Here is a 426651-nt window from a genome sequence, read left to right as displayed (position 1 = left end):
GTGCCCAGCCAGCATATGTGTTAACTCCTTTAATCCTTGTAGCAATTTCACAAGAAATGTAGATCAGAGAGGCTAATTAACTTACCCAAGGTTAAACAACTAGTAACGGACATTTGGAGTGAGAAAAGGTAATAAAGATAAAAGAAATTGAAATGGAAAAGAGATAAACAAATACTAGATTTGGAGCTGTGTGAGTTCCTAAATGTCTGCTTTGCTGAAGGTCAGAGGCAACTTTTTTGCCTTCCATGAAAAAAAAAAAAAATTAGCTTCATGTAGTTTCCCCCCTTTTGGGGGAAAACGGAGGACACCATTAGAATGTCGTGAGATGCTAGCAATAGACAGTTGTCTGCTTTTCATATTCTTACTTGACAGAATAAAATGGTGACGGAAAAATTTTTCAGTTCCATTAACTTTTTTTTTTTTTGAGATGGACTTTCACTCTCATCACCCAGAGTGGAGTGCAGTGGCAACCTCCGCCTCCCAAATTTGAGCAATTCTCTTGTCTCAGCCTCCTGGGTAGCTTGGATTACAGGCGCATGCCCCACCACGCCCAGCTGATTTTTGTATTTTTAGTAGAGAGGGTTTCACTGTGTTGGCCAGGCTGGTCTCGAACTCCTGACCTCATGATACCCCCACCTCGGCCTCCCAGTCCTGTTGGGATTACAGGCGTGAGCCACTGCGCCCGGCCCCCATTAACATTTTTTATGTTCTCAGATGTAATATTGAGTCTACAAAGCACAAGTGTGAGGCTCGGCACTAGGCCCTGGTGATGTGAAGGATCTTTGCATGGTGAGGACAGGCTCAGATCATGTTTCTTAAACATAATAAAGTAAAACACATTCTCCTTTCCTTCTAAAGGTTTGTAAGTAGGTGGGACCTAAGTTAAGGCAGAGAAAAAAGGGTAAAATAACGATAATCTGAGGACAGAGAGGAGGGACACTTCAGGAAGCAGGATTGGGTTGTATGAGCAGAGGCAGGGAGGTGAACGGGAGCAGCAGGGTGCCTCAGGTGCCAGCAGAGTCCAGGAGGTGCTTTTCTCTGCAGGCCACTCACTGTCAGGAGCCCTAGATTGATCTCCTTTCCTCAACTGTCTGGACCTGGCCATCCAGTGTAATAGATACTAGCCACATGTGGCTGTTGAGCACCTAAAATGTAGCTAGTGTGACTGGGGAACTAAATTTTTTTGTTTTATTTAAATAAATTTGAATTTTTTTAATTTATTTATTTATTTTTTGAGACAGTTTCACTCTTGTTGCCCAGGCTGCAGTGCAATAGTGCAATCTGGGCTCCAGGGTTCAAGTGATTCTTCTGCCTCAGCTTCCCAAGTAGCTGGGATTACAGGCATGTGCCACCACACCCAGCTAATTTTGTATTTTTGGTAGAGATGGGCTTTCTCCATGTTGGTCAGGCTGGTCTCAAACTCCTGACCTCAGGTGATCTGCCTGCCTCAGCCTCCCAAAGTGCTGGGATTACAGGCGTGAGCTACCGCGCCAAGCCCTAATTAATTTGAATTTTAAAACTACAACAGTACAGAATACACCAAGCAGGCATAAATGCCAAAAAGTCTACACAGGTGTATCATATACAAGCCAGCAGAAATCAAAGACACAAAATCTTGAAAGAAACCAGAGGAAAAAAAAGACCTTTCCTATAGAGGAGCAACAATAAGAATTACATCACACCTCTCTTCAGAAACCATGGAAGCCAGGAGAGAGGAGAGTGAAGTATTTAAAAAATACTGAAAGAACAAAAAACAGCCTAGAATTCTATATCCAGAGAAATTATCCTTAAAAAGTGAAAGGGAAGACTATCTCAGACAAAAATGGAGGGAATTTGTTGCCAGTAGACCTGCTTTCTAAGAAATGTTGAAGAAATTCTTCAGAGAGAAGGCAAATAGGCCAGGCGCAGTGGCTCACGCCTGTAATCCTAGCACTTTGGGAGGCTGAGGCAGGTGGATTACCTGAGCTCAGGACTTTGAGACCAGCCTGGCCAACATGATGAAACCCTGTCTCTACTAAAAATGCAAAAAATTAGCGGGGCATGGTGGTAGCACACACCTGTAATCCCAGCTACTTGGGAGGCTGAGGCAAGAATCACTTGAACCTGGGAGTTAGAGGTTGCAGTGAACAGAGATGGTGCCACTGCACTCCAGCCTGGGCAACAGAGTGAGACTGTCCCCAAAAAAAAGATGGCAAATAATGTGGCTCAGAAATTCAGATCTGCATAAAGAAAGGAAGAGCATTAGAGAAGGAATAAGTGGAGGTAAAAATGTTTTTAACCTTTATTGATCTAACAGCAGTTGACCACAAATAATAATAACAACTTGTATATGGGCCAGGCATGGTGGCTCACACCTGTAATCCCAGCACTTTGGGAGGCCGAGGCAGGCAGATCACCTGAGGCCAGGAGTTCGAGACAAGCCTGGCCAGAGTGGTGAAACCCTATCTCTACTAAAAATGCAAAAACTTAGCCGGGCGTGTGGTGGGCGCCTGTAATCCCAGCTGCTCGGGAGGCTGAGGCAGGAGAATGGTGTGAACCCAGGAGGCGGAGCTTGCAGTGAGCTGAGATCGCGCCACTGCACTCCAGGCTGGGTGACAGAGCGAGACTCCGTCTCAAAAAAAAAAAAAAAAAAAAAAAAAAAAAAAAATTTATATTGCAAACTCAAGGGCAACCATTTAAACTATGGAAATAAAAAGTTAAAAAATAAATGAAAATAAATTTTAAATTAAAAAGCAAAAACATTTGATAGACTAAATGAGGAGAAAAACTCAAATCATATTCAATGCTTAACTTAAAACCCGAAGAGGCAGGCCAGGCACAGTGGCTCACATCTGTAATCCTAGCACTTTAGGAAGCCGAGGCAGGCGGATCACCTTAGGTCAGGAGTTCAAGACCAGCTTGGCCAACATGGTGAAACCCCATCTCTTCTAAAAATGAAAAAATTTAGCCAGGCATGATAGCACACGTCTGTAATCCCAGCTACTTGGGAGGCTGAGATATGAGAAATCACTTGAACCCAGGAGACAGAGGTTTCAGTGAACCGAGATCATGTCACTGCACTCCAGCCTGGGCAATGGAGTGAGACTCTGTCTCAAAAAAATAAAATTAAATAAAATAATAAAAAATAATAAAAAATAAAAGCTGAAAAAGAGTGGAAAGAGTGGAACAGAAAAAAAGAAAAAAAAAAAAAAAAACAAGAACAAGAGCAGAAAAAAGAAAATAGTAACTGGGCCAGGCACGGTGGCTCAAGCCTGTAATATCAACACTTTGGGAAACTAATGTATGCCAGGTCTGTCCCGCAGACCCTGGCTGACCAACAGATGAAATGAGTACTCAGACACAGGCATGCAGTGTAAGAGCAGCTAGTGGACTGCCCGGCTCAAGTGGCCAGAGTGCAGCCCCGAGAAGCTGGAGCTGCTTGCTTTTATTCAGTGCAGGTACAATGCCAAAATCCTGAAGCAAACACAATCTGTGGGTAATTAACATTTATTGTTCCCCTTTCTGGGAACGTTGTGCCAATATTCAAAGGTCAGTTCCTGGACAACATCAAACACACAAGCCTGATCAAGATAACTTCCCCTTCTCTCCCTTGCACATACTCCTTGCCCTCTGCCTCAGGGTTAGAGAACAGCTGCCTTCAGCTTTCTCCCCGAAGCTATGAAGAGCCTTCTGGCCTTAAAGAAGACCTGCTCCTTTCCCTACCTTTCTCCCGCCACTCTGATCTGCAAAAGTGGGTGGATCACTTGAGGCCAGAAGTTCAAGACTAGCCTGGCTAACATGGTGAAACCTCGTCTCTACTAAAAATACAAAAATTAGCCGGGCATGGTGGTGCACACCTGTAATCCCAGCTACTTGGGAGGCTGAGGCGGGAGAATCGCTTGAACCCAGGAGGCGGAGGTTGCAGTGAGCCGAGATTGCACCACTGCACTCCAGCCTGGGCAGCAGAATGAGCCTGTGTCTCAAAAAAAAAAAAAAAAGTAACGTGGCAAATATTAATCCAACTATATCAATAATCACTTTAAATGTCAGTGATCTCAAGACACCATTTAAAAAACAGACTGTCAGCATGAATAAGCAAAACAAGAACCAGCTATATGTTGTGTACAAGAAAACCACCTTAAATTTAAAGACACATTTCGATTAAAAGTAGAAGGATGGGCCAGACATGGTGGCTTATGCCTATAATCTCAGCACTTTGGGAGGCCAAGGAGGAGGATTGCTTGAGGCCAGGGGTTCAAGACCCTGGCAATATAGCAAGACCCTGTCTCTACAAAAAAAAGGAATGTTTTTAGCTGGGCCTGGTGGTATGTGCCTGTAGTCCCAGCTACTTGGGAGGCTGACATGGGAGGACCACTTGAGCACAGGAGGTTTAGCTTGCTGTGAGCCATGATCACGCCTCTGACGGCCAGTGTGGCCAACAGAGACCCTGTTTCAAAATAAGTAAATAAATGAGGAAGGTTATACCATGCTAGCACTAATTAAAAGAAACATAGAATAGCGATATTAATTTCAGAAAAAAAGACTTCACAGCAAAGAAAATTAGAAATAAAGAAGGGCATTATATAAGATAAAGAGGTCTATTCTCTAAGAAGGCATAACAATCCTTTATGTGGGTACACCATCCAACAGAGTGGTAAACTACATCAGGCAAAAACTCGTAAAACTACAAGGAGAAATAGATGAATCCACTATTATAGTAGGAGACTTCAACACCCCTCTGTCAGTAATTGATGCATCTACCAGGAAGAAAATCAGTAAAAACATAGTTGAATCAAATAACATCATCAATCAAGTAGATCTAGTTGACATCAGTAGAATTCTTCTGCTGAAAGTTTCTTCTCAAACTCACAACGTTCACCAAAGTAGACCACATTCTGGACCATAAAAAAATCAGCTCAACACGTTTTAAAGACTAGAAAACCTGCAGTGTCTGCTTTCAGACCACAATGATTGAATTGAACTAGAAATTAATAACATTAGCCGTGCACAGTGGTGTTTGCCTATAATTCCACCTACTTGGAAGAGTGAGGCAGAGAATCACTTGTGCCCAGCCTGGGCAACTTAGCAAGACCCTGTCTCAAAAAAGAAAAAAAAAAAAAACGACAGCTGGAAAATTCCAACATACTTGGAGATTAAACAACACACTTATAAATAATGCTTGTGTGAAAGAATAAGTCTCAGGAGAGATTTTGAAATACATTGAACTAGGCTGGGCGTGGGGGCTCACGCCTATAATCCCCATATTTTGGGAGGCTGAGGTGGTCAAATGACCTAAGGTCAGGAGTTCAAGACCAGCCTGGCCAACATGATGAAACCCCGTCTCTACTAAAAATACAAAAATTAGCCAGGCATGATGGCAGCCACCTGTAATCCCTACTTGGGAGGTTGAGGCAAAAGAATCTCTTGAACCTGGGAGGCGGAGGTTGCAGTGAGCGGAGATCACGCCATTGTACTCCAGCCTGGGGTACAAGAGCGAGACTTCATCACAAAAAAAGAAAAAAGAAAAAGAAAAAAAGAAATATATTGAACTAAATGAAAATGAAACCACAACTTAAAATTTGTGGGATTTAGCAAAAGCAGCGTTTAGAAGGAAATTTATAGCAGTGAATGCATTCTTTAAAAAGGAGATCTAAAATCAAGATTCTACCTTTGAAGACTAGAAAAAGACCAAATCCCAAATAAGCAGAAAAAAATAATGATAATTGGAGTAGAAATCAAAGAAATTAAATAGGGGAAATTGGTACAGAAAATCAGTGAACCCAAAAGCTGGTTCTGTGAAATAAAATTGATAAACCTCTAGTAAGGTTAAGGAAAGAGAAAAGACTAGTTACCAGTATCAGAAGTGAAAGAGGGACCATCACTACTGATCCATGGACCTTTATTATCTATTATCCATGAGTAATAAAGGGGGATATAATTAAAACTCTGTGCTCACAAATATGACCACCTAGAGAAAATTGATGGATTCCTTAAAAGAATCTGCCAAAACTCACCAAAGAAGAAAAAGATCATCTGAATAGGTCTATATCTATTAAAGACATTTAATAAATAATTAATGACTGAAAACAGAATCACCAAGCACAGATGGGTTCACTAGTAGATTCTACTTAACATTTGTGGAAGAAATTATACTAGTTTTCTATAGTCTCTTCCAGAAAGTAGAAGCAAAGGGGATACTCTCTGACTCATTCTGTGAGGCCAACATTATTCTAATTCCAAAACCAAATCTGACAATGTATAGGAAGAATTATACACCACCACCAAGTAGGATTTACTCCAGGTATGCAAGACTGGTTCGATATTAGAAAAGCAATTAATGCAGCCCATCACCTCAAATCAGAAAGAAAGTCATATGATCATATCAATAGATATGGAAATAGCATTTGACAAAATTCAATACCCATTCATGATAAATATTCAGCAAACTAAAATTCAGGAGAACTGCCTCAACTTAAGAATATCTACTAAAGTCTTAACAGCTAACATCATACTTAATGGTAAGAAACTAGGTGGTTTCTCCTGAAAAATGATCTTACATCTCCTGATCTGAATCAGGAACAAGGCAAGGATGTCCTCTCTCACCATTTCTATTCAATGTCTTGCAGAAGTCCTAGCGAATGTACTAAGACTAGAAAAGGAAACAAAGGTATATAGATTAGGAAGGAACTAAACTGTCTTTGTTTACAGATTATATGATTGTCTATATGGAAAATCCCAAAGAAACACAAAAAAAGCTTCCTGGAACTAATGGCCAATTAGAGCAAGGTAGCAGGATACAGCCTTGTTAATATCCACGCACCACCATGCCCAGCTAATTTTTGTATTTATTAGTAGAGATGGGGGTTTCACCATATTGCCCAGGCTGGTCTCGAACTCCCGACCTCGTGATCCACCTGCCTCAGCCTCCCAAAGTGCTGGGATTACAGGCATGAGCCACCATGCCCGGCCAGCTTCCTATCTTTAATGACCAGTTATGAACATAAATAATATGTGACTAAAAATATATTAAAGTGTGTTAAAGCTAAAACCTCCACAGCATTAGTATTTAGCTGAGTGACACCCCAGCTAAGTGATGATGAGGCCACATGACTGAGTCGACTGCCCACTCACCCAGCCTTCTCCAACTACTGTGAGTATGCATACAGGATCCTTTCCAAGGGTTTACACTGATTCCATTTGCATGGAGAATACTCAATATATTTGCCGAAGAAAAGCAAATCAGATGCTCTCATTGCCTTTTACGTTGTTTTCTCTGCACTGAGATAGGATGCCTGTGTCTGTTGAAACACAGCCCCTTTTAGCTTCTCTCTCTGACCATTCAGCCCAGCTTACACTGAGCAAAGCCCATTCCCTGTCAACCATACTATGTCTTCACATAATGCCTCACAGTAGTGTCAGTCTATGATAGTGATGACACACAGAAAAGCTTCTGACTGCTTCTGGTTGTCTTAGAAATCAGCTCAAGGCATCCTGAAGGATCAACAGTAGGTAACTGAAAGTCTGAAAGGGTCAGAAACTTTAATGTCTGGAAAACAGTGCTTTGCAGAATAGAGAATGAGTGATTAGAACATGGGAGAGCAGACACAGAGTTGGAGAGAGAGGAGCAAAGATGTATGTAAAGCTGGCAATTGATAGGGCAGTGGTGTCAGAGCAGCATGAGGCAGTGACTCAAGGTGCTATGAGGAAGTGGAACAGGGGACTAGCGAAAGATCAACAAACAGAATATGAATCTTTGGTGACAGACTCAGAATGGTTGAGGCTGAGTGCAGAGGAACAGTAGGTATTATTTTCCTGCTATTTTGGGCAAGAGAATATTCAGCTCTCTGGGAATGAGTGTAGCCCAAGGATGAAAATGATGAGCTCTGGAGTCATGTAGGCACATATCTTGACTCTGAAACTACTCCTGGGGCCTTTGACAAGTCATGAAACCTCTAATAGCCTCGGTCCCTTTGCTAAGATTAGGGGATAATAAAGACCTATCTCACAAGATTGTTTGGAAGGCTAAGTAAAATAATCAATTTACATTCATAGTGTAATGCCTAGTGTATAGTAAACTCAATAAATGTTGCTATGGAAACAATATAAGAAGCTCTTAGAAAAGAAAAATATAAAACAGTATTATGAGTCTGTCTCTTTAAGAAATTAGCTTTATTAATACTTACCAGACAAACAGTCTTTTGTTTTTTTCTAGTTCTATCTTACAAAATCTTTCCCTTATTGGCCGGGCGCGGTGGCTCAAGCCTGTAATCCCAGCACTTTGGGAGGCTGAGACGGGTGGATCACGAGGTCAGGAGATCGAGACCATCCTGGCTAACACGGTGAAACCCCATCTCTACTAAAAAAAATACAAAAAACTAGCCGGGCGAGGTGGCGGGCGCCTGTAGTCCCAGCTACTCGGGAGGCTGAGGCAGGAGAATGGCGTAAACCCGGGAGGCGGAGCTTGCAGTGAGCTGAGATCCGGCCACTGCACTCCAGCCTGGGCGACAGAGCGAGACTCCGTCTCAAAAAAAAACAAAAACAAAAAAAAATTTCCCTTATTTTGCTAAGAGAAGCCAAAGAAAACAAAATATTTATAACCCAGGTTGTTACACATAGAACCTATTTGCTAACTAATCAGATTAAGAAGAGGTCTCCAGGATGCTTAAACAGGACTGTGCTCTATCCTAAGTAACACATTTCTCAGCTATATTTTTCTGCATTAAATTTTTTAAAATTTTGTCATCCAGTTTTATTACCAGTTTAAAATGTAAACCTTTGACAAGAATCATGAAAGATGTTAGATAGCTGTTGTTGGAAATTAATGACAGCTTATAAATTATATTGCTTACTAATAACTTTGCACATAACTGCACTTAAAATGTACATACCAACTTTTGCTTGTTTTCTTGTACTTACCAACTTTGAAAACTTTTCTCATCAAAGCTAAGTTCTTTGTCCTAGCAATAATATACAAAAACAGTAGTTTGTGATATTTGAAATAGCAATATGGTCTTCCCTGTCCAGTGTTAAAATAAAGGTACTTCTGACAGTTTCAACCTCAAACAAAATATGGCTCTTTGTTTATTCTTTTATCAGAGTGCATTCCTTCCTTCCTTCAGGCAAAGACAGAAATTAAACATACCATAGAGTCCTGCCTGTTGGCAGAGAGAAATGCCTTCTGCTATATGTGGAAATGGTATCCCAAATCAACTCCCTAATATAATTCATACTACAGCATGTTTCCTGAAACCTTTCTCCAAATCGTAGTATAATTTATCTTTTTGATCTTCTAGATTGGCCTGGGCTAAAAATACTCAAGGCCCTCAGATTGCAGTAGGTTCCTATTCCCCACTAGTAAAGAAGATTAAAGTGAGGAAATACATTTACCTTGAAGTTTGGAGCCAATCATCATCATCATCATAAAAAACTTATCCCTGAGGTAGAAAGGGCCCAAGTGTTTGGAGAGAAAGTGCCCTCTGCCTGTTTAGTTCAGCATTTGGTTCAGTGAGCACCAGTGGTGCTGGCTGGACAGCACTGAACAGAGAATAGCCACCCCCTGCACCCTCAAAGGGGTGCTTAGTCTAGTGAGGAGCATTGATATTAGACAAACAGCATAAATTGCCATAAATGTCATGGGAGGATGAGGTTTTCTCTGAGTTTGTGGAAGGTCTGAGGGAGTGACTTTTAAGCTGAAATCGAAAAGTGGTCTACATAAGACCCTAGGAGTCCCAGCTACTCAGGAAGCTAAAGCAGGGGAATCGCTTGAACCTGGGAGGCAGAGGTTGCAGTGAGCCGAGATCGCACCACTGCACTCCAGCCTGGTGACAGAGCAAAACTCTATCTCAAAACAACAACAACAAAAACACTGATGACCTAGACAAGAGCAGTCAGTGAAGTAGTCGGGGGAGAGGGGTGGCGGATGAAAACCCAGCAAAAGTGGATGGAGGAGAAAAGGTGAGGTGAGAAAATGGAGAGGAATCACAGGTAACTCCTCAAATTATCTTGTGAAGAGGAGTAAAAAAGGCGGGTAAAAACCGGAGGTTTCTACATATACTGAAGCCTCTTTTTCTGTGGAAGGGAGTGATCCAGCAGCAGGGAGATTTTGAGGAAAGGGAATCTGATAATTGCAAAATTGAGTCTCGAAGCTCAACAAGCACAGGTGGAAGGCTTGGCATTGGAAAGGCGTAGGGGCAGTGTTTCCTCTGTAAAGGCAGGAAGGCAGAGTTGGGACAGAGGCAATGTGGTGGTTCTGGCAGCAGGGAGGGAGGAACTCCTGAGGGACTGCTTCTGATTCCTCAGGGAAGGCTAAGGCAAAGTCCTCAGGTAGGAGGGAACACTGCGGGAGGAGAGGGTAGAAGGTATGAAGAGGAAGACATGAAACAAGGTTAACTATCCCTAACTGGGCTGGGCGCGGTGGCTCACACCTGCAATCCCAGCACTTTGGGAGGCTGAGGTGGGCGGATCACTTGAGGTCAGGAGTTCGAGACCATCCTGGCCAACATAGTGAAACCTTGTCTCTACTAAAAATTACAAAAATTAGCTGGGCATGGTGGCACATATCTGTAGTCCCAGCTACTCAGGAGGCTGAGGCAGGAGAATCGCTTGAACCCAGGAGGCGAAGGTGCAGTGAGCCGAGATCATACCACTGCAAGACTCCATCTAAGAAAAAAAAGTGTCCCTAACTGGGACATGGTGTAGGAGTTTGAGATCTGTACCATGGAAATAGAATAAAGGACATCCAACTTAAAATGTTCTAATACTTCCCCTTCATAAGAGTTTAGGTGGTGTCCATTCTTTTTTTTTTTTGGAGACATAGTCTTGCTCTGTCACCCAGACCAGAATGCAGTGGCGTGATCTTGGCTCACTGCAACCTCCACCTCTCAGGTTCAAGCTATTCTCCTGCCTCAGCTTCCCAAGCAGCTGGGACTAAAGGTGTGCACCACCATGCCTGGCTAATTTTTGTATTTTTAGTAGAGACAGGGTTTCACCATATTGGCCAGGCTGGTCTCAAACTCCTGACCTCAGGATCCACCCGCCTCGGCCTCCCAAAGTGCTGGGATTACAGGCGTGAGCCACCACGCCCGGTCTAGGTGGTGTCCATTCTTCAGAAGTGAGGAAACTGTTAGTCCACAAGTTTCAGCAGGAGAATGAAACACTTCATAAACTTAAGGCCTTGTCTTTTGACTTCCTGTTTGCTAAAGCAGAGGCATACTACTATCAATAGTATCAAGAAATGACAATGGGAGAAGCATGGAAATACAATATGGTTCCAAAATGGGAAACTAAAATAGAGGAAGAGGAAAAGAGACCACAAAGTAAGAAAACAGAAGATGCTAAAAAATGGGACTCTCTAGTGCCTGAGAGGAAACTGAGTCACATAAAGAAAAACACATAACAGGCTGAATGAGCCAGAGGCCTCAGGGACCACAAATACTGACTGTTCCCTCAAAGAATTCCCAGTGAAATACTTTCCCCTAAAATACTAACACTGGAAAAGGATGGAAAGCATGAAACTATCCAGAAAACACACAAAACTGAAACCAATAAGCACAAGGTGACATGGACAAAGGAACAGATGAAAGGACATCAAGACCGAATGATCTAAGGGAGAACTCACAGAGCAAAGATATGCTCAGAAGTGCTCCAGCCCCATTCCATCTTTCCTAAAATCTCAAGTGGAAAAAGAGAATGTGAAAGTTTGAATGCATCACAGCTTATCCAATTTTGCAACCTTAGCAGAAATCACTTAGAAAAGTGATGATTCTGATGGAGAAATCAAAAAAAGAGGGTAAAATTCAGAAACCGCTCTGAAGGGAGCTCTTGAGTACGCCACCATTTTTGAGAAGTCAACTAGAAAAAAATAAGGTTTAAATTATTTTATATTTTTTAGACTAGCATACTTTTATAGTCATTAATGCAATAAAATCATATATTCCCTGGTTTTCTTTAAGTGCATCAAACTGGCAAAAATAAAAAGTAAAGCCACAAGCACAGTAATTCCAAGTGTTTCAGCTGGCTGTGTAACAACTCTAAAACTTAGTGACTTAAAGCAACCACCACTTTATCTCACAATTCTATGTCAGGAAATCTGACAGAGCTCAACTGCCTCTGTCCCATGAGGCACCACCAGAGCTGCCTGGGGATATTCAGGTGATGACTGGGCTCATCTGGAGGGTCCAAGATGGCTTCTCTACATGCCCTTGTCAGGGAAGGCTAGAAAGCTGGGCCTCCCTGGCCCTTCTCTCATTTGCAGCTCTCCATGTAGTCTCAGTGCCACGCAGTAGTTGGACTTACTATTCAGTGACTCACGACTCTACGACTGTGTATTCCAAGAGGCCTGTTGGAAGCTAGAAGGCTTCTTATGACTTAGCCTCCCAAGTCCCAGAACATCGCTTCTGTATTCTACTTGGTCACATAAGTCACCAAGACCAGCTTAAATCCAAGGAGAGGGAAAACAGACTCCTATCAAAAAACTTTGGGCTGGGCGCACCTATAATCCCAGCACTTTGAGAGGCTGAGGCAAGCGTTATCACTTAAGGTCAGGAGTTCAAGACCAGCCTGGCCAACAACGTAAAACCCCATCTCTACTAAAAATACAAAAAAATTAGACGGGTGTGGTGGCTTGCGCCTGTAATCCCAGCTACTCGGGAATCCAAGGCAGGACAATCGGTTGAACACAGGAGGCAGAGGTTACAGTGAGCTGAGATCTGGCCACTGCACTTCACCCTGGGGGACAGAGCAAGGCTCTGTCTAACAAAAAAAAAAAAGAAAGAAAGAAAGAAAAAAAGGTAGTCATTTTTAAATCTCCGCCTCCGACTCTGAAAAGTCTTATCTCACACACCTTCATCCTTCGCTGTGCTTGTCATCATTCTTTTAACACTACTAATCCCAACACTTTTCTAGAAATCCAGAAACCTACAATTTCACAGCCTCTGAGTTGATCTTGACCAAAGAGGCATGGCTCCCTCTCTGTAGGGGTATATATAGCAGAGGGTGTACAAGCCTGTTAGAATTATGCAGAAACAGTGTCTTATGCTCTCCAATCCACCTAAAATTTAACGAGATGCCATATTCCTAAGCCTAAGCCCTAACTCTATCAGGGAGCAATGACTCTAGCATGTAGCCCCTCTGTACTTCAAGGGGTTTACAACTCATCAACTCATGTGGGGAAGAAAACACTGAAGAAAAAAAATAGCACGTCTAGTTATGCAGTATAAAGTGTTTCATTGAAAATATGGACTAGAGTAGGGCAGCAATTTATGGGGAACTGAGAATGGACCTTGGATGATAACTGCTTAGGCAGCATAGACAGGAGGAAGGCATGGCCACAGTTCCATCCTGATTTCTACCACTGTCAGCACAGAAATAAGGCTCCTCCCCAGCCCTTGGGGACATCCATGGAAAAGATGTGTGAATACATAAGATGAGCACAGACAGGACAACTGATGTAAGAACACGGTGCTATTAACAAAACCCTGGAGGAAAAGAAAGGCTTTGGGAAGGTGATGAGTTTTATTTATTTTTTTTTGAGACGGATTCTGGCTCTGTCACTCAGGCTGGAGTGCAGTGGCCCAATCTCAGCTCACTGCAAGGTCCGCCTCCCGGGTTCACGCCATTCTCCTGCCTCAACCTCCTGAGTAGCTGGGACTACAGGCACCCGCCACCACGCCAGGCTAATTTTTTGTATTTTTAGTAGGGAGGGGGTTTCACTATGTTAGCCAGGATGGTCTCCATCTCCTGACTTCGTTATCTGCCCGCCTCAGCCTCCCAAAGTGCTGAGATCACAGGCGTAAACCACTGCGCCTGGCTGAGTTGTTTTTTTTTTTTTTTTTTTTTTTTTGGAGACAGAGTCTTGCTCTGTCGCCCAGGCTGGAGTGCAGTGGCCGGATCTCAGCTCACTGCAAGCTCCGCCTCCCGGGTCTACGCCATTCTCCTGCCTCAGCCTCCCGAGTAGCTGGGACTACAGGCGCCCGCCACCTCGCCCGGCTAGTTTTTTGTATTTTTTTTAGTAGAGATGGGGTTTCACTGTGTTAGCCAGGATGGTCTCGATCTCCTGACCTCGTGATCCTCCCGTCTCGGCCTCCCAAAATGCTGGGATTACAGGCTTGAGCCACCGCGCCCAGCCTGAGTTTTATTTTTAAAAGATAACATGGCCGGGTGTGTTGGCTCACGCCTATAATCCGCGCACTTTGGGGGCCGAAGCAGGTGGATCACCTGAGGTCAGGAGTTTGAGACCAGCCTGGCCAATATGGTGAAACCCTGTCTCTACTAAAAATACAAAAATTAGCCAGGAGTGGTGGCAGGCGCCTGTAATCCCAGCTACTCAGGAGGCTGAGGCAGGAAAACCCCTTGAACCCGGGAGGCAGAGGTTGCAGTAAGCCAAGATCACGCCATTGCACTCCAGCCTAGGAGACAAGAGCGAAACTCCATCTCAAAAAACAAAATATAACTTTTTTTTTTTCAGTTCAGAAATTTAAAGAAAAAGTAGCTCATAATAACCACTGTTGATTATTTTATTTTTTTGAAATGGAGTCTATGTTGCCCAGGCTGGTGTGCAGTGGCCTAATCTCGGCTCAGTGCAACCTCCACCTCCTGGGTTCAAGCAATTCTCCTGCCTCAGCCTCCTAAGTAGCTGGGATTACAGGTGCCCGCCACCATGCCCGGCTAATTTTGTATTTTTTAATAGAGAAAGGATTTCACCATGTGGGCCAGGCTGGTCTTGAACCCCTGACCTCAAGTGATCCACCCACCACCCAACTATTGAATTGTAACTATTGAATTTTCTAAACTGTACTTTTTACTTTTTAAAGTTATCAACAGTGGCCAGCGCAGTGGCTCACACCTGTAATCCAGCACTTTGGGAGGCCGAGGCAGGTGGATCACAAGGTCAGGAGATCAAGACCATCCTGGCTAACACTGTCTCTACTAACAATACAAAAAAATTAGCCAGGCGTGGTGGCGGGTGCCTGTAGTCCCAGCCGCTTGGGAGGCTGAGGCAGGAGAATGGCGTGAACATGGGAGACAGAGCTTGCAAGGAGCCGAGACTGGGCCACTGCACTCCAGCCTGGGTGACAGAGTGAGACTCTGTCTCCAAAAAAAAAAAGAAAGAAAATTCAATAGTTACAGAAAGGTACAAAATGAAAAGCAACATAGCCTTAGTTTACAAAATGTAACCACTTTTAAGTTTCTCAAATTAGGAAAGTTTGAAACAAGTAGAAACCAGAAAAATGAAAGATGAAGGGGGCAACTTTAGACAAGAACTTGGAAATCATTCCATTTATGTGCAATGTCTAGAACAGGCAGATTTACAGAGAGTATGTTAGTGGTTGCTTAGGGGTAAGAGGTCAGGATAGGAGGTGAGGTAGAGTGGGTTCAGGGTCAGGGGAACAAAAATGTTCAAAAATTAGATTGTGGTAATGGTTGCTAAGCCCTATGAATAGATAAAAATGATTTATACAGTTTACATGGAAATTGTAGGCATGTGAATTTTTCTTTTTTTTTTTTAAGACAGAGTTTCGCTCTTGTTGCCCAGGCTGGAACGCAATGGCACAATCTCAGTTCACCACAACCCCCGCCTCCCCAGTTCAAGCGATTCTCCTGCCTCAGCCTCCCGAGTCACTGGGATTACAGGCATGCACCACCACGCCCAGCTAATTTTGTATTTTTAGAGATGGACTGGTCTTGAACTCCCAACTTCAGGTGATCCGCCTGCCTCGGCCTCCCAAGGTGCTGAGATTACAGGCGTGAGCCACCGCACCCAGTGCAAATTATATTTCAATAAAGTTGTTTAACAAAAAAATAAATGCTAGAGTTGAGTCCTGACGAAGCACGCCTGGCAATGTAGGCAAAGAACCTGAGCATGCAAGGTTTTGAATATCACTAAAGAGTTCAGATTTTTTTCAATCTTCAAGGCAGTGGGAAATCCGAGTAATATATGACAAGTGGTTCTGAAGAAGCAGAAGAGACCTGAAGGACAGGAAGTAGGCGATAACAGATTGGAGTTTGTGGTAGTAACCTGGGCAAACTGAGAGAAGAGACCAGATGGGGATTAGTGACTGGTTAAGGTAAGGGCTTGGAGGGTGGGGGCAATCTTAGCTTTCATCTGAGAAAATAGTTGTAAAAGCGCCAGTATAGGTCTCATAGGGAGAAGATTTGAAGGGCTGTTTTGTACATATCTAAAATAACCCGCATGCTGTCCAGTGAGCAATTGATTGCATGTATCTGTAACATTTTCAAGAAGTTTAGGCATCAAAGTTTTCAGACTGTTCATGGTGTAAATGTCAGCATAAATGATGACAGTGACTATGAAAGGGGAACCAGGGAAAGCAACAGACATCAAGGATACACAGTTTCAAGGCATAGATCTCCAAGTGTCAAATGCACACCCATGTATCCACTGGAGTTAACAATTTGGAAAGGAATTAGGAAATCTGGCATAAAACAGACTTGATTAGCGGGGAAGGAGGTGCCACACTGCCACGGACTGACGTGAGGGGAGACAAGTGACTCTCATTAAAAAGGTGATAGGATAGCAGCTTGAAGAGGGTCATGGTAATGTTTTTTAAATGAGAGATGAGCTTAGGTGAAGGGAAGACTCCAGATACAGGTCAAGGGGATGACTGAGACAGCAGACTCCCCTAGGAGCCAGGAAGCGCTGGAGCCCAGAGTCTTCCACAGAAAAGACGCCTCTACCCCTGATGCCGGAGGGAAGCAGTGAGAAAACATGAAATAGCAAAGTGGGCACTGGGAGAAGAAACTGACTAGACTTCAAAGCACAGCCGAGATGAGAAGCATGGAGTAGCATGGTGGTAAGATGGAACCAGGGCTGGTGTTGCTGGGGAAAGTAGTCCAGCCTGGCTTGCCAGAGGATTTAATAGTTTCTTGTGTGTAAATTAGAGGCTGAATCATAGGAAATTGCTTGTATTTGACTGTATTTTACCTATAAAAACAACAGTTTCATATGATACAACCTATTTGTTGACTAGCTAGCTTTGTGGCAAAAAAGAACTAAAAAGAATCATAATGGTCCACAGGGCATTAATAACCTAAGTAAAACTTTCACTGGGAGAGGATTAGACAAAGGAGACACTCTCCAATAATTAGAAAATAAAGAGCAACTACAATTATTTGTGAATATGGTGGTGAGTTTCCTTTAATCAAAGACAACCATGACAAATTTATTAACTATCAAAAGCTACATTTTACTAAAAACAATCTGCCTTTAAAAATGTTGAATCATACAATATATACAATACATGCCGCTTTCCATTTTGGACATCGCTATCCATTTGAGTCCTAAAAAGGGGAAGAATAGCTGGTTAACAGTTTATAAATGATAAACCAAAAGTTCATATAATATACATAAATGAAATCTAACAATTAGCCCTCTTCAGTGAGTAGGGCCCAGGGTAATCCATATTATATATCTTATATTTATTCCCTTCTTTTTTTCTTTTTTTTGAGATGGAGTCTTGCTCTGTTGCCCAGGCTAGAGTGCAGTGGCGTGATCTCAGCTCACTGCAAGCTCCGCCTCCCGGGTTCACCCCATTTTCCTGCCTCAGCCTCCTGAGTAGCTGGGACTACAGGCGCCCGCCACCACGCTCGGCTAATTTTTTTGTATTTTTAGTAAAGCCTGGGTTTCACCGTGTTAGCCAGGATGGTCTCAATCTCCTGACCTCATGATCCGCCCGCCCTGGCCTCCCAAAGTACTGGGATTACAGGCGTGAGCCACCACACCCGGTCTATTCCCATCTTTCATTTAAAATATTTTTACAACTTGGAACAAAAGTATCTCAATTAATTGAAGCACATATTAAGTGTTTACATTAAGTACGAAAAAGCTTATTTTAATGCTCAAAATCACAAAATTTGAGCTGGAAAAAAAATCCTTAGCAATGATCTAGCTTGAAATTTTTATACATGTATTTATAGATTAAAAAAAAATGAAGTTGAAGCCAGGCATGGTGGCTCATGTCTGTAATCCCAGCACTTTGGGAAACCGAGGCGGGCAGATCACGAGGTCAGGAGTTTGAGACCAGCCTGACCAACATGGTGAAACCCCATCTGTACTAAAAATACAAAATTTAGCCGGGCATGGCGGTAGGTGCCTATATCCCAGCTACTCGGGAGGCTGAGGCAGGAGAATTGCTTGAACCCGGGAGGCAGAGGTTGCAGTGAGCTGAGATCGTGCCACTGCACTCTAGCCTGGGTGACAGAGCAAGACTCTGTCTCAAAAAAAAAAAAAGAAGTTGAGTGAGATTAAGTGATTTGCCCAAGGTTTTAAAGTAAGGGACAAAAATAAATAAAGTAAGGGGCATAGCCAATGGAATCTAGGTCTTCCCACCCACAACTGTGTGCACTACAAAATGCCAGATCATTATTAAGATTTCTTTCTAGAAATGTTACCCTTGATAAAAATGAAGAATTCTTTCATAGCCTAATACAAACTTTAGAAATGCCAATTTACCAACATTATTCTAAGGTAATTGTATCCTAATCCTCCTTTTCTGCTTTGTACTTATAAAATAAGCAAATCTAATGGTACAGTGAACAACAACATGGATGGAAGGATTCAGTATTTCACTTATCTAATTTACCAGTTTGTTGGGGGGAAAAGAAGCAGCTGGGTACAGTGGCTCATACCTATAATCTCAGCAGTTTGGGAGGCTGAGATGGGTGCATCCCTTGAGCCCAGGAGTTTGAGACCAGCCTGGGCAACATAGTGAGACCCCTTCCCTATTTTTTATTAAAAAACAAAAACAAAACCCACCAAACCAAGAACAATCCTGCACTGTTTCTTTCAGCTGCAAATCTTTTTTTTTTTTTTTTGAGATGGAGTCTTGCTCTGTCTCCTAGACTGGAGTGTAGTGGCGTGATCTGGGCCACTGCAACCTCCGCCTCCCAGGTTCAAGCGATTCTCCTGCCTCAGCCTCCCAAGTAGCTGGGATTACAGGCGTGCACCACCACGCCCAGCTAATTTTTGTATTTTTAGTAGAGATGGGGTTTCACCATGTTGGTCAGGCTGGTCTCGAACTCTTGACCTCGTGATCCGCCTGCCTCAGCCTCCCAAAGTGCTGGGATTACAGGCATGAGCCACGGTGCCCAGCCTCAGCTGCAAATCTTAACAGCACAAATTTAATCAATCCAGAGAAGGGAACGTAGAACCACTATGCCTTTCTCACCTGTTACACAGTTCTAAGAATAGGGCACTACAGGGAGGCAAAAATCCAAATTTCACTGGAATGGGGAAAAAGGATACTTTGGATTGCCAAATAAACTTTTAATAAAACTGTGTAGCCATCCCATTGAAAACATTACCTTCAGCTAGCATCAAGCACTCAACTTCTGCTGCCTCTGACTTGGAGTAATCACAGGCTCTGAAATCTCAAAGGTCTTCACAATCTCCTGGCAGACAATAATGAACATTTAGGCGTTGGGTTTACAGAAAGTGAAGTCAGAGTCAGAACTATGCAGGGGCAACAGGCAGAGCTTTACCTCCCAGTCACGGTAACTCAAAGCTATAATTCCTTGATTCCTAACTTGTGTGTTATGTTCAAATCCCTCATTTTCTTCATTAATACTAACAGGCTCTGTTTGAAAGACAAATTTTTCAAATTTATCAAAGGTTATTAAATCGGAACAGGTAATCTAAACGGAAACTGATGTATAATAGCAATGAAACCTGTATTGAAAAGATACTTATAATATTACACACTTTTTAGGATTTCATGCATTATGGAGCTGCTGCAGTATTATTACGGTAGTCAGTCATCCCATCTGTTTCCATTTAAAAAAACATGTAGTAGAGTAACACATTCGAGACATTTGAAAATCTGCATATCTATGTGTCAACCACAGAGCTAAGCCCTAGTGAGTCCAATAGGACACTGAGAACATCGAAAGTAGCAAGTAAGTGCGATGGAAATATTCTCTCCACAGGATACCTTAGGAGGACATGAGTAATGGAGAGTGTGAAATTATTCAGGTAAGAATGAAAGATTCATAGAACCTCAAGGAGAAAAGAAGGTGCTGGCATCTGACAAAACGTGATTAGAAAGAGGGATACTACAAAAATGACTGCAGTCATTTCTAAATTAAGATCTGAGGGAAATTATATGATTTCTTTGTTAATATTTACAGCAGATATTGAATCAATGATATAGATGAATCCATCAAATTTTAGACGCTGGCCATGTTTTCAGTGTCTTCAGGTAGTTGAGCAAGATACAATATTGTAAATGTTAATCTACATTGAAAATTCATTTACATTTAGTAAAATACTTAAATTCTACTAACAAATATATTTTCTCTAAAACTAATTTTTCCAAACATAGTATCATTTACCTATTATTGGCAGTCGGTCTTGGTCAAGTCTTATTCTTGCAAAACCATCCTAAAACGAAAACATGATTTTAGGAGAAGACAAACATTTAAGACTCAAACCTATAACCACTAGATGAAAAAAATTACTCAGAAAATTCAGTATCTCAGAAAATCAAATTATACCATAGCAATAATGTGATGATATAGATAAGACTTCCCTAATATCTTTTGTTTACACAGGGTATCTTTTGGGTTTCTAATCAGCTCTTTCACCCAGACACAGCCTCCATCCTGAGAATCTCTTAAGTGAAACTCATCTTGTCTCTTTAACTGATTTATGTATATTTTGGAATAGTCCACATTTTATTCTGCATAATTCTGTCACTGGAACCACTGGCAAAATATGCCTTTTTTTATTATTTCTGAGAAAATACTTCGGTCGACATAAGCTTTTCTCTAAGGTTAAAATCAAATTCATCTTACATGTGGGAATGCAACCTGAAGTAAGATTAAAGACAGTCTAAAGTAAATTTCCATGGTACATTTCTGAGTAGAGTTTTAAAACCGATTTTGAAATAATTTCAGACTTAAAGGGCTATAAAACTACTATAAACACATGCCATATATCCTTTATCCATATTCATCAGTCATTAAAGTGTTAGTTACCACGTTTACTTTATCACTCTACATACTATTATTTATGAATGAAGTGAGAATGATAGGCGGTCTGCTTCTTTTCCCTAATCTTTCAGTGTGTATTTCTTGAGAACAAGGATATTCTCTTATACAACATGACAACTATCAAATTCAGGAAATTTAACATTTATACCATACTGTTACCTAATCTACAGTTCCATATTCAAATTTTTCCAATTCTTTCTCTACATAATGTCTAAAACATAAAAGCAAGCACATAAAATTTTAGCTAGCTTCTTCTACCTAATATGCCAATTAACGTTTTGCTACAATGCGTCTGAAACGTATACTGGCTAGTGTATACAGATACCTTTGCCAGCTCCCTTCTATAGCTTTTCTTATGTATCCTTTTAAAAGCATATAAAAGCAATTAGAAAAATAATCTTTAATCTTACCCGTATAATGAAGGAAACATGAAAGATGTTTTCCACTGTACGGGGGAAAGAATGAGGATCAACCACAAAGTCAAAGAAGGACATTGGGGTATCAGCTATAGACAAAAAGAGAAAAAAGATTTGATTTTTGTTTATCGTTAATATCAGTATACTCTAGCATTAGCCGGAGACAAAGAAAAGGTGTGCACTCATCCTGCTGCAGGAGTGCAAATCAATCCAACCCTTCTGGAGGCCAATCTGGCATCTCTACTAAAAACATGTATGCTCACTGACCTGGAAACCACCTCTAAGAAGCTGTCCTACAGCAACATGAGTGCAAGAACACAAAATTACATGCTAAGATTTTTTACTTCAGCAATTTATACAAGAGTAAAATGCTATAAAGAACTTATTCATCCAGCTGGGCATGGCGCTCACGCCTGTAATCCCAGCGCTTTGGGAGGCCGATGCTGGCAGATCACCTGAGGTCAGGAGTTCAAGACCAGCTTGGCCAACATGGCGAAACCCTGTCTCTAACTAAAAATACTGAAAAAAATTAGCCAGACGTGGCGTGCACCTGTAATCCCAGCTACTCGGGAGGCTGAGGCAGGAGAATTGCTTGAACCTGGGAGGTGGAGGTTGCAGTGAGCTGAGATGGTGCCACTGCACTCCAGCCTGGGTGACAGAGTGAGACTCTGTCTCAAAAAAAAAAAAAAAAAGGGAACTTGGCCAGGCACAGTGGCTCACGCCTGTAATCCCAGCACTATGGGAGGCCGAGGCGGGTGGATCACAAGGTCAGGAGATCGAGACCATCCTGGCTAACACGGTGAAACCCAGGCTCTACTAAAAATACAAAAACATTAGCCATGCGTGGTGGCGGGCCCCTGTAGTCCCAGCTACTTGGGAGGCTGAGGCAGGAGAATGGTGTGAACCCGGGAGGCGGAGGTTGCAGTGAGCTGAGATTGCGCCACTGCGCTCCAGCCCCGACGACAGTGCGATAGACGACTTCTAAAAAAAAGAACAAAAACCATTATGGAGGGTCTGTTAAATACATTTACAGCACAGCCATATAATGGGAATTGGTGAACAAAATAATGGAGATCTATATGAAATAATATGGAAGAATGTCCACTGGAAAAGTCACATAGCAGAAGAATGTGCATATAATGATTAGCTTGGAAAAAAAGAAAAAAAACAAACTTTTTTTGAGACAGAGTTTCATTCTTGTTGCCCAGGCTAGAGTGCAATGGCACGATCTCAGCTCATGCAACCTCCACCTCCCGGGTTCAAGCGATTCTCCTGCCTCACTCTCCCGAGTAGCTAGGATTACAGGCACACACCACCACACCGGGCTAATTTTGTATTTTTTAGAGAGACAGGGTTTCTCCATGTTGGTCAGGCAGGTATCGAACTCCCGACCTCAGGTGATCCGCCTGCCTCAGCCTCCCGAAGTGCTGGGATTACAGGCATGAGCCACCATGCCCGGCCAAAACAAACTATTTAGGTAGGTGTGTATGAAACTGATAAAATAATCTGAAAATATACACATTACATTTTAAAATGAGGGGAGGTGGAACGGGTACTTTTGACATTTCTCATTTGAATGCATATTTCATTTTGTAACAAAAAAATCTTTTAAAGATAAAAATGAAAAAGTTAACTTCAAACTTTTCACATGAAATTTCTAAAGGGGAGAAGAATCCTCATTAAATGAATATGCATTTATTCAAACATTACATACAGCTGAAACTGCCTTTAAAATACAAGTAACCTCACTGAACAGATAAATACAAATTGCTCCACTTTGAATGGTGTTACACTTACGATCTTCTTGAAAATATGTCTGCAACAATCCCAAGATTCTTTCTACTTCTTTCTCTGTTGCTTCTTGATGAGATTCTTCCATTCTTCTTAACTGAAAAAAGTCATCATCAAGCTGACAGACCTACTTACTGGCCTATTAACAACCTTTTCTTCACTCTTGCATACTCAAACTTTTTTTTTTTTTGAGACAGGGTCTTGCTTTGCCACCCAGGTTAGAGTGCAGTTGCATGATCTTGGCTCACTGTAACCTCAGACTCCTGTGCTCAAGGGATCCTACCACCTCAGCTTCTTGAGTAGCTGGGACTAGAAGCGTGCACCACCACATCTGGTTACTTTTTTTTTTTTTTTAACTCATGCTACCTTGTCTAGGACACCTTGCTAATTAAAAAAAATTTTTTTTAGATATGAGGTCTTGCTATGTTGCTCAGGGTGGTCTCAAACTTATGACCTCAAGTGATCCTCCTGCCTCAGCCTCCCGAAGCACCTAGGTAACAGGCACGAGCCACTGTGCCCAGCCTAAATGTCGTCTGTTGGGGATTACTAGCAGTTTATATCCCCATCTTAAAATGTATGGTTTAGGCAGGGCACAGTGGCTCATACCTGTAATCTCAGCACTGAGGGAGGCTGATGGATCACAAGGTCAGGAGTTCGAGACCAGCCTGGCCAACACGGTGAAACCCCATCTCTACTAAAAAATACAAAAATTAACCAGGCATGGTGGTACATGCCTGTAATCCCAGCTACTTGGGAGGCTGAAGCAGGAGAATCGCTGGAACCCGGGAGGCAGAGGTTGCAGTGAGATGAGATTGTGCCACTGCACTCCAGCTTGGGTGACAGAGCAAGACTCTGTCTCAAAAAGAAAAAAAACATACATATGGTTTAAAAAAATACAGATTTTCTAGTTTCAGTAACTTTTTTTTTTGAGATGGAGTGTTGCTCTGTGGCCCAGGCTGGAGTACAATGGCGTCATCTTGGCTCACTGCAACCTCCACCTCCCAGGTTCAAGTGATTCTCCTGCCTTAGCCTCCCGAGTAGCTGGGATTATAGGCACCCGCCACCACATCCGGCTCATCTTTTGTATTTTTTAGTAGAAACGGGGTTTCACCATGTTGGCCAGGCTAGTCTTGAACTCCTGACCTCAGGTGATCCACCCGACTTGGCCTCCCAGTGTTGGGATTACAGGGGTGAGCCACCGCACCCGGCCAACCTTTTTTTTGTTTTGTTTTGTTTTTTGTTTTGAGACAGACTCTCGCTCTGTTGCCCAGGCTGGAGTGCAGTGGCACCATCTCGGCTCACTGCAACTTCTGCCTCCTGGGTTCAAGTGATTCTCCTGCCTCAGCCTCCCAAGTAGCTGGGACTACAGGCGCCCACCACCACGCCTGGCTAATTTCTGTATTTTTAGTAGAGATGGGGTTTCACCATATTGGCTAGGATGGTCTCGAACTCTTGACCCTGTGATCTGCCCGCCTCAGCCTTCCAAAGTGCTGGGATTACAGGGGTGAGCCACTGTGCCTGGCCTCAGTAACATTTTTCTATCAGTTTCTTAATAGAAGAGTAACATTACCAAATTAACCATTTTCAGGTTGAACATAAAATAGCAAAATACAAAAGGGCAGTTTAGAAACAGTGGTTCTCCAGTGGGTGTGACGTCCCCCCCCACACCCCCAAGGGACATTTGTTGTTATATGTAGATATTTTTGGTTGTCACAGCTCGGGGGTTGAGGTGGGCTATGAGCATATAGCAGGTAGAGGCCAGGGATGCTGCTAAACATCCTACAATGCACAGGACAGTTCCCCAAACCAAAAATTATCCAGCCCTAAGTGTTGACAGTGGTGAGGCTGACCCTGGCTTAGGAGAGCCGATCAAAACCAGAGAAATGAGTTAAAGACAAGCAGCCAGTCCGATAAAATCCTTAAAGGCTTAAATAAAACGATTATTTAAGTGACAAAACCTGGCTCCAGACCTGCAAGCTTAGAAAAAATGGCCAAATTGCATGCACATTATTTTAATGGCTATTTTAACTTTTAGGTGTTTTGTAAAAAGCAACATTTTAAAACAAACCTGGACAGGCATTGCCCTCTCCTCTTGTATCATAGGAACTTTTCTTGGACGGTCGACTCGTGGCTTTGGCACAGGGCACTCTCCGTATATGGAACCCAACCTGATGAAAAATATGCTTTCATGTATTTTTTTGCCTGTTGTTTGTTAAACAAACTAATTTTACTAAAAGTAGTTTGCATGATATAGTCAAATTCAGACCAGACATTAGTGATATACAAGCTGACATCAGACTAAGACTCTTAGTAAGGTTTGTGACAGCCTTTCTGCCTTCTTTGTATTTCTAAAATAACTCCTAGGAGCTTTACTCAACCACTGATACCTCCTCAGACACCTTCATACTGCCCTGTACAGTAGGCCAGTGAATGTGCCTGTGACCTCTTCCCACCACCCAACCTATTATCTGTTTTGCAAAGCCAACTTCTAAAAGAGCAGGGGAAGGATGAGTAGGCATGTGGGGAAGCTCCAGTAGGGTCAGAAGCCTTTGATCTGGGGAGGCCAAGGCAGAGGCTCCCCGCCCAGGACTACGAACACATCTGTCTTAGAGTAACAGGGCAAGTCACAGCCATGGGATTCCTTTTCCTTCTGGATTCTGCCCTCATGCAGACTTGGGCTACAGTAATAGATGTAAGTCTGCATCATGTAGAGATCAAAGCCCCAAGAATAAGGCTCATGTGGTCCCTACACTTGAGGAGACGGAAGTATACGATGTAGATGGACAGCTACGTTATACACACAGATCCATTTCGGCATCACATGGTGGGTTACTCTGGGCACACTCCTGCTCCACAAGGAGCAGTATCAAAAAATAAATTAATCAAATTTAAAAAAAGTAACATGGTAGATCCTGGGTGCTTAGAGAGTACTGCTCAAGTGCTGTGAGAACACCTGGGCAGAGATATCTACCCAGACATGGGAGTGACGTGGTTGGGAAATCTGATCCTACACTGCTAACACCTCTGTCTGGAGAAGTTGCTGGAGGCTTCCAAGATGGGGCCTGCTGGATAAACAAACTTTACCGAATGGGAAAGATGAAAAGGAATTGGAGGCCAAGAGAACAGCAAGTACAAAGACACAGTTTTAAGTACTTCATTGTGGCTGGAAATTGGGCTGGATGATGAGATAAAGTTTAAGGCTTTATCTTTATAACCTCGGATATATGAGTTTAGTACGATAGCAAAAAACAAAGATTTAGACTTTATCGTAAGATAAAGAAGTTTCGTCGGTATCCTATTAAATAGAACATACACAAATGGCTCTGGGCACCTGAGTTACCTGAAGTCTTACTAAAAATAGATGCCAGATCCCACACCACACTACTACATTGGCATCTCCAAGGCCTTCTACCCGAGCCATTACCAATCTCAAAGGTTTTTAAAAAGACAAATTAGAAAAGACAAATGCCCAGGAGCTATACCACTTAAAGGAGGACTGAACAACTCAGATGGCTACCCCTAGAGAAAGTATCTACTGGGCAACAAAACCAATATACTTGAAGGTCCTCTAGAGAAGAGCCAGTAAGAGCTGTTCTTAGTTTCTCCATAGGACCATGCCAGGAAGTTAAGACAGAAGCCAACTTCATTCGAATATGAAGAAATCTTTTTTTAAAATCAGAGTTCTATCTAAAAAATGAACGGGGCAGTTTATGTGGCAGTGACAAGTAATCTTCAAATACAAGTCAGTGGTCATCCAACAGGGTATTATAATAAATGTCATTTTAGACATTAGGAGACTCGTAAGATACCCTCAGTAGGAGGTATCATCCTCCTATATGGTAAGGATTTTAAAGATGATAAACCCAGAGCCTCATGAGCTAGAAGCAAAGGAGCCAGGAGAGAGCACTGGTAAAGAGGTTCTGGCCTTTTCTGCTAAAGCAGAATGAGAGATCCTTTAAGGTTCCACCCACATCTAGAGTTTATGGACTTTTCTTTTTTTTGAGACAGGGTCTTACTCTGTCACCCAGGCCAGAGTGCAGTGGCACCATCTCAGCTCACTGCAATCTCTGCCTCCCAGGCTCAAGAGATCCTCCCACCTCGGCCTCCCAAATAGCCAGGACCACAGGCATGGGCCACCACAGCGGGCTAATTTTTTGTATTTTTGGTAGAGATGGGTTCTCGCCATGTTGCCCAGGCTGATCTTGAATTCCTGAGCTCAGATGATCTACCTGTATCCACCTCCCAAAGTGCCGGGATTAAAGGCGTGAGCCACCACGCCCGGAGTAGTGTTTATGAACTTTTATATCAAAGTTTCAAGTCTCCAAACAACGGCATCATGACTGTCACCTCTACAATACCAAATAATCTTTATCCCTACAACAAAAAACAATTTAAGGTTCACAAATAGCTGGTCTGTTGGATTTTTAAAATAATCTTACAGAAAGTGGAATGTATGGGTTTTATTAAAGGTGTTTTCTGCTGTTTTGCCTGATATTTTCCAGGAGTCATAGACGATGAATTCAAAATCAGGACTATCTTCATCACGGATAAGTTCTTCAGCTTCTAGCGGATTTACACCCATATGTGTGAGCTACAAAAATGAAGGAAAACAAAAAACCCAGTTAAGCCACACGCAATCATTGTCCACATCCAATAATCTGCATCACTCAACCTTTAAGAGGCCAGACGCAAAGCCTGCTTTCAGTGTCTTAATATGTTGGCTAAATTTCTTATTGTAAAGATAACTTTACAGTTAAAGTCCTCTTTTCAAAGCTACCTTCTTTTTGGCAGAAAATATTCCTCAATGTACTTAAAACCTTTGGGTGAGAAAGTGAAATGATTTAGACTAGTGGTTCTCAACCTGGGTATACTTACCCACAGGGGCTTTTGGCAATACCTGGAGATATTTTTGGGTGTCACAACTGATATGCTGCTGGCATCTACTGGGTAGAGGCCACGGAGGCTGCTGAATATCATACAATGCACAGTACCGGCCCCCAAAACAAAGACATGCCCAGCTCCAAATGTCAATCAATAGTGTCAGTGCTGAGAAACCCTACTCTAGCCCACTGGCAGGCAGAGTGATTTAGGTACGCCGGAACTCAGCCCCCTGGGAATTTCTGTATCGCCAATAGTTCATGTATTAGTAAAGCTGCACTAGCATACAAATATAAAATTAAATCCCAAATCAAAAGCTTCACGACAGCACCAGCAAGTTCAGCTGGTGTTCAGATTTTAATTTTTTGCAAACGTCCTACAAATCTCTATTCAGCTTGTATCGCGGTATATCCAGAGAGCAGTGGCCCGGCATTACTGAGAGAATGGCTCATCTTAAAATTCCCTTCCTGGGAAGAGTAGACGGAAGTCAAATAATTCTCTCATCTCAAACTGTCTTACAGAAAATGTGTTATATTGAATTTACTTTTATGAAAGTCCATTTTTATTACATTATACTGTAAAATGCCTAGAAGTTATCCAGTTATGATGGCAACATCATATATAAACAATAATCACAAGACCCTTGGGGAGCTTAACCCTATTAAAGGCAACCAGACTTTAAAGAAAGACTACAAGAGCCTGCTCTTCTCTGTTCCCTTGCTGCCCGTCCTACCACGGCACCCTTGTAGGTGGATGTGGCAGTTTTGGTCTGTTTAACTGACAGAGAGATCCACCGATCTTCCCTTACAGTGTCTATATTTGATGTTATACAGAAGAAAGTCTTCTCCGCCCAGAGACTTGACAACTATTAATTTAAGGTTTTATATTTAATGCTTTAAGACTTCTAGAATTTATTTTAGAATGAATAAATTCTAAATTTATTTATTTAGAATTTAAAATATGGAGCTTGGCCGGGCACGGTGGCTCACACCTGTAATCCCAACACTTTGGGAGGCCAAGGCGGGTGGATCACGAGGTCAGGAGTTCGAGGCCAGCCTGGCCAACATGGCGAAACCTCATCTCTACAAAAAATACAAAAATTATCCAGGCGAGGTGGCAGGCGCCTGTAATCCCAGCTACTTGGGAGGCTGAGGCAGGAGAATCACTTGAACCCAGGAGGTGGAGGTTGTGGTGAGCCGAGATCATGCCATTGCACTCCAGCCTGGGCAACAAGAGCAAGACTCCGTCTCAAAAAATAAAAAAAGAAAAAAGTAAAGTACAGAGCTTAACCTGATAAAGTAATTTTTAAAGAAATACACAATATATGGTTACTCTATTGATGTATATTAGAGTGCATTTTCCTAAGTGTATTATGCTTCACAATAAAAAAAAAGTTTAAAAAAAAAAGAAAAGGTTTGAAAAACAAACTGGAAATAATCTCATGCCTCCTGCCTTTACAAAAAAAGTACTTTATCTGGTCAGATCTCATAGTACTAAATTATTTTAATAACCATTTGACATAAACATCCAGTTAGAAATACAATGTTCCTACTGAGGTGCAGCTATCTGTGCTAGGACAGAGGTTGGCTCAGATTGATACACTGACTGATTAACTGATTTTGAGACGGAGTCTCACTCTGTAGCCCAGGCTAGAGTGCAGTGGTGTGATCTCGGCTCATTGCAACTTCTGCCTCTCCTGCCTTAGCCTCCCAAGTAGCTGGGATTACAGGTGCCCACCACCACACCCAGCTAATTTTTGTGTTTTTAGTAGAGACGGGGTTTCATCATGTTCGCCAGGCTGGTCTCAAACTCCTGACCTCAGGTGATCCACCCGCCTCAGCCTCCCAAAGTGCTGGGATTACAGGCGTGAGCCACTGCGCCCGGCCAGAATAGAATTTTTTAAAAAGACAACAAAGTGAGCTACAAGGTCAGTCTCTGTGTGCTTTTTCTTTTTTTGGTAAATTCATCAAGGAACAGTTTCAGAATTGCAGGTAACCACTATTCAAACTTGTCAAGAGACAAAGAAAGGTGAATAAAACATAAAACCAAAAAAACCAAAACCTGGCTGGGCTGGATGGCTCACGCCTGTAATCCCAGCACTTTGGGAGGCCGAGCCGGGCAGATCACAAGGTCAGGAGATCCAGACCATCCTGGCTAACATGGTGAAACCCCGTCTCTGCTAAAAATACAAAAAAATTAGCCGGGCGAGGTGGCGGGCACCTGTAGTCCCAGCTACTCGGAAGGCTGAGGCAGGAGAATGGCGTGAACCCGGGAGGCGGTGCTTACAGTAAGCCGAGATCGCGCCACTGCCCTCTAGCCTGGGCGACAGAGTGAGACTCTGTCTCAAAGGGAAAAAAAAAAAAAAAGCAAAACCCAATCATATTCATATGGTTTTGAAATATTCTCAAAGACAGACCAAAACATGCCCTCTCGCCAGGCCTAACTCAATTCCAGCTGAGCTCTGCCGTCACAGAGTGTGCTTCTGTCTAGCCCAAGAAAAAGGTCCCCGGTCCCTGAGAAGGATCTAGAACACCAGTGAACAGAGGAAAAACGGCTATTGGCAAATGACCCCAGCACCCAGCATCTTAAGACAGAACGCTACGAGATTTTCACTCCAAGCCCCCATCCAAAATTCCACCACATAGCTCTACTTTGATCTGTTTAATTTGGTAAGATCTCTCTAGAGGAATCTGAGACCAAAAAAGAATGAAGTGAAATCATCTGCATATAAGCAAAGTAAATAATTATATAACATAGAACATTTCTTATTCAGTCTGTAGCTTTGAACTTACTAGAGTTTCAACATATCTTAACATGTCAAAGGAACTCAGGTCTGAGCGCAGCTGCTTTGCTTTCTCTTTGCCCAAATCGGAAGCCAAAACAAGAAAGTGGGCATCTAGGACTGCTTCTCTTGCTCGGGACACTATGCAAAAAAGAAAAGAAAATATTCACATTACAAAATACATGTTATCCATAGATATTTTCCCTACATTTCCAACTACTTACCAGGATATCCCACTAGACTAACAAAAAAAAAGAAAATCTCAATAGGCAACCGACCCATCTCCTTCTAAAACTTGCTCCCCTGCCCAACTCACCACAATCTCTAATGAAAGCTGACCAGTCTTCCTAAAAGCCAGCTTTCTCTCTAGTTCTCCTACTCCTGTTAGCTGAATCACAATCTCTTAAATAACCCCAGTTGAGCAAAACTCCTGTCATGTCTAATACTCACTTTTCCCTCTGACTCAATAACCCATCCTAATCACGATGATCATGTGTGCCGATGTAAGGACAATCAAATTCCCACTACATGCAGGACCCTGTGCTTGGCATGGTGGTTTGTGAACAGCAATAGGTAAGTTGCTAACGTTGCTAACCAAAATCATGGCATGTGCTAGGTTGGCATCAGGAGGCTCATGCCTCTGTATGGCTTCACAGGCAACCCCAGCAAAGCCACCCAAATGAACAGTCTACAGGCAGTAAGTAGGGACCCCTGAGGATGGATGCTCAAGAAAGGCTTGACAGAGGACATGGGATTTAACAAAAGCTATGGGAAAAAAGATTTAAATTAATGGAGAAACAGGCCGGGCGCAGCGGCTCACACCTGTAATCCCTGCACTTTGGGAAGCCGAGGCAGGCGGATCACTTTGAGCTCCAAAGTTTGAGACCAGCCTGGGCAATGAGGTGAAACTCCATCTCTAAAGAATCAAAAATTAGCTGGGCATGGTGGTGCACACCTGTAATCCCAGCTACTCGGCTGCTGAAGCTGGAGAATCACTTAAACGTGGGGGGCGGAGGTTGCAGTGAACCAAAATCATGCCACTGCACTCCAGCCTGGGCGACAGACTTAGGTGTTCCCAGACTACTTTTCATACTCCCTGTTGCCTGCAGGGTCTGATTAAGCAACCCCTCAGCCCCACTGTTGCCTTTTGTTGACCCTTCTTCATCTCCTGAGTATCCTGTGCCTGCCTGCCCCATTCCCTTCTCCTTTCATTTATTTATTTATGTTACAAACTGAGACCATCAAATCCATGAATGCCAAGCGTCTATTGTTTGCTGAGCAAACTAAGGCTCCATTGACTGAATAATTTTGCCCTAAAATGTTGCTTTAAATACTGGAAATAGCTGAGGGGGAAATGATGTGGGGATAAAGAACTGACTAGATGCATAGTAAATATCAAGGGAGTGATTGAGTCAAGCAAGACTAACAGCGAGGAGACTGAGAGTCCAGGCTATGAAGGGAAGACCAAGCTTAAGAGGGTAGTGGAGGGATTTAAACAGGTGAAGGAGAAAGACCCGGTTCCTGAAGGTTTTGATGAAGTTTAGCAAATGCAGTAGACTAAGATGGGAAATGGTAAGGAGGCTTTGGTCAAAGAAGAAACAGAAATTGGAGAGCATATATAAAGTGAAAAAGGAGACATTTAAAAAACTAGTCATGGCCAGGCACGGTGGCTCACGCCTGTAATCCCAGCACTTTGGGAGGCCGAGACGGGCGGATCACGAGGTCGGGAGATCGAGACCATCCTGGCTAACACAGTGAAACCCCGTCTCTACTAAAAAATACAAAAAACTAGCCGGGCGAGGTGGCGGGCGCCTGTAGTCCTAGCTACACGGGAGGCTGAGGCAGGAGAATGGCGTAAACCTGGGAGGCGGAGCTTGCAGTGAGCTGAGATTCGGCCACTGCACTCCAGCCCAGGCGACAGAGCAAGACTCCATCTCAAAAAATAATAATAATAATAATATGAGGAACCGGCCGACTGCGGTGGCTCATGCCTGTAACCAGCACTGTGGGAGGCGGAGGCAGGTGGATTACCTGAGGTCAGGAGATCAAGACCAGCCTGGCCAACGTGGCGAAACCCCATCTCTACTAAAAATACAAAAATTAGCTGGATGTGATGGAGCACACCTGTAATCCCAGCTACTCAGGAGGCTGAGGTAGGAGAATCGCTTGAACCTAGGAGGTGGAGGTTACAGAGAGCCGAGATTGTGCTACTGCACTCCAGCCTGGGAGACAGAGTAAGACTCCATCTTAGGCCGGGCGCGGTGGCTCAAGCCTGTAATCCCAGCACTTTGGGAGGCCAAGGAGGGTGGATCACGAGGTCAGGACATCGAGACCATCCCCGGCTAACATGGTGAAACCCCGTCTCTACTAAAAATACAAAAAACTAGCCGGGCGTGGTGGCGGGCGCCTGTAGTCCCAGCTACTCGGAGGCTGAGGCAGGAGAATGGCGTGAACCCAGAAGGCGGAGCTTGCAGTGAGCCGAGATCGCGCCACTGCACCCCAGCCTGGGCGACACAGCGAGACTCCGTCTCAAAAAAAAAAAAAAAAAAAACGACTCCATCTTAAATCTCCAAAAAAAAAAATTTGGCTGCATTCTCCCCTATGTTCCCACAGACCTGCCAGAGAGGGCTGGAGGGGACAGTGGTCTGGGTAGCAGTCCTGTGGCTCTATGACCATGAACCCACATCAGGGAGTACCCCTGTTACCAAGCAGACAGACGGCTGCTATCAATACCACTGCCGCTGCTTTCAATTCAAACTAAGGTTATTTTTTAAAGCACCCACGGCCTAGAGTTCAGTGCTCTGGGATCTCTCTCACTCACTCACACACAACACACCGCAGACTGGAGACCAGCAGGTACACTTGCAGGCCTTGCCACCTCCACTGCGCTACAGGTGGACCAATAGCAGGGAGCTGAGGAAGGCAAGACTGAGGGTGGGACAGGAAAAGAAACAGGATGTCAGAGGCTAGCTCAGTTCTGTAATTCATCCACTCAACCAGTGTATACTAGGGCTACGGCAGTAAATACAGAAAAAGAAAAAAGATAACGCATGCAACGTTCTCAAACTTGAAAAGGCAACAGAATCAACTGGGGGCTTAATACAGACTGCGGGACCTACCCCCAAATTTTCACATAAAGCCCTTATTATATAGTAAGCGCATAATAAAAATGGCATTATTGCTATAATGAAACGGTTCCCAAACTGGGAAAGCACTATTACAAATGTGAGAATTACTTGATGTTAATAATTTGGCGCTTATATAAAACTAATGAAAAGTATCATAAAACACGAGAGAACGTAAAATAACAAATTACCTTCATTAAACAGAGTGTTAGCCTCTTCAAGGACCTCTGTTAATTTGTCACCAGCATTCAGTATGTCCTCCCGGTTTTCTATTTTAAAAAATACAAACTTTGGGAAACTTGTTATGCATTCACTAATAAGCAGTTGACAAGGTTATCACCTACAACAGCAAAGCCAAGGCCCGGCCCCTGCGCCCTGAGTAATTACTTCCAACATCTTTATGTTTTTAACCAAAATGGCCCGGAAAAGGAAAAAGGCGACCCTATCCTATATGCAGCATGAATTTTAAAACGAAACACTGGCTCCCTCTAACCTTAACACAAAGGGCTGGACTCCGGCTGCATCCTCTGAGTGCTCCATAACCGAGTGGTTCTCAAACTTTGCAAGCAACACACACCATCACCTGGAGGGCCACGCCATAGTTGGGCGGGCCCACCCAGAGATTCGGATTCCGTGGGTCCGGGTGGGGTCCGAGAACGTGCATTTGACAGCTCTCGCGTGCCGCTGCCGCTGCGGGGCCAGGAGCCCACTCCGAGGACCGCCGGGCGCAATCAAAGCACGCGGAGTCCGCGTCTTGCCTCTCCCCACTGGCTGGCTGGGCTCAGGAGAGTCCGCGAACGGCTCTGGCCTCCAGCTTTTCCAGCCCGCCACTCGGGTACCCGCGCGCCCCCCGCCAAGGTCGCACGGCTCCAGCCACAGAACAGCTGTGGAAGCACTTTGTCAATAAATTAAGGAGCTGCGCGCGGCGAACGGCTGGCATCCGGCGCGTCTCTACTCGTGCCGCGCGGGGCCTGCGCCTGGCACCTGCCTCCGGTGCCCTCCCCACCGCGCCCGGCGCAGGGCGGGGACGACGGCCCGGCCCGCGCCGCCCGGAGGCACCGCCTTACGTTGGACAGAGTTGATGAGCGCCCGGTACTGATGGCGGATCTGGCGGCACAGGCCTTGGTCGGCCTCCGCCTCCAAGCTGGCCGGGTCCATCATCTCGTCCCCGGAATCCGACGGCTCTGTGTCCTCCAGGCTCGGGCGCTCTGGGGCTTCCCTGCGCTCCGGCGCGGAGCCGCGGCGGGACCTGGGCGACAGTGGGGACCGCGAGCGGGAGCGGGAGCAGGTCCGATCCCGGTGCGGGTCGCGGCCCCGACCCCGGCCCTCGGTCCCGCGGCCGCTGCTGTCCCCAGACATAGCGCCAATTCGCCGTGCAACTTCGGAACGGCGGAAGTTCGCGCCAGAAACTGAAACCCCTGCTCTGCGCCAGCGCCTGCTCCCCGCGGAACGTGGCTCCCGGGCCCGAGCGAGCGCACAGCGACGCCTGTGGCTGGAGGCCGGCGACGGGCCCGGCCAGGTCTCCAAGGCGTCTGGGGGGTGCACAGGAGGGGTCTGGCGGGGATCCTTTGTTCCCTTGACAAGATGTGTAATGAGCTCCCTCTTACTCCACACTGCAGGGCCGTGAGAATCCTGGTTTTCTGCCCCACCCCCCCTTTCCCACCCCACTGGACCTGCATCTTCCCTAGGTCCCTTTGCCTGCCCAGGACACAGCCGCAGCCTGGCACCCACATGGGCACGCAGTGCATGTGTGTTAAACGAGGTTCCTGCTGTGGAGCAGGATGAGCGCGGGACGTGGAGACCAGATGCGCTCTGCGGCTCACCTGTGCCCTCAGTTTTCCAGTGTCATCATGGCTGGCGGGGGGGGGGGCGATGGATGAATCAAATGTTTATGTGCAGCTGGCAATACCACCTTTTGTGAGGATGGCAGAACAGACAAATTAACAGGTAAACTCTGTTAACCATCCTTCTAAATATCTGCAACAGAATGTCACCAGAGCACAGGGTTTTGGTCTAGGTCCTGCTGCCCCCCTCACAGAAAACCAATCACTGAGACACCATTATTACCAAGGAAGAAGGTTTTAGCAGGGTGCTGCACGCAGGGAGATTGGAGCTCAGACTCACTCCATTGCCCTGACCAACTAAAATTAAGGGTTTATACAGTTGTAGGGAAGCAATGCAACAATGTGTGGGAAAGGAGGAACTTTCCTCTTTTCAGAAGGGGGAAGGAAGCTATGGGGATGCCTGAGGGGCTTGGCATCTCATTGTCTGGAATGCGGTGATCTGGTGAGTTTCAGTTTTTTGATACTTTTTGAGAGGCCCTGGGGGTCCTTTCCTGAGGAAGGAACTCAGATAAAACAAAGGTAAATTTCAACCTTAAGACTAGAAAACATAATTTCTAAGTTTATTTAAAAAATAATAAACAGTCTATGGGATTATTGGGTTGATTTTAATGACAGTCTATGTTCACATTTGATTGATTTTTTTTTTACTATTATTAGACAAGCTCTCGCTCTGCTGCCCAGGCTGGAGTGCAGTAGCACTATCTTGGCTCACTGCAAACCCATCTCCCGACCTCAAGTGATCCGCCCACCTCGGTCTCCCTAAGTGCTGGGATTACAGAGGTGAGCCACCAGGCACAGCCTGATTCTCAAACTAGAGGATTCTAATACTTCCTGAAGGGCCCAATAAAGATGGAATTATGTTAAGTATACTTTGAAAGATAAATATATGAAATTCACTCCATATATTTTGGATCATTTCGAGTATTGTTTCCCAAAAGGTCCCTTTGGTGCTAAGAACACATTTTCTCGAAGGAACAATATTGTAAGTTGGGTTACTACACAACCTACAAATATACCATTTTGTGCATCGTGTCTGCTAAACTTGAGTTAGGCATTGTTCATTGCTGTCCAACAGCTACTACTTCAGCCACCCCCTGCTTATCTGTATTTCATGAAGGGGACACATGTGTGCCTGCTTCCTTAGATGAAATGTGATTGCGCTATCCAGGTCCAGGTAATCTCATTCCCTTTCCCCAGTGACTGGTCTAGGGTCATGTGATGCAACCTGGGTCCGTGAGATGTGAGAGGGTTTCCCAACTGTATGGAAAAGAAAACCCTTGACCCCCTACCCCCTTTGAGATGGCTGGCATAAGAATGTGGAGCCTGCCAATTAGCGGACATGGTGGTGCATGCCTGTAATCCCAGTTACTCGGGAGGCTGAGGCAAGATAACTGCTTGAACCCAGGAGGCGAAGGTTGCAGTGAGCTGAGATCATGCCATTGCACTCCAGCCTCGGTGACAAGAATGAAGCAATGTCTGAAAAAAAAAGACTGTGGAGCCTGCCATATTGGCAGCATCTGGTACTCAGGATGTGACAAGCATGAGGAAAGACCAGAGTGCTGGGGACAGTGGAGAGCAAAGATGGACATGGCTGAATTGCTGAATCAACCACATACCTCTAGACTTCCTGTGAAGTAGGCCGTAAATCATGGTTTAAACCAGTTAATTGTTTCGTAGTTGTTGCTTGCAGCTCAGTGTTCTGTAACAGAATACTTAGCGTTCTTCCAGGTGAACGTTCCTTCCAAGCTCCACACAAAAATACCTGAAATAGGCTGGGTGCGATGTCTCATGCCAGCAATCCCTGCACTTTGGGAGGCCAAGGTGGGTGGATCACCCAAGGTCAGGAGTTCGAGACCAGCCTGGCCAACATGATGAAAACCCATCTGTACTAAAAATACAAAAAATTAGCCAGGCGTGGTGGTGGGCGCCTGTAATCCCAGCTACTCAGGAGGCTGAGGCAGGAGAATCACTTGAACCCGGGAGGCGAAGGTTGCAGTGAGCTGAGATCACACCACTGCACTCCAGCCTGAGCAACAAGAGTGAAACTCCATCTCAAAAAACGAACAACAACAAAAACCCTGAAATAACTCATTCAATTCAAAGGTATTTGAGGTAGGGCTGGGCGCGATGGCTCACACCTGTAATCCCAGCACTTTGGGAGGCCGAGGTGGGTGGATCATGAGGTCAAGAGATTGAGACCACCCTGGCCAACATGGTGAAACCCCGTATCTACTAAAAATACAAAAAATTAGCTGGGCGTGGTGGCGTGCGCCTGTAATCCCAGCTACTTGGGAGGCTGAGGCAGGAGAATCTCTTGAACCAGGGAGGCGGAGGTTGCAGTGAGCCAACATGGCACACCACTGCACTCCAGCCTGGTGACAGAGCGAGAGTCTATCTCTAAATAAATAAATAAATAAAAATATTTGAGGTGTACTCATAGGCTAGACATCCTACAACGCACAGCAGGGCATACAGATAATTCAGGTACTTGCCTTTGCTTTACAGGGTATCACCAGAAGACAGGCATTAAACTGTTTCTAAAATTCATGTGGGGAGCCAGGTGTGGTGGCTCATACCTGTAATCCCTGCACCTTGGGAGGCTAAGGCAGGTGGATCAGTAGAGGCCAGGAGTTTGAGACCAACCTGGACAACAAAGCAAGACCCTGTCTCTACAAAAAAAAAAAAAAAATATATATATATATATATATATGTATATATCTCAACATTAGCCAGGTATGGTGGTGCACACCTCTAGTCCCACTGACTCAGGAAGCAGAAACAGGATGATCCCTTGAGCCCAGGAATTTGATGCTACAGTGAGCTATGATCATGCCACTGCACTCCAGCATGGGTGACAGAGCAAGACCTTGTTTAAAAAAAAAAAAAAAAATTATATGGAAATGCAAGAGACCCAGAATAGCCAGAACAATCTTGAAAAAGGACAAATTTGGCAGGACTCAGACTTCTTAATTTCAAGACTTAAAGTTGTATAATCAAAACTGTGTGGTATTGTCATAAGGATAGACATATAGGTCAAAGGAACGGAATTGAAAGTCCAGACATAAACCCATTCATTTATGGTTAACTGATTTTCTTTCTTTCCTTTTTTTTTTTTTTTTTTTTTGAGACAGCATCTCACTCTGTCACCTAGGCTGGAGTGCAGTGACACGATCTCGGCTCACTGCAACCTTCACCTCCCAGGTTCAAGTAAATTTCTCCTGCCTCAAGCCTCCCGAGTAGCTGGTGTGTCCGGAATTGGTGGGTTCTTGGTCTCACTGGCTTCAGGAATTGGTGGGTTCTTGGTCTCACTGGCTTCAGGAATTGGTGGGTTCTTGGTCTCGCTGGCTTCAGGCATTGGTGGGTTCTTGGTCTCACTGACTTCAAGAATGAAGCCACGGACACTCATGGTGTTACAGTTCTTAAATATGGTGTGTCCACAGTTTCTTCCTTCTGGTGGGTTCATGGTCTCGCTGGCTTCAGGAGTGAAACTGCAGACCTTCACGGTGAGTGTTAGAACTCATAAAGGCGGCCTGAACCCAAAGACTGAGCAGCAGCAAGATTTATCACAAAGAGCAGGAAAAAATGAAACTTCCACTATGTGGAAGGGGAACCAAGCAGATTGCTGCTGGTTGGCTCTGACAGCCTGCTTTTATTCCCTTATCTGGCCCCACCCACATCCTGCTGATTGGTCCATTTTACAGAGCGCTGACTGAACCGTTTTGACAGGGTGCTGATTGGTGCGTTTACAATCCCTGAGCTAGACACAGAGTGCTAGACATAAAAGTCCTCCAAGTCCCCACTAGGTTAGCTAGGTACAGAGTACCAATTGGTGTATTTACAAACCTTGAGCTAGACGAGTACTGATTGGTGTATTTACAAACCCTGAGTTAGACACAGCGTGCTGATTTGTGTGTTTACAATCCCTTAGCTAGACATAAAGGTTCTCCAAGTCCCCACTAGACTCAGGAGCCCAAGTGGCTTCACCTAGTGGAGCCCACACCAGGGCTGCAGGCGGAGATGCCCACCAGTCCCGAGAAGCCAGCAGCGCCTGCACTCCTCAGCCCTTGGGCGGTAGATGTGACCAGGCGCTACGGAGCAGGGGGCAGCACCCGTTGGGGAGGCTCGGGCCCTGCAGGAGCCCACCGCAGAGGTGGGGCTCGGACATGGCAGGCTGCAGGTCCCGAGCCCTGTCCCACCGGTAGGCAGCTGAGGCCAGGCGAGAACTCGAGCTCAGCGCTGGCCGGCCGGCAATGCTGGGGGACCCAGCGTACCCTCTGCAGCTGCTGGCCCAGGTGCTAAACCCCTCACTGCCCAGGCCGGCAGTGTCGGCGGGTGGCTCCGAGTGCAGGGCCAGCTGAGCCCACGTCCCCCAGAACTCGCGCTGGCCTGTGAGCACGGTGTGCGGCCCCAGTTCCCGGCCACGCCTCTCCCTCCACACCTCCCCAGCAAGCAGAGGGAGCCGGCTCCGGCCTCGGCCAGCCCAGAGAGGGGCTCCCACAGTGCAGTGGTGGGCTGAAGGGCTCCTCAAGCGCCGCCAGAGTGGATGCCGAGGCCAAGGAGGCGCCTAGAGTGAGGGCTGCTAGCACATTGTCACCTCTCAGTGGGACTACAGGCACGTGCCACCACGCCCAGCTAATTTTTGTATTTTTGGTAGAGACAGGGTTTCACCCTGTTGGCCAGGATGGTCTCAATGGCTTGACCTCGTGATCTGCCCGCTTCAGCCTCTCAAAGGGCTGGGATTACAGGCGTGCACCACCGCACCTAGTTGATTAACTGATTTTCAACCAAAGTGCCAAGACAATTCAATAGGGAAAGAACAGTCCTTTCAACAAATGGTAGTGGGGCAATTGGATATCTGTAGAAAAGGAGTGAAGCTAGACCCTTCCTTCACATCTTATATAAACATTAACACAGAATGGATTGGACCCAAATGTAAGCTAATACCATAAAACTCTTAGAAGAAAACATAGCTGTAAATCTTTGTGGCCTTGGGTTAGATGATAGTTTTTTTAGATATGACACCAAAAGCATCAGCAACCGAAGCATAAAAAAAGATGAATTGTAGACAAAGTTTGGGATAATTTGTTACAGCAGCCATAGGAAACAAATCCAGGTACCCAGGATGAGCAACCATGGGAAGATATTACTACCCCAAGGCCTAGAGGGTCCAAAGGAAGAAGCAGTGTTATCAGAGCCCCATGAAGACTGAAGCCATGGAGAAGGGGCAACCAGACAGGAGTTCTGTTTCTGGAGTTTGCACCATACCAGGACCACAATACTATGCAAAGAGGAAATGAGGGCAGAAATACCCTGATCTCATCCTTCCAACCTCTCCTCCCCTGCTTTTACCTCTCGTTGGCTGAGGCCAACGGGATGCCAGAGGGCAAGAGAACCTGTGTGATGCAGTCCATAGGCCAGTCCCTGCTCAGAGCAGGACCAAGAAAGATGGAGATGTATTTGAGGGGGGGATGGGGACAGATGGAGAGTAACCAGCCTTGTGGGTAAAGGCTCTACCAGGGTCTATTTAGCTAGGTATATGAGAAATCCCATTATAGTGTGTTAGTCAAAATGGTTACAATTCTTCTTATAAAACAGAAGCCTAGAAATAGGCAGGCCAGGATTGGTGCATTGGCTTCATTGCCTCAACCCCGAAGTGGCACATGTCACTGGAATTAAGCAGAAGTCTATTGAAGGTCTTATCAGAAATATTTTTCTACACAATAAAAATAGACACTAAGAGGAAGTGCTCCTCTTTAGCCAAACGTAGTCATGTCTGCATATATTGTTCAAAATATGGCAGTCATCTTGTGACCATGTGAGGACAAATTAACATTACCCAGCAGCAAGAACCCAAGTCCTTCATGACATCACCAAGCTGCTGCCACTGCCTTTTCTCTCGACATCTTGTTACAGGAGATAATAAATATCCTTATTGTTTTGTTTTTCTTTTTTCTTTTTTTTCTTTTTTTTTTTTTGAGATGGAGTCTTGCTCTGTCACCAGGCTGGAGTGCAGTGACAGCTCACTGCAACCTCTGTCTCTGGGATTCAAGCAATTCTCCTGCCTTAGCCTCCTGAGCAGCTGGTGAGCCACCACGCCCAGCTAATGTCCTTATTGTTTAAAACACTCTTCATGAGGTATTCTGTTTTGTTATTTATCAACAAAACTACCCATATAATGCATTTCTTCCCTACTTAAGCCAATTTGCTTCAGATTTCCTAGTACCAAAAAATAAAGAATCCTTACTCGTGCAATCTGATAGTTCCGGAATATAGGAACTGTACCCTAAACAGAAAAGACTGATTAGCAAGGTGGTTGCACATAATAATCAGGAATGAAGAGTGTTGCAAGATGATGAGGTAGAGAACAACATGACGAGAACTAAATAAACTCTATCCCCCTTCCTAGGAGATGGAGCCCCTGGATTACCCTCCTGGTTAAAATGAGATGACAATGAGGAGTTGTAAAGGATGTCTAGTAACCAAGACTTAGTGAACGCCAGGCAGAGAGGAGAGATGCAGGAGATGAGTTAGAAATTGGGCAGATTTGGAGTGAATGAGTGCTCTGGTATCATGGCGTCCCCACTAGGCTGCAGCTTTTACCAGCCCTCTTGCAAATCAAATGGGAAAACATGCAAATTCTCAGTGAGAAAAAGTTTTTTGTTTTGTTTTGTTTTTTTGAGACGGAGTCTCGCTCTGTCGCCCAGGCTGGAGTGCAGTGGCCCGATCTCAGCTCACTGCAAGCTCCGCCTCCCAGGTTTATGCCATTCTCCTGCCTCAGCCTCCCGACTAGCTGGGACTACAGGCGCCCGCCACCTCGCCCGGCTAGTTTTTTGTATTTTTTTAAGTAGAGACGGGGTTTCACCATGTTAGCCAGGATGGTCTCGATCTCCTGACCTCGTGATCCACCGGTCTCGGCCTCCCAAAGTGCTGGGATTACAGGCTTGAGCCACCGCGCCCGGCCGAGAAAAAGTTTTTAATAGTTCTGGCAATGTTGCCTGTAGGGAAGGCAGCCCACCATAGGTTTCAGATGAAATCAGATCTGATTGGGTGCTAGGAATTCTAGGCTTGGTAGCCATGTATAGTCCAGCCAGGGCGGAGTTACAGTGTCAGTAATGCATTTATTGTGGCAAGTGTCATGAGCATGTCACTTAGTATCATTAACTACTCAGTGTGGGTGCCTGTAGTCCCAGCTACTCGGGAGGCTGAGGCAGGAGAATCACTTGAACCCCGGAGGTGGAAGTTGCAGTGAGCCGAGATTGCATCACTGTATTCCAGCTTGGTGACAGAGCAAGACTCTGTCTCAAAAAAAAAAAAAAAAAGATAATTTGTAAATGAATAAAATAGGGCATGTTAGTAAACATGATCACACCTGCTAAGTACTTGGAACCTCAATTCTAGACCACATGCCTCACTCATGCTGTAGACCAGTGCTTCTCAAACTTTCACATGCATTCGCATCACCTGGGGATCTTGTTAAAAATACAGATTCTGATTAAGTGGATGTGAGATAGGCCTCCAATGGTACATTTCTATTTTTTTTTTTTTTTGAGACAGAGTTTTGTTCTGTTGCCCATGCTGGAGTGCAGTGGCACTATCTCGGCTTACTGCAACCCTCTGCCTCCCAGGTTCAAGCGATTATCCTGCCTCAACCTCCTGAGTAGCTGGGACTACAGGTGCGTGCCACCACACCTGGCTAATTTTTTTCTTTTTCTTTTTTTTTTTTTTTTTTTGTAGTTTTAGTAGAGATGGGATTTCACCATATTGGCCAGGCTGGTCTCAAACTCCTGACCTCGGGTGATACGCCCGCCTCAGCCTCCCAAAGTGCGGGCATTACAGGCATAAGCTGCCAGGCCTGGCCCAATCATACTTTTTTTTTTTTGAGACGGAGACTCGCTCTGTCGCCCAGGCTGGAGTGCAGTGGCACAATCTCAGCTCACTGCAAGCTCCACCTCCTGGGTTCACACCATTCTCCTGCCTCAGCCTCCAGAGTAGCTGGGACTACAGGTGCCCATCACCAGGCCCAGATAATTTTTTTGTATTTTTTAGTAGATCCTATGTTTCACCGTGTTAACCAGGATGGTCTTGATCTCCTGACCCCGTGATCCACCCACCTTGGCCTCCCAAAGTGCTGGGATTACAGGTGAGAGCCACCACACCTGGCCTCAATTGTACATTTCTAACAAGCTCCCAGCTAATAGTGATGCTGCTGATCAGAGACCACACTTTGAACTGAGAGACTTAGGAGATACGGAACTATTTAAATATGTTTACTCAATTGCGAAGGCCCGAGTAAAATATTTTTTGTTGTTGTTAAAGGAGAGTTTTCTTTCTTTTAGAGCTCAGACATAGGAGCTCCTGGCTCTTAGGTCTTCAGATTCCAGGAATTATACCAGCACCATCACCCCTGCCACCTGCTTCTTAGGCCTTTGGCCTTGGACTGGGAGTTACACCATCTGCTCCCCTGCTACTAGGGCCTTTGGACTCCGACTGCAGTACACCACCAGCTTTCCTAGTTCTCCAGCCTGCAGATGGCATATCGTGGGAACTCTCGGCTTCTCTAATTCCATGAGCCCATAAGAAATCTTCTCTTACGTATCTACATATATCCTATTGGTTCTGTTTCTCTGCAAAACCCTAATACATCCTCTTTCCGTATTTGTAAATTCCTTCTCAACAGTAAGAAACCTGGTTCCTATTATCATTGATAATAGGAGTCATTGCCTAATCCTCCTGTAAACAATCTCTGGCCATGCTGGCTGCATGCTTGGCATTCAGCCTTTGACACTTAGCCGCAATTGCTGATGCTCTCAGTGCTTTTCAAAGTGCTAATCAAGCTGGGCAATAAAGCTATACTTACTATTTCTTTCATGTCTCTAGCACCCGCTACCTCCAAGCTAATACGTTTCCTTCACTAAGGTACCATCTGAGCTCATCACCAGCAAAAGTTTTAATAAATGCACCATCACCTTCTGCCAGAGACAATCTGTGTGCCACCCTCTACTAATGATGGTGTCCTCATTGTCAGCCAGGTGGCAGGTGACCCAACCCCAAACATCCAGTCCTCCTGTTTGGGTTTTTTTGGATCACACCACTTCTGGTACCAATTGTCACAGGTTGGATTCTCTGGGAAGCAGACTGTGAAGCAGATTGGCATGCAGGAGGTATGTTAGGGGATGTATTGCAGAAGGGAAGGAAACAGGATTGGGCAGAGGAAGCAGCTGAGTTTCAACTACGCATCTCTCTTCCGCTGAGGCAGTCCGCAAAGGGGCACGCAGCTGAGGGCTGTCTGCGGGCAGCACTTCCAGTCACTGGGAAAATAATTTCTTTTTTCTCTGGATAGTGCATCACAGGTCCCCCCACAACATCATCAAGGTTGTTCTGCAACCACAAGTGAATCATCTCTTTTTCATCTATAAGTTGATTCACAAATTTGGAAATCAATGTGGAATATTTTTCTTTTTGGATTTCTGCGAATATTGTTTAATGCAGAGCTTGTGATCAATATGATTATCAATTACATTTTCTCTCTGATACTTTTGCTTTCCTCTACGGTTTCTAATCGCTTTTATTGGTACTATTTGAAGAAATATATTGTCAACTTTTTCCAACCTCTTCATCCAATTCACCTTTCTACTGAAATCCTATTTTTCTTCTTTTTTTTCTTTTTTTTTTTCTTTTTTTCTTTTTTTTTTGAGACAGAGTCTCGCTCTGTCTTCCTGGTTGGAGTGCAGTGACACGATCTCGGTCACTGCAACCTCCGCCTCCCAGGTTCAAGCGATTCTCCTGCCTCAGCCTCCCAAGTAGCTGGGACTACAGGCGCCCGCCACCATGCCCATCTAATTTTTGTATTTTTAGTGGAGATGGGGTTTCACCGTGTTGGCCAGGCTGGTCTTGAACCCCTGACCTCAGGTGATCCGCCTGTCTTGGCCTCTGAAAGTGCGAGGATTACAGGCATGAGCCACTATGCCTATGCCTGGCTTTCCTTTTTTTTTCCCTAGAGCTCTCCATCCCAGGGCCCTGTGTCTGCCCACTTCAGTTTGGATGAGCTGTTATTCCAGACTTGCTACACAGTTGTCACCATGGGGCTTCCCTTTACTGCCATCCTTGGTTAAATTCATTGCTTTCTGGATTCCATGTTTAAAACTGTTTAGTTTATGCCCTGGTTTTCCTGAGGTATTTTCTTAGAAGAGATGTAAAGCAAGCAAGTTTTATGAGTCTAAAAAATGTCTTTATTTTACTTTTCCGTTTAGTTGAAGATTCGACTGGATATAGAATTTGAGCTGAAAATAATTTTTCATCAGGAATTTAAAGGCATTGCTCCATTGTCTGCTTGAAATTGATTTTTTTTTTTTTTTGAAATGAAGTCTCACTTTTGTCACCCAGGTTCAAGTGCAATGGTGTGATCTCGGCTCACTGCAACCTCCGTCTCCCAGGTTCAAGTGATTCTCCTGCCTCAGCTTCCCGAGTAGCTGGAACTACAGGTATGGGTCACCAGGCCTGGCTAAGTTTTATATTTTTAGTAGAGATGAGGTTTCACCATGTTGGCCAGGCTGGTCTCGAACTCCTGACCTCAGGTGATCTGCCCACCTCGACCTCCCAAAGTGCTGGGATTACAGGCATGAGCCACCGTGCCCAGCCAAGATTCTGATTCAGCATTCACTCAACAAACATTCCAGGTATGTTCTAGGCACTGATGATATAGGTGTTCCTTGTAAATTCTTCATAAATTAAAAATACTGTAAGTTGAAAATGCATTTAACACACCTAACCTACTGAACATAGCGATATGGGAGTTAAGAAGAAATTACTTGGACAGATAGTGAGGGTACGGACGTCCTCGATAAGGCTTTTATCCTTAATGAAAAGCAACCCCAAATCGTTTTTTAACAAAGAGCAGCCTGTGAAGTCAAGCTGCAGATATAAACAAGCAAGCTGGGAGCTTGCACTAGTGAATGCCGGCCGGAGCTAGGGACTAGACATGTTCAAGATGGTGGCTCTGTCTTCCCTTCTCTTTGTCGGCCACTGTACAGTAAAGAGCAGACAAGATAGTGCTGATCAACTGGAGAGCCCATTTGCGTAGTAAGATTAGGGTGGGGCAGCCAGTCTTCCCCTCGGGCTGTGTAAATGTCATACCTGATGGTAGCAATCTATGAGGTCTACGCAAATCAGACACCGCCTTTTCCAGCCTGCCTATAAAATCTGCTGCACTCCGTCGCCTCCCGTTTTGGACATCTCTCTCTCTCTCCTTTCTTCTGTTAAGTTTTCTACTCCTTAACCCACCCATGTGTGTCCGTGTCCTGAATTCTTTCTCGTTTTGAGACAACGAACCCAGCATAAGTACCCTAGACATTGTAGCTGTTACAGTAGCATAGCCTAGCCTACCTAAAACGTGCTGAGAACCTTACATTAGCCTACAGTGGGGCAAAATTATCTAACACAAAACCTAGTTTGTAACAAAGTGTTGAATCTCATATAATTTATTGAATACTGTACTGAATGTGAAAAACAGAATAGTTGTTTGAATACTCAAAGTACAGTTTCTGCTGAATGCATTCTCTCTTTTGCACCATCTTACGATAAATCTACATCAAATTATCATTATGTTAGGGACTGAAACTGCCTTTGCAAAACTGACAGTAACAGAAATGTGACATGGTTGACTTCATCTTGCTTCTGACCTCCAAGCTGTCTTTGGTTATTCCTGGGCATAGGCCAAGCTAACTTTGGGAGGAACTCAATTTATAGTTTAATTTGAAAGCAAAGATTATAATAGTCCCTCCCTAAAACTAACCCCCTCCTTTCTCAGGGACCAAAATCGCCTTTGTAAGACTAATGAAAGGCCACAAGAATAGGATTATGCAATAAACCAGAACTCTGCTAAAATGTAGGCATAGTTTCTATAGTCCCTTACTGTCCAGGGGTCATGTGGCCAGAGTTAACAAGATCTGTGACTTTCCCAGTTACTCCTATAGTAACATCACTATTGTAGAACTTAAGATTTTTGTGATTTTTGTTGTTGTTGTTGTTTGTTTGTTTGTTTTTTGTATTTTTAGTAGAGACAGGGTTTCACCATTTTGGCCAGATTGGTCTTGAACTCCTGATCTTGTGATCCACCCACCTTGGACTCCCAAAGTGCTGGGATTACAGGCGTGAGCCACCGCACCTGGCCAAGATTGGGTTTTTTGAGATGTTTTTCAGACTGACCTCACTCGGACTTATGACTCATGACTCAACATGTTCTGGGGCTCCACCCAGAGGCTGACTCAGTGCATAAGGACTGTTTTCCACACTGATATGATTTCATCCCCAACCAATCAGCGGCACTATCCCCCTACCCCCTGACAACCAAATTGTCCATAAAAACCCTACGTTCCAAGCCTACAGGAAGACTGATCTGAGGGATAACTCCAGTTCTTCCACATGGGTCAGCCTCGTGGCAATTAAACTCTTTCTCTATTGCAATGCCATGGTCTCAGTGAATTGATTTTTGTCTGTGCAGTGGGGAAGATCTCGTTGGGTGGCTCCAGAACCATCTGTATAATGATGAATAAGACAAAGTCCCTACTCTCATGGAGGAGACAGATAATAAAGAAAAGGAAAAAAAAGGATCTGGTAATTCTAAGTGCTATGAAGAATTTAAATAGGCTAAGGGGATAGGTGGAGAATGGAAGTTGCATTTTTTTTTCCCCCTCCAGATAGAGTCTCACTCTGTCGCCCAGGCTGTAGTGCAGTGAGATCTAGGCTCACTGCAACCTTCGCCTCTGGGTTCAAGCAATTCTCTTGCCTTAGCCTCCTAAATAACTGGGATAACAGGTGCAGGCCACCACGCCTGGCTAATTTTTGTCTTTTTAGTAGAGAGGGAGTTTTACAACGTCAGCCAGGCTAGTCTTGAACTCCTAACCTCAAGTAATCCACCCACCTCAGCCTCCCAAAGTTCTGGGATTATAGGCATGAGCCACTGGGCCTGGCCTGGGAGTTGCTATTTTAGATGTGATGAGCAGCACAACATCTTTTCTGAGGAGGTGACATTTGAGATGAGACTTGAATTGTGAGGAGTAATGCGTCATGCAAAAATACAGGGAAATCATATTGTAGTCAAAGGCAATAGCAAAAAAAGTCTTTGGGGTTAAAATGAGTCTGACACATTCAAGAAAGTTCAGGAAGGCACACATATCTGTGTCAGAGTAGGTAGCTAGGGGGACATGAGCAGGGCAGCAGAGCGCATTCCACCCCCACCCCCAACCAGGAATGTCAGGTGACAGTCATATGATGGTCAGGTGGTTGTTCCACTGTTTCTCTAAAATCATCATTGGTTGCAGCTAGCACCAGGGAAAGGCCGTCTCCCAATAGATAGAAAACACCTGAAGCTAGTGTCAGCGGCTTCCTGATAAGATCTCAGGAGTTGGGCAAGCGGGCTCAGGCATGCGCCCTAAGAGGCAAAATATCAGTTTAACTAATATATGACCTTCCTCTAGGAATTCACAACTGGCAAGGGAAAAATGCCTCAAATGAGCATGCGCACAACTTCAGTAAACACACTGTGAGTGTAGCCACTCCCAAGTGCTGGTAGGCCACTGCGTAAGTGGACAGCCTGCTCCGAGGGAAGGATCAGGAGAGAAGAAATGCAAATCCCAGAACCTTGCCAATATATAAAACCCTGCATTAAGGGTTGTACAGCGCACTTGGATTTCTCAAGTCACCTGCTTGGTCCTCTTCCAAGTATTCTTTACTTCCTTTCATTCCTCTCTAAAACTTTTTAAAAAACTTTCACTCCTGCTCTAAAAATTGTCTTGGTGTCTTACTCTGCCTTATGCCCCTTGGGTGAAGTTTTTCCTCTGAGGAGGGAAGAATAGAGTTGCTGCTGCAGACCCATCAGATTCCCTACTGGTACAGCTGGAGTGCGGTAAGTAAGGAGGAGAGGGCTGGAAAATGAATTTGGCTCTGATTTCCATTACTTGAAAAGATAGGGTAGGAAAACTATCTTCCTAGGTTCAGTGGCTGGGGAGCACCAACCCTCAAGGTGAGAACCGCTTGGCTGAGCCCAGCCAACCCACAGAACTATATGAGATATTTTCATCTACTGTGCTAGGCACCTAGTGAGAGCCCTTTTGCCTCTTTCAACTTTGGAAAAAATTATGATTTATTTTTATTTTTTAAATTAATTTTTTTTAAATGTTTTTAGAGATAAGTTCTTACTCTGTCATCCAAGCCAGAGTGCAGTGGCATGATCATGGCTCACTGCAGCCCAGAACTACTGGGCTCAAGTGATTCTCCTGCCTCGGCTTCCCAAGCAGCTGGTACCATAAGCACATGCCACCATGCGCAGCATGGGAAATATTTTTATATTACCTCCTTGACACTTTCTTCCTTCTACTTTTCTGTTTCATGTCTGCATCTCCCATCACTTAGATAGGGACCTCACAGTTTGATTCTCCAGACCTTTAATATTTTTTCATATTTTAAATATTTCTTTAATTCTGTTTTTTGAGATATTTTATTAAATTTATCTTCAACCTTCTGTAGATTTTGTTTTTTTGTGTTTGTTTTTTTTAGACTGGGTCTTGCTCTACTGCCCAGGCTGGAGTGCAGTGGCATAATCATGGTTCATTGCAGCCTCAACCTCCCGGGCTCAAGCAATCCTCCCACCAGGAGCAATCCTCTCAAGTAGTTGGAACTACAGGTGCATGCCACTAAATTTAGCTAATATTTTTTATTTTTTGTAGAGATGGGGGTCTCGCTGTGTTGGCCAGGCTGGTCTCAAACTCCTAGGCTCAAGTGATCCTCCCGCCTCAGCCTCCCAAAGTGCTGGGGATTATAGGTATGAGCCATCAAACACTGACAGAATTTTAAGTATCAGGATATAGGAAAGGTTTTGCTTTTGTTTTCAATTTTGTTTTTGTCTTATGGCACATGGCCAGGCAAGGCAAAGGGTAGATTCCATTGACACTTATTTTTAGTTTTCTTCCTAAGTACGTCCCCACCATTGTTCCTGGTGTTTCAGAGCCTCTCCAGGGTCTGCAGAGTCTTGTTTGGGCTGGAGCCCCTTCTACTCTAGTCTAATGCCCCTCTTCCCTGATTCCTCAACTACCAGACCGTCATCTGCTTTCCATTACCCACAACCATGGAGAAAGCTCTCATTAGCTAATGTGCCTTCTCCAGTTTGCCACATTATTACATTATTGTCTGGACATACCTGTTTTTTCTTCTTGTTGTTTGTTTGTTTTTGAGACAGAGTCTTGCTGTGTCACCCAGGCTGGAGTGCAGTGTCGTGATCTCGGCTCACTGCAACCTCTGCCTCCCAGATTCACTCGATTCTCCTGCCTCAGCCTCCCGAGTAGCTGGGATTACAGGCGCCTGCCACCATGCCCAACTAATTTTTGTATTTTTAGTAGAGATGATTTTGCCATGTTGGCCAGGCTGGTTTCAAATTCCTGACCTCAAGTGATTCACCTGTCTCGGCCTCCAAAGTGCTGGAATTACAGGCATGAGCCACTGAGCCTCACCTGGACATACTTGTTTTTAAAAATACCTTTGTTATCATTTTAATGAAGTCTGTTAAAGGAAAGGAGTTGCATTTGTGTGTTCTGTCTTCTTCAGTAAAAAGAGGGCTTTTATTTATTTATTTTATGTATGGAGATAAATGAACCTTAAACATTATATACTTTTATTTTTATAAATCTACCTGTTTACTGTCATTTCAAACATTACTTTGAATTTATTTTCCCCTCAGAGCTTTTAACTAATCAGGAGCTCTAAGCATTGCCTGGGAAATGTTTTCTTTGTGCTCTCTGCCATATGCTAGTGATTTTCAGCAAGGTTGTGTTTACGTGTATTTCAATTGGGCAAATATGAAGTAATATGAAATAAAATAATATTAATCAAACCTGACTTTATAAGCAAGTTTTGAAATAGTTCACATCTCCTCAAATTAAAAATAAGTCTTTGCTTTTGCTAATTAATGAATGAATGTTTTGGTCAAGAATCATTTCAAAGCTGAGCAGCTGAGTGAAAGATAGAAACTGCACTCACACTGTTGCTGTATGGTGGCACCAGCTCACCCAGTATACAGAGACATCTGTGGGTTTTTATCAGGATCATGGGAACTGCACTGTTGTTTATAGACATTGGAACTCTGGTGATTTTAGTGTAATTTAAGACTTTTTTATATCTCAAAGCCATTTTCATTAGTCCATTTTCACACTGCTGATAAAGACATGCCCAAGACTGGGCAATTTACACAGGAGAAAGGTTTAATGGACTGACAGTTTCATGTGGCTGGAGAGGCCTCATAATCATGGTGGGAGGCAAGGAGGAGCAAGTCACATCTTACATGGACAGCAGCAGGCAAAGAGCGAGCTTGTGCAGGGAAAGTCCCCTTATAAAATCAACAGATCTCATGAGACTTATTCAATCTAATGAGAACAACATGAGAAAGACCTGCCCCCATGATTCAATTACCTCCCACCTGGTCCTTCCTAAAACATGTGGGAATTTAAGATGAGACTCGGGTGCGGACACAGCCAAACCATGTCACCATTTCACCCAAGTTTTATGTGTTGGTACTAGTGGGAGGACTAAAAAACTGTTCCCAGATCAATAAACTGGGAACAAAAGTGAGAAGTGGTAGAAAGCTGTGAAGAAGGCCCAGAACAGCCCACCCTAATATGCCTCGCTGTTCATTTGGAAGAAAGCAGTTTGTACACAAGAGAGGTGATGCTGAGAAAGTGAAAAACCTAAAGGTTTTAGGAGCCAAAAAGTGCTAATGTGAAAACATGCCACATAGTTTTAGGTAGAGGTCCCTTTACTTTTATGCTTTTTCTGACAGGAAAATTTGACTTAAGTTATTTGAGTGTGGAATTACACAAGTACTTCAAAAAAAGTTATAAAATGTAATTGCCCAGAACAACTCAATTCTAGAATAGGGATTTTCCATTTTTGGAGGGCTTTTATGTACATCATCATGAGTAAGTCATGCTGGGCCTATGAAGAAGATGGAGTGTGGGATCATTCTCTTTTTATACCTGATGAAATGGAAGTGCTTAGTGCTTGGGCAACTGATCCAAGTCACTGCTAGAAAATAGGTGAATTGGTCAGGCATGGTGGCTCATGCCTGTAATCCTAGCACTTTAGGAGGCCAAGGAGGGTGGATTGCCTGAGCTCAGGAGTTTGAGACCAGCCTGAGCAACACGGTGAAACCCCGTCTCTACTAAAATACAAAAAATTAGCCTGGCGTGGCGGTGGGCACCTGTAGTCCCAGCTACTCTGGAAGCTGAGCAGGAGAATTGCTAGAACCCAGGAGGCAGAGGTTGCAGTGAGCCAAGATCATGCCATTGCACTGCAGCCTGGGCGACAGAGCAAGACTCCGTCTCTGGAAAAAAAAAAAAAAAAAAAAAAAGAAAAAAAAAAAAGAAAGAATAAGGAAAATAGCTGAATCAAGACTTAGTATCCAGCCTTCAGAACCCTCATTAAAAACTCTCTGGGAAGCTAGGCATGGTAGCTCACACCTGTAATCCTAGCACTTTGGGAGGATCCCTTGAGCCAGGAGTTCAAGAACAGACTGGACAGTGTAGCAAGACCCCTGCCTCTACAACAAACAAAACAAAACTCTCTGGGAGGTCCTTTGGTATTACAACATTTTAGTTATTATAAAACTCTGTCTTCTTAAGGAAGACAACTCAACTAACTTTTAAATATGTGAAAAAAAGGAGTTATAGTGACTTGAATTTGCACTCTGAATACTAGAATAATTTTGAAAATTAAATATTTCTGATGAAAATTAGATTGCCTTTTAAGTTTTCTCTGAAAATTATACATTCACATGAGATAAAATCCCGAGACTAGAAAAGAAATATGAGAGGGAACAGACTTCTTCTTTCCCTGCTCCCCAGTCCACCCACTGTCACTAGTTTCTTATGTGAGTTTCCAGAAAGAAATATGTATATATTATAATGTAGTACATTGTATGGTTAGGTTTAGATCATTGCCTTTATAATGTAGTATATACACATAAATGTATACCCTCCTTTTGGGTTTTTTTTTTGGTTTTTGGTTTTTTTGTTCATTTGTTTTGGAGACAGGTTCTCAATCTGTCACCCAGGCTACAGTGCAGTGGCACCATTACAGCTCACTGCAGCCTCAACCTCCCTGGCTCAAGCAATACTCCCACCTCAGTATCCCAACTATCTGGGACTACAGGTGTGCACCACCGCGCCTGCCTAATTTTTTTGCTGTATTTGTAGTAGAAACCCTCTGTGTTGCCCAGTCTGTTCTCAAACTCCTGAGCTCAAGTGATTTGCCCACTTTGGCCTCCCAAACTGCTGAGATTATACAGGCGTAAGCCACCACACCCAGCCCCTTGCTTTTTTCTTTACATAAACAATAGTATATCATACACACTGTTCTGTATCTTAATATTTTTCACGTGATGTATCTTGGAGAGTTTTCAGTGTTGGTATGTAAAGAGCTCCTCACCTTGGCCGGGCACGGCGGCTCACGCCTGTAAATCCCAGCACTTTGGGAGGCCGAAGCGATCGAGACCATCCTGGCTAACATGGTGAAACCCCGTCTCTACTAAACAAAATACAAAAAATTAGCTGGGTGCGGTGGCGGGCGCCTGTAGCCCCAGCAACTCGGGAGGCTGAGGCAGGAGAATGGCGTGAACCCGGGAGGTGGAGCTTGCAGTGAGCCGACATCGCGCCACTGCACTCCAGCCTGGGCGACAGAGCGAGACTCCGTCTCAAAAATAAATAAATAAATGGTCCCTCACCCTTTCTCCAGCTGCTTCGCTTCCCATTGTATGATTGCATCTTTAATTCCCTGTCTACTGATGAAACTGTAGGTGGCATGCTGTTTAGAACTCGCCTAACTGCACATTCTCCCTTTCCGAAGGAAGCATATTGACATGTTTGAAAAGGACTGCTTGATATTATGTCAGCTGAGGCTGGTGATGACCTGTCCTTGTTTACTAGAAGCGCTGCTAATTTTTTTTTTTTCTTTTTTTTTTTGAGACAGAATCTCGCTGTGTCGCCCAGGCTGGAGTGCAGTGGCGCAATCTCGGCTTACTACAAGCTCCGCCTCCCGGGTTCCAGCGATTCTGCTGTCTCGCTCTCCTGAGTAGCTGGGACTGCAGGCGCGTGCCACCACACCTGGCTGATTTTTTTTATTTTTAGTAGAGACGGGGTTTCACCATGTTAGCCAGAATGGTCTCGATCTCCTGACCTCGTGATCCTCCTGCCTCAGCCTTCCAAAGTGCTGGGAGTACAGGTGTGAGCCACCAGTCCGGCAGCACTGCTAATTTTATGGCTTGTTTTTTTCTTCTTTTACGACTGCTTTGTTTTGAAAAGTGGTTTGTCCCAGCCAAAATATAAGCCAAATAAAGCAAATTGCAGGCCAAGGTAGTTGACACTGGCTTCGGATCCCAAATAAATATGTAGTGAGAAGCACAGAGAGCTGGAGGCTGGCGGTACCTGCAGGCTCCCTGCTCCTTGTTACCCTCTCCCTCTAGGCTGCAGAGCCTTCTGGAAAGCTGCTGCCTGGCCGGGGTCAGATTGCTTACATGCCGCTGCCTCCCAGGTCTGCGTTCCCAGCCTTAAGCCAATGCACATTTATAGAACAACTCCATGTGATCCTGGGGAAGACATACCGCTGGTGGAGGGCAGTGCTGAAAAGGAGCCTCCGGAAGAGAGGGCCTTCTCCTGCTTCTCTCCTCCTTCTCTCCATGCTGGGGGGATACTGGGTGAGTGAGTCTCAGACTGAGGGCTTCTTCCTTTGAGCAACCTGTGGCTTTAAACCGGTTTGACTACTGAGATTAGAGGGATGAAAGCATTGCTTGCTTGCTTTTCCTTATAAAGTGAAATTAAAGGCACATCTGTGCCTCTCCACTCCTTGTTTCTGAAGCCAAATGAACTGTACTTTTTCTAATACGTTACTGGTTCCTTTTGATAGACTATGGTCCCGTTAATCTAGACCTTGGTCTCTTAATTTGTGAAATAAGGAGTTGGGCTAGATGATTACTGGAATTTCTTCTGGCCTCTGTTGTGATTCTGCCCATCACAAATTTCAGTTTCAAATGTTTGTGATTCTGCAGAATGATGACTTCAGAGAGAACCCTGAAGGCCCTGAGGGTTTGTAGAACTTTGTGGGAGAAAGTCATTTGAAAGCTCGTATTGTGTTGACCTTGACATGTTTGCACAGGTATTTCTCTAGACTCCCACAAGTGCCTTTCCAGGCTTGTTGCTGGTGTTGTGCCTGCCAACTCGAGCCACTGTGGGATCTTGACAGACGCTGTGTTTCTGAGTTTGACTTGGTGTCAGTTATAACTGAATCATCAGGTTAAAGCCAAAGTTAGGCAGAATTCTAAGCCTCATGAGAGAATCCTACAGTTCAGTTAAACACAGAAGTGTGTGTGTATGTACTGTTTTATACCCTGTACCATAAAACAGAAACACCCTGACCAAAATCCTTTATCCCACTGACACCACGTATAATCTATTGTGTAGTATCTGCTTAGGTGTGTATACAGGGGGCAAAACTCCTCCCAGTTCTAGTGGCATGGTCAGTGTATTAGTCTGTTTTTGCATTGCTATAAAGGAACACCTGAGACTGAGTAGTTTATAAAGAAAAGATATTTTTTTGGCTCCTGGCTCTGCAGGCTGTACAGGCTTGGCACTAGCACCCACTTGGCGTCTGCTGCGGTCTCAGGAAGCTTTTACTCATGGTGGAAGGCCAAAGGGAAGCAGGCATGTCACATGGCAAGAGACAGAGCAAGAGGGATGCCAGGCTCTTTTCTTTTTTGTGTGTTGAGACAGAGTCTCGCTCTATCGCCAGCCTGGAGTGCAGTGGCGCTATCTCGGCTCACTGCAACCTCTGCCCACTGGGTTCAAGCGATTCTCCTGCCTCAGCCTCCTGAGTAACTGAGACTACAGGTGCGCGCCACCATGCCCAGTTAATTTTTGTATTCTTAGTAGAGATGGGGTTTCACCATGTTGGCCAGGCTGGTCTCAAACTCCTGACCTCATGATCTGCCTACCTTGACCCCCCAAAGTGTTGGGATTACAGGCATGAGTAACTGCACCTGGCTACCAGGCCCTTTTTGTTTTTTATTTTTTATTTGAGATAGGATCTTGCTCTGTTACCCAAGCTGGAGTGCAGTGGTTTAGTGTAGCTCAACCTCCTGGGCTCAAGCGCTCCTCCCACCTCAGCCCCCGAGTAGCTGGGACCACACGCATGTACCACCACCCCTGGCTGATTTTATTTTTTGTAGAGAGACTGGGTCTTGCTGTGTTGTTCAGGCTGGTATTGAACTCCTGAGCTCAAGCGATCCTCCTGTCTCAACCTCCCAAAGTGCTGGGATTACAGGAGAGAACCACCTCACCTGGCCTCCAGGCCGTTTTAAACAACCAGCTGTCATGTGAACTAATAGAGTGAGAAGCCACTCCTTACTACAAGGAAGGCACCAAACCATTCATGAGGGCTCCACCCCCATGACCTCCCACCAGGCCCCACTTCCAGTGCTGGGGATCACATTTCAAAATGAGATTTAGAGGAGACAAACCTCCAAACTCTATCAGTGGGACAGAAGAGGAATGAAACAGAGGGAAAAATACAAGATTCATTTCTTCATTTCATTCAGCAAACACTTACTAAGTGATGCTAAGCAGGCAGTCACCATGAGGTGTAGAATGACCACAGTGGTCCCAGGCTACATGACTGAAAGAATGAGGTCCTCTAAATCCGATGGGCAAGGCAAGAGAGGGATTGGCTTGAGGGGAAGATATTGAGTGGACATTTCAAGAGGCTGAGTCATCTAAGTAGACAGTTGGAGCAGGAGTGAGACGTCAGGGCAGGTGCTTTAGGTTTAGAGCCTTTTCCCTGGACTCAGTAGAGAAAGCCACGGGAATCAATGAACTCTCCAAGGAGAAGATAAGGCTAGAACACCAAATCCGGGAGCTCCTGGTTGACTTTACTGAGAAGGTGGGAGGAGGAACTGGAGAAGGAGAAAGAGAGTGGGATTTTGCAGCACCTCATTAGAAAAGACTTAGGTGGAAAGAAGCTGGAGGAGGGAGTTAGGGGGACGGTCTCAGATGCTGCAGAGAGGTTGAAAGAGGATGAGGACAGAGATGAGGCCAGCATCTGGGCATCATGGGCAGCTTTTGAGTGTGCTTTCAATTGGGGCACATTTGGTCGCAAGAAATAGAAACCCACCCGAAAAGGGGCATTTATTGAGCAGACATAGTTCTGGGCTGCAGCAACTTCTCACCCCTGCCTCTCAGCAACCACTGGCTTCATTCTGGTCTGAGGGTGGACAGGTCTCCTCTGCTGGGCTCCTACCCCTGCCTCTCCCTAAGTCCAGCATGCACAGACTCTGGGCTTCTCTATCACTGGTCCTGACCCCCATTCCTCATTGCCTGGTGATGAGTGGCCTCCTTTGATGGTCTTCCTTATCAAATATCTAGAGAGAAAATCTGATTGTCCCCACATAAGCCAGAATCTACCCTTAATCAAATTAGCAGGGTCTAAGAGATGGGTTGATGTGGTGGGCCAGGACCACTTAGACAGGAGGGAGATGGCGGATGTCGGGAGGGTTGAGGAATGAGAGGTTTTCAGAGAAAAGAACAAAGGCAGGCCCTCCAAAGTGGCTGCTCAAGTGTGTGCTGTCATGGGAGCAGAGAAATGAATGCTGAGGGTGACGACAGTGTTTCTAACTGCATGCAAGGGCACATACTTAACAGCCAGGGACATGTTGGGGTAGGGGACAGCTCTGCTGGCTAATAGGGGGAGGGAGATCCAGGGAAAATACAGTTGTGTACACTTGGAGCATTGGCCAGTAGAAAACCAAACTCACTCTGATGCCATCCCGATCGAATGCTCTGAACCCCAAGAAGGCCACCAGCCTAGGGGAGATTTGTCCATCTCAGCACAAGAGGTCCCATCCCACCACCCCCAAAGGCAGGCATGAGGACCAAGACTTCAGGTGGTGGCAGCAAGGGAGCAGCCAGACACTGCTTAAGAAACTGACAAGGAAGGCTCATCGACCGGGCATAGTGGCTCACGCCTGTAATCCTAGCACTTTGGGAGGCCAAGGCAGGTGGATCACAAGGGCAGGAGTTTGAGACCATCCTGGCCAATATGGTGAAACCCGTCCCTACTAAAAATACGAAAAAAAAAAAATAGCTGGGCATGGTAGCGGTTGCCTGTAGTCCCAGCTACTCAGGAGGCTGAGGGAGGAGAATTGCTTGAACCCAGGAGACGGAAGTTGCAGTGAACTGAGATCATGCCACTGCACTCCAGCCTGGGCGACACAGCGAGACTACGTCTCAAAAAATAAAATAAAAATAAAAATAAAAAAGGAAGACTCCTTTCTGGGGGCCTGTACTCACCCTTAGCAGATCTCTGGATAATCCACTGTGACCCTCGTCCTAGGGTTTTTAATTCAGCTGTGTTTACAAGAGATGGATATCACTGTGTTTCTATCATCCTAGTCTGCAGGGGCAAGTTTGTTCCCATGATTCTATCTTGTGATATGTCATGGATATCAGGAGCAACTCAAGATAGCCACCACCTTGCCAATGTTTCATAAGTGTTGTTAATGAAGGTGTTTAAAATCGACACAGTGGAGAGAGTCGCTGTGATGAGTGACTACTCTGAATTTGTGACCTAAAAAGGGGAAATTCTGCTCCACACTCAAGTCAGGGAACAGCCTCAGCAGAGCTCTGTGCCAGATTGGGTGCCAAAGAATTGGAAAGAGATTAAATCCAGCAACACTGGCTGACTTTATGCAAGCAAAGCCACTTTCATCGGTATAACGTTCAGGAATGACCGAAATTGGTTGTGTCTCACTGTCCTGGGGCTCCAAAGAAATATCCAAGCCCTACCAAGGTCTGACCTCCTCTGCATAGCTTCCTTTACTGCATATTAAATCCTGAGTTGCAAGACTTCGGCCTGAAACATGTATTTCTTATTTCTCTCTGCTTGTGCTCAGTTAAATGTGAAAGGACGTGGAAAAGTACAAATGTATGGGAAGCTGGAGTGGCCATTTCTTTTTTCTTTTTCTTTTCTTTTTTTTTTTTTTTTTGAGACAGAATCTTGCTCTGTCGCCCAGGCTGGAGTGCAGTGGTGCCATCTCAGCTCACTGCAAGCTCCGCCTCCCGGGTTCAAGCAATTCTCCTGCCTCAGCCTCCCAAGTAGCTGGGACTACAGGCGTGCGCCACCATGTCCAGCTAATTTTTTGTATTTTAGTAGAGACAGGGTTTCACCATGTTGGCCAGGATGGTCTTGATCTCCTGACCTCGTGATTGGAGTGGTCTTTTCTAAGTGGGACCAAGATTTTCATTTTGAGGAGACATAATTTTGCAGCTGGCTCCCTGAGCTTAAAAAGCACAGCTTTGTATTCACTTTTGGTCATTCAGAAAAACCATTCCTCTGAATATCCTTTTGCTGAAACTGGTCATAAGGTTGAAGTTAGAATCTGACAAAGTGCTTTTGCATCTCATGTTTCATAGCAAACAGATGAGACAAGCAACGCTTGAATCACACTTGGTCACAAGCTCATCGCCACATGTGTTCCAAGTCTTTGAAAAGCATTTGGTGATATTACTGTTTGCGGGGACTGGTAGAAGTTTCCCTATTTGGCATTTGTCAGCGTTCTTCTCTTTACCCAACACCAGCCTGCTTTACTGCCCCAGGACTGTCAATGCTTTGGCACATGCCTCCTCTTCATTTGGCATAAACAGAGAGACTTGGGTTGACATGTCTTGGCCCAAGAGGTGTGGAGGAAAATGACCCTCTGCAGACACCGATGTCAATCTTGGAGAAGCAGCTATTAAATAGAGGAAGAACAACGCCTGAGGGCAATCGGTCACTCCTTACTGAGCTTCGGTCAGATGGGTAGATCCCAGGAGTTCAGGAAGTTAACCTTTAGAAGATATGTTCATCTCTGGCAAGATCAGTCTGCAGGCCCAAGGTCTAGGAGCCAAGAGTAGTGGTCAGACACGTGGTCCTAGGATCAAACCAGTACAGATGCAAGAGAAGGGCTGAGTGAAGACTTGGGATGCAGCACTCGGATTTAGAGTTCTGTTGGAGACACCAGGTCTCATGTCTTAAGTGCAATGGGGAAATTCAGTTTAGGAAATGCAAATCAAAACTAGCTTACTTTAGTAGCCTGAATTACTGGCAGATTGCTCGATGCCTGCTTATGAAGCGATGACCTAATTCCAAAGCCCACCACTGACAAGCCAGAGATTGACTTGGCCAGGATTGGCTTAGGAACTGGAGTGGGCCCTAGTCAAAAATGAGGAAGGAAGCATTTCTTTTCCTCCCTTCCACCCTGTCTCCTTTTCTTTCTTAATATTTTATTAGGGACTTTACAAGTATATACAAAAGTAGAGAGAACATTATAAGCATCCTTATGTACCCACTACTGGTTTCAACAATTGTCTACAATGGTTGATCTTATTTCATTTATTATCCTCCTTCCCACTAACATCTGCCTTCCTCCTTCCACTGTTGGATTTTTTTTTTTTTTTCAGACACAGTCCCACTCTGTCGCTCTGTTGCTCTGTCGCCCAGGCTGGAGTGCAGTGGTGCGATCTTGGCTTACTGCAACCTCCGCCTCCTGGGTTCAAGAAATTCTCCTTCCTCAGCCTTCCGAGTAGCTGGGACTACAGGCATGTGCCACCATGCCCAGCTAACTTTTGTATTTTTAGTAGAGACGGGGTTTCACCATGTTGGCCAGGCTGGTCCTGAACCCCTTACCTCAGGTGATCTGCCTGCCTTGGCCTCCCAAAGTGCTGGGATTACAGGCATGAGTCACCGTGCCCGGCACTGTTGGATTGTTTTAAAACAAATAATCCCATTGTTTAATCAGTTACAGTTAAGCATGTATTTTGAATTAGTTTGTTCTCACAGTGCTAATAAAGACATGCCTGAGACTGGGTAATTTATAAATGAAAGAGGTTTAATTGACTCACAGTTTCACATGGCTGGGGAGGCCTCACAATCATGGCAGAAGGCAAATGAGGAGCAAACTCATGTCTTACATGGTGGCAGGCAAGAGAGCTCGTGTAGGGGAACTCCCCTTTATAAAACCATCAGATCTCTTGAGACTTATTCACCATCACAAGAACAGCATGGGAAAGACCCACCCTCATGATTCAGTTACCTCCCATTGGGTCCCTCCCATGACACGTTAGAATTATGAGAGCTGGGCCAGGCACGGTGGTTCACGCCTGTAATCCCAGTACTTTGGGAGGCCAAGGATCATGAGGTCAGGAGATCAAGACCATCCTGGCTAACATGGTGAAACCCCGTCTCTACTAAAAATACAAAAAATTAGCCAGGCATGGTGGTGTGTGCCTGCAGTCCCAGATACTTGGGAGGCTGAGGCAGGAGAATCAGTTGAACCCGGGAGGCAGAGGTTGCAGTGAGCCAAAATTGTACCACTGCACTCTAGCCTGGGTGACAGAGTGAGACCCCATCTCAAAAAAAAGAAAAGAAAAGAAAAGAAAAGAAATATGGGAGCTACAATTCAAGATTTCAAGATGAGAATTGGGTGGGGACAGAGCCAAACCATATCATATCTCTAAAAAATTAGGACTCTTTTTGTAAGCGTATAACCACAGTATCCTTATCATACAAAAAAATAAATAATTACTTAATAATAAAAATTGTGTCAGTGTTCAAATATCCCTGGTTGTCTCATTTTTAAAATTTTTGATTTATTTAAATCAGGATCCAAATGAGTTTCACAAGTTGCTTTTAGTTGATATGTCTCTTAAGGCACTTTTCCATTTCCCCCCCCGAGTTTCCATATTCCTCCTATATCCTCCACCATATACATCCTCCAGACATTTCCTATGTCTTCCACTATTATATCTACCTTTTCCAGTAGATTATTTATGTTATGGTTATAAGAGCTGTGTTGAGTCTTTGCTAATTCCATGCTCTGGGTCATCTTTGCATCTACTTACATTGATTATTTTTCCTCTTGTTTATAGGTCATTGTCTTATTCAGCCCAGGCTGCTATAACAGAATATCATAGACTGGTGACTTAAACAACATAAATTTATTTTTCACAGTTCTGGAGGCTGGGAAGTCCAAGATGAAGGTGCTGGCTAAGGCCCTGCTGAGGGTTATCTTCTTGGTTTGCAGATGGCCACCTTCCTGCTGTATCCTCACATGATAAAGGGACCATTTCTCCCAAGTCTCTTCTTACAAGGATACTAATCTCATTCATGAAGATGGAGCCCTCCTGACCTAATCACCTCTCAGATGGCCCACCTCCAAATACCTTCACAATGGGGATTTCAACATAAGAATCTGGGGCAGGGGGTATAACATTCAGTCTATAGCAGTATGGTATATTATTTTCTGTATATAGTGTTGGAGTTTGCTAGTATATTTTTCAATATTTTTGCATCCCTCATGTTCATGAGTGATATTGGTTTGTAGTTTTTGTCTGGGGGTGTGTGTGTCATTTTTATCAGGTTGAGGAATCAGTGTCATTCTTCATAAAAGGAATTAAGAGGTTCTTCTGCCTTTAAAATGCTTTGGAATAATTTGTAGAGCACTCTGGGACTATCTGACTTTTAAAGATTTGGTAAAATTCCCTTGTGAAATTATCTGGGCCTGATCCTTTTGTTGTGGTATAGTTCCTTAGTAAATTTCTCTATTGTTTTTCTGTGGAAATAGGTATGTTTAAGTGTTGTAACTTTAATGGTGTCATTTCTGGCAAACATTTCACTAAGATGCTATCCACTTCATGCATTTTTTATTTGCATAGACGTCTGCAAATCAGCCTCTTGTAATGTTTAACATTTCTTCTGTTACAATGGTTATTTGCCTCTTGTAATTTTGTGTTTGTGCTTTCTCCCTTTTTCTTTCTGATCAAGGTAGCTAGTGATTTTTTTAGTTTATTCATTTTTTAAGAATTAGGCTTTTGTTTGGGCATGGTGGCTCATGCCTGTAATCCCAGCACTTTAGGAGGCGGAGGTGGGTGGATCACCTGATGTCGGGAGTTTGAGACCAGCCTGGCCAACATGGTGAAACCCCATCTCTACTAAAATTACAAAAATTAGCCAGGTGTAGTGGTGGGCGCCTGTAATCCCAGCTACTCCAGAGGCTGAGGCAGGAAAATCACTTGAACCTAGGAGGTGGAGGTTGCAGTGAGCCGAGATCACACCATCGCACTCCAGCTTGGGCGACAAAGCAAGACTCTGTCTCAAAAAACCCAAAAAAACAAAAAAGCAAAAAAAAAAAAAAAGATTCTGATTTATTCATTAATCACTCATTTTTCTCTTCTATATTTCATTTATTTCTACGTTTAACTTTATTTTTTCTTCTTTGTGCTTTTCTTGGTTTACTTTGTTTTCCTTTCCAGTTTTTTGAGTTGGGAATTTAATTCATTATTTTCCTTCTTTCATTTTCACTGACAAATATGTTTGATGCAATGAATTTTCCTCTGATCACTGTTTTAACTACATCCCATTGACTCTGATATATATGTAGTGTTTTTGTTGTCATTATAAAACTGCCTTTGCAAAAGCTGTACCACTGAAAGAGATCTGACCTAACCAACTCTAGTTTGCCTTTAACCTCCAAACTGCCTCTGGTCACTTCCGGTTGTGGACCAAGATAACTGGGAGTTTTTTTTTTTTTTTTTTTTTTTTTTGTCTTTTTTTTGAGATGGAGTCTCCCTCTGTCACCCAGGCTGAATTGCAATGGCGCGATCTCGGCTCACTGCAACCTCCACCTCCCAGGTTCATGCCATTCTCCTGCCTCACCCTCCCGACTAGCTGGGACTACAGGCGCCGGCCACCACGCTCGGCTAGTTTTTTGTATTTTTAGTAGAGACGGGGTTTCACCATGTTAGCCAGGATGGTCTTGATCTCCTGACCTCATGATCTGCCTGCCTCAGCCTCCCAAAGTGCTGGGATTACAGGCGTGAGCCACCGCACCTGGCCTAGGGAGTTTATAGTTTAAATGATAATAACCCCTTCCAAAACTAAGCTCCCCCTTTTTTTTTTTTTTTTTTTTTTTGAGACAGAGTCTTGTTCTGTCTCCCAGGCTAGAGTACAGTGGCGCGATCTCAGCTCACTGCAAGCTCTGCCTCCCAGGTTCATGCCATTCTCCTGCCTCAGCCTCCCCAGTAGCTGGGACTACAGGTGCCTGCCACCATGCATGGCTAATTTTTTTGTATTTTTAGTAGAGCCTGGGTTTCACCGTGTTAGCCAGGATGGTCTCGATCTCCTGACCTCGTGATCCACCTGCCTCAGCCTCCCAAAGTGCTGGGATTACAGGTGTGAGCCACCATGCCTGGCCCTAAACCGCCTTTATAAAACTAATGAAAAGGGCTAGGAGCAGTGGCTCATGCCTGTAATCCTAGCACTTTGGGAGGCCGAGGCAGGCAGAAAACTAATGAAAGGCCACCAGGTTAGGACGATAAGAGAGGTCTAAATTCTGCTAAGATGTAGGTGTAGTTGGTGGGGCATGGTGACTCACACCTCTAATCCCAGCACTTTGGGAGGGCGAGGTGAGTGGATCACCTAAGGTCAGGAGTTCAAGACCAGGCTGACCAATATGGGGAAACCCCGTCTCTACTAAAAATACAAAAATTAGCTGGGGGTGGTGGTGGGCACCTGTAGTCCCAGCTACTCAGGAGGCTGAAACAGGAGAATTGCTTGAATCTGGGAGGCGGAGGTTGCAGTGAGCCAAGATCGTGCCACTGCACTCCAGCCTGGGTGACAGAGCGAGACTCTGTCTCAACAACAACAACAACAAAATTACACTAGTTGTTCCAGAGGTCAAAAGTTTGCAACTTCCCCAATTATTCCTGTAAATAAAATCACCGTAGTACAACCTAAGGTTAGTCTTTTAAGATGTTTTCAGAGTTTGACATTTCTGATTACCAGATGATTTCACCTAGACCAGCGATTCCTCTGTGGGCCTACGCCCCACCTCCCAGAATTGGACTCAGTACAGGAGTACCTTCTATCCACATGCCTCTGATTGCATCCCCAACCAATTAGCAGCACCCATTCCCTAGCTCCCTGCCCTCCAAACTATCTTTGGGAAAACCCTAGACTCTGAATTTTTGGGGAGGCCAATTTAAGTAGTGACAGGTGTGTGCCACCGTGCCTGGCCACTTTCCTGATTTTTAAAATGCCTTTTATTGAATTTTCATTTAAATCTATTATCCCTTGGGTGCCTTATGATTTATTTATTTATTTCTGAGATAATTTTGTCTTTTTTCTTGTATTTTTTTCTGGAGTTCAATCAACAATCTTTTTATTCCTCCTTGCTTTTTGTCCATTTCTATTTGCATGTTTGAATTTCTGATTCAAAGTATTTTATATATGCTCAAATGCAGACTTGAGAGTATTATATGCTGTTTGGAATGCTGAGTTAGAATTTTGTTCCTCTTCATAGCTGGTCTCAGGGTGTAAGGAAGATTTTCCTCAGGTAGTATGTGTAAAATATTATCTCCTTTTTTTGTTGTTTTGTTCTGTTTTTCAAAAACTCTGTGTGGATTTGTTGACCTTCTTCTTGTCCATTTTGATGGCACTGAGGTGTTTTATGGGATTCCTAGTTTAGCAGTCCCCTGGTCTGTACACAGGCCATGTTCGTTAGGGTGAGGTTCAAGAAGGTTTCTGAGTCGTTTTATTTTGTGATGCTCTTTTCTTTTCACAGAACTCTAACTTTTGTCTTTTTCTTTCTTTTCCCCATTTAACACTGCTGTGGTTTGAATGTTTGTCTTTTCAAAACTCTTGTTGAAATTTAATCCCCAATGTGGCAGCATTGAGAAGTGGGGCCTTTAATGGGAGGAAGATTAATTAATCCACTCATGAATTAATAGATTAATGGGTCATGATGGGAATGGGTTAGTTATCAAGAGAGTGGGCCTGTTATGAAAGCCAGTTTGGCGTACTCTAGCCTCTTGCCATGTGATGCCTCTGACCACCTCAGGACTCTGCAGAGAGTCCTCCCGACAGCAAGAAGGCCCTCACCACGTGTGGCTCCTTAACCTTGGATTTCCCAGCCCCCAAAACTGTAAGAAATACATTTCTTTGTATTATAAATTACCCAGTCTGTAGTATTCTGTTATAGGAACAGAAGATGGACCAAGACAAACACCCAGTTGCCATTGGGTAGTCCTATTATCATTTCTGCCTTTTTTTTTCCCCCAGAAAGCATGCATTTTGAAGGCTGCCCTTTGTATTCTGTCTATCCCTTTGTTATTATTATTATTATTATTATTATTATTATTTGAGACAGAATTTTGCTCTTGTTGCCCAGGCTGGAGTGCAGTGGTGCAATCTCAGCTCACCGCAACCTCCGCCTGCCGGTTTAAGCGATTCTCCTGCCTCAGTCTCCCAAGTAGCACATGGATTACAGGCATGTGCCACCACGCATGGCTAATTTTGTACTTTTAGTAGAGACGGGGTTTCTCCATGTTGGTCAGGCTGGTCTCAAACTCCCAACCTCAGGTGATCCACCCGCCTTGGCCTCCCAAAGTGCTGGGATTACAGGCATGAGCCACCATGCCCGGCTGTACCTATCCCTTTACATTCCATGTGCTTTGAAATTCCTTTGTAATAGTCCCTACTGTGACCTGCTCAGACACTTTTTAAAGACTTTTCTATGTTTGGGTATACTTAATCATCTGACAATAATTCTAGACCAATGTAGGCCCCTTTCATTAGCCACCCTCTGTATCGTCCCAATTGTTTCTAGGGAACTGGGTCTGCCTTTGTTCTCTACAAACACTCGTTGTAGGGTGAGGACAGGACCATGAGAAAAATCCAGGATTTTCTGACTTTCCTCTTTTTATTTACAGTTTTGAAAAGTGATTCCAGTTCTCTGTTTTATTTTCTGTCTTCAGGTTATAGAAAGTCTGCCTTTTGAGTACATTTATTTCTCCTTTCTCATTGTTTTATATCACTTTGGGAGGAAGTATTGGGGGACAGGTAACTGGAGGCCTCTATTATTTTCAGTTACCCCAAAAGCTAACTTAAAAACAAACAAATATGAAATTAGCTGGGTGTGGTGGTGCACCCCTGTAATCTCAGCTACTCGGGAGGCTGAGGCAGGAGAATCAGTCAAATATGGGAGGCAGAGGTTGCAGTGAGCAGAGATTGTGCCACTGCATTCCAGCCTGGGTGACAGAGAGAGACTCCCTCTCAAAAAAAACCCACAAAATACAAATATGGTTAAGTTGTTCTTCTGTTCTTGCTCTTGCTGGGGAGAAGTATAAACTGGTCAAATGGTACTTAACAAAGTACTATTCATTAAGGACATTTACAAATTATATAATAGTTGTTATTGGTCAGGCGTAGTGGCTCACACCTGTAATCCCAGGACTTTGGGAGACCAAGGCAGGCAGATCACAAGGTCAAGAGATCGAGACCAGCCTGGCCAACTTGATGAAACCCCACCTCTACTAAAAACACCAAAATTAGCTGGGCATGGGGGTGCGCGCCTGTAGTCCCAGCTACTCAGGAGGCTGAGAATCGCTTGAACCCGGGAGGCGGAGGTTGCAGTGAGCCGAGATTGCACCACTGCACCCTTGCCTGGCGACAGAATGAGACTCCGTTTTCAATAAGCTTGCCTGGGAAACAGAAGTTTTAAAAAGCTATTTGTAACTTAAATAATAAAGTAGCCTGATGTTAGCTAAAACTCTCTCTGAGGTTGGATGATTGCATTTGCGAAGTCCTATGATGTCATATGGGAGGCAAATATCTGCAGTTTCTTAGTTCTGCTCTGACATGTGTGTCATCAGGAATAATCTCTTTGGCTCTGGTGTATTTGGCACTGACACTATCCCCCTCTCAAAATCTCTCCCATGTTGTTTGCACTGGAACAGCCTCCCCACCCCTTCATTCTGTCATCCCTCTCTCTTGCCTTAACCCATACTTCTTCATGATGTTGATACTGTATTTGATATCCAAAAATGACAGCATAGTTCAGCTTTGGGGTTCAAACTGATGTCTGAGTTTTTGTGGGTTACAGCAGCTTGTTTTAATAAGAAACACGGTTTTTGCTCATCTTGTCTGCAGAGAGGGACGGTATGGAAATTGCGAGTAAGGGGAACCTTATATTTTAATGTGTCATCAAGCATCTGGTTTAGCAGGGGAAAAAGACGCCCTTTACTGCAAATCATGTTTCCATTTTGCAATTCCAGAATGGAATGCTCAGAGCCTCATCCCCAGAGAGGCTGACACACTCTGGCATCCTGATGACACGGGGTCTGGCATAGACCAAGACAACACTGGTGGCTGCCAGTCAAGGGGCCATGCCTGTAAATGGTCATTTCAACAGTGGACAGGGATTGGATGCATCCCTCAGTCTTCCCTCGCGTGGCATCCTTTGTGATGCAATGCTTAGATCTTCATGACTGCCAGCCACAGTTGGGTGCAGGCCGGTGTGAAGGAAAGGAAAGTGAGAGCCTCTGGGGAAATCTTATCAGTTAGCTTTTGCAACATCACAAACCACCCCAACACTTAGTGGTTTAAGACAAGAGTTTATTTATTTAGCTTTTGATCCTGTGGGTTGGCAACTTGGGATGGACTTAGCTGCCCCTCTGGGTGGTTCTCTTGGTCTCACCTGAGATCCCTCATGTGTCGGTGTTCAGCTGTGGGCTGGCGAGCTACCAGCTACCACTCACCAGCCATGAAAACAAGGGAATATGCTGACTCTGTAGTCTCTGAACAAGGCAAATTTAGATTGGCTCTTGGGTAAAGGTCTGTCCAACTAGATTAGCCCCGTTGGTCCTTGGGCCTCACCACTGACCATTACCCAGTCCTTGCTTAGTGGTGTCATCACTGTTCAGAGCCCTGGGATATCTCACAGAATTGTGGGTATGATCTGGATAGTGGAGCAATGGAAATAACTTTCTAGTGATCTGGTAAACTCTCTCCAGATAGGATGCCTCAGAAGGTAGTGAGTTTCAGTGAGTTTCCCATCACTGGAAGTATTCAGCAGACTCAGAGATCCCATGAATATTCTAGGTTCTGGTTTAGAGGTTCATAACTCGGAAAGCCAACCTGCCAAGGTACCTGGCCTCTGTCCCTGAAGAATCAGATTCCAGCTCATGAGCTAGAAACTTTATGACCTGGCTAAACCATCCTAGGACATGATTTCCTGAGACCTCCCCATTAAAGAGCAGTGTAGGCCGGGTGTGGTGGCTCATGCCTGTAATCCCAGCACTTTGGGAGGCCGAGGCAGGCAGATCACGAGGTCAAGAGATTGAGACCATCCTGGTCACCAAGGTGAAGCCCCGTCTCTACTAAAAATACAAAAATTAGCTGGGCGTGGTGGTGTGTGCCTGTAGTCCCAGCTACTCAGGAGGCTAAAGCAGGAGAATTACTTGAACCCGAGAGGTGGAGGTTGCAGTGACCCAAGAGCCCTCCACTGCACTCCAGCCTGGCAACAGAGTAAGACTTTCTTAAAACAAAAAACAAACAAACAAAAAACAAAAGAGCAGTGCAGGGCTGCAGAGCTATCCTCTCTCCCCAGTTTGGCTGCAGCCCTTCCCACCTCCCCAGCCACATTGTGTCCCTCTCCACCTGGCCCTGTGTCACTGTCTACCTGACCCTGTATCCCTGTCTACCTAGCCCTCTGTCTGCTCCCTGACTCAACTGCTTGTGCTACCCCAATGCCTACTCCACTTCTGACCCTGCCAATCTGAGCTGTCCCCTAGGTCCACCCGCCATTCACAATTCTCTGTCACTCAGGCTGGAGTGCAGTGGCACAATCTTGGCTCACTGCAACCACTGCCTCCTGGATTCAAGCGATTCTCCTACCTCAGTCTCCTGGGTAGCTGGAATTACAGGTGCCTGTCACCATACCTGAATAATTTTAGTATTTTTAGTAAAGATGGAGATTTTTGGCCAGGCTAGTCTCAAACTCCTGACCTCAAGTGATCTGCCTGCCTCAGGCTCCCAAAGTGCTGGGATTATAGGCATGAGCCCCCGTGCCTGGCCATAGTCCTTCTCAATTCTAATAGCCTGTGACAGAGCTTGACACTTGGATGGCAGGAAGTCTAGGCTGCAATTAGGTGATAATTTGTTGGTGGTGGTAGTGATAGGAATCTGAAACAACATCTTATTAACATTGGAACCAATGAATGGAGTGAACTCACTTTACTATTCCTTTAATTGAACAAATATTTATTGGGTTCCAGTGCAAAGAGTCCTGAACCAGGAGAAAGAAGACCTAGGTTTGGATCTCAGCTCTGCCAGCCTATCAGTCAGAATTGAGTCAGGAGATGAAAAGCTTCCAGTTGTTTGTTTGTCTGTTTTTGTTTTTGAGATGGAGTCTCATTTTGTCACCCAGGCTGGAGTGCAGTGGCAAGATCTCAGCTCCCTGCAACATCCACCTCCTGGGTTCAAATGATTCTCCTGCTTCCACCTCCCGAGTAGCTGGAACTACAGGCGCCCGCCACCACGCCTGGCTAATTTTTGTATTTTTAGTAAATATGGGGTTTCACCATGTTGGCCAGGCTGATCTTGAACTCTTGACCTCAGGTGATCAGCCTGCCTTGGCCTCCCAAAGTGCTAGGATTACAAGCGTGAGCCACTGCTCCCAGCCAAACTTCCCAGTTATTTTAATAGAATTTGATATATGAAGAATTGTTATCTATGTAAGTAGAAAGGCAAAAAGCAAACTCTCAGGTATCATGGAAGGTAGCAACTTCAGAAAGCAGCTACCACCCTTAAGCCTGGGGGAGGAAAGGGTAGAAGTTGAAATTATTAAAATTTGGAAGCTTATGGCCAGGCACGGTGGCTCATGCCTGTAATCCCAGCACTTTGGGAGGCCAAGGTGGGCGGATCACGAGGTCAGGAGATCAAGACCATCCCGGTTAACATGGTAAAACCCCATCTCTACTAAAAATACAAAAAAAATTAGCCGAGTGTGGTGGCAGGCACCTGTAGTCCCAGCTACTTGGGAGGCTGAGGCAGGAGAATGGCGTGAACCCAGGAGGTGGAGCTTGCAGTGAGCCGAGATTGCGCCACTGCACTCCAGCCTGGGTGACAGAGTGAGACTCCGTCTCAAAAAAAAAAAAAAAAAAAAAAAAAATTTGGAAGCTTAGAGGAGGAGCCCCACAGAAGTGAACCTCAGAGCTCCATGGAGGGGGCTCCACGTGGCTGGAGCTGGCGTGTCTGAGGGAGCACCATGTGGCTGGCTCTGCAGGAATCAGTAAAACTGCAAACTTGGTTCTTTCACTGCTGAGGGAGGGAACTGCTACTGCCTGGGTGAAGCAGTGGGCCAGGGTGCTGCTCAGAGAAAAAAGAAACAGACCGGAAGGAGTGTGTTCCCTGTCCTTCTTCCTCCTCTGGCCTCTGGTCCCTCCTGGCAGAGCTTCTTGAAGAGCAGTTGGCAAAGCAGAAATGCAGTTTGCAGAGTCCCCCAACATCTGAATGTGGGGGATTTGGAGGTGACAAGCAATAACTCAATAACCGGCCCAGTCTGTCATGACCAGAAGGATGAATATGTCAGTTCTGTTTCTGATCACTGGGTCATGAGAGCAGGGAATCTCTAAGGTTTTCCCAGTCCTGATGTTCTACAAGATTGGAATTCTCTACATCAAAATTTCTAGGTGGCCTCAAAGGTGGAGGAAGGGAAGAAATAGGAGGCTAAGGGGAGGGTGTGAAAGAAGAGTCATCATTTTACTCAAACCCCACAGAACAGCCAGGTGCTTGGTGCTGTGAAGGTCTCTTGCCAGAGCAGAAGGCAAGCAACCTCTGACAAATCTCTTTCCTGGGCTACGGCTGTTTGTTTGTATTAAAACGGGAACATGATAACAGAGCTATTAGTAGCTCCATGCTCAGCTGTGTAAGGTAGGGAGTTAGAACACTGAATTCAGTCACCGGAGAAAGAAGCTGAGGTCTCCTGATGGCCTTAGGATGAGGGCTGGGCCATCTGTGAATAGCAACGGGCTTAGGTCGCTGGGTTTGTCAATCAGCCATGGGAGCTGTGGGTCCCCCGTGATGAGCAAACACAACCTGGACGACCTCCTCCACTGATGCGGAACCGGACTGCCCGAGGCCTCTGTGGCTGGGGAGCAATGCCATGGCAGAAAACGCGGTTCTGATCTGAGCTTGCTGGTCTGGTCTGGTCTTGTCTGGAGAAGCGATTCAGAGCCTGTAGGGCCCTGGTCGAGATGAGAGGAGGCAAGCCTGTGTGAAGCCAGTTCTGGTTCCAGCCTTGGAACTGGAAGACTGTGGGATGTTGGGTAAATCATTTCCAACCTCTAGGCCTCAGCTTCCTCATCTGTAAAAAGAGGCTTTGGAGAGGGTGGTCTTCAAGCTTCTTCCAGCACTAATAATCTAAATTATTCTATGTAGGAGAAAAATCAGAATTTATTAAACTTATAAAACGATACATTTCTATCACGTTGCAAAAAAAGATAATTTTTTCAATAGAGAATAAAAACTCTAATAGAAAACACGATGTGACTGCCTAACATGTCAACAAATCCCAATAGATTATTACTAGGCTGTACTCACAGAGAAGTATGGGGTAAAGACCTTGTGCAAGCTGCAAAACCTCTCTAAGCCTTCATCTTATCATTGATGAAACAAGACCTGTGTGATTTTTCTTTTTTCATTTTTTTTTTTTTGAGATGGAGTTTTGCTCTTGCTGTCCAGGCTGGAGTGCAATGGCACGATCTTGGCTCACTGCAACCTCTGCCTAGCGGGTTCAAGCGATTCTCCTGCCTCAGCCTCCGGAGTAGCTGGGATTACAGGCGCCTGCCACCACGCCCAGCTAATTTTTTGTGTTTTTAGTAGGGACGGCGTTTCACTATGTTGGCCAGGCTGGTCTCGAACTCCTGACCTCAGGCGATCCACCCACCTCAGCCTCCTAAAGTGCTGGGATTACAGGCATGAGCCACTGTGCCCGGCCAAGACCTGTGTGATCTTGTCTCCGATTCTTCAGCTCCCTGCCCCTCTCCACCCCATGTGCAGTGTATAAAATGGGGCATCAGCCTGGCCTAGACTTCACAGTCCCTAGTAATGTCTTCCACCCGCTCCGCCCATGGTGGCTTCTGCAGTCTTGCTGCTGTGTTGCTTCTCATGTTTCCATTTCCCCTTCTCTTGCAGGCCCGCGCATAGGGCCCAAGTCCCCAGTTATGCTCTTGGTCATCTTGGCCATGGTTCTGGCTACCCATTTCTGCTAGGCTGCCTCAGCCACAGTGATTAGTCACCTGGCCCAAACCTGCACTTTCCACTCTCCTCCCTGATCAAGGAGGGGGATCACATGAGCTGATTCCAAATCAGCTTTAGTTGCCAACAACTAGAAAAACCATGCTCTGTTATAGAACTAAATAAACAAGAGATAAAGACAGGAAGTTACCTTTGAATTCTTTGCAAAAATCTTCCCAAGGTGGTAGCATCACATTGTTCATTGAATGCAGGATCTCCATCCTTCCTCCTGCTCTCTGGTGGACTTTGGCCAAACCACTTATGTGCATTTACGGGCTTTGGCAGTTCATCTGCTATTAAAAAAAAAAAAAGAGGACAAAACATATCTCATAGCTTTGCCCTAAGTATAAAAGAGGACATGAGCATCTAACAGAGCTTGGCACATTAAAAAAACAAAAACAAAAACTCAACGTTGGCCGGGCACGGTGGCTCATGCTTGTAATCCAGCACTCACTTTAGGAGGCCAAGGTGGGGGGATGGCCTGAGGTCAGAAGGTCGAGACCAGCCTGCCCAATGTGGTGAAACCCCGTCTCTACTAAAAATACAAAAATTAGCTGTGTGTGGTGGCACGCACCCATAGTCCCAGCTACTCAGGAAGCTGAGGCAGGAGAATCACTTGAACCCAGGAAGCAGAGGTTGCAGTGAGCCCAGATCATGCCACTGCACTCCAGCATGGGCGACAGAGTGAGACTCCGTCTCAAACAAACAAATAAACAAAGAAACAAAAAACTCAGTGTTTATGAAATGCATTAGTAAGAAGTGAATTAGGCTGGGCACCGTGTTTCATGCCTGTAATCCTAGCACTTTGGAAGGTTGAGGCGGGCGGATCAGCTGAAGTCAGGAGTTTGAGACCAGCCTGGCCAACATGGTGAAACCCCATCTCTACTAAAAATACAAAAATTAGCCAGGCATGGTGGCACGTGCCTGTAGTCCCAGCTCCTTGGGAGGCTGAGACAGAAGAATCTCTTGAACCTGGGAGACTGAGGTTGCAGTGAGCTGAGATCACACCACTGTACTCCAGCCTGGGCGACAGAATGAGACTGTCTCAAAAAAAAAAAAAAAAAAAAAGTCGGTCCCTGCACACCTGAGGCCTTTCTCACCTCTGTGGTCTGAAGCTGTAGTTAAATTGGCTTAAACTGCCCCATTCTGAGCACTGTGGGGTGGTGTCATTGCCTTCCCAAAGACATGTCTAAATGCCTCAGCTTTACATTTCCCCCAGCTTCTTCTGACTCCAAGTTTCTTCTATAAGATGCTTAATTGGTTTGTGTCCCCACGAAATTCATATGTGGAAATCCTAACCCTAGTACCTTAGAATATGATTGCCTTTGGAGATAAGACCTTTCAAGAGGTAATTAAGGTAAAATGAAGCCCTATGGGGGCGCCAGATCCAACATGACTGTTGTCCTTAGAAGAAGAGAGTAGGAGGTGGGGCGCGGTGACTCACACCTGTAATCCCAGCACTTTGGGAGGCCGAGGCGGGCGGATCACGAGGTCAGGAGATCGAGACCATCCTGGCTAACACGGTGCAACCCCGTCTCTGATAAAAATACAAAAAAATTAGCCAGGCGTGGTGGCGGGCACCTGTAGTCCCAGCTACTCTGGAGGCTGAGGCAGGAGAATGGCGTGAATCCGGGAGGCGGAGTTTGCAGTGAACCGAGATCTCACCACTGCACTCCAGCCTGGGCGACAGAGCAAGGCTCCCTCTCAAAAACAAAAAAGCTTAGGACATAGAGGGACACAGAGGGAAGACCATGTGAAGACATGGGGAGAAGACTGCCCTCCACAAGCCAAAAAAAGGGCACAGAAGACACCAACCTGGCCAACACCTTGATCTGGAACCTGCAGCCTCCAGGATGATGAGACAGTAACTGTTACTGAAGCCGCCGAATCTGTGGTGGTGTTACCGCAGCTGGAGCTGAGCAGAGCAGGCTCTCTTCTCTGCCCAGAGCATTCACACTCTCACAGAAGCCCCAGTCACCCCAGGCATGTGTGGGCCACAAAGTTGACAGTTTCTGGAGGGTGGTTTCCGGAAAGTGGTTTCTGGAGGGTGCTTTATGGATTTTACGTCACAGCAGCGCCCACAGCTGAAGATAGAAGATTGCACAGATCCGCCCTGCGAAGTCCCCTGTGCCGCCGCCATTTTGGTGAGGCATCCTCTCTCCCTCCCTCCCGCCCAGTCCTCAGGAGTAGCCCCTAGTTCTTTTCCTCCCTTTACCAGGGCTTTCCCTGTGATTTGCCACCTGTTGAAGACTTGCCGCCATTCCCAATTGGCTCATTCAAAACGTTTTGCTTAATAAGATTCTCCTTCTTAGAAAAATTATTCTGTGACCAGGCATGGTGGCATATTATGGCTTGAATCCTAGAGGCAGAGGTTTCAGTGAGCCGAGATCGCGCCACTGCACTTCGTCCAGTCTGAGTGACAGAGTGAAACTATCTCAAAAAAAGAAAAAGAAAAATTCTTCTGTAGTTCTTTGAGGGGAAAGAGGCAAACAGTCTTGTCTCTCATTCCTCCAAACATTTTTTTTTTTTTTTTGAGACGGAGTCTGGCTCTGTCGCCCAGGCTGGAGCGCAGCCGCGCGATCTTGTCTCACTACAAGCTCCGCCTCCCGGGTTCCCGCCATTCTCCTGCCTCAGCCTCCGGAGTTGCTGGCACTACAGGCGCCCGCCACTTGGCCCGGCTAATTTTTGTATCTTTAGTAAAGACGGGGTTTCACCGGGTTAGCCAGGGTAGTCTCGATCTCCTGACCTCGTGATCCGTCCACCTCGGCCTCCCAAAGTGCTGGGATTACAGGAGTGAGCCACCACGCCCGGCCCAAACATTTTTTTTAACCTAGTAGTGGAATTCTTTTTTTTTTTTAACGTAAAACTAGAACTCATTTTTTTTCTTTCTTTCTTTCTTCTTAAAAAAAAAAAAAAAAAAAAAAAGGAATACTTGTGCAGAACGTGCAGGTTTGTTACTTAGGTATATGAATGCCATGGTGGTTTGCTGCACCTATTGACCCGTCCTCCAAGTTCCCTCTCCTCACTCCCAAACCCCAACAGGCCCTGGTGTGTGATGTTCCCCTCTCTGTGTCCCTGTGTTCTCAATGTTCAACTGCCACTTATGAGTGAGAACTGCGGTGTTTGGTTTTCTGTTCCTGTGTTAGTTTGCTGAGGATGATGGCTTCCAGCTTCATCATCGCTGCAAAGGACATGAACTCATTCTTTCTTAGGGCTGCAAATTCTTTTTTCAAGCAATGTCTTATGCAGAAACCCCATATATGAAACATATACACTTGTAAAAATTCGGGTGAAATTCACCTTACATAAAATTAACCGTTTAAAAGTGAGCAATTCAGTGGCATTTAGTATATCACGATGCTGTGAAACCACCACTTCTATTTAGTTCCAAAACATTTTCATCACCCTAAAATAAAATCCTGTGCACATTAAGCCGACACTTCCCCTTCCCCCCGCCCCTGACAGCAACCCGTCTGGTTTCTGTCTCTATGAATTTGCCTAACTCTGGCTGTTTCCTATCCATGGAATCGCAAAATCTATGACCTTTTGTGCCCGGCTTCTTTCACTTCGGGTGAGGCTTTTGGAGCTCCTCCTCGTTGTAGCATGTGTCAGGACTGCATTCCTTTTCATGTCTGAAGAATATTCCATTGTATGGATAGACGGCATCTTGTTTATCCATTCATCTGGTGAAACATACACACTTCTGCTCTGTTCCATCCTGAAGCGGGGTACTGAGCTCCGCCTCCTCGACTAGCTTCCTCCACCACCTCCAAGGAGCTCCTAAGGGTCCTCTGAGCTTGGTAAGATGCGTGGTCTCCGGAAGCCTTTGATGAAATAAATGCTAATTTGTTTCCAAGGAGTGGTCCTACCTTGTGGCAGGGGTAAGGAGCTTCCATTTGCCTGAAAGTTTCTGCCCTACACAAAAGTAGAAACTGGCTGCATGCATGCACAGGATGGCTGAGTGGTAATGACTGGAGGAACTGCGGGCGGCCGGAGGCTGTGGGGCAGGAGGGTCTTTGGGTCGGTACTCTCTGCCCCACCCGAGGTCCACAGGGCCTCCTCCACCCAGGGTGGGCCGGCAGGTCTGCCTGTCAGCGATCTGGGCAAGCCTGCTGCTTTTTATGACCTCACTTGCCGAAACTCAAGCCACGCCTGGGTAAGTACATTCTGCACACTCCATAAACAGGTGCCAGACTGCCGCGTCATCACATTTTTGCAAAGTTTTTTTTTTTTTTCTTTTTGTATGTGTGTTTCCACATTATTTACGGCGGAATTTGCCCAGGTGCAAACAGGAAGCCCTGGGAGCAGTTGTCTCATTTTTAGAAAGAAAGGTTTGTTCCCGGCCCTACTGCATAAAGGGCAAGAGAGAAATGAGAGGTTCCTGGCGGAAGGCTCCTTGCAAGGGACAGTTCTAAGCTGCCAGGTGCGGCCAATCGGATGGCAGGGGCCGCTTTAGTTTGGATAAGCCTTCTCTGAAAGGAGCCCTGCTGATGTAATAACGGGGAAAATCCCTGTGTGAAAGGCCCTGAAACTGACGGGCTGGGAAACGCTGATTCCCCGTGGGCAGGAACGCTTGTCTAATCGCGACGGCTCTGCACGGCTCCTGCCCAGGTATGAAGTGCAGCGGCTTGCACCAGTGCGAGGGCGGAGACGCACTGTTTGCCCGACTGCTTGGGGTGTGTCAGGGGTTCTGCTTAGAACTCACACAATTCTGAACGGAGGAGGAGAAAGTCCAGTTGCTGAAGGGCAGAATTTCCATGCGCCCGCAGCCTCCAAATCCAGACCACCCCCAAAAGTAAGTAGGAGGCAGAGATGTGTGCACCTTCGGTTCTGTCTTGGGAAAGCCCGAGAGGGTGGTGGTTGCAGAGTTCTCTAGAAGAGGATTCCAGGAAGCCAGGCTTCCCTCGGTGGTTTTACAATTTACACCTCACCAGGAGTTTTGCCGGTCTCTTTAGTCTGTTTGTTTAAAAACCTAGTTCAGATGCCTTGATTTTTAATAAGGTTATTGTATTTAATTTGGTTAATGATTGTCACAAATTAATATTACATTCAACCTTATGATTCAACCTGGAAGATACAAGGAAGTTAATAATTGATAAGGCAATGATTCTTCTAACACTCAATATTTTCTAATGAGGGATCATCTTCCAAATGAACGTAAAAAATAAATGGAAGTGATTAATTTTAAATGCATGTAGATTTTTACATTCTCTGAGCATGTGATTGTGTGTGTATGTGTGTGTGTGTCTACAGCAAAAGGCAAGAAAGGATTAAGGAGTCATATCCTTTTGATTAAAGGGTTAGGAGTGAAAGAATTGACTGCTGTCGGGACGTCAATCACAGTTTTCTCAGTTTGGAGGCATTTTAATTGGGCCTGTTTGAACCATTTTCTTTTCCAGTGATGGTTCAGTACACATAATGCAGGGTGACTACGCAATCAATGTTGCTTAAATAAATAAGCAAGTCAATGGGTGAATTTTAAACTCTCTGAGGAAATACTATGATGAAAACCGTATTTCCATGAAGAAATCTTCAATTAGAAGGATGGAGTTTGAGGTTTATTTCCAACTTTTGGCCTCCCCAAACTGGGTCTTTGGCAAGCTCCTTACGTTCTCCAGCCTGAGTTCCCCCACTGGGTTAGACTGGTCATCTCTACGGCTCCAGCTCTGAAAGTCTATGATTCTTAAAGATTTTCTGTAATTTAGTTTTTCTAACTGGAAAAAGTGAAGGTAACACCTCTAGGCCTGAATATATGATAGCATCATATGGAATTCAGTTGGATGAGGTCAGTAAATGCACTGGGCTTCTCCGTGAATTGTGTGGGAAGCACCCTAATTACGATGATCATTAAATAGGCCGGGTGTGGTGGCTCACACCTGTAATCCCAGCACTTTGGGAGGCCGAGGCGGGTGGATCATGAGGTCAGGAGTTCAAGACCAGCCTGGCCAACATGGTGAAACCCCGTCTCTACTAAAAATACAAAAATTAGCCAGGCGTGGTGGTGGGCATCTGTAATCTCAGCTACTCTGGAGGCTGAGGCAGGAAAATCGCTTGAACCCAGGAGGCGGAGGTTGCAGTGAGTCGAGATCGCGCCACTGCACTCCAACCTGGGCGACAGAGTGAGACTCCATCTCAAAAAAAGAAAAAGAAAAAGAGAAAGAAAAAAAAAGATCATTAATAAACCATGTCACTAAGTGAGCCCATGAAATGATTCTAGTTGACTTGGCAGTATGCTGCCTTACATGATCTCGTCTGGTCCCAATCATCCATTTTCCTTAGCAAGAAAGCCATTCTGCCTTGATAAAAAGTGTGTGCAGAAGTGAAACTGATTTGATGAAACAAGTGTTTAGAGTAAAAAAAATAAAAACCATATGTTGTTGGAGAGCAGTGGATTTCACGCCTCCTGATGTCTGACACTGAGCTCTGCCGTCACCAACAGTGGGAAACCAGCCACACTCTGAATTTCCAAACTGAACACAATTAGAAACAGAAAATAATCTGACAAGCAGCATTCCTCAGGCTCTTTGGCAAACGGACCCCTTTTGTCACTCCGTTTGTATATATACGTATATGTGTACACTGGCACTAGCTCAGAGTCTCAGTAACAAACCCGTTTTTCAGAAGTGTCTGCCAGCCCCGGGGTGGGGAATGAAAACATCAGCCCGTATTGGGAAAGAAACCTGGGTGGCAGATCGCGAAAGAAAACCCTTCAAAAGTAATTTTCCATGATGTGACTGTAGAGATAAACATTTCCCATCATCTGGCTTTTGAGTTTGGGGAGATGAGCAGACAGAAAAAACCTCAGATCTTTTTTCATTTCACAGATGTTTATACCCTTTTGTTTCTTCCAGTCACCTCTGACAAAATTCTGGGGACGCTGGGTACCCTGAATCACCATGGGCAATGAGAACAGCACCTTGGACAACCAGGTGGGTGTCAGGAAGCTTCTCTCTTGAGATACGTGGTGCTCTTGGCTGACCTTGACTAGGTTCTTCTTACAGCGTCTCATCTTCACCCAGGAAGGAGCAAGCCAAGACAGCTTCTGCGTAGATGCGTGCAAGCATTTATGGATCTATGCAGCCATTTTTCATTTCATTGGAATTCTCTTACAATTAAGGCTAGCTCTAGTTAAAGCCAGAAACGCTAATTCTACTTATTATTTATTATTATTTTTAAAGACGTGGTCTTGCTCTGTCACCCAGGCTGGAATGCAGTAGCATGATCATAGCTCACTGCAGCCTCAAACACCTGGATTCAAGTGATCCTCCTGCCACACAGCCTTCCAAGTAGCTTGGACTACAGGCATGTACCACCACACCTGGCTAATTTTTTAATGTTTGGGTTTTGTAGAGATGGGGTCTGGCTATGTTGCCCAGACTGGTTTTGTACTCCTGGACTCAAGCAATTCTCCTTCTTTGGCTTCCCAAAGCGCTGAGATTACAAATATGAGCCACCATTACAGGCATGAGCCACCAGGCCTGGCTTTACTTTTTATTCTGTCTTCTAAAACTGACCTAAGAGAGGTTGGCACATTTTTCCTAGGTTGTGTCCATCAACTTACATGGATTTAGCAGAAGTTAAAATAAAACTTTTTCATGCTGCTCCCCCAAATAAAGCTATGGCCATTAAAAAATGATTTTGAAATCTATCAGTGTTGGGCAGATTAAACGTAAGTGGTCATTCTCATGTTAAACAAGATTTTCACAATTGAAGAATGGACTTTAACTGCTTAATTGTGCATCGGCTGAAATATTACAACCTATTCAAATTTTTCATTATCTACTTTAAGTTTGAAAGTTTTAACTTAATGCCTTGGTGAACAAAATCAGGAAGACACTTTCCCATTTATCTCACACAAACTGGAAAGTTTGGATTAATGACATTGAGTTCCTTGAATGAGAAAATTGGATCTAAAAACTCTCCTACTGTAATTCATTTTCCCTCTGCCTTTTTCTTCCCTACACTTTTTCTTTTTTTTTTTTTTTTTTTTGGACAGAGTCTCTCTGTGTCACTGAGGCTGGAGTGAAGTGGCACAATCTCCATCTCCCGCCAGGTTCAAACGATTCTCCTGCCTCAGCCTCCTGAGTAGCTGGGATTACAGGGGCCTACCAACATGCCCAGCTGATTTTTGTATTTTTAGTAGAGACGGGGTTTCACCATGTTGGCCAGGCTGGTCTCGAACTCCTGACTTCAGGTGATCCACCCTCCTCGGCCTCCCAAATTGCTGGGATTACAGGCATGAGCCACTGTGCCTGGCCTCTACAATTTTCTTTTTTCAAGCAAGAAAACAAAGGGTCAAAAGAAAAGTTGTCAAACTCCAGTGTCTTTAGGGGCAGGCCAGAAACAATAATTGTATTAAAAGACTGGGTCTGAGACAACAGGGAGAGGCAAGTGCTCTGGCAAACAGGGAGTTCTCGTCCTACTGTCTAAAGAGGGTAGCCACCATCAGCTCCAGTGGTTGATTGCCCTGTGGGAAGGTGGGCCCAATGTTCTGAGTTCAAAAGAACTCAGAAACCCATATTTTTCTATGAAATATTACGTTGTTAAATTAAACTTATTATTTTGAGATATTAGTAGATTCATATGCAGTTCAAAGAAACAATACAGAGAGCCCAAGTATGGCGGCTCACATCTCTAATTCCTGAACTTTGGGAGCTTGAGGCAGGAGGATAGCTTGAGCCCTGGAGTTAGAGATTAGCCTGGGCAACATAGGGAGACTCCGTATCTACCAAGGAAAAAAAAAATTAGCTGGGTGTGGTGGTGCACACCTGCAGCCCTCACTACTCAGGATGCTGAGGTGGGAGGATTGCTTAAGCCTGGGGGGTCAAGGCTGCAGTGAGCCATGTTTGCACTGCTACACTCCAGCCTGGGCAACAGAGCAAGACCCTGTCTCAAAAAGAAAGAAAGAATAAAGAGAGGTCCCATGTACCATTACTTAGTTTTCCCTAAGGGTAACATCTTGCCAAACTATAATGCAATATCATAACCTGGATACTGACATTGATACAGGCAAGATAACAGAGCATGCCCATCACCAGGGGATTACTCTTGTTGCCCTTCTATAGCCAGGCCCACCTCTCTCTCCTCTCATCCCTAACCGCTGGCAACTGCTATTCCTATTCCCTGTTGTTCCCTATTTCTGTAATTTTGTCATTTCAAGAACGTTATATAAATGGAGTCACACAGTAAGTGACCTTTAAGGATTGGCTTTTTTTTTTTTTCTCTCTCAGCATAAATCTCTTGAGATTTATCCAAGTACCGTGCGTATCAGCAGTTCATTCCTCTTTATTGCTGAATAGTATTCCAGGAATAGATGTACTGTACATTTTGTTGAACCATTCATCCATTAAAGCTCATTTAGGTTGTTTCCAGTTTTTGTCTTTTACAGACAAAGCTGCCATGAACATGTGTGTACAAGTGTTTTTTGAGAACACACGTTTTCATGTCCCTAAGATAAACACCCAAGTGTGCAGTTGCCAGGTTGTATGAGAGTTGCATGTTTAGTTTGATATGGAGCTGACAAACTTTTCTAGAGTTGCTAAGTCATTTTTCATTCCCACCAGCAACGTATGAGGGATCCGGTCTTTGGACCCTGGCTGTCATTTTGTGGTGTCACTTTTTGGTGTTGCTATTCTGATAGAGGTGTTGTGATATTTCCACGTGGTTTTAATTTACATTTTGATTATGGATAAAGTTGTTGAACACCTTTCATGTGCTTATCTACCATCTACATATTCTCTTTGGTGAAAAATCGGTTTATGTCTTTTGCCCATTTTATAGCTAGATTATTATTATTAATATATATGTTTTTTGAGACGGAGTCTCGCACTGTCGGCTGGGCTGGAGTGCAATGACATGATCTCGGCTCACTGCAACCTCTGTCTCCTGGGTTCAAGCAGTTCTCCTGCCTCAGCCTCCCGAGTTGCTGGGATTACAGGTGCGTGCCACCATGCCCGGCTAATTTTTTGTGTTTTTAGTAGAGACGGGGTTTCACTATGTTGGGCAGGCTGGTCTTGGACTCCTGACCTCGTGATCCACCCACCTCAGCCTCCCAAAGTACTGGGATTACAGGCATAAGCCACTGCACCTGGCCTAGTATTTTTATTATTTTTTAAAGAGTTTTCAGAGTTCTTTATATAGTCTAGATCCTAATCCTTTGTCAGCTCATGATTTGCAGATATTTTCTTCCATTCTGTAACGTGTCTTTTTGTCCTCTTGAGAGCATCTTTTACAGACCAAAAGAGTATAATTTTGATAAGGTACAGTTCATCAGTTTTTGCTCTTAGGGGTGCTGCTTTTGGTATCAAATCTAAGAACTCTGCGTACACCAACATTCTGAAGATTTTCTGCTTTTCTGTTTTTGCTAAAAGTTTTGAAGTTTTACGTTTTATAGTTGAGTGCATGATTTATTTTGAGTTAATTTTTGTGTGAGGTACACAATTTAGGTATTGCGCATTTTCTGGATTTGAACAAAGGAATAGTATCATGCAGGGTAGTTTCACTGCCCTAGAAATCCTCTGGGCTCCACCTACTCATCCTTCCTACACCCCTCAATCCCTGGCAACCACTAATCTTTTTACTGTCTACAGAGTTTTGCCTTTTCCAGAATGTCATATGGTTGGATCCTACAGTATGTAGCCTTTTAACATTGGCTTCTTTCACTCAGTAATGTCCATTTAAGGTTCTTGCATGTTTTTTCACTACTTGGTCATTGCTTTTTAGTACTGAATAATTTTCCATTGCCTGAATGTACCAGTTTATTGATCTACTGAATAACATCTTGGTTGTTTCCAAGTTTTGGCAATTATAAATAAAACTACTATAAACGTCTGTGTGCCGGTTTTTGTGCAGACGTGTTTTCAGCTCCTTTGGGTAGATACCAAGGAGCGAGATTACTGAATCATATAGGAGTATGTTTAGTTTCGTAGGAAACCACCAAACAGTCTTTCAGAGTGGCTGTACCATTTTGCATCCCTACCAGCTGTGAATAAGAGTTCCTGTTCCATATCCTCCCCAGCCTTTGATGTTGTCGGTATTCCAGATTTTGGGTCATTCTAATAGGTATACAGTGGTATCTTGTTGCTTTAATTCGCATTTTTCATAGGATGTAGAACGTCTTTTCATATGCTTATTTGCCATCTGTATATCTCCTTTGGTATGGTGTCTGTTCAGGTCTTTGCCCCATTTTAAAGTTAGGTTGTTTGTTTTCTTATTGTTGAGTTTTACAAGTTTTTTGTATATTTTGGATAAAGTGTGTCTTTTGCAAAAAATTTCTCCCTTCCTGTGGTTTGTCTTCTCATTCTCTTGAGGTTGAGGTTCTTTTTTGTTTAACCTATGAATGTCCATCTTTCTTTCTTTTTTTTTTTTTTTTGAGAGGGAGTCTTGCTCTGTTGTCCAGGCTGGAGTGCAGTAGCGCAATCTCGGCTCACTGCAAGCTCTGCCTCCTGGGTTCACAACGTTCTCCTGCCTCAGCCTCCCGAGTAGCTGGGACTACAGGCACCCGCCACCATGCCCGGCTAATTTTTTGTATTTTTAGTAGAGATGTGGTTTCACCGTGTTAGTCCGGATGGTCTCGATCTCCTGACCTTGTGATCCACCCGCCTCGGCCTCCCAAAGTGTTGGGATTACAGTCGTGAGCCACCGTGCCCGGCCAGAATGTCCATCTTTCTAACAACATTTGTAAAAGAGTATTTTTCCTCCATTAAACCATTCCTACTCCATTGTCAAAAATCAGTTAGGCATATTTGTGTGGCTCTGTTTCTGGGTTTGCTATTCTTGTCCATTGATTGTCTTGATTACTGTGGCTATATAATAAGGCTTGAAATCTCATTTTATTATTTTCCAAAATTGTTTTTGCTATTCTTGCACCTCTGACTTTCCATATTAATATTAGAATAAATCTGTCCGTGTCTATAAAATACTTTCTGGGATTTTGATAGGAATTACAGTCCAATTATAGATTAATTTTGAGGAGAATTGACTTCTTTACTATATTGAGTCTTCCAATCTATGAACACATGGTGTGTCTCTCCATTTATTTAGGTCATCTTTCTTTCCTTTTTTCTTTCTTTTTTTTGTTTTTTTGAGATGGAGTCTCATTCTGTCACCCAGGCTGGAGTGCAGTGGCACGATCTCGGCTCACTGCAACCTCCACCTCCTGGGTTTAAGCGATTCTCCTCCCTTAGTCTTCCAAATAGCTGGGAGTACAGGTGGCCACTACCACGCCCGGCTAATTTTTGTATTTTTAGTAGAGACAGGGTTTCACTATGTTGGCCAGGATGGTCTTGATCTCCTGACCTTGTGATCCGCCCACCTTAGCCTCCCAAAGTGCTGGGATTACAGGTGTGAGCCGCCACGCTGGGCCTATTTTCTTTTTCATTATCATTTCTGTAATCTTCAACATATAGATCCTGCATATATTTTGTGAAGTTTATACCTAAGTATTAGATTTTCTTTGGAGTGACTGTAAATGGTATCCTGTTTTTAATTTTGCTATTCACGTGTTCATTACTAATGAATGATTTTTGCATGCTGATTTTGTATCCTGTGACCTTGCTGAATTAACTTATTAGTTCCAAGAAGTTTGTTTGTTTTTGTAGATTTCTTGGGATTTTCTATGTACATAATCACTTTATTTGCAAATAAGGGCAGTTTTATTTATTTAGTTTTTCCCATTCTGTACAACCAACCTTCCTTCCTTCCTTCCTTCCTTCCTTCCTTCCTTCCTTCCTTCCTTCCTTCCTTCCGTCCCTCCCTCCTTCCCTCCTTCTCTTCTCTCCTCTCCTCTCCTCTCCTCTCCTCTCCTCTCCTCTCCTCTGCTCTTCTCTTCTCCTGTCTTCTTTATTGCAGTGGCTAGGACTTTCAGTTCTGTGTTAAACAAAAGCAGTGAGAGGGGACATTTTTCCCTGGTTCCCAGTCTGAGGAGGAAAGCATTCGGTCTTTCGCTGTTAAGTAAGATATTAGCTGTAGTTTTATTGTTAAACATAATGCTTGTAATCAAATTGAGAAAGTTCTCTATTCCTAGTTTGCTGTGGTTTTTTATGATGAATGAGAGTTGGGTTTTGTCAGATGCTTTCTCTGCATCAGTCGATGTAATTGTATGATCTTTCTTCTTTGGCCTGTTGATATATTGGATTACACTGATTGATTTTCAAATGTTGAACCAGTCTTGCATAATTATTTTTACACATTGTTGGATTCAATTTGCTAACACTTTGTTGAAGACTTTTGTATCTAAATTCATAAGAAATATTGCTCTGTAGTTTTCTTTTATGTCTGGTTTTTGTATCAGGATAATACTAGCCTCACAAAATGAGTTGGGAAGTGCTTGCTCCTGTTCTGTTTTCTAGAAGAGATTGTGTAAAGAAATCTTACATTTTAAGAAAATGTTGGCAACTAATTTCAATTATTTTTAAGCACTCTGTGGGCCAAACAAATGTGCCTGCTGGCTGGGGTTGGCTCCGGGCACGTCTCCCAGTAATTTCCACTTAAAGGAATGTTCTGCCGGGCGCGGTGGCTCATGCCTGTAATCCCAGCACTTTGGGAGGCCGAGGCGGGTGGATCACAAGGTCAGGAGATCGAGACCACGGTGAAACCCCGTCTCTACTAAAAATACAAAAAATTAGCCGGGCACGGTTGTGGGCGCCTGTAGTCCCAGCTACTCGGGAGGCTGAGGCAGGAGAATGGCGTGAACCCGGGAGGCGGAGCTTGCAGTGAGCCGAGATCGCGCCACTGCACTCCAGCCTGGGCGACAGAGCGAGACTCCGTCTCAAAAAAAAAAAAAAAAAAAAAAGGAATGTTCTGTCTTGTGTTTTAGAGTTGAGAAGGGCACAGCTATCGGGTGAGTGCCCTCAATGTGCAGAGTATGGGCCACTAGACATATTTTGGCCTTTAGTCCTGCTCATTAACAAACCAAGCAGTGCAGGTTCAACCCCTTCTTTGGGGTCTTATGGATTCTTTTGAACCCCAAGCCCCCTGCAGGCCCCACTACTGGCTACAAACAAGATAGAGCAGTGGGCAGGGGGTGGGATGGGAGGGGCGGGAGGTGTATGATTTTGTGCTTCGGGGGACATTTAGCAATATCTCACGACAGTTTTTGTTGTCACAACTCAGAGATAGAGTGCTACTGGCATCTGGTAGGTAGAGGTCAGTGTTGCTGCAGAGTATTCTACAATGCACAGAACATTCCCCCACAATAAAGAATTATCCAGCACAAAATGTCAAGAGTGCTGAGGTTGAGAAACCCTAGAATACAGGAATATTTGACTTAAACTGCTTTAACAGAACGCCTAGGGGAGGTGGGTAAACTTCTTTAACCTGCAATGAATTTCTACCTGAATATAGGCAACATTGAAAATGGGTTACATTTTTCTCCTCATTACTTTCATGAAACCTCACTGTCCAGAATTGAATGTACACTGTTTACTTAGGATAAACTCATTAGAAATGGAATTGCAGTGTCAAACGAAGGAATAGTACTTTCAAAAGGCTCTTGCTGTATACATTGTCAAAATGCCTTCTAAAACAGTGATGTCAACTTCTCCCACCAGGACATGAGAGCCTGTGTCACTGCATCCTTGCAGGTGATGGATGTTTTAATGCTTCAGATCTTTACTAATTAGAAAGGTAAAAGTGCTGGTGTGGGGGTTCAATACCCGCATCCCACTCCACCTGTCCCTCATTTCTCACCTCCTACCAGCTCCTGACTCCATCTCCCCTCCTCAGTCTTCATTCTGCTTGAGTGAGCAGATGTTTTTCTAGCTCTGCAAGTTTTCACTTCTCCAGCCTCAGCCCGACATGACCCTGTTTGGCGGAGGTTTGGGTCATGTCTGGCTGAGGTTGGAGAAGTGGGGTGGCCTTTAGGATTCCAGGACCAGATGAGGGTCTGCCTTTGGTAGAGAAACAAGTAGGAATGAAGCGTGGGTGTGTCTGGCTACGAGACTCAGGGCTCTCTCAGGGAACTGGGGCTCCAGACCTATCTGTACCTGGTGACCCACAGCCATCCCAAGTCCCTCCAACCCAAACTCAGCTTCTGCCCCCGTAATGCTCATCGTCCTGTGATCCCCCTCTTGGGTACCATGATCCACCCGGCCATCCAAGACAGAAATCTGGGGGTCATCCCTGACTCCACCCCCACATCTGATAAGTCACCCTATGTTTAATTAATTAATTGATGAATGGCCTGGCCATTTAGCCTTCCAAATTTCTGGCTAATTAGAACTTTTTTTAAAGTTGTAAGAGATAAAAGACTATCTTCAGTGACCATAAGCAGAAAAAGGGATTCTTGGCTTATAGAATTGAGAAACCCACAGAGAGGTTCTGGCTGCAATAGTGGCTGAGTCCAGAGATTCAAAACATGGCTCTGGGGATCCCTCTCACTGGGTCGTGCTCTACTTTCCTTTGTGATTCCCTAGTGTCCAGGGAGGTGCCCCCAGCCTGGTGGAAAAGATGCCCTTGGCAGGTCCAGCCTTCCATGCTTCTTCCAGCCAATGGTCCAGCCTTCTCTTTTTTATTGAGACAGAGTCTCACTCTGTCACCTAGGCTGGAGTGCAGTGGTGTGATCTTGGCTCACTGCAACCTCCACCTCCCGGGTTCAGGCGATTCTCCTGCCTCAACCTCCCGAGTAGCTGGGATTACAGATGCATGCCGCCATGCCCAGATAATTTTTGTATTATTATTATTTTTCTTTAGCAGAGATGGGCGTTCACTATGTTGGCCAGGCTGGCCTTGAACTCCTGACCTCAGGTGATCCGCCTGCCTTGGCCTCCCAAAGTGCTGGGATTACAGGCATGAGCCACCGCGCCCGGCCTCAGCCTCCTGATCAGCTCCCATAAGGAATCTGAGTGACCCTGATTGTGTCATGTGCCCTCTCTGAAGTCAATCACTGTGCCCAGAATATGGGGCACTCTGATAGCCACGTGAGTCATACACTCGCCCCAATAGGGCCAAGGTGGGCCCAGCTCTATACCAGCCGCTTCAATATCCCTTGGAGCAGTTTCTCAAAGGACATAAAGGCAGCACATATCCGTGAAATGATCTTTTCTAACAGTTTTTCTCCTCCCCATCCCTGCTGTCACAACCCTACCCTGTCACACCTGGATCACTGTGAACACCTCCAAACTGCTATCTCTGCCCCAGCGGGCACACTCCTCATCGCACCCAGGCCCCTAGCCCCTCAGGAGACTCTGACTATGAGTGCACTTGGAGGTCCCTGAATCCTGCTTGCTAGGGAATGTTTGGAAGGAAAGATGCAAGTCTGAAGAAACCTCCTGTTCACAGATTAAGGACCAGGCACTGAGGAGCAGCTGTGTCACCAGAGCAAAGGGTGAGGGACAGGCCTGCCCAGTCCTGGCCCTGTGTACTTCATACACCCTCAGGCTCCTGGTTCCTCCTCTCTCTCTGTTGTCTCATTTCTGGGACGCCATGGGCAGCGTGGGAGCATGCCTCCTGGGTTTGGCCTGGGATATGTTCTGCGATGCTGAATAAGGCTTATGTTGCCAGCAGAATGGCCAGGCGCGGTGGCTCACGCCTGTAATCCCAGCACTCTGGGAGACCGAGGTGAGTGATCACCTGAGGTCAGGAGTTTGAAATCTTCCTGGTCAACATGGTGAAACCCCATCTCTACTAAAAATACAAAAATTAGCCAGGCATGGTGGCATGCACCTGTAATCCCAGCAACTCGGGAGGCTGAGATAGGAGAATTGCTTGAACCTGGCAGGCACAGTTTGCAGTGAGCTGAGATTACACCACTGCACTCCAGCCTGGGCAACACAGCAAGATTGTGTCTCAAAAAACCAACAAAACAACAACAACAACAAAACCCCACGAAAACAGCAAAGATTGTCCATCTGGTCCTGTTCCCTGTGACCTGTCCTAACGGTGAGATCCCTTTGCATTTCAGCAGGAGGACGCCGGCTTGCATAACGTCATCCTGTGGCCTCCAAACCCTGAGCCCCCACAGGTACTGGGGAATGTGCTGTTCTGCATGGCTTCCCTCTCAAGCCCCTTCCTAACGTCTAGATGGTTGCAAACATTTGGTGTGGCATGTGCATTTATATATTTAGATTTTCTCCTCCTCCCTCTTCCATGGCTTCTTCCATCCACCCCAAATAAGTTGTAAAACACAGTCGAAACCGACAGTTTATGTTTAGATTTTTTAGGATAGTATTTTAGTGTGCCTGTCCAAGAACTGGCTTGGTTGATACGTTCCACGGTGCTGAATAAGGCTTATGTTGCCAGCAGAAAGGAACGCAGATGCTGGGAGCCAATACTAACCCCTCCGAACTCTTCTACTTTGATATGATTTGTCTGCAAGTGAAGCTGGGGATGGGGTGGGGACCCCACCTTTGCCGCCTGTGAGCAAAACCAATTCGTTGTAAAAGAAGATTAAATTCTGAATCAGCTGTCAGTATCATGCAACAATGTGCTAGCTGAGTTCCGCTGCTGTAGCTCTGCCCAAAGTGTTTGCCATCCATTGGGGAAGACGGTAAATAAGGAACTTTGCGTCATCTCACAGTGCTTTTTCCTGGAGAGGACCTTGAGATTAGTGTGTGTTTATGGGTGTGGTCAGGGTGAGGCTGTAAAACCCCTGGCTCCTCACTGGCCTGCTCTGAAGGCAGGCGTGGCAATCATCCAGGTGAAGTGGTCCTTTAAAAAAGAGTGGGTTGGGTGCGGTGGCTCATGCCTGTAATCCCAGCACTTTGGGAGGGCAAGGCGGGCAGATCACTTGAGGTCAGGAGTTCAAGACCAGTCTGACCAACATGGTGAAAATACAAAAATTACCCAGGCGTGGTGGCACACACCTGTAATCCCAGCTACTCAGGAGGCTGAGGCAGGAGAAGTGCTTGAATCCGGGAAGCAGAGATTGTAGTCAGCCGAGATCACGCCACTGCACTCCAGTCTTGGTGACAGAGTGAGACTCTCTCAAAAGAAAGAGAAAAAAAAAAAAAAAAGCTGCTCTCCCAGGGAGGATGGCTGTTAGGTGGGTGCACCCGATGCATTTGTTTCTCTGCAGATCCCAGCAAGCAGTGATGTTTCAGGTTGTGAAATAACCATTTGCATAAAGCATTGTGAAACCTTTTCATACGTGTGAGTTCATCTGCTTCTCCTCATTATCCCATGATCTGGGCTGATGACTCGTGTTTTATGGACTCAGAAGGAGCCTCGGAAGGTTAATCATCCCGGGTCATTTGGGTGAGTGGAGGAGTGAGAATTGGAACTCTGGGTCACTCAGGCTGCTGGGCCAGTGGTTTTCTTTCTTTCTTTTTTTTTTGAGACGGAGTCTCGCTCTGCCGCCCAGGCTGGAGTGCAGTGGCCGGATCTCAGCTCACTGCAAGCTCCGCTTCCCGGGTTCACGCCATTCTCCTGCCTCAGCCTCCTGAGTAGTTGGGACTACAGGCGCCCGCCACCGCGCCCGGCTAGTTTTTTGTAATTTTTAGTAGAGACGGGGTTTCACCGTGTTAGGATGGTCTCGATCTCCTGACCTCGTGATCCGTCCGTCTCGGCCTCCCAAAGTGCTGGGATTACAGGCTTGAGCCACCGCGCCCGGCCTGGGCCAGTGGTTTTCAAACTGGGTTCTGGGAAATCCTGGAGCCAACAGCAATGCTTCCTGGACCGGCCGAGGACAAAGAGGAAGTGGAGAGGGGAGAATCCAGCTTCCTGCCCCTCACCCTTCCACCAGTGCAACTTACCCTATATGGCCTTATAATGCAAGATAGCTCTTAGAAGAAAATGTTTTGGGGCCGGGCGCAGTGGCTCATGCCTATAATCCCAGCACTTTGGGAGGCCGAGGTGGGCGGATCACGGGGTCAGGAGTTTGAGACCAGCCTGACCAACATGGTGAAACCCCGTCTTTACTAAACATATAAAAATTAGCCGGGCGTGGTGGCGCATGCCTGTAATCCCAGCTACACAGGAGGCTGAGGCAGGAGAATTGCTTGAACCTGGGAGGCAGAGGTTGCAGTGAGCCGAGATCACGCCACTGCACTCCAGCCTGGGCGACAGAGCGAGACTCCATCTCAAAAAAAAAAAAAAAAAAAAAAACGCTTTGGAATCAGATTTGGAAAGAAACACTAATCTGGTCCACCTCCATTATTTTTCAGTTTTGTGCATGGTGGATCCAAAGGACAAGGCACTTACTCACTGCCATAAATCAGTGGCAGGTTGGAGACCAGAAGCCATCTTGGGGGATCCTAGTCCAGGCTCCCACGGGTGTCCCTGTTAGGGGAAGAGCATTTTGTCCAGCTCCATCTCACAGAGGTCTTCCATAGCGCTTTGCAGCAGAGCTCAAGAGCTCAGTCACAAGCTCCTACGTCGTGATGTGATGTGGATATGGTTTTTCATTGGCTTGGTGGACATTTGGGAAGCCCCTTCCTGCTGGGCAGCTGGTACTTATTCAGGTGCTGTGATCTCTAGAGAAGCAAGCCAAACAAGGGCCCTACTCTCTGGAACTTACAGCCAATCGAGGAGTCAGATAAGCAAGTGAATAAACAGACATCAGTGAATACATTTGAGACTTTACTGCGTACGTATTGTTTACCAGGCATTGCTCTAGCACTTGAGAATCAGCAGTGAACAATTCGGCTGTGATCTGCTCGAATGAAGCTTCCTTATGAGGCACTAATAGGCAAAAAACGCATCATAAAATTTCCAATGGTAACCGCGGTCAGGGGGCTATTTATTTATTATTATTGCAGTAAAATATATATAACATAAGATTTACCATTGTAACCATTTTTAAGTGGACAGTTCAGTGGAATTAAGTACATTGCAGTGCAACCATCACCACCATCCATCTCCAGAACTTCTTCATCTTCCCAAACTGAAACTTTGGGCCCACATTCTCCCTCTCCCCAACCCTTGAGAACCTTTCTTTCCTCCTTCCCTCCTTCCTTCCTTCTGACCGGGTCTTATTCTTTCGCCGAGGATGGAGTGCAGTAGTGCAATCATAGTTCACTGCAACCTCCAATTCCTGGGCTCAATCAGTCCTCCCTCCTCAGCCTCCCTAGTAGCTAGAATTATAGGCATGCGTTACTGCAGCTGGCTACTTTGTCTCTGTGAATTAAACTACCGTAGGTACCTCATGTAAGTGGAATCATATAGTGTTTGTATGTGATTATTTCACTTTTGTGACTGGTTTATTTCACTAAGCATAATGTCCTCAAGGTTCACCCATGTTGCTGCATGTCACAATTTCCTTTCTCTATAAGGCCGAATGATATTCCATTGTATGTATAGAACACATTTTGCAAATCCATTCTTTTTTTTTTTTTTTTTTTTTGAGACAGAGTTTCACTTTGTCACCCAGGCTGGAGTGCAGTGGCCGAGATCTCGGCTCACTGCAACCTCCGCCTCCCAAGTTCAAGTGATCTCATGCCTCAGCCTCCCGAGTAGCTGGGATTACAGGCGTGCACCACCACACCCAGCTAATTTTTGTATTTTTAGTAGATGGACACTTGGGTTGCTTCCACCTTTTGACTGTTGTGAATAATGCTATGATGAATATGGGTGTCCATGTACGTATCTGAGGCTCTGCTTTCTATTCTTTCGGGTATATACCTAGAAGTGGAATTGCTAGATCAGACGATAATTCCATGTTTAAGTTTTTGAGGAACCACTAAACTTTTCTACAGCAGTTGCACCATTTTACGTTTCCACTAGCAATGTACGAATGTTCCGGTTTCTCTACATCGTCTTCAACACTTGTTACTTTGTGTTATTGTTGTTTTTAAATTACAGTCATGCTCGTGGGTGTGAAGTAGTATGTCGTTGTGGTTGGGCTATTTTTGATGCAGTGCAGGGGACAGCTCTCTGTAGACACCTGGTGTACTGAGAAGGAGACAGCCACATAAGGTTTTGTAAAAGGAACATTGTGGAATAAGGTAACAGGTGTGTATAGTATAGGAATAGTGTAACAGGTGTGGGAGGAATGAGCTTGCTGTACTTTAAGATCAGCAAAGAAGGCCAGAGTGGCTGGAGAAAAGTGGATGAGGCAAATTATGGTGAGCTGTGCAGCCAGGGAAGTGGCTCATTTTTGTAGGTCCCGAGCAGCCCTGTTAAGGAGTCTGGCTTTCTTCTACCTGTGGTACAAAGGTGAAAAAAGAGCATTTCACTGGGATTTGAGCCTGTGTGCTCACTCACCGTGGGGGGGAGACCCCAGCAGTCAGGGCTCCCTAAGGAGGAAGCAGAGCAGCTGATGGTGAACTTGTACCCAGCTCTGTCTGGGTTCAGCAGACTTGAGACTCAGCACTCAGTCTGGCTGAGCTCCTCAAACCGGCCAATTGGAAACTGACAAGCGAAGGACTGGTTAAAACCAACCAGCCACATTTCCTTCCAAACCTCTCTGGCTTTTGCTTTGTTGAGTCCCCGTGGCTAGTTCAGGGAGATGGTCTCTGAGCCTTCGCAGGAGCTGCAGTCCCTCATGTATACCCATCTGTGTGAGTAAATCTCCTCTGCTTCAAGCTCAGGGTCTTGGGTTATTCTTTGCAGTTCAACAGTCACGGTGCCTGACTCTCTTGTACACCAAAATCAAGGGGCTGAGCCCCTCAGCTGTGTTTGGCTCATTATTCTGGATGGGGCTGAGGTCCGGGGATAATAGAGAGCAAGAAGCCTGGGCGGCCAGGCTCCCAGGTGAGGCTTTTTGTAGGTTTTTGTGGTTTCTTGTTTGTTTTTGTAGGAGATACCTCGGAGGGTAAAAGGAGTGCACTCAGTAGCGTTGTAACCAAACCAAAGCTTCAGTCACTCACCACTTGTAGAGTCCAATTAACAAGAGCTACAGGAGTTTGAGACTAGCCTGTGCAACATGGCAAGACCCCTGTCTCTACTAAAAATACAAAAAATTAGCAGAGTGTGGTGGTGTGCACCTGTGGTCCCAGCTATTCAGGAGGCTGAGGTGGGAGGATCACTTCAGCCCTTGGGGGAGAGGAGGCAGAGGTTGCAGTGAGCCAAGATGGCACCTCTGCACTCCAGCCTGGGTGACAGAGTGCGACCCTGTCTCTAAAAACAAATAAACACACAAACCAAAAAACAAGAGTGAGGGCTGACATGAAAAAGTGACTTTTTATTCCAAAGCTTAGCTTAGGGGAAAAAGTACAGGCTTCTCTTTTTGAGGGCACTGCTTTGGTTTTGGGGCAGAAAGCAGGGACTTTTAAAGGGGGGACTTTGCATGCACAGCAGGCGGGCAGGGAGCGAGCAGGTGGGGGACCACTGGGCTCACTTCAGTGCCTTATCCACCAGGCAGTCCAGCTGGCACAAAACTAGGTTCTAAGGTGGTCATTGTCTTGAGATGCTCTCCAGGTGGGAGATAGTTCCGTCGTGGGCGTACTTGAGGTTGGAAATTGACAGCTGTCTCTTGAGGCAATTTCCTGGTGGGAGAGCTTTCTGGCTCTGGAGCTTCTAAGTGAGCACATAGTCAGATAAGCTTGTCCTATAGGGAGTGTCTGGTGAAGGGAAGGTCAAGACTCTAAGGTTATAATTGCATTTCTAAAGAGCTACGTAGGAAGTGAGGAACATGAGAAAAGGAGAGAGAAAAGAAGAAGAAATAATAGTTAAAACCATTTTCTTTCTCTTAGAAAAATGGGGTACTTGGTTACAGCATCATAGCATTAAGGGACATTGAGTTTTGCAGGTGGCGGGATGCGAAATGGCTTAGAAAGAACACGGGGGAGTGCACAAGGTTCCTGACTCTATTTTGTGTTTTTTGCTTTTTTTCTGTTTTGTTTTGAGACAGAGTCTCACTATGTCAGCCAGGCTGGAGTGCAGTGGTGCAATCTTGGCTCGCTGCAACCTCTGCCTCCTGGGTTCAAGTGATTCTCCTGCCTCAGCCTCTGGAGTAACTGGGATTACAGGCACGTGCCACCACGCCTGGCTAATTTTTGTATTTTTTAGTAGAGATGGGGCTTCACCATGTTGGCCATGCTGGTCTCGAACTCCTGACCTGAGGTAATCCACTCACCTTGGCCTCCCAAAGTACTGGGATTACAGGTGTGAGCCACCGTGCCCGACCTCCTGACTCTATTTTGAAGCCATGATCTTCTGGGCTTGTGGAAGGAAAATCAGCCTCCCCTTGAGAGAGTCGGAACCTGGTAGGTTCTCAGAGGACAGCTGGTGTGGGTAAGGTGGGAAGGTTAAGGGTCTGTTCTGTGATGATCCCGGGATATAAGGGTTCAGGCTGCTGATCTGAGTGCAGAAAAAGGTGTGGGAATTGGAAGGTGGGGGTGGAGACAAGGTCAGATGAGGCAGCAGGGTCTGTGGCGGCCTGAGATGTGGTGTTGGGGGACAACAAGTGCCTGGGAGGACTGGGCCTTCAGGAAGATGAGGGAGGCAGGGAGGTAGGCACAACAGGACCTCTCCTCGGAGCCTCTAGGCAGTGAGCTGGCAGTTTATTTCAACAATATTTGCTTTTGACACTTTTTGACAACAATTAATTGTTGCATTAATTACAAACTGATTTATCTTATTCAAGAAGTCCATTTTAATAACATCACTGTAGTCTTACCTTCGTATCCTGTGATGTCTTGTTTTATCAGCACAAATGCTATTGAAACTCTGAATTTTAGTGGTAGGTTTGGGTTCTGTTCTCGGTTCCTGAGGGAAGAGAAGCCATTGACAAAGGAAAATTGCCACACTCAGCCTGAAACCTGTTCTATCCGCTAATCGGAGGTTCCTCTTACTGAGCTGGGGCCATGGAGCCTCAGCCCGGCCCCTTGTGGGTGCCTTTTGCAGCAAGCTGAGTCCTAGTTGTTACTCTTGCTTCTTCCTTTGGGAATGGACTCACTTAGGCCTCTTGGAGGCTGTTCTCAGGAGGCTCCAAGCAGCCTCCATTACTAAAGTACACTTGCACAAGTGAGATATTGCACCACCTGGTGGTTGGAAATGAAGAGAAAGCCATATGTATAACCACAGCTCTAAAGGGTGACTCGTTTGGGGAGTGGGAGGACACGGTCCAATGGGAAGTTGGGGGGAATGTCTAACAGCCAAGAGGAGCATCACCTGTCCCTGAGAGTGTCAGGGTCCTGGCTTATGTGTGTCCCTCTCCGGGAAAGAGGTGGTGGCGATGCTGTGATGAGAGCTGTCTCCACTTGACAGCCCTTCCGGGGGTTTCATGCATCATGACTTGTGTAGAAAGCTCTATGGTGAAATAAGGGCCATGCCAGCCCACAGCCCCAAATGCTGAAGGTGGGCTTCACAGTTGTTCAGTTCTGGAGAGCCCTACAGGGGACACCCGGGCTCCAAGCTCCACACATGTGGATTTCAGAAGGGAAGGGCAACCCTAACCCCTGCATTACCACTTTCTGGAGTTGCCCTTGGCCGTGCGACTGTCATGATTCCCATCTATGGCTCTGACCGTGTGGGGAGGAAGAAAAGACATTCAATCCTATCATTAGAATGATCTGACTTGAAAACATATCATCATTCAGTAACTCCATTCTAACACTTCTGTTGTCTGGGTGTTTCTGTAGCAAGTCCCAAAAAACATAATTTTCAACTCTAGAAACTGTGATCAATGCTATGAAGCAAGAAGACAGGTGCACAGACCCCAGACCTAGCCTGGGTGTCAGGGAAGGCACTCCTGGGGATCTGATGTTTGAGCTCAGAGCTGCAGATGAGCAGGAAGTAGGCGACATCAGAAGGACCTAGAGCCAGCTCAGCAGGCACGCCTCCCCCAGCGTGGGCAGGTCTCCCCCGGTCGGGTCCCTGCTCTGTGTACAAGATATGGCCTGGGTGAAGTTTGCTCCTGAAGGAGACCTCAGCACTGTGGACATCTGAGGAACAGAGGACCGGGAGGACAGGAGAATCTGTGTATGCGAGCCGTCCCCAGGGTCTGGTCATCAAGAAAGGCTGAGGTTGTCTGTTGCTCAGGCCCTGTGTGGTTATTGTTACTTTGCTTGACAGAGGAAAGTGCCATATATATGTGCACATCTTGTTTAAAGCTATGCTTGGTGCTCTAAGGTTAACTTGAAGGTTCCTTCTTTAGCTCTTGAGGAACTCAAGGAACTCAGCATTACAGCAGCATCAGCCAGTGCAGGACAGGCAGCATTTCCCGATACTCCACAGGCTGCAGGTGGGCATCTGGGCTGCTTTAACTGTGTTTAATGTGAAAGAAGTTGAGCAAAGAGCAAATTAAGCAGCAAGAATTAATTCAATCTTCATGACAGCAGAGAGTTTCCTTTCTTTCTTTTTCTTTTTTTTTTTTTTTTTGGTAATGAGATGGAGTCCTGCTCTGTCGCCCAGGCTGGAGTGCAATGGTGAGATCTTGGCTCACTGCAACCTCTGCCTCCTGGGTTCAAGCAATTCTCCTGTTTCAGCCTCCTGAGTAGCTGGGATTACAGGCACACGCCACCACCCCTGGCTAATTTTTTGTATTTTAGTGGAGACAGGGTTTCACCATGTTGCGCTGAGCTCAGTCTCAAACTCCTGAGTTCGGGCAATCCGCCCACCTTGGCCTCCCAAAGTGCTAGGATTACAGGTGTGAGCCCCAGCACCCAGCCTTGACAGCAGAGAGTTTCTTTACTGTCACCTGTCTGCTCCCACAGCCCCTGCTGTGGTGTTCCCCGAGCCCGGAGTTTTCACTGGCATAATTACTCAAGTGTGTAAATGGCAAGGCTCCAGGTTTTGGTCAGATGCATCTTCTGAATAAATGTGTAAAATGTTAATTTTGGGAGGAGCTGGGGAACTGAACTGCTGTTCTTTTTTTTTCTTCTTTTTGAGACAGAGTCTCACTCTGTCGCCCAGGCTGGAGTTCAGTGGCATAGTCTTAGCTCACTGCAACCTCTGCCTCCTGGGTTCAAGCGATTGTCCTGCCTCAGCCTCCCAGGTAGCTGGAATTACAGGTCCCTGCCACCACACCCAGCTAATTTTTGTATTTTTAGTAGAGATAGGGTTTCACCATGTTGGCCAGGCTGGTCTCGAACTCCAGACCTCAAGTGATCCACCCACCTCAGCCTCGCGAAGAGCTGGGATTACATGCTTGAGCCACTGTGCCCAACCTGAACTTCTGATTAACTGCTTTTGCTTTAAGCTGAGATAGCCACTGGGGCTCTTCATGAATGAGTTTTGAATCTGTTTCTTCTTTATACAATAACAACCAGCATGTACAATGTCTATGATGGTCTAGCCTTGTCCTTTATTTAACCTTCAGAACAACCCTGCAGTTATGACCCCCATTCTACAGATATGGTACTGGAGGTGTAGAACCCAAAGACTTACAGCTAAATAAGCAGTAAAGCTTGGGTTTCAGGACAATTGCACACAGCTTCCTGCCCGCTCATTCTTAAAGTAAACCTCACGCTGCTCTAGCATGAAAATGAGTGGATACGGGGATTCTAGAGGGCCAAAGGAAGTAAGGTTTATGTCTGCACTGTAGGTATAATGAGGTAAACATCGCAGCACGGTATAGGCCATCCTGACATGCCCAGCTCTTTGAATAAAGAGACTCTCCCTTTTATTTGTACAGTTGTTGTTTACAAGGCATTCCTGTCACCCACTGAGGTAGGGAAGGGCAGAGATTGGGGTCCCGTTTATTGACGGAGAGAGACAGGCTTGGAGAGAGGAACTGATCTGACCAAGGGCACGTGGATTTGGGTTTTCTGACCTCATCCAATTCTCTTTAAATCATATTGTTTCTAAAATATTAAATACATACAGATCATCAATATTGGGTATGGTTTTGAAGCCTTTAGTCTGCCCCCTACAGACTGAAGACATCAGAACATGTCACCTCTTAAATCTTTGAGGTTCCTGAGTCCTTTTAGGGTAATGGCCACCACTTGTGACCCAAATACTTCTGAGGAAGGGAAGGCAGATATTGTTTATTAAATATCACTCATTTATTCACTAAATTCAAAATTCCGTGAGGGTAGTAGGAACCATGTCTCTCTTTTTATAATTAAGCTTCTCTCTCTCCTCTCTCTCTTCTCTTTCTGTTGCCCCGACTGAAGTGCAGTGTGCATTCTTGGCTTACTGCAACTTCCACCTCCCAGGTTCAAGTGATTCTTGTGTTTCAGCCTCCTGAGTAGCTGGGATTACAGGTGCCCGCCACCATGCCTGGCTAATTTTTGTACTTTTAGTAGAGACGAGGTTTCGCCATGTTGGCCAGGCTGGTTTTGAACTCCTGACCTCAAGTGATCTGCCCGCCTCAGCCTCCCAAAGTGCTGGAGAGAGGCTTGGGGAGAGGAACTGATCTGACCAAGGGCACATGGATTTGAGTTTTCTTTTTTTTTTTTTTTTTTGAGACGGAGTCTTGCTCTGTGCCCCAGGCTGGAATGCAGTGGCGCGATCTCGGCTCACTGCAAGTTCCGCCTCCCGGGTTCACGCCATTCTCCTGCCTCAGCCTCCCGTGTAGCTGGGACTACAGGCGCCCGCCACCGCGCCCGGCTAGTTTTTTGTATTTTTAGTAGAGATGGGGTTTCACCGTGTTAGCCAGGATGGTCTCTATCTCCTGACCTCGTGATCCGCCTGTCTCGGCCTCCCAAAGTGCTGGGATTACAGGCTTGAGCCACCGCGCCCGGCCTGGATTTGAGTTTTCTGACCTCATCCAATTATAGGCATGAGCCACCGTGCCTGGCCAACTTTTTACTTTAGAATATTTTCAGATTTACGGAAAAGTTGCAAAGATTGTACGGAGAACTCCCATACAGATGCTTCCCCAGCTTCTCTTAAAGTTAACATTTTACACCATGCCTGTTTTAGTCATCAGTGTCTACCCAGAACCTAGACTCAGCCCTTACTATTCATGAGGAATAATCATCAAAACACCCGTCAAACTCTATTCTGTTGTTTTCCATCTTTTAAAGGAAGGGTGAGGACTCAAACCCAGCTCCCTCGGACTTTGAAGCTTATTCAATTATTCTGCTCTATCATAATGTATCACATCAGAAAACATTCCGTTTGCGGAACGCTGAAATTCCACCCTGGCAGCCTTTCACTCGTTGGCCTGACAGAGTGCCTGCTAGGTTAGGCAGAGGTGTCCTCTGCAACCTGTATTCGTCAATCTTTTGTGCCCTCTTGGAGGTGAAGAAACATGTGGGATGATCTAGCAGAACTGGTGTGAGAATTTGCCTTCCCTTCACAGGGAAGATGGGTGGCCGGCTGGCTCTAGCACAGAGCATGTGTTCGTCCTCCATATTTGGCCAGTCTGGCAGTTGTTTCTGAAATCTGATTCCTAATGCCATGGGGATGACCTTTGGTCTACTTCCCAGCATTCACCTGCAGTCAGGCTGCTCCCAAGGAGCTTGTTCAAAGAGGGGGCGACTTGGGCAGACACTGTGGTCATGATCTAACCATGTTAATGAAGCATGGTTTAATTAACTCTATTGGCATGACCAGCGGGCAGTGGTCTAGAGTGATGGAGCATTTAAGAGGTAAGTGGAATTTTTTTTTTTTAATGGAGAAATGCTTTAGCTCCTTACAAAGTATATTTTTTAGGACTGGAAAATTGCTGTAAATGTTTAAAGATTGCTTTAAAATAGACTCCAGGCTCTGGAGTGTTCCAGAGCCAACGAAAGACTGTTTGTTTACTCAAGCAATGGCAGCAAAGGAAAGATTTGAAGAAGCAACTGGGCAAGTCCACGTGTCCTGTAAGGCTTGCCAATTGTTTTTCCAGGCTGTGATTTGGAAGTGTAAAGAGTAACTTTAGAAATGCATGCTGTTTTGCAGTGACGCCTGCTGACACACAGGTCCTTTGGAATCCAGTAAGCAGTAGAGCTTAAGACTGTCTCTAAGATGGGGAACAGGAAGAGGGACTCAAACACACTAGGAAATGTGGCAAAAGAGAGAGCTCCCAGGGCTGAGGGTATGTCCTTCGATTTGCAGACGTGACCACCAGACTAAATAAGAATAATCTATTTTTCATACATTCAACAAATATTTATGGACTGCTTCTTCTGTGCCAGGTGCTATTCTGGGCATCAAATCTAGGCTCCTATACCACATTATTCTCAAATGTTCAATTGCTATAGTTCCTTGGAGTGTGGCAGCAAAATAGCAGTGACCATAAAGCAATGAATTCCACTGTATGGCGAAGCAGCATAAGGCAGGGACAAGAGCACAGACTCTGGAGCCATACCATCCTGGTCCAAATCCTGGCTCCACCACTTCCAAGCTGTGTGACCTTGGGCAAGTGGCTTAACCTCTCTGTGCCCAGTATTCTTAGCTGTAACACCGGGCTCTAAGGATTGAATGAGTTTAAATATGTAAAACACTTAAAAGAGCAGTACTTGGCACATAGAAAGTGTTCATAATAATTAGGTTGCTGTTGTTGTAGCAGAAAGAGTGCTATGTAAATGTTGGGTGTCAGTATTCTTGTGGAAAGAGCATTGGACTTCAAGGTGGGAGACTTGCAGAGGGCAGAAGGCAAGCCTCTCTGTTTCTTATCTGGAAAATGGAAAACATGATTTTACCTGCCCAGTATAGCTCACGGGGATTTTGTAAGAATCAGATGGATGTCAAAGAGCTTTGAAAAGTGCAATGTGCCATTCACACAGAGTTTTGTCGCTTTTAACTCCATCCAGATATGTTTCTGTTGGGGAGAACTAGTGTCATTCTTGCAGATTAGCTTTCTATTAGAAAAAGAAGTGGGCTGGGCGCCGTGGCTCATGCCTGTAATCCCAGCACTTTGGGAGGCTGAAGCAGGTGGATCACGATGTCAGGAGATCAAGACCAGCTTGGCCAATATGGTGAAACCCCATCACTACTAAAAATACAAAAAAGTGGTGGCAGGTGCCTGTAATTTCAGCTACTTGGGAGGCTGAGGCAGGAGAATCCCCTTGAACCCAGGAGGCAGAGGTTGCAGTGAGCCAGGATCGCACCATTGCACTCCAGCCTGAGCGACAGAGTGAGACTCTGCCTCAAAAAATAATAATAAAGGCCGGGCGCGGTGGCTCAAGCCTGTAATCCCAGCACTTTGGGAGGCCGAGACGGGCGGATCATGAGGTCAGGAGATCGAGACCATCCTGGCTAGCACGGTGAAACCCCGTCTCTACTTAAAAATACAAAAAACTAGCCGGGCAAGGTGGCGGGCGCCTGTAGTCCCAGCTACTCGGGAGGCTGAGGCAGGAGAATGGCGTAAACCTGGGAGGCGGAGCTTGCAGTGAGCTGAGATCCAGCCACTGCACTCCAGCCTGGGCGACAGAGCGAGACTCCGTCTCAAAAAAAAAAAAAAAAAAAAATAATAATAATAATAATAATAAAAATAATAATAATAAATTAATTTTTTTAAAAAAAGAAAGAGAAGTGGAGCTGAAAAGGGAGAGAGGCCTGCTTTTTTTTTTTCTTCTTCAAAGACAAATCCAAGCCCTTGTTATAGTCCGTCTGCCTGAGGAGATGCAGCCCGTGGTCCCTTTCTTCCCCGGACTCGGAGCAAAGATCTGTCTCCTTATGCCATCTGTTGTTTGCATCTGTCTGGGCTATTATTCGTCTTCTTTCCAGAATTACTTTAAATAAATTTTGCTCATGGAATACTGGGCACGAGATTTATCTGTTAAATTATTTGCAGAATATTTTACTGTAGGTCATCTGGTGATTGAAAGGGGGGCCTGGCCTCAGGTGTTAGGAGCTGAGTTTTGCATGGCAGTCAGACAAGTAGGAATTGGGTTAAAATTTCAAAAATGCAGGACCCTGATTAAAAATGCCACCCACTCTGTATTGTTAATCTTGAGTTATTATAGTAAAATGTGAGAATCATGCATCTAAAGGTTTATAATTTATAGATAAAGAGTCTTGGCCGGGTGCGGTGGCACCTGTAATTCCAGCACTTTGGGAGGCTGAGGCGGGCAGATCACAAGGTCAGGAGTTTGAGACCAGCCTGGTCAACATGGTGAAACCCCGTCTCTACTAAAAATACAAAAATTAGCCGGGTGTGGTGGTGGGCGCCTGTAGTCCCAGCTACTTGGGAGGCTGAGGCAGGAGAATCACTTGAATCCGGGAGGTGGAGGTTGCAGTGAGCCGAGATGGTGCCACTGCACTCCAGCCTGAGCAACAGAGCGAGACTCTGTCTCAAAAAAAAAAAAATAATAATAATAATAATAATCTTTCTCTGAAAATGAGGATTATAGTGTGAACTTATAAGGTGATTTAAAGTTTCCATGGTCTTGACATTGTCCTATGGGGATGATTGTCTTCCTGGATGCACAGATCAAGAGGCTGGGGTCCCTGGGGCAGGGCAGGGGAACTCATTAAGGGAATGGCTCAGCCAGCAAGGAGGTCAAGCCAACCCTGGGTCAGCAGCCCCCTCTCGTGTGAGGAATCATCCCCAGCTCTCTCTGCCTCCTTTGACACCACCCCATGGAAGGGGTCAAGCGGAGACGCCCTGTCCTGGTTCTGGGATCAGAGATAATCGGTTATGTCTAGATTCCACTGCTGTGTGGTCTTGGCCCAGTTACTAAACCTCTCAAAGCCTCAGCTCTAAAACAGGGACACAAATATCCATCTTTCTCTTAAGACAGTTGTGCAAATTCAACGACATAGTTCATGGAAAGATACTGGCCCAGTGCCTGGCCTTAGTAAGTGCTCAGTAACAGGAACATTTATTGCTGTTGTTTTATTTCCCCCCACATTCTGTCTTTCAGCTAAAATGAAGGAACATTTTTGCATTGTAGTATTCACGTTAGCACTAGAATGTATGGGTGCCTGAGAGATGAAGCATCTTTATGTTTTACCTTTGGACACAATGGGATGAACACAGATAGCCAGCCACTCAGAGAAATGCACCAGGTAGGGGAACCCTAGCCAAAGCTAGCTTGCGCTTTGGGCTGGTGTCTGAAGGCCAAAGACTACAGCCCATCCAACAAGTCTGACGGTCTCAAGAAGTCCCCAGGTGCAGACTAGGCAGATGATTTGCTTTCACATATCCTACAGAAATGCCAAGATTAATTTACAAAATCCATAGGCTAGAGGTTGGTAGAGTTTGATGGGTGGGGACCCTCCCTTCCTAGGGGACCTTGGGGGCTGTCTGCTTCACCTCCAGGCAGAAGCCATAGCTACTATCCTCCTTGGGTGCCCTCTGTGTTCACACCCCTGCAGCCATGGGACTGGGGTCAGTCTCCCTAGACCGTGAGCAATGTAAGGGGAGGAAAGGAGCCTTATTTTTTTCACCTCCCCTTCCTTCCTCCCTCCCTCCCTCCCTCCTTCCCTCCCTTCCTTCCCTCCTTCCCTCTCTCCTTTCCTCCCTCTCTCCCTCTTCCTTTCTTTTCCTTTCCCCTGTTTGTTTCTGTTTCTGTTTTGTAGAGATGGGTTTCACCATGTTGTCCAGGCTGGTCTTGAACTCCTGGGCTCAAGTAGTCTTCCCACCTCTGCTTCCCAAAGTGCTGGGATCGCACGCATGAGCCACCGCACCTGGCTGGGGAAGCTGTTTCTAATTCACACAATGGCATTGTCTGCTTCCAGGCCATGCATTTGGCCCAGAAGAGTGCCACCTTATGATTTTCACAAAGGTGCCCATGGGCTAGGGAAAGTCTGTCCTACAGATTTGCACTATCTGCTAGATTTAAGCAAGCTAGAAAGAAATGAGGTCTTGCGCTATCTTCAAATGTGTGTTCCACGTAACATGAGTTCTATAAGATGTTAAACTGTGGTACATTAACAAAGAGTCCTGTGGTCAAGAAATTCTGGCGAACTCTGAGTTAAAATTCGGTAAGTTATTCTGCTGTAGAACTCAGAATCTTGACTATGCTAATGTGCGTTGTGAATTTCTAAAAGAGGCCTATATTATGTAGCACTTGTCAAAGGTGTTTGACCAGGGAATACTTTGTTTTCCTCCAAGCTGATCTGGTGCAGCTCATCTGGATGAGAGGTGGACCGGGGAATGCACTCTTAGTTGCTAGTGACAGAAATTCAGCTTGTACCCACTAAGGTGAAAAGGGCAATGCATGCGGCCTCATCATAGAGCCCCCAGATGGCTAGGGCAGAATGAGGCTTTGGCCCCAGCGGGGCTGCTCCCTCTGCCTGGCATCTCAACTTTTCTCTGCCTGCAGGCTCTGCTGTCTCTTGCTGTGGCAGCTTCTTCCACCACAGCTGGAAACGGCTGCAGGTGACTCCCGCACTCACCTTCTATAGAACGCCCCCACCAGAACTGCCCTGGTTCTTCAGGGAATCCCATAGAAGATCCTGGCTTGGCCTGAGTCTCATGTACACTCCAGTGGGCAGGGACATGGGGCACTATGACTGGCATTTTCCATGAGAATCTCAGGGATGGAGGGTATGGGTGGAACTGTTCTTAAAAGAAGGCAGACCTCATCCCAGAACAAGGGGTGCGTGTCGTTTGGGGTGGGGGCACAGGGTCACGGCTGGGGAAACAAAATGAAAGACAGTCACTGCTTTGGGGAATACGGCTTGGGGCTTACAGAAGCCCTTCCCCTTCTTCTGATTTTTATATTACACAAAAATAGCATCATTTAAATGAGGTTTTTTTTTTTTTTTAATCTCATTTCTGTCCTATGATTTAAAGTTTTGACTAAGCCTTATATTTTTGCATCCTGGTTTTAAAAAATCAACTAGTCTGTAGGAATATGGTTTATAAAAACAACAACAACAAATCCACTAACAGTGGACAAGCTTATCCTGGAGTGAAAGAAAAGGTGGCCAACTCTCAGAGGGGTTAGGATCCCAAGTGGTTGGGTCCGGATTTCTAAGGGTTCGTCATTTTCTTCTTCCAGTTAGTTTTTTTCCCTAGGTTTCCAGCTGCATTCTGGTATGTGAAGCCATTGGTGTGGAGGGAGGAAAGTGTGTTTCCATCTCAGGAGTGCCGCAAACAAATTGGACACTTTCAAGTCTTAGTTTAAATGGCTCCACGTCTCCTAGGGATCTAGTGACCCCAAAGTGTGGTAGGTGTCCCCAGTTTTGGTTTTCTACTAAAGCATTCAGTTGGAACTGCTACTGCTTGTTTGACTTTGTTTCTTCCCCACTGGATGAGAGCAGCAGCCACCTTTGCTTTGCTCCCTATATATCCTCAAGGCCTAGCTCAGTGCCACACATAGTAGGTGCTTCGTTGGATGGCAGAGGAAGTGAACGACCTTATCTTGAATGCTGTGGTGGGGGCTCTGGTGATAAATGTTTTTCTGTTTTCAGAGACTCCTATCTGATTTCCTTTCCAATTTCTCTTTCTCCTGGCTCAGAGGACTTCATCAGCTCAGACTCCAAGGTCCACACAGCCACCGGGGAATAGTCAGAATATAAAAAGGAAGCAGCAGGACACGCCTGGAAGCCCTGACCACAGAGACGCATCCAGGTAGGAGGCCAGCTCTGGAGGACTGATGCAGCCCAAGGCCTGCCCTGCTTATTGCCTGCTCCAGCATTAGCTTTGCCCCATTTGCTTTGGAAACTGGACGCTTAAACCCACGATATCGTCCCCAGTGGTGAGACATTCCAAGCAGTGGTTCACAGACCTCTCTGTGACTGGCTAGGCCTGCATGATTGAAAAGTTCATCCTGATTTCCTGCCCAAAGATGAAATTAGTAATTATGGACTTCCATTCCAGCCACACTCCAGAGTATCTTCCTTGTCAGAACTTAAAATGGAAAACATCAAGGGTTCCCAGGGCTTTATCAGTGTCTAATCTGTGGCTAAGTGGAGTCTGTATCCCAGTGTGGTGGCTGTTGCGGGCACTGGACCATGAAACAGAGGACTGAGAACACAATTACCAAAGCCACCCGAGCCCTTCGTCCCAGGGAGGCTGGTGGATGAATCCCAGAAACCAACTGTGGCAGTGGGATGTGGTGGCCCATCAGTCACTGCCTTTTTTTTTGAGATGGAGTCTCATCCAGGCTGGAGTGCAGTGGCACGGTCTCGGCTCACTGCAACCTCTGCCTCCTGGATTCAAGTGATTCTCCTGCTTCAGCCTTCCGAGTAGCTGGGATTACAGGCGTCCGCCAGCATGCCCAGCTATTTTTTGTATTTTTAGTAGAGACGGGATTTCACCATATTGGCCAGGCTGGTCTCTAACTCCTGACCTTAGGTGATCCACCCACCTCAGCTTCCCAAAGTGCTGGATTATAGGCGTGAACCACCATGCCTGGCTGGTCACTGACTCTTGTTAAGAGCCACAGCCAGGCCCTAGGGCTCCCTGCCGGGGCTCTCTCCTGGGCCTCTCCCCTTTTGGCCCCACACTCATAGTTTTAGGGGATGCAAGCAGTAGTCCAGCAGACTCGAGCACCTGGTGTCCAGCATGGACACTGGCCAGGCACGCTGGGGGCACTTAATAACTGCTTGTGGGTTCAACTCACAAACAGGCTGTGAATTTGGTCAGAAAAACCCTGAACAATTGGAACCCAGCTCCCAGGAGTCTATCATGACGGGCCCTAAGGGAAACAAATGAACAGGAACTCTATGGATCAAAAATGCCAAATTGAATGATAGGCCCCTGTCATAGACAATGAAGCTTTGGCTCACATGCTACTTCACAGCTTTGCAAAACCTTGAGACTCAAAGTGACTTTTTTTTTTTTTTTTTTTTTTGCTTTGGGTAAATAAGAGCAACCCCTGGTGGCAGGAATTTCCATGCCTGGGGCATCGTTTTCTGGGTGGCTTGGGCTATGTGGCTTTCCAGAGGAAGTACTTGGGGCATCTTGGCAGGAGCTTTGGATTTATTTAGGGAAATGGCAATCAGATGGGGCAGAGTGTTTTTTGCTGAGGGAATCAGAATGATGCCTCGAACAGCACCTTTGGTCTGTATTCTCTGCTGAAGATGGTGCCTCCTGTACCTCCCCAGACCCCCGTGGCTGTTCCATTTCCATGAACTTTTCATCAGGGTCACAGGACAAAGGTTTCAGTCTTTGATTCTACTGAGACCTCTAACTTGGCTGTGGATGACTATGGAACTAGTGAATGGATTTGTCTTTTCTGGAATCCCACACAAGTGAAGCCACTCTGGCTAAGGCCCAGGGCCCAGCTCTTCTTTCCCTCTTGGTGAAGTCCCGGGATCTCCTAAGAAGCCTGGGAATTGCTCGAGGCCTGTGTCACAGCTGGACTGAAGAGTAGCAGCAGCTCAAATGTCTTTTCTTGCTTGTTCCCCGGCTTTAGTCGATTATTATTCTTCCCTTGAAGAATTGCCTCTCAAAGGCAATTCTGCCTCCCAGGGCAGCCATCCTTGGGACTCCCCTCTCCAGAGCCTGGTGCATTGAGGCCATCATCCATTCCCTCCCCAACCCCAGAACCTTCCCTGTGATGCCAGTGACCACACTGCCCCTCTGGCCGAGGGACTGTGCTGCTTCTCCGCCACCATAGGCAGGAGGAAATCTTTGGTGAGGCTTTGGGAGCCCCATGGCCACTTTCTTGAGCAACCTCCCTGCTCATTTCCCCTCTGAACCCGAGGACATGGTCTGGAAGTAGAGAGGGACTCTCAGAGGTTCCCCACTGTTCAGGGCCCTTTCTCTCTACTCTCAGGTGCATTGGCCTTGAGGCATCTGTCCCTTGGCCTCATTGAACAACCAACATTTTCTCTTCAACGGATGTAAGTTTTTAAAAAAGGTGGGAAGAGCCATTCACCTGCAACTCTCTGTTTTCTACTTGGAAAAACGCTGCAGTGGCCACCTGCTGGGCATGGAGTAAGGGAAGAATATAGGGAGAATGCATATGTGAATATTTCTAAAGATTGCCCCTCTGCCCAGGCATTATCTCCACTCTACATATGAGGAAACTGAGGCTTGGAGCATGATGTAATCTGCCTTAGAGGTAGAAAGTCCATTGTTTCTCCTCGAGGCTCTTCCCTGTCTCTGAATCATGCTAGAACATGGGGTTTACTCATCCCCAAAGCAGGTAAGTTCTTCAATAGGAAGAATGCGGGGTCCCATCAGTTCAACTGCCTTGCTTTCCGGTTGCCACGTGGTGGCGCTGTTGTAACTTAACCCAGCATAGTTCAACTGCCGGGAGTCTGGGAGTTGCCTCCCTGATGACCATCCCTGCACAGGTCCCTGGGTTCTTGAGGGAGAATGATCCCAGCCTCCTAGGGTGAAGCTCAACCCCAGTAGCATCTCTTTCTGCTCAGTAGTCTCCACACCAGTACAGCTGAGGTACCAGTACAGCTGATGCCCAGTCTGGAGTGGTCCCTGGTCCGCCCTCCTTGGATATCACCAACCAGGGATTGAGCAGCTTTCTCCTTTTAGATCCTTAAGACACAACCAATTTTATCATACAACTTTTTGCCAGATAATGGAGCTATTAATATTAGGTTGTACCAAGGAAATTACCGTTTAGGTAGGTCAAAAATCATTGGACATTGGCCATTTCCTGTGCTTCCATGTCATACTTGCTCCTTCTTCCAAAAAAGGGTAAGGGCAGTGTTTCGAGATGATTGGCTTTTCTCAGGGAGTGAGAATCAGGCAGGGAGTGACCTTCAGTGATTCCTAGCTGAATTCCTGGCGCCTTTGGTTACTGACCACAGTGCTTAGGCTCCCAGGCAATGGTAATTGACACAAGACCAAGCAAATTTTCCAAACAAGGCTTTGTGAGGGGCTTATGTTTGAACACAAGGGAGATAACGCCCGAGCAGAATTCTCCAACTGGCTCCCCGAGGACAGGTCTTTTTGGTGTTTTAAGAAGGGTGGACTGGGCGTGGTCACTCACATCTGTAATCCCAGCACTTTGGGAGGCCGAGGTGGGCGGATTGCCTGAGCTTAGGAGTTTGAGACCAGTCTGGGCAACACGGTGAAACCCTGTCTCTACTAAAATACAAAAATTTAGCTGGGCGTGGTGGCATATGCCTGTAGTCCCAGACCCTCTGGAGGCTGAGGCAGGAGAATTGCTTGAACCTGGGAGGTGGAGGTTGCAGTGAGCTGAGATCGCACCACTGCACTCCAGCCTGGGTGACAGAGCCAGACTCTGTCTCCAAAAAAAAAAAAAAAAAAAAAGGTGACATGGCATGAATAAGCATGAGGTATGGGAACGTCGTTACATGTGTGGGGTAGAGCACAGGGTGCACAGGCACAGTGAAAGAACGTATTAGGTCATGTATTGCATGATCAAAAAATGGCAGATATGGAGCCATAAAAAAGAACGAGATCATGTCTTTTGCAGGGACATGGATGGAGCTGGAGGTCATTATCCTTAGTAAACTAACACAGGAACAGAAAACCAAACACTGCATGTTCTCACTTATAAGTGGGAGCTAACTGATGAGAACACATGGACACATAGAGGGGAACAACACATACTGGGGCCTATTGGAGGGAGGAGGGACAGGATCAGGAAAAATAACTAACGGGTACTAGGCTTAATACCTGGGTGATGAAATAATCTGTACAACACACCCCCATGACACGAGTTCACCTATGTAACAAACCTGCATTTGTGCCCTTGAACTTAAAATAAAAAATTTATAAAACAAAACCCCAAAAATGGCAGATAAGCCCCATCTGGGTGGGAATTTTAGTATTATAATGAGCCAATGGGTGAAGATGGGTGATTCTTCTGGACTTGTGCATATGCGGACAATAGAGTTAATTCCCTTGAGTAAGATGATGGTGGAATGCTGCTAACCTTAGCTTCTTCAAGGTCTCTTGGACAGCGGGGATGGCACCAGATGGGGTATGCAAGGTCTGGTAGAGTCCTGGTAGGGGCCAAGTCTCGTCCATACCCTGTCTCACTTTGTCACTGAATGAAGGAGAGTGGAGTTTTAGCTGTTATCTGATGGTTCTCAAACTTGAGTGGGCACCAAGATCACCTGTAAGGCTGATAAAGACACAGATTGCTAGGCCTCGCCTCCAGAGAGTCTGATACAGCAGGTCTGTGGTGAGGCCTGGGAAGGGGCATTTATTTTCCTTTTTCTTTTTTTGAGACGGAGTTTCGCTCTTGTCACCCAGGCTGGAGCGCAATGGTGCGATCTCAGCTCACTGCGACCTCTGCCTCCTGGATTCTAGCAATTCTCCTGCCTCAGCCTCCCAAGTAGCTGGGATTACAGCTGCTTACCACCATGCCTAGCTAATTTTTGTATTTTTAGTAGAGACAGGGTTTCACCATGTTGGCCAGGCTGGTCTTGAACTCCTGACCTCAAGTGATCCACCTGCCTAGGCCTCCCAAAATGCTGAGATTACAGGTGTGAGCCACTGCGCCCAGGCGGGAAGGAGCATTTCCAACAAGTTCCCAGGTATTAGTGCTGCTGGTCCAGGGACCACACAATGAAGACTGCTCCTTTCTACCACGCAGCTGTGTGACCACCTCAGCCCAGTGCTGTTGGGGCTCAGAAGAAGCCTTCCCTGAGAGCTGGAGTGGACAAGGAGGGTCTCCTGGCAGGGGTGGAGGGAGCTAGAGTGAAAAGGGCAGGCTCTAGAGGTCATTCCAGGTAGGGGCAGAATTCCTGAACTGGACCTCTTTAGGGCTGAGCAGGAAGTGAGTGCAGACCGAGGTGGTGACGTTCACTGAAAACAAGATATGAAGAGTGGCGCCACGTTGAGGAGAATCTGTCAGTCAGGTGAGAGTTGAGATTTTATCCTGAAGTTAACAGGAAGCTAAGGAAGTGCTTTGTGGTTTGTATGCTTTTAAACAAGGGCTGGGCACAGTGACTCACACCTTTAATCCCAGCACTTTGGGAGGCCAAGGCGGGTGGATCACGTGAGGTCAAGAGTTTGAGACCAGCCAGGTCAACCAGGTGAAACTCTGTCTCTACTAAAAATACAAAAATTAGCCGGGTGTGGTGGCACGCACCTGTAGTCCCAGCTACTGGAGAGGCTAAGGCAGGAGAATACCTTGAACCTGGGAGGCAGATGTTGCAGTGAGCTGAGATCATGCCACTGCACTTCAGCTGGGCGACAAGAGTGAGACTGTGTCTCAAAAATAAAATAAAATTAAATTAAAAATAAAACAAAATAAAATAAACAAGGGCTTATGCATACCAGGAAAGTGTTCCAAGGATAAAGGTAGGGGCACTGACTGGTGCACCTGGAGGAGTAGAGGCTGGAAGGGGCACTAGGGGATATTCTTGCAGTAGAGGAATAGTGGCTGGAAGGAATCCCAAGGGGGAACCCACAGAACCCGGTGACTACCTGGGTGTGGGCAGAAGAGGTGGAGTCAAAGAAAAGGAAAATCCTAAGCCCTCCATCTGGCTGAACAGACTCCCTCTCGGCCAAAGGGATCCTAAAGAAGCCTTAAAAACTAAGTTTGGTCGGGCGCGGTGGTTCACGCCTGTAATCCAGCACTTTGAGAGGCCGAGGCAGGCAGATCACCTGAGGTTGGGAGTTCAAGACCAGCCTGACCAATATAGAGAAACACTGTCTCTACTAAAAAAATAATAATAATAAAAAAAATAAAAAATTAGCCGGGTGTGGTGGCAGGTGCCCGTAATCCCAGCTACTTGGGAGGCTGAGGCAGGAGAATCTCTTGAACCCAGGAGGTGGAGGTTGGGGTGAGCCAAGATCACGCTATTGCACTCCAGCCTGGGCAACAAGAGTGAAACTCCGTTTCAAAACAAAACAAAACAAAACAACAACAACAACAACAACAAAAAACTGAGTTTGGAACCCTGACAGGATGGAGGTCAGACAGCCTTCCCATACCCGCTCCTGACAGGATGGAGGTCAGACAGCGTTCCCATCAACAACAACAACAACAACAACAAAAAACTGAGTTTGGAACCCTGACAGGATGGAGGTCAGACAACCTTCCCATACCCGCTCCTGACAGGATGGAGGTCAGACAACCTTCCCATACCCACTCCTGACAGGATGGAGGTCAGACAGCCTTCCCATACCCGCTCCTGACAGGATGGAGGTCAGATAGCCTTCCCATACCCGCTCCTGACAGGATGGAGGTCAGACAGCCTTCCCATACCCGCTCACTCACTAGCCGATGTTAGACTTCCTTTCCTAAGGGTTCAACAGAAACTAGCAAACCAGCCCTTTTGAAAGACTTGTTCCACCACTGGTTTCAACCAGATCTCCTTCCCTTTTTTGGTTTCGACACAACAGTTGACCAGCATTCCTTCCACATAAGAGACCACCCACCATGGAGTGGTTCGGCTCCCTGAGTGCCTTCACGCCCTCTGTGTCACCTTTTAATGTATAGAGCCTAATTTTAATGCATTTAAATGTTGTCTCCACCTCAAAGTAAGCATGGGGTGTAACATGTCTGTTTGCTTACTATGAATGCACGCCCCTCTTCATGAATACTCATAGCTCTTCCTATAATCTGTTGAATGTGTCTACTTAGACAGCCTGTTCAGCATAAATTCTTGTCTAAAGCTTCCCTACCTCGAGTGCCTGCTTCGGCTTCTGCTGCAAAGTGCGAAAGTGCTTCTGTCACTTCCCAGCCTGAGGGATGGATGGCAAGCCTGCAGGCTGCAACCCTTTATTATTTATTTATTTATTTAGAGACAGAGTCTCACTATGCCGCTAGACTGGAGTGTGGTGGCGCGACCTTGGCTCACTGCAACCTCCACCTCCCGGGTTCAAGCGATTCTCCTGCCTCAGCCTCTCAAGTAGCTGGGACTACAGGTGCGTGGCACCATGCCCAGCTAATTTTTGTATTTTTAGTAAAGACGGGGTTTCACCATGTTGGCCAGGATAGTCTTGATCTCTTGACCTTGTGATCCACCTGCCTTGGCCTCCCAAAGTGCTGGGATTTACAGGCATGAGCCACCGTGCCCGGCCAGCTGCAACTCTTTATAAGAAATAAGCTTTCCTCCCCAAGTTTATGAACCTCATGATTCTTCAATTGACAAGAAGATGCTAAGGTTCTGGACCAAGAACCCAAAATAAAGATCCAACATTAAACACTGGGAGATGTAAAGCAAGAGCTAGGCCATGCATGAGCCACTGTGCCCAGCCCCGTCTGTTTTTTGTTGTTGTTGTTGTTGTTGTTTTTCTTTTGTTTTTTGAGACAGAGTTTCGTTCTTGGTGTCCATGATGGAGTGCAGTGGCGTGATCTCTGCTCACTGCAACCTCTACCTTCCAGGTTCAAGCCATTCTCCTGCCTCAGCCTCCTGAGTAGCTGGGATTACAGGCGCCCGCCACCACGCCCAACTAATTTTTTTTTTTTTTTTGTATTTTTAGTAGAGACAGGGTTTCACCATGTTGGTCAGGCTAGTCTCGAACTCCTGACCTTGTGATCCACCCGCCTCGGCCTCCAAAGTACTGGGATTACAGGCGTGAGCCACCACGCCTGGCCTCCACCTGTGTTTTTAATAAGCACCCCAGGTGATTCTTCTGAGCAGAGAAATTTAAGGAATGGTGAGCTATTACCAGGACCACTTTATCAGAATTGCCTGGGATATCAGTTAAAGTACCTATGTCCTGAATACCCTCCTGCCCCCTTGAAGAGTCTGAGCCAGCAGCTTTGGGATAAGACCCCTATATCTGTGTGTGTAAATAAGAATCCCATGAGATTCTCATGAGAAAGCAAGTTTGGGAGACACTGACCAGGGTTTACCCCCAGGCCAACAAGGATAGCTAACTTTTGTTTGCACTTTGGATAATTCGCATACAGACTCATTGCCCCCTCTCCCATTCGCTCCTCTATTTTTTTTTTTTCAACAAGTATTTATTGGGCACCCATTCTGTGCCTGCTGCTAGGTGGTGAGGATGCAGCTGGCATCACGCACCAAGGGGGGTCTGCTCGGATGGATAAATACACTGTAGTTGAGGAGTTAGACATCGAGCAAGGAAACAAATAGAACAGAGACACTTTTGGGTGGTATGGAGGCTCTGAAAGATGCCCAGCAGGGTGTCAAGCTAGAGGGTAACAGGGAAAGTGGCTGCTTTAGATTAGATCTGTCGTTCTCAAAGTGGGGTTTCTGACCCGGTGGCCCCAGCATCACCTGGGGATTTGTTAGAAATGCAAAACTTTGACCCCACTCCCACTCACTGAACCAGAAACTCAGGGTGGGGCCCAGTGATGTGTGTTTTAACGAGCCCAGGGATTCTGGCACCCCTAAGGTTTGAGAATCACTAGATTAGATGGCCAGAGAAGGAGGTGATATAGGAACTGAGTCTGGAATGACAAAAAGGAGGCAGACATGGAAGACCTAGGGGATCAGGCATTCCAGGTGGAGGGACAGGCCTTGCAAAGGGCTTGAGGAGGAAGAATTCTTTAGAATCCTCTAATGAATGCTTTAGAGGAATGGTGACCATTGAGGCAGTGAGAGATGGCCAAGTGGGCAGGGGCCTGATCAGTTAAGCCTGGACCCTGAAGGCCATGGTGAGGAACTTGGATTTCCTTCTGGTGCTGAGGATGCAAGCAAGACTGCGACCAGGCGGTCAAAGAAGGGGCCCAGGTAGAGCCCCAGGCAGAGCCCCAGGCAAAGCCCCAGGCAAGATGTAGTAGTACCTGGAACTAAGGCAGAGTTTCTCAAGCTTGTTTTTATTGCCACTCACTCCTGGCTGCCTGCAAGGAACTTAGAGACATTTATTCCCCATTGCCCTTCCCTCTCCGAGAAAGTTCAGTACCACAGGAATGCTGTATATGTTTCTGTGCTATGGCCTTTGAGGCCACAGACTATTGTAATGTCTAAGGCTCTTTTCACCTCTCAAGCACCAATTTTCACCCCACCTGGGGATAGTCTTGGCCCACTGAGAGTGCATGGACTGAGATGAAAACCAGTGAAGGTGGAGAAAATGTGAGCAGCTTTCCATATTTTGGATATTTTGGAGCTAGAGATGCCAGGACTTGGTGATAGATTGGCTTTAGAAGGAAGGAGAAAAGAGGCCAGGTGCGGTGGCTCATGCCTGTAATCCCAGCACTTTGGGAGGTCAAGGTGGGCAGATCACCTGAGGTCAGAAATTCGAGACCAGCCTGGCCAACATGGTGAAACCCCGTCTCTACTAAAAACACAGAAATTAGCTGGGCATAGTGGCGCATGCCTGTAGTCTCAGCTACTCAGGAGGCTGAGGCACGAGAATCACTTGAACCCAGGAGGAGGAGGTTGCAGTGAGCCAAAATCACGCCACTATACTCCAGCCTGGGCAACAGAGACTCCATCTCAAAAGAAAAAAAAGAATGGAGAAAAGAAGGGAGGAAGATTCCTGAAGCTTTGGCTTGAGCAACTGTGCAGGTGGGATCATGTGCTGAGATGTACAAAACACTAGGCTCAGGTGTGTCTGCCAAGTTCCATGGCCACAGACCTGGGCTCCAGGAGGAAATCCTACAGGCACCAGGTGAAGTTGGCAGGACAAAGTGCCGACCATCACAGACCCGGGCTTGTGCTGGGGGAATCCCAGGAAGGCTTGGCATCTCTGAGAGAAAAGCAGAGTTCTCCTTTCTGCTTCGGGGACAGCTCATTTCCTGCTCCATGCCCAGCTCCTTAGCACCCCAGCCTTTTTGGGGGGCAGGTGTCTTATTCGATTTAATAAATACGGGCCCACTACCCACTACAGGTCAAGCTCTGGGCTGGACTAGAGGTACAAAGATGAGCAAGATGTCCAGTCCAGTCTAGAGAAAGGCATGCAAATGAATAATTCTAGAACAAGCTAAATGCCCTAGGTGGGGTTCTCTGGGAGCACAGGGGCAGGGAGACAGGTACTGGCTCTGCTGGGGAGAACCAGGAGAGGTCTCCAGGGGAGGTTTCTTGGGGCTGGGTCTTCAAAACTGAGTAGAAGTAGAGGATTATGGGGAAAAGACAGTCCCAGGCAGAGAATAGCTGTCCTTATTGTAGATCCACAGGAAACAGAATTTAAGAAGAACTAGACACATAGACTTTACGACATTTCAGAGCTGCTGCCGCTTTTTTTTTTTTTTTTTTTTTTTTTTTTTTTTTTTTTAGGTAGAGTTTCGCTCTTGTTGCCTAGGCTGGAGTGCAATGGCGCGATCTTGGTTCACCACAACCTCTGCCTCCCAGGTTCAAACAATTCTCCTGCCTCAGCCTCCTGAGTAGCTGGGATTACAGGCATGAACCACCACATCCGGCTAATTTTTTTTTTTTTTTTTTTTTTAATTTTTTAGTAGAGACAGGGTTTCTCCATATTGGTCAGGCTGGTCTCGAACTCCTGACCTCAGCTGATCCACCTGCCTCAGCCTCCTAAGTGCTAGGATTACAGGCGTGAGCCACTGCCCTTCGCCCAGAGCTTCTTTACATCTGGGAGATAGGAGGTGTAGCATAATATTAAGCTCAACCTCTTGGCTTTTTCAGAAGACAAACTCCTAGTTAGAACAAACATATCTTTGGTGTGGATAGCAGCAGCTATGGGGAAGGGTTTAGAAACATGGTTTGAAAAAATGAACTAAATGGGCTTTAAATGGAAGGCCAGGATGTTTCTTACTCCTCCCTTTCACTGCCATTTGTGGAATCGGTCTGCTGCAGGCTGGGCGTTGGGCCTAGGGTTACACACATCACCTCACCTGGCAGCTCTGTGTGGATGGCTGTAGATGACCCAGGGGGGCCATATGAGGAAAACAGGGCTCAGAGAAGTTAAGGAAATTGTTTTGGGTCACACAGAAAGTGGCAGGGTAGGGACTAGAACCCCGGCTGGTTTGATTCACCTGAAACGCGGACTCGTAACTAACTCTCACAGGTGTGTTTTTCTTTTCTTTTTTCTTTTTTTTCTGAGACGGAGTCTTGCTGTGTTGCCCAGGCTGGAGTGCAGTGGCCTCATCTCAGATTACCGCAAGCTCCGCCTCCCGGGTTCACGCCATTCTCCTGCCTCAGCCTCCCGAGCAGCTGGGACTACAGGCACCCGCCACCACGCCCGGCTAGTTTTTTGTATTTTTTAGTAGAGACGGGGTTTCACTGTGTTAGCCAGGGTGGTCTCGATCTCCTGATCTTGTGATCCACCCGCCTCCGCCTCCCAAAGTGCTGCGATTACAGGCGTGAGTCACCGTGCCTGGCCTACAGGTGTCTTCAGGTATTTGTGTTCTGGTCTCCATAATTAGAAAGTGAACCTTGGTCAATCCTTAACATTTAATTTTCCAATAAACAGGGTCAGTTCTTAGCAGAAAAAAGAAAAATCAGAAAGATCTGAGCTGTGTTTTGCACATCGGCCGGGGCCAGCTGTTAGGGACCGAGCCCTGTGTTTCCCAGGCGGCCTGCTCTGTTCCTTCCAAGCTTGGGTGGACGCTGAGATCAATTCCCAGGCTCCTGCCCAGCCAGGGTGTGTCCGGCAGAGCCGAGAGCGGCCTCCGCCCCTCCTCGTCCTGCTTCTGACTCATTATTTATCTTTGGCAGGAAGTAAACACAGAGAGGAGAGTGGGAGGGAGAGGAGGAGGGAGCTCCTGACTTTCGACACAGGCTGAAAAGGAAGATCATGTGCTGAGTTAGGTGTGTGTCTTGTTTTCTGCTCCTCTGGTTTCAGTAGAGCATTTGAGGCTTTAAACAACAGGGGAAGAGCAGTATTTTTCCATTATGAGATAATACCCGTTTATTGCCGTTTATTGCAGCAACCTGGAACACAGCGAAGAGTGCAGAGTGGGGAGGAAAAAAATCACCAATGCCCCTACCATATGTGGACAAGGGCTTTCAAAATGTTAGTGTTTTCCTTACACTCTTCTGTTTTTTTTCTAGTTCCTTTCTTTATTGACTGTAAAATAGCTATATTTTGTTAGGTGGTATATTAAGTGTGCATATATATTATAAAAAACATACAAATTATATATTATACATATGTATTATACAAATAATATATAATATAATATATAAATTATATATATTATATATACACACACACCCCTATAGAAATGTGTGTGTGTGGCCGGGCGTGGTGGCCTACTCTTGTAACCCCAGCACTGTGGGAGGCCGAGGCAGGTGGATCACTTGAGGTCAGGAGTTTGAGACCAGCCTGGCCAACATGGTGAGACCCCGTCTCTACTAAAAATACAAAAATTAGCTGGGCATGGTGGTGCATGCCTGTGGTCCCAGCTACTTGGGAGGCCGAGGCAGGAGAATCGCTTGAACCCAGGAGGCAGAGAGGTTGGAGTGAGCCGAGATCGTGCCACTGCACTCCAGCTTGGGCTACAGAGCGAGACTCTGTCTCAAACAACAACAAAAAGTGTGTGTGTGTGTGCATGTGTGTGTGTATAACTTATATATATGTATATGCGCTTTCAAAATAATATGGCTGGGCGCGGTGGCTCACGCCTGTAATCCCAGCACTTTGGGAGGCTGAGGTGGGTGGATCACAAGGTCAAGGGTGGATCATCGAGACCATCCTGGCAAACACGGTGAAACCCCGTCTCTACTAAAAATACATAAAATTAGCTGGGCGTGGTGGTGGGCGCTTGTAGTCCCAGCTACTTGGGAGGCTGAGGCAGGAGAATGGTGTGAACCTGGGAGGCGGAGCTTGCTGTGAGCCCAGATCACACCACTGCACTCCAGCCTGGGCTACAGAGCAAGACTCCGTCTCAAAACAAAACAACAACAACTGGACTATTTTCAGAACAGTTTTAGGTTACCAAAAAATCGTGTAGCTAGTACAAAAGAGTTCCCATGCACCCTTCCCTACTTCATACAGTTTCCCCTATTATTAACACCTCCCATTAATATGGTATATTTGTTTCAATTAATGGGCCAATATTGATACATTATTATTATTAACTAAAGTCTATACAGTAAGTTCTCACTCAGTCTCATTAATAGGTTCTTAGAAACTACAATTTTAAATGAAATGACGTATAATGAGACCAGTTTTTTTCTCATCATTATACTGAAACTATTGAACAAAACCACATTATTGGAGAGCCTACTCTACATCTGTTTGCTCAAAGTTGCAGTTTCCAAGAACCACTGGACAACATTGAGGACTTAACTGTCGTTTACATTAAAGTTCAGTTTGTGTTGTACATTCTGATGGATTTGACAAATGCACGATGTCATGTATCCGTCATTATATTAGTTTCACTGCCTTTAAAACCCCTTAGGTTCCACCCATTCCCCTCCCTCCATCCTCCCACATTCTTTGGAATCACTCTCTTTTTAGTGTCTCTATAGTTTCTTTCTAATTCCTTTTTTATTGGTATCAGATACATACCGTGAGTTGTCTAAATTTGAGAGCTTGATGAATGCTTATACTCCTATACACCTGTATTATCACACCCAGTTATAGATCTAGGTCATTTTCATCATACCAGATTGTTCTCTCTTGTTCCTTCCCAGTCAATACCCCTTTCCAAGAGTAAAACTATTCTGACTTCTATCACCATTGATAGGTTTTGATAGTTCTTGAACTCCATATAAATGGAATCAAACAGCATATATGCTTTGCTGTCTGGCTTCTTTTATACACGGACACTTGTTGATTTTTAAAATTGTTTTTCATTGTGGTAAAAGGGCAGAACATAAAATTTACCATCCTAACCATTTCTAAGTGTACAGTTAAGTGGTATCAGTTATAATCACATTGTTGTGTGACCAGTGTCTTTATAGTTTATTAGGTGAGAAGCTGGCATCATTGATTTGAGACCTTTTTAAAACATGGGCATTTTGGTGCTATAAATGTCACTCTGAGACCTGTTTTAACTGCATCCCACAAATTATGATATTTCTGTTTTCATTTTCATTCTGTTCAAATACTTTACAATTTCCTTCTTTCTTCTTTTACTCATGGACTATTCAGAGATGTGTTATTGTTTCCAAATAGTTGGGGATTTTCCAGATATCTTTTTTTTTTTTTTGAGTTGGAGTCTCGCTCTGTTGCCCAGATTGGAGTGCAGTGGCCGGATCTCAGCTCACTGCAAGCTCCGCCTCCCAGGTTTACGCCATTCTCCTGCCTCAGCCTCCCGAGTAGCTGGGACTACAGGCGCCCGCCACATTGCCCAGCTAGTTTTTTGTATTTTTTTAGTGGAGACGGGGTTTCACCGACGGGGTTTCACCGTGTTAGCCAGGATGGTCTCGATCTCCTGACCTTGTGATCCGCCCGTCTCGGCCTCCCAAAGTGCTGGGATTACAGGCTTGAGCCACCGTGCCCGGCCCCATATATCTTTCTGTTATTGACTTCTAATTTAATTTCATTGTAGCCAGATAGGATACTTTGTATAATTTGAATCATCTCAAATTTATGCACAGAATATGGTCTCCCTTGTACATGTTCCATCTGTACTTGAAAAAAAATGTTATTTTGCTATTATTGGATGGTATTTAAAAAGTGTTTAAAAAGTGTTAATTAAGTCAAGTTGGTTATAGCATTGTTCACATCATCTGTATCCACACTGATTTTCTATCCACTTGTTCAATTATTGAGAGCGGTTTGGAAATACCAGACTATAATTGTGGATATGTCCATTACTCCTTTCAATTCTACCAGTTTTCGCTTCTTGTGTTTTGAAGCTCTGTTATTAGATAAAAAATTTTAGAATTTTTAATCTTTATTTTAGAATGTATAAAATTTTAGAATTTATATGGATAAATTGAATCCTTTATCATTATAAAATTATCTTCTTTATGCTTGTAATATTTTTTGCTGCAAAATCTACTTTGTGTTAAATAATATAGACAACAGCCTGATTCCTATTTGCATAGTACATTTTCTCCTTCTTCCATTCTTTTACATTTAGCCTATTTGTGCTTTAAAAAAAAATTAAGTACCTATATTGTAGGCAGCATAGAGTTGGATCTTGTTTTATTAATGCACTCTGAAAATCTACACCTTTTTCTTTTTTTGAGACAGGGTCTCACTCTATCACTCAGGCTGCTGTATCACACCAGTGCAATGGTGTGATCTCGGCTCACTGCAGCCTCCACCTCCCAGGTTCAAGCGATTCTCTTGCCTCAGCCTCCCAAGTAGCTGGGACTACAGGCACCCGCCACCATGCCCAGCTAATTTTTGTTTTTGTTTTTTTTTTGAGACAGTCTCACTCTGTCGCCCAGGCTGGAGTACAGTGGCGTGATCTCAGCTCACTGTAACCTCTGCCTCCCAGGTTCAAGTGATTCTCGTGCCTCAGCCTCCTGAGTAGCTAGGATTACAGGCATGCACCACCATACCCAGCTAATTTTTGTATTTTTAGTAGAGAAGGGGTTTCACCATGTTGGTCAGGGTGCTCTCGAACTCCTGACCATGTGATCCACCTGCCTTGGCCTCCCAAAGTGCTGGGATTACAGATGCGAGCCACGGCGCTCAGCCTAATTTTTATATTTTTGGTAGAGATGGTGTTTCACCATGTTGGCCAGACTGGTCTCAAACTCTTGACCTCAAGTGATCTGCCTGCCTCAGCCTCCCAAAGTGTTGGGATTACAGGCATAAGCTACCGTGCCCAGCCTGAAAATCTGTACCTTTTAACTGGAGTGTTTGTAACATTCACATTTAATGTGATTATTAATATGGTTGGTTTAAATCTATAGTCTTGTTCCATTTTTCCTCCTTTTTTGCCTTCTTTTGGATTATTATATTAGCTACAACTATTTGTGTTATTTTAGTGGTTGCTTTAAGAAGTACAATATGGCCGGGCGCGGTGGCTCAAGCCTGTAATCCCAGCACTTTGGGAGGCCGAGACGGGCGGATCATGAGGTCAGGAGATCGAGACCATCCTGGCTAACACAATGAAACCCCGTCTCCACTAAAAATACAAAAAAAAAAAAAAAATTAGCCGGGCGTGGTGGCGGCGCCTGTAGTCCCAGCTACTCGGGAGGCTGAGGCAGGAGAATGGCGGGAACCCGGGAGGCGGAGCTTGCAGTGAGCCGAGATCGCGCCACTGCACTCCAGCCTGGGCGACAGAGCGAGACTCCGCCTCAAAAAAAAAAAAAAAAAAAAAAAGAAGTACAATATACATATTTAATATCTCACATTCTACTTTAAAATGATTATATCATTTTACATATATTAGAAGAGGCTTACAACAATATGCTTCCATTTCTTCTGTTTCAGTCTTTGTTCTATTTTGTCTTTCTACATAAGCTACACATCCCATAATACATATTATTTGTGCTTTAATCAGGCAATTATCTTTTAAAAGAGATTTAAGTAATAAGGAAAAAGAGACTGTATTTACTTGCACAGTTACATTTTCTGGTGTTCTTTATTCTGTTGTGTAGATCCTGAGTAACATTTAGTATTCTTTTCTTTCTGCTTGAAGGTATTACTTTAACATTTCCTGAAATGTAGGTCTGCTAGGGGTTATTTTAGCTTTTGTATGTCTGGAAAAATCTTTATTTCACGTGGTTTAGAAAAATATTTTGTCTGGGCCAAGAGTTCTAGGTAGGCAGTTTTTTTCTTTCAACACTTTAAAGATATTGTTTCTGTATTCTGGCTTTCATTATTTCCAACAAAATTCTTACCTTTGTTCTTTTCTTCTCTGGCTAGTTTTAGTATTTTTTACTTTGTCACTGGTTTGAAGCAGTTTGGTTATGATATGCCTTGGTGTAGGTTTTTCACTGTTTCTGGCTTTTTTTTTTTTTTTTAGACAGTCTTACTCTGTCACCCAGGCGGAGTGCAGTGGCCTGATCTCAGCTCACTGCAACCTCCGCCTTCCAGGTTCAAACAATTCTCCTGCCTCAGCTTCCCAAGTAGCTGGGATTACAGGCGCATGCCACCACACCCGGCTAATTTTTGTATTTTAGTACAGATGGGGTTTCACCATGTTGGCCAGGCTGATCTCAAACTCCTGACCTCAAGTGATCCACCCGCCTTGGCCTCCCAAAGTGCTGGGATTATAGGTGTGAGCCACTGTCCTGAACACTGGCCTTTGCTGTTTCTTATGCTTGGCATTAGTTGAGATTCTTGAATATGTTGGTTCATAGTTTACATCATATTTGGAGATTTTTCAGTCATCAGTTCTTCAAATATTTTGTATCTCCCCTCCTCCTGTGGCGACTCTACACATATATTTGGTTACTTGAATTTGTCTCACAGTTCACTGACACTTTTTTGTTGTTGTTGTTCTTTCTCTCTCTTTCTTTCCTTCCTTCCTTCCTTTCTTTCTTTTCTTTCTTTCTTTCTTTCTTTCTTTCTTTCTTTCTTTCTTTCTTTCTTTCTTTCTTTCTTTCTTTCTTTCTTTCTTTCTTTCTTTCTTTCTTTCTTTTCCTTCTTTCTTCCTTTCTTCCTTTCTTTCTTTCTTTTCTTTCGACAGAATCTCACTCTGTCACCCAGGCTGGAGTGTAGTGGTGCAATCACGGCTCACTGCAAGCTCTGCCTCCCAGGTTCACACCATCCTCCTGCCTCAGCCTCCTGAATAGCTGGGACTACAGGCACCCACCACCACGCCTGGCTAATTTTTTGTATTTTTAGTAGAGACAGGGTTTCACCGTGTTTGCCAGGATGGTCTCAATCTCCTGACCTTGTGATCCGCCTGCCTTGGCCTCCCAAAGTGCTGGGATTACAGGCGTGAGCCACCGCGCCCAGCCTGTTATTATTTCTCTCAGTCTTAATTCTGGCGGATCACGAGGTCAGGAGATCAAAACCATCCTGGCTAACACGGTGAAACCCCGTCTCTACCAAAAAATACAAAAAAATAGCTGGGCAAGGTGGCGGGTGCCTGTAGTCCCAGCTACTCGGGAGGCTGAGGCAGGAGAATGGTGTGAATCCGGGAGGCAGAGATTGTAGTGAGCCGAGATCAGGAGGTGGAGATTGTAGTGAGCTGAGATTGTAGTGAGCCGAGTGAAGCTGCGTATCTGGGGAGCCCGAGACAGCGGCAGTTCCCAGGGCAGAATACGAGAGAGGACTGAACAGAGAGAACCCCAGAGACGGGCAAAGTACTGATGAGCATGTGCAGGTGTGGAAACCCTCTGAGGTGAGGTACAGAACACCTGAAAGGTTGGGTGGGCACGGTGCCTCACACCTATAATCCCAGCACTTTGGGAGGCCGAGGCAGGTGGATCACAAGGTTAGGAGTTCGAGACCAGCTTGGCCAATATGGTGAAACCCCCATCTCTACTAAAAATAAAAAAATTAGCCAGGCGTGGTGGCATGCGTCTGTAGTCCTAGCTACTCAGGAAGCTGAGGCAGGAGAATCGCTTGAACCTGGGAATCGGAGGTTGCAGTAAGCCGAGATCGTGTCACTGCACTCCAGCCTGGGGGACAGAGCAAGACTCTGTCTCAAAAAAAAAAAAAAAAAAACAAAAAAAAAACACCTGAAAGGTTTAGGAAGAGCAATCCTCAAAGCTCACACAAAGCTGGGAATAGTTCCTGTTCCCACCAGCCAGAGTGGAGTACCTCATCACTCATAAGGCATCTGTTGAGCACTAAGGCAGGTTTTGCCTCAGTACTGGGGAAGATTAATCCTCACCTTAACACTGCTCTCATTCCATCTAACGAAGTGAGATGCAAAGGATTAAGCTGTTCCAAATAACTTAACTGCATCTCAGAGCAAAGTTCAATAATATTTATAGGCATATGAAAATATCCAGAACCCAAAAAGCTTCAAGTCCACAGTGTCTAGCCTGCAAGCAGGGAAATGTGACCCACAACGGAAAAAAAAAAAAAAAAACAAAAAAAAAAAACACCACATAATTTGTCTTGAATGCAGAAATTACACAGATGATAGAATTAGTACAAAAGGACTTTTTCCAGAATTATAACGTATTTCATATGTTCAGGAAGCTAGAGGGAAGACCGAGTAAGTTAAGCACAGAGGGAAGATGTAAAAAAGACCCAAATCAAACTTCTAGAAATGAAAACTATGATGTCTAAAATAAAAAACCCACTGGGTGAAATTAATGACAGGTTAGACACCGCAGAGAAAAAGATTAGTGAACTTCAAGATATAGCATTAAAAATGTTCTAATTTTTTTTTTTTTTTTTTTTTTTTGAGACGGAGTCTAGCTCTGTCACCCAGGCTGGAGTGCAGTGGCCGGATCTCAGCTCACTGCAAGCTCCGCCTCCCGGGTTTACGGATCCGCCTGCCTTGGCCTCCCAAAGTGATGGGATTACAGGTGTGAGCCACCGCACACTGCCCCCATTGTTTTCTTCTATCTCCAGGATTCCTGCTCCTCCTTTCCTCTGCCTTCCTTAGTAGCTAATCCTCCATTTGTCCAACCCTTCTTGTAGTTAATAATTCCTCATATGACATTTTCCAACCTAGGCTCTCTGAAAACATTGAAAAGCCACCATATCAAGTTCCTTTCTTGGGTTTTAAATGAGAATGCAGCAAAACACCTGGCATTTATTTTGGAAGAGGCAGGGAGACCCTTCTAGAAAAAAAGAGCAAGAGATAAGATGCCACAGGCGAAGTTGTTTCTCTTCTCCCTTCAAGAGTTCCTTGTATCACCGACACTTGCAGTCTCCCCTGTGTCTTGCTGTGACCTCAAATGCCAACTTTGACAGTGGTTAATCTTCCCAAACTTGTCACTGCAGCTGTGTTAGTGCTGGGAAGGAAGCTGGATGATCTTTATGTCTTTGACATTGAGCCAGCTTGGCGCCCAGTAATGTTGACTCATCCACTTTTTTCCCCCATTTAGATTAATGGGATTACAGAGAGACAATCTCAACAAAATAGACTGGCAGTCAGGATTTATTCTATAAAGAAACCCTTCATCACATTTTTGAGCTCAGGACATATGAGCTCTGTCTGAGACAGGTAACATCGGTGGCAACATATGGGTCAGAGAATGCCCCAAATTCTCTGAAAGATTTTCAGTCATCAAGAGACATTTCCACTATGTGCCCTGTTTTGTACAATGTTTACTGTGGCAGGAAAATGATTTTAATTAACTCTAGGAGTCTTATCAAGAAGGGATATAGACTGGGCATGGTGGCTCATGCCTATAATCCTAGCACTTTGGGAGACTGAGGTGGGCTGATTGCTTGAGCTCAGGAGTTTGAGACCAGCCTGGGAAACATGGCAAAACCCTGTCTCTACAAAGAATAAGAAAATTAGCCAGGTGTATGAAGGGGTGGCCTGCCACTCCACACCTGTGGGTGTTTCTCGTTAGGTGGAACGAGAGACTTGAGAAAAGAAATGAGACACAGAGGCAAAGTATAGAGAAAGAAAAAGTGGGCCCAGGGGACCGGCGCTCAGCATACAGAGGACCCACGCCGGCACCAATCTCTGAGTTCCCTCAGTATTTATTGATCATTATCTTTACCATCTTAGAAAAAAGGAAGTGACAGGATAATAGGATCATCGTAGGGAGAAGGTCAGCAGTAAGACATATGAATAAAGATCTCTGTGACAGAAGTTTAAGGAAAAGTGCTGTGCCTTGATACGCATATGTAAACATCTTACAGGCCCGGTGGCTCACGCCCATAATCCCAGCACTTTGGAGGCCAAGACGAGTGGATCACCTGGGGTCGGGAGTTCGAGACCAGCCTGACCAACATGGAGAAACTCCATTTCTACTAAAGATACAAAATTAGCTGGGCATGTTGGCACATGCCTGTAATCTCAGCTACTTGGGAGGCTGAGGTGGGAGAATCAGTTGAACCCGGGACGCAGAGGTTGCAGTGAGCTGAGATCTTGCCATTGCACTCTAGCCTGGGCAACAAGAGCAAAACTCCGTCTCAAACCAAAAAAAAAAAAAAAAAAAAAAAAGGGATATAACAAAAATACATTTACCACTCTTTGTTGTTCAAAATATCCTCATGCTGTCAAAATAACATATAAAAACACCACCAAAATCTAGCTATACAAGCAGAACTCTCATTTGCATTTTTCTATGAAGCACTAGCAAGGGCTTAACTTAAAATTAAGAAAATGTTTATACTCAGGTAAATAGTCTACCAAATCCCTTGATTTGGGCTTATTCGAGTTTTAAAGATCTTTATTGTGAATAAAAACAGATATTTTCTCTAATGGGATAGTAGTTTTATTTTTGGTATTTGATCATAGAAAAGTCTGAATGATCAGAAATTATTATATCAGAATGTCGTTGGCATGACTTTATCTAGACACATTTGAAGGACAGCAGACAGATGTGAAAGCCAGGTTCATGCTGGCTCTGGGGAGTGCTGGTGTCAACAGCTCAGCAGCAGCCCCTTCCAGCAGCCAGTCTGGGAATCATGAAATGGGGTCATTCTGCTGACTTTTAGGACCCCAGGAGAGGGTTGCTGGAAAAAATTGGTTAAAAGATAGTTTTTGAATTTTCTTTGAAATTCAGTTGCCTGTCCCCATCCCCACACTATGCTGGGTAATGGATTCTCAGGAATGGAATGGCACCTGACCTTGAAGTCATATAGAAGCTCATATGAGGCTTCATATGAGCTACCCAAGTTCATATGACTTGGGTAGGATACTTTGGGATTTAATCCATACCCCCATACATATGTTGATCTCCCCAATAACTTTTTTTTTTTTTTTTTTGAGATGGAGTCTCGCTCTGTCTCCCAGGCTGGAGGACAGTGGCGTGATCTCGGCTCACGGCAAGCTCCGCCTCCCAGGTTCACGCCATTCTCCTGCCTCAGCCTCCCAAGTAGCTGCGACTACAGGCGCCTGCTACTACACCTGGCTAATTTTTGTGTTTTTGTTAACCAGGATGGTTTCGATCTCCTGACCTTGTGATCTGCCCGCCTCGGCCTCCCAAAGTGCTGGGATTACAGGCATGAGCCACCATGCCCAGCTCCCCAGTAACTCTTTAGAACCTACACATATCTTTCTGTCATCTATTGCCTGGATTGCTCAAGCATCACATACTTGATTTTTTGTTTGTTTGTTTTCTATTGAAGAATGAGCACAGCGAAGATAAAACCGGGTTAAAAATATGAAGCCAAGTCTGTCTGTCCTGCTAGGGTCAGCGGGCTTCCAGGCTTCTGTGTGGGGAGCGTTGTTTGGACAAGTTGGAACCGTGTGCGTGGAGTAGACACAGTATACTAGGGTTGTAAAGAAGTTTCTGAGGAGGTGTCTTTCTCTGTGGAATACTACGTTATCACTGTTAAGACATGGCAGTTTTTCTCTCCTATTAACATGAGAATTCTTTCTTCTGCGTGGATCACTTAGAATATAAATTCCTTTTCCAAAGTCTGGAATAGGTGACGCCTCCCACAGTGCAGGTGTCAACCTATGTGAGCAGTTATCGTGGCAATATAACTGTCAGTTTTAAAAAATGTATTTCTTCACTTATTTATGTATGCCATCATTCGGTCACTCATTCAACAGAGCATAGACCAGTGCTAGACTAAGACACAAAAATATAAATGAGGGCCAGGTGTGGTGGCTCACCCCTGTAATCCCAGTACTTTGGGAGGCCGAGGAGGGCGGATCATGAGGTCAGGAGATTGAGACCATCCTGGCCAACATGGTGAAACCCTGTCTCTACTAAAAATACAAAAAATTAGCCAGGCGTGGTGGCATGGGCCTGTAGTCCCAGCTGCTAGGGAGACTGAGGCAGGAGAATCGCTTGAACCCAGGAGGCAGAGGCTGCAGTGAGCCAAGATCATGCCATTGCACTCCAGCCTGGGTGACAGACTCTTGTCTCAAAATAAATAAATAAATAATAAAATATGTATATTTTTTTAAATGTATATTTTATATATTTTATAGAGTGAGATGAGCTCACTCTAACCTTGGGGGGATCCTAGTGGGAAACAAATAAACAAATCAAGAGGCCATGGCAGGTACTGAGTGTCTTGTACACAGGGCCTGGAGAGTAGCATACAGCCCCGGGAAGGGGAGCAGGGGGTCCCACCATGGACGGGGGAAGGAGACATCCTACCTTGGGAAGGTTTGAGAACTCCGTGTGTTCAGAGACCTGAATTGGCCTTGCTCTGAGACACAAAAGAGCAGTTTACATCTTCCTGGTTGACACAAGCAGATTCTACCTGGGAGAGGGGAGAGGGGAGAGGTGAACAGTGTGTTTTGAAAACTATCCGTGTCGTCCTCTCAAGGGCATCTGAAATGTCCTTACCAATTCTTCTTTTGATGTAAGGCTGTGCTTTCCCCAGTGTGTTCTGTGGCCCATCATCCTACTGAAAGCTCTACTGAGAAAAAGGCAAAGGAAGGTTTCCAAGAAACAAATTTGGGAAACAATGTGTATGTATTTTCTTGTTGACTCACAAGGCACAATGGTTTCTCAAAGGCTCTGAGAAGTCCTGCAGTAGAAAAGCTTGTTTAACCACACTTCACCTAGCGCTTCCCGCATTCTTTCGACAGAAGAAGCTTCATTCTTTTTTTTTTTTTTTTGAGATAGGGTCTCGCTCTGTCGCCCGGGCTGGAGTGCAGTGACGTGATCTTGGGTCACTGCAAGCTCCGCCTCCTGGGTTCACGCCATTCTCCTGCCTCAGCCTCCCGAGTAGCTGGGACTACAGGCACCCGCCACCACGCGTAGCTAATTTTTTGTATTTTTTAGTAGAGACAGGGTTTCATCATGTTAGCCAGGATGGTCTCGATCTCCGGACCTCGTGATCCACCTGCCTCGGCCTCCCAAAGTGCTGGATTACAGGCGTGAGCCACCGTGCCCGGCCTCTTTTTTTTTTTTTTTTTTGAGATGGAGTGTCTCTCTCTGTTGTCCAGGCTGGAATGCAGTGGCGCGATCTTGGCTCACGGCAACCTCTGCCTCCCAAGTTCAAGCGATTCTTGTGCCTCAGCCTCCCAAGTAGCTGGGACTACAGGTGCCTACCACCATGCCCAGCTAATTTTTGCATTTTTAGTAGAGACGGAGTTTTACCATGTTGACCAGGCTGTCTTGAACTCCTGACCTCAGGTGATCTGCCTGCCTTGGCCTCCCAAAGTGCTGGGATGACAGGCGTGATCCACCGTGCCCGGCCTAGAAAGCTTCATTCTTACACATCTAGCAATCATATTATGAGAAGCACTGAGTTTAGTTTTTAAAAACCCTGCATAGAGTTGTAAACTATGGAGGGCATATACTATGTAACTTTCGTTAGTCATTAATAATTGATGCAGAATGATTTATCTGAGTTGGCTCAATCACTGAAATTCTTGAGGAGACTTTCTTAAGCAGTCTTTTCAGCTTGGGATGGAAAAGGGAAAAAAGAGAAAGTTGGGAGTGGGTCAAATAAAGGGAATAGAGTGCTGGAGAGAATTCTGACCATTCACAACCACACAGCACCTTGCCTACTAGGCTTATGATTGATGGAGAGAAAAATATGCAAAGCCGAGGACAGGGATAAAGATAGTGAATTGACCGGGTGACCACAGAAGCTTAGCTGTATCACTGTGAAGATCTACATGGTCCCTGAATTAACTGGTTTTATTCTGATTTCATGTCGGGTAGGACTGAAAACCTTCTGGAGTTTCATTTCCTTTCTTTGGGCGCGGTCTCAGCCTGCCTTCTCCTGAAGAAGTCATTCGCACATCATGGCCCATGGGCCAATTCAGATCTTGACAAGCCCTCAGAATGTGTGAGAAAATAAAGCACTTCTGACATCCTAAGTGTTGCTGGGGTTTGGGGAGCTAATTAATCACGACCCTTTCCACCATACTCTTAATTATGAAATAGATGCCACAGTCTGAAAAAGATAAGAAAGCCCACCTTATAGGGCAACCCGCTCAGGTCCCCTTCCATGCCGTGGAAGATTTGTTTTTTCGCTCTTCACAATAAATATTGTTGCAAAAAAAGAAAGAAAGAAGGAAAGAAGGAAAGAAAGGAAAGAAAAGAAAAGAAAGAAAAGAAAGAGAAAGAAAAGAAAGAAAGAAAGAAAGAAAGAAAGAAAAAGAAAGAAAGAAAGAAAGAAAGAAAGAAAGAAAGAAAGAAAGAAAGAAAGAAAGAAAGGAAGAAAGGAAGAAAGGAAGAAAGGAAGAAAGGAAGAAAGGAAGAAAGGAAGAAAGAAAGAAAGTCAGTCAGTCAACGGTATCAACAGCAAGGTTAGGCTGCAGGATGCCAAAACTGGAATCCTCATACTGCCGCCTGAACCACCCTTCCCCACCAAGTCCCAGGCTGCATCAGTGCAGGTGCCATGAAGGATGGGGAAGGCTGGCCCCAGTGAGCTCGTCATGTGGCAAATGGCTGCGAGAGGAGAAGGGGCTGCATTGGGGTAGCTCATCTCAACGACCTCGAACACCTTACCCCCACCCATGGGGAAACTGGCCTCACGGGGGCTGGCTCTCCCCATATCACCACTTGGAGAAGTCTCCTCCAATGGATATGACCATAAGGGGGCAAAGAATATGGCAGCAGCATCATACTTCACTGAGAGCTCAGAAGTGTTGGGAAAGTCTCTAATTTGAGGGCCCAGGCAGGAATGTGGGGAATTGGGGATCACCTTTCAGTCCTCGAATCCCCTCATCTCCACATAGTTGTTGCCTCTGTTAACATTTATTTGGGTTAGCAGTTCTCAGAGGCTCGTCAGTCTTAGTCTGTGTTCTGTTGCTTATTGCAGAATACCCGAAGCTGGAGCATTTATAAAGAAAAATAATTGATTTCTTTTTTTTGTTGTTGAGACAGGGTCTTGCTCTGTTGCCCAAGGCTGGAATGCAGTGGCATGATGTCAGTTCATGGCAGCCTCCGCCTCCTGGGTTCAAGCAATCCTCCTACCTCAGCCTCCCAAGTAGCTGGGATTACAGGCGCCTGCCACCACAATTTTTGTATTTTTGTATTTTTAGTAGAGACAGGGTTTTACCATGTTGGCCAGGCTGGTCTTGAACTCCTGACCTCAGGTGGTCCGCCCACCTCGGCCTCCCAAAGTGGTGGGATTACAGGTGTGAGCCACCGTGCCTGACATTGATTTCTTACAGTTATAGAGGCTGAGAAGTCCAAGGGCAAGGGGCTGCTCCTGGTGAGGGCCTTCTTGCTGGTAGGGCTTCTGTAGAGTTATGAGGTGGCACAGGACATCACTGGTAAAAGAAATGAGCATCCTAGCTCAAGTCTCCCTTCCTCTTTGCATAAAGCCACCATGATAACCCAGTAATCCATGAATGGATTAACCCGTTCGTGAGGGCAGGGCCTTCACAACCCAATCACCTTCACCTCTTAAAGGCCCCCACCTTTCAACACGATTAAGTTTGGGGATTAAGTTTCAAGAGGAGTTTGAAGGGGAAAACAGTCATTCAGTCCATTGCACTAACCCACTGACTTTCATTCTGCCCCGGCTTTCCTTTTCCAGAAAGTACACCGGAATGCAACAAGTAACAGTGATGATGTTATGTTAGGAAATCTTCTAATCTTTTGAATTATAGTAATTTATGAAAATAACAAATCATTCACAGGCTTTAGTACTTTATAATTAGTCACAAATTACTTGCAGTGCATGCCCTGACACACTAGACCTACCAGTGAGCATAGAGGTATGTGGTTGAGAAGTGCTGCCTTAACTTTGTTTCACAGACATATTAAAAAAAATACTTTGCCTTTTCTAGACGTCAGTTTCCTCATTTGTGAAATGAGAGGTTTGGACCAATGAATTGCTGAAATGCTACGCTTGATGGAAGAAAAGAATGTTCGTGATCTGGGCTGGGCCCTGTGGCTCATTCATGTCTATAATCTGAGCACTTAGGGAGGCCAAGGTGGATGGATCACTTGAGCTCAGGAGTTCGAGACCAGCCTGGCCAACATAACAAAACCCTATCTCTACTAAAAATATGAAAATTAGCTGGGCATGGTGGCACGAGCCTGTAATCCCAGCCACTCGGGAGGCTGAGACACAAGAATTGCCTGAACCCAGGAGGCGGAGGTTGCAGTGAGCAGAGAGATTGCACCACTGCACTCCAGCCTGGGTGACAGAGCGAGACTCTGTCTCAAAAAAAAAGAATGTTCATAATCTTCTAGTGAAACAACTATGATTTGGGAACATCTCTGTATATTCAGTATCCTTGATTTGCGTTCAGTTGTATCTGTCCATCCTACTATCCGTCCATCCTTGCATTCACTTGTACATTCATATATTCAACACCATTTTATTGTTTGCTATATGCCAGGCACCAGGGATATGATATTGAAAGGAGACTAGCGCCTGACCTGCATTACACTCCAGTAGGGGAAACAGTCACCAACCATAGCGATGGCAACTGTGGCTAGCGCTAGGTGGGCCTGTGAAAGAAACTGATCTGGGAGCCCAGGCCAGGGAGCCTACCTTGAGAAGCGAAGAGTGGAGCTGCGACCTGGTGGGGAGCAGAGGGCTGCAGGCTCCAGGCAGATGCATGGCTGGGGAGCGTCTTGCGGGATGAGGCAGGAAAGGGAGGTTGGGGCCACAACCAAGAGCAAAGTGAAGCCACAGTGGGGTGACAGGAGCAGACTTTGATTTCTAAGCGGTTGCTCTGGCCGCAGCTGGCAGAACAGAATGAAGGGGGCCAGAGAGGATGGGAGAAGGGGCTGCTGCACCTGTTCGGGTGAGAGGCTGGTGCAGGTAGCCAGTACAGGGCAACAGGAGGCAGCGCCACAGGGCTCGATCTTGCTTTGCATCAATGGCTCTTTGACCTTGGGTCCTGTCTTGAACTTCTTCGGGAAAATATCCTCGTGTATGCAATGGGGCCACCCCTCTACCAGGCTGTTGTGTGGATTAAATGCAATAGTAACTGAAAAGTGCCCAGGCCAGGCGCAGTGGCTCATGCCTATAATCCTAACACTTTGGGAGGCCGAGGTGGGCAGATCACCTGAGGTCAGGAGTTACAGACCAGCCTGACCAATATGGTGAAACTCCATCTCCGCTAAAAATACAAAAGTTTGCCGGGCATGGTGGTGCATGCCTGTAGTCCCAGCTACTTGGGAGACTGAGGCAGGAGAATTGTTTGAACTCAGGAGGTGGAGGTTGCAGTGAGCTGAGATTGTGCCACTGCACTCCAGCCTGGGTGACAGAGCAAGACTTGGTCTCCAAAAAAAAAAAAAAAAAAGGCCCTGGCAGGGTCTGGCCTGAGTCAGTGTTTAATACATGGGAACTCTCCATCTTTATGGTTTTGCCAGTTCCTGAAAGCCTGGTCGTGCAAGGGCCATGTTTGTGTTTTCTGCAGCTGGCCTTCTTCCTCCCCTTAAGCATTGCACGCTGTGTGTTTCCAGAACTATGCATTTAAGAACCCATCTGCATCCCCATCATCTGCTCAGACCTTGGTTGTGGCAGATGACTCCCTGCCAGCCGCTGCCCATGCCTCTCCCTTCACTGTACTGTGAACATCTGGTCTGCGATGGAGGCTGTAGTCCCTGGGCCCTCCCTGACTTCCATACAGAGGCAGTGCCCCTGCAGGGTGAAAGGCTTCATTCAGGGTGCTGGCTGCCCAGTCCCCAGGGTGCTGGCCTGTGGATTCTGAGCAGAGCCTCTATCCACACATTTCAACTCAATTTTGAAGCATAAAAGGATGTTATGTAAGCTTCAATTAACGCAGAGCCCTCAACAGATCAGTTCTTAGAATTTTTCCTGCCCTTAGGCAAATCTGCTCCTGGTGAGCAGCTTTAATCTGGCTTTGAAAATTACTTCTGATGGGTAATCAAAGCTATTGCTAGTGCCCAGCTTATGCTACATAAACCAATGTCTGGGTTCTTATTTGGGAGGAGTTGTTGTGTGTCCCGTACTCCATGGAAAATTAGTTCCTGGTTGCTCCCTGATAAGACCGCACAAGTTTGCAAGATGCCAAAATAGAATTTATCATCTTGTCCCAGATGGTAATGACTTCAGCCAGCCTGAAGGGAAGCCACATACTCTTCTAAGTAGGCAGTTCCTGTCAGAGGCATGGACAAGAAAGTGGCTTTGTTTATTTCCCGCTTGATAAAGCCGATATAAATAGGAGCACTTCATTTCTGAATTACACACCATTAATCTTATCACATACTAAACTGTTTGACTTCAGTTAATGGGTGGGACATAATGAAATGTAAAGTGCTTGTTACAAGGAAAATTGCCAGGTTCAGATGCTGAGCAGCAAAGGGAGGGGGAGGAGGAGGAGCAAGGGGGGGCGGGAGAGGAGGCAAAGTTGTTGGTTGGGGAGACATCGGGTTTCGTTCTGGACCTGGTGCTTTCCAGAAAGCCAGGCCAAGACACTTTACCCAAACCCCAAGTAGTTTTCCAGATGTCAGCCCACTCGGGCCAGGGCCCTCCATGGGCACGTGTGTCCTCCGTGACCATTTGTGAATTGGAGGGTTTTATATCATTTACCCTCTGAGTTTTCTCTTCTTTGAACTAGTCAGCCTCTTTTGGGTCAGAAAATGCAAATCTGGTTGAGACAGTAGCCAGCTCTCTTTTGGGTCCTCAGGCACCATCCCCATGTCCCATGTGCAGGAACAGCCATTAGATAAAGATGAGGGCAGGGGTGGTGCTGTGTACACACCTCCTTCAGGGATGTCAAATGATAGCGCATGTACTTCAGAGGTGAGGAGCAGGACAGAGAGGCTGGAATGGGGCTGGGGGAAGAGGCTCTTGCCTTCCTTGGAAGTTTTCATTTATTCTGCATAGCAGAGTGAGTAAGAAGATTGTGGCCAGTGGAATCAGATGTCCACGTTGAGATCCATGCTTAGCCTCTGTTCTCCAGGGTTCTCATCTGCAAGTGGCGAGGGTGGTACCCACCTTGCACAGCTGTTGGCAGGGCTAAATGAGATAGTCCACACAAAGCACTGAGGCCTAGTGAATTTCATCCGTTATTATTTTCCCAACTTTTTATTTTGGAAAAATCGAAACCTCAAAAATGTTGAAAGGATGGGACAGTAAATACCCACCTGTCTATGGTATTAGTCTGCTCGGGCTGTCATAAGAGAACACCACAGCCTGAGTGACTTAAACAACAGAAATGTATTTTCTCCTGGTTCTGGAGGCTGGAAGTCCTGGTCGGGGTGCTGGTGGAGTTGGTTTCTGGTAAGACTTTTCTTCCTCGCTTGCAGAAGACACCTGCTCTTGGTGTTCTCACGTAGCTTTTCCTTTATGTGTGTGTATTCCTGGTGTCTCTTCCTTTCCTTTTTTTTTTTTTTTTTTTTGTTTGTTTGTTTGTTTTGAGACAGAATCTCACTCTGTTGCCCAGGCTGGAGTGCAGCAACATGTTCTCAGCTCACTGCAGCCTCAACCTCCGGCGTTCAAGTGATCCTCCCACCTCAGCCTCCTGAGTAGCTGGAACTACAGCTGTGCACCACCATGCCCAGTTAATTTTTATATTTCTTTGGCTGGGCGCGGTGGCTCAAGCCTGTAATCCCAGCACTTTGGGAGGCCGAGACGGGCGGATCACGAGGTCAGGAGATCGAGACCATCCTGGCTAACACGGTGAAACCCCGTCTCTACTAAAAATACAAGAAAATTAGCCGGGCGAGGTGGCGGGCACCTGTAGTCCCAGCTACTCGGGAGGCTGAGGCAGGAGAATGGCGTGAACCCGGGGGGGCGGAGCTTGCAGTGAGCCGAGATCGCGCCACTGCACTCCAGCCTGGGGCACAGAGCAAGACTCCGTCTCAAAAAAAAAAAAAAAAAAAAATTTTTATATTTCTTTTTAGAGATGGGGTTTCACCATGTTGCCCAGGCTGGTCTTGAACTCCTGAGCTTAAGCAGTTTGCCTGCCTCAGCCTCCCAAAGCATTGGGATTACAGGTGTGAGCCACGCACTTGGCCTCTTCCTCTTCTAATAAAGGACACCAGTGCTATCAGATTAGGGTCTCACTACTATAACTTCACTTAACCCCAATTGCCTCCTTAAAGTGCCTATCTCCAAATACAGTCACATTGGGGGTTAGGGCTTCAACATATGGATTTGAATGGGGGCACAATTCAGTTCATAGCACATATTTTAAAAATTTAACAAGAATGCATCTCACCACCTCACTGTATGCATCCCTCCTGTATGGATGCATGGGCACTGCCTGCTGTGGAAAGCTGGAATTTTGGTAGTGGACATTGAGAGGAGACTCTTTCCACTAGCCCCATCCAGAACACTGTGGGCTTATGTGTGTGCGAATATGTGTGCATGTAACAAACAGTTACAAAAAGATTCCCTAAATTTCCCTTTGATATTTCCCCTATAATAACTTTAAAGAAAATGGTAAAAGCTTTAGAAAAACCATACTTCTGTTAACTTTGTCTTGAGGAATTTCTCTTGTTACTAGAATATATATAATCATAACAAGTATATAGAATCACAATTATGTAAAAATAACAAGAATTATATCCCCAAACAATTGTGTAGGAAAAATCAGGAAATTCACTAGAACTCTGAAAGTGGCAAGCATGTAGCAGTATTTTTTCTTATTTTTTTCTACATTTTCCAAACTTTGTGTTGGCCACATATTATTTTTAAAATTAAAAAATGCACAGCATTGGCCGGGTGTGGTGGCTCATGCCTGTAATCCCAGCACTTTGGGAGGCCAAGGCGGGCAGATCACAAAGTCAGGAGATCCAGACCATCCTGGCTAACACGGTGAAACCCCATCTCTACTAAAACTACCAAAAAAAAAAAAATTGGCTGGGCATGGTGGCTAGTGTCTGTAGTCCCAGCTACTCGGGAGGCTGAGGCAGGAGAATGGCGTGAACCCGGGAGGGGGAGCTTGCAGTGAGCCGAGATCGCGCCACTGCTCTCCAGCCTGGGCGACAGAGTGAGACTTGTCTCGGGAAAAAAAAAAAAAAAAAAAAGCACAGCATTAAAACTGTGTAGAATTGAGCAACATAGTCCAAATAGAGTCCAAATACAGCAGTAATAAGCCATTTTATAATAACTGGATAGTTAGTTCTGTGTAGCAAGTCCAAAATTTGGAGTCAAGTTCCCCCAAGTTCCCTGAGTTTCATTTTTTTCCCCACACATTACCCAGATAAATGTGTTCAAGTTAAGACAAACGTGGGTATGAAGGTGATTCAGCTCCCAAGAGTTATACATAGGTCATGTGCAGAAATTCCATAGCCAAATAGAAATGATTTTTGGGTTATGCCTGTCACTGTCCCACCTGTTAAATGTGAAGAATCAAGTTAACTATTACCAGGAATCGCTCTTTATTTCAAAGCCTGGCTTTGCTGACTTGTGCTTTTTCCTGAACATCTAAGGATCCCCAGGGGTGCTGGGGACCGGCCTATAATCTTTGCAGGACTGGTTCAAATCCCTATTATGATTTACTCTTATTAACAACTTTCTGGGTTGTCAGCACGGTGGCTCACGACCATCATCCCCGCACTTTGGAAGGCTGAGGTGGGAAGATTGCTTGAGTTTGAGACCAGCCTGGGCAACATAGCGAGAACCAATCTCTACAAAAATTTAAAAATTAGCTGGGCGTGGTGGTGCACACCTGTGGTCCCAGCTACTTGGGAGGTTGAGGTGGAAGGATTGCTTGAGCCGAGGAGGCTGAAGCTGCAGTGAGCTGTCGTTGTGCTGCTGTACCTCAGCCTGGGTGACAGAGCAAGACCCTGTCTTCAACAAACAAACAAACAAAAACTTTTTGGGTTTCCCGCATTTTAGACTATTATAAATGAGTTGCCACATTTCTGTATTCACTGCTGACCAGCATGGAAGGTCCACACTGTGTCTGAGATGCCCTGCAGTGGTTTTTGGGGGAAACAAGGGCATGCATAATGGTTGTGGGAGGGGTACAGGGGGCTCTCACAGAGAGGAATGAGCTGCATGAAGATGCTGTGTCTGTGGTCTGGGCACTTGGTGGCCTTTTGTGGGGATGGTGGGGGGTGACCTGCCTGCAGTGTGGCTCTGTCCTTGGCATCCATGATAACCAATGAAACATTAAATGTTTTCAGGGTTGGCAGCATTGGGCTTGGAGGCTTCTGCACTGCTTCTGAGAGTTCTGCCAGCCTGGATCCATGCCTTGTGTCCCCAGAGGTGACTGAACCAAGGAAGGACCCACAGAGAGCCAGGGGGCCAGAAGGTTCTTTACTGTCCAGCCCACCACCACCCCAGGAGCGAGAGCACCCCTCGTCCTCCATGCCCTTTGCCGAGTGTCCCCCAGAAGGTTGCTTGGCAAGTCCAGCGGCGACACTTGAAGATGGTCCTCAGACTCAGTCCCCCAGGAGGGAACCTGCCCCAAATGCCCCGGGGGAGGTCACGGCAGCATTTCCCGCTGAGAGGGACAGCTCTACTCAAGACCAAGAGGTTGCTGCCATCCCCAGTGCTGGAAGAGAGAGAGAACCGAAGGAAGAGAGACAGAAATCCTCCTTCTCCTTCTCCAGTGGCACTGACCAGTCACCTGGAATGTCACCAGTACCCCTCACAGAGCCAGTGAAGGCACCGCTGTGTGGAGAGGGGGACCTGTGTGGAGAGGGGGACCAGCCTGGTGGTTTAGAGTCCCAGGGGAAAGAGGTTGCAGGTGGCTTCCCCCCCGCAGAGTCCAGGCACGGGGTGGCTTCTGTGCAAGTGGCCCCTGAGGCCCCTGCTGCAGCCCAGCTGGGCACAGAAAGCTCAACTGTCTTGGAGAAGTCCCCGCTAAAACCCGAGGCCCTGATCCCACAAGATCCAGCCCCAACAGCCTCAGACAGAGTAACAGGCCAAGGGGAGGTGCCACCTCAGTATTTAACAGATGACTTGGAATTCCTCAGGGCCTGCCATCTCCCTAGGAGCAATTCAGGGGCTGTCCCAGAAGCAGAAGTGAATGCCACTTCCCAGGAGAGCTGCCAGCAGCCAGTGGGAGCACATCTGCCACACACAGAGTTGCCCCGGGGCTCGCCAAGTCCTGCCCTGGTGCCAGGGGCTGGGGGCTCTGGGAAAGAGGCTTTGGACACCAGTGATGTTCAGGGTCACCCACAGATAGGGATGCAAGGAACCGAGCCCGGTCAAGTTGTCTGTGTGGCAGCAGGTGGCCGACCTGAAGGGGGTTTGCTTGTGAGCCCTGAACCCTCCCTGCTCACTCTGACTGAGGAAGCACATCCAGCTTCAAGCCTCGCTTCACTCCCAGCTGCTCAGATTCCTATTGCCATAGAAGGACCTGGATCACTGTCCAGGGAATCAGTTTCCAAGGCCGGGATGCCAGTTTCTGCAGATGCAGCCAAAGAGGTGGTGGATGCAGGGTTGGTGGGACTGGAGAGGCAAGCATCAGATCTTGGAAGCAAGGGAGAGCATCCAGAAGGGAGCCCTGGAGAGGTTCCTGCCCCATCACCCCAGGAAAGGGGAGAACACTCGAACATGGAGCAAAGCCATGCAGTCCAACAAGGAGTACCACCCCCTCCTCTTCCCAATGCACCAAGTGAAAGTGCCAGAGGGCCACTGGGGCCAAGGGATGGAGCCAAGGCCCATGAAGATGCCACAAGCCCAGCCGTGGCTAAAGAAGGAAGCAGATCACCTGGTGACAGCCCTGGAGGAAAGGAGGAAGCCCCAGAGCCGCCTGACGGTGGAGACCCAGGGAACCTGCAAGGAGAGGACTCTGAGGCTTTCAGCAGCAAGTGTGATCTGGAAGTAGGCAAAGATGAGCTTTCAAAGCCAAGCAGTGATGCAGAGAGCAGAGACCATCCCAGCTCACACTCAGCACAGACACCCAGAAAGGGGGGTGCTGGGCACACGGATGGGCCCCACTCCCAGACAGCAGAGGCCGATGCATCTGGCCTACCACACAAGCTGGGTGAGGAGGACCCTGTTCTGCCCCCTGTACCAGATGGAGCTGGTGAGCCCACTGTTCCCGAAGGAGCCATCTGGGAGGGGTCAGGATTACAGCCCAAATGTCCTGCCACCCTTCAGAACAGGGAAGGATTGGGAAGAATGGAGCCTTTCCTGACTTTAGAACCAGAAAAATCAGATTTTCTGCCAACTCCTGTTGCAGAGGTTGCACCCAAAGCCCAGGAAGGTGAGAGCACATTGGAAATAAGGAAGATGGGCAGCTGTGATGGGGAGGGCTTGCTGACATCCCCAGATCAACCCCATGGGCCGGGGTGTGATGCATCGAAACAGGAATTTCATGCTGGGGTGCCACATCCCCCCAAGGGGGAGAACTTGGTAGCAGACTTGGGACTCACGGCGCTCATCCTGGACCAAGATCAGCAGGGAATCCCGTCCTGCCATGGGGAAGGCTGGATAAGAGGAGCTGCATCCGAATGGCCCCTACTATCTTCTGAGAAGCATCTCCAGCCATCCCAGGCAGACCCAGAGGCATCAATCTCTGACGTGCTCAAGGAGCAGGCTCAGCCACCTGCAAATGGGAAGGAGACTTCTCCAAGCCATCCAGGTTTTAAGGACCAGGGAGCAGATTCTTCCCAAATCCATGTACCTGTGGAACCTCAGGAAGATATGAACTTGCCCACTCATGGAGGACAGGAGCAGGCTTTGGGATCGGAACTTCAATGTGAACTCCCCAAAGGCACCCTGTCTGATACTCCAACTTCATCCCCCACTGACACGCTTTGGGAGAGTTCTCCAACAGAAGATTCAGAACTGTCAGCACCAATGAGACAGAAGTCGCCTGCATTAGGGGAGAAGCGGCCAGAGGGAGCATATGGTGATGGTCAGTCCTCAAGGGTCTCACCTCCAGCAGCAGATGTCTTAAAAGACTTTTCTCTTGCAGGGAACTTGAGCAGAAAGGAAACGTGCTGCACTGGGCAGGGGCCAAACAAGTCTCAACAGGCATTGACTGATGCCTTGGAAGAAGGCCGCCAGCAAGAAGTAGCATGTCAAAGGGATGCAGGAGCTTCTGAAGCAGCTGATGGTTGTTCCTCACTCTGGGGCTTGAGTAAGAGGGAGGTGGCAAGTGGAAACACAGGGGAGGCCCCACCTTGTCAGCCTGACTCAGTAGCTCTCCTGCATGCAGTTCCCTGCCTGCCAGCCCTGGTGCCCGCCAGTCCCGGAGTCACACCCACCCAGGATGCCCCAGAGACAGAGGGATGTGATGAAACCCAGGAAGACAGGCAGCAACCAGTGCCGGCCCCGCAGCAGAAAATGGAGTGCCCGACCACTTGGGATGCAGAGGCCCCAGAGCTGCTTGCAAGTTTCCCATCAGCTGGGGAGCAAGGTGGTGAAGCGGGGACTGCTGAGACTGGTGGCGGCGCTGATGCAGGAGACTCAGGAAAGCAGCAGGCTCCAGAGAAACCCGGAGAAGCTACTTTGAGAGGTGGCTTCCTTCAGACTGAGCACTACCTTACCTCCGGGGAGGAAACTTCTACCTCTGCCCTACGTGAGCCCTGCCAAGCTGAGCAGCCCACGGCCAGCTGCCAGGATGCCTTGCTGCTAGCCAGAGAGCTGGATGAGATTCCCAGGAGCACCATGGATATTTCTACACACCAGGCTGTCCCAGACCCAAAGGAGCTCCTGCTGTCTGGGCCACCAGAAGTGGCTGCTCCGGACACCCCTTACCTGCATATCGACAGTGCTGCCCAGAAAGGAGCAGAAGACAGTGGAGTGAAAGCTGTTTCCTCTGCAGGCCCCAGAGCTCCTGGCAAAAGCCCCTGTCCTGTAGGGGAGCCCCCGCTTGCCTTGGAAAATGCTGTCTCCTTGAAGCTGTCTGCTGGCTCCCTCGCCCCCCTCTTGCAACCAGGAGCTGAAGGTGGGGAAATCTCTGCAGTGCAAGCCAGCAGTGGCAGCCCCAAAGCCAGAACCACTGAGGGACCTGTGGACTCCATGCCATGCCTGGACCGGATGCCACTTCCGGCCAAGGGCAAGCAGGCAACAGGGGAAGAGAAAGCAGCAACAGCTCTGGGTGCAGGTGCCAAGGCCAGCGAGGAGGGCTTGGCAGGTGATGCAGCAGGAGAGACAGAGGGCAGCATGGAGAGGATGGGAGAGCCTTCCCAGGACCCAAGGCAGGGCACATCAGGTGGTGTGGACACAAGCTCCGAGCAAATCGCCACCCTTGCTGGCTTCCCAGACTTCAGGGAGCACATCGCCAAGATCTTCGAGAAGCCTGTACTCGGAGCTGTGACCAAACCTGGAGAAAAGGCAGGAGCTGGGATGAATGCAGTGGGTAAAGACCTCACCAGGCCATTGGGCCCAGAGAAGCTTCTAGATGGGCCTCCAGGAGTGGATGTCACCCCTCTCCCTGTACCTCCTGCTCGACTCCAGGTGGAGAAGAAGCAAGAGTTGGCTGGAGAGGCTGAGATTTCCCATCAGGCTCTGCAGGATCCAGCTTCAGACAAGCTTCTGGGTCCAGCAGGGCTGACCTGGGAGCAGAACTTGCCAGGTGCCGGTGTGGGGAAGGAGATGGCAGGTGTCCCACCCACACTGAGGGAAGATGAGAAGCCAGAGGGACCTGGGGCAGCCTGGCCAGGCCTGGAAGGCCAGGCTCACTCACAGCCGGAGAGGAGCAGGCAGGAATTAGCTTCAGGTCTTCCTTCACCAGCAGCTACTCAGGAGCTCCCTGTGGAGAGAGCCGCTGCCTTCCAGGTGGCTCCCCATAGCCATGGAGAAGAGGCCGTGGCCCAAGACAGAATTCCTTCTGGGAAGCAGCACCAGGAAACATCTGCCTGCGACAGTCCACACGGAGAAGATGGTCCCGGGGACTTTGCTCACACAGGGGTTCCAGGACATGTGCCAAGGTCCACCTGTGCCCTGGAAGCCCCTTCTCCCCAGGGGGAGGTTTCGACTGTGCCTGAGGCCAACAGTGAGCCCAGGACCCTTGACACGCTTGGGGGTGAAAGGAGGCCCGGAGTCACTGCTGGCATTTTGGAAATGCAAAATGCCCTGAGCAACCAGAGCATCCCTGCACCACCAACTGGAGAAGTGGCAGACACTCCCCTGGAGCCTGGCAAGGTGGCAGGCGCTGCTCGGGAAGCAGAGGGTGACATCACCCTGAGCACAGCTGAGACACAGGCATGTGCGTCCGGGGACCTGCCTGAAGCAGGTACTACGAGGGCGTTCTCCATTGTGGCTGATGACTTGGCACTGCCAGGAAGCTGTCAGGACGCAGCCTGCTCTGACAAGGCTCAGGGGATAGAGGGTACAGCTGCCCTTCATGGGGACAACCCAGCCAGGCCCCAGCAGGCTGAGGAGCAGCCAGGGCCTGAGTGCCCCGTTCCAGCTGGGGACGGGAAGGTGCGCGACTCCTCACCTCCAGAACCTGATGAAACTCGTGACCCAAAGCTGCAACATTTGGCTCCAGAAGAGCTCCACGCTGACAGGTACTTAAATGGAAAAATTCCCATGGGAATGTGTGGTCAGTTTCAAAGGTGATTCCCAGCCTGATGTTTAGAAGTCAGTCGCATAGGCGAGTTGTTTTCTAAAAGCTGAGTTTTCCATATCTATTGCTAAATGAACCTGCTTACCCCCTCTGGATGTCCTGAGGCTCTGAAAAATGTGAGAACCATGGTTGGAGGCTGGGAGTTGTTGACTGTGTTCCTTTTCTTGTGTTCCTTAATTCGTCTAACTTAAACCACTGGAAAAGTATCAACTGTTTACTGACTGGCTGTGCACTATTAGGTGATAGGTTATAGTCAGTCATATGTTTTTCTGGAGTCCAGATACATCTGCTTTTGAATCTGGATTTATTTAGGCAGGGGGTCCTTTATCCTAGGGATTTTTTTTGTAGTAGCCACTTAAAACTTTAATTGGGAAATCTGCTTTTTCAGTAGGACATGGGGAGAAATGCCCTGCTATCTACAATATCCTATCAATTGCTTTCTTTCCTTATCCCAGAGAGAGCCCCAGGCCTGGCCCATGCATCTTACTTTCGGTTCCTAAGAAGGATGCTCCAAGAGTCATGGATAAAGTTACTTCAGATGAGACCAGAGGTGCAGAAGGAACAGAAAGGTCAGTGAAAGATATTGGTCTTTGGAAGGCCATGGTGGCTTCCTTAGATATAGACACACTGGATGTTCTGTAAAGGAGAGTAGTCATACAGCACGAGTTCTTACATAAGAAAGAAGCAAATGGCCATTCCCATTTTATGTACAGGTACAGCAGTACCTGGGATGACTAAAAGCTCCGTTGTTGGAAAAGGGATTGAATGAGTTGCTTTCATACTTGAATTTAATTGATTGCCTTAAATTTAAAAAGTCAGTCTGGGCACGGTGGCTCATGCCTGTAATCCCAACACTTTGGGAGGCCAAGGCAGGAAGATCACTTGAGCCCAGGAGTTTGAGACCAACCTGGGCAATTTGGTGAAACCCCATCTCTAGAAAAAATACAAAGATTAGCCGGGCACAGTGGCATGTGCCTATAGTCCCAGTTACTTGGGAGGCTGAGTTGGGAGAATTGATCATTTGAGCACAGAAGGTGAAGGTGCAGTGACCCGTGTTTGTGCCACTGCACTCCACCCTGGGTGACAGAGACCCTGTCTCAAAAAAGAAAAGAATCTTTATTGAGATGCAATTCAAATACCATATAATTCACTCATACAATTCAATGGCTCGTAGTATATTCACAGTGTGTAACCGTGGCTACAATCAATTTCAGGTTATTTTCATCCCCACAGAAAGAAACCCTACAGCCCCTAGATATCATACCCCAGCCCCACACCCGCTGCATCATCTCTAGGCACCCGCTCATCTAGGTCATTATGTCTTGATGCAAATGGGTTCAATGCTGATTTCGTCTGCGAAGCAGGAATGGCTCACCAACAGCAGTCACACTCCAGGAGATCTCGAGATGCAAGGAGTGTAAATGTAACCATGAACAAGTGACCTTCGCACTTGCAGTGTGCCTGCCTGTTCTTTTCTGCGGGAAATGCCACCTAGTGTTGTGCAGAAACTGCTGCTCAAAGTTTCATCCTTTTGGGGAGCTGGAGATATTGTGCACGTACACAGACACACAGTGAACAAGCTTGCCGCCTCCCTAGGCCTTTGGCTGTTCTGGTGCTGTGTGTGCACACACATACACACGCATATACACTTGTGTGTATGAGTAGGGTGGAATCAGACTTTAAATTAGTACCTGTGTACCCTACCAAACAGCTGCAGGCATTTTATAAATGATCTGATTCATATTTTGCACATTCGGAAAGAATGCACGATCACCTGTTTTTCGAGTCTGAACACTTCCACCGACACCCAGCTGCCTCTGCTGCCTGTCAGTAGTGACTCTCATAGCTCCGGGCCAGTGTGGATGTGGGCATGTGCTGGCCAAACAGATGCCAGTTTAATCTGCATTTGACACCCTTTTCTGCTACTGACTTAGGGTACAATTTCCTGCAGCCTTTGCTGTTATGTATTTTCTATATTCCCAGTTCAGGGGCAGGAGAAATATCTGTCTAGCTTGGAAAAGCTTCCCCACCCCAAAAATGACCATATCAGGGCCTTCTTTTTCAGAGTCCTTAGACATGTTAGCACCTTCTTGGAGAACGCAGGGCCAGACATATAGCAGTACAATAAATATTGTACTCATTGTTTTAATTACTTTAAATTGTACAATTAAAATTTATAAAGTAGTATTATAAATTATCATTTTTTTTCCAGAATACTTGTGAGGTATAGAAAAGTAGATAGAGAAGGGCCGGGCGAGGTGGCTCATGCCTGTAATCCCAGCACTTTGGGAGGCCAAGTTGGGCGGATCAGGAGGTCAGGAGATTGAGACCATCCTGGCTAACACGGTGAAACTCCGTCTCTACTAAAAAATACAAAAAATTAGCTGAGTGTGGTGGCAGGCACCTGTAGTCCCAGCTACTCGGGAGGCTGATGCAGGAGAATGGCGTGAACCCGGGAGGCGGGGCTTGCAGTGAGCCGAGATCGCGCCTCTGCACTCCAGCCTGGGCGACAGAGCGACACTCAGTCTCAAAAAAAAACGAAAAGTAGATGGAAAAAAATTCACAGCCAGAATACCTACCAATTATTATTTCGTATTTTAGTATATTTTCTTTTCTTTTTTTTTTTTTTTTTTTTTTTTTGAGACGGAGTCTCGCTCTGTCGCCCGGGCTGGAGTGCAGTGGCCGGATCTCCCCTCACTGCAAGCTCCGCCTCCCGGGTTCACGCCATTCTCCTGCCTCAGCCTCCCGAGTAGCTGGGACTACGGGCACCCACCACCTCGCCCGGCTAGTTTTTTGTATTTTTTAGTAGAGACGGGGTTTCACCGTGTTAGTCAGGATGGTCTCGATCTCCTGACTTTGTGATCCGCCCGTCTCGGCCTCCCAAAGTGCTGGGATTACAGGCTTGAGCCACCGCGCCCGGCCTATATTTTCATTTTAGCAGATTTTCAGTGCCACCAAAACACTCTTTAATGTTTTTAGTGCTGTCAAAACTCTTTAAAAACAAATTCTTAAAAAAAATTATTTATTTATTCACGTATTTATTTATTTTGAGACAGGGTCTCACTCTGTCACACAGGTTGGAGTGCAGTGGCACAATCTCTGCTCAATGCAGCCTCGACCACCCCAGGATCCTCCCACTTCAGCCACCCTAGTAGCTGGGACTACAGGTGTGTGCCACCATGCTCAGCTTATTTTTAATTTTTTGTAGAGATGGAGTTTCACCATGGTGCTCAGCCTAGTCTTGAACTCGGGGCTCAAGCAATCTTCCTGCCTCCACCTCCCAAAGTGCTGTGATTACAGGCGTGAGCCACCATACCCAGCCTAGAAACAGATCTTCATGGCTGACGTTGCGTGACTGATTATGGTGTTAACAGCAGTGGAAATTTAGGTTCTGATGGTGTCCAATTCACTTTGTTCCTGCTGAGACTTTTGTACTCTCTAGAGCTGCTCGGTCTAGTATAGCAGCTCCTGGCTACGTGTGGATGGAGATGTGCTGTAAGTGTAAAATACATACCCAATGTTGAAAATTAGGATGAAAAAAAGAAAATACATCACTAGTAATTTTGAATATGTTAATTATATGCAAAACAATAATATTTTGGATCTATTGGGCTAAAATATCTATTGGGCTAAAATTAACTTCACTTATTTCTTTTTTTCTGTTTTTCTAATGTGGCTCCCAAAATTAAAAAAATGTCATATGTGGCTTTTGAATACCTGGCTCACATTCTATTTGGATCATTTGCCTCCAGAAGCTGCTTTTCCTTGGTCTTTGAAGGAAATGGGGTTGTAAAAAATTGCCCTTCCCTGTACTTTGGGCTCTTGGGGAAAAGGCTTCCTAACATTGGTTGAGAGTTTTTGGAAAAAATTCAGACTGGACTCTCTCATCCAGCCTGCCAGGTTGGGAATGCTTCTTTCTCTTGAGGCGGAGGCTCTGAACTTCGTGCTTGTGAACCCATCCACCATGAGGAAGCCATGTCCGTGGACCTGGACAGGTCTCGGAGGAAGTCCTGCCAGGCCAGGGGCTGTACTTCCTGGGAAGGGCAGGTGTTGTCTTTGATGGTGACAGTCAGCAGCGGTCTGGGGGAGGCTGGGTGGCCAGACTTCGGTGGACACTGCCAGAAGCTGTGGTGGCGATGAATTTCAGGGACAGGTCTCTGAATTCACACCCCAGCTCTGCTCCTTACTAATTACATACCTAACCTCAGTTTGTTCGTCTGTAGAATGGGGATGACAACAGTTGTACCTGCCTCGAAGAACTGCCATGAGGGTTAAATGAGATCCTTGATTCAAGTGCCAGAGCATGCCCGTTCTGGTGTCCAGTGGGTGTTAGATTCCCTGTTGTCTTGTGATGGTCATTTCTGGTGCAGTGACCTGCATGATTATATCTCTCTTCAGTGTGGAGATGGTTTTGGGATCTCGTTCTGTTCTCCTGAGGTTGAAACTTCAACTTGGCTGTCTTTCTTTCCCAGTGTTGAATTCTTTCTCTGCTAAAATATTTCAATGGCTGAGGAGAGTGAATTCTTTCATACCCCCTACTGCACAGCCCAGAGTGATCTGCTACAAGTTAAAATTTTGAGATTGTGTTTCTTTGTGTACCATGTTATATTGTATTTCACCATCCAAATACTATTTCTAGTTACCTCCAGAAGAACAAAGCAAAGCAAAACCAGGTTTTCTATTATCTTGCTAGTTATCAGGTGATATGCTTCTGTGGATTGAATTTTGAAGATTCTACCTATTTGAATAGGGCTGATACCACGTATCAGCCTAAGAAATGTGTGTTTTTCTATTTTGGTGACAGGCTAGTTTGATAACCCAATCTCATACACATGTCCAGGAAGATAGCATAAATTTGTTTAGTGCTTTATTGTCCATCTTATGAAGTCAAATTGGCATTGCTAATGGATGTGGCATGGATATCCCATGGCTTTGCCTACCTCCAGCCCTACCTCATACCCATGGGGGTCTGTGTGTCCCACACTCTGAGAAGCAGGCACTCTTCTCACTCTGAGAAGCAGGCACTCACAATGTACAGAAATGTATAGAATGGAACGTACAGAGACTGGCTGTGCATTTCTGTACATTGTATGATCCTCCCTGTGGAAGAGCCTGAGACTTAGAGACAGCCTCATGTTAGTTTCAGGTTGTTCTGCAGAAGGTGCTTGAATCAATTTCACCTATGTACAGATACAACTATCTTCCCTGTTAGTGGGAAGTCTAGAATTTGGCATTTTGGTTATATAGCACTAATGTTCAGACATGTAGTTCTGGATTAATCTTGGATATCACCAAGCTTGTTGTTGCTGAATATGTATTTAAAAGGAGTCTTTCTTTCTCTTTCTCTCTCTCTCTCTCTCTCTCTTTTTTCCATTTAGGGAAATGGTTGGAAAGGTATTTTCAAGTATTAGTGGATTTTAAGAGAATTAAATTGTTCCCAGATGCTTAGGGTCTTTGTGTAAACCTAGGCTGAATGTGGAAGGGCAATTGGGTTGAAAAGTGGAGGGAGGGAGGACAGAGAGGACAGCTGGCCTCCCGTCAAGGAAGCCCTGGCTGGACCTGAAAGCCTCACTGGAGCCGCTGCTCTCTCTTCCTCCCACGCCTTCTTCCCACTTGGTCTTTGTTTCTTCCTTCTCTCTCCACTCCCTTCTAAAATTACCAGCTGTGACACCATGTTTTCAAGTTTAAGAATAAGCTTTTACAGGGTGGCCACAACTGTATAAATTAAGGAAAAGAGAAAACAACATTCAAGCATAGTTCTCTTAGCAGACAAAGCCAGGACAACAGACCTCACCCCCAATTTTATATGACATAGGAAATCAACACTTGGTAATGTCACAGCAATACTCTTCTCAAATGGGAGAAAGTTAAGTTAGAAACATGCATTCACATCTCATTGGCCTCTTATTGGCTTCACTACCTTGGATAAGCTACTTAACTTTTCCATCTTCAGTTTCTCTCTCTATAAAATGGGAAGATAACATCTCTCTTTTAGGATTGGGGTTAGGATAAAATTGGAATGTTTCCAAAGCCCCTAGGATAATGCCTGGTATGTGGTAAGTGTATGATTACAATGGTAACTACTCTTGTAATTTGAAATGTATTTCTTCAAAAGTATCCTGGAAATTAAGCAAAAGGAGGCAATGGCCAAGATCTCTAAATGAAATGATAACAGACCCTGCAGGAATCTGTCAACACAGGAACTGGATGTGTGTCTGTCTCCAACCCTTCCACGTCTCTAAGGCTATTTCTGTCTGTCAAGTCGGGGGCTCCACGAACCCTGCTTTGCCCACAAGGAGCTCATTATGTGAAATGAGATCACAGATTCAAATGTACTTAGGAAACTAAAGCCTCTACAAATTGTTGTCTTATCAATAGCTTCAGTCACTATTAACAATCATATTCAAAAGTGAAGGAGCCTTTGAAAATGCAGCCTTTATGTTCCGAAGCATCTGTGTTTCATAAGCAAAATGAATTTCCTGAGAGGTGAATCTGTCATTTGGAAAAGCTTCAAGTATCTTTATTTATTTATTTTTAGAGATAAGGTCTTGTTCTGTCTCCTAAGAGGGAGTGCCTTAGTGAGATTATAGCTCTTTCTAACCTCCAATTCCTGGGGTCAAGCAACTCTCCAGCCTCTGTGCCTCCCAAGTAGCTGAGATTGCAGGTGCGTGCCACAACACCTAGTTAATTTTTAAATTTTTTGTAGAGATGGTATCTCACTATGTTGTCCAGGCTGGTCTCGAACTCCCAGCCTCAAACAATCCTCCCACGTTGGCCTCCTAAAGCACTGGGATTATTATAGGCATGAGTCACCATGTCCAACCCTCTAAATCTCTTTAGAAAGTGGGTTCACGAAGCACCTGCACAAAGGGCGGCAGCCTCCTTGGAGGCAGGGGCTGGATGCTCTGTCTCCAGGTGGCTGGGACAGGCACACCACCACCTTGGCTTCTGGCTCTCCAGAGCTTGGAAGCCTGTCTGCCCCTTGTCCCCTGTTCACACTGCACTTGAACCCATAGCATGGAAGAGCCGCTCACTGCCACTTCAAAGTCAAGGGCCAGTTTCTTTCAGGTCAAGGTGGTGATTTCCCAAATTGAATGTCTCCAAGCTGACCTGCTCCTTTCTGGGAACCTGTCATTACGGCCACCAGTAGAAGCCACTGTGTTTGACCTGGGTTTGGGTTTTGTTTCAGCAGCAATGTTTGAGAAATGAACATTTTACACTCTAGCTGGTGAGAGCTGGAAGGAAATGTGGGGGCACTCTTATTGAGCGCCCCCCCCCGCTTTATGGAGGAGGAAACTGAGGCTCGGAATGGGGATAGGGCTAGGGGGCTAACTAGCTGCAGAGCTAGACCTGAGTTCTGGCCCCTGATGGCAGGTTTCCCCCCAGATGCCTGTGCTGAACTGGGGACCCTCCTCAGGAGGGGGATGGGGCTCTTCCTTTCACCAATGCCGGCCACCCCAATTCTACTTCTAGGCTTTTGAGAAAAGACCATATGATTCTGACTGAGGTCTAGGGTGTGACAAGCACAGGCCTCAGAGTGGACAGGGCTCAAGTTCTAGCTCTGTGATCCTGGGGGCATCGCCTCGCAAGGCATTTGACTCACCTGTAAAATGGGGCGACATAGTACCTCTTTACAGTGCTGTTAGAATTAAATGAGCCACTTTATTGAGAGTGCCTGCCACAAGTGCTCTGTGTAAGTTCCTTTCATTTATTTCTCCCTCTGGGCCAATGCACTTCCACTCCGCAGCAGCGTGGTTCTTTCTCACTTCAACCCGTAGGTGGGTGCTGTTTGTGTACCCCTTTTCCAGATGAGGAAATGGAGGCTCCCAGTGGTGACATGGCTTGGTCAAGGTCAAAAAGCTAATAAGAGTTGGAACTAGGACTAGAACCTCAAGGCTTTTCAGACATCAGATCTACGTTCAGAATGCTGATCATTCTCTTACTAGCCAGGTGGTGTCCTGGGGAGGCGCCCTGTTCCCTACAGTAACGCTGTCCACTGAAACTTCTTAGTGATACGAATGTCCTGTGTCTCCATTCTCCAATATGGTCGCCGCTGGCCACAGGCTGCCAGCGAGCACTTGAAATGAGGCTGGTGCCGCTAAGGAACCAAATTTTTAATTTTGTTTAATTTCAACTAATTAAAATTTATAGTGAAATACCCACATGGGGCTATGGCTTCCACACAGGACAACCCAACTGGAAGCCAGTGTTCCTTTGCATTACATCAGAGGCTAATCCTCGCCATCAGAGCCAGGGGGTTTGGTGAGGCTCTGCGTGTGAAGCCCTGGACGTTTCTCAAGCACCTAGTGGTGCTCGGTGAGTATTAGGCCCCCTTCCCCTCGCTGGCTGGCTCTGTAAGTGGGGAGACCAAGTGGTTGTGTCTCTGGAGTGCAGGCTGAGGTGTGTTCATGGCATATCTGCCCAGTAATGCGGACAGCAGGAGGTGTCTTTCCTGCACCTAAGGAGGTCTCGCATTGCACCTGGGGGCTTGGCTTCACCTATGTGACCGCACGCCCAGGCCTGCAGACCCATATCTGAGCTGGCATTGTAAGAAGCCCTGGATGGCCCAATGAACTGACTCCTGACAGCAGCACTTGTGGTAAACCCTCCCTTCCCACAAACCAGCCAGTGGCCACACCTACAAGAGTGCCCCTCACTGGCCGGGCATGGTGGCTTATGCCTGTAATCCCAGCACTTTGGGAGTCTGAGGCTGGTGGATCATCTGAGGTCAGGAGCTCAAGACCAGCCTGACCAACATGGTAAAACCCTGTCTCTACTAAAAATACAAAATTAGCTGGGCATGGTGGTGTATGCCTGTAATCCCAGCTACACAGGAGGCTGAGGCAGGAGAATCACTTGAACCCAGGAGGCAGAGGTTGCAGTGAGCCGAGATCGCGCCATTGCACTCCAGCCTGGGCGACAGAGCGAAAGTCCGTATCAAAAAAAAAAAAAAAAAAAAAAAAAAAATAGAGTGCCCCTCACCAGACTGGGAGGGAGCCCAAATGGGCAGACATATGGTTTTTCCATTGATGTCTCTGCACTGTTCTTGTCCTGAAAACCTGGCAGGATGCAGAACAGGCCCCAGCTTACAGCATCTCAGCCCCTTCTTTCTTCTTTACTTTCTTAATGCCTGTTAAGTTGTCCAGTGTTAAATATTTTAGCAGCCTGATGACTCAGATGTAGACTGTGAAAGTGTTTCTTTTTTCAGGGAAGGCACTGGAACAGGTCTAGTTACAGATGCTCTTAATGCCCTTTTGCAAGCCTGGCCAAGGGTGTTTCGGAATAAAAACTTTCCCGGTTGCTGGGCGTGGTGACTCCCACCTATAATCTTGGCACTTTGAGAGGCTGAGGTGGGAGGATCGCTTGAGCCCAGGAGTTAGAGACCAGCTTGGGCAACATAGTGAGACTCGATCTCTACAAAAATAAAAATAAAAGTAGAAATTAGCCTGATGTGGTGGCGCATGCCTGTGGTCCCCGCTATTTGGGAGGCTGAGGTGGGAGGATCGCTTGAGCCCAGGAGGTCGAGGCTGCAGTGAGCCAAGATCATACCACTGTAGTCCTGGGTGCAGCCTGGGTGACAGAGTGAGGTACTGTCTCAAAGAAAAGGAGGAAGAAGAAGAAAAAGCAGAAGAGTAGGAGGAGGAGAAGGAGGAGAAAGGAAGAAAGAAGAAACTCAGGGGAAGGGAGTCTAGGTCTTGAGAGTGGGCAGGGTGGGCCTAGTGAGGACCCCAATGCACAGTGGATTTCGGTCAGCACTCAGTTCTCAGGCCAGGAGTATACTTGGTGGGAGAAGAGTGGACCTCTGAAGCTGCCCCAGGGGAGGGAGAGGGCCCCGGGAGTAGGAGGGAGGAGAAATGAGGCTTAGGATGAGATCAAGCTGGAGGCTGGGGTTGGTAGGCGGCCAGAGTTTAAATCCTGGCTCCCATTCGAGAGTGATGCTGGGTGCTATTAGGACTGCCCCAAGCCTCAGCTTCTTTGTGGGTAAATGGGGCTGACAATGTCTCCTGGGGGTAAAGGAGGGTTTCAGTGGGGAGAAGATGAGACGAGACACGGCACACCCTACACAAAGTCAGCTTGCAGTGGAGACTTTGTGGACAAGGTCCCTGAGCTGCAGGGGGTCTTCTGGGCAACTCCATCCCCACAGCCAGCTCAGCAGCCACCCGGCAAATGTGCACCCAGGCAGGTACTTAGAAGGAGAAGCCGAGGGCTCTCCCACGAGGCAAGAGCTGAGATGAGCTTTGAGGACATGCTGGGTACAGGCTTCTCTGCTAGAAAGAGGTTTGGGGTAAATGGTTCGGTGGGTAGGTAGGTAGGTTGATGTGGGGCAAGTGAGCGACAGATGTGGTTTGTTGACTAGCAGCCCAGGGCCCAGCACACACCTGAGGAGTCAGCCGTTCACGGGCTCCTGTCTGCTCACGGTGTACCTTGTAGGATCAGGAAGTTGGACATCATGATCCTAGGTTGTCTTTCTAGAAATGTTTGCTTGGATATGTGTTTGTGGCCATTTCGATAGAGAATTGGTCTTGGCCTCTGGCTAAGAGAATAAGCTATCATCTTGTTTCTTGGAGAATGTTAGATTTGCAGGGCATGGCTCTTGGTTACCCAGCACCTGATACCTTGCATGAGGCGCCCTCGGCACTGCATATGTGTTTGCTGCATAATTCAACACAACGAGCTATCAGGTGAGTCTGAGGGTTCCTGTCCTAGGAAACAAGGTCAGACAGCACTTAGGAGGCAGGCAGCTGCATCTAACTTCCGGCTCTGCTGTTAGACTCTTTACCCTCGAGCAAGTTCCTTAGCCACCCTAAGCCTCAGTTTCTCGCCTGAAAGATGTGTATAATGCTAGGGTCCACCACAGAGAGTTACATAAACATAACATGTGTGAAAATCTTAGTAAAGTGCCCGCCTGGCATGCAGTAAGCACTGAGGTATCAGAGGTTACTGTTTTTATTGCTATCATCATTTAAATGATTATAAGACTATTATTAAGGTAGATTAATGGTAAGTACCTGTGTTTTTACATATGGGTTCACAGAGTTCACGTACATCTGGCCTGGATTCGTTGGAATGTGCCACTACCCTCTAATGCTTCTTCCCGTTCTGTAGCCTCAGCCTCCCAATGGGGATGGCTCTCCGTGTTGCAATATTGTATAGGATGCAAAGTGGAGCCATCTGGAACCCATGGGGAATGCATTCCCTTCCTTGTGGAAACTAGGGCTTTGGGGTTAACCTCTTGCCAGGAGCGGCTGCAGAGAGGCTGCAAGCTAACATTAGTGGGTGGGGGTGCGCCTGTGTGGTGAGCAGAGCCGTGCTGAGCACATCTCATGGGACAAACCGCCTCAACTATTTTGGCATGACATTTTGAGCTGTGAGCCCATTCCAAACCTCCTAGAGGAAAGGACAGGGTGAAAAGTCATCTGGCCCTGCCTGCCAGACACCATAGCATCATAGCTGGAGGAGTAGACCCTTCCTGGCAAGTGACCAGGCAGCTGGTATTGAAACATATACATGGCCAGAATTGGCAGACTGAGAATTTGGGGAAGAGTGGGAGTGCCGACCCTGGACTTAGGTCTCAACCCCAGACCAGACTGCCTTCCCAGGCCACCTAGGAAGGATGCTCCTCTGGCATCCGAGGCTGGGTAGCAGGGAAGCTCACCTTTGAGATGAGGTACCACCTCATGCCTGGCTTGGGCATTCATAGTCATTCACTGTCTCCTTCCGACACACTCAGCTGGTAGGAGATGAAACTCCAGTTTCAGCAGAACGTTCTCCTTTTGAACTCTAATCTGAGTCTGTCCTCCCCAGCAGCATCCACATACTTCCCAAATTGTGGTGAATTAAAGAAGCTGCAAGCACTGGCCCAACTAGCCTTTCCTGGTGGTTTTTCGGCAACCCTCCTGCAAATGCTATCAGCCAAGCAAAGGAAAGCCAGGGCCACACAGCACAGAGGCTGCAGCGTAATTCAGCTTAACTCCGTTTCTTTACAAGTAGGCTATAAATTTGTGGGAGATAAAATGCACTTAATGCTCACTGCAGGGTTTAGTTTTGTTTTTTTCCATGAAGATGGGAAGCTTATGTGTTAGGAGCCACCAGGGTCCTGTTGAAGCATTGTGTATACCTCTCATTTAGTTCATATTTTATCTTCAATGGAGAGGATTCTGTAAAAATGGAATGTAGAGAATTGCCCCTCCTGGGGTGACATTTTTGCTTTCAGAAACTCTTTGGGGCTGGGCACAGTGGCTCATGCCTGTAATCCCAGCACCTTGGGAGGTCAAGGCAGGTGAATCACCTGAGGTCAGGAGTTCAAAACCAGCCTGGCCAATATGGCGAAACTCCGTCTCTACTGAAAATACAAAAATTAGCTGAGCGTGGTGGCGTGTGCCTGTAGCCCCTGCTACTCGGGAGGCTGAGACAGGAGAATTGCTTGAACCCGGGAGGTGGAGGTTGCAGTGAGCTGAAATTACGCCATTGCACTCCAGCCTGGGCATCAGAGCGAGACTCTGTTTCAAAAAAAAAAGAAAAAAGAAACTCTCTTTGCATTCTGCATTTGGGGACTGTGACTGAGTCTAGGAGGAAAGCTGTAACTCTTCCCTGCTCCTTTCTGAGAAGGAAAGGTCCTGAAAAGCCACTGGCTCTAAGGTCTAACAAAGGCCATTTTGTGTCTTCTCTTTTTTTTTTTTTTGAGATGGATTCTTGCTGTGTTGGCCAGGCTGGAGTGCAGTGGCCCAATCTTGGTTCACTGCAACCTCCACCTCCGGGGTTCAAGCAGCTCTCCTGCCTCACCCTCCCAAGTGGCTGGGATTATAGGCACGCACCACCACGCCCAACTAACTGTTTTGTATTTTTAGTAGAGACGGGGTTTCACCATGTGGGCCAGGCTGGTTTCGAATTCCTGACCTCAAGTGATCTGCCCGCCTCGGCCTCCCAAAGTGCTGGGATTATAGGCATGAGCCACAGCGCCCAGCTGGGCCTTCTCTTCTTAACCCCTTTTCGTTTGGTATAAAAATGTGGAGAAAGGTATGAGTGCAGAAGCAGGCCCAGACTGTAAAGACATAAGAGGCAGGAACTCCAGTGTGGCTGAGAGCTTTTGGCCAGACCCATGTGCCTGTGTCTCTGGGTGACCACTCTGCCTGTCTTGCCCCTTCCTTTATGTGTAGCCCATGATGGGACCACATTCTGGTTCAAGAGACAGTAGAGGCTCAGACAAACATAGTTCTGTGAAGTCTACCCAACCCTTCCACTCCCTAGGAGTACCCCCATCTCCCACCAGAGTAGCGAGGTTCCCTTCTGTAGCCTGACAGTAATATTAAGACAGGGGCAAGTGTATTACAGTTTGCTGAATCAGATTTTGTCATTTGCAGAAGAGATTGGGTGTTTTGAGCTGGACAGATCTGGTTCAAATCTGCTGCTTATTCACTGTAGGACGTTCGTCATATTACTTAGTCTCATGAGGTCTCAGTTTTCTCACCTGCAAAATGAGTATAAAATTAGTACTTACCTCATGAGGATTCAGTGAAATAGTGCACTGGAAATGCTTGACCAGAGCTGGCATATCTATCACCCAAGGAACATCTCTCACTATTGGAGAGAGTCCCCCACAATGGCAGGGACTGTGCCTGGTCCCCAGTCCTTAGCACAGTGGGCTGCCCATAGGAGCCCCTCAACAAATGTTTATGGAATGATTGTGTTTAGCTGGGCAGGGTGGCTCACACCTGTAATCCAGCACTTTGGGAGGCCAAGGCTGGAGGATCGCTTGAGTTCGGGAGTTCGAGACCAGCCTGGGCAATATGGCAAAACCCTATCCTTTTTTTGGAGACAGAGTCTTGCTCTGTCGCCCAGGCTAGAGTGCAGTGGCGTGATCTCGGCTCACTGGAAGCTCCGCCTCCTGGGTTCACGCCATTCTCCTGCCTCAGCCTCCAAACACCTGGGACTATAGGCGCCTGCCACCATGCCTAGCTATTTTTTTTTTTTTTGTATTTTTAATAGAGATGGAGTTTCACCATATTAGCCAGGATGGTCTTGATCTCCTGACCTTGTGATCTGCTTGCCTCGGCCTCCCAAAGTGCTGGGATTACAGGCGTGAGCCACTGCGCCCAGCCAACCCCATCATTTAAAAAAAAAAAAAGAAAAAGGAAAAAGACGACAAAGGCAGAGTCTCAGGTACTACCCAAGGCCTGCTGAGTTGGAATCTTTACAGTCATGCATTGCTTAATGATGGGGAGCTGCTCTGAGAAATGCGTTGTTGGGCGATTTCATCATTGTGTGAACATCGTAAAGTGTGCTTACGCAAACCTAGACAGTATTGTCTACTACAAGGGACTGCACGACTCTTCACCCGTCAGAGTTTGGGCAGTGCTGTTAGGTTTATGGGCCACCCTTTGAGTAGCAAGGGGTCTAGGGCACTCTTCCCAACATTGGCTGCACACTGAAAACTCCCGTGGAGCTTAAAAACAATGTTGATGCCTGGATGCCACCCCCAGATTTTCTGGTTTAATGGATATGCGGGTGTAGCCTGGGGGTAGTACATTTTCAAAGCTCACCAGGTATTTCTACACAGTACAGAACAGCTGGCCTAAGGCACACAGAAGCAAATCAAACCAACTCAACTCTCAGATGCTTCTTTGTCTGTTGCAGCATAAGACATCTCCATCATCACGCCCACTGCGTAGGCTGAACTGAACCCTGTAACCGCGCCTCACTCCTGGCCCCGCCAGACCCTCGCACTGCTGCGGCTGATCTATCAAATGTTTTATTTTTCAACTTTGCCCTGATGTCACGTGGATATCTGACTGTCTCCTAGAGAAAGTTGTTTTTCTGCCAGAGAAGGTACAGCAGGGAGGGTGTTGCCTCCTATTTAGTCAAAGGCTTATTTTAAATTGGGACTAGGCCAAGTTCAAGTGCAGGAGCACATTGGCCCCTGGGGGAGCCTGGTCAGGTACATTTGGCCGGTGAGACCAGTGGTCAGCACTTTGGCTCATGGAACACACGTCTGTCCAAGCAGTGCAGACCTGGCTTGTGTGAACTGGGCTTTGTGTGCCCTTGAGGAAAATGCTGAGGCCACGTCTAGAAATTCTGGCTGAGGCTGAGAGCCATGTGCAGAGCTGCCCCCACACATTTCCTTGTGTATATTTTGGGTTCAGATTGACATTTCATCCTAGCATGGGCGGAGGTAATGGCTGAATTTTTAGAAGGCCTGAATCCCTTCTACAAATACATCGCCTTGCCCTGTAACCAAGTTTTGCTGGGTTGCAGTTCAGGAATGTATCTTGCTGCTTGTACGGCCCATCATGGAATGTGAGGACTTAGCTCAGAAGAACAAAGCAGTATTCCTTCTAGAAAAAAACAAAGAAAGAAAGAAAGTTCCTCGGAGTTCACCAGTGAAATGGATCTTATATTATGAGTGTGAGGGCTGAATTCCTATGATATGGCTGGGTTCCTCATGGCATATTCCCCTCCTGACATGTCTAAAGTATATAAGAAATAACCCACGGGTTAGCCTTCGTCACTGTAGACTGGTTAGGAGTTTGAGTTCTGCACCATGCAGAGCCTGTGTATGAACTGTGGCACTGCTCAGTGTGGCCTCTGGGTGAGTTCACCACTCAAAGCCTGCTTCCTCCATTGCCAGCTAAGGACAATAGCAGTACCTGCAGCATAGGCTCATTAAGAGAATTAAGGCAAAGAAGAGATAGGAGCCACTTAGCAGAGGGCCATCTTTGTGACCAGTGCTCACAAATGGTGTCTAATATTATTGTAGTTATTTTAGAAAAGCTTTTAAACTACCTTTTTGGTGTTCTTTTTCCAGTTATTAAGTGGGGAAGGCACAGTGCAAGTTGGCATGTGGATGGTATTTTGCCACTCTTCAAAGCTGGCAGGTAATGGGGTCATCTTCTAGGCTCCACATACCCTTTCAGTTTGAATTCTTGGTGTTTGAGTGAAGCCCCAAGATGCTGTCCTGTGGGAAAAGAAGAGCATCACGGGGCAAGGTGGTCCTGAGCTGTAGAGCTGAGGGAGGCTGGCCCTAGAGGCGGGGGACTTGTCTTGCAGGAGAGAGGAAGGATGGAGGACGATGGGCGCTGGACTGGGGTCAACCTAGTGGAGGCCCAGCCTACCAGCTGCCTGATGAGCACTGCGGGAAGGCTTGTTTCCTGACCTCAAGGAGACCATGCTCTGTTTCAAGAGACAGTACACAGGCATTATAAGATTAAAATAGCCCATGGCCCTAAGTGACTTTGCCTCTATTTGGTATTTAATGAATGTGGCCTTTTGTCCTTATCTAGAAGGCATTGTCTATGAAGGCAAGGATGTTGTCTCTTCACTGCCGTTTCTGCAGCTCCTAGAAGTACCTAACACAATGTAGGTCTTTTTTATTTTTATTTTATTTTATTTATTATTATTTTTTTTGAGACAGAGTCTTGCTCTGTTGCCCAGGCTGAATTGCAATGGCGCCATCTCGGCTCACTGCAAGCTCCGCCTCCCAGGTTCACGCCATTCTTCTGCCTCAGCCTCCTGAGTAGCTGGGATTACAGGCACTTGCTGCCACACCCAGCTAATTTTTTTTGTATCTTTAGTAGAGACAGTGTTTCACCATGTTGGCCAGGCTGGTCTCAAACTCCTGATTCCAAGTGATCCTCCCACCTTGGCCTCCCAAAGTGCTGGGATTATAGGCGTGAGCCACCAGGCTCAGCTTTCATTTTTTATTTCGTTGTGTTAGTAGTCAATGTCTGTGAAGTTACGGGTTGTGTGTTCATGGTATCTTTTTCCTAATATTTAAATGCATAACTATTGAAATACTCTAATCTGAGAAATCCTAATATGGTAACACTGACTTATCCTCTAAAACTCGGCTTAACTATTCCCTCTTCTGGAAAATCTCCCCATACCTCTTCCAGCGCTGGTTAAAATATTCCTTTCCTATCTCTGTCATGTGGTAGCCGTTGTTATCTGATGACAGACGTAATCATAGGAACCAGGTTGCATCTCACGTTTTAACCCTAGTGCTTTGCACAAGGCCAGGATGTAGTAGCATTTGAAAAGTGATTTTGAATAACTAATTGAAACTCCTTTATTCTAGGGAAGTTTATGCTGTCTGGCATGCATGGGGGCCCCTAACAGGATGCTCTATGATTCTGTGAAGACAATGTGCTGTCATTCAGGGCCCCAGCATTCCTAAGCTTCTATTTGAGTGCCCATCAACAAATCCGTTGTATGAACTTTGATTTAGACTCTCAGCTCTCAGCAAGGAACTAGTATGCTCTGTGTCTGGGGAGGGTTTGGCCTCTGACCTTCGCATCACATATTCCCTGTCAGTTACCCAGCCAGCCTTGGATGCTTCCAGTCCCTGGTCTCATTTCCCAGGATTTCAACATGGATGAAATTAGGCATCGGCAGTCTGGGATGGAGGGGGAAGTGATCGGGGAGAGGCTCTTGATCCAGTGGGCAGAAGTGAGCCATTAGATGGAATGGAGGTTTCCTTCAGTCTCCTGAAGTTACCTTCCCTAATATACATGCCATAGCCTTAGGTTCTTCCTGCTCTGAACTCTGACTGTACCTGGTGTCTGCTGCTATTTTGGTTCCATATTCCTACTTCTTACCCCTCCAGCATGTGCCTGTCTTTCCAGGCAGCGTCCTGTCTTAAACACTTTTTTGTTTTTTGAGATGGGGTCTTGCTTTTTTCACCCAGGCTGGAATGCAATGGTACAATCTCAGCTCACTGCAACCTCTGCTTCCCAGGTTCGAGCGATTCTCCTGCCTCAGCCTCCCAAGTAGCTGGGATTACAGGTGTCCCCCACCATGCCTGGCTAATTTTTTAATATTTTTAGTAGAGACAGGGTTTCACCATGTTGGCCAGGTTGGTCTCGAACTCCTCATCTCAGGTGATCTGCCCGCCTCAGCCTCCCAAAGTGCTGGGATTACAGGTGTGAGCCACCACACCTTGCCTATCTTAAACATTTTATGTGTGTGTGTGTGTGTATACATATATATATATGTATACGTGTGTGTGTGTGTGTATATATATAACTTTTTTTTTTTTGAGATGGAGTCTCGCTCTTGTTGCCCAGGCTGGAGTACAGTGGTGCGATTTCAGCTCACTGCAGCCTCTGCCTCTTGGGTTCAAGCTATTCTCCTGCCTCAGCCTCCCCAGTGGCTGGGATTACAGGTGCCCACCACCATGCCTGGCTAATTTTTGTATTTTTAGTAGAGACGGGGTTTTGCCATGTTGGCCAGGCTGGTCTCGAACTCCTGACCTCAAGTGATCCACCCACCTCGGCTTCCCAAAGTGCTGGGATTACAGGTGTGAGCCACCGCACCCGGCCCCTGTCCTAAACATGTTTATCCACTTGTTGATTGATGGGCATTTGAGCTGATTTCATATGTTTTCAGTTCCACATGGGCACTCAGAGGGTGATTGCAGATGCTGGTGAGTATTTGATCCATTAATGGTTATTTCTGTGTCAGGCAAATTGAGCACAGGTTTCTAGCCTGGCTTCTCATTTTTATGTGGCTTTCCACTTTTCAGGGAAAGCAAAATATTGTTGCTACAACAGAATTTTAAAGGAAGCTGCAAATGCACAGCAAAGCATTGCTTGGTGGACAGGGCCACAGTTACTTCCTAGGCACGGATTTGCCTTTTGTATTCCACAAGACTCCTTTGGCAAATGATAATGTGCTTTGTGGTCTTTCATTGCTTTCTGAAGCCTTAGGTTTAGTATCTACCATATGAGCACTTCTCAACACCACAGTTGACAGCTCTTTGAAGATGCTGTTGGCTACAAGTAACAGACTACTCAGTACAAGAAAACTTCAACAATCATAGGTTTATCATTGCACCAGCAGGAAGTTCCGAGGTTGAGTAATTCATTAGTTCAGTGACATCACTGAGGACCCAGGCCCTTTTCATCTTCCTCTCTACCTACATTCAGTGTGTGGCCAGATGTTCCCCTCATCGTTTCAAGCTAGCTGCAGGAGCTCCAGGCACTGTGCTCTCGCATGACAATGTCAAGAGGCGGGAAGACCCCTGATGGTCAGGAGCTATGCTGTCTTGTGTCTCTTCCAAAGAGTGAGGAAACTGTCTCCAGAAGGCCCAGCTGATTTTCTCTTCTGTTTCATTGGCCAAGGGTATGTAACAGCACCATGCCTAATCCAATTATTTAAACAAAAGTAAGGAAACAAGGGAAGAAGAACAGCAGTTTTGAAAGCAACCAACAATGCTGGCCATAAAACTTCAGATTCAGTTTCTCCAAGTGTGGTCTGACAAGCATCTCTTTCAGAATCAGGCTGGGTGTGATGGCTCACGCCTCTAATCCCAGCACTTTGGGAGGCCAAGGCAGGTGGATCACTTGAGGTCACGCTTCTAATCCCAGCACTTCGGGACGCCGAGGCAGGCGGATCACTTGAGGTCAGGAGTTCGAGACCAGCCTGGCCAATATGGTGAAACCCCGTCTCTACTAAAAATACAAAAATTAGCTGGGCGTGGTGTCAGGTGCCTGTAATCCCAGCTATTTGGGAGGCTGAGAAAGGAGAATCGCTTGAACCTGGGAGGCGGAAGTCGCAGTGAGCCCAGATTGCACTGCTGCACTCCAGCCTGGATGAGAGAGTGAGAAGATTCTGTCTCAAACAAACAAAATAATAATAATATGTTTTTAAAAAAGAATTATTTAAAATATGCTTTCTAGAATGCACATTTCTTTAAATATATATATGTATTTCAATAGGTTTTTGGGGAACAGGTGGTGTTTGGTTACATGCATACATTCTTTAGTGGTGATTTCTGAGATTTTGGTGCACCTGCCACCTAAGCAGTGTGCACTGTACCCAGTGTGTAGTCTTATATCCCTCACCTCCCTCCCACCCTTTCCCCCAAGACCCCAAAGTCCATTATATAATTCTTATGCCTTTGCATCCACATAGCTTAACTCTTACTTATGAATGGGAACATACAACGTTTGGTTTTTCATTTCTGAGTTACTTCACTTAGAATAATGGCCTCCAATTCCATCCACATTGCTGCAAATGCCATTATTTTATTCCTTTTTATGGCTGAGTAGTATTCCATGTTCACTCACTCACTCTATCTATCTATCTATCTATCTATCTATCTATCTATCTATCATATTCTATTTCTTTATTTTTTTTTGAGATGGAGTTGCACTCTTGTCACCCAGGGTGGAGTGCAATGGTGCGATCTCGGTTCACTGCAACCTTGGCCTCCCGGGTTCAAGTGATTCTCCTACCTCAGACTCCCGAATAGCTGGGATTACAGGCACGCGCCACCACGCCCGGTAATTTTTTGTATTTTTAGTAGAGATGGGATTTCACCACGTTGGCCAGGATGGTCTCAATCTCTTGACCTCGTGATCTGCCCACCTTGGCCTCCCAAAGTGCTGGGATTACAGGCGTGAGCCACCACATTGGTCTTCTTTTTTTTTTTTTTTTTTTTTTCTCAAGATGGAGTCTCGCTCTGTCGTCAGGCTGGAGTGCAATGGTGTGATCCCGGCTCACTGAAACCTCTGCCTTGTGCGTTCAAGTGATTCTCCTACCTCAGCCTCCTGAGTGGCTGGGATTACAGGCACGTGCCGCCACGCCCAGCTAATTTTTTGTATTTTTAGTAGAGATAGGGTTTCACCATGTTGGCCAGGCTGTTCTCAAACTCCTGACCTCATGATTCACCCGCCTCGGCCTCCCAGAGTGCTGGGATTACAGGCATGAGCCATGGCGCCCAGCCCACATTTTCTTAATCCACTCACAGATTGATGGGCATTTGAGCTGGTTTCATATTTTTTCAGTTGCAAATTGTGCTGCTGTAAACATGGCATGTACAAGTATCTTTTTTCATGTAATGACTTCTTTTCCTCTGGGTAGACAGCCAGGAGTGGGACTGCCGGATCAAATGGTAGATCTACTTTTAATTTTTTAAGGAGTCTCTACACTGTTTTCTGTAGTGGTTGTACTGGTTTACATTAAAAGTGTTCCCTTTTCATCACATCCACACAAGCATCTATTATTTTAATTTTTTGAGAGCACATTCTTGCAGGAGTGAGGTGGTATGGCATTGTGGTTTTGATTTACATTTCCCTGATAAAATGCACATTTCTGAGCCCCTTTCCTGATGTGCTGAATCAGAATGCCTGGGAGCCAGGCCCCAAAATTTGCATTTTAACATTGACCCACTGAGTCTTATTGGCACTGAGTTTAGCCCCACAGCCTGGGGTTCGTGGTTGTCTCCTGTTGATATTTTCATGTTATAGATGTCCCTTCAGAATGCTAGTCCTGTTGAGCAGAGGCTGGGGGCCCAAGAAGAATGAAGACTCAGACTTCAGAAATTCCCTTTCCAGGTCTTGCCTTTAGAGATTCAGACAGAAATATTAACTGATGCAATGATGCTATCTGGCATTTGCTTCAAAACAATCTGGGTAGCAGAGGGAAAGTGGGATTGTGGATAAAATGGAATTAGCCATAATTTGATCATGTTGGATCTGGGTGTTATATATAGGGTGCATTATCCAGTTCTTTCCACTTAAGTTTTTTAAAGTCTGCATTCTGGAGGCTTGCTCTGTCGCTATGCTGCCTTTGACTCTGGGTAAGTCCATCTCCTTCTTTGGATTTCAGCATAAGTTCTCTATAAAATTAGTGTTTTCACATTTTCATTTTTTCCCCTTCCCTCCTGGTGAACCTCTTCTCCAAATAAAATCTTATGTGGAACTTAAAGATATGACAAAAGTGAAACAGCTCTCTTTGCAGGTGCTATGGATGTTTTTAAGATAACTCCAGAAACCCTAGGACTCTGGAGAAGAGAGTTTAGCAGCTACTGTACTAGAGCCTTGCTGTAAACACATATACAGACCACCCTGATGCAGAACCATAGCCTGGTACTCAGACTGAAAGAATCCTTGGGAAGTAAAGATTCAGCCATGGATGCAATTTCTGAGGCACGTGTTGCTGCCTGCAAGTCAGTCTTCAGTAGATTCCAGGTATCCCAAGACAGAGAGCACAAGCCTGCATCTTCCCTCCTCTGTATTGCATTGCTACCCTGACTTGGAGCAGGAGGAGATGGCAGTGCACATTTACTGTAGTTCTAGGTTCACTGTCCAGGCAGGATTTCTGGTCGTGACTAGGAACAGAGCTGTGTGGGTTGGCCGAGAGTTTCTGATGTGGATGTATTTCTGTTGTGTGGCAGGATTTGAGGCTCAGTCCTGTATGATATTAGGAGCCCTTGACTTCATCTTCTGATGAGTTCGTCCTACATGGGACCATGGCTGTGTCCGAATGCTGGCTGCTCAAGACCATTGCACTGCCTGAGCTCGGTCATTCCTCAGAGAGGTGCTGAGGTCAGCCTTCCTCAACCAGAGTGGTTCTCCTGCAGCGAATAACCTTAGACTCTGGAGATGTTAATGAAATCCAAGCTATCTTCTTAAATCCTTCAGCTGGGCGTGGTGGCTCACGCCTGTAATCCCAGCACTTTGAGAGGCCAAGATGGGTGGATCATGAGGTCAGGAGATTGAGACCATCCTGGCTAACACGGTGAAACCCCGTCTCTACTAAAAATACAAAAAAATTGGCTGGGCGTGGTGGCTTACACCTGTAGTCTCAGCTACTCAGGAGGCTGAGGCAGGAGAATGGCGTGAACCTGGGAGGTGGAGCTTGCAGTGAGCCAAGATCGCGCCACTGCACTCCAGCCTGGGGGACAGAGTGAGACTCCGTCTCAACAACAACAACAACAACAACAAATCCTTCAAAGAAGGGATTAAGTCACAGTAATAACCAGGTACCTACTGCATTAGTTTCCTGTGACTGCCATAATAAATTACCACAAAACTAGTAATTTTGGCTTAAGAGAACACAAATTTATTTTACTAGGAGTTCTGTAGGTGAAACGTCTAACATGGGTCTCACTGAGCTAAAATCAAGGTTTCGGTAGTGCTGTGTTCCTTTCTGGAAGCCCTCAAGGAAAAATCCACTTTCTTTCTTTTTCCACCTTCTAGAAGCCGCTCACATTCCCTGGCTCATGGTACCTTCCTCTGTCTTCAAAGTCAGCATCTTCTAATCTCTCGCTCACTCTGCTTCCACAGCCACGTCTCTTTCTCTGACTCTCTTCTTCCTCCTCCTTCCAATTAAAGGACTTTCATGATGACATTGGGTCCACCTGGATACTCCAGGATAGCCACCCTAGTTTGAAGTCAGGTGACTTCAGCATCTTTAATTCCATCTACGACCTTCATTCCTCTTTGTCATGTAACTTAACATATTCACAACTCCAGGGATGAAGATGTGGCCATCTTGCGGGGGCCTTCCTTTTGCCAACCACACAGACCTACCAGTAGGTTTTGAAACAGAGTGGCACCTTCCTCTGTCCTAAAGGATATGCATCTGTCAACTGGAGGGGCTGTTTCACATGAACGGGATGGCACCTCAAATTCATCTTGGCTCTTTGCTCAGTTGGGGTGCTGAAGCTTATATGGTGGTGAGCAGTGTATGTTTCTACCATAAATGGATATGACCTACATTTAGGTCCTTTTAGAACTACATTTTAGAACCTTTTGTTTTTGTTTTTGTTTTTTTGTTTGTTTGAGATGGAGTCTCACTTTGTTGCCAGGCTGGAGTGCGGTGGTGCAATCTCAGCTCATTGCAACCTCTGACTCCCTGGTTCAAGCCATTCTCCTGCCTCAGCCTCCTGAGTAGCTGGGATTATGGGCACATGCCACCATGCCCAGTTAATTTTTTTTTTTTTTTGTATTTTTAGTAGAGACGGGGTTTCACCATGTTGGCCAGGATGGCCTCAATCTCCTGACCTCGTGATCTGCCTGCCTCGGCCTCCCAAAGTGCTAGGATTATAAGGCACAAGAACCTTGAAGACTGGGCATTCCCATTCTCTCTTCACTAACAGCAGATGGTATACATTTAAACTAGCCTATTTGGGTCTCAGTTATCATACTTGTAAAATGGACACATTAATACGATACCAGGAAATCCGTGATAAGGATGTGAACAAGGAATCTATTTAAATTTTCATCAGAAATGTGACTCTTAGAAGCACTGCGTTATTTAAAAAAACAATATTTTCGCAGAAGGCAGTAAAAGTCTATTTCTTTATTCTACAGAGAATCCTCATTAGGGGCTCGTAAGATCTGTTTCTTTAAGAGGAGGAAACGAAGTGCTGAGTAATTTCTGAGTCTCTTGCCCTTTGGTCCCTGAGTATATAATCTACAGCAGTGCTTTCTGTGACACTAAACTTAAAATTGAAAGCCTGGTATCTATATAAGCTTTTCATGATTGGGGCCTAGCTGCAGAAATTTCTAGAGAAAAGGTGATATGCCATGGTATTGGCAGGTAAGCACCACTTCTCATGGGTGTGAGGTCCATGTTAGTGAAGGAGTTGGGCCCTTAAAGGAAAACAAACCTCACATGCCAATAGATACAAAATTCCTAGAAATATGCAAGCAGGAATTGGTTTGGATTTAGCCTCTGCCGACTTCAGACTGTGCAACAGCCAAACAGAACGCACGTCAACAAGTTTTGCAAACTCTAGCACAGCCCGAGCTTTCTGTGGTTAAGCACTACTAATCCTACACAGGTGAAGAAAAAAGGGCCGGAATTTGGCCTCAGGAACAAGCGAGGCACCATTTCACCCCCAGCTTCTTTCTGAGGCTCCCGGGTAGCCTCAGGCGGGCAATGGCCCCGCAGAGGAAGCACGGGCTGCCTGGCCTGTACTTGACCTTCCCAGTCCGTTCTCACGCCACAGCCTTCCCGGCGTTGCCATGCGTAGTGGAAGGCTGTGGACAAACTAAGAACAGTAACAAGTTGTCATGACTCAGAGACTCCTGGAAGTCTGCAGCGCCTCCAGGAGCAGCGGCCGGGCTGCGCGTCCGTCGGTCCGTGCGTCTCTCGCCTGCCGCTCTGCGGCCGCGGGCCCCTCGGTGCGTCTGGGCGCGCCCGGCCCCGCGCATTCCTGGCCGGGGAGGAGAGCGCGGCGGGCGCCCTGCGCGAGCAGCTGGCCGAACGCTGGCCCGGCTCGGAGCGCCCAGGGCTGGGGGAGGAGCCTGGCCCGGCCGCCGCCGCTTGCCCAGTCATTGGCCTTTTGTGCTGCAACTTTTCCCGAGCCTTTTGGGGAGCCACGCCGGCCCTGCGCTGTTGTCCCGGGAAACTTTGCGTCCCAGGGCCGCACCGGGTCGTGGTGACCCCACGCGCCGCGCCGCCACCGGGCTCGGAAAACCCAGCGCCCCCGGGCTGTTTGGCAGTTGCGTCTCCGAACGAAGGCGGCTCCGTGTGGGCCATCCCCTATCTCCCCAGGCGGGTAAGTGCCGGGGCCACGGGCGGGCGGCCGGGGTCAGGAGAAGACGGGCGCCCGAAGGACCTTGGCCCCCAGACAAAGGCGTACTGGAAGTGGCCAAAGCTCATTTCGGCTTTCCTCGGCGGGGACTGGCCGAGAGTGGAAAAGTGGCTAACTACACATTCGGTCCCCTGCTGGCAGAGGAGTGTGGCTGCGGGGAAACCGCGGGCCCCAGAGTGTCTGCCCGGGAGCCTGGTTCCCTTGAGTGGAAGCGCGGGGGCCAAAGCCCCTGGTTCGGGGCGCGCGCCCGTGGCTGGGATTCCCGCTCGCGCTTAGGGTCCCCGCGCGTGGTTGTGGTTGGCGCCCGTGACCGAGCTCCCCGCCAGGGTTGGGGTCCCGCCCTTGGGCGGCCTCCACGCCTTCCCACCAGGCTCTTTCCCAGCGTGTGTGGTCCCACTGGGTAGCGCGGGGCATCCCCGGCGGGTCACGACGGCGCGTGGAATAGCCACAAAACTTTGCCCTGGATTTTCTCCGAGTTTGGGACTTTTAAATTCTCGAATAGTTACGTCAGCAGGGCCGAGCGCACTTCGGAGATCGGGCGCAGCACGTGACCCGCCCGAGCGTCCCCTCCGCGTCCTTGGCTCCCGCCGCAGAGTGCGCCTCTGCCTCGGGGTGTCCTGGAAATCCAGTCTCGGGGCACTGGGATTTGCTACCCAGGCTCCGAGCGCCGAATGCACCACGCTGTGGCCAGGTGTCCTCTTCAGTCCTGGTCTTTTCTTAAAATGGCTTCATTATCATCACTGTTAACTGTTGTTGCTATCTTAAGACTCTGTCAAATGCTAGGACAGGAGAATGTGATAGCGGGTTGAAATACGGCTGAAATAGACATTGTGGAGGGGAAATGGAAGTGGGGCCTAAGGAGGGGTGGCTGGAGAGGGTCGGGGGCCCTCGTGTCACAGGACGTGGTACACTGAGGATCCTAGGGCAGTTTCCTGTGCTATGCCGGAGGAAGGTGCGGCTCTGTTACCAGGCAGAGAACTCTCCCCGTTCTTATTTCTCTGATTTCCTATTGAGGCCACATTTCAAAAGCCGTTTCCATGATATCTGGAAACGACTTTTTTTCTGGGACTGTGACCTGAGGCAGTGTTTCGTCTGTGGTTTCCATTCTTTCAGATGCACGTGCAGATGAACAGTTGAATCTTCAGCAGTGTTTTTAAGGTAGACAGTTGATGGAACTTGGAGGAAGGGTTTTGTTGAGAATCGCACAGTGAGTTCCCTCCCGGAGCAGCTGGCTTTCCGTTCTGAGGCCAGGAGGGAGGGCCTCCTGAGAATGGGGCCAGTTGAGCCAGGCGGGTGAGTGGATTCCCACGGGGCTCCTTCTCACAGGCTCTGCCTGGGACTCATTCTTTGGGAAGGGAATCGGAGCAGCAAATAGGCCAGCAGCCACCCTCCTTGTGCAAATGCCACAGCAACTCAAAGAGTCACTAGTCTCTCATCAAAAGTTACATCCCGAGCCTCAGAAGTGTGATCATGGAATATGACCTGCTTGCATTACAATTATTCATATACCGGTGTTATGGAATTACCTTATGGAAATCTTGAGGTCAAATGCTACACCGTCTGTGGAACCTAGATAGAATTAGCCCCTTGTCTGTCCGTTCCAGCCATCCTCTTTTCTCTCTTAAAAAAATAATGTTCAAGAAACGTGCTTGAACATTTAAAATATTTTAGCAAGAAGGAAAGTTAAAGATCATGGTTTCGTTTTACAGATGCATAAAGGGAGACTCAGAGAAGCCCAGGGCCTTGGCCAGGGCCACACATCAAGGTAGGACTCCAACCCCAGGCCCCAGACACTTGACCTGGTGTTCTCTGCGCCAAGTCCTGCAGCCTCATCGGTTTTATTAGGCTTTGTATCCTGGTTATTTGTGTTTGATGCTTCTATGGAGACAGACACTGCTTGAGGAAGGATATGTCTGGTTCACAATGCCATGCCACAAGAGTAACACGGAGCCCAGGAGGTAGATAGTGGTTGAATTGAATAAGACACAGCCCCCACCTTCAAGGAGGTAGGCAGGTAGGGGTGTGTGTGTGTGTGTGTGTGTGTGTGTGTGTGAGAGAGAGAGAGAGAGAGAGAGAGAGAGAGAGAGAGAGAGAGAGAGATACCTGAGCATGCACATCTTGGGCAGGCTTTGTGGTGAGGGATAATGTCCCAGGAGCGGATGTCTGGAAATGTGGGAGGATATTTTTGGTTGTCCCAGTGACTAGGGAGGGAACTGCTATTAAGAGGGTATTTTTGGTTGTCCCAGTGACTGGGGAGGATGCTATTGGCGTCTAGTGGGGGAGGGCTAGAGTCACTCTCATATGAGAGTCCTGCATAGCTGAGAATTGCCTCACCCCAATGCCAATAGCATTCTGATAGAGGATGCTGCCAGGGTTTGAGGAATCATGAGGGACAGTTCTAATTGGGAGGATGAAAGAAAGGGTCTCTGGGCTTGCCCAGTTCTGGGCTGTAAGTGTAGAGGAGGCTGGGAGAGAATGAGGGCTTGATAGAGAGCACCTGTGTGTGTGTATGTGCATATGTGTACATGTATGTGTGGGTGTATTTCCAGGACTTGGTTCCACAGCCAAAAGCAAACCATTCTTGGATTTACTGTAGTTGGGGTTTAGCAGGCCCTTGCAACTTTTGCACAGATGATCAGGAGATGGTTTAGGAAACTGGCGATAAAATCAGTAACTAGTGCTGGCTAGAGGAGCACAGAGATGGCTGCAGGGCTGGGTGCCCTCATGACCAAGGTCTATGAAATCTGTCTTGGTGGCTAGCTGGGTTTTTTTTTTTTTTTTCCTGCCTCTACCCTATTGAGGTCACAGTCCTTGGTTCATGACCCCAATAATCATTTTCACAGCAACTCCCTGTGGTGACAGAACATCCTGAGGATTATGAAATCATTCAGGAGAAATGGGAGGCATGAGAAGGAAGACCCAGGAAAACTAAAGTTTGCAGAGCAATGCATCTGAAAACAGAGGAGCAAGTGAAATTCTCCAGGGAACGTAGAGCAGACCATCCTCTGTCATGGAGGTGTCATTTCAGATGTGTTGAGTATCAGCTCTGTCCCCTCCCTCTGTCCATTATCCACAGTATTATAGAGTTTCAGTCTGTCACTTTGCAAGTGTATTCACGGCTGCTAATTGACAGAAAGCAAAGTCCCCAAGACTTTATTTTCCTTAGGTTGGGGAAGGGCAGTATAGAGAAAGCCCAGAATTTATAGACAAAGGTCCTATATTAGAGTTCCTGCCATATTCCTTACCAGCTGTGTGACCTTAAGCAAGTCGTGATGTTGTGAACTGTCTGAGTCACCTTCCTTCTTGTAGACAGTGGGGCCAGTTATCCCTGCCCACCTGGCTCTCAAAGCTGGAGAGGACAGTGATGTCATGCACATGAAAATACTTGATAACCAAGCTGTAAAGAGCTGTGCAATGGAAAGTCAGTGGTGTTCATATTTTTCATCTGGTTATGATTAAAAGTACTGATACAGGGGAGCTTGATTTCCTAACACCTGCTGTAGCCTGTGTGCATTAGTGTAGGTTTTAAATGCAAACCAGGAGACATACTATGAAATGCAGTTCTTCCTTATTTAGAAGCTGTGTATTGACTCTGCCATTCACGAGCTGGTTATCTGGGCTTCATTTTTGTTCATCTCCATTGCTTTGCCACCGTCCTTTTTTTTTTTTTTTTTTTTTTTTTTGAGACAGTCTCGCTGCATGAGTGAGTGAGTGAGTGGAAAGCCCTTCACACAACACCTGGCAAACAGAAGTGCTCACAATGTGAGTGGCCCTTATGACTGCTGTTATCATTAATACTTTCATTATAATGATTTAAATTTGTTGCAGTATTTCATATATATTCAAATTTTGCCACTAGCAACAAAATCAGCATGCTTGCGACATTAGATGAAGTCCCTCAAATCTCAGGGCCACAGTTTCTCCTCTGCTCCTGGGAGAGGTCAACCTCTCTGGTCTTAGAAATCTTTTTTTTTTTTTTCTTTGAGACAGAGTCTGGCTCTGTCACCAGGCTGGAGTGCAGTGGCGTGATCTTGGCTCACTGCAACCTCTGCCTCCCGGGTTCAAGTGATTCTCCTGCTTCAGCTCCACGAGCAGCTGGGACTACAGGTGTGCACCACCATGCCTGGCTAATTTTTTGTATTTTTAGTGGAGATCAGGATTTGCCATGTTTCCCAGGTTGGTCTCGAACCCCTGGTTTCAAGTGATCCGCCCATCTCGACCTCCCAAAATGCTGGGATTTCAGGTGTGAGCCACCGCACCCAGCTGCCACCTTCCCTTTTAATTGTTCATTTATATTTTGCCTAGAAAATAAGTCCAAACACACGAATATGGAGCTCTTGTTAGGTCTGCTCACAGACAGTAACTCTGGGGAGAAAGAAATGGAAAGAGAAAGCAGCTGCCCCATTGGCTCATCTCAGGTTATTTACGGTCCCACTAATTCTTCTCATTCTGTGGTTGTGTCCAGCTCGGCCCTCTGAGGTCCAGGACCCTTTCTGGTGTCCGCATCATTTAGAATAGAAGGCTCCTGGCTAGCATTCTTACACTGAAGCTCCTTGAGGGCATGGGGGTTGATTTCATATCATGGCTGTTCCCCCAGTGGGACACATTCTAAATTGAGAAGAGACAGTAACCAGCTAGGTCATATGGCCATTAACAGGGTCTTTTTTCTTCTTCCTTTTATGCCCAGGACACCCCTCCCTCCATCCCTTGGGCTTGCTGTGGCTCCTACTTTCTGGCTCCCTGCTTCACACAGAACAGGAAAAGATTGAACATTACCTTTCTTTTTCTCTTTCTTTTCTTTCTTTCCTTTTTTTTTTTTTTTTTTTTTTTTTTTGAGATGGAGTCTTACTCTGTTGTCCAGGCTGGAGTGCAGTGGTGTCATCTCAGCTTACTGCAACCTCCACTTCCCCAAGTTCAAACTGTTCTCTTGCCTCAGCCTCCTGAGTAGCTGGGATTACAGGCATGTGCCACCATGCCCGGCTAATTTTTGTATTTTTAGTAGAGTCGGGATTTCACCATGTTGGCTGGGCTGGTCTTGAACTCCTGACGTCAGGCAATCTGCCTGCCTCGGCCTCCCAAAGCCCTGGGATTACAGGTGTGAGCCACCGTGCCCAGCCTGGATGTTACTTTTCATACCTTGGCTGAAACCGGTTCATCCCAGCAACTTAGCTGGCCTAGGACTCTGTATTCTAGAGCTCCCACGTTGTCTTGTGGTCAGCCGTGTGCCAAGGCCTCTCCCTGATGGCTGCAAACCCCTGCGTCATGCCCTCTGCATCCTCAGTACCTTGGATTGTGTTTGGCAGAACAGATTTTCGGCAGTTTCTTGTTGAATCAGCTAATGAATCGTCTCCTCTCTTGAACTATAGGCTGTAAGGCTTTGCTTCTTGTTCACGGTCTAGACCTGGTTGCATTGCAGGGAGAGGAAATGGAGGTAATTTTGCTGTTTGTATGGTTTTGGAATCAGGGAAAATCTGTGAGTCTGCTAAGATCGCGAGGACTGAATGACATTTTTCTAAACACCAACTAAGATTTTGCCTCATCTATGTAAAAATACTGGTGGCATTTGTTGAGACTTCAGTTTGTTGTTTGTGAGCTCAGTGGCCTGTTCTCAGCCTGAAAAAGTTAGAGAGGAAGCTGATTGTGGCCTGAATTAAGTGTTAGCTAGACAGATCTGGAGGCAGAGGCTATTAATATCATTCTGTTAGTGCTATTTTCCATGAACCCATGCTGTGTATTGAGGACCTGTAGTGAGATGATGCTATGCTTTACGTGTTTTTTAAATTGTGATTAAACAAACCACATAACATGTACCATCGTAACCATTTTTAAGTGTAGAGTTTGGTAGTGTTAAGTATTTTCATATTATCGTGAAACAGATCTCCAGGACCTATTCATCTTGCCAATCCGAACATCTGTACCCATTAAACAACAATTTTGCTTCTTCCCTTCTCTCCCCAGACCCTGGTAACATCATTATACTTTCTGTTTCTACATATAGTTTTTGCTCTTACGTCTTTTAACAGTCTTTCAAGTAATGCATTTATCTCCATTTTACAGGTTCAGAAACTGAAGTTCAAAGAGTTTAATGAACTTGCCTAGGGCTTATAAATGGCAAGTAAGTGGCAGAGCCGGATTCAGGCTCAGATCTATGTCCAGAGTCTGTGCTCTTTGTACTGTACTTGCTGCCCCTGCCCACCTACCCGCCTGGACCCCTCCATGTGATTTCTGTGCCCATTGTTCTGGTGAGTCAGTGCACCTGTGGTTTGGTGCACTGGCTTTGGGTATCCTCAGCCGAGATCTTGATCCCAGAGGGGCTGGCCCATTCAGCTGGCTTTGTGCTGCTTTGATCAGGAGGACAGCTACACTTCCACTCACCTGACTGTATAGCTTCTCCCAGCATCTGGCTGGGTTTATTTGTTATCTTTTGAGAGGACCATCAGGCTGGGCATGGTGGCTCAATCCTGTAATCCCAGCACTTTAGGAGGCCAAGGCGGGTGGATCACCAAAGGCCAGGAGTTCAAGACCAGCCTGGCCAACATGGTGAAACCCTGTCTCTACTGAAAATATAAATATTAGCTGGTGTGGTGGTATGCACCTGTCATCCCAGCTACTCAGGAGTCTGAGGCAGGAGAATTGCTTAAACCCGTGAGGCAGAGGTTGCAGTGAGCCAAGATTGTGCTGCTCTACTCTGGCCTGGGCGACAGAGCGAGACTCCTTCTCAAAAGAAAAAAAAAAGAAAAAGAAAGAACATTGGCTGCCATCTCCCTGCCTTGTCCTCCCAGAGTAATTTCCTCTCCTTTGAGCTTGCCATAAAATTCAGTCCTTGGGCTCATTAATCCTGAAGGATGTGGGAACAACAGTAGTCTAATTTTAAGGGGGGATTAAATTGTGTATGAGGAGAAGGTTCCCTTTCCGTCCTGCAACCCACCCTTCCCTGCAGTAAGGTCTCCTGGGGAACTGGAGCTGTGAGTCAGGAGGTCACCCCCTGCTTCCCATCCTTAACTCCTAACCAGGAGCTGCTCTGCTTCCCCGCCTGGCCTCGGGGTTGGGCCAACATGGGCACTGATCACGACTTCCTCTAAGCTAACCTTTCTCAGCCAGGAGGCCCTGGGTTTCAGATCAAAAGATTGTTTGGGCTGGAAGGAACCCTAGAGACGAATAGTCGAAACCCTCATTGGGTGGAAGAGGTACCCACAGTCCTGGGAGGGGACGGATCTTATGCCCCCACCCTCTGGTGGTTAGAGCCACTGCCAGTGCCCTGGCTGGTTGTGCACACCCTCTTCCTAGGGAGGCAGCACTCACTCGGCTCTCGGCATGCCACTCCCTCTTCGTTGCACATCATGAGTCCACGCTGCTCTGAGGCTGTAGGGTCCTTCGCTGAGAGAACTGGAGTCAGAGCGGCTGGGATGGAGCTCAGCCCTGCGTGGCCTTGGGGAGAGGGACTTCCTGCTGTCACATTGCTCACAGTGACGAAGGGCCCGCACAGAGCCTGGCGCATGCTGGGTGCTCATAAACATTGGTGTCCTTCACTTGCTGCCACCTGTATTCATTCTTTTTTTTTTTTTTTTTGAGACGGACTCCCGCTCTGTTGTCCAGGCTGGAGTGCAGCAGTGTGATCTCGGCTCAGCTCACTGCAACATCTGCCTCCCAGGTTCAAGTGTTTCTCCTGCCTCAGCCTCCTGAGTAGCTGGGATTATAGATGCATGCCACCACGCCTAGCTAATTTTTGCATTTTTTTGGTACAAACTGGGTTTCACCTTGTTGACCAGGCCAAAATCCTGACCTCAGGTGATTCGCCCGCCTCAGGCTCCCAAAGTGCTGGGATTACAGGCGTGAGCCACCGCACCCGGCCCTGTATTCACTCTTAATCCACACCCCAGTTGATATTCACATAGAGCCTGGGGTGCCTGAAGGAGCAGCCTGTGCGCCTGAGACACACACCTGGGTGTGCAGGCGAGGCAGGAGGTAGGGTCATGTGTACTTTGAAACAGTACATTCTGTATTTTATGTTTGGGAAATAGCACATCCCGTAGTGTTTGTCTTAATGACGCCATCATTTGTGGAGCACTTTGTGTGTGCTAGGCACCTTGCTACAGAAACGTTCACATGACTGGTCACAAGGAATCCTCTCCATTCCCTTTCCAGGAAGGACTGTCACTGCCATCTTTGACAGATGAGGCTCTGAGACCTTTTTCAAGGTTGTACAGCTCTTTATTGCTGGAGTGGGGTCAGGCTTGGGCAGTCTGGCCCTGGGCTCTGGCCTCCTGTCACCTGCCCCATCCTACCTCTCAAGGGGTAGGAGGAGTGGCATTTTATTTCTTCATCTGTGAAGGCTCCCAGGCATCACAGGAGTATCTAACAAAATGTTTGGGACTTTAAAAAATTTGACTTCAGGCCGGGCGCGGTGGCTCAAGCCTGTAATCCCAGCACTTTGGGAGGCCGAGGCGGGCGGATCACAAGGTCAGGAGATCGAGACCACAGTGAAACCCCGTCTCTACTAAAAATACAAAAAATTAGCCGGGCGCGGTGGCGGGCGCCTGTAGTCCCAGCTACTCAGGAGGCTGAGGCAGGAGAATGGCGGGAACCCGGGAGGCGGAGCTTGCAGTGAGCCGAGATCACGCCACTGCACTCCAGCCTGGGCAACAGCGTGAGACTCCGTCTCAAAAAAAAAAAAAAAAAAAAAAAAAAAATTGACTTCAAAATGTGACAAGCACAGCTCATAATCGAAACGGGCAAATGTGCATTTTCATGTGGCTGCAAAGCATCACGTTGTATCAGCCTCATTGGCTCCTGGGCCTGGGCCTGGGCCTCCTTGGTTCATCCATTCCAGTAAATGCATTGCCGACTATGGACTGAGAATTCAGCAGGGAAGGTAGAGGTCCCTGCCCTGTTGCTGGGGGCCACGATTGCATTGCTGGCTCTGCCACCTCTCCCTCCCCTGCCAGAGGCCTCTGCTGCCTCCCGTGCCTCCCCTGGGGCTGTGCCGCTGAACTCTGGATAGGGAGCTATGGCGTGCCCACTAGAGGAAAGACCCGAGGGGGTGGGTTGGCAGTTTGGGTTTTCAGATGAGGACAGGGCCAGGGTTCTTGCCATGGGTCTCTTTGCCAAATCGCTTAATTCCTTGAGTCTCGATCTCCTCTCCTCTTCTATAAAATAACTTGTCTGCCTTCTTCAGAGTGGTGATGAGGAATCATAAAAGCGGCATTTGGCAAAGCTCTAAGATACCGTACACATATAAGTAACTAAATACGTTTTTTAAGTAATTCTTTTTTATTTTATTTATTTATTTTTTAATAGCTGAAGGCTACATCTTTAAATTGCTGGGCTTTCTCATTCAAGAGCGGAAAATCTCTGTCCTCCCTGCATGGGCTGCTGGGTCCGTTTGATAAGCTGCTTTCTCCAGGGTCCTGTGGGAGGCATCTTCTTGTTCGTTAGCTTGCGTCAGGCCCAGAGCATGCTATGGGATTTTCTGGCTCCTGTGCTCTTGAACGTGGGTGCCAGTCCTGACTCTTGTTCTTCGCCCTCTTAAGGGGAGGGGCTGCCTGAGTGAGTACGTGCAAAGCCCTTCACACAACACCTGGCAAACAGAAGTGCTTACAATGTGAGCTGCCCTTATGACTGCTGTTATCATTAGTTCTTATATTGTAATTATTTAAATGTGTTATAATATTTCACATATATTCAAATTTTATCACCAAAAATAAAATCGGCATGCTTGCAACATAGGTGAAGTCCCTCAGGCCTCAGGGCTGCAGTTTCTCCTCTGCTTGTGAGAGAGGTTGCCCTCTCTGGTTTTAGAAATCTTTCTTTTGAGAGAGTTTCGCTCACCCAGGCTGGAGTGCAGTGGCACAGTCTCGGCTCACTGCAACCCCTACCTCCTGTGTGCAAGTGATTCTCATGCCTCAGCCTCCAGAGTAGCTGGGACCACAGGTGCATGCCAACACACCCGGCTAATTTTTTTGTATTTTTTAGTAGAGACAGGGTTTTGCGACGTTGGCTAGGCTGGTCTCAAACTCCTGAGCTCAAGTGATTCACCCGCCTCGGCCTCCCAAAGTGCTGGTATTACAGCTGTGAGCCACCGTGCTTGGCCTGGTCTTAGAAATCTTATTACTCACCTGGCCCCACCCCCGTCCCTGGCCTGCAGGGATGCCAGGCCACACTTTTCCACCCATTTGCCAGATCCAGAAGAGATGAGTTGTTTTTCATCATAACTAAAAAGCACAGCGTGCTTGCGCCAAGGAACCTGTGGAGCCCACCTTTCAAAGCACAGCTGGGGTCTGTGGGCCCCTCACCCAGAGGAATGCCAAGGGTGGCTCTGGAAAGGATGCCCTGTGTGTTCCGCATGTCGTGGTGCCGGTGCTGTGGCTTCTAACTGTGGCCAGTTGGGTCATGCCCAGCCTAAAACTGGCCATGAAAATGCAGATCTTGGAAGATTCCATTTTGCTGACTTATGACAGGCTTTGCTTCTCTTTTCAAAACCGGAGTCAACAGATGTGAGCATCCCGGGGCTCAGCTTTCACTCTGTTGGTGAGAACTATGCCGGTGTTCTGAAGTGGGGTGCAGAGTTTCTGGGGAGCCTGTTCTTGAGTTGGGTTGCGGTAGAGTCATTTTTTTTTTTTTTTTTTTTTTTGAGACAGAGTCTCGCTCTGTCGCCCAGGCTGGAGTGCAGTAGCCGGATCTCAGCTCACTGCAAGCTCCGCCTCCCAGGTTCACGCCATTCTCCTGCCTCAGCCTCCTGAGTAGCTGGGACTACAGGCGCCTGCCACCTTGCCCGGCTAGTTTTTTTGTATTTTTTAGTAGAGACAGGGTTTCACCGTGTTAGTCAGGATGGTTTCGATCTCCTGACCTCGTGATCCGCCGGTCTCGGCCTCCCAAAGTGCTGGGATTACAGGCGTGAGCCACCACGCCCGGCCTTTTTTTTTTTTTTTTTTTTGAGATGGAGTTTCAATCTTCTTGCCCAGGCTGGAGTGCAGTGGCACAATCTCGGCTCGCTGCAACCTCTGCCTCCCGGGGTTAAGCAATTCTCCTGCCTCAGCCTCCAGAGTAGCTGGGATTACAGGCACACACTACCATGCCCAGCTAATTTTTGTATTGTTAGTAGAGACAGGGTTTCTCTACTATGTTGACCAGGCGGTCTCGAACTCCTGACCTCATGATCTGCCCGCCTCGACCTCCCAATTGTAGGCATGAGCCACTGCGCCTGGGCTCTTTAATCTTTATTAAAGATAAATCAGTAATAATACCAAAGGTCTAAGGTTTTATGTGCAAGGCATACAGTTAATAACATAGTCTTCCAACCATTAGATGTTCAAAACCCAAATCATCTTTGATTGTTCTTCATGTCCCTTCCCTCCACACCTAGTGTCAGGTAGATGTCATGAAGCCTCTGGAACCACTAACCACTAACTCCACCTCCTCTGCAGTGGTCCCAGTGTGTCCTGCATCACCTGGCACCTGAACCGTTCCAAAGCTCTTGCTTCGGCTTAATTGCCTGCATTTCTTGCCCCCTCCAATTAATCTCCACTGTGGCACAGTCATTATCTTCTGAATATTCTGCCACTGGCCTGTGTTTGAATCTCTCATGTTCCCCATTGCCCCAGGACAACAGGCTCGTAGCCTGAGCGTCTGAGGTTCCGGGGCCCCTGTCACACTGGCCCCAGCCCCAGCTGTCCAGCTAAATGTCCCCCCAGCTGCCCAATGCTGCTAAAGTGGGTGGCATATCACACTATGTCCTCCAGACCCAAATGGAGCTCCGTGCATGCTGGAGAGTGGCTGTTTGCCTGCACGCCTTTGCCCAAGAAGTTCTTATTTATTTGTCTTGAGTACAATTCCTGATTTACAGAAAAGTTATAAGAATACTACAAAAACCTTCCATGTTCCCTTTCCCAGATTCCCCAGTCATTGACATTTTACCACATGTGCTGTGTCATTCATCCTCTCTCTATATATCCATCATTGCTACTTTTTCTGAATCATTTGAGAACAAGTTTCAGACATGAAGTTGCCACGCTCCAGGAAAACAAAAACAAAAACAACCTCCGCCCTCCCCGCTTCCCCCTAATGTGCCTTTCTTGCAAACACTCCTGCACGATGCCAGCACAGCCCTGCAGCTGGGAAGTCGCCATCCAGTCCTCAGAACCTGCTCAGATTCACCAGCATGTACCTTTTTCCATCTGATCCAGAATCCAGTCAAAAAGCATGTGCGTGTTCTATGTCATGCCCCCAGACTCTCCTTCCATCTGGAATAATTCCTCAGTCTCTCCCAGTCTTTTGTGACTTCTTTTTTTTTTTTTTTTGAGACAGGGTCGTACTTCTGTCACTCAGGTTGGAGTGCAGTGGCTCAGTCACAGCTCACTGCAGCCATGAACTCCCGGGCTCAGGTGATCCTCCCACCTCAGCCTCCCAAGTAGCTGAGCCTACAGGTGTGCACCACCATGCCCAGATAATTTTTTGTATTTTGTTTTTTAGTAGGGATGGGGATTTGCTGTGTTGCCCAGGCTGGTCTCGAACTCCTGGACCCAAGGGATCCTCCTGCTTCAGCCTCCCAAATGCTGGGATTACAGGCATGAGCCACCACGCCTGGCCCATGAGCTTTATAAGTACAGCTCCTTCACGCTGGAAGAAGTCCCTCAATCTGTGTCACCGAGTTTCTTTGTGGCTAGGCCTTGGCTGTCTGCTTTGGGCAGGGATTTCACAGAAGTGATGCTCTGCCATGCCAGGGCACAGGGCATGGACTGTTTCACCACAGAGGATGGCCATGTTGGTGCCTACCAGGTTTATTGGCTGTAAAGTCATCATTTTCCCCTTTGTAATCAGTCAGCATTTGGTGGGAAGATACTCAAAGGCTACACAATATCCTTTACTTTTTTTATTTTTATTTTTTATTTATTTATTTTTTTTTGAGAGGGAGTCTGACTCTGTTGCCCAGACTGGAGTGTAGTGGTGCAATCTCAGCTCACTGCAGCTTCTGCCTCTCAGGTTCAAGCGATTCTGCTGCCTCAGGCTCCTGAGTAGCTGGGACTCCAGGTGCGTGCCACCATGCCAGGCTATTTTTTTATATTTTTAGTAGAGACAGGGTTTCACCATGTTGGCCAGGATGATCTTGATCTCCTGACCTCGTGATCCACCTGCCTCGGCCTCCCACAGTGCTGGGATTACAGGCGTGAGCCACCGCGCCCGGCCTCGCCTTTCTTTCTTTACACTCTCCCGCCTGCCTTGGCTTCCTTTGATGGCTCTTCCTTGAATTGAGTGCCACCATTAAGGTTTCTTCCATGGCAGTTTTCTGTTTGTATTACCCCTCCTACCTGGACTAACTGGCATTGTATTGTAAGGGGGGGCTTTCCCTTCTTCCCTATTTGTTCATGTCTTTATTTAGATCTAAATGGACTCATAGATTATTACTTTTATTCCATGGTTTATAATCCAGAACTGTGTGTGTGTGTATGTGTTTGTGTTTGATGTTCAAATAGTCCCAGATTTGGCAGTGGCAGCCCCTTTTAGGTGGTTCTCATGTCCTTTGACACGGCTCCCCCAAGGAAAAGCTGGGACGTAGGTACGTGAATGTGCACGTGCCTGTGTGCACACAGCCCTCCACAGCTAGTTCTGGATGTGTCTGATCCCTCTGATTGAAGCCCTGCCCTGAGGGATCTTTGGAGTCCAACCACCTTCTGTATATGCAAGCACTTCTCTGACTGTGAGAACCTGGCTCCTATTATCCTTGATACTGGATACTATTCTTTGTAATAAATAACAAGGAAGGGAACAGAAGCCTTTCTGACAGAACCAACCTGGAGAGAGGAAGGGAGAAGCTTTTTTTTTTTTTTTCCATCTGGAAAAGCCCTTTGCACACATCGGCCTATTGAAGCACTTTGCTTGATTCAGCTATTCTCCTCTCAGGACCTTCCTGTATCATCCCAGCCTGTGGAATCCTGGGTTTCTGTGGTAGTTTGTTCTTCTGTTATCACCCGCTGTACTCTGAATGTTTGTATCCCTCTCAGCCCCAAAATTCCTGTGTTGAAATCCTAACCCCCAAGGTGATGGCATGAGGAGGTGGGGCCTTCGGGAGGTGATTAGGCCATAAGGGCGGAGTCTTTGTGAATGGGATTAGTGCCCTTATAAAAGAGGCCCCACAGCGCTGCCTTGCCTCTTCTGCCACGTGAAGATGCAGGGAGAAGGAGCTGTCTGTGAACCAGGAAGGGGTCCTCATGAGACACTGAACCTGCTGGTGCCTTGATCTTGGACTTCCCAGTCTCCAGAACTGTGAGCAATACATCTCTGTGGTTCATAAGCCACCCCATCTATGAGGTTCTGTTGTAGCAGCCTGAGCCAATGAAGACACCACCCTTCACAGTTCTCCTTGCTTTGGACTTTCAGCTCCTCGGGCTCAATGAGCCTGTCACCCCTGGAGTGTGTGATCCCCATGGAATCCACCCCAGTGCCCGCCTTGGTGCTCTTCCTGTGGCATGGATCCTATGTACAGAACTGAAGATGTGGGCTTTTAAGGCCAGAACCTGAGCGTCTTCCTTTTTGGGCAGAGTCCATTCCACCAGTCTCCGAAAAGGGTGACTCATGGCCCTTTGCAGAAACACTTGTTAGTAGTACAGGCTTCCCTCCCTGACATTCCAGTGGCAAATCAACCCTTTGCTGGCCTGACTAAATTTATAGTGGGCTGGCCCCAGCAGCTGGTGGCAGCAGCTGGTGGTTGAAATCTGACAGATTTTTTTTTCTCTGAAAAATATTTCAATCACTCTAATCCCAGAACCACCACCAGCAGAACTTAGAAGCTGTTTATAGCCTCTTACAGTTGTTCTGAGAAGAGCTGTTTTAGAAGAATGCCCCCATTTCCCCAGAAATCAGCTCTCTCCCATCCTTAGCCACCTGGAAAATACTCAGATCATTACGAAGTCAGAAAGGGTCTGGAAGTGACAGCAGAATGTCAATTTGACAATTTATTTCTTTGTAGCAGTTTCATATGGTTGAGCCTAATGTATATGCGTCTATACACATACGTGTTTATTTTTAACTTATGATGATTTGGTATGGAAGGTTTGTAGATCTTTATTCAGAGCCTGTTGACTCTTGATTTATGCACTGTTCTAACAACTTCCGCCATGTTTCTTAGCCCATAGTCTGTTAGAAGGAGAGAACTGCAAGGCAGAAGGTGGCAGGGGGAGGCAGGTGGGTGGGTAGCAAGAAGTGATAGCTGACAGCCTGGAGAGCGAGGGACAAGGCTGAGTCAGAGTTCTCGACTGATCGAGTAGTCCGGCGCCTTCACTTTTCCAGACAGAAAGGCTAAAGCTCAGAGAAGTCCCCTGGCTTAGATCCCATGGTGGGGCTGGACTGGAATCCAGTCCCCTCAACCTCACGTATGGTGGTTGCACTTGGTGCCACAGCACCAATGTCACTCACTTACATCATAGTTGCTGAGGACGACTGAGTGTCATAGAGAAAGTATTTAATTATGTTCAAGATCCCCTGTCTCAAAAAAGTCAGGGAAGTATTTATGATTTGAAAAATAATTCCATTCCAAAGAGTTTAGATGAAAATGCCATCATGTAGAATATGTGGGCAGATATGTTTTATTCCAGATCTTCTTTGCTGGGACCTCATTCTCCCCCATTGGTGCCTAATGGACGAAGCCTGGCCGCATTCCTGCCCTGGAATGAGGCGGACAAGCCTAGGTCCTGCCAGTGGAAAATATGAGTACAGAAGTGGGGAAAAGACAGTGGCTTTCTGATTGTCTCCACCTCTGAAAGCTTTCACTGAGTTATAGATGGAAGTTGTTCCCTGGCACTTAAAATAACTTCTTTACATATGGTTTCTAATTTATTTTACTTATAAAAGTTGTATGTGTTCAGCATAGAACTAGAAAGTGGAGATAAATTTCAGTAAGAAGAAAAAACACAAATGATTTTTCATCACCGAAAGAGAATTACCATTAACACCTTGGCAACACTTGTCCAAATTGCTCGATTGTTCAGGCTATTATGCTCACGCTGTCTCTCTCTCTCTCTGTCATGTGCTCGTGTGTGTATGTCTATACATGAACTCTATAGACACACATACCCATGTATATCGATATATACATAAAATGTGGATCATGCTGCTAAGTTTTTTCAAGTGATGTTGAATTAATAATGGACATGTTTACATCTAGATACATGAAAATCTATCTTATTTTTATTATCATTATTATTATTATTTGAGATGGAGTTTTGCTCTTGTCACTCAGGCTGGAGTGCAGTGGCACAATCTCCACTCACTGCAACCTCCAACTCCCGGGGTCAAGCGAGTCTCCTGCCTCAGGTGCCTGCTACCACACCTGGCTAATTTTTTGTATTTTTAGTAGATATGAGGTTTCACCATGTTGGCCAGGCTGGTCTCAAACTCTTGACCTCAGGTGATCCACCTGCCTCGGCCTCACAAGGTGCTGGGATTACAGGCGTGATCTACCGTGCCCGGCCTACTTTATTTTTTAAACAGCTGCAAACGAGCCCATCCTATGTCTGTGCCTCAATTTGATGAACTGCCCTCTACTGTTGGGCATTTTGGTTGTTTCCGGATTTTTTGCTATCGTGATTACAGTTGTGATCAGCATATTTGCCCATGCCCTTAATTATCTCCTTAGAATGAATTCTTGGAAGAACCATGGCTGTGTCAAAGGAAACAAAGTCTTTTATGGCTTTCAATGTGTGTTGCCAAAACTTTGGAGCTCTGTTTTTCCACTCAGATTTTTTATGACTTTGGAAAGTGCCATCGTCTGTAGTTTAGGATTCTACACGTTGTGATTCACCAAGACGCCCTTCCGGAGCTCCTGCCATCCTCCCTCTTCTGGGCTCACTGCTTCTTCCATTTCTTCTCGCAGGGATCTCTCTCTCTCTGACTCCTTGGGTGTGGTCGCAGGGCTTCAGGATCTTGTTCTGGGGGAACTGGAATGGTGGTGGGAACATGGAGAATGGAGAATAAGCAGTAAAGTGTGGGTGCACACATGTGCTAGTCCAATTGTATTGAAAGGATAGTTGTGGGAAATTCACCCTGGACCTCCCCACTGTCTTTCATCTCAATGCCAAAGGCACTTTATGGCTGAACATTGGGTTGACGCTTCAGGCTGATTCTTCTGCCTAGGATCAAGTCCCACTTCTTTGACCTGGCCTTGTGATCTGGCTCCTGTCCACCCTCTCCCCACATGGTCCCCGCCTGTTTTTTTTTTTTTTTTTTTTTTTGGGACGGAGTCTCCCTCTGTCGCCCAGGCTGGAATGCAGTGGCGCAATCTCAGCTCACTGCAGCCTCCACCTCCCGGGTTCAAGTGATTCTTGCACCTCAGCCTCCTGTAGCTGGGACTACAGGCACATACCATCATGCACAGCTAATTTTTGTATTTTTAGTAGAGATGGGTTTTCACCATGTTGGCCAGGCTGGTCTTGAACTCCTGACCTCAAGTGATCTGCCCACCTTGGCCTCCCAAACTGCTGAGATTACAGATGTGAGCCACTGTGCCCAGCCAGACTCCCCTTTCTTTATCTATACTCTAGTTGCAGTGACTTTTTGCAGGTCCTCTAGAATGCCAAACTCCTTCCTGATTCAGGGCTTTCAAATACGTGACTCCCTGAATGGGGGGTAGGGCTGAGGGTGGGGGTATACTCTTCCTTATTTAAGCTTTAAAATTTTTTCTCGAGACAGGGTCACACTATGTTGCCCAGGCTGGTCTTCAACTCCTGGCCTCAAGCGATCCTCCAGCCTCAGCCTCCCCAAAGTGTTGGGATTACAGGCATAAGCCACTGTGCCCAGCCCCTCTTCCTTCCTCTTACTCTTCAACCTGCGGAACAAAGCCAAGTGTGGAGAGTAAGAGCATGACTCCTGGGGTCAGGCTTGGGTTTGTATCCTGGTTCTGCCACTTATCTGCTGTGCAACCTTGGATAAACTGCTCAGCCTCTCTGTGCCTTAGTTTTTACATCTGTAAAGTATGTTTAATAATAGTGTCCACCGCAAAAGGGTTGTTGTGAGGATCAAATACAGTGCTGTCTACATGCAGTTAGAACAGTTCCTGGCATGTAGTAAGCATCAGGAAACATTTGTTGTTACTGAGCTGGCCTCAGCATGCTCACCACACCACAAAGAAGTTTTCCACAACCCCCATTGTGGGCCAAGATTTCTTAGTTTGTGTTCTCATGACCATCTGCACCTTCCTTCTTATAAGTTACTGCAGTTGTTACTAAATAAATAAGCATTTTTAAAAAATGTGTGGGCCAGGCAAGGTGGCCCACGCCTATAATCCTAGCATTTGAGGAGGCTGAAGTGGGAGAATTGCTTGAGCCTGGGAAATGGAGGTTACAGTGAGCTGTCATGGAGCCACTGCATTTCAGTCTGGGTGACAGAGGGAGACCCTGTGTCCAAAAAAATAAAAAATCTGACTCTTGCCTGAAGCTGTCCCATGAGAGGTCCCATGAAGGTAGGGGCTGCTGCTCTCTTGTTCACAGCAGAGAATTGGTTTTCAATAAGGATCTGATCAAGGAGTGGAAAGAATGGTCCTGCTACTTATGGCTACAGAGAGGAGTTCCTCAGAAAGTCACTCAGGGACCTCCTCGATGAAATAATAGGGTAACTGACTACAAGACTATGGATGTCCAAGGACTGAGCCTCTTCTAGTTTCCCAAGCCAGCCTATGCTTGGAGGTTGCAGACTCTCTCAGTCCATAAAGGACCAGGGTTGTTTTTAAATTTCTAACTCATCATAGATGAAAACTTTAAAAAATATAACTAAAGGAATTACTAGAAAATGAAATAAAACTCAAGGCCAGGGTTTCTCAACCTTGGCACTATTGATGTTCTGGGCCACATAGTCCTTTGTCTTGGGAACTGTCCTGTGCGTGGTAGGATGTTGAACCTGTCCGTTTATTATTAAGTTTAACAGACATGAACGTACTCTATCAAATTGCTACAAAGGGGCTGGGCGTGGTGGCTCACGCCTGTAATCCCAGCACTTTGGGAGGCCGAGGCAGGCAGATCACTTGAACCCAGAAGTTTGAGACCAGCCTGGCCAACATGGTGAAACCCCAACTCTACTAGAAATGCAAAAATTAGCCGGGCGTGGTGGTGGGTGCCTGTAATTCCAGCCACTCAGGCAGCTGAGGCACAAGTATTGCTTGAACCCATGAGGTGAAGGTTGCAATAAGCAGAGATCATGTCACTGCTCTCCAGCCTGGGTGACAGAGCGAGACAGTTTCAAAAAGAAAAAAAAGAGAGAGAGAGAGAGAGAGAGGTGGAGAGAGAGAGAGAGAGAGAGAAAGAGAGAAAAGTCTACAAAGGTTTCTAAACACTTAAGGTTTCTCTACTAATCTTGGCATAGACTGGTGACAGACCCTGCTTTGAGCAGCACCAAACTCATCCCTCATAGAAAGGGAAACTGAGGCCCTGCTCAGGATCCAGATAGAAATGTGCTGTTAAAACACATTGAAAACTTGGAGGAGGCCTGGCGCCGTGGCTCACACCTGTAGTCCCAGCACTTTGGGAGGCCGAGGCAGGCAGATCACCTGAGGTCAGGAGTTCGCGACCTGCCTGGCCAACATGGTGAAACCCCATCTCTACTATAAATACAAAAAAATTAGCTGGATGTGGTGGCAGGTGCCTGTAATCGCAGCTACTCAGGAGGCTGAGGGAGAATAGCCTGTACCCGGGAGGCGGAGGTTGCAGTGAGCGGAGATAGCACCATTGCACCCCAGCCTGGACAAGAAAAGCGAAACTCCGTCTCACAACAAACAACAACAACAACAACAAACTTGTAGGAATGTTTCTGAATTTAGGTTCTTTCCCTTTTCTCTCCCCAGTTCACCTGTGGCAGATGATGTCATCCAGCCAGCTGCCCCCACAGACCTGGAAAGCCCATCCTTAGCTGCCCTTTCCTACCATGGCGATGTTGTTGGCCAGGTCTCTACGGATCTGACAGCCCAGAGGTACGGTGGGGGCCCTGGAGCTGGTGGTGAGACCCCAGGGCCCAGTCCTTGAGGCTGCCTCCCTCCCTTCCCCTCCCCTCCCCTCCCCTCCCCTGCAGTTTCACTCCCTCTGCACACAGACACAGCGTGTGCACACCTGTCCTGAACAGGTGTGTGCCAGAGCTGGGGCCTCTTTTTTGACCTTAGGAATGATCTGAGATACCAGGAAGACCGTCTTCCCTGACCCAGCCCCCAACACATACAACGGGCATTTTACAGAATTTTTTCCTATGTGGCCTTCAGGGGTCCCTGTTTGAAACAGAAGCCCTCCAGTAGAGAGAAGGTGCTACTTCTCCTTTTTCAGGGAATGGTTGAGTTAGCTGCCTTCTGGTTTCCTGGGACAGAGCTGGATTCACTGCTCATTTTCTTTTTTTTTTTTTTTTTTTTTTGAGATGGAGTCTCGCTCTGTCGCCCAGGCTGGAGTGCAGTGGCACAATCTCGGCTCACTGCAAGCTCCACCTCCCGGGTTCACGCCATTCTCCTGCCTCAGCCTCCCGAGTAGCTGGGACTACAGGTGCTGGCCACCTCGCCCGGCTAGTTTTTTGTATTTTTTAGTAGAGACGGGGTTTCACCGGGTTAGCCAGGATGGTCTCGATCTCCTGACCTCGTGATCCGCCCGTCTCGGCCTCCCAAAGTGCTGGGATTACAGGCTTGAGCCACCACCGCGCCCGGCCCATTTTCTTTCATTTTTTGGTGGTGGTCAGAAAAGAGGAGGGTCAGCAGCACATGGCAGGGGAGCCAGAGGCCTGGGGTCCCTGCCCCTGCCCTTCTGCCATGTCACCTCCCACCAGCCTCCCTTCTCCTTGCTCTTCACACCCCAGCAACCCCATACTCATCATGGTTCTCCATCTACACTGTGCTTGGCCTGGATTCAGGCTTCACTGCTCCTTCTGCCTGCAAACTTGGCATTTAACCCCGGGCTTTTCCAGAATCAGCCTCAGAGTCAGCTCAGATGCCCATATATATGCATATATAGGCACACATGTACACATGTATGCCTCCACATGTCTCTCTCCATACACACATGTACACGTGCATGTCTACATATGTCTATACACACATACACATGTATGTCTACATATGTCTATTACACACACATATGTCTGTGTGTGTGTGTGTTTCTGAATACACACATACACACATTTGAATTTATGTTTATATCAGTGAAACATCTGCTTTTTGCCCAATATTGCCTGGTGCTGGGGAAGCCATGGTGAATAGGCAGATACTGTCCCTTCCCTCCTAGAACTCATGGCCCAGTGACCCTTCCTCCAGGAAGCCTTCTCCCCAAGCTGAGAGAAACCTGCCTCTGAATTCCTGCGGTCGCCAGTTATGCCCCTATGTCACTGCCCTCCACAGATGCTTGTAAATGACCCGTATCTAATTCCATCTCCTTTGCAAGACTGGGAACTCCTCGAGGGAGGAACTGGTCACTTGTAATCTCTGGAACTGCAGTACCCAAGACGGCATTGAGCAGGCCCTGGAGGAATGGTGGTGACTTAAACCAGATGAGGGGGGACAGGGACCTGGGGGCCGGCCCGTGCTGACCCTCTTCCTTGGGGTGCAGGCAGGTAGCTGACAGCACCAAGACGCTTCTTCAGAACTAGGAGGAGGTTCCTGGTAGGCGAGAAAGCAGAGGATGGGATAGACAGGGCGGGAAGCTGCAGGCGAGAAGCAGATATTCCAGGGCAGCCATGCACTGATGTGGAATTTTAGATATTCCTTTTATAGGTAGGAGTCAGCCATAGTTCTTTTTTTTTTTCCCCCCGGAGATGGAGTCTCACTCTGTCGCCCAGGCTGGAGTGCAGTGGCACAATCTCTGCTCACTGCAACCTCCGCTTCCTGGGTTCAAGCGATTCTCCTGCCTCAGCCTCCCGAGAAGCTGGAATTACAGGCATGCGCCACCATGCCCGCCTAATTTTTTTGTATTTTTTTTTTTTTAGTAGAGATGGAGTTTTGCCATGTTGGCCAGGCTGGTCTTGAACTCCTGACCCGAGGTAATCCGCCTGCCTTGGCCTCCCAAAGTGCTGGGATTACAGGCGTGAGCCACCACACCCGTCTGAGTCAGCCATAGTTCTTACTTTTGTGTGAATTTAACTTCTTAAAGGAAAAACCCTAGCTGTGAACGAAGGCCCCCAACACTCAAGAAGTATACAGAAGTTTCCAGTGAGAAGTGGGGCACCCCCTTCCTGTCTCTCCTATTCCTCCCGCTCTTTGTCCCATTTGGCTCCCTGACCACCACCATTTTAGGAAGACCCAGGGGCCTCTGGCTGTAGCCAGTGGGGCACACCCTCCCTTGGCGAAGCCTGGAAGGGAGCCGAGATCACTCTCACCCGATGCTTCCATCTTACAGTCGAGGGATGCGGGGGCACGAGGAATCTCCAAGCAGAGGATGGCGCTGGACTTGGCTGGATGGCTCTCAGAGAGCTGCAGTCCAGCAGGGGGTATGATGGGTGCTTCTGAAGGCCCCTCCCATGCCTGAGACTGTGTGTTTTCAGTGACTTGTCCCAGGCCCCATAGTAGATGAGTGGTGCATGCTCTTAAGGCTCCTTTTGCCTGGACACTTCCCGCGCTCCAGGCACCATGCTGGGTGTGTTTCATTGAGTGTCTCCATAAATCCTCACGCCAGCTGTAGAAGGTAGGAGCTGCTGTCATGGCCGCCATTTCACAGTTGAGCAGACTGGGGCTCAGAGACATTAACGTGCTCCAGTACACATAGCTAGTAAGTGGCAGAGCTGGGACTGCAGCAGCTCTGGCCCGGCTGCCCACCTGTGTTCTGAAACGTCCACTGGCAGAGCTGCAGGAGAGCTAGGCTTCCTCGAGACGCCGTGTCCTGGGGCTCCGCCTGTATCTGTGGTCTCTCTCTAGTCCAAGGAAGGTAATGCATTAGGTAATGCAGTTGTGTTACCTGTAACCCTGACCAGGAGTGACCACAGAATGCAGGAAGGGACCAGTGGCTAAGCAGAGATGTCGGTGCTGAGAACTCGGCCAGCTTCTTGCCTTTTCTCCTTATGGAAAGATTCAGACCTCTGTGCAGAAGGCAGGCATGATTAAAACCGGGGGCAGTATTTGACTAAGGAATGAGCAATTTTGGTGCCTTGTCGGTGTTACTGAACATTTATCCAGAGTTCTGTTGTTTTGTTTTTACTGGATTGGCGGAAAAGAGAGAGTTCTGTTAAGACCAAGGATTGGTCTGACTTTGGTCACCAGATGCCTCTGTAAAATACAGTCGGTCCTCATTGGCGGATTCCATATTTGTGAATTTGCCTTCTCACTAAAATGTATTGATCACCCCGGAATTGATACTTGTGGTCCTTTGTCAGTCATTTGTGGACACGTGCAGAGCTGCCCAGCACACACGTTCTCACCTACGGTTTAACAAGGCAACACCCTGCCTTCTTGTTGTGGCTCTGGCACTGTAAACAGGTGTCCTTGTGTGGCACGTTTCGTTCAATTGTTGTGCTTTTCATTGGTGAATACATTGTTTCAAACGAGCCCTGAGCATGACGCTAAAGTGCCCTCCTAAGTGCAATGATGAGCCTCGGGTGAAAAGTTGTGCCTTAGAGAAGCTTCGTCCTGGCATGAGTTGTAGTGCTGGTGGCTGTGAATTCAATGAAACAAAATTACCTATTAAAGAAGGCGTCTTTAAACAGAAGCACACGTGGAACAAGGTTATGTTTTGGTTGATTGGCTGATGAAAATATTGTGCCCAGAAACTCACAGGAACCTACCCCTATATTTCCTCTAGATGCAATAATTCAGTGTTTCCTAATTCAGGGTTCATGGCGACTTGATAGAATGTTACTGTGAATAGCAAGAATCAACAGCGCTCCACCTTGCCCATCTGATTGAGAAACTAAGCGGGACGTTCTAGTGTGCAGTGGCGATTTAACCACAGCAGTGGCCCCGCCACCCCATCCACCTGCAATCCCTGTGCACTTTCTGCTTCCCGCAAGGACAGAGGCAGAGGGTGGGATGCAGAAGGAGGGGAGGGATGAACATGGGGCAGGGGGCAGGCTGTAACAGTCTTCAGGAGAGGTGTGCCTTTTCAGTAGTTTAAATTTAAACATTAAATCAAAATGTGTGTATGTGTGTATATATATATACACGTATATATAGATGTGTGTATATATATACGTATGTGTATATGTGTGTGTGTGTATATATATATTTTTTAGATGTAGTCTTGCTCAGTCTCCCAGGCTGGAGTGCAGTGGCACAATCTGGGTTCGCTGCAAACTCGGCCTCCTGGGCTCAAGCTAGTGTTCTGCCTCAGCCTCCTGAGTAGCTGGGATTACAGGCGTGCACCACCATGTCTGGCTAATTTTTGTATTTTTAGTATAGATGGCGTTTTGCCACGATGGCCAGACTGGTCTCAAACTCCTGACCTCAGGTGATCTGCCTGCCTTGGCCTCCCAAAGTGCTGGAATTACAGGCGTGAGCCACTGTACCCGGCAGAATTTTTTTAAATCAATAAAAAAAAAGTAGAGCTGGAGCATTTGCTTTAAGCCACCTGAGAGAAAAATAGAGAGCAAGCCTCACTCCTCCTTCCCTGTTGCCTGCTAATTCTTTGGTGCCCTGCCCTCTAGTTTCAAGAGCTCTTATTTTTCTGAGTAGCAGAAAAAGGAGAAGTCACCTCCATCTCTAAGGTATTTCTCAAATAAAATGAAAGGGATTTTGATGCACCCTTTCTCTATTGTTAATGCCACTGGAGGGCATCAAAATTTGCTTCCTTCCTCAGGGAAGAGCTGTGAAACTGCTTCAGGGGTTGAGCTAACCCTGGATGACAGAGAAAGCTGGGCCCAGATCTTCTAGAACTTTCTACAAATGACCACATTGCCTATGGCCACTTGTACTCTCATCTGTTCAGTATTTTCATTTTTTAAAAAAGCAGGATGAGCCTGGGTAACCCTGCCTCTACAAAAATTAGCTGGGTGTGGTGGTGCGTGCCTGTAGTCCCAGCTACTCAGGACGCTGGGGTGGGAGGATTGCTTGAGCCCGGGAGGTGGAGGTTGCAGTGAGCGGAGACCAGGCTGAGAGCTGGGGTGACACAGTGAGGCCCATCTTAAAAAAAGCAGAATGGTTTTTCAATGAAACCTTCCAGCTGCTGTACCACTGTGTATTAAGCAGTGAAATGGGGCACATCCAGGAGCCTCCTGTGCTTTTCCCACAGTCAAGAATCCACGCAGAGAGGTCCCCTGAGAACTTGAGGACTCCCATCCACATAGCTGAGAAACTGCTCACCGGACTCGTGTCTGTGGGTCAGACTTCAGTGTGCGTCAGAATCACCTCCTGACAGCCCAGATTGCTGCCCCCTTCCCAGAGTCTGATTCAGGGGGGCTGGGAGGGGCCCACACCTGCATTTCTAATCCTTGGAGGGCCACCAGGTGAAGGCGGTGTTGTCCAGGCGCTTGCTTTTCTCCTCACCTGTGAACAAGTGTGAGCAGCTCATCATAGCTCCTCAGGAAGGCAGACCCCAGGCCCAGCAGCTGAGGGCTGAAGTTTCTGATCTCTGACTTTGGACAGAAGGAGGTGGGGTGGCCCCTGCTGAGTGTCATAGCCTCACCAGAGAGTTTCCAGATTCGGGAGCAGAGTTTAAAGTGGTCACAAGTTGAAAGGCCAGGGAATTCATATTGACCACAGCTGCTGTTTCTCCTCTTGCTTCCAAATCATGTAGTTTCTTTTATTTTTTTTCTGTCTGCACAAGAAGATTTTTTTTTGTCTTCCCTCTATGTGTATGCATAAGTGAGTTCAACCACCTCACAAAGGTTAGTGGAACCTTTTTTTTTTTTGAGACGGAGTCTCGCTCTGTCGCCCAGGCTGGAGTGCAGTGGCCGGATCTCAGCTCACTGCAAGCTCCGCCTCCCGGGTTCACGCCATTCTCCTGCCTCAGCCTCCCGAGTAGCTGGGACTACAGGCGCCCACAACCGCGCCCGGCTAATTTTTTGTATTTTTAGTAGAGACGGGGTTTCACCGTGGTCTCGATCTCCTGACCTTGTGATCCGCCCGCCTCGGCCTCCCAAAGTGCTGGGATTACAGGCGTGAGCCACCGCGCCCGGCCGTGGAACCTTTATTTAAGCAGGTGCCTTATTAAAAACTGAATGATAGGCTGGGCATGGTGGCTCACGCCTGTAATCCCAACACTTTGAGAGGCCAAGACAGGTGAATCACCTGAGGTCAGGAGTTTGAGACCAGCCTGGCTATCATGGCAAAATCTTGTCGCTACTAAAAATATAAAAAACTTAGCCGGGCGTGGTGGCGGGCATCTGTAATCCCAGCTACTCGGGAGGCTGAGGCAGGAGAATCGCTTGCACCTGGGAGGCGGAAGTTGCAGTGAGCCAAGATCGTGCCATTGCACTCTAGCCTGGGTGACAGGAGTGAGACTCTGTCTCAAAAAATAAACAAACAAAAACTGAATGATAAAGTGGAGGAATTATTTTCAATTTAGACAATGGATCTCCCAAAAGTCTTCTCTGAATAATAGAATTCCTTTGTACCCTTTAGAAGGTGCTTTTTGACATTCATGAATCAAATTTGTGAAGCCGGCCGGGCGCGGTGGCTCACGCCTGTAATCCCAGCACTTTGGGAGGCTGACGTGGGTGGATCACGGGTCAGGAGATTGAGACTATCCTGGCAAACACAGTGAAACCCCGTCTCTACTAAAAAAAATACAAAAAATTCGCCGGGCGTGGTGACCGGTGCCTGTAGTCCTAGCTACTTGGGAGGCTGAGGCAGGAGAATGGCGGGAACCCGGGAGGCGGAGCTTGCAGTGAGCTGAGATCGTGCCACAGCAGTCTGGCCTGGGTGAAAGAGTGAGACTCTGTCTCAAAAAACAAAAGAAAAAAAATTGTGAAGCCAGTGACCAGCGTGCTGAGTAAATTGGGGTGCACCGTTACACTTCTGCAGAGCCTTTGAGTTTCCAGTGTCTGGCTGGCTGCTGTTGGGTTGAGCCACATGAATTGCCACATTGGCAAGTGTCAAATATTGAGAATTTCATACGGTTCACACTAACACAAATTTTGTTCTTGTTTTGGTTTTTCGTGCTTCTTGAGCTGCTTTATCTGTATAGGTAGATTTTGACTTTCTGAATAAATAATCTTGGATATCAAAGATCACTCTCCTTTTATCCCTTGTGTCTCAACCCCTGTAGCCTCCGTACACCAGGACTCATCCCCAGAGAGCTCAGGACATAAGCAAGTCTTGCCCCTGGGCCCGCAGAGCTGCTGGTGATGACCAGACATGGGGATTTATAACTTGGACGATCCAAGCCAGACCAAAGCCTTGCCTATGGTTTTGGGATGGTGTTTATCACTTTTCCCTTGGTGAATAGTTTCCTTCCTGCTTAAGTTTTGCTTGGGCTAAGTTTGAAAATAACGTCCCTCCTCTGAGCACGGGCTCACTCTGTGAAGGTAACGTGGATAGACATGTGCCGGGGAAGAACTGAGCAGCCAGTTCGGGGTTAACTGCGCAGGAGCCCAGCGCCCGCTGGAAATCTGCACATCAGCTCATTTGAGGCTGCTGGCGCTCTCACGTGAACTGGCTGGTGCTCGAACGCCGGTGGATCTCACCAGCGACCAGAAACGTCTGGACATGCCCTGCCTCGGAGCTTCCAGCCAGTTCACAAGCACCTCTCAGCACCTTCTGATTTTGGCTTTGGGGCTTTTCAGTGGCTGCCTCTGAGAGATGCCTGTTCTATCTCCCATTGCTGAGTCTTATTTTATCAAGTCCCAGGCCTCGGTGGGACTGGCTGTTCAGCATTTGTATCAACAAAGCCTGGCTCTCCAAACCCACAATTTCACAGCACTTTCCTTTCTGCACTTTGCATCTCACCTTCAGCATGACCTGAGTCAAGCCTTAACGCTTGCCCTATTACGTGATCACGTGCACTTGGGGATTCGGGAAGAAAAAAATCAAGAGGCCTGGGAGGAAGGGCTGTTGTGCTAAATGCCTTCCAGATGGTGATGTGAAATGGGAGATAAGATGCTGTCGCCCATCTGGCCAACAGGACCCCTGTGTTCAGCCTGCACCTTGGGGGCTGTTATCACCCTCCCGTGACAGCCTGGGCCACTCTGGTGTTTGTCCTTGCACAAGGGCTTAATTTGGCAGCTCCAGCCGATCTCTGAAATGAAATTTGCTATCAGTTCAGTGAGGGATTTGCCCGGCAGGACTCAAAAGCCCCGAGCAGGGAATCAAAGGACAACAGCTGCTGACGGTGTCTCACTGCAGCCGGACCTGCAGGGCTGAATGCGAGCCCTGGAGCTGTGTGTGTGGCTGGAGACTGCAGCCGAATGGGCAGAGTGACCAGTTGTTGTTTGTGAGGACCTTAGCAAGGTGCTAACTCAGGGATAGCAAGCTCTTCGGACCCATCGTCTCTGATCCATTGGTAGTAGTTCTCTAGGGGTCTGTGTTGAGATGGATTCTGAGGTCTTGTCCAGCTGGGCTTAGCTGGAAAGAACGCCTTGATCAATAAGTCATGGCTGTCTGCTAAAAGCGTGGTGGTTTCTGTGCTGTCAACTCTGTCGTAAACAAGAAGAAATAGCAGGTTGAATTTAAATCAACGTATCCTTCCTCTTTCAAAAATATAAATACTCCACTTGAATTTGAATTCAGCTTCTTCGTTATTCCAATAAAGTTTGGAAAACTTTATTTTTCCAAAATAAAGTTTATTTTATTAAACACTGATTAACTCCTTAAATGGAAAAAGGCATCCCAGACGTTTAGCCCAGGCTCACTTCCCACTGGAGGAAGACAGCAAGATAACTAGCAGGTGGAATGAGACCACAGAATGTGCGGACCCCATGTCGGTGCCCTGCTCTCTCTGGGCTGGGTTTGGCAGCTGTCTGGAAGGTTCTGCAAAGGCCTGGGATTGGTCCTGGGCATTTGTTCAGGGCCTGACTTCCTGAGAACAATGACTTTAAGAGGAGTCACTGCTGGTCACGAGAGGCTTGAATGCAGGCGGAGCTGACCGGGGTTGTTGGTGAGGAGCTGGCTGCCGGCTGCCGCTACCTGCTTGCTCAGTCTGCTTGAGCAACATTGCCCTCTGGCAGCTCAGGGGGAGTTCGAGGGACCTTGTTTAGGCTCCTGGAGGACCGGCTTCCGAATGCCGTGGAAAGTCAGGGAGGGCTTTCGTCAGAGGAAGGACCTGATCAGAACTTGAGTTGGGTCATTCTGGTGGCTGTGGGGCCTTGGATCTGAGGGGACAAAATGGAAAGCAGGCACAGCAGGATAGCCCCAGGAGTCCTGCTCAGAGAGAACGGATTCCAGAAGGAGAAGGAGGTGACTCAGCAGGAAGGGGTGATGAGGGGCATGGGAATGAGAGAACTGGAAGTCAGTGCCAGGGCCTGGTGGGCTGATGGTGCCACTACCATGCTGGGAAAATTGGGGGAGGAGGAGGAGGGGGAGGAGGGAAGAGAAGTTCTGTTGGGTGCGGGAGGTGTCTGTGGGGGCCCATGTGTTAGCGCTTGGGCTTGGATGGTGAGTCACTGAGTGTTTCCTGGTGGGAGCGTGACCTCCTCGGCCCCTGGGTATGAGCCAACAGGCGGTGGAAGGAGGGGGGCACCTTTCTTAAATGAGCTGTTGAGTCACACTTGTTTGGTGCCTTTGGCTCATGGGACCCAGCCAGTGCAGGAAGGGTGTGGCCATGGCAGTTGGGACCAACACAGGGAATGGAGGAGGGAGCAGCCAGGTGGCCCCTCAGGAAGAGGAGCAGCTGTGGGTGTTAAGGGCAGGCAGGGGAGCTTGGCGAGTGAGCCTTGGTTGTGCTGCCCCAGGGTGTTCTCAGAGATGGGGCAGGTGTAGCCTTGGGCATCTGCATCAGATGCCCGCAGAGTTGGCTTTGCTGTGATTAGCTGTGGGCCACATATCTAAGGTAGCATCCCCCCTCCCCTCTGCCACCATTTTCTAAGACAGAGATCCTTCCTTGCAGTTTGATAAACAATACCCTTACATCACAGAACCACAAACAATTCCACCTTTCCTCAATTTGCATTAAACTAAGCAAAATCTTGGTGGGATGTGTGTGGTGGAGGGAGGAGCACAGCAGTGTGATTTCTTGAGAAAGCAAAGTTAGACTAGTAGTTTTGCGTTTGTAAGTGGTCCATTTGCCGATTATGAGTACACGTCGGCCTCCAAAGTGCAAAACAGCTCTTTTAAGGAGCTTAAATGCCCCTGGTAGTTTGCATTATTCATTTTGAGTCATTCTTTTATGAAATAATTAATTTTATTCACTGCCCAAATTGTTACAAATAATAGTTTGACAAAGGAGGCCAGTCACTCCATCTGTAAACCCACTTCGCTGTTTTGCTGGGTTTCCTCCAAGTACTTGTAATTTTTGTTCCCCCATGGATTGGTCTGCTCTGGGCTTCCTTTGGTCCTTATTCCTTGGGCTCTGTTTTTCTCTGTTGGTGGGGCCCCAAGGGAGCAGGCAGCGTGGGTTCCAGCCCTGGCTCTGCTCCCACTCTTGGTTGCAGCCAGCTGGACACTTGGCGAACCCCCCTCTGCCTGCTGTGGGCGGCTTGGCCCAGGGTTGGGATCTTATGTGGCCCCTGTCCTCATGGACCTCTGAGGCTAGGGCGGTGAGGGGCTGGGCGGTGCCTGCTGGACCTGCAGAATCTGCTAAGCTGTGACCAGACTTATGGGCAAGACTGTGTTCTCTGTCCAGTGTGTGGTGTGAGCGCCTATGGCAGCTGCCCTTCAGATCAGGGTGCTGGCCTCTCAGGTGGACCTCGAGAAGATGGAGCGAGCAGATGTAGCAGCCCAGAAGCCCACGAACCCTGGACTTCTGCAATCTGGGAGCTCCCTGAAGGTGTTTACCCCTAGAGGGAAGCAGTGATCCCTCACTGCAAGGGCTGTGATGCCACAAACCCCAGCTACCACCTCAGGCTGGGTTTCAGGCCCTCTGTGCTGAGTCTTCTATTCCGCCTGGCTACCCCAAGACACCTTCAGCCTGGCCAGTCCCACTGTGGACAGGAGCAGGGATGGCTGGAGAGGCGGGGAGGGCACCACCCTGAAAGCTGTTCCCAGGCTTTAGTCTGTGGAGGCCATTGCTAGCATTGCTTTTTGCCAGCGCGGAAAATCAGAACCTCTTCTGCGCTGCGTGCCTAAGCCTTTTGGCTTTTGTGGGGCGTGGTCTCCAGTGCTACCCCTGGAGGCCCCTGCACACTGTGGTTCCCCAGTTGTCCAGCAGGGGGCACTAGTTCCCTGCCCGAGGGCCACACTCCGGCTCTGAAACTCATTCCTTCCCCCAGGACACGGGTGGCCCAACTGGCCCCGGGACAGGTTCCCGAATTACCCCATCAGCCTTTTCCCCTGGATTTTTCTCAGCCTTGGGATTTGCGGGCAAAGCTTGGGGAATTTGTGAAGTTGTATTTTGGTTCTCACCTTATAGAGTTTTATTGCCTATCAAAAACGAATAGAAATCATCATAAAAAAAATCCTCTCCTCGGCCGGGCGCGTTGGTTCACGCCTGTAATCCCAGCACTTTGGGAGGCCAAGGCTGGTGGATCATGAGGTCAGGAGATCGAGACCATCCTGCCTAACACGGTGAAACCCCGTCTGTACTAAAAATACAAAAAATTAGCTGGGCGTGGTGGCGGGGGCCTGTAGTCCCAGCAACTCGGGCGGCTGAGGCAGGAGAATGGCGTGAACCTGGGAGGCAGAGCTTGCAGTGAGCCGAGATTGTGCCACTGCACTCCAGCCTGGGCGACAGAGCGAGACTCTGTCTCAAAAAAAAAAAAAAAAAAATCCTCTCCTCTAAACAAAAATCAAACGAGAAAACTCACATAGCGTGTCCTGGACACCTGAGCTGCCTCTGTTAAAGAAACCCCGTTTTGCAGGAGCCTAAGAAGGGAGGAGCTTAAGGGCCTGGCCTGGGAGCCGCTTTGTTGCAGCCACAGGCCCTGCTGTGTAGAAGTGGAGGCCTGGGTGGGGAAGCTGGGGAGCCCTGTGTTGGGGCTTAAAGAGTCCATTCCATGTGTGGGCGGGTGGGTTGGGTGGGGTGAGTGGGGCCTGATGAATGTGCCATTAATGAGCCCAGCCCCATGTGGAATAATTCCCTCATTGTGTCCCCAGCATCTCCCCAGCTGCTGCCCGTGCGGGTCTTGCTCCCTCGGCTGCAGAACACACAACTTCGCCTTCTGCCCCAACTGGTGACGGAGTAGAAGCTTCTACTCCCTCCTGCCCAGATCCGGCCAAGGACCTCAGCAGGTATTGTGCAAGCCCCCGTCCACAGCAGCTGCCCCTGGAGAGCAGGGGCTTGGTGGTCTCTGCCTCCTGGGTCTTGGGGTGAGCCACATTTAGGAAGGTAACAAGGCAGTGACCGTCTGGCCCTATGAGACCATGTCTTTCTGGCCCTGTGGGCCGTAGCCAATCTCAGGTTTACCCTTGCCCACCTGCTCCTCATGTCACCGTGGGAAGCATGGTGTGAGCGAGTGTGTTAGGGTTTTGCAGAGAAACAGAGCCAATAGGATGGATGGATAGAGGGATGGATGATCTATATGTGTGTGTATTTATATGTGTATATATATGCAGAGAGAGGGATTTATTTTAAGGGATTGGCTCATGTGACTGTGGGAGCTAGCAAGTCTGAAATAATGCAGGGTAGGCTGGCAGGCTGGAGAGTAGGGAAGAGTTGATGTAGCAGAGCCTGAGGGCCATCTGCTGGCAGAATTCCCTTTTCCTTGGGGGAGGTCAGTCTTTTTCCTTTAAGGCCTTCAACTGATGGGATGAAGTCCACCCACATTATAGCAGGTAATCAGCTTGACTCAAAATCTACTGATTTAAATATTAATCTCATCGAAAAAATATCTCCACAGTGAAACTGAGACAGGTTGTATCAAATATCTGGGTTCAAAGGGCCAGCCAAGTTGACACATAAAGTGAATGATTAGAGCAAGTCTTTGGAACTCCTGTTTCCATACAAGCGGTTGGTTTTGATTATAAATCATTAAAGCCTCCTAAAGAGCATTCTTGGACAGTATTTTGTGGAAAGCCAAATGCACCTGGGTGTGCTGAGAACATCAGGCCTTGGTCCTCAGGGAGCTCCTGCTGGCTGGGAAGCATACAATGCTGAAAGCTAAGCCATGGTAGAGGGCAAGAATATAAGGGTTGCCCAAAGCGTAGACAACAGCTGCCAAACCAGAGTGTCTGAAAGTAGTAGAGAAATCAGAGGAAGGGAACATCGCCGCATGCAGATGATATTCTAGAATACTGGGTAATAGTAGGGGGGCCCAGAGCTGGACCAGAGTCTGCCTTATCTGGATGATGCCACCCAGACCATTAAACTCTTCTCTGTCCTGTATCTCCTGGCATCTCCCTGCAGCTCTGTTGGTCCTGAGTCCCAGAGGGACTTTCCATCCTTCAGATTGTTATGCATTTGTTCCACCCCTTTTGGATCCACCGCAGTGCCTGGTCTATACCATAATTCTTGGCCCAAGGACAAGGAAATGTATGGGAGGTCTGCTTTTCTGCTGATGAGATAGCACAAGCAGAGAGCAGGAACATCCCCAGGTGTTTGGGGAAACGCCCTGGGTTTGCCTTGGACATAGTAGGTGCTCAAGTAAAATGTGTTGGAGAAAAAAATACAATTACTCTTCTCAAATATTCTGCCCTTCAGTGTCTTATAAAGGTAAACATAAATCCACCATATGACCCAGCAATCTCACTTTTAGATATTTACCTATGAACAATAAAAATATATGTCTACCTAAAAACTTGTACGCATATAGTCTTCATAATTGCCCCAAATTTGAAGCAACCCAGGTATCTATCCACTGGTGAAAGGACCAACAAATTGTGGTATGTCTATGCCAAGGAATATTACCCATAAAAAGCAACAAGCTATTGATTCATGCAACTAAATTGATGAATTTCAATGTATTAGGCTAAGTGAGACAGGCTGGACTCAAAAGACGACCTTCTACATGATTCAGTCTAGATGAGATTCTGGAAAAGGAAAAACAATAAGGAATGGAAAACAGATCAGTGGGCACTGGGGGCTGGGATTTGTATTGACTACAAATGGGCATGAAGGGATCTTTGTGGGAGTGATGGAAATGTTCTGTAAACTTTGTGGAATTATATACCTAACAAGAGTGAATTTTGCTATTTTTTGGTATGTAAGTTATACCTCTTTTTTTTTTTTTTTTTTTAAAGAACTTATCCAAGGGCTAGAGTAGATTTTTGATGAAATATAAAATAAACATTTCAACTTCCAGACCTTTTAAGCTGATGCAGTCTTAGGGTCAGAGAGCATCTCTGGTGCCTCCTGGCACCAGCAGACACAAGTGGTACCCATTTGCTCTCTGTTTTTCTTTCCAGAGGTCAGATGGGCTCATGGCTCTCAACCTGTCATAGAGGGCACACTGGGCGATCTCACCTTTAGCCCTGGAGCCCGCTGTGTGGGTTGCTTCTGAATCTCATTCCTTTACACATCTGAGCATTCAGCAACATGAACTTGGGATTACCCTCGGCCAATCACTGTGCTAGGGACAGGACTCAGAGGTCCGGAAGACAGGCACCGTCCTGCCCTCGAGGAACATCCAGTGCTGGAAGATAGACACGGAACGATCAGTTACTGGGGAGAAGTGCAGTACCCTGGGTGGATGCGACGCACAACCTCAGTCTGGGTAGCTGAGGATGGCTTCCCAGGGAAGCGACTGAGAGCTTAAGCTTTGTGGGTTTATGCGTGGGCTGGGCTGAGGGTTGCTGAAGATACTGGGAAGAGAGTAGATATTGCTGGGGAGGAACAGTACGTGCATGAACCCTGAGGTCCATCTCAAAAAAAAAAGTTATTGATATATTGATACATCTTTTTTATAATAACTGAAGTCTATAGTTGCTATGGTTTGAGTATTGGTCACTTCCAAAACTCATGCTGAAACTTAACCCCCAATATGGCAGTATTGAGAGGTGAGGCCTTTAAGAGGTGATTGGCTTATGTGGCTCTGCACTCATGAATGGGTTAATCCATTCATGAATTAATGGATTGCTGAGTTATCATGGGGATGGGACTGGTGGCTTTATAAGAAGAGGAAAAAAGACCTGAGCTAGCGTACTCAGCCCCCTTGTTATAGGATGCCCTGAACCACCTCCAGACTCTGTAGAGCCCCACTAGCAAGAAGGCCCTCACCAGATGCAGCCCCTTGACCTTTGACTTCTCAGACTCCATAACTGTAAGAAAACAACTACTTTTCTTTATAAGTTATCCAGTTTCAGGTATTCTGCTATAAGCAACAGAAAGTGGACTAAGACAATAGTTTATTCATGTTTTCTTAGTTTTTCCCTAATGTCCTTTTTCTGTTTCAGGATCCCATCCAGGACACCACATTTCCATTTTGTTTCTGTAGGTGCCTCTTGGCTGTGGCAGTTTCTTCTTAGACTTGCCTTGTTTTTGATGACCTTGAAAGTTTTGAGTTCTGGTCAGGTATTTAGTAAGATGCCCACTATTGGAATTTGTCTGATGCTTTTCTCATGATTGGACTGGGCCTGTGGATTTTGGGAGGAATAACAGAGATCAAGTGTCACTTTCATCACATCCTATCAAGGGTACATACCATCAACATGACATATCACTGCTGACATTGACCTCAGTTGCTTGGCTGAGGTCATGTTTGTTGAGTGTCTCCACTGTAAAGTTACTTTTTTTTTTTTTTCTGAGACAGGGTCTCACTCTGTCACCCGGGCAGGAGTGCAGTGGTACAATCTTCATTCACTGCAACCTCCACCCCAGAGGCTCAAGCGATTCTCCTGCCTCAGCCGCCTGAGTAGCTGGGATTACAGGCTCCCGCCACCACGCCTGGATAATGTATTTTTAGTGGAGTCAAGGTTTCACCATGTTGGCTAGGCTGGTCTCAAACTCCTGACCTCAAGTGATCCGCCTGCCTCGGCCTCCCACAGTGCTGGGATTACAGGCGTGAGCCACTGCACCCCACCAAGTTCCTTTTTTCCTCCCCTTTCAGTGCTGTAGTCTGTGGAAGGAAGTCACTATGTGCACACTTAAAGGGTGGAGAGTTGCGCTCCTCCTCTGTTAGGGCAGAACATCTACAGAGTTATTTAGAGTTTTTCTGTGCAGGAGATTTGTCTCTTCTCCTTCATTTATTAATTGATTCAATCATGTATTTATATTTGCATGGATTCCTGGATATTCATTTTATTCTTTGGGTTATAATCCAATACTACGTTATTTCATTGCTCTGATTGTAGCAGCTTTGGTCATGGGCTCCGTGGGCTTTCTTTTAAGAGCATCCAGAAGCCCCAAGGCAGTCCAGTGATATGATGGGATCTGCATTGTTAAAGACCTGGCTAGCTGCCTGCCAAGACAGGAGTGGTTTTAGGATTGAGGCTCGCATTTCCTGGGGCTCCCTAACAGCTGTGGTTCCATCACCTTCAGTGTAATCTCCACCTCAACTCTCTCCACAGCTGCTTTCAACCATGGGGCCATGGCCTGGGTCCAGGGATCCAATAAACCGTGTTTTTTTCCCTTTGGATGAGTTCCTGGAGGTTTTCAAAGCAAGTTTCAAAAATGTTAGCTTGAACATTTCATTTCACTGAAATGGAAGTCGTTATTCACCCAGCCTGAGCCAGAATTTTTTTTTTTTTTTTTTTTTAAGGCGGAGTTTCGCTCTTGTAGCCCAGGCTGGAGTGCAGTGGTGTGATCTCTTCTCACTGCAACTTCCACCAGCTGGGTTCAAGCAATTCTCCTGCCTCAGCCTGCTGAGTAGCTGGGATTATAGGCACCCGCCACCACACCTGGCTAATTTTTGTATTTTTAGTAGAGATAGGGTTTCACCATGTTGGCCAGGCTGGTCTTGAACTCCTGACCTCAGGTGATCCGACCGCCTCAGTCTCCCAAACTGCTGGGATTGTAGGCGTGAGCCACCATGCCCAGCCCTGGGTCAGAATTTGAGGTCCTGGTTGGACTCTTGATTTGGAAATACATCCTCCATGGGTTCCCGTCTCTAGCCGGGCATCTCCTGTTGGAGCCAGTGTGCCTTCTGGGTGTTATGCACAGGCAGCTGCAGTGCCCACCACATCTGTGGCTTTGTCTTCTCTCTTTGGGCTTGGAGGGGAGCAGCGAGGCAGTGAGACCTGGTGGATTGACAAAGAAAGCCCAGGGCACATCTTATTACAGAATCGACAGATGCTCTGTTCTTGCAGACATGCTGGGTGACTTCCTGCTGCCTCTTCCTGCTTCTCACGGCTGCTGTGGAAACGATGACACAATCCCACATTTCCAGTGCAAATGGCTTTTCTCCAGGAGTTTTCACACTCCCCTCCCCCCACTCTGATTGGTAATCATTAGGCTATAGGCCTTGGGGAAAACAGATGTGACTTAGGGAGAAAAGCGAGGTTCTGGGAAGGAGAGAGAGCTTCAAGTCTCTGCCTCCCAACCCTGCCTGGGAGGGAGACCATTGCTGCAGTGACCACGATTCTGATGGGCCTTCCTTTCCCCTCCAGTGTAGCCTGAGGCCTTGTGGGGTCAGCAGGTCACCCTGACTTTTCCAGAGCTATCAGCTCTTTGGAGAGCAGTACGAGGCTGAAGTCAGGCGAGGGGTCTGATGATAAGAATTTGCAGGAATACAAGTTGAAAGCCCTAACCTCACCAAGGCAGCCACAGCTGACCTCTGGGGGCTTGTGGCAAAGAGCCTGCTGTGTTGGACATGAGCTGAGTGGGTGTGGGTGTGAGCCCACGCAAGCATCATCTCTGTTCAGAGTTGGCCTGTCACTCCCTACTGCGGACAGCTGTCCCCTAGGAATTGGTGACTTGGAAACCTGGCCAAGGGCTGTCTGGATAGACCCAGGAGAAACGGGATGGGAGAAGCCGCTGAGCTTCTTGCAGGGAGGAAGCTGGATCCCTGGTGCTGGGCAGGAGGCCCAGCAGACACCCCTTGAGAAAATGCTGCCCTGAGCTGCAGCCTGTGTCGGCTGCGGCCTTGGCTTTTCCTTCCGGCTTTCCTGTAAGGTGCCCCCACACTCCTGGCACCACCCGTCCTCGGCAGCCTGCCCCGAATTGCTCCCTTCCCTCTGTCAACACTTCTCCAAGACCCGAGAGTTCTTCCTGCGCAGGAGGGGAAGGGCAGAAACCTCCCCATTCCCTCCACCCGAGTTAGAGAAGTCAGCCCTTTGGAAAACCTGATGCATCTTCACTCTGGAGCCAGTTCGCCAGCCCGCTCCCAGCCCGCTCCCCGGCGCGGCACTGTGCCTTGTAGGCGGGGTGCGGATGAGCCTCTTGGCCTCACGAGGGAAAGGGGCTGGGTTGTTGGGCTGAGGGTCTCTGGGGATTAGATTCTGTGCTGACCAAACTGGGCCCTCGTGGCATCATTCCTTCGTTACGCAGGTCGAGTTTCCATTGTTCTTTTGCTTCTAAGGCCCACTGGGTCCAGGGCAGACAGCATAACTACCCTGAGCCACGTCACCGGCCGGTGAGACGCGCGGGGGCATCGATGGTATCCCGGCGCCTGCTCAGTCTCTGTAATGTGAGCTGCAGCGGAGCGGGCGCTGGGCCCGCCGGCCGGCTTCAGCCTGAGGAGCAGGAGCAGGAGCAGAGGGCGTCAGTTAGACTGTGGCCTCCTCAGTCTTGTGGGCCCAGGTCTGCAGTTCTTTTCCTTCTTCTGGTAGGGGAGGGGAAGGAGAGCTGTCAGCAGCGGGGCTCCTTGGCCCTACTCTGGGGGCACAGCTGGGAGAAGCTGCAAAGCTTCAGCTTGTGACGCCATCTGGGCTGCAGTCCCACGGCCCCTAGAGCAGCTGGGAAGGGGATCCCGCCCCGAAGTGGGGCTCAGGGAGGAACATATGGGCAGGAGTCTGAGAGCGCGGCTGGACACGCTCAGCACAGCACTGCTGGGTGGAAGGTTCCAAGGCAGTGTGGGGTCCCTTCTTGCCCTGAATAGGGGCAGCTGAGGCCAGGAGCCCACCCTCCTCCCCCAGCACGGCTGCCCAGGGACGGCCCTCGGCTGCCACTTGATGGTTTAGGTGCTTGCACTCCAGGAGGCTGCGTTCCTTCCAAGCCAAATGCTCACTCTCGAGCCCTCAGACCCAGTGGAGGTGCAGAAAGAGAGGTGACCAGGAGACGGCCGGTCACAGAGTGCCCCAAAGGAGGTAGAGAAATAGACCCCCAAACCAAGGGAGGCAGGGCCCAGGGAGGTGGGGTGGGGTGGGATATGGTACGAGCATGTGTGGCTCGGGACTCCACCTTGCCGGAGTGCCGCCCCGTGTTGATGAGTCAGTTTCTTTAACACTTGGCTGGCAGGAGAAGGCCCTGCTGAGCACTGGAGTCTGGGTGGAGTCAGGCAGTATTCCTCGGTCCTCTCTTCTGCTTTGTTTGCATTTTTTGATCCTGCCAGCCAGCGTCTCAGCAGATAACATCCCGGTTGATTCTGTGCCACGGACTATTCAGAATGTGGCGCAGGGGAAGGAGCATGAAGTTGGAAAGACATGCCTATTTACCAGCTGTGTGATGTGGCGTAAGTTACTTGACTACTCTGAGCCTTGGTTTACCCATCTTTAAGGTGGGGCTAGTGGTACCCACCTCTTGGGGGTTATTGTGAGTTGTAAATATACATGAAGAATGTAGCTCAGTGTTTGACAAGTAGGAGGCACTGAATTCACATTCCCCCTGCTCTCAGCAGTGATGGGGAAAAGGAAGCAGACAGACAGCTGTTCTGGAAACAGAAAAATACAACATGATAAACTTAGCATAAAACAACATGATAAACTCTCCAACAGAGCTGAGAACAAAAGACCTCAAGAGAAGGGAGCACTTGACTCTGCCTGGAGAAGTTGGGAGGGCTTCCCAGAGGAGGCAGCATCACCACTGAGTTTTACAACATGACTAGGTGTTTGCTGAGAGTAAAGAAGGGCAAAAGTGCTTCAGGGAAGAGGAACCAAATGTGCCAAAGCTTGGGGTGTGGCGAGGCCCAGCAGATTCAGGCAACAGGTCAGGGAGGAACTGAAGGGACTGGAGGGAGGTACAGCAGTCTCGGACAGAGCAGCAGGGTGAGCAACCAAGGTGGCCATAGTCCTCGGATTTAGAGGGGCCTGCAGCTGGACTGGGGAGTTTGCTGGTGCCCAAGAAGTGCAAAGAAACATGTCTTCTCTTTTCAAGCAGGGAAGAGTCAGGGTGGAATTTAGTTTGGGGAAATACCTCTGGTGGTGAGGAGGAGGGTGGGTGCAGGAGAGGCCAGAGGTCAGAGGGCCTTGTGGAAGTTGTTACTGTGGTCCAGGTGGGAGACAGTGGTGGCCTGAATTAAAGCAGTGGCCATGGGGATGGAGGGGACCTGGGTCTGTCTTTGTGCCTTGCATTCATCCATTCACCAACATTGATTGAGCATTTGCTCTGTGCAAGGTTGCAGGCAGGTGCTGGGGATACAGTGGTGACCCTGCAACGTGGGCCACACTATGTCTGAGGGTGACACTGCAGAGATGACTACTCCCAGGCTGGGCTGTGGCTGGGCAGGGGCTCGGTGGGACAAGTTGCCCAGGGCTTCGGGCTTGGCACCAGCATTTCCTCCCCTTACTGCCCAACGCTGGGGCCCAGGGCAAGGGGTGTAATTCCCCATGTGGTTCCACCAAACATGGAGACCTTGGAGTATTCTCCTGGGCTAAGAGGCAAGGGATGGTGGCTCTTTGGGGATGACTTGCCCACCTTGTGCCCCACCTTGGTGTCCCTGCTCCCATCTCTGTCTAAATACTATCTCACTGAGCATCATTTCCTGGCTTTGCAGAAAGAATTACAGGGTCCTGCCTGCCTTTCTTGGGTTTAGATAATGGGGCTGAAAGCCGATGAACAAAATCAGAATGATTTCTTAAAGAGGGATGGAAGATCAAACAACAACAACAAAAAGAAATAAGCAAACAAAAATGAAAGGGGGAAGTCTTCCAGGTTGGAGGACCTGCAGCCTGGCCAGAGTGGCTTTGCTGAAACCACAGGGAGAAGCTTAACATTGTGGCCAGTACACACGTACTAACCCCATGTGTGTCCATGATTGACGTGGAACGTCCCTTACTTGGTGGGCTGCAGTGATACTCTATTCCATTCCATAAACGTGTGTTGACATGGCTGACTTGATGATATGATTCCCTGGTGCATTGTCCCTGCTTCATTTCCAAGAGGAGGCAGCTTGTCCCGAGGTTGGCACGTGGTACCTGCAGTGCCTCTGCCAACACAGCCTGAGACATCTGTCCAGACTGACGTAGCTGGGGAAGTGGGCTGAGCCATCCTGCATCCTCACTCTCTGTGGCCGGAACACTGACTGTTGCAGCGCTGTTTGGCAGGACTCAGGGTGGGAGCTGGGACCTTGTGGAGAAAGGATGGAGAGCAACGTAATAGGCTCTGGCTGGGATTGGGTTTCAGGTTCTCCCTGGAGCATCACAGAATGGCTGTAGTTTTCTTACTTCCTTTTTGTGATGACATCTGGCCTTTATTGAGTACTTTCTATGTGCCAGGCGCTGAGAGCCATGCATGTGATATATATTTCTTTCTTTTTTTTTTGAGACGGAGTCTCACTTGCTCTGTCTCCCAGGCTGGAGTGCAGTGGTGTGATCTCGGCTTACTGCAGCCTCTGCCTCCTGGGTTCAGGCGATTCTCCTGCCTCAGCATCTTGAGTAGGTGGGATTACAGGTGTAGGTCACCACGCCTGGCTCAGTTTTGTATTTTTAGTAAAGACAGAGTTTCACCATGTTGGCCTAGCTGGTCTCAAACTCCTGACATTAGGTGGTCCTCCCACCTCCCAAAGTGCTGGGATTACAGGCATGAGCCATAGCGCCTGGCCCGATACATATTTCATCTCATTTAATGTGTGTAACAGCCCTGTCAGGGAGATATTCTTACTGTGCCCATTTTATAGATGGGACAACTGAAGCCCAGCAAAGTCAGAACACTGGCTGAGATCCCAAGCTCTGAGGCCAAAGCTGTGGCGGGAACCATTTGGGTTGGGTCCTCTCATATCTGTGGACTCCTCCAGGGAGCCCTCCAGCCTCTAACTCCTCTGCCTGATTGAAGACCTCGGGCCTGGGGTCTCAGAGATGCTGTGAGAGTCAGTGAAGCAGGGACACCAAGTCCTCCTTGGGCCAACATGATTTCTTGTTTTTTTTTCACAAAACAGCCACAGCAGCAGCCACAGCTAAACATGTATTGAGCACTTGTTGTATGCCTGGCACTGCAGTACCTCGGGCTTTTTCACATATTATCTCATTTAAACCTTGCAACCTCCATGTCATGGAAGAGGAACTGTTATTATTTTCATTGCACAGATGAGAAAACGGAAGCACAGAGGCCTAATAACTTGTCAGGGTCAGCTTAAGGATGCCAGTGAGTGAAAAATGTCCCTTGCTTTCTATTCATCTTTTTGACCTAAGTGTCTGAGGAAGAGAGTTTAATTCAAACCTTATTGCCGAGCACCCAACCTGTCTTCCTCCCCCCGGCCCCCCAATCACAAAAACAAACAAGATCCGCCGCTAGGGAGATTGTTGAGGTCAGGGAGACTGGGGAACCGGCTCTGGGCTCTGCATGTGGTACCTGGGGTCTCTTTGCAGCCCTGGAAGGGCTCATCCTAGGGAGGACCTCCTTGAGTTGCCTTCAGCCCTGGCCTCAGCTGGAAACAGTTTGGATGGTTGCCTTTCTCCTCTGTGTCTGCAAGTACAGCTCTGTCTACCCATTTCTCCATACCCCCATAGTTATTGAGGGCTTCCAAGGGCCTGATGCCGGGCCAGGCTCCCTCTTGGAGCCAAACTTGCTGCTGCTAGGACAAAGGAGCCGTCACATACTGGGGCATGGGTGTGTGTATAAAGTGGGTTTAAGATCATAGGTACAGGTAGGTTCCGAGGCAGGCAGTCACTGCACAGGGGAAATGCTTATGCGAAGTAGCAACCCTTCATGTCTTCCTGGTGTAATAGTTTAAAGAGATGCAGAAAAATATGTAAATATGCCATGCATTTATTTTTTGCCAAACTGATGCCTAATAGCCTCTGCAAGCTATTAGAAAACCTTGTCATGCCTGTGTCCTGTTCTCGCTCACAACAATTCCTCAGCTCAGCAAAGATGAAGCAGGAATTTGGTCAGTCTGTTGTCACAGGAAGATTTTCTTCCCATGTACACATCAACTGCTAAAGATCTGAGAATTTAGGAAAAACAATCTCTTATCTTCAGACACAATTATATATTAATTGCAGCTGGCCACAGTTAGGCAGGATGTAGAGGGAATTATACCGACAGGGCCTCTCAGATGGTTATGGAAAAAGGGAAATATTTTTAGGGCTTGCTAACACACATGCAGGCGCACACACACCCACCCACGCGGACACGCTCATTCACTTACTCTGCCCACGGACTTTATGCTATCAATAGATGCTCATGGATGCTATTTCTGTCCTGGCTTTCTGGATTTCTGTTCCTTCATGGAGCCTTGAGTCAGCAGTTCTGATCCTCAGCGCCTGGTTTTTGCTGCCTGGCTCACAAGTAGGGCAGCCCTATGCCAGGTCTGTCTCGACTGCTGCCGGCAGGCGTGGGAAGAAATTTACCCCAGATGCTGCAAATTCACCCCAGGGCAGTCACAGGTAGCCGCTGTCTCTGCTCAAAATGAGGGAAGGACGGAGAGGCGTGGAGGTTCTGCCTTTGCTTTCTGTACTTTCATCTTGGAAGCATCTCCACCACTGGGCCACTGAGGGGAGCCCCTCCCACCACAGAGACGTAGATCCGCCCTTCCCAACCTGCTTCTCCAGTCTGGACTCAGAAACCAGCTTTGCTGTTGATTTTGGCAGCTGGGAGACCCCATCTCTGTTTACACCCAAATGTTTTCTTTAAAAGGCCTTTTATTCCTAGTACAAAGTAGCCTCTAAAACCAGTGACTTTAAACTGTAGAGGAACTCAGTGGATTAACACATCAGCATTCAAACCAAATGCAATATTAAGCCTCTTTAAACAAGAACCAGAATATTTTTGTGGTGCTCACTGAATTTTCTGTTCTTCCTAGAAATAGTTTCCCGAGAAGAAAGATGTATACCACTGGTTATGTTTTTGATCCTAGACAGATGCAGTCACCTGGCTTAGGTGAGAGCGTTGGCTCTATCTTCCCAGGTTTAGAATGGAACTGGGCTTTACTTCGAAGTAGCAGCCTGAACTTTAGAGGTTGAGATTTTATTTGGCCACGTGTCTGCTGTGGGCCACCCTCTTGATTTTCGCCTGTGATCTTAAACCCAGTTTATAAAGGTAGTTACAGGAAGGACATCTGGTTTTCTGAAGGAAACTGTTAACTGAGAAAGGCCACTTAAAATGAGTCCACTTAATAAATCAAAAGTTTTATGGTAATAGTGGGAAAAACTTTTTTTTCGTTTTGTTTTTGAGATGGAGTCTCAGTCTGTCACCCAGGCTGGAGGACAGTGGTGCGATCTCGGCTCACTGCAAGCTCCGCCTCCCAGGTTCACGCCATTCTCCTGCCTCAGCCTCCCGAGTAGCTGGGACTACAGGCGCCCGCCACCTCGCCCGACTAATTTTTTGTATTTTTAGTAGAGACGGGGTTTCACCATGTTAGCCAGGATGGTCTCCATCTCCTGACCTCGTGATCTACCCACCTTGGCCTCCCAAAGTGCTGGGATTACAGGCGTGAGCCACCGTGCCCAGCCAGTAGTACAAAAAACGTTTTTAAGACTTCACTCTGAAAAGAAATGAAAAATTATGAAAATGATTTTATTTTATATTTAACAAAATGTAGATTTTAATGGTAACCACATGTTAATGCTTAGAATAAACAAAGGATTTGGGCAGATGTTTTGTTTTTGTTTGCCAGATTTTCAATGCTGCATATTCTTCACTTCACACCTCACTTCAGCTTAAGCAACAGGGTCGCTCTTTCGTAAACAGTTCCGAGGGCTTCTCTCGGTTCTTTCATCTTCACGTTCTCTCTTTGAAGCCACCTTCTGCCCTCATCCTGGCTGAGTTTCTCTTCTTCAGTTGCTCACAGGTCTGACTGTGCCAGCTGCCCTTTCTTATAGCTTTGGGTAGGTTTTGAGCAATTCTCTGGTGTCACTTTAATTGACTCCATGACATCCTCCTCCTTCTTCCAGGTTTGCAGTTTTGCTTTCTGGTTGTTGGCACTGTATATTTGCTCCTTCAATCAGCAAGAGACTGCCAAAGACCAGACTTGTGAGGACATGACTGGGTGCAGTGTCTCACGTCTGTAGTCCCAGCACTTTGGGAGGAGAAGGTGGGTGGATCACTTGAGCCCAGGAGTTCGAGACCAGCTTAAGCAACATAGTGAGACCACATCTCTACAAAAATTACAAAAAATTGGCCAGGCATGGTGGCACATGCCTGTGGTCCCAGCTACTCAGGAGACTAAGGTGGGAGGATCGCTTGAGCCCAGGAGGTCGAGGCTGCAGTGAGCTGAGATTGCGCCATCGTACTCCAGCCTGGGTGACAGAGTGAGACCCTGTCTCAAATAAAATACAGTAAAATAGACTTGTGAAGACAGGAGGAGCATGTGAGGGAGGATCAAGTCTATAAATGGTTACTTTGTTGATGATGTCCTAATGCTGCCCTTTGTGTTCTCTTATGTAACCTTGTTAGCATGGAAACTTGAGTGGTGGGGACCCTTAGTGTAGGATAGGGGGACTAGAAACGCATCCTGGGAACTTTGTAGTTTTTGGATTTTGTTGATTGCCAGGAGAGCTGAGGAGCCCCTGCCGTGCTTGCTGACATAGCTCTATGGAAGAATATTGTATTGGTGGGAGGATATTGTTGAAGGCATCAGCCATCATGTACATACAGTCACCTGGTGAAGGGCTTGTGGGAGAATGCATGTTCAGAAAGTCACAACAGAAGCTGCTCATCTGTGGGATGGTCTTTTTGTTTTTTTAACCTGTCGGATTTTGTGAATCATGTAACTGGTCATAGTTGTTGCCCTTTTTGCTTTGGCTGTTGGGAAACTTAGAGCCAGACTCCTACCCCACTCCTGCAAGAGCTTACGTCAGTACTTCCAGGCTCACCTCACTCCCTCTGGCTTTTACCCACCTTTTCTTCCTGTATTTTCTTTGTTCTCTTGAATTGTGAGCTTAAGTCCTTTTTGACATTAGGTAGGGTATATTCTCTCAAAAGCTACCTCATGAGTGTCTCCTACGATTTCCATCTCAAAAGAGTGGAACTATCAAGCCAGCAATGATGTGTTTAAGAAAAAGAGGGCTGAATTAATTTGATAAAGAAAGGAAGATTTTGAGAATTCAGTCTTTTTGAACATGGTATTTGTGTTACTGATTTTTTTTTTTTTCATATGTGATGAGAATTCTTAATGTTAATAACTTTTGTATAGCCCTGAGATTTTCGGACTGGCCTCCCTCCCTCCTTCCCTCCTTTCTTCCTTCCTTCCTATAGATATCAAAGATTACAAATATATTCTGAATTCTTAATTTAAAAATAAAACTGAATCTCAACTGGCTGCGAGATTACAGGTGGCTCACACTTGCAATCCCAGCACTTTGGGAGGCCGAGGCGGGCGGATCACTTGAGGCCAGGAGTTCAAGACCAGCCTGGGCAACATGGCGAAACCCCATCTCTACTAAAAAATACAAAAATTAGCCGGGCGTGGTGGCATGCACCTTTGGTCCCAGTTACTTGGGAGGCTGAGGCAGGAGAATTTTTTGAACCCAGATGGCCGAGGTTGCAGTGAGCTGAGATTGCACCACTGTACTCCAGCCTGAGCGACGGACCACGACTCTGTCTCAAAAAAAACCCAAAAAACAAAAGTGAGTCTCATTTCTCTTTACTGTCTTCTTTTCTAGCACATTTGGGTTACCTCCCTGGGTCTAATAGTAAAATTCCCAGTCCTCTCCCTCTGTCATAACTGAATCGACAGTTTTTTTTCCCCCTGAAGACTCGCCTGTAGAGCTGTCCTTGCTTGTGAAGAACTCTGAAAGGTCCCAGGTGTAAATATGGTGAAGGTGGTAGAAAGAGATGCTGTAAATAGATCAGCCCTTTGCAAGGAGAGAACAAGAGAACCTTCTGGAAAAGATGGGGCTTCACTGAAACTTGTGCTTAAGCCCAAGAAACCACTCAGACTCCCAAAGGTGAGCATGTGAGATTTCATGCTGGCCTGTAAGAGGTTAACAGAATATCTGTACCGCTGCAAATAAACGAACGCAACCATCTTCTGCCTTTTCTCTATTCATCATAAGACAGAGTTTTGCCAGGACCTTCTCCCCGTCCTCTGAGGTCTCGTGCAGCATGTGTTTATGGGCTCTGGCTGTGTTTGGGGCACCCTGCATGGCTGGAGAGCACAGACACAAGACACAGACACACCTGAGACTCTAACAAGGCAAGAAAGCACCAAGGCATCGATGTGCAGGCAGCCGAGGGAATGGGAAGAAAAGTCTGGGGGCTGGCAGGGAGCAGACCCCTCCGGGGAGTTGGGAGAGCTGGGATGTGATTTTCTGGAGGAACGGAGAGAGATGGAGAAGTTGAGGAGGGGGCAGCTCCTCAGCGGTGAGGCCACGGTGAGGACCTGGCCATGCTCCAATGCCGAATCAAAGCCAGGAGGTTGAATGGGGAATTTTTTGCAAAGGCAGTGGACAACCTTTGGAACAAGACTGAGTGATGTGGAAGCGTGTCCCCAAAGCCCAGGAAAGAGCGTCCATCCCGGGACTGTGACACCTGGGTAGAGAAAGCCCGGCACCGCGCCATTCTTGCCTGAGCCCAGGCTCTGTCCCTGCTCACAGGTACCCTGCTCATGTTGATGTGTGGGTGCTGCATTCAGGCCACACAGCTTCCCAGCTCTTCGAATTTTCGGCAAGGCAGTGAGCGTGCCTAGCTCGGTGCAGGGCTCAGGCGTTCAGGCACTACTGGGTGCAGAGTTGTGTGACGTGGGGCTGGATGCGCGGGGCCTCAGGTGGAGTAACAAGATAACACTCTCAGAGACAGCCCAGAGCCGGTCTCAAGCTTGGTTCCCTGAAGAGAAGTTGCTGGGGTTTTGTCCAGCCTCCCTCCACTCCCCACCATGGTGTAGTGGGTGGTGGTGAAGACCCAGGGCTTGGAGGAGCCCCGTTCTCCATCTGTGTTTACATTCTTAGCTCCTCCAGATGGGTTTCTCTGTGATCTGACCTACTTTCCTGAGTGTGTGTGCTCGGGCTAATTAGCAGCTCGGGGTCCACTGGTAGTGTTTGGAGAGTCTCGCTGCTATGGCAACTGGAGACTCCCTGAGGCCAGAGGCAAAGGTGGAGCCACTCACGTTTGTTTTTCTTGGGGTATCAGAGGGGTCTCAAACTACTCACAGTTTCTGACCATGGCTCAGTCCCTTGAACCTCTGTGGGACTGAAGAGGCTGCATGACATGGTTTATCTTTTGGCTACAGGGATTTGTCAGGTTTGCTGCTTTTTCTGGTAGGTGTCACTAAGTACTGTGAGAATAAGCTGGTTTCCACTTATAGGCCAGGCACACAATAGGTGCATTAATATATGTTGAACTGCTTTTTAGAAATGATGGATGCATTCCTTGATTTATCCAGGTTTCTAGGGTGTCATTGGGGACTTCAGTAGGAAGGTTTGCAGTGGAGCCTGTCTAAGCAGGCTATGACCTTCGGGGGCCTAGAATATGTGGACTGTGGTCTAAAGGCCACCAGGGGCTGAGTTCAGGGTCTCATTAGGGCCATGCTTAGGAGTGGTGGGGTTCCCTGGGTGGCTTAAATAGAACACATTGATTTCTTCCAGTTCTGGAGGCTGGATGTCTGAGGTCAGGGTGCCGGCATGGTTGGGCTCCTGAGGAAGGCTCTCTTCCTGGCTTGCAGATGGCCACCTTCTTGCCTCACACAGCAGAGAAGCAGGGTTGGGAGGGGGGGTCTTGTGTGTCTTTCTCTTTTTATACAGGTATAATCTCATCTCGAGGGCATCCTTATGACGTAATCTAATTCTAATTACCTCCCAAAAGCCTCACCTCCAAATACCATCCCCCTAGGGATTAGGGCCTCAACACATGAATCTGGGAGGGAGGCACAAGCATTCGGTCCATAGCACAGCCCTTTCCCTCTCTGCTCATTCTCCCTCATTTTCTTCAGCTTTACATTTTCTGTAGGCCGAGTTACTAGATCACCAGCTTTGTTTTAAATTGTTTGTGAAGTCAGCATCAAAACGTCTTCAATGGGGGTCTGAGAGACTCTTCCATAAATAATTTACACAAACTAATCACGCATGGGTTTTAGTTGCATCGACTGTAATGGTGCCCACATTCTATTTGTTTCTCTCCTGGTTTTTTTTTTTTTTTTTGAGACAGGGGCTCGCTCTGTCACCCAGGCTGGAGTGCAGTGGCACGATCATTGCTCACTGAGTGTGTATGGTCGGGCTAATTACCAGCTCGGGGTCCATTGGTAGCCTCGACTTACTGGGCTCAAGCACATCAGCCTCCTGAGTAGCTGGGACCACAGTTACACACCACCACACCCAGCTAATTTTGTTTATTTTTTGTAGAGACAGGGTCTCACTATGTTGCCCAGGCTGGTCTTGAACTCCTGGGCTCATGCAATCCTCCCACCTCGGCCTCCCCAAGTGCTGGGATTACAGATGTGAGCCACGGTGCCCAGCCCCCCTCCTGGTTCTTGACTGTGTTTCTGACAACAGTGAGATGCTGTTGTCCCACTAAGTAATATACCCTGTCACTATGTGATAGCTTTTCAGTTGTTGGGATTCTACGTAAAAGCACTTCACTTTAATGCTGCCTTAATTTCCTTTATGGTACTATACTTGGGGGAAATTTTTACCTTATAAAGAAGAATCCTGGTCCTGGGCATTCATAGATGGTATTTAATTTACTTTTTCCAATGTCCTTGCAAAATAGATGCTTTTCCTCTTTTGTCAGCTGAGGAAATAAGGTTCAGTATGGTTAAGCAGTCGGCTCAGGCCACACAGCTAATGAGGGAAAAGTCAGGATTTGAACTCCGGTCTCATTTCAAACCCTATCTTGTTATCGCAGCAGAACCTCTACCTACTCAGGGTAAGGACATTTAGATGGCTTTGTGCTTTTGGACATCATCTGAAAAATGTTTTTAAAAGTTGGCAGATGAGTTCTAATTGTGGTTCCTCATTTTTTCCTCATGTATTTTCTGAGTACCAGGCTTGGCTGAAGGCCAGTCCCTAGGTGCCCAGGGAAAGGGCCACTTTCCTCAGAACAGTACCAGCCCAGGTTAGAGCTTACCAATGTTTCAGCTCCGCGTGGTAAGCTTCTTTGGGCCCTCACCTGCATATGGAGCCCAAGAGGTCTGTTTTCTGACAGCGAAACAAACCCCCAGGGTGCTGAGAATGATGACAGGATGAACAGGTTGCAGGATCCTTGCCACCAAGTGACACCCAATGCTGACATTGAGTGACAGCTTCCCCGGGAGGTGCTTTCCAGAGCACGCCTCATCACGCCACCCCTGACAGCTACCTTCCCTGCAAGATTGACATAATCATTAGCTATTTTCATATAAATGCAAAAGTAAACCTTCTCAATGTTTCCTGGAACTTTCATGTTGTTACATCCCACAGAACGATGTTGATCCTCTGGCATTCTGTTTGACACTGATACTGAATAGCAGCAGTGGAAAGTCAGTCCCCGTGAAGCTCTGGAACTACCGTGACCTCGAGTGTCAGTATCAGAAGAGCCCATCCAAACGTCCTTGGCCACGTCGCTAGAAAACAGTGTATTGGAGGCAATTTTAAAATGCTTTGAACAATTTTGTTTTTATTTTCTTTTGCTTTTGGCCACAGTTGAGATACATTTTAGGCTCACCGCCCTATGGGTGAAGAAAAGCTGTGAAAATGTGGAAGAGTCTTCCACTTACCCATCAGAGGTTCCATTTGAATTCAGTTGTGAGTCTGGGCTGGGAGCGCAGGAAGCGGTTGTGTTGAATGTACAGCATGAGGGGGACGGTGGGGTTCCCAGGTGTGCCCCAAACCTCCTGTACCTATGCGGAGATGATGAACTCTCTCCAGCAGCCTTCAGTGAGGCGGCTCAGGCGCTCAAGCCTTGAGGGTTTCCCAGCCAGCCACAGGCCAGAGACGGGGATTTGGGGATTTGGCTGCTAGTGAGTGGGTGATATGCTGCCAGCCACAGAATGGCGCTGGGCACTGGGAGCTTGGTGACAGGGTGTCACGGACATTCCTCCAGGCCCAGCCCGTTTAGAATCACAGAGCTGAGCCGATGCATGTCACGGAAAGTGCCTCTGCCCTGTACACGATGCTGCATTAGGGGCCTGCCTTGGGTGGCTCAGCTGGCCAGGCGTCTGCTTGTTTAGGGTGAGCCTTTGCACAGGGCTTGGCTTTGTGGGGCTCATTTGGTGGCCAAAGATGGTGTTGCAGCCCCAACCCGCTCCCAGGCCCAGTACCTTTTGCTCCCTAGCTTGCCCCAAGCCGTGCAGACTATGCGGTGCAAAGGTCCCTGGAGGCCAGGCCCGGGCTGGCTGTGAGGGGAGAGCCAGGCCCCGCAACTCTCCCTGGTACAGACCTTAGCTGCCTCCAGGGCCCAGGGCCTGAAGGAGGCAGAAGCCGGCGGTGGAAAAGGGCGCACGTCTCTGCCAGCGTCGCTCCCGCGGCCCGCTGCAGCCTGTTTACCTGTTCCTCCAACCGTCCCCCTGGTCCTGGGCCGGGAGAGACCATTTCCTCCTTCCTGGAGGGATGAGCCAGCAGGGCTGAGCCCCCTACTCTCGGTGGTCAGCCCACCCGACCACCACGCCCCTCCTTTCTGGGGCCCCAGCTCCCGGGCCGCGGCTCGTTTGCATTTCAAAGCTACACAATGCGGGCGGTCCCGGCGAGGCGGGAGGGGCTGGGGCAGAGGGAGGGTCTTCGCCTCCCCACCCCCAGCCCCGTTTCCGGAGCCCGCGATGGAGCTTTGTGAAGATGCAGGCGTTGGGGCTGCTCGGCGATGATGACATCATCGTGTCACACACAGGAGCCGGCTGCCGGGGGGTTTAAGAGAAGAGCCTTTCGGACCACACCGGCGCTCACGCTCACACCCGCACGCCCCGGGCAGAGCCGCGCACGCCGGCCACACTCGGGCGCGCGCCGGCCACACTCGCGCGCACACATCCGCGGCGCTCGCCCCCCGGGCCCCGGCTCGGGCCGCGAGTCGCAGCTCCCTGCCGCCGCAGCCGCCGCCACGGATGCCCGCAGCTGCTCCCCTCTGCAGTGCAGCAACCCCGGCCGCCGGCCGGCCCGCCCCGGCTCCCGGCTGCAGGAATCGCGCCAGGACGCTGGCCCCACTCGCAGCTAGCTTGCACGCCAGGGCACAGCGAGGATGGGAGGGTCGCAGTCCCTGCAGCCAGCCCCAGCCAGCGACCTGAACCTGGAGGCTTCCGAGGCAATGTAAGTGCTCCGCCCGGGCCGCCCCGAGCCTCCCGGGGAGGAGGAGAGGATGCCCGGGCTTTGTTAGTGTCGCCTTTCCTAATGCCTGTGCAGCCTGGAGCCCAGGCTGGCCTAGGGTTCTCCGCAGCGTTGCAAGGCTTTACCTGGTGACTGCTCTGGGAGGAGCATCTGGTAGCCCCAAGTTACTGCTGCGGGCAGAAACGATTCCCAGGAATTCAGTTTTGGTCGCTCAGCAGTGGGTGCATGGTCGGGGGCTTCTCCTGCCGTCAGCATGTTTCCTCTGCACCCCCGGCGCAGTGGTATTTCCTGCAAGGGAACAGCCAGGCATCAGCGACTGCCTCCTCCTAGGAAGAACCCATGAGCGTGGCAGCTCCGTGCCCAGGGAGACAGCCCAGTTTCCGGGCAGCTACGCGTGTGGCTGGGCAGATAGCGTGGTGTGCTCTGGTGGACGTTCCGTCCAGTTAGCCTAAGCATCATCCACATACTCACTCTGGTGAACACTCGAGGACAAGGCCGCTTGCTATTATTAGTAAAGGGCCGAACCGTCCTGTCATTGGTGGAGGCAGTGCTTGACTGTGCATCGATCCAGGAATCCGATCTTTTCTCTCAACCACAGAGCTAACGTGCTCAGAAGTGGCCTTTATCCTGGCTGAGTGTTTATTAGAATTCACGTTTCTGTTATGGTCGTCTCCATTACCTACCAGGCATGTTTGGATGATGGGGCTTATTGAATGGGTCTGCCTGCCGGGTCGCATTTCAGCAACTCAGGCTTGTATCCAAAGTGGACCTCCCAGCCTCACCTGCCCGCCCCCCGTCTCCCCCCACCTTTTCCAGAGAGAAGACTGTTTCAGAGAAGAGTATTTTCTGGGGACTTGGGGTGGGGGTAGTAAAGTGGTGGGTTCTTAAGAGTCATGGATGTGTAGATTAAAAGATGCTGGGGATTGGTCTGTATGTTGTAGGAGGGATGGGGCCCCAAGGTGGGGGACTTCCTCACTGGTCCCCCGACCCCTGGGATCCAGTGAGGAGCTGGCTTGGCGTGGTGATGTAATGCTAGGCTGAGCCTTGTGGTTTTCTGGGCTCCAGCTCTTTAGCAGGGAATCATTCTTCGGAGCAGGTGTGCACCCATCATTTGTCTTCACCCCTGTAGCTTGAGAAAGCATCGTCTTATAATAGAGGTACATCGTGTTTGAGAATTTTCTTTTTAAATGTCAGGATCCTTGTGCTGTGCCTGCCTTGTTTCTCATGCACGTGTAGTATTGCTAGATGCATGGAAATACAACTCGAGTCTAGGCAGAAAAGACCCATTTTAACCTATTTTTTGCACGTCTCTATAGTGGAATTGAGTTAATCAGTGACAGGCACTGGCCAGCTCTCACAGCTTAGACCTCTCACAGCTCAGACCTATCTAGTAAAGAGCTTAGGAAACAGAAAGGACAAAGTGACTGTACGTTTGGGAAAATGTGCTCCTCAGTCATTGGAAATTCAGCTCGCCAGTCCCTAACATCCCCGCCCTCTTGCTCAGCTGAGTTAATAAATGATCTGTATTCTGTCAGGTGAGGGCTGAGTTTAGAGAGCTTCTGTTAGGTAACTGTGCCTTTTTGGATAAGGTCCTTTAAAGTTCTGCCCACTGGAATAGTGGTGTTTAAATAAAATTTCAGGCTGAATGACCACATTGTGATGGAAGCTGCTTATCAAATATTTTCACGGTTGAGTTGGTCCATATGCACCCGCCTGAGGCTTCTCTCCGTAGAACTGCTGCCTCTGAAATGTCTCTAAATATAGATCTTTAAGATAGTATATTCACTCATTCACAAAATCCCACCCTCCATCCCATAACATTTTCGTTCTAAAAAAATGGAGAGAGAGGAAGTGTTTGGGGCCAGTGCCATTGCTAGCATCTGTCCTCTTCAAAACCCATCTCTGCTCTCTGAATAACTGGGGCTTATTTTTCTACTACAGATGTGCTCTTTTCCAGTCTAGAGGTTTTAAAAATATATATTCGGAGAGTGCCTCTTTTCTGCCCAGACGCAGGTCTTTCTTGGTAGTATGTATTTCCGTGCAGCTAAAAATGCATGCATGCGAATAATACACAAGATAGCAACAGAGTGTGGGGTCCATGGCAGGAAAGAGGTTACATTGTAAGATGATGCTGTCAGGGCTGCAGGGATGGTGACAAACACAAGGTGAGCACCTCCTGCGGGGTCCAGCTCCTGACAACCGGAATCTAGAGTGAATGTTTCCCTTTTTCTCTGCTGGTTCCCTGTGAAAGACTGGCTTAAGGAGGGCCATGGTGTAAGAGTGAAATCAAAAGATAGAGGATTTGGAAGTGACTGAAGGATTTTTTTTTTGGGGGGGGGCTTTAAGATTTCTTTCCTTCCAATTGCAGGTTTGGGGTGCCTTTGGGCAGCTTTTGTAGCTCCAGCTGACAGCTTCATTCTATGCAGGAGTGCATTGGCGTAGGGAGGGAGCGAGTTTTGTATCTCTCCTTTTGAGAACTCGAGCATCAAGATTGGAGCAGCAGAAGTCCCATGGGCCTGGGGATTGAAGCCTGAGGATGAAGGTGCAAGTGGTGACCAGTTCCTTGCTACTCCCAGGGTGGGCCACACACTACAGCATCAGCTTCCCGAAGGGGCTTGCTAGAAACGCAGAGCCTCAAACCTCACCCCAGACCAGCTGAATCAGAATCTCCATTTCATCCAGGGACTTGTAAAGATGCCCAGGTGATTTGTAGGCATCTCAAAATTTGAGAAGCCATGAGCTGGTTCAGTTTTCCCTCCATCCTGTCCATGAGAAACAGCTGGCCACTTCTCTGACTGCTCCTTTCTATCTGGCAAAGAAGTTCTTGTAGAAATAGTGGCCATTTGTTTCTAAATAGAACATGGGTAGCAAGGGGAGGGAGAATTCTCCCACAGAAAACACTGATTTCTCAGTATGGATGGTAGGAGACACAGGAATGGACAGGAAGTACTTTGAGTAAATGTGGTCTGCAGCTATCGATCAGACCTGCTGTTCATCCTTTGCTTCTGTGGCAGCCCCATGTGGTGCGGCTTCTGCTAAGTGAGGCAGCATTAGGTACTTTGTCCTTTGTGTAGTTGGAGACATCTGTTTTAGGGGTTCCCTCAGCTTCCACCAAATCCCCACATCCTGGCCACTGAAAACCACCCAGGGGGCCATTATCATCAGAGACCAAAAGTGGTTGGCAAAGTCAGCCTGTCCCGACTGTTGCCCTACTCTCAAAGTGAGCACGTCCCTCGGCTCTGAAAAACAAATCACAAATACGGAAACCCATACCTCTGTAGACCCATGGATCGAAGTAGAGGGGCCAGGGTGGATGAGAGAGAAGTGATGGAGGAGGAAGCAACAGGCTCTGGTGATGGACGAGATGGGGGAGGGAAGAGAAGAGACAGTGGCAAGTACAAAGTGGAAGTTTCATACCCTGGTAACTAAGAGAAAGAAGTGGCATTGGCCAAGACAGACAAGAAAACTGGATTGGGAGCTACTTTGGGGAAGTTGATGAGTTGGCTGAGATTTCAGAAGTGGGTGGGATCAGATGTAGCTGGAGAGAGGCCAGGCAAAAGAAGGATCTCGGGTACCACCGCAGTAGGTGGAGAGATTGGAGCTCTCCACGCACCTATGGTTAGAAGTGGGGTTCTGGTCCCTTCCCTCATGTGGCTCCTGACCTTTGGGAGCTGTAGAGAAAATCCGATGACTCTGATCCTGCCCCTCCTGCCTTGCAGGGTTTTCAGAGGTGAGATGCCACATCTGTAAAGACTCCAAGAAAGACGTAAGTGCCAGAAAACTGCTAAAGTGGAAATGCCCTGTGCCTGAAATTGCCGGCCTGTCAGTCACTCAGAAGGCCAGGAACAGCCGCTGGGGCTCCACGCAGGAATCTTTCTTCAGCTCTCATTAGATCTTTTTTTTTCTTCTTCTTCTTTTTTTTTTTTTTTTTGAGACAGTGTCTCACTCTGTTGCCCAGGCTCATATGTAACAGTGTGATCGCAGCTCACTGCAGCCTCGACCTTCTGGACTCAAGGGATTTTCCCACCTCATCCTCTCAAGTAGCTGGGACTATAGGCACACATCACCATGCCCAGCTATTTTTTTTTTTTTTAAATAATTTTTTTGTAGGGACGGAGCCTTGCTACGTGGCCCAGGCTGGTCTCGAACTCCTGGGCTCAAGTGAGCCATCCGCTTCAGCCTCCCAAAGTGTTGAGATCACAGGCATGAGCCAGCACACCCAGCCATAGATCTTTTTCAAAGCTTTGTTTCTTGGGACAACCCTTGGCTAAATCCTTTAGCTTAAATGACAGCATTCCTAATGTGGGTTGCAGCCAGTTTCTGAGTTCCTGGAGGGAAATTTTACTTTGACTATTACTGTTGGACACAATAGAGTTTTTTCTCCCCTAAAATAGAATAAGCTGCAAAATTATCTGTAGAGTGGGAGGGGGAGATTGAGTCCCAAAGGAAGCTCAGGTGCATTTTTCCCTGCCATTATTCCTAGATATCACCAGAGTGGCCCTGTGCCCATGTTCGTAAGGATCCTGGGCCTTCACTATCTTCTCTGTGGTACTTGCCTGGAGGCTTTCTCTTAGGTGGGCTGAAGGCAAATATATTCCGAGGTCCTCCAGGTAGCTACCAATCATCCAAGGGGCCATGCCAGGCTGGGGCCCTGGGACAGGGTGCCCTGTCGAGGATAGGGTGAACAGCTAGGACTTGGATACTGATTGAGTGTGGCACTGCAGGTAAACATCAGATCAAGGTCAGTGGATTCTGGGTCACTCTTCTCCATCGACCCTCCCATTCCCATCCCTGTGTTTCTTTCTACTGTCTACAGCCTGTTTCTGTGGCTAGATTTTTGGTTGCCTAGGAAACAACTTTATTCTGAAACATGATTGGCTGTTCTTGCCAAATGGATTTACCCAAGCTAGGGCAGGGTTCTGGGGTAAGCAAGCGATGCTGAACAATTCTGTTTCTTCCCTTTAAGATTAATGGTGAGGACTTAGGCATTGTAAGCGATTGTTCTGTGAAAACCAATTGTTCATGGACTGATGCTTTTGTTTCAGGTTGGACAGGGGTTTAGGGGAGACTGGTTGGCTACAAAGAATTGACTGAGTCAGAACTGCTGACACATATCTATCCTGTGTTGGAAGCAGTAGCTCAGATGACATTTCTGTTTATATTTACAAATTCACTTTAGCAGTTGTGTCTGGAGTGCAGGTGTGTGCTATTTAAACGCCATTGCCAAATATGGAAACAGAGCTGGGTGCTGCAGTGTTGAAACCAGGAGTGAAAAGCCCGCTGAGCAGGCTCCCATTCAGCAGAAACTCTTGTATGCCGTGTCTGTGCGCTAGATTTTTTTCATTATAGAAATAACTATATCCCTTAATCCTGCAAGGTGGGTGACTTTTATAGATAAGGAAACTGAGTCCTCTAGATGGTTTAAATTAAGGGGTCAGCAAACTTCCGTAAAAGACCTCATAGTACATATTTTAGGCTTTCCGGGCCATTCGGTCTTTGTGCAACATCTCTGCTGTTACAGTTCAAAAGCAGCCAGAGACAACATATAAATCCATGTTCTGTGAAAACATGTTCTGTGAAGTTTTAGTTCTAAAAACAGGCTGTAGGTTGTAGTTTGCTGATTCCTGGTTATACGGATGGTTGGTACAGGGCTCAGACTTATGTCCCCTTTGGCCTGGCAGTCTTTTGTTTTCTGTTCTCTCCCTCTCTAAGACATCTCATTTATGCTGATGGACTTAAATAATATGTGCTGATAATGCCGCAATTTATATCCTTCCCTCTCATCTGAGCACTGTAATTTTCCTTTTTTTTTTTTTGAGACAGGGTCTCACTCTGTCACCCAGACTGGAGTACAGAGGCACAATCACGGCTTACTGCATCCTTCACCTCCCAGGCTCAAGTGATGCTCCTGCCTCAGCCTGCCAAGTAGCTGGGAATACAGGTGCACGCCACAATGCCTGGCTAATTTTTAAAGTTTTTGTAGAGACAGGGCTTCCCTATATTGCCCAAGGCTGGTCTTGAACTCCTGGGCTCAAGTGATCCTCCTGCCTTGGCCTCCCAAAGTGCTAGGATTACAGGCGTGAGCCACTGTACCCAGCCTCAGTTCAATTGTTTACTTCATATCTCCTCTTGGATTTCTCCTGGATAGCTCAGGCTCAACATGTCCAATGTAGAACTCTGATGACCATCTTCCTCTCAAAAACAAAAACAAATGTACATTTTAAACAAACCCAGCCCCACCCCGCTCTTCCTCATCTCAACACCTGGAATCTTATTCACCCAGGTGCTCAAACCGGAAACCTGATGATCAAGTCTTTTTTTTTTTTTTGAGCCGGAGTCTCACTCTGTCCCCTAGGCTGGAGTGAAGTGGCATGATTTCGGCCATACTACAGCCTCCGTCTCCCGGGTTCAAGCAATTCTCCTGCCTCGGCCTCCCAAGTAGCTGGAAATACAGGCGCACGCCACTGTGCCCAGCTAATTTTTGTATTTTTAGTAGAGACGGTGTTTTAATTTTGTATTTTTAGTAGAGATGGGGTTTCACCATGTTGGCCAGGCTGGCCTTGAACTCCTGACCTCAAATGATCTGCCCTCCTCAGCCTCCCAAAGTGCTGGGATCACAAGCGTGAGCCACTGTGCCTGACCGTGGTAATTAAGTCTTATCTTCACTTTTCCCTCACCTCCCTTTTTTCTAGAACAGTCCACATCCTTGGACTTCCATGGTTAAAACCTGTATCTGCTTCCCATTGCTTTTAGTCTAAAATCCAAACCCCTTGCTAGCGCCTCCAGGCCCTGCCACCTGGCTCCCGCCCCTCCTCCCCTCGCCTGATGTTCACCAGGACTCTGGTCGCCTGTCACTTCTTTGAACACACAACGCTGTCTGGCCTCAGAGACTTAGCACGCTCCATCCACTCCCCTCAGTGGGCGTCTTCTGCTCCATCCCTTGGCTGGTCTGTTTTTTTCCTGCCTTTATCTCCTTCCACCCAAGGAAGTTGCCGGCTGGGTAGACCAGGAGTCTGCTGCAAGCGCCGCAGGGCTTGTGAGGAGGCTGGCATGTGGCCGTGAGCAATAGATTACCTTTGTTCCTGCATTCTTAGCCTTTACAAAGGAAAGCAGTGGGTCTTGTACAAAGGAAGGTGGGTCTTTTGTACAGTACATCCCGTGGGTGTGCAATAAATCCAGTGGGGGTGGTAGGCCTCCCCGCAGGTTTTGTACCTGTCTGCCTCCTTAGTCAGAAGGTCTTGTTTCCTCTGAGTTTCTGCTTTTGCCTTTTCCTCTACTTTCTCCTTAAATGGAAGTGGATGGATGCAGCTCTTCTTGCCTGAAACAGAAGCCTTGGGCTCTGGGCAGAGCAGTGGAGGCCGAGGTAGGGGGGTGGAGGCAGGGTGGGGTGGCTCCTCTGCTCAGGGTTTCCCAGAGCCCTGCTGTCAGGCAGTCACAGTGGCTCTGTGTCCTTATGGGGCCGGGAACTCAGGCCAGCTGCTGGGCCAAGTTTACCATCAACATTCCAGCTTCACTTACTCCAAGGTGTTTGTGGAGTTCCAGAGTCTGTGGATGTTAGAACTGGAAACATCAGGATTTTAGAAATAACAGAGGCTTTAAATCCCCCAGCACATCATTTGTGAAATATCACTTAGGTCTTTCTGGCTAGTCATTATTCAAAGTAAGTCAGGTAGTCATTTTAATCTTTTCCCTTCAACTTTCAATGCGCTAAAAGAAAATGTTTGTAGGTGGACGTATCATTTGGTAAATTCAGATCAGAGGCCTCTTCCCACGTGGTGAAACAGCTTAGATTGCAAATCCTTTCTCTTGTGAGGAAATGCAGTGGATGGTTAATTTGGGAATAAAAACGAGCCTCGTTGGGCCCTTGGCCCAGGCGCTTCCATGTATCTTTGCTTTGAAGTATTTTTTTCTTTTCTGTCTCCATGTAGCTCCTCAGGGATGTTCTAGAGGTCGGTTCCAAGGAGGGTGGGTGTTTACTGTGTTTAGCCCAATGGAAAATAGTTGTAGCCATCTTCAGAGAAAGCTGACCCCTCCTGAGGCCCAGCAAGCCCAGAGGTGGTTGGACAAATGTATGGGCTCTCGGTACCCGACACCTGTTGAGACTGGCCTGAGTTAAAACGGCCTGAATGTAGAGCCCTAGAGATGAGCTAGATTGTACTCAAGGCTGCAGGGATATGACCCGTGACTGCTGGCTCTTAATGTTATGTTTTGACTCATGGTTACAGCATGCTATTGGTCGAGGTTGAAGCTTGACATTTAGAAAATACCTGGGCTGCTCTCCGGCTGCTGCTGGGGAGAGAATCAGGCCGGGAGGGCACAGTCTGTTGTTGCTGCCCACCCAGGAGGAGCTGAGTTTGCTGCTGCAGTCCTGTGCCAGCACCACCCTTCATGGGGCTCAGATCTGGGTCTCTGTACTTGAGAAACAGCCACATCCAAGGGGCTCCAGCCTCTCACGGTGGCTCCTCTGTGCCACTTATCCAGGCCCCTGGTGGAAGCTGTACATTGTTCATTGTTCTGCATTAAAGGGAGGTGCCTACAGTGGTCTGGAAGTATTTTCCCTCCAGGAAGAAGGCAGGAGAGGTTGGCTTTATTGGCTTTACTTTAGGGAGAACATCTGCGCACATTTAGACCCTGCATGGAACTTCCCAGCTGAGCCTCTTTCAGAAGAGGATCCTGTGCCTGCCCATTGCCTTTCATGAATGGCCCTAAGATGCCGTCCTGGGGCGCGGGGCTGCTGGGGGAGTGAGGAACATCCCTCACAGCACCAGGCTCTTGTGGCAGGAGGAAAAGCCAGGAGTGCACAGAGGGTGAGCGAGAGGCAGCCGGGGAGGGCAGGGGGTGAGGGGCAGGCCGTCCCTTTGGCATTCTGGCCCCTGCGTGAGAGCGCTGCGTTTGGACCCCGAAACCAGTGACTGGTGGAGTTTGTGTGAGCAGGTGAAGGCTTGTGACCAGGAGCCTGGGGCCAAAAGAGGTGTTTCTGGGCAGAGCTGCACCCAGAACATCCTCAGACGGGCTTTGCCTGTGGCCTCAGCTTGGGTACCTTTGGTTGCAAGTAGAAAAAAAAACCAATTCAAACTGACTTAGAGAAAAGAGGGCATATATCGCCTGTGCCTGACAGGTGGGATTCCTCCAGGGGTAATTGCTAGCATGGCTTTAGAAAAATGGGCCCTCCTCACCCCAGAAAACCCCAAAAAGCCCAAAGCATCAGAGTTTTTGGGTTTTCGAATCACCTTTGATCTAGAACAGCTGACTTACTCTTGTGGTTTCCTGGGGCTGCCTCGTCCTCTCTGCAGCCTTCTTGACAGACATACTGGCTTCCAGCTGCTAGGGGACTTCCCAGAGCCAGGCTGGGGAGGTGAGGGCCCTGAAAGGAGAGCCGGGCTCTACGCTGTGGGCTGTGGCTTGGTCCACAAATGCCCCTTGATAGCTCAGCTCAGTCTCCTGCCCTAACTGGGGAGGCCATGGGAGGCAACCTGCTCCTGGGGCGACTTCCAGGTCTGGCACTTGTCGCGAGCATCTTTACATGCCAGGGCACAGCCTAAGAGAAGTGACACGAGACACAGGAGAGGCAAGGGGCTGGAGGAGTGTGGTCATACGTGGCACTGTGTTCCTAGGAGCCCTGCTGCTGATGGCCCTGGGGTCAGTGGGGAAGAGCACTAGGCAAGAAGGGAAAGCGTGTCTGTGGAAGGTGGTCCTTCGCTTGCCCTGTGAGATGAGGGGAAGCAGGACTTCAGGAGCCAGAGGTCTTCCTTCTCCATGCCCTTCCTGCCCAGCCTTTCTGGTAACAGATAAGGGAAGAGCGTGGCTGAGCCTGCTATGGAGCACACACCATGAATGCCAGCCGCCTCTCTGGGGCACAGCTCTTACCCTCAGCCCCATGCACGTTCCAGGCTCCATGACCTGAGGCCAGCAGCCACCTGCTCCCATAGACAGGGAAGTGGGCTAGGCTGGGCTGGGCTGAGCCAAGCCAAGCCTAGGCTGAAGCCAGCGGAGCTCTTCTGCCCGGCGCCTCCTCTCTCTCTGCCTTTGTGGGATGGGACTATCCCTGTTGTCCTGGTCATGCCACGGGGCTTGGTGGACTGTCCAAGGGTTCTTTGTCCTGATTGTAGTTTCTCTGTTTCCTCTTTGTTTTTCCAGTGGGTGCGACTATCAGTCCATATCTGTGACCTGCATATTTTACCTGGACCAACAAGACAGGTGGCCTGGAGGCTGAGGGTGTGCCTGGTAAACTTAGCCAGCACTGCCAAGATAGAGCCTGCCCAGATCAGCCCTAGCCAGCAAGCTCTGCTGTTAAGAACAGTGCAGCGCTTTGGCAATACCTCCCAGAAAAATAGCTAGCGGGCAATGGCACTTGCTCAGCGCGGACCTGCCCTAGGTTTCTGGACACATGACAGTGCCCACTCAGACTCCATGGGCTTGACACGACTGGCATTCAGGGCCTCATTTGTGATGTCAGTGAAATGGAATTAATACCCTATCTCCCTCTCTGTTGCTAAATAATTCTGTAGGTAAAGAGAATACGTAAGTGTTTAGGGAACCAGGAGAAGAATTGGTGCATAAAACATTCGTGAAACACTGTGCTTCTGTGTTTTTTAGTTGACAAATAAAAATTCCATTGTAGAATGGCTAAATCAAGCTAATTAGTGTATTACTTCCCCTACTTTTTGTGTGTGTAGAATACACTTAAAATCTACTCTTAGCAATTTTCAAGTATATAGCACATTGTTATTGACTAGATATAGTCACTAAGCTGTACTTAGTGTAACTGTTGAACTAACTGGTAGTTGAACTAATTTCTCTTAGCTGACTGAAATTTTGTGCCTTTGACCAACATCTCTCCCCCATGTCCTAGCCTCTGGTAAACAGCATTCTACTCTCTGTTTCTATGAGTTTGGCTTTATTTTAGATTCCCCATGAAAAGGAGATCACTGTGGGTTTCATTTATTTTTAAATTTTATTTACTTATTTTGAGACAGAGTCTTACTCTGTTGCCCAGGCTGGAGTGCAGTGGCAGTCATGGCTCACTGCTGCATCAGCCTCCCCAGGCTCAGATGATCCTCCCATCTCAGCCTCCCTAGTAGCTGGGATACGCCTGGCTAATTTATGTATTTTTTATAGAGATGGGGTTTCTGCCATGTTGCCCAGGCTGGTCTCCAGCTCCGGAGGTCAAACAGTTCTCCTGCCTTGGCCTCCCAAAGTGCTGGGATTATAGGCATGAGTCACTGCACCTGGCCTGGTTTTGTATTTTAAATACAGCATAATTTTTGGTGAAGAAAAACACTGAAACACTGATGCATTGTGGGAAAATATACATTAGTTAATATGGGAAAGGATACATTGGTTAATATGGGAAAGGATACATTAGTTAATGTGGGAAAGGATACATTAGTTAATATGGGAAAGGATACATTGGTTAATATGGGAAAGGATACATTAGTTAATGTGGGAAAGGATACATTGGTTAATGTGGGAAAGGATACATTGGTTAATATGGGAAAGGATACATTAGTTAATGTGGGAAAGGATACATTGGTTAATATGGGAAAGGATACATTAGTTATCACTCCTGAACTGTTTGTGACAACAAGGAAACCCCTTCATGCCCGCACTAACCTTCAGAAACAAGCCTGCTGAGACCCCGTTCTGTCCAGAATGCTGTTTCTGTTCTTTGTGCTCACTCCTTGGGTTCACATGTTGCATTTCTCAATGTAGGCTCAAAATTATGTGAATTTTTATTTTTCTGGATACTGTTTTTCTTCCACTTCTTCAAATGTGACTATGCTTTCAAAAATTCAGAGCTTAAATGCCTGACAGAGTAAGAGGAAAGGAACCGAAGGTATAGGGGTGACCAGGTACAGACTTTCCTGGAGACTGTCTGAATTGTCTACAACTCAGGGACCCAGGGAAATATCTTCTCACTATCCAGAGGTAATATTTTATTGGTCAAAAATTTTAGAAGATGGGCCGGGTACGATAGCTCAACACTTGTAATCCCAGCACTTTGGGAGGCTGAGGCAGGCAGATTGCTTGAGCTCAGGAGTTAGAGACCAGCCCATGCAACATGACTAGCATGACAACATGGCAAAACCCTGTTTCAAAAAGTACAAAAATTAGCTGGGTGTGGTGGCGCACGCCTATAGTCACAGCTGCTTGGGAGGCTGAGGTGGGAGGATCACTTGAACCCAGGAGTTGAGGCTGCAGTGAGTCGTGTTTGCACCACTGCACTCGAGCCTGAACAACAGAGCGAAACTTTGTCTCAAAAAATACACACACACACACACACAAATATGTGTGTGTGTGTGTATATATATGTCTATGAAGATGAAATTGGAGTAGTCAAGTTGTAAGAGAGAAAAGGCCAAAGTGGCAGAATGGTGGCTGCGATGAAGATTGGGTGCCACTCAAGTTGACTTTCATTCTGAGTTTTCACATTTGTAAACTCAGAGGTCTGACTCTTTTAATATATGGGTCCTTATTCTTAGAAGAGGCTGGCTTTGTCATTTAGGATTGTTTGGAAATTGGCATTCCTGAAATTCTCCCTTCAGGTCCTCCCTGATCAATAAAGAACTTTGGCTCTTGCGCCCGGATAGACAGTGGTTTTGTGCATCAGAGGCTCCCACAGGGGAGTTGTTTGAAATAGGCTGGCTTTTGTTCTGTGAGGGACTAGGGGACTCATGCCAGTGCTCACAGCTCATCCTAGCTAAAGAGAAAGAGTCACATCATATGTGTAGACAAAAATAGATTTTTTTTTTCTCTGTAAAATGTGTGGCCTTGTAGAGAACCATGCAGATTCAAGCTGCTGAAAGGCCTGATGTGGCCCTAGGAAGCCAGAATTTGAATGAGATTAGTCACAGCAAGTCAGCAAATGTAGGAGATGGAAAACTGGCTTCCTCCGCCCCCCTAGCTTCTTTGACTGGGCTACAAATTAAATGGACATACAATAGCTTAACAGGAGAAAAAAACGCAGTAATTATGTGTGTACTGCTGGGAGTCCCACAAAATATGAGACTCAAAAGAAGGGTCAGAAGAGGGAAGCTTATATAGTACCCTGAGCCACAGAAAGGAAGAGGGGCCCTGGGGCTTCTGGTGGGTGGTGGAGACAACTTATGGAGGGGTGAGGGGAGGAAGTGTAGGGTGAGTAAATGTGGTCTTGTTATACCTATAAAATCTCTTGGTTCATCACAGTTGCCTGGAGCAGCCCCTGTCCTGATAGAGATACTTTACTAATGTAGATTTTCTTGATGGATATCAATGTGTTTTACAAAAGGACGGCTTTTCAGAGCTACTCCTGTGTCTGCAGTTTCTCAGAATAACCAGCCCCAGATATGACAAGCATAGTTTGGGGTGGTGTATTCTGGTCTCCTACAGTTATATTTTGGGGTGGTATGTCCTGAGCCCAGCACAGAAAAGGAGGGCGGTAGGAATTTAAGAATTTCAGATAAACCATTCTCATTTTGGAAGGAGCAGTGGAGGGAGGCTGGAACAGGGAGCAAGTCAACTGCATTTGGAAGATGCAGTTTGAAAAACAATGAGATGATTGTGCACAGGGCCTTTTAAAAATTATAATGATGGGAGGACGGGGTTGCAGAGATGATGGCACGAACCTGTAATCCCAGCTGCTTGGGAGGCTGAGGCAGGAGGGTCACTTGAGCCTAGGAGTTCAAGGCTACAGGGCACAATGATTGTACCTGTGAATAGCCACTGCATTCCAGCCTGGGTAACATAGTGAGACCTGTCTCTAAAATAAATAAAATGATGGCCCAGGGAGTGGATGGCTCAGAGGTGAAAGGTTTTCTGAGCAGCAGGAGAATGAAGCTGGGGAGGAGATAAGGCCCAAGCCTCTGGGGCTGTGATCTGTGATCGCAAACAAACAGCATTATTCTGTCGCAGAAAGAATTGGGAGTGTGGATTTCAGAGGTGTACAGGGGCAAAACTTGAGCACGGCCCTTCCAGAACTGCCATGGTCCCTGCTAGAAGCTCCAGATCCTGGGTAGAACAACACGCCCCAGATTCACTGAGGAGGCGAAGGGGCAGTATTTCATGCCTCTGGGAGGCCCCTAAACCCTGGGTTTAACCCTGGGTTCTGGTGTCAGGAAGCAAATCTGCCAAGATCAAAGATGGACAGCGTTTGATATACAATGATAGGATGGCTAAGGCCACCTCTGGACATCTTAGACTTTTTGGGCTGCTACAACAAAATCCCATAAATTGAGTGACTTATAAATAACATAAATTTATTTCTAACAGTTTCGTAGGCTGGAAAGTCTTAGATGAAGTCAGATTTGGCTTATGGCCAGAGCCTGCTTTCTGGCTCATAGCACCTTCTTGCTGTGTCCTTGCATGGCAGCAGGAGTGAGGGGTCTCTCTATGGCCTCTTTTATAAGGGTTTTTTCCTTTCCTTTCCTGTCCTGTTCTGTCCTGTCCTGTCCTGAGACGGAGTCTTGCTCTTGTCACCCAGGCTGGAGTCCAGTGTCGCAATCTTGGTTCACTGCAACCTCCACCTCCCAGGTTCAAGCGATTCTCCTGCCTCAGCCTCCCTAGTATCTGAGATCACAGGCACACGCCACCACGAGTGGCTAATTTTTGTATTTTTAGTAGAGGCAAGGTTTCCCCATGTTGGCCAGGCTGCTCTCAAACTCCCAACCTCAGGTGATCCGCCATCCTCGGCCTCCCAAAGTGCTGGGTTACAGGCATGAGCCACCGCACCTGGCCAATTCTTCCTTATTTCTGATGCTGGATCAGCGCATCCTGTGCTGAGTTAAGAAAACAGGATAAAGGGTCAGGTGCAGTGGCTCACGCCTGTAATCCCAGCATTTTGGGAGGCCAAGACAGGTGGATCACTTAAGGCCAGGAGTTTGGGATTAGTCTGGCCAACATGGTGAAACTTTGTCTCTACTAAAATTACAAAAAATTAGCCATGGGGTGTGCCTGTAGTCCCAGCTACTCGGGAGGCTGAGGTGGGAGGATCACTTGAGCCTTAAAGTGTGAGGCTGCAGTGAGCAGTGATCAGGCCACTGCACTCCAGGCTGGGCAGAGTGAGACCCTGTCTCAACAAAACACAGGATAAACCCCTACTTTTTTTTTTTTTTTTTAATGCAACATATTAAAATTCCAAGTGAAACCGGAAGTGTGACTTTTAAGTAGCAGGAACGTTCAGATAATGGAGAACTTGGAGCCTTTGATGAAGGAGATTTGAGAAAACAAAGCACAAAGCTGCTCTTTTAACACCTTGCCATGAAAGTTACAGAACGCTGAAGCATGTTTGTAAGTCAGAGGTCTGAAAGTCGTGATGAAGAGGAAAAGCCAGGTGACTGTTGTCAGATTCAATACCTTATCCTATTTCTTTCATCATGAAATTCACTAGTTCGTTGGCAAGAAGGTCAGGTCTGAGCATCTATTTTAACTCTTAACCTTGAGACACTGATGCTTATGTGATGTGGGAAATTGTATCTGCTCACTAGAGGTCTGATATGTAATTGAAATCTGAGATTACTTATCTGCCTTGTCATATTTAAACCACTGATTATGGCTCTGACATTTTTGTTACTCTTCAATCAACCAGTATATAAAAGATTCAGAATTTCTGAGAATTAAGAAAAAGCTATTATCTTCCTGGTATCAATTATAGTGCAAGTAAAAAGCAATGCTTTTTTTAGCCAAAACTTTCCAAAAGTACAGGTTGGGATCTCAGATCAGATCTTTCCTTGATGCCCTTCACTGTAACCCCTACTTTTTTTTTTTTTTTTAGATGGAGTCTTGCTCTGTCACCCTGGCAGGAGTACAGTGGTGCGATCTCGGTTCATTGCACGCTCTTCCTCCTAGGTTCACGCCATTCTCCTGCCTCGGCCTCCTGAGTAGCTGGGACTACAGGCACCCGCCACCACGCCTGGCTAATTTTTTGTATTTTTAGTAGCGACAGGATTTCACCATGTTAGCCAGGATGGTCTCGATCCCTGACCTCCTGATCTGCCCGCCTTGGCTCCCAAAGTGCTGGGATTACAGGCGTGAGCCACCGTGCCCGGGCTAACCCCTACTTTTACACGTGACTCAAACCCGGCCGCTTCTCACCTTGGTGGCGAGCAAGCTCCATACCCTTCTGCTTTCACTCCTGCTCCTGCTCACAGTTGTCAAATGGCCTTCTGAAAACAACTCAGCGGCCAGGCCTGGGGGCTCATGCCTGTAATCCCAGCACTTTAGGAGGCCGAGGCAGGAGGATCGCTTGAGCCCAGAAGTTTGAGACCAGCCTGGGAAACACTGGGAGCTCCTGTCTCTGCAAAAAATGTTTTTAAAAAATTAGCCAGATGTGGTGGCTCACACCTGTAGTCCTAGTTATTTGGGAGGCTGAGGTGGAAGGATCGCTTGAGTTCGGTAGTTTGAGACCAGCCTGGGCAACATAGGGAGCCACCATCTCTACAAAAAATTAAAAAAATACATAGCCGGGAGTAGTGGCATGTATCTGTGGTCCCAGCTACTCAGGAGGCTGAGGTTGGAAGGATCACTTGAGCCCAAGAGGTCGAGGCTGCAGTGAGCCATGATTGCGCCACCGCACTCCAGCCTGGGCAACAGAGTGAGACGGTGTCTCCAAAAAAACCAGCAACTCAGGGCGAGTCCTTTCCCTGAGTAACCCTCAGTGACTTTCAGACTCCTCATGGGTCTCAACGAGGCCAGGTGATTGTCATTGTTACCCTCCTCTCGGGTCTCCTGGCAGACTTCCTTCTCCTTGCCCACTTTGTTTTCTTAAATGGCCTGAAGCCCATTCCTTGTACCTGCCACCCTCCTTCCCCTTCCTACCTCAGGGCTCTTCATCTTTTTGTTCTCCCTGCCTGAAACTTTCTTCCCCCCAGTTCTAATGACTGACTCCTTTTTCACTCTTCATGTCTTAGCTTTGAGAAGTCTCCCTTCCCAGGGAGTGCAAGAGGAAGAATTTTTTTTTTCTTTTTTTTTTTTTGAGAAGGAGTCTTGCTCTGTCACCCAGGCTGCATGGAGTGCAGTGGCACAATCTCAACTCACTGCAACCTCCGCCTCCCAGGCTTAAGCAATTCTCCTGTCTCAGCCTCCTGCCTCAGCCTCTCCTGCCTCAGCCTCTCCTGCCTCAGCTGGGATTACAGGCACGTGCCCCCATGCCCAGCTAATTTTTGTATTTTTGGTAGAGGCAGGGTTTCACCATGTTGCCCAGGCTGGTCTTGAACTCCTGACCTCAGGTTATCCACCCACCTCAGCCTCCCAAAGTGCTGGGATTACAGGCATGAGCCACCACGCCCGGCCAAGAGGGAGAAATTTTAAGGCATCCTAGCGCCTAGAACAAACAGTGCCAGGCTTCTTCTGTTTGGCTGATTACAGTATCTCTCTTGAGTGGCTGTGAATTAATTCAGTGAATATTCACGTGAAATTTATTGCTAAGTTTTACAATCCCTTGCCCACAGCCACTTTAGCAGTATGTGTCTGTGCGTGTATGCTGTACAGGGCATTGTGGGATGTGTGGGAAGAGCAAGAAAATCACATTCTTTTTGCATAGCTCTGTAAACTCAGGAATCATTGGTACAGCTGTCCCCTGGCTCCTGGGAGTGTGGCCGTGGTTCATGTTTCTTTATTGTGTTAAGGTGAAAGAAAGATGCGATAATTTTGACTGTAGAATTTTAACACTTTAAGGACTGGAGCCAGTCAATATCTTCTAAGTGCCTGGCATTGTGCGAGATGCTTTATAAATATAAACTCAGCTCTGAAAGCAACCCATCTACTACCTTCTATTGCCCATTGCATAGACAAAGAAACTGAGGCCCAGGGGTGTTAAGTAACCTCTCCAAAGTTACTCACCTCGCATGAATTTGGAACCAGATCAGTTGATGCTCATGTTTGATGGCTGTGGTGCTGTTTTCTTCTACGAGATGTCAGAATCGTATAATTCATATATTAATATGTGAAGAAAGTGCTTTAATTTAGACTTTATCATTTCAGAATTTTTAATAAGTGGGTTAAAGACTGAGTTGAGGATGCTGCATTATGTATGAGAGAATGGTGTGAAAACATCGGAAGCAGGAAAAGCACATTTTCAAGGCGTTGAACAATACTTATTCCCTACAATTAGTGTGCTGTTTACCAGCTATTCTTTTTTTTTTTTTTTCTTTTTTTTATCATGTAAAGAGGTTAGGAGAAAGGAACCAAAGATTCAAGTCTTTCTTTCTCGTGATTGTGCTGCTTTATTGCACTGCTTGCAGACTGTGGTAGAAAATACGCTTTTAGAAATTTCTAGATTTTCAGGCTTTCTACTAAGCCGTTGCAGCTTCTCCATCCCACATCTGGGTTTGCGCACTTTATTTGTATGTGCCAAATCGTGATTGAGACTGGTTGAGACACACAGTAGACCACAGGTTGCCATATTTAGCAGAGCAGGGAAAGAACTCTGGGGAGTTTGCCTTTCTGATGAGGGAGGAGCGCTGTGGGAGGTATTTGTTGAGCAGCTACTCTGGGCAGGACCCTGAGAACCATCAGCTTTTGGATGAGTGAAGTAGACCAAACATGAAACCTACTCTGGACACAGGTTCTGTCTGAATTGGGCAAAGCTTCAGGTCTCTGAAGGCCTAATTCAGGTGCGTGTTATCCATGGCAGGGAGGGCGTGATGCCTGATTAAAATTCCAGCTGCTTGGCTCCTACCAGGAGCTCACCACACTTTCTGAGTTGCTTGGGATTTAGCCAACTGGTTTGAAAACTGCATGTAAGGTGTGTCTGTATTTGTTAAAAACAATGACTTCTCAGCAGGACACAGTAATGGGTTTCCACAGAGTGAAACATTACCAAGAGATGAATGCAGGGGTGTGATTGTCCTGTGCACTAAGAGCCTTCAGATCCTTTCCCCATATTTGCAAGGTGTTAAAGTACTGCTTTTAAGGCAAAACTAAATGACGAGTTATAAAATCAAAATACGTGAGCTTTAATTATTGATGGAAAATGCGGGATTCTCGTCAGCAGGGCAGCCTCCAAATACACCTTTCCTCATTTTGACCAGATGAGGAGAAGAGTAAGGGGGCATGGCGTGGAGAAAGAAAGGTAGATATACAAGAGGCAGAGACTCAGGGGCAGGCAGGTTCAAAGACACACAGAGACAGGTTAGGTGAAGATACATTTGACATAAAGAGCTTAGGAGCCAGGTCGGGCGTGGTGGCTCCTAAGCTCATGTCTGTAATCCTGGCTCTTTCGGAGGCCAAGGTGGGTGGGTCGCTTGAGGCCAGGAGTTCGAGACCAGCCTGGCTGAGATGGCGAAACTCCATCTCTACCAAAAATACAAAAAATTAGATGGGCGTGGTGGCGCGTGCCTGTAATCCCAGCTACTCGGGTGGCTGAGGGATGAGAATCACTTGAACCTGGGAGGTGGAGGTTGCAGTAAGCCAAGATTGCACCACTGCACTCCAGCCTGGGTGAGAGTGAGACTCTGTTTCAAAAAATAAAAATAAAAAACAAACAAACCAAGAACAACCAGGGGGTGGGGGCTTAGGAGCCAGGATTCCAAGGCCAGAGCTGCTCCTGCTCTGAATCCTATGGCCTCATCTTTGCAACACTCTACCCTGAGACTGTCACCCTCTCAGTCTCCCGTTGGCCCTATGATAGTGTTACCCTTTGCCCAGGATGTGATTAATGAGAGTAACAGAATTCGGGTTGACCTGACTCTCCTGCAGAGGTCTGGGAGAACCTCCATGTGACAGCCTTCCCATGTCACTCCCTGTGGGTTCCAAGAATCTCAGGCCTTTGCAGCTGGGATGGCATGGCATGGACATGTGAGACACCCCCTCCTTGTTTATATGAGCGAAAGGGCCAAAAGAACAGGGTGGAGGGCCTGGCTGGCTGCCCCCATGGGCTGCTATGGATCTAGATGCAGAAACTCTGGCGATTCGTTCCCCTGGAGGTAAGGCTGCTCTGGGATATGGCAGCTGCTGGACCTACCAGAGACTGATTTGCAAGTGAGGACTCCAACCTGTTCACATACAGGAGCCTCATTGAGTGGGGATGGTACTTGGGTCAGGCTGAGGCTCAGAAGATGTGTATGCTTGTCTTGGCTCTGCCCTTGCCCCTGAGTGGTTCTGAGCCCTCAGGCAAGATGCTGAGCCGCTTAGCTCCAAGTTCTCCTCCTCAGTACCCAGGAGGACTTGAGCATCTTGAGAGTGGGAGCTTATCTGTCTGGTTCACCAGCCCAGGTGCCTGCAGGTGATGGGGAATAGGTCCTTCTGAAACCGTGAATACTCAGGGAATGATATCCATGTGCCTCTCCTGTTGTCAGGATCAGTCATGAGGAAGCTCTGAAGGACTGTAACTTGTCAGCTGACGTGAGCGGCCATGGAGTTATTCTCATTCCTGACACTTCTCAGTACCTGGCTGAGGCACCCCCATCCTGGTCCTTGGGTACCTGCCTGAGAAACCATACTTGTAATCAGAAGGACACTTGGTGAGTGTGGAACATGAGCCTCTGATGCAGGATGGATCTTGCTGGCTGGGGGACACCTGGAGGGGGTCCCCGAGGCACCCCTGATAGTACAGCCTGGGGGTGGGGGGTGCCCTGGTTGGTGTGTCTTCTCTGGCCAATGCAGAGGGGGACAGCTACATTTTTGCCACTCCTCTGCTTCTTCCAAACTCCTCGTTAGCTCCTTCCCTTAATCCATGTTGCCCTGGACACCGGATCCCAACTGGGTTCCATGTATTGATTGTATCCAGGACCTGGATGAGATTTGGAAGAACTTGCTGAGCACATCTGGGAAGACCCCTGAGTCCTCAGCAGGGTGGCTGAGCTCTGCCTTGTTGGGGCCTGTATCCTCCCTTGTACCAAGGCAACCTTGTTTCTGGTACCCGTGTTTAAATATCTTTTTCTGACTTACATAAACAACACCTATGTGTTGCTTTTATGTGTGTGTGTCTGTACGTAGACATCTATGTACGTCAGTGTACATATGTATTTAGGTATCTTTGTGTAAGTCTATATATAATTATTTTATCTGAAATAAGCTCATATTATATATACATTTCTTAATTTGCTGGGTTTTTTTTTTTGCTACTTATCACCTAACTGGGAGCTATCCTGATTGTACATGCAATCCCACTCACCTTCGTTAACAGCCATTATGTTACTGAGGGGTGATAGCGATGGGGAGTCTGTCCCCTGCTAGGTGCTTGGGGAAGCTCCAGCAGTTGGCCAGAGCTGACTGCTCTTTGAGTTCTTGCATCTTCTTTATGGTTTTTCTGTCTCCACTATCACTTATTCTTTTTTATTTACTTATTTATTTATTTATTTATTTTTAGTAGAGCTGGGATCTCATCATGTTGCTCAGGCTAATCTGGAACTCCTGGGCTCAAGCAATCCTCCTGCCTCGGCCTCCCAAAGTGCCGGGATTACAGAAGTGAGCCACTGCGCCTGGCCTGTCACACACTCTTTTTTTTTTTTTTTTTTTTTTTGAGACAGAGTCTCACTCTGTCCCCCTTGCTGGAGTGCAGTGGCCGGATCTCAGCTCACTGCAAGCTCCGCCTCCCGGGTTCAGGCCATTCTCCTGCCTCAGCCTCCCGAGTAGCTGGGACTACAGGCGCCCGCCACCTCACCCGGCTAGTTTTTTTGTATTTTTTAGTAGAGACGGGGTTTCACTGTGTTAGCCAGGATGGTCTCGATCTCCTGACCTCGTGATCCACCCGTCTTGGCCTCCCAAAGTGCTGGGATTACGGGCTTGAGCCACCGCGCCCGGCCTCTTTTTTTTTTTTTTTGAGACGGAGTTTTGAGTTTTGCTCTTGTTGTCCAGGCTGGAGTGTAATGGTGTGATCTTGGCTCCCTACAACCTCCACCTCCTGGGTTCATTCAAGTGATTCTCCTGCCTCTGCCTCCTGAGTAGCTGGGATTACAGGCACATGCCACCATGCCCAGCTAATTTTTGTATTTTTAGTAGAGATGGGGTTTCTCCATGTTGGCCAGGCTGGTCTCGAACTCCTGACCTCTAGTGGTCCACCCGCCTCGGCCTCCCAAAGTCCTGGGATTACAGGCGTGAGCCCCCGCACCCGGCCATACTCTTTATCAATACTATCTGTGTGCCTGCCTCCAACATTACCCTGCCTCTTCTCATTTGATTTGGGTTCTGAAACCAGATACCAAAGCTATTAGACTAGACTGTAAAAGAAGGCTAAGTGTGTTTCCAGAGAAGAGCAGACGGATCTTTTTATTGAGTCATGTGCAGGATCCTTTAGTGCAAGCTCTGTGTCACATGACTTAGTTGAACAGAAATATTTGTGTTTTAGGGTCCTGTTGTGTTTCAGATGGGTAAGGGGGTACTCGTTTGCTTGTTAAGTGGCTTGTGAATAGGTAGGGTGTTACTGTACTTCTCTCCAGAGAAAATACAAGGACTTTAATGACAACCTGTTGAAAGCTCCTTCTTATGTCTTTTTGAATTCAGTTTTCTTTTCTTAATAGTATCCATAAGTAACTCATTTTCTATTTTTTCTTTTTCTTTTTTTTTTTCCTGAGACACAGCTTCGCTTTTGTTGCCCAGGCTGGAGTGCAATGGCGTGATCTCGGCTCACTGCAATCTCTGCCTCCCAGCTTCAGGCTATTCTCCTGCCTCAGCCTCCCGAGCAGCTAGGATTACAGGCGCCCACCACCATTCCTGGCTAATTTTTGTATTTTCAGTAGAGACAAGGTTTCGCCTTGTTGACCTGGCTGGTCTCAAACTCCTAACCTCAGGTGATCCGCCCACCTCGGCCTCCCAAAGTGCTGGGATTACAGGCGTGAGCTACCACGCCCGGCCAAGTAACTCATTTTCTATTACATTTTTTAAGATTACAGGCGGTGGCTCACGCCTGTAATCCCAGTACTTTGGGAGGCCAAGGCAGGCAGATCACGAAGTCAGGAGATTGAGACCATCCTGGCTAACACGGTGAAACCCCATCTCTATTAAAAATATAAAAAATTAGCCGGGCCTAGTGGCGGGCACCTGTAGTCCCAGCTACTTGGGAGGCTGAGGCAGGAGAATGGCATGAACCCGGGAGGTGGAGCTTGCAGTGAGCCGAGATCACACCACTGCACTCCAGCGTGGGGGACAGAGCAAGACTCTGTCTCAAAAAAAAAAAAAAAAAAAAGAGTCTCAGTTTAGTGGTCAGGCCCAGTAGCTCATGCCTATAATCCCACCATTTTGGGAGGCTGAGGTGGGAGGGTCATTTGAGACCAGCAGGGTGTGGTGGCACACACCTGTGGTCCCAGATTACTTGGGAGGCTGAGGCAGGAGGCTCTCTGGAGCCCAAGAGTTTGAGGTTACAGTGAGCTATGACTGTGCCACTGTACTCCAGTCTAGGTGATGAGCAAGAATCAGTCTCGGGGGGAAAAAAATGATTTTTTTTTTTTGAAACACAGTCTTGCTCTGTCACCCAGGCTGGAGTACAGTGGCACAATCTCCGCTCACTGCAACCTCTGCCTCCTGGGTTTAAGTAATTCTCCTGCCTCAGCCTCCCGAGTAGCTGGGATTACAGGCACCCACCACCACACCTGGCTAATTTTTATATTTTTAGTAGAGACAGAGTTTCACGTGTTGGCCAGGCTGGTCTCGAACCCCTGGCCTCCAGTGATCCACCCACCTCGGCCTCCCAAAGTCCTGGGATTGCAGGCGTGTGCCACCGCCCCTGGCCAAACCTGAATTTTAAGATTCCAATTTAAGTTATTCAATCAAGTAGTTTAGCTACAAAGAGACTTGGGAGATACCTGTGTGTGAAGGCAAGGAAACTAAAAGGGCGGTCCGAGGCTCTTTTTTCTTTATTTCTCCTGACACTTGATTCAGTTTGGCCTTTCTCCAGGAAGATGCAGCAGGGTCCAGTTACAAATTGGTGAAATCATGAGCCCGGGTTGTGGGGGCCGGCTTAGTGTGTCACTCTGCACTTCCTGCAGTGGGCCCTCAGCCACTAGAAGGTCACGTCTCTTTTGCGAGGAGCCTGCTATTGTCACAAATAAGCCAATTTCAAAACCAAGTATGTTTGTGTTAGGGGAGTGAGTTTCAGCAGACACACATATGCACACCCACATGGGCACAGTGCCACACTGAGCCCCTTCATTCTGGAAGTACTCCCCTGGCCCTGGATCTGGTTGTGTGCCCCTTGAGGGGAGGATGAAGTTGACCTCAGCATGACCCGGGGCTCGCCCTTTCTTCGGTACACTCTGGTGTTTGCAGGCGGCCTGGCTTAGCACCAGCCACAGTTTGTTCCTGCCTCCAGGGTCTCTTTCCTGTCCAGCTCAGCAGCTTTGACCAAGTAAAATAGAGGACTGGGTCTGCTTGCTAGCAAAATGACATTTCCCCACATTTTCTCTTTTTTTTTTTTTGAGACAGAGTCTTGCTCTGTCGCCCAGGCTGGAGTGCAGTGGCGTGACCTTGGCTCACTGCAACCTCTGCCTCCCAGGTTCAAGCGATTCTCATGCCTCAGCCCCCTGAGTGGCTGGAATTACAGGCGCACGCCACGACGCCCAGCTAATTTTTGTAGTTTTAGTAGAGACAGGGTTTCTCCATCTTGGCCAGGATGGTCTGGAACTCCTGATCTCAGGTGATTCGCCCCACCTTGGCCTTCCAAAGTGCTGAGATTATAGGCGTGAGCCGCTGTGCCCAGCCCCCATTTCCCCAAATTTTTAATGCTCGGAGGCCAAGGGCAGAGTCAGAGCTGCAATAATAATGGGGAGGCATTATCCTTGTGGTCATTAATGTCTCCATTTATGTGACAGTCCCAGGCCTGGGAGGTCAGGTGTCTTACCTAAGGCCACGTGCTTGTCAAGGGGAGCTGGGAGCATCCTGTAGTGGACTCTGGTTGTTTGTGGCCTGCCTGCCCGCCCTCCCACCTCCTGCCTGCCTTTGGGGAAGTCTGGCTCCCCATTCTGTTGAGTCTCAGCAGGTCGCTCCATTGTTAAGGTTCCCTACCCTCTTCCCGCCAAGAGACCCAAGAGGAGCCAAGTAGATACTCCCTCCCTGGAGGTTAAACCATGAGGTGAGATTCGGAAAATGGTTGGCGGACTGAAGTGCCCTCATTCCTGTCTCTTCAGATGCGGTTCCTTAGCCTCCTTGGGTTTTTAGTAATTTTTTTCTTTTTTTTTTTGAGACAGAGTCTCACCCTGTCATCCAGGCTGGAGTGCAGTGGCACGATCTTGGGTCACTACAACCTCCGCTTCCCGGGTTCAAGCAATTCTCCTGCCTCAGCCTCCCAAGTAGCTGGGACTACAGGCATGCGCCACCATGCCTGGCTAATCTTTGGGTTTTTTTTTTTTTTTTTTTTTTAATAGAGACAGGGTTTCACCATGTTGACCAGGCTGGTCTCCAACTCCTGACCACAGGTGTTCTGCCTGCCTTGGCTTCCCAAAGTGCTGGGATTACAGGCATGAGCCATGGTGCCTGACCATGCTTTAGTTTACATTCAGAATTGGGTTCCTATTTCTTGCCACTGTATTCAGTTAACACCCGGCCGTAACCCAGGCATGGGACTCCTCAATCTGCGGCGCTCTTTCCTCTTGGTCATGCTGTTGCTATAACCTACGATGGTCAGGACGGCGATGGCCAGTGCTCCGGGAACCCTGGTAACATCACAACATAGCCACAAAGTGATAGCTACTTGATTCTGAAAATGGGACCTGCTGGGAATCTCGGGGTAAATGTGTTGTCATCTGCTTTGATTTTTCTCGAGGCAGCCATAGGTGGCAGCCTGGAAAATTCTAGCAGCCTGGCTCGCCAGAGCCAGCTCAGTGTTTGTACATGGAAGGCAGCACCTGGCTGGCTGCTTCTCAGTCACCTGACTGTCCGAGATGGGCCTCGGCATTTGCTTGTATTGAAATCATGTTCTTATTTACCTAAATATTGATATCACAATATCAATATGTGCAGGATATTTTTTGTATGTGCAGGATGGAAGAATTAAAGCAAAAGACCATTTTGTCAGCCCTTAAAAAAATGACGGGTCTGATCATATTGTTTTATGCCAGCGAGGTGTGTGTGTGTGCAGACTGGGGAGGGGAAAGCTTTTATTGGCAAGACCATCTGAAGGTCTCATTCAGCGGAATATTTTGTTGAATAGAATCTAGCATGCTGCAGTTTCAAAAATATCCGCTTACTCACAGATTTCTCAGACTCTTACATGAGATGAAGAGATGAATGAGACTGATCTGTCGCCGAGGGCTCAGTTTTGTTTCTGGAAGGTCTCCCTCTCTCTTCAGGGATGGCAGCTGCTCTTTCAGCCTGGACAATGCTGGCTGGCTTTCCCCAAGCAGGGCTTTTGTCCAGAGCTGTTGCTTTTTACCTGGGCTTGGTCTTCAAGGGAAAAAGAGGTGGGAGGAGGAGGGGAGCTCAGAAGAAGGAAGCCCCTGTCTTTGGCCTGCACTGTGTCCTTTCACTTTGAGGGGTGGTCCCAAGACCCTCCCTCCAGTTCCTGGATCACTTTCATGTTGGGAGCTGCAAACTGGAATTCTAAGGAATTGACCTGGATTCGAGTATGGAAGTGTCCTCTTCCCCTTAGGCAATGCTCAAGAAGGAATTATTTCTTGATAATCAGGTAACATTCAAATGTTATATAAACTTTAGATTTCCAGGATGGGTGTTGTATTTAGAGCAAGGCTCTTGTTTGAAGGCAGTGCTCCATGAAGGTAGGCCCAGTTCTATGGAATTTCCAGCTCTGGTTGTCATGAATGGGCTGGTCACCTTGGGCAAGCCACTTTAGCTCTCTGGGCTTTAGCTGGGATAAGTGTGTTGGAATAGGATATGATCTCTAAATTTCCTTCCAACTTCCAAGATTTTATGGCCTTTGCAATTTATTATTCCAATCCCTTGAATTATCTCCAGTAAAACTTGAGCAAATGTAACCATTTAATGATATACTGGGAACTATATCTATAGTACCTCTTTATTACAAGATACTTGTGTTTTAGAGATATACTCACACGTTCACACATGTGTATATATGTGTGTGTATTATGTATGTGTGTAGATGCTGATCTTAAGTTATTTTGTTGTCATAGTTCATAGAAGTAAAAACCTGAAAACATTTAAACCAAATCACAAACACAGGGAAACAGGCTCTTAGGGTCTGCATTTTCCAGCTACCTGACTCTTGCTTTGGGGCCATTTTCCATGTCCTTCTTTGACACAGTGTGTCAGCTGCAGAGGTGCTTAATTCAGCGTTGTGTGGAACAGAGGCTTTACGCCTGCTGTGGGACTCTAGAGACCAAGAAAGTACTTGAAAAACACGTTTTTAAGCTGAACTAGTGCACAGTCGAGGAGCTCGGCAGGGTCCCGTTTTCGTGGCCAGCACAATCTGTCCACACTTGGGTTTATGTGTTTCCCTCCTGCCTGCTTGGTTGCACACACTGCACCGTGTGGTATTGGATACCATGAGCACATTGATCGCCTTATACTGATAGGTTAATTCGGTTGGTACAGCTGGTTGACACTCCTGCCCTGTCTGCCTTATTAAAAATTATTGCATGATCACAGGACAGGCCGTTAAAAATCAGGGGCTGTTTGTAATGACTCAAGGGTGCATCTCAGGACTCTTCCCAGTGATGTGCAGGGGGGAGAAATCAACAGGCATCCGGCTACCTCATGTCTCCAGCCCCTAGTGTCAGATTTTCAAGTTCCTGCAAACAACTTAATTGCTCTCCATGATAGACCTTATAATACAAGCATATTGTAAATTGAGCTCACTAAAAATGTTTGGAAGCCACAGATGTAGCAAAAAGGGCATAGGTTTTAGAGACAGGCAGTTCTGGATTTGAGACTTAGCTTCCATCATTTAGTAACCATACAGCCTCTGGCAAAGGAGTTTGCACCTCTATTGCCTAATTGTCTCATCTGTGAAATGGGCCTGCTCTCTGGCGGCCAGGACCTTTTCTCTTTTTAAGAGTCAGAGTCTCGCTCTGTCGTTCAGGCTGGAGTATAGTTGTGCGATCATAGCTTGCTGCAGTCTCAAACGCCTGGACTGAAGCGATCCTCCTGAGTCAGCCTCCCACGTAGCTGGGATTACAAGTGTGCACCACCATACCTGGCTAGGCAGGACAGTTTTGAAGACTTTAGATGTGTGTACAAGGGGCCTATTCCTGTGCCTGACACATAACAGTATGTTCAACAAATGGTAGTAATTGTCATGCTTTTCAAGCTGAGAATTAAAGTGTTATAAGCCAGGGGGCTTCCCTCGGCCACATTGGAAGAAGAAAAATTGTCTTGGGCCACCCGTAAAATACACTAACACTAATGATAACTGATGAGCTGGAAAAGAAAGATCACAACAAACTCTCATAGTGTTTTAAGAAAATTTATGAATTTATGTTGGGCTGCATTCAAAGCTGTCCTGGGCCGCATGCAGCCTACAGACCGTGGGTTGGACAAGGTTGGTTTACACTATAGAAATAATAGACATTTTATTGCATTTGCATATTTACTTCTGTGGTGGACATAGCATATGCATGTCCTGATAAATACATTTTCCTGTAATTTAGATATTTCCTATAATAGAGATATTTCAGCAGATTGTAATGACAGCATTTCTCTTTCTGCTACATTTTTGTAGCAAATTAATTTTCTTTCATTTTTAAAATGTGTCGAGCCTTAACAGAATAATTTCTTGTACTTTGGTTTTTTTCTAGTAGGAAAAGAAATATTAAACAGCTGGTGGAAATTGCGCTCATACACTGGGCCTCCAAAGTGCTGCTTTATTTTTATGTACAGACTCGTTGGGGGTGGACTGCCGAAATCCTTGCTCTTAGAAATGTATTTGAGCCCCTGGGAAACTGGATAGGGAAAAGAGAGCTAATTAAAAAAGCTGCCATCCACCTCCTCTAATTAACTTGCTCTCTGTTCCCAAGAGAGGGTTCAGAAATATGAAAACAAGGCGGGCAGCACCGGAAGTGAATGCCATTCTCGTGGTCCATGGTGGGCCCTGGTGTTTTGATGCAGAAGTCGTTCATAGTAAACAGGCAAGGGACCACAGAGGGGCTTGCTGTGCCCCGGCCCACCCCGTGCTCTGCCTTCCACACAGGGCGATAGTGAACGGCGGTCCCTCTGAGCAGGTGCGCAGGCTGGGCAGCTGCTGCGGCGGAGACCTCATTGGAATTCAGTGGCTAGAACCGAGGGGCATCCGGCCCTCCCTGTTGCTTGCTTGTGCTGTTGAGAAAGAGCAGGGCCTTTTGTGCTTCAGAGCCTGACGTTGCCAGTGCCCAGGAATGCAGAAGCCAGGGGATGGACGAGTATTCAGGCTTTCCCCGAATCTCTGCTTGAGTGGGACAGCACTGGGGCCTCCGGACGCTGGAGAAGCTCACAGCATCTGTGGCTGGTGGTGCAGCTAACTTTTTGGGTGACATTGAAAGAGATTTAGATCCAAGAGATACCAGCAGGGGAATTGAGGGTGGGAATTTGGGGGACAGAGGCTGTTCTTCAGCGGAAATGGCCTATGCCTCGTGGCAGATGTGGTCCCCAGTGGAATGGGCCCGGTGGATGTGGACAGCGGTGACCAGCAGTGGGGACTCCAGTCTGCTGGTGCTTCAGGGAGGCTCTGGAAAAAGGCAAGTCATCTCTGTGTATCTTGTCAGTGTTGCTCTTGATGGTGCAGTGCTGGGGGCCTGGTGAGGAAGCTGGGTTCCCAGGGCTGTATCCGGGGCCGTGCCCAGGGCCCGCCAGGCTGATCTGAACTCTCATTCTTCTTTGCTGCTCAGTTGTGTGACCTTCTTTTGTTTTCCACAGTGATAAACAGATGCTTCAGGTACCTTGATCTGTTGTTGTGCAAGTGCGGATCTTACCTTCTCCCCATAGACAAAAGCTAAGCCCTTTGGTATTAATGAGTGTTTGTAAGAAGTCAGTATCTTCTGTTGTGTTTGCATGAATTTTTTCCTCGTGAAATTTAATAGTAGACTGGGTTTGGCTCGTTGGATCTCATCAAAAGCAGCTATGATGTTACTTTTAAACTCTTTGATTCCCTGGAGGCTTTGTGGCTGGTTGGAGAAGCCAAGGTCCTTGCGGGGGTGGAGGGGGCAAGGGGATCTTTGGTGCTGATGAAGTAAGTCACTGACAAACTAGTTGTAAAAGCATCGATATATATTTTCTAAAGTGAACTCACCAAATAGCTCTTTCTTCAGGTCCCAACGGATAGTGGAGGGATGGGTTTGGTTCCTGGTGCTCTCTGCCAGCTGGCTGGTGGTCTTTAGAAGATGGTGGCCTCTACTGGGGTCCCTGGTTCTTTGGTCCTTGTGGAAGCTCAGCAGTCTGAGCATCTCTCAGCATTGGGTTGCACGGCTTGGTGACACGGTGCAGCTTTGTGCCCACACTGTCCGTAGTCACCTGCCAGGTCACCCTGATTTCATGTCTTCACCAGATTTGCTTGCTGGGATCATTTGTGCCATTCAGCCACTCTAAGTGTCCACCCTCTTGATAATTAACCCCCTTGTTGCAAATGAATAAATCAATATTTTGGTCTGTTTAACCCTTCCAAAATGGGACTCAGCCCAACTGCTCCTACTGCTGCCAAGCTAGCTGTCCTCCGAGGCAAGGCTGGGCTCAGGACCGTGGGCCCGTGGGCATCTTGAGCATAGGTGGAGCTGGCTTAGTACTCGGGGAAGCCTTGTTCTTTCTGGCATAAAATTGAGTCACCGGTGGAAGCAGGGTGATGGGGAGGGCTGTCTGTTGGTTCTTCCTTGTTTTCTTTTTATTTTTTTAAGAGACAGGGTCTTGCTCTATCACCTAGACTGGGGTGCATTGGCACAGTCACAGCTCACTGCAGCTTCAAACTTCTGGGCTCAAGTGATCCTCCTATCTCACCCTCCCTAGTAGCTGAGACCATAGGCATGTGCCATAGTAATTTTTTATTTTTATTTTTTATAGAAATAGGGCCTCACCATGTTGCCCAGGCTGGTCTCAAATGCCTGACATCAAGCGATCCTCCCACCTGGGTCTCCCAAAGCGCTGGGATTAGAGGCATGAGCCACCACACCTGGCCTGTTGGTTCCCCTTCAGCCCAGGCCAAGGTGTGGCCAGTGACCTCTCCTTGTTAGTGGACAGAGTTTCTCCACAAGGATTTTTGGTCCAGTTCTGGGTGAAGAGTCTTCCTTGGAAACAGACTTTCCTGCAGACCAGCGAGGGCCATTTTCACTGTGTCAGGGTTGGTGGCTATGCTTTGTGTCGTGGTCTGATGCACCCTCTGCCTGGCCAGCTTGCTGGCTTCCTTCATTCACTCCATTCACCCACTCAACACGTGTTAATTCCCGGCCCTCCACTGAGAGGCTTGGAGATACTGTGATAAACAAGGCTGGCTGCCCTCCTGTGTTTTGAGCTCAGTAGAAAAGATAGATAGTAAACACTACTAGAATTAGTCTGTACTTACAAGTTATGAGAGGCGCTGAGAAAGCAGGACAGTGGAGAGGATGATGGAGTGGGATCATGTGGGTGAGTTGGCACATGGCATTGAACATGCAGAATGCCCTTCTCTCTCTATTTGAATCACCACCTAATAATGAATGCGTGCGGAAGTTCATCCAGAGTCCGCTGTGTGTGTATTTGCCACTAAGGCGAGAAGCGTGTATTTCCAGTAGAGCCGAGTTCAAAGAATACATCATTTGTGTGCAATCAGAGCTAGTGATAAGATTCACCCTTCGGAATCATGACTGAGAAAATGGCTTTCCTCTCATCTGTGCCTGCACAGCTTAATTGAGCAGCGAGCTGGAACCCACTGGCTCTGGGTGCGAAGGCCACACTTGCTCAGCAGAACTGACTCTGGGCCCCATTCTAACCTGTGCTTCTCCCTCTGTCATCAGGAGTTCCGATTCTGAAGAGGCATTTGAGACCCCGGAGTCAACGACCCCTGTCAAAGCTCCGCCAGCTCCACCCCCACCACCCCCCGAAGTCGTCCCAGAACCCGAGGTCAGCGCACAGCCACCCCCGGAAGAACCAGGTAACCAAGGCCAGGGAGGTCCCCAGACAGCCCTGCGGCTGTGAGCCCTGGGGGAGATTTGCAGCACTTCCCCCTGGGTCAGGCTGGAGGCGAGCACCGAGTTGGCCTCTTGGCTTTGAGTTGTGCTTGATGTGGCTTTTGTAGTTTTCTTGAAAACGAAGGGTGAACAGATACATTGGATTATTCTCCATTTGTTTTGAGGAATTTTAGGGGAGGCCTCTGGGGAGATTGGGTTTGGAGGAGGGCAGTGGGTCTTGAAAGTTCACAGCACAGTCTTGGATTCTAGCACTTGGCGCCTCGCTCTTGTGAGAACGTGAGTTCTGGACAGGCCTGCGAATCTACATGTGTATTTCCAGCGCTAGGCTTGGGGAAGGAAGGTAGCCAGTGGGCGAGGATAGAGGTAGACATTCACAGCACATCATGGTGGTTTCTTTATTCCTCATGAATCTCGTTGTCACCTGATTTCTTATCACTTTCCCACATCTTTCTCCCTTAGTGTGAGTGAAAACACCTTTATGTTCCTTTTAGACAGGCGGTTAGTGCACAGATGGAATAGATCCCATCCCCACCCCACCCCTGTGCTGTATTCTGCACCTCCCAGTTACACCAGCACAGAGAACCACCTCTCACATGGAAGATTCATAGGAGCCTGGAAGAGATGGGGCCTGCCAGAAATGGCCCCACAGGCTGGCCAGGGGGCCGGGGGGTCCTTAGACCTGGACAGCTCTGGGCCCTACACCTTAGAGGACCCCACTCTGGCCTTCCTTGGGCCTCTGGAGGCCCACAGCCCTCCCGTGTGATTAGGAGTCTGCAGGGCCAAACCCCTTCTACCCCTTCTAGGCCACACGCTGGATACCTGAGAGTGGCCACTGCCTGCCAGGGGCCCCCTTGTCCCCTTCTCTAGCTCTTCCTCCCGAGGGCAAACTGTACCTGAGAAGGAGCCAAGAATGGGGCTGGGTGCCTCCAGTATGCTCTTGCCCTGGCTGGGAGCCAGGTAAACTGTACAATAAAATAACATTTTGACCTTGATGTTGGTTTTAGAAAGAAATGGGTGGAATTCTTTTTATCCGCCGTGGGTTCAAGTAGCCCATTGTTTTGGAAAGGATGTACACTCCCGGGGCTTTGTTCCTAAACCAGCAAGCCCCGGTGCTGGGACAAGGGGGCAGGACAGTTTTCATGAGAGCTGATGCCTTTGCTGGAGTCTGCCGAATACTGCTCCCATGTCCCCCATCTTTGACAGCTCATCAGTCTGCAGCGGTGTCTGGATTTTGCTGAGTCAGTGTAGACGCCAGGCTCTGGGAGGATAGTGACTGGTATTTCTTTGATTCGAAAGTAGAGAAGAGCCAGGAGGGCTGTCTGTAGTTCTCAGAGAGTCATTTGCATCTCTTCCTTTATTTTGTATGATAAAGCATATAAAACTGTTATTTCCCATAATATTTTTAAAAACTTACCCATAAGTTTTAATGGAAAGTGGCTGGATGACAAACACATTGTAATCTCTAGGTCAAATACGTGATGAAGAATAAACTATTCTGGCCGAGGTGGGCAGATCACGAGGTCAGGAGATCGAGACCATCCTGGCTAACATGGTGAAACCCCGTCTTCATTTAAAATACAAAAAATTAGCCAGGCATGGTGGTGGGCACGTGTAGTCCCAGCTACTCAGGAGGCTAAGGCAGGAGAATGGCGTGAATCCAGGAGGAGGAGCTTGCAGTGAGCCGAGATTGCACCACTGCACTCCAGCCTGGGTGACAGAGTGAGTCCATCTCAAAAAAAAAAAAAAAAAAAGAATAAAGTATTCTTGGCTGGGCGTGGTGATTCATGCCTGTAATGCCAGCACTCTGGGAGGCCAAGGAGGGTGGATCACCCGAGGTCAGGGATTCGAGACCAGCCTGGCCAACATAGTGAAACCCCGTCTCTACTAAAAATACAAAAATTAGGCAGGCATGGTGCCGCACACCTGTAGTCCCAACTACTCAGGAGGCTGAGACAGGAGAATGGCTTGAACCTGGGGGAGGTTGCAGTGAGCTGAGACCACACCACTACACTCCAGCCTGGGTGACAGAGCCAGACTCTGTCTCAAAAATAATAAACAAACAGTTTAGAAGAAAATGATAGCATGTTATAGGGCGTGTTTCATCCCTAGCACCAAGGAGTGTGTGGAGGGGCGGGTGCGTCTTTCGGGATTCCCAGTCTGATGTCCTGCCAACTCTGGGAGAACAGGACGCCACTCTGTTCTCTTCTTTGGTCCTGTCCTTCTTCCTTCTGCCTAACTTCCTTTCAACAAAGCAAAGAACAATCTCCATTCTTTTTTTTTTTTTTTTTTTTTTTGAGACAGAGTCGCTCTGCCGCCCAGGCTGGAGTGCAGTGGCCGGATCTCAGCTCACTGCAAGCTCCGCCTCCCGGGTTCACGCCATTCTTCTGCCTCAGCCTCCCGAGTAGCTGGGACTACAGGCGCCCGCCACCACGCCCGGCTAGTTTTTTTGTATTTTTTAGTAGAGACGGGGTTTCACTGTGTTAGCCAGGATGGTCTCGATCTCCTGACCTCGTGATCCGCCCGTCTCGGCCTCCCAAAGTGCTGGGATTACAGGCTTGAGCCACCGCGCCCGGCCCAATCTCCATTCTTAAAAACGAACACGCACAACACCGACCTCTTTCTTAGATGGCAGTTACTAAAAGAATGAGCATTATTGAGGATTAAGAGATAACCTCCACCAGGGAAGGGGATGGAAACACTAATTGCTGCGGAGTCACAGCCCCTCAGAACCTTGGATTACACCAGTTGGAGTGTTTGAACGGGGACTTTATGTTTCTCCTCCTTTGAAAACGGCCGCGAGGCTGGCTGTGTAGGGATTGTACACTCAGGAGACTTACGGCTGGAACTGTGTCTGCTGAAAGGCCCCCTAGCTTGGGCTGTACAAAGATCCATTTGATTTGCTGCCCTGGTTAGAAAACTGCCTCCCAGGCGGAGGGTCCCCTCGTCCATTCTGTAGACCAGCATGGGGCATTATGAAGGCGTGGGAAGGCAGCTGTGCTTGCTAGTGTAGGTGGCTGTAGGAGAAGAAAGATTCGTTCTGTGAACCGCAGGAAAGAAGGGCACTAGGGGAAAATCTATTGTTTACTTTCCTCTACACAGTGCCCGGGATGTTGCGAAAGGTGCTGCAGGAACCACGTGAATTAATACACGAGACCTTTGGCTGTGAATAAAGACGGTTTTTCCTCCTGGCAACCTACATTTTATAAAGCACTCACTTGCCCTACATTGGGTCCTACCAGCGTGTCTGGGCTCCCTGCGATGGAAGATGTGTGGACTGGAGCAGTCCTGCCAGCCTGTCCTGAGGGCTGTAGCCTGGACCACAATCCTGAGGCAGAAGATGGGGCAAAGGATTGCACCTGCTGCTAGCTGGGGTGGGCCAGGACTCAGCTCATCTGAGCGCAGTTGCCTTATCTGTAAAATGAAGAAGGTGATCTGTGGGCCCCTTCAGATCTTTCCAGCTCTGGCCTCCCGAGGTCCTGTGAACGGAATGGTTGGCTGATGTACAGTGACCGTGTTATTAGAACTCAAAATCGGCCACTGAGGGACATAATTACATGTCATATAATTACATAATAGCTCCCATTCAAGCATTTGCCTTGTCAGGGCTGTGCTAGGTCCTCCGAGTGTTTCATCTCCCACTCAGGTGAGGGAGGATCAGCTGTGTGCACACAGCGTCCCTGTATAGTGGATGTCTTCTCCTGATTCCCCAGTGACACGTGGAGGTTACGAACCTCATGCGCCATCTCACTGCAGATAAGGGGCTCTGGTGTCAGAACCCAGGCCTGCCCACCTTCAAGCCCGGTTCCCTTCCATTTGGAGCCAGAGTGCTGTCTGCGTAGGTGCAGTGAGCTGGTGCCTTTGTGCGCCTAGTCTGGGGCAGGCCCTTAGTAGGTGCTGAGTGAAAGCTGTTGCTGGACCTGCTGTTGCTCATGTGTGCTGGGGCAGTCCTGCCAGCCTGTCCTGAGTGCTGCAGCTTGGGACACGCCCCCGAGGCAGAGGATGGGGCAAAGGATTGCGAGTCAGTGGGTGATCAGTGGGGGCGACATGGCAGGAGAGTTGAGGTGGATCCATTCTGACAGTTGCCCACCTGCCCATCAGGGACATTGTTCAGCATTGGAGAATGCAGCCTCTTTACTCATTCTTGCTAGGAGATTGCCAAGACCAGAGAAAGGCTTATGTTGGGGCCTTGGAGGTAACGGGGGCCTCCCTGTGCCCTGCGTGCCTACACCTTTCCTCTGTCTCTGGGGACATGGTCCTACCAGGCACTGATTGTGGCGCTTCACCTGGGGGCTCGAGCCATTGAGCCAGGAGTATACAGGTTCACAGCCACCCGATCCAAGTGCCAGTGTCCTCGCCAGGCACTGATTGTGCTCCAAGTGGCTGTTTGTGGACAGCTGTCCTCACATTGACTTGGAATGGAGCTCAGTGCCCAACCTGGCTGCAGAGCACACAGTGGCTTCCATTTTCTTTGGACCCGCCACTGGTTTTTGTACACACTGTCACCTGCTTTCATCTCCAAGGAGGCCACATGTAGGTGCTCCCTGTAGCCATGGGAGACTTCCTGGCATGGGGTAGGGCATCCTAGAACCCAGCTGAGGCCCTTCCTAGCCTGGGGCAGGGGCACAGGGATGGATGTCACTATGGCGTGTGAAGAGCAGGGGACTGTGGTTGCCTTTTCCTGGCACCTGCTATGCCCTGGGCCAGGTGCTTACAGACTCTCCCTCTTCACCCGCACAAGAATTCCCTGTGACAGCTGGTGACAACACACTGTCTTAGGTCCAATCATGCGGCTATCACAACGTAACCATAGACCGGGTACCTGTTAGCAACAGAAATGTATTGCTCACAGTTCTGGAGGCTGGGAAGTCCAAGCTCAGGGCACTGGCAGATTTGGTGTCTAGTGAGGACCTGCTTTCTGTTCATAGACAGCACCTCCTCCCTGTGTCCTGACATGGTGGAAGGACATACAGTCTTCCTCAGTCCTCTTTTGTAAGGGCACTAATCCCACTCTTGAGGATACTGCCCCCATGAGCTCATCACCTCCCAAAGGCCCCACCTCCTGATACCATCACCTTATATGAGGATTTCAATATAGGAATTTTGGGGACACACACATTTGGACCAGAGCCACAGCGAGCTGAGGGCTAAGCCTTTTCAGGCCTGGGTCTGGCTGCCACAGGCACTCAGGCCCTCTTGAGCTGGCTGCTCCCTCTTCACCATGTGAGTGTTTCATGTGCCCAGGACCAGGGAACAGGTGAGACCACTGGAGATTTTGATGCAGCCCAGGCAGAGGCTGGCACTGCACCTGGAGGCCCTGGCCATTGAGCCAGGGGTACCTGGGTTCACAACCACCAGATCCAAGCCCCGCTCATCCCAGGCTGGAAGGACGATGGAGAGTTTGGGGCCTGCATAGAGCCAGGTGAGGAAACATGAGAGGACAGTGACCTCACCTGCCCACAGTGGTCACATCTACAGTGAGAGGACGGCGACCTCACCTGCCCACAGTGGCCACATCTGCAGTGAGAGGACGGTGGTGACCTCATCTCCCCAGGGTGGCCACATCTACACTGAAAGGATGGCCACCTCACCTGCCCACAGTGGCCACATCTGCAGTGAGAGGACGGCGACCTCACCTGCCCACAGTGGCCACGTCTGCAGTGAGAGGACGGCCACCTCACCTGCCCACAGTGGCCACGTCTGCAGTGAGAGGACGGCGACCTCACCTGCCCACAGTGGCCACATCTGCAGTGAGAGGACGGCGACCTCACCTGCCCACAGTGGCCACGTCTACACTGAGAGGACGGTGATCTCATCTCCCCAGGGTGGCCACATCTACACTGAAAGGATGGTCACTTCACCTGCCCACCGTGACTGTGTTCACATGGGGAGGATGGCGACCTCATGTGTCCTGTGCAGCTTGGATGGAGACACCAACAACCTGGCAGGGCCCCAACCCTCTGGACGCACATTCACTTCCCGTAATGACCTCGCTGGAGGGGCTTGACTGCACTCCACATCCACACAGGCACAGTGGGCCATGGATGGAGCCTGGGATGCTCGGGGCTCCCACAGACCCCAGGCTGGTTGCTCAGCCCATTATCCTCCCAGGAAGACAGGGGTATAACCAAGCCCCACAGGTGTTGTCCTGTTACAGATGACATTTGATAATAATAATAGAAAAATAGTAACATTGTGGGGGGTGGTACTAGAGACAGTGACGTCAAGGCACAGCAAGGTTAAGGAACTTTGGCCAAGGTCACCAAGCTGATTAGTGGGAAAGCCAAGGTTTCAGCCGCTTTTTATCTGACTCTGGACTCTTTGAAACTGACCTCTTTTGAATCTGACATGATGTTAGTGGTCTGTCTGCTTGCTGTCTTCTTCAGCTTTTAAAGAAAGTACTTTTCCAGAGTGTCCCGTTTCATGCCTGCTTGTAAAGGATGAGGAGTGGCCCCAGGTCACAGCTGGTGTTATTTCCCCCATTGCCCTCTCTCTCCGCCTTCAAATGAGCAGTTAAGTCAGTAAACTGGCAGAGCACTTGTGCTGGTGCTGGGGCCCTGCCTGGGGGACTGTGGCCCTTTGGTAGGCAGCCCACCAGGGAGGAGCCCCAGCAGGACAACAGGTGGGGACGTGGCAAGGAAAGCTGCTCATCTCTGGCTGACATGAGAGAAGTGACAATCAGCAAAGCAGGACGGACAGGTACATGTGGGCTGGGCACGGTGGCCTGTGCCTCTGATCTCAGCACTTTGGAAGGCTGAGTTGGGAGGATCACTGGAGCCCAGGAGTTTGAGACCAGCCTGGGCAGCATAGCAAGACTGCATCTCTACAAAAAATTTAAAAACTAGCCGGGTGTGGTGTCACGAGTTTGGCTGGCTGCTTAGGAGGGTGAGGCAAGAGGGTCACTTGAGCCTGGGAGTTCGAGGTTGCAGTGACCTATGATAACGCCACTGCACTACAGCCTGGGTGACAGAGCGAGACCCTGGCTCTTAAAAAAAAAAAAGAAAGAAAAAGTGACACGTGGTGTGCTCTAGGTGGAGCCAGGACCAGCCGGGGGTTGCTGAAGTCCCAGCTGTCTGAACCGCCCCCACAGCACAGTGGGGCTGTCACTGCAGCCGTGCTCCTGGGTGTCTTCTTCTTACCCCACCGAGCAAAGCCTTCCCTTAGGTTCTCCCCATCCTGACCATGGCTCTGTCACTTAGATGCTCACAAGGCGGACTCTGCTGGGAACAGTTTGGTTTATGTAAAGAGAATTTAATTTCTTCATCACTAAGTGAGTTAACATGGTCGGTAACTGTCTCTCCCCACAATGCCTTGACGGCACTTTTCCCTCTTGGTTTCTGGGAATTGAACAGGAGTTTGACCTCAGGAAGCAGAGGAGCACAGACCCACCCGGTGGGGGTTCTGGGGTCTCTGTGAGCTCCTGAACCCCTGCTGGGCTGAGGACAGAAGGCAGCCACGGCACGGGCCTCCTGCTCTCTTGCTGGTCAGTTTTGGGTTTGGTTTCTTGAGCTGTCTGTTTTGGACCACATCAGAGGAGGGTGGGCACCACAGGACAGCCTCTGCCTGGCGCTTCTGCAGCCCTGATGCCTCACGCCTCTGAGGTAAAACCCCCACAGGAAATTGGAGCTCAAAGGCCCATCTGAGCTTATCCTCAAAGCCCACTCATTTTTGTGGCCAAATACGAAAGCGTTGCCCACCGGAGGTTTAAGAATGAGGATAGACCCAGATAGAAGCAGATGAGGTGAGACAGCCCAGTTCTAGACTTCCTGATCAGGAGATGCAGCTGCGGCACCTGTTACGATGGGGCCTGAGCCCCACCCCAGCCCCTTGGAAGGTACCCCCGCTCTGCAGAGGAAGGAGGCAGATGGAGGCGGAGCCTGGGGTTTTAATGAGTGTCTCAGGTGTGTCTTAGGCTAGACAAATTTGGGAAATATTAAATTCATCATGGACTTGCTCTGAGCTGCCCACAGCAACCAGCAAACTGCCACACAAAGACCAAGTACTGCTTTATCTATATCTCGTTAGCCTACTTAAAATGGAGACCTTTTCCCAGAATAAATATTACTAATTGAAGATTACTATTCATGTACTTAGAAGATAGAAAGCCATGCTCCCTGTGTAGGAGACCATCTACCCGTGATGTGTCAGCTTAAGAGAAGAGTCTGTGAGTGCCTGGGCACACCTCTGGCCCTCTGGGCGCCAAGGATCCCTGCCCAGAGTGAACTCACGGCAGGACAGGGGAAGGAGGGAAGGATGGAGAAGCACCAGTGTGGGGGTTGGCAGCAAGTGCTTCTGTGAGAAATAGTCCAGCAAGGCTAAGAGTGTGGCCTTTGGAGAAGGTAGGGTGACATCAGCTGGGTGATGTCGGCTGCCCTGTCCTAGCGTTCTCCTTTTCCTGGGAGCCTCCTGTCATTTCTAACACATTTGTTTTCCCTCAACCTGGGCATTTTATTTGCCCAGCACTGGTGCTATGTCTGAATTGTGGCCTCCAACATTTGTATGCTGAAGCCTCAACCCCCAATGTGATTATTTGCAGGGAGGACGTTTAAGGAGACAGTTAAGGTTGAATGGGTTCATACGGGTGGGGCCCTAATCCCATGGGGACCAGTGTTCCTATACGAAGAGAAAGAGACCAGGAGTGCGCACAGAGAAAAGGCCATCTGCAAACCAAGGAGAGAGGCCTCAGGAGAGAAAAACCCACTGGCGCTTTGGCCTTGGCCTTCCAGCCTCCAGCACCGTGAGAAATACATTTCTGTGGTTTAAGCCGCCCAGTCTGTGGTCCTTGGTGATGGCCGCCCAGCAGGCTCATGTAACTGGGATACCCTAGTGACCCTTTTCATCTGATGAACTGCGGGTGCTGACTTTGTTACCAGACTGAGCCAGAAACCTGGAGCCCATGTGCAAGGCACTGTTCTCTAGGGCATTGCCCAGATCTGTGCCAGTGGAGACAGGAGGTGAAGGAAGTGTCGTGTGTGTATTCATCTGGGGTCCTGTCCGTCCTTACCTCTGTGACCACAGTGCACCCCACAGTGGCTGACATATAGAAGGCACCCCAGGTTATTTGTGGAATGAACAAATGAATCACACAGTTGATTGCATCTGCATCTGTCTTCACGCAGATATGCTGTGTGGATGTTTAGAAATCCAGCAGGGGAGCAGGGAGGCCGGGTGTGGTGGCTCACGTGAGCCTGTAATCTCAGCACTTTGGTAGGCTAAGGCAGGCGGATCACTTGAGGTCAGGAGTTGGAGACCAACCTGGCCAACATAGCGAAACCCATCTCTACTAAAAATAGAAAAATTAGCCAGGCATGTTGGCGCATACCTATAATCCCAGCTACTCAGCAGGCTGAAGCAGGAGAATCACTTGAACCTGGGAGGTGGAGGTTGCAGTAAGCTGAGATTTTGTACCATTGCACTCCAGCCTGGGTGATGGAGTGAGACTGTTTCAAAAAAAAGAAAAGAAAATCCAGTAGGTGAGCAGGGAGGACTTGGAACCCAGTTGGACCACAGGGGCCATTCCAGCCCTGTGAGGGACCCCGTGGAGCAGCCTGCTCTGGTGACCAACACAGTAAGACAGCCATTCCCAATCAGGGAGGATTTTGCCCCCACCAAGGGTACATGGCAATGTCTGGAGACAGTGTTGGTTGTCACAACTGGGGTAGGGCGTGGGGCCTACTGGCATCCAGTGTGTGGGGGCCAGGGATGCTGCTAAGCATCCTACAGGGCATGGGACAGCCCCCAGGATGGAAACCTGACTGCCCCCAAACGTCCATAATGCCAAGGATAAGAAACCCTACAGCAAGACTAAGTTTCCTGGTTCATGATGAGCTAATGAGAGCATGTCAGTTCTAAAGAGGAAAGCCATGCTAAGCAGGCAGGGAGCTCTTTCTTCTGGAGGAAGCAATGAGCAGATGGTTAAGCTCATTGTTGCGTGATAACTGCTGACATTTGAAGGGCCTCGGAAGGCTTCCTTCTGCAGGCTGCAGAGGCACGTGTAACAGCCTGAGACGGAGGTTAGTTTTTGTGGGCCTTGCTTTAGAAATGATGGGATAGGCCGAGGCTCCTCCTTCTTCCTGCCAAGGCCCATTTGAAAGCACTTGGTCCCCCTCAGCATCCCCTGGTCCTCTGTGCCCTCCGTGTATCCAGGGGCAATTACGGAGCAGGAAGAGGAGGTCGCTGCTGGTGGGAGGATGTGGTACGTGAGAGTACTAGGGCCTAGAGGAAACAGTGAGTTGGTTTTAGAAAGAAGGGAGGCAGCACCTTTTGAAATGAGAAGGAAGCAGGAGTGTTTGGAGAAACCATTTGGGAGAAAGAGCTCCGTATTTAGGGCATCTGCTCCAGGTAGGCCCTGGGTGGAGAGGAGGGGAGTGAGAGGCTTGAAACCAGGACTGGCTCATAGACGTGCTTCCAAATGATGTTTTCAATCCAAGCGTTTCTTGATCCTGTAAGAGCAAGTGTGACCAGTCAAGCGGGAAACAGAGCTAAGGCCGGTTCCTAAACTCAAGAAGCTTGAGGTTTTCTTGTGCTGTGAGCTGAGTTCTCTGCCAGGTACTCCAGGAGAAAGGTGCTTATGAGCAAAGCTTGGCAAGCACTGCGCAAAATACTCATTGCCCAGAGATTTGCAGTCGGGAGCATGAATTGCTCTGAGAAAATCAACAGGAAGAGACCAGTTCAGGGGTTAATTGTGCATTTCCCAAACCTTGTTTGTTTGTTGGGGTGAGAGATAAGGCTCCCAGATTTAGCAAATGAAAATAGGGTGCCCATTAAATCTAAATCTTAGGTAAACAAAGAATCATTGAGACATGGGACATACTTACATTTAAAAAATGTTGATTTATCTGAAATTCAAATCCAGCTGAGCATCCTGTCCTTTGTCTGGCAACCATGCCAGTGGCGGAAGGGGAACACCTGTCATGAGGCACACACCCAGGTCTTACCTGTGCCAGCTCCGTTTATTCCTCATTCTGCATCCTCCTAGTACTTCGGCCTGCAGACCGCTTTATCGTGTTTGCCCCCTTGTCCAATGACACACTTTTAGTTTTCTGGCAAATCTTTTTCTGGCATCCGTGACTGCCTGGAGCAGCTGTGAACTCAGAAATACATGAAAGATGCCGTTGGGTGCCAGCAGATCCCTGAGTAGCCAAGCCAAAGCTGGGACTGGCCGGATCCCCATGGGCAGTAGGGTGGTGGGACCTTAGAGCGTCATTTGGCCAACATTTGCAGCATCTGCAGCGTGTTTGGGAAATAGGAGCGACCTCCTTGGCTGGCAGTGGCTGATGAGTAGAAAAGCTGAGAGGAGGCAGCTGGGAGAGCCGTGAGAATAGGCAACAGCAGGGCCAAGGATAGGCAGGCAGGACTGAAGGAGAGGTTACAGCTGATGGCTGGAGCGGCAGGTGGCAGACAGCAAGTGCCACTACAGGTGCTGGGGGCCTCTGTGTACAGGCTCCCCTGTTCTTCACAGTGGCTCTGAGGAGTCAAGAACAGGCTTGTTGGTGGCCGTGGCTGGTATTAATATTTATGGAAGGCTCCATATGCCTTCCTGCAGGATTTCTCTGTCTTGCTGTCCTACTCCTGACCCTTGCTTTAGCCACACTGGCCTCCTCACTATTTCTGTAACACACCAGGCGCTCCTGCCGCAGAGCCTTTACTCGTGCTATTCCTTTTCTGCCCAGGATGCTTCCTCCCCAGGAGTCCTCCTGGTTCATGCACTTACCTTGATTCTGATCTTTGCTTAGATGTCTCCTCAGAAGATCTTGCCTGACTACCTTATTTTAAAAGTGAATCTCCTATCCCGGCTTTATTTTTCTCCTTAGCATGTGTTACCCTCTGAAATTCTGTACACTGTTTGTTTTTGAGACAGAGTCTTAGTCTGTTTGGCTAGAGTGCAGTGGCGCAATCTTGGCTCTCTGCAACATCCGGCTCCCAGTCTCAAGCGATTCTCCTGCCTCAGCCTCTGGAATAGCTGGGATTACAGGCGTGTACCACCATGCCTGGCTAATTTTTGTGTGTTTTTTTTAGTAGAGACTGGGTTTCACCATGCTGACCAGGCTGGTCTCAAACTCCTGACCTCAAGTGATCTGCCTGCCTCGGCGTCCCAAAGTCCTGCGATTACAGGCATGAGACACCACAGCTGGCCCTGGTGATTTATTCACTATCTTCCCCTGAAGAATGTGACTTCCAGGAAGGGAAAGATTGTGTCTATTTCTGTTCCTTGTTGAATCTCTAGTACCTAGAACCATGCCTGGGCCTGATGAGGCACTTGGTGAATGTTTTTGAATGAATACTCTGAGCTAGGTTCTTTAATCGGTCCTCATCACCTGCATTGTACAGATGAGGGAACTCTGGGCAAGCCTGGCCAGGGTCTCGAGCTAATTATGGGTGGGCCAGGATCTGTACTCAAGTAGTACACCCAGCGTGATGGGCAGGGGTGGCCTGGGGCCATGGTTTGTCAACCCCTACGCTGGAAGGTGATGTTTTGGCACAAGAGGAGAGGTGCCCCAGTGTATCCTGTGTCTGTAATTGATGGATTTGTCTCTGTTTCCTCAGGATGTGGTTCTGAGACAGTCCCTGCCCCTGATGGCCCACGGAGCGACTCAGTGGAAGGAAGTCCCTTCCGCCCCCCGTCACACTCCTTCTCTGCCGTCTTCGATGAAGACAAGCCGATAGCCAGCAGCGGGACTTACAACTTGGATTTTGACAACATTGAGCTTGTGGATACCTTTCAGACCTTGGAACCTCGTGCCTCAGACGGTAAGAATCAGGAGGGCAAAGTGAACACACGGAGGAAGTCCACGGATTCCGTCCCCATCTCTAAGTCTACGCTGTCCCGGTCGCTCAGCCTGCAAGCCAGTGACTTTGATGGTGCTTCTTCCTCAGGTAATCCTGAGGCCGTGGCCCTCGCCCCAGATGCATATAGCACGGGTTCCAGCAGTGCTTCCAGTACCCTTAAGCGAACTAAAAAACCAAGGCCGCCTTCCTTAAAAAAGAAACAGACCAGCAAGAAACCCACAGAGACCCCCCCAGTGAAGGAGACGCAACAGGAACCAGATGAAGAGAGCCTCGTCCCCAGTGGGGAGAATCTAGCATCTGAGACGAAAACAGAATCTGCCAAGACGGAAGGTCCTGGCCCAGCCTTACTGGAGGAGACGCCCCTGGAGCCTGCTGCAGGGCCCAAAGCTGCCTGCCCTCTGGACTCAGAGAGCGCAGAAGGGGCTGTCCCCCCAGCTTCTGGAGGTGGCAGAGTGCAAAACTCACCCCCTGTCGGGAGGAAAACGCTGCCTCTTACCACGGCCCCGGAGGCAGGGGAGGTGACCCCATCAGATAGCGGGGGGCAAGAGGACTCTCCAGCCAAAGGGCTCTCCGTAAGGCTGGAGTTTGACTATTCTGAGGACAAGTGTAGTTGGGACAACCAGCAGGAAAACCCCCCTCCTACCAAAAAGATAGGCAAAAAGCCAGTTGCCAAAATGCCCCTGAGGAGGCCAAAGATGAAAAAGACACCCGAGAAACTTGACAACACTCCTGCCTCACCTCCCAGATCCCCTGCTGAACCCAATGACATCCCCATTGCTAAAGGTACTTACACCTTTGATATTGACAAGTGGGATGACCCCAATTTTAACCCCTTTTCTTCCACCTCAAAAATGCAGGAGTCTCCCAAACTGCCCCAACAATCATACAGCTTTGACCCAGACACCTGTGACGAGTCCGTTGACCCCTTTAAGACATCCTCTAAGACCCCCAGCTCACCTTCTAAATCCCCAGCCTCCTTTGAGATCCCAGCCAGTGCTATCGAAGCCAATGGAGTGGACGGGGATGGGCTAAACAAGCCCGCCAAGAAGAAGAAGACGCCCCTAAAGACGTAAGTTCAGGGGTGGTGGTGGTAAGGATCGGAGGCGGGGGTGCACATTGACTGTGACTGTTGGTCATGTGCCTGGATAACCTTCGACTGCCCTAACCTTGCCCCTGGGTGCTGTGATGATGCCACGCTTATGGCCGTTGCACCAGGCAGACAACATACGTGTTTTCCTTTCTCTCTGCGGTCACAGTGGTGGCATTTTCCCATCCACATACCCCTTTGTGTCCTTGATCTTTTGCTTTAATAAATCAATGGTCTAGAGCTTTACTTGTAGCCAAAGACCTGATGTTCAGCTCCAGAGCAGTCTGGGAGATCCCAGAGAGGGGAAAGGTCCATTAGAAATCTGGTTGATCTCCCTATTGGTGAGTGATTGCTGTTTGGAGAAGCTAGGAGATACACCCTTTAAAATGTTAAAATTTACAGTACTTGTTTCTGCCTATTAATGAGACATTAGCCCAGGAGGCAAACATAGTAGATTCCAGGAGGCCCAGGAATGAGAGATGTGGCCTGGGCCCCTCCCTGCTGTACCCCAACCAGCCTGTAAGAAACACCCCTCTTTGTCTCCTTCCTCCTCTCCAGTCATCTTTTGTAGACAAAGTCCCTGCAAGTTCTGAAGAGATAAATGGAGCCTGAAAGCAGGGAGCAAATCCCCACAATCCCCAGGAAGCCATTAGTCCTTGGCTCTGTGGACTTGGCAAGACACAGACACTTGACAGGGTCAAGTATATTGTGCTTAAAAACCAAACACCCATGCCTCTAGAATCCATCCCAAGACCCGGCTCTAACATGGATGGCTGCTGGTCCTTTATTCTTTGGCCTCTGTGGTTAATACCTTGGCGATTTCCTTACTCTCATGGGCAGTATTGTCAATAATTTGACAAGGCTAAGGAGATCAGTCTCCCAGGGGCAGCAGAACAGACCACAGCGCTGGCCCCTCTGGGTCTGTCTGGCACAAAAGAGAACGACATGTTTACCTCCATTCTGGGCTCCCCCTAACGTTGAACATCTGAGAAGAACCCAGGGCCTCCTGAGAGGAGGTCTCTGTAGCAGGTTACCTTGGATCAACCTGCCACTGTCTAGTGGTGGCTGGAGGCCATCCTGGCCACAATAGGGACTTTTTTCTTTAGATCAGTTCCCCAACTAGGTCCTTCCTAGAGACTCCCTAGAATTCACGTTGGAAACTTGATTTCAAGCCTGGAAGAGGAGAAGTCTGCAATGGCTGGACTGCAAGGCCATGCTCTCTCATCTGTGGAATGAGAGCCAACCTTAGCCACCACCTCCTCCTTCTCCAAGATATGTTCTGTGTCTCATAGGCATCCCCAGTCACTTTCTTGTTTGAGCATCAGAGCTAACAGGGGTTGGGGAAGTTTACCCAGCTTGTGGTCTCACCTCTAGTGCAGAAGGGACTTTGGCTTGGAAGATCTTGCATGGGTCTGGCAAAGCTCTTGGGGCACTACAGCTTTGTGGCATCATTAGGACCAAGAGAGGAAGGTAGGAAGGTGTTCCCCAGCAGCTCCTTCCAAAAAGCTGGGCATTGCCCACCTTCAGAAGTAGACCTTACAGCGATGGCCGCCGTATCCTAACCCATTAATAACCAGTTGTCTGCAGATTTATCTTTTTTGTCAGTTCCTTCTGTCTGTCTCTCTTTTTCTTTGTCTTCTTGTCTTAGGATGGTTGAAGATGTGATGTCTGTGTGTTCTCTGTTGTAAGTAAATTTAATGCAATCTGCTTCTTATGCCAAATGCGCTTATTTTTCTGCCTTTTGTTTTTGCTTCCAAGCCAATTTTGTTTCCCCTCTATGGCTGCTACTGATGTATTTATGTGGTGGGCCTGGGAATGACGGGGCATGGGGCTCCCCAGTAGCAAAGATTACTTTTCTGTTTCATAGTGATTCGCATAAGAGACTGCTTGGCTGTGAAAATGTGATTATCCAGCATCTGCCTGCTTGTCAGGAATGGAACTTTTTTCCTTCCCTTGCATATTGGATGTCTTCATCTGAAATCATACATTTTTTTTTTTTAACTCTTCATTACATTCTTTCATTTTAAATTGGGCTCGTGGGCGATTGCTTTCAACACTACTGTGGCTTCACGTTAAAATAACTGTCTGGTCTAACCACAGGCAGCGATGGCCACAGCTTATTCTTGCTAACATGTGAAGCAGAAATGTTTGGGCCGTTCCAAATTGAGGCCTGCAGAGTGCCCTGAAATGCAGGGCCAGCGTAGAGTGGAGCACATGGCTGTGAGAGCCATCGCCAGGCTGCCCCAGTCCTGCATCCTCAGTCACCCAGGACCTGGCTGGGTGTCAGCATGCCTCGTCTGCCATCTTTGGGTCACTTGTCAGTAGAAACAGAGCTGACCATTTCTGTGCCTCTGCTGCTTTGCCTCCCCTGGCCAGGAGGGATCTGTGGGCAGTTCTGGGGGTCCAAAGACATGCAGCTTCTCCCTGTCCTTACAAGGGAAGCTGGCCAGTCCAGGTGGCCAGCAGTCCCAGGATAGGGTCGAATCCATCAGACTCTCTTCTGCCCAAGGGATTCCTTGAGTATTTTCGAGCCACTTAGCAACTATAAAATATATGATTATATATTTATATGCATGAATAAATATATGCTTCAAGCTGCGATGGCACTGTTTTAATGGCAAATGTTATAAGAGCTGTAAATAGCCATTTGTAGTATTTTTTTTCATGATTAAATGCCATTGTTGGAGTGATGTGAGAGAACACAAGGAAGGAACTTGAGTGCCAAATTAAATTGCTCTGCCCACCCAGTTAACGTGCAAAGCAGGGGAGGGCGGTGGGATGTAAGGAGAGGGATCGTCCCCCAAAGCCTTTGCTTTGCTGGGAGTGAGACCATCCCATGGAGGGGCTGAAACGGGGCAGGGGCCAGTCTACAGGGTGGAAAGAGCCCCCATTCTGACTGTGGAAGTGACCCCCAGACTGCTCGGTGGACTGAATGGAACTGCTCAGGCTAAAAGTCATCCCTTCCTCCTGGGATCTGCTTCCTTGACCCTTCAGGAGTCTGATTTGGTGTTTCCTTTGCCTCCCAGCCCCGCTATTCATATGAAGGAGAAACAGGGAGAGAAGAGCTGTGAATCTTGTCTGTTTACCATGGTTAAGAGAAGACCAAAAAATTCATCTCTCCCCTGGCCCTAGCTTTCACCAGGATTCCACCTAGAAGCCTTCAGAGCATGGGAATCCATTGAGCTTGAGGATCCTGTGATAGGGAGGATTCAGCAGGTTCTCCTTGAGGACCCCAAACTTTCTTTCTGTGTGGCCTCCTTCAATTGTTCCTTAAGTGAGGTGTCGCCTTGCCCGTCTGTAAATCGGTGTCCTGAGCCTGGAGCCCCTCCCTGAGCCTTAGTTGGGTTCAGACATCCCTGGAAGAATCCGGATAAATTAATCTGCTCACCAAAAATTTGCTTTATAAAATAAGAACATTTAGTTAAATTTAGCTTCATTTTCTGGGTCGTTCTCCAAAATGGCATCTCTTTAAAGATTTCCAGCTTGATGGATCTTTCCCTTGGGGGCAAAAATAATAGCTGTTAAAAAGTGAGAGTGAGTAGCCAGCGTGGCCGTCTGCGCGCTGGTGTTGCAGTGGCAGAGGCGGGAGGGTGGCCTGGGCCAGATGGCTCCGCAGAGGCAGTAGCTTCGGTCCGCTCTGTGCTGCTCTGGAGTGTTCCATCCCTCTGCTTGTTGTGTTTACGTTTTCCATTTTGTTTCCAGTGACACATTTAGGGTGAAAAAGTCGCCAAAACGGTCTCCTCTCTCTGATCCACCTTCCCAGGTACAGTGTTCCTTTGATCTTGATGGTTTATGCCCTCCCCGCCCAGGGGGGTTTTCCTCCCTTGTTGACAAAGCTTTGCTTTCTGCTCATCCCGGGCCTGTTTCCAAGATCATGTTTCCAAGACCCTCTTCTTGCCTCCTGTGTGGAGGGTCCCTCGATGTTTGCCCGACGTTGTTTTGATCCCTTCACTTTGCAGAAGATCAGAGGGTGTCCCGAGAGTAGGAAGACGTTCAGGAAAAATGTTAGTTGGGCTCTAGAGGACCCGCTCTGCTCCATTCAGGCCAGTTCATCTGCTGTGAACTTCTAGGACTGTCGAGTCGAGCAGGTCTCTTGAGATGAACAAATACGCAGTCTCTTGAGATGAGGTGAAAAAACTCAGCAAGTGTCAGGAGCACTGAATTGTGTAGCCAAAATTGGAGTGGGAAGCAAAGGGAACCCCCTTCCCTAAGGAAGTGGGGCTTGGGTTCTTTCTTTATTAGAGTCCCTCTTACCAGTTCCTCCATCAGATAGATTCCATTTCTTCTACCCTTTACAGACCAAGGAAAGTTATCCTCAAGCCTGTCAGTCATACGGTTAGGGCTAATTTCTGGGTCATAAAACAAGCAGACCTGCCGCCCCTCCAAGTCTGAGCCAGCAAAGCCCCAGCCTGCAGACCCTGGCCAGGGTGGGGGCAGTGGAGGGAAGCACGCAGCCCTGGGGATAGGGGCTCAGGTCCCAGCTGCAGCTCTGCCCTGACCTCTCTAGGTTCCCACCCTGCCCTACTCCACTTCCCACTCTCCTATGGAAATGGAGAGAAGATCCCCCTTTTTCTGCCTCCGGGGACTGGTGTGATGATGGTCAGGTGATTCTGGTGATATTGATATGCAAGCCTGAAGCACTGTGTGAGCATCACACAGCTGTCGTAGTCATAAAACTAGCAGGAAAGCTCAAGTAACCAAGACACAAAATCCTGATTTCTTTTTTTTTAAATTCATGGTCATTCCCTGAAACAAACCATCATAAAAGGAGATTCATAGAGGGAAGAATCTGTGTGTCCATCCATTTCCTTAATGGGCCATTTGGAGCAGAGTCCGAGAAAAGCATGCAGAGGATTGTGACCGGGACCTGTCCTGGCTAATGGGTCCCCAGACCTGAGGGTGGGAGCAGTTTCTGACCAAGAGTCTGATGAGACAAGACACTGTTGCTCTTCTCTTTGCAGGACCCCACCCCAGCTGCTACACCAGAAACACCACCAGTGATCTCCGCGGTGGTCCACGCCACAGATGAGGAAAAGCTGGCGGTCACCAACCAGAAGTGGACGTGCATGACGGTAGACCTGGAGGCTGACAAACAGGACTACCCGCAACCCTCGGACCTGTCCACCTTTGTAAACGAGACCAAATTCAGTTCACCCACCGAGGGTAAGCAACTCTGTGGCCAGCCGGACCCCCGCTCTGCCTCGGAGAATACTGCCCCTAGGGAGCCAAAGGCCAGGGGAGAAACTTCTCAGCCAGGTAACCATGTGATCATTACTGTGAGATCGTCTGCACGTCTCCCGCTGCACTTGAAGCTCAGGCTGTGTTTGAAAACAGCCTGAGACTTGCAACCAACTGTCCCTTGACCCAAGACTCCTGCTAAGAGCCAGCACGGTGCCCTCTAACTCCACCTCAGGACTCCACCAACTGGGTCCTGAGCGCCCACTCGAGCTTTGCCCATGGCTTATGTCCCCGCTGTGATTTTGATAAACACAGCTCCAAGGGGGTGTCATTCAGGTCATACTTTCAGTGTAGGTCACTGACCTGGAGTTGCTTGGCGCCACTATTATTCTTAGGCCCCATAAGGTGTTCAGACACTATGGCCACACCTTTTAATGAAGCCTCAAACCAGAGATTTACCCCAGGCTTGCTAAGAGGACATGATTCCCTCTTCAGAAATGGGCTCCGCACACTTTGCTTAACTCATTATATCCTCCTTCCTCCTGTGTATATTCAATTTCAGTGTTCTTTCTTTTTTTTTTTTTTTTTTTGAGACAGGGTTTCACTCTTGTTGTCCAGGCTGGATTGCAGTGGCTCGATCTTGGCTCACTGCAACCTCTGCCTCCCGGGTTCAAGCGATCCTCCTGCCTTAGCCTCGCGAGTAGCTGGAATTATAGACGTGTGCCACCACGCCCAGCTAATTTTTTGTGTTTTTAGTAGAAACGGGGTTTCACCGTGTTAGCTGGGCTGGTCTCTAACTCCTCACCTCAGGTGATCTGCCTGCCTCGGCCTCCCAAAATGCTGTGATTATAGGTGTGAGCCACCATGCCCTGCTCATGCTTCCTTTTTGATAGGAAAGCCTTTTTGAAGGAGAGCTAGCGCCTTTCTTGGGAGGGGTGACCCCATTGCCCTGACCTGTCGGTGCACCACGTTCCCAGCCCTCCAACCCATTTTCTCCTCCAGCCACCTCTGTGAGGCTGCCCAGTCGGCATTTTGACACCCCAGCTTTTGTGATGGTTTTGAGTTTTCCTTTCTTGATTTCTAACATTTTATTTTATTTATTTATTTTTTTGAGATGGAGTCTTGCACTGTCGCCCAGGCTGGAGTGCAATGATGTGATCTCGGCTCACTGCAACCTCCGCCTCCTGGGTTCAAGCGATTCTCCTGCCTCAGCCTCCTGAGTAGCTAGGATTACAGGTGTGCACCACCACGCCCGGCTAATTTTTGTATTTTTAGTGGAGACAGAGTTTCACAATGTTGGTCAGGCTGGTCTCAAACTCCTGACCTTGTGATCTGCCCGCCTTGGCCTCCCGAAGTGCTGGGATTACAGGCGTGAGCCACCGCGCCTGGCCGATTTCTAACAGTGTTTTTGAACTGAGTAGAAATCACTGTGAAGAAGATCATACATGAAGGTCTGGTTTCCACTTCTTTGCTGCTAATAAGAGACTAAGATCTCCTTTAAACGGTTTCCTCCCTTTCTGGGTGGAGTGGTGGTGTCATGAGGGTGCAGGTGGATGTTAATCGTAGCTCAAAAACCCCCAGCCTTCTTCTGGATGCTCTTCCACAGTCAGGCCTGGAGTCATGGTTTGCTTTGTACCCACGAGGTCTTGGAATGGTACCAGCATGCATTTATGGTAGATCTATTTCATGTTTTTCAGAGTACTGGATGCTTATCTTCTCCCTACCCAAAACTGGCTTTCTAACTTTGACAATGAAAAGATGATCCAAATTATGGATGCTTGTACTTTTTGGCATTTTGTTTTCTGTAAAATAAAGCCTTTTGGTTGACTGTCAGGTTGACCCTCTGGTTTGGGGCTTGAGAGGTCCAAAAGTGAACATCTCGGCCAGGCACAGTGGCGCATGCCTGTAATCCCAGCACTTTGGGAGACTGAGGCAGGTGGATCACTTGAGCTCAAGACCCAGATGTTCAAGACGAGCCTGGGCAACATGGCAAAACACTGTCTCTACCAAAAGTACAAAAAATTGTCTGGGCATGGTGGTGTGTCCCGGTGGTCCCAGCTACTCAGGAAGCTGAGGCGGGAGGATTGCTTGAGCCCAGGAGACAGAGGTTGCAGTGAGCTGAGATTGTGCCACTGCACTCCAGCCTGGGTGACAGTGAGACTCTCTCAAAAATAAATAAATAAATAGAAAAAAATAAAAGTGACCATCTTGCTCTCACCTGACCCCAGAGGCCCTATGATCTGGCCTCAGCCTCCCTTGGATCCTCATTTCCCTCTGCACCTGCATCCGAGGCAGGAGCCTCTTCCTGGAAGACCCCTTACTCCGCTGCCTCTGCAGTGCTGCTGCAGACCCCGCCTGCTGGAACACCCTTCCCCCTACCCGCACTGCACTCCCCCGACCTTCTCCCTGGTTCCCACCCTTTCCTTAGTGCTGCCTCCTCCCGGCCTTTCCTTGGACGTGGGATCCTGGCTCCGCCCACTTTCAGTGTTTGGTCTGGGCTGAGCTGGGGGTATGTAACACCAAAATAATGATGTGTGTGCATTTCTTGCTTCCCAACTAGCTTGTATGTTTCCTGAAGGCAAGAACTTTGTCAGGTTCATCTTTGTTCCTTACAGCACCCTCAATGTCATGGGGCTAAAGTCAAGTTTGTGAAATAAAGTTAATACAAGGTCAGGCAGGTCAACAGCTTAGTAGTGTCAGCTCAGCAATGTGATCTTGCAATGGGCATCACCTGCATCGGGTGTGGAGCACTGTGGGGAAGACGCTTTACATCCCAGAGGCAGCAAGGGACATTTGAGCACAGGCATCAGACTTGGCCATTTGGATAACACCTATGATGGGTCACATCTGTTAAGCTTGGTAAGAAATTTCTAAATGTTGGAGAAACGCATTTAGAAACCATCCTGAGATTGGGGCCGGGGGTGGTGGCTCACACCTGTAATCCCAGCACTTTGGGAGGCTGAGGCAGGCAGATCATCTGAGGTCAGGAGTTCGAGACCAGCCTGGCCACCATGGAGAAACCCTGTCTCTACTAAAAATACAAAAATTAGCCAGGCATGGTGGTGGGCACCTGTAATCCCAGCTACTAGGGAGGCTGAGGCAGGAGAATTGCTTGAACCCAGGAGGCGGAGGTTGCAGTGAGCTGAGATCACGTCACTGCACTCCAGCCTGGGTGACAGAGTGAGACTCTGTCTCAAAAAAAAAAAAAAGCCGATTGGAGCTAGGCATAGGATTTTGATATGTGTGTGTCTTTAGTTTTCCCATCAGGAACCAAATACATGCATTTTTTTCCTTAGAAAATATAAAAATACTAACAGTACTTTCAGGGCTGATATGTACCTCATTCAATGGTGGCATTTATTTGTCCATCTTCCACACTACTAAAACAGACAACTTACTAGCTGAGTGACATATTTGACAGTTGTTTGTTTCTATAAAGATTGAACAAATATGTAAATACATGAGTTTGGAACAAAACTTGGTTAAACCCATTACCTTAGAAAATGGGAAGATTTGGGAAGTCATGACTATAATTTTAGTTGGTAGACAATCAAAAATCCTTCATCAGTGTGAAGACACAACAGTTGCGGTTTCAGGAGGTACGGCCCCACTGCATCTACCTCGCTGATGCACCCAGGGTCCCTCCAGCATCTGGATGTGGAAATACTGTTAATGTAATGAGGTCCGGTCTAGCAGCACCAGACACATGCCCAGGGGTGCTGATGTGATCATCAGAAAGAATCCGTGCGGGGCCCCAGCTGTGATCTGAGACTCTTACAATGAAGTCATCAACCGCAGGAAAAGGAAATGTTGAGTGAGAAATAATAATTATGATTTAAATACATATTCGCTATCATATTAATTCTATAAGTAACAATAATAAGCTAGGGCCTGTCATTGGGTGAGGACTTACTTTGAGCTGTGCAGTCTTCTATATTCATGATTTCATTTCATCCTCTCAGTCTGCAGAGTGCTTTTCTACAATTCCACATTTTAAGAACAAGGATACAGAGGCTTGGAGCTGTTAATGACTCCCCCAGTATCCTGGCACAAATCCGTGGAGAGCCAGGTCTGCCTGACTTAGCAGCTGTGCTCTTTCTGTGAGCATGGAGAAGGCTTGCTGCCTTCGCCTGTAGAATGAGGCTATTGACTAATCACACTTTCCTACCTAGGTCCGTAGGAGTGGAGTGTTGAAGAGCTTCAAGTTGTCTTTAATATTTCAAAACACCTGAGTGTAACTAGTTTAGAAGGATGCCCAGGGGATTAAAATACCACACTTGGGCTGTAATCGTATCAACTCACTAGGATGACACTGGTCATCTTCCGCGGATGAAGAACTCATTGACAGTTATAAATGGTTTTCTTTGCATGGTTGCTTAGCAAATGCCCTTTTTTGGTGCAGTCTTTTAAAGCATGATGCAGTGGGAGAAAACTTAACCCATGTGGTTCTTGTGGAGGAAAAGATTAGCAACCATTGGTCTACACAGCTGAGTCCTCTCCTGGCTGTCCAAGAGACCCTGACAGAGTGCAGTTGTTTTAGATTCACAAGTCTCAGTGACTCTGGTGGCCACCCAATTTCCCTGTGTCCTTTAACACAGCTCTGTTAGTCCCTCCTTCCCACTCCGACAGAGGGGAAAGCGCCCTCCTTGGAAGCCTCAGCTGTTCTTTAACGGCAGGCATCGTCTCTGTCACACTGCGGACACTTAGAAGGGTGATGGTGGGGAAGCTGGGAGCAGCTCTCTGTCTCTTTCCGTGGACTCTTTTCTTCTCCCCTAATGTAATGTCACTTAGGTTAAAAGTTCCAAAAATACTAGCCATGAGCAGGAATATATATGATCATGCTCCTTTACATTTGTGTAACCCATAGAAGGATTTTTATCTTAAAGTATTTCATTTTTGCCTACAAAATATAGGCTCTTTGAGCTCCACTTGTGAGATAAGTCAATAGGCAAGGAGACATCGGGTGAGTTGGCTTCCCTGATCCTGGGAACAGAGACCTAGACTCAGTGGCATCCTTCTGGCTTCTGCTGAGGCTCTTTCCTGTTCCCAGCAAGCCCCCAGCAACCAGAGTCAGATGAAAGCAGCACTGAAGCCCTCTCGCTGTGCAGTGCCCCCATAGGAAATAATTACCAAAAGCAGCCCTCAGAAATGACGGGACCGGGGAACAGTAACTGAGCCTCTTCGGCTAGGAGCAGCCACACACGCTAGCAAGGGCTGTCTCCTCCAGTTGAGAATATGATGTGCCACTTGGTATGGTGGCGTCACCCTTCCTGGCCTGCCAGCTGTGTGTGGCATGGTGTGAAAAGGGGGCTGAAATTGGATGTGGCTTCACCCCTGTGCCTGCCCTTTGAGGCTTAGGATTTGAAGCAGATGAGTGAAATTTTGAAAACCATCAGAAAGATATTTTCTCAAAGGATCAGAGATCACCCAAGATGACAGGAGGAAGTGTTTATTTTTCTTACATCCTGTCCAGGTCACTTTGTAAATTATAAATCAGGAGCCCAAATGACTGTGATTGCAGCAAGCAGGGCGTGTTCCGAAGGAGCATCTCCAGGCGTCTGCCACTCGTTTGGGGTTGACGGGGAGGAGTGTGGGCCTTCTGAAACCAGGCATCTCACAAATACAAACACTAATGTGGGTGTCAGAGAACCCCACTTTTGCACCATCAGTTGCTCCTTCTGAAGGGAGGAATGGGGGACACAGGACAGTGTGAAGGAACTTCCTTTTGGCAGGTAGCAGAGAAGTCAGATGAGTGAGCTCCGTGAACTAGAACTCACCCAGATTCAGCCACCAGAAGAGCTGAGGTTCCAAGTGGGACGCTTTAGTGAGGCGAGCTGGTTACCAGAGCCGGGCACTCGCCTGAGGCCACAGGTCCCTGGAAAAACTCTGCGGTGGTCTGTTGCTTGTTTGGTGTGTCCTGGGTGCCCTGTGCTGTATTGGAGTGTGTTTAAAGATTTCTGTTAAATAATTTAGGGCTTGTAATGCCTTGGCAATCGTAATGATACTTTAGAAGAGGCAGCTGATTCACTATTATTTTCTCAACTTAAACAGCTTATAAAAGAACAGTAAAATGATAGTCTCAGGGTTTTGTACTTGGAAAGTGATAGATAGATCAGAGAGAGACCCTAAATATCACCTCGTCCATCTCTGTCTCCTTCCTCCTTCTCTCTCTCTCTCTTTTTTTTTTTGGAGGCAGTCTCGCTCTGTTACCCAGGCTGGAGTGCAGTGGTGCAATCTTGGCTCACTGCAACCTCTGCCTCCTGGGTTCCGGTGATTCTTCTGCCTTAGCCTCCCAAGTAGCTGGGACTACAGGTGTGCACCCGGCTAATTTTTGTATTTTTAGTAGAGATGGGGTTGGCCAGGCTGGTCTTGAACTCCTGACCTCAAATGATCTGCCAGCCTCAGCTTCCCAAAGTGCTGGGATTATAGGTGTGAGCCTCTGTGCCCTGTCCTGCTTCTCATTTTTAAGGTGAGGTGGCAATTAAGACTTTACAAATTAATGCTTCTGTCTTAAGCTGGGGCGTACCCTGGGGTTCAGGCTTGGTGTGAGAGTTGGAAACACACTTTCTCTACTTATCTCTATTCAGGATGCAACAGGGCTTTCTGGCCTTTCATCCACAAAACTGTCTTCGATCTCATGAGCTGGCCATGCCGAGTAGAAGGATATGTTTGCCTCACCAAGGGAGATTCAGAGATTCGTGAAAGATTGTCCACTTGCTTAAGTAGTTGGGGTTATTCAACCATTTGCAGGTTTTAAGAAAGTCCTCCAGGAAATATCTCATTTTAAAGCTCATAGTTTTTGGATGATGCCTTTAACAATAGGCAGAAATAAAGGGGCTTTAAACCAGAACTGCTATTTATCTTTATTTTCATCTTTAAAAAAGTCGAAAGATTAAACTTGATGAATTGCCACTGATGCTTTTTCACAGTGGGTTTCTGAGCAGGTCGCTCTTCACCTCTTGGCTTTCTTTGTAAGTAGAAAAGAGGCATCTGGTAGCTCCAGATTGTGGCTTCTGTAAGGACAAAAGTCCATTCTGGTCTTATCCACCACCATATCCGCTATGCCCGGCATAGTGCGAAGCATATAGGAGGTGCTCCATTCATTTGCTGGACGGGGAATTCAGTTGAGCATCAGCTCAGTTTCCAGGTACTGGAGGCAGGCAGTGGTGTTTGCCATCTCCATTGAGTGTATGGGATTTTCACCAATCCATTTTAAACAGGTCATTTCTCCACCCATTGGACTTTACTAGTCTTTGTGTTTGAAAATAGATTTGGACCAGCCCTGAAGACACTGGTAGACCCCTGGGAAAGGCTCCCGGTGACTTGCAAAGCTTCTCTTACCAGCAGCACTGAAGGAATCATGTCGTTCTTCCCTTACTTCAGAGGGTGGCCAGAGCTGAATACCCAGAGAGGGACAAGTAAGGGTCCAGTTCCAAAACCTCATGAGGATGTATCATCCCACGTGTTGCACATGAGAGTTACAGAGGAAACCAGCACCCAGAATGCACATGCTGTCTTATGGGAACATTCAACGCAGACCGCTCAGGTCCGGCCACACTCGGGCTATGCTTGGTCGTGCCATGGAATTCCTCAGGACCTTCTCAGCCTCCCTAATGGCAGAAGCCCCTTTACAGCAAGACATCTACCAATTGTCTGAAAATAGCCGAGCTGGGCCTTTTCTTCAGGCTGTATAAGAAGTCTCTAGGCAGTGGACACTGTCAGTCCAGAGTCTTGTGATAGCAGCCACCCTGCCTGGCTCAGATCTTCCCATTTTTCTCCTCTGGCACTAACCTGATCTTTTGTTTTTTTGTGTTTGTTTTTGTTTTTGTTTTTGCAGAGTTGGATTACAGAAACTCCTATGAAATTGAATATATGGAAAAAATTGGCTCCTCCTTACCTGTAAGTTCTTCTGCCTCGGGCCACTTAGGGGACTCGCTTTCCTGCCTTCAGGGGCCTCCTCCCCTGTGCAGAGCGTCTCTGGGAGCTCAGACCCCAAATCGAGTGCTCTCTGTGTACACAGCTTCCCGGGTGCACAGCGATGATGGACTGGGGCTGGGGGGTTGAGGTTTGTACTCAATCCACTTCGTTTGACATTTTCAGGGAGAAAATCATAGAATGCAATTAGATGTCCAGCAGAATTACTTTCTTAGACTGAGAAAGAGCTAGAGATTTCTTTAAAAAAAATAAAATGAGGTAGTGGTGGTTTTTCAGGTATACGATTAGCTGTTTTTGAGAAATTGTTTTAAGTAACTGAATATTTTCTCTGGGCAATAAGCCTTTCTCCCTGGTTTTTCATTTTAAGAGGTTATGATGGGCACTGTCTTTCCTGGCATAATACCTGCTGCCCTGGGGCATGTTATTCCAAGGGTGACCTCTTGCTGCTGTCAGCGATGCCCTCGGAGACGTGTGGCACACAGGAGGGCTTGCTTGCAGCGTTACACAGTCCTGGATGTGTTACTCTTTATCTTACTTTGCATCAGTCATTGATGCCGGGGTTACTGCTCCAAACTGCAGGTTGCTGTAAGTTAGACCTGAAGGTTGGGTGGGAGAATGTCCCCAGGCACAGGCTTAACACAAGCGCCACATCAGTGAGGTCACAGCTGCCCAAGTAAAGTGCGTGGGCTTTGTCATCATCCCCTGGTGTGTTGCTTAAAGAGCTTGGCTCTGTGATCACAACTGAGTCCCCAGTAGTTGAGGCCATATACATAATACTGAGGGTGACACATTTTACCACTGAAGGGGAACTGTCATGTGTTTTGAGATCTTTGATTTAAATGGATTGAAACCACAAGGGGCCCCTTCCTCTTGTGCCACCACCCACTGCCTGGCTCGTTGGCAGGCCTCGTGGATGAATTTTGTGAGGAGCATGCCCTGCTCGGGAACAGCAGAGCCACCCAGAGATTTCATGGCGGTGCAGAACAGCATACCTGCCGGCCTTTGCAGGGACTTCTTTGGGGACCCCAGCAGGGCATGTGGAGGGGGGTCTTTCAAGGTCTTCCCATCACCGAGAGATGCCAATTCCATTTTGGGGCTTCACATCCCTCAGCCCTGTTTCTAGTCTAGCTGAGCTGCTCTCCAGGCCCTGCCCCTGCCCTGGGCTCATTCAGCTACGGTCAGCCCAGCTCTGGGCTCTTGCCCTACCTCTCTGTTTATCTGCAGTGGCCAGCGCAGCTCCTGGCCCAGAGAAGGTGCTCAGAAAATGTTGGTGAATTGAACAAAGTCCAGCTCACCAATGCCGTGGAGTCTTCTCCACTGGCGCACGTTCCTACTTGAACTCAGTTGTACTTTCTCTGCATCCTCCTTCCCTCCTAACCAGGCCCCACTTCCTCCTTTCTTCCTGGTGGCTCCAGAACAATGAAGACTTTACCCTGGTGGGTTATTTGTTCCCTCTGGTTTTCATCTCAGCTGCACGTTCAGGCCAGCTGTACCCAAGCTGATATGTGACTTTGATCCCTGCAGCAGGACGATGACGCCCCGAAGAAGCAGGCCTTGTACCTTATGTTTGACACTTCTCAGGAGAGCCCTGTCAAGTCAACTCCCGTCCGCATGTCAGAGTCCCCGACGCCGTGTTCAGGGTATGACTTCCATGATGAGAGAGTTACACATCACGCTGGATGTTCCAGAGCCTCTGAGCGCCTTCATGCTGTTATTTTGACTTCATTTCAGTGCATAGATTCAGGCAGCTGACACGCCACATAATTTTTTTTTTTTTTTTTTTTAATAGAGACAGGGTCTCACTATGATGCCCAGGCTGGTTTCAAACTCCTGGGCTCAAGGGCTTCTCCCACCTCAGCCTCCCAAAGTGCTGGGATTACAGGCATGAGCCACAGTACCTGGCCAGCCCACACTTTAGTGTCTCTGAATGTCCACAGGGACATAAACGCATTGGTTTTGTTACTGGCTGCCCTTTGGACTAAAGCGAAATCCTTCAGCAGTTGACTGTGTGACCCACCCGCTATAATCTCGCCCAGCACACATACACCTTATTCCATCATTTGTCTAAAGGGGGACACTGTGGTCCAGCATTCAAAGCTTGAATCCCACCTGTACCCCACGACCCCCTCCTGGTTGTGTGACCTGATGTGAGGTACTTGGCTCTCCTGGGCCTCAGTTTCCTTGCATGTAAAGTAAAAGTAATAATGAAACGGACCTTGCAGGGATTTTATGAAGATTAAAGGAGGCTATCAGTCTTCCAGAGCATCCCCCAGCTGTGCGACGGGGAGAGGGCACTCTGTCTTCCAGAGAGATGCTGTGTGTAAAGCTCTTGTTGAAGTACCTGGCATACTTCAAGTGCCTGGTAAATGTACATTATTGATATGGGTGTTCATGTTTGCATTTATGAGGGCTAATGTTTGGAGCAGCGCATTGTTTGATCAAGTAAGTGTGGGCATTGCTGTAAGATTTGGACCAGCCTATTTTTGTCTGCCTGCCCCTTTAAGCAGGAGTGAAAGTGCTAGCACTGACTTCTCAAACTTACAAAAGAGACTCTGCAGGCTGCCCAGGGTGGTGAGAACAATGATGATGGTGGTTACGTTACTAAAACAGTAGCGGCACCAGGTGACAGGTACCGTGTTAAGTGCTTTACGGGCATGCAGCATCTCATTTAGTCTTCACAGAGAGGTCCATTGTCTCCGTCTTATAGAGAAGGAATTGGAGGCACGGTACCCAGTCACTTCCCCAGAGTCCACAACCAGGCAGCTGGTGGTCTGCTGAACTCCGGAGCTTGGTTCTATAGCCAGTGGCATCTGTACTTCTGCCCCTCCCTTGACACTTGGTCCTGGGGTGACTGCCCAGTCTAGAGGCTGCATGGCCACTGGAGACCTGGCCCATGTTGCTCGGGAAGTCCAGGATTCCTTGTGATATGGTCACATATCACATATCTGCATGGTCAGGGGATCCTGGTTGATTTCAGTGAGTTTCCCAGTGAGAAGACTAAAGATGCCCTTTGCTTCCCCCAGGTCAAGTTTTGAAGAGACTGAAGCCCTTGTGAACGCTGCTACAAAAGCCCAGCATCCTGTCCCACGAGGACTGGCCCCTAACCAAGAGCCACACTTGCAGGTGTCGGAGAAATCCTCCCAGAAGGAGCTGGAGGCCATGGGCTTGGGCACCCCTTCAGAGGCGATTGAAATTGTAAGTGGAGTTGGAGGGGCCCCAGATCACAGGACCAGCTATGTATTGTCACCAAGAAGGCCAGGCCTTCACAGCAACACTCACCTGGTACCTGCCATGGGTCCCACCCTGACTCCCTGACCACAGAAGCCAACCTGGGCGATCCCATACTGTGAGGATGAGGGGAAGGTTCTCTGTTCACATCAGTGCGGTTTTTCATTTCCCACTTAAGTACTTTATATGCCTTCAGGGTTACTTAGTTTCCATTTTTCGCCCCTTAGGACTAGACTGTTGCTTTGGACCAGTCGTTAAGCAGTCCTCTGCAGCTTCATCCTTGACAGAGGGCAGGGGACCCTTTTCTGGGAAAGTTAGTTTTCCTGGGACTTAGTGATGGGAATTTTTCCTGTTCAAAGACCAGGACTTTTCCTGTCCCCAAGCCCTGCTGGGGTCTTGCAGAGCAAATAGAGCTGAGCTGAAGGCCTCACTTACCCCCGAGTCCCTGCATAGCACACATGTCACATGGTCTTCTGCAGTCCCCAAACTAAGCGATGCCCATGCCATGGTCTTCCATACGTCTGAAATGCACCATCCTTCTAGGTGGATTTTAGTTTTATTTCCTCTACCTCCTGCCCAGCAATCCCCAAGCAGGTGTGAAGCCCTTGATTTGGTGTGTTATTTTTGTTCTGTGTTAGTAGGCCATTTCTCTCATGCATCAAATGTTTATTGAGCACGTACTGTGTGTCTGACAGTTGGATGCTGGAGTGGATACTAGAAAAACAATAGTAAAAAGAGGGTCTAGATGTGAATCAGTCTCTCACATTAATACTCTGAAGCACACGTCCGTGGTTCACCTTCTACAAAGCTGGCTTCTGATTCTGAAGTCTTTCTGATCTATCAGAAGAACTTTTTCATTTGAAATCATCTTTCCATGATTGAGAAAATGATCTTTACCAAAACCTCACTTCCTATATATATATATTTGAAAGTATTTCTTGAAGAGTTATGTTATGTTTGGAAAACGCACCAGCTAACTGGCCTTTCACCTTCCGCTAGCTAGCTGCCACTCACTGACCAGGAAGTGAGGGTGGCATGGGAGTGGGAGGACACTGAAGGCTGCCCTTTTGGGGAGGGGGTCGGGTCTGCCAATCTCAAGATGTCCATTGTCAGCATGTGGGAATTAGTCTAGATGAAACCACAAGTAATGGCAGCTAATTGATACTCTCTTTAGCCTCAAGGCAGAAATGTCCAGCAAATGGCTACGTGGCCCTTGCTTGGAATCAATATCACTCTCTGTTCTCCTCTATTTTTCTTGTGTGTCCTCCTCTCTGCCGGCGTTCAGACAGCTCCCGAGGGCTCCTTTGCCTCTGCTGACGCCCTCCTCAGCAGGCTAGCTCACCCCGCCTCTCTCTGTGGTGCACTTGACTATCTGGAGCCCGACTTAGCAGAAAAGAACCCCCCACTATTCGCTCAGAAACTTCAGGTTTGTAGCCCACGTGTGACCTTTTGGGAGTTTGTGAAAACCTCAGTAGAGAATGAACCCCCGAGGCCCAAATGAAATGAGGCAGGATTTGATGAGGAGCTGCCGAGAATGTTCCCAGTGATGTATCTTCCCTTCAAAGAATGGTATACGTGACGTTCTTTACCCACGGTACCAAAGTGATATGAATTGTGTGATTACATATTGAACAAACCGTTTCTATTTCAATTTAGAAACTGGGCCCAAATAGTCATTATTTAGAAGCATTGATAGCCCCCAAAGTAGTTCCTGTGATTTATTCACTGAACCAAGAATGTTAGATCACCACTGAGCCAAGCTGTTTATATATATACGTGGCTATCTCAGACTCCCAGTGAGATAACATCTGGGCTCAGTCTTGCATCTGGAACCAAAAACAATGATGTACTCTGTGCTTTAAATTTGACAACTTAATTTGATATTCTCTAGACTAGGACGTTCAGAGTAAACCTAGAGAGATTGTTAACAGCCATATGAGAGATGCAGCTCCATTCATGGAAACTGTTGGCCAACTTTACCTTAAGAAAGAAAAAGGGAAAGAAATCAAAGAAAAGAGAACAGTAAAAATTTTGATCCCATTTTGAAAATCATTTTGTATTCAACTGCACAATACTTCCTGACAATCACAAGGGTAGTTTTTAGAAAAGGAAATTAAATGCTTATTTCATGATCTGCTGAGGTGCTAATTATGAGAGAAAGATGGAGCGCGTGTTTTTCCCGAGTGCCTGTCATGACACATTTTCGTGGCACGTTCATTTCTCGGATGTGGAAACCATTGACGTCTGTCTTGATGCATTTCCCTGCGGTCTGCCCACACTCCCTGCGGGCAGGAGGAGTTAGAGTTTGCCATCATGCGGATAGAAGCCCTGAAGCTGGCCAGGCAGATTGCTTTGGCTTCCCGCAGCCACCAGGATGCCAAGGTACCGGTTTGCTGCTGCGTGCGCCACCTGGGAATGTCATGTGTGCCGCTGGGGTCCAGAAGCTGCTTTGCTAACCATCCGCCAGGCGGGCATCGTCGGTGTCCAGCAAAGGGTCATTTCCAAAAAGCTGAAAGCGTCACTCTTGCATAAATACGCACTGAGCACATAGCTGAGATCCATTTAACTCGATGATGCTAAACCGCGGGATGGTAATGCTGGTTAAATGCGGGAGAATACAGAGACCAGTGTATGGGTCAGTAGGGTAAAGAAGGCTAGCCTAAGATGGCAAAGTTGAATAGAAAACTGGTTAGCACCAATTCAACAGAGAAAAACAAAATCATGACCTTTGAGGGTTTTTTTTTTCTACAGATACCATTTGTTTCTCTATTGAACAAACATAATTTGCAACTTTTCTGTTTTCTACAAGTTAACATCTGACTTTGTTGCAACGAGGCTCTAATCAATAATACATAGTAAGTGAAACCAAGACATTTGATAATACTCTAGACCAGGCCAAAGAAATCCTTTCTGTAAAGTGCAGATGATAAGTATTTCCAGCCTTGTGGGCCATACTGTGTGGCACTATTCCAATAAAACTTTTACTTATTTGCTTTCTTTTTTTTTTTTTTTTTTTTTTTTTTTTTTTTTTTTTACAAAAATCAGCAGTGGGCCATTTGGCCCATGGAGTTTCCCAATTCCAATTCCTAGTTTTAGCATGGAGTGTGACATTGACAGGGCATGCAGAAATCTTTTTGCCTGGCTTCCAAGTTTGGGGTAACTTTTATTAATAATTTGAATGAGTTGCTGATGACGTGCAGAGCGTGTGTTTGTCCCTGGACTGCCCATGCAAACCTTGGTCTCTGAGGGCGGCCTCGTTCCCACCCCTTACCCCACCCCAAATTGGACATCCCGATGAACCTGGTGTGTCAGACTGTGCTTTGTGGCTTTGAACAAGTAGGTGAACCTCTCTGAGCCTCAGTTTTGCCGTTCATGAGATGAGGCCAATAATAGCCAGTTTACAGGTTGCTGTGAGGATGACAGACGTCTGGTGTGCGGAGAGTGACACCATGCTTGACACCTAGTAGGTGTGTGATAAAGGAAAGCTGCTGCTCTTAGCTGACACCTCCCCTTTTGCTTCTGTTACCTGATCAGGTGCTCCCAGCGTCTGTCCTCAGTAGGTGGATCTGGGTCCCATTTTACAGATGGGGAGATGGAGCCACTTGACAGTGATTCACCAGCCTGTTGGAGACTAGAACTCAGGTCTCCAAGTGAGAGGTCCCCAGCCAGGTGTGGTGGTACACACCTGTAGTTCTAGCTCCTTGGGAGGCTCAAGTGGGAGGATTGCTTGAGCCCAGGAGTTCAAGGTGACAGTGAGCCGTGATCACATCATTGCACTCCAGCCAGGGTGACAGAGTGAGACCCTATCTTTAAAAAAAAAAAAAAGTACGAATGGGAGCCCCTGGCCTGCCTGCCTGGAGTAACAGCTCATCTGCAGGGGTCGGGGGGCAGTGATGTCTGTGTCTCTCATCCTTGGTACAGGAGTAAGAGTTCCGGCTGCTACTACGGCCCTGATGGCCCCCCAGTGAGGTTTCCTTGGCCATATGCAAAAGAGACACCCCTCCCAGAGACAGTAGGTGCTTACACTGTGGGTCTGCAGGCTGGGAACAGCGAGACCCAGGGCAGGGACAAGAATGTCAATACAGACTGGGGATGTCCTCGTTCTTGTTGCCAAATCATAAGCTTAGTTCGAATTTCCATGAAAGCAAGATTTTTAGAAAGCATGAAGCAGTGAGGACTTCCCCCCACCACACACACACACACACACACACAAGATTTATTTCTAGACGTCCTTGGGGCCTAAAGACAGAATGAATTGCATGTAGTTTGACCACTATAAGTACCGTGTATTCCTGTCCAGAGTTTAAGGTGGAACTGAGCATGTTTGGTGAGTAGCTCAGGGTGGATATGGAGTGTGCTGAGTGCCGTGGTCCCCCTGCCACCTCCTTTGGAGAGCGGCCAGAGACGACTGTTGGCAAATAATGGCCAGGAGTTGACTTTTTGTCAATTACAGGCTGTTCTCAGAATATGTGCCCCAGTTCTGAGTTAGAAAATAGCGTCATGCGTGTTCATAGTGTGTGGGTCGGAGAGGCAGCCCAAGCCACCTCTTTTATTTCAGAGGCGTGTGCTCAAAGGAGTATTCTGTGAGGGTAGAACTGTCTTGGAGTCTAGCGGGAACATGTTTCTCTAGTAGAGTAACTTGTATTGCTTTTGTAAAAAGTGCATTACCTGGTGATGTTGGCCCGTGGAAAATAGATGGTATTCCTGTAGCTACCTAGCCCGAGGGTGGTCCACGGGCCTGACCTCAAGTTGGTCTCTGTGGGTTTCTTTTTCATATAGAAAGATTGTCCCTTGCTGCATTGGAAACTGCTGATGCATAGGAAGAGAAAACAGCAGCTGTGTATCCAATTTGCCTTTTTTTCTGGCCATATATTTCAGCAGTAGGTGACACAGCTCCGTCATTTTGCCAACATGGTCTTAAGCTGTTGCTAACACAAAGATGAAATCACTTGGAACGAAAAATATCATATTGCATGGATGAAAATCACCATGAGCTAGAGTGGGGAGTGATTTTTCCGGTTGTTCCCTAAAGCAGCTTTGACTTCCATTTCTCTTTAGACTGATGGAGAGCTGAGTCAGCCTTGGAAGAGCTGCAGTGGGGGTTTCTCCATCTCAGTTAGAAAATGTGAGACTATCCTGGCTAACATGGTGAAACCCCATCTCTACTAAAAATACAAAAAACTAGCCAGGCGTGGTGGCGGGCGCCTGTAGTCTCAGCTACTTGGGAGGCTGAGGCGGCAGAATGGCGTGAACCCGGGAGGCGGAGCTTGCAGTGAGCCGAGATCACGCCACTGCACTCCAGCCTGGGAGACACAGCGAGACTCCGTCTCAAAAAAAAAAAAAAAAAAAAAAAAGAAAATGTGAGAAATGAGGAAAAGTCCTTAAGGGCTGGGGTGTCAGGCTGCAGTCTTACTATTACCGTCCTTCCACATCCTTCTGGTCAAATGGAATTCGGCTGTGTCCTCCTGGGGGTGAACCTGACCAAGGTCGCTGGAACTGTGGTGCAGGAGCCCTGAATTTAACACTCAGTCACGTCAGATGGAACCTGAATGTTGTGTCTGGGTGGCTCGCCAAGAGGCGCAGGCTATGGGCCTTTCCGGATTAGGGGGACCCAATAGAAAGATGGGAGGATGTGTCTGGGTCCCTTAGGAGCAAGGCCATACAAATAACAAGCTTCAGGAAGGGGCGAGTCCTAGCAAGAGGCCCCCGGGGTGGTAGAGTGGTGTGGCCCCTCAGTCCTGGCCTAGAAGAGGCTGATGTCTGGAGCTTACATGAGCAGAAGGAGTTGGGGCCACCTGTGTTGTCATTGAGCAGCCTGGCACCATGCTCCGTGTTTCCCTCTCTGTTGCTGTGTCACAGACTAACCCCCCATACACACACATTGAGCTGAGATTCAAAAGGAGGGAGATGTGATGCCCAAAAGCCACGAGAACAGCCTGAGAGGAGTGACAAGTACCAATTCACGAGCGCCTGTGTATTTGGCCCTTTGGAGCATCTGTGGTCATTGCCTGGAGGCTATGTCTTGGCTTGGTAAGCGGGAGCGGCTGGCTGGTGCCAGTGGTGCCACTTGTGGGAGTGGCATAAGGCCTGATGCTGAGTGCCTCCCCATGATCCCCACTCCTCCTGGGCTTGGGGACCACCTGTGGTCAGAACTGGATGGGGCAGCACCCGGCGGAGGCCACTCTCCTGCTTGGGTGGCAGCACATGACCTGGACACCCTCTGAGCGCCAGGCCGGTGTCCATGCACCGTGGCCTTGGTCCAGGTGGTTGTCATCTCCCTAGCTCATCCTGACTCCTGGCCTCACTCCTCCGTGGCCCCTCTGGCATGGCTCTCCCAGCCTCGGATGTACAGGTGCTCTGCCCAGAATTGGCCTCTCTCTGCTCCAGGGGACAGGGATCCTGCCACAGTGCCAGCCCCTCCTCTCCATGTCTGGCAGCAGGGAACCGTCCACAAGGGGGCTAGGACCCCACCCCCAGCTGCCAGCAGGAAGGACCCCAGGCACAGCCTGCAGGTCTGAAGCAGGAGACAGTGGCCAGAGGTTCTCGCAGGTCGCGGGACTTGAGTGGAGTGAAGGTTGGAAATTGGTTACAAAGTCCATGCCTTCTGTGTCACAGCCATTTCACATTTCAATTTGTGATTCTAGTGGCTTTTTTGGCCCCTCTAAAGTAGCAAATGAGGATTATGTGAGAGAAACAAAGCTTAATCTAAAAATATCAGCGGCAGACAAAGCTATTAATTTCAGTTAAAAACAATTCTTGGTTGTAAGGGGAAACCAGCGTGTACATGATGAATTTCATCAACATGCAGATACTCGGGCAGTAATTCAAGAGGGCTCTGAAGTCATCTGTTCCTTTATTGAAAACACCAGGTGGCCGGGATGAAGGGGTCAGTGAACAGTCTACATGGTAGTGTCCGTTTGCATTTTCTTAGAAACCTCATTATTTTATTGATTTTTTTTCATTCCCTTTCTTATTTTACAAAGGATTTTAGGCAGCATAAAGATAATTAATTCCTTCATTAGTCATATTTAGTTTCTGCCCAGTATGATAAAGTTAGTTTTAATTAAATCAATTTTCTCCTGCACTGCAGGGAGCCTGCTTATTTTGATCAGAATTGAATCTCATTCTGGGAAACCTTGCGGCCCAGTCACTGAGATTCTCCATTACATTCATCTTCAGAAGGTCCACGCTGAGTTTAATGGTGACTGATGTTGTTTTCATTTTGAAATTTAAAAAAAAAAAAACACACTTGTTGACTTTAAAAGTGAACAGGTTTTGTTTTTCCTTTTAAAATCCTTTATCTTTTTTTTTTTTTTTAAAGACAGACTCTTACTCTGTCACCTAGGCTGGAGTGCAGTGGCATGATCTCAGCTCATTGTAGCCTTCACCTCCTGGGTTTCAAGCAATCCTCCTGCTTCAGCCTGCTGAGTAGCTGGGATTACAGGCATGCACCACCATGCCCGGCTAATTTTTGTATTTTTAGTAGGGACAGGGTTTTGCCATGTTGGCCAGGCTGGTCTTGAACTCCTGACCTCAAGTGATCCACTTGCCTCAGCCTCCCAAAGTGTTCAGATTACAGGTGTGAGCCACTGCAACTGACCCTCAATTTTTTTTAATTAAAATTTTGTATAGAGATGGGGTCTCACAATGTTACCCAGGCTGTTCTCAAACTCCTGGCCTCAAGGGATCCTCCCACCTCAGCCTCCCAAAGTGTTGGGATTACAGGTGTGAGTGAGCCACCGCACGCGGCCCAGAATTGTTTTCGGAATTGTGTGTTTATGAACTTTCTCCATAAGGACAAATATTGAGTCTCAATCTCTGTGTCATTTTTCAACTACTTCCTGAGAAGTTGCCCCATGACAAGCAGAACTGTGAAAACCATTTTCAAAGAGTAGAGATAAACCCCTGCCTGTGAGAGGCTCTGGCCCTGTGGCCTGGTGGTGCCCTTGGTTCTGGGAGGTCAGCCTGCCTCTGCTGAGGGCTATTAATGTGTATTCTGGTCAAGCGTCCTTGAAACGGGGGCTTCTTGAAGGCCTGAGCCTGCCCTGTTCTCACATGAGTGAGTCTCTGGGGTCTGCTTGAAGGAGACTGCGTACTTCCATCTCTGGCCGGTGGATCATTTGGGTCCTGCTTCAGGGTCACCCCAAGTATGCAAGGCCGGGCAGGGGCCATTGAAACCCAGGCAACAGACATTCTCTTCCAGAACAACTGAAACTATGTAGTTTCACCCTGCATGTATACAGCTAACTAACTGGTCCTAACTCAGTCATCTCCGTCCTATCCATTAAACTCCTTGAGTTTTCTACGCTGTCTCCCTTCTCGGGTTTATTTTCCCTGATGCTGTCATAGGGTAGGCATGCCTGTTCTTGTGGTGGAAGAGACAAATTCTGGACAGGTACCTTTAGGTCCTCCCCCTTCCCAGTTACTGTTGACTCTTTAATCTTACCTGCTGTCCTTGATAAGCCCTCATCATTCTTTCCCCAAATCTTCTTTTCTCTACTCCACTGTGGTGGCCTTTCACCATTCAATTTCTTCTCATAATTTCCCAAAGGAAGAAGCAGTCCTTCTCTGCCTGTTAGAGCACTCTATTATTGATAACTAGGATAGAGGGTCGCTGGGCAGCCATGACAGCACCACAAGGTTAATGCATAGGACTGAGAGTGTGATTGGTTTGATGTTTCTTTTGCAGTAGAAGTAGACTGACAACCCGGCTGTGCTGGTCGATGATACTGCTAACACCGCATTTCAACTGTGTTGCAAATTGCCGAGCATTTTGTGCAAAGGGAAAAAGAATAACCACAGACTCCTCCTCACCTCTGGGAGGCTAGTATCTGTTCTCCACAATAGGCTGTAAAGCCTCAAACCAACATCAGTTGGGTGGGTTGGGGTGGTGGATCACACCACTTGTTCGGGGTCTAATCAGCAAATGTGGATATTGTCATTGACCCAGTTTTTAATTTTTCCATTTACATAACAGACTTCATGGCAACAGAACTCCAACATAACTCTTACATCCAGAAACTCTACCTAGCCAAAGGTGATATTGGTTGACAACTACCGTAGGCCTTAAGCTTTGTGTGACTCACATCCTTTCAAACAGAGCTAAACAAATGGCCCCAAAATTGAAATGTAAACAGTCTTACAAAAGTGATCAAATCTGTGGTTATTCAAAACTAGGCAAATGTAGACTAGTAGACTAGAATTCAATGTTATTCACCATTGAGATCTCATTTTGGAAGTGGAGCCTGCTGAATAGTGCCCTGGGTTCTCAGGCGCTGTGCCTAAGTGGCTCAGCGTGTGATAAATGGCAGAGATAAGCAGGTACCAGACACGCTGGACTCTAAGGCCTCGGAGCTGCGGGGGCCTCTGCCATTAGCCCCTTTGTCTGCCTGCCCAGGTGCAGAATGATAGATCTCCATCCCTAGACTAGACTCGGCATTTCCCTGTTCATCAGTCTCTGCACTTTCTCATACTTTTGATGTTCTTTGTTTCAAAACCATACAACTGGCCCATTCATGAGAGGGTGAGTGTAATCCTCTTTGTTATATGATTAATGCTAACTTTTTTTTTTAAATTAAAAACCATTCCACAGAGAGAGGCTGCTCACCCAACAGACGTCTCCATCTCCAAAACAGCCTTGTACTCCCGCATTGGGACCGCCGAGGTGGAGAAACCTGCAGGCCTTCTGTTCCAGCAGCCCGACCTGGACTCTGCCCTCCAGATTGCCAGAGCAGAGGTATCGTGGCATGTGGTGTGATTACCCTCTTCCTGCCACTTAGAAATAAACACATATGCCCGTGGTCCACAAAGCTAGAGTCTTTGGAGACAGACTTTGTCCTCTGAACGCTGCAGGCAAAGATGTATTGCGAACCGTGTGTTTTGATCTTCCTAGACACTATCGTGTAATGGGCCTTTTGGCCTTGTTGAATTTACAACAAAAAGCATGCCCCTTTCAGTTGCTCCCCAGTGGGCACTGTGAAAGTCTTGATATCTCGCTGCTTTCTTTTTTATGCTCAGGGAAGTTCTCTGAATGTAATTATGGTTTGTCATAGGAAGTTTTCATTTCACATTTATTCACCGTCTCCTTTTCTTGATCGATGAATTGCTCAGAGCCGAATTCACTCATCTGGGGCTAACCTTTCTCTTCTTCTCCCTGAAACTAGATCATAACCAAGGAGAGAGAGGTCTCAGAATGGAAAGATAAATACGAAGAAAGCAGGCGGGAAGTGATGGAAATGAGGTCAGTTGGGGAGCTGGGCCTTCCTCATGCCTGAGGGATGCTTACCAGTGGTTTAATAATGACTGGAGCTGGTGTGGTTCACAGAAGAGTGTCTTCTGTGGAAGTTCTCTCTTCTTTATTACAAACGGTTCATATTTTTCTAAAAGAATTTTTACTCTATTACTAATACTAAAATAGCCTGCCCATGAATTAAATAATGCATTCAAATAAATATAGGTACAATGCAAAACAGATCTTCTCCCCACTCAGCCTCCAGTTCCACAAGCCGCAGGTGACTATCTTCTATGTGAATCCTTCCAATAATTTTCCATTTCTCATCACAAATGTAACAATGAGTGTAAACAGCCTCTTTTTTCTCCAACACAAATGAGAACATGCAGTATACATTATTCTACACTCTTTTTAATATTTTTTTCTTTCTTTTTTTTTTTTGAGATGGAGTTTCGCTCTTGTTGCCCAGGCTGGAGTGCAGTGGTGTCATCTCGGCTCACTGCAACCTCCAACCCTGCCAGGTTCAAGTGATTCTCCTGCCTCAGCCACCTGAGTAGCTGGGATTACAGGTGCCTGCCACCACAGCTGGCTGATTTTTTGTATTTTAAGTAGAGTCAGGGTTTCACCATGTTGGCCAGGCTGGTCTTGAACTCCTGACCTCAGGTGATCCACCTGCCTCAGCCTCCCAAAGTGCTGGGATTACAGGCATGAGTCACCGCTCCTGGCCCACCACTCTTTTTACATTTAATAACGTATCTTCGACATATTTTATTCCTCTCTGCCTCATTCTGTTTAACAGGTGCTTAGTGGTCCATTGTATAGATATAACATAATTAATTTAAACAGTCTCTGTGGACAAACATTTAGGATGTTTCCTGACTTTAGCTTAAATGATTTATTTTCATTGTGGTATATTGTAATAGAAATATAGCCACCATCTATAGTGTACGTGAATATAATGGCAGATAACTAGTTTTGTTTTGTTTTGTTTTGTTTTTGAGATAGAGTTTCGCTCTTGTTGTTTAGGCTGGAGTGCAGTGGCGCAATCTTGGCTCACTGTAACCTCCGCCTCCCGGGTTCAAGCGATTCTCTTGCCTCGGCCTCTTAAGTAACTGGGATTAGAGGCGCCTACCACCATGCCTGGCTAATTTTTTTTGTATTTTTAGTAGAGATGGGGTTTTACCATGTTGGCCAGGCTGGTCTTGAACTCCTGACCTTAGGTGATCCGCCCGCCTTGGCCTCCCAAAGTGCTGGGATTACAGGCATGAGCTATTACACCTGGCCCCGATACTAGTTTATTATCAAAATCAATTGCATTCCTGGCTACCATTTTAAGAAGAAAGCGAACTGTAGGTAATCATATCCCATTTTCTAGGTCATGGTAGGATCTTCCTGAAAATTCTCCTGTTTGTTCCTTCTTTCTGCTGATGGTCCCCTGTGGCCACCTCTGGACACTGAGCCTAGTGTACTGTTTCACATTCAAACGAAAGCCCTGCATTTGCGTTATTTTTAAACCTCTTTGTTTTGTCTCTTATCTGGGGGGCATGGGTGGCTCTAGTTTTTTCACGTGCACTGAAAATGAGGCACGGCACCCAGGAAGGCTGGAAGTGCTGTCTAATTTCTTTCGCCTCCTAGGTGCTTTGCCTTCTTGGTGCCCGGGGAGTGCTTGTTTGTGGTTTGAGAAGTCGTGCCACTGAGGTGCCCCCAGGAGGTGCCATTTACTAGCTGATGTGGTAGGATTTCAAGTTGTCACCAGCTGGCGCAGATGTGCCGGCGTTTGATAGCCCGAACGTCAGCCCGTCAGCCTCTGGAGCTAGACTAGGTGAAAACCAGGCTCTGCTTCCCAGCCACTCCGGGGCGTCTTACTTAACTCTGTGCCTCACTTTGCTTATTAACTTGAAAATGGGGGTAAATAACAATGCCTCAACAGAGTAGAGCAGAAAGATTATGAACAAAGGCTGCAGAGTCTGATGCTCGGACTCACATCTGGGCTCTGCCACTTGGCAGCCTTGGGATCCTGGAAGAGTTTCTGAATCACTCTTACCCCAGCCCAGTGTCTTCATCAGTCATGCTGGGAACAGTGAGAGCACTGCCTCTTAGGGTCATTGTGAGGGTAAAGTGAAAAGACAGCACAGCTAAGGTATTTTCAGGTCCCTGGTCTCTCCACACTTCCAAAAGGACACATCCCTTACCTCCTTGTGTCCTCAGCAGTGATGGGTTTAGACAGGGCAGCCTCAAAGATCTGTCACAGCTTTGTGATTCTCAGATGCAAGGAGGTGTTGTTTAATGACAGGAAACACAGAAGTGTTTCTGTGTAGGATTCGCTAAGAACCCTCGGGGGCTCATCTCGTGGTTACCTTTCTTGGGAGTCCATTCTGGGGTGAGACACTGACCTTGGGACCAAGGTTGAGCAGCCAAGGACAGGCACCCAGCATTAGACTTTGCAGAATGTATTCTACTTCCATTATTCCTTTTACCCTTATTGAATTTGCCATACAGCCCCGAAAGGTGGGGTCTAGGAAAATCCTTACTGTACCAAGGAGTAAGCAGAGCACCTGCAACTTCAATGAATGTCGTGCTCAGGGTCACACAGTGGGGAGGGGCAAGCTCAGCGGGAGCCCAGGCCTCCTGACTGGGGTGGGGGTCTCTATGGTCTTCTGTCATTAGGGTCCTGGATCTTCAACAGTTACCCGCTCTTGGTTCTCTTGTGGGGAATAATTACTGGATAATGTCGACGAACTCCTGATTCTTTTTGAGAAGTTTCTTCCAGCAGATTGGCTTTGGAGGAAGGACTTCTTCACACATCGGTTCTTCCATGTGGGGACAGCTGGGAGGCAGTATGACAAACAGGGAGTCTTGGTGCTTTTGTGCAGCTATTGTCTATTGAGGCTTCCCAGGAAGTTTACTCTGGGTCACTAGGAGATAAGATTTGTGTTCAGTGATGCCAGATGCATGAGATGCTTTGGAAGAAGATGCAGATAAAAGGTGATAGGGTTCCAAGGAGAAATCAAGGAAGGCTTCTTGAAGGAGACGGCATTTGAATTGGACCTTGAGAAACAGACGGTGAGGGGTAGAAATCGAGAGAAAGTGAGTAACATGGGCAGAGGCATGGGGATGAGAAGGCCGAGAGCAAACAAGAAATCATTTGTTCTCCTTGAGCCACTGTGTTCATGACATGGCGTGGAAGGAGGTAAGATGGATGAGGGAGGTTGGTCCCAGGTTGCAAAGACCTCCATTGTCGGACTGGAGGTTTGGCTTTATTTTTAATTTTAAAATTTTTTTGGAGATGGAATCTCACTCTGTTGCCCACGATGGAGTACAGTGGTGTGATCATAGCTCACTGCAGCCTCAGACTCCTGGGCTCAAGTGATCCTCCCACATTAGTCCCTTGAGTAGCTAGGACTAAAGACGCAGACCACCACACCTGGTTAATTTTTGTATTTTTTGTAGGAATGGTGTTTCACCATGTTGCCCAGGCTGGTTTCAAACTCTTGGACTCAGGCAAACCTTCTGTCTTAGCCTCTTGAGTAGCTAGGAGTACAAGTGCACACCACCATGCCTCATTAATTTTTTTTCATTTTTGTATAGGCAGGACCTGGTTCTGTTGTCCAAGGTGGTTTCAAACTCCTAGCCTTAAGCAATCCACCTGCCTCAGCCTTCTCAGTACCTGGGACTACAAGCATGCACCACTCTGCCTGGTTTGATTTTTTTCTTAGTGGGCAGTGAGGGGTGTTGAAGGCTTTGCACAAGGGGGTGGCATATTTAGAGTCATGCACCAGGAAAATGAGCGTGCAGGGCGAGGACTGACATTGAAGGTGACCCTGAAAGTCGGGACCCCGCTGCACATGGGCCAGGCTGTGGCCCCCAGCTGTGTGAGATGGGAAACCATTCTGTTGTCATGACTCCAACGTGTCTTTACTTCTCTTATAGGAAAATAGTGGCCGAGTATGAGAAGACCATCGCTCAGATGATAGGTAGGTGTCCTGACCTGCGGGGGCTCAGGCCGGCCCTGACGTTTCTGAACTATGTGGAAGCCTTGGAAGATAGGAGGCTCAGAGTGGGTTTCTGGTAGAGCGTGAAGTCTTTCAGGGAGGGACCAGAGCATTCCAGAAAATATGGCTTTGCCACAGGACCGAGACCCTGGGGCTTCTTGGAAACGCCCCCCTGGACTGTGCTGTAGCATTATTCACACGCCTGGGAAGCCATGGCAGTCACCTGCCAGCTACCATCTGACCCAGCCAAGGACTCTCCACCTCTGGGGAAAGAGATTCCTTTTGGTTGGGATATTTGGGGGATTTTTTTCTTTTTGCTTGTGGGAGAGAATAGGAATCAAATCCCTAGACCCTAACTTAGTTTAGACTCAAATGACAAAATACCCAACTCAGCCTTTCCTCAAGGACCCAAGGACGAGGACGGTCAGCCATGGCATGATTGTCCGCCCCCTTCTTCCCGTGACCGCAACAGGCCCTGTTCACTGACCCCAGCACTGTTTCTCACTGAGATTAGACACTGCCTTGGAATCCTTCTTAACGCAGCGTCCCTGGCAGCCAGTACTGACAAATTTGCTGTGGTCCACAATAAAAGAAGGCCTCAAGTTATAAGCTACACATGCCTGGGCCTTTTTTTCTTTTCTTTTCTTTTTTTAAATAATGAGAAAAGATCTTTCAGAAGTTCCAAGCCCAAGTTTTTACGCTAATGGTCACTATTCAGAAATCATATTATGACTGGGGCTGTGGGATGCTTTTATTTATTTATTTATTTGCTTAGGTTTATGATAATCCACTGTTTGTTTATTTGGGGATGAGGTCTTGCTACGTTGCCCAGGCTGGTCTCAAACTTCTGGGGTTCAGCGATCCTCCTGCCTTGGTCGCCCAACATGCTGGGATTACAGGTGTGAGCTACCATGCCCAGCCCATGATAACCGGTTTTGTTGTTGTTGTTGTTTGAGATGGAGTCTCGTTCTGTCACCCAGGCTGGAGCACAATGGCGTGATCTCGGCTCACTGAAACCTCCACCCCCCGGGTTCAAGTGATTCTCCTGCCTCAGCCTCCTGAGTAGCTGGGATTACAGGCACCTGCCATCATGCCCGGCTAATTTTTGTATTTTTAGTAGAGACGGGGTTTCACCATTTTGGCCAGGCTGGTGTTGAACTCCTGACCTTAAGTGATCCACCTGCCTCTGCCTCCCAAAGCTCTGGGATTGCAGGCATGAGCCACTGCGCCCGACCCGATAAGCAGTTTTTTTTTTTTCTTCTAAGGATATATGGAGTAAAAACTCCAGGTCACTGCAGACCACACTTTATTTGTCCAAACTTGACACTGTGCTGGCACCTGGCCCTCAGCCCCAAATATATGGATGTGTGAGTCACATCACACCTCTAGCTTGTCCCAAGATGAATATAATAGTAGCCTCAGGAATGGTGAAGAGGCCGGCAATTGAGTGCTTTCCATTCAAAGGAGCTTCACTTTTGATTTATTGTAACAAAGTTCATTTCACCCAGAAAAGAAGCCCATTCAGGTTTAGCCTCATGGTGCGTGCTTTCTATCAAAGTGAAACTTCTTTATTAAATTGGTATAAGAATTTATGAACACATATGGATAAGATAAAGAAAAAGCTCTCGGAGTTGAAAATGCTGGCACAAATGGTCAGGCTGAGGGATTGATGTCTTCCTTATGCGGTGTTTGGCAAGTAGAACACAACTTTTTGGCCTCCGAGAGTCTTGCGATTTGAGAACATCGCTCAGGCCCTCCATGGCTCATCTGGAAACGTCCCGCTCCATCTCAGAGCCGTACACTTCTTTTTGCCCTTGGTGATGACATTTTGATAAATGTTGAAATGCGGGGGAAGGGGTGTGAGCTTTTGCTCCTGAGGGAAGGCTACCCAAGCCATCTTTTATTGCTCAGCTAGTGAAGTTGATATAAACAGACATTCCCTCTTGAAAATTAAAAGTGGAGAATTTCTCTAGTTGGCATAAATGTTCTGTCCTTGTCATGACAGAAAGATGACTCCCACGGTTTCCTCAAGGAATATCTGCAGGTGACAGCAGTGAGGACCTTTTCAATCCTAGGCAGTGTGAGTTCCCTCCAAGCCCTGGAGAGAGTGCCACCTGCCTTCCTCTCACCCTGGCTGCAGGGATTAGGGCGACACATCGCCCCCCATCCCCACCCCTGCTCCCAGACCCGGTATGTTTGGCCTAAGGGCCCTGTCTTCAAGAGCTGTACACACAATCCCTTAGAGCATTTTCCTGTCCTTGGGCTACTCTCTGGGTGGCCCCGTGAGACTCCTCCAGTGTCCCTGGCTGGGAGCAGCCATAGAGGGGCATCTCACTATCTGTCCGTTCCCGGATCCCCATCCTCATTCACCCATTGGCCGTCCTCTTTGTCATTCCAAGGTTTTTTCATCAGAAAGGTGGCAGGCCTGTGGTTGTCATTCAGCCACTGTTGCAGGTCATTGACTAAAGTCACCATAGATTTCAAGGTCCTTGTGTCCTTGCAGAAGACGGCAGGGGGCTGAGGCATGACTGGGACTCACTGTAGCTGTGGGAAGGACGTGCCTTCTTTGTGGCATGGTTCACGTCAGGGTCTCTCCATGCTTGGCCACATGCCCAGGAGGCCCATTTTTGTTCCATGCTTTTCTTTTCATTTTCACTCACCTAACCAGCATCCCTCGCGAAAGAGGAAACTCAGGTCCAGAGAGATTGGCAGTTCAGGACCACCGTGACTGTAGTTGTATTTTGAAGTCAAACCAGGTCTGGCCCACATGTGCTAGCTCTTCCTGGCTCTGCTCCATTCAGCTTTCGCAGATGCTCCACACCAGTGTGACATCAGTCCTGCCATTGTTACTCATTCGCATCAAATGTTACTGGAGAGGATCTGTCTTGTTAAGCTCAAATAGTGACTATTCAGAATTCAGAACGAAAAGAGACTTCTATGCTTTCTGCATTCCAGATTGTTGCAATTGATTTCTTTCTGCTTTTCTAACAACTGCCCTGATTATCTGTTTTGCTTCCATTTTCTGTTGCTTCTTGCCCTTTGCTTGCAAAACAAACAGGCAAGCCTGGTAAGTAAACGCTTTTCCCCCTAATTTGACACCTGCCCATCGCAACCCTTTGTTTGTTTGTTTTTCTATTTTGTTATTTTTGCTTTGTGTATTGCTGCATCCCCCCAACATGATTTCATAATGTTTTGCTTGAAAAAGCCAGGAAAGTCTTCAGGAGCATTGTTCTGTTGTTGAGTGTAGGGCGTCTTTCTCCTGAGTTCAAGAACCTAACTGCATTCGTCATGTACAGGAAGATTTGTGAAGCATTCTTGCCTCCTCTGTCTCCTGGGAACGGGGTAATTCTATTTTTAAAAGGGAAGAGGAAAGGAAACCTGAGGCAGGCAAAGTCTTGGATCCAGGAAATCAGATGGACTTGGTTTGGTAAACAGCTCCTTTACCAAGGCAGGTGAAACATACACATGGGCTCAAATCAGCCCAGAATATACACCATACAGCATGCTGGGAACTAAGGAAGCAGCCAGAATTCAAAGAATAAAAACAAGCATTTGATTACTAGAGACATGTTGAAAGGCCCTTTTTTTTATGGAGTGTGGGTGGAGCAAGCAGGTTGCTGATGATTCTTATGTCTATGTTAAAAAGCTCCCTCTTCGCAAGCCACTGTGACACTGTTGCACTGATTCCAGGGGTTACAGAGTTTATTATGGACAATGAGGCTCTTAATAATGGGTTACCAATACGGGACTCTTCCTCCTTCTTGAGGGCTTCATGTACAGTTTCTCATTTAATCTGCAAATGCAAAGAGATATAAATACTCTTTTCCCCTATTTTAGACAAGGAGGCTGAGACTCAGAGTTTAAAACCCTGCTCAAGATCTCGCATATGGGAAGTGTCAGAGTGAGGTCTCGAACCCAGGCCGTCAGACTCCAGAGGCTCCTAGCCACTGGCTTGGGCAGCTCTGGGCTGCTGGTAGTGAGAGCTCTAGGAGTCCCACGATTGCAGAGGCAGGTGGGAGGGACATTCGGCATCTTCAGGGCCAGTGGGTCTCCAAGCAGGGTCCCTGCCCCAGCAGCATCTGTGTCACTCGGGAACTTGTGACCTGTGCATATTCTCTGCCCCACCCCAGACCTCCTAATCTCACGCCGTGGGGTGAGGTGTAGCAGCCTGCATGTGAACAAGCCTTTCAGCTGAATAAATCCATGCTCACATGGGAGAGTTGTTGGAAATGATGCACTGGGACCCCAAGAGGTCAGAACTTTAGAGCAAGCTTATGTCAGGACCGGAGCTGAAACTGAGGAAATGACCGCAGTACACGGTAACAGTGCGCCTAGTTCTGGGGTGTGGCAAGATGCAGATCTGTCCGGAACCTAAGGGAAAAGAACTCACACAAAATCTCCCTGCTACTAAGGGAGCTGCATCCTACAAGGTCTGTCATTACAAGGGGCCCGTGGAGAGACGTGGTTATGATCACAGCTTCAGGCTTGGGTTCGGGCTCTGTCATTTTCTCAGTGAACAGTGACTTAGCTTCTCAAACCCTGTTTCACCGTCTGTAAAATGAGGGTAAGAAAAGCTGCCCGGGTGGTTGTGATGCTCTAAGTCGTTCACTCGTCGCATGGACATGTATCAAAACATCCTCTATGCCCGGCACTGTCCTAGGCCCTGGGGCAGAGCAAGTGGACAAAACAGACTCTGGTGCCTGCCCTCACAGAGCGTGCATTCATCGGGGAGATGAGCCGCCGATACGCTAGCACAGGCACACATGCACACACGTGCACGCATGCGTGCACACATCCGATATAAGGGGTGGCTGCCGCTGCAAAGAGGAAAATAAAGGACTCTAGAGGAAGAGGAGCCATTTCCAGCACCTCTGGGGAGGTGACACGGGATCAAGAGCCCTGAGCAAAATGTTGGGGAAGCCTGGAAGCCCGGGGCGTTGGAGGCCTTCATGGCTGGAGCGGAGGGGCCAGGAAGGATACAGGGCAGAGCATGTTATTTCCATTGCAGAGGGAGGTCACTGGGGGACTCTGAGCAGGAGTGAGGTGGTCTGGTGTGCACATTAGGAAGCTCGGTCTGGCTGCTGAGTGCTGGCTTAGGGACAGTCAACACCTAGAGCAGTCAGCAGGGCGCCCGCCGCAGGGAAGGGTCCAGTCAGCGCTGGCGGCCGCTGTTCTGTGATTTCCAGATGTGATCTGTCTGCAGCAGCCAGCCCTCGGAGTCATTCCAGGTGGCGGGCAGCCCCCTCCCTGGTGACCAGGGCCTGGCAGAAAGATGGGTCTGCTAAGCTCCTTCCCCGGGAGCTCTGAGTGGGCGCTTCTCCCTTACCCCCTCTGCTGTCACCAAGAGAGCAAATGGTTCCTCACACGCCTGGGCCAGGGATGGATCCACACAGAGGACAGATGGGTGTTTTGTGTAGAGTAGTCAGAGAAGGCCTTTTCCATAAGTGTAGAAATGAATTTTTAAGCAGCCATAAAAAAGAGCAAAGCCATGTCCTTTGTACCAGCGTGGACACAGCTGAAGGCCATTGTCCTCAGGGAATTAATGCAGAAATAGAGGACCAAACACTGTGCATTCTCGTTTATAAGAGGGAGCTACCCATTGGGTACACACACGAAGATGGGAACAGAAGACACTGGGGAGTTCACAGTGGGGGCGGGAGGAAGGGGGACAAGGGTTGAAAAACTGCCTTTCAGGTACTTTGCTCAGTACTTGGGTGACAGGCTCATTAGAAGCCCATACCTCAGTGTCAGTCACACAGTATGGCCATGTACAACCTGCGTATGTGCCCCAAATCTAAAAATACATATTTTCTAGATATTTGGTGCAGATGATTAGCTTGGGATGGCCACGGGCCAGAGAGGTGGGGCAGAGGACAATGGTGCCTCTCACCAGGATCAGCCACTCGGAACTGGGCTGACATTGAGTTACATTGTACATCACTGAGAAACTAACCTTGATGGAAATAGCTCCATGTTTCTTGGAGTTATGACACTTGCTGTATTGCAGACGCTCTCTGTGCCTGTGTGAATGGAATTTCAGAGGAGATGGTTTTTTGGGCTCTGGGTTTCCAGATGTGTTAAGGATCTCCAAAGACCTCCTCTCTGTCCTGATACGTAGGAGAGCCCACCCCTCACAGCCCAGACCTCACACCCTTTAATCGTCCTAACACAAAGTTCACTAGCGATGTCTTCTTTTTTACTTTATGGATCTGTCTGCTTGCTGTCAGCAACCACATGGAATCACCAGGGACACCAATATAGACCTGTGTAGGGGCTGCGCTGGTCAGGTTAAGGAATAGTGATGGCTCATTTCTTCCTCACGCGAGGCTGCACAGGCCCGGGTCTGGGAAGCCGGGGCGCTGGGTTTTGTTCTGTTAGAGACAGTCTGGGAGGGCTCTGGGGCGTGGGTTCGTCCCAAGGAAAAGCTGGGGTTTGAGGTGTCCCTGCCGGTGAGGCTGAGTTGCATCTGAGGCCTTGGCTGGCCCCAGAGACCCAGTTTCGACTTTCTGGGCTCCATCATTTGGTTCCTGGTCTCTCCTGCCAGAGGACGAACAGAGAGAGAAGTCAGTCTCCCACCAGACGGTGCAGCAGCTGGTTCTGGAGAAGGAGCAAGCCCTGGCTGACCTGAACTCCGTGGAGAAGTCTCTGGCCGACCTCTTCAGGAGATATGAGAAGATGAAGGAGGTCCTGGAAGGCTTCCGCAAGGTGGGGCTGAGTTTGGGAACGATGGAGGAGGAGGATCTGGTTGGGAGAGATTGCGGAGAGCACTGGGTGGGGGTGGGGCTCCGGAAGTCGGTCTTGAGCCACCTGCAAGGAGGGGGTCCATGCAGGCTGGGGAGGCAGCCTTGGCTGCCTGGGGTTACACCCGCATCCGAGAGTTCATGGAGGTTCCCACCACTCCCGGGCATTTGTTCTCGTGGGCTTGATGCCTGTCCTCTGCCCTGCCGTGTCAGAATGAAGAGGTGCTGAAGAGGTGTGCACAGGAGTACCTGTCCCGAGTGAAGAAGGAGGAGCAGAGGTACCAGGCCCTGAAGGTGCATGCAGAGGAGAAACTGGACAGGTAACATTAGCCACTGGGGGTGGCTCCCAGGGGCCTCCCAGCAGCCCTTACCCAGGCAGGCTGGGACCTCTGGCAGCACCTGTGACATTAGCTTGGAAAGGGGGAGTCATCCAAGTGTGTGTTTCAGTAAGACTCGTGAGAAGCCACACACGGTTAGCATCATTTAATCAGTGGAGGATGCATGTTGCAATGTCCAGGGTGCCCCGGCACCTTGGCCTCATAGCAATGGAATTGGGTTTGGTGTTCTCATGGGCTCCTGTGCTCCAGCTCCAGTTGGTGGGAGCTGGAGCCAGACCAGGCCACTCTCCCTGCCTGGAGCTGGGAAGCAGGTGGTGTCTCTAGTGATCCACAAAAAAGAATGATAATTCTGAGCTCCATGTCTCCGCAGGGCCAATGCTGAGATTGCTCAGGTTCGAGGCAAGGCCCAGCAGGAGCAAGCCGCCCACCAGGCCAGCCTACGGAAGGAGCAGCTGCGAGTGGATGCCCTGGAAAGGACGCTGGAGCAGAAGGTAACGGGAGGGGTGTGGCCTCCAGGTGGGCCGGGCTGCTGCTGTCTGTGCTGCTGGCCAGTCCAGATAGACAGGCTGGGCATCCCTGGCCACTGCTGCTCCTGAAGACGAGTTCATGCTTCATGCACACACCCTTGGCTCCTTCTAGAAGTTCCAATTTCATGCCAGCCCTGAGACCAGCTTCCTCTCCACCATTCCTGGAATTGCAGCCTCCATGTGTGTTTACTGCCATTTTCATTCCTTTCCAACATTCATTCATTTGTTGGATATTTATTAAGCGCCTACAGTGTGCTAGGCGTAGCCCTTGAACCCCTGGATCCAGCATGTTTACTGGTGAGTGAATGGGGTGCCCACCAGGCCCTGGCAGCGACAGCCAGCTGATGCAGAACAAGGGCAGTGTCAGGGCTGGAAGGGCGCCCAGGGGGCCTCTAGGGACAGGGGTGATCTTCCCGAGGACACTCAGCTTGTGCCCAGGTTTCCTGCTTTTGGATCTGGCACCCGTCGTCCACTGTGAGCACTGTCTCCCTGGGTGTCCAGATAAGAAGTTCCCTCAGCCCAGCAGGGCCCTCTGAGCATTGGGCTGTTGAGTCTGCGTGTGTGGGTGAGGGCCAGCCTCCCTCCTTGGATGTGTTTCTCAAGAAGAGGATTTCCAGATGTGCAGCCTCCTTCTAGTCAATTTCCTGAGCCTTGGGGTCCCCCTGCATGATCATCCACGAGCCCAGCAGCCTGGGTTGGCAGCACTACTTGTGCATTTTGGGCCTTGATAGGCAGTGATGGGGCATCCTTTGTTGGCATCAGGAATCCATGTGCCTCCCGAGTGGCCTCCCCAGGGGATTGACTGTCCTCCTTTGCCCACTGTGGTTGGTGGTGGTCTCGAGGGGCATTTGGGCCAAGCAGTGGTGATCTCTGCTCTGGGCAGGTGCCAGCCCTCCCTCTACCTTAGTGATGTTGGGGAAAGAGCCCTGGGGAGCAAGAAACAGGGTTCCTGGCTCCACTGCACCATCTGTCATGGCCCTGGGCAAGCCTTGCACCCTACCTCAGTGTCTCGGTTCCCTCTAGCCGTGAAAATTTGAAGCCTGTATCATTGGGCAGATGGATTTCCCTGAGGTCCAATCTGATACTCACCCAGTCTCCACTAGGCTCTGTGCCCTACAGAATGTTCCTGATTACCATGTTACAGATCATTCTTTTCCTTTTTTTTTTTTTTTTTTTTTTTTTTTTTGAGGCAGGGTCTTTTTCTGTTGCCCAGGCTGGAGTGTGGTGGTGCCGTCATGGCTCACTGCACCCTCCACCACCTGGGCTCAAGTGATCCTCCCGCCTCAACCTCCTGAGTAGCTGAGACCACAGTGCCCCCTACCAGCCTAATTTTTTTTATTTTTGTTTTTGTAGAGACAGGGTCTCACTTTGTTGCCCAGGCTGGTCTTAAACTTCAAACTTCTGGGCTCAAGCAGTCCTCCTGTCTCGGCCTCCCAAAGTGTTGGGATTATAGCTGTGACATTAATTTAATTCTTTACCTTTCTTCTTAGGATGAAAAAGATAGATGGCAACTAGACAGTTTAATATCAAAATTGCATTTAAAAAATAGTCTGGAATATGCATATATTCAGCCACCTCTGTTTCGTAGGCCCCGATGATTGCTCTTAGCAGTATAGTCAGAACGAGATGTGTGGTCACAACTGTCAAGTGCAAGTTTTTGCTCACTTGCCCAGTATTTATTTATTTATATATTTTTTATTATACTTTAAGTTCTAGGGTACATGTGCACAATGTGCTGGTTTGTTACATATGTATCCATGTGCCATGTTGGTGTGCTGCACCCATTAACTTGTCATTTACATTAGGTGTATCTCCTAATGCTATCCCTCCCCCCTCCCCCCTCCCCACAATAGGACCCGGTGTGTGATGTTCCCCTTCCTGTGTCCAAGTGATCTCATTATTCAATTCCCACCTATGAGTGAGAACCCACCCAGTATTTATTGAGCATCATTATGGTTTTAGTGTTGAGTGTGCATTTTTTATTCATTGTATGTTGATAATCCATGTGTGGCATATTTGGTGACTTGAAAAATGGAATGTTTCATTAAAATGAAGATCATATTAGAAGCCGGGTGTGTTGGCATGTGCCTGTGGTCCCAGCTACTTGGGAGGCTGGGGTGGGAGGACTGCTGGAGCCCAGAAGTTCGAGGCTGCAGCACGCTGTGATTGTGCCTGTAAGTAGCCAACTGCATTGCAGCCTGGGCAACAGCGCAAGACCCCGTCTCTAAAATAAAGAAATAAAAACCGTACTTCACAGTCACTGTGGCTATTGCAGCAGTTGAACATAAAATGTGTCTTGGTGAGAAATGTAGCAATGTGTGTGTTTGAGATGGTTCCCCCGTTTCCTGTGTTTAAATTGCATTATCTTAAACTAAACTTTGAGAGGAATGAACGAATTACCCAGGTTCTTCCCTGAAAGACCTAAGTGATATCTAGGGGACAGTCCCGTCTTAAAGAGATTCAGAAACATGATCCACCCAGGCAGTTCTTGCATGGAGGCGCTGGGCATTTCACCCAATCAGCGCTTTGTAAAGGCTTTTGCTCCATGAGCTGAGCTTTATGCTGGGGCAGTTTGCTTAGTGGTGGCTGATGATGCCAAGAGAGAGCCTGGAAAACCTCCAGAAATCACTTTCTAACGGGTCTGCCGATGCCTGTCAGCCATCAGTCACTGTACATGATGTCTAACAATTATAATGGCAAAGCCATATAGGAGCTGGATCAACCTGAATTTGTGTTCCAGGCGTGCCACATCTGACTGGCTGTGTGACCTTATACACAACCCTAACTTCTCTGAGCCTCCATTTCCTCACTAAAAAATGAGGATAATACTGGCTTCCTTGAAGGCACTGTTGAGGGAAGCAGAGGCGGCCAGAGTCCCTGGGGTGTGTTTAGCATGGTGATCAGCACGTGGTGAGCACTCCAAGGAGATGGAGAATCAGCGATAGCAGCCCCAGCAGGGGCCATAGTGGCAATGATAGTATTTTTTTTTTTTCTTTTGAGATGAAGTCTGTCTCTGTTACCTAGGCTGGAGTGCAGTGGCACGATCTCAGCTCACTGCAACCTCCACCTCCCAGGTTCAAGCAATTCTCCTGCCTCAGCTTCCTTAGTAGCTGGGATTACAGGTGTGTGCCACTACACTCAGCTAATTTTTTGTATTTTTAGTAGTGACAGGGTTTCACCATGTTGGCCAGGCTGGTCTTGAACTCCTGACCTCAGGTAATCCACCTGCCTTGGCCTCCCAAAGTGCTGGGATTGCAGGCGTGAGCCACCGTGCCCGGCCAATAATAGTAATTTTAAGATTAGTGGTCAATGCTGTACCCCATTCAGAGCCCCATCGTCCCCATCTTCTGAGAAGATGGACAGTGTAGGATCATCTGTGCTAGACAAATCTGTGGTTGGTTCCCTTGATTAGACAGGCAAGGTGTGGTGGGAGAATCACCGCAAAGCCAGCTTGCATCTGCCCCCACCCCTCGTGCTGACCCTGTAGCCCCAGTACCACCTATTTGGCGTGTCTCTGAGCAATGCAAGCAATCCCATTCACACAGAACTGCGTAACCCTCCTTACGCTATGTCTCAAACCACGGAGGACTTTACCCCAGACCTCCTCACCTCAGATCACATCCTTCACAGGCAGATAAAGGGAAATGAACCAGACTAGTTAGTCCTTCACTCTGTGCTGGTCACTGCCAGGAAACTGTACATTTATCACCTCATTTACTTCTCAGAAAGAAACATGTTATCACCTACGTTCTAGAGTTAAAGACACCAAGGCTCAGAGAGGTTGTGTAACTTGTGGAAGATCACACAGCTAGAGCCGGGATGTATATACTTGGATCATTTGGCTCCAAGTCATTTGTCTCACTGCTTTAGATAACTTCAGTGGGACCAAGGGGGCCTGGTGGACCCCCATCTCCCCAAAAAGCCCCATGAGCATTCTGATTGGCCAGATTTCAAACATCAGCAACTTCTTTCTTGTCTACACTTGCAGAACAAAGAAATAGAAGAACTCACCAAGATTTGTGATGAACTGATTGCCAAAATGGGGAAGAGCTAACTCTGAACCGAATGTTTTGGACTTAACTGTTGCGTGCAATATGACCGTCGGCACACTGCTGTTCCTCCAGTTCCATGGACAGGTTCTGTTTTCACTTTTTCGTATGCACTACTGTATTTCCTTTCTAAATAAAGTTGATTTGATTGTATGCAGTACTAAGGAGACTATCAGAATTTCTTGCTATTGGTTTGCATTTTCCTAGTATAATTCATAGCAAGTTGACCTCAGAGTTCCTGTATCAGGGAGATTGTCTGATCCTCTAATAAAAGACACATTGCTGACCTTGGCCTTGCCCTTTGTACACAAGTTCCCAGGGTGAGCAGCTTTTGGATTTAATATGAACATGTACAGCGTGCGTAGGGACTCTTGCCTTAAGGAGTGTAAACTTGATCTGCATTTGCTGATTTGTTTTTTAAAACACAAGAAATGCATGTTTCAAAGAAAATTCTCTATTGTAAATAAATTTTTTTCTTTGGATCTTGGCAATAAATATGTCTCGAATTTATTTTCTGGGAAGGGTTGAGTCTTTTCTCACCTTTGTCAAATATCAGATTTGGCTTCGTGTTCTTCTCTGTCTGGGCTCATTTCTTTGTCCATAGACTTAAATAACATTTCCTTTCTTATCGTGGTTGCATTTGTAGGATGAAGCTAATGAGAAATACTGACTTGCTACTGAAATAACTAAGTGAATGCATTGGACTAGCTGAGATTTGGTTTTTACAAAACCTCTTTGACTTGAGGAAACAAATCTATTTCCTTTTATTGAGTCAAGGAACTAATAGACTGCCACTCTTTCTGTTCAATCCTTTGGTGTGTGAAGGTCAATCCTGAAACCCCCATTCCCATCTAAAGAAAGGATTGGGAAAAGGGTGAGCAATTGCCAATGGGCAGCAGGTAGTTAGGCCACTTTGGAGATTAAACTAGCAGTGGGCCTGGCCTTAGATCGCTTCATTGCTGCTGACTTGCTCAGGGCTGCCAGGTTGAAGGCTGGGTGGATGAGGGGAGTTAGTGGGTAGAAAGGTGCGATCATCTTGCCATCAGAGAAATGCAAATCAAAACCACAATGAGATACCATCTCAAACTTGATTGCCATCCTGACTTTAGATTGGCAAAATGTTACATAACATGTTTCTTTCTGAGAAGTAAATGAGGTGATAAATGTACAAAATGATTGCCATCCTGACTTTAGAATGGCAATCATTAAAAAGTCAGGAAACAACAGGTGCTGGAGAGGATGTGGAGAAATAGGAACACTTTTACACTGTTGGTGGGACTGTAAACTAGTTCAACCATTGTGGAAAACAGTGTGGCGATTCCTCAAGGATCTAGAACTAGAAATACCATTTGACCCAGCCATCCCATTACTGGGGGTATACCCAAAGGATTATACATCATGCTGCTATAAAGACACATGCACACGTATGTTTATTGCAGCTCTATTCACGATAGCAAAGACTTGGAATCAACCAAAATGTCCATCAGTGACAGACTGGATTAAGAAAATGTGGCACATATGCACCATGGAATACTATGCAGCCATAAAAAAGGATGAGTTCGTGTCCTTTGTAGGGACATGGATGCAGCTGGAAACCATCATTCTCAGCAAACTATCACAAGAACAGAAAACCAAATACCACATGTTCTCGCTCATAGGTGGGACTTGAACAGTGAGAACACTTGGACACAGGAAGGGGAACATCACACATTGGGGCCTATTGTGGGGAGGGGGGAGGGATAGCATTAAGAGATATACCTAATGTAAATGACGAGTTAATGGGTGCAGCACACCAACGTGGCACATGGATACATATGTAACAAACCTGCATGTTATGCACATGTACCCTAGAACTTACAATTAAAAAAAAAAAAAAAGTGCAATCATTTCCTAGGGCTGCCATTAACAAATCACTGCAAACATCTGCAGCTTCAAACAGCAAAATTTATTCTCAGTTCTGGAAGCCAGAAGCCCAAAATCAAAGTGTCAATGGGGTTAGTTCCCCCAAGAGGCTCTGTTGAATCTGTCCCATTCCTCTTCCAGCAACTGGTGGCTGCTGGCTCTCCTTGGTGTCCCTTGGTGTGTAGCTGCAGCTCCCCAATCTCCGCCTCTGTCTTCACATGACCTTGCTGTGTTTGAGATTTCCCTCCTTTCTTATAAGAACACCAGCATTGGATTTAGGCCATCCCCAATCAAAGATGATCTCATCTCAAGATCCTCAGTTACATCTGCAAAGACCCTGTTTCCAAATAAGGTCGCATTCACAGGTAGGAGGGATTAGGATGTAGACATGTCTTTTCGGTTACATGTGTGTCAATGGGATGTGTGGTGTGGGCTGTAAACTTGGAAGGCAGATGAGAGCCCCTGATGGCCCAGAGCTTGACTGTCTCTCTGCCTCGGCATGGTGGCTACAGGCTGCTCCTCTCACAGTAGGACAACCCCCACCCATAACAGGACAGGCCTTAGGCAGCCTCAGCTCTTTGGGGACAGGGGGGGAGTGTTTTCTGTGATTTACAAGGTGGATGAAGTTCGGCTGTGTCAGCTCCAAGGAGAGAGGACCGCACACGTGCTGTTGGCCTGGCAGGCTGCTCTGGGGATGGGGGGTGCATGGTGTCCTTTGTGCTCTGAGGTCCTTTGTTTTCTTTCTGCTAGACTTTGGCAATCCATCCAGCAGAGCCTGCCTCTGGTGCCACTGAGACCCTCACCTGCCAGGCACCCTCAGCCAGGGCAGGGGACTGCCTCTTTCCCACTGCCAGCATCCTTTGCTTGGTCCAGCCTCCTGGTCACAGCATGTTCCAGGGCCCAGCCATGACCCCTTACCCAGGTGCTTGCTTCTCTAGGCCAAACCCCTACTCTGGCCTCACTCCAGATTCTGACCTCAACTACATTCTCAGAAATGCCCAGCTTATCTCTTGGAAACTTATTTCTCATTAAGTAAAACATTTCCCTTGTGAAAAAGATTAGAAAACAGGTAAGAAAAAAACCTTATAGTCCCCAAACCAAGACACTGTTAATGTTTGTACATTTTATGGCCTTTTTCTCCATCTATAAAATATCTTCTTTGTTGTTTGCTTTTTTTTAAATTTGAGACGGAGTCTTGCTCTGTCGCCCAGGCTGGAGTACAGTGGTGCGATCTCGGCTCACTGCAAGCTCTGCCTCCTGGGTTCATGCCATTCTTCTGTCTCAGCCTCCCGAGTAGCTGGGACTACAGGTGCCCAACACCATGCCCGGCTAATTTTTTTGTATTTTTAGTAGAGACGGGGTTTCACTGTGTTAGCCAGGATGGTCTCGATCTCCTGACCTCGTGATCTGCCCGCCTTGGCCTCCCAAAGTGCTGGGATTACAGGCGTGAGCCACCGCGCCCGGCCTGTTTGTATTTTTAGAAGTGCCACCCAGTACCATCCTGTGCAGCCACCTGTGGTGATCCTGCATACAGTTTTGGAAACTTTTTTTCACCTAATACTATAATGTGACCATCATGTTATGGTAAACTTTTTATATCAATAAATAGAGCTCTTCATCATTTTGAAGGCTGCATAGCATTCCATGTGCCAAAATGTGTTTAACCAACCCTCCCCCCGTACTGATGAGCATTTATATTGTGTCCATGTTTTTGTATCATTATGCATGCCACATGAGTGTCCTTACATATATTTGTGAATGTAAGTATTCTTGAGGTCAAATTCCTAAGAGTGGATCACCTGGGTTAAAGATGTCACTGCACTCCAGGCAGAGACCACTGGGACCAGTGGCTGAGCACGTTGGGTTTATTGCTCGTTGCAAAAGTGAGCCAGACACACGCCAGAGGAAGCCCTGAGCATCTCAGTTGGAGGGTCTTCGGAAGGCTGCAGGCAAAGGATTCGGACTTGGGTTAGTCACTCCAGGGAGGATTTCAGGAAGCTGGGCTTCGGTCTGGCAATTCTAAGACGGGGTGCCTCGATAAATCTGACCTACAAGAAGAGAGGACTAGAGTAAGAGAAAGCTGCAAGCGGTAGAGAAGCAACAGTCATGCATATTAGCCAGAACTGAGAGAGAGTTGGTCCTTTTTGTGGTTTGGATGATGTCCAGTGTGGCTGCAGACATTTGTGGAGTGGGCTGGTTTTTGTTTTTTAATTCACTGCAGTCCAAGTGGCCTGTCTGGTGCTGATGTGTTGTGAAATGGGTTACGGCCTCAGCCCAGCCATGAGTGCCAGGTCAGCCCCTGGATGCCAGGGGCTGCTTTTCTCTTTCTCAAAGGGTTTGCACATTTTTAAAGTTTGGGAAGCTCGTTGCCAAATAGCCTTCCTCTAAGGTTGTACTGATAGATGGCCCTTTCCCTCCCCTCTCAGTAGTCTGTACATTTTGGGGTGTGTGATCCAGCCCTTGGGCTGCACTCTTTCTGCCTGTCAGCCCAGCCTAGTGAGGAGGAGGGAAGAGGCATCCAGAATAGTAGTTGGAGTAAATAGTATAACTATGAGAAAATGTTTATTGTTTTCCCTTCATGCTGTGATTACACTTGTTCTCAACTAATTTGTTGTGCTGTCTACAAAGCCTCCAGTGAAAGAACATTTCTATTTGCTGTTACAGGTAAGTGTCTGAACTGAACAGACCCTGCCTGACTGCCATCAAAATTACAGTGCCCAGAGCAGATCAACTCAGGGAAGCAGTCAATTCCCCTGCAGAACCGTGTCTTAACAGAGCTTATGTCTCTCTGGATAAGAGTGACTCAGGCTGAGAAGCGAGTGGCCCCAGAATATAATGGATCATTCCTGTAGCTGGAGACCTATGTCATGGGTCTGACAATGCCCATTCTGTGCAACTACTAAGAAGGTTAGAGAAGATGATCGCAGCTGCTGGGCACATGGTAAAGCTTAATCAGTGGTGGAGATGATCATGACAATGAAGATTATAGGGACTTGGCAAAGAAGTGGTAAGGGTCTTTGTGGCCTGGGACTCCGGAGAAGTAGGCCAGCTCTCTTGGCCCCGAGGGGTTTGGCCAGGCCTGCCGCATGTCCTGGGGGCAGGGGCCAAGCTATAGAAAGATTCCTCCATCGGGAGAGGGGGTTTGCCTCAGTCCTCCTCCTACCCAGGGGCTGCACGTAGGTGCCTTTGTGGGTGGAGACGTGGAGGTTGGATCAGGCTTGCACTGTGTGCAATTATAGCCCACACAAACGAATGGAAAACTAAATCCCCGAATCCCAGGCTTGGCCTCAGGCCCACCCCCATGCGTGGCTGCCTGGCGGCCCCAGCATCACCAGGCTGCGGCTCCGTTCCTGGGATGCTCCAGGAAGTGGCGTGTGTCAGCTCACCCGTCTTGTTAGCACGCTTTGCAGTGGGCCCTAAGCAGTGTGTGTCCTAAAGGGCTGTGTCAAGGTGCGCAGGGATATGAGATGGGGGAGGCCCCCACGAGAGAGGGCTGGGGTGATGACTGCGCCCTCTTCTCCACTCCCCCGTGGGCAATCGGACTGGAAGGTGGAGAGGAAAGCTCACCGCAGAGGCTGCACCAGCCCCTGGTGAAGGATTGGGCTGCAGGATCTCAGTTCTGCCACCTTCTAACTGTGACCGGGATAGGTCACACAGTCTCTGGGCCCACGGTGAGGATTCCTACTTAACCTCAAGGCCATTGTGAGGTGTGTCTGGCCCCAAGACCCACATGGGCTCAGATGAGTCGCTTTTCCCCCCGCACTTATTTTCTCTCATGCATGTGTTCACCCTCGGGATGGCAGCTGAGAACTGTTTATATTATTTTGCTTTGCTGAGTGGGAGCTCAAGGGCAGGCACCTGACCCCATTCGAGGCTTCCCCCTCCGCGCCGTGCCCCAGCAGCTTTGGGATTCTCAGCATTCTTAGGAACTTTGGTTTGCTAAGTCAGCTGAAATCTTGAGCTTCTAACTTTTTTTTTCCTGGCTCAGCATTTCCTCGGGGCTCTCAAATTAAAGGTACCTTAGTTGTGATACGAAGATTACCTTGTGAGGACAGGGAGTGGATATGAGTGGAGAGGGAGCTAGGAAAGACGGGGGTGGGCACTGAGGACAGCAGGGCCGGGACCAGGGGATCTTGGGGATTCCTTTTCTCAGCCCCTTGGGTGTAAGATCTGAGGGGCCCAAGGGCCACGCCAGGGAACATCCCCCTGTAGACACCTCCCCATTCCAGGCTGCTGACCTGGGAGAGAGAAGCCATCAGTGCTGTGCATGGGACAGGCGAGAGAGGCGACGGGGACAGCAAGAACTGCCTGGCTCGCTGGTAATTGCTCCTTTCATCTACTCCTTGGCCCTGGTAAGGTACTGAGGTTTCTTCCTCTTTTTTTTTTTTTTTTTGAAATGTGAATTTCAACATTTCAAATTAATGTTTCTTCTAACATTGTCTCTTTTTTTTTTTTTTATTAAGGTTAAACATAAAATTTACCATCTTAACTATTTTTAAGTGTACAGTACAGGATTAACTACATGCATTTTTTTTTTTTTTTTTTTTTTTTTTTTTTTTTTTTTGAGAAAGGGTCTTGCTTTACCACTCTGTCCAGTGGCACCATCAGGGCTCCCTGCAACCTCGACCTCCTGGGCTCAAGTGATCCTCCCACTTCAGCTTCCTGAGTAGTTGGGACTACAGGTGTGTGCCAAAATGCCGAGCTAAATCTTTTATTTTTTGTAGAGACAGGGTCTTGCTATGTTGCCAGGGCTGGTCTCAAACTCCTGGCCTCAAGCAATCCTCCCGCCTTGGCCTCCCAAAGTGGTGGGATTATAGGCGTGAGCTACTGTACCTTACCCTAAGTGCACATTATCATGCAACAGATCTCTAGAACTTTATCATCTTACAAAGCGACAATTCTCTATGCATTGAACAACCCCCTTTTTCTCTCCCCACCACCAACCACCATTCTACTTTCTGCTTCTAACAGTTTGACTACACTAAATACTTCACGTTAAGTGGAATCAGGCATTATTTGTCATTTTGAGAGTGACTTTATTTTGCTTAACAAAATGTCCTCAAGGTTCATCCATGTTGAAGTATATAACAGACTTTCCTTCTTTTTAAAGGCTGAGTAGTATTCCATTGTATGTATACACTGTATTTTCTATATCCACTCATCCATCAGTGGACATTTGGGTTGCTTCTACTGCTTAGCTGTTATGAATAATGCTGCAATGAACATGAGAATGTAAATATCTCTTCAAGATCACGGTTTCAGTACTTTTGGATGTATACCCAGAAGCAGGGTTGTTGGATCATCTGCTAGTTCTATTTTTAATTTTTTGAGGCACCTCCATACTGTTTTCCATACCAACTGCACTATTTTATATCCCCACCAAGAGTGCACAAGGATTCCAGTTTTTCAACATCCTCACCAACACTTATTCTCTGTTGGTTTGTTTTGATAGTGGTCACCCTAACAGGTGTGTGGTGATAGCTTATTGTAATTTGGATTTGTATTTTCCTGATGATTCAGGTTATTGAGCATCTTTTCACATGCTGCTTGGCCATTTGTATTTCTTTGGAGAAGTGTCTATCTAGGTCCTTTGCTGAGTTTAAAATCAGGTTATTTGTTTTGTTATTGTTAAGTTGTAGGAGTTCTTTATATATTCTGAATATTAACTTCTAATCAGGCGTACATATCCTTATTAAAAATTGGTTTGTAAATGTTTTCTGCCATACTATGCATTACCTTTTTACCCTGTTGGTTGTTTCCTTTGCAGTGCAAAAGTTTTAAAGTTTGATGTAGTGTCATTTGTGTATTCTTGATTTTGTTGTCTGTCCTTTTGGCATCACATCCAAGACATTATTGCCATTCAAATTTAATGAAGTTTTATGGTTTTTTTTTTGAGTTGGAGTCTCACTCTTGTCACCCAGGCTGGAGTGCAGTGGCACGATCTTGGCTCACTGCAAGCTCTTCCTCCTGGGTTCAAGCAATTCTCCTGCCTCAGCTTCCCAAGTAGCTGGGATTACCGGCACCTGCCACCATGCCTGGCTAATTTTTGTATTTTTATAGAGACGGAGTTTTGTCATGTTGGCCAGGCTGGTCTCGAACTTCTGACCTCAGGTGATCCACCCGCCTTGGCCTCCTAAAATGCTGGGATTACAGACGTGAACCACTGTGCCCGGCCTGAAGTTTTTCCCAGCCTGAGCAACATAGCAAAACCTTGCCTCTACACACACACACAAAAATTAAAATTAGCAGGGTATGGTGGTGTGCACATGTAGTCCTAGCAACTCAGGAGGCTGAAGCAGTAGGATTGCTTGAATCCAGGAGTTTGAGGCTGCAGTGAGCTATGATTGCATCACTGTTCTCCAGCCTGAGTTACAGAGACCCTGCCTCAAAAAAAAAAAAAAAAAAAAAAAAAAAAAAAAAAGGAAAGAAAAATTTTTCCCTATGTTTTTTCCAGGAGTTTCATAGTTTTCAGGTTTTATATATTTAGGTTTTTAATCCATTTTGAGTTAATTTTTGTATATAGTGTAAAGTAAGGGTCCAACTTCATTTTTGGCATGTAGATATCCAATTTTTCAAACACCATTTGTTTCCCCATTTTGTAGCCTTGGCACTTTTGTTGAAGATGATTTGACCATATATGTGTAGTTTTATTTTGGGATACTCTATTCTGTTCCATTGACCTATATGTCTATCTTTATGCTAGTACCATACTGTTTTGATTACTATAGCTTTGTAATATGCTTTGAAATCAGGAAGGGTAAGGCCTCCAGTTTTGTTTTTCCTTCTCAAGATTATTTTGGCTACTTGGGGTCCTTTGAGATCCCATATGAATTTTTTTTTTTTTTTTTTTTTTTTTTTTTTTTTTTTTTTTTTTTTTTTTGAGACAGGGCCTTGTTCTGTTGCCCAGGCCAGAGTGCAGTGGCACAATCTTGGCTCACTGCAAGCTCCGCCTCCCAGGTTCACGCCATTCTGCCTCAGCCTCCTGAGTAGCTGGGACTACAGGTGCCTGCCACCAAGCCCAGCTAATTTTTTGTATTTTTAGTAGAGATGGGGTTTCACCGTGTTAGCCAGGATGGTCTCGATCTCCTGGCCTTGTGATCCGCCCGCCTCGGCCTCCCAAAGTGCTGGGATTACAAGCGTGAGCCACCGCGCCTGGCCTGATTCTTTTTTTCTATTTCTGCAAAATATGCCTTTGGGATTTTGATAGGATTGCATTAAATCTGCAGGTTACTTTTAATGTTATTAAGTTTTCCAATCCATGAAGTGGGTTTTCTTTCCATTTATTTTTGTCTTCTTTAAATTCTCTCAGCAATGTTTTGGAGTATTTAGTGTGCAAGTCTTTCTCTTTGGTTAAGTTTATTTTGATGCCATCATAGGTGGGATTGTTGTCTTAGTTTTCTATTTAATTGTTCACTGTTATTGCATGGAAATGCAACTGTTTTTTTTGTGTTGATTTTGTAGCCTGCAACTTTACTGAATTCATTTATTAGTTATATCAGCATCTTTGGAATCTTTAGTTTGCTAAATATAAGTTCATGTTATCTGTGAACAGAGATAATTATACTTCCTCCTTTTCAAGTTAGATGCCCTCAGTATCACAAATTATATCTTTTCATATTTTGTAACCATTAACATAGGTTTGGTTTTTTGCAGGGGGTGGGGAGTGGGGAGAGCTCTGTCACCCAGACTGGAATGCAGTGGCACAATCTCGTCTTTACCAATCAGTTCAGTCAGTGATTCTGAGGACCTCAGCCTCAACCTCTGGGGCTCAAGTGATCTTCCCACCTCAGCCTGCTGAGTAGCTGGGACCACAGGTGCATGCCATCATGCCTGGCTAATTTTTTTTTTTTTTAATAGAGATGAAATCTCACTATGTTGCTCAGGCTGGTCTCAAACTCCTGGGCTCAGGCAATCCTCCTGCCTCAGCCTCCCAAAGTGCTGGGTTTACAGGCATGAGTCACCATGCCCAACATAACATAGTTTTCTAGTTATAGTTATTTTTAAGCTTTTTATCTTCTAAATTCTGTACAAGAATTAAGTGATTTACACAACAATTACCGTATTACAGGATTCTGAATTTGTGTATGTATTTAGTTTTACTAGAGAGCTTTCTATTCTTGTTTGTTTTCATATTATCTATTGTTTTTTCATTTTAACTTGAAAACTCCCCTTAGCGATTCTTGTAAGACAAGTCTAGTTGTGATGAACTTCTTCAGTTTTGGTTTATCTAGGAAGATCTTTATTCCACCTTCATTTTTGAAAAAAAGAGAAAGTTTTGTCAGATATAGTATTCTTGGTTGGCAGTTTTCTTCCTTCAGCACTTTGAATATATCATTCCACTCCCTTCTAGCCTATAGTGTTTCTGCTGAGAAATCTTATAATTGTGATAATTTTATAATTGCTCTCTTGTATATTATGAGTTGCTTTTCTTTTGTTGTTCCATGATTCTTTCTTTGTCTTTTAGTTTTAACAGTTTGATTTTGATATATCTTTGTGTGAGCCTCTTTGGGTTTAGTCTAGTTGGAATCCTGTAAGCTTCTTGAATGTGGATGTCCATTTTCTTCCTCGGATTTGTGAAGTTTTCAGTTACTATTTCTTCAAATAAGCTTTCTTCCCTTTTCTCTCTTCTCTTTCCGAAGCTCTCGTAATATGTGTGTTGGTCTGCTTGATGGGGTACATGGGTCTCTTAGATTTTCTTTACTTTTCTTCATTGCTTCTTTTTTCCCCCCCGACTTGATAATTTCAAATAACGTCTCTTCGAGTTCCCCTGATTCTTACTTTTGTTTGATCAAGTATGCTGTTGAATCCCTCTAGTGATTTTTTTAAATTTCAGTTATTGTATTCTTCAGTTCCAGAATTTCATTTTTTTTTTAAGTTTCTATTTCTTTGCTATTTTCGTTTTGTTTATACATTATTTTTGTGATTTTGTTCAGTTGTCTCTTTTCGTTCTCTTGTAGCATACTGAGCTTCTTTAAGATGATTATATTTATTTCCTTGTCAGGTAACTCATAGATCTCCATTTTTTAGGGGCAGTTTTTGGAGATTTGCTTTATTTATTTGATTGGATTATGTTTTCCTGTTTCATGTGCTGTGGGTTTTTGTTTTTATTTTATTTTTTGCTGTGATTTGCTCACTTGAAAAACAACAATCACAGCAGTCTCTCCTCCCAGTCTTTATAGACCAGCGTCCTACAGGGAAAAACTTTTACCAATCAGTTCAGCCAGTGATTCTGAGGACCTCACAAACATTTTCTGAGGATGTGTCTTCTCTGGGCTTGTGTGTATAACTTCCCAAATAGGAAGGTTTGCTGGTTTATTTTTAGGAGCTTGTAGGCTCTTGTTCCTTCTAATGTCTGTTGGTAGTGCCGCAGGTTCTGTGGGACTGCAACAAGACATTGAGCTCTCTTTTGTTCTCAGTGACACCCAGGCATCCAGAATATGCCAATTCCTCATCATTGCTCCAAGTAAGGTGAGACAGGAACTAGTCCTGTGGGCATTGTGCCAAAAAGCTGAAATGTTGAGTGCACATTCCAGTCTTCTTTTTCTTTCCCAGTGAAGAAGTCATGAGGTTTTTGCTCCAGATTGCACCAAGTTGTGCTGGCTTTGGGGAAGGGCTATCTTGTTTTTGTATGAAATGGTTTTTCTTGCCTGTTTCAACGTGGTTATTCTTTACTTTAAGCTTGCATGGGGGTACAACAACTTCTTAACTCATTTCTGGGATCTCAAAAGGCTTTTTGAGCTGTATATCGTCAAGTTAGTTTCCCTGTCGGGGAACAAGATCAGGAGCTTCCTATTCTGCCATCTTGCCCAGATCCTGAACAAAGCCTCTTTGTTTTCCACAATATTCTCCCTAGAAAAAATTGAACAAAGCAGGGTGGAGATGTGTATGGGCAGGGTCAAAGTGTGTGTATGCACAAGGATTGTTGGAAGGAGGAAAGATATTAACATTTGAGCACCCACAATGGCTCACTCAGGTTAGTGCTATCTCTTTTTAGTCTTGAAATGATCTAGTGAATGAAAACTGTTTTTATTTTACAAGAAGGAAACAGGCTCAGAGAAGTTAGAAGACTTGCTCAGGTCAATCAGGAAACAAGGCAGCCAGGATTCAATCCCAGGTCTTCATGACAGAAAGGCCCACATCCTTTACAATCCCTGGAGAAGTGTTTACAAGGAATTCCAAGCAGAAGGTGGTGGGGAGATGAGGTACAGGGGTGAGGATGCTCCCAAGCACATGTGGTGGGTCCTTACGTCCATTCTTTAGTCTAGTTGGTGGTGCTGCCTTCAAGTCTGGACTGGACTCCTCCACTGCATTTGTGGACTATAGAAAGCATTCTGTTTGTTCAATGGATAGAAGCCGCAGTGGGGCTCACCTAGGGTGTACATTGTTAGATGCATTGGCGTGGCCTTGTTCTTCCTCATCGTTGTTTGTTTCCCTTTGGTGGTCAGTGGGCCAGTGGTACCTTCCCAGGTTGGTGGTGACCAGCTGGGCAGGGCTTCTGTGCTCTCAGGGCTGGACTCTCAATGGCAGAACCTGGAGAGTTCATGGACTGTCTTTTGGGTTTATTTGAAAAACCAACTTGGAGATCAAAAGAGATAGGACTACATAAAACTCAGACTCCTTGGCCTCTATGAGCCCTGGGCTATTGAGCCACTTCTCCTCTTCCTTCCTCCTTCCTCTGTTCTCACCCTGCACTGCAGTCAGACTGTATGGGCCATTCCTTCAGTGGCTCCTTATTTCTCCACTCCAGCTTAGCACATGCTCTTCTCTCTTCCTGGGACATTCACCCTTATCCCCATCGTTTTGTCTTTCAGCTAATTTCTATTCTGTTATGTCACTTTCTCCAGGGAGTCCTCCTTGAACCCTTGGGCCTGGATCAGTGTTTAAAAATGTAGGTTTTATTATTATTTTGTTATGTTTGAGATATGGCGAGGCCAATAGATAAGGAGATAATTGCCTTTGAATAGTTTGTTACAATTCTCAAGAGGAGGGGGCATACCCCGCCACTGGGCACAAGGGCACACAAGGAAGCAGTAAGGTTAGGAGACATAAGGGGTAAGGGGAAAACATGGGCAAGAGCCTTTATTGTGGATCCCATGGGAAGAAATGAGGGCCGCAGTGTAATCAGGTTTAGAATTGGTGAGTTTGAATAATTTCAGTGGGCGCTGGGGTATAGGGATTGTCTCTCATCTGGTAGTACTTGACCCTGGGTGATTAGGGCAAGTGGATAGCGGCCCTGAGTTTGACAGCTTGATAAGGGAGGTGGTTGGGGTATAGGCTCTAGCTTAATTGGTTTGTATATGAAAGGCATGCTTGTAGGAGTCCTTTACTAACTCTAGGAATTATTTATAGCTAGCCCTGGGAGGGGCAGTCCCTCCAGAGTGAGCAAGGCCCCAGATTCAAAGCGTCAGAATGACAAAGCAGGTTAATGCAGTTGATTGCCTTTCCTACGAATTCCCGCAGCTCACTGACTTGACTACTCTGTGAGCCTTACAGTGCCGATGTTAAACCTCCAAAAGTAAGATGCCCAGGCATGGAAGGTGATTTTCGGGGGCAGCTCATGTATGACCTTTTTTAAGTTATGTAGTTATTTTAATGTATATTCCAAATAAACCAGCATACCAAATATGTTACTTCCTTGATAAAATAAATTTACTGTAAAAACATCATAACAAAAATTGTTATGTAGCAATGTAAGTCCAGTATTAAAGAACAAGTTTAAGCAAATAACATCAGAGGCTGCGAAGGTAGTGCACATTCTTCTCTTTGTCCCCATTTTATCTCCAGCACCCAATACAATCTTGACACTCAGGCCTTGTCTAAGTGAGTGAATGAAGCAGCCCTGGGCCAGCTGCGTTGGCCTCACCACACTCCAGAACATCTTGGCAAAGAGGATCAACAGTGGATGGAGCAGAGGAGTTGTTTTAGCTGAACTTTTTTTGGCAGATGAGAAAATTGGACGCCAGAGCCAAGGAGAGAACTTCCTCAAGGTTCCACAGCAAGTTCATGGCCAGTTCTGACCCAATCTTGTTCGTTCGTTCTTTCTTTTTGAGATAGAGTCTGGCTCTGTCACCCAGGCTGGAGTAAATGTCATGATCTCGGCTCACTACAACCTCTGCCTCCGGGGTTCAAGTGATTCTCCTGCCTCAGTCTCCTGAGTAGCTGGAATTACAGGTGCACATCACCATGCCCAGCTAATTTTTGTATTTTTAGTAGAGACGGGGTTTCACCATGTTGGCCAGGCTGGTCTTGAACCCCTGACCTCAAGAAATCCACCCGCCTCAGTCTCCCAAAGTGCTGGGATTACCTCCACCTCTTGGGTTCAAGCGATTCTCTTGCCTCAGCCTCCTGAGTAGCTGGGATTACAGGTGCTCACCACCACACCCGGCTAATTTTGTATTTTCAGTAGAGACAGGGTTTCTCCATGTTGGTCAGGCTCGTCTCGAACTCCCGACCTCAGGCGATCTGCCCACCTCAGCCTCCCAAAGTGCTGGGATTACAGGTGTGAGCCACTGCGCCCGGCCATGTTCTGTCTGTCTTTTGGCTCATGCAAGGCCTCCACCAGGGGCTGGTCTGGAGGCAGCACTCCCAGAGCAGCCTGTACCCTGGCTGGGTGCACTGGGGCTCTCAGGCACAGAATCTCCATCTTCCAGTCCCCTGAGGCTCCGGATTTTCTCTTTTCCTCAATAGAGGTGAAGGATGTGTCTAGGGTCGCACAGCTAGCCAGTCAGAACCAGGTCAGAATTGGGTGTTCTTTTCAGTGTATTCCGCCACCTCTCCATGTGGGTGACTGGATGGAGTGGGCTGAAATGGGCTCTCTGGCAAGGTAACGAGCTCCCCATGCCTGAGTGTGCAGGAAGAAGATGGATTTCCCTTCATAATCGCCCTGGAACTGTGACATAGGAGATTTTGGCATAATGGGGTTCCAGCTAAGGGCAGTGCTCAGCGAGGTTTGATGTCGGAGTCACTGAAGACCTTTGCTCTTCGGATTTCCAGCTCATTGGCTGCTTCATGGGCTGGGCCCAAGGGGCTCAGTTACTGACACCCCCAGGAAAGAGCTCTCAGGGAAACACGCTGGAGGCTATTTCCATTTATTTGTATTTGCTGTCTTTGACTTTGGGCAATAGCTCAGCTCCTGGGAGATCTGTGGGGGATGTATGTGTTGAGAGCTCTAGGAGTGAGCTGAAGGCCTCGGATCCTTGAGCTGGACCCTGCAGAAAGCGATGGATTCAGCCAAGGCCAGGTTTCTGCCTGGGGACTGCTGGGAGCGTGGCATCCTGGGACGCTTCCCCAGAGTGGCCACCAGAGGGAGCCCGCTCTCAACTGCACCCCAGAAGTGATACCTGGAGGGCATCCCTAGGTTGGCCCATGATGGAGCAGGTGGGATATAAAGCTGGTCCAGGGTAATGTCTTTCAAACTTGTTAATTGAAATCTTACATGGGGCCCTACATTCCAGGGACAGTTAGCAGGGAAAAGTTTGGGGTGGCGGGGAAGCAGCAGTGTAGAGGGAGGAAATCTGTCTGTTTGTACACAGACTTCTGTTCAGCCCGTCTCCGCCCCCATGTTCTTGGCACTGGGCTAGGAGGGAAGCCACGGACCAGACCTGAGGGGGAGTGGAGAGCAACATGATGGTCAGGGAAGAGAGAAGGTGCGCAGCGGCTGTGTGTGCACACCCGTGCGTGGGTGCCCAGATGAACCTCTGTCACTGCCCGGGGAGGGAGCTCAGACTGAGGAGTGGGCTGTACCGCCAGCTGCCGCATGTTCAGCAGAAGGGGCTGGTTACCCTAGTCCCCATCTGCCTCTGCATCAAGAAGCACAGCATCCATGGTGAAACCCCATCTCTACTAAAAATACAAAAATTAGCTGAGTGTGGTGGCAGGTGCCTGTAATCCCCGCTACTGGGGAGGCTGAGGCAGGATAAATGCTTGAACCCAGGAGGCAGAAGTTGCATTGAGCCGAGATTGCACCATTGCACTCCAGCCTGGGGGACAAGAGTGAGACTTCATCTCAAAAAAACCAAAAACGAAAACAAAAACAAAGCACAGTGTTGCTATTAACAGTCATGCACAAAAATGCAGGAGAAAACATCTAACACTTAGCAAACAACTCAGGTTAAAGAGTAAGTACAGTAGGACCACATTTTCAAAAATGTGTGTATACATACAAAATGTTGATGTACTATTAATGATGCTGAATTTGGCTGTGGAATCCAAATGATTTTTATTGTTAAGAATTTTTGCCTCTGAATTTGTGCCTATAAATGCATTGCATTTGTAACAGGAAAATAAACTAACAAGTGTTTGTTTTTCAAGCCTGAGAGAGGCCCACACCTGGCTCAGGAGTGCAGCCTCTGCCTCTGGCTCCTGAGGCCCCTGCAGCAGCTGTTAGAGGCCTGCGTCCTGTCTCGTGCTGCCCATGAGGGTCTAGGGATGGTGGGCAGACCCTGAACTGGGGCTCCTAACCCCCCTCCCCAAGACATGCCAGTGTCTTCGGCCCCTTGTCGCCTACATTATTCTCCCACCGGTTTTCTTATTGTGCACGTCCCGCCCTACCTCCTGATCGCCAGAAGAGCTACACTGAGAGGTGAGCAGCAGTGGATTCCTTTGGACCCCACCTCAAATCCTGACTGCAGCACCAGCTGCTGCTGCTTCTACTAAACACCAGAAACCTGACAATCAGCTGTTTCCCCAACCAGGTGGCCGTTGCTGGGACCAGTTGTATACTACCACGAAACCTCCTGTCATCTCACTCCCAAACCCGAAATCCAGTGCACAACAAGAGACACTGCTCTAAGCTGAAGTGCACCTCTGGAAGCTACTAGAACAGCCAAAAGATGCTCTTAACACACATGCATACATGGATGCAATTGCAAAAGAGGACACAGGCAGGTGGGTACAAACACCAGGGCCATGTTCATACCCAAACACAGAAGCAGACATACCTATGCATACATAATCACATGTGCACACGTATGCATGTGGCACTCAAGCATGTGCACAGGCAGAGTGGTGGTTACGGACTAGTACATCCAATTACCCAATTCTACAGATGTTTATAGAGCACTTTCTAAAGTCCAAGTTTGGTTGCTGGGCTCTGGGGATGCAGAGATGGGTAAGCCACTCACAGAACATTCCACAGTGATCAGCTTCTCTGCAAAGCAGAATACGGTGTTGGGAGGGGTAGAATCACAGGATTTGAGGGCTGAGGGGGAGATAAATTCAGGGGCACCTCCCATTTCTAGAGTATTTCATAGTTTCTAGATCACAGCCACAGGAGACAGCACAGCTACTTTCCTGTTTTACTTTAGGATGTATGTGACCTAGGAGAGGCTGGCATCGGGTCTTATAGGCCGTACTGCCTCCGGGTTCCTGTTACTGTAACTAGGGATTACTGTGATCCCTGGGGTGGTGGTCCAGGCCTCTGATGAACCCGTGGTGACCCATGTGGCCCTGACCCATGTGGCCTCTACCTCCCCATCCCCTAGTTCGGGTCATGGGCTTCACAGGCCACGTTGCTGAGGACACTGCAAGATTGTACTCAGGGCCGGGCGCGGTGACTCACACCTGTAATCTCAGCACTTTGGGAGGCCAAGGTGGGCGGATGAGGTGAGGAGTTCAAGACCAGCCTGGCCAACATGGTGAAACCCGGTCTCTACTAAAAATACAAAAATTAGCCTGATGTGGTGGCGGGCACCTGTCATCCTAGCTATTCACGAGGCTGAGGCAAGAGAATTGCTTGAACCCGGTGAACCTAAGAGGCGGAGGTTATAGTGAGCCAAGATCACATCACTGCACTCCAGCCTGGGCGACAGAGTGAGACTCCATCTCAAAACAAAACAAAACAAAACAAACAAAGAAACACAAACGTCTTCACTCTGGATGCCAGCTTGAAGGCTCTTAGTCTTGTCCTTGACTTTTAGGCAGTCCTTAGCTGCCAGAGAGAGCAGCATTAAAAATCATAATCAATGAAGTACCTCATTAGGCATAGTTTTTAATAATGCAGAACCCTCAATTTTTATTGAAATATTTTTGTCAAAACCCAGAAAACACTAGAAATAGAGGACCCCAGAATGCCAGAGCTGGGAGGGATCTGAGAAGTTTCCAGTCTAATCTCCTCCTTTTACAGATGAGGCCTGAGGATTTGGGGGTTGACTCTCACTGAGGCTCTGTCCTGGGTTGCCCCAGGAGGAACAGGAATGGAAGCACTTGGCACCCACATTGGTCTCTGAGATGCCATCACTCACATCTTCTCCTCATCAGCCAGGGCCTTGGACACAGCCCCAGCCGGAACTGAAACCCGGCCCTGGAACAGGAAGTGCTCGGAACCTTCCCTGCTGTTGCCGTGGTGCTCACAACCACCCAGGAAACCAAAGGCAAGCTCCCCCTGTCAAAGCACCTTGGCCCATAAGAAGAAAAGGGTGAGCCCCAGATGTGATGAGCACTCCCGGGCTTCAGGCTCAGAAGGTGCCCAGCCCCCGGCTCTCCTGTAACTCAGAGGCCAGTGTGATGCGAGTTCCTCCACTCAGCAAGCTCCCGCTGTGAACACGCCGGTGGTGGGCAAGAGGGCTTGAGAACGGTAAGTGCGATGGGTACTTTTCAGCCACTTCAGAGACCAAGAAGGGTGTCTTAGGGACAGGTGCTGCTTAGACTTGGGTCCTTCTGGTCTACTTGGCAGGGAGGGAGTTTGGGGAATCAGGAGGGGTCTGGGAGCCGAGATACCATTGTAGGTAGCTCCTGCCCACGCACAGAGACCTCGGCACAGGCTCTCAAAACACATGAAGGGGCAGGTGGCCTGGTAGGATGAAAAAAGAACACATTTCCAGGCCATTGAGATATCCCTGGATTTGAAGATCAGCTAAAAAAGTTCTTAGATATTGATCTAAGAAAGCAGGAGCTTTGGGTCGCTGAGTGCCATCCCCAGCCTCCCTCTCTCTGTAACTGAAGCGGTGCTCCGTGGGCATAGCGAGTCCTGTGTGGGGTTTATTCTGTGCTGACCAGGTCTGCTTCAGAATGGAACCCTCTTCTCTCTTCTCAGATTCCTTTAGGCCACGTTGAGGATTCGGGGGTCTATGTCTAGGGCAGTGGGAAGCTGGTGAAGGGTTTTAAGCGGAGGAGTTCAGTTCATCAACCTGGCTCCTGTGAGGTAAAAGGATCAGAAAAGCATGTATGTGTTCCCTGAGGTGGGAGAAGCCTCCTCATGCAAGGTGGAAACTCAGCCATCAAGGAAAACACACATTGCTCTAAACCCAAGTGTACCTCGAAAGCTACTTGAACAGACAAAGATGCTCTTAACACACATGCATACATGGATGCAATAGCAAATGAGAACACCGGCAGGTGGGTACAAACACCAGGGCCGTGTTTGTATCCAGACACGTTTCTTTTTCTTTCTTTTTTTTTTTTTTTCCTTGAGACAGAGTTTCACTCTTGTTGCCCAGGCTGGAGTGCAATGGTGCGAGTTTGGCTCACTGCAACCTCCACCTCCCGAGTTAAAGTGATTCTCCTGCCTCAGCCTCCCAAGTAGCTGGGATTACAGGCATGCGCCACCATGCCCAGCTAATTTTGTATTTTTAGTAGAGACAAGGTTTCATCGTGTTGGTTAGGCTGGTCTTGAACTCCTGACCTCAGGTGATCCATCTGCCTCGGCCTCCCAAAGTGCTGGGATTACAGGCATGAGCCACTAGGCCTGGCCCCCAGATACGTTTTCAAATTAGAGATTGGCAAAGGAAATACATACACACACACACACACACACACACACACACACACACACACACACACACAACATATTTTCATACCTAATGAAACAATTTGTTTACCATAAACAAAGTCAAAAGACAAATGATACACTTCTGCAACATGTATGGCAGACACAATGTTAGTGTCCCCAGTACCTAGAGAACTCCTTAAAAAATGCTCGGGAAACTACAGTAACCCAGTAGAAAAATGCGGAAAGCCTACGATTAGGCGGTTTTCAGAAAAGAAAAATTAAAGGGCCAATAAATAGATAAAAGAATGCTCAACCCCACTGGTAGCCAGGAAAGTTCAAATTAAAATAAGAATCTGAAACCATCCGACACTCACCAGCTTGGCAAAAATAAATATGATGATAGCACCTAGTACTGGAGATGTTGTGAAAAAAACAACACTTATAAATTGGTGATAGAAATGTTAATTGCTGCAATTTGGGGGCAAATGAATTGGCAGAGGATTATCTTCTGTTTTGCTTGATCTGAGCCACTTTCCCAGAACAACAGCAGAGATCTATCTGTCTACTCATCTGCTTACAAAAAACAAACAAACAAACAAAAAACAGCAACAACAATTGAAGATACAGATGTCTGACATAACTATACCACTTGGAAGACTATTTCATAGAAATAAAAATAGTAACACAAAGAGATATATATATACACACACACACATATATATACAGATAGAGATATAGGTAACATGTATAGATATATGCATACACACATGTACACAAACTGCCATAATAATGTGTATGCATATTGTTTCCATTGTTCTTATTATGAGAATAAAATATAGGAAATAACCTCAATGACTTGGCAGAGGAATATTTTAATAAATAATGATGCAGTTACTGTATGAAATATTATAGGGCCAGGCACAGTGGTTCATGCCTATAATCCTAGTACTCTGGCAGGCCAAGGCAGGAGGATTGCTTGATATCAAGAGTTCAAGACAAGTCTGGGCAATATAGATCAGTCTGGGCAATGCTGGCTCTAGAAAAATTAAAAAATTAGCCAGGTGTGGTAGCGGACGCCTGTAGTCCCAGCTACTAGGGAGGCTGAAGTGGGAGAATCACTTGAGCCCAGCAGATTTGAGGCTGCAGTGAGCCTTTATCATACCACTGCACTCCAGCCTGGGCAACAGAGCAAGACCCTGTCTCAAAAATAGAAAAAGTAATATTATGCAGCTATGTTAAATTTTTCTTTCCTGTCATTGTATTGGTTCGCTTGTTACAACAAGCATATATTATTAATACTTTTGCAATTAAAAAGTCCAATTAAGGCAATTAAAAGGCAAAGAAAAGCCTGTCTGCCCAAGTGGAATGGAAGTTCTATGAGGCAAGGATCATGTGCATTTTGCTCACTGCTGTCTCTCAGAAACGGCTAACACCTCTTTCCATATGGCGACTGCACAGAAAATGTTTGTTGGTGAATGGATGAACATAGCCATGACTGTGATGCAGGTGAAGTGCTGTTTGGGGAGCAAAGGGGAGGTCAACTGAGGTTCTTAGTCATCAAGTGACATGGCTTCTGCTGGTTTTACCAGCTTGTCCACTTCTTCTCTTCTCTGATGTTGCTCTGGGGAACTACCCACTCACCAGTGCACATTCTTCTTGGGAGAATTAGTCAAGGTGTCTGCCCTCAGGGGCCAAAGAGTGGGCCCCTGAGTTAAGCCAGGCCAGCTGGGGCCTCTTGCTGAGAATCTGGATTGAATAGAACCCTGCATAAATGGACTGTGGGAGAGCCGACTCATGCTAGAGGCAGCGCCTGACAACAACAGCCACCAACTGCTGGTGCATGCCACCCAGGCCCCTGCAGCTGCTTCCTGTTCTTTCCCAGAGTTCTCCAGTTTCCTTTTGAGTCTATGAGACCCTCCTCTCATCACCATCCTTCCAATCTATCTTAACCTCCCCCCAACTCCATAATCAAATGGGTTTCTGTTGCTTGTAACCCAACTGCCCTGATAATGTTCAGAGATAGCTGGAAAGTCCTTCCACTTGTCTTCTTTCATGACCTGTAAGCCAGGATGACCATCAGTCTACAGGACTCCAGGGCAGCCCTGGCCTACAGCCATTGTCTAGGCCTAATCATTAATATCATCCCTTTAGTCCCCTGGTCTGAATGATCAATTATGTGATCAGCCTACTTATAGCTATCTTTCGGTCTTCCTCACTTTGGCAGAGGATTATCTTCTGTTTTGCTTGATCTGAGCCACTTTCCCAGAACAACAGCAGAGATCTATCTGTCTACTCATCTGCTTACAAAAAAACTAACAAACAAACAAAAAACGGCAACAACAAGATATTCTCTTGATTGATAAAAAACCCACATTCAAGGCTTATTCATTATCGTTCCTGTGGCAAAATATAGATTCTTTAGGCCAATCTCCTCCATAATATTTTGAAAAGTATGGAAAATTTCACCTTTACCTCTTTTGTCTTCTAGGTTGCTTATCTTTTCTTTCCTGTGTAATCTCCACTTTCATTCACGATAATGTCGAACACGGTAAGTAGATCAGTTTCTCAAGAAGGTAGGTGATGAGAAGAAGCACTTGGTTATGGTCATTTTGACAAATTTCCACAAGGAGCTGGGTCCTGCACCACCGAGGACCTTAAGCGTTATTGGCTGACTCGGCTGGAAAGAGTGTGTCCAGGCAGCGGGCCGTTCAGAGAGCAGGCTTGTGGTCTGAGCTGGCAATGTTTTACTTCTCACATGAGAGCAGCACTATATCTAGACTCAGATTCCACAGTTTTTAATCATCCACCATCTTCGAGGCACTATACTAAGGCATATTTCCCAAACTTTATTCTACTTTATACTTTTTACAACATTGGAAACAAGATGATATCCCCAGAATCCCCACCACCGCCATCCTCACCATCATTGTCATGATGACCATTACTGTCACCACCACCACCCGTTATTCCCATTTTACACATGAGACCTGACAGCCTCAGAATGTTACATAACTTGCTCAAGGTCACACAACTAGAAAGTAGCAATAACAAGATTTGAACTCAGATGCTCTAGTCCGTGGCCCATGGTCTCGCCACCTCTCCATTGGTGCCCTGGTTGGCTTGGGATCAATGACATCCACTCCTGTGGGTCCTTCCTGGTGCTTTTTTCCTTGCTAGGTTGCTTTGGGCCTTCAGTCTAAGGTTTGCATCCATGCTGGGTATTGTCCTTCTGTTTTATGTAAATTGCTGAATTTCTCCTGGAACCTCAAGAAAATGTCTAAGTAAAAGCCCCTGCCCAAAGACTCAGCAGTTCTGCTCCTGGGTATATAACCAAAATAATAAAAAGACAGGTGTTCAAACAAAAACTTGTCCATGAATACTCACAGCACACTTCACAATAGCCAAAAGGTATAAACAACCCAAGTGTTCATCAACTGATGAAGGAATAAGCAACACGTGGAATATTTACACAATGGAATATTATTCAGCCTTAAAGAGGAATGAAGTACCAATACATGGATGAACCTTGAAAACATTATGTTATGTGAAAGATGCCATCCACAAAAGGCCACATATTGTGTGATTCCACTTCTATGCAATACCCAGAACAGGTGAAAACATAAAATCAGAACATAGGGGCTAATCTTAGAAAGCAGATTAGTGGTTATCAGGGGCTGGGGACGCAGGAACAGGGAGTGACAGTTTAATAGGTATGGAATTTCTTTTGGGGGTAATGAAAATGTTCTGGAATTAGGTAGTGGTAATGGTTGCATAACATTGTAAATGTACTAAATGCCACCAAATTGTACACTGTAAAAAAGATAAAATTTTATGTTTTGTATATTTTACCACCATTAAAAAAATTTCCTTGCCCAATATCTCCACAGTTTAATATCTCTCTGTATGACAAGTTAGGATAAGTACTCAAAGGACAGTACTTAAAGCATAATACCATCCCTGCTTGTGGATTCTTCAGAGAGCTACCTGCAAAAAACAGTGTTTCTCCCTGACCTCTTGCCCTCTGGCACCTCTTGTCTTAGATCCTAAATTCCAAATTACTTTGTAGCTTGAGATCCTTGGTCTGTGGAATACAGCGTCTTTACCTTGAGATGTCTCGTGAGAAATATTAGCCATGTTCAAAAATTAACCAGCACTGTAAAATTTGTCTTGATTTCCTTCCTGCTGTACAATTTGGAAAATCTGGCATTTATGTGAAGTTAGAAAAAAAGATGTCTTCTCTTTCTTTGATTACCAAGCAGCACAGAGCTCGGCTGGAACGCCGGATCGCTGGCTCAACCAACCGGTGGCGTTTCCCCAAACAGCCTTTTACTGGGGACCTGCTCTCACTTTCCCAGATGTTCAAGGCTCTGAGCATAGACTTTGAGGAAGCTCTGAGGAACCCAGACAGGTAGGGAGACTTAAAGATTTGTGGGAAGGAATGGCCCATCATTCCTGGGAGGGGAGGTGCCTGATGACCGGCCCACTCTGATTGGCTGGAGTGGCTGATGACCGGGCCACTCTGATTGGCTGGAGTGGCTGTCAAGGGCACATCTGCCAGGAAGGCTCCCTCTGGAGCCAGCTTTCAGGCACCGACAGGGTCATAAGTGACTACTACCTCTGAGAATGTGGGTGGTGACAAAAGGGCAGAGAAAGATTGATTTTTTTTTTTTTTAAACAATTTTTCTTCCCATTGGGAACTTTGAACCCAAACAGGATTCTGAGTTTATCATCCAGGAACCAACTGGTTTTTTGACAAACAAGACTTAGTCCTGGCTCAGTGTGTAGACAGCTTGTGAATGTCCATTTTCACCCAATCAACTGATCCTCTCTCAATCTCATAGTATTCCAAGCAGCAGGCTAGACCCGCACTTCCCCATGTGATGAGTTCTCTCTTGCCTCTCCTGGAAACACATAGCTGGACCCTTGCCTTAGTCTGTTTCTGTTACTGTAAAGAAATACCTGAGGATCAGAAATTTATAAAGAAAAGAGGTTTATTTGGCTCAAGGTTCTGCAGGCTGTATAAGAAGCATGGCGCCAGCATCTGCTCAGCTTCTGGTGAGGGCCACAGGCTGCTTGTACTCATGGCGGAAGGCGAAGAGGAGCCGAGGGTTCAGAGATCACATGGCAAGCGAGGAAGCAGGAGAGAGGAGGGGAGGTCCCAGGCTTTTGTTAACAACCAGCTCTTGTGGGAACTGAGAGAGTGAGAAGTCTCACCCCGAGGGATGGTATTAATCTATTCATGAGGGATCTGCCCTTATGACAAAAATACCTCTCATTAGGCCCCACCTCCAACACTGGGGATCAAATTTTTTTTTTTTTTTTTTTTTTTCCTGAGACAGAGTCTCGCTCTGTCGCCCAGGCTGGAGTGCAGTGGCCGGATCTCAGCTCACTGCAAGCCCCGCCTCCTGGGTTTACGCCATTCTCCTGCCTCAGCCTCCCGAGTAGCTGGGACTACAGGCACCCGCCACCTTGCCTGGCTAGTTTTTTGTATTTTTTATTAGAGACGGGGTTTCACCATGTTAACCAGGATGGTCTCGATCTCCTGACCTCGTGATCCGCCTGTCTCGGCCTCCCAAAGTGCTGGGATTACAGGCTTGAGCCACCACGCAATTTGTACCACCCCTATTGCAGAAGGCATACCTCATTTCCCTGGTGCCGTGGACCTGGCTTGATGCCACTACCATCCCTAGGCTGGCAGCATCTGTCTTGTGAGCTCACAGCCAAATCAAAGTGAGCATGGACTGTACTCCTAGGGCAGCACCTGGCACAGAAGAACTGCCTGCTCAATCTTTGTTCAGCGAGTAGCCAAATCTTCCCTCTCTAGAGCCACTGGCCAACCCTGTTCCGTTGCTGAGTTCCTTAGTGCCAGGCCTAGGCCAGGGATGCAGGTGCTGGAGCTAGGCCTAGGAATACAGACAAAGTGATCCCAAAAGCTGATGAGAGGGTCTGGGCAACAGGAACTAAGTCCCTAGGAGTTACTGAGCTAAACTGGAGGCAGTGGCCTGAGGGATGGGGTGCAGAAATGGCATTTGGTGCTGGGCATTTGGACTGTTAACAGCAGTCTATCAACAGCGTTGGAATCCCCACTTCTTCACTTACTAATTCTGTGACCTTTAGTCAGTGGCTAACCCTCTTTGGGCCTCAGTTTCCTCATCTCTAAAATGGTTATATAGAACCTTCTTCAAGATGAAGAGTCATCTTGAGGATTAAATGAAGCCATCTATTGAAAATGCCTAGCACTTTTTCCGGCAAATAGTAGATGCTTAGTAAACAGAATTATTTTCTTTATTGCCTGAGCAGCATTTTAGTAATTAATCCCCGTTATTTCATCTTGGGGTGTCTCAGCTCTGTGCTCTGCCAGTCAACACCTCCTTTATTTCACTCTGCCTCCTTGCACCTTCCCCAGTTCCTTCCTCCAGGACAACACCTTCCTCCAGCACAACAGGGGCGGAGGACCCGGTCTTCCAGGGAGCAGCTTTTACACATCTGGCCCTCTGCTTTGTGATGTTGGGAAGCTGCATGTCCAGAGGCAGCAGATACTCTCAGGGGTTCTGGGCAAGTCTACAGCCATGCATCTGGTGCTCAGCTGATCCAGGATCGGTTCTGCCAGGGCACCTGGGCTCTGTTCCGTGAGCCTCTTGTCCTCCTCCTGAGACAGTGGGCTAGCCTGGGCACATGCTTATCATGGTGACAGCAGAGGGCATGAGGGTAAGTCCAGGAGCACATGTGTCTTTCAGACCTTCCACCATTTCACATCCACTAGGCCCCGTGAACTGAGGCAAGTCACGTGGCCAAACTCCCAGTCAAGGGACAGAAAACACACTCCATTTCCTTATGGAGAGAAATTTTGCAATATGGAGGTAAAAGATTTGGACAGAGGGAGGGATGAAGAATTGAAGTCCCTGGGGCAGTCTACTGAGTGTGGGAGAAACCGATGTGCTGTAATAAACCAAACGTGTCTGGGCACGGTGGCTCATACTTGTCATCCTAGTGCTTTGGGAGGCCAAGGTGGGAGGATAGCTTGAGGCCAGGAATTTGAGACCAGCCTGGGGCAACATGGTGAGACCCTGTCTTTACAAAAAATTTTAAAATTAGCCAGGACCTGTAGTCCCAGCTACTTGGGAGATTGAGGTGGGGGGATCACTTGGACCAAGGAGATAGAGGCTGTATGAAGTGAGCTATGATTGTGCCGTTTCACTCCAGCCTGGGAGAGAGAGCGAGATTTGTCTCTAAAAATAAAAAAATTTAAAAAAAAAAAGAGAAAGACACACACACACCCACACACCCCTTTTCTTTGTCTTCACAAGAGGAATTTCTTCCATGTGATTATGAGAAACTTCTTAGAAAGAAAAAAGGTTGTGTTTTAGATAATAACATGAAAGGCTTTTTCCTGGTAACTCTTGTGAACCTTCAGGCATCAGGCAACTCTCAGATGGCAAACTCCACTGTCAGTAAGGGCCTGGAATGCTCCATGAAACATACATTTTGTCCCCAAAGCACTGCATGACTGTTTCTGCCCCACCTGGCAAGCTGTGTTCATGTCATGGATGGTGTCATTGCTGCTTTTCCCACCTGGGGGTGCTGTCTGCTTGGACAGGAGCTGGCCCAATCTATTTCTTGAGTTATGGAAAGGGTCATTCATGGTGGAAAGCGGAGGGAGCAGGCTCCCAGTTTCCTGTCTATTTTGGGTATGTAATTGTGCCCAGCTGGCCAACACTTCCCTCAGCCGTGTCTGTGGGTTTTCATGATGCAGGGAGTTCCTGGTCAGCCACTCAGGGGAGCTGATCTTCAGGCTGCTGGTCTTCTTGCCTTGGACCTTTTGCAGGCTCTGTGGCACTGAGCGTGGGAGAGGAGGCTGAGAGGAGGAAATGTGAACTTCCTTGCAAGCACCCTAATCTTTTCGTGCCTTAGTTTATGTGCGAATCGGGGATGCTGTCTTACAGGGTTGCTGTGAGAATTACATGACATAATTCATGTAAGGAGCTTAGAAAAGTGTATGGCACATATACACTCAATGCACATGTGTCAAGTGTGTCCCTGGGGTCCACTGGCATGTATGGATGCGTGCTGTCATGGAAACCCAGAGATCCAGCGCGGGAGTGTGACTCAGGCCAGACTGGGGAGGGGGCACCCCCACCCCACGAAGGCTTAGGGGACTGTGGCTCTAGGAAAGGCCTGGAGCCCTCCCTGTCCCCAGCTGGGGAAGCTGCCTGGTGGTTTTCTCCCTTTCTGCCCGCAATGCCAAGTCCATTCAAGGGTGGGAGGAGGTCGTGCTTAAGAGGTGAGGATGGGAAGAAGGGACCCCTATATTTTTATTTTGTTTTATTTTTAACCAGAGAGCAGTTCTGGGATAGTAGGACTAGAAACCAGTGATCCACGTTAGAGAGGTGTTAACCTAAATAACAAACAGAGAGGAGAGGAAGACTCTCTAAAAGTAGTTGATGTTTATTCCGGAACGGGCATTGCAATGGAATACCAGTGCCACCGTAAACTACGTGTGTTTTCAGGGAAGTAAAGGAAAACAAAAGTTTTTTTGTTTTGTTTTGAGACATGGTCTTGCTTTGTTGCCCAGGCTGGAGTATAGTAGTGCAATCACAACTCACTGCAGCCTCAACCTCCCAGACTCAATTGATCCTACTGCTTCAGCCTCCCAAGTAGCTGGGACCACAGACATGGCCACCACATGCTAAATTTTTTATTTAATGTTTTGTACAGATGGGGGTCTCTCTATGTTGCCCAGGCTGGTCTTGAACTCCCAGGCTCCAGCGATGCTCCTGCCTCAGCTTTCCAAAGTGTTGGGATTACAGGCATGAGCCACCATGCCTGGCAAGACAAAGGTTTTTAAAAGAAAAGTGAGGAGGATTACATCATTGCTCTGAGATAATTATCCCTGGCTAGCAGGATCCATAACAAGGGTGACACCAGTTTGAGCTGCTAGGCAGATGTTCTCGCAGTACTTTTTTGTGTGTGAGGTTATGATGGCCTTTGTGTGCAGTTGTAGGTTTTGCAGAGTCTTTTGTGATAGTTCTTATTATCAGGCATTCATGTGTGAGAATTCTCCCTTCCTGGCCTTCCCCACCTCTATTTGTTGGGTGGAATTTTTTTTTTTTTTTTTTGAGACAGAGTCTCTCTCAGTCGCCCAGGCTGGAGTGCAGTGGCACGATCTCAGCTCACTGCAAACTCCGCCTCCCGGGTTCATACCATTCTCCTGCCTCAGCCTCCCAAGTAGCTGGGACTACAGGCACCCGCTGCCACGTCTGGCTAATTTTTTGCATTTTTTTAGTAGAGACGGGGTTTGACCGTGTTAGTCAGGGTGGTCTCGATCTCCTGACCTCGTGATCCGCCCGCCTCGGCCTCCCAAAGTGCTGCGATTACAGACGTGAGCCACTGTGCCTGGCCGTTTTGTTTTTTAAAAGAGATTTAGGGACGCGGTCTCGCCCAGTTGCCCAGGCTAGAACGCAATGGCTATTCACAGGCATGATCACAGCTCACTGCAGCCTCGAACTCCTGGGCCGAAGTGATCCTCCTGCCTCAGCCTTGCGTGTACCTGGGACTACGGGAGCATGATACCATGCCAGGCTCCGTCAGGGTTTTTAAGGCATCATAACTCCATTTTTATTTTGGCACCCTTCACAGAGACAATGAAAGAGAGAATGTTAACCAAAGGCAAGTCCGTGCCAGGCATTCCAAACATTCACTCTTTCACTCTTCCCTTCCTCTGAGACCAAGAGGCAGAAAATGGAAGGACTGAGGTCCAGCCCCAGGTCTATGTCACTCTTTCTAATTCATCAAATTGGCATTTTGACCTTTGGATAGTTTGCTCCAGGAAGTCCGTGTGTCCATGAGAAACTTACTTCCCCTTCTTCCCCTTCTGCCTTTCTGCATCATGGTCATGACTTGGGGACATGAGCTCCAGCCTAACAGCACGTTCCCAGCATCCCCGCACCAGGCGTTGCAATGGGAGTTCACCTCGGACCACTTAGTCCCAAAGAGTGAGACAATTCACAGATGCCATGTGTTCCGTTCACTTTTCCAGTGATCCTAAAATCAACTGCAGCCCTTGGGAATGGCAGAGCCTACATGATGGTTGGTATATCTTGACAAGCAGCCCTCACACCCAGGAGAAGGCAGTGTGCTCACCTCTGTTTCCTGGCATCCCCTTGGCTCAGCTGATGACACTGATGTTTGTGAGGGTAGTTGAGTTCATGGACCTTGTGCCATATTTTCCAAAGTCCATGGCTCCATTTTGAGATCACGGTCTGAACTCTTGACTCTGGCCAGCTCTTTCCAGACGTGTCACCCAAGCCACAAGGAGGATCGAGGGAGGAAGCGAGGGTGGCTTGGGTCAGATCTCCACTGCTCCTATTGAATAAGCAAGTCCAGCTCCCACTGCCTGCCTTAGGCTGAGTCATTGGCAACCACCCTCCCCCCTTGGACAGGGCAGCACGTAGTTGGTAATATTCTGGACACAGGCTCCCACCCATGCTTCCTGCATGCACCCTGGCCCACGGGGTCTCCTGGGATTGTTGGAGACAGCATGGTAAAGTTGACACTGCATGACACAGACCAGCTGTGGTCACAAATGTCTCTTGGCTGGCTGGCTTTCTGGGATGACTGTCTTTAAGCTGTGAATATGTGACTCAAATTTTGTTTCACTTCCTGGCTTAGCATGATGAGTCCATGGTGTTTATCTATGTGGTCATGGATTCATTTAATGAATATTTGCTGAGCACCTGCGTGATGGCTTGTGCCAGGGTCATAGCAGTAAACACATGCCCAATCTGTCTCGCAGAGGATACACAAGTAAACAGGCAGCCACAAGACACTCCAGAAGGAGTTTTAAGGGGGAAATCCCAGGACGGGCAAGGGGAAAGCCACTGGCCCAGCATCCCCAGAGAAAGCAGCAATGAAGCTCATTCTGAAGAATGAGTAGGAGCTTAGCAAGGGGAAAGGCAAGGAGGAGAGCATTTGGGAGAGGGAGTAGTGCATGCAAGAGACGAAAGCAGCAGTTGGCAGGTCCAGGTGCAGGCTGCTGAGAAGGGCTGGAGTGGGGACCGTTGAGGGACCAGGCTGCAGAAACATGCAGGAGCTGGTTAGCCATGCTAAGGAGTTTGGACTTTCCCCCAAGAGCAATGGGGAAACACTGGAGGATGCTCAGCAGGAGAGAGACAAGACCAAATTTGCATTTTGTGGGAGGCAGGTATCCGAGCAGAGCAGGGTTGGAGGCTGGGAGACTTTGGCAGTGACTGAAGGGAGATCGTAGGGGCTTGGAGGAAGGCGATAGCAAGAACAGCAAAGAGAGATGGACAAATTCAAAATATCCAGGCAAGTGATGAGATGTAACCACACTCGGCATGCTGGCTTGGGCAACTGCAGGCTGGTGGTGCCATTTCCTGAAATGAGAATCTGAGTGAGCAGGGTAGGATTTGAGGTAGATGCTAAGTTTAGTTTTTGGACACACTGAGAGTGGGACCTGTATGACCTCTAAACAAAATCGTTGATGAATTAACATCCTAGAAATGAGCAGAAACCTCTATTCTTTTCTCCCAGCAGATATTACTGAGTGTCTACTATATGCCAGATAATGTTTTAGACACTGAATAAAGTGTCATTCAGGCAGCCAAGTACGACCTCAAATACCCCCTCAGTAAGCCCTACCCACAAACTGAAAACAGGAATCAGCATTATAAGCCAGCTATGAGAAAGGCTACAGATTTTTAAGATTGACAGACAAATGGTGACCTGAGGAAACTCTTCCAAAGGGCGAGATATGAGTAGCTTGATCAATGGGTGCTTTAAGGAAGTTTATGCTAGAATAATGCATGTTGTAGTTGGAGAAAAATGTCAATATTAACTCCTGGATTTTATGTTTGCATTTCCCCTTGAGGTTATACATTTCACAAATTCAGAAGTTTTTCTGTGAGAATTTCAAGAACAAGGACATCCAAAGTGCGGAAGCAGGTGAGTTTGTGTTCTCCGTGGATTAAGTCAGAATGCTGCTGACTTCAGGGGTATCTTGTGGTCTTTACGGAAGAAAGCCAGCCCATAAGCCAGGGCGCTCGTCCATAAGTTGCGATTCTTATCCACTTCCCAGTATCTGAGAAACAATAGGTGCCCTGTAAATATTTGTCAAATGTGCAGTGAGTGAAACCAAGCTTGGTAAACACATTTTCATATGCTTCTCGCCGTGATAAAGACAAACGTGTTGGTGTCAATAAATAGCTCACACCTGTAATCCCAGCAGGGAGGCCCAGACGAGTGAATCACTTGAGGTCAGGAGTTCGAGACCAGCCTGGACAACATGGTAAAACCCCATCTCTACTAAAAATACAAAAATTAGCTAGGCGTGGTGGCACGCACATGTAATCCCAGCTACTCAGGACGCTGAGGCAGGAGAATTACTTACCCCAGGAAGAGGAGGTTGGAGGTTGCAGTGAGCTCTAGCCTGGGTGACAGAGCAAGACTCTATCTCAAAAAAAAAAAAAAAGTAGTCTTTGTATTGAAAGACTAAACGGAATGCAGCAAGCATAAAGCAGCTGTTCTCCGTCTCTTTGGGCTCTAACCAGTCGTGACTTGGACGTTCACAGCTGCACTTGTTCAAGAGGACTTTTCTGAGGCAGGATCAAGAATCAGAATAGGTTCTTTTTTGCTAGAAAAAGGTTCATTGAGCCTCATGAGGAGGCTGGACAGCTTCTTAAAGCAGCCTTTTTTTTTTTTTTTTTTTTTGGATAAACCCTACGGCATGGTGTGGCTGCCTGAGATCAGAGCCAGCCTCCTTTCCAAAGAGAGGCTAATAAATTCTTTTCTCACCTTCAACTCTGAACAGGAGAAGTAGTCTGAGACCATTTCCTGGCATGAGAGAAAGAGCTCTGGATTGATTAGTGATGGCTGCCATGCATTGGCCATCCTGAAAGTGGAAATTGACATCCAGTGAGTGAATATGTTGTATCCACAATTCTGCCCCTGCCTATAATCACCCTAATGGGCTGAGACTTTTTCTAACTCAACATAACCAGTCCACCTAAGGCGATGTAATATTTGAGATGCAAACCCCCTGAACTCCAGCACCAAACAATATCATAATATTGGTGAATAACAATAATAGTAACAGGAAGAAGAATCAGGTACCCAAGGTCACACTGTGAAACTAATGGCAAAACCAAGAAATACGTAGATGGGGCTAGTGGCCCTACAGGTCCTGTCTGGCATTCAGATTGAGGGTTTTAGGCACCTCTCCTTTCCCCAGCTCTGTACTAACAACACAGGAGCTGAGCCATGCAGAGTCCTCTCCCCATGACCTCTCGAGCCTCACCTGGCCTGGCATCCTCGGTTTCGCCCTCTGCCCTCCTCTATCAAAAAGCCTCTTTTAGTGATCACTGATTTTATCCTCAGGTTAGATGCCCCGAATAAAGTCTTCTACAGTTTGGAAAGAGCCTTCTTTTATTGTCAAGGGAGGGTCACGAGAATCCTACTCTCTTTGGTAGGCCTGCTATTACATTTCAGATGGGTCATGCTTTGGAACTCATAGTGCAGTAGTTCTCAACAGGGAGCGGGGGGTGATTTGGCTTCACTGGGGATACTTGGCAATGTCTGGAAACATTTTTGGTTGTCACCACTGAGGAGGGAGTGCTACTGGCATGTAGTAAGTAGATGCCAGGGCTGCTACTGGGCATCTACAGTGCACGGGACAGCTCCCCAAAACACATGTATCTGGCCCAAAATGTTTACAATGTCAGGGCTGAAAAACACTGTCGTAGGGGAAGCCAGAACGTTCTTGTTGCCTTGGCCCCCCAGGAGTGCCCCAGACAACGTCCCTGTTCCACAAAGCTTTTCCTGATTCCCCACATTGGAGGGCAGCGCGAGTGCCTCTGAAGTCCTACAGCTGTTAGCCGACAGCTGTCCTGGACATGTGGCATGTCCTGGGTGACCTCGTAAGACTCCTTCAGTGTCCCCCTCAAAGCCACTAAGCCCCCAAGGCCCACACTTCACCACTTCCTTTCTGAGATGCCTGCTGCTTGCCTGCTTCATCTGCTTAATGATCCACCGAGCAAAGGAGTTGGGGGAGAGGAAGCTGATGCATCTTTGGGTGGGGACGTTATTGATGTGTTTGCTCAGCATCATTTTCTCTCCTCAGATGTGATTCTCGAGTGCCTGGGCTTCAAATGGGAACTCCATCAGCCCCAGCTTTTTCAGTCTGAGACCTTGGCCAAGCTCTACCTGAAAGCCCTGATGCAGGGCACCACATACCCCCTGAGGGAGCTGGAGGAGCTTCTGCGAGGTACTTCCTCTCTGGTGCCCAGTGCTGGAGCCTCAGTGCCCTCTAGCTTGAGGGTCCCAGCTTGGAACATGGTTATCTGTTTTGAGACCACGGTCACTCTAGCAGTCAAGAGCAAGGCTCCACGGTGTTATCTCATCCCATGACAGCCTCAGTTTCCTCAACTGTAAAATGGGGATAATAGTTCTTAGGATGCGGCTTTGAAGAGTAGAGGAAGTACTAGGTGTGAGGTTCTAGAACAAGGCCTGGCGCACAGCGAGCACTCAGTACATGCCAATTATTATCCTTGAAATAACCCGAGTCTTGTCTGGCCAGCCCAGACATACAGACTCTACCTACTTCTTTGAAAAGGAAAAATGGGCTGTGGGGAATTTTCTGAAGAGCTTTTTGGAAGGAAGGTGGAGTTCTGATATCTGTGACTTCTTTGGCCCTAAGTGTGCTATTCAAGGCCCATATGTGTGCATCTATTTTGTTGTTGTCTTTGCTTTTCTTTCCTCTTCTCTTCTCATCTCTCTTCTACCTCATTCCAAAAAGAATGTAGGCCACTTCTTTCTTTGTCTCCCAGCAGGGAGGCCTGACCACCCCAGCCTCCTCTCACCTGGTCTCTAAGTTGTCTCCATCTGCACTGCCAGCTGCTGCTTTGGGCTACAGGTTGGCATCCCCTCGGGCTGACTCATAAGCAGGTGCCATGGAAAATTTGAGGCCCCCAAAGCCAGCCAGCATACCAGTCATGATGGGCTTTCATTTCCAAGACATGACAGCAAAGCCCTGTTATTCTAGAGTCAGACAGGCAGCCGGAGCCCCCAGTCATTCCCCCTCCCTGAGCCTGAGCCTGGAGGGAGAGCCCCGCTGCCTGCGGGAATCTGACTCAGTCCTTCCCCGCGGTGCAGGCAGTGAGAGCCAGCTGGGCTCTGCAGGACTGCGGCAACCTCGGTGTTGGCTCATGAGCCTGTGTGCTCTTCTGAAACCTTTGTCCCAGTGTCTTCAACAGCCAGACTGGGCTCTTCCATCTCCCCTGTACCCAAGTCAAAACATTCACCAGACCATCTGTGAAAGGCTCTGGTGAGCCAGACAGTGAGTTCATGGAAAAGCAGGAGAATTTGGAAGTGGAAATGGAGTCATTAACATTATGGTCTTTAACGTGTCTAGAATGGGTCACTAAAATGAAAATATTTGGCCCTGCTAAGACAGCCACTCTGATCCAAGCCTTCCTGCTAGAGGCTGCGCCTGGCTGGGAGACAAGAGGGAAGGTGCAGAGATGAAACCCCAGTGCCCTGGACTGTCACGACTCCAGTGTCTCCTCACAAGCTCCATGGACTGATCAAGCCCTGGGATTCATGTCTTTCAATAGGAACAGTCAGAGTCCTTCATGTGCCTTTGAAAGCGAACATATCTCACAATGGTGGTTTGCATACCTGTCTCACAGTTATCACTTGCATGTTCTTGAGATCATCTGTGTTGCTCATCCTGGAACTTCTGACCAGACCCTGGAGAGCTGGACTCTGCAGAATGCACAGGCTCTCCAGCTGCTCGATTTCCTTCCATGGAGAGTGGAGGAGCAGCTGTCTGGAGAGGACGTGTTTATTCTCTAGCGGGGAATCCAAGAAGGAAGTGGCCCACTTACCGAAAACAAACTAACCACCTTGGCTTTGGAGAACCTTGGAGAAGAGTGTGAACAAATTATTGATATCTTATCCGATTTGGGGGTTTTACTCAACCTGGAGGGAATATTGAACTTCTGCCTTTCACTTACTCTGACAGAACTGATTCCCTCCCTCCCTCCCTCTCTTCCTTCTTCTCTTCCTTCCTTCCTATGTGGAATGCTTAGCTTATGCCAGGCATTGTGCTAGGAGCTTACCATCTGAGGGGACAGACAAACCCAAAATGATGGGAAAGCATGACAAATACTGTGACACATTATAATATTAACTGCCACCTCTTGCATGCCTACTGTGTGCCAGGCACTCACATGCATCCTCCCATTTACTCCCTGCCATGGGATGGATGGCAGGCTGGCATGAGCAGATGGGAGGCCGTGTAGTCATGCCGGAGAAGCATGTGACCCAGAGTGGAATAAGCCTGGTGCTTAGGAAGTTCTCAGTGAGTGTTTGCTGAGTGAGAGCCAGCACAGAGCCAGGTGATGGACGACAGCGCGGGGAAACGGAGGGCAGAGGATCCTTTGCTCTCTTTTTCTTTGTAGCTGCACGGATGATGGACTTTTTGGCTCTGGCTCACATCATTTTTCATTATCTGGAACCTTGAGCTCCCTGGTGATGGAATCCACGTGCTGCATTCATTCAGCCAATATTTACTAGCACCAGTGTGTGCGAGCCTGGGGTGGGCCCAGGGGATGGAGCGGTGAGTGAACCACCTCAGCTGAGCTGCCAGGGAGAAAAGCACAACAGGGGCACAGAGTAGTAAATGGAAGGTCATGGTCAAGTTAGTCTCTGAAGAAGAATAAAGCCAGTTAGCGGGGGAGTGGGGTGCTACCTTACATCTGGAGTCAGGAAAGGCCTCTCAGAGGGAAGGACAAGTGAGAAGACCCCTGATGAGGGAGGGAGGGCGGGAGTCCCACACCATCCCGTGGAGCATGCTGGTGGGCGGGGCGGGGGGTGGGGGGGCAGGTGGGGGTGTGATGGGCAGAGCGGTGGGCAGGGATTGTAGGCCATGTAGGAATTGGGGCTGCTGGTAGGGCCTTGGCTTTTGTGCCAAGGTTGTGGGGTACCTCTGGAGACCTGAGGGCAATGCCACTCTGTAACTCACATTCTAGGATGACTGAGTGGATGGCATTGGCTAGCAATGAATTGGGCTACCTTTTCCCTTCCTCCTGGAAATCCTCGGTGGCAGGGGTCCCCAGAGTGGAGCTGTCTGGGGCAGAGTGACAGTAGCCACCATATGGACACCTCAGTCCCATGTTCACCCTTCAGCCGGTGGCACTCCCACTGCCTGCCTGCACTGCCCCAGGTGCTCTGGGTTCAGAGATGACTGCGGTTCACTCTGCCCTCAAACTGCTCACAGCCTAATAAGAGAAAGGATAAGGGAGGTCATAAATATGTAAAATGCAGTGTGAGCATCAGTTTTTCAGTTTTGACAATGCAGAGGGCTATGCAGGATCGTTGGGGGAAGTTAGGCGAGGGATATGAGGGAACTCTGCACTATTTTTGCAACTTCTTATGAGTCTTAAACTATTTCAAAATAAACAGGTATTTAAAAATGCATCTATGGGCCGGGTGCGGTGGTTCATATTTGTAATCCCAGCACTTTGGGAGGCCAAGGCGGGCAGATCACCTGAGGTCAGCAGTTCGAGACCAGCCTGGCCAACATGGTAAAACTCCATTTTCACTAAAAATGCAAAACCAGTCAGGCATGGTGGTGCATGCCTATAATCCCAGCTACTTGGGAGGCCGAGGCAGGAGAATAGCTTGAACCCAGAAGGCGGAGGTTGCAGTGAGCTGAGACAGTGCCACTGTACTCTAGCCTGGGTGACAAGAGTGAAACTCCATCTCACACACAAAAATTAAATAAATAAATAGATAGATAGATAGATTACATCTATGAAACAAAGAAAATATAGTGTGATACATGTCTTGATACCTCACGGTCATGCCAGGGTGGTGGGTGCCTCCCACTGTGTCTTCACCATGGTTATCACCTCCATCCATCATCATCTCATTGCCTTTACTAGCTCAATCACCTAAGAAGACCAAAGAAAAATCCCCTGCAAAGAGGATGATCATTTCCTTGAAGATCAATGACCCGTTGGTCACTAAAGTCGGTATGTATATACCTGTCTATATTCTGAGAATGCCATTGAACAAATGGTCCTCCCAGATTTAAAAATGAACAAGCAACAGCGAAGCAAAACAAACCAACAGTAGACAGTGTTCAGTGCTCTCTTATTCAAAAGGCCCAAACGTGCAAAGAAAGAAGGGGCGAGAAGGCTAGGGTGACTTGGGGAAATGGAAGAAGGTGGAATATTACTAAAGAGAGGTTCTTGTCATCGAGAAAGGGTGTGAAGGATGCAGAGACCGGGAAAAGATAGCGGCTTCTCAGAGACAGACCCAGCGCAAGAGGAGTTGCCGCTCTAGTCTCACACCCACCCAGGGAAACCATCAGGCCCAGCCTTGCTCCCAAATAGCACTTCACCTGCCTCTTCCTGCCAAGGACCACCCCCTGCCTCCCCGAACTTGGGCTCACTCCCCATCCCCTCACAGCCACTCAGGGGTAGACTTATTTGTTGCCCCTGTCTCTCTTGTTTTTGCAACTTCTTATGAGTCTTAAACTATTTCAAAATAAACAGATATTTAAAAATGCATCTATGGGCTGGGTGCGGTGGTTCACATTTGTAATCCCAGCACTTTGGGAGGCCATGTGATGGCACTTGTTTAGGAATCGCTTGGTGAGGAAACTTCAGCACTAGTTGGGCCATTTGTCACCAGAGGACACTCTGATGGTGAATCAGCCAAGTCCATCTGGCCCCTAGCCATGCAGTTCAGTTCCTGAACCATCAAATTATTCTAGCTCTTTCCGAGAGTCTTTAACCTTTTTGGAAATCCCCAGACTCCAAGGAGAATCTGCTATAAGATATATATTGTCTCCAGAAAAAAAAAAAAAAAAATGCATGACTTGCACACAACATTCTGCACATATTTGAGTAGTCACATTCCTGCACAGGCCACAGACCCCAGGTTAGGAGAGAACCCAAGATGGTCTCACCCCTGAGAACAGGCTTAAAGGAGGATCCTTTCAGCAGAAGCTCTGCTTTCTTTAGCTTCAGCCTCAACTCCTTTGGGAAGGCTGGCAGCATAGACCGTCAGCTTCCGGGTGGTGCCTGCATCCAGGTCAGAGATGGTGCATTTTCTCTAAGGGCACCTCTGCCTGCCCAGCTGCAGTAGTGAGGGAGGGCCCTGGGTGGTGTCCTGTGTGCAGAGCCCCACACTGACGGCTGTCTTGGCTGTGTCTCCCCAGCCTTCGCCACGGCCCTGAAGAACCTCTACGTGAGTGAGGTGGAGATTAACTTGGAAGATGTACTGGGGGTGCTGGCTTCCGCCCACATCCTCCAGTTCAGTGGCCTGTTTCAAAGGTAAGGAAACAAGGCTGACTTCGGGCAGAGCCAGGCCTGGGGGAAATCGGAAGGGCAATTCCTGGCCCATTTGGTAGAACATTCCTCTTCACTGGGCTAAGACACCTCAGGTGTCTTTGTGCCAAGCATGGCCTTGAGCCTGGAAAGGAACTGAGACACTCATTCACAATAACAGGTGAGCCATCTCTCCAGCAACATACTAGTTTTAACCAAACGATTCTCGACTCGCAGGAATGAAATGCAAATGGGGGGGATTTCTACCACTGGGAGAGACTTCATGCGTATACACAGTGACTTCCTAGTAGCCCTCAAACCAGGCTTGCTTATCAATTTCACCCCTTTTCATTGTTGGCTAAAAAAAAAAAAAAATCTTTCTCCTTCAAGTCATACACACACACACAAGCTGGCAACTGGAGGGTAAGCTGACTTTCCCATCACTGTCAGTCCTCGTTTTTCCTGCTCATTTGAGATAGTCTTGTTTTTTCTTGTTAATAATATTTTTATTGTTATAAATGTTACATACGGTCATTGTAGGTCTTTTGGAAGAGAGGAAAATGCAAAGTTAAAATTGCCCAACAATGCCCCTGCCCATTTTAGGCATAGCCTCTCTTTTGGACATTCAGACCCTGCTGGCCCACCTGGGCTGCCCGGCAGGAGGGTTCCTCAGGGTGTGTCGGTGTGGGGAGGAGGTGGTGGGGGGCCAGGAGGCATTCGAAGTGGGTTGGCATTGAATGTGAAAGCTTCCTCATCCTGACAAGGGTTGCCTGGGCTCATGGATGCGGAAATCATGAGCGTGAGGGGGTAACAGACATTGCTGGGTGTTTCCGCCTGCCTCCAAGCGACCCAGGAAGCACACACACCCTGATGGGGTGAGATCAGAGCTCCCAGTTTGCGTTGGGCTTTTCCTGCGAAGCCAAAAGCAACCTGGGTCCGTGCAGGGTCTGTGCTCAGTTCTGCAATAAGGTGCCCCTTGGTCTCCATGTACCTTGGCAGTCTCTGACATAAAATGTGGCTCATAACATTTGTCCCATCTACTTCCCAGGACTTTGTTGGGGAGTAGGGGATGTCAGCACATACGGCTTTGGGATGGAGTGTTTGCCTTTCAGTTCTCAGCTCTTTGCAGGGATGACCTCATTTCATCTTCCCTGCAACCCTAGGAGGTAGGACTATTACTATGCTCATTTTACAGATGAGAAAACTGGGACTTTGGGAAGTAAGTAACTTGGCCAAGGCCACACAGCTGCCAAGTAGAGAAGCCAGGACTGGAAGGTCAACGGGACCTGGAACCGGGACCTCTAACACTGTACTGTTCCACTTTGCTTGGGTGAGGTGGTAATGTTGTCACTTGCGCATTTGTGGTTCTGACCCTCCCTTCGATGGCATTTAGTCAGGAGAGGTTTGCTTAGGGTCACCCACTTGTCAGTTTACTCACTGACACCTACACTCATTCATTCATCTGCCTCAAGGACGATTTCTTGGGCTTCTCTGGGAGGCCAAGGAGACAGTGAGGGACCAGATGGGCAGGATCCCTGCCCTCTAAAATCTCCTGTCCAACCGTCTCCAAGACACCAGAAGTGAGTAAAGGTGGATAGAATGAAGTTTGGGAATTCCTAACTGGAAAATTTTGTGCGATGTATTATTAAGTTCAAGCAAAATTAGTATCTATAATAAGAAAGAGCATTTCTTAGATTTTCTCCTCCCTTTTCTGTGTGTCCTGTAATATTCCTTCATTCCATTAATGCTTATGAAAGGGTAAGTGAACCAAGTGGAAAATCATTCATGGGATTCATTTCTATTGAATATTTTGTTTCATCTCCTGGGCTTTTTCGGGGATGTGTGCCTACTGCATTGATGTCCTGAAGACAGAGGTGGTATCTCGTGGCTTTTTTCCCCTAATTCCTGATGCGATTCAGTATAAAGAAGAGATCCGGGCGGGAGGTGGTCTGCCTGTTTTGTTTACTTCTTAAATGTCAGTCTCTTTTTCTGAGTGAGTGAAGGAATGAATGAGTATACCATCCAAGCCAAGAGAAGACATTAGCTGCTCTGCAGAGGGGAGAGACAGATCTCTCCTGGGGATCTTACAGGTTTCAATTCGTTTTTTGTAGAGTTCACACAGTCAGATTCGTTTTTGATCTGGTGCCTCATTCTGGGGACTCCTGAAATGACTGGGTCCAGGCCTTTGATCTGGAGCATCTGGCAGCCTCGTTGGGAATGCAAGTGCCTGGACCCCTCTGCAGGGGACACACATTGAGAAGGGCCTGGAGTCTTGAAGAGGCACTCCAGTGTGTCGGCATGGTCAGACTGTGGGGTTAGGTGGCCGTGGTAGATGGGAGATGAGTAGTTGCAGGCAGAGCCAACTGGTGTAGCATCTTAGAACCATCTAAGGAATCTGGCCTTGACCCAGAAGGTGGTGGGGTGAAAAGTCCAGGTTTTCCTGAGATGTCTATGCCCCTTCCACTGTATATATCTCCCACTGTCAGCCCAGCATAGTCTTGTGATGTATAACTATGACATCGAAGCTCCTTTACACAGAGAATTTCTGAGCAGCTATTTCCTGGTGCGGTCCAGGAAGTTATCTCTGACCTGAGTGCTGGCAGGGCAGCTTCCCTCTTGAAGTGGGGCCTCTGGCCACCTTCTGTCTCCAAGCCTCAGCTGCCCTACCGTAGGAGCAGACTGGAAGCCGCATCTCACCTTCAGAACTCTCGCCCTGGCTTCTCCAGAGATGAACCAAAAACATCAGCTTCTTGGTTCCTCCTTTCCCCTCCCCCCACCTTGTTTTGAATGCCAGAGCAGGAAGGGCTTTGCAGCTAATGAGCCAAACCTTTCATTCCACTGATGAGCAAACATAGGCTTGCCTGAAGCTGATGGGACCTGCCCAAGATTCTCCAGATAATTGTGGTGGGGCTGGGATTCCAGGTCAGAGGCCAGGGCGGGCCTGCACACAGTTGGGCTGAGTCTTGCCTGCCTTTGAGAGGCTGATGGCGCAGTTGACAGGGTGTGGCGTCATTGGATACATGTGTGTTTGTGTTTCTGTGTAACAGAAGCACCCCAGGTCACTCTGATAGCATCACAATGTTCAGGTGCTGAATGAGACCTCACAGGTTATCTCAGCTGAGCTCCCACACAGTGGGAAATTGCCAGATGACTGCTTGATTCTGAATCATACATACCCGAGGCCTCCCATCTTGAAGGGATGCAGTGTGTGCACACAGCGTCCACTGGGTGATGTTCCTTTGACTCTCATGTCAATATCTTCATTGGCACTTGGGCTAGAGTCACAGCTGGGATTATGGCTGTCTCATGCACGTCCCAGCACATGTGTGCATGCATGTGTATGCACACACGCTCACACACATACACATGGAGCACCTCCCTGGTTGTCACTTGGGTTCCTCCAGGCTCACAGCGCCAGAGGGGCATTTCCTTGCCTCCATGCAGGGCTGAGCTTCCTCTGTGGGCAACTTCCTGGTCCCTTAGAATTTCCGGAAGTGGAAACCCCCCACCTCCCTGAGCCCAGAGGCGAGCCTGGGTGGCTTTCTTTGCTTCCTTTGGTCTGGAAAGTCTGATTATTCCAGTCCAGCCCAGCCAATGGGTTTGACCGTGAGGAAGGGGAAGCATAAGAGAAGGTGTCAGCCTCCTGGGACACTCATTTCTCCTCCGCAACTCCAAGCCCAGTTAGTGCTCCCTGTAGGTTTCGACAGACAAAAGCTAGCACCTAAAGGCTCCTGTGCCCAATGAGGGTGGGGCCCGAGCCTCCTGTTCAGCCTCGTCATACCTTGGGCTTCCCCCTGTGCTGACTGGTGAGGCCATGAGCTCCAGGAGGAAAGGGCCTCCATCTGTCCCTGCTGGCATTTCCAGAACCAGCAGCGCAGGTCAGCACAGAGCTGGCACTCAGGATGGATGTGGATGGGGAGGGTTGCTTCCCAGCAGTCTGTTGGGAGGTGGAGGGAGGTAAGGAACCAGGTAGAAGAAGGAAGGCATGGAAATCAAAACTAAGGCAGTATGTGGGGAGGAGCAATCAGGGTGACTTCCAGGAGGAGGTGGTGCTGGACCTGAGCTTGGAAGAATTACGGCAGTCAATGGGGGAGAGAGAGGGGACAGGGCAGAGCAGCATTAAACTGGGATGAGCCTGGCCACTGAGACCCAGTGCAGTTGCAATGGCCGGAGGTTTGGATGAGCCCAGGTCATGCAGGATCTTGTAGCCACATGAGCAGGTCTTGGTTCAGTCAGCAGAGCGGGGAGCCTGGGCTTGGGAGGGGAGAGTGGCAGAGCCTCTGTGCTTTAGGCTGAGCCCCTCCTGTGTGAAGGATGTGGTAGATATGTGGGAGGCTGCAGGGCAGGGAGGCTGGCTGTTGAGAGGCTATGCAGAGGCTCAGCCGAGAGACCAGGAGGGTCTGAAATAGGCAGGGGAAGTGGGAACGAGAGGAGGGGCATGCTCAAGAGACAGCCAAGATACAGGATTGACAGGACTCAGCAGTCTTAGAAGGCAAAATGCCCAGGAGATGACAGCAGCACCTCATGTTTACTTAGCACAGGTTTCCCCAGTACTCAGGACACCTCCTAATGGGTAGAGTCAGTCTCCCTGTCTGAAGGGCCGATCCTAGCATACAAGGAGGTAGAGTGCCTTGGCCATGACCAGATTATTTATTCATTTATCATTTCTTACCTTGTTCTAGTAAAGGCTTTGAGTGACTCCCATGAATACATGAAATGAAGAAGCCACAGAACACCAAATTGTTTGTTTGTTTGTTTGTTTGTTTAAGGAGGAAGAAAAAGACGGAGAGGCTACCATTGTATACTAACTGTAATAACCCACACTCTTCCTAAGATGGGCCATACATTTAGCTCTGAGCTTGCTAGTGGCAGATAAAAAGGGAAACTTGATCAGTGATATTAGATAAAAACTAGACAAAAGTTTAAAAAGCAATTCACTTGGGAGAAGTACAGCTACTATTAGTATTAAAACGGTGGATGTCCTCAGCAGATGACCCCGAGCAACCTAATGATCAATGTCCTCAACAATATCTGTAGAGTAAATGCAACAATAAATCTTATAATTTTTTTTTCCTTGATGTTGGCAAAAGCGGCACGCCAAAATGCAACTCAGTAAAAGCTACTTCAGGGATGTGGTTGTTGGGGGCAATGAGACCCCAGCTGTCTTCTGGTCTGGCCTTATGGAAGGATACATTTTAGAATAAGTGCAAGAGGTACTGGATGTCCTTTAGACCTCTGCCCATGAGCAGTGTGTATCTCAACTGAGTTTAGGACAACCACTGAGTCATAATGAGTTCAAGGTTGTGCTTCAGTATGAGATCCCAGTGGCTACTCTGTGGTGCCCTACTCAATGAAGTGAACAACCATTGAGTCATAATGAGTTCAAGGTTGTGCTTCAGTATGAGATCCCAGTGGCTACTCTGTGGTGCCCTACTCAATGAAGTGAACATGCTTCAAGGCAATTTTGCTGCAGAGAGGTTAATATTAGCTGTGAAAGTTCAGTCACTGAAATGTCTGTGACCCTACCTGCCACATGGCACATCTACCATACTCCATCCACCCTGGCTCATGCCCTGCTAGGAGGAAGGCAAGGAACCAGGTAGAAGAAGGGAGTCATGGAAATCAAAGCTAAAGGAGTATGTGGAGAGGAGCAATCAGTGAGACTTCCAAGAGGAGGTGATGCTGGAGCTGAGTCCAGACGAATTACAGTAGTCAAAGAGGGACAGTGTGGAGCAGTGTTAAACTCACAGCACTGCAGCTATGCTAGCCCCGACATTCCCTCAAAGTGTGACAACTGCTCCTGCCCCAGGGCCTTTGCACATGCTGTTTCCTTTTCTTGCAATGCTGGTCTTCCAATCCCTGGCCTGGCCAATTCTTTGTCCTCCTCTTTCAGGTTTTAAGTGCCTCTCTTCTGACTTCCGGTCACTTTTCTGATTTAACCACACTAGGCTGAAGTCTCCATGTTCTGCCTTCCCATCACACCTTGTTCTTTAACTTTTTAATCCTTAACATGACTGTCAAATGTGGTTATCTGTTTGAAAGTTGACTTAACATGTCACCTCAATGGCCCATCAGTTTTGCTCTTTGCACACCAAGGACCTCTCTGGGTGCCTAGCACACGGTACGTGCTCAGCGAATAGATCCTTCATGGGTGGGTGAGCCAAATCAACGGGTCCCAGTCATGAGCTCACAGAGACCTTCATCTGAAAGCTGCTCTTTGATTCCATTTGTGGGCAGAGAGGAATGGGACTTGAGGCCCCTCTGGTGGCACCATAAGGGTCTGTACAGGAAGACAATCCTCAGGCAGGGGGATGACCAGATGGCTGTGTTGGCTAAAATCAAACCTCAACTCAGCACCTGGTGGCAATTCAGCTTTGAGCAATAATCCTTGTTCCCTGCTATAGGGTTACTTTGTTTTCTCTTGAAGGATTTGATCTCTGGCCTCATCTCCCAGGCCCAGAGCTATTTCTAACAAGCCATGTTGGTCTTATCCTCTGGCCAAATGTCCATATCCCTAAAGTGAGGCTCCCTTCCGTGCAAAAGTCTGCTGCTGCCCTGGAGTTGAATAAGAACCTCTGGGACTTCCCGCTTCTCCAAAAGCAGTGTGGGGTTCCTCCAGAAACGGCAGTTCTCTCTCTCCAGGTGCGTGGATGTGATGATAACCAGACTCATGCCAAGCACCATCAAGAACTTCTACGAGGCCGGCTGCAAGGTGAGAACAACACAGACTGGGCACATCGCCCCTTGAGGGGGCTTCAGGAGCCGCCCACATGCTGGGATTTTACCCGCCAGGCCTACTTCCCCCCAGAATATTGATTTGAAGTCACCAAATATTTTATTTTGCCACATGAACACATTTTTTTTTAAAACATCATTTTATTTTTAAAAGGATGTTTTAACACCAAAAAAAATAGAAAGACTTTAATCTTAGATGGGAGAAGCAGCAGCATAGCCTTTCTCACTGAAACAGCAGAAGAGCTTCCAGGACATTCTTGCTGGAGTTGTGAGGTCCGGACTCACCTGGATCTAATCAGTGTGTCAGGGTTAGGAATAAATGATAGAATCCAACCTCATTGTCAGAGGAGAAAACAGAGCCAAAGAGGGCAGCAACCTGCCCAGGGTAACCAGCTGGGTCCGAACCCCAGGACTCCTGACTCCAGCTCTCTCTGTGTGGTCACCTGTGACCTGGGGGGATACCAGTCAGCAGGCCACAGTTCTCCTATCGTTGCGTCCTCCCCTTCGCCCCAGTGGTAATTCCAAGGCCACTTGTGGTGGCATCTGCATCCTGGTCAGCATTTCTCAGCAATGCTTGGGCTGCAGAAGGACCCCAGGCCCTGAAGCTATTTGAGATGTACTAAAACTCTCTCAAGGTCCCTGGCTCTGGGAAGCCTTTTCCACTTTTACTGCCCTTTAATTCTTGCTTTTTGGGTGTGTTCGCATCATAGCCTCAGAACTCCTGTGGGGAACACCCCTTGGGCCCTCCATGATCGGCCACTGACTTGAGCCAGTGGCAAGGCCTATGGTCAGGCTGCCTGCGTTTGCATCCGGCTCTGCCACTTACAAGTTGTGTGACCACAGGCAAGAGCAGGAAACTGGGAGCATCAGTTTCTCCACCAGTGACATAGGGATAACAGTAATCCCATGTCATAAGTTTTCAATGAGGATTGATTTAAATCAACTGAGGGCAGCGCCTCGAGCATAGACAACACTTAGAAAAGGTATACGCTGTAATTCATGTATTTTTTCTTTTTTCTTTTCTTTTATTTTTGAGACAGAGTCTCGCTCTGTTGCCCAGGCTGGAGTGCAGTGGCGCGATCTCGGCTCACTGCAAGCTCTCCCTCCCAGGTTTATGCCATTCTCCGGCCTCAGCCTCCCGAGTAGCTGGGACTACAGGCACCTGCCACAACATCCGGCTAATTTTTTGTATTTTTAGTAGAGACGGGGTTTCACCGTGTTAGCCAGGATGGTCTCGATCGCCTGGCCTCGTGATCTGCTGGCCTCGGCCTCCCAAAGTGCTGGGATTACAGACGTGAGCCACCGCGCCCGGCCTTTTCTTTTTTTTTTTTTATTATACTCTAAGTTCTAGTGTACATGTGCACAACGCGCAGGTTTGTTACACATGTATACATGTGCCATGTTGGTGTGCTGCACCCGTTAACTCGTGATTTACATTAGGTGTATCTCCTAATGCTATCCCTCTCCCCTCCCCCCACCCTCTAACAGGCCCTGGTGTGTGATGTTCCCCTTCCTGTGTCCAAGTGATCTCATTATTCAATTCCCACCTATAAGTGAGAACATGCGGTGTTTGGTTTTCTGTTCTTGTGATAGTTTGCCGAGAATGATGGTTTCCAGCTATTTTGTAGAAAAGGTTTGAGCACATTTGCAGAGACCCTCCTTCTGAGCACACGTGTAGTGTCGTCGCAGGCCAGTAGGGGGCGCCAAGAGCTCAGGACTTCCTTCATCAACTGGTTTTTCTTGTCTTAGTACAAGGAAGAGCAGCTCACCACCGCCTGCGAGAAGTGGCTGGAAATGAACTTGGTTCCTCTAGTGGGGATGCAGATCCACCTCCGCAAAATCCCGCAGGACCTGCTCCACAAAGTGCTGAAGTCCCCCAGGTCAGAGCTGGCTCCCAGGGTGCGGCCCCTGACGGGGGGATGGGAGAAAGTAGGGGCCGGCCTGGGGAGGGAGGTGCTCTGGGGGAGGCTGCACCCACTCCTTAAGCTTCCTGCCCTCCTGGACAGCTGGGCCTTGGCTGGGGCTGGAACTCAGGGTGCTGTGTGTGGGGCTGGGGAAAGGGCTCCCTTCACGCTCCTTCTTGTGGGTAGGGACCCTCTCAGTACCTGCTGTCTCAGGTATTTTTGCCTGGGTGCAAAAAATGAAAGACTTAATAACCTAAGTAATTTTTAGAAAAAAATCCTGACATTAATGCACATTCATTATAGAAAATAAAATCTCTCACCTTAAATCAGTTTACATCTCCAGCGCTGACTCCTCTGCTGAATAACTCTATACCCACGTATCTGACCACCTGCTTGACCTCTCCGACAATTAAGATTAAAACTCATCTCTCGGTGCCCCTGCCCTTTCCTGCACCTCAACCCTGCCCCCAGTGTTCCTCCACCATCTGACTAGCGGATCAAGCTAGAGCCTTGATAGTCCTGGATGCCACTTTGACCATACCCCAACCTTGAGGTCATTTCTACTTCCAAATCAAATCCAGCGCTATGGGCCTCTCTCCACGGGTAGCAGCCCCAGCCCAAGATTGGAGGTCCAATGTCTCTTATTTTGGACCAAGGTGACCTCTAACTGTCTTGCTTCTGGTCTGGACCCCCTTCTAATCGCATCTCTAGCCAACAGCCTTTGCCTCTGGTGACCTGGCTTCTTCAACTCACACAGCTTAAGTGCAGCCACGGGCCCCCCTCCTGAAACTTCCCTGCTGAACACCTCCCCATACCAGGCCTTGGTTCATGCCCATCCTCCTGCCTGAAATGCCTGTCCCCTGCCAGGCTCCTTCTCCCTTACAGAAATTCATGGAGATGTTTCCCAATGCCGGGCTTTTTAGGTTATTTCCAATGTTTTACCAATGTAAATAGCACACTGGTGAACATCCTTCAACATTTGTCTTTATCTCAGATTCTTTTCCCACATTAAATTCCTAGAAGTGAAGTTACTAAGTCAAAAGAACTTTCTATTTTGTATTAGTCTCTTAAACATTTTTATTTGAAAATAATTTCAAACTTAAAGAAAAGTTGCAAGAATAATGCATAGAATATATACAATATATAATGCATAGAACATATGCTATAATGCATAGAATATATATTCTATTCTATGCATAGAATATATACATAGAATATATACACAATAATGCATAGAATATGTAGTTACACTCTGTACTGCCAATCACCATAGAGTTCAATTTCTGCCTTGCTTGCTATATCATCTGCATCTCTATGTGTATCTACATATACACTTGTTTTTTTCTGAACTATTAATATTTGGGGGTAAGTTGCATTTGTTAAGTTCCTTTACTCCACATGCTTCAGTGTTTATTTCCTAAGAAAAATAATTTTTGAAAAATATAACTATAGTGCAGTTATCAACTTCAAGAAATTTACATCGATGTAATACTTTAATGTCATTTGCCCAATATTGCCTTTTATAACATTTTTTCTTTCTTCAATGCTGTTTAGGACCATTAGTTGTCATATCTCTTTAGGACTCTATTTAAAAGGATCTTGGTACCCATTTCCAAGTTACCAAAATTTTATTACCTTTGAGTAAATTTCAAAAGTGAAAACTCAATTCTGCTTAAAATCCTAGTAGAATATTAGAAAATGAGTGTTTACTCATGTTTATGCGTGGAAAGTGTTCTGATTTCAGAAATTAGATTTGGAAAGATTTATTCTACTGTTGATCTGAATTGGCTGCGTCGTGTGCAATGCCCTCACATTTATGGAGATGTGAGGCAGGTAGACCAGATCTGGGACAGAGGGAAGGAGACCATATTCTCTAGGAAGCCTCCAGGAGTCCCAGTCTCATGCCAGCCCAGGGCACTGGCTCACTCCTAACGTCATTCCGTGGTGTTCTCGGCTTTTCCCTGCTTAGGTGCTGCCCCACTGCCCAGCGAGCAAAGGTTGCGCAATTGTTGAAGAAAAGATAAACATGGCATCCCTTAGACTTTTCATAACATTGTCCCTCCCTTGGAAAGGCTGAGCTGTCACACCCTGGCAGCATTAACCAAGAAAGGAGAAAAAAGTGTCTGACCACAACCAGAAGGTTAGTGGTGGGATAAGCCTGACAAACGTACGCGGGGCAGGAAAAGAGGTCAAGAGCATTACGTGTCAAGTGTCTAGACTCACCAGCTTGGCAGACATGACTGATGTGGAAAATGGGTCCTGCTCCTCCGGCCCCTCCCCAGGAGCTGTCTGCACAGACAGTCCAGGGCTATCACTGAAGGGGAGAAGAGCCCTGTATGGCTTCGGGCTTGTCATCAGCCACGTGCCCAGGCTGAACACTCGCCAGCCTCTGCTCACATCTTCTGAGGTTGATCTCCAGTGGCTGCCTGCGTTAAAGCTTGACAGAGGTGGGAGACAGGGTTCAGGAAGAGGGGGCTTGTTAGAAGTTTCACCAGCTAGGGCTTCTCATGTTAGGGTGCTTGTGAGTTGCAGACTGCTGGCTGGTGGATTTGGCACCGTGGCCCACAGCTGTTTCAGAAGGCACCTTTCTTGAGAAAACATTCTGGTGTGTGCTGGGTGCTACGTGCACTGTCCCTTTCTATCCCCACCATCCCATGTGGTGGGCACAGTTATCATCCCTGAAATAAGAGGGCTAATGATGGGCAGGACAGGACCTCCACTGGCTCCAAAGTCCACGTCTTGCCCTGTGTGCTGCACCCCTCATCGTTGGTCATGGAGGCCAAAGCTACCAGTAACTAAAAAGACATAGCGAGAACCGAGTGGTCCCAAGGAGCCACGTGGCCCCAGAATGAGATGTGTGGAAAAGCAGACTCCAAGGTCAGGGGTGGAGTGGCCCTTGGCCTGACTTATCTGGTCCTCCAGCTGTGGGTCCAGTCCCCTCTTTGTGATCACAGGTGTTTGGAACAACATCCATTTCTTAGCAGATGCTGCAGCTTCTGGGCCATTCAGCTGTCTCCATCTGAAGTCCCTCAAGCTCAACTTCTTTCAGGTTTTGCTTTCCATTTTGTAAACCACCTGGGGTAAAATATGCAACAGTTTTCCTGACCTCCTGAGCCTCTGGTTTTAATTTATTTCCCTGGCATTTGGTTTTCAGTTAAGTTTTTAGAGGTCACTACTGGGTAACCCTGTTTCTATTAACTCTAAGAAACTTTCCTTCCAACTTCTGTTTTTCTGGAAGCCAAGCTCCTCACGGACTTAGGAGGATGGAGATCTCAGAGCACTGTCCAGCTCCCATCTCAACAAAAGACTACCTTGCAACCAGGGGCACTGCATCCCTGTGTTTCCAGTTCTCCCTGACTTCCCGCCTATAACCCAAGAAGTCTCGAGGTCTCAGGAGTTCCCTAATAAGAGCTACGCATGTCCTCCTTGTTGCATCTGTCCCACGGCTTGCCCTCTAGCATGGGACAAGTTTCCCAAGGGTGTCTGGGACACCCCGGGCACCCATCTCAAATATGATAGTTCTTGAATCCAATGCTTCTTTAGTTAATACTAACAATACCCACCAATTATTAAGCACTAGTTGTATGCAAAATACTCTAAGTGGACTATCCAGACTGATTCCTACAGCAGCCTAATGAGGTGGATACTGTTATTGGCGTTTCCTGCCTGTGGAATAGAGATGATAGGAAATGACGGGATCAGCTGAAGGTCTCCTCATGCAACATGAGAGTTGGGATTTGAACCCACGTCTGAGTGGCCTAAAGCCTGTGGTTATTACCAGCCCACTGATGTGCTCTGCATGAGGCCTTCTTTTTCCTTATTGATGGTCAAGAACAATAAGAATATTGATGTTATTTTTACTGTTAAAAAAGTATAAAGGTAGAATGATAATACAAAACACAGTTGTACTCATCTCCCCAAATGAACGAATATTAGTATTTTGTCTGAAATTGAAAAATGAAACATTTCCAATGAAGCAGAAGTCACCTATGTTCCCCTCCCAGTCCCATTCCTTTCCTCACTTTCTGCCTCCTTCCCCTCCTGAAGACAAACCACTGTTAGGAACTCGTGCAGATTTAATCTATGTGATTTTACTCTTACCACATAAATAATATTGCTTTAAAAGATTTAAACTTGAAATACACCTTCTCATCGTGATTGTAACATTCTGCAACTTATTCGCGGACATTGTGTGCTGTGTTCTCTCCATGTTGATATTTACATATCTAATTAGCATTTAAAATTTTAATTGTACAGGGTTCTATTGAATGAATGCACAATGATCTCTTTTCACTCCCTTCCTAATGGCCTTTTGTTTTGTTTTGTTTGTTTGTTTGCTGTGACAAGCGATGTAGCAGTGGGCATCCTTGTTCATATCTTACTCACATGGTCATGATTTTCTGTATGGTCTACATGAAAAAGAGGGCTTTTATTGTTGATATATAATTTTCTCAGTAAAAAATAGAGGACAGTGTCTTATGAAAAGCATTTTTTCCCCTAAAGAACAAATGCCATTTACATTCCAATGGCTGCATTAAACACACATGGTACAGCCCGTAGAGGGAGGTTCAAGTCCCTGTGGGTTCTGTCTTGATTGAGGCCATCGGAGCTCTTAGGTAAATGAAAAGGTGTATGAATGTCTCTGGTGTGGTTATCTGTTGCACAAACAAATACTTTCAGGTCTGATATTGACCTAAAGACAGAGGAATTGACTTTAATAATTATCCTTCATAAATAATAGAACCAGGATTCTGATTCGGGGAGCTCCCAAGGACTCCCCAGTGTTGCTGCTAGCCCCTCTTTAGTAAGACCTCAAAGGACCTTCTGGGCTTGAGGACCTCAGGTGTGGAGTCTACACTGGAAGTCACACCACTTTGCCAGACCAGCTGACAAAGTTCTTCACAGGGACATCATACCAAGTGGCTCTGAAGAGAGTCTCCCTTTCTGGCCTCACGATGATTTGCCCAGATGGTGACAAACTTGGTCCTGTCTGGCCAGAGTGAAAGTCCATGCATTTGTAGGTGGCCTGAAAACCAAAGGAGAGGAAAGAGACAGTTTTACTCTGTTCAGAAATAGCATGAGAGGTGGGTGACATTTTCATTGTCCTTCAGAGTCACGATTTGTCTTTTGTGCCACCCACCATAACCACATACAGTGGTTGAGTGTGGAAGTGGTGATGTATTTTAAGGCCAGGGTGCTATGTCCATGGTCAGAGACTGAAAATGTCAATGGGTTTAAGAAATGTTGAAATGGCTCCATAGATAACCATCAGAGGCTGCTAGAGAAGGGGGCTGGGAAACAGCCGTACTTACAGAGCTGACATTATGGGGTAGCAGCTATTCTTTGGCAATGCTTGTTTATGGAAGAGAGGCCTCATGCTGCAGCAGGTACTGCACGGGCTCTGCAGCTAGGACCTGACTCTGCCACGTATCCATAAGAGCTTCCATCCGCTGAGCATGCCATGATGTGCCAGGCACTGTACTTATGTATGTGTGTGCAGTCAGTAGAATGATGGCCCTACAGATGTCCACATCCCACTTGCTGGAACCTGTGAATATGTTAGGTTGCATGGCAAAGGAAACTAAGGCTGCAGAGGGAACTAAGGTCACTAATCAGCTAATTCTTTTCTTTCTTTCCAACTTTTATTCTAGGTTCAGGGGTCCATGTGCAGGTTGTTACATGAGTAAATTGCGTATCACAGGGATTTGGTGTACAGATAATTTTGTCACCCAGGTGATCAGTATAATATCCTTGATATAGTTTGGATGTGTGTCCCCACCAAATCTCATGTTGAATTGTAATCCCCAGTGTTGGAGATGGGGCCTGGTGAGAGGTGATTGGATCCTGGGGGTGGATTTCTCACTAACGGCTTAGCACCATCCTCTTGGTGCTGTTCTTCTAATAGTGAGTGAGTTCTCTTGAGATCTGGTCATTTAAAAGTGTGTGGCACCTCCTGCTCTTGCTCTGGCTGTGTGAAATCCTCCTCCTCCTTTATCTTCTGCCAAGAATGTAAGTTTCCTGAGGCCTCTCCAGAAGCCAAGCAGATGCCAGCATCATGCTTCCTGTACAGCCCGTGGAACTGTGAGACAAGTAAACCTCTTTTCTTTACAATTACCCAGTCCCAGATATTTCTCTGTAGCAATTCAAGAACAAAACTATACAACCCTATACATAGTTTTTCAATCCTCACCCTCTTCCTATCCCCCACCGTCAAGTAGGCCCTGTGTCTATTGTTCCCTTAATGGTGTCCATGTATACTCAATGTTTAAGCTCCCACTGATAAGTGAGAACATGCAGCATTTAATTTTCTATTCCTGTGTCAATTTGCTTAGGATAATGGCCTCCAGCTCTACCCGTGTTGCTGCAAAGGACATGCCTTTGTTCTTTTTTATGGCTGTATAGTATTTTATGGTGTATATGTACCAGTTTCTTTATCCAGTCCACCACTGATGGGCACGTAGGTTGATTCCATGTCTTTGCTATTGTTAATAGTGTCAGCTGGCTTTACAATGAGGAGCTTATTCTGGATGACCTGGGTGGGCCCATGGCGATCACAAGGACCATGTAAATGTGAAGAGGGAAGCCAAAGAGTCAGAACCATAGAGAGATTTGAAGATGCTGAACTGCTGAGTTGAAGACTGAGAAAGGGGCCATAAGCAAAGGAATGTGGGTGGCTTCTAGGTGCTGGAAAAGGCAAGGAAACAATTCTCCCTTGAGCCTCTAGAAGAAACACAGCCCTGCTGACAACTTGATCTTACCTTGTCTGATACTTCTGACCTCCAGAATGATGAGAAAATAAATTCGTTTTGTTTTGAACCACTTGGTTTGTTACAATTTGTCATAGGAGTGATAGGAAACTCGTACACTCACCTCATCCGCTCCGCACCACTCTCCTCTGAGAAGCTGCTGTGATCACACTTTCACCGATGAGGACATTGCAGCTGCAGGGCAATTAAGCAACTCACAGGAGGTTCCACAGCCAGTTTGGTGAGAAACTGAGATTCTAACCTGCCCTGTACCCAGGTCTGAGCCCAGAATTGTGTGACCTTGGATAAGTTATTCAGGTTTCAGCCCTCAATCATGGCCAGAACTCAGGTGAAGTGAGTGAGGCACCTTGGTGCAAAATTTAAGGGAGCACCAAAAAAACTTAGTCATGAAGATGCAGCATATTTTACTGTAATATATTAGAATTAAAAGTGACAGAGTGGATTAAGAAAATGTGGCACATATACACCATGGAATACTATGCAGCCATAAAAAAGGATGAGTTCGTGTCCTTTGTAGGGACATGGATGCAGCTGGAAACTATCATTCTCAGCAAACAATCCAAGAACAGAAAACCAAATACCACATGTTCTCACTCATAGGTGGGAATTGAACAATGAGATCACTTGGACACAGGAAGGGGAACATCACACACCGGGTCCTATTGTGGGGAGGGGGGAGGGGGGGGATGGCATTAGGAGATATACCTAATGTAAATGACGAGTTAATGGGTGCAGCATACCAACATGGCACATGTATACATGTGTAACAAACCTGCACATTGTGCGCATGTACCCTAGAACTTAAAGTATAATAAAAAAAAGAAAAAGAAAAAGAAAAATAGTGGTAAAGGCCACTATTTACAAAAATAAATGAAAATAAATTATAAAAAAAATTGATGCAAAAAATGCCATGATGAACAAAATACTGAAATTTTAAATAAATATAGGGTTAATCTCAATTTCTACATCTATAAAAATAAGGACTATATCCTAACTTTGCAGGATGGTTGTGTGGGATTAAATGAAAGAATCTACAGAGAACATCTTGGGAACACCTGGCACATAATAAGAGCTCATTAAATAATGATCATGATATTGCAGGGGCACAGAGGGTGGGTAAAAACACAGGCCCCCGTGTCAGGCTGCTGAGGGTCAAATCGTAGCTCCGCCATTTCCCAGTTGAGTGGCCTTGAGTAAGCTGTTTACCTGCTCGGTGTCTGAGGCTACCTTCTGACTCAAAGGTGGTGTCACCTCATTCCCAAACTCATTCTAACCAGTTTCTTACAAGCAGCATGATTTTGTGCTATTTCTAAAATTTCTTCTCCATCTTTTTATTTTGGCCAGGTTGTTTACCTTTAGTGAATTCCGTCTTCTGAAAACAATGCTTTTGTGGGTCTTCTTGCAACTAAACTACAAGATTCAGGCAATTCCAACTCATGAAACCGTGATGACATTTTTTAAGAGGTAATATAACTTAATGTTGATTGATGAAATACACAAACACTGAAATGTACAAACACTGCTCATAATATCACGGGGGAAAACCATCAGTGATAAAATTTTTTATAGCATCATTCAGAGGGCAGTTTTTTGTTTTTTTTTTTTAAATAGGGTCTAAGATTATAGGATGCTTTCAAACCACCAAATTACCTGGAAAAGTAAACAACATGTAGGTGTTGTACTGTGAGATAATCAGATGCTTCTGGGAACTTGTTGTGTCCAGTAATAGGCATGATGCAAAAGGTACTCCTCGGTTCAGGAAAATGACCACACTAACCTGACCTTTAAAACTTCGTTTGAAAAAAAATCAGCTTTCTTAGGTTGAATAAAACTCTTTTTTTTTTTTTTTTTTTTTTTTTCTGTGGAAGTAACTGGTGGCATTACCTTGTTAGGTTTACGTTTCTGGTCCCCACATCCTCAGGAATGAGGGCTTCCAAGCGTGACGAGGTGAGTTTAAGGAAGTAAAGATGCTTCATTTCTTTTGCATGTGTGAGTTTAGCAGATAAACACGCATTCACATATTGACCTGTTTAAGCCGAGTTTCATTTGCATTGTTTTGAAGCCTTTAATTCATTTCTGGAACATCTGTGCATTGCGTTAACTAAAGAGCCCATTTTTTTCTCTGTCTTGTTATTTGAGGAAAGCAGTATTCAGTGTCGGAATTACATGTACTTTGTTTAGTTTCCATATAATTTGCTTTGAAGCCAAATGTTTTACCCGCCCTCCCCCACTCTTTTAATAGCCTATGAGACACTTTTTCCAATGAGTCATGCACCACCAGGAGGAACTGCTGTTTGGCTCCAGGTCAGCTCTCCTACTGGAAACGTCTTAGCACTGGGAGATAGGAAAAGAGCTAGAATGTGGTGATTCATTAGAGCTGTGTTTTTAATGTGGGAGAAGCAAGTGAGGAGAAGGGAATCAAGGTGTGGGCTCCCTGCCAAAGTTGCTGTTTCCGAGGCCTTCGCTTGCACTCCTGAGCCAGAGACGCCACAGCTCTTCCCCGGAGTGGTAGGCACACGGGTGTTTCTCACCACCACGGCTTTTCCATTTTCCTTTCGAATCGACGTTGATTTGTACCAGAGCTCACATCACCATGCATTTCCCCAAGCCCCCTGATCCTGTACACTTTTCTTTGTTGGAAACCATTTGCTTCTTTCCAAATCATGTCATTGCCCCGACCTAAGCACTGATGACAAATCTTTCAACAGGGGCCGAGTCCTCTCAATGTAGAGTTGGGGGGGGGGGTGGCTCCAGACAGCCAGAGCCTGCTGTGTCCCTTCCCCAACCTCCCTCCTTCCCTGCTTGGCCCTCCCCTCTCTCCAGTAAGCTTTGCGTCAGACTGGGAGAAAAGATGGGAAAGCGTGGGGCTTGGATGCTGTCCCCTGCACACTGTCCAGGCCCACTCTGTCAGCACGGAGGACCCTGTGGCCCACTTTTAGCTCTGCAGATGGTTCTCCTCCTGCCCAGCTCATCTCCTGCCCCAGAGTGGTAGCACCTTGCAGTTTTGTCCTTGTCATCAGCCTCCATCTCCCAAATGTATCTCCTGAGCCCTGGGCTCCTTCACCTGGGGGTCTGCTCTGACTGCTCCTGCTTCCCCCAGTCCCTGCCTGCTCTGCCTCGTCTCTGTCTATCCGTGACGGGGGCCTCCCACCAGAGGTGCTCTTCCCAGCCCCTGATGAACCCCTTCTTTCATGTATATGTCCTGCCCCTCCTAGGGACACCATAAGCAGCTTCAACAAAGGGCTTATGATCCTTTCTCTTGCCCCAACTTGCCTGGCACCTTGCTGGACCATGAGTCCCCATCAGACATTTTTTCTTTTTTTTTTTCTTTTTTTTTTTTGAGACAGGGTCTTGCTATGTCATCCAGGTTGGAGTGCGGTGACGTGATCATAGCTCACTGCAGCCTCAATCTCCTAGGTTCAAGCCATCCTCTCGCCTCAGCCTCCTGAGTAGCTGGGACTACAAGAGCATGTCACCATAATTGACTAATTTTTAAAATTATTATTTGTAGAAATAGGGTCACTCTGTTGTGCAGGCTAGTCTCAAAGTCCTGGTCTCAAGTGGTCCTCCCACCTTGGCCTCCCAAAGCACTGGGATTACAGGCATGAGCCACTGTGCTGGGTACATTTGTTTTTTTTTTTTTCTTTTTGGAGGCAGGGTCTTACCCTGTCACCCAGGCTGGAGTACAATGGCATAATTTCAGCTCGCTGCAACCTCTGCCTCCCGAGTTCAAGCAAGTCTAGTGCCTCAGCCTCCCAAGTAGCTGGGACTACAGGCATGTGCCACCGCACCCCGCTAATTTTTGTATTTTTAGTAGGGGTGGAGTTTCACCGTGTTGGCCAGGCTGGTCTTGAACTGCTGGCCTCAAGTGATCCTCCCACCTCAGCCTCCCAAAGCATTGGGACTGCAGGCGTGAGCCACCGTGCTGGGTCCATTTTTTCGTAGCTCCGTTCTTCTCAGAGAAGTGGGTCTTAAATGCTGATGGAAAATTCAGAGAACGCCACGTGTGTGGCAACTTGATACCATAGAGAGAGGAGACACATTTCCGTTTCTATTGATGGGTGGTGCCCGTTGACTGCACTAGCCCAAGAAGGATTCTCAGCTTTTCTCTAGGCTCTGAGAAGAAGAATGTCGCAGTAGATTAGCCGTGTCTATCCTGGATGCAGGAGCCAGGCTTGGTGGCGCCCTGGATCCATGTTTGCCATCCCCTGCCGACGATCCCCAGGGCTGACCAGCGACAGTGCGGGGGGCCTTGTAGCTGCTGGCCTAGCGGGGCTGGTGACTGGAGGGCTCGGGCTGCCCTGAGGCACCTCTGCTCCCTGCGGAGGTGGAGGGAGACGGCAGGGAGTCACGGATAGCCTGGGCCAGCATTGCGTCACCAGGGGAGTTGAGCTACAAACTTCGAAGGGCCAAAGGGAGCAGCTAATCAAGGAAGCTCCAGTGGTTGCTGACAGGGATGTGCCAGGAGCATTTCAAAGTGAGACAGAGGAGCAGAGCCCAGGGGAGACAGTAAACAGGCAGAGGAGCAGAGCCCAGGGAAGACGGTAAACAGACTCGGAAATGAGAAGAGAGGGAGCTACTTGGCCCAATTTTAAAAATTGCAAATATTGATAAAATCATTTAAATGACAGAGCAGTCTACTTCCTGGGGAGGAGGACATGTGGAGGCCGTGACATTATGGGAACTCACAACATGGATCTGCACTTCCCTAACGTGTCAGTAGTGGGACAAGCTGAACAAATATTAGCTCACCCGGCCCTTGACCCTACCAGGAAAGAAGCTGAGCGGCAACTGCGGGCATGGCCTTGGCTGGCCCAGAATCCGGAAAGGAGGGTCGAGAGCCATTAACTGAGTAAAATGAGTCAGACGCCCTTTCCTCGTCTGTCTCAGCAGTGTCCGGAAGACAGGCTAGGAGGGAACGTAGTTGAATAATTGACTTCTCCAGCAACAACTATATCCAAAATTGAAGACATACGTCCAAGCCATTTCTACTCTCCCATTTTCTTTTGTTCATTAATTTTCTTTCATTCTTTCATTCATTCAACAAATATTTTTTGAACATGTGCTATGTGCCTCAGACATTGACATAATATTGAAGGGGCCGTTTCTTTGCCTAGCCAGATGTTTAGAAACGACTTCGTTTATTTTTGTTGCTATCCAAGAATATCAATGTAAGAAGGAAATATAAACACACATGCACGGTCATGTGTGTGTCTTGCAAACACATGCAAATGCACACCTATATGCACATAAATGCATCACAATTACACACACCTAAAGCATACACACACACACACACACACACACACACACATATCCCTCTACATTCTGCAGCCTGTTTTCCTGGCAGTAGCTAGTTTAGAAAAACAGATAGGCTGTCCAGAATGAAATTTAACATCTCCTTGTAGGAAAAATAAAAAATATAAGCAAAACTGTTGCCTTCATCCATGAAGGAAAAGTCATCATTTCATTCCACTTGGTAGTCTGAGAAGTTCAGGAAAGCTGTAAAAACTTGTAATCGGAGAAAGGGCAGAAGCAGGCACATTTTCAACTTTTTAAAAGAACATTTTAAAATCAAGGCATAAAATGCAGAAAAGTGCGTGAACCTTAAATGAAGAGCTCAGTGAATTTCCACAAAATGAACACACCTGGGTAACCAGCACCCAGACCAGAACGGGGGATATGGCCAGTCTCTAAAGCCCTTATCTCAGTCCCTACCTCTTCCACCAAAAGTAAACAGTATCCTGACCTCTTTTACTGCCGATACATTTTCCCTTTTCTTGAACTTTGTATAAATAGAATTCTGCAGCATACACTTTTAAATGTCGGTCTTCTTTCACGCAATAGCGTATCTGTAAAATTCATCCACGTGGCTGCATGTCACAATAACTTGTTTATCCTCATAGGAAATTTCATTATATGATTATACCACAATTTATTCAGATGTTCGTGGACATGTTCAGCCACTAGGAATAGTATTGCTATATACAACCACGTACATGTCTTGTGGTACACATAATTATGTGCTTCTGTTGGGTAAAAACCTAGGAATAGAATTACTATGTCATAGGGTATGAATAGATTCAACTTTAGTAAATGCTGCCAAACAGTTTGCAAAGTGGCTGTGCTAATTTATTCCCTAATCAGCAGCGCATGAGAATTCTGGTTTTTCCATATCCTTGCCAACACTAGGTATCTTCGGTCTTTCACTTTTCTTTTTCTTTTCTTTTCTTTTTTTCTTTCTTTCTTTTTTTTTTTTTTTTTTTGAGACAGTCTCGCTCTGTCTCCCAGGCTGGAGTGCTTTCACTGCAACCTCCACCTCCCAGGTTCAAGCAATTCTCCTGCCTCAGCCTCCCGAGTAGCTGGGACTATAGGCATGCGCCACCACACCCAGCTAATTTTTGTATTTTTAGTAGAGATGGGGTTTCACTATGTTGGCCAGGCTGGTCTCGAACTCCCAACCTTAGGTGATCCACCCGCCTCAGCCTCCCAAAGTGTTGGGATTACAGGCGTGAGCCACCGCTTCCGGCTGGTCTTTCACTTTTCTAATGGATGGATAGTGGAACTAATTGGCCTATTCCCTTTTAATTTACGTTCCCCTGCTAATGAGGCTGAGCATTTCTTTATATATTTGTTAGCCATTGGGTATCTTCTTTAGTGAGGTGCCTGTCCAAGTCCTTACTCCATCTTTTCTATTAGGTGGTCATGTTCTTTTCTATGTTCTGCTACATTGTGGTCCATGTCCTTGTTGGATATATGAATTCCAAATTCCTTCTCTCTGTGGCTGGCTTTCTCACTTTCATAGTGGCCTTTTGTTGTTGTTGAGACAGAGTCTCACTCTGTTGCCCAGGCTGGAGTGCAGTGATGTGATCCTGGCTCACTGTAAACTCTGCCTCTCGGTTTCAAATGATTCTCCTGCCTCAGCCTCCTGAGTAACTGAGATTACAGGCATGTGGTACCACACCTGGCTAATCTTTTATATTTTTAGTAGAGATGGGATTTCACCATGTTGGCCAGGCTGGTCTCAAACTCCTGATCTCAGGTGATCTGCCTGACTTGGCCTCCCAAAGTGCTGGGATTACAGGCGTGAGGCACTGTGCCTGGCCTCATAATGCTCTTTTGATGAACAAAATTTTACATTTTAAGGCAGTCCAATCTATCAAGCCTTTCTTTTATAGTTGGTGCTATTTCTGTTTTTTTTTTTTTTTTTTTTTTGAGATGGAGTCTCACTCTGTCACCCAAGCTGGAGTGTAATGGTGCGATCTCAGTTGACTGCCACCTCTGCCTCCCGGGTTCAAATGATTCTGCTCCCTCAGCCTCCTGAGTAGCTGGGATTACAGGCACATGCCACCACACCTGGCTAGTTTTTGTATTTTTAGTAGAGATGGGGTTTCACCATGTTGGTCAGGCTGGTCTCGAACTCCTGACCTTGTGATCCGCCCGCCTCAGCCTCCCAAAGTACTGGGATTACAGGCTGGAGCCACCATGCCTGGCCTATAGTTAGTGCTATTTAAGAATCTTTGCCTATTCCAGTGCCATGTGGATATTCTCCTTTTTTCTTCTAGAAGCTCCATTGTTTTACCTTGCAGTTAGATCTAGAGTCCATCCAGAAGTATTTTTTTAAGTTTAGTGGGAGGGACGGGCCATGGTCATGGTCCTTCTTTTTATAAGGATGCACAATTGATCCAGCACCGTTTACTGGAAAGGCCATGCTTTGCTCACTGCTCTGCAGTGTCACCTTTGTCACAACATATTCTATATGCTATAAGTGTTAGTGTCATACAACTATATGTATGACATATACATCATTTTTAGTATCTCTATTCTGTGCCATTAGTCCTGTCTATCCTTGAACCAATACTACACTTTCTTAATTACTGTTTCATTATAAATCTTGAGATGGAATAAGACATCCACCAATTTTGTTCTTCTCCAAGATTACCTTGGTCATTCTTGGTCCTTCGGATTTTCACATATTTACATTAGAATCAGATTGTCAAATTCCACCAAAAGAGACAAGAGAAAAAAATGCTGAGATTTTGACTGGGAAGATGTTGAATATGTAGATCAATTTGGGGAAAATTGACCTCTTTAGAATACTGGGATTTGTAATCCATGACAATGGTATAAATCTCCATTTGTTTGTCGTTTAAAATTTCTTGACCAGGCTCAGTGGCTCACACCAGTAATTCCAGCATTTTGGGGAGGCCTGAGGCCGGGAGTTAGAGACCAGCCTGGGCAACGCAGTGGGACCTCTTTACAAAACAAAATTTAAAAATTAGTGGGGCATGGTGGCACACTCCTGTAGTCCCAAATACTTGAGAGGCTGAGGCAGGAGGATCACTTGAGCCTGGGAGGTTGAGCCTGCAGTGAGCTGTGATTGTGCCAATGCACTCCAGCCTAGATGGCAAAGTGAGACACTGTCACAAAAAAAATTAAAAATAAAAATAAAATTTCTCTCAATAAAATTTAGTAGTTTATTGTATAGAGGTCTTGCTCATTTTCTGTTGTATTTATTCCTAAGTGTATAATGTTTGCTGACTCTATTGTAAATGGTATCATTTAAACATTTTTATATTCTAATTGTTCGGTGCTGATATATAGACGTACAATAGTTTTGAATATTGACTTTGTGTTCATATATTGATAGATTTTCTTGTTAATTTTAATAATAGCCTGTACATTTTCTTATATGTTTTCTACATATAATTATGTGATTTTTAAAGAATAATACTAGATTTATCTCTTTCTTTCCAAATCTGTGTCTTTCAGTTATTTTTCTTCCCTTATTGCACTAGGTAGAATCTCCAGTATCATGTTGAGTAGACGTGGTGATAATATCTTTTTTTTGTCCCCAGTCTCAAGGAAAAAGCTTTCAGTAATTCCCAATCTATGTATGCTGTTTGCTGTGGGTTTGGTGTAGTACTCTTTATCAGATTTTGAAAATCCCCTTCTATTTCTAGAGTTTTTAAATCATGAGTGAATCTTACCAACTTTACTAAATGGTTTTCAGATTCCCTCAAAATGATATATAGTTTTCTCCTTTTTGCTGTGAATGTGGTAAAATATATTGATTTTTCAAAGCAATAAACTTCGAGGTGTGATTTAATTACAGCAAAATGAGTACATTTTAAAAGTACAGTTTGATGACTTTGATAAATAGATATGCCTGTATAACCAGCACTGCAATCAAGATAGAGAACTGTTCATTTATTTTTTAGTGGTAAACCAACTGTATATTCCTGGAATGAAACCAACTAGGTCAAGCAATGGTATCCTCTTTTGTGTCACTGAATTCTATTTGCTGACTGTTTAGGATTTTCGCCTATATATTCATGAGAGACATTAGCTTGAAATTTTCCTTTCTTGGTTTATCCTTGCCAGCTTTTAATTAATATTGAGGTCATGCTAGTTTCATCAAATAAGTTTCAAAGCAGTCCCTCTTCTTCTGGTTTCTGGAGGAGTTTGGGTGAGACTGCTGTTTTGTCTCCCTAAATATTTGGAAGAATTTATCAATGAAGCCATTTGGGTTTGAGATTTTGGAAGACTTTTAGTTACAGACAGAATTTTCTTTATATATGTAATATTATTCAGATTTTATGGGAATTTTTGTGTCAATTTTAGTTATGGTCTGTTTTTCAAGGAATGTGTACTTTTCATCTAAACTGTTTTAAATTTATTGACACCAGTAATTAACAAACTTTATCTTTTTAGAGCTTTTTTGAGGAATAATTGGAATTCAATAAACTACACATAGCTAAGGCTTCAATTTGATGAGTTCTGATGTACATAAGTACCCAAAAAAATGATCATTACCATAAAAATAATGAAAATATCCATCTCACATAAAGGTTTCCTTATGACACTTAATGATCCACTCGTAGGCCGGGCGCGGTGGCTCACCCCTGTAATCCCAGCACTTTGGGAGGCCAAGGTAGGTGGATCCCCTGAGGTTGGGAGTTCCAGACCAGCCTGCCCAACATGGTGAAACCCTGTCTCTGCTAAAAATACAAAAATTAGCCAGGCGTGGTGGCGCACATCTGTCATCCCAGCTACTTGGGAGGCTGAGGCATGAGAATCACTTTGAACCTGGGAGGCGGAGGTTGCAATGAGCCGAGATCACACCATTGCACTCTAGCCTGGGTGACTGAGTGAGACTCCAACACAAAAACAAAACAAAACAAAACAATCCACTAGTCCTCTTTGCTCCAGCCCCACGACCACCCTTGGTGGGCAAACACAGATCTGCTTCTATCACTCTTGATTTGTTTGCATTTTCTAGAATGTTATACAGTCATGTGTCACTGAACAACTAGGATGTGTTCTGAGACATGCATTGTTAGGCTATTTCATCCTTGTGCAAACATCATAGGGTGTGCTTACACAAACCTAGATGGCATAGCCTACTACACACCTGGGCTATATGGTATAGCGTATCACTCCTGGACTACAAACCTGTACAGCATGTTCCTGTACTGAATATCATAGGCAGTTGTAACACAATGGTAAGTATTCGTGTATCTAAACATAGAAAAGGTACAGTAAAAATATGATGTAAAAGATTTAAAAAGGTACACCTGTACAGGGCACTTACCATGCATGGAACTTGCAGGACTGGAAGTTGCTCTGGTGAGTCAGTGAGTGAGTGGTGCATGAATGTGAAGGCCTAGGACATGACTGGGCAGTACTGTAGACTTTTTTTTTTTTTGGAAACGGAGTTTCACTCTTTTTGCCCAGATTGGAGTGCAACGGCACAATCTCGGCTCACCGCAACCTCCGCCTCCCGGGTTCAAGTGATTCTCCTGCCTCAGCCTCCCGAGTTGCTGGGATTACAGGCATGCGCTAGCATGCCCGGCTAATTTTTTGTATTTTTAGTAGAGACAGGGTTTCTCCATGTTGGTCAGGCTGGTCTCGAACTCCCAACCTCAGGTGATCCACCCGCCTTGGCCTCCCAGTGTGCTGGGATTGAAGGCATGAGCCACTGCGCCTGGACTACTGCAGGCTTTATAAACACTGTGCACTTAGGCTACACTGAAATGTTATTTCTTCAATAACGAATAAACTTTAGCTTACTACAAGTGTTTATAAATTTTTTAATTTTTAAAACTTGACTCTTTCATAATAACACTTAGCTTAAAACACAAACACGTTATGCAATTGTACAAAAATATTTTCTTTATAACCTGTTCTATAAACTCTTATCCTGTTTTTTAAAACTTTATGTTTATTTTTTACTTTTTAAAACTTTTTGTTAAAAACTAAGCCACAAACACACACATTAGTCTAGGCCCACACGGGGTCAGGACCATCAATGTCACTGTCTTCCATCTCCATATCTTGTCCCACTGGAAGGCCTTCAGGGACAATGACACCCATGAAGCCGTCATCGCCTATGATAACAACGGCTTCTTCTGGAATACCTCCTGAAGGTCCTGCTTGAGGCTGTGAACTTTTTTTTTTTTTAATAAGTAGAAGGAAACCACTATACAATAAAGATTAAAAGTATCTAATAGTAAGTACGTAAGCCAATAACAGTCATTTATTATTCATTATTAAGTATTATGTACTGAATGTAATTGCATGTACTATACTTTTATCCAACAGGCAGCACAATAGGGTGTTTTTTACACCAGCCTTACCACAAACACATGTGTTGTGCTATGGAATCACTAGACAATAGAACTTTTTCAGTCCTGTCTTTCAGCTCCATTATAATCCTTTGGGACCACTATCTTATATGTGGTCTGTTGTTGACTGAAACGTTGTTAAGTGGTGTCTGACTGTATATCTAGAATGTTATGTAAATAAATCATGGAGTCTGTACTCCTTTTTTTCTGGATTCTTTTACTCATCATAATTATTCAGTGATTCATCTATGCTGTTGCATGTATCAGTAGGTCTTTTTGTTTATTGCTGAGCGATATTCCATTCATGGATTACCAATATTTGTTTTTCTGTTCATCTTTTCATAGACATTTGGGTTGTTTTCAGTAACTTCATAAATAAAGTTACTATAAATATTCCTGTACAAGTCTGTATGGGAGAATATGCTTCCATTTCTTTTAAGTAAATAAATACCTACGAATAGAATGGCTAGGTAAAATGGTAGGTGTATGTTTAACTTTTTAAGAATCTGCCAAACTGTTTTCCAATGTGGTTGCACTATTTTTTGTTTTTGTTTTTGTTTTTTGTTTTTGAGACAGAGTCTCACTCTGTTGCCCAGGCTGGAGTGCAGTGGCATGATCTTGGCTCACTGCAACCTCTGCCTCCCAGACTCAAGTGATTCTCCTACCTCAGCCTTCTGAGGAGCTGGGATTACAGGCACATGCCAACACGCCGGCTAATTTTTGTATATTTAGTAGAGACGGAATTTTGCCATGTTGGCTAGGCTGGTCTCAGGCAATCCACCTGCCTTGGCCTCCCAAAGGGGGGCGTTTCATTTGCTCTACATCCTTGCTAACATTTGGTCAGCCTTTTTAATTTTTGCCAATTTAATGCATTTGTAATGGTATCTCATTGTGATTTTAATTTACATTTCCCCAATGACTAATGATGGTGAGCATCGTTTCATATGATTATTTGTCCTTCATTTATCTTCTTAATGAAAAATCTGTTCAAACCTTTGGCCCATATTTTTAAAACCGGGTTGTTTATTATTGAATTGTGATTATTATTGAATTGTGAATATTATTGAATATATTCTTTATATATTCTGGATACAAGTCCTTTGCAGATATATATTTCATAGATATTTTCTCCAAATCTATTACTTATATTTTCACTTTCAAAATAGTGTAGTTTGAATATTTGAAGTTTTTTATTTTGATGTTTAATGTGTTGAATCTTTTTTTACTCTTCAGTTCATTCCTTTTGTGTCCTACTTAATAATCTTGCCAAAGCAAGATGACTATGATTTTTCCTCTATGTTTTCTTCTGGGAGATTTATTGTTTTAGCTCTCACATTTATATTTATGATTAATTTTGAGTTAAGTTTTATATATATATATGTGAGGTAAGGGTTAATGTTCATGTTTTGCATATAGATATCCAATTATTCAGAACGATGTGTTGAAAAATTATTCTATTTCCCTTGAATTGCTTTTGGCACCTTTGTCAAACATCAACCATATGTGTATGTTTATTTTGGGACTCAATATTCTGTTCCTTTAAACCATATTCCTATTTTATACTAATATATTATCTTGATTAGATAATTCATTTTTACTAAGTCTTGACATAAGGTAATGTAAGTTCTCTAGCTTTGTTCATTTTTTTCAAAGTTATTTTGACTACTCTAGCTTCTTTGAACTTTCATATTAATTTTACAATCAGCTTGACAGTTTTTGTAGAAAAATCTCATGGAATTTTGATAAGGATTGTCTTCAATGTACAGGCCAATTTGGGAAGAATTTACATCTTAATAAGATTGAGTCTTCTGATCCATGAATGTGGTATATCTTTCCATTCATTTAGGTCCTTTTAAATTTCTTTCATAAATGTTTCATGTAGTTTTGCACATTGTTTAGAAAATTTATCTCTAAGGCTTTCATATTAACACTATTGTAAAAGGTATTATTTTAACTTTGATTTCTGATTGTTCTTTGCTAATATGCAGAAATATAAAATTAATTTTTTTACATTGGCTTTGTATTATGCAACCTTAGTAGAACTCAACTGTAGTTCTAGAAACTTTTTTAATAGATTCCTTAGGAATCTACATAGGCAATCATATCACCTGTAAACAAAGATAATTTTATTTCTTCCTTTTTATCTGTATGCCTGTTTTTGTTCTTGCCTTATTACACTGAATAGAATATTCAGTACATTGTTGAACAGAAGTGGTGAGAGTGGACCTTCTTGCCTTGTTCTAGATTACAGGAGGAAAGAATTTAATCTTTCATTATTAAATAAAATTTTAACTATAGGTTTTTTATAATTACCCTTTATCATGTTGAGGAGCTTCCTTTTATTTCTAGTTTGATGATTAGTTTTATCAGAAATAGATGTTTTATTTTGTCAAATGTTTAGTTTGCCCTTCTTTTCCTAGTTTCCTAGGTGGCAACTTAAGTCATTGGTTTAAGACCTTTTTTCCTAAGTGTTTAGTGCTGTAAATTTCCCTCTAATTATTGTTTTAGCTGCATCTCAGAAATTTTGATATGTTGTGTTTAAAGTTCAGTTCAAAATACTTTCTAATTTCCCCTTTGAGTTCTTCTTTGATCTATGGATTATTTGTTTTGCAAATATTTGAGGATTTTTAAAGATATCTTCCTGTTACTAATTTCTAACTTAATTTCATTGTTATCAGAGAAAATACTTCATATGATTTTAGTTCTTTTGAATTATTGAGACCTGTTTTATGGCTCACAATATGATCTCTCTTGGTAAAAAAATTTAAAAATTCTTTATGATTGTATTTTATGTATATTTTAAAAATTTTCAACTTTTATTTCAGATTTAGGGGGTACATGTACAAGTCTGTTATATGGATATATTACATGATGCTCAGGGGTGGTACAATTAACCCTGTCACCCAAGTACTGAGCATAGTACTCAATAGGTAGTTTTCCAGCCCTTGTCTCCTTCGCTCCCCACTCTAGTAGTCCCTAGTTTCTATTATTCTCGTATTTATGTTCATGTGTACCCAATGTTTAGCTTCCACTTATAAGTGAGAACATATGGTATTTGGTTTTCTGTTTCTGCATTAATTCACTTAGGAGAATGGTCTCCATCTGCATTCATGTTGCTGCAAATAACATGATATATATTTTTTTAATGGCTGTGTGGGATTCCATGGTGTATATGCACTACATTTTCTTTGTCCAATCCACCACTGATGGACACCTAGGTTGATTCCATGTCTTTGCTATTGTGAATAGTGCTGTGATGAACATATTTGTGCATGTGTCTTCTTGGTAGAATGATTTATTTTCCTTTGGGTATATACCCAGTGATGGACGTGTTGGGTCAAATGGCATAGTGCAATTTTCAGTTCTTTGAGAAATCTCCAAACTGCTTTCCACAGTGGCTGAACTAATTTACATTCCCACCAAAAGTGTATAAGTGTTCCCTTTTCTCCACAGCCTTGGGAACATTTGTTATTTTTTGACTTTTTAATAGCAGCCATTCTAGCTAATATAAGATGGTATCTCATTGTGGTTTTGATTTGCCTTTTTCTGATGATCAGAGATGTTAAACATTTTAGCATATGTTTCTTGGCCACTTGTATGTCTTCTTTTGAAAAGTATTTGCTCGTGTCCTTTTTCTACTTTTTAATGGGGTTGTTTTTTGCTTGTTGATTTAAGTTCCTTATAGATTTGGGGTATTGCACCTTTGTTGGATGCATAGTTTTTATGTTTACTCTGTTGATGATTTCTTTTGCTGGGCAGAAGCTCTTAAGTTTAATTAGGTCCCACTTGTCAATTTTTGTTTTTATTGCAATTGCCTTTGAGGACAATCACAAATTCTCTGAAAAGACTGATATCCAGAAAGATATTTCCTAGGTTTCTTCTAGGATTTTTATAGTTTTAGGCCTTACATTTAAGTCTTTAATCCACTTGGTAAATGTTTATTATGTTTTTAGTATCTGTAGAATTTGTTGTGATAGCCCTCTTTTCATATCAGCTATTGATAATTTATATATTTCTCTTCTTTCTTTCCTTGATCAGCATTGATAGAGGTTTATTTTATTCATTTTTTTAAAAAACACCTTTTGACTTGACATACCTGTTGATATTTTTCAATTGTATATTTTCTATTTCATTAATTTTTCTCTTCATTCTTTCCTTCTACTTTCTTCAAGAATTATTTGATATTCTTTTTCTAACCTCTTGAGATAGGTGTTTAGATATCTGATTTCCAGGCTGTCTTCTTTTCTGATTTAGAGCTATACATTTCCTTTAACTGCATCCAGGTGTTTTGATATAATCTGCATGTGTATAGTGTATTGGGTCAGGAGTGGGGGCGGCTTTATCAGACATTCTAGTAGGGGACAGGTGGGTGGAGAAAGTGAGGAGGACTTGGGAACAGTTGCCACTTGCTCCATGAGGGGCAAAGGGTCTGAGCTCTGGTGATATCAAGAAGATGGAGTGGAAAGAGTGTCTATAAGAACAAATATGGTAGCAAGAGAATTAATTCATTCATCTGGTTCACCTGGCTAGAAAAGGAGATGAAAGACGATGGGAGAAGCAGCCCATTGCAGTTTGGAATCCATGGTGATTTATACAAAAATATGGCATCTGTGGAAGATGATCTTATTTTGGATTAATTATGGTGAATTTAAAGAGATCAGCTCTTTATCAGGAGCTCAGGGGTATGGTGTATTTCAGAAGCCATCTTGCTAGAGTGATCTGCTGTGCCTCCACACTTGGCTCAGTTATCCCCAAGGAAACCCTCCAGGAGCACCCTCTCTCCCCACAGTCTGATTCAGATGTTCAGTCTCTGGGCTCCATAGCATTGCTTGCCCATCTCTATAAGTTTTCTCACTTGTAAATAAAATAATTATTGGGATTATCTATTCCTAGGCATGGCTCCCACACTGGCCATTTGCAGCAAGGACGGTGTCTCACTCACTTTACCCTCCCAGTCCTCAATCTTTAGTAGCTAGTAGCTGTTGACTAAGTACTGAATGAATGGTGCTTTGAATGTTCTTTAATGGTGGTTTTCACCTCTGAAATATTTCACTTTAACTCTGAAAACTACTCTGCATTGCGTGTCAGGTACACACCGTAAGAAGGAATATAGTGACTTTCTGGCCAGCTTTTCAGTGTTAAATTGAAACAGTGTCCTGTTTGCAGAGTGACAGCTTGAAGTGCACAAAGCATGGGATGGTTTCAGTCCTGCTGGGTATGGATTTGACCTTGATTTGCAACTTTCTCCCTCCAGCCTTAGGCATTACAGTGTGTATGCTACATTTCAAGTGGAACTGTCTTCTCAGGGCCTAGAGATGACTCTCCAGTTGCTTTGTGTATGCTCAGGTTCAGCAGAAGATTGACAAGTAGCTTCTTGTTGCTTCTTATATGTCCTTTTATGGTATGTGGGGCAGGGCTGGATCTGAATGACTGCTAGAAGGGTGGAGAATTCAGTCCTCAATCAGGTGAAATTGGTCACTATAATTAGAAGCAGAAAATGTCTTCCCACCTCCAAAAAGCTTTCTTCAGGAGAATAGTGTAGAATTCTTCTTATGATTAATTGTACTAATTGAAATGAGTGGCAGTTTGGGAGCTACAGGACAACAAAATGCATTCAGTTCATGTCAATTTGTAAATTACTCACTTTATTAATTCAAAGAAGGTTGATGCTGGAAGGTCCCTTAGAAATCACCTGGTCTCACCCTTTCATTTTGCAGTTGAATAAGCTAAGGCCCAGGGATAATGAGGAGCTTACTTAGGCTCCTTTTGCAAGTGGATAGTGGTACTGGGGTTGACCTTGGTCTTCAAGGTCTTCTGACACTCTTAGCTCTTAGGGTCAAGGGCAAATCAGCAGACATGTAATTCTAATCCTTAGCTGATTTATTAGTCACTAAATAGGCATCTCTCAGACACTGCAGGGTAGATTCTGGCAATGAGCTTCCACCTCACCAGAAGGAGGAATTAATTTGAACGTAGCCGATGAAGCCAATTCCCATATGATTCAAACTTCTAGATTCCTCTGATTCTTCAGCTGAGTCTCTTCTTTCCTTTACCCTACCCAAAGCTGACCCAGCCTTTACAGAGTGGGACAAAGCTGGTTCCAGAAAGCCTTCTCTGATCTCACTTGTGCACTGGATGAATTCCTCCTCTTAGGTCCTCTTTGCAGAGAGAACAAGAGCATGTGCTGGCTGCATGGGTGTGCACTGGCGAACCCAACAGCACCTTCCCCCACCCATTCCCCCATATAGCATTCCCAAGGGAACCGCAGGGGGAAACTTTCAAGGAGAGCTTCCCTGCCATGCCCTGTATCCTGGGTGCCCTGAGCCCACTGATTTCTTGAGGGAAATGTGCTATGATGCTGTGTCCCCAGAGAGGGCGAGGTCATGTGCCTCTTGTGATTCATGAATGGCATTTGCAGATGTAGCCAGAGTTAGCATAAAACTGGGCAACCCTGGTGTGTCAACACTGATCTCTTTACCAGCACATTAATTTTGAAATATCCCATGAGTCACGGACATTAGGGCCATTAAATTGTTCTCTTTTAGAATAGCTCAACCAAGCCTTGTGCAGGGAGGTTGATGTATTCTGGGTCAAGAGGATTTCTCATTATCTGACGTTCGTACTTCTTGCCTTGTTTGTGTCTTTTCTTGCTCTGAGAGGTGATGACTCTATTCCTCTTTAATTTGGATCTCTGGAACCTGAGTGTCTATTGTTCTCAGGGTCCCTAAATATTATGCTTAGTTCTTACTAATTTTCCACCTCTGCCACATTGCTTCGTGGCTTTCCAGGCATATTGAGAAGCAGAAGCACCAAAACATACCTTCAACAATAAGCATGGAGGAATGGAAGAAGTATAAGGGTCTGAGTGTAGGAGGTTCTTAAAAAGGGCAGCTGTGGTTGTGAGTAGACAGGATTTCCCTTTCTGCTAGGGTCAGGACCATCTTGACAGACAGAAGGACATTGAACTCAGTCTCAGTGAAAAGCTGGTAGGTCATGGTGACAGCAGATAGGACCACATGGGCATGGAGATAGCAGCATAGACTGGCCTGTATGTGCAGCAAGTGTGTGTGAGTATGTGCGCCAGGGCTGGCCCTACTGGCATTCCTAGAAGGTAAGTTGTGGGTGAATGGAGGGATGGGATGGTGGAAATGAGGCTGGAGAGTTGGCAGAGACCAGGTCGTTCGTCCAATTAATTCACCCAACATATTGCAAGCTAAGCGCCAGGCACTGTAAAAGACACCAAGAGTACAACAATAAACAATGCAGACACAAACCCTGTCATCACGGAGCTTGCAATCTAGGAGCAGAGACAAGCAATAAATGAGATGCATGTTAGGAGAAGTCAGCCCGAGTCTTAGCTCCACCTCTGCCGTTCACTGCCTGTAGACTTTGGGCAAGCACCCTAAGCACTGTGCATTCAGGTAACGACACGCACTCACCAGGACTGATGGGTGGGTCAGCCCTGACTCAAAGAAAAGGCCCAGCACTTTGGGATGCCAAGGTGGGCGAATCACCTGAGGTCAGGAGTTGGAGACCAGCCTAGCCAACATGGTGAAACCCCATCTCTACTAAAAACACAAAAATTAGCCAGGCGTGGTGGCAGACGCCTGTAAGAGACAGCATGTGACAGGGGTCCTAAAATGTGGTGACCTTTGGTATGTTATGATGTGGGGGTGGCAGCAGGAATTATTGTTTCATTTACCACACTTGAGTGTCAGGAGCCAAGAGGACCATTTCCTAGATAGATAGATAGATAGATAGATAGATAGATAGATAGATAGATTTTTTTTTTTTTTTTTTTTTTTTTTTGAGATGGAGTCCCATTGTGTCGCCCAGGCTGGAGTGCAATGGCACAATCTCGGCTCACTGTAACCTCTGTCTCCCAGGTTCAAGCAATTCTCCTGCCTCAGCCTCCCAAGTAGCTGGGACTACAGGCGTCTGCCACCATGCCTGGCTAATTTTTGTGTTTTTAGTAGAGATGGGGTTTCACCATGTTGGCTAGGCTGGTCTCCAGCTCCTGACCTCAGGTGATTCGCCCACCTTGGCATCCCAAAGTGCTGGGATTACAGGCGTGAGCCACCGCTACCAGCCTCCATTTCCTGGTTCTTTGATTTCAGAAGTGTCCCAAGTCTTCTATGCTGAGTTGTATTTTAGGCGGGGGGAAAAAGCCATTTTCTCTTCTCATTGTGAGTTATTGCCCTAAAATGTGTGTTTTTTTCAAACGTTGTCTTAAAATTTAATATGTTAGTTCAAGTGTTTCTCAAATAAGCAAAGTCATTTTTAACCCTAATATCTTTTTTAAACTGGGGCAAAATATGCATAGCATAAATTTTTCCCATTTGAACCATTCTTACGTGTTCAGTTCAGTGGCATTAAGTTTATTCACATTGTTATGCAGCCATCTCCAGAACTTTTCCATCTTCCCAAACTGAAACTCCACCCATGAAACAACTCCCATTCCCCTTCCCCAGTCCCTGGCAGCTACCATTCTACTTTCTGTCTCTATGAATTTGATGACTCTAGGTACCTCACAAAGTAGAATCATCCAGTATTCACCCTTGAGCCTGGCTTACTGCTCCCAGGTCCATCATGCTGTAGCATATATGTATGTTAAGGCTAAAAATCTGAAGTGCTGGGACTATCAGGGCTGTGGGCCTGATACTCACAGGAAGGGTGGAAGGCTCCAGCAGATGACAGGGTAGAGGAAGTGAGAAAGTTGTGGCTAAGAGCACCTCTAAAATTACAATATGTACCCATCAGAGGGAGACTTGTCCCCAGGCACTGTCTTTCCGAGTCTATGGGAGATTTGTCCCCAAGGTCTGGCACATAGAACCCAGGGCCAACGTGGATGTATCCTTCAGTAGCAAGGAACTGTGAACTGTCTTCCCTAGAGAGGTCACGCCCCAGGGTTTCTTAGTGAACTTTGGGAGGCATAGACCATCGCCTGAAGTTGTCTCAAAAAAGTAAGCACTAAACCAAAAGAGGTCTTTGCACAAACAGAGCGCAGTACCAGGAAAATCATGCCAGTCTTTGAGTTCACCAGCGTAGCCAAGCACAGTAGTCCCCAGACTTAGCAGCTGCTTGCTCCCTTCCATCTTACGTGACACCATGTGAAGGCACTCACCACTGGGCCAGAGAGGAGCAGATGCCTCCGCTCCCAGACAGTTAAGTGGCGCCAAGTAAAATGGAAAATGTGCTGGACTGGCCCTGAGTGGCCTGTGTAGGACACTGGTTCTAAGACAATGGACCTTGCTAGGCTCCCAGAGCCAGGTGATATTGATCAGTTCTGAGGATGAACCACAACCCTTAGATCCTTTGAGATTTCAGGAAATCAGAAGCTGAGGACACCACTGTCTTTCTTTGAGGTGGCCCATAACTTGGGTGATTTGGAGGGTGGCAATGATGATGAACACCGCCAAGAACAATACCCTGCATTTGACCCTGCTTGAGTCCGTTCACTTTCCCTGGGGCAGGAGGACAATGGTGGCGCTTATGGGTGTTGAGGACTCACTGGGTGCCAGCAGCCGATCCAAGCCCTTCCCACTGTCAGCTTTACTCCTCCCTTCTCCCCAAGGCAACACCTGTGGCTGCTGCTCCCACTTGATAGAGGAGAGTGAAGCTCTGAGAGGCCCAGTCACAGGACTGTGACTGGCTGGGTTGGGATTGGACCCTGGTCTGCCTGCCTCAGGGACTCCAACTTGGTTGGATGATGAGATGACTCATGGCCTTTCCATGTCAGCCACAAAAGTGGGCATCATTGCCATTTCCCGGAGGCCCCAAGAGGTCATCCAACCAGCTGTCTCAACAAAGCTGTTTCCAAATCCTCTGGGACAGGATGGCTGTCCAGAGAGGCCCTGGCTGAATGGCCTGCGGGTCTGAGTGCCTCTGAAAGGGAGGATCGGGGTCTCGGCTCCTCTCGCCCCTGCCAGCAGCCTTGCCATGCCAAGCACGTCAGCAGAACCGGCATCTGGAGCTTCCTGGTGGAGGCAATGCTTTCCTCCAGATGAGTCCTTTCCTTTCTGGGGCTGAATCTGTTTTTAAGCTACAGCTCCAGCAGGGGCCCACTGCTTAGGGCAGCACCCGGCTGTGGAGCCCTGGCCATAGGTGCTGGCTTGTCCCCAGAGCACTGGGCAGGGCTAAGGAGGATGGTGTCAGCTTGGCCCCTTCTTGCCACTTGGCACCTGCTGCCCAGCCATGATGACGCCTCAGCTGTTCCTCCATGACATGATGAAAAAGAGGCAGAAGAAGGAGGAGGCTCAGATCATCTGAGGAAAGGAAGTGAGCCAGTGTTATTTGTCTCACGAAGATGTCAGCGTTTTCAGGGCACAGGCACCGCACCCACCAGCCCCGGCTCCACTCACCCTGGGTAATGGAGGGTTGGTTCCAGAACCAATAGTTCTGCACTCCTGAAAGCCTCTACCTGACTTTATTTATGGCTGCTCTGTCCACCTCCGGAGACAGGCACAGGGTAGATGCTGGTAAATAACCCTTGAATTGAATCAGAACTCACTTGTCTTTGTGCCTACAACTTTTCTGCACCCCTAGGCCTATCTTCTGGGACCTCTGGCGTGGAGCGGTTGGGCGGTCCCAGAAATTCCCAGATCTTATAAAAATAAACGGTTCTGGGAAAGCTGGCGGGCATCTCTGACAGAGGGGACCACAGGGTCAGTGGTGCCTTCTGTCCAGCTGAGACAGGATGTGACTTGGACATCACTCTTGATTTACGGAAAAATAATCTACAAGTACCCTGGGTGGGTCCTGTGCAGGCTCTGCCTTGAGGGAGTGACTGCATTTCCAAAGGGACTTGGAAACATTGTTCCCCGCTGTCCCCATTTATGAAAAGTGGCCATTTTTGTGAAGTAAGTTATTTCAAAACAAGGGCAGGGAATGCGTGTCTCTGTGTGTGTGTCTTCTCAAAAAGAACTGGATCTTCTCAACTCGGCGCTGACCTTCAGCTCCATGAGGAAGTTAATTGGAGCTTGGTATTAACGCTGAGTATAGCAGAACTGATCCTGAAACCAGCTGCTAAAACTAGTTCCCCACACAGTCATTCTCTTCTTTTAAATTTTACCAGAAAGCACTTACGAAGCGCCTAATTTGGTCACTTACTGGAAGGGCAGCATATGTACAGGGGGAGTCAGGAGTCACGGATTCCAGTCCAAGCTGAGCTTCTTTTTCCCATCTGTAAAATGGAGCTCACGATCCTTGCCCCGTCTGCCCCACAGGAAGTTGGTGAGACTCAAGTGAGAAAATGCATATTGAGGTCCTCTGTGAAGTAACATGCGTTCCCATCAGTCACTTAATATACATTTATTGAGCACCTGCTATGTGCAGAACTCAGTGGTAGATGCTGAGGAGAATATAAGCATTTGTCTCCATTACTGTCTCTGGGGCTGGACTTTATAAAATGTCATCTAAGCCACCATCTGCTTCCATGTACCTGACCCCTCCAGAGAGACTGAGGCTCCATCTCCCCCTGGCTGGTGAAGCCACTAGTCTCTACAACATGGCTTTCCCTAGCCCGAGCTAATTCCAGAAAGGAGTTTGCTGAAGGTCTGTTATTCTTCTTTATGCCTCTGCTAAGCTTTCCTGAGAACTGTTGCTTTCTGGACCGGGATATAGGACAGAGCTTGAGGCCACTCTTCCTCTGCTTGCGTCTGCACGGCATCACCAAAGGTAAGCCCCAGTCCCGGGGAGTGCATCCACAGGAAAGCTGCTGGGCACCTGCAGCCCACCCCGTAGCCACTGCTGGGGGAGTCTCACCTGATGTTTCCGAGGGAATCACCTGAAACATGGCATTGTCACTTCCAAGCTATGTGACGTCGGGAAAGTCATGCAGCCTCTTGGTCTCACTTTCCCTGTCTGTAAAATGAGGGTAATTGGAGCTCTGATGAAATGCAGTGACGGCTAGAAGGGGCTTATATATTGTGAAGCTGTGTACAGCTGCCAAGGGCTGTTTTATTGGCGTCTAATTGTATGTCCTACCTCTTCACATGCTTCACTTCTAGGCCCCTTGTTCTGCAGTTTGGGAGAAAACTCTGGATTTGTGCTCCCTCAACCTCACGCTCTGGGCACAGGGGATGGTACCTGTAACTCAGAAAGAGGAAAGAAATGTGGGGGAGTATGTTTTTGGCAGTCCAGGAGGCCACCCAGTGAGATCTTTGCATCTGAAAGGACATCTGAGAACATTTTCAAAGCCATTTCCAGCTATCCAGATACAATAAGTGGCTCTAGAATTCAGGAATGGTTAATGGGGCCAGGTAGTTTTGTCCAAGTTGCTTCTAAACACTCCAGAAACACTGATTACCTGATCTCAAACCTCCTTTCCCAGGCAGGATTGCAGTCAGGGGGCTATGAATGTTGGGGTGAGGTGTGGTTGTGGGGGAACACTGACTCTTCCCCAGGGACCTGGGAAGGGAGATCTAGGGATAAGTATGGGGAAAAAAATAAAAATAGAAATTTTAAATTGGAGCTATGTGCAACTTAAATATCTTCTTCCTTTTTGCTTTGTAATTTTTTCGATAATATTGTGAGAACTGAAATATCTTTAAAGAATAAGGAGGACTGGTCAAAGCTGACCTTCGAGGGCCACTGATGGCTTTTCCTTTAACAGTAGTTCTCAAGGTACCTTCCAGGGTTCACTGGGCAGCAATATCTTCGTGCAGGATTGTTGAGAGTATATTTCATTCAAAATAAGATAAGTTACACTTAACTTGTACATTAATGTGTAGTATAGACATTTTTTTAAACTGAAGTTGAAATGGCCGTCCAATTTGGAGTGAATGTATTGTTTTCCTTGGAAGATTATTTGTATAAGGTGCGTTTTTTTTTTTTTTTTTTTTTTTTTTTTTTTTTTTTTTTTGAGATGGAGTCTCACTCTGTGCCCCAAGGCTGGAGTACACTGGTGCAATCTTGGCTCACTACAACCTCTGCCTCCTGGGTTCAGGCGATTCTCCTGCCTCAGGCTCCCAAGTAACTGGGATTAAAGACGTGCGTCACCACACCCAACTAATTTTTGCACTTTTAGTAGTGACGGGGTTTCGCCATGTTGGCCAGGCTGGTATTTCTGTAAGTTTTTAAAAGAGAATTGATTTGGAATATAAAAGTAATTGACTCTGAACATAACCACAGTGACCCTGAGATGTTTTCTTTCTGCTTTGTCAATCAAACCTTAAAGGAGACCATCCACCCCTTTCCCTTCCCTCAGCTCCTGACTTCTTCCTTTTCCTTTCTGTAAATGAGACTTCTGAGGCTCTGGTGTGAATAACACTAAAAACCATTCTCTTTGTGTTTCTTCCCAGGCAAGGATCTGGAGGTGCTGCGGTACATTAACTTCTTCCCAGAGTCGTGGCTGAACCGGGTTACAGCCAACCACTACCACGCAGTGAGTTACCTGCTCTGTGAGGACACACTTGTCGAAATGTGTTGCCTCTCTGACTTTGCTTTTTCTGGAGATGGGTTTCACTTTTGAAACCTCTAGATCTCTGAGGTCAGGACATATCTGGATCGTCCTCCAGGGAAAGTGGGGAGAGCAGGGCCTGGGAAGGAGAGAAGGGAGGAGACCCAGCTTTGGGATCCAGGTAGTTCGAGCTCCCCTCATACGCATTTTTGTTCTTGGTACAGATGAAGCAATGTTGGGACCAAATTACTCTTCCTCCAGTAATAAATGAACATATCTCTCTCTGTGCACCCTCAGCAACACAGACATTTCCATTTCTAATCACTTTTCTTAACTGAGAAGGGAACAACGGCATCTCATTTTTTAACATGCATTTCCTTTATTACTGGTGACTATGAATGTTTTTCCATGCGGCATTTCCCCTTTGTGAATTGTCCATGCAAACTGTTGTAGTTCTTATGTGTTTCAATCTCACGTTTTCAGAGATGAAGAGGGGGCAGTGTGTGAGTTCTGAAGATGTATGAGTCACTAGTTAAAATTCAATCCTGCTCAACAAATACCTATTGTAATATGCAAGCCACAGTGCTCAGTGCTCCCCGCACCATAGATCTTGACTCCGTGGAAGGAGGTGCTTTTATGGGACATAACTCAGGACCATGCTCTAACAAGGCAGCAGAGGAGTGACAGAGAGGGCACAGTTTGTGCAGACATCTTGGGAAGTCCCCACCTCACTCTTGGTCCTCTGACTCTGCCCACCTCCTTCCTTTTGTCCCCTGCTCCTAATGCCATCCTCTCGAATTCCACTCCCTCCCCGCCCGAGCCCTCACCTTGGAGCCTCCCATGAGGGGCCTCGCTTGCTCTTGATTTTGTGACCGTGATCATCTCTGCCCCGTGTACACATTTTATTTCCTAGGTGACACTGCTCAGGTACTTTTCTGTCTTCTCTGTGCATCCTCTGAAAGCACTGGGCACAGCACTCGACACAGTAGGTGTTCAGTAAATGTCTGTGAACTGAATGAATGACTGAATGTGAGTCTAGAGGCAAAACTCTTTTTCAAACATGGTGAGGGTGCAGGCATCAAGAAAGAGGCATGAAGATGAAGACAGGCACTCGTGTCCAGAGCATCCCTCTGTGGTCAGTTGTGTGTGTTTTCCTTTCAGCTGGAGAATGGGGGCGACATGGACCAACTGAAAGATCTTAACACCCAGGCTGTGAGATTTGGGCTGCTTTTTAACCAGGTACTGAGAACTGCACCCAAACAAGGGGAAGAATTGTCCCTCTTGTGCTTAGTTAAGAACCTTTAGAGGGCAGCCACGATCACTTCTGGCTCCTGGTAGGAAGGTCAGGGGACTAAAAGAGAGAATCATAGGTGTCTCTCCTGCTTAGTCATCAGCTCCCAGGAAATAAAATTCACAAGGCAGCGGCCTGGGACAGGCCATTTAATAATTACCCCACTAAGGGGCCCAGCGATCCTGGTGATACTGGGATGGAGGAGTTGCCCTGGGATGTAGGACTTCAATTCTAAAACCAGGAAAGGCCAAGGCAAACTGGGAAAGGTTGGTCATCCTATTTCCCACAAACACCAACAGTTGCAAACTGGCTCAACAAGAGACTCCATGCCAAGTCCATGTTTAAGCTTATAGGGGTGAACTCAGTCTAGGCAGCTATTTTGATAGATCTCAGAATAAAACTGTAGTGGGTCCAGGAGCTTGATTGCAAGGCATCTTGGTACTTAGTGACCAGGGGAGCATTGGGGTTGGTAGCTGTGCTCCGTGCTGGGTTTCCTGTGATGGAAACAATTCTCCGGGAAATCACTGATCTCCTTTGATTATTTCAAGGCACCCCCGCAGTGATCTCAAAAGAATTCATGTTTCAAGAACTAAAAGGTGCTGAATGTATCATTAGAGAGTCCCCTCTGAGTCATCCCTGGAGGGGCTGGCTCAGCCTTTTGGTTGCAGAGATGTCGTGCCTAAGTGGGCAGATGGAGATCACAGAGCCAGGACTTCCCGCAAGTGCTATGAGTGGCTCTTGGGTCCATCAAATTGAAACAACATGCTTTGTTTCAAAGGTCTATAGACCACAGGTCATCTAAGAACATACCTAACCTATTCTTTACTTCACTGAGGAACATGAAGAGTAAATTATATTGTCACTGTTCAGTAGCTACTACTAAGGCTACTACTAACTTCTACTAACTGTACCAACTGTTTGTAGTGCGACCAAGGAGAGGAGGGTCTAAACCCTCCAGAGACACTGATTACCTGATCTCAAACCTTTTTTGCCAAGCAGGATTGCAGCCAGGGGACTGTAAATGTTGGGGTGAGGCATGGCTTTGGGGGTACACTGTAACTTTTGCAAACTTGATGGGTTCCCAGGGACCTGAGAAGGGAGATATAGGGAAAAATATGGGGAAAAACATAAAAATAGAAGAAATTTTAAATTGGAGCTGTGTGCAGCCTAAATATCTTCTTCCTTTTTGCTTTGTAATTTTTTTCTGTAGTATTGTGAGAACTGAAATTTTTTTTTATTATACTTTAAGTTCTATGGTACATGTGCACAATGTGCAGGTTTGTTACATATGTATACTTGTGCCATGTTGGTGTGCTGCACGCATCAACTCGTCAGCACCCATCAACTTGTCATTTACATCAGGTATAACTCCCAATGCCATCTCTCCCCCGTCCCCCCTCCCCATAATAGGCCCCGGTCTGTGATATTCCCCTTCCCAAGTCCAAGTGATCTCATTGGAGACCTGAAATATTTTTAAAGAATAAGATGAATCAGTCAAAGCTGACCTTCAAGGGCCACTGATGGCTCTTCCTTTAACAATAGTTCTAGAGGTAGCCTCCAGGGTTCACTGGGCAGTGGTATCTTCTTGCATGATTGTTAAAAGTATATTTCATTCAAAATAATATAAGTTACACTTAAAAGCACTAATATGTAGTATAGAATTTTTTTAAACTCAGGTTGAAATTGCCATCCAATTTGGAGTGAATTTATTCCAAATTGTTAGTAGTAATTACTACTACCAAGGATTTCAGTTTCGCTTTCTCCATGTTTCCTAGGTTAAAATTGCCGTTGTATTTTCACTTTCAAATCAGTTGCTGAATGAGTGACGTTTGTTGTTGTCGCTATACTTTGTTTTACCACGTTCTCTTGACTTTTTTTTTTTTTTTTGAGACAGAGTCTTACTCTGGCGCCCAGGCTGGGATGCAGTGACACAATCTCCGCTCCCTGTAACCTCTGCCTCCCCTATTCAAGCAATTCTCTTGCCTCAGCCTCCTGAGTAGCTGGGACTACAGGCACGCACCACCACACCTGGCTAATTTTTTTTTTTTTTTTTTTTTTTGGTATTTTTGGTAGTGATGGGGTTTTGCCACATTGGCCAGGTTGGTCTTGAACTCCTGACCTCAGATGATCTGCCTGTCTCAGCCTCCCAAAGTGCTGGGATTACAGGTGTGCACCACCGCACCTGGCTGACTTTGAACACTAAATATTTCCCCCCCCTTCACTTTGTTGTCTTTCCCAATTTAGGAGAATACAACTTATTCGAAAATGATTGCTGTATATGGATTCTTCTTTAAGATAACGGGACTCAGACATGATACTACTTCTTATAGTTTTTACATGCAGGTAAGGATAGAGTACACGAAAGTTATGTCTCTGAAAGTCTTTTAGAGTTAGAGTCAATCCATGTTGAATTAATAATAATTGATTCATCATTAATTACTAATTGACATGAAATGTATTGTAAGTGCTAACCACGCTCGTATATGTGATGTCATTTGATTTTTACAACCACCTTGGGAAGTAGGTATTACTTTCAGATGAGGATCTGAAAACTGAGCATTTTTGTGTTTATATGGCCTCTACTGGTAAAGCCAGGATTAGATTCTAGTCTTCTGTCTCCACATGTGGGGCTCACTTCATCTTCAATTTATACAAACAATTCAGTTATTCTCCCATGAAGATAACCGGTAACATCCCCAACTGGGAGAGGGGGTAATTTTGTTTATTTGCAAAGTGGGCTATGGGCAGGACCCCAGAAAGGTGCTTGACTTCTCCGTAGTGCTCCTGCTGGACTTTAGGAGAGGCAAGAGAATGTCATGTTTAGGAATGGAGAGTCCGCAGGCAAACGGCCTGTGAGCTATAGGACCTGGGCAAGTGCCAGGAGCTCTCCTCTGTGCAGTTTCCTTACCTTTAAGACACAGAAGGTAACAGGACATACCTCACCGGATTGTTGTGAGTTTAAACGTGTTAATCTGTGCAGGGTGGCTTGGAGCAAGCTTGACACACAAAGCACCATGTGCATTAGGGAAGATGAGGAAGATGATGTTGATGATGACAATGACAACTATGATGAAAGATCACTGTGTTCCACTTAAGATTTGCTTACAAGTCTCTCTTCTCTAAACTGCAAGATTTTGAGAGGCCATACCTTATTAATCTTTTTATTGCTACTGCCAATCACAGTACCGAGAACATAGAGAAGCTTTATTTTTTAAATTTTTCTTTATTTTTTGAGATGGAGTCTTGCTCTGTCACCCAGGCTGGAGTGCAGTGGCGCAATCTCGGCTCACTGCAACCTCCATATAAAGGGGCTTTAAATGGCTGGCTGAATGAATGAATGGATAAATGAGTGAATTAATGCATGAATGAAGAAACCAGAGTTTTAGTCTCAGCTTTGCCAGTACCTTGTATGTGCCCTGGAGCAAGTCATTTCTCTTTCTTGGGCCTCAGCTCTTGGTCTCCTCAGTGGTCTCCACTGACTCAGGCATCTCCCTACACAATGAATTCTTCTGGGTGGAAGAGACGAATTATGTGACAACAACAGTCCAAATGTCCTTATTGAGTACTACATTGGTTTTTTAATTCTGGCAAAGCCATCGTAAAGCTTGACTTACGGTGTTTTTCTAGATTGGCCAAAGCCCAGGCCATCAGCCACTGGTTTATGTACGGTGGGGGCTCAAATAACAACCCACCCAGCAGCAGCAACAACTTTTAGGAGATGGTGCCAATTGGGAAAAGCCCGCTTGCTGCCTGCACACGTTATATACCAGGGCCTATGTGCCAGGCGCCGGCTTTCGCTAACTCTGGGCCACCCCGATTGCAGTTCCACCTGAGGTGGGTCACTCTCTTTGCAGAGAATAAAGCACACAGACCTGGAATCCCCCTTCGTGGTCTACGAGCACAAGCCCATCAGCCTGCGAGCGGCACGCCTGGTGAAGTATGAGATCAGAGCCCAGGCCCTGGTTGACGGCAAGTGGCAGGAGTTCAGGACAAACCAGATCATGCAGAAGTTTGGGTTGACCAAGCCATCCTGCAAAAGCCATGCAAGTGTTCATGTTGTCTTTTTCTTTTATTTCCTTTTTGCTGTTTCTCTCCCCCATCCTTTTGGGGATCACTGGCTTCTAATCTCCAGTGCTCTACACTGAAGATCCCTGGAAAATCTGGCTCAGTTTCTTAAGGATTATCACAGCCTCAAATAATGCTAAAGAGAAATCTCTTCTAGAATGAAAAATCATGGATATGAATAACTATAACCCAAATCAGACTGCCTGATTTGGGTCACACTAGATCTATTTTATAAGCATCAAAGGGTATTTTTTTTTTTTTAGGTGAGCAGGCTCCGTGGAGCGTATTTGCCATCACTACCTCCACTGATGCCTGTGAGTGACACATTAATTTCCCTGAAATCCACAGCCCAGACTCACCTGCCTCACTCTGGCCCACTGGGGAAGGACGGGGCCCATCTACCTCAGTAGGTGGTTGCCAGCATCTAGGCAGATCCACTGCCTGGCCTGGCTTCTGACCAGAATAAGACTTTGCTACAAGCCAGTGAGTAATTCCCAGTCCTGACTGCACATCAGAATCACCTGGGGGCTTTATAACTACCAAGGCCAGAGCGCCACCCAGATCACCAGACTAGATAGATACTCCATGGGTCAGGCCTGGGTATCAGTATTTTTAAAAGCTTCCAGGTTATTTTCTATGATGTTAGAAATCACAGTAGCAATTTCCTTTGTGGGGGCAAGGGAGAGGGGCTGGGAAATTAACTGACAGAGAACATGAAGGAGATTTCTGTGGGGCTGGAAATATTTGTCTTTGTTTTTTTTTTTTTTTTTGAGATGGAGTCTCACTCTGTCACCCAGGCTGGAGTGCAGTGGCACGATCTCAGCTCACTGCAAGCTCCGCCTCCTAGGTTCACACCATTCTCCTGCCTCAGCCTCCCGATTAGCTGGGATTACAGGCGCCACCACGTCCGGCTAAGTTTTTGTATTTTTTAGTAGAAACGGGGTTTCACCATGTTAGCCAGGATGGTCTCGATCTCCTGATCTCGTGATCCATCCGCCTCGGCCTCCCAAAGTGCTGGGATGAAATATTTGTCTTGATCAGGGTGATGGTTACACAGGAGTGTTTACTTTGTGAGAATCCATCAAGCTGTCCTCTTCAGATTTGTACACGTTATTGTGTTTAAGTTATTCCTAATTTACTGGCAGTTTATTTCCAATACCCTCTGCAAGTTATTCTGATGTGCAGCCATCGTTGAGAGCCAGCATTTTCTACAACTGTTAGGCCTGCCTCTTTCCCTTTCTGGGGGGCCATTGTGTTTATCCTAAAAGTCACGTTCGCTTGGTTTTGTTTCATGTTTTAGATCTTGAAAATCCAAACTGTGGGCATCCCAATCTATGTAAGTTTTGCATTCATCTTCCCACCATCCTGACAGTTTCCAGAAGAATCTATGGGATTTTTCCCCCACTGGTCTGCATAAAAGAAAATAAAATGACATAAAAGGGAGTACTCAAGCATTCCGTTGCCTTTCCTAGTTGGTGATGGTCTCATTCGAACTTTTGTCCACATTTGTATCATTTGAGGGTGGAACGTGCCAGACCCAAGAGCGCATTTACCAGCCCTGCCCCCACAGCACCCTGAGTCCAGCCCTAACTTTCTCCCCTCTCCCAGCACCATGGAAGCACCAGCGGCAGCAACGGACTGCGGCCAGAAGCATGGAGGACTTCCCTTAGATGCAGCTCTGTCTGCTACACAGAACAACATGCCTGCCAATTGTCCCTGGCAGTTTGGGCTCAGACAGAACAAGAGGTAGGAGGGGACGGACGTGATTCTTAAGTACAGAGTGACTTATTTATTATCCCACCTTTTAAACTGAAGCTCTGCAGTTTGGAAGGAGGGAAGTAGAGAACCTTCCTTCCCAGTTTATTTATTTTCTATTGCAGTGTCACAAAGGACCACAAATTTAGTGACTTAAAACAACACACTGATTACTTCACAGTTTTCATGGTTGAGGAATTCAGGCGTAGCTTCACTGGGTCCTATACTCAGGGCCTCATAAGACTATGGTTTAGTGGCAGGCAGGCCGTCTTCTCATCTGAAGAGATGGCCAGGGGAATTCATGTCCAAGTGCGTTCAGGTTGTTCGCAGATTCATTTTCTTGCAGCTGTATGACCAACGGCCCCGACTGCTACCAGGGTAGAGAGAAGGCTGCGCAGGCCCTAGTGGCCCCCTGCAGTTCCCTGCCATGTGACTCTCTACAGACATTTCAAATCCTGGCTATTTGCTTCTTCAAGGCCAGCAGAAGAATCTCTCACTCTAGTCTGCTAAGACAGCATCTTACATAACGTAAGGTAATCATAGGAGTGACAGCCCCTCCCCTCTGCCCTACTCTCTGGACTAGAAGTAAGTCACATGTTCCACCCACACCCAAGGGGAGAGAATTATACAAGGGGTCACCTGAGGGTGTGTCTACCACACTGTATTACCCATTGTCTTTGGAAAAGTGATGGAGAGTCGATGACGCTATGCAGACAATTAGGTGGTTAAGTTTAGTCTAATAATCACCTTAGAGTCAGACACAGCTGGGGGAGCCTCCTTCCCAGCAGAGAAACCAGTGCAGTGTGACCTGGCAGGGAGGCGCAAAGGAACTGGGCGTTGGGAGCCTGTTGGCAGGTTCTCCACGCCCTTCCCCAAGCCCTGTTTCCCAGGCTGCCTCACCAGCTTGCTTCTGGCCTGGTTCAGTCAACGGGAGGTGGGGATGGGAGCTTGGAAGACAGAGAACAGGAGAGGCCTGGGTAGTTTGTACCCTCTGGGCTCAGAGGACGTTTTCCAGCAGTAACTGTGTCTCCTTCCTCCTCTGCCCAGCTCGTGCCCCAGCTCATGCCTGCAGCCTCCTGCCAGGGTTTCAGTACCCATCAAAGGTCCCTGCTTCTGGTTCTGGTAACACCTCACCCCTGTGTCCCTCCAGACTTTGGGACAGTGGGGACTTCCTTCACTGCAGTCCCTGGGTCGCCTCATTCCCTGTTTAGCTTCTTGAGTATTACTTCATGTGGGAACCAGTTCTCTGTATTATATTGATTCTGTTTGAAACCCCTAGAGTAGTTTATGTTTCCAGGTTAGTCCCTAACGTAAAGGGTTTTGGTGAGTTGGCAGATGCGGTTCAGTGGGGTGGATGATTGGATAACACGGCCTCAGTGATTCTTCCCGTCCCTGCAGGGCGGGGCCTAGGATGAGGCAAGTGAGGCACTTGCTTGGGCATATAACCCAAGGGGGCACCGAAATACTCAGTAATATAGAGAAATAGTATTTTAATTCAATGTTTTAAAAGACCAAAATCAACACACACAAATCTATGACAGAACTTGGTGAAATGTCATAAGGTGAACACACCCATATAACCAGCACCCAGATCAAAAACAAAAAGAACATAACCAGCACCCCAGACACCCCCAGTGGACCCCCAAGGTGAATACAACACCGACTTCCATCTCCATGAATTAGTTGGGCCCTTTAGTTTGAGTATCTTACAAACAATCTGACAGTGCACACTCTTTCATGCCTGCATGCTTTTGTTCAGCATCGCATTTAAGAGATTCATCCAGGTTTTCACCAGGAGCTGTAGTTTATTTTCAAATAACATGATAGTTTCACTTTTTTACTTTTTAAAAACTAAATGTTACTTCAATAAAATAATACATGTCACAGAAAAGTGAGAAAATACAAAGAAGAAAATCAAACGGCCTGGGACTGCCGTCACTGAGATGTTTGGTAGGCGACCTTCCAGGAGGAATTTTAGGTGCATTTACAGTTTTCTTTCCATTTAAAATGGGATTTGCAGTTCAGAGCCTCATTTTTCTCTTGAGAGAGCTAAACAGGATGGCAGGGTGTAGTGGCTCATGCCTGTAATCCCAACACTTTGGGATGCTGAGCTGGGTGGATCCCTTGAGCCCAGGAGTTCAAGACAAGCTTGGGCAACATGGCGAAACCCCATCTCTACAAAAGATATAAAACTTAGCCAGGCATGGTGGTGCGCAGCTGTAATCCCAGCTACTTGGGAGGCTGAGGTGGAAGGATCATTCGAGCCCAGGCAGTTGAGGCTGCAGTGAGCTGTGGTTGTGCCGCTGCACTCCAGCCAGGGTAACAGAGCAAAACCCTGTCTCAATTTAAAAAAAAAGAAAAAAAAAAGGAAAAAAGCGGGGAAGGCGGGGGAGGTTAAACAAGATAACAGGGTGATTTCTTTAATAGGGAGCACAATGTTTGCGGAGAAAGGAGATGGTGTTTTTGTTTCACCTTCAAATTGTGGGGCATCAGAAAAGTCACTTGTCACTTATCTTCCATGACTGTCACTTTCTTATCTGTAAAAGAGACATAAGCTGTCCCCTCTGCCTCCTTCTCAGCGCTGTGAGCCCCGCAGGCAGCACTGTATGTGAGGCCTCTTTACGGACCAGCCCCTGTGCAGATGCCTGGGGGCTTGGTGTTACTGGCTCAAGCAAAAATGCAACCTTGTGGCATTTTACCACAGTTCTATAGGATAACAGGGATGACGAGAACTGAAAACACTGACAAGCAAATCTGCAGATGTCTAAGAGAGGAGAGGTTGTTTGGAAGCGTCTCTGAAACATGAATGATTGCCCAGTCTCTAGGGGAAACAACTGTTAGGTATTTGAAATATGTGAAGTCATTCTCCAGGAGTTTGCAAGAGTGGGAAAAACTGCAAAGCAGTGATGCCAAAAATGTGTCTGTAAGGTGAGCAGTAAAGCAGAGGAGGGAATGTTAGGGAGGGGCTGAGGCAGGCAGGAGAAAGGCAGCCCCAAAACCTGGGGCGGGGCTGGGGTGGCAGAAGGAAGGCAACCCCAAAAAGACAGGGAAGGACTGAAGGCTTGGGCTACCTCCCCCTCCTCTTGACCTGGCAACAGGAAGGTACCGGAGGCAGTAGGACTTGGGGTCTCAGGGAGGGGCCCTGTGATGTCATTTCCACCTCCTAATTGTACAAGGGGGGAAATGGAGCCCCAGCAAGCTGGAGTAATGATTCTGGTGGGAAAATGCTTACTAAGCACCATCTCGCTGAATCCTCCCGACCCCATGAGGTAGGTGTATTTTCCATGTCTGATAAGAAGGAAACTGAGGCCAGGCCATGGTGGCTCACACCTATAATCCCAGTACTTTGGGAGGCTGAGGTGGGTAGATCACTTGAGGTTAGGAGTTCAAGACCAGACTGGCCAACATGGTGAAACCCTGACTGTACTAAAAATACAAAAATTAGCTGTGTGTGGTGATGTGTGTCTGTGATCCTGGCTACTTGGGAGGCTGAGGTGGGAGGATCGCTTGAACCAGGAAGTTGGAGGTTGCAATGACCCAAGATTGTGCCACTGCACTCCAGTCTGGGCCCAGATAAAGTAAAGCAAATTTATTCATCCAAGGCTCCTCAGTGTGGCAGAGCTGGGAGTCCAGCTCAGGCCTGGCCACGGGCCTGTCTGTTTCTAGTTCCCCTGATGGCCCACTGAGAAGAGTGAAAATGTTATAGGGTGTTTAATTCAAATATTTCTTGAACATCTATCTGTTCAAAAGCAATGTGCATGGAGCATCTGCTGCACGCCAGGCCGAGGTGTGCAGGGTGTGCCCCATATGATATCTCATTTGATTATGATGGGGCCTTGAGCAGGGGTGAGGGTGGGAGAGTGGCACATACCTAGGCCTGGAAGGATGGGGGGGGGTGTCCTTGCAGGTGGGGATGGAGGGAAACAGTACACAGATGGTGCTCCAGCCCCATGGCTCTAGGACTAAATATGCATCTGAATTACCTGGGACCTTGTGCACGTGCAGATCCTGGGCCCCGGCTGAGACAGGCTGATTTTGAAGTCTGAGAGACGCTCAGAAATCTGCACTATAACAGGCCTCCTGGGGGATGCTGATGCAGGGTGTCTGTGGATCACACCCAGAAACTGATCTGTGTGTCAATTCCACAGCAGGGTTTCTTACTGTGCTCCACACACCCAATTATCTTCCTTACCCAGTGCCAAAACAAAATCCAAACAATAACAAAAAACTTGTGAATCGATTTCACCACACTGGCTGACTCGAAACAAAGCAAAACAAATTTCCTAGAATATGAAATAAACAGAACTTAGTAATGAGGCCCCTCCTGTGGGTGAGCCATAATTCACAGTCGCAGTTCACCCCTTTCCACTAGGGGGCATGGTCCACCTCAAAAATTTTAGTGGCAAAAATTTGCAACCTAAAAACTCATTTTACAGCAGGGAGTCCCCTTGCTTTGTGGTTGAAAGTGAGTTGTACATCCTGGGAGAGGCTCTGTTTATCCAAACATGCACAGTATGCACATCATAAAATCTCTGAACTTGAGAAGTGTTAGTTTTGAGACAAAAATTCCTAAGATAATTTTACAAGCTTTTCTTACAAGGGAGAAATTCGTAGAGATTCAAGGGAGAATTTGAATTTTAAAGCCCAAAGTCCCAATGCCCAAAGCAGTGGCCATGAGCAGTGGTTAATGAAACATCTTATGTACCATGTCTGAAATGTCTCGTTCACCTCTCCCGATGCCCACCTTCTGGCTCACCTCCTAGCCCCTCCCCTTCAAAGGGGGAGATGGCCCTGGACTCATTTGGTGCACACACACCAAGTCTTTCGGGTTCTAGAGTACAACTGACCTGTGTTTGAGTCTCAGCCCTGCCCCTTACCAGCTGTGTGGTCTTAGGCAAGCCATCTAACCTCTCTGAGCCTCAGAGACTGATCTGAGATAGGCAATCAAACTCATGGTAAGAATTAAATAAGTTGATGTGATTTGTAAAGCACCTACCACATAATACGTGCTTTATGCAATTTATTCCTTATTGTTTCACCCTTATTGCTTGGAGTCAGGTAGTACTTGTTGAAGGCCAAAATGGTTGCTGTGCGATCTTGGACCAGTCCCTTTTCTTTCTCTGGGCCTACTTCCCTTTATGCAAAATGAAAAGGTTGACCCAGGTGCTCTCTGCAGTCTTTTCTGGCTGCAATCAGCAGATTCTCAAATTCTGTGAATATGGAAAAACAGATGTGAGTGCTTGAGCCTGTGAACCAGAAGGAGGAGGATTTGGAGAAAGGAACCGTCTTATTTTCCCGTGGGCTCATCAAAACGGGAATGAATTGGAAAGAGTAAGAGAGGGTTTTTTCCTTGCCCCTCTTTAGAGGGCTTTGCATCCTGGAGACTGGTGTGTCTTGTAATTCTGGGGAGGAGAGAGTTTGTTCTTGCTCTTGTAAGCCTAGGCTACTGATTGGGGTTGGCCAAGCTGTTGGGGAGACGAGTGAGCTTCCCAGGGATGACCTGGGTACCAGAAGTCCCAGGCCCTGCTTGAACATGGGGGTAGGTGTAGGATATGGGGGATTGGGCCTCTGGGCCCTGAGGCCTTGAGAGCTGGGAAAAGAGGTTCTTGTGGAGGAGAGAGAGACAGAAGAAACCTCAGTGAGACAGACCCTGAGGGCAGCACCAGCCAACAGAACTTTCCGCAATGATGGAAATGTCCCATATCTGCTCCATCCAATGTGGCATCAGATGTGTCATCCAATGTGGCATCCGACGTGGCATCCAATGTGGCATCCGATGTGGCATCTGATGTGGCATCCAATGTGGCATCTGATGTGGTATCCGATGTGGCATCCGATGTGGTATCTGATGTGGTAGCCATTAGCCATGCGTGGCCTTTGAGCACTTCAAATGTGGCTGGAGCAAACTGAGAAATTGAGTTTTCAATTTTATTTCATTTTAATTCATTTAAATTTAAATTGCCATAAGCTTAAGTAGAAGAAGCAAGGTAACAACAGCACCCAGCGTGAAACCAGAACTGGATGCTTCCTGGCTTTGCAGACTCTCTAGGGTTCCGAGCCTCTCAGTCTCTTCCCAGGCCCCCCACGAGTGGAGCCTCAGTGGCAGGCCATGCCCATGCCTGAGGCCCAGCCTGAGGCCACCTCAGACTTCTTTCTGGAGAAAGCCATGCTGCGGAAAAGGAAGGTTCCCATGCTGGGGAAGTGGAGCTCAGCTCGGTATTGATATTATTCTTGCTCCTTCTACTTGCGCTAACCACTTAAATTTAAATAAATTAAAATGAAATAAAATTTAAAATTTCACTCTTAGTCACTCTAGTCATGTTTCTTTTTGTTGTTTCTTAACTCCTCCTTGCAGAGGAGCGCTAATGCACAGGCTGTGCGCCCAGAGTCGGCCAAGCCACCCTTCAAGTGCTCAGTGGACTCAATGGCTGGTGGCTGCCCTGTGGGCATGGCAGATGTGGGACAAAGGGCTCCTATGCTGCCCCTCGCTTTGTGACTTTGAATGAGTCATGTGACCTTTGCGCTTTTGTTCCTTGACTTTACTCATGCCATAGATTTACAGCGAGCTGCTGCAGGCCAGGCTTCGGGTGAGGTTGCGAAGGCGAACAAAACACACAGTCTCTGCCATCTCGGAGCCTACAGTGTGTGGGGAAAGACAGTTATTAGTGGAATATGCACTAAAGAATGCCTGGGTGCCCTGGAGAGCGCAGTTTCCAGAGAGCATAAAGCAAAGAAAGCTGACCTGGATCCTGGTGTGGGGGTCAAGGCCCAAGGAGAGCCCTCCCAGGGAAGCAGTGCTTACACGGAGAGCTGAGGTAGGAGTGGGAATTGAAACAGGTTTAGGTGAGGATGTAGAGACACGACTACTCATATGCTGCTAGTGGGAGGGTGAAATGGTGCAGTTGCTTTGGAAAACTGGTGGCTCCTCAAACAATTAACGTACAGTACCATGTGATACAGCAATTCTCACCTCTAGTTACATACCCCTGAGAAAATGAAAACGTATGCCCACCCAGAAACGTGAACATGAATGTTCATAGCAGGGTTATTCACAATGGGCAAAACAGTGGAAATTAGCCAGGAGAAATGGTGTGCACCTGCAAAAAGGGGGAGGTGCCTGTAGAAAGGGGGTTGGCGCATGCCTGTAGTCCCAGCTGCTTGGGAGGCTGAGGTGGGAGGATCACTTGAGCCCAGGAAGTGGAGTCTGCAGTGACTCGTGATCACACTACTGGACTCCAGCCTGGGTGACAGAATGAGACCGCCCTTTACAAAAAAAGAAAAAAAAGCTCTCACTTTGGTAGCAGATATTGGAATGATACAGAGATTAGCATCACACCTGCACAAGGATGACATAAAAATTTGTGAAATGTACCATGTTTTTAATAAATTTTTTTAAATTAAAAAAAAGTAAAAGAAAAAGAAAAAAAGAGAAGTGGAAACAACATAAATGTCCATCAGTGGATGCGTGGATAAACAAAATGTGGTCTATCCATGCAATAGAACATTACTCAGCCCTAAAAAGGAATGTAGGACTGGCACGTGCTACGTGGATAAACCCTAAAAAGATCATGCTAAGTGAAAGAAGGCAGTCACAAAAAAACACGTATTATATAACTCCATTCATACGAAATGTCCAGAGAAGGAACGTCTACAGACAGAAAGTAGATTCGTGGTTGCTCAGGGCTGGAAGATAAGAGGATGGTCACTAAACGGCACAGGGTTTCCATTTCAGGTGATGAGAATGTTTTAAAATTGAACGATGGTGATGATTGGACAACTCTGTGAATATGCTGAAAACCACTAAACTGTACGCTTAAGTGGACGAATTGTGTGATACATTAATTCTACCTCAATAAAACTGGGGTTTATTTGAAAAAAAAAAAAAGAGGAGGAATTAGGGGCTTGGGAGAAGATTTAAGCCCAGACAACATGTGCAAGTGAGCCTCGTGCCTTTAAAAAACACAGAAGAAGGCCCCAGTGGTCAGAACCAGCAGAGCCAGCAGCAGAGGCTGGAGACGTGGTCAGCTGGGACATCCCTGGGTTTTGGTGTCTTTCTCAAGAGCACCTAGTATTCAAGAGTTTCAAGTCTGGGGCTACCCTGATGAAACCTGGGTTTTGAAAAAGTTATTCTAGATGCTGTTTGCAAGCAGAGGTGAGGGGAGCTTGGGCAAAAATGCCAGGTGTCAACATGGTGTGAGATGTGTTGTGGGTGAGCAATGACTATCTGGGCCAGTGGTGCAGGGGTAAAAGAATTTACCAAGACAGTTGTAGAGAATGAAAGGCAAATTTACTAGAGAAAGTATGAAACTATGTTGTGAGAAGGCAACGGGCAGGCCAGCAGAGGAGGAGCTGACTGCAAGGAAACAAAGGCTGGCTGGAGATTTTATAGAATAATGCTTATGCTGTGTGCTGAAGAGGGCTTTGTGCAATACTGATAATGCAAGGTTGCAGGGAGCCAACTTGCAGGTGTCTGGTGATAAGTTGGGTGCACAATGGGTACCTGTTCCGGGCCATGAAGAAAGGCAGATTTGCAGCTTATGGAGATGCCCCACATCCCCTGGTGGGAGCTTTCCCCTGCTCCCACCAGCCTGACTCCTTTTCCCTAACCAGGACTCCACAAGGAGCACAGGCTGGGAGAGATGTAGAGCCCAGCCCCTGCCCCATCCCAGAGAGGGAGGGAGAATCCCTTAACTTCCCTGCATGATTCCTTAACTTGCCCTGGTCCTGAGTTACCATTGAGGGGTGTGCCTGTGGCCCGTTGGGGCAGAAAGCTCCTCTGCTATCACATATCACAAAGTGGTTGTACCAGTTTGTTTAAAGAAACACATTCCCAAAGGACACTGGCTGGTGGCAGTATAAATTGGCACTGCCTTTCTGAGGTCAGTGTGGCAGCATATTAGAAAAGAGCTTGGGATGTTAATTACTGTGGTAGATCATGATAATGATGGCCCTGGTGAATCACACCTCTCTGTGTCCACACCCCTTGGCTTTGTGGTGCCACCCATCAACAGATGGAGTCTATTTCTACGTCCTTTGGAGTCTGGGTTTGCCCTGGGGCTTCCTTTGGCCAATACAGTGTGGCAGAAGTAACATGGTAGCATTCAGTAGTTTGGAGCTCAATGTGCCTTGCAGCTTCTGCTCTGGCCGCTTGGAGACCCGGGACCGTGTAGTGCAGGTTGCTGCTAACCTGCTGGAGGGTACAGGGCCATGTGGAGGAGAACCTCAACCCGACCACCAGCCCCAATTGCCACACATGTGAGTAAGGCCATCTGAAACCTTCCAGCCCAGTCGACCTTGCTGTGGAATGTAGCCTCATGAGTGATTCCAGAAGAAACTCTGCAGAGGATTTCTTCAGCCAACCCTCAGAATCATAAGAAGTAGTTAATTGTTGTTTTAAATCACTAAGTTTGGGGGTGCTTTATTACCCTGCAAGAGCTAACTGCAATACATACCCTTTGAATTAAGCAAATCCACTTTAGTAATTTATACTTATAAAATAAAAATCCGGAAAATAACCCATGATTTAGGTACAGAGGCATTCCTTATAGCGTTGTTTGTAATACAAAGCATCAGCATGATTTTAGTTGCCCAGCAGCAAGAATTAAACAGAATAGGGTAGATCTGTATGCTAGACAATCACTAAAAAGTTTTTGTTGAAGCAACTTAGTGGCAAGATTACCAGAATATACTGTTAACTAGAAAACTAAGACAATTCTTTTTAAGTATGCAAATATGATCTATTAAAATTTGCATATTCTAAATATATTTTAATGAAATTGATGGGTCCAGAAGCATATGCAGCTTTGATTTGATAGTATAAAATTGTTCTCTAATGCGGGTGTGATAATTCGTCTTCCTCCCAACACTGAGGAACCTTGCTGCTGCTTTCTGTCCCTGTTGCAGGTGGTAAAGGGTGCTTGACTGACACATTTGAGAGGCTGGTCAATCCATGCACAGAGCTGATGTGAGTTAAGGCAAAGGAAGCTTCAACCTTTATTTCACTTAGCAGAATTTCCTGGTTTCTTGGTCACTCAGAGACACCGTCTCAGGACTTATTTCTCACCCAACCAAAGGGGCATCATGTGCTCCCGGACTCCTTTAAGGAGAGAGAAACTTTGGGTGCAGCATCATGAATTGTAAGCAGGAAGCCAGGCTTCTGAGAGACAGATGGAACTGCAGCCGGGAGCAGGGGGGTTGTCATTTGTCTGCCCTGAGCCACCAGAAAGGGTTCAGTGAGTCTTGAACACAGTGATTAACTTCTCTTTAATCTACGCATCACTGCACAGCACAGCCAATTGCTTGGCTCCCCCAAGAGGAGACATGAGTCACTCGATGTCTTACCGTGGCCTGAGCACGTTTTATTCCAAGCAGGTGCAACTGTTCCTGTATGTACCTTTGAGATACCCAGGAAATGAATAATGCTTGTTGTCCTCCCCCAACACCAACTAAATATTGAATCAATGGTTTGCTATTATAATAACAAGTGATTATTGCACTAAGACTCTTTTGTTTTGCTGGTTCAGTGCCAGGGAGATAGGTTCCCATTTCTTTTCCTGGCTGTTGGGTCATGACTGACGGTCCCTGGGATGTGGGGCATCTCTGTAAGTAACAGGAAGTATATTAACTCATGGGTTAATTGAGAAAATCATTGACGAAACCACATGAGTGTGTGCTGTGCAAGCAACCCTTGGACTGCCATAGAGGCCAGGGATAGGGAGGGAAAATTGGACCCAGCTGTGGCCTGCTTAGCTCTTTTCTTCCAATGTGGGTCACTCCTTGAACTAGGACAGTCTGCAGGTGTTCCCATTGTGCTCAGACAAACACTCAACTCTTAACCCTTGAAAGAAAGAAGTAGGAACAAAGGCCTGCTCGGGCATGTTGGAGACACACAAATTGTGGAGGGAAAAGCGGCAGGCCCTTTTCACATGGTGGCTGCCTTACCCTCTCTTACTCTATTATACAATCTGTTCAACTTAGTTAAGACCCTATAGATCTAGATTCCACCCCCTCCTTCCCTACCACTCTCTGGCTGGGTGACTTTTGGCAAATTGTCTATTTTTTCTGAGCCTCAGTTTCTCATCCTCACAGAACCATTGTGAATACTAAATGAGGGGCAGAATGGGGACATGTGATAGGCAGAATAATGGCCCCAAAGACATCCATGCCCCAATCCCCAGAACCTGTGAAAGTTAGCTTATGTGACAAATGGAGCTCTGCAAATGTGATGAAGTTAAGGATTTTAAGATGGGAAAATTATCCTAGATTATCCAGGTGGGCCCAGTATACTCAAGGGGTCTTTATAAGAGGAAGGCACGCCCTCACAGAGGCAGAAGGCAATGAGACTACCAAAGCAGACATGGGAGTGATGTGGTCACAAGCTGGGGGACGCAAGCAGGCCCTAGAGGAACAGACTCTTCCCTGGAGTCTTAGAAGGAACCAGCCCTGCTGACCTTGACTTTAGCCAAGTGAAACTGATTTCAGACTTCTGACCTCCAGAACTGTAAGAGAATAAATTGGTATTATTTTAAGCCATCAAGTTTGTGACTTGTTACAGCAGCTGCAGGAAACTAATGCAGGCTGATTTGTAAAGTCCTCCGGTGAAAATGGCAGAATCTCTTGTAATGTAGCCAGAGCCAGGTGAGGCCCAAAGGGGTGGGTGTGCCTGATAAGCCAGGAACCTGTCAGCCTGCAGGTGTCTATTTGCATGAGCTTATTTGCAGGGTGCTGCCTGTGAGGCTGGACTATGCCTGCTGCCTGACCCTGCCTGGTCACCCAGATATGAGCCCAAGCCCGGTTAGGAGACACTCTATGGACAGAGGTTAAGGAACAGTTCTCCAAGGACTCTGACAGCTTGTGGATACAAGCTGTGCTGCTTTGGGGCCCAGTGACAGGTGAGGTGTGGAAGGGGGCAGGGACATTTGTTCCATTTCTGTTGCACACTTTACGGCATGGCTACAGCTGGATAGACACCACCTGATGTATTCTGACACCCTGAAGGCTACAGACATCTCAAGACCACTAGCAGACCTCAATCTTGATCACTGTCCAGGTGGCAGTGAAGAAATATCCTCTTGCAGGCAGCAGGCATCACCAAGAGGTTTGAGCCAGAGATATGGTGCTCCCCTGAAGATACCATTGCAGGTGGTTAAGCAAAAGCCACTGGCATTTGGATTAATGTGTGTTGGTGCCCACCCACAGATAAGGCCTTGGGACCCCCAGGCCACTGCAGGGCCTGCCTTTTGGCATCCACCAAGGTTTCTCTCCGGGACACCTGTTCCCTAGTAGACCCAGTGACCTGAGTCCCCAGCACAGACATGACCACACCTCCCATTATGTAAGGAAATCATGTATGATTCTCTGGGAAAAATACTTTCCAGTTCTTATCACTCCTCCCTACCTGCAACGCATATTCTGAATCCACCTGGAGAGCCATGAAACTCGATGGCAAGTGGCAGGTCAGATGCCACCAGGCTTCTCTTTCTGGCCCTGTGTCTTTGCTCTATCTTATTTTCTTGCTTCTTGCCACTCTCCAGACTGATCTTGCTCATTTCTGGCTTGTTCGTCATGACTCCAGGAGAGCGTGGACTTTGCCTTTTCCCCCGTGGAACGCCTGGCTCTGACACGGCTGCGCAACATGTCACAGCACTCATATCTCAGTGAATTAATTAGTCGACGCCCCAAGCATACTGAGGGTGGAGGGCGGGTGCCTGGGACTTGAAAGACATGTGGCACATCTCCAGGTCCACTGTGCACTGAGCTGGAAGATTTCAGAAATGAACCATGTGGAAACAGCACAGGAAGCCCACAGAGCGATTCTTCCATTGCAGTGGCCTGAGGGAGGGTCAGTGGAAAGCTGTGGGAGAAACTGACCTGGTTCTCTGCCACGTGACAGCTTCCTCTTCCCTGAGGGTGTGGGAGAGACTGGGGATGGGGGAGGGAGGAGGAAGCAAGTGGGATTTCTCCTTTGGGGTCTTTCTCTTCCTGCCTTCTCCTCCTTGGCCTCATTTTTGTAGCATCATTACAGACTGCATCTTCTGTCCCTGCCACCGTCCTGCCTGTCCTCCCTTCTCAGGCCTGACTCCCCCAGTCAAGTGTTAAGAGTGTTCTGGAAAGTTCCTTCTGGGTCACCCAGTGCTTAAGAAAATCTCACAAGAGGATCTTAGCATCACTGTGTTTTCCATTTTGAATCATTCTGATATAAAATTTGTGGTACCAGGGTGGGAGGAGGAGGAAAAGGGGAAAGAAAGAGGCAGAGAACATCTTCATTGATTCAAGGTTTTCTTCTTCTGGAAGTCAGTCCACAAAATCCCAACTGTTCTTGATCTCTGAGACTCTCAAAGCCCTACATGGGTAATGCTTGTGTGTGACAGGAAACAATTTTCTTCCCCCTGGGTCATCTTAGATGGACACTTGTATGAAGTACAAAGAAAAATGAGTAACTCAAAGATTTACAAAATACAACCTCGTTCATGGTGCATTTGTGTGTGGCAACACCCCAATGCTGTAAAGGTTTCTAGATGCTTACTCCCCATTTCTGCAGCTATCCCATTGAGCATGGACAATAACTGTCTGTGCACTGGTACCAGTCTGCGAACACACTTGGAGCTCACAGCATAGATTCATGGACAGACTGCCTGCCTAAGGCTAGAGTCCTGCAAGTGTTAGTTATTCTTTAGTATATGGATCTGCAGCCAAAGACTTTCTCAGTAGAGAAGGAAAAAGAAAAGCCACTCTGATGCTTTACCACTCACCCTGGTCTTGCTACAGGGAAAAAGCGAGCTCCAATAAACAGAGGGTCACTAAGCCACTGTCTCCTTGGCAGCAGACAGAGAAGGCCTTGTTTGGTTGTCCAGGACTGTCAGGAAAGGGAGAAGCCACACTTCTGCCATGAGGGAACACTGGAGGTCATGTTGGGTGGGAAACGGGGTATGTCATGGTGCCCTCCACCAGTCCTGTCAGGGAAGCTGGCCCATGTGAGAGGAGTGGTTACTGCCACATTAGTTCCGAGGATTAGCATGAATCTTGTGCCATGACTTCAAAGTCGTGATGACTCCATTTAAAAAACGGTATTGGAGGGCCAGGAATGGTGGCTCACGCCTGCAATCCCAACACTTTGCGAGGCTGAGGCAGGTGGATCACCTGAGGTTAGGAGTTTGAGACCACACTGGCTAACATGGCAAAACCCTGTCTCTACTAAAAATACAAAAATTAGCTTGGCATGGTGGTTCATGCCCGTAATCCCAGCTACTTGGGAGGCTGAGGCAGGAGAATCACTTGAACCCAGGAGGTAGAGGTTGCAGTGAGCTGAGATAGCACCATTGCGCTCCAGCCTGGGTGACAAGAGCATCTCAAAAAAAAAAAAAAAAAAAAAAAGGCCATTGGCACCTAGGATGGCTTGCGTGTTTACTATGTGGTTGGCTCCCAAGGTGTCATCTTCAGCTACCCTATTTGATAGTTGCCATTATTATCATTGTCACTTCAGAGATAAGGCAACCGGCCTCAAAGAGCCAGAGGGCATGGCCAATAAGGTGAGACTTGTGCATGGCAGCTGGGATCTGAACAGGGACCATCTGGCTTCAGGGCACCCTTATCTGCTGCATCAGGCCACCTCCCAGGTTCGTAAAAGGGGCTATTCAGGATGCTTTGGAAAAATATTCCCTGGCACAGGGCTCCCTGGAGTCAAAGGCAATCTCTGTGCATTGAAACTATGTAAGAGCAAGAATTCAGCCACAGAAGTCACGTAGAGCAATAGTTCTCAGACTTGAACATGCATCAGAATTACCTGGAGGGTTTGTAATCACACAGACTGCTGGCTCTCAACCTCAGCAATTCTGACTCAGCAGGTCTGGGTGAGATGGGAGAATTTGCATTCAGCAAAGCAGCAGGTGTTGTTGAGGCTGCTGGTCCCTGGCTCACACTTTGGGAGTCCCTGGTGGAGAGACAGGCAGGACTGTGCTCTGGGATGTGCTCTGAATAGGATTGTTACTCCCTGGGTGAGGCGGTCCTGAGGGGGTGTGGATGAAAAGCCTGCTGATAGCTCCGCTGTCTGCTCCAGACATCCTCCCATCACCCCTTTGCAAAGGACCAGTCTCTCTAAATGCAACACAGCTGTACTCAGCTTGGGGCATGAGGGCTCAAAAGCAAATGCTCTGATACCTCTTGGACTATGTTGCTAACCCCGTGCCAGGTGCAAATTAGGTGTTTACCAAGTGCCCAGGTAGATTCTCTTCAATTAGCAAATCCTGTGAATTCCTAGATATCCTCTGGGTGGGAGAAAGAGCTGATACTGTTCTTCCTCCCCACATTATTTTACTTACTTTTAAAATTGGAGATGTACTGACTCAGCTCAGAAATGACAAGGTGATACGGTGTGGATATTTGTCCCCTCCAAATTCCATGTTGAAATGTGATCCCCAGTGTTGGACATGGAGCCTGGTGGGAGGTGTTTGGGTCAAGGGGGCAGATCCCTTGTGAATGGCTTGGTGCCCTCCCCATGGTAATGAGTGAGTTATTGTTCTGTTAGCTCATGTGAGAGCTGGTTGTTAAACAGAGCCTGCCTCCTCCTCCTTTCTCTTGCTCCCTCTCTCACCATGTGACATACCTGTTTCCCCTTTGCCTTCCACCATGATTGGAAGCTTCCTAGGCCCCCACAACAAGCCAAGCAGATGCCAGCACCATGATCCTTGTATGGCCTCCAGAACCGTAAGCCAAATAAACCTCGTTTTAAAAATAAATTACCCATACTCAGGTATTCCCTTATAGCAACGCAAAACAGACTAAGACACATGGGAAGGTAATGGAAAATGAGATTCCATAGGGAAATTGACATTTTATGCAAGAGAAGGAATAAATCAACCCAGCACTCCCACAGCCCAGGCAGGCAGGCTCTCAGTGCACTAGAATCCAACCTGCACGTAATGGGTGACACTGTGTTGTGACTTCTGCCTGAAAAGTGAATCACTCTGGTCAACAAAGCAACATCAGACTTGACAGATGGGGCTATTATTTCAGGACCCTCTTGGACCTGGTGTTACTTTTCAGAGGATCCACTTCATATCACAGCAAACATGTGAAAACTCAGCCCCTTCCATGTTACATCTAACCTATTCTCTTGTTGATTTTGAAAGGATTTTTTATAATTTTCCTTTTGGAATTATTTAGCCATAAGAAATATTTAATGTATAAGTGGCCATGATTTCTTAGCAGTCTTGTATATTCGGGAACTTTTTGTGAATTGAAATAAATCTAGGCTGGGCATGGTGGCTCATGCCTGTAATCCCAGCACTTTGGGTGGCCAAGACAGGTGGATCACTTGAGGTCAGGAGTTCGAGAGCAGCCTGGCCAACATGGTGAAACCCAGTCTCTACTAAAAATACAAAAAAGAAGCCAGGCATTATGGTGAACCTCTGTAATCCCAGCTACTCAGGAGTCTGAGGCAGGAGAATCGCTTGAACCCAGGAGGCGGAGGTTGCAGTGAGCCAAGATTACACCACTGCACTCCAGCCTGGGCAACAGGAGCATAACTCCATCTCAAAAAAAAAAAAAAATTATGTGTGAATATTTAATTAAATATGTATTAATTCCAATGTTGTTATTTCGTATTTTGGAGCCAATAGATTTTTTTCTTCCTTCAGCGTTTAATCATGTCCAAAGGCTCATAGGACCAGGGACTGGCTTTTTAGTGCCTAGAGGTTAAAATATTCCTGCCACAGGTGGGGTGCTCTTCTGCAAACGCCTCAGCCTGGGCGCTCTCCTGTGGACGTCTGTGAAGCTCATTCTCTCTGCTCCACCAGTTGTGAGCATGAGCATCACCTTCACCACGAGGCCGGCCCTGGCCACACTCTCCCTTCCTTGGCCTCCCCAATCCACTTTACTCTTCTTGCCTTTGCCACCCTCAATGGTTCATGACATGTACTCACTTATCATGTGTGCTGTTTACTATCTGTCCCTCCCAGCCCAGCTCCACCTACTCCATTCAGATAGAACAGAAGTTGCAAGAGGACTCAGGGCTTTGTTTTTATCCCAAGTACCTAGAAACATGCCTGGCACTTAATAAATATTTGTTGGGTAGAAGTGCACATCTAATTGCAGCTAGGGGTCAAGATACTAAATGGGGGCTTTTCTTTATGTGCCCGAAGCCAAGGAAGGAGAAAGAACCTTATCTTGCATAATAATATCTAGGAAAGCTGTTGGCCAAGCTTTACCTGGAGGGTGAGGAAGGTCTGGGTGTTGTTTCAGTGCCCTAACTGCCAGAGCTTGAACTCAAAACTGGAGTTGTGCAGGCAGGATGGCTTTAGTTGGGTGCAGGGAAGTCCAATCCATGTAAATGTCGTGTGGTGCCTCCTTGACCTTGATGGCCTAATTGCCTCTGATGGCCAGATGGCAAGGAGGTAACAAAGGGAGTCATACTTCTGGAACATACTCCTGGAGTCTTCATGAAGTGCCCTTTCCTAGACTTGTTCTGTCTCCCATGTGCATAGAGTGTTGTTGAAATCGTCTATGTCGTATCTTCAAAAGTCACCATCAATTTGCCCTTTGGGCCATTATATGTGCATTTGCTTTAATATCAAGAATTGTTTGTCCCCCACCTTTACTGTGTATTCCTGATGTACCCCAGGCATACCACCTGGAATCCTAAGTGGGCAGTGATATTCTCAGCTATTGGAAAAGCTCCGGACCCAAAGATTCTCCTACAGAATCTCTGAGCTGGGTGCTCATGGCCTCACTGACAGCCTGTGGGGCTGAGGAAGCCCCTGCCACTGAGCTCCAGGCACACGCACCAGGAATCCACAGAGCCCATGGTTCAATTTCCAGCTGCATCTTGTACCGCATATGAATGGTGACATTTTCTGGTTTCCTCTGACCCCCAAAATCAACCCATCCACAACTGGGAGGCATGGGAAAAGGGAGTAGCTGTGGCATGAAGAACGAAAGAGAGACCCTAATAACAACAACAATAATGTCACCTTTGTATTAGTAATGATAACTAAGATTCGTTGACTTTACTACATGATAGGCCTTGTGATGAATACCTTATGTACAACATTTTGTTTAATATTTAAATAACCTTGTGAGGTTCCAGGTTTATTTTTAGCTTCATTTTACAAATGAGGAAAAGGGGGCACAGAGAGATTAAGGAGCAGGCCCTACGTCACACAGCTAAGCAGCAGCAGAGCCAGGATTTGAGCCTGGGACTATCAGGCTGCGGAGCTGTCAGTCACTGCCTTGCTGGAGACAAAGGCCCACCCTCATCATCCAGCTGCAACTGTGCTTGCAGCTGGCTTTGAGCAAGGTAAGATATACTGTGAGGAAGTCAGGAGCTTTGGAAGGTTGATGGCTTCCTTGGGATTGATGATATTAATAGAAAACTACAGTCCTTGACCAGTGTTTAAATTCATTCTGGATGTCATTCACTCTGTCATTACGAGGGCAAAGAATCACTATCTTCCTGATAGACCTAAATTGGTCAATGTATTTTAAAGGCATTCTTGGTAAATTAAAGGACATTTTTGCCCTCTCTTCGTGAATGAAAGGCCAATGCAGATGGTGTAGAAGAGTTCTTTTATCCTAAGGAAAATAGAAAGTGATCCACTGGCAGTACAGGTGATGCCCATTACTGACATTTCAGAAAAGAACCTTTGGCATAATTGCTCCCCTCCACCCCCCAAACTGTCCCACTGCCTGGAATCCTGCCATTAGAAATCTATTTAAAACAACATCAGAAGACTGTATGGTGGAGGAAAGAAGACAAATTGGCTAGACACTTTAGGACCCAAGGAATGACATGGTAGTGAGTTCCTTGGTCTTCTTTTTGTCTCCTGTGTTCCAGAATGCACACTGGAGAAGCTGGCAACACGGAAATACCAATGGGTGCAAACAAAGAAATCCCCAAGAAAAGCGGACTCTCTATAGCCAGAGGACCAGGAAAGGGGTAGCCAAGCAACACAGAAAACTCTTAGACAACAGCCACTCTACTGTAGCCAAACTATAGGAAAAACTGTGGTCCCCCTACCACTCAAGCCAGTAAAGCTGAGTGGAAAGCTTAGATGTCCCCCATCAGCAGGCTGCAATGAGTTGCTCCAATTCCACCCGCCTCCACACACACACACACACACACACACTGGGGTGCCTACAGAACAGGCCAGGTGGGAGGAGAGGACTTGCAGCAACAAGCCTCTGACCCCTTACCCCACCCACAATGTTGGTTAGAACACCTAGGGAACCTGGACTTCCACTGCCATCCAGAGATGATGGGGTGCCACTCCCCTTCCTTACTGGTGTGGTATCAAAGGAAGGCTAATGGAGAGCTAGAACTTCCACTCCTGCACAACAATAACAAAAAGCTCCTCCCCTCTGGGTGTCAATGAAGGTCAAGTCGAGAACCTGGAATTCCACCCTTACCTAGCAGTAACAAAGTGACACACCTTGCCACCTGCCACAGTGGTGTCACAGAAGACCTGCTAAAATACAAGGGTTAAGTAAGTTCCAGAGTCTCATATCAAAATGTCCAGGTTTCACTAAAAAATTACTAATCATACCAAGAACCAAGAAAATCTCAACTTGAGTTTAAAAAGACAATCAACAGACACCGACACTAAGATGACACAGATTTAGAATTATCTGACAAAGATTTTAAAACAGCCAGCATAAAGATGCTTCAACAAGCAATTGCAAACATGTTTGGAATACATTTTTAAAAACAGAAATATCCAGCACAGAAATAGAAGTTTCAACAAATAAATAGAAGATTCAAAGAAGAACCAAATGGAAATTTTAGAGCTGAAAAATACAATAAGCAAAATTTAAAACTCTATGGATGGACTCAAGAACGGAATGGAAAAGATAAAGAATCATGATCTTGTAGTCCCAGCTACTCAGGAGGCTGAAGTAGGAGAATCAATTGAGCCCGAGAAGTCTAGATTGCAGTTAGTCATGTTTATGTCACTGCACTCCAGCCTAGGTGGCAAGGTGAGAACTTGTCTCAAAAAAAAAAAAAATCATGATCTTGATAATAGAAACATAGAAATTACTCAATCTTAGCAAAAGAGAGAAAATAGACTGACAAATAAACAGAGCCTAAGGGACCTATGGCACTATAATATGTCATCAGAACCCCAGGAGGAGAGGGAAAAGAGGGTGGGGCAGAAAGGGACAGAAGAAATAATGACTGAAAATGTCCCTGATTTAGCCAAAGACATAAACCTATATTCAAAAAGCTAGCTGAATGGACCCCAAATGGGATAAACTCAGAGTAATCCATGCCAAGAATCATCCATGATAGCCAACTTCTGGAAACTAAAGACAAGTAAAATATCTTGAAAGCTGCCACAGAGAAATGATGCTTTACCTATGGAGGTGGGGGCGGAACAAAAACCAAACAACAAACAAACAAAAACTATATTTGAATGACAGCAGGTTTTTCCATCAGAAACCATGGAGGCCAGAAGGATGTGGCAAACATTTTCTATGTGCTGAAAGAAAAAAAAACATCAACCTACAATTCTATATCCAGTGAAACACCTTTTAAGAATGAAGAGAAGGCCGGATACGGTGGCTCACGCCTGTAATCCCAGCACTTTGGGAGGCCAAAGCAGGAGGATCACTTGAGGTCAGGAATTTGAGACCAGCCTGGTCAACATGGTGAAAATCCGTTTCCACTAAAAATACAAAAATTAGCCGGGTATGGTGACGCGTGCCTGTGCCTGTGGTCCCAGCTACACAGGAGGTTGAGGCTGGAGAATCGCTTGAACCTGGGAGACACAGGTTGCAGTGAGCCAAGATCGTACCACTGCACTCCAACCTGGAAAGCAGAGCAAGACTGTCTCAAAAAAAAGAAGAGAAAATCAAGATATTCTCAGATAAAGAAAACCAAGAGAATTTGTCACTTGCAGACATACTCTAAAAGAATAGCTAAAGGAAACTCTCTAAACACAAAGAAATGATGAAAGAAGAAACCTTGCATATTACACACCTATTAGAATAGTTAATATTTTAAAAACTGACAAGAACAAATACTGGTGAGGATGTGGAGAAACTGGATCTCTCCTATATTGCTGGTGCAAGTGCAAAATGGTACAGCCACTCTGGAAAATGATTTTGCAGTTCCTTAAAAACTAAACATATGCTTACCATGTGACCCAGCAATTTCATTCTTGGGTGTTTATCACGGAAAAATGAAGGCTACATCCCCACAAAAATCTGCACATTATTGTTCATAACAGCTTTATTTATTTATTTATTTTTGAGACAGAGTTTCACTCTTGTTGCCCAGGCTGGAGTGCAATGGCACAACTCAGCTCACCGCAACCTCCACCTCCCGGGTTCAAGCAATTCTCCTGCCTCAGCCTCCCGAGTAGCTGGGATTACAGGTGTGCACCACCACTCCCAGCTAATTCTGTGTCTTTAGTAGAGATGGGGTTTCACCATGTTGGCCTGGCTGATCTTGAACTCCTGACCTCAGATGATCCACCTGCCTTGGCTTTCCAAAGTGCTGGGATTACAGGCATAAGACACCGTGCCAGGCCCATAGCAGCTTTATTTGTAATAGCCCTAAGCTGGAAACAACCAAAAGGTCGCTCAATAAGTGAGTGATTAAGCACACTGCAGTACATCTGTACCATGGGATGCTACTCAGCAATCAGCAATAAAACGGAATGGACTATTAATACACACAACAACTTGGATGGATCTCAAGGTCAATCTCAAAAGGTTACATGCTATATGATTCCATGTATGTATCATTCTTAAAATGCCAAAACTATAGGGATACAGGATAGAGATGTAGGACATTAGTGGTTTCCAGGGGCTAAGGATGTTGGGGGATGGGGTGGGGAGGAGTGTTTGCGACTATAAAGTATAGCACAAGGGAGATTGTTGTGGTGATGGACTAGTTCCACATTGTGATTGCACTGGTAGTTAAACGAATGTGACAAAATGGCATAGAGCTATACATGCACATTGTACCAATGTCAATTTTCTGGTTACCATTGGGGGAAACTCGGTGAAGTGTACAGGAGGTCTCTCTCTACTATCTTTGCAACTTCCTATGAATCTTTATTTCAAAATAAAAAGCTTTTTGACAAATAAGTGTTCAGAACATGATGTCCTTTTGTAAAATCTTTTAGCTTTATCTACAGGTGAATGTATCTGTGTGGAGAGGTATCTGGAAGGATGTTTACCTAGTTTTTGAGTGATTATTACTGAAAGGTGACATTGAGGAGTGATTTTCACTTTCTTCATATTCTATTTGTTATTCGAGTTATTTTAATTTAACATCTAAAGTAGATAAAAGGGGCCTGACAGGCACTGGGAAGAGGGAGGGAAAGTGGAAAGAAGGACACATTCCATTTTGCCTTGGCCTGTGACGGACATGAACTGTGGGTGATTGGATGGATTTGAGGCCCAGAGGCCCAGGAGGGATTCTTGCCACCTTCATTATGGGATAGCCTTTCTGAAGAGCCCAGTGCAGCACCAACTGCTTTCCTGATCATTGATCAGGGCAATTAATTTCTTAGGCAATTAACCTGCATCATCCCCTCACCCCTCTTTACTATGCCCTTGAGAATGCCTCAGTTAATTAACTCAGATAATTTCTAACTCCCACTTGAGCCAGCAATTCTTAAATTTAGTTTAAAACCCAAATTTAAAACAGGCAATAGAGATCCTCCTGTTTCTTTAGACTGGTGGACATTAACACTTCCAACTAGTAACAACACTAATAATGTAATCACAATTTTTTGAGCCCCAGTGTGCTAGGTAATGTTATCACCAACTCTTAATACATTATAGAAGGATCCTTTCATGCAGGTTAATTAGATAAACATATGCAAATTCGATGGCATTTTTCTTCATTTTGATGAGCAAGGATTTGTTTCGATTTTCCCAGTGGGGAACTTGTGTGTGCAGGATTATGATATTAAGTTGAACTGTGGTGTGTGTGTGTGTCTCTGTTAAGCCCAGTACTCTTATGTGTCTTTTAAGATTGTCATGGTAGACGTGGCAGGAAATGCTAGATCTTGAGTCCCAGCTCTTCCATTTCCTAGGTGCATAATATGCTCCTCTTTCCTCCTCTGTAAAATGGGACACACACCTGGCAGGGTTGTACCAAGCTCTAAATGAAACTACATGTGCAAAACTGAACCTAAAACAGTGTGGCCCACACAGTACTTTGGTTTTGCTCCACTTGTCTGAGGGCCCATCATCAAAGAAGAGATAACAAGTCCATAGTGTCCTCATTGCCTTAAAGAAGTGGTAAAAGTCTAGGTGCAAAGATGCAAAAGGATCTAGACGAGAGAATCAGGCAACAGGTGCAGGTGCAAGGCTTGCAGAACTGACTGACTGTTCAATGAGTTGATAGGAAGCTTTAATTGAACTGGAACTGGGTCTCAGCTTTATCCTGCGAGCCGGAAGAGAAGATGGGGGCATCAAGAGACTCAAGGGTATTGCCCAGGCTCTGCTGTCACTCTCTAACCTTGAGCACAACTTTTCCCATGGAGGGGGCTCCTTATCTGTATAAGGGTGGAAAGAGAAGCTGGCACTCCCTTGCTGCCTCCCTTCTAGCATGGCTATGAGAGACAGCACTTGTGAATGGCTCGTCAGTTGGGGTGGCTTGCAGACATGCCAACTGAGGGTGATGCTGTGACTGACAGAGCCATCTCCAACCCACAGGCTCACAGACAGTAGGATGAGGGCCGTGCCCCACCTTCAGACTCCCTCTTCCTGGGATTCTAACATGCTTCCTTGGCTTGCTGATGTTAGTTGCATCTTCACTAATGAAGCAAATGATGCCCTTTCTTTTCCAGAGGAGGTTGGTGGCTGCAAAAGGGACAGCCCCACCTCAGGATGGGAGGGCACCTGGGCTGATGTTCTTCGCCAGTGGCAGCTTGGAGTGGGCACTTCCTCTGGTCCACATAGCCCCAGAATGTTTGCCTTTGTTACCAAGATAGGCCCGGATGCACTTTCAAAGAAACCAGAAGCTGCTTCTCTTCAGGAACTTCGTTACCCTGGTTACCTGGCAGGGACATCTGTCTGCCACAGGGGGAGGCCCTTGACAGTAACTAGTGCTTTACAAACACCACAAAGGCCAGGCCGGAGGGGCTCGGCCTCAGGGCCACAGTCATTTACCACCATGTCTATCCTGTCCTGCATTCAGTGACTCATTCTCTCCATTCACTGTTCATTCATTCAGGCACTACTTTGCTCCTCGGTTTTATTCAACTATCAGTTTGGTCATCCATCCATTGATTCATTCAGTTATTCAGTTAGACATTCATTTGTCCACCAGTCTTCTCATTCATCCATCCCTCCATCCACCCATCTCCCCATTCCTCCATCCACCCACCCATCCATCCTTTCATTTGGTCAGTCAGGAATTAAACTAGCCGGGCAATCAATAGACACATATGTACTCCAATATCCAAAGCACTGTCTTTTGGGAGCAAGGAGGGAAGGGCACTAACATCCATTGCCAGATTACTATGTGCCAGATACAGTGCCAACCTCTTAACATATTTGATTTTCACATTAATCCCAGAGGCAATTATTATACTTCCCACCTACAGGGGAGGAAAGTAAGGCCAGAGAAACTGGATGACCTGTCTAGAGACAGTCAACCAGTAGGAGACAGAGCCAAGGTTCCAACCCAGGGCTTCCTAGCTCTTTAGCCCCTGTCTTTTCCAGTTTCTGTTTATCATCACTATTTACAAAGTGCTTTGGTATTCCTGTGATACCACAATCCTGGGAGATGCATCATATTGCCCCACTGTGCAAATGAGGAGAGTGTGGCTCAGGGAGGTTGTGAGATGCTGGAGGCCACATGGTGGCTAAGAACAAAATTAGAACTTGAACTCAGGTCTTCTGAATGCAAAGGTTTTGTTCTTTCCACAGCATTGTGTGCTCCAAGAATTAGCCACTTGGAGTAGCAAGTTCTGAGTGGCTCTGTTCACTGGGTATATGGGAAAGAACCCTGGGTTCTGGGGAGGGGGTGATGATCATGTGCTGGGGGGCAGGGGAGGATTTATAAAGGAAGGAGAGCCAAGCCAGGCTTGAAGGACTAGGGAATGTTGCCAGCTGGAGAGCACTCCGAATGAAGCAGAGGTGCAGAATCTGTTTAGGGGTTTGGCTAGAGCAGGACACCTGTGTTGGGCAAAGGAAGATGGAATGTAGGTGGGGCCTTCCCTTCCAGAAAGACTGCCCAAAGAATCCAGAGGACTTAAGTAATCCACAAATCTGACTGTGTCTCTCTCTTACTTAAAACTCTTCAATATTCCCTCTCCATTTCTTCAGGATAAAACCGGCATCCTTTGCCCTCTGTCCCTGTCCCTCTGCCTGTGCACCTGGCCGACACCCAGCAGCCCTGCCCACAGGGCATCCTACCTCTAACATGTCTGTGTAGGTGCCTGGATGCAGTGGCTTCTCCCGGCAATGACTCAGGGAGCAACTTTTGTTTCAAGGAACCGTATGGGCAGGCCCGCCACTCCCTGGCTGGCCTCTTCCATCCAAAACAAACAGTCTGGCAGGCAGCATGTGGGCCCCAGAATTAAGAGAAGGGCATTTCAGGATAACCAGGAGAGCTTCCAGAGAAAAGCTCATTTGTTGTTAGGAAGTAAAGATGATGAACCCAGGAATAGGCCTGGGTAGGCGTGGGTGTGTGACTCCTCTAATGGCCCAATAGACACCATAATAAAAGCCACTTATTGAGAACTTACTGTGTTCTAAGTCCCATCTTCACAACTTCTATGCAGCAGAGGGATCATTTTCCCAAGGAGGAAACCGAAGCTCAGAACCCTTTAGCTAGTGGCTCAAAGTTCCACAAGCCAGCAAGCAGTAGATTTGAACTCGGGTTTGTCCAGCACCAACAGCACCCCTTTGCAACAGCATCATGGGTCAAAAAGCTTAGATCGCAGAGATGTGATCATTTAGGTCTTTGCAAAAAATCAATCATTTTCATATTTTTAGAGCAGTTTTCCTAAACAATGTGCTAATCATCTCTTTGGGACAAAAAGCCTAAATGGATGGAGAACTATTGAACCAGGACATTAGGCTTTCTGAGTGGTGCTGCTGGGTTGCCATACTGGATTGAGAACTATACTGATGGGCTTATTTAATTGACAAGAGAAAGGACAAGAGGAATCAGAGAAGGAATCCCACAATGAATCCCAGAATGGTCTCCTCTGACCAGCTTCCCGGGCAGCTCCACATTCCCCAGTGGAAAGTGGGCAGAAATGGAGAGATCAGGGCCATGTAGCAGTGCCCACGATGGAGCTCAGGGCCATGCCAGGTCTCCAGCTGCCAGTCCTTTGTAGGTGGGCTCACTTATGCCCCACCTAGGGGCTCCATTCTCCCCGGCTCTTAAGCCCATCTCCACAGGGGCCATATAGAGCTCAGCATCTGATGTGAAGCTGGGGGCTTGGAATTAAGTCACCTGGAGCTGCTACCAGGAGTGAGCCCTGGGCAACTACACATCACATTCAAGCTGAGTTTGTTCCACTGGATTTCCTGTCAGACTGTCCACAGGGGTCTCTAGTCCTTTTCCAGGCCTGGGGCTTGCCTTGTGTCTGCCAACCTCCCTTCTGAAAGCCAGATTTGCCCCCAGGCTCATCCACCACACCACTATCCCTTGATGACCCCCGCCCCCACTGCCCCATCTCTCATCCTGGACGCTGTACTAGGGGCTGATGCTATTGAGGTAATTAAGACATGGTCCCTGCTCTTGAGGAAATCATGATCCCCTGGGGAAAACAACACTATAATCTAAAAATGGGGAGCAGGGGGTTGCAGAGGAGAGACGGCCACTTCTGTAAGCTCAGAAAGATGTCTCAGAGTCAGTGAGTTTTGATTGGAGTTAATGTTTGTGTTCCAGTGTAGGCAGATTTCATTTGTGGGAGGTTAGGGGGTGGGGTGGCGCTGAAGGAAAAACCCATTCTGCGCAGAGGAAGCAACAGGAAAAAAGACACAGGAGAGGAAACAACTCAATATCCTTCAACAGGTGAATGGATAAACAAACTGTGGTGTATCCACACAAGGGAGTACTATCCAGCAACAGAGAAGAATGAACTCATACACGCAACACAGAGGAATCTCAAAATACTTAGGCTGAGCCAAGGAAGCCACACACAAAAGAGTACATACTGTATGAGTCCATTTACAGAAAGTTGTAGAACATGCAAACTGTAGTAAGAAAAAGCAGACCAGTGGTTGTGGTTGGGGTGGAGGAGGTAGTCGGGGGGAATGATAAAGGGGCAGAGAGCAGTTCTGGGGGTAACAGATGTGTTCACTGTCTTTTTTTTTTTTTTTTTTTTGAGACAGAGCCTTGCTCTGTTACCCAGGCTGGAGAGCAGTGCCACAATCTTGGCTCATTGCCACTTCCACCTCCTGGGTTCAAGCGATCCTCCTGCCTCCACCTCCCAAGTAGCTGGGATTACAAGCGTATGCCACCACGTCTGGTTAATTTTTGTATTTTTAGTAGAGATGGGGTTTCATCATGTTGGCCAGGAAAGTAGCTGGGATTACAAGTGTGTACCACCACGTCTGGCTAATTTTTGTATTTTTAGTAGAGATAGGTTTCATCATGTTAGCCAGGCTGGTCTCAAACTCCTGACCTCAAGTGATGCATCTGCCTCGGCCTCCAAAGGGCTGGGATTACAGGCGTGAGCCACCACGCCTGACCTTGTTCATTGTCTTGAATGTGGCAATGTTTTCACAGGTGTATTTATAGGTCAAATCTTATCAAACTGTACTCTTTCCATATGTCCAGCAGTTTATTGCATATCAAGTATATCTCAATAAAACTGTTTTCTTTTTTAAGGCAGGGAACCTGGAATA

At 47.1% G+C, this 426651-nt stretch overlaps 3 protein-coding genes, 4 long non-coding RNA genes and 1 pseudogene across 40 annotated transcripts; 4 read left to right on the top strand and 4 right to left on the bottom strand.

Annotated features, from left to right (window-relative positions):
- Positions 1 to 17102: 17102 nt before the first annotated feature.
- On the bottom strand, positions 17103 to 35419 carry LOC105469751 (NSE4 homolog A, SMC5-SMC6 complex component). 3 transcript variants are annotated; one of them, XM_011721267.3, is made up of 11 exons: positions 35042 to 35419; positions 34166 to 34243; positions 30860 to 30990; positions 27629 to 27780; positions 25258 to 25357; positions 23196 to 23286; positions 21393 to 21427; positions 20323 to 20371; positions 19474 to 19568; positions 19297 to 19383; positions 17103 to 17274 (listed from the first exon to the last, which is right to left on the bottom strand). In XM_011721267.3, exons 1-10 carry the CDS (start codon positions 35331 to 35333, stop codon positions 19309 to 19311), a joined length of 1098 nt encoding a protein of 365 aa, XP_011719569.1. In that variant the 5' UTR covers positions 35334 to 35419; the 3' UTR covers positions 17103 to 17274; positions 19297 to 19308. The 3 variants fall into 3 exon arrangements, 2 of the variants coding, with proteins under 2 accessions (XP_011719569.1, XP_011719561.1); XM_011721259.3 differs by having other exon boundaries at positions 21393 to 21487; positions 35042 to 35415; XR_980058.3 differs by lacking the exon at positions 19474 to 19568 and having other exon boundaries at positions 21393 to 21487; positions 35042 to 35416.
- Positions 35420 to 49396: 13977 nt separating this feature from the next.
- On the top strand, positions 49397 to 312836 carry LOC105469783 (transforming acidic coiled-coil containing protein 2). 26 transcript variants are annotated; one of them, XM_071069000.1, is made up of 26 exons: positions 49525 to 49721; positions 80869 to 80946; positions 90918 to 90977; positions 108124 to 108236; positions 141305 to 146593; positions 147108 to 147221; positions 191799 to 191924; positions 204033 to 204167; positions 244559 to 244723; positions 256061 to 256197; positions 268778 to 270089; positions 271756 to 271791; positions 273810 to 273870; positions 275069 to 275270; positions 283123 to 283184; positions 284745 to 284860; positions 286244 to 286415; positions 287734 to 287874; positions 288741 to 288830; positions 296041 to 296184; positions 296612 to 296688; positions 300610 to 300653; positions 307216 to 307376; positions 307625 to 307731; positions 308120 to 308240; positions 312265 to 312836. In XM_071069000.1, exons 2-26 carry the CDS (start codon positions 80914 to 80916, stop codon positions 312328 to 312330), a joined length of 9084 nt encoding a protein of 3027 aa, XP_070925101.1. In that variant the 5' UTR covers positions 49525 to 49721; positions 80869 to 80913; the 3' UTR covers positions 312331 to 312836. The 26 variants fall into 26 exon arrangements, with proteins under 26 accessions (XP_070925118.1, XP_070925101.1, XP_070925105.1 ...); XM_071069001.1 differs by lacking the exon at positions 49525 to 49721 and adding an exon at positions 55463 to 55553 and having other exon boundaries at positions 90921 to 90977; XM_071068998.1 differs by lacking the exon at positions 49525 to 49721 and adding an exon at positions 55463 to 55553.
- On the bottom strand, positions 71904 to 76163 carry LOC139356168 (uncharacterized). The gene is made up of 3 exons (XR_011607595.1): positions 75833 to 76163; positions 74169 to 74310; positions 71904 to 73151 (listed from the first exon to the last, which is right to left on the bottom strand). It is a non-coding gene; the product is annotated as an uncharacterized lncRNA (long non-coding RNA).
- Positions 96316 to 110629, bottom strand: LOC105469787 (uncharacterized). Its single transcript, XR_980080.3, has 3 exons — positions 110491 to 110629; positions 97512 to 97600; positions 96316 to 96453 (listed from the first exon to the last, which is right to left on the bottom strand). It is a non-coding gene; the product is annotated as an uncharacterized lncRNA (long non-coding RNA).
- On the bottom strand, positions 216721 to 223879 carry LOC105469768 (uncharacterized). The gene is made up of 3 exons (XR_011607594.1): positions 222752 to 223879; positions 221690 to 222598; positions 216721 to 217077 (listed from the first exon to the last, which is right to left on the bottom strand). It is a non-coding gene; the product is annotated as an uncharacterized lncRNA (long non-coding RNA).
- On the top strand, positions 300660 to 304233 carry LOC105469763 (uncharacterized). Its single transcript, XR_980060.2, has 2 exons — positions 300660 to 303738; positions 303919 to 304233. It is a non-coding gene; the product is annotated as an uncharacterized lncRNA (long non-coding RNA).
- Positions 312837 to 318355: 5519 nt separating the features above from the next.
- Positions 318356 to 398517, top strand: LOC105469795 (BTB domain containing 16). 7 transcript variants are annotated; one of them, XM_011721352.3, is made up of 19 exons: positions 318356 to 318546; positions 328921 to 329113; positions 330351 to 330800; positions 334423 to 334482; positions 336191 to 336342; positions 343822 to 343895; positions 346069 to 346212; positions 349895 to 349984; positions 351178 to 351292; positions 357929 to 357998; positions 359771 to 359901; positions 368037 to 368156; positions 389904 to 389995; positions 391621 to 391703; positions 392880 to 392957; positions 395254 to 395352; positions 396864 to 397052; positions 397338 to 397388; positions 398375 to 398517. In XM_011721352.3, exons 4-19 carry the CDS (start codon positions 334471 to 334473, stop codon positions 398441 to 398443), a joined length of 1569 nt encoding a protein of 522 aa, XP_011719654.2. In that variant the 5' UTR covers positions 318356 to 318546; positions 328921 to 329113; positions 330351 to 330800; positions 334423 to 334470; the 3' UTR covers positions 398444 to 398517. The 7 variants fall into 7 exon arrangements, with proteins under 7 accessions (XP_011719654.2, XP_011719644.2, XP_011719641.2 ...); XM_011721342.3 differs by having other exon boundaries at positions 318356 to 318579; positions 330485 to 330800; XM_011721339.3 differs by having other exon boundaries at positions 318356 to 318579.
- A 7593-nt stretch (positions 398518 to 406110) lies between these two features.
- LOC112424905 (U6 spliceosomal RNA) lies at positions 406111 to 406210 on the top strand (annotated as a pseudogene).
- The last annotated feature ends 20441 nt before the right edge of the window (positions 406211 to 426651 follow it).

The sequence above is a fragment of the Macaca nemestrina genome, chromosome 9 (assembly GCF_043159975.1).
Source record: "Macaca nemestrina isolate mMacNem1 chromosome 9, mMacNem.hap1, whole genome shotgun sequence".
Classification (NCBI taxonomy): domain Eukaryota; kingdom Metazoa; phylum Chordata; class Mammalia; order Primates; family Cercopithecidae; genus Macaca; species Macaca nemestrina.
This window is presented reverse-complemented; position numbering and strand designations above follow the sequence as displayed.

Coding starts and splice junctions, on each gene's coding strand:
- LOC105469751 (XM_011721259.3), bottom strand. CDS start 35,333: ATGTCTGGGGACAGCAGCGGCCGCGGGACCGAGGGCCGGGGTCGGGGC. Junction 25,358..27,628: donor ACCCATACATTCCACTTTCT/GTAAGATTATTT, acceptor ATTTTTCATCAG/GTTGGGTTCCATATACGGAG. Junction 23,287..25,257: donor AGAGGGCAATGCCTGTCCAG/GTTTGTTTTAAA, acceptor GACTTTTTTCAG/TTAAGAAGAATGGAAGAATC.
- LOC105469783 (XM_071068993.1), top strand. CDS start 55,374: ATGCCGCTGCCTCCCAGGTCTGCGTTCCCAGCCTTAAGCCAATGCACA. Junction 55,554..108,123: donor CCATGCTGGGGGGATACTGG/GTGAGTGAGTCT, acceptor CTCCTGGCTCAG/AGGACTTCATCAGCTCAGAC. Junction 283,185..284,744: donor AAATTGGCTCCTCCTTACCT/GTAAGTTCTTCT, acceptor TGATCCCTGCAG/CAGGACGATGACGCCCCGAA.
- LOC105469795 (XM_011721352.3), top strand. Junction 343,896..346,068: donor CATCCAAAGTGCGGAAGCAG/GTGAGTTTGTGT, acceptor TTCTCTCCTCAG/ATGTGATTCTCGAGTGCCTG. Junction 392,958..395,253: donor TTGGGCTGCTTTTTAACCAG/GTACTGAGAACT, acceptor TTCCCAATTTAG/GAGAATACAACTTATTCGAA.